General features: G+C 39.7%; 6 protein-coding genes across 13 annotated transcripts in view; 2 read left to right on the top strand and 4 right to left on the bottom strand.

Moving 5' to 3' along the window:
• Nucleotides 1–63,852: 63,852 nt before the first annotated feature.
• On the bottom strand, nucleotides 63,853–80,712 carry RNF212 (ring finger protein 212). The gene is made up of 12 exons (XM_066549233.1): nucleotides 80,601–80,712; nucleotides 79,099–79,160; nucleotides 76,413–76,487; nucleotides 73,627–73,683; nucleotides 70,934–70,992; nucleotides 69,461–69,522; nucleotides 69,298–69,367; nucleotides 68,442–68,487; nucleotides 67,649–67,712; nucleotides 66,025–66,097; nucleotides 65,110–65,300; nucleotides 63,853–63,890 (listed from the first exon to the last, which is right to left on the bottom strand). The coding sequence occupies exons 1-12, from the start codon at nucleotides 80,710–80,712 to the stop codon at nucleotides 63,853–63,855; spliced, it is 909 nt and encodes a 302-aa protein (XP_066405330.1).
• A 2,500-nt stretch (nucleotides 80,713–83,212) lies between these two features.
• Nucleotides 83,213–88,571, bottom strand: LOC136556182 (transmembrane emp24 domain-containing protein 11-like). The gene is made up of 5 exons (XM_066549232.1): nucleotides 88,442–88,571; nucleotides 87,485–87,585; nucleotides 86,647–86,772; nucleotides 84,402–84,548; nucleotides 83,213–83,523 (listed from the first exon to the last, which is right to left on the bottom strand). The coding sequence occupies exons 1-5, from the start codon at nucleotides 88,569–88,571 to the stop codon at nucleotides 83,374–83,376; spliced, it is 654 nt and encodes a 217-aa protein (XP_066405329.1). The 3' UTR covers nucleotides 83,213–83,373.
• A 3,674-nt stretch (nucleotides 88,572–92,245) lies between these two features.
• SPON2 (spondin 2) lies at nucleotides 92,246–99,041 on the bottom strand. Its single transcript, XM_066549231.1, has 6 exons — nucleotides 98,957–99,041; nucleotides 97,928–98,153; nucleotides 97,347–97,570; nucleotides 96,890–97,081; nucleotides 95,753–95,927; nucleotides 92,246–93,737 (listed from the first exon to the last, which is right to left on the bottom strand). The coding sequence occupies exons 2-6, from the start codon at nucleotides 98,148–98,150 to the stop codon at nucleotides 93,559–93,561; spliced, it is 993 nt and encodes a 330-aa protein (XP_066405328.1). The 5' UTR covers nucleotides 98,151–98,153; nucleotides 98,957–99,041; the 3' UTR covers nucleotides 92,246–93,558.
• A 132,551-nt stretch (nucleotides 99,042–231,592) lies between these two features.
• On the bottom strand, nucleotides 231,593–465,720 carry CTBP1 (C-terminal binding protein 1). 5 transcript variants are annotated; one of them, XM_066548746.1, is made up of 10 exons: nucleotides 465,595–465,720; nucleotides 414,386–414,526; nucleotides 268,957–269,111; nucleotides 259,058–259,202; nucleotides 255,039–255,245; nucleotides 248,786–249,000; nucleotides 244,803–244,933; nucleotides 242,574–242,701; nucleotides 239,254–239,371; nucleotides 231,593–233,061 (listed from the first exon to the last, which is right to left on the bottom strand). In XM_066548746.1, the coding sequence occupies exons 2-10, from the start codon at nucleotides 414,432–414,434 to the stop codon at nucleotides 232,878–232,880; spliced, it is 1,332 nt and encodes a 443-aa protein (XP_066404843.1). In that variant the 5' UTR covers nucleotides 414,435–414,526; nucleotides 465,595–465,720; the 3' UTR covers nucleotides 231,593–232,877. The 5 variants fall into 5 exon arrangements, with proteins under 5 accessions (XP_066404843.1, XP_066404842.1, XP_066404846.1 ...); XM_066548745.1 differs by having other exon boundaries at nucleotides 231,593–233,064; nucleotides 465,595–465,716; XM_066548749.1 differs by lacking the exons at nucleotides 414,386–414,526; nucleotides 465,595–465,720 and adding an exon at nucleotides 382,296–382,361 and having other exon boundaries at nucleotides 231,593–233,064.
• A 4,887-nt stretch (nucleotides 465,721–470,607) lies between these two features.
• MAEA (macrophage erythroblast attacher, E3 ubiquitin ligase) lies at nucleotides 470,608–520,517 on the top strand. 3 transcript variants are annotated; one of them, XM_066548742.1, is made up of 9 exons: nucleotides 470,608–470,622; nucleotides 488,320–488,502; nucleotides 491,977–492,180; nucleotides 505,858–505,980; nucleotides 508,921–508,997; nucleotides 514,927–515,035; nucleotides 517,909–518,042; nucleotides 518,715–518,910; nucleotides 519,313–520,517. In XM_066548742.1, the coding sequence occupies exons 2-9, from the start codon at nucleotides 488,395–488,397 to the stop codon at nucleotides 519,406–519,408; spliced, it is 1,047 nt and encodes a 348-aa protein (XP_066404839.1). In that variant the 5' UTR covers nucleotides 470,608–470,622; nucleotides 488,320–488,394; the 3' UTR covers nucleotides 519,409–520,517. The 3 variants fall into 3 exon arrangements, with proteins under 3 accessions (XP_066404839.1, XP_066404838.1, XP_066404840.1); XM_066548741.1 differs by lacking the exon at nucleotides 470,608–470,622 and adding an exon at nucleotides 470,645–470,771; XM_066548743.1 differs by lacking the exon at nucleotides 470,608–470,622 and adding an exon at nucleotides 479,989–480,003.
• Nucleotides 520,518–537,124: 16,607 nt separating this feature from the next.
• Nucleotides 537,125–576,716, top strand: part of UVSSA (UV stimulated scaffold protein A) — a 44,223-nt gene continuing 4,631 nt past the window's right edge. The window contains exons 1-12 of one of the 2 annotated variants that reach the window (XM_066549230.1): nucleotides 537,125–537,319; nucleotides 537,554–537,884; nucleotides 541,229–541,349; nucleotides 542,522–542,956; nucleotides 544,036–544,145; nucleotides 544,732–544,860; nucleotides 557,377–557,488; nucleotides 564,784–564,961; nucleotides 565,880–566,029; nucleotides 570,650–570,833; nucleotides 571,664–571,775; nucleotides 576,166–576,349. In XM_066549230.1, coding sequence (XP_066405327.1) covers nucleotides 537,222–537,319; nucleotides 537,554–537,884; nucleotides 541,229–541,349; nucleotides 542,522–542,956; nucleotides 544,036–544,145; nucleotides 544,732–544,860; nucleotides 557,377–557,488; nucleotides 564,784–564,961; nucleotides 565,880–566,029; nucleotides 570,650–570,833; nucleotides 571,664–571,775; nucleotides 576,166–576,349 — 2,144 coding nt within the window. In that variant the 5' untranslated portion in view covers nucleotides 537,125–537,221. Of the gene's footprint in view, nucleotides 537,366–537,553; nucleotides 537,885–541,228; nucleotides 541,350–542,521; nucleotides 542,957–544,035; nucleotides 544,146–544,731; nucleotides 544,861–557,376; nucleotides 557,489–564,783; nucleotides 564,962–565,879; nucleotides 566,030–570,649; nucleotides 570,834–571,663; nucleotides 571,776–576,165; nucleotides 576,350–576,716 lie in introns of both variants that reach the window. The other variant, XM_066549229.1, reaches the window with a different exon arrangement.

Below are 576,716 nucleotides of genomic sequence, written 5' to 3'. Positions count from 1 at the left end.
GTCACCCAAAAAAGTGTCACAGCACTATTTCAGGTTTCTGCCACAGGAGCCAAGAGTATCATTTCAGAAACTGAAACAGTTTTACTGGAAAGAAACTAGCTCCAGGAACCAAAATGAACAGATTTTGGAGAAACAAAGGAGATCCACCAGAGACAGAAAGACCCATTCCACATGTTGAAAAGATAATCAGGCAAGAAGAAAGTTTGAATGATATTTGGCCAGATCAGTGGACGCTAGAATGGCCTTGGGGGATGGGGGTGTGTCTGAGTAAACCCTAATATAAATATTTAAATCTCTATCATCCCTAAATTACAGAGGGAACATGCTATGGTATGGACATGAGCAACCAGGGCTAGTAACAGCTTTTGGTCTCAAAAAGCTGCAGAGAGCATCAAAAAGGCAGCAGGTGAAGAAGCCCTTGCAGCACACCTGGAGAGATATCAAGGGCACATTTTGGGAGGGAGAAAGGCCTGGCAAGGACTTCTGTTTGTTATTGCTGCATCCAGAGTAATTCTTTCTGCCAAAGAAATATTAGGTTGTCATCTGTTTTTCCTGAGGTAAATGACCTTCGTGGCCCCCACTTGAGCCAGCTGTGTGGACCAGAATGCAGCAATGTTTATTGGAATTACACCCTCACCTGCAGGCCACATTTGGAGCTGTCAGCACACAGAGATAGTAAGGAGAAATTAATCTTTGTGCCCAAAGCAGTCTCTAGTATTAACAGTTGTGGGAGATTTGTACTAAAAGTCCCAGAGGAGTTAAGACCATACACAGAAGGGAAAGCAAACCCAAAATCCTGCTCTCAGCCCACTGCTGTGTTTGATTCTGTCTCTCCCAAACAGACTCCCAAATCCACCCCACAAAGACCAAGTGGCTCACTGGTGAAAGTAAACACACTATTTGAAAAAGCTTTTACATTTCACACTTTGGATTGAGTGTAAAAACTCCCCCCTGAGAAACTCATAAACAGATGCACATTTGGAACAACGAGCTCTGTACTCACGTTTCACTTCTTCATTAGACACTCACACTCAACTGCTCCATCTCAAACTGATGGAATCCAGCCTTTGTGGTGTGAAGAATTTGCAATGAAATGCAGTCTGGGCCCACAGACCACGACTCCAAGCTGAAGACAATTTGATAGATGGTGCATTGACCACACAAACGGGTTCAAAAGAAATCAGTTTGGCATTCTGGAGAATTTTGAAAGTATTTTTGATCAATGGTGTTTGGAAGTCTCAGAAACATAATTCCATATCCAGTTTGCCAAAATGTCTACCTTAGATAGAATTTATAAGCATACATGTCAAGATATATTTAAAATCCTTTGAGACTTCCAAGTACACGAATAACACACGTATCATTACTACCTTTTTTTAACATAGCATCATATAAATCAAATGAAAGCGCCAGGCTTTCTCGACTAAGGAAAACCACTTCACTTAAAATAACAAAGGTTATACTTATTTATTAAAGTACAATGTCCAAAATTCCTATTAAAATCTGTCAAGAACAGTTTAATGCAGCACACTTTCAGGAACTGAAATTAACACATACTTGCTCAGAGGTTAAACCCACCACTTTGCTGTATCCGTATTTTTCATTTCAAAGGTTAACAAGTCCCTGGTTGCTCCTTTGAAAAAGTGCAGAAGTACCATGTTGAAAAATGGAAATAGCATCTGAAAGTACCCACTGTCATTTATCAACTGTCTTGTGTCAAGGTACCATTAGGTGTTCATCAACAATGCATTTGAGGAGGAAAATTTATCAGAAGCATTTCCTCACACTCTCTGGGATGGTGTCTGGGAACGAGGAGATTATGAAATAGCTCATTAGCCAGTTGTTGCTATCTGATGGGGACTGTTCTCAGCAACTGGAAATGGAATTCCCCCTGCATGGCAGATTATGGTAGTTGAGGACACAGGGAAGAAAAACGTCAGCATTGCCATTTCCATGCTTCCAGCCAGTGGCAGACTTACATGGTCAAAGGCTTAGCATGAGCAATTTCATTTTAAGTCAGTTGTTCTGAGCCTGTATTTAAGCATGCAGAGCCTCTAGAATGGACAAAGTTAAATTAAGTTGGGGGTGAATTTTTTTTTTCCACAACCATCATGTAAATTTACAGGAGTAATTCTTTGTTGATTGAGTCTCAGGGAGCAGAAGAAATCTTGACTGTTGCTCCTTAGATAATCATCCAAACAACACAATCATAACTTCCGAGTCTATAAGAAGAAGATAAAAGATCTTGGTATTTCCTTGGCTGATGAAAATATCCTGAATGATAAGGAGCAGCATGTCATTCTGCAAACCCTGACCTTATTCAAAGATGTTTCCTTGAGGCTGGACAACTGCAGTTGGACCCTGGTGAAATTCTTCATAACAATAACTGCATTTACTTTTCCTGTCAGGGACACTCATTCAACACTTCTGTAAGTCCCCTGACCACCTTGGGCAGCAGGCAAAGATCAGTTTTGTTGAAGAATACTCTTCATATGTGTTCATATGCAGGAGACATTCTCAGAGTAGGGACAGCACATCTTCAGCTCTGCTCTGGGATGGCACCATATCGTCTCTAAAGAAGTATAGACTGTCCCTAGTACATGACAGGAGCCTTCTCTTTTGATTTGGTACAAGAACCTTTGGCTTGGCCAAGACTCTGTCTGCTTCTGGGACAACTCTTCCGACTCTTCAGGCAAAATTAACCTTTCCCTAACTCTATCTCCTTCCTTTACTTCTTCCCATGGGGTTTTTTTATCTTCTCTTCCAAGTGCAAAATTCTGATGTTTGTTACTCTTCCTCGGGCTCTCTGTTTGCCCTCTCACCTCTGAAAAGCCATTTCACCTTTTGCCTCTTGTTCATGCTTTTGTACACCCCCCATGTTACTCAGTTCTCTTACTCTTCTCATTTTCCACATCACTCAGTAACTCAAAATCCTTGCTTAAGCATGAAAATCTCATTTCAGGCACTTGCACAGTTGTGGTGGATCAATTAAAAAAGACCAAGGACAGACCAGAATATTTGTCACCAGAATAGGCATGTGAGCAAACCAGGAGCTCAGCAACTTCTCCACTTCCTGCATATGTAAAAAGCTGTCTTGAACAGAAGAGATGCATTGCAGATATTCAAGCAAGGCAAAATGTTGCTAATAATCACATCTTCCCTATGAAAGCAGTAAAGGGACTTTGTACAAAGCACAATCTGAAAAATGTTATATTGTTTTCTGAACTACTTCTGCACAGTTTTAATGTGAATCTTCCTTTAACATTTCTTGCCATCTTCAGTATCACAGTGAGCTTGCCAAAGTCAAAGACTCAAATTTAAGTGAGGCTCCTGGGATCTGTGACATCTCAGAAGCAGAGATAAATCAGGAGAAAACATCATGAGAAAGACAATTCCACTCCCCAAAAAGGTGCCCATCAGGTGAGGCACACTTAGTGGCCTATTTACTTTTGCCTTAAACTTTACATGAAGTCAGGGAAGAGCCCAGGCTTTGAAGAACTGCCAAGGCAAAAGGGACAGTTCTGCATGTGCCACATTGTGCATGTCAAACAATGCTGACACTGAAAGGCTCATTGTTAGAGCCTCACTGAGGATGTTAGCAAGAGGAAGGAAAATTGGATATAGAAGGAGATTACATAATTCTTTTGAGTTTGCAAAAGGAATTTGATTTGGCAACTCTGAGCAGAAGAGATGTTGCTCTCTGAATTGGGGGTTAGTTTCAACTAGTGGAAAATATCAGTTTTGAAACAACAAAAATATTGTAATACGCTGTAAGTCTGCAAAGACATTTCGCAAGTGAGAACTGGCAACAAGCAGACTAATTCCCTTCTCTATGTTACTTGGGGGAGTTTAAAATAATTAAAATTATGTACCTCTAGAACCTTATTTCATCTTAAAAGAAATATAAATTAACTCTATCTATAGCATCCACAGCTCCAAACTATTCCATGATTCTATAAATGTTTCTTCTCCTGTTTTGGTGTAATCAGAAACTATTTGGGGTTTTTGGTTGTTGTGGTTTTTTGTTTGATTTTTTCATAAATATTGAACAGAAAATGATACTGGTAACTGCAAAGAGACAATGTTTTACCTGTCACTGAGTAAATAATTCCAAAGTTTTCTATTTCCCCCAAAGATTTAAGGGCTGTGGGAAAAGGGATATGGGAAGAAAGGTGATGGTAAGAATTTTCCAGTAAAGTTTTCTACCAGGTCATCTTCCAGTGGGAACATGCACTGAGGTCCCTGCAAGGGAAATCTCTGCCTGCAGCTGATCACTGTGAAACATTCCAGGGGTGCATGGCACTTCCAGCCTTCTCTGACTGGCTTTATGGCCATGTCATTGAAGGCACTTGAGATTTTCAGACTGTGTAGAATGTCTTGGCTCACAAACACACATATTCCAGTTGGTTTTTGAGGTAGTCATTTCCACAAAAGTTATATTCACACTTCCAGCAGAAGCAAGAAGGCTGGGGCTAAGCCAGGATAATCTGTAAGAAAAACAGAGTGAAGGATTTCTGACTTCTCTGAAGAGGGAGGGTAATGCAAGCAAGATGAGGATCATCACTGGTCTTGTGTCCTCCTAACATGTAGAAGAAGCTGGAATAAGATTCAAGGGCACTGTGTGGCTGGGGCAGAGGAGAACAGTCCTGCAAATCAGGTGTAGCAGTGTCCTTTACATTTCTCTGCACTTACAGTGAGCCTGCACTCCTCTTATCCATCACAAATCACACTTTGATCTATAAGAGTTTGGATTGTTTTTCAATATTTTAGGAACATTGCTCTAACATATGAATCATGGTTTTGTTCATGAAGGAGCAGAAACTCAGATTGCTGCTGGGAATGGGCAAATCCTCTGGAACCAGTTTCAGTAGAAACTAATCCTAAGAAAAGCTTATCTAAAAGTTCAGCATTAAACTCTGTACAGGAGTTAGAAAGAGCTGACAGCAAATTAAATATACTGGAAACTGAAGGGAAATGTGGGGGTGGAAGAAAAATTGAGATATTTTGCTGTTCCCTGACTGTTGCCCCTGGAAAGTCATTCCGTCCTGAATTTCTCCAATGCCATATCCTTTGTAAGGTTTCAAAACCAACATTTAAAATATATTTTTAAGGATAACCATGTCTGAAAGTTAAAGCCCTTTGGGGAAGAATAAAAGAGGGACTTCAAAGTAACAAAATGCTAAATCTGGCAACTTGTTTTTAATGGAAGTAAAAACCTGCACCATTTAATACTTTAAAGTGTAATAAGAAGAGAAATGTCACACGTAGAGTTCAATTTCTACCCATGGAATTGTGCCCCTGATTTAACAAATTCCAACTTAAATGCTTCCACCACAACTGAAAAATGTTTTACTGACCTCGAGCTCATTGTACAGCAGAGGTCCAACAGAATTGCTCGGACTGGGATCAAAGAAAATGATTTTTGATTTTCAAAGCAGCCAGCCCAAAGTGAGCTAAATCCAGCTGGCGAACGTTTTGCAGTTCAGCAAGTGTTGAACCCCTTTTTTTGTGGAGTTTTGTTCAGGATGGGTTTTGACATGTTGCATCAAGAGTCTATTTTAGCTTCAGAGGAGTCCCTGGTCTCTCCCTCACTGAAGAATATTGCTGCACATGGTGCTGCAGTGACCTGAGCTGGCTTAGATCAGACTTCAGCCTCCCAGGAGGACCAGGCTGAGCACTGATACTCAGCTACATTCACCCTTCTGGTGTTACAGCTTTCCTCTGGTCCTGAGCAACAACTCTCCACATGTAAGACTGCATGAAATCATGTAATCAGTGTGTTATTCCTAGTTAAATTAAGAGCAATATCTATTCTATCTGTATAGTTTTAAAAAATATCTTTTTTTCATTATGGTCTTCCCACCAATTCAGCTCTCAAATACTCAAGCACCTGGTCTTAATACTCTGGACATGAAACATAATTCTGGATGCTGACACCAAACTGATGCATATCCTAAGATATTGGTCAGGATCTGTCTCATAAGGTGACACTGATATAACACATATTACCACTATGTGCCAGGTTATTTTCAGCTCTTCACAGTGGGAAACTGCTGTCTTGGATAACAGAGTGTCTGCAAGTTATTACATTTTGACCATTGAACCTAATGGTACTTAACAGGGATGTTATGATTAATGATCATGATGTGTTTTTGGAGATGGAAGAGGCACCAATATGTGATTTCTGATATGGCTGTTGAGCCAGCAGGGCAAACTGGTGAGAGCAGACTGAGCTGCATGAGGATGGATCAGCCCTGCCCACCCTCTGGTTCTTCTTAGTGTGCAATTGCAGAAGAGTGCCAAGGACCAAACTAAGAGCCAGGATACTCAGCTGAATGTTTCTGTTCTGGTTTAGCTGGCATCAGTGTCAGCTGAAATGCAGAGTTTGGGCAAGGGAAACACAGGCTGCAGTGACAAAAACACAGCTCAGAGGACCTGTGTGTGTACCTGAGCAGAACAGGCACTGTGACATGAGCTTGCATGGCAGACCAGGGATATGAAAACTCAAACTTGGATAATGGAAACCCTGTTAATGAACTGTGGGGTGTCACTGATCAGTTCCAAGTAAAATCATTGGTGTCTTTGGATTTAGAATCCCAAAAGACTGACGTGCAGAGCAGGAAGAAACCTAGAAGATTCTTAATACACTCACATGTTTAGATTCCTGCCTCTCCCTGTTTGCTGAAAGTCTGGGTGATCTCTGCTGACTTAGGATCAAAGCCATGAGCACCATTCCAGGTGAGCACCTGAACATGTCTAAGAAAAAGCCACCACCGAGCCCATGCGTGCTTTATTGTATGAAATTTTGTTTTCTCACTAAACTTATTAACTCAAGCCATCATTTATTTTCCTTTTGGCAGGAGCTATCAAGACACAGAATAGCCTGGCTGATAGGAAAAAAGAGATCATGGTCTATCTGTCCTGTTGAACCTGTGCTGCAATAAACCTGTCAGGCAAGAGTTATATGGCCAAAGGAGAGAATAAGGTCTGGAGACCAGGTCTTCCCTATCCCATGTGAGTGCACTGCTGTAGGTTACTGCACACCTTCCTCAGTCATTCTCCCAGACATATCTCAACCCACTAATGGCTTTGGTCAAAACACTCCCTTGAGACATGACTTACTAGCTGCAGAACTCTTCAGACAGACTAAAGCCAAGACACCCAGACTGATTGAACCAACGTGCTGCTAACACAGCACTGACAACTCAACACACTTAGAAAACAAATAGCAAAATAAGCTTGGCTTTCACCAAACTTCCTTTGTCCAGATGCCCTGGAGTCATGAAAAAAAAAGATCCACACACACAGAGCCTTTCCCCTCAAGAAACAGCTTATTGAGGCTTTTAATGAGGAGAAAAGTCTCTCTAATTGAGGAGAGGAATAGAGGAAGGATCAGGCAAATTCCCATCTGGCATTTACAGACATAGCCACTTTTTGCTGCTCCTAACAATTAGCAAATCTGTGCCAATGATGATTTGCAAGTCTCTGTCTGTGCTGACTTTGGATGTGTCTCAGCTGCAGGGAGGGTGAGCGCCACAGCATTTTGCCATACTGAGTTGCCTTGTTATCCATGTTACCCTCATCCAGAGACCTGGGCAGACAATCAGACATGTCTCTTTTTAGTGCATAATGAGGACGTGGTAACTGCAGCCTAAGATCCAGAAGTTGGGAAAGGATCCCGCCGTTGGGTGTATCCAGTCAGTTCAGGGTTTTGGTGAAAAGCTTGGCAAAAACTATGAAACTACAACATAGCAACACTGCATACATGATGGATGTAGATTATGACACCTCTCAAGATGTTTCCCTCTCTCTTGCAGTGTTTCAGATAAGTTAGCCAAGCAGATGTTCACCATTAATTTGAGCCATGGAAAAATGCAAGTTTCACACTAAAAGAAAAAATATGGAACATGGAAGACATCTGAACTATTCTCTGTTTGCTTTGCCTTGCAAGCAATGAGGAATTTGTTTTTCTGAGTCAGAGCTGGAACCGGAACAGAGACACCTCACGTTCTGGAAGGATCTCACTATCCAGAATCTCCAGGCACAAGGGAAGACAAGGCCTGTGTCCATCCCTCAAAGAAATCTCCTGCTTTCCTGTAGAAAAGAATCACTTTTCTGTGAAACAGTCAGAGAAAGAAAGATCTTCCTGAGGATATTCCACTCATTTTCTCATTCAAGCACATTATTTCACCCAGTGATTGAAGGACAAAAGATAGACCCAGCTGCCCTCAAGGTGCAACAGTTCCTGGCTCCATTGTCTTTCTGGGGATAAAGCTTGCTCCATAATTATAACCCCAATTCCCTCTTAGCCACAAAGCTTTCAATTTCTATAACACTTCAAGACTCATTTCTATCTAGGATGAAATACATCCCTTGAAGTTTTCTGGGAAAAGTGTTGGTGATAAAAACTCACTATTGTCCATTGTTGGCACTGAAGAAGGGCTGTTGGAACATGGCATGTAGCCATTCCCTCCCACCTTTCCTTCCCAGTGTCAGCACTATCACTGCTGACCCAAATAAATGCATTGTTCCCCCAGGCAGGGAGAATGAAGTTGTTCTGAACTGATAAGGCTCCTCCCTGACTATTCACTGCTTGGACTCTGTTACCAGAAAGATGGTCCCCATCTGACTTGGCTGCTCCTCTTGGAATAGCCCCAGATCTTCTCTATACTCCAAGTAGTTTAACCTTTTTCCTTCTCTCTGCAGCAGATTCACCCATGGAGCACCAAAGAATCCCAGAAACATAGAACATCCCAAGCTAGAAGGGACAAAAGGATCATTAAGTCCAACTCCTGGCCCTGCACAGGAAAATCCCAAAAATTCCATCATGTGCCTGAAAGTATTGTTGAAATACTCCTTGTGCTCTCTCAGGCTGTGACCACTGCTCTGAGGAGCCTATCCAGTGCCTAGCCACTCTCTGGGTAAAGAACCTTTTCCTGATATCCAACTTAAACCTTCCCTGCATAACTTCACACCATCCCTCAGGTCCTGTTGCTGTTCATGCCAGTTTGTAACATGGTTCAAAGACAGCACAGCTTCTGTAATTGCTGCCCTTCCAGCTGCCACGTGAAAGGCCATGGTTACTGCAGCTCCTCCTTTCACTCCCAGCCAAGCCAAGCACTGCTGCTCAGGTGGTGTGGCAGGACCATTAAATTCTCTGGACACAGGTCCAAGCCATGAACAGTATCTTCCACTATCCCTTGTGCCTCATTTGCAGACTTTTTAACCTATTTTACCCTGACTGGATGGGTATTCTTATGGCTCTGATGACCAGGAAAGGTCTTCAGCTTCTTTAGGACTGAGCACAAGAGGTTGGTACCATCTCTCGACACATCTCAGGTACTCACTGACCCCTCAGCCTTTCCCTGGCTCTGGGGCAGGCAGCTCTGGGGCACTGCCAGGGTCTGGCTCCATCCCTCCGTGCCAGCCCTGAGAACAGGATGCTTTGTGCAGTCTCAGGAAATGGCAGTTCTGCCGAAGGTCAGGGTTTGTGAAACAGACACCTTTTTTTTACTTTTCCTTCTTTTCCCCTTACTGGGGAGTTTTTTACTCCTTTCTCCCGCCTCCCCCCACACTTTCCCTGGGCTGGTTCCAAGAACAACCCTCGTGCCATTCTCTCCCACTGAAGGCACAAAGAACTTCTTTTACCGACCCACTGGCTGTTCAGGATACAAAGAAGTTAAACTAACAATGTGGCGATGCAACAGCCCATTACAGGCAGGTCTGGATGAGTCACAGAAGTAAAGAGTAGGAAGGGATTTAAGGGGCCACCTTCCCCCCTCTCCCAAGGCAGCCCATGTATTTTCTTCTACTACATTTTCCAGTGACCTGCCATTTCTGTTCCTTTGGAGAACAGCAAGGTCTCGGTTTCTCCTCAGGAATGGTATTTATTGCCAGGATTTATCACTCCTCAGAACAAGTTTGTCCAGTCTTTATGCTTATTTAGAGAATACACCACATTTAGCTGTGGAGTTCAACCCCAGACCAAAATACCATCTGAAAACAGCATTTTAAGTGCACATTTAATCTTGGAAAGGGGCTAATATTCTTCTCTGAAGGTGTTTCTAAGATCTGGTTGCCTAATGGCTTAGCTCTGAGCAGATTCAGATGGAGCAAATGCTACATATATTATATGGTGACTGGCACCATTTTCAGGTACTTGCTGCAGTTTGCAGAGATTTAGAAATCTTGAAGATTCAGAAGGAAACTTGAATTACTGCATTCATACTGCATTGAAAAAAAACCATAAAAAACTAACCAAAAATACAAGAAAGCAAATGCTAGTTCCACATTTGGGTTTGTACTCAGCCATGGTTAGATGTGGAATCATCTCAGCTTCACCACCAGAGATTTCTGTCCTTTCAGCCAGCCATATCAGAGACATGCTTATCCTCATCTGGTTATTCTGGTTATCCACCTGGTTATCCTCATCTTGCACAAAATAAGAAAGAATTTATCCATTCATCTCTGGACACAGGTCCAAGCCATGCACAGTATCTTCCACTATCCCTTATGCCTTGTTTGCAGACTGTTTTACCTATTTTACCCTGACTGGAAGGATATTCTCATTGCTCTGATGACCAGGAAAGGTCTTCAGCTTCTTTTGGACTGAACCCAAGAGGTTGGTACCTCTCTCCACACGTCTCAGAGTACACACATCCATCATTGGCTACAACACTGCCTTGGACCCCACTGAATCCACAGCCCCAGGAGTGTGGCAGGACAGTCCCCCAGGGCATGGTGGCGTGCTGGGACCAGGAGCATGGTCCTCCTTGCTGTGAGAGCTCACAGCTTTGGGAGGACCCCCTTGCTGGGCATGGAGGCTGCAGAAGTGCCTGATGGGTGATACTCTCGCTCTCCTTCAACACATGCACAAAGCCCAGGGAGTTCCGCTTTTTATGGGAAGGTGAGGCACTTCCAAGAGTAATAAAACAACCTGAAAGAACACACAGCACACATAAAAATGCCAAATTCAGTTTGTCTTCTGCACCTCAAAATACAGAGGCCACTGGGGACCTACCTGGGGTTTTCTCTGCTGTAGCCCAACATGGTCTCACCTGGAGGCCAGCTGAGAATGTTCTTGCTAACAGACAAATAACATTCCTCAAAAGAGTCCATTAAATTCAAGCCTGCTACTGTGATCCAAGCAGTTTTGCAGCCTGCAGCTGCAAAGCATCTGCCTGTGGCTGTCCCTGGATTCCTCATCCCTCACACAGAGCCTGATGCTCTTCAGGACAAGTCAGACCCTGTCACCCTCAGCACGTCACCCTGCCAGGCACCAGCTCAGCAAAAGGGCACCTGTGTTATGTCCCTGTGCCAGCACCATTAACCAAATATCACCCCCATTATTCCCAGTGAGGTCAAAATAATTTTCACATCAAGGTCTGCAAACAAAGGAAGCCCATCTTCTACAGGGTAAATATTAACAACCCTTGGACTATTTGCAACTTAATTAAATGCCTTTATGGAATATTTCCCCTGCATGTGTAAAACCTGGATACTATTTCTGTTGGGTACAAATCTGTGGGTGTATTAACTACTGTTAGATAAAATAAAAGAAAAGAAAAAAAAACCCAATCCAAAATAACTTGTTCTTTAATATTTCATTTTAAGGACATAATTTCAGTGCTGAATAGATTAAACTGTCTGACTGAATTTAGTTCAACCTCATCTACATTTTCATAACACTAGATGGAGATCATTGTTGACTGATAGCACTAAAATTACTAGTAAAGGGTTTTTTTGTCTTTTAAGGATAGGACTTATAAAAAGTTTGAATCTCTAATTCTTTTTTTTTTCCTTAACTAAAACCATTATTATGAAGTTCTCTTCAATTTGTCCTGGAACAGCTTCAGTCATGGCTCAATTCAAGTGGAAACTGAACCGAAAAATGCATTGGTTCCTCTCTCTGGGCTTTACTAAGTAATTTTGTAATAAAGCAGAATGGAAACAGAAGCGCCAAACTTCCACTTTGTGAAGCAGTTTGGAGATTCCAGACATGCTTCTGCCCAAATCAGAGCAAATCCTCAAATATTGCAAGATTTTACATGAGCAAAAAATTATCTCAAAAATTACCTTTCTTTTTGACCAAAATATTTTTTAGAAAACTTCATTTAATTTCAACTTTTAAAGACTATTTGTACACAAAGTAAAAAAACTAGAAATCTGAAGATGGTTCAAAGTAGAAGGAAAGTGGGCTCAATTTCTAAATGTACAAATGGAAAGTTTTAATTATTTTGCAATATTTTAATGATTTTTTTCTGATAGGCAAATAATTGATCACCCTTCATGAAATGCACTAATTCTTGCATCTTTTTCAACCTAATTTTTTTCCTTCCAGATTTCTCCAACAAATCCTTTTATAACAAAGGGAACACTAATTACAGGCATGTGGAAAGTGTTTCCCATTAAAAATGCTTTTTATTGATGGTGAAGATGTGTGTGAGCATCACAGGGTAAAAATAACTAACAGCACAGCTGAAGACCTGTTTCTATTAGGGACAGCATTAGATATGGCACTTGGCTCACTTCAAACAGAGAACTTCACAAAGTTAATGGGACTAACAGGACCTTTTCCACCACCAAACGAGGCAGCACGTGTCAACTGCTTTACTGAGCTGCAACACAAGAACCCAGTCTCAGATCTGATCTGTGCTCCTGCCTTGGCCATAAATGTGACAGGTGGTTTTTTCGTACCTATGGGTGTTACAGAGACAAACAGCATCAAATTAAGCTCAAAAGCACGAGGAATAACCAAGATTTGGAATTTCTAAGTGTTCCTAAGAGGTCTGAGCACACCTACACAATGCAAGTAGCTCTCTAGACAGAACAGACTCCAGGATCCACATACAAGGCCTATTAACACCCTGAATAGTGTTGGGTTAGTTAAAGCTGCTTGCTGACTTGTTAATCAGAAGTATTATCCAGGAAATAATGGCCTCAAATAATGATCATGTTCTGAGCCTCAGTCAGTCCATAACTTTTTATTTTCTTTTATTTTTTTTCACAGTAAGCTCCTGATTTTAACTTAAAATAAAAACAATAAAATAATAAAAACAATAAAAATATCTGTAAACTTCTAGTGGGTTTAGTAGACTGATACAACAAAAGCAGGGGAAGTGAAATCCTGGCATGATCTGTATGAGACTCTTTTTAGCATACGTTTTCCATACACAGGCTTATATTACAGAACAGCTAATCAATGGAAACATTGTGCTGACATCTGTGTGTAAAATCAAGACCTTGATGTTGACACCTTTCAAATATTTATAGTAGTTATTGTACCAACACCTTCGTGATCTTTCAGCCAAGTTATACACACGTGCCCACGTTTTCAAAGAGTCTCTCAAGCTGTGTATTTTTTGCTGTGGCTGCAGTGCATATCAAATTTGTAATAAGAATATATTTGTGCAACTTTCCACCCCAAACTCAGGATCACTGCACATGAATAACACCGATGTGCACAGTGTTTGAATGCCAACATTAAGCTCAATTCCTAATTCCACAAAGTATTTCAAATTAAAATGAGTCCTTTTAAGGACTTGTGAGGCTTTAAGGCAATTTAACTTAGTGTTTTCCCTCCTTCACACCACGTCAGAGCAAATGTAGGCTGAGTCTGGATCACAGGGCAACACCTCCAAGCTATCCCTGCTCCAGGACATCTCTCCACAGTGATAAAATGACTTGTCCAACCATTTCTCAGTGTCATACCAGCACAGCTGTGCAAGGCACAGTCAATGCTAACTCTGTGAGGATCCATGCAAACCTTCTCCTGCCCTGGAGCTCCACGCTGTACAGTACTGCACCATGGATACCCTGTGATTTAGGACCCAGAAAATGCTAAATATGACCTTAAGAGAAGGCACTGGATGGAGTACACCTTAATCCCTCACACTGGGTGAGCTGCCCACCTCCAGTGGTGGGGTGGGATGAGAGGAGGGGAGGAGAGTGACAGACCTTACCCAACAAACCTGAACAACACTTTCACACATTCACAGATGGAGCCTGCAGGGAGACAAGGCGAGAAGCCCACAAGGCTCACACTGCAGGCACCCAGCTCTGGTTTGTGTTTGCATCCCAGATTGGCCACAGCCTTTTGCCAAAAACTGGGACAAACCATTCTCAGTGTCTCAGTTCTCACCCATTAAACACAAAGTTAACACTCCTCTCCAAACAGCTTGTCTTACCTTCTAATTTGAAAATCCAACATAGCAGCTGCACATTTTGGTGTCTTGCTGGTGTGCTTGTGGTACAAGCAATATGTTCTTCTAGAGCCAAGAAGCTTCTGTTGATTTCAGACTGGAACATGGTAAAGGAGCTATTACAGTTCCCCTGAGAAGATCTCATTTGTCATTTAAAAGTCCGCTTCAGATTATTTAATATTTTTTTCAGCAGAGGGGAAAGTGAATAAGGATCTAGTTTTCAGCGTTCTTTGTTTGCTTGACATTGTGAAGTCCAGAAACATCCCAGGCAGACACATGAAAAACTGGTTGTGTGACACTGGTCTAACACTTTTCAAAGTACTATAAATATTTAAATAAAATAGGCACTTGCAAAGTTCAGACACTTACATGGATGTTTTCCTTCTGAGCTATAGTTACTCCCTATTCACATGTAGAAATTGGATGAGTTTCGTATTCATTGCGCAGGCAATTTCTCTGGTTAGATCTCACAGCCAAAATAACAGTCTTATTTAGGAGCTGCATTGGTGTTCTAACAGACTAATAAAAGGCAGCCCTGTGTCCCATCTCTAAATATTGGCACTCAAGCTGTTTGGTTGGAAGCAGTTGCCTTGTATACGTGTATACTTACAAAGATTTTCTGTTTCTGTTGCAGACAGAAAGAAACTACTGTTCTTCTACTGAACAAACAGGTCATTATGGATTTCTCTCTTCCATTGCCTCAGCCACTGCAGAAGTCCTTAGGTCAAGAATTAAGTCATAGTCCTTGGGTGTGGGGACTGCTCTTGATCAGTAAAGAAGTGACAAATGAAATGTAGCACCTTTGCCCCATGTTGAAGTTAATCCATAAATGCATGAAGGAGTGGGATACATGTGTAAGTTTTGTATTCAGAAAAGTTCTCTTGAGATTCATTTGGTCTCCGTACTAAAATGTTGGATTCCATTGCAGTGATGAGAAACACATGGGGTTCCTCCCAAAAGGGAAAGGACCGAGACCTATGGTGGGTTTGACCACCACATTGGAGTCACCCTCATGACTTGAAAAATGTTGGATCTCTGCAGAGGCAGAAAGTTTGCGGTTCATTTTTCATTTGTGGGCTTTGAGAGCAGAATATTGTTGCATCAGTGCGTCCATATGACACAGACACTTGCTCTCTTGTCCCACTGGTGGGTCCAGTGATGTCTTTGCTCACTGCAGGTCTTCCAGCAGGCCCTGGCTTCAGTCACTTCCCAGGAATGGCAGGAGGTGGAGAAAGCAGTCATTTTGCATGGGAAATTTTCACAAAGGTTAATTGTCCTTCTGTAAAAATATGCCTGGCTTCAACTGGGCCATGTCTCTGTCCATAAGATTGGAAGTATGATTGGTCTCAGTACTTTTCTGTGTGAAAGAACATAGAGACTGAAATTATTTCATCTCTTGACCTTTGTGTTCAGGCCTCTTCTGATAACCTAAGAACTTGCTTCATAAATCTCTCATTACAAATTATTTTCTTTGGCTGTGAAAAACATTTTGCTGCAATAAAACCTTTTCTATTTTTTCCCCCTTGACCTCTCACCCATCTCCTAATATCTCTACTAAAACATGGATAGTATAGACACAGCATTCCAGGGTCTTTCTAATTAAAGCATTTAATGGAGGTAAAGTCACATCCCCCACTCAGTCTTGCTGCTCCTGTTTGCCAAGGAGAATCACATCTCTTATAGCTCTGTATAGAAAAAATCACTTTCACCTTGACATGCCCTTAGTAGGGATAAGATTTTACACATGCTGAAATGTCCCTGTGTGCAATATTATAGAGCCACCATACCTGGAGAAATTATTAGAAGCAGCATATTTAATCACTTCTAGCTGCAGCTAAATCATCAATGATGTCCCAGTGACACTGTCAGTAAATTCTTGTCAGTGTTGCCATTATATTTGTCTGTGGTTTGGAATGTTTTGGATTACATTAAGTAGAAAAATGCAGCTTTTCTTTTTTCTTCTTTTTTTTTCTTTTTTTGCCAGACAGGATGTAAATGGCTTTGCAATTTTCAGTAATGTTCTGACCCAAATTGTGTGTAAGCACTGTAATGTTCCCACACATGGGGCTAGCTCACTGCCATGAGGGCAGTTTTATGGCCTTCTTTATTTCTTTGAAATGCAATGTGAAAATGTGAGGCTTTTACTTCTGTTATTTAAATGCTGCTTAATCAGCAGTCTGGCTCCTGTTTCTGTGGCCTTCTCCTGGGAATCACAGAGGGCTCCAGCAGGCAGGTGCCCAGCTCTTCAGGAAAACATTACCATGTAAAGTATTTCACAGTGGCCTATTTTCTCCCAACTGTTTGTCAGCCATCCGAATAAAACATTGATTATACCACAAGCTGCCAAAACATCGTTTAAGCAAATTGCTTGGGGGGAAAAAAGAGTGGAAAGATGCAAGTCATAAAACATCAAAACTTTTGTGGGAAAAGAATGTAAAAAATTATTTCTTTAAAAATGAACAGTGACTGATGCCTTTTTATCTAGTGCTACAAAATTTAGGTGGGGAAAAAAATCTTCTAAGATTAAAGAGTTAATGTATAATAGGCACAAATATGTTCCTTTTGTCTTCATGTCCCTAACACATATTGTATCTTAGCTTCTTATTTTTCTACCTATGCATGGACGGAAACACAATTTTTGTACAAAATGTAATACCAAATCTTGGACACATATTTTCAACACCACACTCACAAAATTTCAGAGCATGGATGCACACACAAGTCTTGATGGTTGGAGAGCTGGGAAAATGTGCCTTGCAGAGAAATGTCAGGCACTCACTCTTCTGAAGTCCTCAAAAAGATCAAGGTGGGGATGTGGTTTCAGTGTCAAAAAGACTACACTTTTTCTTCAAAGACAGTATATCAGATATCAAAAGACTTTTTAACGTAACACAGAATGACTGAAAGTTAGATAAAGACATCCCAACAAGAAATATGGCACAATTATTTAACAGAGTGGGTGAGTCTGAGTAAAAGAACTGCAAAAGTAAATGGTGGGTTCCCAAGTCCTGAAGAGTCCACTAGATGTTGCAATCTTCAGAGAAACAAGGCACTTGGATGTGTGTAGAAGTTACTCAGTCTAATATGATTGCTCTGTCACAACAAAGGACAGAAGAGAAACAAATCTCGATCCTTATCCCCTTAAAATACATAAGTGCAAGGCTGATCAATCTTTGTTCTCCACCCTCCTTCCCCTAAATACCCTGGGAAATTGTCAATGCTGATTTACCAAACTGTACACTGCTGTTTATTATTACTGAATTTTTATTATGTTAGTGCCTAAAGGGCAGGACACAATATAACCTTTACACAACCAAATTGCTTCTGTCTATGGGCCCCTGTGTTCACATCCAGGACAAAAGCCTTCTTCCAATGTGTTACTTGTTACTGGACCTCATGGGATGCCACAGAGAATCTGAGTGTCCCACAAGCAAATTCCAAGCAGAAATAAGTGTTCAGGAAAGCGGGCAAATAAAACGAGTGATATAATCATCACACGCAGAGCTAATTGAAGAATTTGCATCCCACCCTCCTTTTACCCTATGGACTATTTTCTGTATTTAATGTGAACCTGTCCCCCTGTTATATGTAGAATAGGGGAGCTCCAAAGCCTCAATAACTGATTGTCCTTAGCATCCTCACCTTAAAAATATCCATTGTGACCAAGTATGTGCAGAGAACAAAAGCCTCAGTCTCCACTGAATGCTGCAGCTACTGAAGCCAGCTGAAGGTTTCAAGGAAGGGAGCTAAAGGACTGCTAGAAATCCCATTCTTCATATTTGCCACAAAACAGACCCTAACCAGAGTACTGAGCTTAGGATCACAAGAGACAGCCTGTTAGACTGAACTGGTTAACATTTGCCAGAGTTTGGCTTTGGGGGTGCTCATATACTCCTACTGCAGGCCTTCTCTGGTTTTCATTTACAGCCTTTTCCCTCTTTCAAATCTGTTACATTTTATTGCCTCTATTTCAAGATTTTAGCAATTTGGATATTCTGAGGCATATTTTTAGCATGTTACTTGACTTCATGAAATAGATACATATTTCTAACTATGTTTAATAGGAGTGAAATGCTGTAATTTTTTATTCTGTTATGAGAATACAACCTGCAGAAGTCTGGCTTTGTAAGGAATGTATTGTTGTTAAGATGGTTTTACTACACAGTGAAATAGAGGTGAAACTACATATGGGTCATTAAAACATCAAACAAAAAAAAAATACAAGTCATCTTTTGCAGAGATAAAGCAATATATATAATTTCATCTTGTGTCCAACATTGACTTTTTAAAGGAAATTTACTTGCCTTCTGCACAGTACAAAGTTTCTGTCATCTATTTCTTTTATGTTACCTTTCAGTTATTCACAATGGCCCCATCTCTGCTGCTTTTGCTGCTATTGCTCCAGGGTGCACAAGGTTTTTGTGCTGAATTTATGGGCTTGTGGAGATCATCAGCACTGGTGATCACAGGCAGGCTCAGGCTGGTGGGACCAAGGTTCTGGTCCATGGGAGCAGCACTGCTGATGCTCCCAGCAGGGAAATGTTTCAGAGCAGAAACAAAAATTCTGGACAAAACTGAGAGCAGAGGGATCCAACCAGGTGCTTGTGATGGCTCTTTCTAGTTGTAGCTTCAACAAAGCTCAGGAAGTCATGACAAATTACAAACATTGCTCTGAGGGAGAAATTCAGGAATTTTTGCACTGCCATCTCTGTTTCCAACTATCTCAGGTACCTCCTTGGTTTGGTTGTGTTTGAAAAGAAAGGTGCTTAAACCCACTGCACAACTTCTCATCCTTGAGGTCACTTAATGAAAAAATCCAGTGTGCGAAAGCACAGTCTGCCAGAGGAAGAAAGCTATTTATATTCAGGTGCAGGGCAGAACAGGGGAAAAAAGAGTGCTTGTGTTTTGTTGAGAAGGGTTGTCCCCGAGTTCATCCCACTCTGTGGTTATGGTCTGAGCTGCCCACACTCTGTACACAGCCAACACAGAGAGAGACACTTCCAAAAGAGGATTTCCCTACAAAAAACATCTAAGTCACACCTGGAGGCATCTTTCTCTGTGCTTTGCACAAAGGATGCTCTGGTAGCTAAAACCTGTGAAGACTGACCCAGGTACCCCAGATAGCACAGTGATGTTCCTCATCACACCCAGGGAGAGCTCTGAGCTCAGAGCTTCTCTGAGCATTATGCCTTGACTTCCAGTCCTCTGTGAGCTTTTATAGACTGGTCTGTAAAATGGAAGGGTCACACACCACACCAAAAGAACTCCCAGAAAGCAATTACCTTTGGAAAATTGATGGATTCCCATAGGTTTCTCAGGGTAAGAGCTACTAAAGATGACATTGGAGAACTGAAAACAAGATGAGAGGGCACCTGTGAACCTCCATTAGCAGCTCCCTCACGAGCTCCTGTTTTGCTGGTCTGAAGCCCTGGCCAGGAGATTTTCTAATGATATGAATCACAACGACACAACAAAGTAATTAAACCAGCAAAGTCCTGTTTCGTTTGCAAGGCTCAGTTTTCATTATTTCCCATTGCAAAGGAAGTGCAGGACTAAAACATCTGGTCCTGTTGAAGGCTCTCAGCCAAAGCTTCAACGTCTGCCACTGAGCTGAAACAACAGCAGCCTAATCTCAGTATTGTCTTTAGCCTTCTCAAAAACTTCTCCTCCCCAGTGAGAAAGCAGAAAGAAATCTTCCCTCGGTGTTTTATTTCAGGCATAGCATGTTCAGCTGCATCCAACAGCAGATACTTTCCTTCCACAATCCTCCCACTTCCTAAAGGCAATGAATGTTCAGACCAGGGGGTTCATCAGGGACAAGCAATTAATTTTTTCTCAAAAGATATTTTTTACCAAGGTCAGTTTTGCAGGAAATGGTACCTTATTTCTGAACTGCTGGGAAATGATTCCAGGGAATGTGGGAGAGCAGCGAGAAGTCCCAGTAGAAAAGAAGGAATTTTATGTCTGAGATCCTGATAAGATTCAGGGGAAAATATATTTTCCCTGGATTCTCACACCCATGTTTCTACAAAGTGCCTGAATGCAGATAGCCTTATAAATACATTAAATTTTACACTTTTAAAAATGTCTGCCATGTCACTAGTGTGAATCATAATTGATTTCAGCACATCAAAGGCCAAAAGTCTGTTATAAAGTAAAGAGTTGGACAAGTTGGGTGGTTTGCTGAACAATATGCACTTAGGCCATTTTGTTAGCAAAAAATATAAAAATAAAAAGCTCTAAAGTCTCACAGGTTTAATCTAAGAAACTACTGGCTGTTTCAGGAGAGGAAAAAAACTCTTGCAATAAGCAGATCACTAGTGTGCAATAAGACATCAAAAAACCTAATTCTATAAATACATCAGCACGAAGAGTTAAGAAGAATCTCCATCCTTTATTGCATGGGGAGTCCCAGTGAAACAGGATGAAGAAAAGGGTGAGGTATTTAGTGCCTTCTTTGCCTCAGTCCTTAACAGTTGTTCTCTGGGTGCTCAGCCCCTTGAGGTGGGAGACAGGGATGGGGAGCAGAATGAAGCCCCCATAATCCAAGGGGAAATGGTCAGAGATCTGCTGCATCACTTGGACCCACACAGGTCTGTGGGGCTGCGTGGGATCCACCCAGGAGGACTGAGGGAGTCATGGATGGGCTCACTGAGCCACTCTGGCATTTACCAGCAGTCCTGGTTCTCTGGGGAGGTCCCAGGTCACCAAATGTGGCACTCATCTCCCAGCAGGGCCTGGAGGAGGATCTGGGAGCTACAGGCCTGTCAGTGTGACCTCAGTGTGCCAGGAAAGGTCATGGGGCAGATCTGGATGTGATCCCACAGCATGTGCAGGACAACCAGGGCATCAGGCCCAGCCAGCGCGGGTCAGTGACATTTACTCAAATCCCACTTGAATAACCTGATACTTCCTGCTTTATTTCTTCCTACTTTGAAATAACTGTGTTTCTAGAGGATAGGTTGTTTAAAATATTTCTTGTACATTGAGAAAGATGGCTACAACTATTGTCCTGCAAAGAAGAGAAGAAAAAATGATGTGGTTGGTCCCCAGTTCTGCCTGTGGCTTTGCCAGCAGGGTCTGTAGGGAATGCTCAGGATCTCTAGGAAAAATCACATTGGTGCTTTCCTGGGTATTTGGGTTTTAAATCTCTTTGAGTTATCTAGCAGAGAGGACAAGGTGATGGAAAGCAACCACTCATAAAAAACAGCCAGCTCCCCCAGAATCACACTAATACCCAGGAAAGTGCTGCTTAAGCTCCAGTAGCAATCACTTTTCCATGTCATCCAAATGCTGCAGCACCGAAGAGAATTTGCTTTCTGTCTGAAACTGACATCACAGCTTCCTTCCAACAGCCATTACTGCTCCAGATGCTGGCAAGTATTCCTCAAGTCAAACATGCCCCAGCAGGTGTGGTATCTCACCCTTTTGGTTCTCACAGGCAACACATTTTTGGGTGAGCTTTCAGCAGACACTTTACATTTTGTACCCCCTCTCCTCTTCCCCCTCAGCAGGCAAATGAAGCTGACTGAATTTAGCTCATCCTGAAGTGAGAAAATTCCAGACAACTCATTCCAATTTTATGTCCTTCCTTCCTTCCTTCCTTCCTTCCTTCCTTCCTTCCTTCCTTCCTTCCTTCCTTCCTTCCTTCCTTCCTTCCTTCCTTCCTTCCTTCCTTCCTTCCTTCCTTCCTTCCTTCCTTCCTTCCTTCCTTCCTTCTTGCTCAGAGAATATAAAATACACAGAACAGATGAAAAATGCATTAGTAGCCTCTTTGTTTTTCTTTGGATGACAATACCTAATAAGTTAAGCTTAGCCTATAGCAAAGCAGTCCCAGATGGCCAGGTCTGTTCTAAATAAGCTGCTTTTATGAGACCAGGATGTCTAAAAGAAACACACTTCATAAAAGGAGAAAATGTGCAAGACAGAAAAAGTCCAGTAAAAGAAAATCTCTCTTACAAAACTACTGTTCAGACTCTGTATAAACACAATTATCAAAGACATACTTTGGTTTTGTGGGAAATTTTCCTTTTTTTTCCCCCAAGTCTAGAAAGGAAATATTTTAGTCAGATAGTTATATACATTTCCATTCTCCTGAAAAAGAAAAAACTCAAAGGTCCCTTCACTGGATGTGAAATCTTACCTGATAAAGAGACATCTGAAACCCTTAGCAGTGAGATATGCATTTACTATTAATATATTAACTGCTGATAATGCATCATTTTTCTAGAGAGAAAGGTATCAATGTTTTCATTAACTTACTGATTTAATCCATGCAGACCTCCAACCTAGATTGTACTGTGACTTTGTAACATGGAGATTTAATCTGATTTTTCTTGCCTTTTACTTTCATAGACATCCCAGACTATTTCTGAAACCATCCTTTAAGAAACAAATAGGAAAATAGGTAATAATTTAAAGATTTATCATCACCAGAGGATAGCATAACCAGTGAACAATTCTCCATCAGTCAAGTGTTGCCACTCTCCAAGAATCAAGCAAAACCAACAAATTTGTTCCTAATCTTATTTAAAGAACACATTCCATGAGCAACACAACATTGGTATCTGCTTTCCCATTATTTTGTGCCTTAGAGTTGGATTTTCAATAGTCAAACAGGATTCACAGTCTTGCTGACACTTGGTGGTGAGTATTTTCTCAAGATGTGTAAACCCTGTTGTGTAAAATGTAAAAGAACATGCTCACATTGCAGCCTGTCCCTCTGTCACATCCCCTGTGGGGCAGCTATTTTCATGACACAGAGCTCTGTTTCTACTCCTTTTGGTTGCAGACAAATGACCTCGAAAGGACTTAAATGCCCACATTCTCACACAGTCCTGGACGATCCCTGAACCTTTGTTTCTTCAATAAACAAACAAAAAAGCAAAATGGCAGCATGTTATTATCCATACACAGAATAACCAGAGATTGCACTAATTCCTTTTCTTTTGATCAATTGAGCAAGAATACTAAAATCTAGGGAGCATAGAAAGGTTCAGGTTTCTTAAATGTATGTCTCACCAACAGCTCAAACAGGCAATTGCAGACTAAAAAAATTCCACTCTGAATGGAATTCTTCTGTTTAGGCTGGAGGTACTTTGTTTTAGCAGGGGTGCAGCAGGCACAGAGGTTGGTTTCTTTTCCATGAGAAAAATTAATATGTTTTCATTTCAGGTCAGACTGGGACAATTTTCCTTTTTAATTTCCACTTCAGGCAGCAAATTGAAAAATCAATACTCATCATAGGTTTAATTGCACTGTCTGTGTTCTTTTAACCAACACTCCAGAACACAGCACAGAAATTGGGGTATAAAAATGGAAAACAGAGAGTGGAAAATCTGCTACCCAATAACTTATGCTTCAAATCTACAGCCATGTGACTTATTCACAGAATCACAGAATGGTTTGGCTTGGAAGGGACTTCAAAGATCATCCATTTCCAACCCTTCTGCCGTGGGCAGAGATGCCACCCACACGACCAAATTGCTCAAAGCCTCATCCAACCTGACCTTGAACACTTCCAGGGCTGGAGCATCCACAGCTTCTGTTCCAGGGCCTCACAGTAAAGAATTTCTTCCTAATATCTCATCTACATCTACACTCTCAGTATAAAGCCATTCCCCCTTGCCCTTGTCAACAGCCCCTCTCTGGCTCTCTTGGAGCCCTTTCAGGTTTTGAAGGTTTTCATTCACTCACTTTTCATTTCAGTGGGTACCTGATTTGTTCCAAATCTTATTTAAAGAACACATGAGCAACACAATATTGGTATCTGCTTTCCCATTATTTTGTGCCTTAGAGTTAGATTTTCAATAGTCAAACAGGATTCGCAGTCTTGCTGACACTTGGTGGTGAGTATTTTCTCAAGATGTGTAAACCCTGTTGTGTAAAATGTAAAAGAACATGCTCACATTGCAGCCTGTCCCTCTGTCACATCCCCTGTGGGGCAGCTATTTTCATGACACAGAGCTCTGTTTCTACTCCTTTTGGTTGTAGACAAATGACCTCGAAAGGACTTAAATGCCCACATTCTCACACAGTCCTGGACGATCCCTGAACCTTTGTTTCTTCAATAAACAAACAAAAAAGCAAAATGGCAACATGTTATTATTACCACAACCACCAGGTGAGGGTACAAAGTGCAGGTGCTACTGACCTAGCATAAATGCAATGGAGAGCTGCTGAGAAAATGGATTTAAACACAGGGAGATGACAAATGTTAAAGGCAAAAATTACCCAGCCCATTACTTCACCATGTTTTGTTGAGAGTAATCACTGATTAAATGCTGGGTCATCAATTGCCAAGCAATGTTTAGCTTTGTATCATCCCAAAGTATCCCTTATCATGGCAGTGTTTGAATGTTCTCAGTTGGCAGCAGAAACAAGACAGTTGCATTAAGTTAAACCTCAGGATTAAATCTGGTCTCCAGGGCAAAGGCAGAGTGATTAGTACTCCTGTTTATAAACAGAGTTGCTCTAATCTTTTACTTATAAATTTCCTCCTCCATCTGTTATCCATCAGGGAAGTGAAGCTTTGAGAAATTGTGCAGATGGCTCTAAGGCACTGTAGTTCTTCTGCTAAGCAATGCCTTGGCCTGCTGGATGTGTGTGTTGGAAATGGAACTTTATTTGCCAAAACTGCACCTTTTCTAACCCAAGACCCTGCACTGAAGCCCAGTGCAAGGCATTTTGTTATGTTGAAAGATGCAATGTGCAGAACCTGGGCCAAAGGATTAAATTTTCATCATCTGGGTTTGATACTTAGATTCTTGAGAGGAAATGAGTGTTAAACATCCACTGCATGCCAGGATATATTGAAAGATTCCTTTAGCAATACATGCCAGTATTTTAAAAATAGGGCACATTAGGGGTTTTTATGTGCTAAAGAACATTATCTCTTCTCAGAGCAAAGTTTTTGTGCCGTGCTTGGTTTTTCAGTGAAATGAGGCAATTCTCCATAGTTTTTAAAAATTATAGCAGTAGAACGGAGAAAGCAGGAAAGCAACCAAGGGAAGAGAGACAAAGGGTGTGATAACAAGCAACTCAACAAGAATGCAGGTCTGGGTAGCTTTGGGCTGCCCACACATGCACATATAACACAGATATCAATCACATCATTGACAGAACCATAAATAGTATTGGGGAAATTATTGAGAGTCCTGGAACCAAAAAAAAAAAACCAAACAAACAAACAACAAAACCCCCAGCCTGACCAAAATCAATGGTCTTCTGACACTGACTTTTGTAAACCTCAGGTTTAACATCAGAATTCACAAATAACTAGGGTTAAGTCTGTTATAGTAAATTTCAGACTTGGAAAAGACTTCCAGTCTTAGCCAGGTAGGTTCTGTAATTGCAGATCTCTTCCCAATGTGTTTCTGTACATAAATACAACCTGGTGGGCAAAGTACTGAAAAATCCATTAAGACATCATAGGAAGTCTGTGCCCTTTGACAGAAAATTCCACGATCTCACAAGCCTGAAAGTTTCTTACTCAGACTCTAGCAGAGTAGAGCCTGTAGGATTAGAGATAGGTTTTCTGATGCCTCACATATCACAAGAAATTCACATGAATTCAAATGAATGGCACCATAAAATTCATCAGCACCTCAAGGTACAGGGCCTGACTATCAACTGCAATAAATAAATATTAACCTAGCACACTTTCAAGGTCACCTTTGCACATAATATTCAAAAACTTTGGGTCAGCCTGTGTACAGCATCCTGCCAGAACCACCACAAAAGATTTCCAGGGCATGTTCTTTGAGGTTAGTAACAATCTGTCTATCATGGATTTCCATGACACTGCACATAGTCAGACTCCTCTTCATTCAATCTAAACCATTCAGTTGAAATCCATTTAATTTCTGCAAAATTTTGCATTTTCCATATTGCATACAATACCATTAAAGGAAATTTCTCTTTTGTTACCCACCTATTCTTAGAAGCCTAAGTGGGTGGTTGAATATCATTTGTAGAGAACATGCATTTACTCAGAGAAGATTTATATGCAGATTTTGCTTTAAGAACTCTGTTCTTTAAAGAAAACATATTTTTGAGATTAAGACATAGAATCAAGGACAGGAAATCCAGGTGAAGTTTTCAGTTCTGTCCAAAGTTTTCTATGTCACTCTAGGCAAATCACTTCACACCCTTCTTTCAACTCTGAATCTCTAGGATGAAAAGTAAAATGGCTTTTCTTGAGTGTGCTAATGCATATAAAAATGTATTAGAGCCTTTGTTTAGATGAAGAAAACACTCATTTTTTATTTGTGGGAGCCCCTGTAAAACAAAGCTGTCTTGGCTGGGCTGCTAAGTGTCTCTACAGTGCAAATATAAATTACACACTTGATCCATTAGTACTCCAATTTTTCATAAAGTGTGATTCATTTCACCAGCCTAAAAGCTGGAAGTCTAATCTAAGCTGGCCTTCTAAACACTGGCCAACAGAGAGAGGCATCTCCAGAGTATAATTTTTCCCACTGACAGTAGACACCTGGCACTCCATTCCCCTGCCAGACTTCAGCATTTGTGTCACTTGAGACGCTCCTGCAGTGCCCAGCTGCTCTCCAGGACATCCCCTGCCACCTCCACTGGTCCTGAGTGGTCTCAGCACCCCATTGCACTGCACAAGTCCTTCACTGAAACAGCCAAATAATGCCAGAAAGGAAGAGTTCCGCTGCTGTACCAAATTTAGGTGTGTGCAGTGCAGGTGTCTGTGAGTGAATCAAGAGTCCAGGCAGAGGTGCCGTGAGCACAGTCAGAGGAGCAGGCCAGTGACTCAGCTGCCCTGGAGCAGATGGCCACATCTGCCAGCTGAAAAGCTCTGCAGACTCCTCCAGCCACACAGACCTTAGATCATCTAATGCTTTGCATACAGAAGAGTTTTTTGCCCCATTTAGAACAGCACAGAATTTACTTAAGAAATTAATTAAATTAATTTATTTAAGAAATTACAAGCAGTTATTGGCAAGCCAACTCCTCTATTAAACAGTGCTCCAAAATACAAAAATGACAGAGCCCCTAATGTGTAAAACTTTCAGCAGAAAGAATGTACAGAGCAAGCAGATACTTACTAATTACAGAAGAATGCCAGCAACACCACTATTTGTTTTAAGAGAAAGGAAGCCCTGAGTGCTAATTCCTCATAAGAGAAACATCTGTCTCACTGGTATTCAGAAATTAAATTCATGTCCCTCCTTAAAACTTGCACTTATTTGGTAATGTGGCAACCTTAATGGAAAATAGGATTTATATGTCTGGCAATTCAACTACAAAGTTAATGATAGTAAATGGGGGCTAGAAAGCAGGGTGGGAAGGTTGAAACTGAAGAAGCAGCATCTGACAAGTTTTAAGAAGCATAGTATAAAAGCCTCCAAAACCATCTGCCAAAGTGTCAAGGTGATGGATTTTAAAACATAAATAGATTTTTTTTACACTATAGACTATAATCCATGTCAGAGCAACACAGCAGGCACAAAAAATAGAGGTCAGTGAACCACATGGCACTTGCAGTCACCAACATTCCCATCTTGGCTCATTTACTTTTGTGCAAAAAGGCTGAAGGCACCACCAGGTGATTGTCTGAGGGCACCCATCTTGCAGAGGCCATGCTGGATGCAGCCCATTTTCACTGGATAATCTCAGGATGCTCTGGTGGAAAAGAACACCCTGAAATATGATAGAATCATAGAATGGTTTGGCTTGGAAGGGACCTTAAAGATCTTCTTGGTCCAACCTCCTTGCCATGGACAGAGACATCTTCCACTTGCTCAGAGCCCCATCCTGGCCTGCCAGGGATGGGGCAGCCACAGCTTCTCTGGCAACCTGTGCCAGGGCCTCATCACCCTGACAGGAAAGAATCTCTTGCTAATATCTAATCTAAACCTACTCTGACAGAAAGTAGCTCAGAGAGATATTTGCATGGAGAATGTGACATCCACAGCTCCGTGAAGGAAATCACTCTATGGATGTGAAATTCTCCCACGTCTACTTCAGGTCATATTTAGCACCCAAATCAGTTTTTCTGAGGTCTTTGTTAGAGATGGATGAAAGGCCAAAGCCTGCAAAGCAGGATATTGGTGTTCCCACCCACTTGATGACCTTGAACTTGTTCACTCTCTCAGTTTCTGAGCAATGTGTTTTTGTGTTGCAGAAGTTCAGAAGGGTATTTAACTGCACCTCGTTTCAGTAAGTGAACAAGGTAGGGGAACAAGGGTCTCAAGTTACAGGGAAAGTTACTTTTACAGGTAAATTACAGCAACAGGTAATTGTCAAGTCTTTCAGAAAACAAAAAGAAAGCTTTCTATTTTGAAGTAATGCACTAAACTGACTTCAGCCTTTCATCGTGTGGGGAAGAGCAGAACAATTTTTCATTCTTGTATCACTTCCTTTGTGAGGAAAACCACAACCTCCTCTTTGATATCTATTCAATGAAAGAATTCACTAGAGGTGCAAGGGGTAGAGCAGAAATATCTACAAAAAACATTTTTAGTAGTTGCACAGATACAACTTGATCTTGGAGTGTGAACACACAAGTGGTTCTTCAGCAGTAATTTGTTGCATTTTTGGCTTCTGGCAAAATTCAGAGAGGAAAGGCAGAAAAATATACTCAAAATACTACAGCCAGTTCTGATAACCCAGGTTTCTCACACTTCCCTCCTTCACCAGTCTGAACCATGTGAGATTTTTTGATACCAGCTGCATGCATCCACTGCATTGCTGCTGACTTGTCTTCCTTGGCCATGGAGTAACACCTCAGGAAAGACAGCAAAGCATAATTAAGAAGCAGAAGAACAAGACTGCAAGCTCCCAGTCCCACAGCCTGCTGTGGTGGCATTCCTAGGACTCCTGAGCTACTCCAAATCCTCCCCACATACATCTCTGCATGCTGTGACCAAAGCAGGGCCGCTGGTGCTGAGTTTATGCTCCACATTTGTTCCTTCTGCTTCCCCATGGCTGCCCAGAAGACAGTGAGCTCAGCAGCAGGGCTGTGGGATGTGTCCTGGGCTGGGATATGGGGAGCCAAACGGTGCCAGTGCCCTCACGGCAGCTCCTCCAGTGAATGCCCAGCCTGCACCCACTCAAGGAGCTCAGGACACCCCCATAATCTCATCAGGAGCTGCTGGTTCAAAGATCAGCCTTGACTGAAGCAAGACGTGCCCTGCCCACCCCATTCCCGTGGCTCCCTAATTACTCTGTCATTTTACTTAACTGGGGCTACTTCTCCCAGCCAAAACAATTCCACGTTCAAAGAGGGCTCATCTTGACTATCAGAGTGTTAACTTTTCCCTTTCTCGTAGATAAGCTGAAGCAGGAAAACAGATTGCGGCTGCTGCATCGTCCCCTGTCCCCCCACACAATGGGAACGTCATTACAGCCCCGCCGTGCCCCCGAGGGCAGAATAAAAAACCTCTTTCTACTCTGTTTTACAGGGTAGGACATCATTATTCCGTGAAACATAATAGCTCAACACCTACACCTGAAACACAATCCACTCCCTTCTCTCTTTATTCTCACCGGAGCTACTGCAGCTCCCTTGTTCCATTATGTAAGATATTACTTTCCCTGTCTGAGAGCAGGAGGGAAGACATCAGCTGTTATCTTTCAGCCGATAAAGATCTTCATTCACACCTGATGGATTGCAATTTAAGGGAAAAAAAAAAACAAAACAAAACCCTTCCTCCTCCCTCGGGCTCTGTGAACGGCAGTGCACTAACATTGTGTTAATAGCTCCCAGTCTAGATAAGGCTGTTCCTTCTGACAGTAGGAAACCGGGTTTGAAAGCCACTGAGATGTTTTGATCACCTGTCAGGGAAACATTATATCTAAGTTTTGCTCCAGTAGAAATATGCCATTAGCATCTGCAGCACATTCCTTGTCTGGCTTAAGAGCTGGCACCATGCACAAGCACAGGGCTTTGGGAATAAATCCACATTATAACAATGAAGGGCTATGGACCTTGAAACCTCTTTATGTTTGACTGTGATTTCCAAAAGAGCATTTTCCACTTCTTCAAAGCTTCTGAAAAATCTTTTGCACCTCAGACTTTAGGAGGCACCCTGTTGTGCCTCCTAATTTCCACTCATGTCATTAGAAGTTAAGAACATTTGTTTAAGAGAGTATCTGCAGCTCTCTTTTGATGCTTACCCCCAGATTTACCAACTCACTCGAAGAGGAAGAAAAATCAGATCATCTCTGGTAAAAGTTCCTTTGACAAAGCTCAATTTTAGGTCTATCAATATTTCAGGTGTTACAACTTTTGGGAATATATGAGTTAATATTGTGAGCTGTAATAACTTTCATTTTTTCCAATGTGCGGTCATAGGGAATTTAGGACTCCATCCTCCTCATCCTTGAGCTCATTGCTTATCTCCATGCTTCTCAACACAGAAAGTGTTCCTAGGCTCTGAGATGCTGTAGGAATTATGATACTGACAGATATTCTGATGAAGGCTGCAGCTGCCAGGGCAGGGCTACTCCACTCTCCATCGCTGAGGTGAGCTCTAAAAGCAAGCTGTGATAATCTGCCCAAAGCCAGAAGGGTGGAAGAGACTGATTTTTCAGCTGAGGGCTGAGTTTTTCTTGCCTTGCCCACCAGGATATAGTTGTGGATATAACTGCACAGCACTTGCAAACCTGCGTGCTCACAGGTGTCTCCCCTGCCCTGTGGGTGCTGTCACACACAGAATTGAACCCTTGCACAATGAATTAGTCCTGATGTGGGACTGCAGCTGCCTTTAACCCCAGCCAGTTCTGCTCAGGGCTCCACTACCCACGAGAGGGAGCTGGCAATCCTCTGGCTGAGTGTGATGGACACAAGGCTGCTAACAACCCATTCGGTCTGACTTTCTTCTTTCCCCCCATTTTAGAAATATCCAAAACATGTTCTTCATAAAATGGGGAAGAATAGATGATGTGAGGCAGGTGAAAACAAATCAATTAAAAAACCCCAAAACCCTCATGCCTGGATTCTTCCATATGGACTGGAGATTGACAGCAAGCTGTCTGGAAAAAAGCAACATTTTTAAGAAAATGATTGTGGCTTTTTGCTGCATTGTTTGAGTTCCTAAAAGGCTCCAGCTTTGTGAGGTGATTCCAGAATAAAGTCTGGCATTAAGTTCAACGTGGAGTCTGTGCTGAGGGTATCTGACAACAGTTTTATCATCATGTGGCACTTTGTGCTTGAACCAGACCCCAAGGCAGGTGCAGCACAATTTGTAGCTGACACAGGAACTGTGCTGCAGCTCATGGTGCTGTATGGGAATCCCAGCAGAGACAGCCATGGGCTGCTGCTCACCAAGAGGAATGTGCCACTGATAAAGCTGGCTCACAGCAGTGCCCTGCAGAGCATGTGGAGATCCTCCCTGCTACCCTGTGTCCTGGCCAACAAGGTGTTCTCTTGCTGCCTTTTCCCACCAGGTTCCCAGACAATGATGCTCATCACAGCAGTTTCTAGCCCAGGGGACAGTACTGCACCATGCTCCCATCCAGGTTAAGCAGGTGATGAAGGACCAAGCAAATCCTGCCTGAGGAGCAGCTTGGGGTGACCACTCTCCCTGGGGAAAGGCAGCTGTAAGCAGAGGGCCGGGAAACTGTCCAAGGTAGGAATCAGGAGTGAAAAAAATACTTTGGAAATACTGAAAATGGCTCAAGGCACAGCAGCACAGCAGGAGTGGTGTGGAAACACCCCATGGATGGAAGATTTCTGCTCTTGGAGCCTAAATCTGGCCCTTCTTTTAGTTAAACAAATTCTTTGGCAAGGCTGATTGTCCCCTTCCCATTCCATTACAGTTTGGCCACTGGGACCTGGAAGGGCTTGTGCTGCATTCCTTTCTCAAGCACAACTCCCAGAGACACCAGGGCTCAGAGAGGTAAGCAGAAACAGCCTTCAAATGAAAAATATACTAAATTTTAAGATGAGAAGAGCATGCAGCACTATTTTTGTACATGAAGATACACTCTAGTTCTCCACATAGCTATCAGCCAGAATAAAATGAGAATACCCCAAAATAAAATTAAAAAAATCCCCAACCCCTGAGTTTATAGGACTTGACAAGTGATAAAACACAATGAAGTGTGTTTCCACTGCATATGCTCCCTTGGCCTGTCATGAATCACTGCAACAGGAAAGGTATTGTAGCTGTGTGAGCAGCAGAGCAGGCTGCCATTTAAATTCCCCTGCAGATTAATAACTCTGTGATTTAGTGCTCCCCCAGCAGCAGCCCACTGTAAATAACACCTAAAATGCTCAGGAACTCCCATGATGTCTCTCTTAGGCCTTCTACCAGAGCTGACTGAGGCAGGAGAGGCTCCTCATGGATTCCAACAGGCTTTGGTTCAGGCCATTGAAGCAGATGCTCAGCACAGTAAATCTACTGATATTAGAGGGAGGGTTTGGTGGTAAATCTGCTGTAAAAACCCTGAATATCAGAGCCCTCTCACAGCCTGCACTTTGCAAAGAACAGGAGACTACTCAGGAACTACTGCAAGATGTGTTTTACTTTCAAAGCCATAACTGAGCCTAATTTAAATGGTGTTTTCTGACACGTTTTTTTACAATTGCTACGACTGCATTACATTTCAGGCAAGGCAGCCCTCTGGGAATCCAGTGAGAGCAGTGTGCAGAAATTAGCTCTCCTGATCACAATCCATCAGCTGGGCATTTTCAGCTCAGGAACACTGGTCCCATCCCCTCCTTCCTCACTTATTTCAGAAATTGAATAAATAGTTGCTGCCCAGAGAAGAGCCCACAGGCTACAAATATGAAAATGGTCCCCAGGAGGGTCCTCATGGTCAAACCCAATCCACTGCAGACTGAATTATGAAATGCAATCTGAAAACTGTCTTTATCCCCGAGGCAACAAGACTTTGTTTCATGAAAAGGAATTCAATTTTCACTGTGAAAGCTAGTTATAAATGGGAGCAAATTCACACAAATGTGTTTAGTCAGAGAAATCCTTGCTCCCAGTGTATTTTCCACATCCAGCCAGGCATAGCAATGGGAAAGCAGAGCCAAGGCACTCTGAAATGTCTCGCAGACAGTTACAACACTGTTGAGGAGTTTAGATTAAAGAAATTCTGGTAAACTCAAGGAATTCTCTATTTTAAAAATTTCCTTTGCCTGTTCCCCCATTACATAAAGATTTCTGGGCATTTCTACTAATTTTTAAATTTAAAATACCTATATCAATTAGTTTAACTAAATAATTCTTGAGATTTTTGCTGAGTGTTCATTTTGTGCTTGCTCTTCAAATTGTCTACTGAGACCTCTCACAGGGATTTCAGGTGTATTCCCTTTGTTTTAACCAGTACTCCAAGTCCTTATTCAAATGATAACTATCATGCCAAAAAATTGACTGAGCAACATTTAAACTCAGTCCATCAGGGAAACAAAGACCAATGCTCATTAAAAAGCGTTCCCAGATTTCCTGCTCTCACCCTCCATGCTCAGCCTTTGCTGTCAGGAATGTCAGGAATATGAAACTGTGTGCACATCCCCATTTCTCCACACCCCCTGCTCCAGGGCTGAAGCACAAGTGTCTCCATAACAGATTTTACAGGAGTGCTTGCTATCAGGCTGCTTCCTTTGAGGTTCAACAAAAAAAAATAAAACACTTGAATTTGTAGAGAGAACTCTGAAAAGGGATGTCCTCTACTGACACATTGATTTTTTAGTAGGGACTGTGCAGCTCTCATTCTGATGAGCTCCTGGATGGTTTTCTCAAACCCAAGCAAGGCATTGTCCATGTGGAGCTTGATGAATGTTTCAGCTGGAGGGGAGCCACCTCCATTGAGCTGAGAGCAGTGGGTTCATCTTCATACAGTAAATTTGAAAATCACCCACATCAAAACTGGTAAATTGTTGCCTCTCTGTTTACCAGCATAGTTTGTCACCATTTGCATAACAAGTTTTCAGGATGAATCACGGATAAACTGTATGGTGTCTCTGAAATTTCACTTTTCCTCTAAAGAACATAGTTAAATTTAATTGTTGTTTTTAAGAACAGACCAACAGGCAGCCACACTACATATCCACAAAATATTCAATGAAGCATGAGGACACTGACACCCAAGATTTTACCAGTTATGATAAGATTTCAAAGAATAAACAGTTGTGACTTATAATCAATGCTGCAAAAATCAGAGTATCTTCTCTTGGTTATTTCAATAAGTGAAGCCCAATTCCCACAGCCTTCTGGAGTCAATGGAAAAGTTTGTATCTTCAAAAGCAAAAAGATGTGAGTAATTCAAAAACATCAAGAAGACCCAGTGGCCCATTAGGTGCTCTTCTCTGGCACCAGCTGTTTAAGAAATAACAACAATGCAGTAAAGTTGATGTGAAGTAGAATGGCATGAACTGACTTCCACAGCTTTCAGCCATGGACCAATGCATGGAGATAACAACACTTACCTCCAGTAATACCAGTTTGATACCAAGATTACAGAATCACAGAATATCTGAATTGGAAGGGACCCACAAAGAAATTCAAGTCCAACCCCCTGCAGGCCGGGGGGGAAACCTACACTCATAGTCCTTGGCAAGAAACCTCACCACTGTGGTTTCAAGGGACATTCTGTGTTTTGAAGAGAAGGGGGCTGGCCTCTTTCCCTTTCTGTAAGTGCTGGCCACATTAGAGGATTATTTTGGTTTGGAACAGTATTTTGTGTATATGAGTATTCTGTGCACTTGGGAAGCGATCCCTCATGGCTCCCCTCACCACAGAGTTCACAGAGGTTGCTCAGTTCACACAGCAGTCTTAGGTTCCTTTTGTGGGAGACAAAATCCAATCCTCTGTTCCAGCACACCCCAGATGTTCTCCTACAGGGATGTGAGGCTCCCAAACTACACCCTCTGGACACTACTTCAACACATGTTCCTGATGGCACCTTCTGCAGGAAACCACACTACATATCAATGGAAATAACCTCCCTGAACCACGTCAGGACCTCAGCAGCAACCCCTTGGAGATACTAATCTAACCCATTTCCGCTGAGTTATTGGAGGAATAATCTTGTAGAAGCTTAATTAAGGTATTTGTTCCATTGCATTAGTCACAGACTACTGTGGGCAGGGCTGAAGGTCTAGCTGTGTCCTTACCACTTTCTTCTGGCAGAAGTTTTACTTCATTTTGTTTCTGGCTCCTGTGATCCAGCTCTTAGCTCCCTGCAGGTCGCTGTGCCTCAGTTAGGCCAGGACTTACCTAGAGCAGCAAAAGCACCTAATGGTCATCTGCTGTAAATCCATGTGTTACTGCATTGCTGTTCACAGCTGAGCACAGCACAGGGTGGCTGCACACTGGAATTGGATGATGCAGGGGACAGATACAGGACATGGGCTGGTTACACCCTGTGACACAAATGGTTTCACCCTCAGCATCACCATTAGAAAATCTGGCTGGTGGGAGCAGCCTGGATCTGGGACAGTGCAATAAGAAAGGAACTGCAAAAGCAAATTTTCCTGAGGAGGAGGAGGAGGATTAGTGTAGGACTTTGGTGATGATGTTTGAATTGGCTTTAACAAATAACCCTCAAAGGGAATAGTTTTTGGCTCTATCCTGAACACTAAGTTGGCTTTGAACTACAAGGGATTCCACAAAATCCCATCTATTTGCACTCCTTTCTGGTAGTGTAGGATCTTTTTGTCTTTTTTTCATGCTGGCTGTATAGTTCACGCATTACCTTTGAAATTTCATAACGTGTTATGTAACTTTTTTTTCTTTATGTCCTGGCCTAGCTTGCTTTTAAAACCAGCTGTGTCTTTTCAGCTGAGGTGAGGCTTTGCAGCTAGCCTGCATTATGTAAACATGCATTGTAACATCCTCAAACCTGCAGTTAGTCAACAAAAGATCAAACAGACCATGATGCTTTCATGGCAGCCATCAAAGTCACTCAAAGTTTCTCAGTGAAAGCTGCCAGCTTGCCCTTTTTTTTGGTTTTTTTTTTGTTTTTTTGTTTTTTTTTTTGTCCAATGACAAAGATAAAGCTATTTATCTTTCTTTCAAAGTTACAAATAAATAAGGAAAAGGACAGTAGTTTAAAATGATATCTTAATCAAACCTGTTCATCTCAAGAGTTTATATTTCAAGCCTTTACCTGCATTCCAGAGTGAAGTCAAATGTCAAACTTTCCCCCTTTATCTTCTCTCCCCGACTCAGGAGAAGATCTGTATCTTTAGAGAATGAAACAACTGTTTTCCTTAAAGTGTTTCAATAGGCCTTGGATTTGTAAAACAAGCCACTTGTCTGGCAGGTGCTTTGATTTCAGACAATTAAAGTAATTGCCACAAAAGGGCTGACAAACCCCACAGCTGCTGGAGTAAAAGGAGAAGGAGCTGCATGGATGTACACAGCATGTCTGGGCAGGAGAAAAGGTGGACAGTGAGGGGGGCTGCTGTTGACTTCTTTAATTTACTGTCTATTTTTCCATTCAATCCATTTTGATCCTAAGAGGATATCAAAGTATTGTTTCCTTTCTCCTCTTTCCTAAATCAGATTTATCAACTGAACCAGGTGTGAGGGTTCAGAAAAAGAACACAAAGCACAGTCAGAGCTGTAGTATACAAGATGTGCAGAAATATGGTTTATTGAGTCTACATGTGAGAGGACTGAAATTAACTTACAAAGCAGCTGCCAATGAGAGAAAGACAAACAGCTCCTCATGGGCACTGATGATAGGACAAAGAGTAATTGGTTTCAACCCCACTAAGAGAACTTCAGGTTGGCTACCCTGGGAGACTTCTGATGTGATTAATTTTGTTCTAGGAAATCTTGTTCAAGAATCTGTGAAATCTCTACCACAGGAGGGTCTCATAAACAGCTGAGGCAGGAATGATTTAAGTGTTCATGAGGACAACTGATCCTGCCTTAGAGGAATTGAAGAGTTGTAGGTTAAAACACTTCTGTGAAATATCTTCCAAGATTGTCTCCAATACCTCATTTTATTTTCTCAAATACCTTGGATTAGGCTCAGAATTGATTCAAAGTTTGGGGTTGTTCATGCCTCAGCCAAGACTTTGGGTTCCACTGCTCTGTCCATTTCACATCTGACTTTCCAGCTCGAGCAGAGTGGGGTGAAAACCAGAATCCAGGCAAGGTCCCAGCACTGGGACCATGACCCTCGCAGGCAGGCAGCCCCTTGCTGTTAATATCAGAGCCTTGCAGAGCTTTCTCACCTGCTGTGATCAAATCCCCACAGTGTTTAATCTGAATATTGACCTCCTCTCTTTCCTGCTCAGGTGGCACCTCCTGAGGGAAGGAACTCAGTGAAAGACAGTGAACTTCTTTTGGATGCCAGGCTCAGGAATGGTCATGGACAGAAGCTGATAAACTGCAGAACAAGGCCAAAGCTTGAGGCTGCCCTTCTGCTCACCCAAGTACCCAAGCCCAGAGCAGAAAGGACAAGATGCCTCCCACCTGTCTTGCATCCCCTTGCAGGTGAGAAAATGCTCTTTTTTTTTTCTTAAAACTGGGTCATTATTTACATGCAGGCAGATAGTGCATATTTTTGGGAATTAGATAGGAAGACTTTTTTTTCTCCTGCAAGTCCAGTCCCTGAAATTGTGAGTACAACTAACAAAAGAGAATGGCAGGCACAGAGAACAAGTTCTACTATTTAAGCAGCAGCCAGGAAGAGGCTGAGAAAACATTTTGATGCCTATAAAATCATCTGGGGAAAAAAAGCATTCTCTTCTTGTTTTACACCTTAGAATATACTCCTAACCAGTTTTCCTCTAAGTTCATATTTAAGTTACTTGCTGCTCTATAGAAAGCTGCACTAGTGCTAAACCTGGGCCAGTCTTCTTTCTGGATGTGAAGGTGCCAGGAAATCACAGAAGAAAGCCAAGTGCCAGCCTCCTGGAGAGGGAGAAGGAAATAATCATTTTCTGTGTGTGTAATTGTGGCTTCTGGGTGTAAATCCCAAATTCTCCCATAAATTCTATTGTAGATTATTTTTGATTCCTACATTCAGGTTCAAAATACAATGTCATGGGGTCCCACTCTCTCCTCTTCTTTCCTGACATTGTTCCTCATAGCAGGAATGTGCAGAGCCCTCATCTGCAGATGCATTTATTTTTTCAACCACCCTGCAGAAAGTATTCTTGAATGAGAATGAAATCGATGAAGTACTCAATGTAAACATTTAGGAAGGCCAGACACAGGCCATGCAGAGGTACTAGCCACTCTGAAGCTGGCAGCACTGTCCAAAGCACACTCTTGGCTCCATGTCCTTGCTTGGGTGGAAGGTTGGCTCTGAGCCTGCATGGATAGCAAGGGCTGTACCTTCAAAGGACACTCTAAAGAACTGCTTGCAGTTGTAGTTTTCTCTAATCTCCAGGATCTTAACTCTTTTTAACACAGAAACTACTCAATTACCAAATGGCTTTTTTAATTCTTTCCTGTCTTTGCTGTGTGTATTTGTTCTGCTACCATTCCCTTCCAAATTCATTATCATCCTCTCCTTCCACTCCTTTCTTCATGGTCCAGATTGCTGCTCTCTTTGCCTTCTTATGTCCCTTTTCCCTGTTTCTCCTGTGCCTAAAGCATCCTGCCAGTCCCTCTGTTTGCATCCCTGCCTCCTTCAAGTCCCCTTTAACAAATCATTCCTTTCAAAATGCCCACGAAGAGAAATAATGGGCCAAAAGAACTCCATGAAGCCATTCACCTCTTTGATGCTGTCATGCACCCTGTCTCCTCTGTGCTGTGCCCCCTGCAGTGGGGCTGCCTTTCCCCTCTCTCAGTCATGCCCAACACCAAGAGACTTCCTAAATAATTAGGGGATGAAATTCGGCTTGGAGAGTGAGCCATTGACCTTGCTCCATTCTCAGCTCTGCCATTAAGCTGCCAAATGACCCTAAATAACTTTTTTAACCTTGTCTGTCCCAACCTGTCTCTTCCTGTGACTTTTTTCGACAAAACGTGTAAGCTCCTGGAATCTTGTTATGTGCAGCTAAACAAAAGGGACCTGTTTTCCCATTGCCTGACTGGGATTTATCCCTGCAACCACAGACATCTTCACAGTCAATATCTACACCTGAGCTACTCACTTAAGTTTCCTAGAGAGTCAGAGGGGAGCAATAGGCAGGTTTAGGTTAAATTTCACCAAAGCAAATGTAGGTTTTATATTTGGGATGAAACTATTCACTTCATCAGAATGCCTGTGTGTTGAAAATAATTGCCCAAATATAACCAATTGCAATTCTTTGATGAATTTAGCTGAAAATATTTCCCCAGATATTAACCAATTGCAATTAATTTATGAATTGAGCTGAAATATCAAAGTTATTTTTGGCCAATTAAATTGCATTTTTTAATAAATTATCCCATGGAAAAAAAAATTGCCCAGACCTTTTGGGCAATGGTGATTTTTCTAAGTCTTTCCAGTAGTTTCTTTGTAAATGGATTCTTGAATCTTTGCTTTACAAGGAAATTTTGCCACATTTCACCCTCCCAAAGGGCTGTAACTGTGCAGAAGGCATGAAGACAGGCAGGCACCAGGGGGTCAGCACCAGACCTACCTCAGAGCTCCCAATTTGGTTTTCTGAAAGCAGAAAGCAAGAGCTCCTCACCTTCTCAGGAACCACATCAGCACCTAAACCTGGATGTAACACCACAAAAATGTGACAAATGTCACAAAAATGTGACTTTCCCTGCCTCAAATGAGAACTTCCATGAAATGACATCTGCTGAAGAGCTCATGGGAAGGAAGATCTCATTTTCCTACCCCAAGAAAGAAGCTCGGGGAGTAAGAGATCTTTTGCAAGACAAAAGATGGAGAGGTCATGTCACACCAAATATGCAGAAATGGAAGAGCAGGAACATTACACCAATCCCTGCTAATCAACATCACCTCATCCAGCCAAAATGGCAGTAAATTTGGAAGTGTCTCTGAAAAAGACTAAATAACAGAATTAACTTTAAAAAAAGAAAAACTCAGAGTTTTGCCAAAACCCATTATATGCACTCTACAAAGGGGTGTCTGTGAGCAACAAGGAGGGAAACAATAATAATAAACTGGAGGAATGGCTTTCATAGGATAATAAATGAGTTGCAAATAGCACACATGTCAGCCACACTAATTTTGAAAGAAAACAGTTCCAAAAACAGAAAAAAATATGTGACTGAGACAAATCTCCATCCTTAGGAAATGAGAGGCACTTCCCTGAGAAAAGAATCAATCTATAAAAACAATGAAATATTTGTATTTTGGGTGCTATTTTTTGGCCAAAGTAAAAAATTATATTATATTTATATATATCTCCACACATTGAACCAGCCCAAAGCACCTAGAAAGATTACTACACAGAGTGTGGGGCCTGCAATGCCCAGTCAAAGGAAACTTCTGAAACCCACCTGAAAGTGGATAAGGAACAACTCAGAGAATGGATATAGACCTAGAAGAAAACCTCCCAACCTTCCATAAGGAAGAAAATTCAGACAATTAATTTAGTTATTAGTCACATTTATTGGAAATGCCTGAGTCAGCTGTATGAGGCTGGAGAAGTCATCAGGGACAATGGAAAATGGAGATGGACTCTGATCCTGTAAAGGAGACAGAGGAGTTAGCACCTTCCTGTCAAGCTCTTCTTCCTAGAAGGAAAGGTTGGCAAAATGTGGAGGGTTAAGTATTTCAGATCATGAGAGTTTGATGCTCTAGAGAAATACTGCAGTGGCTTGTAATTCTGAAAACTGGAATTTGATCAGCTTATTTTGAAGCCAAGGAATCCCCACCTCCATCTACAGCAGCTGGAAATGTAAAGAAGAGGAGATATAGCTAATCAGCTGGACAGAAAGCTGTATTTTGTATCCTTCTACAGCCTCTTGAGCCATTCTGTTCAAGGAAGAAACAGCACTGAGACATCACCGAAAATGAAGAGAAAAACAGAGTTTTCTTTCTTGGAGGACATCTGTGATGTTTAGAGTTACCTTTCTGTGGCAGTAGCATTGTGAAGGTCTCTAGAGAATAAAATCTATGTTCAGGTATTTAGAAACAGCCCAGGAACAGCCACAGGTGAATCCACACTGTGATATTCCCATCTCGTTTGAGGTAGAGCAGTGACAACCTGCATCCAGAGACCCACTTTGACATGGCCTCAAAGAGGCTCAGCAGCAGTCCTGGAATCACTTAGGAGTCCTAATAGTTACACCAAAGAGTTTTAGAACTAAATAGGGCTAAAAAGGGAAAATATTCCACAGAAATTATTCTGCAATGTGCTGTTGTGAGGTCCCCAGGACGAGGTGAGAGATGAGAATTTGGCTCCATGATCTCAGAAGGCTGATTTATTATATTATGATGTTATATTATATTAAAAGAAATGCTATACTAAAACTATACCAAAGAAAGAGAAAGGATACAGACAGAAGGCTTAACAAGAATGATAATGAAAACTCGTGACTGACTCCTCAGAGTCCAACACAGCTGGCTGTGATTGGTCATTAATTAAAAAAAATTCACATGGAACCAATCAAAGATGCACCTGTTGGTAAACAATCTCCAGACCCCATTCCCAAACAATCAGATAATTATTGTTTTCATTCTTTTCTGAGGCTTCTCAGCTTCCCAGGAGAAGAAATCCTGGTGAAAGGATTTTTCAGAAAATATAATGGTGACACTGAAAAACAACACAATGTCATAGAGATTTAAAGCCTTTCTGTGGAAAACATAAACATTCTGCTTTGAGGGTGTAATTTTGTACCAAACTTCGCTAAAGAATTTAACCACAGGTTCAAACATAAACATTTTGCACTCCTTGGGTTAGTAAATAATGTTCTGCTTCTACGCCAGTGCTTGTGTCTGACTTGTGTAACATCAATTCTTGTTTCTTTCCTTTTGGGCAAAGAGCAGTTCTGATGGCAGTCAGTAAAGGAAGGAGATGCTTGAGAAACAGAAGTCAGAGAGTGGCTTTGTAGTGAGGATTCATTTAGACAATTTGGTATCTATTACAACTGAAATCAGGCAGTGCCTGCATGCAAATGTGGAGAGGGAGTGAAAGGGAACCTTGCACAGGGAGAGGGTCTTTTTCCTTCATTATCATTTCATTATCATTTCCTTCATTATCATACTTATCACAAAGTAAGTGAGTGACACAAGTATGGGATCTGATGACTACAAACACACTGGACATGTGTATCACGAGGCTCCAGGGCCCTGTGCTAGCACCATGTGCCACTATCATGTTCAGGTGCTCTCTCCATCCAGCTGACACTCAGAATTTATTACCATGGTGGAAGGGGTAATCTGTAATCTCACATCAGTAGGATGTGGCTGTCTGCTGCTGCAGACAAGGAAAACCTTTGTCCCTTCATTCCTGGTCCCTTGGGCAAAACGGCTGCACTTAGGGGAAGGTAATAAAGATCCTCTCAGATCTCCACACTGTCTCTGTCTGGGAAGCAAGAAAAACAGAAAGGGGGTGAGACAGAAAATGACAGTGCATGCCCTGAAATTGTCAGTGTTTAGGAGGCATTTGGACAGTGCTCTTAATGATATGCTTAAACTTTTGCTCAGCCCTGAATAGGTCAGGAGGTTGCACTAGATGGTCATTGTAGGTCCCTTCCAAGAGAAACAGTCTATTCCATTCCATTCCATTCCATTCCATTCCATTCCATTCCATTCCATGATCAGGGATAGAGGGTGTGCTCCAAGGAGAGGGTCCAGCTGTCTTTGCTTTCAGATCATGTCAGGAAAACAAGCCACAAATTGCTTGCAGAGCATGACAGAAGTGTTTACCACATCTGTACAAAACAATTCCTGCCACACTCCATGACCACTGTGTGTGTGAGGAGGGATGGGAATGAGGGAGGAAGGTCTTGCACTAGGGCTGGTGATTTTGAGCAGTTTCCAGATGGCCCTGGCACAGCAGGTTTTATCTGTCTCATGAAGAATGTGGGTCTGTCATTCCAGCCACTCAGGGCTTCTTATCACTCTCCTGGAAGTGTTTGACTTCACCTGGCAGTTTTCTTACTGTTACCCATGAAATAAAGATTTTTATCAATTGCAGTGGAATAGCCAGAACTTCTTTACTGTCAGTTCTGTTGAAACAGAAGGCCAGTGATGACTGGAACAGCTGGCAGCCTGTGCAGGCTGACATGAAAAATAATTTGCTGAGCTCTGTCATTCAGATAAAGAAAAAGGACCAGGTTCAACTCTGGGAGGAAAGTGAGTCTTAAACAAGTCTGCAATTTTGCAAGACCCAAGGCAGCAGAGTGGTACAGGTGGAAAGATAATTCCAAAGTGGGGATGGTGGAAATAGCATCTAAAAGATGAAACAGAGATGGCAGGTGGCCTAAAAACTTTTACAAGATTTTGCACAGAAAGGAAGGGACAGAACATCCATACTACAAGGCCAAAGTGTTCAAAATCTTCCCACTGCTCTCACCTATTATGCCCAGGGGAAAAAAAAAAAAAAAAAAAAAAGAGAGAGAGCTCTTGGGTACAGGTTTAAAATAGGCAATCATTTGCTTAAAATGATACAAGGAAGATGGGTTTATTTTCCCCATGGCAGTACTTTCCTTTGCATGTTGTCAGTAAGTGACCAGAACAAGAGAGCTCAGAAGAACAGTGGGCAACTTTGTAATGTATGGCTGCAGAAGGAAGTCAGCAGGAACAATAACCTGAATGTCCTCAGACCTGATATTAATTCCTTTTAGACCAACAGTGGATTTGGAATATTCTGTAGGTGTTACATGCCATACCCTGATTACAGTAGTCACATGTGAGAAATATTATAGTAATGTAGAAATATATATATTATAATACATATATTATAGTGCAGCAGCCCCTGCCTTGGCCTCCTCAGGCAGGAGCACATGGGACAGTGCCCATGAGCATTTCATCCTGCCAGGCAAATGTTTTCTGCAGAGAAAAGACAAAAAAGGGAAATTCAATGAAGGCCTGGGCAGGAGAGAGGAGAGGAGAGGAAGGAGGGAATGGGAGTGATGACACAGTGAGTACAGAAATGCAGTGGCTGTACTGAGGGATTAGCAGGCTGTGCTCCCCATTTTTTGCAGCACATGATAGTGTTTGGTCACTTGAAGGACAAGAAGAACGAGCATAGGGACCTCCTCCCACGTTTCCCACCCCATTGGCACCATCACTGCTGGACCATGGCAGCAGCAAATGAACAAGATATTACAGATATTACTGCAGTTAAATGATGAGTTCAAGCTGCTAAAACACATTTTAATTTCTTTTTCTTAATTTTTACATCTCAAAATACTCCTTGAAGGCAGCTCCTCAGCAGGAGCTGAAGGAAAACAGGCTGGTTGCAGTTTAATAGACTGGTCCCAGAGAGCTTTTCATAAAATAGTTACACTATTATAAATGAGAAATATTGTAAGAATAGCTAAAATGGGAATTTGCACGAAGTATGGTGCCTTTTATTTGCATATGACCTCAATGATTATGTGCAAGATTTGGCTGTCCTCAGAGTAAGTGCCACATTCTGGTTAGAGAAATATGATCCCTTTGTTTTGGCAGAAAATAAATCTCTTAAGGTAATCAAAAATTCATGTAGCATATTCTAAAAATATCCCCTCCAAAATTCACTGTGCCAGACAAAACAGGAGAAAATATTTGCCTTTGACAGGGATATTGATCTATAAAATGCTTCTTTTCTTCTCCCTTCTTTGCCCTCTTGATTCTCTTCCAAGCTCCCCTGTTCTGGTGCTTCCAGAGGAACGAGGGCTTCTGGGAAGGACCATCTTGAAGCACAATTTTGTCAGCTATGCCCCGAATTTTATTCCCACTCAGGAGGCCCTTTGCACAGTTCTGGCAATTTGGAGAGGAATTACATCCATTTCTAGCTCTTCAGACTCCTCCCAGCATGTATAAGGTCCTTTGTAAGAACAAGGGCTCAGTGTGCACATTATTGCAAGGTTGCTTTGGATTCCCTCTCCCCTGCACAGACGTAAATGGAAGTGGATCTGGAAAAAATGTTTCACTTCCTGTGAAAGTCAATCCACCTAGTCAGGAATCCTCATAAAGAGAAATACTGCTCAAGGCAGGGATTTCTCTGAATAAACTAAGTATCTAGGTGTTTTGAATAGGTGGATTTCCTATTCAGTGGTGCACACTAGTGGCTTTATAATGCAGCAGCGATGCACAACACCTCTGCTAGCTTAAAAATACAAGCTTCAGGATCCCTGGAACAGCAGTGCAGAGCAGCTGGACTGGCCCAGTGCATCTGTCCCTTGCTGTACCAGTGGTGGGAGTGGATTTGGACCAGCTGTGGCTTCCTTGAGTTGGCCACTGCTTGCCTCTCCATTTTAAGCTGAAGTGAAGAGAAATTGCACTGCTGAAACTCTAGAAGATAGAATTTTCTTTACTCCCCACTCTTCTTCAAAGGCAAAACCGTGTCAAAAAATCATGCAAGTTTCTGAATTATATACTTACAAAACAGGGGGGCTTGGGGGGGGAAGTAAAGTTGGTTTTTGTTCAGCAGAAAACAGCAAGTCACTGGAGGGATGGCGTTTCCAAACAACATATATCCCACCTGTCTCTTTGACCTGGCACCCTGTCACACCACAAGAGTGATGGATTAAAGCTTTTATACAGTTGACTGCTGTTTCTGAGTCTCATTTTTCCACTGAGGGCTCTATTTCCCCATTAGCAAATGTTTTTATTTCGGGCAGACTACAATGCCTTGTTTGTGTTTGTTTGGCAAGCCATGGGTTAGCCTGGTCAGAGGAAGGAGGAGACACAGCCCATCCCTTCTGTAACTGTCTTTTAACAGCTCTGAAAGGCCACTGGCAGGCAGCAGTCCCTGCTGCTCCCACCCTGCACTCCAGGCAGCCCATTACTGAGATAAACCAATATCACCTATTGAGCATTAGCTGACATATGGCTTTTGAGGGACAAAATCAGATAAGAAAGAGTTTAAATATTGAATCTACTTGCACAGGCTTTAACTTCTCCGTTTGCAAGGAGGAAGAACACAGAGGCTTATTCTGAAGTCAATCATTTCAAAATGCAGTCAATAAAAGCAGTGTAAAAGAGCAGCTGGTAAGTACAACCATGTGTCAAATGAACCATTGTGTTTTCTAGGAATGAGGATGTAAGAAAGCCTGGTTATGGGACCACTCTTTTTCCTGGAATGCTATATGTTTAAAACAGCAGCTTAACAAAACACCACTAAGATCAAGGGACATTTGCTGTTAAAGCCTAAGGGAATCACAGGCTTCCTTAACTGAGGGATTCTTAAGGCCTGAAGGAGCACTGAAAATGGTGTTTCAGCTTCTCTTTGTCTCCTTTCTGATCTATTTTTTATTTGCAGTTATTGGCAGAACTAAATCCTTCTTTCTACTAATTCTCAATTCATACTTTCACATGGAATAGACTTTACAGTTGTTTAAGACCCATGACAAACTGGCATTCACAAGTCTGGAAATAGACATCCATATTTTTGTGAACAAAGAGGGTAGCAAGGATTTCAGCCTTAATATTCAGAGGAGTCCTTCAGGTGTTCAAATGTTGTGGCAGGGCTTACTATTTCCAGTGACTTTTGAGAAATTTTTACCATGTTTCTCATCCTTTTTTCCATGCATCCCTCAGAGATGGCAGATCAGCTCCCCAAAACTTTCATAGACTTTGGAGCCAAAAAGGAAATTATGTCTCATCTGTGATCTCTTAAAAACCTTCAGATTGTTCTGTGTGGCTTTTATCCAGTGCATAACCTTCAAGAAAGCTCAATGAGAAGATGAGCAGATCATCTCCACCCTGCAACCTGTCACCTTCTCTGGGACTGAGCCCAGGGCTTCACACAGCTCCTGCTGTGCCAGTTAGCTGGAGCCACATCTCTCAGAGCTGCATTGCTGTTGGAGGCAGGTTTTTAAGGAACAAAACCAACTCTTCCACCTCCTTGAAACCTGGAAGTGGCTGATTGCACCTACACCAGAGTTCCCTGAACCACCTGAATCTAGCTGAGTTCCTCCTCAGAGAGAAAATGCTGCAAATTCCTCGTGTGGACAAAAGGGGAAGCCACTGTGGCTGCTCATGAAAATCAGTCATGGAAAAAGAGCTGGGGATTCATGAGTAGTGAGAGGGGTTATGCACTGTCCCATTAAAATGTGTTCCTCTCCTGGGGAAAACACCCTGCATGCTACTGCTTTGTGCAGCTCACATCCAGTACACCAGTTAAATTGCTTTGAGGGAGTGAAAGGAAATCATATCCCTCCTGAGGGGAGCAGGAGGTCTTTCCTGTAGACACCAGTTTTGTCTTAAACTGCATATACAAGTCCAACAATTTTCAACTTCCTTTGCAAAAGTAGGAAGGAGTCAGATGGAAGAATCACTCATAGTGTGGAAATAACAAGATTTGCACAGATTGATTTATTTCCTTCCTCTGTCCCCTTCTCCTTCCAGATCCTCCTGAAAAGAGCTAAAATAATAATCTCTAAAAATTAATAATACAATTAATAGTCTCTAAAAAATAATCTCTTGAGAGTATCTGTTACTGACAGTTCATTACACTACTTTGAATGGGATTCTTGCTTTCACTTTAAAACTGGAGATGGTTTTGCCAATCATGAAGGATTTTGTATTTGTAATAAAAACACAGTGTGGTGGGAATGTGTCATTTCAGTAGCCATCTACCTTTCACCAACACTACTGGTTCCTTTCATAGTATAGTTAGAATCAGTCTCTGATTTTAAAAGACAGGAAAGTTTCACTGAGTGCTTAGAAGCTCCCTCATGCTGAGCTGCTCTTGACTTCTGGTTTAGAGATGAGTCAAACGGTGCAATGGTACAGAATTATATCTCACAGACTGATCTTTATCTCTCCAGGACCTGAGTTAATAAATCAGTGCAAAAGATTTTCATTAGATGTTTAGTTAATTTCTACTTTTATTACTGGGACAATATTTTCCTGTTAACTTGCTGATGTTCAAAATGTTCAAAACTCTTCTTTCAGAGACTTGCCAAAGTAATAAGTGACAAGCAGTTTATAATTTGTAATTGTAAAAAAGTCCCTTTTTTTTGCTGGAGATACCAGTATTTTGTAGTAGAATTTGTATATTCGTGTAAGATCTCGTAGAAGTATGCACAGAAGAACATACTGTTGCATTATTTGCCTTTGAATGGAAATTTCCCATGAATGTAAATTAAACTACTTCACACAAGTGACTACAGTACAAACACAATTATGCCACTGTGTTTCTTACATATTTTGGCAAATTAGTAGGATCTGGTTATCAAATTTATGATGTTCTGCTCCCATAATAAATAATATGCGAACCCATTAAAACTACATTTCTCACATATCATTAACTACAATAGACCAGCACAGGTGCAAACATAATCTCCTTCCCAAAGCCAGATACTTTATATCAAACTTCAGGTTTTTTCTATGTGGCCTGTTTGTAATATTCTTGGAACCTGGGGAGTGAAAATGATTGCTATATATTTGAGACCTATAAAATGCTGGGTTAATTTTTCCAAATGTCATATATGTTTTCCACTCATCAGATTCATCTGAGTGTTCACTCAGTGTCTCCCACCATTAGATCCAATTCTCAGCCTGCTAATTACCAGCAAAAAGCAGTCCCTTTCTTTTTAACTTGCCTGGAGAAAAGGCAGTTCAGGGGACACTTTATGGTCGCCCTGTCAGGAGTTTGTAGCCAGGTGGGGATTGTTCTCCTCTTCTCCCAGGTAACAAGTGACAAAATGAGAGGAAATGGCCTCAGATTGCAGCAGGGGAGGTTTACCTTGGATATTAGGAAAAAAAAAAAATTCACAGAAATGTTGAGCATTGGAACAGTCTCCTCAGGGAAGTGGTGGAGTCACCATCCCTGGAAGTGTGACAAAAGGCATGAGGATATGGTGTTTGAGTACATGGCTTAATGCTGGTACTAGGCTGACAAGTGGACTTGATGATCTTAAAGGTCTTTTCCAACTTCAACAACTCTATAATTCTATGAAAACTACAAGTAGACAAAATATTTTCTGCTAATGTAATATCTTCCAGCTCTGGCCTCAACTCAGAAATGTCAGACCACTTCTACTCTCCCCTTGCCTTACATCCATCCCTTTGACAGATACTAGCAGGTAGGTTTCTTAGCATGCTTCAGCAATTAATCTTCAGACAATTTTATATTCTTTGCCTTCCCCATTAAAAAAAAAAAAACAAACCCACCTTGACAGTGAAAAAAATAGGGGATAGAAAGGTTGAATGGTTTGCTCATGGTTGTACTGGAGCTCTGTGGATGAGGCATTTCCTGTAGCACCAGAGCAGTACTGAAAGCCACCCTTCCTTTGGAGAATAGATACCAAAAATTTTGCAAATATCCATGAATTCAACCCCAGAGCAGTGCTGCTCTTCCTGCCAGCAGCACCACCTCCCACTGCAAACCAGCAAATTGCAGTTTGAGTATGACGAGCTGGCATTTGTCACTTCTGCCTTTGCTGTGCAGTGGAGAATGTGGCACCTGAGCTTCCAAACTCTCCCCTCACCTACAATCATTTGTGAATTATCATTTGTGCAAATGTTTTCACCCTGTTCCCTTTCTGACAAAACTCAGAGAAGAGGTGTCAGTGCTACTGCAGCCATCCAGCAACTGTTTACTAAATAATCCTTCACTGCATCCCACCAAATGTTTTCTTTGGAGGGAAACAAACATTCTTACAAATACAGCAGATGACATATGGAATTATAAAACAGCCTGTTGGGTAAATTAAAGATCTCCTTTATCCTCAAAAACATCCAGCTTTACAAGTCTAATGTGGAGTGCTGTACTATGCCAGATACATTTGGAAACCATCCCAGCTATCACTTTGAAACTCTGCCTATTTAAAAGTTTTGGCAACTTTAATCACAGCCACAAAAGCTTCAGCAAAATTGCTGTTTTAATGAGACCAGTTCTGCCAGGAAGCGACAAAGCAACTGATGCCATCTGTTTGCATCTACCCACATTCAATCTATTAATGTGAGCCAAACTTACAGTCATCAGTATTGTTTTACTGGGATCATTATCTGGCCTAAAAATAAGCTATGGGTCTTATTCACTGCTGAAGTAAGTGAAATCAGCATTCTTGCACCAGATATAAGTTTGATCCAATGTGTTTTTGGCCAGAAGAGAAACCAGGAATGGTTCAGCTCCATATGCCATGAATGCAAGTGAACCTTGGCTAAGCAGACAAATGCTTTCTGTTTTCTGAATTGCTGTGAACTTAAAATAGGTGGAATAGAAACAAGTTAAAAGATGTTACTATGTTCCTGTGCTACTATCAAGTTTCTATTCAATGATCCAACATGAAGTAGCTAAATAAATCCAACTGGCTTCTTTTCTATGCATTCTCTCTCAGGATCCTTTTTTCCACTTATTTTATGCAGTTATAAAACCTTGGACAATTGTAATGATAGAACATGGACATGGGCATTGGTGTCTGTTACTTCAAGGCAAAACTTAAAATCATTAATTGATTTGACACTCCAGAGAAAGCCACTGCAGAGAAATGTCAGCTTGCATTTTGTGATGTCTCTGTCTACACACTGAGCAATTGGAGTAACCAGGGCAGAGAGTGAACTGCAGGAACCTGCAGCAATTCTTGGGCTCTGATCCTGAGGCTGAGCTCCAGTTACATCTCAGCTCCCATACAGGCAGTTCTGCTGGTATAAATTCCCACTCCCCACCTCCTAATTCCACCTCTCTCAGCTGGACCTCATTTTCTAACCTTTGAGATGCTGTCACATGGATTGAAAGGGAATCAGAGCAAGATCCACCAAGATCCCTGCCCTGGTCAGAGCCAGGACTGTGGAAGTGCATTGAAGTACAGCTGACCTGCAGCCTAAAGTAATCTAAAAATCTTAGAATCAATTGTTTGGTTGGAAAAGACCCTTTAGATCAGCGAGTCCAACTGATGAAGGACAGCTCTTCACATCTTGTGCTTCAAAACTCCCTGAAGATCATGGAAGGCAAAGGTGGAGGTGTTCAGGTAGGAATGATGTGAGCTCATGAGCAACAACAAGCACTATCTGCCATGGTTGGCAACACACATCCTTCCTCTTGGGATATTTGAACCTAAAAAGATGAATAATTTAATCTCATTTTTGATGGTATGAGATCATCCTCACGCAAAAGGAGATGGACAGACAATCTCTAACAAATGTTAACAAAAAATAGAGCTAAGCAAAGCAAAAGAAGAAAAGCTGTAGGCTGTTTAATACCTGTAAGATCTGGAATAAGACATTTCTAGTGGATGGAGAAACTAATTTTCCTGGTTTCCGGCTTGTTTCCCATGCATAAGAAAAAATATGTGTGGAATCACTATTCTCCAACATTTTAAAATATAATTTACTATAAGCAAGATGTTAGTTTCCTTGGCTGGATGCAGACATTGTCCTGCAATAGGGATAATTCTTCCCAGTTCCTTGGGCTTCTCATAAATTTATTTCTTACTTGTTCAAAAAACCACTTATGATCACCTACATCCTCTGAGTTAATGGTACCATTTTTTCTTGTTGTTTTCAGCTTATGTTATGATCTCTGAGACTATACTGGATTTAGGGATTTCAATTTGGTCTTTAGTGGCTCATATATACCACAAATTTAATACATATCACTGGGCAAAGACTAAAAAAAAAAGTGCAGCTGAGGCTGGCATTTCTGTAAAAGCCCAGAGTGCTGCAGTACATTGGCAGGATAATCTGTCATGGCTAAGAATTATTATATTCATAAGTCTATACCACACAAACTGAATCCTCTGATCTAAATTAAATTACTCTGGTTTCTTCATGGCAGTGCTACTTATATTGCATTACAGTCCATTATCCATAGCCTTGTTCTGGCCATAAGTGATGACAGATTCCAGTGCCTTACACAGTTATATTGGCCATTTATTTTCAGTGCTAGAACAATAGGCACAAACAAGTCTCTTTTGTAAAGCTTTGGTACAGCTTGAGCCACATATTCTGCTTTTCAATCAAACTTTTTAAAGATATCAATCTTCTTTTTTCAACACTATTTCTTTTATCTTGCATTCCTGATCCTTAATCATTAATATTTCACTAAGCTGTGACATGAGCAAACTTTTCCATCATTTTCTGCCCCCTTAATGCCAAAGTCCACAGTACTTCAATTATTTTAAATCACCAACTGTATTTCACATTTTATTTAAGATATTAGCATGTCATGTTCTGACAGGGCAGAATGTTATAGGGTTTAGTGTTGGTTTCTCTTAAACACAGTAAACTGCATTTCTTGAACCCAGATCACCTAAAGCATCACTGGGATGGATGGTCCCAAGGGCATAAGCACTGTGAGAGAAGCACTCCAGGCTCCTACACCAGCTGCCAGGGAAAAAAATGGTGCAAATGAGCAGATTTAGGGTAAACTCCAGAGAAAATTTCTTCCTAACTCCCCAGGCCTAGGCATTTGATTGAGCTCTGGAAAAGAAACATAGCAAATAATTATGGAGAATGTAATTTTTTTTTTTTTTTTAGATTCATACTATTTTCTTGGTGCAAGAAGAGGTTTGTGATGGCTTGGGCAGTGTGGTAGTGGGGTGCCTGCAACAAGGGCAAGGGAACATCATGCACTTAGAAAGGAAACTACTGATTTCTAGGAACAGCACATTCCCCTGCTTTGGAATCTGTGCTGCTGTATGGGAATGCCCAAATAATTCCCCTAAATACATTAACAAAACCTCTGCTGTCTAGCATCCATAAACATAGACTTAGCCTCCAAATATAAAAAGAGAGATAAACCACAGTCTGTTTGATTTTAAAACAGCAATTTAATAACTGCTGTAATAGTCTTTTTTTTTTTTAGTTAAATCCAGACCACCATCCCTATTTAGGAAGCTCTGGGGCATGAGCTGCCTCTCCAGAGCTGGTTTCTTGGGAGCTGGAACAACCATGCTCCAGCTGCCTCACCAGAAATGCAACTGCAGCAGCTCCAGAAGTTCACAGTAGCTGCACTAATTTTTACCAGCTGAGGATTTGAGCCTTTATCTCTTCTTTAGACTCCAGAACAGACATCAGGTTTCAGCAGAGTGAGTCTGCTCTAGACAATGAGTTGATCTTTTTGGGTTCAGGGTTTGCTCATCTCAGGGAGCCTGATCTTCCTCATGGTGCAGCAATGTGGAGCTCTGGTGACAGAATGACATCCAATACCTGGAGAAATGCTGGATGTGGGAAATGGAGTAGCTACCACCTGGGTGCTACTGAAATGAAACTGGCCCCATGTGCCAGCTTTGCAAAAAAGAACACTTTGTTCCTGCCTGGCCTTGGCAAGCTTTTAACCCTGGCTAATTTAACATTAAAGCTACACTAGCTGTCTCAGATCCATATTGTTAAAGCCAGCTGGATATGCCAAAAACTACAAAGGGGAGCAAGCTTTTTGCCTACACAAATAATACTGACTGTCACTTTGTATCAGGACTTAATCCTGTTAATGAGCTGCAGGCGGGGCAATTTCCCTGATTGAATATGTTTTTCAGAGCCCATTTCCACTCACTGTATTGCTTGCTGATAGCCATAAGGTATGGACTGCAATCTGGACTCCACTCTCATTCAGCAGTTCATTACTCAGAGTGCCTTTTGCTTCCACATCCACTCAATCCTGTTATCTCTCCCACTGCCACAAGGAAATGCTGTTCCCATTCATTGCAGGCTTTCCAAGCTGTATTCAGATTTGCACCAGGCTGCACATTCATCTTTTGTGCTGTGTAAAGGATTTTGGGGAGGATTTTGCTAACCTGGTTTCACACTGGTTCTGTTCTGCTGTACTGGATATTGGAAGTTTCACAGGATTTCATTCATTCATTCATTCATTTATTCATTCATTCATTCATTCATTAGCAATGAAAATTAAATAAATTCCTTGGTTATTCCACTTCAGATCCTAAGAACTCACATTGTGGTGCCCAGAAACAGGCCCATGGATTGGGTAAGTTTAACACCTGATTATATATAAAGATTAGTCTAGAAAACAGATTTATAGTAATAAAAACCTATTTTTATTTTTCACTTATGTTGGTTTAATTTGATCCTACCACAGTTTCTTGGATGTAGAAGCAACATGTTTTTCTTTGCCTCTGAAAACAAATGGTTGGATCCATTTCCCTATTTATGTTATATGAACATCCTTAGAAGGAAAAGAGAACTCCGCCAGATGAGAAAATGCCACCTCAGCTCCCTGGAAACTGGGAGAGCAGGTGTGCCTGTATTGACCCTGCTTAGGATCCTGCAGCAGGCTGAATAGCTCTTTGCCCAGGTTTTGCTATGTGACATCCTGGCTCTTTTAGGCTCCTTTAGCTCCACTTGCTCTCCCACAAAGAAAGGGATAAGAGAGGAGGCAACAAGGATACTTATTTACCTGTCCTCTGAATAAGAATCTATTATTTCAAGTAAAACATTTTGGGTTTGTGACAGTTTTTTTGGTGGTTTTTTCTGTTGTTGTTGTTGTGGTTTTTTTTTTTTTTACCAAGAAAAAATATAAAAACCTACATATATTTATATATTTTTCAATGGATATGAATGTTAAGAAAATCATCAATCTTAGAAAAACTCACTTCTTTTCACTGCAAACCAGTTCTCCTGCTGAAAACCCTCTGGAGCAGGGCTGGTTCTAGGCATGGGGCCTGCACACATCTAATGTCCCAGATCACTACCACAAATCATTTGCTGCTTGTTTTTAAAGCAAGTGCTGGAGGAAAAGGGCTATTTTGGATTAAAGGGACAAAACACCACTTTGAGCACAGGAACTAATAAAAGGCTGGCCTCCAGCAGGCGACCATCTCATGCTTTGTTTGTTTTTACCTGAATTAGATTAGTGCTGCAGCGTGATTTCACCCTTATTAGACACTAGGAAGGCTACACAATGTAGCACTAAGCTCAAGGAAAAGTTCAGAGAGAGTTCACAGCTAATTAGAGGTCTCAGGCTGCTCACAGCAAAGGAACCTTGATGGTGAAGTGGATTCTTGCGGGTCTGATATGACCGAGCTGCACTGGTGTGGATTTTTACACGCCTGAACACTGTTGCATCCAGCTGGTGTTTCTCCCTCACTGGTGAACTAATAAGTGCTGTTCCTCCCCTCCCAGTTTGTACATAATGTTTACTGAAAAATCATGGAGACCTCTGTTAAAAATATCAGAGTTACACGTCACATAAATATTTATGTCAGAGCAGCATAACAAGGCATAACTGGGACCCCAAGAATGGGTATATGTAGCTACTATGTATTTACATAGTTTAGCAAATAGCACATATTTAGTATGGCCTATTTTTGGTATGACTTCTCTAAATAAATTGTAACGTTAAAGTGAGTCGTATTTTTTTTTGTTCTCTTAAAAAATAATTATTAGGTTAAATAATCAGAAGTCAAAGATACATTTGGTATTGCCAAAGAAATACTATCAGGTTTACAGAAAGGAATTCACACATAACCCATACTAATTGCTGAGAAAACCTTTGCATTTGTTGCCTTCCCAGTTATAATGACCTGATTGTGAGAAGTCTGGCTACTTAGGAAATGTGTTGCAAAACACATGCATGTACCCCTTTTTTTACATCACCAAAACCTGGATGTGGGCAGGAACTCTGAGTGTGGCTGGCAGCTTTTCACCCCTGCCTGACTTCCACAGAAATGTTTTCTCACCCTTCAGTATAAAAGAGACTTGTCTCTCCATTTTAAAAGTGACTGTTGGCAGCAAATAGTTGTATCCAAGGCTCCCCTGCCCAAAAGGCTTCCCAAAGAATAAAATTCCCACTTGGGAATATAAAAAAAAATACAATTCCCATCTTGGCTCAGATGGTTGGGCTCACGAGTCTCTTCTGCCCTGCTTGGCTGTGGTTTTGGGCTGTGAGTGGGAGACCAGTGGCTCACAAGCTGTTTGCTGTCTCTGCTGGAGTGAATTCACTGCTGGATGCTCTGTGATAACAAAATCTGCCCTGTGCCCACTGACCTGGCTTTATGTGTGCTGTGTGTGCTTGATGTGTTCCTTTATGTGTGCTTGATGTGTTCCTTCAGGATCTGCTTATCACTGCTTAAAAGAAAGATGTAAGATATTTGTATTCTCTGGAGAGTCACAGTTTTCACTATCTTAGGGTATAAAGAATGTGGATTAAACACTTCATAAAGTTGGGGAAAATACAGCTAGTACAGCAATATTTCATTAAATGTGACTATGCAGTATGTCCCATCACATATGGTGTATTCAAAAAGTTCAGAACTGGTGAACAGCAATTAGGTAAAATAAAACATATATTAGCATATCCCAAGAAAGCTCTAAAGCATTCCGTGCAAATGTCTGTGCTTTTTTTTTCCTTACTCATAAGCTAATTAATTTTTTGGAAACAGGCTGCAATTATGAATTTTGGAAACTAAGTGAAGCACAGCGGGGATTCCAGTTTACTGCCTAACAAAAACTGTGACTCTTTTAACAGTTCTGACAGACACAGCTGAGTCTTACAGGAGCTATTGCCTTCCCTCAAACATTTTTTCGTCCCTTCAAACATTCTGTTGCCATATTAACAATCCATGTTGAAAATTTTCACTTACCCCATCATATTGTCAGGAGCTACTTTCTGATTTATATCTTTCTCAACTGATTCTCAAGGAATACTGCAGGCATTAACCATTGCAAACAACAGGAAGGTTTTCAATGTGTGTATGCTTTACACACAGTCTGTGTCTGTTGGTGACATTTATTTTACAGCTTCTCTCTTTAGTGGTAATATTTGCAGCCCCATCATCAACAACCAAGGTAAGAGTTTTAAGGGAACAGTAGTTTGAAACAAAGATTGCCTCCAAGAAAAAGGGCTTGAATGAGGCAATAAAATGTTTGCACACATGAAAAATACCTATGAAATCACTCCTTGGTCTGAGCTACAGAGCCAGGATGCAAGGAAGAGATTTCACTGCTGAAGTGTTACAATGATTAATCACAGCCTGTAGGAAAGCCACTCTGAGTGTTCTGCAAGGGAACTGCAGGGCCACCACCATGCAAGGACTCCAAAGAGGCTTCCCCGTGTCAGCACAGAGGCGACTTTCTGTCCCCTCCACACCCTCCTACAGAGGCTGCCAGCAGCTGCCAATTCCAGCCCAGCAGAGACTCTGAGCTCATTTCTGAACCCCAAGAGGGTGCTGCCCCATCCAGTGTGCAAAAAGGCTTCAGCAGACTGATGCCTTAGCATAAATTATTACTAGCTGTCTCTGATTTATGGTGTGAAAGGGAGGGACTGTGGTTTGCCAGTTTCCAGTTGAGTTAAACTGGAAATATACAGCAGCTTTCCCCTAAATCTACAACCATGGTATCAATTTTGACAAGAACACATGAAGATACAGCTCCCTGTGCACCCATGGCAAAGTAGCAGTCATCCAACCTGTGCAAACATACCTCCTCCTGTCTCACACAATTGTGCAAAATGTGCATGGATGGTCTTTTTATCAGAAAAAATTACTTTGAGGGCTCATGTAGTTCTTTTAGGAGGGTGATGTTGTACTACCCAGCATATGGGGTATGGCATAGGTTGGGAAAACACCAATTAGGTTAAAGGGAAAATCCTTATTATATGTAAAAGCTTCTTTATATTTCAGTAACACATTTTCCACAAGAACCATTGAAAACCCTGACAAAGTGATATATGAGCAAATAAAACTTGAGTTTATGGCATACAGACTCACATTTTCTGATTTTTTTTCCCTCAAAACTCAGTGCCAACTGTTTTCTTTGCCATTTTTCTCCAAACCCACTGTGCCAACCAAATGTCATTGATATGTGACTTTCCACACAGATAGATGGCATTGCAATTTTTCAAAGTACTACACTGAGGCTATTAAGAATATTGCTTTAAACTTGCACCAAAATCAGAGGATATGAAGGAAGCAGACAGTTGGCAGAACTAGCCTTTCTACCACATATGTCAGGAAGAACTATAGCTTGGGAAAATGATGATTTCTGGAATATAGCACTAATGTATTTACCGTATGCTGGGCTAGAAGCTTTTAACATTCATGCTAGTAATGCAACTTGGTAATTTCACACAGGCAAACTAGAGGTCTATTTTTATTTTTTTATTCAAAGATTTAGTGTATGGGGCTAGGCTGTGTTATTTTTACCCACACACCCCATAGACTCTACTGGTAAGCTGTGAAATACTGTCAGTAGAAACAGTAACTGTAGCACACTTATGGAAAATTCAAGTCCTCTACATTATAAAGGTTATTTGCCTTGTTTCTTATTCATTTATTTATTTCTTTCTTAGAAAAACTGCATCATTTCTAAATGACCTGACATTACTAGGAACTGCAGAGGTTCTATTAGAAAGATTAGAAGTTAGAAGTTTCTATTAGAACTGCAGAGGATCTAATAGAAAGATACATAAATACATAAAAATGCCCATTTCAGAGCTTACAATGAAAGAAATTAGTAAGGCAAACCAGGTCTGCATATCTATGCCAAGAATGATACCAGAACACAGAATAACTAAGTCTTGACCAGGGGCATTTAAACAACTCTTATTTAGGCATTCCAGTCTCTCTCTGCTTTAAACACCTTCTACTGCTAATATTGTATGGGCAACAGCAAAAAAGGAGAACACAGAAGAACATCTGAGTACACACAAGGAGCAAGACTAGGAGGATGTAGTTTACATTGAAAACATTCCTTGATACTCCTGGCTGCTCTTGTTCTTCCTTCCTTTATCCTGTCGTCCATCTCTTAGCGAGGTTTTTCTTCCTCTCCCCTGCACCATCCTGATTTATAATGTTCCCATGTTACAGGTGACAGCATAACAGGAGGTGACCTCTTGAGAGCTGACTCCTCCCAGCCTGGGTCCTGTGTGCAGACCTAGGTCAAGAACACAGTTGAAACTAGTCTGGGTAATCCCAAATGGCCCATCTGTTCCTCACTCCCATCACACCAAGCCTTGCCTGTCGTCACCCACAATAACTCTTGGAGCTCTGTCCTGCCTGTTTCAAAGTGGTTGAGCTCAGAGGAGCTGGAGATGGCTGAAATATTATTTGTTTTACCGTGTTCTGCACAGCCAAATGCATAAAGACACAGATGTACTTAGACCATCTCCAAAGTCAGCTTCTGTTTGGCTCAACACTGAGCTAGGCAAGGATGTGAAACATGGCTAAAATGTGTGCTCGGTTAAGGCAGGGGCCAGAAAAAGCTTTTAGGAATGTCTAGTGGGACTGATTTCCTCCTCTCTTTTGTGTTTTTTCCTCCAGATGCCTTAACATGGGGATAGACAGCCCTTGATCTTGTTGTGGAGACTGCCCTGATCGGAAATGTGTTGTGTGCCTTTATCTGGGAGGCCCTGGGTTGGTTAGGACAAAATATTGCCAGTGTGGGGTGATCCTCCAGAGTGCAAGGAGGAACCTGGAACCTCTCAGCATTGCTCAATTTCTGCAGAGTTTTTTTACATGTGGGCCTTGACAGCACCAGTGCCTGGTTTTAGATTTTTTCAAGGTGGACCATGATGTAGAACAGTCAATCATGTCTAGATTTGGTGGCTTCTGAATAGTTCTATGGCAGCAAGGTCAGAGGGCTGCTGCTTGCTGGGGGCAGGGGCTGCAAGGGACCTTCCCTATGTCCCATGTGTCAAAAAGGAAAGCAACCCTCTCCACTTGCAGAACAGAAAGATTTTTCCTGTTTTGCTGGTGGCAAACTGAGTGACTTGCTAACAGAGCTTTTTCACTGACTCCTAACACTGAAAAGCTTTTCACATTTCACACAGAGTCATGTCCTTCCCCACCTTGTCACCACACAAATTTTCCATTTTGTTCCAAAAATGTTCTTTCCCATCCCTCCAGATACCAGACACCCAGCTGGCACATTAGTCCCTGGCACTACTTTAGTATTAAAGTTCAGGACAAATATTTAATACCATTTCTAGGGAAAGATTATCAGAGCTTTAGACATAACCAAGGGAAAGGTTGCCCAAAGCTCATGTGACACATGAGACAAAGGATCCTCAGGGCAGAACCTTCTCGATGGAGACACTCAGCAAGTCAATCCTGTTGTTACAAAAGGCAGGTTTCCCTGCAAAATGCTGTAGCAGTCAGTGGTTCCTGTGATGCAGATCACAGCAGTGCTAAGTCTTTCTGGATTTGGTGGGATACCCAGCAATCCTAAAGGCACAATGTGGAAGAATCCCAAACACTGCAGTGGACATAAGCAGTGTCCTCCTATTTGCAAAGCAGTTTTTATCTGCACAAAAGAGATTTGCAGAAGGACTCTGGCACAATGGACCATGAGAAACAGCATGTGCTCCAAAGGCACACAAAGCTGATCTGCAGACTGAAGCATGTTGGCATTTTTGACACAGAGACCACAGAAGGAGAGAATTATCAAATTGCATTTCCTCAGGTCAGGAGCAGGTTAAATTCTAGAGGGAAAATAGGGCTATCATAGATAAACCAACAGCGCTGCATCTTGATGAGTTATGGCATTCTTTCCTGACTGCCAGAACAAGAGAGTTCAAAAATAAGTGGTAGCAATTTCACATTTTAATTGGCACAATTGTAGAAAATGCTCCTTGGCAAGTATCAGGTATTATGTCTAACAGACCAAGCATTTGTCTGCAACAGACTTCCTTTGTGTCACACAGGAATAAATAGACATGATGCTGCCTTATATGGCATAAGCATCACCTTGTGAGGGAGATGTGATGACTGTGAAATGAAGCTGAAGTTGGCAATGATAATGCAAACAAGAGGATACCTTCAGCCTGAGTGCTGACCCCATTGCATGAATAGCACGATTCTGTCTCGTAATAAAATCCTCTGCTATTGTTGGTGTGTGCATAAAACACCCTTGTAGTGAAATATATACTTGTGTTCTCTCCCAGAAAACTGAAAAAGATAAATTAGTGCCCTCTTATGCCTTAAGGCCAGAAAGCTGCAGAGAGAAACTAAGAACTGGAGGTCAGTTCAGGCTGTTTCTCAAAGTTACACAGCATAGCTTCAGCTGCTGCTTCTTAATGCTGAAGTCTTGAATATCCACTGTGCATTGCCAAGGTCCTCTGTTCAGAAATTTACAAAATTAATAAATAATTTATTCCTTCAGACCACTACTGCTTACCCTCCCTAGCATGACTGAGCCCTGCTTCCATTTTCACCTTTCACATCCCTGAAGACTCCTGTATCTGAGCTAGTTTTAACTTCCAGTGACCTTATGTAGTCCCTCACATTTGCTGTTCACCTCCGGGTGCTTTTCTGATGTTTCACATTCGGACTCTACACCACAGCCTTGCTCTTCCCGTCTGTCACCGTCTGCAGCTTTCCATGGAAGTTCCATCCCGGAAAGGCCACAGACTGGATTGCAGTCCCCTTAGCCAAAGAGCAGTGATGAGTGAATTTCTTTAGAGGGAGCCCAGCACCCTCTGCTGTATCCTCAGCGAACTGCAAATTTCCTTCCACATAAGGACCAATTCCTCGCAAAAGCAAGAAAAAGTCTGTGAAGAGAGATGCTAAGAGAGTGATACAGGATTGTAATATTGTAAAGTTGTAATATTTCTGAAAATGAGGTTGCTAGATTTTTTTTTCTTCAGGATTAGACTTTGGGCTCAAATAGATTAGGTAATACATCTTAAGTAGAAGATACTACCAGACACTACCAAGTAGTTCAAAGCAGCAGTAAAATAAATATCTATTTCAATACTACATTTCTTTTCTTTATTGATGTGACATTCCAAGTTCTCAGCCTACAGCTACAAAACACAGTCTGTCTTTATCCAGCTTTCACCACAGAAAAGGTAAACTGATGATTACCTGAACCATGAAGATGGTTACTGAATTTGAGGAAACCACTGTGGTGAGCAAGAAACAAGAATCATTCTGTTCTCTATGAATATTCACATCTCTGAGTGACAGGGTGATTCTTTGTTATTGACTGTTGTAGATCTAGCATATATGACTCTTTCCTACACAAATTCTTTCAGAAAGGGCCCATTTATACACACAAATTTTCAGCTTCATGAAGCTCAATTCTGCAATTAATGAGGGTTTGTGGAGTGGGATGGAAGAGAAACAAAAACAATAAAAGCAAAGTATCCACCTGACTGCAGAATGCATCTTCCAGCAATTGTAAAAGCTACAGTATGACTTCACAGACTTGGATGACAACTCTGCAGTGTGATGAAACAGAGATTAGAGAGAATCCCTTCTTGGGATGCAAACAAACAGAAAACCACTGGCACACAAATAATGTCGAATCTTGCAATAATTTTTTACCAGTCTCACTTTTCAAGCTATTGAAGCTCATCTGGAACTAAAGGAGAGTTGAATTTCTTTAAGAGTTTCACTACACACCTTTACTTGAACATGTCTGTGGCACTGTAAAATGAAATCTTTTGACTGGAACTTTGTTTGGAAGGAAGTTGACTTTGAGATCTCAGCTAAACTCTGAAGTATAAGAATACTGAGGAGGAGAAGACCCACCAAGTTTCCCACAGTAAAAAAAAAGTAAAGGTAGCTATACATTGAAACAAGGCAAATGTGAATTGAAAATTCCCATGCTGGAGCAGGGCAAGAACCCTTCTCCCTGAGCAGTGGAAGAAACCTGTGATGAACTGATTGTAACTCCCTATCTCTGACTCCATGCACTTCTCAGGAAGGAGAGAAGGGTGAGGGGAAAAGTTTTCTTAAGATTTATTTTACTTCTCACTATCCTGCTGTGATTTTCTTAGTAATAAATTCAATTAATATCCTCAAGTTGAACGTGGATTGCCCATGATGGTATTTGGTGAATGATCTCTTCCAGTTCTCATCTCAACTCCTGAACCTTTAATTAAGTTTTCTCTCTCACATCCACTTGTGATATGAAAAGTAAAACATTTCAACTCAAAATAAATTTATCATATATTCAGGGAACTTTATCTCAAAAAAACACACCAGCTTCTAGTTTTATTATACTTAAAATAGTCCAGGTAAAGTTAGGGTCAAAACAAAACAAAGGCATTTGATGACTCAGTCATAACCAAAATTGTGCCACGTATGGAGGGCATATGAATTTCAGAGTTATTCTCAGAAAAGAAAATTCTGGCACCCTTCATTCAGAGTCTCCAGTTGCTATTCCTGTGTAAAAGTAAACGCAGTCTTCACTGTGTTTTGTCTCTTCATTCCAGTTCCCCCACTTAATTCCATTTTGGGAAGAAATCCTTGCTACCTAAATCAAGTAACTTTCACAAGCATGGAACAGATACTGTGTTCTGAGCTCAGCAGAGCCTGCTAAAATGTTATATCCCTCAAAACTCACCCAATTTCAAGAGTGCATTGAGTATGAACCAAACTTTGGAATTCTGTAATCAAAAATCCATAAAGAAATTTCTTTTTTTTAGGATTGAAGTCTATCTATAATACTGTACAGGCACAATTATTTATCCTGCAGCTCAATGCACTCACAGCAAAAAATGCTCATTCAACATATAATGAGATTTTGTCTTAACACTTAGGTAATGAAGGACTTTCATTTATGCAATGTATTTGAAGTCAGAATTTCAAAAAAAAAGAAAATTTTGTACTCCCATCTAAAATTTCAGTAGATATTAATCAGAAAAATCAGTGATGTTTTAAATACAGTATTCATGCTGAACAATTTGCTGGTTTATGCCAATATGACATATTATGGAAGTTACAAATACTTTGATATCCAGAGACTATGCAGTGCCTCTCCAAATGCTTCTTAACCAAAACAATTCACAGATATTTGCTCATCTCTCTGCTGAACGTCCTCCTAAATTAGTTGATCCTAGAATAAAAATACAGGTACAAATGAAAAAAAAATGGTAAAACTAAAGTAAAGCTTCATTCTTGTAAATTATTTGGGGGATTTATATAAGGAAAAGTAAATCAAAAATTAAAAAAACAACCTACACAACTGATGAAAACTATTCCATTGCCATTTTCATTAATGTAAATGTGCTCCTCCGGATTTCCATAAAAGCATTTTTGCCATATTCCAATTTTAGCTACACAAGTGAATCTCCAAAGCATTATTCTGTATATGAACTGAAGTTAATTGCAATCATATAGCCAAATGGCATCTATTACTAATGTTCAATACAGCTACTTTTTTATAACATTAATTTCTCCTAGATTATCTAGAAATCCTATCAGGTTCATGCATTATTTCACATACTGTATTACCCTCCAGAAATCTCACAATTAAAACAATTGTGATGTAAGCTTTTGCAAGCTATAAGTCTTCATTTCTTAAAATATTTTTATTTTGGTTTCATGAACTCAAAACGACTTTGGATATGTAGGAAGGTCACATTTATTAGTATGGACTAAAGGTGCTTTAGAGATGAATTATCTTTTTAATATAAGTTAAAAAAAATACTTCAATGGTGATGCAATCTCAACAATAAGGAGAATTAGGTTTGCAAGATGTGATTGGTCAGGGTGCTACCTGATCTCATCTAGTTTCTCTTTCCCAAAAAGGGCTGGACCACTCAAGGTGCCTTCTGAGCAGGGCTGTTCTATGATTCCATGATTCTGATTCTGTGATTTTATTAATTAATCTGCCCCAGTGCAACTCCTACCCAGATCCACCCCACCTTGGGCTCATGTTTATGCAGCTGCTTTTTCTAGTTTTATGTTGCACTCAACAATAACACCCTGGACTATCTCCCTTTTTACTGTGATCTGTGGACATTTACATGGATGTCTTGATAGGCAGATCTTTAAGAAATGTGCAGCTGAGACAGAAAACTTGGACATTATCAGATTTAAATCTCTGTTAAAATCTAATTCTGAAGGGAAGCAAGAGCACATTTTCACAGCAGATACCCTCCCACACATAAAACCAAGGCAAAATACAATCATGAACACCAACATCTTTCATATTTTTCTGAAAGCCTACTTCCAATTCTGAAATACCATTTTTATTTTGGTTCATTTACTTAAGCTGCTATGTTAAATTTTTTTTCAGGAAGCATTAAATGCTAGTTTATAAATATACTTGCCTTGTTGTCTTTGCAGTAGGCCAGAGATGGTGATTGGCTGCCTGGACAGAGGCAGCTGTGGGGAAGGTGATGTAAATGGATACAGCTGAGGGGTTCTGAACTCAGAATTAGCCCATGATCCCCTTTGACTGCTTTGGGATCCAGATGATGATGGACAAGAACTATGTGGTAATCTCACCACAGGGGTGGATCTGTTAATGAAATTAATTCATGCATGTGATTTGAGGCTACTTCTGTAACAATACAAAAGATTTCAAAATTACTTCAATTTGTTGTCCAGGTATTTTTACTTACTGAATATTTTTACATATTTCAAAAAGCAGACTGACAAAACAATTATAGAATCAGAGGTGGAAAAGAAGTGCTTTGTTACACATATTTAAATTTCTGCTAGGAAGATATATTTGGCTTAATGATTATAAAGAACAAGAGTTTAATTTTTTTGGAACAATTTAAAGTTATTGATGTTAGTAATTCTCACAGTTTAAGACATTTTCAATGTTTAAATAAAAAACCAGAAACACCTGTTGCAGGCTGCATGAAAAGTTCAGGTTATTCAGAGAACAGCCCTTGTGCAGATATTGTGCTTTCATCTCTGATTTTTATAAGAATGATACAGCAGAGACATTGTTAAACTTCCTCATTATAAAATTACCCCTTTTTATAGGAATACCATGACTGCAGATGCCAATAGCTACAGAAGCACAGATCATAACTGCACATTTTTGAAAAATGTGATTTCAAAATAAAACTTTCCCCCAAAATCAAACATTCATGTAGATGATAGCCAGGCTGCACAGTAACACTTCTTCAGATCTAGAATATAACCTCTGAACAAACAGATTAATAAAGGCCAGAGGGGACATTTCACTCTCTTGCAGGAGATGGTAACCTCTTGAAAAAGTATTGAATTACCTTGTAGATCCTGTTCCACTACTCTGCCTTGGCTTTATTAGAGCTATCTGAGAAGTCCTGTAGGATACACTCCCTGTTGGAATCAGATTTTTGAAAACAGGACCAACATGAATTACACATTTTACTTAAAAGAGATAACTTTGGAAACAAAGATTAGTACTTTTATTGCATGATTTGGGAGAAATTCATGATTGATTCATTCAAGAACTAAAAATGGTGCACAATTACAATAGTCAGTGAGAGAGCTCAGCTGTCACAAAAACATCATATTGCACCATCCCTGCAAATCTTGTTCCAGTTAAACACATGGTGGTTTCTTTCACCTTCTTTCATTTATTAGACTATTATTAGACTATCAAGACAGCTGTGCTGAAGTGCCCCAGTTCTTCAGCTGATCTTTTTTTGCCCCATCCACCTCTGAGAAGAAAACTTTCCTTAGTGCACCATTCAATCATTGTTTCCACTTACCCTTACTTTTGCACATAAACTTTGACTCCCTCAGCCTTGTCCACTGCAAAACTTTATGTGAAAGTTCTGAAATCTGCTGAACACATAACTGTTCTACATAAAATTTTACTGTCTAATAAATATCTATTTATATTTAGACACAATAAAAAAAACCAGTTAACCTCAGCTCTCTTTATCTTGTTATGCTTAAATTTATAGGCAACCATGGATTTAGGAAGGATCTGAGCATATAAATCAGACATAACATAGAAAAAGCAATTTTTCCTCCTCCATTGCAATTGCATTTGTCTTTGTTTTGGGACACTTACAGCATGTAAAAACACAAGAGTGCTAAAAGTTCTTTATGTGGCTGCAGATGGAGTCTATGAACTGCTGAAGCCAGGTGAAAGCCTGCCTGAGCACAGACTGCTGCAGAAACATGCTGAATGTAAAACCAAAAATGGGAGAGACACACAGACAGTAGGCCTGCAAAGTATCAGGAATTCTGGGGAAGTCCTCACAAGTAAACAGTTCTCAAGAGGCTGCACCAGTTCCAGTAGGCTTTTACTCATGTCTTATTTACATCTGAGTGTTACCCAAGCTCAGGGTATGAAGGAATGGAAAAAAGTAGTGGCAGGTAAAATGTCTTATACCCTGTAACAGTGATAAGGTGAAAAAAATTATCACCTTTTTGAAGAAATTCTTGATCTCAACTACCTCACTTCTGTTATTAAATATTTTTTTAACTTCTATTTAATTTCTCCCCTTTTCTTCATGTAATATTTATATGACATTGTGGACAATGTTACTCTCTGTTAACCACAAAGAGACAAAATTATGAAGCTTAACAGAGAGTCAACAATGCATATTGCAAGTATTTCTGTTCTGTTCAATCACACATATAGTTACAGTGTTTTCTTTGCAACTGTTGTTTCAGCAAAAATTGGTTTGGTTACAAGTAATTATTTACTGAGCAGAAGAGGTAAGTACTAGGAAAACATTTCATACTTCATTTTAACCATTTCCCAGCTGCTGGATTGAAGTCCACATGGTAAATTCCTCACACCTCAACACAATTCAAATTTTTTTAGTAAATTGCTAAGGTGTGGATTTTAATTTATTCATCCTCCTAATACAACAGAAATGTTACTCAGTTACAAAGTTTACTTTTACTCACCCATACGTCCACCCTGTGGAGGAGTTATTACTGATAATCTTGTTGGACCAGTTGGTGTCTCCAGCTAAATGAACAGCAAGTCATTAACCACAGTGTAATAAGCATATTAATTATTAAGACATTTTAAGATATTTTTAAGGTCTACAGAGCCTGCAGATTTCAGAACTCTCTGCTGTCAGATTTGTTCATAGCACTAAAATGCAAAACCTAAGAATTAATTTACTATTTTTAAAGATCTATGGGCAGGTGGGAAATATTTGTATTTTAGCTTTATTATAGAACCTATCACATTCAGATAAAAAGTGTTATCAGACACTGTCACTGACATTCCATTTGCAAGCTAGCAGCTGCTCCTGGATGTTACCTCTCCTAACCAGGATACCAACACCATGAAAAGCTCCTGCCTTCATTCTCATGTTAGCAGTATCCTCAAAACCTGCAATTCCCTACTCAGGTATCAGAGTACTCAGGTATCTAAATGGTGCTTTCAGACCACTGACATTTGTGTAATATTGGGATTTTAAGAATTTGCCATTTACTTTGGCATCACAAGTTTAGTAGAGAATATAATTCCAGAAATTAATATTGTGATTTATTTGCTTTTGGTTTCTTTTGGGGAGCATCTGATTTCTATCCTGCATCAAGCATATCTGAAACCATCATGCACATCAGAATGGTTTTGAATGGGATGGGGGATGAATCCTATTTTTTGCAGCATTAACAGAGTAAGAGAAATCAAAAGGATATATGTGTGTAACTATACATAAACAAGTTTTTAAAAAAACCCACTTACTTTCCTCATTGGTGAAGGTACAGGATCAATCTCCATTGCCTCCATCCTTGCAAGAAAGGTCAAAGTATGACATTGTAATAAAAATAACATTTTCATTATAAAGACTGAAATCATGTTAAGATTCTAATGTTAAATTTGACCAGTAATGGAAAAGCATAATACATAATGCATAAGACACATAAGTATTTAGGACTTATTCCAGAACTCACTAGCAGTAAGAAAAATCTATTCACTGATTCTGAGCTTTGGTTTAGACATTTACAGAGTAAGTTATTTTATGATTAGCATTGTTATTCTTCTATTTGTCTGAATAAATATGCATATTTATGTATTTTTCATTTGTATCCACAACAAGGGCAGTCTGAATCTCTGGTTTTTTTGTAGAAAAGGAAGTCACAATCAAAAGTACAGAAATATTTTAGCTTGAGCAAGCTAAAATATTCATTTTATTTAAAATTAAATGAGCCTTAGTGGAGTGGCTCATCCCATCTATCCTGAGATCACTACAGTGTACATATAGGCGTCTGTACAATAAATTTAGATTTTCTCTATGGTAAATGGAGAGTGTCTCACTAATCTATCTATCTGTGCATTCATCTATGTAGCTATGCATCCAAAAGTTCTTTGGAATAAGGTGCATCATGCCTTAGATTTCTTTCCAGTAACCACCATCCCTACAACTCTAATGGACACTTGAACATGTAAGACTTTCCTCAGTTCTTTCATATTTCAACAGTTTGCAAAAACAAAACACACAAAAAAATAAAAAAAAAAATTTAAAATCACTACAAAAAGTTTACTTTCTGTATAAATTTTAGTTAAGGTTTTCATTGAAAATTAACAAGTTTGTACCCACGTTTCAGAAGTGGAAGGACGACTCGAATGAAGAGAATATGAAGAATAAACATTCTGTTTTCTTGAAGGAACTGAAGTCATTAAGAAATTTAATATTAGAACACAGCTATGCCTGTCCAGTGACAGCTATTCTATAGTTAGCATTTTAAACCAACACTTCTTACTGGATGGATTTCTGCTCGTACTGGAAAATGGCAGTGCTGTAGTGTTTTCAGGAGGTTTCATACTAAAGGGGAAAGAAGAAACAACAGATATAAACTGAAAGCTGGTTTGATTAGTTAACATGTCTAACTGGTCAATAAAGGAAAAAATCAAAACATTTATCCATCAGGAGCAGGTTTTAATATGACACTATTTGCCATGAAGCAAAGTAAGAATTTATTTGGTAAATCTATGAACTTGATCTTTACATCATAATATTTGCAGTGCTCATTATATACCCAACAACATCAAATTTAGCACAATATTATGGCAGAGTACTTTGGAGAACAACAGATGTTCAAATACAACCATTAACTATAGCTAAGCACAAAATTCATTTCATTTCATGAAATTATGTATTTACCAAACTTTAAGAAATCTAGTTATAAAATGAAATGTTGGCATTTTCATGCTATTCAACAATAACTTTGCAAATCTGGTACCTTTGGCAAGAATCATAAATAGGAGGAATATGTTTACTAGGCAAGCAAAAAGAGGCCCTAGGACACTTCTCTCTAGGTAGAACTCAAAAAAAAAATCTAAAATTCAGTAAGAACTTTGTAATTGATATAACCAAGATGCTATTCATTTGAGATGCAGACAAGAAAATGGAGGCATAAAATCAATAAAAATATATAAACTACAATAATCCACCACATACAGAGTTTCCTTTATACTGGTTTTTTCTTTTTGTTACATTACACCAAGCAGCCTGGGAGAGCAAAATACAGTATTATGTGCATTTAAGAGTCAAGGAAAAGTCTGTACTAAAAAACACAGAAAAGGAATAAAGATCAATTAAAGATCAAATCTGTGTAACTAAAATGCTGGTTTCAGGAACTGGGTTATTAAGGATATTTAAATAACAATTTTGGCTTTATGTTGGAAGTAAGTAAGATGAAAAGATGAAGATATATCAGTCATTTAGCAGAGGGATAAGGATGAGTGACCTCTTGGCTACCACTTTGAGACATTGAGAAAAGAGAGTAATTCAAGATGAGACAAGAATTTAATTTTTACTAGAAATAGAAACAATGAGAACCATGTTACAAAACTCTGGTAACTTTATAAATGGGCTAAGATACCAGGAAAGGCATCATAGTATTTTCCAGGCTGATGCTATCAAGTCCATTGCAAAATACACAAGCATGGTTATGTAACTGCAAATAAAAAATTAAAACTGAACATCTAAATGACAGACTTTATTAAAAGTTCATTTTTAGAGTTAACTATGGAATTGTGTTGTAAAATAAAAGGATTTCTTCCTGACAGGATTGATTACTGTGAATAAAATGGATCTGATGTCAGAAATCACTATACATTTATTTCTGTAAAAACACACGAGGAAGGCAAACAAAACATGAATTTTTATTCCTTTATAAATTAAAATTACTGTTGTCTGATTGCATTTACTTTTTCTGCATTAAACCTCTTACCATTTTAACTGTTGAATTTGTTGTGTTACTTTCTTGAGAGACTCTTCCAGCTTTGCTATCTGTGAGATAATCAGAGATTTAAACAAAGTCTGTTTGTGTGATATACAGCTTCATTTTCATCCAGCTAGTATTCTAAAGTGTTGAAAGGCTGCTTTCTATTGGTTTTAATCTTAAGACATCACTGCAATTTCAGATTTATTGGAGCTGTTATGGCCGTGTTATGGACCCATTAAACAGTCAGTCTGGAAGAGATATACTTTTTTTGGCAGTTAAAGACTTTGTTTGATTACCTTTTCTTAAGTATGCTGGTAATACTGGATAAATAAATACTAGGAAAAGTGCTTAAAAACATTTTTCTTTTGCTTCCTATTTTTCATATCTGATATAAAAGCTTTGTTATGATTAATATAGATTTATCTTAAAAAGCTACCAATAAATGTACAAAATACATTGTTCTCATATTTCTCATTTCAGATTCAAAATGTATTCAGCTCACTTCAGTATCTATTTGTAGTAAGCCTGAGTGAAAAGTTTTTTCTACTCTGTTAAGAGACACAACCAGAAATATCTCCATTAAAAATGTTATGAGCTGGCAAAATGGAAGAATATTAAGGTCAAGAAGACTAGGGCAGCTCCCTAGTATGTGTATTTTTTACAGTCTTTCATTATGTGAACATATATTATATTTTATGAAGGATGTAAAAATTTACTCAATAGCCTCAATACTGCATCTATGTTTTATCCCTAATTTCCATTATGTGACCTTAATCCTTCACACTGTTCATATTTTGATTTGAAGGCAAATTATGAATTTGCTTGTTAATTTTTCATGCTTCTCAAACTATTATTTGAATCCTTTAATAAAATTACCTGATTTATAAAATCATACTGTTTGTGGGAGATATTATGCTCTTTTTGCAGATGAAAAACTCTGCAAAACAGATTAGAGAAAAAATGTAATTTATGTAAGATCTGGTTTTTGGTATTCTGTTTTTTTCTTCCTTCCTAATGAGAGTTAGGTTTGATTAAGAAAGGAACCAGTCAGGAAGAATGCACTTTACTCTGTTGCTCTGTAGGACTGGGTAATTTTAAGATCAAAGTACCTTAAAGAACATGAGCAACTATTTGATTTTCAGTATTTTGGGATCCCAGCATAACAGGACATCTAGACCTGCCAGGAACATGGACAGCAAGTGGCCACCACCACCTGCACCCTAATACCTTGCACAACTCACAGAAACAGCCAAGCAGATTAATGAAGACCATGAGACCTTGTTGGTTGACAATGACAAAGATGACAAACTAGAAATAAGGAAAGGGACCTGCAGCAAGACAGCCAAGCATGAGAAACTGGAATGGTGTTCAATACAACCAGCCTCTCCTGACCCTGATCCAATGCAAGCAGTTTTAACATACTAACAATCCACAGAATGGGCAAAACAACAACAAACCCACCCAAAACAGTGTGCCATTGAAGCAGCAACCAATGTTTTCAACTGTTTTGGTACTGTCACCTGGACACCTTCCTTAGGTCAAGCACCATCCCTGAATACTTCACAAACACTGCTGAGTGAATGTCTCAGCAGTAAACTTAAAAAATTACCATCACAAAGTATCAAAACTCTCCACAGCTTCTTTGGAGATAACATCTCAATTTATGCTGAATTCTATTAAGATATTTGCTTTACTTTGTCTACAGGTTTCAGTTTTACCATCTGAAGTTGGTACAATAGATTAGAAGGGGGATGAAATCAGGATTCCTCCCTGGTCTGGCTTTGAAAGCAGAAGGACAAGACCCTAAAAGACCTACACAAAACACAGCACACTGTGAGTGATCCCAAAATGCATTCATGGAGAAGAAGAAAGAATGGGCCACAGAACACCTAATTTCCAAGCTTTCTATCCATGGCAATCACACCAGGAACTCTCCTCACACATGAAATGCCAGCTGGGCATCTACATGAGCTTTTTCTCTGTCACTTCATACATGGGGCACCCACTAATAGGTCAAGTCACCAATACTGCCAAGTAGCTTTAAGCAACATCCCATGTCCTTAGAAATAAAAGAAATATCCAACTATGAAATAAAATATTTAGAAGTAGCTGAAAAATGAAAAAGAATCTGCCTTCCAACCTACAAAGGAAGAAGCACAGCCACAAATGCAGTACCTGCTCTCCACAGAATAATTAATCCTGTCCTTCACACTAAGCTATCCCAAATTCAGGGTGTTAGCCCTTAGTCTTGTTCCCCATTGCTCAAGCTTCTCGTTTATCTTGTCACCCCTAGTCTTCTTTTCCTCCGTGCTTATCTTCTAGCACCTCTCTCTCCCCACCTCTTCCACTTTCTCCTCCATACAGTGAATTGGTTTCCTCCCTGTCCTTTGATTCTCCATTTAATCTTAACCACCTCACAACTAGAATATTTTATTAGAAACAGTAAGCAGAATTAATAGAGTCCTCACAGACTTTAAACAATTAAGAACTGGTATATACTATATATATATATTATATTATACTGGTATATATATATATATTATATTATACTGGTATATACTATTTATAATGATAGTAATGTGTCAATCCTGATAAATTATTCTAAGTATTCCCATAATAGATTACTATTGGTTCTAAAAATAAACCAAAGTAACAAGGCAAACATAAACAAAAATCTAGAAAATCACAATTAGGGTTACCTTTTGTTTCTGGTGTTTTAATAAACGCTTACGATATTTTTCTTGAAATTCTGATACCTAAAAATAAATACAGTTATCTCAAGCTGCACATAATCCCATTTATGCACCTCAGCAAAGAAGTGATGGAAAATAACTACTTCACAGTATTCAAAGTTTTTTGTCTTTTATAGGCAGTTAACATATCTTTTTTTAATCCTCTTTAAAAAAATCCCAAAGTAATGAAGTTATTATCACTGATAGACAAAATCTTATAAAGTTAATTTAATCCAATATGACCTACAGAAGAGCTGGTAGATTTATTTCACTTAAGTAACACTATGTTCAATAAAAAGGTAAAGACATTAGAAAGCCAGTTTAGCTGCAGTGTTTCTTATTCATCAGTGCTAAGCAAACACATAAAATTAATGGCAACATAAAAAGTAATCTGTCTTACTGGCAATTATAATATGCCTTGTAAAAATACCCTGTTAATTAAAAAATAATTGTTAGACACACTGTCTGGTGATGTGTAAGCACTTCTTGTGTCCACATGAGGATCATAAACCATAACAAGTTAAAAGTAAAAATGACAAGGTAGGCAAGACAAGAGCTTGAGGAACAAATTAACATAGGCAGTAACTTCTAATAAATCTTTCTTCCCACATGTAAGAAAACTGCCAGAAAATCTGTAGGAATTGAGACCACCAAGAAGAAACTCTCTGAGAATATAAACCCATAGAGGAGTATCCAAGTTAAATGGTTATTTTATTCCCTGTGGAAGGACCTGGGAGATTCCCATGAACACTCATCAAAGGATCAGTGTGTCTTTGCAAGAACTGATGGAAGAAGTGTTCACTTAGAAAATGATGGCTCTGAGCTGTCTCCACTCATGCAGAAATGAGTTCTTGGGTCTAGGAGAAACCTGAATTTGTCAGTTTAGTGCTCAGTACCAGTCAAAAAGTAAATCAGATCTTACCAGTAGTTTAAAATGGAATAGGGGACATCATCATTCTCCTTTAAAAAATGCATGTTCCTATATCCTGAGTCTGCTTAACATCTCAGAAAGGACAGAGTAGGTCTGAAAACAGTTCAGATTAATCAGAGGTATGCAAGAACTTCAGTAAAAGAATGACCACATAGAATATGAATCTTCATGGCTGAAAAACAGTTGAAAAAGGGATGCATCAGCAGTCTAAAACTACTGATTAGCACAGACATAGTGCATGAGAATGGATACTTTTTCCTCAAGAATCAAATTCAAGAGTAAGAAATGAAACTAACAGGTTAAAACCTGAAAAATGAAATAATCATCATCCAGTGAAAAACCTGTGGATCCATCTTCCATAATATGAGGTAGATGCTAAAATTCAGGAAACAAACTTGCAATTTTGTGGGGAAAAATATCCACCAAAGCTGAACGCGGAAGACCAATCCCACTTTGAGAAATCCCTGTGCCACGACTTGTGGAAAGCTGGGAGGCTCCTCTGAGGATGTATCACTACATCCAGCTTTGCTCTCATGCTTTCCTAGCACCCACCAAAGTGACAAGATATTCGATTAGATAAGAGATTAGATAAATTGCTCTTACATCTTTTGATACTGGGACAAGTTCTGAACATACCCCAATGCCTTCACTACACTTCCATATGTTCCCAACAGGTTATCTCAGGCTACAGAAAACCTACCTCAGCCTGCAAAGATTGAGCCCTCTTTTTTCCTTCCTTTGGCACATTATGGAAGTTTGTATTCCCGTGTGATTGGAGGTGTGCAGGTTCCCTGCATTTGTTCAGTTTATGGAGTAACTGCTGATCCTGCTGTTAAAAAGTGGGTATGGAAGGACAGAGGAAGGGTTCATCTTTACCTTGTACCTTCTACATCTGAGGAGGAACACTGCTCAGGAAATGGTCAACCTCAGCTTTGGAAAAGTCTGTGAAGCCTAGGGTAGCACAAATGTGAATCCATGACCATTGCTGAAGAAAACAGGTTATTGTTGTATTGTTTAGTGTTTAACCCCTGGGTTATTGTTCTGCTGGATCAGGAAGATCACCCAAAGGTCAGCAAGTCCCAGCCCAGGGAGATGAGAACAGCCAGCGAGGGCTGTGGCTGGGCCCAGGGACAATGTACTGCTGGAGAGGCTGAAACTGCCACTGAAATGCACAGGGAGAGTGACAAGGACACAGAGTCCCAAAGCCAAGCTGAAGAGATGCAGAAAATTAAGGCAAAAAGGGAGTTTTTATGCATTCATTTAACCCAGACAGCTACTGAAGTTCTTGACTTGAAACTAAGCCTGACAAAAGTAATCCTATCTGGAATTCCCAAAAAGCAGGAATGAAAATGACCTTGGAATCATTTACTGCATCTATCTGGGGAAGAAAAAAAAGAGGTGTGTTTTGTCAAAAAAAAAAAAAAAAAATAGAAGGGAGAGAAAGCACAGTCAGCTCAGGACTGTGTCCAGCTCAGGTTTTCACTGTGTAACTTTTTATTGCTATAATTAAGGCACACTATCTGGGCACGTTTAAGCTTCTGGAAGATCTAATTTTTCACTGCATGGCATTGAAAGTGATTTTACACCATTAAAATAACCAGACTAGTGGTCCTTAGAGAGAGTTTGAAAACATAAGCAGTGACCATAATGAATAATTTATGTCTCCTTAAGAACTCAGAAACTGTGGAATTAAGGAAGTAAAGATGGTAATGGGCATACATTAATTTTCAAGCATTCACTCATTCACTTTTCCCATTCACATAAAAATCAGTAGGAGTTGCTGATTATTTTATAGAGTTAAAAAGTTTAAAGGCAGATTCACCTGTGATATTTCTTTTGAATATTTCTTGCTTAACACGTCTACTGGCATGAACAGCGATTGAATATCAGCACTTGTCTATGAAGAAATGAAAATATACCAAAGTTAGCATTTTTATTAGCAAGTCATATTAAAGTCTTTTGTAAAGTGTTTCTTAAATTGACTGATGAATATAAATAAAAAATTTGACAGATTAGAGAAGGATAATGCAGAAATTGAAAATAAGCCTAGTTTTCTTTAATGGCCTTATCAACCATCTGGAAAGCATTGGGATTTTGTTTAAATATATTACCTACATATATACTTATAGTGATTAAGATAGTACCGGTGTCCAGAGGACATTCAAGGAGGATCTGTGGCCCTTGGAACAGGCACTGCATTCACACCAAAAGCCACGTTTCTGGCAGCCCCTTTCCAGGCTTTTTTGTTCTCACCCTTCCCAGCCACCTGGGATGCACCCCACAATCAGTTTTGTTTCAAAGTCCTTTTTTCAGAAGAGTTCCAATGCTGACTGGGATCCCTTTGTCTCTCCCTGCCCACTGGGCAGCAGAATATTATTCCAGAATAAGGAAAGAGCCTTAACCTAATTGTTGAATTTTTAAAATATTTTATGACTTGTGTCTTTTAATCAGAGCTGTGCATGCTTTAGGAAAACTGCTTTTTCTTGCTTTCCCCAGCTACTAACTCTTACAGAACTCACAGAAGGTAAGTATTTGTATTTGGGACTTCCTCTGCAATTTTGAATTTGGTTGACATCAGCTAAAGATTCAAAAATTTCCAGCTGACAGATGGAGAAATGCAGACAGCATAGTTAATCTACCTATTGTATTTCAGTAAAGAAAATAAAAGCAATACAATAATATTCCATCTTGAAAACTTAAGATATTAATAAAAGTATATTCAGCTTCTTTAAATGAAATGCATTCAAAGGAACCAAGCTCTTGCAATCCATTTAGGGTTCTATCAAAGCAATGATCTTGGTTTAAGTACTTATCAGATTTGAAAAAAATAAAACCCAACCAGCTTCATGTTGATATAAAAACTCTTTCAAATAAAGATTTGTGTAACTCTGTTTATATTTTATCTGCTGCATGGAGGAGTAGCAGATGTTCCTTTGATATTCTGAAATACTGAACAGCCAGAACCTGATTTATTGTAACACTTAACCATCCCCTGGGGAAGAGCAAGTGGGGATCATGAGACACAGAAGGAAGACATAAAGGTGACAAGAATGCATTACTGTAAAGATGAGAATATTTAATGTGTACATGTTGATTACCCCAACATACAATTTAATTAGGACTTCTAACACATTTATAGGACCTCCTCTCATTGGGAATTCTTCCACAGCATCAAGCTCATAAAGCTTACCAGGTATATTTCCACTCAGGTTCCTGAATTATAGAGCCATGACTTTTTTATATGCATCTTTAATTATTATTCCAATCATTTTATCTGTTCTTAATCAAGGATAAGCAATCATCATTAATGTCTTTTTTAAAGAATATGGTAATTTGCTTCCCTTCAGCCCTCCAGAGCAGTGGCAGGTTCTAATGAAACATCTAATATTTTTGTTAGTATCCCAATCATTGCATTTTTATATTCCTTCTGTGCTTTTGAAGTAAATTATCAAGTTCTGCTGAGATGTTGCAATTTAAGACAGATGTAACTTAAAAATCAACATTGTTTGGAGCAAGGTGTTGAACAAGATGACCTTCAGAGGTCCTCAACAACTTAAATTATTCTTTGACTGAAATTAATAACAATGTTTGCAGCATGAATACGTTGATATTGAAAGCATATTAAAATATGCCCTTTAGAATTTTTATGAAGGGCTTTCTGGTTTTTTTTCATATTTGTTTACTGTGTGCATTGTTCCTTTGTATTATAATTGCATTTTGTTGTTTTGTTACAATTTTTCTTAGCAACATTGTCTTCTTCAATGTGCAAGATTCCTAGGAGGCCTTCATGTTTAGCTGTACTGAATTTTATTAAATGTTTTTACTGTTTCTCTTTTATCCTTATAAGGCATTGGCTCTTAGGTAGGCATCAGTCTACAAAAATATGAATGTTTTCACAACCTATTTATGAAATCAGCTAAAGAGAAGATTGCTCCTGGGAGAAATGCAAAATTAAAGATTCCTAATGATTAATCAAGAAAGGGAATTAAAAGCTCTTAATTCTCCAGTGAATAACAAAATTCCCAACAAGATTTCTTAATCACACAGCCACAAGGAAAATAGTTAAGAGAAAACGGGGAAAAAACGTAATCCAGTTGAAAACACAGCTGAGCTATCAGGCAGGCTTTCAGTCCATTACATGAAATAATTCATTACAGTTCATTTTCTGTGATGTACGAATGCCAAAATCAATAACAATTTTTCCCCATTTTGAAAGTAGTCACTGATGCTACACAGTAACCAGCCATATTTCTTGAAAAGTTTAGAATGGTTTACAGTCTAGCAGTACCTGAAAACCAAAGTTTCCATAGGCTTTAATTTACAGGAATATTTACAACAAAAAATAGAGCTGTCTAGTGCCTCAGTATCTTAGTTTAGCAACCTATTATCAGTAAATATTCATGTCACAGTTGGCAAAAACAAAAAGGAAGCACTTTTTAATGCAAATAGTTTAGCTGTTAAGCAAAACACAGATTAATTTAATGCAACAAAACTAAACCTTGATTTACCTCTTTTGAAAGGACTAAGGTACGACAAGCCGTCCTACAGACCAGACATTCATCTTTTTTGCCTGTAAGGTAAAGACACATTTAAAATATAGATCAACCTGAATATATATTAAATACATTTTAAATATAATGTGATGCCTAAACCTCTTGAGCTTGTGGAAGAAATCTGCAGGTTACACAAGAAATATGAATAAACATGAATAAAGAATTTGATTCTATAACCATTACACTGAGTTGTGCAGGAAAAATATATGTGAATGTCATCAGGTCTTACTCCTCTAAATAAGCATTCATGTAAATGATTTCATGAATATCATTAGTGTCACAGAATGCAGGTGACTTTTAGTTCCCTTGATTTAAATAGGACTACTTGCTTGGTTTAATTAAATGTATGCTTAAGTGCACTAATGACTTACAGTCAATCTGATATATGGCTTTTTAGACTGGGGCACAGTTGGGTTGTCCCAACAAAATATATGAAACCCAAATGTCAAGAAATTAGTAATTTTGCCTTTTGAATTCCTCCAGTGAGAAAACAATAAAATCACTTTAAAAAACTTTATGACTTTTAGACTCTTTATCTGCAAACATATTAGAAAATATCTATAGCAAACGCACATTATTTCAATATTTATAATTTATAATTCTACTAGCTACTACCTTTCTGAAGATTCTAAGGATCAGTGTTTGTAAACATCTTTAAATACATTTTAAACCTCCTTACTACTGAATTCACAGCAAAAACATACATAATCCCTCATATATTTTTCTGCCAAACAATATTAAGAGCAGAGAGGAAAAATGTTGTTCATGTTCTAGGGGCCTGCAAGCTGCAAAGGCTGCATTTTATGATCCTCTATCCTTAGTAGCAACACTGTGAAAACATCTAGTCAAAAGCTTTTAGTTATGGAATACAGATTGATCATTTCTTCCATGTGCCCTTACAAAAACCAAGCTTCACATGAGTCCCAGATTAGAACTCTGGAATTGTACATAACACGAGAGCTTCAAAACATCACCTCCAATCTTCCCTCATGCTGTTGAACGTCTTCAGGAACAATACTGATCCTCAAAACTTATTAAAACTACTTCCAAAACCTACCCTAAACAAATCCTACGTTTTTTCAATTGCTCTTTCATTAAGGAAAAACCACTATTTTTCCCAAATGATTCAGAACAGAAGGCCATCTATTTGTGGGTTTTTGTTGTTTTTTTACAAAATTATGGATCATAAGCATCCAGAATCCAGTTTTATTAGAGCCTCCATCCCTCTCGTGTGCCCAAGGCTTGCTCTCAAAGCCACATCCACCTGGAGGTGGACACAGTATTACTGTTCAAAGCGAATCAACAGCAAGGACTGGAAAGGCTTATCAGTAACATTCGAAGAAGTGCTCACGGTTTGGGGTTTTTTTCCACAGCGGGTGAGAAATAGCAATGTTTGAGTGGATGTGTACAGGCAGCACAGCCCGCCCCGCCGGGCGCGCCCCAGCAGCCATTATTACCTTTCTGCAGGCAAACCTCACAGAAAACGTGGCCGCAGTTGGTGAGGCAGAACCGCGGCGTGGGGCTGCGGGGCTCGCACAGGCAGGAGTTGCAGAAGATGCGCACGGCCATGGCGCAGCGGGGCGGGACGGGCCGGCGGTCCGGGGCTGCGGCACCGCCGCTCGTCCTCAGGCCGAGCCCCGGGGGCGTCCCCACCATGTCCCGCCCGCTGAGGCGGCCCTGAGGGCAGCGCGGCCCGCGCACTTCCCGCCGCGGGGCCTCAGGGCGGCAGAGCTTGGTCCTCACACGCACGCTAATAAAATTTGTTTTTTCTGGCCTCTCACTATCAAAGTGGAGCGGTGCCGACACAGACGGTGCTCTGAGAGATTCGCCCTCCCGTCCCCAGACGTGGGAAACAGAGCTGCACCCACAGAGCTCCGGGCAGGACCTTCAGCCCGAGCCCCGCCCTGCTCGCTCCTCTCGGGCCGGCGGATGGAGGGGAAAAAAAGAAAAGCAGAGAAAATAATTGTGGATTTCACTCTTTTAAATGCAAGAATCCAAGAAGCTTGTTAATTCGCTGTCACAGGTTTGCCGTGGCATCTTCTGTTGTGGAATAAGAGCAAGGGAGGAGATTTAATGTTCATTTCTTAGACAAAATGACCCCATGGATTGCTAGTGTCCAGTGATGAAATTTTTAGGCAGGAAGTTCCCTACTAACTTAGTTGCAGTGCAGGCTATAGCTCTGGGTATGACAGAGCCACAAACTGCAGAGGAAGCTTTTACTTTCACAAAGGCTTCTGCCCCCAAAGTGCTTCCCAAAAGAGTGAGAGTCAGCCCGTGCGTTAGGAAGTTAATTAAAAATCTTGAAGAAGACTGAAAACATTTCCTAAAAGCAAAGATGATGATGATAATATGATGATGATTATTATTTTTAATAATAGTACCAATAGTAGTAGTAAAGATCTAAGCAATCACAAGTTATATTCAAGACTCCCAAGTCTATACTCTTTGAGTATAGACCTAATTAATATGATGAAACATGATCAGCTCTTTTATGAATTCTGAAATGTTGCTTGTCCTGGATTACCAGCTGGAGTGTATTGTAAGTGAAATGAGTTATGTTTGTCACTGGGATGTGGTTAGGAGCCTTACACTAAATATCAGCTAAAGTCTGAACCACAACCTTGTCACAACACTTTATTACTTTCTTCTTGGATTTCATATACCATATGGTTTTAACACATATTTCCTTCTTACCCACCACCAGAGATGTTATTACAAGACATGTTGTGAGTGCTCTATAGAAGTTAATTTAATAACACTTACTTACTGGTCATTCCAAGTGGCACCTCTGAAGTATCCAAATTTTTAAATATAGGGCACAGTGCAGTGAGTAGTTTTATGAGATTTTATTTGGATTGATTTGGTCCCTGGAACATTGCTTTTTGTCTCTACTTTATATCAATTTTATTGATTTTCACATACTACCAGCTGTCTTTTAACTCCCATGCTGGAAATATAAGTAGACCTAAAGGAAAATGTTATTTCCTTGCTAAAGAAAACAACAGGTGGGAAGATAGAAAAAAGAAAGAAAGCCGTGCCTTTAGAACAGTAACTGGTCTACAGATATTTCACCTTTCACTACCTTTTAAACCAGCAAAGGGTCTGAAAAGATGGGTAGGAAAACAAACCACAATATTCTGCTATCACAGTGCTCTAGAAACTTCCATGTCTTTGTATGTAATCACCTCCAACTCCTTCTACTACTGCTGCTTTGTCAAACTAATTATCTGGAATTTTAACCACAGCCTTTGACTTGTCATTGTATGATACTGTAGTTACACTGCTATTTGTACATAAACTCGCTAAATTAGGGCATAAAGGTATATGCAACCAAGCTGCAATAAGTAATGGAAAATTAAGTCAAGAAATGGTAATTTCTGTAGGCAGTCATAATAAAGTTGCTAAATAATTAAAATTATAAAAATTCTCAACACAGAAACATTTAGTGCAGGAATGAATTAAAATAAAATTGGCATTGTTTACCAAGAAATCAAATAATTTGGGTTTCTTTGGCATATTTCATAAAGACTGTAATTTATGTAAACAACTGTGGGAGGCATCTGATCATCATCAATTCCATAACCTAATGTTAAGGGCTTTTCTGGAAGAAAAAGTAAGTATAATTCCAAATTGCTTGTCTGGGCTCTCCCTCTTCTATGATAATTGCTGCCACCACTGATCGGTTCAAACTCTGAATATTTTACGAGAAAGCATTCACAATTATATTTAGGTGTTACACACACACATAGATTGAGTTCAAGACACTCTCACCCAATTAAGCACCACAGGGATGTAATTATTTCTCTGTTTACTATCTGAATCCTAGTCAGTCTGAAGTGCTGAACTGTTCATGGTAGTGCCAAATAAGATTACTCAGCAAGCAGAGTAATTTAAAATCTTAGGAAACTTTATTTTAGATTTAACCTAAATTAAATATCCTTCATTAAATACTGAACTTAAATTCTGCCTTAGTCACTGACTCTTCTATATTTAGCTTTACATCCATAGATGGGGAAAGAAAATGACAAAAGATGGGATTCAAGGAGCAAAACGTGAGGGGATGCCAGAGGTTGTGACCTTGCTGGAGAAACCAGAGTTAGAGCAGAAGATGAGAGAAGGTTGAGAGTTCTACACAAGCAATTTTCTCATAGGTGCAGGGTTTCTTTTTCTTTGGATGTTCAGTGTTACATGGTGCGCAATTTTTGAATCTCTGCATTGACTTTATAGAACTTAAACAAGCTTCTTAGATATGAAGAAATCTCTGAGAGATTTGATTTGCCAGATTCCAACAGAGATGAGGATTAGTGTTTGTACTATAGCCCACCACAAAATATTGCTGTTGGTTTCTTCGCTTGTTTTCCGAAATTTTTCTTCACGCTCCTAGAGAATAAAGGAAAAGCATAATTATTACCTTTTGCCATCTGTGTTTCATGGTAACCAGAAAGGCATCCCTCTTCTGCATAGTGGTGAACAAAAACATTTTTCCATGTGGATAAAAATGAAGGTTTGTACTTATCTGTACGGTGGATATTGCACAAATCAAAACTGAGAAGCAGGCACACTGCATCCTGAAGCAGGAAGGTAAACAGAGCTTCCCCTGTTCACAGAAGATGCATTGTGCTAAACATGTTCCATCAGTACAGATTTTAACCTGTTTAGGTTTATATAATTTGCTGTCAAGAGCCCTTTTGCAGTCAAATTTCTGGTTTTGGGTGACAAGTTGATCCATTTCAAACTGGGTAACGAGTATTGGGTAATGAGTGGATACATTTCTCAGTCTATCTGTGTGCATATAGAAAAGTGAATGGGTGTACACTTGTTTGAAGAAGGGATATATAAATGTACACTTCATGGGGATATATAAATACACACTCAGTCATTTCCTTCCCACTCAATGGAGTTTGTGTGCCCAGGGCAGCGTGGAAATAACAGCATCACCCACAATGGTACCTACCAAAAGCTCGGCTGCTGTGGCTGAGTCTGACCAAGAAAACTCTGCTTGGAAAATCCTGCTTTAAAATAACACCTGCTGCTAGAAAATAACACCTGCTGCTACAAGCATGAGCCCACAGTGATTAATAGTCTTATGTAACCACTTAAAAATATTTTGCAAGGAAATGGAGACTATTTTAAATATCTATAGATTTTTATGAGTTAGTTAAAAACAGCCCTGCAATTGGATAATAAACATAATACTTCATAAATCAATAAGCCAATGTACAATATTTTTTAACATTTACATTAGGGGACATACATACTCTTTCATACTCTTGTTCTCTGGTTACATGATGAATTTGCTCAATTAGATTCTCTAGTCTGATATTAACTTCATTCACTTTGTCTTTGGCTTGAATACCAGATTCATCCAAAAAATGTTCTCCAACTCTGATGTCCAAATGGATGCGCTGCAAAAAGAAAAAAATGTTCTCATTAATGTATCTTCTGTTTTTCAAAGTTCCTTAGAATAAAAATTAAACAATGGAAAATTTCCTCTTAAGATCATTGCAGGAAAATAGTTTTAATTGCTTATAAAAATTAGAATTCCTCCTAAATTTGGAGTCAGGTGGAAAATTTGAAGTGTTTCTTAATTTTATTTTTAAATTAGTTATACAAATTTACAATCTTCACTAATTTTCGGGCATTATTTTATGCTAGTTTTGATTCAACCAGCATTAAAATGTTGCCTTTGTCCAAAGTAGTTTAAAAAAAAAAGACTGCTCATTATATTTCACATTTCATCCTGATATTGCAGAAATTACTATTTTTAATAGTACTGTTGGAGTCTTTTTACAAATACAGTTCTAGGTTCCCTCACATAACTGTTTTCTTCACATTATTTATCCAAGTTGGAATGTCTCCCAATATCCTCCAGGCTGTTGTATGATCTATAGCAAAAATGCCTCAAGCCAGCCAAGCAATAGTGTATCATGGAAAGAAGAGAGAAGAATGGAATTTGCAATGTTTTGCAACTTATTTTGGCATGCATGAAAAATTCTACTAAAACTAGTGGGGGAAACTTCTCCTAGAAGCCAGTTAATGCCTAAGAGAAAATAAAAAGGTTTTAGCCAAACAAATAATCTTCAAAACCCTAGAAACTGATATTACCATAATAGAAGTTAGGTCTGCTCAGAGATCAGCCATAAATGAAGAGTGTAGTTTCTTTCAGTTGTCTTGAAGTTACCTAACTGTATAGGTAGAAATCCATCTCACAACCTTGTGGTCCATTAATTTCTTTATTTTTGTTTGAAAGAGTTCGGATAACCATATGATTCTTACAAAGAACAGTTAAAGATTTATCTTCACTAAAGAATGTTTTTCCTTTTGTGACCTTTTTTCCTCCAGATATAATTAAAAAGGACAGTATGTTCCTTTTTTATCTCTGTGTTCTCAAACAAACATTATTTAATATTTGTGATATTAATGTTCTCCTTCCCTGCATCTCTTGGCATCTTTTATATAGGATGGTCAGAACTCTACATGGTGCATGTATCATGTAAAATAATGCTAATACACCCCCATTTACTCCAGATAAAATACCTGCACATCCTCAGAATCACATTCATGGTGCATAGTTAACTGTGACCAACCAAAGCTTTATCCCCCTAACTCTCTCTAGTTGATAAGCTCCACAATTTTTTTTGATGATTAGAGCTAATTGCTTTTGCAATGTATATGATTAAATTTCCATTAATTTCTATAAATCAGTCTGTAAGAACATCTTGTTATTCCAGTGTAATAATCCTACTCCAGTATTGTTATTTCTGTGTTATCTACATGTTTCTGAAGTGCACAGCTAGGATGAGATTTAGCTTACCTTAACTCATTTAGAAGATGATATTTGGTTATTTAACTGGTTATTTAACTCTTTTGCTGTCAGCTGAAGAGAAAAAGCCCCAAACCGTTCTAGAGAGTAATTCTCCCCTGGTTTTGGGAAGCAGCAAATCGATAAAATTTCAAAACAGTATTTATAAATTTTATTTTGCTGCAAGAAAAAAAAATTTAGAGCCATGCTATCACCTCTGATGGCTTTTTTTCCCCCACAAATCTCCATTAAAACCAACTTTGCTGGGAGTAGACAATAACAAATATGCTGACATATTCTTCATTTGAATATCTTTCTAAAACTAAAATGTTACATTTTCGTTGGCCATCCAATCTAAGTTAGTGAATACATGGAATATCTTTATGTCAAATGATTGTGTTAGTCAATCTTACATATTTGTCTTTTTGATTCAAATTAGTTGTTCTTAATGATCAGAATCTTTCACATTCAAAGCACATTACAAACATTAAATCTCTCTATCCTTAGTCCTGCCTCTTGAATGCTGACTTTTTAAATATGAGAAGAGTCTTTTTGTCTTTTTATCTGCATAATTCTATGTTTGCTTTCCTTAATCTCTCAAAAACGTTGAATTATCTGGTAGAAGTTAGACCAACTTCTAATCCAGCTATTGGTAATGATTTATACTGTTACAACAAAGACTGTTTAGGAAATACACCTACCAGTTTACTTCCTGCAATCACTGCAAATCTTGTGGAGTTAGACTGGAAACAGATGATATGCTCCCCAGAGATGTAGGATGTAAATGTAAAGGTCCCTTGTGGCCCATACAGTTTTGACAACAGTACCTGCAATTTAGATATATGCATTGGGTTTGTAATTTATAACTACCAATAAATAAATCAAAAAAAAGTACTGTGAATTGAATGCAAAAAGGAATCAGTTAAGCTGCTGACATCATTAAATTCATCCAAATTTCAGAACTCATTTAAAGAAAACGAAACAATTTTACCTCACAGTGAACATGAAAATAATACGGAATTTTGCAATGTACAAAAGCCAATACTCTCTAAAGCATTCAAAGTCTGAAAACTGACACCTTGCCTAGGCAGGGAAATAAGTTGTCCACTGCTGAAAAAGCTCACACTTCAGGCAGCTGCTCTGCATGAGGGCTACGAGCAGCCTTGGTGACCTTGACTTTGGGTTTTGTTTGTCATCAGCGCACCTTTCTGCTGCTCAAGTGGATTCTCTACCCTCTTACTTCATTGGTCAATTTTGGGGTTTTATTTTTCATTTAACTTGTTTTCTCAGTTGTCACTAATTCTTCTTATTGACACTGTTTCCCAGATCTGGTAGTAATTCAAAAATTGTCCTTATACATATTTATCAACTATTGTAATTATTTTTACTTTTATCTTTCAGCACCAAAATGCTGAACTAGCTGGTAGATTGTAGATTTACTTCTTCCTCAGAAGTGTCTTTTATTTTTAGATAGTGCTGCCTGCCAGTGCCAGAAGTCAAGTCATAAATTGTAAAGAAATTTTCATAAAGCATTTTTACCTCACTAGTAGGGCTTGTGACAGTCACAAACATTCCCAATCCAGGAGCAGATTCAAGAAAGTCACGCATATGTAAATCCCAGCGTTGCACTTTGTGATTCCCTGAATAAAAACAGAGATAAATCTGTTAAGTAAAACATAGCTTAACATTAAACATCTTTGATGCTTTTTCAGGAAAAATGTATGTATGTTTTTAATGTGTTTATGATTAATATTGTTCAGGGGTACTTCATAACAGAGTGAAATGCAATAAATTTTTACTACAGTAGAAAATGATCTAAAGTACTACAAAAAAGGGTTAATTAACAAGAAAAACTTTCTAATTACTCCTAATGCTCTGGGAAGATTAGCCTCTAGAAGGCAGACTGAGACCTCCAAAAGCATAATGTGCTGTACTCAAATTGCATTTTATGGATTGTCTTTCACTCTTATCATATTATTTAAAAGAAAAGATTCATTTGTATTATTTTTTACTATCCCCTTGAAATCTTACATTTACAGTCTTGTCGATTAATTTAATGTGCTTCTTGTATCAGAGGAGAAATGAAACTTCAGTGCATCGTGAATTGTCTCTTTTCAGACCAGCACTTATCAAAAAAGTAACTTTCCCATTCATATGGGGAAAACCATGTTACAGAAATCCTGATATGAATGAGTACATCAGTCAGAACATGCAGAAGCACACATGGAAGCAGCAATTCCACAGCTGTAGAATTAAAAACTATTCTTTTTCTCTGTTTAGTCAGTAAAGCACTCTGAAAACCTGCTTTTCTTTGTGTGATGTATACACACAATGTTTGAGGACTTTAAACCTAATCCCTGCTGCAGGGAGTTATTTTCAGAGTGCCCTTTTCTGGTTTTTTACCATATTCATCAGTCACAGAAGTTGCTGTTACATTTCCAGTTATCTTTGTTACTGCCTGGGTTAGATCATCATAAAGCATTGACAGGTACCTACCAACTACCAGGGTGTCACTGGGAATATCTTCAATTATGCATTTCTCTTCTCTTTCTCCAATGTGAAAATACAAAGCGAGTGAAAAAGAAATCCAGAAGTTCATAAGAAATCCTATTAATTTGCTTTTCATGTTTTTTATATATCCCTGCTGTACTGCTTTTGAAGATAGTTACACACAAATGCCTGTAGTCCTGTGGTTGTTCCTTGTTTGCTGCTTATCAGAGTATTTTTGAGAGGAAAAAAAAACTGTGAGAAAAGGCAGCTGGTGGTTACACATTTATAAATAACTACAGCATGTTCTGGAGAATGAGATAACACAGAAAAGACAACTTTAAAATTCTTTCTGCTTTCCCAGCATCTAGATTAAAATTTATTTTATATATTTAGAAGAGCATGAAGCTGAAAGGGCCTCTCAGGTGCTTGAGATCACTTCCCTAGATTACTGTAGGCAACTACATTGGCTACCTCGTTCCATAAACTGCTCATTTTCCACTTAAATGAAGTTATTATTTCCCATCAATTCTGGGTGATTATTCCAGAGCTTCACTCCTCTTTTATTAAGCAAACTTTTAATTTCCATCCTAAATCATTGTACAAATGTAGGCACCTGATTAAAACCCACTGGCACTACATAAGAGAACTCTAAAGAAGTTGAAAGAACTTGAATAATCAAATAATCCATTAGTGAAAATGTTATTGTAGGGGAAAATAACAACATGAACACTTTCAGAATAAGATTTTTAATATAGGAATGACTATTTCTTAGATACTTCCTAATACCTTCTCTGAAGAAAGTTATAGTGTAAATCAAACAGTCATTGAGGTTCTTATTTTTATTCTTTGTACTAATATTGACCAATGTGTATGTCTGATTGCAAACTCATTTATCATTTAAATGTTCTTTGTCCAGTAAGTGGAGATCAGTCTGTCTGAAAGGTGGCTCTGAATGGTCATTTCCAGCAGGGAGGACCCACCTCTGGAATAATTTCCAGTCAGGAAGACCCATCTTTCCTCATAAAATTGATGTTATCCCAATTGCACAAGAGCACATATTTTTCTTGTGTCAAGGAAGAAGGGTGCACAACCCTTCATCTTCAATATCTGTAACCTAAATAAAAATTTTGGGGATTATTTCACATCTGCAAAAGGAGGATGAATTCATGTTTATTACCCTTCACTGCACCTGCCATCTATGAAGTTGTCTCAATAAAGGAATGTCTGTGTAGCACTGGCACAGGACCATCCTGGGTTCACTCCATTTCACAGCATGCAGTATCTTCATGGAAGTTTTAGCACAAGTATTAGCTCATCTCCAAAAATCACCCATCAGCATCCCCATATTGAAAGGTTCTCAGGCAAAGAGAACTGATTCCTTACACATTACTGCTTTGACCCCATATGGATAGAGGGATAAAAATTGCATCTCATGGCTGTTGAATCCTTAGGAATGTCAGGGGGGATGTTAGGACTCCTTTACTACTTCAGCACTTATGCATCAGAAATAATTTTTGATTATACAGGATCTCATCTCATAATATTGGACTTTTGCCCCTCTACTACAGGTGATGTTGACTGTCATGCACCTGCATAAATTCCCATGCCATACTCATACCTGCAGGAAATATTGGTTTGTCTGTAGGCTGTGAGCTTTTAGCTTTTGTTGAGTACTTGTGGCTTCTGAAATTCTGAGTTCCAGTGGTAGAACACAAGATATACAAGGTGACACCGCTTAATCCTTGACTCTGCCCACACCCATTGGAAGGGACACATTTCTTCTGTACTTTTGGCTGGTGAATGCTGGCTAGTACTTCTGTACTTTCTGTACTTATTTTTGTTTGCTTGAAGCAAACAAAAATAATTTAGTCTCCAAGTAATCAGGTTGTTGTGCAGCATACTGAGAGCTTTCTTTTGTCTCAGGCATTCAGAGTTCTGTAAATTTGTCTCAGGCATTCTGTAAAAATGCTGTAATTTGTCTCAGGCATTCAAAGTTCTGTAAATTGTCACAGACAGAACTTCTGCATACTGCAAAAATCCCATTGAACAACATCTGGCTGATACCAGAATTGCTGTATTGAGTGTTAGATTTATTTCTTGGGAGTGTTAAATATTGTCATGGAATAGTCTGAGTTACTTTATTATGTTGGATCATTCATGACAGATCAGTTATTCCCAATGTACTTCAATTAAATGGGACTGGGAATATAATGAAATGAAGCTTTTTGCCTTAAATAGCATCAGATAGTCTCAGATATTTTGTTTTCACACTTATTCCATTATAGGAATTTAATTTCGTGTTGCTTATTTTTGTAGGACCGCAGTTTAATTCTGTGGTGACTTTTTTGTTGCTACATTTTAACATTAACCACATCTTTCATTATGCAAGAACATCTGCCAAGGCATCAAAGCTGATTCTTTCTGTGAGATATTCTTGAAAAGAATTGTCTTTACAAATCCATTTCAAGCTTCTTTCCAAAGTGCTTTCTGAGATTAGCTTAACCCAGAAATTAATTTGCCTATTTCCTTCCTTAAATCTCATGTATTTTGGACCTCAGCATCTTGGTTGCCAACCATCTGTAACATGAGATACAAGGGAAAAGGAAGGAAGAGCTTCTCTGTGTTTCTTCCTGGTCCCAAAATCTTTAAGGGAATTCCAAGGCTGCTGAAGCTACGAAGTCCTAGCAATATCTGTGCAGGGATAATGTTCCTCACAAATCAGTTTAATAGATAAATGCTATCAGAAATGTGCTCCATCACTAGAATGCATTTCATTCACTGAATCCACAGTCTTGCCAAGTAATGGCTCCATCCCTGTGGTTTCCAAAGGGAATAGCTGGAATTATATTTATGGCCAAGCAATGCACAGAGGCATCCTTAAAGAATATATTTACCAAGGTCTCCTGAATTTACAGCTTACAAAAATCCCCATATCCAGGTAACTGGCTGTATAGGAAGCTTCTGTTTTTGAAGGAAGATGCAGTGAATATTCATGTATGTAAACACCCTAAAATAGTAAAGTTATGTATCACTGACTGGAGTTTTCTGAGGTGTGCTGGTTACATAGTCTCTTTCTACTCCTTGTCCTTATCCTTTCTCCTTCAGTGTACTTTGGAAAACTTTCGTCTCCAGGAGTTTGAGCAAACACTGGGAATCCTCCACTCAAATTAAATCCTGTAGGAGTGAAATCCCAGGTTCATGGCGTGTGTGTTAATACAAATGCAGGTATTCTTCCACTGGGTCTGGGCCTTTATTTATTCTGGGCATGTGAAGAAGAAAAACTGTAGTGTTTAGAGAATTTCCAGGAAAGTACCTCAAAGGATACCTTGTAGGTTTTGAGCTTGTTTTTCCTAAGGCATAATTTAGAATTGCATCTGATATCTGCCCAAAAACTTTATTGAGCTTAATTTGTCTCTTGACAATCAATTTGAAATAAACTCCTACCCTCTGAGAATATTTAAATATATACTACAATATATGCTTATGTTTTCTGATATGATGATAAATGTGTAAACAGGTAGTAAATAAGTGTAACAGAAAACACAGAATGGTTAAAACTAATAAAAAGAAGAAAGAAAAATACTAACCTTTAACTAAACACAGAATAGTGTAGTAACACTACTCCCATTATAGAGTGGAAATAGAGGGAACTTTAAAAAATAGCAAGTGTGCAATTTTGTGATTGAACAACTTGTGTAAATGAACAATTTTGAACAAACAGTGGGAATCTGAAGAATGAGAGAAGAGCAGAAATTCCTACACTTAGTTCTAACAATTGTGTATTTATCAGCATTTGCAGGACCAGTGAAGTTTAGTCTGATAAAGTTTCAAATTTATTTGTATCTTTGCAAGATATCTCTCCTGGAAAAAAAAATACAGAGAAATATTTAACCCTATGGAGAATACAGTGTGCTCCTTTAAGGACAAGAGAAATCATCTTGTATTTGGTATATTCCAGAAGGAACCTATTCAAATCAACTCTCCTGTTCAATACCTGTGCTGTATATTTGTAAAATTGCAGTGTGCTGTAAAAGTTTTGTGAGCTGACTTAAAACTTATTCTATTGAATAAGTATTATTCCAAAATTCTTTTCCTAGTTGGTAGTCACAGCTCTTCATAAAGCAGATGTTGCATTCATTTTATAAGTTATTTGAGCATTAAAACTTGCAGGCAGGAACAGTTTCTGACATGTGTTTTGTTAGACTTGTGCATACCTCAATTTTAGGTAATATATACACAAATAGCAGCAAACACATATAAAGAAACATGGACACATTTACTGCATATATAAGGTTAATTATATAATTTATGTTATGCTCAACAGTGTTAACTTTGAGATTAAAGTTGTCTAATGAGGGACACACACCAACAATCAGTTTTTGAATCTCAGCTAACACTTTTAATTCAGCTCAGATGTTTTCTACTACTATCCACACTTCAGATTTTTTTCTAGTAATTTTGTTGGCTGAGTGTCCTCATGGCAGTTATTCTTCTCACTTTTGAGAAAGAAAAATAAAAAGACATTTTCATTTATTCAAAAGTCTCAAGACAAGTTTACTCAGTTCCATTATTGTCTTAACCACACTGCAAACATCTGGTCACTCTGACTTTTGTAAGTAGTTTCTGAGGAAATGCACATTAAGCAAGGTTAGAAAGATGACAAAAATGCCAATAAATTATAAAAACATAATTTAGAAGGAAAAACTATTTTCTAGGTATAAATAGGTGTAGATAAACAAATTACAATATTTAAGGAGGTTATTAGTTTAGACTTTGTGATTGAAAGATTTTTACTATGAAGTAAAAATGTGAAGTACGATCTTTCCAAATTGCTTCTTTTCTGCCACTAGAGGGTACTCCAAGAACTTACAGTGTATTTGGAGGAAGGATTTATTTGGGGGTTTTTGTTCTTTAAATTATCCAGTACTGTTGTCCTACTAAATCTTAGGAATTTAACCCCCCAAAATCTTGATATTAAATAATAACTTTCAAACCCACTCTAATGCAGCTTTTCAGCAAAATAGTGCAGCGTATCCAAATGACAAAGAACATTGATTGACATGTAGTTTAGATTTAAACTTATCCTACTTTTAAATTATCTTAATTATTATCTTTTCTTTATTTCAGACACAATTTTCTGGTTCACATCCTGTTTCTTCATCCAGGTTTGGACAAGGCATTCCATTATTGGCAGGCTGAAGAAGTACAAAACGAGTTCTGATCTTGGTCCCTGTTTCTCTGCAGACCCCTCTGCAGAGCCCCCACGAGGACCATTGTGAAACCTCACAGTCCAGGGGTGTTTCTGCAACACACACAGCAAAGAGTGCACTTTACATCAAGTTGTACTTAAGTCAAATACACAGTTGGAAAAGCATTAAGGAATGATCATCAAACAGCATCCTTTCTGATACAAAATACATGTGATATCCATCAAATCAGTGTTGTCTCATAAATTAAAAAAAAAACCTGGTTTCAGCTCCTAAACTTATTGGTGTTATTGTTATTGCAGTCTAGAGCCTGTCTGAGGTATTATATCAGTTCTGAAGCATATTATGTCTTGAATAAAAATACAGAATTCCTTAAAAGAAAATTATGCTTAAAATGATTGTACTCAAAAGATTGAATTAAAAAACATTACTGTCAACTTTTATAACTAATTTTCCTTTTCATGACTAACTAAAACACTGAGATTAAAGCTTTTCCTCTGGTATATTTAGGTATATTTATATTTCTTTGCAGGCAGCTATTGTTCCTAGAGTTGTTCATATCAAACTCCATTTTACTTTTGTTCCAATTTGCTTCAGAAATAAAGTCCCATTTTTTATCATTAAATCATCTTGCTATTTTTTGGTGTGTACGCTATTCTTCCCTTTGCCAATAAGGATATTCTGTCACTAGAATCTTTCTAATGCTGAAAGCATTTCAACATAATTTTCATTAAGTGCAAGAAAAGAAGTTAGAAACTCTGAAGTGCTATCCATAATGTATGCTTCCATCTAAAGTAAAAATCATAAAAATTAAAATACTGCTTGTCACAGGAAGTGGCATCAAAGCTGCCTGTTACAGAATTTGTGGGTAAAAGAGGTGTGCACAAGCCCATCCTTTAATGCCACACTAAATGTGTGACACCTGGTATAAATTTCTGGCATTACAGTGAACTCACCAGTTCTGCTGTCATCACTCATTCTTATGTCTCTAGAGGGAATGAGGGACACTGCTTGACCTCTGGTAATTAAATCTGCCCTTTTGATTGAATAAGTTTTTAAACTGGTTTAATATACTGGTTCATACAAAGATAGTGGGATTTGTGATTAAAAATTATATTTGAAATACTATACTTTAAAGGCAGTTTTAAATTTATATCATGAATAGTGCCAAATATTCCTTTCAAATCTTATGGGAAGAACATATAACTGTAAATGAGATGTGTAACACCCACTTTGCATATGTATTGTTTACTAATAGGAATACATTAAACCACTATAAATTGATAAGTACATTTATAAAATTACAAATAACACATGAACTGAGCAGAGAATAAGCTGTATTTTAGTGGTTGTAAGGTGACCAGCAGAGTGCTAGAGATAGGCCATCTCCAGACAATCTGGAGAAGCTTCTGGAACATGGCAACTCTTTTGGGAATACATTGGTCCCTTGGAGCAAATATTTTGCTAACAATATAAGTATTTTAATTCAGAGATTTGAAAATCTCCCTTATGATTGACTTGAGTCAGTAGTTTGCATGTCTTCCTATCTATTCAAGATTATTAGCTAATATTTTTGAGAAAATAAAAATGAGAGAGAACTTTCTTTTTATTTCAGGATTTAGGTCTCTATTGAAAATATGTCCAAATAAATCGAATTATATAAATTTTATTGCACATAACTGCCAAGCTCTGACCCAGAAAGAAACAACAATAATGGTTCTTGGCTTCATTGTCATGTAAAACCTTAAGGATGAATATTTACGTCAAACTTGCAAAGAGTTTGGGAATGCTGATTCTGATTGAGTGTCATTTGTTTCTTGTAAAATTCACTGAGCTACACTGATACAAAGGCTTGGGTAGCTCTTACTCTGGATATAGCCCAGTCCTTTGAACCACAGCTGAAATATGCAATCCCTTACTTATTCTTTCAGGAATTCTCTTTTATGTTGACTGGCTTGTTTTATTTCCCATTTGTGAGTCTTGAACTATTCCTATGCAGATAGCAGAATATTCTGTCTGATCACCTGTTTCATCCACATCACCTGCCAGATTTCACATACTTCTGAGTGAATGGAAATAACAGAATTGAGAACATCTTCTAATCACTTACCTGAGACAGTGTCTATTATTTCATTGCTTTTAGCTGGAAGATTAATAAAAGGTGCAGAAAGACCTAGCTGGCTTTTCTTTATTTTCACCATTGTTACTTGAGCAATTGGTGGCAAAATTTTGAGTTTGGGATAATAAAATGAGTTTGCTGGGTGACTTGGAGAGGAACAAGTGATCTGTGAAATAAAAAGAGGAATATTAAAAAAAACTAAGAAGGTAACTGTAAAATCGTGTTTGTAAATCACAATTTGCATACAACCAGTTTCTATGAACACATAGTTCACATAACTATGCTGGTCAGCCCAGAATTTTTAATGCAGGGTACTTGGCTGGATACAGGACTGTGGTAGGAGGTCCAGTAATGTATGAAAAGATTTGACAGAAGGAACTGGATGTTATTACAAGAAGAATACATGAGTATTAAACAATAATATTAGATGTGCTACAGGAGCTGTCATAAGGATATTAGAGGCCAAATGCTTCTCTCTTCCTTTCCTCATTACTCATCAGCACAGCATTTGTTGCTAGAAAAACTCACCTTTAAGAAAGGATTAAATGAATACTTATAGTATTCAAACAATTTGAATCAAAATCCTTCATTTACCACCTCTCTTAAATGGCAAAAGCAAAGTATGGGGCATAGAGAGGATGAAATAAGCAATAGAGATTGAAAGCCATGTCACCACAGTGAAGTTCTCTGCTTTCCTTTAGGTCCTTTCCCTCAAATGTTGCAGTTTCAGGTTTCAGCAATGCTTTCAACTGAAAACTCCTCCTCACAGCAGTATTCACTACTAAGAATTTTCCTGGTTAGATTCACATTTGGTGATGTCAGGACTTTGGTATTTTCATTTTCCTGGCACTTTAAGGATTGTTAAATATCATCTACAAGAATTGTCATCTTTTCCAAAAAATGTAAAGACAAATTCTCATAAACCATTTACATTTACCTAATAAATTTCAAAGATTCAGAAGGTAAACAAAAGCAGTAGGTATATCAGCTGTGTAATAAATCCACATATAGAGAGCATCAGCTCTCTCAAATACTGAAATCAGTTTCACTATTTTAGATGAGTTATCTTTTAAAGGGAAGACTCAAAACATTTCAGTATGAAGTGCTAAACTATGTCCATGCACCTACCTCTGTAACTGTGTCCTGCGGAATAGTGGCAAAGTTTGGGGAGGAAAATGTGAATCCACTGTCAGTTCCAGCATCATATGGGAATAGATCTACTGATACTTCATCCATCCAGTGGTCTCCTTCACAGAGATTTAGGCTGTCAATGCCCACAAACCAGTCAGGGCTGGGAACAATTCGTACAACGAATGAAACCTAATGAAACAAAATGATCCATCAGGATTGCATCACTTGCTTTGGAATGCTCCAGTCCTGCTTTTAGTAATTTTCACTCAAAGTTTCTGAAATAATGTCATTTTGCTCTTCTACTTCATAGAAGCTGTACAGTGCTCCCTGCAATTTGACATGCTTTTTAGTAATTCTTTTTCATGATGTTTCTACAAGTGAGAACTCAAATATTTAATTTTGGTTGCTGGTAACATAAAATAAACTTTTGAAATGACTATGTACATTTACTTACTAAGGGATGTCTTGGATGCGCTTCTAATTCAGTTGAGGTTTGTCCTGTACCACTGGAAATTGCAGGAGCAGAGAAGATTCCATGTACACTCTGAATTTTCTCTCCAGCTTCTTCTATTTCTTTCATTAATGCCCATGCTTCACCCTTTTCAGCAAAATCACGTACACCATTGCTGGCATATTCATTTTTTTTCCACATGCTGTAGTCAGAACTATGAGTAACACCTATTTGAGTGAATACATGGCATGACATAAAAGTCTGATTTAGAATGTCCCTATTTCTTCATTTTCTCTGTTTTATTTCTGAGGTTTAAAAAATGTGTATAAAATTGAGTGAACACTAAAACATTTGGCTTATCACTGCTTCTTTCAGCTGCAGCCAATTGAAAACAGAAGTCAATTGAAAACAGTTGGAGATTTTTGAGAACATTGTGGATACTTCAATATCTGCATTTCATTCTTAATAACTTTGGCTTTTTTTTTTTTCCTTTTCATTACTTATCTTACATAACTATTAAGGAAAAAGAGACCACAGAGGTCAAGAGGTTTATCTGCTCTTAGTACTGTGCATACTTCACTTACCTAGCAAGGATGACCACTGTGCTGGGGGCCTGTAGAGTGGATACTGCTTAGGGAAAGCAGTCTGACTCCATTTCCCTGTGAAGATTATCCTGTACTTAGCAAGTTCCTCTGCTGTGCAAAGAGCATCCTCCCCCACCGGCAGGCTGCTGGCATAACCCAGTATTGTTACAAGAACTGTCCAGATCACTTTACAGGACCAGTAGACAAACATCAGGTTTTCCATTCCCTTCCACACGAAAAGAAAGAAAAAAAGTGTTAGCCATATTAGTCACTCTAAACTCAAAAATTAATAGCAGTTACCTAATAAAATGTAATGTGGCATGAGTTATAGCCAAAGAGAAAGCAGATATCTGGAACACTAAAAATTGCTATGCTTCTGAAAACATTACTATAATGCTTTCAGATTTGTTATTTCCATGGTATATACTACAAACCTGTAACTTTACCTGGGACAATTGTTTCTAATAAAAATGAAAATAAAAATATCTTATCCTTGTCCATAGTACTACCTCAGAGAAAAATCTGTTTCTGATTTTCTTTTGAAATCTGATTAGAGTCACATCTTGATTTAATTAGAGTAGCAACTGTTTCTGTGGAAAACATTAGTGGTATATTTATTCTTCTAAAGATTAAATTGCAGGTTACTTTGCCAAAAGAAATGATTTATTTTAAATTTGTGTTCTACAAAGGCTGTTTTATAGCATAACATTTAAAGTCAAAGAGATTTCATATTTATATAAATTACTTTGCTGTCATAATGTGAATACGAAACATTGTAATTCCTTTAGATTGTTTAAACTACACAGTTTTAAAAAATCAGTATTTTTTTTACAGTTACTGTCATAGGTTGTGCAAATTTTGTTTTTAAATTAACGTAGTAATTGCATCAGACTGTTGAACTCCACCAATTGTTTAAAATAACAGCCTTAAAACTGATTTTTAAATGTCTTTGTCCTTTGAGAAAACTATACAATCTTAAGTAAATCACTAGTAATACATTAGTTTGTAAAAATATCTCTGAATACTCACTAAATATTCCTCTGGAGCACTGGTAGGGGGAGAGCACCTGCTTTTGCTGGCAGCTGAGTTGGTCTGCAAGAGAAGACAGTAGGAGTCTTGCTATTTATGCCTGAAGAGGGTCCCTTCGGTCCAACAATTATTGCAATCTTTAGACTTTCCAGGTTTGCAAAAATCGTGCCATCTTCTTGTTTGCAATCCCTCTGGATGGACTAGCAGAGGTTTCCTGTCTGTCAGCTGGTTCAGATTCCTTATCAGAAGACAGAGATGCCAAAAAGACAAAATGCTTTTTAAAAATACCTTGGATTCTTAGTAACAGTTTGAGTTTTCTGGTGCCTTTGCAGTTCTTTGCTCTTATTAATGCCTCCAAGCTATACAAATGAACTGATTCCAACACTGAAATAGTTCTAGTGAATACTCTTTAAATGAGAAACATGTTTTCTTGTAAGTTTTATTGTCTGACAGATGCTCCTTCCAAACATTTACAGAGAGCTTGCTCACTCTCACACACCATATGTATGTGTTCAAATAAAAGGGGTGAGGCAGCTAAAAATGTCAAGAGGAAAAAAAAGTTACATTTCATAATTGCACATACTCACACAGACTGTGTCTCCTGCAAATATGAATTAATTTAAAGTAGTACAGTGTATATTTTTGTGTGTACAGTACTGTATGCTGGATGATGAAAGGGCTCTGTAACATTGTGGTTTCTTTGGAAAGAGTGGTTTGGGGAAGCTCGGAGATTTTTCTTAGCTGTCTTCAGAGTAAAAAACCCCAAATAAAAATCTCATTATTACAGTTAGATCATACATCCTCTATAGTACAGTACATATACCTACATCATTAAAAACTTTTAAATTGTTTATGAAAAAATAAGCATCATAGAGTGACCCAATTAAAAAATAATGTTTAATCTTTATTTACTTTCCCAGCCACTTTTCAAATAAGGGAAAACAGAGGGCTTTGTGCCAAACCTGTAATGTTAACAAATGCTATTATGGCTAATCAGCAATTGAAAATCTTACAGTGAACCATGAAAATAATATTTCATAGAGTTTTCTTTAGAAATTGTGAGGAATGTCACTTAAGTACTTCCCCAGATCTCTAACATGATGGTGCAGCATATGGGAAAAGACCCAAACAAACCCAGTTATTTTCCAGATGCAGCTCCCAGGGCATCGCAGGTTAAGCACACACCACACAGCTCTAGTGACACACTCTTGTCCACCAAACATGTCTGAGCTTTGTTGCACTTTAACTGGAAACTTCCCTCCCACCCCGTGGTAAATCCAAGCCAGGAGGTGAATAAACTGGGATGTCTGGATGGAATTTATATCAATTATTCTGCTGAAAACATGGAATCTATTGCAAGTTTCAGCATAGATGGCTACAGCACCCATAGCCACAATTCTTCTGTGTCTGGGTAGATGTGGGAATCCTGTAGCAGGTTAAGGCATCTAGGCATGGACATGCCCTTTATTTCCAAGGTCTCTTCCTCCATCCTATGTTAATGGTATGTTTTCCATACTTGATTTCTCTTCCAGGAGCTAGACTCCACTAAGAAAAAGAGCACAGAGCCTTCATAGATACTTTTGTACACGTTCTTTGAGTATTTGTTGAAGAATGATACTTGAATTACATCCAGCTCACTCCCTCCTACGCACAGAATTCCAGATCCACAGGTTTCTTAGAGATTTTAATTTAATGACATCCAGCCCATGCAGCCTGCTAGAACTGCACAAATTTCCCACAAATTTGAAAGTATATTGCTAAGTGTATTGTTAAAACTACTCAAGGCTTGCTATTTATTATTAAATAGCCTTAAACTTCAGTAGGTTTTGTTGTCTGTCATCACAATTACTGAGCAAGTGAAGTTCACATACTGAAACCTACTGTGGCACTGCCAGGACAACACAAAATGAGAACAAAGCAACTAGCTCTGCGTCTGGCACAGAAATATTTAATTTATCAAAATAGCCTCTTCCTTCCAAAGATAAATTGCTGGCAAAAGGCACATCACAGCCTAGATTATTCTGGTTCCATGACTACGTGTTGTGAATTTACCCAGGAATGGGACAATACTTGCAGGCTGCAGAACTTGGCACTGGACCTTTCCCTGTTTACAATGAGAGTTTTACCATGACAGATTTCTCATGATTAAGTTCTTCAGGACCTAGAGCCTCATTCTTATCCTTGTTGAATTCATAATGAAATCATTGGGGAAAATACTGTTAATTTATTTAATTATCTTGTCTCCCTACCCCCCCACCCCCTAAGGCTGAGTGAAGAGAGAAAAAAAAAGAAGAAAAAAACATGCAGAGTAATGTTGTCAGAAAATCCTAACTTGAAGACTAACTGTCCTATTTTTTTAAATAGAAACTGTGCTAAGCATAATCAGTCTCTGACATTGTGAAGGACATCAAAACACCAAATGTGTCTCATAGATGGGAAGGAAAACAAAGAACAGAAAAAAAGAAAATTTCCACTCAATGGATTACTTTCATGGCTGGGAACCACAGATGAAAAATTTCTGTGGGCCAACAGTAGGAGAAAAAAATGCTGTGGGATCATAACCTATGCTTGCATTCCTTCTTCAGTTTTTATGTTCCATTAGGAATATGCTGAGAACTCATGGAAAACTGGAAAAAGAGTTTCCCTTTAGAAAAAAATTGCCTGTATCATAAATGTGTTTTTTTCTTTTTCAACAAAATATCTATTTTTCTTCAAGTTTGTGTCTCTTCTGGTACACCTATTTTCTATCCTTTTCAGGGTCTCTACAGACCCTGAAAGTTCCAAAGTGTGCCTTGGGTTAAATTTTGCTTGCAGAAGTGTGCAACTTCTGCTGTTTCTTGTCAATATGACAACAGTTTTACAGTTCCTGCAGTCTTTACCCAGATTCAGAGGATGAAAGCTGGAAAGTATAAAACAAAAATGGTGTTCAGATACTTTTGGTTTTTAAATGTCAGTCATTACGTTGTCCAAAATAGTCTGTATTTTTTCTAACCGAAAATAATTAAAGAAATGAGAAACAAAAAAAAAAGCCTACTTAAAAATACAGCAGTATCATCAATTTCATGTTGGCTCTGGAATCATTTACACTGTACTGAAACATTTAAATGAGCAAGTTCAGGCTATCACACAGGAATATAGCACATTAAAAGAATGTAAATTCCATTTTGATTAGTCAGGGAATAATTTAGCCCCTTTTCTGGCAAGCAACCAGATTGCCATGATTAGTTATGACTTTTCTATTAAACTGTAAGATTCAGAGAAAGGAAAATTTACCAAAATGTTTAATCTGAAGTTAGTTTGCCCAGATTTACTCAAAACAGAAGTTCCTAAAATTTTGTGCTTATATTCCTAAGGTATCAACACATATTTCACAGTTTTGCTAAAACAATTTCCATTCTGCTGATAAGGAATATATGTGCAACTTTGATATTCACAGACTGCTTAACATGCTTATGACTAGCTAGAATCTCTTTGTCTACCAAGAAAAACATAACAGTGTATTACTTAAGAAGGATTATACAGCTATACTTTCTCTCTTGTGGTTACCATGGAGACACATAATTATGGACACTCAGCAATGCCAAAGGTTTGCATTCAGTCAAAACCCTCTGAGCTCTAAGTTGTAAAACCTCAGGAGCAGAGTGGCAGGCAGCAGAATGTTTTATGATGGAGAAATTGTGGTGTTTGGGAGCTTTTACAAAAGAAAGCATTTATGTAGGAGCTGTAAATGCAAAGGTTTAAGAGAACTGAAAACTGGCTATGGAGAACAGGGCAAAACTACAGCAGCATAATCAAAATAATAAAAATTAATTCTTGTTTTGTGAAAAATATGGATTGCATCTTCCAGCAAGTCCAATCCTATTATCTTTCAATTCATTTCTAAAGCGAAATGAGCTTGTGCTATTAACATTTGCACTTCTTGTTTGCTGTTGAATTTCCACTGGAAAAATATTTAAACCTTACAAAGCTACTTTTCAAGGTGTTGACCTTCTAAGAACAATTTGATGCTTTCTTTGACTTGTAGAAATGTCAGTCCTTTATCTCTGTGGCAATATTGTAGAAGGCCACCAAATTATATTTCTAAAGTAACCACCATCAATGCCACTCTTTCTTATAGTATGTCCTGCTTCACAGTCAGTTTTGATGATTTATCTTGTATTTTTTTCAAAGATCTTAAATCTACTGAATGATAGCTGTGGAGTTATTAGGGTTACATCTTTAATTCATATGAATAATGGGGTACTGAATAAAATGAATTGGTCTTTTCTGGGAACTCATCCATACATCACAGTTTGCACACAGGTCTAGTTCAGTAAAAGATCCATTAATTGCCACCACAGCACAGTATCTTTTTCCCACCCCAAGACTTGTGAGGAGTCAGTGCAGAATAAGGGTGGCATTAGAATGAGGAGTTGTATCCACTGTCAGAGTGGTACCACATTTTTGGGATCAAGGTGTAATAATTTACCTTCTGCCATGGAAATTGTATAGGAAAATCATTAAAACCTTCTGCTTACATGTATAATTCTGTCATCATTCCTTAGCTTGGTTATGAATAGGATCTAATGACACTGAGAAAAACTAGGAATTTCCAATTTAATGACAGCTTGTATATAATAGGTTATGTCATTCAAGGGCAATAGAATATCTTATAGTAGAGACTGCAAGCATTTGCAGTGTTGCATTAGACCTCTTCTAGAGTGTTTTATCCAGTTTTGTGACCTCACCTAACCTCCAAACAAGACAGATATTGATAAACTCGAGTCAGCTCACAGGAAATTTTATTCAGCCTGGAGAAGAGAAGGTGATCAAGGCAGCCTGATAGTAGCCTCCCAGTGCCTCTAAGGAGGTCATCAAGATCACAGAATCACTGGAAGAGACCTTTAAGATCATTGAATCCAACCCATGCCCTAACACCTCAACTAACAAAACATTTAGTGAGCGCCACGTCCAATCTTTTTTTAAAAACTTCCAGGGATGGTGACTCCACCATCTCACTGGGTAGACAATTCCAGTACTTTATCACTCTTTCAGGAAAAAACTTTTTCCTAACATACAACCTAAATTTCCCTTTTCACAGCCTAAGACTGTGTCCTCTTGTCCTGTCAGTTGCTGCCTGGATGCTTCACAGTGGTGGGCATTGGGAGGCTAAGGGACAATTGGCATATATTGAGGCAAGAGAGGTTCAAACTGGATGTCAGGAAAAATGTTTTCACCATTGTAACATCAAGCGGTCAAGTGGTGGAGCAGTTGGTCCAAGGATGCAGGGCAGTCTCCCTCCTTGGGGGCTTTAAGGTGAGACAGGACAAAGCCATGAGCAGCCTGATGAGTCTCAAAGCTGACCCTGCTTTGAGCAGGAGATTGGATGAGACACCTCCTGAAGTCCCTTATAACCTGAACTATCCTATGATCTTATATTTTGAAGAAAATTTGTTTCTGATATCACTTCAATGCTTCAGGTAGTGGCAAGAAATTCTCACCTGTCTAATAATTTCAAAGGTTCTCTCCACAGATGAGATTTATCTTTCCTAATAAAGAGAATGTAATTGTAAAACTAAGGTTTGTAAAGGAGGAGGATGTAGGGCTGATGATAGGGATTCTCTACCCCACACAATGGAATTCAGTGCAGTATTGTATTCCTGCAGGGTGCCCCATGGCAGGAAGGAATGATGAATCCGACTCCATGTTCTTAGAAGGCTAATTTATTATTTTATTATACTATATTATATTAGAGAATACTATACTAAACTATATTAAAGAATACAGAAAGGATACTTACAGAAGGCTAAAAATATAATAATGAAAACTCGAGACTCTTTCCAGAGTCTCAACACAGCTTGGCACTGATTGGTCAAAACAATTCACATGAAACCAATGAAACAACCACCTGTTGGTAAACAATCTCCAAACACATTCCAAAGGAGCAAAACACAGGAGAAGCAAATCAGATAATTATTGTTTTCTTTTTTTCTCTCAGGCTTCTCAGCTTTCCAGGAGAAGAATCCTGGGCAAAGGGATTTTTCCAGAAAATATGACTGTGACTGTGCAGAATTCCCTGAAGTAGAACAAACCAATACTCAACATACTAAAGTTAAATGAGCATGGAGAATATGGAGAGAATTAATTGACTGAGAGGTGGTATATTTGCATTCACAAACAGGGTGATAAAACACACTTGTGTTTCTTTGGGTTCCAGGGAAAACCCCTTCGTATGCACATTGTTCTACTACAGCAGCTTCCATAGAGGTGATGATGTGCTTGTGGAGGGTCTCTGGCTGAAGCACAAATATGAGTGTAGAGAACTAAATGCATGCAAAAGCACAATTTTATTGTGGGAAACCTCAAGTCTTTTGTGACCTCCTCACAAAAAGTAACCAGGCTGGTTTATTTCAATCTTTTATAAATGGTGTGAAACCAATTCATATCAAATGGATGTTCTTAATTAACAATCCTCCTATCATTATGCTGCCAGCCATCCTCATGTAAACCCTTTGGGCTGGGAGGTTTTCATAGATACATTGTACTGCATATAGAAATGGGTTTTTTACTTGTCCATACATATGCCCCAATGCACAGAAAGAAACTTTCAAAAGAATTACCAACTCTAACAGGAAAGAAGCAGCTTTCAGGGCATACATACCCAAGAGCACAAAAAGTATTAAAAGTATTGCAGAGCAGAAGAAACAAGACTATTAAATGTAAGACATTATTGTTTCTGACCACAGGCCAATATCACTTGTCTACAACCAAAAACTTGCTCTTCCCCAGAAATATTGAATGAAATAAAACGTGTTATTTGCCCTTTGGTTCTCAACAAAACTCAGGGGAACACAAACTGTAAGAACAAATATTTTCTAAATCAGTATTTTGCCAGAACTGAAGAAAGTGAAATTATATTTAAAAAAAAAAAGAGTTTGCTGTTTTGAAACTGAAGAAAGCATCTGGTTAAATGATGGGTTATATGATTTCTTGCAATTTTTACTGCTGTTTCAAATCTCTGCATTATTAATTATTCTAATTGCCTGAGTGTGAATTTTATTTATCAATTGTTACCATGAAAAATGTACTTTACAACAAGATGATAAGTTTAAGTTTTCTCCATTGTATTCTGCCTTAACTGCAAATTTGGGATAAATTTATATCAATTTATATCTCAGGAAGCTTTGCTGCTCATTTACTTCTTTTGCTTCTAAAACTAAATCAGTGTCAAGCACCATTCTAGGACACACTGTATTGCTAGAAGTGCTTGAATGGATTTTTAATCCTGAAGCACTGGTATAAATATGAATTAGCATCAATAGAAATGCTCTACAATTATGTCAATGTGAACATAATCTGAATCTGACCTATTCTTTTAAAAGATGTAAAGCTCATATTGTAATTCCTTTTGTCAACAGAAAAGTCATTGCCCAGACCACATTTTAATTAACCACCATGAATTCCCTTTACAGATTCAATTAAGGAAAGATATTATTCTTCACTTCTTGTCCTAAGCTGTCCTTCAAAGTGACAGTGCAGTTTGCTGATATATTATTAGTTATGGATTCTAAGGAACTGTTCTAGGAGTTGTTTGGACAACATTTCATAATTATGAATAAAATTAATGGTTAGAAAAAAGGGGAAAAATACATTAAAATGTTACAGTTTCCCTTAAAACTAAGGGTAAACTTGCACAGAACTGGGGAAGGACTTCAGCAATCTTCTTCACACTTTTCTTTCCCAGCCCCCACATTTAGTGTTCTATATGTTCAGTAATAGCCCTATACAACACTTTTGATATTCCTAACTGTCTCTAGAATTGCTGAAATAGAAAAAGCCAGAAGAATCAAAACAAGAAATCTAAAAGCATTGATTTACTCAGCTAAACATCAGGCCCAATACTCTGTAAGGAGTGAATTGATTCCTAAATATTTTGTGAATATTTTATATTATTGAATATGCATTGAATTCAACGCATGTTCAATAATATGGATCAATTTCTTTTCTAGAATTGTAGAAACACCTGTTGGTAGGGACCTCTGGGATCTCTTGTGCAGGCTCTTATCCAAAGCAGAGCTGTCACCTAACTGGGGCAGGCCAGCTGAGCCTGTGTCTGGCTGGGTCAGGGCTTTGCAGCTCATGGAAAGCACCGAGGGTGGAGGTTGCCACCAGCTCCCTGGGTAACCAGCTCCAGTGCCACACCACATTCCATGCTGGACTGTTCCTCCTTGGCAGACTGCACCTCCCAAGGTGCATCTATGGCTGTTCTCACCCCCTACATCATCTGCCAGTACCGCGTCCTTGTTTGCCTTGTTGGCCACTCCGCTGAGTAAATATTGTCAGAAATTTGCCAACAACACCCTGTTTCATCAAGTGCAATATGTTTATAGCACTCTGTAGTTATGATATAAAGAAAAGGCTTTTACCTTTTTCAAGTGTGGATCCTCTGCCTTTTCCCAATGTCCTGAATTCTTTCTCTATGATTTCTTTCAACCAGACTTTGATAGTTACCAATACTCTGTTTAGCATATTTCTTTTCTGTCACATCTCCTCATTTTCATGTTCACTATTTGGAAGACTTTGATCATCCCAGAAAAAATACAGATATTTTTCCTTTAATAATTATCCCAGTGTTATAAGAATTGATATAAATACAAACAGTCATTTCATTGCATCTGCAGGCAAATAGATCTTTCCTGATTCTTAGTATGAGGTGCTACTTTTACAAATGCTAGCAATGGTAAAAGCAGTGCATGGCTTTTCCCCACAATAATAAAATAAAATAAAATAAAATAAAATAAAATAAAATAAAATAAAATAAAATAAAATAAAATAAAATAAATAAAATATTGTTATTTCTCATAACAATAGTTTGTAAAATCTTCTCCAAAATTCATAGTGATTTCTGAAGGTAGTGTTATGTTATATGCACAAATTACATCACAAATTACATAACAAATGCACAAATTACATTTATTACACAAATTACATTACATTTATATGCACAAATTACATCACAAATCTCAAAATATTATCACAGGAATCCCATCATTTCACAGTATCAAATTCTTTGCACACCTTCTTTGTTGAATATATCAAGAAAGTCCCATCATGTACAGCAAATCAGGCCCTTGGAGTTATACTTGTTGCCAACCATTAATCTCTTACCCCACTCCATTAGCACCTCAGCTAGATAGTGTAATCCAACAGATATAACCAAAGCAAAGTATGGTTAAGATTTGCTCTATAAAGGTGATGCAGACAGGATTTAGGTTTGCTTGTACAAAGTATTTGATATTTGGATTTCAAGTCATGTTCAGTGACACTAAAATTATACCAAAACAGGAAATCAAGAGGGTAAAAAAAAGCATCATTCTTTATGCTCAGTTTACAGGGGGATCATATTTTTTGTTGATGGTTTGGTCCTATAGTTTATGCATTTATCTTCCTGGATTGCACTAGGATAGCTTGAGGATATAGAGGACAGCAGAGAACTTGGTTAACTGTATGGGAGCCCACATATCCTTGAGTTTGGAATTTTGAACCACATATTTTATAGATAAATTACATTTTAAATAGAATAGAAAATATATGTTGTTTACAGTGTGTACTATATGATAAATGCTTTCTCGGAAGACTGAAATGTTTGAATTCAGCATCTAGAGATAGAAAAGCAGTCAAAAATTGAAGGAAACAATACCAGCATTACACACAGCTCTTAAATCTCTTGTACTAGCTAAGACAAATTGTCATCACTAATTAGATCAGCTTCAAGAGATTAAACACCAAGCTTATTTTTCCATGGTGTCTAGTCCATTATAACAGCTATTTGTCTCCTTCTACCAGCAGGACTGGCCAAATAAATTACACCAGCCATAATTTACTAATGTTTCTTTAGTCTTTTCTGAATTAGGAAGAGAGGCCCTCAGTCCCAGAAAGCAAATATAAAAACTTTTGCCGTGATGGGGTTTTGATGGGACTCTGAGGAGGTCTGAACCTTGAGGTAGGACCAATTTTATCTGCAGAATGAACACCCCCAAACCACTAAAGTAATTCTAACTTCGATGTTTTGTTACAGCACAGACATCCCATTAATAAATACACCAAATGCAGGTCTTATGATGCAATAAACAAAAGTTGGGAAAACAAATCTTCCCCCTGCATTCTATTTCCTTTCAGAATGAGCTCTCCTTCCAGATGCTCTGGAGCCCAGCAGCTTGCACTGCTTCCTGGGTTGCTGCAACCTTCGGAGTCTCCCTCTGGGTCTCTAGGAATGTATCCTCTCCTTGACCTCTGAGGCTTGGCCCTGGATCTGCTCCTTTGCAAACGGCAAGACATGTGCTTTGTCAGGAGTCTTTCCATGTGTGTGCAGACACTGTAATCTCCTCCTTTTCCTCCCCACAGTCCACCTGACCCAAGCTGCCACAGCCAGGAAAAGCAGAGGCAGCCCTTCTGCTGTTCTGTCACACCCTTTCAAACAAAGCAAGAAGAAAAAAAAACCCCAACAACCACAAAGAAGAAAGAAAAGAAAAAAAACCTCAGTTTTTTCATCTATCAAGCAAAAAGCAGTCAAAATTGGAGGCAGTCTATAGTGCTTCCAACCAAACTGCAAAGTCTCTCCTGGTTTTCTGGCTCAGATGTGCATCCTTTTCATTTTCCTAACTCGAGTAAGACCTGAGGTGAGACCTGGATTGATGAACCCTCCCTAGGTCCTGGTTTCTGGGGAGACAGGATGCAAATACATGAGCCAGAGTGGTTCAGGCTTCTGCTCATCCTCATCTTTCAGAGTGTGGATTGCACTGTCATAGTCCAGAATAAGGATATGACAATTGGTATTAGGCAGTACAGAAAAGAGCAGATGGATAGATCTCACAAAATAATTAAAATATGCCTACCTCTTGTCTGATCTTTTAGTCACCTCTCACAGCTATTGACTAATTTTCTGTCCAGCTCAAGGCACTGCTACCTGTTGTCATGGCATCTGACTGCCTCCTAAAATAATGAAATACGAGATTGATTCTTATCTGTGCACATGGAAAACAAACTTCAGAAAGTTTCTACTTCAGAAAAACTCAGTGAAAGAGGTGGCTATTACCAAATGTATAGCATTTTGAAGGAATGAAGGAATTTTGAGTTAAAGTTCTCACCTGCAGCAGGAACAATGTCTGGGATGCGCCAGAAAAATCTGTTGGATGTTGGGAGAGAAAGTAAAAAAGAACAGGAGTTGAAGCCTTTTGGTAATAAGAATGGCTCTGTTATATAAGCATCCCTTATCTTTTTTGTAAGCTCAAAAGCCTCCATGGTCTCTGTAAGATTTCCAGAACTGTATCAGTTAGGATAATCTGCACAAAACTGAGGAATTCCAAATCCCATTTTCTGTAGTTTATCAGCTTCAACTTTGATTAACATGAGAGATCTTTCCTCTGCTGGGATTCACCATGGTCTGAGTGATGTTGGTCCATCCCTACTCCTCACTGCTTCAGGTTCCTGTCTGTTTCTTGTTATCTTAGGCACTCAATACACAAAGCAGACACATCATGTCTTTACATGGTGGAAAGGTTTTTTTCCTTGTTCATGTTTCCTTCAGGTACATTGTAAATTCTTTCTGAACTGACCTTTAAGATCCATTCAGACCTAGTATTTTTAATCCATTGTAGCAATTATCTTGGCAGACACCAAGTCATTCATGCCCAAAATGTCAAAGATCAATGTATTTTTCTACAGAGAATTTCCATATGCCACATGTGTGATTTTTCACTAAAACCCACTGTGGTACTGCCATTCTGAAGCCATTGAGAGCATTTAGGATATTTATCAGCTCCTATCAGCCTTTAATGAAACAGATTTCCAACTCCAACCTTTGCTTTTTAACAGCTGTTCATAAACTTCATACATTTCGGAGAGGATAAGGATCTTTTATCAAAAAATAAAATTAAAACTCCATAGGTAGATGTTTCCAGGATCTGTAGACATGTTCATTTCACTTCCCAGTCTTCCCATTCCTCAAGAGAAATCCAAGACAGAGGCTTCAGAGATCAAACTGGAGAATATAGAATATGTCCCACCTGTTAGTATTCAATAAAGGGAGACAGGATTTCTCTAGAGAAATTACAATAAAAGCCTGTGGTAAAAGAATAAAAAAAATATATTTTCTCTTTAAAATTTTAAATTTTTAAGTAGCTTCCAAGATAACAAGTATATAGATCAGCATACTAGGAAGCTTCTTTCTTTTTAAGTGGCCTTCTATTTCCAAGATGTCTAGAGATCCTCTTTTCTGCATAGCAGCAGAGGCAACACAAAGAAATCAAACAGCTGTGATTGAAAATATATTAATCTTGCCCCCAAGTCTGAAAGCCCTCACAGATTTAAAACTGGAGGGAAAGAGACCCCATGAGAAAAATTTCTAGGAAATCTTATAAAATTAGCTAATTAAACTGTGAGTATTCTCACTAGTTTTAAATCAAAACTGCAGATATATTTTTTCAAAGTACTTTTTAAGGCAGAGTAATGTGGAATTTTAGGTTTGGACCCTGTCAATTATCTACCAAGCTATACTAACAATGTAAATGAATATGCATTATTAGCACAAACATACTAAAAAGGCAGCCAAGGTATCTGCATACACAGTATTGAAAGAAAAGGAGAATGGTATACTTCTAGAAACCTACCTCCTTCAATTTATCCATCAGACTAGAAGAGTGTGGTCAGGCATATTAGGATATCACAAATCCTTTTGGTAGTGACATATGGAAAATCTCTAGAAGGAGCTTCCTTTTCTAGAGTGAAAAAATACTCTCTTGAGCCATCCACAGTGTTTGGTACAAGTCCTGAAGGCTCTAGTTTTCACTCAAACATAAAGGTAGGGAAAGGATGTGGATTAAGATATCTCTTCATTTGGGAACATGCCAAGAAAAGCCTGGAACCTTATTGTAGTTACCTCATAACTGGAGTCCCAGAAAATAAAAGAAAAAAAAAGAGCACACATAAATACATAAAATTCAGATAAAAAGAAGTATTTTTTATTGTCTTATAGATTTTTATATTGAGTTACTAACATCTGACCCTATTCAGTTCATTTGGGTGTTTTCAATAGCTGTTGTTTACATCCTGCATTTTTAACTATGATGTAATATTTCAGAGCATGAAAAGGCCATTGTGGTAACAATGAACTTTCCTTCTTTTCCAGCATCCTTTTGCTGACCTCTCTTGAGTATTGCTCATGTGTGTTTATTATTTAAGTATGTCAGCCTTACCAAAGCACAAGAAGGGAGGAGATCTCTATAGCTTAGGAAATGCTGCTCATATGCAGTTGCCAAAAGAACTGTTTGCTATCGTTTGTTTGTTTTTGGGGTTTTTTTTGCATATACAGGCACAACATGTCATATTTTGGAAAAAATAAAATATTTAAGTTAGAAATATCCAGCTACAGAGCACCTCTCATATGTCCATGATATTCCTCTGGAATGTATAAGAGTGACAAAATTAATTTAGTCAAAAGAATGAATGAAGCTCTCAATCATTTTTTTTCTTTGAAATATTAATCTCCTTTCATCTTATTGCATGAAAGTTTAATTTTGTTTTACTGATATACTTAATAACATTGAAATGATGCATTTCTTCTTCCATTTTCTCATAATATGGAAAATTCATTAAAGTGTGAGAGCAGTGCAGTAGATGGAAAATTATTGCTTTCTCTCATAAACTTGGCCTAGAAATGGAGAATGCTTACTCAAATAATCCCAGAATACAGCAATATTTTCAGACTGGACAGGTGCTAAGTATTTTGTTTTGTTAAGCTGGCTAGACTTCCATAAATCAAGTACATCTCTTCCAAGGTTAGTTTTAACAGTTTCTGTCCAGGTTTTCAGTGAGCTACTCCAAAACAATCCTTTCATACTTTTCAGATGACCAAATCTGCTTACTAGTACTAAATTTTCAAATAAGGACATCAATATGCTCTACTTTTTCAGGGCAAAATTCCATTACTTTTACACTTCTTAGGTTGTTATGTTTCTAAGAATCATAGGGTGAGGCTACATCAACATTTTAGCTCGGTTGTCAATTTTTGAATCAAATTCCCTGATTATTCCCATTTAATAATGGGGGTTTTTTTGTATTTACTGACTGGTCTTGGATTCCCACACAAACTGAATTTTGGAATGAAAGTGAGTAGGAGGTGATCTTTGGCAAGCATGAGTAGAACTAGACCAGCAAAAAAGCCTCCTGAGGTGTCTAACAGCCAGATCCTTCTTACAAACTGTTTCATTTTATTAATTTGCTTATATTGGTCTGTGCTACTTGCACATGTGGACACTGTTTTTAAATGGACTTTGATTTCATAGACCCTCACAAGACTTAGGATCAAATTCAAACACAATTTAGGTGCTTAAAATGTCATTAAAATGTATATAGGACTTAGAGATATGATCATCTTTGGGACTTATGAAAATTTCATTAATTGGTTATCTGCATCTTTAAATGCTAAAGTATCTTCAAAATTCAGAACCTTCTATTTCTGTGATGCACTTCCACTTTCTAAAAATAAGGATAAATAATAATATCCAGTTTGACAGGATCTGATGAGGATAAATACATCAAAAAATTGTGAGCTGCTCAAATTATGGAATGAGAGGGTTGAATCATAGATTGCTTTCATATCAGAGATCAAGGTTAAACAAAGGCTAAAGCTCTGCATACATGATTTGCAAATGCATTTATGCTAATGGCATGATGATCTTAATTAGATGATCAGCTGCATATCTGACTTTTGATAATAAGTCCTAATGTGACTTGCTAATCAATGTCAGGTATGGGAATAGAATGTAGAATTTCTGACTTGTGAATCCATGCACTAATTGCTAAACCAGCCTGCCTCCACAATGTCATCCTTCATTGCAAAATTCTATCTCCTCCTTGTACTCATATCATGGATTATTTCAACAGATTTTTGTAGCTCCTCAGTCTGTTAAGACCAGAAGAATCCACTATAATCATATTTTCTAGCTTCTAAATAATAAGGACCTAAAACTTGCTATTTCATAGTGGGGAATTTATTATTCTTTCTTACCATAAACTGACATTAACATTCTTAATTTTTTTACAGGGCTGTTGAATGTTCTTTTCAAAGACACATAATTTTGACTTCAAGACTCCAAATGATTATGAGTTTGTCACTTCCCATGAGAAGAAATGTCAGTCATTAATTGCCCTCCATCTAGCAAGATGCTCAAAAATAAGGTCAGATTCATTATGTTTTCCAAAGTTGCATTTAATTGGCAGTTTATATGTTTCTGACTTCTGCTTTCGGCTTCAGTAATATCTTGTTATGCCTTTAACTGCTAGATTAAACATTCCTACATCTCAGATCATAGATTGCTGTATAAATCAGACTATGAAAGAAAAGTAGTCACTTTAATCACATTGCTTAAGTCACTGTGGGAAGTAATTCCAATAACTAAGAAAATAATAGAATGATTTTTGCTTCAACTGTTTTGTTTTTTCTCTTTAATTTAGAAATATTACAGACAAATCCTAAAAAGCAACTATTACAAAAATGCATTTTAAAGTGAAAGATTTTCCTGGATTAATTTTCCTTTCCAATGGACAATCCTTGTATTCTATACCTGAAGAGCAGTCAAGGAAAGGAAAGCATTTTTCCTTTTTGAAACTAAAGTGTGTAATTTTCAGCTGTTTATTTGGGTTTTGTCAACACATCAGAAAACCATCTTAACAACTGTGATTTCTATTCATTAGCTCACTGGAATAAATACAGCTGTCAAAGCAAAATAGGGTATTGTGGAATTTCCACACACAATAAATCATTACCCCTTCAAAGGACAAATGCTAGAATTAATGAAATTTTAAAAGTACATGAAGCTGATATCTCACACTGAAAAAAGCTTAGATTCTGCACACTGAATCTAATTTTTGTTTACAGAAAGTATTGCATGAAATAGAACCAAAATTTCATGTCAGGATGATGTTTGTATATAAAATTGCTCTCAATTGAGAATATTAATGTAAAACTGAAGAATAAGGAGTTAAAATACTGAAAACACAAGATTTCTTTTTCTTCTGAATGCATAGTACTTCATACAATGGTGCATGTGTGATAATATGTGCAAAACACAAAATCTATTAAAATATCTGCTGTTCCTGTATTTAATTTTATCTCTACCAAATTAGGTGTTAATAGATTGTGGCCTAATTGTAACATGGTGTTTAATTTTTCATCTTAAGCAAAATTTTACTGTGGGGAAGGGGAAAACAGCAAGATGTTTCTCATTTTAAAAGTGCATTTTTGCTGCTGCAGCTGCAGTTTTGGCTTCATTTCATAGTTAGAACTCTCAAAGGGCATAGAAAGAACAGTAATAGCCACTATGGCCCCAAACTTATCACCTCCTAAATACAAATGGAAAATTTAGACAGGAGGAAAATTAAATGTGGTTTCTCTTCTAGTAAAAAATTTTCACTAAAAAAAGCCCCAAGAAACCCCAAAACAATATCAAAAGAACCCCTAACACATTAACTTATATAGCTAGATCAATGTTAGTGAACTAAATTCTAGAAAATAATTTTTAGTAAAAATTAGAAAAAATTTTTAGTAATTTTGAGAAAGTTGAATTTTCTCTTTTTCCCTTGTAACATATTTTCTCCTTTTCACCAGGAAAAATCTTCTGATAGAGAGCTGCATGAGCAGAAATTCAGGTCCCACAGAGGAAAAAAAAGAATTCTTTTGAACATGTACACACGTGTACCAAAAGGTTCCATCAAGATAGCAGGGACATCCACAGTATGGATTATGAAATAATATAAGAATGTTCATTTATTGTGAACTCTCAACTCCTCACCTTTGCCCTGCTGATGAATCCATTCCTCTTGGGAAGAGTGGAACAGTACCAGATTCTCAGAAATCTGCCAAAACCAGGAGTTTTGTGAGACTGAACAAAAAGATGATTTCAAAATGAAATTAACTGGCCAAAAAAAAATCTATAGGGAAGTTTTGAAAAGTAAAGGAAAGGAAGATTCCTGCCTTTCTTTTTCCAAATGCAAGATTCATTTCTTAACATTTTTGCCTAATTAGAAGATATGTAGTAAAAGACATTTTAAAATCCTGGCAAAACAAAATACTACAAACAATAGGGTGGAGAATGGAAAAGTATGAACAGAAATAAACAGCCTTAATCACAGCTCTTAGCTGTGTATTGGAAAATTCTTAGTGTTACAAGTTTAGTTTATAAATTTGAATGGAATAGAATGAAATCATATGTTAAATAATAAATGAACCACTGAAAAATAAATTCTGAAGACTCTGGAAACAAAAATTTTAATAACTTCAATAAGAAGAGGTCAATAAGTTTTATTTAGATAGAGTAAAATCACATTTTATCCTGTATTAATACATCTTGTAATTCCAGTGATTAATATTCTACAGAAGATACATTTTTGTTAGTTTTACTATGTTACAGTGTGAAGAAAAGTCCCATGCCTTGTCCTTCCAGTACACCCTCAATCAAACAGGGAAGATCTGAATTATGTTCCTAATATTTACTAGGCTAAGAAAAGAATGCATACACTAAAATTTATGTTTTCTGAAGGATTAAAAAAAATGGCCAATTTAAAAACCCTCCCTTCCAAAACATCTCCCAGAGGCAGACAGATTTCTGCAGGAATTAAACAGAATTATTTTGTATATAATTAAAACTCTGAAATCATTGCTTACTTACCGAATTTGACCTTGGTGCTTAGTGATAACAAAAGATATAATACCTCCTTTGTTCATCCATTATAAACACATATCAAATATTGCAGGGGGAGCATCTGGTTTTAAGAGGCACTTACTTTGGAATGACAGACTCAGAGATGTAATGTATTAAAGTGATACATTTTGATTTCTATTACTGGCCCTCACAATTACCATCAGTATCTCTATAGTGTGTTTTTCCTATTCTGCCAAACAAACCGTATTTCTGTTAATTATATGACTAAATTAGTCATTCCAAACTTAATACCTCCTAAAGCCATCAGCAAATGTTCCTTTATAATCATTGATGCCATTCCCTAAATGATTGAAAGGGAGACATTGCTGAGTGCTATGAGTGAATGGTAACTTTGGTGTTCTTGTCTAACTTTAGCTGTGGAACAGGGAAGCATCTGGCTCAAACAGGCTCTCTCCACAGACAGTAACACTTCCAAAAGGAAATTCACCCTCACTAAAAACACATGGAGGAAACAGCCCTGTGACACTCCTCCCTCTGTCTCTGCAGGCAGCCCAATTATTTAGCCCAGTCAAAATTGCTACCTTTGAAATGGCAAACTGGTAAAACTGATGCCATCTTTTAACTGAATATGGTCACAATCTGCAGGTCAGACTCTCTTCCTCATTTCAGCTGATCTTGTTTTATGTTCCTATAAGATGAGAAGCCTGCCCAGTCTGGCAGGAGAAAAGGTGTCTCTGCATGGTGAATAATATTGAGCACCTTCCACAAGTGCTCTCCCATGTAAGTGCTACAGTCACATGAAGCCAGAGATAAATGTTCTTAGACTGCTGATGCTTTTTTTTGAAGTCAAAAATAATAGTAAAGTTATCTCACTTATGAGATCAATGTAAGCATTTAATGCAATATTTTTAAAATATGGAAGACACAAACAAAGCGGAGAGGCAATGAGAGGGAATGGGATTTACTTGGACTTCCAGCTCCATCCTTTGAGAATATAATGTCTTTTCTCCTCTTTGCTGCTCCATCAGTCTGTACCACAATTTACTACTGGAGAAAAAAATTACTGTTTTCCCTCTAAATAGCAATCAGCATGTTCTTTCTCTATAAATCCTAGTGAGATCCCTGGTGGTGGCATAACAGTTAACAAATACAGAAAGTGATATAGAACAGCTTCATTTCCCCAGCATATTAAAACTACAGTTGTCAGCACTTAATGTCTCTGATATCCTTAACCCCCTACAAGTTGTAGAATTAGCTAAAGCTTTGCCTGCAGGTATCCCATCAGGATGCTCCAATACAGAGATTTACATTCAGTGTAACTCTCTAGGAGTAAAATATCTTTTTTGACATACTTAATGCGTCATAATAACTGCAAATTTATTGTATCAAGCATTAACCACTTTCTCCTTCATACATGCCTGGAGCAAGGAAGAAACATCACTATTACCATAACTATGCTACACTGAATGAACAAATATGCAGAAGCCTTACTGCAGACTTCAATCATTTGCATTATTTTTAAATGATATAATTTTAAAATACGTTCATTTTAGAGCCATAAATGAGAATGGAGCAGATGGTTAGAGCTTAATTTAGAGTAATTTGTCTATTAAAATACACTGCATTGCAAGTCTTTGTTATAGCACTAACTCATTGCAATGGAGTTGTAATTTATGGGGTAGAGGGAAAGGTATTGGACCTTTAGGAAAAGTTTACAATCTTAAGAGTATTCACTGGGAGAAGTGAACACAGATAAGCATTTCAATACAAAATTATTAAGAAAAAATGGGAAAAGAAAAAATAATAGAATTAAAATTTGCAGTCCGTTCAGAACTCCCAGTGTTCCTGCACAGAAAAGATATTCACATGCACAAATAAAAGGACCTTCTTTATATAATTTTTAATAATGGATTTCTTCATTTACACTGACTTTTAACTGTTGAAAAATGTAGAAGCTTACAGCTTCACATTACAGCAGTAAAGACTTTTATAAATAACTTTTTAGAAATATTTTGAATAAGCAAGTTATGCATATTGAAATTCATTACTGTTTTGTTCTCTGCATTAAAAACATATTTTAAAGCTTTTTCATCTTAATACAAAAGCCCAATAAGGCTGTTAATGTGTTCAGTCTGTATTAGAATTAATTTTATGTTCATTATCTCTCTGTAGGGGAAATGAATGAGCAACAGGGAGGCAAAAAGCACACATGGGATATAACGATATAGGTTAATCAAAGCTAAAGGTAATGTGAAGAACTTTAAAGGGACATAAAATATAAAAAGCGTAAGTTTCTTCCAGAGAAAATTTACTGCTGTTATAGTCAAACTGGTATTAGGTGAAATAAATCTTTTGGGTTTTCATATACCTTCCCCATATCTAAATTATTTTTTTTTATTTCAGAAAGGAAATATTTCTGTAATTTTGATCAGAGTAATGAATTTTTTTCCATCATACTTAGAGGTTGCTCAAAAGATGGTGATTAAACACATAGTTACAAGTGAAATTATGTAGAAAACAATACTAAATCTGTTACGAAGCTTGTATTGCATATACACATTCATAAAAATAGATATGTGTGTGTATTTACATATATTTATAACTTCTTATATGGATATGTAGTGCTCATATCTGGTTGCAATGAGACAAAACTGGCAATGATTAAATATATTAAAAACTGCAGTACCTTGTAACTTGTACAATTATTTAATTGTGACAAAATATTGGAATAATTCATTAGGGGTGGTGCTAGGTTGAAAAGTTCACATTGTGGAATCAGAGAATGGTTTGGGTTGGAAGGAACCTTAAAGATCAGCTGGTTCTAACCCCTGCCATGGGCAGGGACACCTTCCACTAGACCAGGTTGCTCCAAACAAATTTATTGTATCAAGACTTGTCTGCCATATATGACTGTGACAAGGAGAAAACAGAATTTTAGGACAGAAGAGTTCAGTTAAGTGTTTTTTCCACAAACCAATAATACCCACATATCCAAAGGCAAATTCTGATTGAGATATTTTAGAACAAGGCTACTAAAAAGGAGCTGCTGTGCAATATCTAATTTTCTAGCTTAATATGAATGTGTTCTATTTGATATAAAAGTATTCTGCGTTCTATTTGATATAAAAGTATTCTGCTCTCCAAGACTGTATAACAAATTAAAGCTTTGCTGAATTTAGAAGATCACACATAAATATTATTAGCATAAAATGGAAAAAAGTGAAAGGCAAATCCATTCTACAAGGTTGCAAGCTCATTTTAAAACACTAGCTAAATTTCATATAGTGGGAGTTTCAGTTGGTGACAAGAGCCTCATCTCCTGGATTGTATGAAAATAGAAAAGGGAAGGAACAAGATAACATTGTGTGATTTCCTCTTTTCAAATTACTCTGATGCTTGCCAAATCTGCCAAGCCTGCTCCAAAACCATGAATAAGTGTGTAATATCCCCCATAGCTTCTATCTAATTTAAACAGTACATTTTATAAATTAGTGGATAAGTTTTTATCTTTTTGTCAAATATCCAAGCAATTACTGAAGTGCAAGGCATGGGTAATGACAGTTGGTACTACAGTAAGAGAAACCTTTTGCAAAATTTTACATGTAGTAAGATCTTAATTTTTAAGTAGAAATGAGCAAAGAAAAACAAACAAATCCCAAACAGCAGAACATGATGAACTAGGAAACAGTCTCATGGTATGCATAAACTGTTTTAATAAGATAGTGATAAGTACTAATTTTTGAAAGTGTATAAAAATCAAGAGAGTCGGAAATCTAGTCACATATCCTAGCATAATAATTTTAGAGTTAGGATCAAATATTTCAGTTAATCACCAAAAGCATCCCTTCCCCTTATTTTCTAGAAAAGCAGACTTTGTTTCAATTTTTTTTAAATTGGGTATATAAAAAAAGTCTCTCACAGCTCAGTTCTGATTCTACCTACTGACAACAAAGGGAACCTAGGGGTAACCAGCTGAGACTTAAATATCTGACTTCTGGGTTTCTGAACTTCTCCAAAAACAATTCTACCCTGACAGTTTTAAAACTGTGATTGTGTTATATGTCTTCCTTGCAGTATAAATAAATACAAGCTTTCAATGTCCCATTTTATAATGGCATGAGCTCCAATCCAAGCTATTCTGCTCTACCAGGAAATTGTGGTGCTCATCTTGTCCTGCAGCTGGCACACACAGGGCTTGGAGTTTCTGCATGGTGACATATTTGGGGGTTCCATGCTTACCTGGAAAACAGTAATTCCCACCATAAATTCAATGATCTGAACTTCATTGAGCTTGGCTAGAAGCTACTGGGTATTTTATGTAGGCCTTTTTATATTGTATATGCATATGTAAAAACATTCTGGTAACACATAAGTAACATTTTCAAGCAGTAATCATGCAATAAACTGAAGATTTCCAGCTGTATGAGATCCCTCCATATCAAAGAACATGTTGTGTTTTTGTCAAATATCACTTACTCAGTTTCAATAAAGCATATTCAACTATACTTTTGGAACCTGTGCCTTTCCAAATTTGAGATAATTTCCTAGATGGTGGTTCTGTATAAACAGAAAAATAAGCAACATGAAGTGTATTAGATTACTTCCAGAAAGACCAAAAATATTGTCAATACTGTTCAATACTTTTCATGAAAAATACATTATGTGAAACAAGCCCGATATAATTCTATAACAGGACTAATTCAAGTCGAAAATTTAACTGTGTTTTGTTCAAATTCATTATACACCTGTGTTCAATTAGTGCCTTCAAGTCACACTGAGAGCCTCTGATGAGAAATGCTGGATTCTGTAAGAGCAAAAATACTTTGATGGCATCTCAAAATTTGCAGAATTCCCAAAAGAAAACTGTAATCCTCTGGCAGCTGGCAAGTTGTTGTTGATTTATTACATTGCCTGCAATGAGAGCCTTGGCAGTGTGGCTTCGGGGAGGGTTGAAAGGAGGGTCTTGGTTGTCCCAGTACTGAATCCAACCCCTGAAACCCAATCCCCCTGGGGCTGCATGGATCAGGCTGCATGCCAGGACCCCCACTTTTCCAGGGTCTGCTCTGGACAGGGTGAACTTAAAATCAAACAGTAGCTTCAGGATGAACAATGAAAGGATTAATACCAGTCCTTAATGCAAAAAATAGTGATGCTGTGAATGGGCATAAAAACCAAAGCTATTTGTTCACCTATTAAACATTCCTCCCCTAAACTCACAGTGTCCTATGTATTCCTGCTTTCCAAAGGTATCTAGAAACAAATCCAAGTACAGACAGATTCTGAACAATGCAAATGGAAATTCCCTCCTCCCTGGAAGATTCAGTGTTGCAGGATTATAAATAGTGGAGTGGTCAGCACCCCTTCAATGGGCATTGAAAAGTCAGGGCTTCATTTGATTCCAGGCTTGAAAGAAACCATAAATAAATGCTCTGTTCTTTTCTCTAAAGAGTAACAACACTCTAAACAGTGACAGTAATATGGAATTGCACCACAGATTGTTTCTGAAAGCAATAACATTTTTTATAAGTTAATAGAAATTCATTTTTCTGTATCTTACTAGTAAAAATGATGGCTCCAGATGATTAAATGAAGCCTGTGTAAATATTCAGAAAGGTTTTATAGAATGAAACCTTTTCACCTAGCCAAATCAGAGACATTTTTGCTTATTGGTTTGAAGAGCAACTATAGAGTAAGATTTATTTCAGAAATCTCTTAGAAAAATGATCAGGGTAATGTTTCATGGAAAAAATTTAAATATAAGACCAGTAAGGCATTTATTTGCTCAACTATTACTTTCCAACTGCCAAGATATTTCAAAGCTACATTTTTCTTATCAATCTACTCCACAGTTTATATCTTAAAACATTCAGCTTCAAAATCCTTTAGAAACACAGGTATTAAGATTCACAGCAGCCCAGAACTGTAATGAGTGGGGGAATATTTGTTTGGTCTACAGCCAAAATTAGCCTCTACTCCTCTGATTTTAGTTATGTGAAGATGGGTGCCTGGGTGCAGCAGGGCCAGCCACTGCTTTGGGCTGAGCACTGGGAGCAGGGAAGGGTCCCCACGGGGAGAGGAGTCCTGAGCCCTTGGATGGGGCATGGGTGAGGTCCCAGGTCCCAAGTTCCAGGAGACTTCTGAGGACCATTAGCTCCTACTGGTGTCCTCAGGGTCCTGACAATGTGGAATAATTAAAAAAAAATACTTAGGTAGTAGAAAAACAGAAAAAGCAAAATTCTTTTACAAAAAGGAAGACTTTAAGCATTGAAAGCCACCAGAATAGAAACTTTTCTTTGTCCTTGAAAATATTTACAATGCTTTGTCCTAGCCAGAATTCAAACTTTATGTCTGAAACACAAGACTGCAACTCAAAACTTTGAGCAGTGCACCAAAAGTATTTTTAGCTGTATAAATCTCTCCAAATAGAGCCTTTTGTTCTCTGTGTACTCAAAAATTGGTATAGTCCATTAATTAACTTATTTAGATTGAATAGAATAAGATCTTATGCTCTGGGATTTTTAGGTAATGTCTCAGTCACTTGAAATGAGACTCAGCACTATTGACTGCATCCAGTGACCTGAAAATACATTTTCCCCCCCGCTTTTGCTAAAGTCTTCAAACATCAACCCACAAAATTTTTATGACAATTGATGTTTGTCTGTAATGTGCATCACTCTAAAACATTTTACAATGCCCTGTATCAGCCTCAAGAGCAAAGATAATTGAGAAAGCCAGCATGAAAAGTAAATACACTCTCAAAATACATGTCATGTCTTCAATACATGCACACCACATCCAAATTACTATGAGAGGTTATTTTAAAGCTTCTGTTACCAGCAACAATAAACTTTGATTTATATATTCAATATTGGATGTATAATTTTAAAAAATTAAATTTTTTAATTATATTTGGAGGAAATTCGTGGGGATGGCAACAGAGTTTGAAAGTCTTAACCCATTCCCCTGGAGAAGTGCTGCAGTCACACTTTGCTCCCCTCAATAGAAAGTTTGTGGGTAGATAACTGACTCTTAAATACTCCTAGAGAAGAAAAGAAATTACAGTGGTTCTTACTCTTCTGCATAGACGATAGGAATATCACCAAGATCCTGGCATCACAACACTGTAAAATTTGGGGGTTGTTCAAGTGTCATAAAATTAATCGAAACACTTCTTATCAGCTTTTGAGCATGCAATTTGGTACTTTGGTACTGTGCTGGCTGGCCAAGTTATAACTGGAAGGAAGAACTTAGTAAAGGGAATAATTTGTTAAGAAACTTGAAAATGTCATCACTGCAAAATTCAGGCACCTTTTTTTGGTAGGTGGTTTGTTTTGTTTTGATTTGGTTTGGTTTGGTTTGGTTTTTTCCCTAGCATTCCTTAGACATCTCTGTTTTTTAATGGAATTCCAGCTGCCAGACTTGTACTGAAGTGCTCAGAATTTAACAGAGCTGAGATGTCTCTGTACCTGCCTTAAATCTGTGGTGTGGTGGCATTGGTGACCTAAACATTTTCTGAATTATTCTTGCTGTCAGACAGCACTGACAACATACAAAACATAGACAAAATTTGGCAAGCCTCTGGAGGGCAGAGTATTATTTTTTTGAAGTGTTCTTCCTGACACCTGGAAGCACCAGTGCTCCAGATGCACCTGATGGAGCATCTGACACCTTGCTACCAGTCTTCTCCAAAACAAATTTATTGCTTGGATGAAAAATAACCCACCAGTTTCTGAGTCCCCCAAATGCAATATTGAAGACATGCACTCCATCAGGCTCTGAGTGAGAAATGCTACTGATTTGTTTCTTTGACCACAGCTTCCTGTGTGTACAGTAAATATTACACAGTATTAGAGAGGATGTGGTGAGCAGGATGGGTAATGACCTGTTTGTCTTATCCCACCTAAACACACTGGATCAGAAAGAGGTCACAGAAAGGAGAAGCAGATTTCTAAATCCTTGAAGAAAAATGAACACACCGAGCCTGAAGAATACTCTGGAATGAAGGTAGGAAGAGACACAGGAAACTGGGAGGTTGTAGCCTGGAAGACTAAGAGGAACAGGAGGATCTTCCTGCAATTGTGAGCAGACCCCAGACTGCTCAGAAGTAGTGAAAGATTTTCCTAGAAACATAACTAACTTTGACTGGAGCATATGGCATTTAACCCATCTTAGTCACAATTTTGGGCACCCTGTGTTCCCTGAGGAGGCTGTGCAGGATAAATAATCGTCACTACTAGAAACCTCATGAATCATCGGGAACATAATTGAATGCATCATTACCAAAGGAAAAAGAGTGAAAAATTTCCTGTTCTGCTTTAGATTCTTTTTCAGAAACATCAATACAAAAGAGAGAAAAATAGTACAGACTGCCTACATTCGTATAAAAAGAACAAAGTACCCAAAACCTCGAAATATCTTGAGCTCCTAGGTATATTATTCTGCACATAACCATTTAAGAGTGACTGAGTGCCCAACACTCCTGAAGGTACTGCTTTTCAGATGAGCCAAAAATTGTCTCAGTACGTAGAGTTGGAAGAGAGAAATGTTGGCACTGGAAATAGAGGAAACCTCTGCTTGCAAAAAGTAATAAGGATATGAGCAAAGTATTCCATAGAAGAAAATGTCATCTGTGAAAATGCAAGAGGAAGAATAACTGGTTAGGTAGCAGCCCCTCAGAAATAAAGCCGAGTTATTACAAACCACAAAGCATATTGGAATCAATGATACACAATCACAAAATAATAGCAATCATTTGTTACAACATATAGAGAGTCATAAAAGATTATCTCCTATACCTCACCACTCTGAGAAGTCCTCACTTGATGTACTGCATCCCAACCCAGATTTACTTAGTTCAAGAAAGCTACAGATTAACAAGACTGCATATCTTGATGCCACATTAATTCTGATTCCTGACAGAGCTGTCTGGCCTTTGTTTGACAGAACACAGAGCTACACTGACATGTTTTTAGAAACTCAGTGCCCAACACCAAAGAAAGCACAGCTAATATATTACATGTGTGAATTGTCTTCTAACCATAATTATCTCTAATTGATTACAAGGAACAGAAATTCTACATAATGTTTTGCTTCATATCGTCCTGCAGTTCTTGACTTGGAAGATAGCTGATGTTCAGCTCATTAAAATCTTCATCCTGCAGAGGAGAACAGCTCATTGCCATTTGCTCCTCTCATAAAATCAGTGATTTTTCCTCTGTACCTTGCAATACTAACAGCTCATGAATAGCATCCAAATTTACACTAACCTTGCCAAAAAATTATTCATGAAAAGATCATCATAACAACTGATCCAATTCAAGTATTTCTAAACCTCTTTGCTTTGCTAGGGCTGAAGGTCAAGAAACAAACACTCAAGCACACTAGAAGTCTGGGCAGAAGAGCATTGAGGAACTGAAGGTCAGCAAGTTCTTATCTCCTGTGAGACTTAATCCAAAGAGCCACAAGTCTCTCTATTCAGATTCAATTCCATCTTTCTTGAATTCTTATAATCAAGCTCAAGCCTATCTTTTTTTACATCCCCAGATACACTGTTCTTGCCCATTGGCAAATTTCAGACATTATCTCAGCTTTTCAGATGACATTTCCATGGATTATTATGCTGCAAAGCTGTCAACTTCTAGTGTTCATGGTCTCTCACGTGGATATTGTCCAACAGTTAATCTCTTCTTACAACCTCTGAGGAATTGGAAATATCAATAGAATATCCTGGAGCAGGTTCTGGAAAATTTCTCAAGTCTTTGAAAATATGGCTTACCAAAAAAAGAAACCCAACAAACAAAACAAAAAACAAACAAATCTCCCTGGCCCCGTCAGCTGTTTCTCCTGCTAGAATAAAGATAGATAATTATTTCTGCAAAAGGAGGTGGAAAAAAACCATCTGACCTAATTTATGGGCCATGGGCTGATAAATATCACATAAAGACTAATGATTGAAAACCTAAACAAAAATTTTTATTACAACAGGGTTACAACTCTAGCTATTAATCCAGTAAAATTAAGGTTGACTTCCAGCTGCCTCCTGCAGACCAAGACCTCTTGATGTGTATCCAGGCTTCTTATGGTTTCTTTTATTACCTTTTAAATATTGCTTCTTGTGTTTCTTTTTTTCACATGTTTTTGATAAGCTGTTGGGACTACAAGTTACTGGAATGTGGATGGTGTGAACCACATTGACACTGCATGGACTTTGCCATCACAGTCCTTCCAACCTGATGATCCTCAAAGGATTTTGTGTCAGTGGTGAAATTAGTGGGACTCCCCCAATTATTCATATCCTCAGTGTCTGGTGGGATCACAGTAGTTCTTAATAGACATTAACTTTTACAGCCAAATGGTATCCAAGACTCTTCTTTTTTGAGGCCCTCTGGCTGGTTGCCACTACTGTGCTGTGGTTTTCAGCCTTACAGAGACATTACAGAGTGTTGATAACATTATCTCAGGATTCACTGCTCTCCATGTCCTGGAAACTTTGCCATATGCTATATTTCCACCAAAAGGGAATTTTTCTGAGTAATTTTCAATCTTACCTCACAGCACAGAAGTTTCCAAAGCATATCCTGTAACCATTCAGGCACACTTTGGTAGTGTTTTTTTATAGCCATTTTCTAATAACTCTGAGATAGGACTGTAACTCAAATTATTCAACTATTCCAGGTGCATTTCCTAAGCATATTAAGTATCTACTAGCAATAACTTTGGCCTCCTAGTTTCAGATGAGTATTTTTTCTAATTTTCCATTTAAAGTCACACCTTTGATCGAATCATTTTGCAGGATAGTAGCACTTTAGTCATGATACCAGTTTCTTTTTTTTTTTTTTTCTTAAAAAATTTGGGGGTTGAGCACTTGACTGTTTTGTTGGAGGATTTCTCATCAGTTCTAGGCAGCTCTGCTGAAAATTTCAAGGGTTAAAATGATGCCTCTGTTATAGGCAGCTACATCCATCTCTCTAAGCTACGACACTGAAGACATTCTGTGTTCTTGTAGGTTTGCAGACTGTGAGGAAATATTTCCAGCTTCATCTTGCCTCTGAGTGTGCCATTTCCTTGGTTTCCTTCTCTGTTGGTTCATGGGCTTCTCACCAGGAGTCTGCATTTTTCCACTGGCTTCTGAGTTAATTGTCAATGAGAAACACTTGGCCTCACTTCTTCAGTCTAATGTTGCTGTTTACTTGATATTAAATTATACCTGGCTCCCTAAACCAGTAGCAATTGAATTTACTTACTGGTCTAACAGCAGAGCTGCAACCATAGAAATGGAAACCTGCAAAACTTCATCCTCGGCATCTCCTCGTCTTACACTGAAGTTACACTGAAGTTCTCCTTCCCTTTACTCGACATCTTTGCAGCCTTGTTGATTGTTACTTCTTCCCTCTTGAGATAGCATAACTTTAGAGGATAAAATTATTCTCTTTTCTACACATTGTGCTTTCTTTTCTAAAAGTAGGCAGTTTTTCTTTCTGCATGTTGTTTTCCACATAATGTGCACCATGACACACATGCCTGTATTTCAGGTCACCTGCTTTCCTCCTTGATTGTCATGGTTTGAACCTTTGTATTTTATATTTATTATCTATGTAATTGTGTTGGTATTAATGTTCATTTTGTATTAATTCATTGTCTTGATCCTTTACTTGGACTTGGTTTTAATGTCATGTTGCCTGGAATGCCACCTCTTGTGTACAGTCCTACCCCTAGCTAAGTATTTTTAATGTATTTGAGGTTGCATGTGTATTTTGGACTTCTCAGCAATGAGAAGATGAGAAGTCCTTTTTTTTAGCTCCTCAGTTGTGGGTGTGAGGCCAGGATTCCTTTCTACTCTTATTAGGTATGTATTGTTAAATGGTACTGTCTTAGATCCACATCAAATAAAGATGAGGGACTTTTCAGCTAATTCCTGGCAGAGGAATGAACGATGAATTACCTGGTTGTGTACCAACAGGGTATTGGATGAGTGGGCCTGCAGGTCACCTGTGCTGCATCCACACTGGGGGGCAAACTTCAAAATTCACTGATGTGGACATGGAGCCTAGACTGAGAACAGCTTTGGAAAATCCCTTTAGCTGCAGTACAGATGTATATAGACATAGATGACTGAAATTAAAGTCCTATATAAATGCCTTTTCTGGACTTTTAGGTGTGTTTCCAATTAATGGCACACTGCTGACTTGCCCTTTTTGTATTTTCCATCATTTTCCTGTCTTTATCCCTCCTTGACTTTGCACCAGTCCTGCTTTCCTATTGCTTTCATGCTTGTGGAAGTAGGATTTTAGCTAGAACTTAATAATGCCCTGGCATCTGAGACTTTCCCTAATGCCTCATATCTTGGTTTCCATTGCTGATTTTTTTCCATTTACAACATTTTTCTGTTTGCTGATGCTTTTGCTAGATTGGGCACTGTTACAGTGCTTCATTTACTTGCTAGCTAGTTACTTGCTAGTGAGTAGCATGAACATAAGAATATCCTTGTAAAACTAAAAATTAGCCTGGCATGTAGGTAGCTGAAGATGAGTGAGATTATTTGTATCCAAACTATCAACTCATCTGTAAGCTACAACAAATGCAACCAGGACCACTTTTGCACAGGGCCTTGGGTATTTTTCTTGTTCTTATAATATACTGGTCTTAGAGATTTGTTTTTCCTGTTCCTATTGTAAGTGAAGCAATCTAAAATCTCATAAAATCCATGTGAACCATCACCTCTTACATTAAAACTTTTCATATCCAGGGCTGCACAAAAAAGAAGTGAGCCCAGCAGGTCACAGGAGGGAGGTGATTCTCCTCTGTTATGCTCTCATGAGACCCCACAGGAAATATTTTCTCCACTTCTGAAGTGCCCAGTTTAAGAAATACAAGGATCTGTTAAAGGGTGTGAAGAGGAGGGCCATGAAAATGGTGAGAGGGCAGAAACAGGTTTCCTGTGAAGACAGGCTGAGAGCTGGAGCTGTTCAGTCTGGACATGACTCCAGACTCACATTTTAAAATAAAAAGGGGCTTATAAGAAACAAAAGAGAAAAACTTTTACCAGGATTTGTAGTGACAGGACGAGGGTCAGAGGTTTTATACTGACAGAGGGCAGATTTACACTGGATATAAGGCAGAAAGTGAGACTGGAAGGGTCTTTGAGCAACTTGGTTTAATTTAAGGTGTCCCTGCCCATGGCAGAGGGGTTGGATTGGATTTTTGAAGGTTCTTTCTAAATTTAACCATTCTATGATTCTGTGATCCTCTGTCACTCTTTGAAGAGGTTTACAGCTCACCAGGTCTTCCGAATGCTTGCTCAATTCCTTTCACACCACCATTCAATCCAAACAGTTCATCAGGAATACTTGTGGCATTGCTTTGTGGTTTTTTACAATGAATTGTAGATTTTCTGAAAATTTAACTTCATTGGTAATGTATAAGTTTAATCGATTCACTTTTTATTGGAGTCCATCTGTGGGGTAGAGAGTGAGATTGGTAAGAGAAGAGTTGCTGTCAAATGAGTCACTTCACCTGTAGTGCATCCAGTCAAACCTTACATGATTTCAGTCACTGTTTGAAGTGGACCTTCTTCCACCAAGACCATGATTATGTAGAGTGTGATTCTTATTTCTCCTGACTGCAGTTCTTCCACATTACATAAATAAGTGTTTATTGGAGCAGAAAATTGGACAAATGCCTGACATACTTAGTGCAAGTTTCTTAACCATAGCTCTTTTAAATGAAGCAAGGAGAATATATCCTTCTTGAACTTAGAGCTTTCTGAATTAAATTTCTGAATTTCCAAAATAACTTCAGTATCCAATTTACCACTACTCTTTTTTTTCAGGGCATTGCAGTGTCATTTCAAATTCAAAATAAAAGAAAGTTGGAGACTGCAAAAAGTCAGGAACCATTGAGTCAACTGTAAAAGAAACAAGTTTTATACATAATAGAAGCACACTAAATCCCACTGATTTCTGCATCAAAATTATGTCTGTCATAAATGTCTCATGCCACATTGGTTTTTTATGGATGCATCAGTAGTTTATTCCTCTGTACCTTAATCTTAAAGAAATAAAGTAACATGCACTGTTTCCAGTTTTGGCTGATCAAGAAGGCTAAAGCTGAGCTAGAGATTATCCAGAGGATAGAAAAAATAATGAACAGAGATCTGGTGCAGGTTTTAGTCTTATTCTTGCTCTAGCTAAATTATTTTAAAGCATCTAAATATTCATTGTAGACATTGCTAAAATTCATACACAAGTCTTGCATGGTATTTGTCACAGGGCAACAAAGCACACTATATCATTATATCTCTTCTTATCTTCCCAACTGGAATAAAAATATGTGCCTTTTTGATATTCCAAAGAGGCAACATCTTTTATTATTTAATCTTGACCTCTCTTTTTATAGAATATTGATATTAGTGGGCATAAGGAAAAGATGTATATAGACATAGATAGCATAAGGAAAAGTTCTTAACACCATTTTCTTGACTGCAATTCTCCATCTAAAATAAGAGGCTATAAAAGTGGGAAATACAGACACCTTGAGGGTCAATATAATGACACAATAGGAAGTAACACATACCCAAAAGATGTACAGCACTATCATGAAAAACATATAAATGAGATTTTTATTTATAGATACTTGTAATTAATGCATAATATTTAAGGCTAGAAAATAAAAAGCCCTCTTATTAATATATTTGTTAAGACCCTTAAAGTTTAGATGGGTATTAAAAGATAATAGGAATTTAACAGTTTCTGAGGTTCCTTAATCTTACAATCTCAGTAAAAGGAACTTGATGGAATCATGGTAACTTTACTCTTGGGCCAATTGTGTTTAAACAATATAGTCCAAAATTCACTTTGCATTTCTTTAAAAATGTGCAGCTTTCATATTTCTCCTGATACATATTTTGCAACATTAGACATCAGTGTTTTAAAGAGGCTGTTGTCACAACAATGGCAGCATAAAGCTGAAAATATAATCTAATCAGGAGATATAGTAGAAATATTTCCTGTGAAAAACTTGAGGAAGGGGAGGAAAAGGCAAGGCAATGAAATATTATGTGATCTCCAACAATCAAACACAAGAATTGCAAAAAGAGAAATTGCCTGATTCATTGCAGTTTGAAGATATATTCCATTTTGGACTACAGAAGTGCCTTGAGCAGTTACCATCACTGATTTTGGTAAGGAAAATGTAGCACCAGGAGTCTCCAAATTTAACACCAATTGCAAAAGGCAGCCAATTTCACAAACTAGATGAGATGCTGAAATATCTAAGACATACCATTACCATTAGTGGGTTAAAATTGCTTCTAATCTGCTTGCAGTTACATTTTAAACTTTGTTCAGTTTTTCTAGTAAGCAAATTTAAAGTGTTTTAAAACTCTATCTGTTGCTAAAGCTTGTCTTTTTGATCTGGCCCATAGTAAATTTTCATTTCTCCAAGTGTGGCACTCTCTAAAGCCAGGTTACCACACCACAGCTCCATATTCAATACAACATTCAGGAGATAAAGGAAGTTTGCCCACTTCTCTGCACAGAAACACCAATGTTTGGGCATGGCCATTGTCAGTTTGGAAGAGAAATCTTCCTATGAGTAACAGTCCCTGGCTCCCTCACAGGCTGTGATGTAGCAAACCCTATAACAGCCTGGCACTTGCATGTTGTCTGAAGAAAAGACACATTTGTATGAAAAAAAAAAAAAAAGGAGGAAAAGTTATTATAAAATAGTTCTTTTATTTCCCCTATGGGGAAAATCTTCACTGAAGTCTGAATTTTCTTTGATTTTGTCTATTTCATCTTTTCCTCAGCTAAAAAAAATATTTGAGCAAGATCATTAGGCTTAAGGATGGTTTTTTTCAGCATTACTGACTGGATAATAATGAAAAGAGTTTCAGGCTGTGCTATGAATAGAATGAATGGCAGAATCCTTGTATTTTAAGATGGAAAAGACTTCTTAATTCATGTGCTCCATCCTTTTGATCAAGAGACACTCTTTGTAAAGCAAGGTAAAATTCTTGGGTATTATATTGAACTTTCTAGTCCACAATACCTTCAAAAGCTTTTTTCATTACTGAAACTAAAGAACCAAAGATCTTTTTTTAAGTATTTTCTCCTAAAGGCTTTATTTAGACAAAAGTAAATGAAACCCTTGGTAACAAAGATAACATTTATGCTACATCAATAAATAGGAGCCAAGATATTTCTCCTACCAAGAAAAATTAGACATTTGTTTATCTACACATTCTTTTTGCTACGTGTTAAAATACAAAAAAATGCAAAAAGTTGATGAATAAAACATTAAAACAAAGCATTTATTTTTTAAAAAAATTGTTTAGTAGAACAGAGGGAAAGGTCTCAAACCTTTGTGCTTTCAGTTCTGTTAAGCAGATGTGTTCACTTGTGATCTCCTACTTCAAAGATTTTTCCTACAATATTTATTTATATAAATTGCTGAAAGTTTTCTAGCTGCCTTGTACTTCGAGCTACTGCAAAATACATTTGTAAACATCATAGGAAAGAGAAGAGGAATAATTTTTGTATTGAGTAGTTCCAAAATATGTCATAATGGCTTTAACAGTGCAAGAATCTCTGGATTACCTCTGGCAGGAGAAGGAGGTGGAGGAGGGAGGATGCTGGGTTTTTTCTCTGTTTTAACATCAGTGGTATCATCTGGAGTTCATCAAGCACAGGTCTGTTTCTAGTATCAGTATTTTGAAACATGCTCTGTGAATGCTATGAGGTTACTCAATTGGAGCTTTTTTTTTTTCTTTCTCAGCTCAACCCAATTAACTGAATTAAATGGACTGCAAAGACCTTTACAATTCTTTTCCCTTTAGCCACCATATCCATATGACTTGTCTATCCACTGATTCTTTCTTATGGCATCTGTCAGTATCAGCAAGAGCATTTCAGATTTCATGAGACAGTACTCTGCAAAGGAATGAGACAATATGTCAGCTGAAAATTGACAAAATATGTTTGCCTCAAAAGACACTCTGTTGTTCAAATACTTCAGCTCATTCATGAGAAATCCAAGAGAAATTCTGGTGTAAAATATTTTCAGCCAAACTGTAGCCCATTGTGTACAAAATAAAAATAAATTTGTGGTGAGACATAGCTAGTACCATAGAAGTGGGGACCAGGGCTATTAAATATTCTTCTAATCACTTTGTCCTGTTACAACGGCTGTGGGAAAATAGCACAACTAAATGAAGGATTTTTAAGGCTTTCTTGAAATAGCACAGATTTCGCAGAATGGGTAGGAAGCAGATGCTTTGCAGTGGTAGCCAGGGCCCTCCACACTGGTGACACAAAACCATGGATCATTCTGAGGCTGTGATCCTGTCCACATTGCACACATCTGGCCTGAATTCTGATTTAGAGAAAACATTAAAAACAAAGCAGAATCCTTACTCTCCATCACCCCATGAGGCTCTGAAGACTTTTTCCCTCCCTTTCCTCTCTATCAATATCAAATTTCCCATCAGTTTCTTTCAGCACAGGGATCAGGTGATGTACTGAAGAAGTCTTTTTATCACCCTCTCCAATTAAAAAATTAGTAATCTACCCCAGAAAACTCTTATCTGTACCTGCAGATCCTGAAGAACTTCCATTAGTTGATTATAGATTATGCTAAATTTTCTGGCCTTGAACACTAGGAAAGCAACAAATCTTTGGCTGCAGTCATCAATGTCATTTTCAAAGACTGAAATGCACAGAAAAGCTGAGATGGGAAGGGACCTTTGGAGATCCTCTAGTCCAACCTGCTCAAACAGGGTCAGCTTAAGCAGATTGCTTGGGGCCATGTCCAGTTTGGTCGTGAATTTCTCCAAGATGGAGACTCCACAACTTCTGTGGACAACATTTTCCAGTGTTCAGCTCTCACAATTGACAAAACCCTGAACATTATTTGAATTATATGGTATTTCTCATACTTCTGTTTGTTCCCATGGCCTTTCTTCCTTTCTGTGTGCAGCACTGAAAACCAAAAAGACTCTGGTTCCACCTTCTTTACATCATCATCAGGTATTTATACACATTGAAAAGATCACCCAAGTGAGCCTTCTCTTCTTCCAGCTGAACAAATCCAGCTCATTCAGCCTCTCTTGAGTGTCTGATGTCCCAGTCCCAATGAACTTTTCTTCACCTTTGCTGAACTCACTCCAGTATGCCCAGGTCTCCCTTTACTGGGGAGCACAGTGCTGTACTCTGGACTCCAGATGTGTCTCACCAGTGCTGAGCAGAGAGGAAAGATCACCTTTCTCAACCTGCTGGCAATGATCTTCCTAATGCAGCTCTTACCAGGGTTTCTTTCTGCAAATCTGCTTTCCAGATGATTAGTCAGTCATGCTTGAAGCAGTCAGGATCTCCCCTGGCAGTATCATTGGTGCCCCTTTGGAGGACCAGCAGGAAATAATAATAATCCAAGGGCCATTCAAGCCTAGGCAGCCTCTCTACAATGTCCCAGACCTGAAATCCCAGAAATAAACATCCCTGGGCAGCAGGTCTGGTCATCAGATGGGACCTCCATCCCCCTCCCTAAAGCAGGACTTGCCTACTGCTCTCACTTGCTGCTTCCTCCTTGCTCCATCCTTGGATGCTTTGTTGGAAAGAGCCAAGTCCTGAGGGTCTCCTGGTCCCTCATCTGAAGTTATGGCACTGAATATATTCAGATCTGCAAGTGGACATGAGTTATCCACCTGATGCCAGAAGCCATCAGCTCAGAGCCTTCAGCATCCTGGGAATCTCCAGTTCCCAGCCTGATGAACACAGATTCTGCCTGTCCCTGCTGGGGGTTCAGGTTATTCCCTCTGCAGAACCTCTGAGAAAGTCTGATCAACCCCTTCCTGGCTGTCCCTGGTGCTGTGCAGTCTGCTGACCCCTCCCATGGTTCTTTTACCTGGGAACACAGCTCCTGATGGCAGGAGGGTCATCTCCCCCTGCCTCAGCAAGACTGGAGCTTGTGAATTGTCTCTTACATTTTGCTTGGGGTAAAGAGAGTGTTTCACATGTCCACATGTCCAGGTATGTCCTGTAGAATTCAGCTCTGTGACAGTGACAGGATCCCTGGGCTGTAGCAGCATCAGTTCATGTCTTCACTCACAAGAGCAAAATGGTTTTTGAATTCATTTAGCCTAACAAACAACACTGTGGCTGCATCACCCCAGTCACAAGGAGGCATCCCATGATCTAGTAACAATTGCCAATCCCATTTTTTTTATTTGCCTTTTTTTCAAACCAGCAGCCTTGACTGCCTGCAGCTTTCCTCACAGATGCAGCTGTCACCTTCTCTGACCTCAGTTCTGTGGTCTCTCCCTGTTTATAGAGTCTAGGCACTGTTGAATGTGAAGATCTTCTAATATGCTATTTCATATAACTTCATTACATCCATATTCTCCCTATTTTTATGTCTCAATGATCCCTGATCACATTTCTGACCTCAGAGGTGATTAAATGTCTTGTCTTTTTAATTTCTATTTCCCTGGGCTCTCAGTTAAATGGGGCTGGGATGAGAATTTATTCTGTGTTTTTAATTCTGTGAAGTATTTTAAAATATGGTTTGTGAGAAGAAAAAAAAAAAAACAGGATGTGAAATACATCTGGTCTTTATCCTTTACACTTGGATTTCTAGTTTGAATGTAATCTTATATTTTGCTGATTAGAAAAACCCATGATTTTATTAGTCATTGTAGTGCTGCTAACCTCAAGCACTCAAACACTCTGAGCAAAACCCCAAAATTCCTGCAGTGAAGCTGAAAGCCATGAAATCTAAAAATATATATACATGAGGACACTTCATTTCCTGGGCTAAAGTCTTTAGGGCATATTGAGGTCAAATTTTGAGACTTTTTGAGCAAACAGGAAGACTATAAATAAATCTCTTTTAACACAAGTTTATCTCCTTCCTTTTAGGAGCATGGACAATGAAAATCATACTAGTCACAGTAACATAATAAAAGCTGGCAATAATGCCATTTTCTTGTTTGTGGGGTGAACAATTTGATAGTTTTTTGTCTGTGTGGGGTTTTTTGTCTTTTTTCCTTTTACTGTTGTGTTTTGTTGGGTTTTTTTCTTTTTTTTCCAAGACAGAATTTACAGTTTATGTTGAACCAGGCTTTATTAATTTTAAGTGTGATGGACCTTAGGTCAAGTTCCAAAGATGGGGAACAAACTCACAGAAGAAAATTGTTTCAGACAGAAGAAAGATGAAAATAAATCATCTCTGTGGCAGTAGAAGGTTTTATCTCTGGTGATGAGGCTCAACAGTACAGTCATTCAATAGAACAAAAGATAAGACTGATAAGGCTTAACTTCAATGACCCTTTTAAGGCTTTACTACTTGGAGAATTTAAAGGGGAAGGAAAAAGGAAAAAGTGGGAAAACCTAACATGAAGTAGGAGAGTGTCATTTTAGAAGGCAGAAAATTTGGTCTGTATTTTTTTTTCCACCATCTCAAGCTCCAGCCATTATAATTTGCTAATAGAATTGGATGCTCAAGTTACCTATTTGGGTGTTTTGGGCAGTTTTGGTGTCTCAATTCCAGCTTCCCCAAGCTGCATTGTCTCCCTGCATTTGAATGACATCCAGCCAAGTGGCTGCCACCCAGTCACAGGATGGAAATGATTATGAATAGTTTGGGAATGTAAACACATGAAGTGATGGCTGTGGGGCTGCTGTGAGGCCTGTCTCCCTTGAGTTACAGCAAAATCCTTATTTTTAGAAAGTGGGAGCACATTTGTAGTTGTGCTTCAGCTACTGCTTTAAACATGCAAGGGCTGTTATACTCTCTCCATACCTAAATGGGTGATAAAAAATGTAGGGTCTTCAGCATAAAGGCTCAAACATTTGATGAAAATTCAGATCTGCAGAAAGCAACTGGAAGATCCTTCTGGATACCTTCAGACTAACCTGAGCAAGCACATATCTTAATTCAATATATAAAACACTCTTGGACATCTTCATTACTCTCAAATGCTACTTTGATGGAATCTATTTCTTAGGAGGTATCCTGCCCATGCTGCTTCTCTTAAATAACATTCAGCTCAGTGAACCACCATGCATAAAAGAGAAAAGTAGTGTATTTGAGCTACAGCCACAAAATGATTTATGAGTTAGAGTAATGAAACACCATATATCTAAAATTTTTGGCAAGCCACATTCACAACCCTGCATTAGGTGACTGGAGTCTCAAAGTGATGCCAGGAAGTATTAAACGTCTCAAAATGAGATTCAAAAGAGTGAAGTTTCTGAAGTGGGAACCATCTAGAACTGAGCAAAAAAAGGAATGCCTAAGAGCACATCCTAAATCTTTCCTCTTTTCCAAACCTGCAGAAAAACACCCTCTGAGTTAAGGAATACTCCTGAACATAGGTACCACCACATATCCTTCAAGAGGACAAACAGAATTATTATTTTCTTGTTTTTTGTCCAAATTACCCCACCATGACTCCTCCCTCTCCTCACACTGCAGCCCCCAGTACAAACCTGACCTTTCTCTTTGACCTGGGTATGGAAGAGTCTGGCTCAAATTCTCCACTCTGTCTGATGACATTTCAAACCAATCCTTCAGCTTCTCTGGAGGTCATCAGCACTCATGAGCCAGTTGCATTCTCCATTCTTCTGGCTGAAAATGCTCTATTGCTCAAGAATGTACAAACAAATCATGATGCATTGGAATAGCAAAAGCAAAAATTGAGTGATTCTTCATCCTAGTGCAACAGAGGAAGGGAACATGGTCCAGTTTCAGTCCCAATGTCAAACCCTGCTTCTGCATTTCATCCAGTGCCTGCCTCAAGTAAAATGTATTTACCATTATGAATTCACATTTCATTTGCCATATAAACAAAGAATCCATTCAGTTTTCTCTTTTTTTGATTCATTTTCCATATAAGGGAACAGGCACAAGTACTGCAATTTGTAGAAGCAGCATGGAAAAAACCACAAAAGTCACCTACATCTAACTCTCCCACTTTTGCTGCCAATGAGCCAATATTTGAAAATGCACAATAAAAATATCCACTAACAATTGACAGAATATAGCTCAGGTCCTCCAATGAGGAGCCCCCTCTGGCCACACATGGTTTTAAGGGACTGCCTTCTTTTTTAGCCATCTCTTTGTAATACAAAGCAACCAAATACAACATAAAATCTGGCTTAAATACAGTGGTGAAGAAAAAGGAATTTGCAAAACTCTAAAATTCAAACATGGATTTTACCCAAATAAGTAGTTTCATCTTTTTTCTTTTAATGGACTCAAGGATATTTTCATATTCATAAATATAATCTAGCTTCTTAAAAATCAACGGATATATTGTGGTTTATTTCTATTTCATATTTGGAAAATAACAAGCCATCTAAGAAGAAAAACCTTCTTAGATTTTTTCAGACTGAATATAATCTTGAATTAGCTGATTAAAGCTGGAAACAGACATTCTGACCTCAGTATAACTAAAACACCCTGCAAGTTATATAGTGAAAGGCTGCTGGCTCTAGGTAGTGCTTGTTAAATGTGTTCTGTTCTTTCCATAAAAACATAAGTCAATTTTCGGTATATGGTTTCAATTTGTTCAAAAGTCTGTATAAATTACATTTTATTTTTCCTTGGGAAAATATAGTTGAATATCACGTCAAGAGAAGTTGACTTTTTTTATTCTTTTCAATTCTTTACCCCACCCTGCTCAGTGGAGCTGCAGTTTTTCCTTTTGTATTTCCAAGTCAATGCCATTCAAACACAGGCTTCTCTTTGTTGCCATTTTTTATGTGCAGCAGCGTCTCCCAGGAGCAGTAATAATCCTTGTTAGCCCTTGCACAACTCCTAATCAAAAGGAGCAAATTATTTAGGCTTGTACTTCATGGCTCCCACACTTTTCCTCATAAAATATCAGAATACCTCCAGGATCTGGAGATAAGCAGGTTTTTGCTCTTAGTCTGCCCTTAGTTTCTCACATCCTGATCTCCTCCTTCAGCAGGATGCTGAGAGTTCTTGCCCTAAACCCCACAAATTCTTGAGTAAACCCATTGATATGAATGAGCCTCCTGAGGTGCTGAAAGTTAAATATGTGCTTAAGTGCTTTGCTGGATAATGGCTGAAACACTCAGCACTACATGGAGCTGAGATCTGGGTAATTTCCTATACCTCTTATGCCCACAGAAAATGGCCTAATTCCTTTATATAGCAACAGCAGAAGGGTCTTCTGTTTGAACCAGGAGGTTTAGGAGGAAATGGAGGAGGAAGGAAACATGAACAGCATTTTTCCAAAGTTAGTAATTTAAAAATTATTAAAAACAAAAAAATGGTGGCAGATTGTGTCTAGTTAGTAATAGGTCCAAATCAGAAACTTCTCATAATTTTAGGGCATGTTTGTTTAAGCTGTATAAGAAAAGTAATGTTGACTCCAAAGGTTTGGATAGAAATACTCATGAAGTGAGAAGTTTAGTTTGGAAATAAGGCCATGTAACACTCTTTTATTAAATAAAGAAACACTTTTGACTTAAAAATGTTGCCTTAGTCGGTCCTCCAACTGTTCATTTTTGCAGAACTGGATGTGCTGTGTCAGCCTGTGGCCACAGGGTACATCAAGGAGGAGGTGCTGAAGATACAGATCCAAAACCCCAAGACCACTTATGACCAGCCAGAGAAAGTCCTTTGCTCTGTGTTAAGGGGCTGTCATGAGCATGAAACCAGAAATTCAACTGATATGGATATCAAACATCTCCATTTTTCACTCACTTGTAGGGGAGGTGTAGGAGTCCTGATACCTGTCTCTGTGTAGTGTGGGATTTCAGGGCACAGTCACTATAAAAAGGGAACAGGAGGAAAAAGGAACAAGGCTTCCTAGAAGCAAACTTAATTACCTGAGAAATACAACAAGAAAAACTTGGCACAAGAGGGAACAGCATCTAGAAACCTGATTCTGTCCACACAGAGGGCCTGCTTTTCCATTTCCTTATGCTTTATAATGTCATGCCTATGTGAATAAATTAGAAATTTGTTTCTCATGCTGGTAGCATTTTGCACTCACTTTTCAGAGGCATATGATGGCTCATGACTGAATAGAAAATGGGGTGTGCATATCTGGGTTTGTGCTTCTGACTGGAAAAAAAGATCTTCAAAAGTTTTGTCATGTCACTAAAAGTCCAAGGCAATGATTAAATATCTGTGCTCTTAATCCCTTTCATGTGGGTAGGTAAGTGTGTGTATGTATATTTATGGAGAGAGAGAGAAAAGACAGATTATTTCTGACTGAGGCTTTGCTCATGTGTCAAGCAAAAAAGTACTCATTGACCTCAGCAGGGAAGTATCAGGATCAAACTTTCTGACAATCACATTTAGAAAATGTGGGTTTTTAATAAATGGAAAATTATTTTATGCATAAATCTCTGCCTTCGTAATATTTTAGTTCTTTCTGGATTTTAATTGACTATCATGCCCACCAATTTCTTTTGATATGACTGTACTCAGAATATAATGCTCAGTGATATTTTCCAAGATGTTACAGGGTCCTGCTTCTAAAAAAACTGTCAAGGGAAAAAGGAAGAGCTTTTTGTTGTGACTTACTTTCCTTTGAAAAAACATGTAACACCCATGAAAAACAGAAGAATGATCTAGTTTATCTGAAGAAGGTAAATCCATATTTACAGCAATGCATTCATAGTATATTTTGATTGGAAGGTACAGAAATATGTGAAAAAAAAATTCTAAAACCAATGAGAAATTCCAAGCTGTTTTCTGCCTGGTATTTTGTGTGGACACTGTGCTGAGCAGGATGAAATTCCACTTCTGTTATTTGGTGGAGATTCAAAGCCAGGCTGCACCATGTGTGACCTCTTTAGTGTTGAAATGACCCTTTGTAAGATACCTAAAGCTTGAGCCTCCCAACTGTACCTGCCTCAGCCAACCATTCTGTTGTGTTTTTCACAAATAATTACCTGATCTGGAGATCCTGGCAGGGAAAAAGACTGAGACAGTCACATCTGTGGGTATTACAAAGGAAATTATAGTGGAACAACAAGTTGTTTGAGCCATGTTGGAAATTACCCGACCTATTTAAATCTTTAAAAAATTCTCCCCTCTCATGGATTTTTTATAAAATAGGAAAATAATTCTATATCTAAAAGTAGGTAAATAACTAAAAGGACCTGATGAAGTTATTCTTATCTGAACTGATTTACCTCTACCAAGTCAACCCATTGCATACCTTGACACAACATTGGCTCTGCAATAACCAGCTTCTGCCTCTGGACTGTAGTTCAGAAAGTGGAATGCATTATTACAGCACAGGGAAATGTTACAAACTATTGGTGACTCTTAACTCATAAATTACAAATAATGAGCCAATACCATTCCTAATGTAAGCCCTTAATGCTGGGATTAATTTGATGATGTGTTTATGTGCTGAGGAATCTAGGCAATGAGAAAAAAAAAAAAGAGGGCAATGCCAAACTTGGTGTCAATAACACATCAGAACACTTTCTAGAGATTGTCCACAATGATTTCCTTCTGAGAAATTATTATCCCTACAACTCTGCCAAGTCTGAGCAGAGCACTGCATAAATTAGACTAGAGATTAGTGAGATTTATGTACCTGGGGTGCTATTCTTACACCTATTAAGATTATTGACTTCAGAAATGTGCTTTTAGAGGATGTACTTTGTGTCCTAGTCACAAAGTGGCCTGGGCTGTTGTTCCAGATGGCTCCTGTTCTCTCACCACATATCTGTGACCCTCTCAGTCAGCTGCTGCAGCCCTCAGCCCTGTGCTGGACAAAACAAGCAGCATTTCAAATTAACCCCAGGCTGACTCCTGCAATGTCTTACATAAGTTGCATTGAGAAGACATCAGACATTTCCCATTCAGTTTACAATTTGTCAACAAACAGATCATGTACAGGACTTTGTAAACACAGAAAGCAACTGTTCTTCAAATCTGATGGCTAATGACTTCCCCATCTGTTGGCTGGAAGTCAAGGGCTGTTTGAACGGCACAACGTGTAGAGAGCACAAACACCACCCATAAACTGTCCCTGGTAACTTATCAAACACTTTATCCACATAAACAGCTGTTTCAGAAACCCACACTCACAGAATGTTGATTATAGTACCTGGAGCTTTCTCTGTATACAAAAGTCTACAAGTCAAAATCTCAAAGAAATGTGAAAGAAAGAGTACTTAAGGGCTGCACAGTTTCCACATCTGCCAGTTACAACTGAACTGTGGTTTATTTGTGAAAGTGCCACAGGAAGTTCTTGTAGCTGATAAAAACTGAGGATTATCAAATACTGAGCATAAGATGGCACAAGTCAAGGAAAATGTCACAAGAGTTCAATCCTGCTGCACGTCTGTATCCCTCTAGGAAACTTAATGACAAAAAGCTCAAGAAGAGCCACTGCTGACTTCCTGCACTCCTAAAATTTGTTGCAGAATGGAGTGGACTGACAAGAGTTCAATGGCATTGCAGGAAGTCAGAATCATTCACTGTCTTGGAGGTTATTGCAAATCCATAACTAAGATCCAGATGAGCTGTTGGTGAAGTTTTATTTTCTTCTCTAACTATAAATGCAACATTTTGTGAACTGTCTGCTATGCAAAGCAGACACACGTTCTCCTCAACTCCCAAATGTTCTGAAAGCATCAGACATCACACAAGACATTTCAGTTCTGTAACTCTGTGTGTAACACCCATTTCCAAAAACAAAGAAACAAACCCAACAACAGGCTCAGGAACATTTGTTTTATTTTGAAAAGATACTGTGCATTTTTTCTGATGAGATTAATTTTTCCAATAAAGGGGTCAGAAAGCTAAAAGATGTGCATGTTTGTTTCTAGTCAATGTTGTGAAACTGCTCCCTGTCCCCTCCAAACTACCACAGATCAACTCTCAAAAAGTTGCACAACAGTGCTTGTTTTGAGCTGGAAAGATCTTTTTCAGATGAGCAGAGAAAGATACCAGAAGATACAAAACTAACCAGGACAAACAAATATGGAGCAATATGCATCTAAGCAACCATGGCCAAAGCTTTCACCCAATGTCCATGAAGCCAGTGCTTGTGACAGAGGCAAAGACAGCTTCCATTTCATGCAGGGTGTTTGAGTATGTGCTGGAAAAATTGGGCAATGTGCTAAGGAAACTTAAAATATTCCAATGTGCAAAAGAAGAATGAGTTCCGAATAAAACGCAGTTGTTTGCATATTTGATTCCAAAAGTTCTAGCTATCTCCACCCATGTACTAATGTGCTTTCCAGGTAAAATAGATCTGCACAACAATACTTCTAATAGCCTTCATGGAGCCAGATGAACTCCTTTCCCTGTCATAGGCACCACTTACATCAGAAATCTGTGCGTGTAACATATGGCCAGAAACTATATTTTGTGCCTTTTGATGCCCAGGCAGATCAAAAGGAATAAGCCAGGACATTAGATATTTTTCCCTTCCATTTAAGCTAAATTCTACTTGCTTTTAAAATAAGCTCTTTGGATTTTTTCAGAAAAACTGCCATCCAATAGGGTAAAACAATGTTAGGAGAACATTAAACACATCATGGCTGCCCCACAGAAATGACCATTTGCTGGTCCAGCCTCATTGAGTAGGTCATTGCCAGAACAAGCTGCAGTAGCCCAACAAGTCATCTCACAGAGGACAACCATTCCACAATGATTCTCCTTCACAGCAAAACTTTCATTCAAAGTCCACTATTTTTCACCAGTTACAAAAGATGAAATATTCCTTTTCCCTTTTTAACTTCCAAACATGGCTTGATTATCAAAGGATTTTCCATTTCAAAGGAAAGTAACCAAAATCAGAGAGGGAAAATAAACTCTCTGGGTTGTTTCCTCCTTGGTTTATTCTGAAGCAGAACAAGCATTTTTCTGTATTTTTCTGTAGTTGCCCTTTTAGCTGCAAGACAGTAGGTATAAGGGTGGCCTCAAAGCAAGGATCAAGGCAAATTTCCTTACACATCCATATTATTTATGTGTTTATATGTGCATTCACACATTTTATGCATAGGATCATAGAATCAATTGGAAATCAATGGAAAAGACCTCTAAGATCACCAAATCTAGCTGCTAACCCAGTAATGCCAAAGCCATCATGAAACCATGTCCCTTCTCCACTTCTGATACCTTGCAAGAAAGCACCCAAGTCTTCTTATAGCACTTTTCTTTTGTTCTAAAAACTGTGACTAAAATGAGGAAAATTTATAGAATTTACAGCTTTTCTTCCTTGAAGTAAGTGTGGCAATGGCAATGTGTGGATTAGATAGGAACAAATCTAATTTCTGCAGGGCATAGCTGGAAGAAGAGATCTACAACCATGGAATAGTGCAACAGCAGCAGTAGTTTTTTTTAAAACATCAGACATGTAATGCAAGTTCATGGCAAGCAGCTAAGGTTCATATGACCCATTAGTCTTTGAATGATTTTATTTTTCTAGGCTTTTGAAGAGCTTCTATTCATCGCTGACTCTACAGCCAGTGTTTGTTGTTGTTGCTGGAGGCTCTTTTCAGTAAGAGCATCCCGTCATGAACTCTATGCTCATTTTATTGAAGGGCTTTTTTTGTAGCTCTTCTCATGGAAAAACTCCATTAAATGTTTTTAAACCATCCCTGGGAAGAATATCTTTTGCCCTGAGGACACATCACTGGAGTTAGGGAAAAAGAGCTCCAAAGTTGTAGCTGCATTCAGAGTCTCACACACTGCATCCTCCTATGGGGTCCACATTAGAGAAACCACAGAACAGTCATTCACCGGCATGCTTTTAATTATCTATATTTTTACTTTACTTTGTGGTTTTCTTGTAGCTTTTACTTCTGTGACATCACGTTTTCTTTTTTTACATTGAAAGTGAGACACAGAAGGGGAAACAGACCCAACTGGCCAGAAATGTTGGGAAACATTTTTCATATTAATTCCAGAATTTTCAACCTATATTTCTATACAGTTTCTAATGATAAAACAAAGTGCTCTGCCTCCCTCCCAGGCTTTTGGGTTTTGTCTCTGGACTGTGTGTCTGTGCACTTTCCAGCACATGCAGTTCTTACAGCTTTAGACGCATCAACAAAGAGATTAAATTATGTGCTGTCCTTAGGAACTGATTGCTTGAAAAAAAAAAGAGGGTTTAGGCTCATATGTTAATTTTATTTACAGAGTAACCCATAATGAAAATCTTGTGCTTTTTGCTGTGCAAAAGGAAAACTCAGCATAGGTGGCATGAGAAGTACTTCTGCCAATCTTTACCCAAAGAACTTCTCCTGCATTTACTACTTTTTTTACCTGCATTCTGGCTGACAAAGGAGTGTGTCAGACATATTTGATTCACAAGTAATGAAAGCCTGAACAGCTGTGGTTGCAGGGAAGTGTTAAAACAGTGCAAATACCAAGTGTGGTTCCCATCACACATAAAAGAAAACAAACTGAACTCTATCTGGAAAATCTCTCTCTTGCAGTGCTTGAAAAAGGAACATCATGTCACAATGATTCACTGTTACATGCTGATTTTGAGTGAATGCTGGAGAGCACATGAGCAAAACCCCATTATCTGTGTACCAGAGCACTGCAAAGGCGAGGGGCAGGCCATGCTATTAAGGCCCACACACAATGCCCCAGGACCCACAAAGGGCATCCTGGTCCATGCACTGATGCCTTCCCCCACAGTGATTTGGGGCCCAGCGTGTCCCCCAGCTATTTCATCATATCTGCCTTCACTAAGTTCTCTGAGCCAAAAAAACACTTTTTTTTCCTACTCTTTGTGATACAACACGAGGTTTCCTTGTTTGTTTTATATTCCAGGAGACAAATGACGGGGAAAACATTTCTGAAGCTCTTTCATTTGTCAATGACAAATGCAGAGATTTATATGAAACACCAGGAAAATGGAAATATTGACTCTGAACCTTCAGTTCAGATGAAAAGTGCTACCTAGGTGAAGAGTGTCATTATTGTAATGAATCAACTGCACACACGTCACAGGCATAACAAAGTGATGTTTATTGCCAGTAACCTTTGCAATAATCATAGTTTCCAATAAGGACTCTTTAGTTAACCATCAAACTCTACGGGTGAGATTTCAAGACTTGTCTAAGTAAATTTGGTGCCAGCTCAGATGGAAAATTGATGAAAGATGGGTGCCTGACTCCTACAAGGCCTTTGAAAAAAGATTCATCTTGCATTAATTGAAAGTGGGGAGGAAAAGAAATTCAATATACTGTCATAGCAAAAGCAGGGGAAAGAAAATGGCATATTAAGCAACTTTGAAGGAAAAGTTCTGTGTCACTGAAATACAAATAGCTGCAGAATCTTGTTATTTACTGGCAATCTACTTTGCTTCACGGCCAGGAGACAGCAGAAATTAAAAAAGATGGTCTGCAATGTCTCTTCCTTTCTGTTCTACAGAGCCCTTAGTGACAAACTCCATTAACCCACAATCCTATCTCCAAGACTGTTCAACATCTATGCATCTGTATGGAGTACAGGAAAGAGACAGAAGATGCCACAGGGATGGGACCAGGAGAACAGCAGCACACGATGCTGCTCAAATTTCTCTCTGCCTCACATTCCAACATCACTGTTGGTGCTTCTCAGTGCATACCTGGAGGGAAAACAGGTAAAAATGTTCACTAGAGAGAAGATCAGGGTGATGCTGATGAGGTACATTTCAAGCAAAAACTTTCCACAACACAACATCCATCCTCATCTTTGGGCATCCATCCTCAGGCTGCTCAGTATCTCTTCTATGCTCCTTGTGCTTCTGGAAGCACCACTTAATGGCAGCATGAAAACACTGATTTGCATCTGGAAGGGGATTTAATCCTGCATGAGTCCAGACAGTGACCCATGTTTGGTAAGGAAAGCTTTTTTACTCCCCCATGAGCTTTACTCTCTCTGCTCTATCCATGGAACCTGCTGTGTTTGGGGTTTCTTAAACATCTGTCGGGAGAGCAACAGAAGTCACCACTGGAAGCTTCCATCCTCTGCACTTGCTTATGCCTTGCACTAATATCTTTGAATGTCATCTTCACACCCCACACCCTCCCAGGATTTCACTCTAATTGGCAGTTCCTTCCCCTCTCCCTAAGGACTGTCCAAGGAGATGTACTTTCCTGTGGAAACACCAGAAAATGGGGACACCACTTCCTAGGGAGAACTGGAAACTGCTGAGGAACGACACACAGCTGGAAATTTACCCCAGTGAGGACTCAGGTCACACCAACCTAGCAAAGCCACCACGTTTCAGTGAGCAGATGAAGGGTTGAGTGAGGGTATTACTGCTCAGCTGGGTCTGAATACTTAGGGGGTCAGATACCACAATGAAAGAGGTTTCCCAAATAAGCTGGCACTGGGGCAGAGACTTTCATTTGACTCACTTATAGTTAATAATGGCAATAAACACAGGTAGCCATAAGGCCATGGACAAGGCTCTGCACTTACACTGTTCTTACTTCTAAAAATTCAGTGATGGCAATGAGCTACAGCACCTTTACTCAACTCCAAAGACCATTTTTTACTTCTGTAAAGTATACAGGACCTGACATATGGTAAAAATAAGCCCTGTAGTAGCAATTTCAAGACTTCCATAGCACCATAATGACAGGACAAGGGGTAATGAATTTATACTGAAAGAAATTAGGTTTAGATTGGCTATAAGGAAGATATTCTTGAGAGTGAGGATGGTGAGGCACTGGCACAGATTGCTCAAAGAAGCTGCCTCATCCCTGGAAGTGCTCAAGGTCAGGTTAGATAGGGCTTGGAGCAGTCTGGTCTATGTGAAGGTGTCCCTGCCCATGGCAGGGTCTTGGTACAAGTGATCTTTAGGGTCCCCTTCCAACTTAAACCATTCTGCAAATAATGAAAAATTACCATAAAATATTATTACTACAATGATTCAGGGTTTTTTCACCTTACTAAGCTGTCTTATGATCTTCCAAATTAAATTTGTGGTAGAGCAGTGGGCTAGCAAGGCTTGTGCCCAGATTTTGTCAGGAAACAGCTGACTTGCAAGACAAAATATTTCATGGGAATCTTTGAGAAGGTGCCAACCCTCACAATTATACTTGACCTTTCTCTTGCACACAGCTTCTCAGCACACTCTTGCAAATGCTGCAGCTTTGCACAGGAAGAGCTGAGAAGCCTAATGATGAAAATCAGGGTTTTCTGAGTGTGTTTTCAGCACTCCTTTCATTTCATGATAATTTATTTCCTTCTATTTTTAAGTTATTCTTGTTCAACTTCCAATTTTCCCACTTTGTAGGAGACTGCAGTGGAAGTAGTCTGGTGCCAGAGCATGGAGAGGGATGATGATGTGCAGCATCTTCTTCAGACTGAAAAGCTGCAATCAGAAGATACTAGATACTATACAAACCTGATTTAAATTAGGGTAATTCTTCCATTGCTGAAATGTAAAGAACAGGTAAATATCAATTGTTTTGCAGCTGGTTCTTTTCTTGTCTTAAGAAACAGCACTTGATTAGGTGAAGGCTGCTGCTACTCAAAGAAAATTCTTTTCCCCTCCAAGTTCAGTATCAGGTTTTGACCTGAGTTTTGACCCACAGGTTACAAGAAGGTGGCAGATGTGCATGGTGAGGAAAAGGTGGCTGCACTGCAGAACCAGAGAGTTCTTTTTGCTGTCACAACTACACTATTTCCCTTTTCTCATCCCTTCAGTGATGCAGTGACACCAAGGTAGAAAATGCAAAGCTTGACCTTGCTCAGAGCATTTGAAATCCCAATGCTGCAGCCTGGAACAGGGAGTGAAAAGGGCTTACAAGGAGACAACAACCAGGTCAGAAACCTCAGAGGGCCTCATTTATGTAAGGGCAAGTTTTCAGCTGGAAAATAAACCCTGCAAGTATGAACCTGCAGCATTTGTGAATTATGCTATGCATGGTGAATCCAGGATCATAAAATCCCCCAAAATTTCCTATATGAACAAGGTCTTTGGAAAGATCTCTGCTGTAAGAAGACAAAATCAGTCTGCAAGAAAAAAGTGGAAGAAAGAAAGCTGACTAAGGTTTTTTTTTTTTTAATTAGGAATATCAGGAGTCTTAAGAAACCTCAAACCACCGTCTATATTTTATTTTAGTTGCATTTGCTGATGCATGTTGACCACAGAGAACAATTTCCATGCACTTTCCAAAAATTTAGCTGTCTATACATTTACATTTAATATATCAATATCCTGTAGTAAGGAAAGATTGGCAGCTAAGTTTGAGAGAGTAGATCAGGATGTGAGATCCAACATTTGCAACAATCTGACTCTGGCATTTAAAAAAAATTGCTTATTTTGCAAATGGTTCTTATTTCTGGAGCCAAAAATGATTGTAGAAGAATTACATTAGTAATCAGGAATCCAGAGAAGCTTATTCAGCTTATTTTACTGCTTGTGTTGATTACACTGTCTTTTGTCTCCATCCAGCAGTGGGAAGCACTTTATCATCTTCTGGTTTGGAAAAAGACCCAAGCAGCTAATGTACAAAAAAAATATATTCTCCTAGTAGCTGCAGCATGATTAATTTTCCACCCCACAAGATCACTGTGAGTTTGAAAGCACCCTAGAGCTTTATGTGCTACATTATAGTCATCAAGGATCATAAAGCATCCTCTTCCTTCCGCACCACTGGCACTTCAGAGGGCTAGCATGGTTGAGTGGAATGAGCAAAGAGTTGAAAATCTGGAGATTTTTATGATGAACCTAAAACAGTTTGTGTCTTGCCTTTGGCCTTAGTTACATATTGCTGGACACAGTTCTCTGAAGCACTGCAGTCCTAAACTCCAGCTAAAAAAAAAAATCAAAGACTTCTGCCCATACGACACCCAGACCTTGATATCTGAATTATAAAATGGTGACAAGAATACCAATGTTTTTTCATCATGGATATTGGGGTTAATTGATGAAAAGCAGTAGGTAACAGCAAAGCATTTTAATTATGGTCAGTAAATCATTTTCCAAAGAAAAATTACTCGTTATTTTCGTTCCACATCATTCCCCACAGATAAGTGCATGGAGGAAATCCTGCACATTACATTTCTCCTGTTGCTGCAGAGAAAGTTGACCTGGGGACAGCTGCCTTTTACACATCATTAGGACACTCCACTCCCAGCAGCAGAGAGTGAAAACTCTGGGATTGAGGCTGCCTCTTAGAAGTGTGGTCATGCCTGGGGGTACAGTGGTATTTAGAGGCACCGAAGCCCCCCAAAACAGTAACAGACATTGTTACTGTAAGAGCTTTTAAGCTTGTCCAAAAGCAATTCAACTCCCCCATCAATCTGCAGCTCTTCCATCTCTTAGGGGGTAAATGCAGCTGCCAAATGGAAACCCACATGGTTCAGAGAGGGACAGGCTGGCACAGGGACAGCAGGGCCATGCACATTACCTTCAGTGCTGCCACCCTGGGAACAGGCCAGAGAAAAGGGTGTCCAGATTGCATCACACGATGATGCTGCCCTTGGGTGCCCTCCAGGATGATCCGTGGAGGAGCAGTCCCTGCTGGGGAATCTGCAGGACAGGGAACATCAGGGAGAAGAGCTCACAACTGTATTTAGGGAGCTGCATGGTTTGGAGAAGGAAAACAGATTCACTGCCCTCCACTAGTGTTGACAGCCACACTGAAGCCATCAGGGCTACTCACAGATGATATTGATCTAGGTCAGTTCTGCCTGCAGTTGTGCTACAAAGGAAAAGATGTACAAATATGTTCAGGACATGACCCTCAGCATGACTTTTTAGAAAATGTGTTTCTCCTTAGCATCTTCTGGTTCTGTGTGCATGAGTTAATTATACTTTAAACATTCTGTCAGGTGACACTTAGGAAATTTGTACAAAGAATTAATTCCTGTTTTCCAGGATGGTTTTCCTTAAATAATTTAAAACATGAAAAAGGCAAGTCATCTGAATCTAAGTTTAAATTTCATCTGCATCTTTTTAAAATGCCATTATACTGGATTTTTCCCCATTTATTTTTACTCACATAATTTTTCCCATCCTTTCCTTCCATCCTCCTTCCTCTCCACATGAATATTCTAGGTGCCAGCAGAGATCTGTTTGGCTGCGTGACTTCCAGTGAAAATGAAAAATAAAAGCCAGCAGTGGCTTTTTATTTATGCCTTTATATAAAAACTATTTAATTGAATTAAATATAGCATTCATTTTCATTTTGCATATTGCTGAAGGCCTGCTCCTTGCTATACAGTCATCCCTTCAATTTATTTTTTGCTCACTTTGTTCCATTTCTGAGGTGATGAATTTAACACCTGGTAGCATTTTCCTCACGCCTCTTGTTCACTTAAGAATATCAATGCAAGCCACAATCCATGAGTGTTTATGTTCAGTGTCACCCTGACACTTCCAGCTGAAGACAGCTTTGCATCATTTAAATAGATTCATTTTCTTGAGATGGACCCTGCTACTCGTCTCTTCTCCAGCTGGACAGAATAATCAGGTTGTCTCACACCAGCCAACAGAGAGTTTAATCCTCAAACCCTCAATCTTCCATAAATCTGTCTGCAGAGAGCCACTGCTAGAAATTCTTTGTCGTTTATGTCATATCTTGTAAAATCTATTGAGCCTACTTTGAGCATGTGTCTGTTTTGACTTTTCCTGAAGAACAGTCTCTGGAGGGAAAATCTGAACCCTAGCATTTATCTTTCCATGCATTGGGAGAGGAGGTTGTGAAAGGCTCTTTCTCATGGGGATATTTTCCAGTGAGTCAGACTTGCTTTCTCTGGATTGACAGGCTCTGACAGCAAAGTATTAATACTGTCTTGCAGTATTAGTCAACTGGTCTCCAGCTGAGAGCTGAATAAAAAGACAGACCTTCATCCTAAAACTGATTCCCAGGCAAGGCTCCCATTAAAGAAAAACAAGACCTTTTCCTGAGTAATCAAGAGGGACTAAGAAAATTAAGAAGGATTTCAGGTGTCTCTGAGTACATGGGGAACTGTTAGTTGGGCCCACAAAACTTAATTTGGGTTTAAAATATATGATAAGAAACAGAATAGATGCACTGTTTTTGACAAACCAGAGCAGTCAAAAATCAATAGTTTCTTCTGCTGCATGGTCAAAGATTGCTCACAACAAAAGTTGGCCAAAAAAAAAGCTGAAACATCCTTTTCCTTATTTTTATCATGGTAGCACAACTCAGATAAATGAAACAGCTAAGTTAAAACCTATAAAAGCAGCATTCCTTTCAGACTGAAAAATGAAGAGAAAGAAAAATAAATTACTTTACTTTCTAATCCTCATTCATGTTGGATTTTTACCAGATTCATACTAAGGTCATTTTGTTCTAAACAATTCCTATATTTCATATCAAACTTCTTTCTTTCTGAAAATATCTACCATCTAGCAGTCATGCAAATGTCTTCATTTCTGGTATTTAAATTGGAAATCATACTGTCAGATTAGTCAAAGAAGTATTTCTCAGAATCACAAAATCTCTATTGAATATTATAGCCTTTATTTCTCAAATTGGAACTTCATTGAAGAGAATTTAGAAAAGAGTTCTTCAAATCCAAGAGCAAGGTTATTTTACTCAGAAGAATGAAAGAGAGAGGAAAAAAGAGAAAGAGGGGGAAAAAGAGGCAAAGAGAATAAGAGAGAAAATCAGCAAACCTGAATGGAACAATCTAGTCACACCAGAGCTCGTTCACTGAAAAATGGTCACATCTGTTCTGCTGTTTTTAGACTTGGGATTTCTACTGGAAGAGATTTGTGGTTGCAGGTCCCAAGAGTGAGAACTGAAGTTCAAATATGCACCAGCCAGCCAAAAAACGTAGCCTGCCCTGATGATAAGCTGCTAGAAGCTTTCCTCAACAGGAAGAATGTCAGGGGAACCTGCCAGGGGACAGAGCCTGCTGGGACACAGGAGTGCCTTTCTGCTGGCACAGAGCAGATTCCAAATCCACGGTGAGGATCCGCAGGCTGTGGTCATGTTCTTCCTTGGGGTTTGCAGAGAGCAAGTGGATGGTTGAGCAGAGGGTTGCAGCAGCTCAGAAAGAGCTGTGGAGTTCACATTCCCAGCCAGGAGGGACATCCCTGTCCCGGGGACATCGGGCCCAGCATGGCCAGCCGGGCAAGGGAGGGATTGTCCCGCTCTGCTCGGGGCTGGGGCGGCCTCACCTCGAGTGCTGGGACAGCTTTGGGTGCCACAAGATAACAAAAACATGAAACTGTCAGAGAGGGCCCAAAGGAGGGCACGAGGATGGTGAAGGGCCGTGAGGGGAAGCCGTGTGAGGAGAGGCTGAGGGCGCTTGGTCTGTTCAGCCTGGAGGGGACAGAGAGGAGACCTCAGTGCAGTTACAAATTCCTCGTGAGGGGAACAGGAGGGACAGACACTGATCTCTGCTCTGTGGTGACAGGGACAGGAGCCAGGGAATGGCCTGAAGCTGTGTCAGGGGAGGTTTGTGTGGGATATCAGGAAAAGGTTCTGCCCCCAGAGGGTGGCTGGGCACTGAGCAGGCTCCCCAGGGCAGTGGTCACAGCACCAGCCTGGCAGAGCTCAGGGGGTGTCTGGACAATGCTCTGGGGCACAGGGGGTGACTCCTGGGGATGGAGCTGTGCAGGGCCAGCAGCTGGACTGGATGATCCTTGGGAGTCCCTTCCAGCTCAGCTTGTTCTGTGATCCTGTGATCCTAAGTGTGATATGGAAGTGATCCAACCAACCCTTGCTTCTGTCTTAGGGGCTCATATGGTCGCTTTTCCTCCTGCATGCAGACAGCTCCCAGTCCTGTAGTGTTTAACCCTGCAGCATTTTTCTCCTTTTCTATATTCTTTGGGCAACTGAGGCAGAGAGATTAAAAGTTGCAGGGAGGAGGGAAGAGGGAAAGAACTGTTCAGGACTGAAGCATTGTTTTGGGTCTTCAGAAGTGCCTGGATCCATGAGAAATACAAGGACCTGTGTGCAGTTGCTTTTGAGTGTTCCCTGCATGCTGGCTGCATGGTGCATGCTTAACACTGTTCCAAAACATGGCTCTGAATCATTCCTGTCAGCTGGGTGAAGTGGAGAGTGTCAGAGCAAGAAATCCCAAGTCTCATACTGGCACTGACCATTAGTTTCTTTCTTCCTTTTCTTTTTTCTCTCTCTCATTTTCTTTCTCAATGACCTTAAAATAACGTTCCAAGGAAAACACAACCATATCTTTTGCTGGAAGAGGACCAAAAGAATGGAAATTGACTCAATATGTTCTGTAGCAACTCACAATTGAAATTCATGAAAGGTGAAATCAGACTAATTTAGACCAAAAATAAAGCTCTGCCTCTTTTTTTTTTCCTTTTTATTTTCTTAAACATTGAAAATTAATCACTGCCACTGCTTAAAGGTGTCTGCAAGATTTTCCATCACTAGTAACTCCTATATGAGCATTGGATAGCTTTTAAAAAGAAAAATAAAGTTCAAATATAAATTAAATCAGGGAAGACCTACGACCTCTGTTACACAGGATCAGATGGCCACAGTAGTGTTTTTAGTTTTACAATCTATTAATTAGATCTTTCTATTCCCTTCTCTGGGATTACCCTTTCAATTCCCCTTGAGTTCCTGCACATTTTTCTTCTCAGGCACCTAGACAGGAGGCAGGTCAATTAAAAATACCATTAACCCCTGCAAAGCTCGTTTAGCTGCTACCATTTCTCATCAGGTGGCAGTGCAATGTCCAGAGGGAAAGCTCAAATCCTGCAAGAAAAAGGCAAGCCCTGGCAAACCCTTGTGACTACTGGGGCATCAACCACATTGTGGAGCACATTTGCAGTGGCAATGACAGCCAAATGTGACTGTAGCCCATTCTCAAACTCAAATTCATCTTCCACCTATAAATCTGAGAACTATGTATGGTTTGAACTTCAAGTAGGAAGCCAGTCTGAGCACAGATGGTAATTAATTCTTAGAGTTTACTCAAATCAGGCAGAGGCCAGCCCACCAACAGGTTTATGAGTAAGAAACACTTCATCCCAGCATGCTCGAATGTGATCACCCACTTTTCATTTAAAGACAGAATTTTTGCATAATTCTTGCTGACCATCCCCAGTAATCACAAATCTGTTCACTCTGGGTTTTCACAAGAGCCTGGCTAGCACCTGATTGTTAGCAAAAAGGCTTTTCTTCCAATCAAGTTTCATGGCTCAAGAGTATTTATCTTCTGGGGTTTTGTTTTTGTTTTCTTTTTCATTATTTTCAGACACCATCATTCAGCATTTGAAAACACTCCATGAAAAGTCCATCTTTGAGACACACACCTTTCCTGTCTGAGCACACCCAGGTACCCCATTCTTTCCAGGGTGCCTCCAACTTCATTGTAACTAAAGGATAATACAGAAACAACCAAGCCAGCTCTAAACTCACTTCTTCAGACCCTGTTGGTACTTCAGGCCAGCAGCAATGATTTCTCCTCACATGCATTTTATTCTGCAGTGTGACTATAAAGTAAGGACATATTCATCACCAGCCAGCCCACACCAAGATAAGATAGAACTGCTAATTCTGCATGAATTACTCAGCCCCTAAAGCAGGTAAATGGTTTAAATTATTTGGTGGTTTGGTAAATAGGTTATTTCAAGGAACAGCAGCAATTGCTAGTGTTATCTTTATTTCCATTTATATCCTTATTTATAGTGTTAGCCTTATTTACAGGGATAATTTTTACAAACGATTACTTAATAATGCACTTTGTTTATTAACTCAGAAATGCACTTTTTTACAGTAAGGAAGATTTTATTGGTGACTCAAACCTAGAGCAGATCATGAGGCAAGAAAGTGATTTAAATCTTCTCCCTGAATGAGAAATATGAAGCACAATATTTTATATAATAACCCCATGCTATGCTTGGTTTTTCATCACAGGGAGATCCCAAGTGCTACCAGGTCAAAATTGTTCCAGCAGGACAAGATTTATCTCACTTGACTGTATCCATCTGCAGTGTGAACCCTTCTATCAAAGGCAGTTAGCTTCACCTCCTTTTATGTCACTGCACAGTTTTTCATCTGCCTTATTTTACATGTCTTCTGTAGGGTGAGCTGAATCACAACCTGCAAGTGCCCATTTCTCCCCTCTGCCTCTAAAAAAGCCCTTGCAACATCTGCACACATCTGCACTGCAACCCTTTCCTGTCGATCAGCCTTGTGGCTGCTGCCTCCAGCGATTGCCATTTTAATGGTCTGAGAGGAAATGTGCCAAAATATTCAGTGGCATTAATAAAATTATGTAGGCAGCCAGTGCCAGTCACACAGCAGATGTTTAAGTGCTGCAGAAACACTGTGACTTTCTGAAGGATGTAGCTGTAGGTGGCCTGGGGAAAAAAAATAAAAGCCATTTTTTTTATACTGATACTCATTTCCATGCACCAAGTATGACAAGAAGTGGCTTAGGCAGTGAGTTTGGAACAGTGGCCAATCCTACAAAAAATCTGCAAAGAACTCCCAAATTCAGTTGTTGCATTCACAGAGATGTGGATTGCACAATGGGTAGTTATACTGAAAATAAGCCATTTTTTAAACTTAGGCTGAAAAAAGATGATGAAAGAGATATCTCCCTGTTGATTAGAATAACTGCTTTATCTGGTGATTTCAGAGATATCAATCACTATGTGGATGAGGAACATGATAATCTTCAAAAACTTCTCTTTGAATTTTTATGTCATTATGAGCACTTTGAAAAGTTTCCTCAGAGTGTCTATTCAGTCACTGAAACTGCTGCTTTCTTGCACAGGTAGGAAAACAAAGAATTACAGTGCTCTTTTGGGGGGCAATTTTTTTTTAATCTATTTATTATTATTTAATTTTGCCATGTTTCCTGAACTTGTAACTACTTCAATGTAACAATCCATCATGAAAAACTGTTTTCCCAGCTCATAAAATTCACATTCTTCAGAGCTGGTAGCAGCTGTTTTGTAGCTGTCATACCACATAATACGAGTCAGGTCATTCCCTGTAGCAAACTCGTAAGCCAAATTAGAGAATTTGATCTGGCGCCAAATTTTAAAAGGAAAGATACCACATTACAATGAACTGTGGTGTCCAGACTTTAATGTATTTCTTATTAAAATCAATGGGAAGTTTATTTCAACGAGGGTTGGATGGAGTTCTAATTACCTGTGGACAAATGCTCCCCATATGCCAGTTCCAGTGCTAGAGCTGCTGTTGATTACATGTCCTGACAATGTGCTCTTCAGTCCTGTGGCCGGTGAAACAATTAATTTCTATTGTTAACACTGAATATAATGAAAACTAATTTTTATATCGAACACCAGATACTTCACCCTGATAATTTAGAGTGCAGTCCTGTTTCCAGTTCAACCACTGCAATTTTCCACATTTAAAGAGTGTAACTACCAGTGCTAATTGCACAATGACCAGTAATTCTCAAATTGTTTTCCAGACATAGCAAGATCATAACAACCCTGATTACAGTACTCCTCACTCAAGAACAAGTTCAAGGCCTTTTTCTACATCATGCTTTTTCCCTTGTCAATAAAGTAAAGATTCTTAAATCTGTTAGACTGAACTACAGGTCCAAGTGTGAGTCTTCCTTCTGGTTTTAGTGTGGGATAGATGAAGATCTAAAAGGAAAAAACACAGGAAATAATATGGAAAATCAAAGCTTTTAGGACAATGAATCTCTGTTTGATGTTACTTTGGGAAATGATCACCTGGACTTTTTATTGGGTTGAAACTTTCTAGTAATTTTTTTTTAATATGTATTTCATGTTCTACTCTGTTTGGTCCCATGTATCAATGTGTCAATGTGTGTGTGTGCATGTGGCATATATGTTTCCCAGTCATTTTTCTCACAGCTGTTGTTTGATGGTTGATCTTTCCTCCCCCCAGTGAATCATTGTCCTCTCTTTTTAATTTCTGTCTCTCTGCATTCAATTTGTCTTCTGCGTTGGGGGCCACTGCTGGCTGACGATCTGTCCTTGTGGTAACTGAGACACAGCTATTTCAGTTCCTCAGCCCTGCTGAGCCAGAGGATTTATGGGTCTGTGGGTTTTGGGCACTGGGTTAGACCACTGAAGGAGCAGTTTGGGAGGTAAGGAATGCTGGGAACTGCTTTGTGTCAGCTCTGCTGAGCTCCGGTGCCTGATTTTCAGTCTCTCTTTTATCTCACTCAGATTTTCCAAATCTAGCTGTCGATGACATGAGACTCCACTATTTCAGGAGATGTCCTTGCTCTGCCCAGTCCAGAGTAAACTTTCAGACACTTCCTTTTGGGTGCCTGTCTCCACACCAAGCAATGAGTGAAGGTGGTCTCTGCAGAATTTCCCTCCAGGCTGAAATGGGCTTCACAATCAACAGAATTCTGAGTGTTTGCACCAGGCAAGAATCTGCCCCATGTTCCTTCCAAATATATAAGAATTATGTTTGTTGACAGCACAGTAGGTCCATATGGTAATGGTAAGTTTTCATGAAAAAAGAAAAAAAAAAGAAAAAGTAAGGCTAAAAATTAAGACATTTTGATTCAAAAAGGAGTCGGGATAACTTCAAAAGCAGCTGCTCAGAACTTTAAAAATTTTTCACCATCCACTCTGTCTGAAGGAAGTAAAATGTGACTTCAACTACCATAAGGGATCATAAGGTGGGTTCAGTAAGAATAAAACTTGTGAGACTTGTAATTATCAATAAGATATACAAATTAATCAGCAACTGCCAGTGTGGCACAATAATCAAACATCAAATACTCACAGAATCTGTGAGGTGGTCCCACTGAAAAAAAAGCTGAATAAAACCTCATTGAACTGAAGACCACAATGCAGACTGTATTCAGTAGAGAATTTCAATTCTTTGGCATCCTTGGTAAAGGAAACTAGAGTGTTGCTCCAAGTGTTTAATAAAGGCAGCCAGTATGGCTGAGTGTAAAGTCCAATACATTCTTCCTGCAATTTTAAATCTCCTCTGAAAACAATATAAATCAAACCTTCTTCCTTTCTGCCCTTCCTAGGGACAGTGATTCCACATCACTAATGCTTTGTAATTCACAGTATATACTTTTTATTTTTTGTAAAGAAAAAAAAATTAGCTATTTTTTGATAGCATTTTTAACAGCATTGCAAATATATCAAGTAAGCTGGAGTGAAGAATGTCTGTAAGATAAGGCTTGCATAGAGTAAAATAAATTAAACAAAGCAGAAAAGATTGCATATGGTTCTAAGTAATGTTATTCTTCCTCTTAATCCTCAAATAGAGTCACTAAATTACACTTCCAGATTTAGTTATGATATTTACAAATGACTTAATAGTGCATTTAAAGAGGGGAAACTGGCTACAAATGGGGGCAAACTCATAATTTAAGGTCACAGTGGTGCCAGTACAGAGCAAATGCTTATTACTGGGGTATTTTTGGTCTTGGGGAATTCTCTTTCCCTAAGAACTAATCCCAGAAAAGCATATTTTTATTACATCTTCCAAATCTGGAATTCAGGCTTTATGTAAATATACAAGACAGAAGATCTTTCTTTTTAAAATGTTAGGAAATACAGAAACAGCTGAGATTTGTTGAAGAATATTTCTTTTTAAATCATTTGTATGAGCAGCCCAAAAACTAAAATATATTTTAAAATATGCAAATAAGAATGAATAGGAAAGTATTGTATGAAAAACATGGCATTTTCCTGGAGGCTACATAAAATGACTTCTTCCTTCCTCTCCTAAACATAGCACCTCTAAGTAGGAAAACAAAAAAAGTTCAAAAGAAATTTACCAGTTTTGTTCCTTTATAACTGCAAACAGAAGATGGATTTTTTTTAGGATTGTATCATTTTTGACTTCAGATGCCCAGTTGCCCTCCTAAATGCTCCCTCATCTTTTGATATACATCATATTTTCAATATTTTTTTTTCCTCCAGAGTGCTTTCATCTAACATCTGTCTTCTTTTTCTTGGTAGAGAACCACAGTGCAGACCTAAAATTTGGAAAAGGTGTCAAGAAATACAGTCCCCAAAAACTCAGAGGCAGTACTGTGATTTACAGAAAATTAAACATAGTAAATTTTGGCAGGAGCTAAATAAAGGCTATGTCATACATTAAACTGGGCAACTCTCAGAACAACTTTGGAGGGCAGCTAGAATCCAGAGAGCTCAGGTTAGCCAAGCACAAGTTTTATTTTAGCAGGAATTTGGTGGGTAAGGAAAGAAAAATGGCAGCAGCAGCTGTTGCTGGATGTCTGCTGGTATGAATTATGATTGCTGGAAGTTACCCAGTTTTTGAGGGTCTCTCCCCACCACATGCACTTTGCTAAGGGGGTACTGGCTGTCACACAGCACACAAAATTATGTTCTTATATTTGCAAAGTTAGAAAGATGCACCATCATATTGTGGTGCCTGAAGTCAGCCCCAAACAGATCCTTGCAGTGAGGTGGGAGATGTCAGCAGGAGCTAAAACACCTGCAGACTTTATTCTTATAAATCATTTTACTGGCATTCATTACTCCCACAAGAAAAAAAAAGTGCCTTGTACTTCTGAGATTAATTTCTAGCAAATCTTACCATCAAGCAGCTTAAAAATGAGTAAATTTCATCTCTGTGAAGCAACAGTGAAATGCATGATGATTAAGTTGGAAACAGGACTGAGAGAGAGCACAGAAACCAGTCTCCTCCCCTAGCTGTCATTTAGGATTTCCCCCAGCATCCAACTCTGCAAGCTGAGACCAAAAGCAGCAAAAGTTCATTTCCTGAGTGTTACTGTTCAGGACTGTACTCCAAAACTAACTTGGTAAGCTGAGCCTGCCTCTTCTGTCTCAGAAACTCCACTCTAAACCATCTCCCTCCTCCCTTTCAAAGATGAAAAGAACACATTTCCCCCTCTTTTTTATCTTTTTATTCAGAATTCATACCTTTTTTCTTATTTTCTTTTTTTTTTTTTTTTAATTTGTTAAAAACCATGCTGGAGATGATCCCTTGGTCTCCCCTCCTGCACTCAGTGGGGGATGAGTCTGAACACAAAACCCAATCACACCAAAGACAGCCCTCTACTACACAGCCCTTTTGAGGTGATAATCTGATAGTAGACTTCATCATCCTAGAACTCATAGAAACTTAAGATAATTACTTGATTTTGGTTTTAATGTCATAGTAATTTAAAAATCATATGAGTTTTCCTCACCATCTTTCATTTGCTTCTGGGTTTGCAGTAGAGACAACACATGAGAGATTGATCACAGAGATCTGGTATTTTGGGAAGATTTGTCTGGAAGCTTTTCACACCTTTACACCCTGCTCCCTCCAGAATGGTTTAGCACTGGTTGCTCACACATTGCCCAGATCTAAATGTTGGCATTTCTTCCCTCCCATGGCTACTTTTGCTGCCAGACCAAGGAATTTGGTGCCCCAGCTGACATGCCAGTTTGGGAGCCTCTGAGAGCAGCAGATTTTTCCTTTCAGACCAAGAGATAAAAGCAGTGCAGCCAGAATTTAAGCTCCGTTTTAATGTCCCAAATCTAATAACCAGAAGCTTTTAACTCCGTTCCATGGAAGGTGCTGTCCTTGTTCAGTTGATTATGACCTCATGAAATCATAGATGCAGGGATGAAAAGATCTCCTCTGTGTTTAGGTCTATCTTAGGATCACTTTCAGGTCCAGATTCATGGACTAGCCATTAAACAACCCCAGAGCAGGCTGGCCAGATGCCCCCTCCAGCCACATCAGCTCAGATGAGTATCCTGCCATGCAGAGGAGCCTCCTCCACCTTCTTGCAGGCACAGTTTTCTTCCTTGCACTGGGCTCTGGAACATCACCTGCCCCTCACAAAATCCCCTGTTCTTCACTTTGAAATCTTTCTTTGCCTTCTCTGCTGCCCAAAAGGAAGAGGAGACAGCCTGTGTATTATCATCACTACAAGAGGGCTGGAAGGACATATTTGATGCCAATGTTCAGGAAACAAGACTATTCCATCAGTTACACGACACAGTAGAGAGAGGGAAGGGTGCTTGTGGTTCAGACTGGTCAAGGATACAGAACAAGCACTTGCACCTCCAATTCTTTCTGAAAAATGTGCAAGATAAAAAGTTAAAACAGAGGGTTCCCCAAAACTACTATTTAAAAAGGTGTATGGAGAGGTCTGGCTTCTCCAGTACTTTTGTATGTATTGAAAAAGTGGGCACTAAAGGATCTATGCCAATCAAACTCGGAGGTGTTTCTGGAATTTCATTACTTGTATGAAAATACTTGCAGCCCCAAAAGCAGCCAGGGAAAACCAAAAGAGATCATTCTCCAGTTCTGTGTGCACATTTCATTTTTGGTGGGTTTGTTCAGGAGGAAGTTTCTCTATGCATAAGCTTCTGGCTCCCAAACAGCAGTGATTTTCTGGGCTCATTGTGCTGCGGAGGGAAAAAGTGAGTCAAAAACACCTCAGGACTTTCCCACAGGCATTGAATGACCTTGGGCAATTCTCTGCAAGACCATGTGAAGATCTAATGATATTAAACAGCAACACCCACTTTTACTAAAATAAATGAGATGCCTTTATGCTAGCATCTGGCAGGCTCCTCAGCTTCCAGTGAGAATCTGAGGGCCTTTTTAATGAAGTGTGCTGGAGCCACAAGCCCAATTTTGCTTCCAAAAAGAAACAAGAAGGAGAACTCGTAAGATGCCAACATAACCTTTCAAGTCCTCAAATTCAGAATCATGAGGGTTTTTTCCTTGGTACTTCTCTTTTACCCTGTAAAACAGTGAGATCTTTTTACCCATCAGACACAACTTCATTCATCTTGACTCTTTGGAAAATTCGAAAACTTCCAGCTGCAGAGCCCCACCAAAGTTTACAGCTCTGCAATAATTGCAGCTATTAAAATGCATATTTTGCTTAAGGATTTCAGTGTTTGGTGTTTCTACAAACAGCATTCACATAAGCAGACACAGTCAGGCAGGCAGGAATGAGAAATGGAAATTTTGGAAATGGACTTTTAGGCTGGAGGAATGTTCAGGAAGAGGAATTCCTATTAGTGAAAAATAGACCCTATGCATGACCTACACATAGAAAATCACCCCCCAGAGACATTAATAATTTTAATTCAAACCTCACCACAGCTATCACAAAGGGAGAGGTGGATGACCATAACTCATATGGTCCTCACCATAATTTTCGAGTCTCTATTTTCTACTAATTACTCCGATCACAAGGGCCACCAATGCAGAGGCAATGGTTCAGCAGCAAAATTACAATGTCCTAAACACTGAGTCACATTCCCATGCCCACATTCCTGCAGCTATCTCTTTTTAAGGATGCTCATTGCTAAGCCAATACAGACTGAAATGAAATGACAGTCTGACTGAAGAAAAATATGAAATGCAAATTTGTCTTGAGGAAACTTCAAGCACTCAAGGACAGTTGCAATCCAAAGAGAATTTTGCTCAAAATAATGTAATTATTGCATTTGAAACCATTAATTTCTGCCCATTCACACTGGAAAATTTTTCTCTCCTTATATTTTGTTATTCATCTTGTTATATTTGGGAGTATATTTATCCCAATTTACAGAAATCTGTGTCAGCAGTTTACTGTGCATTTCTGACCACAAAGAAGTGAGGGCTCCATCTTTTAACAGGTTTTCATTTTTGTCTCTCAGCAAAACTCTTGCAAACTCCAACTACAAGCAGTCAGAAAGGAATATGAAACCTCATGGGGAAAGGCCAATTTGTTACTCCTATTTTGCAGTCTCACAATCAATTCCTTCATCAGGAAGTGATAGATAGATAGATAGATATTATCATTAGCAGTTGTTCTGCATTCATGCTAAACCAGCTCTCCTTATCTTTGTTTAATCCCAGTATTCTGAACTGCACTGTCAACAAAATACCTCTTTTCCAATGAGAAAATTATTAATTTTCATGTGACTGAAACTAATGAATTTTTAGAACTTGGTTTCTTCTCCTTGATGTAACCTTGAGTCTGAATTTTCATGGTTTATATTATGCAGTTTGGATATAACACCCCTTTAATTTCTTTCCTGCTTAGTACTTATCTTCTCAAAATTAATCCCATCTTAGAAAAGCTTTTTGTCTTAGAATGTCTGCAAATAAATAACTGTATTCGTAGATAATGGAAATTGTCAGTGATTAAATTCAATTTGATAGGGTATGAGTGAAATTCCTCTGACTAGCTATCAACAGTATCTTGATTTTAGGTTTGGATTTATCATTATATTTCCAACATTCACAGCTGCCTGTACTTTTCTTCAGTAGTTCTCCATATTTATTTTTGCAGATTGTTTTCTGCAGGCTCGTGAGTATATGGGTGTTTGGCAGTGATTTTGTAACATATAATCAGAACTGAAAATTACAGTGATCCCATTTGTGTTATTATAGCTGAAGAATGTGTCAGACTTTCCATTTTAAACCTTATACTCTAAAGAATCTCACTGGTCTTTCTTTACTGCCAAATATTTCTGCAAAATTTTCAATAAGAATAATGCTATTTATTAGTTTGAAATTTTTCTCAGGATTTCTGGCTGCAAGTGTGAGGAGATAGCTTCTCCTGCAAACCAAAAAAAAAAATCTCTAATTTCCTGTCTCTTTATTCAGTGACTCCATTTTAGCCAAAAAAAAAGTTAGATGGGTTTCTTTTTAAGGACCTGTAGTATTAATGCAGTAGTGGATAAGAGGGATTACTTGAGAATGACTGGAATTATTTCCTTTCACTGGAAACATAACATATTCCTTCAAGACAGTGCCAAGATTTTTCTGCCAGAGGAACAAGAAAATGGATAAGAGAATCAGCTCTCTACTCTGGGCAGACTTATTTCTTTTTAAGGAAAATATCATCCAAAACAAACCAAGCATTCTCATGCTCCAGAGCCTCCTCTAGATAAGGAGACTGTAGCCATAAAATAAGGAAGTGCTTGGTTAGAATTGGGGATAGGGGAAGGAACCTGAAGAAGAACCAAGGTGAGACTGGCCAGGAGATACTCACAGCTGCAACTTCATTGAAATTTCCCACTGGCCTGATTAAAAGTCAGGATCCTCACTTTGTAGCCCCTCACAACATCTCCAAACACTGCATACATGTCCTGCCTTCTCTTCTCTTTCTGCCTTCAGCATGAGGGAAAAAAACCTGCACAAATGTAGTAAAATTTGGCCTTCCAGCTTCTCAAACCTATTGGTGAAATGACAGATGATGGCAAAATTCCATCCTAGAAAAGAATAGAGTGGGTGACACCAAGTATCTCTCACCTCACCACTCAAATTTTAACCTGTTCTGAATTTCCAGCCCTTTGTTCTGCCCGAGGCAGCATAATCAAATTTCCTTTGAGTTTCAGTTGCCAGTTCTACCATCAGCTCCTGGGGGACCTTGGGCAAGTAGTAAAAGCCAGGTTTCCAGCAAAGCTGGGAAATTCCAGCACCCTCAGAGAGCAGGAAGACAGGTCAGCTTGCTGTGGTTTGGTGAGCTCAGCCCTGAACACTTTGGCCCTGCTAAATTTAGGCTTTGAGGCTATCAGAGATGGCTCTCGAGCACAGAGAAGGAAGAAATGCCAAGAAGCTTTGCCATGTCTTCACTATCTCCATTTACAAACAGGATATTGCAAGACCTCAGTCCTATGGGAATTGGTTGTGCTGAAGGAGAGCTGTAGAAAATGTGCTGTAGGAAGAAGACAGACTTCAAGATCCATTCTGGTGATGCAGAACTCTTGGGTCTGTAAATAATTCAGAAATCTTGTGAGAATATTCCTGATTCTGACGATCTCTTTGTTTTCTTTCCTCTACTGAACGGAAATCCTAAAAAATGGAATTTTGCCTCCTAATGTTTGGACACATCCAGTTCTGGTTCTACTTAGTGAGGAAGATTTCTTGCTGAGCTGGGGAGGTTTTGCCAGTTAGTTTGCATAAAATGCTGAAGATTAGAAGAACTCAGCCCTTGATGTGCTTAACTCATATATTTTACATAACTTTTTAAAAGAAAATAGTAGTTATGAAGACTGTGAGATAACACATGCCAGTTTTTCCACTATGAAATACATCTTGCTGTCAGTGTTTCCATTCACTCTCATTGCCTGTAATCAAAGGCAGTGGGAATAAACTCTGGAAGTCTCGCCTCTGGTGGATGGACTCCAAGCCTCAGCATGGCATGTCTGACATGACACATATGGAATATTCATTGCCTTTGAACCAAAATCTGCAAGGAGAGGTTCTCTAGAGCTGCAGACAGAGAAGCTGCCAGCAAATGGGAATGAGAGCTGGAAGAATGAGGAAACTTCAAAACCTCTCTCCTCTGCTCTCTCATGTGATTCCCTGGCTGCTCTGTTAGATCCTCAGCATCAGAGTGGCAGGTATTAAAGCACCTTAAATATTGTATAAAAAACTGGACAAGGCAAAAATCCCTGTCCTAAAAGGCACTGCCCTGGAAATCTTTCCTCACATCTCTAAGACATCTGATGACATGAAGTGAGCTCACATTGCCTAAAATTGATCCATTGTGTCCTACCTGATCTTCTATAGCAGGTAACCCGTGCTTTAGACAGGGAAGAGGACTCAGGGGTGGGCTGGCACCACAGCACACTGTGTTGGATGTTGGCTAGCTTAAAAAGACATGGAGGAACCTGCCTTTGGTGGTGAAGGAATATTTTCAAGAAGTTGTCTACAAAGCCATCACTGACTCACTGGTATCCCAGTGTATTGCATTCAGGGAGCAAACTAAAACCCCTGACTCCAGAGTACAGACCTACAGCTCTGCCTCCCTGGGCTAAGAGCTCACTCCTGAATAAAGCACTGTAGTTGCAAGGGTCGCTCTTTACCTGCAAACTTTGCATTGGAAACCCTCATGTATGTGGTCCAAGCTAAACAGAGAGAGTTCATAAGCTTTAGGGGGTAGCATATTCCATATTTTCCCTGCAGTTTATTGGCAAATTAATTCTAATACATTCAAATTACATCATGAAGTGTAATGTAAAGATATTTCATGAAGGGTACCTTAATAGGGTGTGAAAACCTGATGAAGGGTAATTCAGAGGGAACTGCTTGGCCCATCTCCTATTTACTTGGAAACATTACTGCCTTAAAAAACCCTTAAAAATATTACTTATTTTTATGGCTCAAAACCCTTTAATTTGAAGATTTTTATGACTCCCTTACAATACACATCGATTTAAATAATGTTTTAAACTAAAACGGATCATTTACTGCCAACTGTGCTTCAGGCATATCATTGATTAGTCCAAGTGCGATAAAACAACCTTGTTTTTATTCATACTTTAAGAGAATAATAAAACCTGCATACTTGAAAATACTGAAGCCATATCTTGGCCCAGAGCTATTTAACTATGAATTATTCACATCTAGTTTATTTCTTTTTTCTTTTAAATTCATGAATCCCCAGAATGGTTTTGTAAAGTGTATCAGTGAAACCGTGCTTCTAATTATTAAAGAGAGTGTGGAGGAATCAGAATGAATCATATATGTAAAGGGGTCATTTTTTATTTGTCTTCCTTTGCAAGCCACTGTGAATCTCCTTTGAAATTAGTTATTCAATATTCTCACTATATTTTAATTTGTGGTCCACTGAGAGAGAATATAGAGAGATCTACTTTTTTCAAAGAACTTTTGCAAACTAACTTATTCTCACATTCTGTAACACTGGAACTGCTTAAACATAGGGATATTTAGGGATTTCACAGAAAAATGACTGGTAGCCCACTGCCCAGAACTGGCCTGGAGTGATCAGAGGAAATTACTGAAATAAAAAGAATTTTTTTTTTTGCATCTTGATAAAAAATGGTTCCAATAACAGCAATAGGGTGTCTATCTGGATATCACACTGATGCAAGTGGGACTTTTTCCTTAACTGTTGCAAAATGTCATAGCCAAAAATATCTTTTGCAAGTGAAAGAACCCAAACATTCATCTGACTCTTGCAATCCTTCCATCCTGTGTAACCTTACAATGCTTCCTGCTCACCATGGTCTGAACCCTAACAGTGGAAAGAATGAGACTGAGATAAAACTTTCTTCTTGCATGTGAATTCTACTGAATTTCAGTGGAACATCAGCAAATGACTTCATTTCAGTGCACCCCGAGTCCCTAGACAAACACACACACAAGACTTTGTTTTCATTTGTAGCATAAACCCTTCAGTCTACAAAACACTTTTCTCTGTATAGTGCTCAGTGTAATTCTGCACTTGGTAAATACTGATTTTCCTTTCCTTACACAACCACAGAAAACTATATGAGTTGAAAGGACATCAACTAGCCCAAAAAAAGAGTTCAGAGCAGGTCCAGATAGATCTGCCTATACAAAATAATTTTTGAGTTTTGCATATATCCAAAGCTGGCGTTTGCAAATCTCTCTAAAATCCACCTCATGGTGAAAACCCTTCTCCTTTTATCTTATCACAGTTTCTTCTCTTTCAGCTCAAGTCCATGGCCACAGGACTCCAGATTTGTCCTCTCCATACTCTCAGCCTGGTTCAAGCAAGATCTCCCTTTGCCATCTCTGGCATGTTCTCCAGCCCTTTGACCATCCAGGTAAGATGAGGTTCTCAAGGTTCTCCTGATGTTTTACCTGAAGGTTTTCCTCTCCTTCAAATATATTTGTAACCAGGGCCTCAGAGTTGAGTACAACTGCCAGAGCTGCATCCCAAGAATGCTGCTGTGTCTGTGTGGCTGCCACACCACAGAATACACTGAGCAGTAAGACAGAGGAAACAGAAAAATTAAGGGTTACTGGAAGAAGGGGCAAGCAGCAGACAGCAAGGAATGGCCTTAGATGTTGGTTGCCAACTTGAAAGAAACACCTCCAGATAGCCAGAGCAGATTAAATGGTCCTGTGGAATGGAAATCCAAAACTATGGAGAGTTGAAGATACTCAAACACCAACAATTCACTGCTCACAAGTGCCACCGTATACCATCCAGTCTTACAAATAATATAATTTAAACACAAATATATTACAAAAAGGCATTAGCAGACTGTATGGAGTTTCTATTGGTTCTCTGCTGAGATTTTAGGTACTCACAGTTTTTTCTAGGACTTACAAATTTATCTGAATTTTTGTTACTGAAGACACTTAAGTGTTTTCTAAGGCTGGAAAATGCCAAGAAACTCAGCAGAGAGCTTGCAACAATGACAAATGAGACGAATCCAACCTTTTAACTTGGCTTCAAGGCCACATGTGGTTGCACTCTCCAGATGTATCTGCCATAATGGGCTTAGCACAAGATTAGCCTGGAAGAATTGTGTCTTTTCTCACTTTTACTCCACAGCTAGATGGGTTAGAGGACTTGTCTGAGATGGAGAAAGCTCACATTTAAGTTAAATTCTTTTCACTGCATGGCTCTCTTTCTAGACTAAAGGCAATTCTTCTGTACATGGTTACAAGCAAATGTCTGTAAGTCTATGAAATATCTGTAGGAAAGATTTAGAAGTATCAATGGACAACAAAAATGTGTCTTCAACATGCTAAGAGTGGAAGATTTCATTTGTTTTACATTCTCTTGGGAATCCAGTGCCAGGTGTTGTTAATCTTTAAGCAGGCATTCGCCTCCTCACTACAGAATTGCATGTTTTGAAAAAAAATCTTGGCCCCTGATTCAACTTATCAAAATCTATGTGCCTCAAATTCTATGTAGATTTAGTCCCAACATCATGATGTGAATTCTCTGCACAGTTTGAGGTAAACCAAGCCATGTGCTTGAATACTTTCACCAAGGGAGTTGAACAACAGAGGTATTCTCACCTCATTGACATTTTCCTAGTTTTATTTGGCTCATGAAGCATTACAATGCTGAAATTGGAAAGCAAAAATGATTTTAAGCTGCTGGACATGATGAAAAACAATGCTTTCGTGTAGCATGATGAAATTGTTGGGGAGTGATTAGAAATTAATAGCAGGGTTTTATATTTAATAAAGTTTGCATAGCCAATTTGCACTTTATAAGGTACACTCCATTGTTCTGGAGTGTGGCCCTGATTTGGACTTTATGAAGCATGCAGGAGGCAGTACAGACTTTATGAAGTCCACATTGAGGATAAGTATCAAATTAAGTGGGAAAAGCACACCAAGCTCTGAAATACGGCTTGGAAACTCATGCCTGCCTGCCTGCCTGAGTTGTCACTGAGGTCACCCTGGGGCACACAAATCCCCACAAATTCTCACTGTAAAGGCAACCAAAGTACCCAAATGTGGCTTCTGCCAACCACAAGCAAGGAGGTTGGGCACCTAAGGGTGTAGTCTTGTGCTTGAATATTAGAAAAGTACATTCCTCCTCAATGTCTTGACCCCTTTTGATGTTGCATCATGTTTTATCTTCAGTGAGGGCACATTGGTTCTGAATTGCTGTTCTTTAAGTTTTAAATTGGACAAAATTTACTATATCAGAAAGAAAACCCTGCTCAGTTAAAGGCTACAGATGTTGGCTCCCAAAATCACACTAATTAGGCAGGCTACTTTTTCTTCCTTCTCCTCACACCTTCATGATCCCCTGTGCAAATCAAAGTTTGCAACTCTCCTTTCAAAACACTACAAATGCTTTAATGTCTTCTTGTAAATACAATCTAGATTGAGTTTGGTTTATATTGTAAACAGAGAATGAAACTTCCCTAATTAAAGTTCCCTTTTTTTTTGTTTGTTTGTTTTAATTTCTCAATGCACGGGTTGCCAGTGAAATACAGAAACCAGATGGTTTATTAAAAAACAGACACAAAAAATTATCAGCTCTAAACTTGCATGGATTTTTTCCCCTATTTAACAAGATTATAATCTAATCCCTATCGATTAGATTATTTTAACTCACTTTTGAGGAAAAATGGCCATTCAGATTCATATTTTGATTGATCACAAAGCCTCCTAGTTAACAAATTGGTCATTTCAGAATTACAGTTTTAGTTGTCTTGCACGCAGCAGCTTAGCAGGGTTTGGGTTGCTATGCTGTGAACTCTGGAAAGGATTTTTTCCTTTATAACCCAAAAATTATTTCAAGTATGGCATTGCAATGTTGATGAGACAATCTTTCCAGCTACCAAATCCATGAGCTAAGATGATTAATTTTATCTAGCTTAAATCAGTATGAAATTGATTAAATGACCCGGCAAATTCTGTCATTCAGCTTGAGAGAGACAAATCCAGCACGATGTTCCAACAGCTGCTTCATTGCTTGTCCATTACTTAACAACTGAAATACAGCAGTTTGTGTATGACTGGGCGAGGCACAGATATTGTTTTAGAGCATCATTATGAGTCTGGTAAATAGGTTTAGACCAAGGATATGAACACAAACTCACTGTAATGTCGTGTAGCAGGGTTTAAAGGGCTCGTGATTGGCAGCATAACTGATTGTATTGACCAAAAGAGCAGAGGACATCTGGCTTTCTAGCCCTACAGCTGAAAGACCATATGTTGTAAAAAATACAGTGCAAGAAGGGAAAAGACAGTTGTAGACTGATACAAACAAGGAGAGGTCAAAGCTAACACAAGTCCAATCCTGTCACCAATGTTGCTCCAACAAGGCGTGAGTGATGTAGGGCTGTTGGGCAATGCAGAATTGTTGTCTTGTAAACCAACACATAGTTGAGCTGATGGCTGAATATGGGTGAAAACCTCAGGGACCCCTCCTCTTCACCTGATGATGAGATACAAATGCCTACAGCTTACCAAAAGTGTCCCATGTTTGTACCTTCAGCTGTTTCACCAAGCTTCAAGTGAGTACAGTGTAATTATTTAAGAACAAATAAGGGCATATTGCAATTTTCAACAGCAATCCCAGTTTTCCCTGCTTACAGCTCTGGAAACAATGCATCCATTCAAATTCATGGCAAGCCCTCCATTCACTCATAATTTACCGTTTGGTGCCCTTTTTTCAAATGCTAATGTCAAAGTTGAGGTCATAAACATAAAATCCTTTACTTTGCTGTTCACAAAAAGGCATAGCAATTTTATAAGCCCTTCTTACAATATGGGCTGAAAAAAAAGCAAAAACTCCACTGGATTAGCAAAAAAGTTATTTTTATACATAAAATAAGAAGTGAAGATATTGTTTTATGTAAGACCAAGTGCTACAGGCTGGTGTATCTTTCCTTTTTGTCAGCAACCAATGAAAAGAAGATATATTGAAAACTCTGTATGAAAACTGTGCTCAAGAAAGGAGGGAAGTAGAGATCTTTGCCCTCTCAAAGTCACAATAATACTTTCAAGGGCTAAAGAAACAAAATTCACACCAAGTTGTCTGGAATTTTGAAATGTGCTAACTCAGCATACTGCTGAAGTTTCTACTGAATTGAGCACTTTTTATTCTTTGAAACAACATCTGTGATTCAGTGTGATAGATTTCAGTATAGTTAGACAATACAACAAGATATTTTTTAGGAGAAAAAATCAGTATGAATGAATGATTCTTGCAAGCTCCCACACTTTTAATTTTATTGAATAACAGATTTCTCTGCAGATTATTCCTACCAAAAGAATAATCTTTTATATTATTAATTGAAGTCAACAAAGCATGAAAAGGGGTATTTTGTTACCAATATATGGTAACAACCATTTTCAACTGGAATTTTTATACTAAACTACAGCATTTGTGTATGTCAGTGGTCTAAGGTTACTTAATACATTGACTTGAAAGTTGCCAAGGCACAAAATGTAGTGCAGCCAAGCACTTCACTACAAGCCACAAAATCATTCACTTCTATTGCTTGTTTTCACAGGTAAAGTTAACCAAAGTAGCACTAAACAAGAGCAAGGACGGGGTGGGGGGAAAGAAAATTAATTTCAGAATCCTTAGGAAACGGATGTTATTTTCCACTTCCCAAGATAATTAGCAAATATGATCCCCAAGCTTGAATCAGTTTCAGTCTTGGACTTCTAATATTTTCCTAATCAAATTAGTCCCAACTACTAGCTATGTGTGGCATTTTACAGTTCTTCCCCCAGATTTCATAAAAGATTTTATGCAATATGGGCCCCAAATCAGACAACTGTTTTAATTTCAAGGAGCACAGACTGTAAGCAGAACACATGGTCATTACTCCTTGCAATCCCAGACCCACCATCCTCAAGGAAGCATTAAAGCTCTCTAGATACTTGCAAAAGACCATTGCATAACACTTAATTTAGTGTTCAGTAATAATTTCGTCAGTGGGTTCCGATGATAAAGTGGATACAGATGTTCATTAGCAATGGGAACACAGGCAAACAATGAAGCATTCCAAGGAGCTGCTGCAACTGAAAAGTCCAAGGCTGACCATCACGTGCTGCAGAGTCACAAACATCTCTCTTTAGACCGAAAAAAAAAGAAATCTGACCATTCCACCATCCGTAGGAGTCCAAACTGGATGTTCTCCTTCTGCCCATATGTCAAGAGTAAGGCTATTTTGTACTGGATATCTTTAAGTCTCAATGGCCTAAGACAGGTCTGGAAGTGTCCAAAAGGATGTGGCACTTGGGGATAATATTATTCTAAGCACGCAGAAATATTTGCAGCCTTCCAGCCAACCAGGATTTGCTCCTCCACATCTTTTCATACAAACAGGCTTCCTACCACCCCTTTTCCAAAAAATCTCCACTGGCTGAGAGGCAGGGATTCAGAGTCTGGCTTTGCTGGTCTTATTTCTGGCAGCAACAATAGGTAATGAGAAAGATTCCTCCTGGGGCCTTCTCCAGAGGTATTCTCTCTCCCAGCTTCCCAGTGGAGGAGGTAAACACAAAGAGGATCATCTGCAGGGAGCGACAGCTTCGTTTGTCACGTCAGGCATGCCAGGCTCTATCCCTGTCCTCTGGAGGGAATCATTCACATGGAGAAGATTAGCCCAAAGGATTAGCATGCAGCCGGATTATCCACACACACGGCTCAGCCAGCTAATAAATCAAAATCAGCACCTTTATACATGTTTTGCCTTTTAACCTCCCGATTTCCGGACTTCTGATATTCATCCCTTTGAGCATCACCGTATTTCAGGGGATGATGAACGATGAACGAAGAGGTGCTTTGGGCTGTTCTGACGTGTCTGAGCCATTTCTCATCAGCCACAAGATGTCAGTGTTGCTGAATGTTATTATTCTCACCTGCACCGAGGCATCGAGAGATGCCGGGGGCAGCTGTCAACACCGGGCTCTATGCAGTAAGCCACACAAAAAATCCAGGACAAATAACACACAACTAAAGGCAATAAAAATTTGGATAGCAAAGTGTGATTTGACCATAACAGTAATAAGTAAAACTTCAGCTACCTGGTAATTGCTGCCACCTACTCCTTGTCCTTTTGTTTCTTTGCAAGCCCCAACTCATGAACACATGAGCGTGGTGGATGGTCCTTGCACAGCAACATCACCAGGAAAGGAGAAAGCAGAGATGACACCAGAACTGTTTTATCTTGAAACAATCAGGCCATCCCTCCAGAAATGAGGCTGTCCACAAACCCTGCCTCTACCTACTCTCACTAAGCATGGTATCTGAAATTAAAGAACATGCCAATAGCTGTTTTACTCTTGGTATTTGCTTCCACACCCGTCTGGCTCTGGCAGTAAACTCTGCCCACATGGCTCTATCATGGAGATTTTTCCATGCCCAGGCTTGCTTCCTCTCCGTATCACCTCCCCAATTGTATGAGCACACATTTTTATAAGGCAAAATCAGTTTCCTGGAGTATCTGGTTTTAAAACACCCTTTTCTCACATCCTTTCCTCTTTCCAACCCTTCCCAAAAGGTCAAGGTCAGGCAGAAAGGGAACTTTTGAACCAATATTGTTTTGGGCTTAATGCATTGTGAAACTGCACCTTGGATTTCCTCTGTGGACCGACCGACCCATATGTTGATTATTTTTCTGCTTCCTTATTGGTTGCAGGAGATTTGCTTCACCAAACACTGGCCTGACTTCCACTTCTAAGTATAGCAGAACATGGGTACATTTAGCATGAGAATTCCTGTTTACATTGTTTGCTGCCATTCATGTCCTCTGAACTTGTTTACTTTTGGAATCACAGGAAACATGACTTTGGTGGAAGTGGAGACAGGTCTGTTCACTGTGCAAAAAATTTTAGATTAACAGAGACAGATGAATTTATACTCACTTGAAATTAAAAAAATATGCAGTGGCAACAGGGTTATTTGAGCTCACAAGCAGACAATTTAATACATTTGTTCTGTCTCTATTTTCTTTTCACAATTGGAATCATAGAACAGTTTGGCCTGGAAGGGACCTCATGAATGTACCTCCCAATATGCAAATATATCTCAAAAATCCATTTGAATTATGGGGGGCATATTTAGGGGAAAAAGAAGATTTTTACCTAATTCTTATAACTTTTTCCTGACTATGCTCTCTTTTCCTTCCCAAAACAGTGCCTCTTCCTTGCAAAATAGTTTACATAGGTAAAGCCACAAAAATAAACCTCTGAGAAATATTTTCCCACTTCCAAATCTTCCCTCCACTTGCGCCAGGCACCTCAGCTAGGAAAATCCATTCCCAGTCTAATAAAAATCATTCTTCATAATGACAGCTCCTGACAGCTCCTCCCTGTTCCATTAAACATTCAGGTTGTAGAGACCATAAATCCCTGTATTTCTCTCCGTCCCATCTCTGCATTGTGTTGAAGTTGGAGTGTTCCTGCCTCCCTGTGAGTGGCAGCAGGCACAAACACGCCAATATTCACAGTTTCAGGTGGCTGGCATGCCTGGCTGCTGGGCAGAGGCAAGGCTGGAGCACAGTGACCATTTGTCTGTGCTTTCCAGCTGCCTGAAAATCTGCTACATGCATGCCCAGAGTGGTAGGGTTGGCAGGAGTGCGGTGGTGAAATTCTCAGAAAAGCCTGATGGTTTCAGTTGAACTCACTTGCCTTGTTTAAAAGCTGCATTTGCTGGGGTCATCTGAGGATGAGGGTGGCTGGGATTGGGATTTTTTTTTTCCCCCTGGGGTCCCACTTGCTTAAGAGTGTTTCCATGCAAATCCTAGTATTTCCAAGCTACTAACCAAAATTCCATAGGCTTGCAGAGATTGTGCACTACACACCCCTTGGGGAGATGGATGTTAGTTTTCAACAGAATTCCTGGAAAAGTTAAAGAGGTGACTGAAGCAGGGTTATTTGATCCAGATTATATGTAGGTAGCAGGCCAGCTTAGCTAAACAAGGTATTATGCTTCAAATAACTAGAGCAGTCTAAGAGGTAAATGTTGGGACGACGTGGGAAAGGATTTCATCAGCCCAAAACTAATAAAAACAGGGATGGAAACATAAGACTTAGGAACTAGAGAGTGGAGAAATATCTAATTTCAGGCACTGTGGTGTAAAGGTGAAACTGCCTTGTTAATGTGCACCTTGGCATAAGCCAGTTCTGGCATCAGAGCTTGCCCTTGGGGGATGCCTTTTTCACCTGCTTTGGTTTTCTCCACCCCTAACAAACTAGTGATTGTGCTGGTGCAAGTAGGGTGAGGCAAAACCCTGGATTTTTTCATTTTTGAGAATGGACCTACAGAAAGAAAAATATAGTTCTTCTTTTAAATTACAAAAGGGCAAACTTCATCCATGTGGTTTCATTCAGTTTCACATGCAATAACCTTTCAAATGGTGCTTGAAAGTCAAGTCAAATTTCAATATAAATGATATTGTCAGGTTAACATTAACATATGAGACACTGCCCTTTATGTTTTTCTATCATCCCTTTGAATGTGTTGAACAGTAATTTTAATAGAATCATAAAAATCTTCAATTTCCTCTGTGGATTTAAGCAATGCCAAGAGCAGTAAAAGAGTTATGCTTTTGTCTCGTTTGTAAGGTTTGCGATTGTTTTAACATCTCCATTCTTGCAGGCCTTGTGTACATAGGGCCTAAGCCTGTTACCTCTTTGCTTAGAAATACCATCCCAGAAAGAACCATTCAAATTCTTTTGTCCTTTTTTTTGCTTCTTCCAACAGGGAGGTTAGAACTGGAAGCTACAAGTGGAGGAAAAAAAAAAAAAAGAAAAAAATGGTATGGAAATATCCAGACACCAATGTGTTTCATAATTTGGCTTCAGTGAATATTCAGAACTGTGAATTAAACAAAATTAAACAAGGGCACTGGAAAGTTATTTAAATATGCATCAGATGCAGAAATTGAAGCCTGCAAAGTAATTTCTTAGGAAACATTCCAGTGACAGAAATCAGTGGGCAGAGCAAAGATACAATCTCAGCTTAAGCTGCAGCCTTTCACAGTCTCTGTTGCTGCAGGAGAGGAAACTTGTCACCACAAGCACTGCTGGCACAAAGAGGATGCAGGAAGGCTGAAGTGCCACCCCAGCTTTGGCGGCCACAGCAGCCCATCCCCAGTGCAGCCACTTCATGCTGGTGCCAGCAACCATGCAAAGGGGTGGGAAATCAGAGCAGAGGTAGCTTGATTAGCATTTCAAAACTCACAGATTTTATTTTTTTTTAATTAAACAAAATGGCAGGGTTTTGGGGGATTTTTGCCTTGACATCTCTGGTGAAAACCTTCATCAAAAGCTCCTCTGGTGTTTCCTACAGAAAAAAATATTGGTTTGGCCATGTGAAAAAGCAAAATGAAATATTCCATCTCACCTCAATATTTCCAGGGCATCATTTCAGAGGTAGAAGAGACAATTTGCTGCTTTTATGAATATTTGCCAAATTTGGCCAAAACAGCTGTGTCAACTTACAGAGTGATACTTACAGTAACTTACAGTGAACTTATTAAGATGTAAAAGTACAACTTCCAAAAAGCTGTACAGCTCCACTTCCAGTCTATAGGCACAGAACTGGAGCTGCTCAGCCCTCCAGAGCTAGATATTGCAAACTGCCCTCAGAAATGGGTTATGGGCACAGGCATCACAGCATCACAGGACAAGTCTTCCCTGAATGAGAGAGAAAACTCTCCCTTCTTATTTTTTCAGACACCGTACTACAGACACCAGCTCTCTGATTTCCATTTATCTTTGCTCTGAACACATGAAGAACTGTGAAATACTAAAGACTCTGAAGTAGAACATCACAATCATCTTATCTTGGTGCCTTTTTGGCACAGAGGTGTCTGGCACCATTCAGCACCTGTATGATTTGTCTATTAATGCCTCTTTACAAGGCATTTATGAACAGAAATGCAGTAGTTTGAGAGAATTGATAAGATCCTGTAACAATGAGAAGGACTGAAGGAAGTCCAGGAGGAAACTAATAATCCCATATTAGTTGCTAAATAAAGCCAGTATTAGTTGCTAAACAAAGCCAGAGGCAATACTTAATAATGGGACTAAAATACCTGTGATCACATCAGCCAAGAGTTCAGCATGATACAAAAGAATTAGTGTAAATCCGTGATTTAAAAAATAATCTTTAATTATTTTATTTCTTAACCTTAAACACTCAAATCTTACAAACAACCCTTAACCAATTCACAGAATGGGGGATTTTTTATTGTACTCATGCATTAGCTATTGTCAAACCACCACAGCTATGCAATGCACCTTTTCTAAATTCACAGTGTTTTGATCTGAAACACCCTGAATATTTGGAGATGATTTATTGTGTGCTTAATGATTATTTTCTAATGACAGACTATTATTTTAATTTCTTAAGATTTGCCTTTAATGTTTTGCATGGTAAGCAATAATTTTGTAGGATTGCATATCCCTAGGTTAGGATTAGCTACAGCCAACCTTATCCTACATTTATTTTTAGCAGAGAATGTCTTGAGATTTTACACTTTAGGCATCAGTCATGCCATGGGACTAACCCACAAGAACAATCTGGATGATCCATTTTTTAGCAGATATATATAATATCAGTAGGACATAAAGCTTTGAGTCCAGAAAATGCTTAATTTGTGTTTCTGAATTGGGCCCTGGATATAACATCATTTATGGTTATTTGCAAGTTTCATTTCAATATCCAGCTTTCTAGGCTGTGTGTTTTTGTAGTTGCAACTTTCCACCTCCCCCGCACCGATTTAAGTGATGTTATTCTTGGCTAATAGTAATTGTGAGAAAATTGAATTCCATCTGTTTCCACCAAAAGCAGAAAATAGAATGTGAGAATCAATAGAAGACTGCACTTGTTACACACATTTGTCACAATCAGTGACTTTGCTAAGGCAACATGTCCGCAAGTATGATTTGCAAAATAAATAGCAAGTCACAGCATCTGATCACCAGCTGGCTTATTGAAAAGTCAGAGCCTCTTCTGACAGCTACAGATCATGAACTTTTAGGCATTGCATGGCCCCTCCAGGCTCGTTCAAGGGAAAAGACATCTTGCAGCACACAAATGGATGGAGGAGAATTTTAATACAGGTCTGGATGTGCACTCCTCATCACAGTTTTGGGTTTGCATCTGGTGGTTTCCCCATCCTAGATGATCCCTTCCTCCTATCTGTGCTGATTACTCCACATCCCCTGTAATTTCATATGTACTTGCTGTGTGTCACCAGAGATTTCTGTGACTAACGCCAGCATCATTTCAGGTTTTCTCCTTAGCTGATGTTGTCAGAATTGGAATCTCTGTGGCTGCCTTTGGCTGAGCTGTCCTACCCAAGTCATTCACTGATTCATGGCCTTGACCAAAGCACAAAAAAGCAAACACTGAGCACTTAAATAAGTCCTAGCAAGCCTGTGTTTCATGCACAGGCACAGCACCAGTCTTTTTTTCAAATACATATTTGAGCCACCTCGTAGGACATACCAGTGTCTTATCTGCCTGTTTTTATCACAACCATTGGCTGGGTGGATCATTTCAGGAGTCCTTCAGCAAGAATTGCTAGATTCCTTCCCAGAGTACAGGGTGTACTTTATCACAGTTTGCAACACCTTTGCCTAATTCTGCTGCGGTCCCTGTGTAATACAGCACATTTTTGCAGATGGTGCTGTGACACAGCCAGTCTCAGCTCATGATTTCTGGCTGTGCCAACAAAGCCCAGTTCAGCCATGGCAGCAGAGCATCTCCCATGTCCCCCTGAAGCCACCTCCCTCCCCAGGTGTGCAGCATGCAATCCACAGTCCCCATCCCCACATAAAGCTCAGTTCTGGGGTGCACAGAGGTGTCAGACTGGTTGCTCTGGAGCTGTGGATCTCCTCAGCACTGTGCAAAGCTCAGGTCCAGGTCAGTGGCGCAGGATGAAGCCTCCACCCACTGCCACCAGGAGGAAACCAAGGCCACCCCAGCTCCATTAGCCAAGAGTCCCTCCCAAGAATAACAGGAACAGCTCACAAATTTAAAGGTGAATTGGGGATTCCTCAGCCCTTAGGAGACTCACACTCATATAACTAGTATGGTTTTCATAAAATGGATACTCGACCTAAAAAGCTCAAGGACCTTGATCTTCAAAGTTAATGCCTGTTTTTTGCCAAAATGTGTAGGAAAAAGATGTGTGTGACTGCTGCACTGCAGCAGTAAAAATAGGAGTCATTAACAAGGAACATTGTTGGATGAATAATGTCATTATGTTGGTTAACAGCATGGCTTCATCTGCAACTCTCTTTGCCATACCTGGGCTTGAGTTTCAGCAGAGCATACATGCACTGAAACCTGGAAAGTCCAAAGTGGTTAATTACAATGTTCAGCAGCCTAAAAAGACTTCCATAGGCAGAGAGGTTTAAGGCAGCACAACAGCCTGCAATTTAGAGGGAAGCAAGTAAAAAGGGACAGAACAGAGAGGTGTAACAGAAAGAACCACTTGGGACAAATAGGGTAAATTTAGGTGTTTAGTTTTTCCTAGAGTCTTCACTATATGTTAGGCAGTTATACCATAAAAATTCTTAAATGAGTCAAAGAAATATTTTCTACAGTGCCTAACAAATATTTTCAGTTCAATATTAACAGTGCCAAAGAAATATTTTCTACAGTGCCTAACAGCTATGAAAATGTTGGAGGGAACAAGGAGTCAACAACTTTAAAAGAGGGCAGACACTTAAATTTATATCTGTAATTATCCCAACTGAAATAAAACATATGGAGATGGGTCTATAGCAGGGTGCAGGACAAAATCCAGTTGCTAAAGGGCAGGCTCCATATGATAAGGACTTTTCATATCAGATGACAGAAAGGCGAAGCTTTGATAATTTCATAACAATAAGCCAGAGCTCCATGGTACAGTGAGTGCCAGATGCAAACAAGAGTTTCCAAGCCTTACTTTTTAAAATTCCAGGGGTTCACAAATGTTAGTAGCATCTACATTAATATAATATTCATAGAGGTTACAAAGAGACATGCAGCTATTATTTCTTTCCCAATCATTGCAGAGTCTTTCCCTGCCTTTTCCAGCAGGAAATGGCCAGCTTAGAAATGGGGACAGCATGTGGCTCCAGTCAAAGTGAACATAATGGGAAATGGAAAACCCTGAATGGGGCAAAAGTTCATGAGTTTGGTGCCAGTAATCAGTTACTTCTAAGCTTGTTTGGGTTTTGTTGGGGGATTTTGAGGCATTTTTAAGGGAAAAAAAAAAGAGTGAAATAAATCATATCTGGGAGGGAAATTAGGCTCTCTGAGGATGAAAGCATGAGTAAACTGAAGTGCCAAGATCTGAAGGCAAAAGCTGTGGCAGATCCATATCCTGCATTAATCAAGCAGATACAGAGAGATGTACTGTACTGACCAGCTGGTTATCTGCTTCCTGCCCTCAGAGGCAAGATGTCCTGACCACATGTGCCCTAGCACAGGCTGAACCCTAATCCAATCCCAAAATAATGATAACCAACATCTATCTTGAGAACAACAACGGAATCCAGGACACTCTTAGTAAAAAAATTAATCCCATCCTTTGTTAAAAGTGAGAGGGTTTTGAAACATCCTGATTTTAAACATTTGGTGTCTATTCTTCCTACATGAGTTTCTCAGTTTTGAATCTTTCTGGTGTACCCAAGCCTGATTTCCAGGTCACTTCTCATGATTCTTCTTTTCTGATTCTTCTTTTATTACCATCTGCTTCCAGCTGCCTGGTTTCCCAGTCCAGATTGTAGAGATATTTATTGTTTCTGACTGCAGGCAGGTAAATTCCCAACATCCACTGAAGCAAAGTTCTGATTATGAATTGTGTCCGATTGTGTCATTAGGATTCTGGGATTGCCCCTCCAGGAGAAAAAAAAAGGGCAAATATTGACCCAAGAAGCACCCAGAGGAGCCACTCTATGATGATTGATAGATATATAGATAGGTAAAGTATAAGAGATTAAATTATATACATAAAATTCAATTATATATATATATATATAGATGTATATATATAGATAGAGATAGAGATATCAAGAACACTCTGAAAATGCACATGTGCTTGTGCATGGGGAATTCCAAAACTACTTTTATTGTGGCCCAGTAAAGAGGAGAATTGGCTTGGCTTGATCATGATGGCCATGCTCCTGTTTCTCAAAATGAATAATGACTAAACTCTGAGTACAGAATTTCTTTCTAAAGTCTGACCTAAATCTGCCCTTTTGCAGTTTAAAACCGTTGTCCCTTGTCCTGTTGCTGCCTGTATAAATACTCTCCCCTCCTTTTTATGAGCCCCCTTCAGGTGCTGGAGTCTTTGGAAGGATTCCTGCACCATCTTGCACTTGCACTGCTGCCCACCAAGCCACAGGCTGAACAGACTTTGTGTGGTGTGAATCCCCTGACCCAGAATTCCTGCTTGCTCTGGGAAATCACCTCCCCAGGGCCCTCTGCTACTTCTCCTTTCTTCAGCAAATGAGAGGGGAACAATCCACCAAGCTCACACTAACACTGAATGTCAGAGGTAAATAAACAAGGTCTCAGCAATGCTGAGCACATCCTCTGAAGGTTCATGCTGCAATGTGTGGGTGGAGTGTCCTGAGCAAAGCAGCTCTGGGTAATTTGTGAAGAACAAAGCTGGTTCCAGCTCATTCTTGCAAGAGCATCTCAGCACAGAACTTAGCCACAAAGCATTTCCCGTCCTGTGATATTTGTCAGCCGAGCAATCTGCAAAAATCCCTGAATTTGAAGGGGAAAATGTGACAGATTGTTTGTTGAATGCAAGCTACTAAAAGTGGTAAATGACTCTTTTTTACTACCTCTCCTGATAAATGCAGCTGAACATACAAATCACTGAGTTCACAGAAGTCTGGAAAAACTCACAGTTCCAGAGTTAATCATTAATATTGTGGGGTTACAAGGAGGTATTTTTAAGATTGTCACAGCATGTGGGAAATTCCCATGTGAATTCCCTGCAGGTTTTTAAGAAACAGCCTTTTCTATTTGGCTCAAATGCTTTTGTAATTGTTTACATAAATTGAATATGAAGTATCAAGGTCAGATATTTTCCAGACAGCCAAAGCAAACAATTTACCATTCTGTTGTAGAAGAAAACACCAGAACAATTCCAGCATGGGCCAACTTCCTTGTTCTTTCTCTTGTTTTATATGATATTACACTATCTTGCAGAGAACACTGGAATTCTGATTACTTAAAATCACGTCAATCTACTGGGTACAGAATTCCTTCACTAAAGGAAGTAGCAACAAGTTTAACCTCACATACTCAAAGCAAGTCTATTTCCCACATTTTGTTTTCCAGATATCCACCATGAGCTGCAGAGTCAGCTCAGTTCCCAGCACAAACTCTGAGGACCTAAAAAATTATGTTCATACAATTATAATGGCTTTATTTTTACGTGCTCTCTATCTCCCAGTTCATACTATCAGTGGAAAGGATAGCCAAGAACAATGTTTTCTTTTTCTTCTCAAATTGATAAAGTTTGTACCAAATCAGTGCATTATTGCTGACATCTTTTCCCAAAAAACCCACTCAGAAAATGACCTTTGTGCTACCTAACCCCAATGGCTTTGGATGCTTTTTTGGATGACTGGAAAAGTCATCCAGTCCTTCAGCTGCTTTGGAAAGAGAAATTCTTTTCCCTACTAACCCTACTCAGCTGGGATAGAAACCTTCTGTATGACACCTTGGCCGTGACCCCTAGTCAGTGTTTTGTCACCAGCAATGAGGGTTTCAGGATTAAAGTAGCCTAATACAAGCCAAAAATGTCAGTATTTCTCCCAGGAGGGGCCAATCCTCTTGACCAACCCCATAACACATAGACCACAAATTTTGAAGGAGTAAACAGAAGAAATTTGCATCATAGCTGCTTCTCCTGACCCCTCTCACGCCCAGAGGCTCACACTGGGAAGTCACTTCTGTAAATAGAACCATAAAATCATTTATGTTGGAAAAGATCTTTAACATCATCAACTCCAGATATTAACCCAGCACTGCCAAGCCCACTAAAATATAAGCCAACATATTAACAGCAAAAGGTAATTAAAAAAAAAAAGAAACTTCTGTGCAGCACCATCAGTTTAGAGATTATGTATCTTATGAAAGTTTAACACTTAATTATAGAAAATTAAATAAGAAGAAGTAATAATTGAACAGCAGCCCCTCTGATACATTCACAGAACAGAATTGTGTTATGTATGTTATGTAGAGGTGTTATGTTAGAAAAGATGTTATGAATCCAGGGAAATTATATATGGATCAACTTATTAAAAAAAACCAAACCAAAGCAAAACCAAACAGAGAAAAACCCCAATTACACAGCAACAACAGGAAGCCCAAATTTCACTTTAAATACATATTCAAGTGTCTGCATCTACAATTCCTTCTTCAGCAAGCTGAGCACCCAGAACTTGCACTGCTTGAGAAATTTCAGCTGATATAAACAGCTGGAAACAAATATAGGTCAGTAAAAAGTATTTTTAAGAATTAGACGTCTTTGAGAATGGTACCACTGTGTATTTTTACCATCTTTCTTCTTAAAATCCAGCACTCCTTAGGGTATCAGGGTTCAACAAGGACCTGGAAGTTCCCTTAGAGGGTGCTGCCTACCCAAACTCCAGGTCAGATCCAAGACTGGGCATTTACCCAGGGGTGCTTTAACTAAAACTCATGAAAATCCTCACTGCAATGAGACTTGGAAAATAAATATCAGGATGAGAAAATAAAGCCACTGAAATGTAGGTTTGGGCCAGTGCTCTCAGGAAGGACCCAGGCCAATTAGTCTGAGTCCAGGCAAGAATGAGGGAAGGTTTAAACACCATAAATTATGAAGAATGATTAAAAGGATGGGATTTGTTTAGTCTAGAAAGGAGACAATTAGGAGGAATCATGATAGCAGTCTCCAAACAGAGGGACTTGTAGCTGTGTAAGAAAGGAAATTACCATCTCCTGTGATCCCTGGGAGCCTGGAAAGAAGCAATGGTGTCACACTGGCCCCCGGGCAGTAGGAAATAAGTTTGTAACATTAACCAGTGATAAGCCTTAAAAACATTTCCTAGGAAGGTTGTGGGACCTCTGTCACTGCAGGTTTTTGAAAACATGTGAAGCAAACATATGCCAGGAGTAGTTAGTGTGAAGCCAGCACCACCTGGGTGAGGCAATGGACTGGGTGACCTCCCAAGAGCTTGCCCAGCCCTATTTTCAATTATTCTGTTCTTCCTTTCTTAAGCTGTGTGGAGAGATGTGCAATTGCTTGTCACAACCTGTTTATAAAAAGCAATTCTCTTGCGAAATTCCAATAGGACACCCCAAGACAGCACATTAGAAGCAAACACTAAATCTTATTTCTCTTCACTGCTGCCTTGACACCACAGACTTCTTGTCCTGTCCTGTTTTTCATCTGGCTGTCACAGGTTGGCTCCAAGACTTTTAAGAGCCCGTTCAGAAGCACTGTTAAAATATAAGTCTCTATCTCAATGAATAACTAACAACAAATTTCTAGATGTTTTTAGAAATAGAAAATGCAGTTAACTAATGCTGTAATTGATAGAAGACGTTAGGAAGGAAAGGCACCACAGACTAGGAAATATCTTCCAGTCATGTACTGCACTCTGAGATAACCAGATACTAAAATTAATTCAGCAATTTGGTTTTGACGCACCAAAAACATCTCTGGAAAGAACATGTGCATTCTGCCCTTCTGTACTCCCTGCCCAGCATTCTCATTAATTCAGGTCCAAAGCTACTGAGGTGTTTAACTTTTTATCTCTATTCCATTGGGAGCCAGATAGCTGAGCATCACTGCAGAGCTGAGCCTGGACTTGTCCATCAAGTCCAGTGTCATCCTGAAGAGTCTTCCCAAGGCTGGCTGGCCATGGACCTAAGGACTCCAAGCATTGTCTGCCCACAGCTGTGGTCATGGAGATGTGCTCTGAGCAGGCTTTACCTAAGTGCAAACAAATACACTCACACAAACAAACACACATAGCTTGACATTTTATGCAGGCCTGGAGTGTTTGGGTAAAGGTCAGAAAACCACAACAAATAACACTTCAGAGTGTTTTCATTACTTCCTTCCACCTAAAAATGTTCCTCTGTTTTTGAGGCTGCAATCTTCCTTCTCAGAAACATTAAGACACTAAAATCTTTCTCATTCTAGGTCACATCTCTTTTTCTAGTTTTTAAATCACCTCCCTAATTTTTCAGGAATTCAAATTACTTTTTGTGATTGTACAATGCCTACATTGAGCAACCATGCTGTTTTTTGGGCTGCCTGTCTGAATTATGTCCCTTTTCCTTTCTTATTTTAAGAGTTGTGCTGCCTTAAATCCCCATTTAGATTTCTTGTGACTGTTTGGACATATGCTGTGTCCTGCAGACACTGCTGTCATTTGCAGGCTTTGTAAGATCAAAGAATAATTTATAGTCTTAGAAGTTCACCTCTTTAAAAATCTACTTTCCAAATTAGAAGGAGTTGGAAGAGTTTTTCTTCAACATCCTGCCTTCCTGTGATACCTTTGTAAGCTTCTCTTCCTGACCACATCAGCCCAATGCCAACCTTAATGTCACCATTGATTAAATGCATTTTAAATGTGGTGCCTTTCCCTCTGCTCAGTCACAGCTGGCACTTCACAATGCAAAAACAAGTGAGGGAGAGAAGAATACTTCCAGGTTGTAGCTGGAATGCTGGAAATTCAGTTTGCCATATTGACTGCCCACTTAGTGTCCACTCTAGATGGAATTCTTCAGTGAAGCTTGGTTCCAAATATCCTGCAGGATGACAGAACCATGGAATGGTTGGAGTTGGAAAGGACCCTAAACACCATCTCATTTCACCCCCTGCCATGAGCAGGGGCACTGCCACTAGACCAGGTTGCTCCAAGCCCATCCAGCCTGGCCTTGACCTTCCAGGGATGGGGAGTCCACAACCTCTCTGGGCAATCGATAATCAATGATAATTGATCTTACAGTGAATTTTTTAACCTTGATCCATCCCAACACAGTGGGACTCCTTCTCAGCCAGAGTGGTGACAGACTCATGTTTAGCCATCCATAACTGCAGCCTGTGAAGTGATGTGTGTGTTTGCTGTTTTAAGTGAACTGCTATTTAAGCTTTTTTTTTCCTAGATCACAATATCAGAATAATGATGGGAATATTTTAAACTAATGAAAGGATGTGTTCTGATCATTACTCATTAACTCTGGACTGAAAAGTGCTACCATCCAATAATCCTAATCCTAATTACAAGTAATAATGTTTTTCTCCTTGGAATGGAGAATTTCAATTCACTGCAAATTCAAAGCAATTTAACAATAAGACTGACAACAGGAACAAGAGAAGATCCACATCTATTTAGACAGCATAAAGCAGTGCTTGCTGTACAACAGTGGCTTGTGACTGACTGAACAACTGGGAAAACTCAGCAGGGCTGCTTTTTGAAGAGAAAGATGGATAAGTGTGAATTCATTTGGGCACGACAAGGCGATAGCGAGCGCAACAGTGACACAATTATCTGCCTTCAAAAGACAATGAGGAAGGCACATTTCTTTATTCATATGATGCCATTAAAATTAAATAAACTAACCAAGTGACAAAGGCACGTGGGCTGCGGTATTATTCCACCAAAAAACACTGGGTTTCTGGAGAGACCTTCTGCAAGGGCAGGAGTCCCCCAGGCTCTGCTGCAGAGGACGCAGCCCCGCGCTGCCGGGAAAAGCTCTTCCATGGAGGAATTAGACAACAAACCCAACTGTGTAAAGCTTTGGGAATCAGAGTCCCCCATCCTCATCCTTCACAGTAAATAAAGGGTAAGTGATCGCCTTTGCATGAAAACAACCTTCCCCTCTACACTGGAGAATGGCAATGGGAATTACAGAAGCCTCCAAATTTGCTCAGATCTCATGCACAGTGCTGTGTCAAGGCAAGCCTGGAGGATTATGAAAGAGTAATTGCTCTGCAATAGTTTCTCTTTGGGCTGCTTTGCTCTTTGGATTGCTGTATGGATTGATCTTCTCTCAGTTCCCTGAGCAAAGTGCCTCTCCCAGCTATTTCATGTGATGTTTTTGGGATATCCTGAAATAAAATGGCTCGAGGCTGAGGTCTGCTGGGACCCTGGAGATGTCCAACCCAGGGTATGTGTAAGTCATTGTGTGCATATTGCAAAATAAATGTCAAAAGTTTTCTGTCTTCACAGGCAAATGCAGAGGAGCCTTAAAAATAAAAATAAATGCAAAGAAATGCTTTACACTTTATCAGGATAAGAGGAAAAGACTCTTCATGTCCCTGCTGATACATCCAGGACCCCCTCTTTCCCCCATTCTTACGTTAAGGCTGTATCCACCCACCTCCCCTTCAATCTCACTTTGAACCAAGGAGGACCAGCTGATGTTTCCTCTGAGACCACAAATATGAGAGCAAGCACAGCAAGCAGAATCCCACACCATTATGGAACCAGATTTTGCAATCCTTTTGCTCCACTTCCTCCCTTGAAATTAAAGCCTCATGTGTCAATGTCACCCTACTCCAGCCAGGATCCTTCTCCTCCTCCTTTCAGCCCAGTTTCTTCTGCTCCAAGCTGACATCAAGGACACAGCTCCCTACAACAGCAGACTGAACACTGGAAGGGGATGTTGAGGGGATTTTCCATATTCCTGGTGCTAGAGAGCAGAATTAATTCAATCCATAATGCAAGAGGCTCTTTTCAAATCCTTTTCTGGAATAAGGCAGAGGTATTGATTTCTTCTCTTTCCTGTAAGGCCTATTTCCTGTGATGCATTTGAAAGCAAATTTAGAAAATACAATTGGCTGTAAAAAATATGAAATACTCTTGCATTGGGGATGGAAGCTGAGAGACTTCTGAGGCATTTCAGCCTAAGCATTATCAGTCTTCAAAAATTTTAAATTACACTGTCCACAGTAGTCAGGATTAATTAGCCTTATTTTCTCAAGCTTTCCCCTTAGATTAATAGACTGCCAAGAGGAAAGAACACAAAGGTGCTCATGCCACTACATTTCATGGCATTTCATCATCCTTGAGATTTAGTGTCCCTAGAGCCCAGTCTGTTGCCAAAGGAGACATCCTAAAAGGGCAGCACAGTGTCCACCTCTGGGAAGAGGCAGCCAGCGATCCCTGGGCAGGGCAGTGAAGCTTCCATCACCTCTCTAGATGTTTGACAAGAGATCCTGCTTTTGGAAGGCTAATGCTAGATGAGATGAAAGTAAAGGGATGTTTTTACAAAGAACTTAGTCTGAGCTCCTACCCAAGTACTCTTTCTACTCATCTCTCCTGTTTGACACAAACACATTGTACCTAGTCCTGCTGTGCCTCCAGCCCTTCCTGTCTGATTTACTGGGGTGAGAAGGACCACAAGTTCTGCTGGAACATAAGCTGGAAACCAGGGTTGGGGAAAAAAACTGCTGCCCAGGACAACTCTCAGAAATTTAAAAAAACCCAAGGAACAGACTTGTTCCATGAAGAAGAAAATGTTGCAATGTACAAACCGAAAACACGCAAAACTCAGGCTGGTCAGTCACAGCACTTCATCTCTATGTTTCTGAGAAGTTCACTGAAATACCAACCTTTTATTGCTTTTTGTTTCCAGAAGGGATGTGGCAATTTCAGAATATCAATTTTGAAATGTCACTGTCTTTCAAACAGTGAGGCTTAGCCTTTTCTGCCAGTACTTCTCATTTCAAACAATTGGCAGGTCCTCAGGAAAAAATATTTAGGTAAAAAAAAAAAAAAGTGTTTCTTACAAGTTCTGAAAACCTTGCATAGCACACTGCAGAATAAATATGAGCTGCATCAATCAAGTGCAAATATTGCCCTGGTTCCTTCCCACAGCTTCCCAAATGACACATACCCAATGGCTGCTTGTGCCTTCACCCAGCCCAGGAAGTGAGCAGATGACCCAGGGTCCTTGCACCCCTGCTGAGTCCAAGTAAAGCACACAATAAAATAACCAGGAGGGTCATTCTTCAATTTACTTTTCACTGTGCATTGTACATTTAGAAAGATGGTGCTGAAGATGGTGGCTTGAGAGAATAGTGAATCTTTAATCAGGGATTATATTGCTTCTTGGAAGACACACTGGCAGATATTAGTCTGTGGTATTTTAACTGTCTTGTCTCTGGATGATTTTTTTTTTTTTTAATTACTTAGCTTCAGAAAGCAAGTATCCCTGTTAATGTTCACTCTCCTGCACGTGCCCTCTCACCCTTCCCCAGACCTCTCTGGCAGCTCTGTCCTCCCAGGTGCTGGCAAGTGGCTGGGCACATTTCTGCTTTGGAGAGAGAGATCCTTCCTGGCTGCTGCCAAAACAAAAGGCAGTTGCTGATACTAATTCAAGTTCTTGGGAGAGTGCATTATTCCCATTTGCAGTTGATTGTCAGGTTAGAGATTCATCATGGGAACTGATTCCAGAACAATACAAAGGTCTCAGATGCTCATCTTCAGCAAGGTCATTTATACAGCAAAACCATAGAATGGAATCACACACTATCCTGACTTAGAAGGATCCCACAAGATTCATTCAAAGTCTGACTCCTGGCCCTGCACAGCCCCATCCCCAGGAGTCACCCCCTGTGCCCCAGAGCATTGTCCAGACACCCCCTGAGCTCTGCCAGGCTGGTGCTGTGACCACTGCCCTGGGGAGCCTGCTCAGTGCCCAGCCACCCTCTGGGGGCAGAACCTTTTCCTGATATCCCACACAAACCTCCCCTGACACAGCTTCAGGCCATTCCCTGGCTCCTGTCCCTGTCACCAGAGAGCAGAGATCAGTGTCTGTCCCTCCTGTTCCCCTCACGAGGAATTTGTAACTGCACTGAGGTCTCCTCTCTGTCCCCTCCAGGCTGAACAGACCAAGCGCCCTCAGCCTCTCCTCACACAGATTCCCCTTAAGACCCTTCACCATCTCTGTTGCCCTCCTTTGGATGTTCTCTAATAGTTTAATGTCTCATGTTGCAAGGCTCAGAACTGCCCCCAGCACTCGAGTCCATCCCAGAGAAGAGCAGAGCAGGAAAATCCCCTCCCTTCACCATCTCATGATGCTGTGCTTGATGCACCCCATCAAAAGCCCTGTCCTGGTTCCAGGCTGCCATCAGACAGGAGCTGACATCCTGAAATCATTCTTAAAAATGCTAAGGGTGCAATTTGAGTCTGGGTAGCAAAAAGGTCACAGATCTGTGCACCTTGAGATCATCTCCCAGGGAAGGATGCTCAATGCTGTGTGTGCAGAGCTGACACAGAGGCTGGGCTCTCTGCTCCCCCACCTTAAGCCCATGTGCAAGTGTGTGTTTATCTTCAGGCATAAAGTTTTTTAAAAGCTTTCATTGGCCTGCACAGGGTGGTAGATGGCAGGATTAATGGCTGTTCTTCAAAGCTATAAACTGCACGGTGTGTTTGCTCAGACTTTGAGCCATGAGTTACTGCTGTAATTAAATCCAGAAGGAGAGACCATAATAACATTCTGACTTGATTTCCAGTGGCAGAGCACTGATTAAGAGAGCTACATAATAAATGAGAGGCATTTCAGAATCACACTGTTGATGTTATCTGTAATTTTTTTATAATTAGAAAAGCCTAAAGAAAATTGTATATTATAATTACATGCATTATTAATCCTACTCTAATATGAATTCTTCTATGATTACAGGTTGCAGCACAATTTTAGCAATTTTTTGTACGAGGTCCAGTGTTTACCAAGTGTGTCCAGGTTTACAAAAGCCCTTATGAGCAACAGATAAATTGGACTATATTATTTCAGACTCATGAAAGAGCAGAGGAAGTTCAAGTTTATGACTCAAAAGTCCAAAAGGAAACAAACAGTTTAGAGTCAATCATTTTGCTGTTTAAACTCCATGGCATGATGAAAAGAACATTAATATAACAAGCTTCTATGCAGTCCTTCACACAGAGGTCTTGAATAATTGAATGTGAAAGGAGGTACACAGGATATTTAATGATTAAAAGCCCACAATTTATGATTCATTCAGCTCTTTTAGACAAGACTGACCTGACCACAGGGTTTTGTTCTTGAAAAAAACCTCCATTTTACCATTTTCCATGTCTGTTTAGTGCATAATCTTTTCAACATCCTTCATTTAAATCAGAATGGAGTTAGCAGAAGATAAACAAAGAAGCTGTGGATACCTCACCCTTGAAGTGCTCAAGGCCAGGTTGGAAGGGGCTCTGTGTGACCTGGTCTAGTGAAAGCTGTCCCAGCTCATGGCAGAGAGTTGGAATGAGATGACCTTCAGGGTCCATTCCAACCCAAGCCATCATATGATTCTATAAACTAAGTTGTGCCTTTAACCACCTTTTTCCTATTCACAATTTAACTAAAGATAAAAGACCAATAGGATAAATGGTAAGATGCTGGATTTCCAAGCAATGAAGACTCCAGCATTTGTGTTTCAATACTCCTATTCTGATCTATATTTTCTGATCTGTATTGAATAAATCTTTCTCCTTTTTATTCTTTTTTTTTTTTTAATTTTTAAAGCAAACAGCTTGGTTAAATTCTATGCTGACCTTTTTCTGAGGTGATTTGGAACACTGCAGAAGTCAATATTGTCTTGGCTTCTCTGTGATGGGAAGATGCATTAAAACCCCTTTGAGTGCTTGATGGTTACCACAGTATCTCCAAGGCTTCTTGCTCTCACATGAGACATCAGGCAGATCTCACACAGTACTGGAACTGAATTATTTGACAGATCAGCTTCACCATGTCTGCTAGTGTCTGAATCCCATTTTAACTAATTTGGTAAACAAACTCCATATCCAAAAAGAAACAAGAAAACCCTTACCAAGCAGTAAAGCCAAAGCAGCCACCTTCAGCCACCTTCAACATAGCTTCAGCATCCTCATGAACTCAGAGGTAACAGGATCCACTTGAATTAACCACAGACCTATCCTGAAATATCAGAAATGAAAATATGAGAGCGTGGAAGTGGACAAGTACAAATATACACAGGCAGTTCTCTCATTTCTGACCCCATAATGTCAGTACCACCCAACCTCAGCCAAATGGATCTCCAGCCCAGTTCTTCCCAGTACTGAAATCCATGTGCCACGGCCACCAGCATCACAGGACCACCCAAGGCCAGCCTCTGCCAGCCAGAACCACACAACTCCCACATGGCTCAGGGAAACAAGGCCACGGTAATGCCTGGTAAAGGCCATTTGGAGAATTGTTACAAGGAGGCTCTGAACACGTTCCAGTCACTGAGTGTTGATTCTGGCAGGCACAAACCGAGCCAAGCTCAATCCCACACTGAGCCTCTGCACTGCAGTTGGGGGCTCCCACCAGATGGTTACAGATGCCTCTGAATGGGGACCAGCTGGTTAATGTTTTCTTGCCTTGGTTACAAGCAGATAAAACCATTTGCGTCATGGTTACTTTTGACAGAAAATGGTTTTGCTTAATTCACTTTTGGCTCAGTAAAGGGGGGTGGTTTTAGCTGGAGACAAAGGGCTTATTCTGTCAGTTCATGGGTATGTTTCACACAGGTTTGCCTGGCATTTAAATGTTCAATCCAAACTCAACTGAACTTTCTTAAGACGACGCAAAGGCCCCCACTGGTGCTGTCACATGAAATGCATTGGTTGTCTCCTTCACTTATTAGCTGCATTTTGCCATAACATGCCCTGACTAACAATGAGCTTTGATTTCAAGTTTTCTGGAGAGATTCCAACCTAGAGGAGCATTAGTCCCCACTTGTGTTTTGTCTTCCTTGACTTCTCATGGTATTTTACAATGTTTACCTTGAAAAGCAGATACTTCTAGCCCCATTTCTTGCAGGTGAGACATTTCCTTCTTTGATTTTTGTAACTGTTAATAATTTAAAGAAGGGATGAAGAAACAATATGGAGGAAAAACCTTCTCACTCCCCAGTTGCCCAGGATTGTATCAGGTTCACCCAGCTGGAACAACACTGATTAGACTGGGAAGTGGGAATTTATCTGATCTTACCTTAGAAGTTCTAATGCCAGACCTCATCCCCAAAATGTATTTGACTTTATTATGAAGCAAAGAGCCCTTCTACCAAGGAAGATATTCCTTTTTCTCCCTATTTTCTGGGAAGAGTTTACTTTTGTCTGAGCTGCCAGATCCCACTATATCAAATTCCCTTAATACCGGATTCTTCCATCCGAGCACTTTGAAGCAGAAGTGTTGTTCTCTACAGATTAAGTGGGGTAACTCAACTCACCTGATCAGATTTAAATGTCAGCTAATGATTAATCAGTTAGATAATTTCTTAATTCAGAGATTTTCTTAATAGTACTGTTATCTTAAAACCAATAATTTCTCAATAAATTCCTTTAAAACTCAAAAATTAATATTTTCCTTGTCTATCCACACACAAATCAGATACCTCAACCTCTAAAGTACCCTTATTTAATTTCATTTGATAGTGAGATATGCACAAACAGCACCGGGAGTGAAGATGTCAGGGTTTGGTCAGCTTAATCCTTGGTGAATCTGGATAAATCTTGAGGATTATAAAAACAGACCTGCTACAAGCATGAAGAAATGGGAGCCACAGTATGAAGCAGTTCATTTCAACAGGAAAGAATTATTTCTTGTGAAGAGTTGTCATTGACAATGGTATGAAAATAACCACAGATTACCTTAGCTGTGCTGGGAAATGTGCTTTGCTGGTCCCTAAACGTGGAAGTGCAATATAAATTGTGTACATTTTCCTTTTCTGCTAACTGCTTTCTCTGCCATAAAAAGAGTCTCTGACTGCTAAAGCAAATTGATTCCATGTGCCAACTCCCCCCCAAAATTAGTGAATCTACTAGTGGATGCACTGCCCCTTTATGGATGCCTGCATCACTTACTGCTCTGGGAATGGGTCTGATGGGGTGATTCAAGACCATCTTATGAAGCACACATGCAATTATTGCTGGGACAAGAACCCATTTTATACAAAGCTGTATTTATCCTTGGTGTGAAACGACGCTGCTTCAAATTATCCAAGTGACTCTACAGAGACTGTAGAGTCACTTGGATAATTCAGCAGTTAACTCATTAACATTGCAGTCTCCAGATGGGCAAAGACAGATCACATGGATTTATATATTCATTGAATAGCCAAATTCAGCAGCTCCTTTAAAATGATATCTAAATATTTTCTAACATAGCTAAGAGGTCACTCTGATCTATTTTGGAGTACTTACAAAATCTGTATTGCCTTTGAAAGCAATCTATGGGCTGGATAGTGTTTAAAGGTGCTGTAATTCTTGCTGAATATAATTGGCCAAATTGCTTGCCAAATTATGGCAAAAACTGATATCCCCTGCCTTTGAATACTTTTTGCTTCATGTGTTTAAACTCCAGATGTGGATAATACCTATGGCTCATCTACATGTGGTTGTATTTCACCTGCTACCCTGAGTGCCTGAAGCTAAATCAAGTGTGACAGATTGAGAGGTGACACTATATTCCCACTTCAGAGACTGCAGAGCTTCTCATAAGAGAAGCCCAGAAAATATTTATTCCTGCAGTATTCCAAATCACCTAAGGAAAAGGTGAGCATAGAATTGAACCAAGCTGTTTGCTTTAAAAAAGACAGAAACAAAAGGGAGAAAGAAAGATTCTCTGCTTAGAAACTGGAGACAAGGCAAATCAAAATAATTACCTTCACTATAAACATGTGTCTTCAAACATCTGGAAGAAGCTTCCCAGTGATGGTAAATTCTGCCTCTTCCAGTGAAGACAGATATTGGTCAGAACTGAAACAGAAGTTATGGAGAAAAGATTCACTGGGTGATAGTCAATGGCCAGGGTTGTGATCTGTTAGAATTTCATTATATGTTTTGAAATGAACATCCATGAACCTAAATCATTACAAGTGTCATGATTATGTCATCCCTCCCCTCTTTATGAGGCTGTTTATCAATCTGCAGGACCCTTGTCTGATCCTATCATCTGCCCTGAGTCTGCTGTTTCCCAGAGAAATGTGTGGGGTTATTTACTAGTGTGTTATTAAAGCCTCTTCTTGTAGATGGATGCATGCTCATATGTTGCCATGTTAACAGGAATTATATAAAACATGCTCTCATTAAAAGCTCCTGCAATAAAAAGATTACTTCAGCTACACAAAACTGATTTTTTGTGATAATTGAACATCCTATCCTACATTGCTTCCTGACTCCAACATTGCTGTGAATGTGAAGCTCAGAGAGAGAGGGAGAAAAAGGGAAACTAGCACCTTGCTTAACTTCCAGCCTGGTGCCAATACTCTTCTTACTGCAAGACAGATTAACCAAGGACCCAAAGTAAATTAATTCTCTGTTCAAACATTGCTATCAGAAATTATGTATGGCAGAGTTCCCTGAAAATCACCAGCATATGGAGAATTTCTTCAAAGATTTACAGTTCCCCAGGCTCTCTCAGATAAAGACAACATATTTAGAGAGGGGAACAGCAAGCAAGAGTGACAAGCAGCATCATGTTGCCTTAACAGAATGTCTACCATCCAAATGATGGCATCTTTGATCACTTGGAGCCAAGCCCTCCCCTAGCAGTGTCTGACAACTGCCCTCTCCCTGCCCACCTCAGGTGTTTAATTACACATAAGAGAACAGCAATAAATGAACTGAATTATGCAAAGCAGTACCCTCTCAGGATGGAAATAATGACACAGCCAGGAGAATTTCTCTCAGTAAATCATTTCCATCCCTAGATTTGGACAGAGTTATCAAACAATAGCCCTGGGAGGAATAAAAGATGCATTTACTAGAAGGCATATCAGCGTATGTCATTCCTGACAAAGGTTTGCCCAATCTGTACTTAATGACCCTACAATCATAGGAACTTCACAATCTCTCCAAGAAACCTATTCCACAGCCTTACTACCCTTGTCCTTCAAGAGCTTTTCCTAACACTCAATTTAAGAGTCCCTTTTGTTATTTTACAAACACTACTATTTGTCCTGACTATCATGAACACGGAAAACTTTCCTGTCCTCTTTGAAATGGCTCTTTTTGTGGCACTACATAACCCCAGGTCTTTCAACTTTTACTCACAGATCAGAGATTAAAGAAATAAAACAGGTAAACCCCTCACACTCTTTATCAGAAGAGAACATTAAACTCTGCCCTGTACATCCAAAATTCCCTTAAAAATTCATTAATGAGAACTGGCCATTGGTTTCCCATGCTGAGCAGAGCAGAGAGCCCTCTCATCTGACCCTGATGGTGGGATGTTTGTAATGCTCACAACACCAAGCCTTTGCCTACTCACAGGCAATTTTTGATCTATTTACCAAAAGATAATTTTCTGGAGAACTGTTCTTAGCCAGTTCTTTCCCAGCCTATTTTCATAGCAGAATATATCCAGTTAAGAATAATTTTCATTTGTCTTGCACTGAATTAAGCCCTGTTTCTTCAGAAATTTGTATCATGTATTACACAAATATAACCCATTCCTCCAATATGCTTGCAGTCCTTCTTAGTTTTATGCCTGCCATGAACTTACCAAGCAAACCTTAAATGTTTTATCCAAATCAAGCTATGCAACCTTTGTGTCACTCCAAACCAACCCACAAGGTTTTTTTCACAATAAGAGAAATTAAGATAGTTTAATACAACTTATTTTTGACCAACCCATATTGACTGCTACTTGTCTTCCAACTGTTTTTTCAAAAGTTACAGACAATTTGCTATGGTTGATTTTATTTTCTTCTAGAACTGTTAATCTGACTGGACTGTAATTCCCAAGCTACTTTGGGAAAAAAATTTTCCCCCTTCTCCAGTGTTCTTCAAGCTTATTTTAATTATCTGCAGACAGCTTTCATTCTCCATTGAGTAGCAGACCAATCCTCTCTTTGATCTTCCTCATTCTATTAATGGATCTTACAGAATTATTTCTGGTTATCTTTGAGGTCTCATTTTGTGCCTTGGTTCATTTCTGGTTTCATCCCTGAATGCTTGTACTGTTTTTTCAGATTTATTCTTAGAAATTTGACCTCTTCTTTTTTTTTTTTTTTTCTATGTGTTTCTGTCTGGTGTTGAAGTTACAGAAAAATCCTTCATCATGTACCCAGCTCAGCACCTACAGAATTTCCTGCATTCTTGCATTTGGACAGCCTGAATTCAGCCCTCAGCTTACTCTGAAAACCTGACAACTTTATCCTCTGTTAGTCTTACCTCTTAGGAGTTCTTATGCATCACATTTGGGTTCATTGATATCTGTCTTCTTCAAACCCACTGCTTTTATCATGATCTCTCTCACCTTCCTCTTCTGACACAGAATTCCCTAGGCAATTAAAGAAAAAAAAACAAGAAATCATCCAGCAGGTATTACAGTCAACCAACATTTAATGACAGTAAAGTTGGATATGCAGAGGAACAAAGTGTAGCACTTCAGCTGCCAAGTAGGACAAAACAGGAGTTAGGAAGGAAAGCCTTATGAGAAAGGAGACTCTACCAGCATGTGCTCACGTAGTGTGAGAGTTTCAGAAGGGTTTGTGATGGTCTCCATGCAAAATAATAAGAAATGTTCTGATCCTTGACTCAGCAAGCCATACTCTCTCAGTTCTGCAGTTCTGTTCTCTTGATAACCCCCCCAAAAAACCCGAATAATCTCAACAGTTCAACCAAAACAGGAAGTGAAAGCCTGACACCCCTCCTTGAGCAGTGGCACCATCTTTCAGCACAACCTCTGTGCATATTTGCATCAACAGCTTTCAATTTCTTCTGGGGACAAAGCTTAAGTTTTAACTTTGAACTTCTCCTCTGTACCCCAGCACAGAAAAGGAGCTCATCCAGGTCTCTTTTGAGGTGCCATTTACCAGTAGCACATTGGATTTTAAGCACTTGCTTCAACACACAGCTTCCCCAGATGGGGCAAATAACCCCAAATGGAATAAATTCAGGAATTGGCAATTCATCCAAATCAGCCATTGACTCAAAAGAATTTAATCGCTACCTGGAAGTAGATATTTGAACAACTATGGGTTTGGAACAGCATCCCCCCAGTCCCTAAAATAACCCAGCAAGACCTAGAATCCTGGAAATCAGCACAACCCCTTGTACACTACTTACTCCACACCAGCCTTCCCTTCCCAGACCTGCTGCCATGGATGGAAAGTGAGAGGGGTTTGTCACCTTCACAAGGAACTTTGCAGCTTCTCATTGAGCTTTCATTCCTAGAAAGACAAATCCCAACAACCTTCTGGCTATTCTGTATATTCCCCTCTGCACATGGGATTGACCCTGATTGTTGAAATGTGGTCATGTCCCCTCCTGGCGCTGCTCAGAGACCCTTGGGGTGCTGGGGATGGGACTCTGGAGGCTGCCAGAGGCTGGGCACAACCTGTAGCTGATGCTCATGGAGATGGGGTGTGCCAGAAGAGCTGACAGGGGCATGGAGAGTGCTCCAGCAACACTCTGCACACACCTGGGGACAGGTCTTGGAGTGCCCTCAGCACTGCAGGAGATGAATGCCTGCTTCAGAGCTTAGAACACAAGGCTTATGAAATTTGAGAAAGAGTGGGAGACAGTGGTGGGGTGTTTCAGATGCCTGTAAAACAATAAGTGAGTTATGAAGAGCAAAACAGCATCAGTCTTTCAATATGCCAAAAACCATAAAATACATACAACATATTAGGAGAAAATACCTCTCTCTTCTCTCTATTTTTTTTTTCAATTGGCTTTTTTTGCAGTTAGACGTTTTAGTCTCCGGCCTGTGGAAGTATAGGCAACAGCTGCCCTCTTGGCTGGACAGACAAGCCCCAAAACACCCATGTCCAGTCATTTCTGGGAGGGCATCCAGGGGCTGACCTCTGTCCCCAGCCTTCTGCAGGGCTTGGGAGCAGCCCCTGTGTTCAGCCCTGCATGCATTTTTTCCCCTGGTTTTTGGGGTGATTATCAGCAGAGAGCCACTCTCACAATGCAATTCTCTCAACATTTGAAGAGGCAGCAGGACACTCTGGATGGAAAATCTGCACATTAGAAAGATCCTGTGCCTGGAAGCTGGCCAGGGTTGCTGGCCTGCAGATCTGATTGAGAGATTCATCTCTGCAGCCAAGAATTTTCCCTGCTGGACCAAAGAAATGCAGGAATCCATTTCCAAGCAGCAGCAAGCAGGAAAAAAATAGTGCATGGGATGAGATGAGTCCAGTCAGTGCACAGCAGGAGAATGTAAGGTGATATTCTGCATTCCCTGCCCCTGTCTGCTGTGTGGTCCAGCAGCATCAGACTGGGAGGTTTCCTGGGAAGGGGATGGCAAGAAGGACCAGATGTTGAAGGACAACAAACCTGAGACCTTCCAGGGAGAGCTGCCTGCACTGACCATGGGAGAATGCACAGGGAAGAATTGGGTTAAGCCCCTGTCTCTCCTTCCCACCACTGAATCCAGCAACTCTCCCCAGAACCCAGACAGCAAATGGTCTCTCTTGAACAAAGTCCAGCTAGAAGAGATGGTGACTCCCTTTACTCTGTCATCTCTGGACAAATTACTCACCTGGGACTCAGGTATAAATCCTAAACTAAGCTGGGACAACTTGAGGCCCATCTTCCACAAACTGTGGGGTATTTGCATGTGGGACACTGTAAAATCTGAAAAATAGCATAAGCAATTACTTGGAAGCAACTTTCCCTATCCCACCCCCTTTTTCTTATAGTTCTTGTCAACAGTGCAGTCCTGTGCAGTGCAGGGGGATCCTGCAGGGAGCCTGTAGAAGAGCTGCCTGTGAGGGGTCCCCACTACACCCAAATTTCATAAACTTGTTCATCTTTTTACTGCTCACTCCCCACAGCATCTCTTGTTCCAGCTGGGGAAGGAGCATGCTGAAAAATTAAATACCTGATTAAAAGATAAGTAGATGGAGGGAGATGAGGGAGAAGGAGGTGGATTTGTTTTAGGGATGCCTCTGGTTCTGCTAGGTGTAACCTGTCTCTGCAGAATGGATCTAAACACATCCACTATGTTAGAGACCAGATTTCTGCCTGGATCTTGATATCGTCCTCTATTTTCAGAGGTCAAACTGCCCCTCCTGTCAATCCAGACTGGCCTCTGCTGTACCAACTTTCCTTTTAAATTTTCAGTTACTTATTTTTGAGACACTGTAAGAGTCAATACCAGGGGAAATTAGATTTCCTTTGCTTTCCATAGCTGCATTTCTCACAGTTTACTGGGCCAGAGAGATGTAAGCTTTGATTAGTAAACCAGGTTTTTTTATTATTAAAAGAGTTTCATCACTGCTTTAGGGGAACAAATTGATTGACCAGGCTTGCAGGTACAACTTTGGGTGCCTGCAGGCTTGAATGAGTCCCTGCACTGACTCTGCTCCACCAAGAAAAATTCCCATCCATTAGAGCTGATTGTATCTTTTCCCCTCCTTTGCTGAAAAAAGAAAGGGCAATTTAAAAAAAAAATAGTAATCTGAGAGAAACTAACACTGCAATAATGAAATGAAATTATATTAAAGGCAGAGTCTTGTGCAGAAGGGCATGAGAACTGAGCACTCAGAGGGCCACACCATTCCCAGGGTGCCCCTGCACTGGGCAGGCTCTAATCAATGGCACATGGCATTTCTGCTAAACACAGCCCAAAGGCATGTCACAGGGAATTAGAGAGGCTGCTTCAGCCCTAGCCTGGTCTTCCTGCTTTTATGAGTTTAAATCTGATCTTTAAGTTTGTTTGAAAACTATTGTTGTGGTTTAATTATCCAGGGTGACAATAAGTCAATAGCCAGTCCAACATCTCCTGGTCTCCAGGCTGGAAGCAGTGAAGGACTGAGTCTGTGGCAGAACTCAGTCTTTCTATACATCCCAGAAGCCTTCCAACTCTTCCATGTGTACCAATCTGCCAAATGTCCCTATATGTGCTAATATTTTCAGTTACCACCTTCTAAAGCTAGAAATAACATATACATGTTTTTGTTCTAAACCCACATCTAACAGTCTGTGATTTGATAGCTTGAATCTTCTCTTGCATTTGTTTAAGTCTTGCATTAATTTGCAGAGGAGGCATGATTTAATCTGAAACTTATTGATAAAACCAACTAATGGCTGGGATTTACATAGAAATAATATAGGCATCAAAAGCTATCCAGGAGTTTGAAGCATTAGAAATAATCACAGTGCAATGAATAAGATCATATGAATAATTCAAGAGCTTCAGCATCACAGATTTGGATTCCTACAAGATCAATGGGTTGTTTTTTTTTCCAGAATTGTAAGCTTAAAAAAAAAATGCATCAGTCCTTGTACATATATTTAGCTCATCTTAAAAAAACTTTATGTTCCTTGTAGTTCCTTGTGATTCGTAAGAGTACATGTAGGTGTGTCAGACCAAAACCAGTACTGCTTTAAGCTAAAGTTTTTTAAAATATCTATGAACCATAAGGCAGCAGATCATTCAATCAGAAATAAAAAATATGCATCACCCTTAATTTTTGTTTTATTTTTCAATTTTCAAACATTTGCCCTAAATATTATTGTCTGGCACAAGAGCAGAATGCTGGGCTAGCCTTGGGCATCCTCTGGCTACTATAAATACCCTTTTTCAAGCAATCTCATGCAATTCCTCTTTGAATTCAGCCTGTGTAGGAGCTGTGCCAAAATTCTTATTGCAGTGACTGTGCCCAGGGCTCTGCCCTGGCCCTGCACTGCTGGCACCATCCAAGCTGCCCCTCACTTTTGTCCTCTCCTCAAGCCACTTGGTAAATGTGTCTGGGCAGAGAGAAATCTTGGATTCCCCATCCCTGGAAGTGTTCAGCTCCAGGCTGGATGGGGCTCTGAGCAGCCTGGGCTAGTGGAAGGAGTCCTTGCCCATGGCAGGGGGTTGGAGTGAGATGGGCTTTAATGTTCCTTCCAACCCAAACCATTCTATGATTCTATGATTTATCTCCCACCTGAATTTTTGCATGGCTCTATCAGCCATTTTTATTCTCTGTTGCCCATTTTTATTCTCTATTGCCCTTTCCTGATGCTTCAGCCCCATTTTTTCAGTACTCAGCAGGCTGCTTTGGTCCTTGCACTGCATGGAAAGGGTGGCCCAGACTGCAGGAATCAGCAGCCCTTGGAGAAGGGCAGGCCCAGGTTCCAGCCCTGTCTCTGAATGTATGAAATGACACAGCAGGATCTTGTTTGAATAGACAATAGACAGGAAATTAACAGTTAAGGCTGAAACTCTAGTCCTTCATACCTGTGATTAAAAGAAAACAGATATCAAGCTGAAAGAGAAATACAATTCCAGCTTTCATGTAGGACTGTCCTTCAAACAGTGCTTCCCATCAGGCATTATTCCTCTGCAGATATTAGCCATTAATTTCCTTCATTTAAAGTAAAAAATGTCCACAGAAGATTATAAAACACTCTGTATTCCCAAACAGACAGGTCATAATGGCTCATCCTGAATATGCCATTCTGTCTCTCCACACAGATATCAAATGGCTGAGATAAATCGTGGCTTGGGGGTTTGCAGAGGCATCATGTCAGCAACAGCAATGGATTACAAACTTCCTCTTTTGGACAGCAAACACCCAATTACCAGCATCATCTTCCTTCATGCTCTGAATAGTGAAGGAAGGGTTGTCATCCATAATTTTTCATTTCTCAGTAGATGGGCGCTGATATGGCAGCACGTGTTGCAGCTGAACACTGATACCCAAAGTCATCATTAAACAAAATGCCACCTTTTACCACCCATGGGGTGAGAGCAGGGATCCTCCTCCATCTTTGCATCCCTGCAAAGTGTGGGTGTGTTTGGGAAGGCCTGATTTTTAAAGATTTTCTAAGCCTTCTGATGTTTACATTCTTACAACGAACTTTCTCACACACTTTCTGTAAATAACTTGCTGTTTTGCATTCTTTTATAGAAAAGGAGAAATTTGATGGACTGTTGGTTTGTCCAGTGTCATTGGAGAGGTGGCACTTTCACTCTCCAATCCACTGTCACTTTTGGAAATCTATAAATGTTGGAGTCAGAAAATAAACTTCCCCTTTTTACCTTGAAAACAGCAGCGTCTCCGTGCCGTGTTATTTCGTGTCTTATAGTGACATATGGGGAGGCCTGCAGATGCTCTGGGCATATTTGCACCACGAGCAAATACAACACTTGTGATAAAAACACATTTATTCAGAAGGGCCTGGACAGGCTGGAGGAAAAGGCTGATGGGAACCTTGTGGAGCTCAGCACAGCAAATACCAAGTTCTGCACCTGGGATGGGATAACCCTGTACAGCAGTACAGCTGTAATTAGGGCTCTGAGATCTTTGGAAATAACCAAAATTTCACTGGGCAAGGATTGAGCAACCTCAGCCTCCTTTGAGGATGGCCCAGCTGTAAGCAGAAGTCAGATCAAATATCTTCCAACCAAAACATTTCAGGGAATTCAACCCCTGACCTTCCCAAGAGCTCCAAGCATGGGAGAAGTCTCCTAAGTGAAGCTCCTTCTTGCTGGGTGATATTGGGCTTTTCAGTTCAAGCTTAAGAGATCTGTCTGGAAACAGTAACTACATAAATGATTAAAAAAAGATTGATCCCACTTGCAAGTATTTAAATGTGCCAGCTGCTAAATTGAGCATTGGCACAGCCCTGGATGCCTGTGCCTGTTTCAGACAGTGCTGGGTGAGGGCTGTGCAGAGCACAGGCTGCCCATGCTGGCCCTTGTCCCGTGAGCACATCAGCAGCCTTGAACCCTCAGTGAATGTGGTGGTTTGAAATAGCTTGGGGTTTTGGTTAAGAGAAAAAACCAAGGAGAACATGGGAGCAAAACCCCCAAGAACTTCACCAGGACATGAAGATATGACAACTGTTCATCAGCATGGCCAGGACCTGGGCATCATGACTCAAAACAGCCTTGTGGGGTTAAGAGGGTCTGGAGATTCTTCTTAAAGTCTCTGCTTGGGAAGGGCACCCAAACCTTAGGAAGAAGGGAATGCAGAGTGAGTGGCATCTGGAAGAGGTTGGCTCGTTGGTAGGCACATTTCTAATGATAGGATCATGGATTCAGAATGGTTTGGGTCGGAAGGGACCTTAAATATCATCTAGTTCCAACCCCCCTGCCACATGCAGGAACAATTTCCACTGGACCAGGCTGCACAAAGCTCCATCCAACGTGGCCTTGAACATTTCCAGGGATAGGGCATCCACAACTCTTCAGAACAATCTGTGCCTGCATGCTGCAATTGTAACCTGTGTGCATCAGGCACCCACAAGTATTGGAAGTAAAGCTCACACACAACTCCAACAACATCCAAATTTCCTCTTCTAGCAGTTGTCCCAGTCTCATTTTTTTCTGCCTAGCAGAAGCTTGTATTTTTTTAAAGTATTAAGGCACAAGTGTGGTGCACATTCCCAAGAAAAAACAGGATAAATCTGCAGATAGGAAGGAAACAATCCCCTGTGAATAGGACTGAGCAAAGAGGTCTGTTTGACCCTTTCTGCACCTGCTCCACTTGCAGGCTGAATCACTCCAGCATAAAGAGAGGCTCTCAAAAGGGAACTGGGCCTCATTTGAGGGGACTCCACTCCCAGACAGGACTCATGGCACACTCAAGTTGCTGAGAATACAGCATGAGTTTTCCATATACCCATGCTGCCAGCTGGAAAAAAAGGAATGACAGGCATGTGCAGCCCATCCTTGGAAATCATCTCAGGTGCCTTTCACCATCACTTCTGCTCACAGGTGTGTGCCAGGCTGCATGTCCTGTGTGTCTCCTGCTTTCATTCATCATTTCATTTGTAGGCAAGGGATCGTGCCTGCTGCTCCCTTAATTATGGAAAAGTTGTCTGTGCACAGTTTAAACAAGGCCCTGTTCTGCTCTTTATCAATATTGCACACGCTTCCTGTCTCTCCAACGCTCTGCTTGCAGCCACACAACATTTGTTCATAGCTGCAGGCTATGTCAGCAAGGCTTTGGTGGAGCAACCAAAGAGCTCCCTGCTCAAACAAACAGCACAGGGAGAATCAGCCAGAGAGCTGTGAGTGCTGCTGGGAATGCAGCAGGATGGAGCTGCTGGGATTGCAGGAGATGGAGCTGCTGGGATTGCAGGAGATGGAGCTGCTGGGATTGCAGCTGGACTGAACTTCACCAGCCCAGGGCTGGAAATGGGACTGTACTGTATAGTGGATATTTTTTGCCCCCAACATCTGGGAGGAATGATGAGGAAGACTCCATCTTATCAGAAGGCTAATTAATTACTTTATCATACCATATTATTCTATACTATATAACATTATATTACATTATATTACATTACATCTAAACTGAATCTGCCAAGCACCCAACTCTGCACACACTGCACAGAACCTCATGACTGTCAGCTCACAGTCCTCACACACACACACACACACACACACTTGGCCCTCACAGGCCAAGGAAACAAAACTCCATCACTTTGGGTAAACAATCTCCTTATTGCATTCTACTTCTGCACAACACAGGCACAGCAAATGAGATAAGAATTGTTTTTCCTTTCTCTGAGGTTCAGTCAATCTCAGAAATATTCTTGGGAAGAATTGTGCCTTGCTTTTCTCTGTGTAGAGAAATGTGGCTACAGGACTGTCCAATATGGGCAGGGGATTCTGCCACAGCACCTGGAACTCCCCTGGGAGGTGCTGCCCGTGCTCCCACCCAGTCTGGGGTTTCAGCTGTGAGTGAGCATCCAGCACGTACTGCTGCACTCCAGGAGGCTCCAGGCTACTCTGCCAGACATCACATGGATGTACAGGGCAGGAAAACCTCTCCTGCAATGGAGGGGTGTGCACACCAAGCACCTTGAAGGACTTGAAAGCTCTCATTTTAGGTGTCTAACTTAGGCTTGCAGAGCTCACTGCTGTCAATACCTCCAGGCAGCCCTCACAGCCCTGCAGGACAGGGCACCAGCAGCCCATCCATGTGTTTGGCAGAGGTTCCCTCTGACCTTCCCATCCCTGGAGGTGTCCAAGGCCAGGCTGGATGGGGCTCTGAGCAGCCTGGTCTAGTGAAAAGTGTTCCTGCCCATGGCAGGGGCTTGGAATGGGATGGTCTCTAAGGTCCCTTCCAGATCAAACCATTCTATCATTTTGTGATCTTCAACAAGAAAGTTGTGAAGCTTATGACAAATTTCTGTATTTTGCTTCTCTCCAATTAGAAGAATATTGTAAACACAAACTGTGCACCAGCATCATCATCCACACCAAGAAACACTTTGTTTATGCCCTGAGTTTTTTCATCACAGAGGCAAAATCAGGCCTTTGCTGATTGCCAAATACCAGGAAACTTTAATGAATCAGTTTTGTCATAGAGGATAAATGCCATCACATCTATCACACTGTGAGTGAGGCCTTACCTTTCATTTGCATAATGATTAAAACAAACTTGTGAATCACATACTTAGAGATGTAGTAATTACCTGCAGTTTCTATGCAAGGGTTGATTTATTTCTGGTGGCTTTAGCACCAATTTTCAAGTGATTGATTTTGGACCCTTCCGTTCTATCTGGACCAACCCAATCTTAAAAAGGCTTTGAAAGTCAGCACTTTCTGAAACTGAAACTTTGCTGAAGTTCTCCTCCTGCACACACACACCAAAAAAATCATAATTTGCTTTTTTAATCCCCAGCTGTCACTGCTTAGTCTCATGACCTTAAATGAGCAAGAAGAAAGGAAATAGAAGATCCATAGCCCACAAAAATGCTAGCAGGGTGTGACTGTTTTACTGCAGGAACAATACTAGGGCGTATAACTCAATATACAGAAGAAAAATTACATTAACCAGGACAATCCAAACAAATGTCACATCCCTGACAAGCGCCGGCACTTCAATTTTAGCTCACATCATTTGGGACTTGCTGCCAGGTAAACTCCAAGGCTTAGAGAACATTATTCAGAGCAAAGGTCCATTCAGAGCCCAGCACCTTGTGACTCGCACGAGGAGGACAGAATGCAATTCCTGGCCAAAGCAGGAGAAGAGCAGCAGCTGGAGCAGGATGTGGCATCTGGAGCCCTCTTTTTCTGATTGTCACCATGTGCTGATCTCCTCCCCGTTTGCCAAAGACCTTTCTGAATCCACCTTTGTTTTTTCAAGAGCCTGAGCCAAGATGCTCATGTGGCCTCAGCTGACCCATATTCTGGGCTAAAACCACTGCAGCCCAGTCATTTTGATGCTACTGGTTCTTGCCTTGTGTAAAAGAGCAATGAGTCAAAATTATCTCTTGGCTGACCAAACCATAACCCCTGAGAGGGCCTTGGGAGAAGGCCCTTGTTCTTCCACAGCCATTTCCAGTCCCTGGACCTTTTCCAGTTCTACTTGGTTCTCTTCAGAGTGTGGCCAGCTCAGCAGGAAGCATTTAAGCTGGGAGCATAAAATGCCTCCATACAAGAGCAAAATGAGGCTCATTTTACCTGGCCTGAAGCTGTTCAGATGCATTTATAGACACCTTCAGATCAGGTACTTGAGTCCACAGATGAGACACAGATAAAAAACTACAGATACATGTGGGCTTTCAGCAATTTTGATTCCAGGCCTCCTTTGCACCTCAAAGTATAGTGCCAGGGGCCAAGAGGGACACAAACCTAAAATTTTAAAAGCATGCTCTGCATGTCAAGGCCCCTGTGACACCCACTGCTGGCTTTTAGCTCAGTTTGACACATCCAGCACTGCACTTTGGCTAAAAGAAGCTTGAATTATCTGTTTGTGGAGGGGCTGTGGTGCACTGATGTGTCCAGAGTCCATGAATGAAACCTCAGGTCCAGCAAAGATGGGCCAAGAGATGGTGCTGGGTCCTGCTTCCTTTCTGGAGCTCAAACCAAGGGCACCTTCTGGCTTGGTTTTGAGGTTTCACAGTATAACTCTCCAAGTGGTTAACTCAGAGCTCCTTCCCTGTGCTCTGCCTGGCTTTGGCACGAGGCAAAGCCAGAACCTGCAGTTTATTACCAGCAGAGTGACGCACCCAGCTGTTCCACCAACAGGGGAACACAATTCAGAAATGTCTTTTGCTGAAGTCTCCCCCTTTTTTGTGACTCCCCCACTGGTCAGACATGAGGCAGGAGTGCAGGAGTGTTCTTCATCCCTGTGCCACAGCCTCCCAGCTCCCCTCTGCTCCACCAGAAGAGGCCTGAGAGGGCCATCAAGGCACATCAAGCAGCTCAGCTGCCCCCTCCAATTCATCCTCCCTCCCCAGAGCCCAAGGAGGAAAGGGGGGAAGTTTCTGCTACTCCAGAGCCTTGCAGGGGGTTTTCTCTTCCAGGATGACCAGGATTGCTAAATACAAATGACCATTTGAGAATTCTGAGTCATCCAGAGCCATTTTCAGGCAGGCTGGGCATGCAAGAAGCATGTACACACTGATGCCAGCAGCTCTGCCACAGCCTCAGGTCCCTGTACCCCTGGAGCTGGGACAGGCAGCTGATGTTGCTGTGGGGAAAGGACTCTTTCCAAGCTCACTGCCAAGGGCTGATGTGAGCACAGCAAAAGCTCTGCGTGCCCAGCCCCAGCTCTACAAGCACAAAATCACAGAGAGAATAATAAAATTGTTTACAGTGGTGTAAGTAGGCCCATGAATAGGCAGGAAGCCTACAGAAATCTTTTTCAAGCTGCTTGCAGATTTCTCACCCAGGAAAGGTGAGGCAGAGAATAGTGCTCTATCTATAAGAGGAAGATAAGGAGTTGACTGGGAGTTTTATTGATGGAAATGTGATAAGAAAGAATGAATGGCAGCACTGAAGAGATGCCCCTGCTTCCAAAGAGTGGGCAGAAAAGTGTCTAGCTGCCTCTTTAATCATGTAGTTTTTATTTCCAGCTGCAGTTAAGGATCAGCTGGTGTCTCTTTCAGCTATGGAGTAATATAATAATAGGTCCTCTTCCATGTGCAATTTTCAAGTGCCTGCAAGACATTTCACTGCTCAGATGATAGCAACACTTCCAAAGGAATGTAAGTCAGGTAGGAATACTTTTCTTTTCAGATATGACTTGATTCTCAATCCACAGCATGTTTTGGGAGTTAACTCCTGGTAAAGCATTCAATTTTCACCAATACTCATGAAAATCAGAGTGGGATTATTGGAGAGGAAAAGAAGATACCAAAAATCTTTCTGTACCAGGGTTTAGGAATCTAAGGACCAATGCTCTTCAAATTTGGTCCTAAAGATCCAAAACTGGTTTCTAAAAACAGAGCCCCAAAGCATCACTATGGGCTCTGCAAACTCATATTCCCACCTGTACCTCAGCAGCCAGGACTTTTCAACAGCCTCTCAGGAGTCACATCTCAGTGCCCTGAAACTCCAGAATGGTACTTCAAGCAGGTCTGCAGGGCAACAGGATGTCTTGTCTCTTGGTTTATTCAGCAGGACAGGGACCTTCAACTGCAGCTTCATTTTCCTCCCTTTGCATCTAAATGCTTTTCACTGGCACAGCAAGGAATCAAGCAGAACCCAGTGACCCCTGATATTTAAACAGCTTTGTATTACATTCTCTGCCCATGGTGAAGAGGGCCTGAGCAGTGTTTTCCTCTTTTCCTGGGATATCTCAAGATGTTTTTCCTACAGGACTGTAGCGTCTCTCTAAAACCACTTGGAAGACAAGCTCTTGGCACAGAAGAGTACATGGGAGCATATGGCCAATCTTTGTCTTGGCATGCTGGGGAGGTTAGCAGAGGTTGCTCCCAAACCAGGTCAGTGCTGCTGCACACCTGCTACCCAGCTGGAGCTGCTCACCCTGGATCCAGCACAGCTCTGTGATGCAGAACAGGCATCCCGTGCTCAAGGAACCACTGTGGACAATTTGCAACACCCCAGAGAACTTCTACCTCCCACTCCCCGTCCACTTGGGAAAAATGCATGTATTTTATGATTGGCTTTTTGCAAATATTAAAATGAATACTATATGTGTTGTGTTAGAAAGTAATGCCATATTAATTCTCTTAAGTACTGTGTTAAATATAGTTTTTTTAGGTTATAAAAAATGTTAAAATAGAAACTATGCTATGTAGGATACTTTTCTTTAAAGAAAGGACTCACAGCAGGATAGCAGCCACAGGACACCTAAATCTTTCAGAGAAAAAGAATTTATTGCTCCATTATCAGGAGAAATGAACTTCTTCCCACCTCAAAGGCACTGTTAGGATTCAGAGGAAGAAGCTGACACTGACCACCTGTATTTGAATGGAATTTATGCACAATGTATGAAGTGTATGAATATGCAACAGGTTATTGTTTTTAAGGGTTAATCCTCTGTTAATGTGTGTCCTTTCTGGGGCTTATTTTGCCCAGAAAAAGGTACCCAGACCATCCATAACTCTTTGTCTCTATTGTCTCATATTGTCCTAATTCAAATTGTCCAAATTATTATTACTCTAATTGTATTACTATTTTTATAACCATTTTATTACTATTAAACTTTTAAAATTTTAAAAACAAGTGATTGGCATTTTTCACACACTCATCTCAATGCCTGCTCAATTTAACCAGCCACTCTGAAATTTAGGCTTGGAGTTTAGTGGGATGGGAGCTTGCACTGCAGATGTCAATAGCACAAAGGGTCGATTTCAGTGTCTGGCATCTGGGATTCTGCCTGGAAGTCCATGGAAATGCCAGAGCACTGCATTACTCCTCTGAGGGCTGCAGCTGTGTGAAATACTGACACCACTCTGATGTGTTCTATCCCTGCAGCACGGCCCTGCTCTGCAAACTGCAGTGTCCCACAGCCAAGCCTTTCTAAAATGCTCAGCAGATGATTCATGCAAGTTTCCTCTTCAGGAAAAATAACAAATGGGGTGTGTGAATGCAGTAGAAGCCAAAAAAGCTGCAGAAGAGACATCTTGTATAAAGCCTTGCAAACACAACTGAGCCCTGATAGATTATGGCACCACACCTGCCAATAAAACTCTCTCAGACCATCTCCAGAGGCCTAATGCAGGTCATGGCCTGCATGAAGTGTGGGGTGCACTGAGTGGGGTCAGGCACTCCTGGGGTTCTGGTGATCCTGCTGACTTGAGAAGACCACAAACAGGCTGCATAAAGCACAGCCCACGCCGCGTCCTTGTGTCACCAGTGGCCCTAGAGACATCCCACATCTCTGCTCAGCGTGCCAAAGCCTTTAGGAAGGAGCCAAGGCTGTTTCATTGACAAGATACCATGGGATAGAGAGCAGCCAGCTCAAGTGTTGTGTTTGCCTTGCCCCCAGACAAAGGAAGGAATGATGAATCTGACTTCATGTTCTCAGAAGGCTAATTTATTATTTTATGATACTATATTTTATGAAAGAAATACTAAACTAAACTATACTAAATAATACAGAAAGGATACTCACAGAAAAAGATAAAATGCTAGAAAGATAATTATGAAAATTTGTGACTCTTTCCAGAGTCCTGCACAGCTTGGCCCTGATTTGCCAATGAGTCAAAACAACTCACAGCAGAGTCCAATGAAACAATCACCTGTGGGTAAACAATCTCCAAACACATTCCAAAGGAGCAAAACACCAAAGAAGCAAATGAGATAAGAATTGTTTTCCTTTTTCTCTGAGGCCTCTCATCTTCCCAGGAGAAAAATCCTGGGCAAAGGGAATTTCCAGAGAATGTGAATGCAACACTTAAGTCAGGCCTTGCTCTGTCCCTGCTGTCTACAGCTCCTGGTGTACTTAAAATGGCAATTAGAGATGGCCTTGAGTGTTAATAGTCATATAAGCACTTGAGATTAGACAGACATCACAGTTTTTCCTACTTAAATGCAGCTCACTTTATGAGTGATCTGCACATTAGTCTTATTTCTATTAAAGACACTAAAACACCCCCAAATCCCAATATCTTGAAACACCAATATCAAAACCAGTAAGACAGAAGACATTTAAAATACAGATTAAGACTAAGGGACCATTGTGAGTGCAACATATACGTCAGAGCTTCATACTGACCTGAGATGACCCACGGCGTTGTACAGCCCTGCACACACTCAGCCAGAGGGTCAGGGCTGGCCTTGGGTAGATGAACCAGTCCCAAGAGCAATTCCTGTCAAGGCTCTACTGCCTGCATGAATATTTCTGGTGTGGTGGCTTGGAGGAGAGAAAGTGGAAGAGTTGTTTCCTGACCTTCTGCAGGAAAGGGGGCCAAGTCCAGGTCCCTCCTGCTGGAGCTGCTCAGTGAACAACCATCAGGAGTCTATTATGCACAACTTAACTGAACACAGTTCAAATGAAACTTTGTGTTTCTGAAAAAAAAAACCAAAAAAAAAAAAACCCAAACCAAACAAAAAACCAAACAAAAACAAACCAAAAAACCTAAAATACAAAAAAACCCACCCCCCGCTAAAGAGATTTCGAAACTGTGATCAACTGTGTTCCTGAAAAAAAACCCAAACAAACAACCCCTAAAAGCGAGATTTTGAAACTGTGATCAAACTCTTACCTAGATTTTCACCAAATTCAGAGGATCAATTCCATAATACTTTCTTAGGGCAAGTGAACTATCCCACAAGCACTGGTGGAAATAACTGAGCAGGTTAAGGATGCAAATGCACTTTCCAATGCCATGAAAAATCTAGAGAAAAGCCTAAGTGGATGGATTCCAAAATATTTCAAAGAGCTAAACTCTTCAGTGCAGACATTGAGAAAGTCATTGATGATTAGAGCATGAATGTCAACCTGAAACACAGTTATTGACACACCTTGGAGTCTGTGACAACTTAACTAAGAGGGGGAAATTGCTTTACAAGAAGAAAGGCACAAAAGTGTGATGAAATGTGCAACTTGGTAGGTTTTGGGTAGACAATTTAAAAGACCCATTCATTCCTCTTGCAATTAGTTCCAGAATGTCTTCATCAGCAGACATCAATATCTGCAGTGCAGGTATCTGCCCAAAGAGGACACCCCCAGGCACCCAGTAACAATGGGATGATGTGCTCTGACATGACTTTCATCCCCTTTGATCATAAAGAGACTGTAAATTTCTGAGAGCCGCAGCCATCACAAGTGTAAGCAGCTTCAGATTGGGGCAGAAGAAAGGTAGGTAGGAGTTGAATGGACTGAAAGATTTTACAATGGCAGCCTTTGGAATTGCCTTTTCACATCCCAAAGTGCTTCAACAGCTCATGAAGAAAGCAAGGAAGAGGAGCTTGTTTTGTGGTCTGTAGGATTTCCTGATTTGAGTTATTCCTTCATTAAAAATCAGGCTCTCCATCCTGCAGGAGTCTCTTGTCTCTTTTCCATCTGACCTATGACAGAAGCCTTCCCACTGGCAGGGAGGAGCAAGGAGGGGCTGCTCCACATCCCCAGCTGGGTCTGCTGGGCAGGGTCCTTGTGGGGACTTGGCTGCACTGACAGGGAAAACTTCAGGACATTCTGGGGCCACTGTGACCATCCTGCTCCAGGAGAGACATCTTTTGTCTGGGGCACTCAGCAAACTAGACAAGGGACAATTAAACAACTCAAGGGGACACAAATGGATGTGGAATCAAGGAAAAGATCTCAACATTTCAAAGAGAGATGTTCTGAGCATCACAGAGTGCACACATTCCCATTATTGAGGATCTTTAGCACAGCCATATCTGGGTTGAGGCTTGAAAACTTGCTGTGAAATACAAAACCTCACTAGTACATTAGCAGTTTGTTGTATCTGAAGAACATCACCCCCTCCTTGCTTCTCTCTTCCAATGGGAACACTTGGGATTGCTGCTTTTTCTCCAAAATCCCTGCCATGGTGAAAAGCATGAGCACTGAATGCTGAGGTGTTTCCTTCAGTAACTCACTGAAAATCCCCGCCCCAGATCTGCCACTCACACAGCAGAGAGATCCCCAGAGGGGGAAATTAGAGACTGAAGGAGAAAGCAGTGGGAAGGAGCATTTTCAGATCTTCTTGTTTCACATCTTGTTGGCACACCCCATTTAAAAGTGGCATTGATCCACAGCTAACAGGAGAGAACTGAAGCCCAACAGCTTAAACAGGCAGCCACTCCTGGAAGAGCTTGGATTCATTTGTAAAAAGAAATTTTTGCAGATCCAAACTACAGCAAAAGATTTTATTTCAATATTACAAATCAAAGCTGGAATATTATTTTTTGCAGGTACTGCTTTTTCCATCAAAGAAATTTTCAACATTTCTGAACATTTCTGACTGGTTTTAAAATTGGTTTTTTAGTACTTTTGTGGCTGTCAGGAGAGGTTTCTGGATAGACTCAGTTTACTTTCCTTTCTCTCTTAATGATATAAAATCTGATGCAGTTTGAAAATTCAGTAGCTCTTTGATTAAACACTATGATTATAACATTCAATATATGGTATAAATAAAAAAAACAGAGTTATTGATTCCAGAGTCTGAATTGTTTAAACAAACTTTCCAAGGCCCCAGTGAATGCATCTCCAGGAGTGGATTGAGATCTCAGAGGAGCAAAAACTCATCAATTTTGTAATTCAAGAAGGAATTTTTACTCATATAAACTTAATGTAGCCCAGACAAACTCACAAAGCATTTAAACCATGTAAGAGATTGAATATTCAGTTCAGCACTCTAGTTGGTGTTAGCTGCAATGCCTGGAAATGCAGTATTGTGTTTGGAAAGCATCTAAGCAGGAATGTGGCACACCAAAGCACTGCACTCTTCTCTTGCTCTTTTGGGACAGTTTTCAGATAGGGAGGTTTGAAAGGGATCACAGCCTGTAAAAACACACATTCTTTCTTCTGATCTTGCTGATACTGCTCCATATGATTCCAAATAGGAAAATACATTCAAACAAATGCTTACTTAATATCTTAGATTTTACTCTTCTAGTAGTAAAGTTGGATTCTATTGTAGAATTAAACTTGAATATTTCCAGGCAAGCCAAATAACAACCCACCAAGCATATTTGTAGGTCAGATTTTGTCTTCCCATCATGAGGTTCTGATTAGATCTTGTCTTCTTGCACATGACCAAAGCTTGAGCAAGGTCTTTCTGTCCTGAGAGAACCTATCTCAAAGGAGGAATTACTGTGGTGGAATTCTGTGGCAGCCTATGTCACTGAAGTGATACATCCTACAAATAAATCCTCAAATTTATTTATTTTAATTATTTTTACCCTAAATTATTTCAGCAATCCCGTTACATGACTACACCATCAACAGCTATCTTGACATGAATGAAGGGTCAGGAAAGTGTGGCTGGAGGGAGGAAGGTATTTCTAAAAACCAGGTTTCCATGCTCAGCATGTCCATTCTGCCCATGTGCTGCTGAGGTTTGCTTTCCAAGGCCTTGGGGACACATCTTGCCTCTCTACCATGAACATTTCCTGTCCTTTGCTACACAGGATGGACAAGCCAAAATCCCCACCGCTCCAAATTCAGCCTCACAGGGTGAGAACTTCTCACCTGAAACCCTGCTGGATGCCTGACCCTCACTGCCTGAGTCTCCATGAACAGAGTGCCACCACATCTACAGATCAGAGTTTAATTTCATTTCATGCATATATTTGTACACATATAAACAAGAAAACAGCTAAGAGATTGATTGCAGCAATCCTAGCCAGCTCATGCTCCACACACACAATCTGCTGTCATGTATCAGGCCCTTTTAACAGAGACACAAGCAGGAGCAGGGCCAAGGAAGCTACCTCAGCTGTGTCTCATGTGAGAAAGCATCTGGGGCTTGCAGCAAAAGCTCTTGCTCATGGGTGAATGCAGTGAACAATTCCCAGTGCAAAGCACTTATCTTAAAAGCACAGCTTTGAGCACACAACATAAATCAGAATTCTGAGTGCTTCTCATCCCTTACTTTTCTCAAATCCTGCTGGAGGGGTACAGAAAGCTCAAGTTACAGAGTACCAGAGCGGCTGATCCAGAGCAGGAGTGAGCAATAACAACTGCCTGACCCCCTCCAGGCACAGCCTCCTCTCCATGACCACTTCTGCCATCACCCTCTGCAGAGCTCCAGGACTGGAGAAACCACAGCTTTGGTGGGGTGATGAAAAGCCCAGCCTGGCCGATGTCTCACTCTGGTGTGAAGGTGGAAGAAAGTTCTTTTCCCTGTTGCACCATGCCTCAGCCCCTCAGAAACTCATTGTGGCTGGGGAATGTGCAGAGAATCAGACACGAAGCTGCTGCTGGAGCAAAGTCGCAGCATTTTACCCTGCTGATGAACTTTTCCTCTCATTTCCATTTTCATTGAAATATCAATTTGCATTTATTAAAAAGCTCTTAACCTCCTCTCCAGGAAAAAAAAAAAAAAAAAAAAAAAAGAACAACGACCCTGATCTAAAGAAAGAGATTGGTTTACATAAAATCCTATTAGTTTAGCTGATTGCTTCCAAAACATTTCTGAGAAAGCCTTCCATTACCATACAAATGGTGCTGGGCCTTTTGCAGGCTAACTGCTAGAAAGCATAATGATTTGGGCAAATATTCATCAAGGCAGCTGCTTCTGTGAGTGGGTGTGAGCCTGCTGCACACCAGGAAAGGAAAGAACAAGAAGGAGCTGCTCTCCTCCTCCCTGAAGGCAGCAGCTACACCAGCCCCAGCCCCCTCCCCATATTCCTGCAGCAGCACCCCAAACAAACAGGGAGCACACCTGTGGAGCTGGGAAAGGTGAGGAATACAGAGGGAACAGGGAGTTTGGGAGAGGAGGAGGCTCTGGCAGCCCAGAGTGACCGGAGCAGAGCAGGCGGGAGCGTGCCCACCGCCCTGGCTCAGAGCTGCATTCCTCCCCTGTGGCATCATTTCCCCTCCTCGCTGGAACAACCACGAGATCCACAAGCTCTTCCTGGCCCATGGAGCCAGGAGAACTAACAGTGCTGGAGGTTTCTAGACCCCTGTGCAAACAGCTTTTGGAGGTGTTGGCATCAAGTCAGTCCTGATGCTCTGAGCAACCTGACCTTGCTGAAGATGCCCCTGCTCACTGCAGGGGGATTTGACCAGATGATGTCTTTAAAGGTTCTTTCCAACCTGATCCATTCTGTGATCCCTGAGGCTTGCTGTTCATCTCTCTGGGATTGCAGGGTGTAACCTGGCTGATGTGAAAACAGCAGGAGTGAGGACATCACCTTGGTGGCCACTTGGGCATCGACATGGGCAGGAGGTTCTCTGGGTTTCTGGAAGGGAAGGTCCCCACTGAAGGTCTTGCAAAATCTGCAGAGATTTTGCCAAGTCAGGGCTTTTGAGTGCCTGGATAGCCACAGGCCCACAGTCCCCTGCTGTCATGTGGATGAAGCCTGACCCCTTCCTGTAAAGGTAAAGCCTTTCTTAAGCACTCCCCAGAGGTGCTTTTTGTGAATCAGACAGCCACGTGAACAAAGCAAGGATCCACATCTAAAACACCACCATAAATTTGGTGAAGATCCCAAATCTGGGAAAAGAGTCTACACAGAGCTTGTTTTTGTATTTAAACATCAATCATTGCAATCACCTTTGGGAGAACAAACATCTCATTAATAGCTGTCATGGGATGCAGTAACAAGCTCAGTAAGTACTGTAATGCAGAAAGCCACAAACAGCTTCATTGGAAAAAGAAAAAAATATGTGGGGGGGGGGGAGGAATATCAGTGAGCACTAAAGATGCAGCATTGGAGAGCAGTAAAACTTTAAACATTCAGCAGCTATTCCACTTAACATTTATAGGCAATTTCCTATTCTAATAAGCCAAAATGAAAAAAAAAAAAAAATAGAAGAGCTATGGTACCAGGGAGATATCATCAACCATTGCTGAAAATAAAATAAAACATCAAATCCCTAGGACTTTTCATCAAGGAGGTGAGCAAAGGGAACATGCCAGTCCTAAGGCAGTGTTGTAACTTCCCTGAAAGCACCTCCCAATGTCACACCACCAGCTCCAGGCAAATGAGCTCTAATTACACTCTTTGAGTCTGACCAGCACTGGTAACCAGAGGGTTCTCACTCCCAACCTGTTTTAGGAGCTCTGTGTGGAAACAAAACACAGGGGAATGTGAGGAGATGCTCTTCCATCTCCAGCATCTCAGCCACCAGTGACACAGCACGGGCTGGGCTGTTAAGGAAAGGCCCCCAACAGCTGGTGGAAGTGCTGGTTTTAAAACAAATACCCAGTCAGTTCAGCAGCTTTGGGAAAATTTTCCCAAAGACACCTTTCTCCTCAATTTATAATTTTCTAAAGACTTAACACATCATCTGGGGGTCAAAATGATACCAGAGCTGAGCAGGGACCTTTCTGCTTTTTTGACTGAGGTGACAGAGCACAGAGGGACCATCCAACAAAAGACAATTGGTCTCATCTGGCCTTAAGCCTGACTTGCAGAGGAAGCTGGAGGGATGGATGTGTTGAGGGACAACCTTCCAAAGCAAACTCAGACTGTGGCTGCCCCTGTGTTTCTGCTGTTCAAGGTCATCAATAAGCTCAGTGTGGCACTGCCAACGCCAACAGCAACCTCTGTGTGTGTCCCTGGCCACGTCTGCCACAACAGGAGAGCACAACACCCCTGGCAGGGCCACGGCTGCTCTTCAGCCCCAGCACCTGCCTGAGCAGGAGGGTTGGACCTGGTGCCCCCTGTGGTCCCTTCCAACCCAACCCATTCTGGGATTCTGGGATTCTGCTTTCTGGGAAAGCAGGACTTGGACTGACCAGCCAGGCTGAGCCCAGGGGCAGGTCCCAGACCTGACACAGGAGATCAGCAGATGCAGAGGGACTACCAAAACCACATTGTCCTTTGCCTGCCTGCTCCCAGCCTGGGGTGTGAACAAGGAGCAGCAGGCAGGCAGCAGACAAAATAGCTTTCTCCTTCCTTGCACTTCCAACCCTGCCCACAATCCTCCAGCTGCAGCCTGTCCCTGATGCCATGGGAGAAGCAGAGGGGAGCCAAAGGAAAAAACAAAAAAGCCCTTTCTGAAGACACCGGGCCAGTTGTACACAGGGAGGGAAAGCCCTCAGTGATGTGAGACCCCTGCCCATCTGCTCCATGGAGGTGACTGGCCGAGGCAGCAGAGCGTGAGATTTGATTATAATTATTGTCTTAACGCAGAGCTGAAATTGTTCTGAGCACAGGGAGCTTCTGGGAACAGGCAAGCATCCAAAATAATCTTGGGCTGCAAACTCAGTGAGGAAGAGATGGCATAAACCGACAGACATCACAAAACCCTTTGGAGTCTCTTTCCCATCGAGCAGGGTTATCCCTGTCAGTCTGCAATTTCTCCTCCAGACAGTTCCCGCTTTCCTGCTGGCCTTGGCAGACACATTGTGTTTCAAAAAGGAAAGAAATAGGTTTATCAAGGGACCATAAACCAGCCCAACCCAATCAAATCAAACCCTATGGCTGCTGGGCTGTGCTGCTCTCCACAGTCCATCCTGATCTGGGGCCTGCCGTGCACAACCAGTGACACCACAGAGTGCAGCAGCACCATTGGGACCAAAGGCCACACCTGAAAAGGTATTTAGGTGGCAGTTGGACATCTAAATATCTCTGTGGAGTGACATGCAGCTCTTGGGGCAGAAGTAGGTTTTTTTACAGAGGAGAAACCACCTCTATTCCTATACATATTCCTGGGGACTCCCACACAGCTCCGGGTTGAGCAACACCTGTAGCTCAGGTTGTGGGAAGCCAGAGGCAGGGGGGCCACAGTGCCTTCCCTGACCACTCCTTTTTCTCTTAAGCTCCAGAAGTTGGAAGCATTTATTACTCTCCTGCTTCTCATTAAATAAGCCTGGCTTCCTGGAGGCCGTGCAGAGCTCTCGGCAGTCAGCAGCACTTGGCAAATCAGAGCTAAGGGGTCAGCTGGAACATTTCACACTCTGCATCCCTGGGAAAGGACATTTCCAGCAGCCCACACCACATCAGCAGCAGATGCTTTCTGTCTGCTGGGTACTTCCTGGTGCTAGAGCAGAGCTTGGTGAGCACCAGTGGGGATTTTACACAATAATTGGCCAGTGTGCACAAGGCTTAGGAGTTGGACTGCTGGCACCAGTGAAGCAGGATTTGGCTGCTCCCCCTGAGTCTTGTTAATCCCAGATATGCAAAGGAATCCAAATGGTTTATGATATTCCAGGTGGGCAAAGCACTGTGTAGGGTAGGAGCTCACAAAAAGTTGATCCAGGAGAATTAGTATTTCTTCTGGCTGCTGTATCCTGCCTAACTCCTCAAGGAGTTATTTCACCATAGCATCTGTAAAATGAGCTATGAAATTCCTATTGTGCTGACTTGGCCATGGGTACCCCTGCAAGGGAAATTCACTGAGAACACCCTTCAGAGAAATTCAAGGTTGGAATGGACAAGAACAATCTGCAAGCAGGTTGTGTGGGTACTGCTCTGAGAGGGGAATGAAAGCCCCTCTCAATGCCTTCATGTTAAAGCTTCCTTTCTGTGCCTCTGCAATAATGCATGGCCATATTCCCCTCTTCCAGTGTGCTCCTTCTGAATCACATTTCCTGCTGGCATTTGGAAGAGCAGACAGCAATAACAAGTGTGAAACCTCTGTGGCCTTGCCAAGTGTGAACCAGCCTCCCTTCCCTGCTGGGAGAGGTTCTAGGAAAGGCCATTCTGGACAATAGGAGCAGGCAGTGCCAATATTCTGTTCTAATTCTCCTGTTGAGTGTGATGTGTTTTTGTTAATTTTCTTGCTGGGGAAGACCTGTGAGCCCTGCCTGCTGTGCCAGGCTCCTCTCCTGGCCATCCCACCTTGCACTGATTCACTCAACCTCTGGGTTCTTGCACATCTCTATTACTCAGAGAAAGCCCTTTCTGCTGATTGCAAATGCTGAATAGCTTAAAGACATTTTATATCTGATTAAGCACTTTATAAGTCTGTTCATGCAAGTATCAGGCCAAATTTCCTCATTCTAGAGGCACAGGAATATATTTTTTGCTTAGTTCAATAAAGCCATTTGTATTCATCTCTACTGATTCCACTATTGTTTTCCCTTGCTCAGCAAGATGTATATTACAGTTTGTTTAATTGTGTCTTTGATCTTTACTACTTAACCAGCTCTATTTATCATTACAATGCATCAGTACATTATAAAGCTTTCAGGCACATTTATCAACATAACAAAGCTCCCACTACAGAAGAGTCCTCCAGGGAAATAAAGCAACAACAACAACAAATACTTCAATGCAATTCACTTAACAGTACAAATATTTATAATTACAAAAATCTTTAAGAGTGCTTCTTCCATAAATGGCATGTTTTACTTAAAATTGCTTTTATAATGTGATAGTTCCTTCATGCATGCAGCTGATGAGTTCCTCAAATTAAAAAAGCAAGGCTAAATTAGCTGCTTTCTCATATATTCCCTTTTGCTAATGTGAAGACAGAACTCAAGTTCACTGATGTGCTACTGAAAATTTAGTTACCCCTAACAAAGTGAATTTAAAACATTTAAAACATTTAAAAACCACTAGTGTGTGATTAATAACTAATAAATACATTACAGTGTGAATGCAATGCTACAGATAGCTACAAGCCATGTGGGAAACAAGCTTACAACAATCAATTAACTATTGATTGCAATGCCTGTTAATCATTGATTAACCCTTTGTAAATAACAAATACATTATCCTTGCTGTAAACTGGACCACCAGGTTCTTTTACATGGCTCTTCATGTTTCTCATGTCCATCAAAGACAGATTTGTGGTGTCAATCTATTTTAATTCCAGCAAAATAGATTTATTTTTTATATTTAGTATTCTTGGAAAATCTGGTTTTACTCCATTAGCAGGTTTTTGGTTTTGTTTTTTGGTTTTTGGTTTTTTTTTTGCTTTTGCCTCAAGGAAATGATTGCAAACTGAAGGGCATCCCAGGAAGTTAGCTGAAAACTGTCATCTCACCTGATCAATCACACTATTAAAACAGCCAGAACTCTTTGAAGCCACAAGAACTAAAGGTGAATTCATGAATACAAATCTTAAAATATCAGTACTAAGATTCTGAAGGCAAGTACTCAGAAATTGGCAAATTCAAACCTGTGATATTTTGAGAACATCAACGGGGCCATGTGAACATTATGATGCTGAAGTGACCAGCACCATGCTGCACTTTCCATAGCACTGTACAGAGCCTTCCATCAGAAATCCAGTAAATCCAGTAGCCTTCCACCAGAAAACCAATGCTCCATTAATAAATGACTGGTCAAAAATCTGTTTCACATCTACTGCTTTTTCTAGACCCAATTTATTTGCATTATTATTGTGCCTAATTTTAACACTTAGACTTTAATGTCCAGTCTGCCAGTGACACAGAGAGAGAAAATAAATCAAACACTGCCCATGTTTCTCAAAGTTCCAGACCAGGAGATTCCCACCACATTCCAAAACACAGTACATCAGATCATCATTTTGGGGCTTGCCTTTCCAAGCAAAACCAAGGCAGAGGCAGCGAGGATGCCCCTGAAGGCATTGAGGGACCCAGGTGTGCAGGGGATGAATTCCATGTCCCAGCAGCTCTGAAGAACAGGTACCACCACCCAAATCCAGGTAGGCTCAGCAGGGCAGAGAGGTGCTTGGCTGCCAGGATATTGCCAGGGAATTGGACAAGAGGGCTAGGAGAGGCTTGGGTGTGTGTGAGATGTCTGAAAGGAGCCAGCCAAAAGCGCTGCTGTCATCACAGACAGGGAACTGGAAACTTCCCTGCGAGGGCCCCTGGAAGCTGTTGAGAAAACAAAAAAACCCTCCAGACTCTGATGGAAGTCTGTAACTTGAGACATCTCCAGTAGGCAAAAGCACAAGGGTGTATTCCACAGAGGACAAAATCTCAGAGAGGCAGGATAACAAACAGTGTAATCCATGCCCCAGCTTTGGAAAATGCCAAGGGTGTCTGTGTTTCTCCTCTGATTTTCTTTGTTTCATTTTCCCCCCATATTTGTGCCTCAAAAACATTTGGCGAATGAATTATCCAATATTCATTTATTTGTTTATAAATAAAAGAAATAATTTACAGGACTCTTGTCCTGAACAGATCCCATCTGTAATTTAAGAAGGGAAATGACACCTGATTTGTGATTACCAGGGAAGCCAGTACAGCTTTTAAACCGCAAATTCTGTGAATTTAACAGTCCCACCAGGTTGGCTAATACCTTGTCCTCTTCAAACTCTGGGACACGACGGCAGAATCTGTTGCCGAACTCTAATGACCAACCCGCAAATAAGAACAGGAGCATTTACAGACTTTCGAAGGGAAGATGCTCCATGCACAGCATCTAAACACGCCAAAATACCTTATAAAAAATAACATTGATGGAGGCGGCTTAGGACAGCGGCGGGGAAAGCCCAGCCCGCTTTTCCCGGGGGTTCCCCACGTCCTTTCCATGCACAAAGTGCATTTTGCCACCTAGTGGATACCGCGGAGGGACCTCCGGCTCCTGCGCCTTTGTCACCATGAGCGGGATGGAAACGGCAGAAAGGGACAGCAGAAGAAACAAAAAATAAAGCATATATGACAGGCAAAGCCAGATCTCCCGGAGGTGTGAAGCTTAGCCGAGGAATCAGGAGGAAACTCGTGTGCTGCAGCCCGGGGCTGCGGAGGCAGGACGCAATCCTGGCGAGCGCGAAGGAATTCTGAGAAGGGAATTTGGGAAAACAGCAGCTCTGCCCTGCCCTCGCTCCTGCTGTAAAATGCAGGGCTTGGCACGGCACACTGGAGCTGAGATCATCCCTGACCGTGCCAAGGGTTTGGGTTGGTACCGCAGCAGCCGCCCCTCCACCAGCCCAGGGCTGCCGGTGGGGAGGGAAGGAAGGACGGACACCGATCCCATCGCCTTCTTCTCCTGGATTTCCACGTTTTTAACTTGCTGAGAGGGTCAGGCAGCAATTTCTGTCCCCTGAGATGTTTTGCTACAGCAGATACTGCAATTCTGAAAGTCCCTGGAATGATCACACTGAAAAAGCATTAAAAACCCCCCAACATATCACAAACAAAACTTTCTACACAGGAATCTCCATCCCCAAAGGGATTTCAGAGGCCGATGGAGCTGAGCCTAAGCAGCTGTTTAGGAGGGCTTCCAACATCTGGAGTTTTAAACCTCACAACAATAGATTTTGGAGGTGAATTATCAGATGTGGATTATCAAAGCAGTTTTTCAAAAATAGGTCTGCAGGTTGGAGAAGTTTCATCCTTCTGTGTCCTCTGGGGAGAGATTTGATGGGGCTACATGTGTCTGGAGAGACCAGGGATAAGGAGCAGCACACAGAGGCACCTCTTCTGGATGACATTTTATTTCTGCTCTGTGTATCTCCTAAGTAGCAAATCCACTTTGAAACTAGAAAATTAAAGAATTACAATGAGAGGTTTGCTCTGGACACACTCAGATCTGCAGAGACTCTCCCTGGTTTGCTCCACTGTAATCTCAAGCACTTAACTGGAAAAACTCCATACATGAGGAGCTACTCCTCTTAGGATTTCACTTAGGTCACTGAGGACAAGCAGAAGAACGAGCTCAGACAGATGAATCTATATTTAAGAGCAGCCACCATCTAATGGCTCAACAGCCTTTTTCAAAGGGAAATTGTGGTGTCCCCTTAGTTCTGAACTCTGCTGTGTCACACAAACATCACAAACTGCTGGGGGCCCCTGCAGCTCCACTGACAATTAATTGCAGATGAAAACTAAAGAGCTTTGGGGATCACTGTGACATCAGAAACCTTATCCTACTCCCAGCACATCTGGATGTAACACATAAAGAGAGTTCTCCAAATGATGAGGTTCAGTCCACACCCTGTGTCACTTGGAAAGGCATTCACTGGAATGACACATTTTGCTCCAGGACACATCTAAAAATCCAAGTGGTTTATGTGCCACAATCCAAGGGGGAACAATTTAATACTGCTCTTTGAACAGAATCAAGACTTCTATTTTTCTGTAAAATAGGATAAGAACATACCCACTAGTTACATGATGCAGAATTTTTTCTTTAAATTTACAGAGGTTGAAAACCTCTGAAATGAGCTCTGAGTCACAGTGGAGGTTTTTCACTCTTACCTGTGCTTCTTGCAATATGAGGGCTGTGTCCTGCACTGAAAATGGCTGGTCTGCAGGAGGAAGAGAAAAAAGAAAAAGAAAACTACAGCTCTTCAGAATATACATATATTCAGAATATATACATATATACATATTCTTCAGAATATGTATACTTGAAAACCTCGTTTCAGCCATCAGTTTCAAAGGACAGGCACTCCATGCTGGGAATGGGAAGTGATGGTCTTGGAGCTAATTACAAAGTGCTGTGACTTAGGAGACAAAAATCTATCACCAGAACTTCATACACAATAAACACATTTCACATACACTAGGCCTTGAAAAAATATGAGCAAGCAAACAGCAAAATGAATTAAAACTTGTATCAAAAAGAGGCTGGAAATCCCCTGACCCCATTATCACATGGAAACCACTGGTGCTGATAACTGCAAATGTATTACTGGAAAACACCACAAGCAGATTTTCTTTCTGTTGTGGTTTAAGAGCAGTAAAATACGGCATGGACTAAGCTTTACACGAGGGCTTAACCAAAATCCTACTGAACAGCAGCAGGGACTTAAATGGGATTTACTCTGGTGCTTTTAGGTGTGCTGAGGAGGAAGTTTGCTGCTTCCTGAGGTCCCAGGGATGGGGATGGGCTGTGGAGCTGACAGCTGTGTTGGAGGCAACTGGCTTGAGAATGCAACACATTGCATTGGGTGGGACACTTTGAAAATGGCTGGAGGGGTTTGGAAACACAAGTCTGGGATGTCAGCTCCTCAGGAGATTTATTTTTAGATGTTGATTTGCTGCCCTAACTCCTAGAGTTTATCTGGGGAGCTAGCTCTGTAAGCTTTCCCCAAACTCTAAAAGGTCTCTGTTTACACAGCAGAAATAAATAGCACTGTCACACTGACACACAATTGTCTGCTTCTAATACATCAAAATGTGACACACAACAAAAGGTTATTGTGGCAATTTAAGCTATGATCTTGCTCCACTTCATTGCTTTAAATCTTTAACCTTTGAAACATTTGATTTTGGGGTTCTTCCTAAACTTCCTTACTTTATTTCTTGAGCCAGCAACTCCTTATCCTTTTTAGGCAGCATATGAAAGAAGGGGGAGTAGATGTGTAGTTAAAGACTGTGTAAGTAACAAATATCTTCAAGAGCCTGGCACGCTCAGAGAATTATCTGCATCATGCTGGGCATGTCCCAGATCATCCCAAGGACATACTTCAGTCTGTTTATGGTGGCCATGACACCACCATGACCCCCCCAAACAAACAGTGCTGCTTCAAAAAACCACCCCAGTATGGCTCTGAGCAGAAGTGTAAAGGCAAGGGAAAGTGCTGAGATATGAAGAGGTTTGTTTGTTTTTGTGGTACAGAAAATGAAGGAAGGAAACTCCAGATGAGGATCTGCATTAAAAAAAAGAAGAGCAGCTGGGTGATCCCAAACCCCAAACTGGATACAAAAAATGTGATGTATGACATGGGTTTAGTGAGGTGGTGTGCAAGGAGGTCAGCCAAGGAGAGCTGAGTCTGTGTCAAGCTGAAACTCACAGATGGAAAGTGGAACTGCCTTCCAGAAAAGGGAAGAATTCTAGGGGTAACATTGCAGGTCTCCCAAAGGCTGGAAAGAGACAAGGAAGGACATGAGGCAGATGTTGAGGAGCTGAAGTGTGAGACCCAATGGAAAGGTCCATTCTGCAAGAGGCAGACCCACAAAGTGTGCAGATGGTGGATGAAAGGAGCAGGACCGCTCAATGTGGAGCTCTGGCTGCTAATGAGGTGCTGTCTGGGCAAAGAAGGACAAAGAAGAGGATTAATTAATTTCCTCAAGCACTTGTGACTTTGAAGGAAAATAGTTTACCAAGGAAATTGGAAAGCGGATGGAGGGAAGAAGAGAACAGCTGAAAGACTGAGATCAGAAACTGAAATTTCTTGCAGAAGATAACCATATTGGACTATGGCATTCCAAAGGGCAAAAATACAGAGCCACAAAGAAAGGATAGATAGTGCAATGGAAGCAACTGGAAAAGAACACAGATGAATAACACAGTTTGTTCCTCCTGGAAGATGTGTCACTGACCTCAACACAAAGGCAGAATGGCTAAAATGTGACGTGCTCACTAAATTCAAGCCAGCCTACATGACCTCGTGTTTAACATGAAACAATAACTGGAATTTAGAGGCAGGGAAAGCCAAATTAAATAAAGCCATTTAAAAATTACAGTGACGGTCATCCCTTGTTTAAACAAGCTACTAAAGGAAACAGCAAAAAAACGCCCAGCACTTGACATTTTCACATAAATACTAGAAATATTTATGAAAGATTTACTGAATTCAAAACGTGGTATCAGGTTTAAGGAAGACTCATATCACATATCACACTGAACAGCTTTACTAGGTGGTCAGACAAATGATCTACTACTACACTCTGCCCTTAAAACTAATGACTTTGACTTTTTTTTTTTTTCAATTTACGAAATAGAAAGGTTGGAGCAAACTGAATAAAGGAAATACAGGTGGTGCTGCCTTCTCCTTCAAGCAGAACAACCAACACTATGTATCCACTGAAATGAGAGGAGAAAACCCTTCAGTCTGAAGCAAGGTGCAGGCTGGGAACAGATAGACTGCAGCAGTCACGGTCATTTGGAAAGCCAGCCTTAATAACCTGAAGTGGAAACTGGACAAGAAAAAAAGGCATTTTCACAAAAAATCCCCAAAACCCTGCAATAAGGGAAAAGGCCTTGAAGCTTGTTAAAGAGGAAGTTAAAGTGTTTTATCCTGAATGGAAAAAAAGCCTCTAGTTGCTGGTTTGGTTGCAATCTTGTACAACATTTAAACAGCATTCTCACATTCTGGATTATAAAAAAGAAAAAAAGTTATATAAAAAACCAAAAGGACCCAAACACAAAACTAAAACCCCAACCCAAGCTGCAGAGATGTCAGGACTGGGTCCCAGGACCTCCCTGTTGACAGAGAACTTTTCCTAACCCCACTTAAACTGTCATCTACCAGCATTTCTTTAACATTTTTCCTTCCTCCACAGTATTTGTTACTTATGGCCATTTCCCCAACTCAGCCTTCAGTTTAAGCTGAAAATATCAAGTTACTCAGATTTCCTCTCCTATGAGTCCTGCACACCATCAGTGGATTTGAGAGCCCATCTCTCCTATGACTTCAGCTCCAGCTCAGTCTTTTGAAAATGCCTGACCAAAATTACTCAGCAAACGTAACAGGACCTGTGCAACATCTCTGATCCATTCTCAGACCTACCAAAAACCCTGTGCCACATCAATCTGCCACCACACTGCTCCTTCCCACAGCACCAATCCACCAGTCCTACCCTGAGTCCTTTTCTGCTAAGTTTTTGTTTGATTTGCCACCACCTGGCTTTGCACCTGCACAGCTGGCACCTTTCTGCCAGTTCTTGGACAGCACCAAATCCTTGTGCAGCCCCAGAGCCCCCTGTCACCCTGCAGCTGCCTGCAGCCTTTGAGCCAGCAGCATTTTTGTCATGTTTAGCCTCATTCTTTGTCAAGATCCGTAAGTCAAATAACGCCACCAAAAGCAGCTCATGTTCAAGGCAGGCACATTTATCAAACTCCTCTTTCAGCACTGCCTCAGGTCACCTGTAGCCTCTGCTGCCATCACCTTCTCCACTCTGTATTTTCCAAATAACTGGATCTTCTGCTATCCACACTTATTTAGCACATCCTTCACCAAACGGAGGGAAATCTCATCACTACCCAATAAAAGCAGTCATAAAAGAGAGAAGGTTGCTCTGGCTTAAGTCTTTTGTTTATTATGGGGCACTTTTCCAATCACTCATTTAACCTAAGTTTGGTTTTTCACTACTTTTCAGATTTTCAGACCATAGCTCAAAGTCAGTGTCCATCAGTCTTGCCCCTGCCCAGATGGTTTTTCCTTTCTGAAGCAGGAAACTGGATTACTCTGCTCCACTCAGACAGAGATAGCCTCAAACACCAACAGAAAAACACTGAACATGCATTTCAGGCTCAAATGCTGAAAAAAATTTTGTGCTTCTGAATTGAGCCCAGTAAGTGCACACAGTAAACACCATTTCTAGTTCAATTATCAATGCACTAGGAACAAAATGTACTTACACATGCCATGTCCAAACGATGCAAGGAACACTCCTGGTTTTTCCTTGGGAAATGGGGCTGCAAATGTGGCTGTCAGCAATTCTTGGCAGCCAGATGTTAAATGTTTGTTTTACATATGTTAAAGAAGCAAGTTCAGTCTGACAAAGCAGCATCTTAAAATATAAATTACCCAAGAAATATGAAATCCCACTCAACAGAAGGAGATTGCATTTGGTTTTTTGCAAGTTTTTTGGCCTCAAAGCTCTTAGAAGTGTCTTTGCTGGGATAACTTGCAGCTTTAGGGCTGTTTTCTGTTTTGTTTCACAGAGGGAACAGAAACAGTTTAACCATCAAATAAGTTATAATAGATGACATTTTTAGCTCTAAATATTCAAGGCAAAAAACTTCCTCTCTTCCATAGATAAAATTTCACTGTATATTGTGCTCCCTGCATAGAGACCCACAAATTTCAGAGTTTTTTGATTTACAGACTCTTACCCTTTCCTGAACTGAGGTGGAGGCTGCTCTGCAGACCTGCAGGAAGGGGAGCCAAAACTTTCCACAGATCCCATAAAACCAGCTCACCAAGTTTAGGTGGATGCTCTGTTCAGACTAATAGTGAAAAGAGACAACAGACCACCAATGAAGGTCATGCCCAGGTTCAGTTTTACCCACCATGGATTTCCCTCCTGAAGCAGCTAAACTTTTGATTCTTTAAACAATTTTTAGAGATGAAGGATGCCTTACCCAGGAGCACAGGAAAGGTTTGAACAGCATCCAGCTGGAATCTAACCTGCCTGGAACACGCTTCTGCCTGTGCTCAAAGAAACAAACTCCTTCAATAAAGCAAATACAATTAGATCCTGCTGCAGCCTTCCATCATCAGAGAAACAAATAAAACAATGGACACTTCTGGTGTTGGACTTCGGCAAAAGACATTTATTATTATTATTATTACTGCTGTTGTTGTGTTGCTGTTGTACCTCCTCTGCTCTGCCCAGAGTGGTGGCATAAATGCTGTTACCACATTGTAGCTGATGATGCCGGTGTACAAATCAAAATCCATCTTAATTTCAAACTCCATTAGAAACACAGGAAAAAAGATCAACATTTACGAAATGTAAAGGGAAAAATGGTATGGAAAGAATTATTTTTTTTTTATTTTTCAAGCTTCCAAGACAGTATTACAAACAACAGAGAGCAAAGTAAAGCTAGAAATGAAATACTTGACAGCATCTGTTTAAAAATTACAGCTAAGAAACCTAATAAAAGTTGAATAAACAGTTACTAGAAATAAAAATTTTTACACATATGATATTTGTCTGGGATTTTTATTTCTTTAAAATAATTCATACAAATGGTTACAGTCACAAACATGATTTTAACCAAAAATATTGCTAGCCTACCACATTACCAGGAAGGAATCAATGTAGGCAATGAAATGCTGCTACTTTTCAGTAGTCTAGTGCCTTTTCCAGATACCACCAATAATATATACTTTAACTGGTGACAAAAAGCACAATGCTCGTTTATACAAAACCTTTTTGTTTTCCTCAAAATCTCTTTGCAAGGTTGTCTTCATTTTGAAATAAGGGAATTCATGCCAAAATTAGGAGAAACTGTTTTTCTTTTGTTTACTAAATTATTCTAAAAAATAAGACAAGCAGGTAGAAAAAACAATGCACTGTGTGGCGTAGAAAGAAAAATGGGAAAAATTCATTGTCCTGAGAAGTTTGCCAACTGCCTCATTTTTGGGCATGTTTGAAAATATAAAAGAAAGAATTTTTAATCTCAAAACTGGTTTGCTGAATGCCTCCCTTATGTTTTTCCTTGTTGACAGCTAAGCAAACAAACCCTTTTTAATGTTCTAGAAACTGTACACAGACAAGTACATTCATGATATAATTAACTACTAACTTCTCTTGCTTAACAAAGAACCCATAGGACACAGAAACAGTGAATCAGTCCACTGGACAGGGACAAACTACAATTTATACGGAGGAAAAAAATGTTTCCAAATCTTCTTTTTGTCTCTCACCTTTTCCTTTTATACTGTATATTGGACCAGTTTCTAAACCAATAATCGTCTCCTCCTGTAAGTTCATGGTTTTGCCTTTCATCAAAATCCAGGGTTTTGTTTTGTTTTGAGTTGTTTTCCACGCTGTGGCTGAAGTCTCCGATGTTGGGAATGCTGTTGTTGGCTACAATTGGTCGCTCGGGTGGTCTCTATCAGCTTCTGGTTTGACAGTTTGGCCGGGGGAAGGAGCGTGGGGCGGGTGGGCTACAGCAGGGAGCCCGTGTGATAGAGACATGGGGTTGGGGACTATTCCTTCTACTGCTGCAGGTATGCCAGTGGAAGCCACGCTGACCACGCCCGGGGGATACCTGCTGGGAGGAGAAAAGCAAAGCAGACATTAAACCAGGAGCTGGCTGAGCAGAGAGCCAGCCACCTGTGGCTCTACCAGTTGTTGGTTTCTCCGGGTCTGGATTGAAGGCACTGGAGATGGTAGTTCACGTTCAGACTCAAGTGTTTGTTATTTCTGATCAGTAAAACAGTCTCACTGCTCTGAGTTCAGCAGCCTTTCCTTAGAAGGCACAAAATGGCCAACGATCTCTTGTTAGAAGGTCTTTTAAGGCTAAACTATCCAATTAAGAAAGGACACCTGGATTATTTTTCCTTTTAACCCATAACTGATCCCAAAGAGCCCAGAATGCAGACTCTTCTGCCCAATTACAAAATGCCACCCAAACCCATGAAGAAGAAGGAAGAAGAAGCATGAAGAAGAAACCCAGGACAACACCCTGTGCCCTCCATCTTGCTTCCATCCACAACATACTAAAAATCCCAAAACCTCAATTTCTCCCCACGTGATACACCTACACTGCTCTCTATAATCTATTTCACACTTTTGTGGGTTCCAGTCTATCTTGATGTCTGGGAAACTTTCTCCATGGATGAGGGTGAAAGTCAGTGCTGCCCTGGGGGTCAGGGCACCCCAGAGCAGACAGAGAAATATTCCCTGTGGTGCCCTGGGTTTCCACACTCACCCTCCTCCTTCTAGAGCTACAGAGATGCTTCTTTTGCTTTTAGACCAGTTAGAGATCTCTCTAACTGCTCTCATCTCCAGGTGAGATGCCACATACAGATGCTGCTACATAAAGCAAGGGATGCTGTATTTTAACCAAATGAGACATGAACGTTTGCCAGATTGTTTCTTCAGATTTAATAGCAGGAGTAACAGCACAGTAAAAGAAACCACCTTCAAGTTTTGCTCCTCTCAAAGGATAACCTCAACAAGAAGTAAACCCAGCTAGGTCTGTGCAATATGTTCTCTACAACTTTTCCTTTTTTCCCTCTTTCATTCTCATGTAGGAATTTTATATTTTCATTGCTGTGGTTTGAAAAAGTATTTGTTTACACTATTTTTGCAGTCTTAGCTTCCTGACAGCTCCCCCAAAAAGCCATGACACCCACACAATAATAAGATGACAAACTATTGCACCTGAGTAACCTTTTCAGCAGCAAACTTGCCACTGCACTTGTTTGAAGGAGAACAAGTGCCACTTACACAAGGACAAGTGCTTTAGGCAGACTGCAAGAAAGAGAAATGCAAACACAAAATTTATGGATGGTCTTAAAGATTTCTTCCTCTAGCTGGACAAACACTGAGGCCTAAATATTTTATGCATTCAACAAAAGAATCACCCTCTGATTCAGCTTGATTTTATGATGGCCCTGATGTTATCAGGCTAAAAAAATCTTGCAAATCTACTGCTCCAATCACAAACTTCAGATGTAATTGATGAACACTGGTACTTCACAGTGCTGTATAGAAACAGCTACACATGGATTTAATAAAAATATGTGGGTGTTTTTAGTCAAATACCTCAATACCTATTTCCAAGTTATGTCACACTGGCCACTTAGCACTGACCCTTTGCCTCCTGTCCTCATCATAAAGTTGCACACTCATCCCTCATTTCCCTCATTCTCCCCTGCTGTACTCTGCCCACCCAAGCATCCTGGTGAGAGCATTATCCATTTGAAAGCCTCAAGACAAAAAACCACCACTTACTGCAGCTTTTGCTACCCAAGTATTTACCCAGAACTATGTGGGACAAGAGGCACTTGTCAAGCTTTTTTCAAGTACATTATTCTGCTGTTGATTTTCTCCCCATCACAGCTCAATGCACCTGGGAATTTCACCCCATTTCTGCATCTTTTCCATGGTAATATGTGTTCATGCTGCTCATCCCAAGTTCCCTCAAACTGGCAGAAAATTAGTGCAGAACTTAGGCAAGACACAGGAGAAAAAAGCTGGATGCAAGCACTCTGAGTTGTTTTCTTGCTCCCACCACAGAAACATCATGGGAACCACTTTTGGAAACACAGAGCCAGAGGGGTTTAGCAGGACTGACATGGCACAGGGACAGCAGGGACACCACACACTGCTCTGGTCATCCTGGCAAAGACTCCTACACACCCCAACACTGACTACAATCTGAGATGGGTAACGAGGCTGTGACTGATCACACCACCTGCAGGCCAGATAACTTTGCTCCCAATTGTACACATATTTACAGGGCTTCCTATGCTAATTCCCTCTCCACAGAGGTTCCTTGGAATTAATTTGCAGTTGCTAATGGAATTAGTTGCTTGTTTCAGTAACTCCATTTGAATCTTATTAATCAAATTTGCTTCAGTGCCTATGAAAACTGTCAGACAGTATTGTTTTACCTAAATTTAATTTTGAAACAGCTTTTCTGTTATTCTAGGTGCTTTGCAAGACACACAACATGACACAAATTTCCATTTAAAAGTCCAACACTGCAGCTGTTCTCAACACACAATCTCTACTTTCTAACAACATATTCCCTCAGTATCAACACACCAAAGCTGGAAAAAAGTCAAGGAGAGAGCAACTTCTGCAACTGTGTTTTCCTCAGGAAGAAAAGCCAGAGCCTCCCCTTGTGAAAATGGACAGTGCTGGATCAGGAGCACTAAGAGTTACCTTATGAGCACATTAAACATTTCAAACTGCACATCTGTAATTCTACTCTGACTCCAAATATTCTTTCTGAATGTAAGGACATTCCCATGGACACCAAGTCATAATCACCAGGATCCTACCTGCCAGCACCTCACCTCAGGTACAGGTTTCCTACAGACTTTTAGCAACATCCAGAGGCCCTATAATTGTTTTTCTTGTCCTAAAGCCACACAGTGGCAGCAGCCAATATACAGATACCATCCTGTTCCATAGAAACTGCACTGTACTTGACAACTCCTAACCCTGCTTTGCAATCCTCTTTAGGAAATTTTTGGCCCTATTTAATCATCAGTGTTGCTCAAATCCTGTCTCTGAAAGGGCACATAAATTCCAGCCTCTATCCATGAGCATATGTATTCTATATAACTTTCCCTTTTTCTGCTGTTTATTGCTTTTCCAGTCTTTCCATTTTTTCTATTCTTAACCAGCAAATACATCCTCTCCAGCACTTCATGAAGTTCCCCCTTCATGTTCCTCCTCTGGCAGCAGTGAGTTGAAATGATTTCCAAGTAGTATGTCCACTGAACTAAATTTTTGTGATAGCAGAAGTGAGCAATCAGTTATACCTCTTAATTAATTCATACTCTTCCATCCCCTTCCCCTATGTAGTCTTAATTTAGGAGAAAAAACACACTAGCCCTCTTAATTACAACAGATGGGCAACTTCAATTTCTACTTTACTCTCATCTATCTTTTAAACTGCAGAAGCACCTTGAATTCACTATAGCCAGCTCTGTTAAAGTAACTGAGTCTGTCCTAGAAGAGTTGCAATTTTTAAGTTCACTCTGTTATCATGCACCGAATCTGAAAATCACCAGTGAAGCACCTCAGCATGAAATAACTCCTGAATTACCAACATCCAGCCATGCTCATCCATGTAGTTAGTTATTCACAGAGTAACTTCAGTACTTAGGTATTCACAGAATCATGGAATGGTTTGTGATGAAAGGGACCTTAAAGATCAACTTGTTCCAACTCCCTGCCATGGGCAGGGACACTCTCCAATGGACCAGGCTGCTCAGAGCCATATCCAGCCTTATCCTCCACCTGTTAGGAGGCAGGAAGATGTGTGGAAATGTCTATAAATGGTACAACCACTGTTCCTGGCTGTTGAATTTCTCTGTGCCTAAGACCTGTCTGCTCTGACACAGGAAGTGGCAGGGGGTTATTTCACAGCTCAGTAACAAATACACAGTGATAACACAAGATCAGGGTATGCTATGCTGCTTCACCAAGACCACTGCAAATAATTCCTTCTCAGGAGTATTGTTGATCTTTACTCATGGGATAGGTCCTGTTTGCATGACCTTTAGTGTTGATAGAGTGTCTTATATTTCACACAGTAAATGGTTTTGTTTTCCCCAGAATATGATGATATTCAGATGATCTAGATTACAATCTGCTGACTAATGCTCAGTGTTCTTAGCTTGGGATAATATCTGATAATTTGAGATTTCTGTCCTACATCAAAACACAAGTGAATTATATACCCAAAATAAAACAGCCAGAAGAGATATCTGCATTTTTTAACATATCAATTATTACCCTAGGTCTTATCTTCCAATGCAATTACATGAATATGATACAGTTATTAGCACATCTGAAACATTGTAGTGTCTGTGAAAGACTCCAGAACTCACTTAGCTCAGTATCATCTTGGATTGCAAAGAGAAGATGAAAAAACTTGGTTTGAACAATCAGTTCAAATGCTGTACTTAATCCAGGTAGGAATTAAGCACCAGCAAACACTGTTATTGAAACCAATTTCTTCATAAAACCTGGGCTTCAAGTGATGCATATTTTACACTTCACACAGTAGTAACTGCCTTTATCCACATTCAAACACCATTCTATTACCCCTCCAAAAAGCTTTTAACATTTATTGTATAACTATTAACTCATGCCACAAAATTCCTAAAATTACTTTTATTTTGCATTTGAAAATAATGGAATCAGAATTTTACAATAAATTTTCTTTATCAGAAAAATTGACTGAAACAATGTCTTAAAAAGCCACTCAGTTCTGTGTTTATCCTGCTTAAATTGGATACATATGGTCTTTACCTTGTAAATCATTAACTCCCTCAAACATTCCTAAGTTAAAATTAATTTCCTAAGCAGGCTGCAAAGCCTGCTTCTGCTGGACTTGTGACCCCCAAAATGAGAACAAAAAGCTGCATTTTATTTGGGCGTGGACCCCTGTTCTTAACTGCCATGACAGGGTTGGAGTTATTACCTCCTGTCCAGCAACACCTGCCTTTAAGCCCCAATTACATTCAGCCATGTCCTCACTACTCCAAAATGAAGTCCATGAAACCAGATGCTGTGTGGAGGAGAACATGTGGGCTTGAGCTTCTCATTTAAGCAAATAAAAACACCCTTCTTAGATATTTAGGGCTATGGGCATACTGCCAGAAATAAACATCAAGTGATGTGATCACCAAATCCAAGTCATTCTTTTCCCTTGCTGCACTTATGGCTCCTGATGTGACAGAGGATGGTGACACTCATCCCTGACACCCCTCCATCCCTTTCTGATGAGATTGTTCCAAGTCACTGGGACAGGATAACAAAATTAGGAATCCCCCCTCCACTAAAAGTATGGAGAGTCCTCCTAAACAATAACAAAGGTAAAGGAGATGCCTGAGGAAGGACAGTGGAAAGATGAGGATTAGGATAATGAGCTATGACAAAATAGTGAGAGGACTGCACTGCTCCTTTCCTCAAGGCATTGAGGGAATCTGGCATTTGGAGCTTTCTGCCACTTTCATCCTACTTATGTGTAAATATCATACTGGAAAATACAAAAACTGCAGGTGTTTTTCATAAATAAAAGTTGTCTGAAGCTGGCTACTAGAATAGCTGCTAGGGGTAAAGGGACAGAGAATGACTCTGGAGCAAACAAAGTAACTAAGGAATGTGCATATTAGATGTAAAAAATTGCCCCTTTCTATTAATTATTAAGACCTGCTTTCACAGTTGACTGAGAATACATAGATCAAGTCTCTCAAATGCTTCTGCTTAAAAATTAAACATATAATTTAGAAAAAGCTATTTTAAACATATTTTCATAATCACCACAGGCTGTTGCACTGTTTTCAATACTGAGTTACTTGTTCTCTCTTGTGTCTGGAGGCCACAAAACAATGCAAGTTTATTAGTGACAGTCTTTCTGTAACCTACAGCTGCATCATTACCTTCAGCAAAAAACCACAACACTTCCACTGCAACACTGGAGAAGACCAGAATTTTTTACTTGAACATACAAACAAATGCATATTGCTCATATACTAACCAAAAAAATACTGGAAGAGGATTTATAGTCAGACACAGCATGACTGATATCAACTAGCAAAACAAGATTATTCTTCTGCACACAACAATTACAAAACAAATATAGCTGGTGTGTCATGCAAAAGCACTCCTATTAATGATGTTCAATCATTAATAGGAAGGTCTTTTATCTATTCTTGAATACCTACACTGAATTATGGAGGTGTTTCTTCTACCTCTTCAGCACACTTACCTGTATGCAGCACCATTAAGCTCTGGATGAACAACTCCAGGGTCCATACTGGCCCAATGTGTAGCTGCAGTCAAGTGATCTTTGTTAACACAGTTTTTCAGACTGTCTGGAATACGACCTAAGATGAAGCAAGAAAGAGGAAATAAAAATGTATTAAAATTGTGTGCCTTATACTCTTAGTATGTCTATGTTAAAAATACTTACAAATATTCGTGTATTTAAATCAATACATAAAATGGCACTAAGAGCTTGTTTCTGATCATTGCTGTAGCCTTTTGCCTGGGACTTGGGTAATAATGGCTGAAATGCTCTGCTTAATTTTGATTTTCCTGTCTCTCTTTATCTGTTGTATACAGGGTCTCAGGAGAACCAAAATCAGTAAGTTATCTTTCCAAGAAGCTGTAATTTGGATATAAAGCAGAGCTACCAATCAAATTCAGTAATCTAGCTCCCTGCTTTCTATCCTTAACATCACTTTCCTCCTTTTCCTTCCATCTGTAACAGCAACTAAAAACACCTAATGAAAAATATAGAATTCTGAATGGAATTGTGTCATAAACCTGAATATGACCAACACTTATTCCCTGTCCTCCTCAACTTTCCCTTCTTTACCTAAATTGCTCTTCACTTTTATTTACTGCAATGCATTAATCCTCAGCCATGCCTTTCATTCCTACAAAAAATGAAAATACACCAGAATTTCCTTTCTTCACTTCTTCAAAACCCTTCCTTAACCTCTGAAGTACAACTGAAGCTTTAAGATTGGAAAATCTGTCAACCTGAATCCTCAATTCAGCACTGGACAAGCCTGTGACTATCTTCAGCCCTGCTACAAATGGCATGAGCAGGTCCAACACAGATTTTTTTCATAGCAATAGTAAAGTTTCCACCTATTTTAAATGGAGAGAGATCAACTGGAGCATGTGTTTTTTCTGACATCTGTTTTAATGTGTCTTCACTGAAGTTCAATCTTAGAGTGCATTTGCACAAAGGGGCAGAAAGAGGTAATTATGAGTCCACCCCTGCCACTGCTGGCAATGGTACTCCAGAAACCCTTTCAAAAACTGACCATGCTCCATCATTAAAGAACTCAGCCTTCTGTCTCCAGCTCCTACTGGAAATCTGATTAAGGACTTCACTATCTCTGCCTGCTCTTTCTATCCACCAGCCTGGCCACAATGGGGCTGTAAAAAAGCCTTTTCACAGAACTGCTTTTTGTGGAATGGATACCATCAAATAGGGTTACTCCATGACTTCAGCTGATGTCCCTGAACCTGTCACGTCTCCTGTGCACAACCTGAAAGGGCTTTTAGCTCAGGACTGAACAAGGTGAGCTACATGCCCCATTACAGGTGAGCCACCTAGAAATCATCTTCAAAATGTAGCTGTAATATACATCCACCTAAACTTCTGCCAGAACTGTCCACAAATTTAAACAGTATCTTCTTCTAATCCTGTCTTCCTCTTTGCCCACCTCATTCTTCATTTTGCTAACCTCTGTAGGCATGTTCTACTAGTCTCCCCTCAAAACCTAGTAGTATTTTTTTTTATTTTAAACTTCTAATGATCTTTTCACTTGCCATGCTTGCCTATCTCTTATATCCATTCCAGTGGTCCTCCTTCTTCATACTTGGAATGCTTCTGAGTTTATAAATATATTTCAAGGTATTTAATCTCTTGCTGATTATTTCTGTTTTACACATCACAACATCATTGACTTTTAAGTAACAGCAGAAACACTTAACATTTTTATTGTCAGATGGTAGTCACAGCCTTCATTCCTACATTTCACACCTTTTTCCAATTATTCTCCCTCTCTATGCCCTCTCTTTGTGCTCCCCTATGGATTTCACATATCCAGCTTTATCCCACATTTCCTGTATCTTTCCTACATTTGTTTCACTGCAATTCAATGTCATTCTCACCTCCTTAATGCTGGTCTCAGTTTGATCTTACTAAAAACCATATGCAAACACTGAAGTGCTGACAGCTTTGATACAAATCAATGATCCAGATCGCTGAGAGCACCATCACACACTTGAAGGAACTGTGGGTCTGCCTTCCTAGGGACATATGCTTGGGCTACTGCACAAATTTAACATAAAACTAGCTCTGGATAGCTGGCTCTTCTTTACTTTCAGACAATAGCCTAATTAATGCTGATTTGCACATCAGTCCTCCCTCATGCAGGTATCAGATGCTGGTTTGTGCAATCTCTCCCAGAGCTATCGGGGAGCAGGCAACAGTTACTGAACACCCTGACAAACAAACTAATGTACCACTGGAGATCTGGAGTACAGCCACAAGCACCAATTCCAGGAAAAGGATGGTCAGGCTCCTCAGGTCACCTCTAAAACAGAGTGGAATCATCCAGTAAAGGACAATTCAGCTCAGGAGTTTAAGAGGTGTCTTTAATTAGCATCCAGAAGAGAATCTTCTTTCTGCACAGGCTATAAATGAAACTAAATTGTCTGGCCTCTCTAGGCACAAGGCAGAGGGACGGCTACTGGCAGTGCTTTTTGTGTAACAGAGCAATGTGTTGGCACTGAACTACTCTCAAGGTGACACAGATGGCCCTGCATGTCTGCAGAGCATTCAGACACTATTGCCAAGGGGGACACAGCAAAGTCCAACTAAAGGGAAAACATTAGTGCTTAATGAATCATTTTCCAGTATGAAAATCCTTCCTTTTATTTTAGGCTACAAGGGATTCAAACCCATGCCAAATGGCTCAGTCCTCTCATTTTATTTATTAGCAGTGCATGTTTGAGACGTAGCTGTTTTCTCTTATGTGAGCAGTTTACAATTACATGGCAGTTATATAACAAAGACACTCTGCCCTTTAAAATGCCAGACTTCTTTAGCAAGGCTTTGAAGAGGGGAACATCTAAAATAGAACCTCCCAACAAAATACTGCAAACTTTACGTAGAGAACTGCTCATGACAAGTATAAAGGAGACTCTAGGAAAAGCTAAGGAAGATACCAGCAATACCAGGAGGACTTGCAAATCCATCAATGGGTAATAGTTATTTGCAACAAAGAAAAAAGCAGATGACTTTTCACAAACAAATACATTTGCTTTACATGAAAAAATTCTGCAATACCTGCCTTCCCTTTGTAATTGCAAAGGACCTCCAAAATTACTTGTTCCAATTCTGAGAACAGACTTAGTGAGCATTTGCTGATTCCTGAGTTCCACTCACTAGAAACAAAACCCAAGGCTGCTGCTTTTAGGCATCTTTCAAGCCTGGAGAAATAGGTTTGTTAACAAGAACTACACGCTGAAGGAGCTAATAAGAACAGCAATGTGAGTCAGTACCTGTGATCGCCCTCCGGATCTCTCGTGCTGCTTCCTCCCGCATCTCAATGGAGGCTTGTTCACTGTACCAGGCTGCATGTGGGGTACAGATCAGGTTTGGTGCATCCTTCAAGGGGCCCTGACTAAAGCTAAATGAAAATTTAAAACAAGATCAAATGACAAAAAAATATTGGGGGGGCAAGGGGAAAAGCAAGGTGGGCAATCCAGATGGATTTGTACATACACAGATTAATTTCTACAACACAAAAGAATTGCATTTCCATTCCTTATTGAGTTTGTTTTTAATTCTGTTAATTTAATGTACTATTTAGGGTATAAATAAACAACAATCACTTTTTATAGACTCAAAGGGTGGAACTTAAGTATAGCAGCAACATTAGCTTCTGTCCAATGCACTTACTGTAACTACAGTCACTGCCACTCCAGTTCTGGGGCAGAAATGCATAAAGGAAAACCCAAATTAATTTAGGATGTCATTCCATTTGTCTAGGTCATCACAATTTTACTTCTATTGCATTAACTAACAAAGCTCTTATCTTCCTGTCAGTATGACATCTAATCATTGAAAGAAAAAAACTTACAATTATTTCCAAATCAGAAGTGTGTCCATCAGCAGTCTCAATGCCTTTTGGATAATTCAGGGTTTTTTCTTTTATTTTTAACTATCTTTTCTTTCCCATTCCTTTATAGAAACTCCACAATAAGAAGGAAATTTACAGATTGTTTTTTAGGGAAAGCAATGAATCTGTGTAAAAGTGTTATCACAGATACAAAGTAGAGAAACTGAAAATAATGGAAACTTGCTCCTCCCTACTCATTTCCAGTTTTAATAATCTTGCAGTCAACTGTAACAGGAGAGCAAATTTTTAAGACAAAAGCATGCTTTCAAGGTTGGTCATAACTCATAAAATGATATATTTCATCTGTAGTTCAATAAACATCAAAATATCTGGCAAAACTCTTGAATAAAGAGAGCATGCTGCAATCAGATAGACATGCAGCACTGAAGCCAAAGGAAACTGTGGCTGTAATCCTGCAGCTGAATCTCTGCACATGGCATCTCCATGCAGGAAATGGGGCTCCCCAGAGGTGTAGTGGGCTGCTTGTGCAGATCCCAGACAGCAACTGGGAAAAATGTATGGAGCTGCAAGTCCCCTGAGCTGCTACACTCTGGCTTTGCACAGCACTACTGCATTGCAATGACTACCTTTAGGAGTAAATGAATCCAGGGTATGCATAAATAAAATTAACTATTTGTGATGTGGCATCATGCCTCAGCAGATATAAAAATTCTGACTAAAATGATATTAATTCTATTTTTTCAAAGGTTTTATTTCCCCCTCAAGCTGGAATGAGAGATACTGTCCTCTCTCCAGTCTTTGCAACCTGCCCTGAATCTGTTCTTCTTCAAAAACTTATGTGGATTGTTCCAGTTAAAAATAACAATTTTCCCTGCCCAGCCTGAAAAAGTCTTGTCACATGCAAGGACCAAGCCACAGCAGTCTGTTCTCAAGCCTCAAGGACATATGAAATAGGCTCATTTTGATGAGGAGTGCTGATATCTCAATGCCAATGCCACTGAGGGGAGTGGTGCATTACTGCCTGAAACTCTGGACTTAGTAATTCAAAAACTCAGGCTTGTGCTACCAGCCCTGCTACTGACAGCAGAGTTACTACTCCCCTTATAAAGGGTAAAACAAAACAAAACCTGCACTCTGACAGCCTTCCTGAACCTTTTTTTGCAACCTCTCACACACTTATGGCTTTCCTGCAGAGGCAATCTGGACAAATATATTTTCCTTCAGAAAGATGTCATAAAGCACCTCTCACACCACATCTCAACTCTTGCCTTTGAAAGACCCTGTTCAGGCATCATTTGCCTCCAGAGCTGCATCAGTGGCAAAGGTGCACTCTCCTCAAAGCCATGGCCAGGATTTGAACTCAGGTTCCTGATATTTCTACTAAATAAACCCACTGGTTTTGTTTTTATTTTTCTTTTTAAGGAATTAAATCTTGGATGTCACTTTTTTCACCTCTAACCACATACACAAACTCCATCTATATTTGCATTAGTCCAGTGCTGCACAGATTCATGTTGCTTTGCTAAGGAATATTTAGCTACTAAATGAACAGAAAACTCAATTTACTTGTTGCTGTTGATTGTATCATGCACTAAGACTTAAAAATAAGAAAGTGAACAAAATAAAAAGAAAAGAAAAGGAAAAGCACCTGAATGGTTCTGACTCATGTACATCTAAGGCTGCCCCTCGTATCCTTCCTTCCTTCAGGGCCTGTGCAAGTGCTTTTTCGTCTACTAACCCACCTCGAGCTGTGTTGACCAGGAAAGCCCCTTGTCTCATCTAGGGAAAGTTAAAAACAAGAATGATGAAATAAAAATAAATGAAATAAAATCGTTGTGGCATTATTTTTTTACTCAAAAGAAGCATCCATTACAACAAAGGCTATTCAGCTGGTTTAAACTGTAACAGTTGTCTTCCCTTTCCATTGGAAAGTACCATCAAATGTGATGCTTCCAACATAAAATGCTATTTCACAGCACTTAATAATCTTTTGTTTCTTGTAAGTAGTGTCTTTTAATAGAAGCCTTGTTTCAGATATTGTGCAGTAACATGATCAAAAGATACAACTGTGCATATGAAAGTGACAGATCATTTTATGCCTTTTTATTTCACTGTGAAATTGCATGAGACAGAAACTACAGCACATTCTTAAACAAATTCATATTTTGTGGCTTTCAACTTTCACACAAATAAAAGCCTACATGAATTTTTCAGAAAAATCAATGCTTTTGGATTTTCAAACACTTTTCCCTTTAGTTGCCAAAACACAGTAGATGTATGCATTATTTATTTTTGTTACTTCAGCTTCCTCCTCCCCTGTGAGACTTTTCAAATAAAGGTCTAAAGAATCCTTCTATTATTCAATTAAAAGGCATGAAAATGAATTTGGTTGAGAACGCCGTGTGCCCAGGAGAGAAGCTGTGCTGTGCATTGTGCAGATTAGCATTGCAGATGACACTACCATCAGTATGGGGAGAACTACAACAATTTACACCATAATACATCCACAACTTGAAAACAAAGTGGCAGTTTAAATAAGAGAAATGGTACTAAAATAAACATAAATTACAACATCCTGCTTCCAGCCACCCTGGTATTTCATCTTTGACAGATGTCTCAAACACCTGTGTGCATGAAGGAAAGCACATGAAGGGCAGAAATCATGGTGAAGATGAAAAATTGAAATCTCGTTTTGTACTGACTCCATCTCTCAACATAAAAATAAGCAAACCCCAGCATTCTGACACCAACTCACCTTCATGAAACCTACACATCAGACTAAACCTTAGGTAAATGGACCCTTACACTCAAATACTGACCCAAAATGCCAAATTCATCAACAACAACGAGGTTTGAATAAGTCAGTTTTGGTTGTTTTTTTTAAATGAGGTCATACAGAATATAAATATGCACATGCTTGCAGTGTTTTATAAAGAAAAAACCCACCATATTTTACTGGCCAACTCTCTGGGTTTAATGTGGCCCTGCCTCTCTCCATTTGCAGACTCCTGGGCCTACAGGAGATCCATCACACAGCAAAACCAAACTCCACTTACAGGAGCAGAACAAAAGGATGCTTCTCTCAGCTTTATGTAATTAATTTGGGAATCAGAACAGCAAAGAAACTGGGGGAGGATCTTAAGCTGGTCTGGTAACAAGAGATTCCTTATGGGAACAATCACTGCACCTCCAGTTCCTGGGTCAGTTGTAGGAACTGTACCAAAATCAGCAGAGGTGGGCTCACCCAAGAGCCACTCACAGCTGTGCAGACTCACCATAAAGGCTCGTGGGAGTTCATATACCCTTCCCATTTCTGGGCAAACTGGTAATTTGAGTTGTAAGTACAGCTTGGTGTATTCACAGGCCCTCTGAAGGACATGAACATTTTACTTAAAGTGAACCCTGCTAAAATCTTCTGTCCAATCTGTCCAACAACCTTGCTTGAGTTTTCATTTTAGGACTATTTACAAAACTCCAGAACCAGCACTAAGACACATTCAAATCAAACAGAACATGTCTGCATAAATGCATTCTAGAGGGAATGAATTATGTGACTCATGATAAACTGTCAGGGTGGATGCAGCTGAGATGATCCTTAACAATGGGTGGAAGCTTGAAAGAGCTTCACAGCTGGAACTGCTGACGTCTGTTAAATTCACCTACACTGAACCTGCAGAACTGCTTTATAAAAGCATTGTGTTTAAACTGCAGTTTTTTCTCAAATCTGTGTAACTAAAGATGACCTCAGTCTCTTAAGAGCACAAGTTCATTGAAACACTTCTCTGAGCTACTCTGGGACTCCAAGGACAAGCAGGATGGCTTTACAGAATAATGATTAATTCACTAGAGAAGTTACTTAAGAGAAGACAGGCACCAAATTTTCAAAGACACTTGAAGTGTATGTCATTTCAGACTCCACAAAATTCAGGGTGAGACTTCAGTGAAATGAGATGCACCATACTTCTCTGTACTTTGTTTAAAAACTGGTTATGACACGAGCATGCAGAATTGGTCAAAAATGGTATGCAATGCTCTCTAGAAATTCTAGGCCAACTCCAACATCTGTCAGCCTAAATCAGAATATGCTGTACACAGACTATGCAGTCAGAGGGCTTACAATTTCATGGGTTTCACATCCACTTTACTATCCAGACTGCCTCACCCAAACTCCTACCCAAAGCAAGAAGTATCATCTAGCACTTTAATTAATCCTTGCTTTGATCATGAAGGATAACAAATAGGAAGATAAATGCTTACTTAAGACACTTTCCAGCGCAGAGGTTATTACAGGCATTTAATTTCAGATGGCATTACTCAGTTTTAACATGTTTTCCTTTGTTCGTTTCTCTGATTAATGTGCTATGCCTTCTCCAAAGCTCAAGACATTTCTCTGCCTCCACTCAAACTTCCTGTGGTAAACTGGCCCCAGTTTCACAATTGCTGTATAATAAAGTGGCCAATGCTCAGTGGTCCCATGGAATTCAGTGTGATGCTTTTTGGTTTGATGTCTGCTTGGAAAGACATCTCACCATATAATACCCACTGAATGTACCCAGCCATACAGCAGAAGACAATATTCAAGGCAGGGTGAGAGAGCTCTGGTTTCTTTGGTTTCATTTTAAGCTTCTTAATTTTTTAGAGTTTTAAATCCCAAATCCTGATTTTATGTTGTGATGGATTTGCAAAATCCCTGAACCCTCAAATCAAGAAGTGTGTTGTACTGTCAGTTTTCTGCCATGATCCTACATGACTGTGGAACATGTTCAGTACGTTCTGAAGTTCAAGAGTAGCAGGTACAAAATATTTCTCAGAAGACAAGCAATGATTTTACTGCAGAAGAGCACTACTGTCATTGTTACCAACACATAAAACCACAATATATACATATATATATATAAAGAACAGCCAAATCAACTGTTCTATCTTAGGGTTTCTTTCCTCTACATTGCCTTCATTCTTATGAATCAGTGTTTTACTTCTGGCTGTTACCTACACTAAAGCTGGAGTCAAACTTTTTCATTAAGTGTCTGGCTTCTATTATCAAATTTTTCAACATTGGAGCAGTTACTACACCCAGATCTTGAAATTATTTTATTATTTTGCGTTTTACCTACAACTTTATGGAGAAGTTGGTACTAATTCCAAGAAACATTATTTTTCCCAATAATGCAATGCTGTAAATGAGCTCCATCCTTGAAGTGCTCTGTGAGCATCGGGACTGAGCACAGGGGGGAGCCATTTAGTCATAATCCTTAAATTGCATCAAAGGAACTCAAACTGAGGGACAACAGTGAAAGGCAGAATTGCTACCTGAAAATACACATGTAGAGGAAGGAGCTACTACAAGACACAGAAAAAGTGCTTTTACATCAATGCCACTTCATTAAATTTCAGTGATATTAAGAAGAGCAAATTATTTCCACAAATGCAATGTTACTGAGCCAAAAAGACAGTAAAAGCAACAATACATAAACAACCAGCTAGTTCCTAATCAATTATAGACCTGTTTGATCTTAGAGCAGCAGAAGAGAAAGATTTCTATCAAATGAGACTCTACCTATTTACAGAAATAAATGCTATACAGAGTTGGCAACCAGCACTGGTGTGGAGGGCACCCACAGAGATTATTACCTGCTTTATGGTGAAGTCATTAATAAGATGATGATTGTGTTCATTCAAGTTGCAGTGCAGGGTAACACAGTCACTGTGGAACAGCAGGTCCTGCAAAGTGCTCACCCGCTGCAGTCCCAGAGCACGCTCCATGCCATCCGAGAGGTATGGGTCATAGAAAATCACACTGAAGCCAAAGGCTTTGGCACGGAGAGCTACTGCTTGCCCAACACGCCCTGGAACAAGATAAACACGCCATGAGAGCAGATGTGAAGCAGCTGGTGGGTGTAAGGTGGCCTCCTCCTGCCCAATGGGAACCCTTGTACCAAACCCTAATGCTGTGTGCAGCAACTGCAAGGGCAGAAAAGGGAGGAGTCTCCCATCCCACTCAGAATCATCACTGGGACCAGAAATGGTACATCTGGGCTGTTTGACACTGCCTTGAAACAAAGCAGGAGGTTTGCACCTTTTGTCACCAGATCTGTGAAATGCCAGAAGATGTCACATAATCTGCAATAATCTGCAATGCAAGGCTTGCCTGCTGGGCCCATTTATGGCAAAACACCACTGCCAGTGAGCACATCCTGCCAAGGGCTTATCCTTACCCATGTCAAACCAGCTGGCTTTAATAAAAAGCTATAAAATTAATCCTCCAAAATGGGTGCAATAACAGACAATTTGTTTAATCTGAAGCGCAACCATTCTCAATACACGGAATCACCTTTCTGGTATTGTCTTGCATTTTGAGTAATATCCAGCATTAAAATGCCCAGAAGAATCCTGTCTTCTAAGGCTTTAAAATAAATTTTATTCAGCTACCTGAATGATAAATAAAAACAGTTGATCATATAGCAACTAATTAAGAGGACTGCAGTCCCACTTGGAATTGACACTGAACTTTGCTTTTTTGCTCCTCTTCTCTTACTGTCAGATTTGAGAGCTGTGCCCAGAAGTGCTGTATGGGCATGACTTCACCCCACATGTACCAGGAGGTGTGTACTTCCCTTTGACACACTACCAGTAAACAGAGAGGGGAAAAAAACTCTGAGTACATCTCATGAGTTACAGGCATTTTGAAGAGTGAGAACTAACACACTTTTCAAGTTAGAAGTTTACAGACCAGATATCCACATTGGAATACTACAAATGTTGGATAAAGATGTTTCAAAAGCATCACTTGACACACCATAATAACAATGCCTAATTTGAAAAAAAAACCCAAAAAAAGTCAACAAATTTTCCTTTGCAATGTCTAAGTTTGTTCAAAAAAGCATCAAATCAATCCAGGGAAATCCCATCTCTTTCCAATTGTGCTTGAAGGGATTTCCCTCTGCTTTTCAGTTTCTCTTTGAATAAACTTCAGAAGCCACAGAAGAAAGGTTTTTGCTGATCACTTAATGTGAACACAGCAATTCTGCAGTGCTTAGTGACAGATGTGCTTGGAATATTAAACAGTATATCAATCTGACAGGGGCTGTCTGCTTTTCTGTGGGGACACCAGGTTAGAATCCTCCTCAAAATCTTTCATTTCAACACTTGCATGCATGTTATTTGTTTGCTTTCCAGGCTATTTTTATAAATTTGAATTAGACAATTTTCAACACAAACACTGTATTGTTTCCAAATTTTGGCATGTTCACAGCTCAAGGGATCAGTCACACAACTGTAAATATTTTTCATTTTTTTTTTAACAAAGCATATAACTGTTACTCCAGCTCCATTCATTTTCACATGCAACATTCTGTCATTTGTTCTTTTTTTTTTACACTCTTTACAACACTAATACCTGAGGGGATTCACAACAGCAACATCTCTTACAACAGCCTCTCCAGTTAAAGCTACACTTCATTCACCCTACCCGGGCTAATAAACCAAAGCCTTCTTCAATGGGCACAGAAGTTTCCTTCAGAAACACTAGGGAATCACATCTCTATTTCTAATCAGAATTATCCTATTTACAAATATTTTATGGGATAGAATTCTTCTGCAATTGACAATTCATATTTAGTCTTAGTCATTAAACAAGTACACAACTGGACACAAGGAATTTGCCAATTTTTTTTTTAAATTACTATCTAACATAGAGAACAACCACAAAACTATGACTTTTTTTCCTTTCCTGAAAACCTTCTATTATATAAGACTCTCCTGGGCACGAGGGGTGGTTCAAAACCTACCTCAACACACTGAGGACAATACAGCACACAAAGCATCCCACCTTTGGGACAACTCTATATTATGAGCATATCAAATTGTTATGAATATTCAAGGCTGCTTTCAGGGAGGGCAAAATCTTAAGCTCAAAACCTTAATTTATTAGTTGGCAGTGTGAGAAGAATGCAGAAAATGAATGTTACATACAATTGTAAAAAAAGCAGAAAGCAACAAAAGCGTATTTTCAAGGAAATCAAAGTTCTAGCAAGGTCCATTCATCATTTCAGAAGATCTCCTGTTATAGCCTCATCCATTCAACTCCACCACAAGTCTCCCAACTCCCCTCAACCCAAACATCCCAATTTATAGGTGTGTCTGGCCTTGACCCTGCCAATGACCTGATCTGAGGTGACACTACAGCAGCTGCAGGTCAAGGACCCTGCTCAGCCCTTGGGCAATGCACACTCATCCTGTGCTGGTATTGCAAAGTTTTATAAAAAAAATGACCTTGATACCATGGAAATGATGATGATGACCTGCCTGAAGACTTCCATGGAAAGAAAAAGTGCTTTCACTTAGCAGCTCTTTCCTGCCTGTGCAACAGCAGTGGAGAATATGGGTAATTCTTCCTCCTTCTTGGAGAACTCTGAAATGGGGAGAGTGCTGTTCTGTTACATTTCCTGCTGAGCACATTAAGAGAGCCAGTAGGACTGCTAAGAGTAGATCATTTATTGCAGAGTAATACCACCCAACTCTTAAGCCTTATTTACTTATAACACAGGTTAGTAATTTGGCCAAGCATCTAGGTAGGGCAGTGGGACTGTTGGGAGAATAGAGCAGGTGAGGAAAGACAAATTGAGTGATGACATTCACTGTGATGTGGAGACAAATTTATTTAAAAGAATTTCACCTTTCTTGGGTGAGGAAATGCATTAGTCATTAGTCATCAGCATTTCTCACTCAGAAGGAAGGGAAAGGGAGTGCAACTTCACTGCTGTAAAATTATCATTAGAGCAGAACCAGGGCCAGATGTCTATTCATCCAAGTACTTACATGCTGCTGCTCATAAATATTCTTCCTTAAAAAAAACCCCCAAACCCCTATATTTCTAGATACAAGGTGAAAAGGTAGCTTTTTTTGTCTTTTTTAAATGCAGGACTTATTATCCACACTTGTGATGCAGCACTTAAAATGTAGGAGACTGGACAGTAATAAAGATTAAAAGTGACAAAGACAGCTGTTAAATGATGTGATATTATTATTTATGTAAGGCTCAAAGAATCAGACACTTCACAAAGACAGAAAGAGGCACAGGCTGTGCCCTAAGGAGCTCAGGGGCTAACCAAACAACACAACAATGATGGATAGGCTCCAACAAGCACATGAAGGAGGCATTATGCTGTTGAGTCTCTGCTTATCTTCAAGCTCAATACAAGCAGAGGATGAGAGATGGGGTTAACTTTAAAGGAGGAACACAGAGTAATAGGATTAAGTAGGACAGACCAAGTGTCAAAGCAGGAATATGCATGAGAGGAGGGAAAGAGAGTGGGTGATGGAAAGAAGGCAAGTGAGTCACGAAACTTGGCTAGATGAGTGGATAAGGAAGTGAGTAGCTGAAACTTTGGAGAGACACAGTCATTCCCTAGCACAGAGATAGGCAAGAGCTAGGGTGTTTCTCTTTGGCAAAGAGTAAAGCCCAGGAGCAGATGTTAAGAAGGTCTGCAGTTAGCTGTTGCAGCAGCAGTGATAAATTTAATCAACCCACTGCTGAAGAGACCACGAGTTTTAAGACAAGAACAGAGAAACACAGTTGTGGTTGAGAGGAGATGATCTCAGACACACATTGAGGACAAAGAACAGAAACTGAGACACGACACAGAAACAGAGGAAAGGGCTGAGCAACAGATGATGAGAACTGTTTATTTTGTGTGTAATACATCCACTTCATAGCATCTGGGTGGATCATCACTTCTGACACTGACACGTCTAAATCATAAACTGAGGCAAACTCTACATGTGGGGAGAGGCCACTAGTGAAGAAACACAACCTAAGGACAACAAGTCTTTAGTTGTATGGCATGTTTGAGTCTGAAACTCAGGACAGCTAACCTCTTGCAGTGATCTGTACTAGAAAAGGGTGCACATCACAGCCTAAGTGCCTGAAATGCTCACAGAGAAATTCTGGTACATCTTCTAAGTCTACATTTTTACTCTTCATTAATACATAGATTCAGAAGAGTTTGTTAGAACAGGTCTGACTCAAAGTGTTGGGCCTATTCACACACATGCACAAGAAGGAAGAGTGGAAGTTTTCAAAAGTGACTTTACAATTTAGTATTCTTTGAATATTCTATGGTAGGAAATAGATAGGAACAACAACTACAACAGAGGAGTGCCCTTAAAAATCAGCTTTTACTAGCCTTTTTAGTGTAACATGCACACAAAAGGCTTCCTTTTTAAAACTAAAACCAAAACCTAGCATTTTGTAAAGCTTTATACACACACTGGCAAACTGATTACCCATTTAATCCTCTAAACTTTTCAATCATTGAGAACAAAACCAGCAAAACTCACTTAAGGAAGTCAATGATGAAAGACTTTTTCTTTTTAATCTCAAGTCTGAATTTGTTCAGTAAAAACACCAAACTGAATGACAACAGCACAGATATCTCCAGCAAACGTGCACATTGCACGTGAGCCAAAGCTAAAGTTTCAAAAACCAGGTATGCATTTCCATTCTGGAAACACTGCAGGAAACTATCTATGATTTAGGTACAGATGCTGTGACTGTGAGCACAATAATCATTGTGTGTTTTAATGAGATGCATAATTACATTAGTATAGATTTGAGAAAGCAGCTTCATGACTAACTTCTTAAAAATCATATTTTAAAGGCAATTCTTTGGTTGTGAAGATGGTTCTGGTGTACTGCATGCTCATTTAAATGAGCACTATGTAACACCAGGCTGTTTTCAGTTTCCAAAAGTAAGAGTTTGAGGCTGGAGTTACTTGACAGCAATGTGTCACTGGAGCAGTCATTTAAATATGATGCCTTGTTGTCAAAATCATATTACTAATTCCTGTGGATGAATAGCACAGCAATTACATCCACAGTCTATCAGATCTGTGTAGAGACAAGCACATGACTGAATAATTTTTATATAGAAACCGACTTGCTTGTTTTTCTTCTCTACTTCTGTAACAGACAGTAATTAATTCATCTCTAGCAAGCCTGTCCATCTGTTGGATGCTGAAAAACATTTAGGGTCACTCAGAGAGGTAAGTAGGTGATTTTATTAGGTCTGGAAACATTTCAAAATTTCTTGCATATATTCCTCCTCTCATTAGAGTTGAAATACAATTTCAGATCCAGCTCAATCAAATGCACACAATAACTGCTCTGCAGGGTGTTACTGAAGCAAAGACTTTTTAGTTATGTAAAAAACTGAAAAAGGAATAAAGTCCAAACAAAACCAGATATGAAAATGGATAAGGGATAAAACATACATGTAACAGGGCTGAAGTAGGAGGATTCTTGTCCTGGAAAAGGGAAGTGACAGTGTCTCCTCTTACAAGTAGGCAATATGGCAACAGAAACATGTTGTCATCTTATTGCAGGGGTTCCATACTGTTGTCTCCTTATCACAAAAGTTCCACACCTTCTTGGTGTTTCTCATGGGCAGCTCCCCAGAGCACTGACTCCTTCTTCTTCACAAAGCACCCAACTGACTCCAGTTCCCTTCTCACCCAGCCACCCCACTCTTTTATAGCACTCTTCTTCTCATTGCTTACAGCTGTGGCCTGTTAAAGTGAGCCCTGCTCCTAATCTTTGATAATTGGCCCAGCTGCCAACTCCTTAGGGGTAAGATTACTTTCTAGACTACCTTTATTTTCTTATATTCTATCCCCATACAAAAAAAACATACAGAAACTCAAAGAATTGAGAGAACATTAAAATGAGTTTTCTGAGGAAAAGGGAGAACATTTGAGTTCTATAATCTACAGGAATAAATGCTTGACATGGAGTGAACAAATGTTCCATTTTTACAGCTTCAATCTTCACTTTTTTTTTAAGCAATGGGCAGCAAAGAGCATGAAACCACGTACGAGGACAACATACCTAATCCAATAATGCCCAAGGTCTCCCCTCGGATGCGGGCAGCTCCCGAGGCCACCTCCCGGATCTGCTCCACGCTCTGGACCCTGGTGCCCTCGCGCAGGGCCTGGTGCAGCCAGGTGGTTCTCCTGTACAGGTTCAGGATGTGGCACATGGTGGAATCTGCGGTTTCCTCCACGGAGGCGGCTGGCACGTTACACACGGCGATCCCTGCGGGCAGCGGGGAGAGGATGCCAGTTGCCAACAATGCTCAGTTTTTCCATTGAACAGCAATACAGGAGCATGAGGTTTAAAGTCACACCTATTTCAACATGTCTTGCACAAATACTGAGTTTCTGACTGTAATGACAGGCAGAGTACCTGACATAATAGCTGACAACTATGTGCCAACTTATTTCTCTGATTTTTTATTACTAATTATCATGCTTTTATTTATTGCAAACGAAGGCACTGAACCACAGAAGGAAAGCACTGAAGATGTCACATGGTAAGCATTTTACATTTCCACTGAGCTTGGTGTTTTGAATAGCCCAGAGAAACCTGCCTTGCTCTCAACAGTGTGGTCAATGATCACAGTTTAGGTTTAATTGTGAGAATTAGCTTTCCACCACTGGACAAATAACCTCCCAAAAGCTATCTCTGCAAGTTTAAAAAAGGATAAAATAATTTCTAATGACAGCAACTCTTACAGAGCCTTCACAGGATGACTGTTAGTAATTCAGTATAGGTAATCATGATACAGGAAAGGACAATCTGTTATATGTTGCACAGGGGTTTTTAGAATTACAACAAACAACATCCCAGTCCTTTCCTGGTCCCCCACATTAAAGGGAACCCATCTAATCATCAATAGGAAAATGCAAAATCTGCTTCTGCATGACATGCAAAGGTAATGCCAAATAAGTCCATGTTCCTAACAGCTGAGAAGTCACCAGCTGAAACTAACATAACATCAAGCAGCCTAAATTGTTACAGCCACAGAAAACTGTGGAAGGTGGATTATTGATTCAAGACTCACAATAAGCCTATTTTACTTCAAAAAGCAGATGAAGCAACAAGTGATTGTAATTACATGCAACTTATCCCATTCTGCTTTTTACCTTCCAGTACTCAATAGACAGTAGTTAAGCAAAATGCTTGAAAAACTTTGTGTCCTTTTGGACTTGTCTCTCTTCAGTCTTTCCATGTACTGCATGTTCTCTCTCTAATCACCAGCTCCCACCAATGTTTGTGTCTCAGTTCTGCTGACTGAGACAACAAACAGCACACAGTATAATTTCATGGTGGAGAAGAAAAAAAAGTGTTTTGTATCCTAAAAACACCCAAGAACTGTTTTTACTGTTTGGGATTTTACATAACTAGATATTCAGTAAGTCCTCAGCTAATACCAGAGTATCTCAGGAAGCAAAGAAGAAGAATAAACATTCTCTTCAAAACCAGCATCAACAGTAATATGACAAATAATAAGCTCATACTATATTTATCTATGTTTTACATTCAAATGTCTTTATTCTGCTGCCCAGTACTTTTTTACAGCTTTCTCTACATCACTGAAAACCTGCACAGGGAACTTAGAGAACTATTTTTCTTTCCTCTGCTGCAGAGATGAGCCTGTCTGCTGAGTCACTGCCCTTAAGACTTACAAGAAGATATACCAGCATAATTTGCTGGAATATTAATCTTAGCATCCTGCTAACATCAATGGTAGAAGGAAATTCACCATTTTTAAAATGGGGAAAAAAGCTTGACTGGGAGGGAGAGGTGAAAAACTGAAAAATAACATCCCTTTAAGTACCTCATATTAAACACTTGCATTTGTTTATACAAAAAAGTCTTTTTCATGGAGCAACAATGCAGGTTTTAGATGGCAACGTAAATTAAATAAATGTGTCTCCTAATAGCTGCCATCAACAAAATTATGCTTTATAAGGAGCTTAAAGAATTATATTATGTATTTGGGAAGAAGAGCAATATACCTTCTTCCCTAATAGGTTTCCTTAGGAAACTGAGGGAACAAAAGTCAGATAAATTCTCTCCTGAACAGCAGGAATTTATTTTTCTCAATTTTTCTTCAACTCTAAAAGCACTCATTTTTGAAAGGCAGAGACATAGCAAACCACAAAAAGCAGCAAGAGAGAGGCAAGGAAATGAAGAGATATTTCACATGGGAAAAGACAGCACACTCTCATCTCATATCCACTGATCAATGCTCCCTTCCCTTTCCTCCTGCTTTCAGTGATTTTCTGCACAGTTTCAATGCTGAAAATTGCAGGAGTTAACAGACATTACCTGGGCTCCCACTTCACTGGCATCCAGCTACAGTGCAGAAAAAGCATGTTTTATCCAGGAAACACATATTTTCATGCTTTGTAAGAAGATTAAAAGTGCTAATATAAAATAATGCTTAATAGGAAAAGCTGGTAACAACCCAATGTGCCAGCTCTGTGAAAAATAACTGAAAAAGTTACTACAGAATTTCAGGAATATGTTGGACTCTGGTCTAAATCTACATTTCAAATGCAAATCAAAGCCTTTTATAAAGAGCAGATCACTCTCACATTACCTCCTTAAGATTTGTATTACTTACACCAGTTCAACTAATGGAAGGCTCTTTGTCTCAGTAATGTTTCATCCCAGCCACTTCACCCAAACTTAATATTACAATCAGAGATTTTACTGTAATCCCTCTACCATTTACTGGCTTTTGACAGAGTGGACAATAATATTTTGTAAATTAAATGATACACAAACAGGTTGGACCCTCAACTTTATAACTCAGTCTGATCACAAGACAGGAACTGAATGATGAGGAAGGTGGCCATTTAGCATTTCATATGAACAAGAATTTCCCAGATCGGCTGTGTACTCTAGCTTGAAGAATTATGTAGCTGCACATAGTTTGTAACTTGGGTTACAATCCAGCATAGAGACCTGCAGAAGAGACAGCCAGCAAACCTTCAAAGATCTTCCTCTTATCAGGGATTTTCTCCACAAACTGGGCTCCTGACTGGTCTAAGCCTTTGATCTGCACCTACATTTTGGCTTTTGATCTAGGATTTTACCCCAGGCCAATCTCTCCACACACACAGGTTTTCTGAGGCTCACAACACATGTCTGACCGTGGCACCAGTTAAAGCAGGCAAAACACAGCCTTGCACACTTGCAGCCTGACCTTTATAAAACTCAGCAAGGAGTGGTTAAGGCTCTGCCACCAAAACAAGAGGTGAGTTGTTTTTTTACCATTAGCTGATAAACAGACCGCATTACAGCTCCTCACTACATCACTGGGGCTACTGCTAGGACTAAGCACTGCCAGACTGAAATAAATGTTTCCAAGATCTTTCCAGAGCAGAATGGGAAACACGTTGGTCTCCACAATCTTGGAAGGGAAACAAAATCTTTACTCCAAGTGGTAGGACCTGACCTTTAGATTGCAGGTAGGAGATAGTTTAAAATTAAAGTAAGAAAAGCACAGATTAGATAGTTGCTTTTCTTACAGTCAAACATCAAGCACCATCTCTTCATAGTTCCAGTAGCTGAATTTATTCAGAAGCAAAAACCGATTCTCCTATAAAACTGGTATTTCTATTTTATGGACTGGTTTAGTACTAAGTCTCATGCATCATAAATAAGTCTCAGACAGTTGATAATGATCTCATTTTTTATTCAAACAGAAGTAGTATGCCACAGTGATGGAATTATATTTTGTAATTAGATTACAGCAGTAGTAGTTAAAATATACAATTGGGGTAAAAAAGAAAGAGATGAAAAATTATGGCCTTTCTCCTTGGGTTTATACTGAGCAGGCAGATTGTCATCCTGCCACAAAGCTGTTAATATTATCACTTAATTAACTAATGCTAGTATCTCCATAATGAGTTTTATACTCTGATGGGAAAATTATACAGCTTACATATGATGCTAGTATAAAATACACACAAAACATTAATACAAAGATTTAGATGCTATCAGATTTCTAGAGGCAAGTATAAGATGCAAAATAAAGTCTGTAATAGCCATACCTAAATCTCCAGCAGATTTGATGTCAATATTATCAAAACCACTGCCAATTCGGACAATTATTCGAAGCGCTTTAAATTTCTCCAGGTCTTCACGAGTTAAAGTTATAGTGTGATACATCAGGGCACCCACTGCTTCATTTAGTACCTAGAAATAAAATGAAGAAAAAAAAGTTGGTTTTTTTTGCTTCCACAGAATCTCAGTTTGATCTCATACACATATTCTCAAGTATAAAAGACACTAAAAGCATTAAATACAGATTCAGGGGTTTTTTTACAGGTTACTTTTCTAAATATTTCTTGGTAAGTCTCTTTCATCTGAAGTCTCCATTTTAGCATGATGGGATCAGCTTCAAAAGAACTACATGATCTGTACTTGTGCTCTTAATAAGAGGGAAAGCTCTCCTCAATGCCCAGGAAATGCTCTGCAATACCAACCCCAGTACAAGTGCCACTGGACTGCATCTGCACACACAGAGCAAACACTCCCCACAAACAGTGAGTATTTTATGCTTAGGCAGCTGATATTCAGCTTTGAATGGAGCAACAGAGCAGTATCTCTATACAGGCATTCACTGCCCTATTAAACCACTGGACAGAACAGAACAGAAAATATGAACAGAATATACCTGAACAGAAAATACTCAGTGATCACAAACTCCTTCAACAACAGAGACTGAAATTGGTCACTTCACACACAAAACCAAAAGTGTTTGCCCCTCAGTTCACTGACACTGCAAATAAACTCTCACTGACAGAAAACTGGATGTCACATAAATTGGTATTGAGATGCCAAACTTGACATTATCCAGGAAAATCCAAAGCCTCTGAGACATAAGAAATTGCATGAAAGTAAAAATGCTGCAGAAAAAACCTCCAAACTTATGAGAGCACCAAAAAAGCAAAAATAAAAGACAGTCAGAAGCCCCTGACAAATTAAATTATGTTAGAGTGCATCCAACCTACACAACAGCACTTAAAAGGAAGAGGTGTGTATAAGGAGAGGGAGAAGAGAAGGGCTGTGGAGAATGGAGCCAGACCTGCCCCAGCAGTTTTGAATTCTGCTACCCAACAGTGACACTGCACCCCACACAGCTGATATCAATTTATTTTTCAGACAGCTGAAAGTATTTTCCTCTTTATCTGCAAATTGCATGATTTTACTTCTTCAAAATACTTCCCTGTGCTTGCACCTTCAATGCTCTAGCTAATATCCTAATGGTTCTACAAGACACAAAACATGCACAAATCATTTCAGCAGCTAAGCCAGCTGTAATGACTTCAAGAGATTCCTATGACACACTTCACACAGAAGTTCTGCAGAGGCTCTAAATTTCTTGTTCAGACTTTTGAGTCTGGTACATGCACAGATTATGTCATCTGAATTATTTCTGCTCATATGAGCATTTCCTAGTGTAATGCAAGGTCAGTAAAAATAATCAACATACATAATTTTTAAAAAAACCATTGCAGCAAATCAGAGTCTTGCCCACAGAAGATTACAATTGCTGGAACCCAGGATCTGCACAGTGTTTAAAAATACATAAAGAAAAAAATTAAAAGAAAATAAAATCAAACTCCATAAAAAATGAAAGAAAAGCACTTATTACTCAATACTTCACAAAATTATTTATGTTATTTCAACATTGTTTCTGGACTGAGAACTTCAGCTCTAACTCAGATAAAGACCAGATTCCTTTGAGCAGAATTTGCATTTACTAGTAAGAACTGCAAAAAAATTACAAATTACACATCCTTCAAGAATGCAACTACAACATAATTCAAAGACCAGCTGTAGGCTCAGATCTTATAAAATGATTACACACACATACAAAACTCCTTGATTTTAATGGTGCAAACAAGTCCTTTGGAGATTACATCCAGCAGCTCCCAATCAGAAAGACTGCACTCACCAGAATGTGTTACCTTGAGCTGTTACACAGGGCTAATAAAAACCCAACACAGTTTTTGGGTTTGCTTTTCCAGTACCATTACAGCTGGCATGGACCAAGCCTGAGGTATCCTACACAAGAAACAGTCCCTCTTAGGATCAGAAAGCCCACCTAAAATGCCCTTAGGTTATTTCTGCTCCCATTAGACGCTGAAATAAAATTGTTCAAGGATCTCCCAACCTCAGTGATGTGGAAATTTCTTCAAATTCAGTTGCAGCACTTGTTGCTTCAAGCCTCAAGGTCAAGTTATGATATCCTGGCTATCTCCACCAAGCCATGTCCCCTATTCTGTGCTGTATCACTCATTTTCCCCCACCCCTCCCAAGGGTTGTTCAGGATGCCTGTGCTGCAGGAGAAACCATCATCTGTGCAGCTGCCAGATAAGCAGAAACTGAAGCTCAGAAGTTGCAAGGACACACCCCCAAGGCTCTGTGACAGCCAGAGCCTCTCCCAGACTGGAAAAGGCCCATGGTGGGTGTATTTTGGGGATACAGATCTGCCACTGCTTGAAGGACTTCATCCAGCAGGGGTTAAAGCACAGCTGAACTGGCTCAGACATCTGTGTTTTAGTATCAGTGATTCACTTTGGGAAGCAGATTTTCATTTCATAACCATGCATATTTTATTAACTCAGCCAGTCTAGACTGGCATTTGGACTCTAAGAGCACTGGTGTGGACCCATTATGACACATTTTTTGGGTCCATCTAGGTTATGGCTTGGCACTAGGAGGAGACAGAAAAGTACTGGAAAGCTTGGGAATGTGTTCAATAAAAGGGAAAATATTTCCTAGCTATAGCTTAATGCTGACACTAGCCATTTCCACAGGCAGTTATTTACCCATCACATGGGATATGGAACAAGCAAATGCAAGTGACAAATCTCTTAGAATTTCTTTTTAGTGACTGAGCCTCTCCTAGGATTATGGGCTAGTTAGCAAGGAAATCCACTGCTAAAAATGTAATACCCTGCAAGTGTGTTTTGTCACATAATTTGATAATTTAATTATGTTACTGCTTTTTGCTACTGGACATGTGATAGAAATATGCCAAAAAGGCATAAAATGATAGGAGAAAATCTGAAGTTAGAAACATCCAGCACTGGTGAATGTTAATAATGCCATTTAGATTTTAAAAAAACAGTGAAAGTTTCTGTATTTTGGAATTATTTGCATAAATTATATTCTCAGTCATTACATACATTAAATGCAGACAAGGAAGTCTGACAAGTCTTTCAATGAGTAAAATATAACCCTGGAAACTGATATCCAGCATAAATATCAACAATTCCAGACAATGAAATGATCTTTAGAAAAAAAATAACTGTGCATAGAAGTAATTCACTGATGATTTAACAAAGGGGATGGAAGCATTGAGAAAATCAGAGAGAATATGTGATTTTTCTCCATCATTTTCCATAATGAACATAATTTTTAACAAATTCAAGAACAATTTTATTACAAGAAGACCAAACTTGTGAGTGAGATAGCAGGCAAGGCAGAAATTCCAGACCAGCCTGAGTATGTGGCAGACAGACCATGCTCTTTGATGATTTCTTGCAAGGAAAGGCAATGGAAAAACCTGACAGAAAATGAGCAGAGTCAGCTGTGCTCCTCCAACAGCCACTCCTGCTTCCATCACACTGCAACTGTGCCCTCTGGGAAGAGAGGATCCGAGGCAAAAGCTGAAACAGGGGACATGAATTGGGTTCCTTCTGTTACCAAACTATTATGGAGCTCACCTGCCTGATTTCTGTGCCTTCAGACTTCTTCCCAGCTGAAGCTAGAGCTCACTGTTCAAGTCTTTTCCATTCCCTATTCCATGAGCTGACAGCTTTTCCCATCACAGCAGCCTGGACAGGTCTTTCTGCTGTTCTTCATGCTCAAAATGACTACTCTGCTTTCACAACATGCCAGGTCACCAAGGCTCTCAGGGAACAGATGACACAGTAGTAGGAGACACTTCTTTTTCCAAGAATTCAACAAATCCTGAGTACTGATTATCCAAGGTTCAAGTCCTTCTAAATGTTTTCCCCATCTACATTTTTTTTCCTCTTTCTTTCAGTACCACACTATTTTAACCATCATGCTGAACATCACAAAGTCACCACTGTGACACACACATCTCATTACTTGGGGAAGAACTCTGAGCATCTTGCTTACTTTTACAAAAACATAAATCATAACATGCTAAGAACTAAACAGCAAGGCCTTCTCTTCTTGGAGCATCTCAAGACACTTCTAGATTTGACTATGAGAGGCTGATCCCAGACACTCATGGATCAAATCCAGAGCACAGAAACATAACACAGTACATGAAATGCCAAAATACTTTAGTGCAGAGACAAAAAAACCCCTATAAATTACAAGATGAATATGACAAACTCTTCATCTTAAAAACAAAAATCATCACTAGAAAGTGCTGTATTTAATCCAGTTCTAGAAATTACAAAGTGTTGCATTTCTTGGACTTGAAATTTCATGTGTCATCTCTAAAAAAATTATGTTCCAGTGTCACCAACAGACTTGAAATATTTTGCACATTTGGGTGGAACAAATGTACTTTACCAAAACGGAGTAAGCCTTGCCTTATTTAACTTGCAAAAAGCAGCTGCATGTTGAATTTGTAACCAATAGTCTGTCACATGGGGAAGGCTGCAGAGACTCAGAGCTACTCTCAAATCCTCCCTACAACACTGCAAAGGATCCATGTGAAACCAGCACCATTAAAACTAAAAGGAAAAGCCAGCGTGCTCAAGTGGTAATTAGTGGCTCTCCAAAGCTCTGTTATATTGTATTACTTTTTACAAGTTCTTGCTTCTCTTTACAAGCTCTCAGCTCCCTGTTAGGTTCCCATGATCCATGGTGCTGTCAGTAACCCACTTGTTTCATATAAACTTTACTCAGCCAGGATACTCTCTAGTGAGGACCCTAAACATTAATACTTGAGTTTATACTGTCCATAAATACAAGTATAAATATTTTACACAAACATAAACAAAACTTACTTGCAGGCTCCTGAAAACACACTCTCTAAAAGCCTATGTATCCATACAATACATAAACTACATATATATATACACATGTGACATATATATATGATAGTGTATTTCTAGTCTTCTAAAAATTAACATTAAAAATATATATACATACAAATACATACACACAACTGCATAAAAAACCAGTATTATCTACACACAACTTCTTTTTAAATACTATATTGAAGCCAGTCTTTCCAAGCCAGGATTTACTGACCATTACATGCATCTTTAATGACAGAAGTCAATTTGAGAATATAGACTATGAAAACATTTTTACTGCATAAAAGGCTTCAATGAAAAATCTTTAACAGGAGTTCTGTGCTAGTTTGTCTATTAATAGGGCTGAATTGTGTCTATTCATAAGGCTGAATTCAGGTCAAGTCTATCAGACACTACAATGGATTGAACATCTATACCAAAGGATATTATGGAGTTATGGAAGCCACTGGTGACAACCCAACCCAGTTTTCTCCCAAGTCTTTCATAAGGAGTCTGATCCAAAGCCCATTTGGTTTCAGGACATTTACAAGGTTTTAGATCAGCTCTGAGGTGACAACTTACTCCTAACCAGACCTTATTGTTTAGAACAAGGCTGCTTCCTTTCAATCTGTGTTCTTTGAGAATTTAAATCTGATGGAAAACTAAAATGCTTCATCTGCATCATGAATATAAACAGCACTGATGGTGTAAACACAAGCTTTACTGCTAAACAAAGAATTGGAAGCTTGAAAAATTATCTCACTTAACCATTGCTGTAACAGGGACAAATCAAAGAGCTGAACAACAGCACCATCCTGGATTTGTCTGTATCAGTTTCAAAACATTTGTCACTTTTCACCTCCTCTTTGAAATGGTCTTTGATAAAACTGCCATCACTAGAATTGTTTCTATATTTAATTCCTATGTCAAAGTGTGACTGAAAAATTTCAAGTTCTCTTAAACAGGAAGTTCAGATTGAAAGTTTTTTAAACTTAGAACTACAAATATGGAAATGCAGTATCCTTTTGAAAAATATTCCATGTTGGGTTCAGAAAACAGAAGTCAAAGGATCTGACACATTCTACCCCAGTCTCTGCTAAGGCTGGGGCAGAGGTTTACCCAACAGACTGTTCCAAGGACTAGTCACTGCTTTCATCAATGTTCTGGTCAACTGAGTAAATGCTTGAAGCTGTAAACCCAGTCAACCACACAGTTTTTTCTTCTACCTGATCTGCAACAAGATGTAGGAAAGTACATAATTACAGAAAAAAAGAGAATGAAAGAACGTACTCAGCCTAAAATAAACTCTTGACTTCTTTCCAGCCTGTACATTTTGTTTTAAAGACCATTCCTAATCAGTTGTGTTTCCTGTCTTTTCATCTGGGTTTGCAAGAACCACTATTTTCTCTCTCCTTGGTTGAGATGCCTGTTACCAGTCCTTGCACATTGTTTACATTTATTCCTCTTGATCTACACAGCACTTCCATGTTACAGAACACACAGCAAAGGTCAGGAAGCCCAAAAAGCAAAGAACATGAACTCAAAAAAATCTTGGGCAACACAAAGACCTCAAGGGTATGCTTGAGTCTGTTATGCCTTTAAAGGTACAGAAGTGGAAAAGAGCAGCAATATTGCAGGAATCAGAGTGCTGGGTAGGCTGCCAAGGAGCCAGGAAAAGCAGCAAACTGTGAATGGCACTGAAACGAAGAGGGATTGGGAAAAAGAGGCAAACATACAACGGAGCATGAGATAGTGAAAAAAGAAAGTTGACCTGGAATGAGGATGGAAGCAAGCTAAGTGTTTTTAAATAATTTTTTTGGATGAACAACTGCATTTTTGGCAGAACAAACCAAAACACTGTGTACACTTGGAAGCAGTCTTAGATAGTTACTGAGAGAACTTATTTACACATCATTAATTGTAAAATAAAAGCCAATTTAACAGCAGTGAGTAACTTTTATAGACAGTAATGCAATCTCCAATAAGAAATTTGAACACTGAAATCTTAAATATTTTTACCCTAAATGACAGAAGTTTTCTGACAGGATGCAATGAACCGAACTCCCAGTTTTGCCATGATAAGAGTTTGACAAACGTAATACTCAACTTCACACAGCCACATGCAACATCTACAATAAAACAGAACTTAGAGGTTAAGGGATAACAACATCTATTGCAGCCCTGCAGACTGGCTCAAAAATAAACTGCTTTCTCTAGGCAGAATGGGAAACAAGGAGACAAACCAAAAAACAGTCAAACCTTACACATGAGTAAATTTCTGAAGAAGCATAATAAATGACCCTAACGACAAAGTTATTTCAAAATATTGGGTCACTCTCAGTAAATGTCAGAATTCATTTAATCACTGGCAGCCTGATTTTCCAGAAGGAGGGAAATTTATCTTCACCATCCAAGTTGCTTTCCAAAGCAGTGGAATGGGGAACAAATGCTTTGACCTGAGATGAAGCACAGTTCTACCAGATGTTAGTTCTTATTTGCAACTTTACAACTTGTTACTTATGTTCCACAGTTTAATCTCCTCAACCATAAGAAGTGATTGGTAAATGAACTCTTGGCAGAACGGAGTTGCTACAGAACTGCAACTCAGTTACCCAGCTGGAGAAAACTTTCTTGAATGAGCACACACAGAAAGGTATTTGCCAAAATCCTGCTCCTGACCCTGCACACAAATGGCATTCAAATCCTTGCTTCTTTTCCACCTTTCTTTTTATGTTAAAATCTCTCAGCCTGCTTGCTCCTCTATGAAAAACTACCTAGCTTGTAGTCTCAAACTTTGCTGTGTCACAAGCTATAAATTCTCCTTTCTACTCTATTTTCTTGAAAAACTGAAAACACAGTATTTTAAAGTATGAAAACAAAGTATTTAAAAAAGTCCCTGAAACTCTCCTGACCAGCAGAACTCCCTTCTGCAGCTTCCAAAATGTTAATTTCTCAAACTCTGACTCCTCAGACCTCTGTGACCAAGGCTCCACAAGTGTGCAAGCTGAGTTAATATGGGTTCCTGCTTTCCCAGAGATCCTTCTCATGTCTTTCACTCCTTTCCTCCCCAGCTGATTCTTGGTTCACATCTCTCCCCCTGCCCCATTACAGTCACCCACCTAAGAGTATCAAACAATGTCAATCACCCTTCTTACCCAGCCTAAACTTCCCAGCCTGTGGCTTGCTCCCTGCAACTTCACATTAAATGTTTCAGTATCTGCTAGCCTATGGATTCAGTAGCTCTTCTACCTATCTATTATCAAAATCTGTATTTTAAATAACAGGGCAACATCATTTAGTATGGCCACAAATGTGTATTCAGAAATACATGAACAGTTTTAATCCTGCTTTAAATATGCAACTCTTAATTTTAAAACCTTTTGTGAAAACAATTTTGAATTTAGCAAAGCACCATTCCCAAATAATGTATTGTGCAAACAGTACTAAAATACAAATATTCCTCTAAAGATAGGTGAAAAGTAGTGATTTTCCACTGCAGATGAACAGTGAACACTTTTCACACATAAGTGAACAGTGCTTAACACTCCATAAAGCTGCTCTTTCAGCTTATGTTAAAGGAAAATCATACAACAGTATGATAATGAATTCTGGTATGTGACTTTTGTTTTAGAAATTTATTACCTTGCAGGTCCAAATGTTTTAGGACTGTCTCATCCTTTAGGCAAGTAAAAATCTGTATTATGGCACTGCACTGATAGGTACTGAAAATATATTTTCCTGATGTATTACTGAGATCATTGAGAATTAATTATTTTTGTATAATAAAAAGCAAAAGATGCAAGCTTTAGTATAATCCCCTCAATACAGCAGTTTGTGAAGATTAGCAACAATTACCTATGTCACTCATCAGTTATGCAAATACTTTTCCAAACCTGCAATTTGAGAAAGACATACTCAACCTCAAGATCTGAAAAGTTAATTTATTACACACCACTGCTAACAGAAAATACCCATTGTTTTTTTGCAAGGCATTCATGGCACACAGGAATTCCCTAGTCTTGATGCACCAGAAGTAAATGATGTTGATTTTAGTAAAAAAACCATAAACCTATACAGGTGGTGGAGCAGCCAATGCTATAGTGTTCACCCCAAGAGCAGACTGCTCTTATCTACTAATAGAACAGCATTTATATTACTTATTCTTCATGTGTCATTTAGTTCTTGTAAATGGAATCCATGTATTAACTCCTAACAGTGGTGTGAGAGAGGTAAACAGTAAAACAAAAGCAACTTCTCAACATGATTAAAAGGAAATACACAGAAAAAAGGCATTCTATCACATTTTAATTCTTGATATATAATAAAATAAAAAGAAATTGGGAAAAAAGCTTGAGTTTCCTCTAAATTTAAAAAAAAAGTGTATTTTCTTTGAACCGTATATATTAAGCTTTATTATATTAAAAATCTCAACAATTATCTCTTGCAGATCTATTATGAATGAAGACTGAGAAGTTTTCAATTCCTTGCATGTGTCCTCAAGTTAGGTCGACATTCACCACATTTTCCATGCAAATTTTGGGTTAGTATTTGTTTTGAAACTCCTTTCCAGTGACATTTCTCAGTGCACAAGGCTGCCTAATCCAACCTGCACAATTCCCTGGCCAAACAAAGGAATCAGAAAGTTACCCACACACACAATCCAATACCTGTGGTCTGTCTTTCCAGGAAAAGGCTGAGCACCAGAAATGTTTCCAAGGAGCATTTCAAGATATCATGTAGTAGTATTTTGCCCAGAAGTAACTCTGTCCATGAATCTTAATTCAGTAGGGAAGCAGAGGGACAACATCCAATGCACTAAAGCACAGCTCACCACAGACACTGCAGTAACACGTTACAGCTGACACAACACTGTTCTCAGTCATTAAAATACTTGCATTTCCTACAACACCTCAGCTGTCCCTCTTCAACATTACCTTTTCATGAATTTCTTGTGTAGACTGAGCATCACAAAATGCCACTGTGGCTACATCCTTCAGAATAGGCATTTCTACTGTACAGTCCCTGCCATCCAGCAACGCTACCAAAGGGCGCGGGTGCATGGGCCCATTCATGATCGGAGGTCGAATGCCTGCAGAGAAACAGAGAAATCTCGTTATTCAGGCCATGCAAATGGCATTAAAAATAGGTTATAGCTAGTCTGGTTTATTCTGATGGCAGAAAAAGATTTCAAGGACTGAAGCTAATAAAACAGGAACAAGTTTATACTCAGCTGCCAACCAAGCACAGACCTTATGAAGAAATTCCATGGAGGTTCAGAAGGCTGAACTTTGAAAGATGGATAAAAGCACTGAGGGAATAGTATACTTGTTTTTTAAAGATACATCTCACTGCACTACTAAGTGTCTGTGCAACCTTGTTCAACCTTTAGGTTTTGACTGGATTCCACACCTTTGTGAGCTCTAGAAAGAGTGAGAAATATCTTGCCCAGGCTTGCAAGAAGAGTGGAGGTTATGGAATATAATAAGCAACTCAGTGAGGATTTGAGTATTCAATTTACATATATAATGATGATTCTGCTGAGACTAAAATTTAACTTTAAAAAGCCTACAACAGCAAAATTTTCCATTTACTGAGGATCCAGTGTTAAGTTTACAGGCAAATTGCTGATCTATGTAGGTCTGCTTAGACTTAAAAAATTTTACCAAGCAGTTCTATATAGCTTAGTCAAACACATCATACTTAATCCACCACTGAAAATTCTTACAAAACAGGAAAAAAATGTCCCTCCCTAAATCAATGACACACTCTGAACACTGTGGAGTGACAAAGAAATTCATGTCAACTATCTGGGAGAAGGAAAATCAGTCCAAACTGAAGACTTAATTTACATCCTCCTTACAGAGTCTGGAAATGAAAAATAATCCCTAAGATATTTAGAGAGCATCTCTTTAACAATACAGATGCTATAAATACACAGAAGTACTCAAGGGAATAATATTAAACCATTGCATTTACTGAAAAAGTTAAGCATGGGTGGGAAAAAAGACTTCCTGAAAAGATAATGAAAAACAAAACGAAGATTAAAGTACATTTTTTCCTCTTTTAAAATAAGAAGTTTTAAGCACTGCAAAGTGAATCAGGCTAGATATTTCTTGTATACAAATTTCAACAGATATTTTTGTTGCAGTGTCAATTTTAAAACATTGCTTATTTTCTTGTTAATCCAAGTTGGTCCAACAACAATGCAAATGCCTAAGGGGCCCCAGTTAACTTCCACAAGCAATCCCTGCATCTTAAGTCCCAGCCTGTGTCAGAAAGCAAGTTCTGAAGGACTGGTATCTGCATTTCAAGTGGATGGAAAATCAGTAGAATCGCAGCTATACAAGTATCTGATGAAGAAAACCAGCTGCTGGGAAAAGAGATTTTCACAAGTCAACAAAAACAGCATAAAACCTGCCCCTGGGACCAGCCTGAGCTCTGGGGCTGAAGGACATCTCCAGGGACTGCTGCCCTCACAGTCCCTCTCACTGGCCTGGCCTGAACCCAGCAATTCCATGTCCACTCCTAAGCAACTCAGCACAGCCCAGTACCACTACCATCTGGCATTTCAATTCTTCACCTAGTCAAACAGTTTTTATACCTGAAGATATGAGAAAAGCAGTCACTACATTTGGTTCTTTTCTGTTCTACTTCCAGCACCTCCCCACACCTCGTGATACCATGGATTGACTGATTCTGCAGTACTCTCACGATTTTTCAGATGGGAAAAAACATCCACCAGCAAAGTTTGTTATGGAAATTACACTGTTGCAAAAACACCCCCTCCTAACTGGTACTATGACAGACAAGCTTAGAAATGCTTCTGGTACACATTATTTCAGTAATATTCAGCCACCAAAACTAAATGAGAGACATTAATACATAATTTTTTAAAACTGTGCAGCTTGATAGCTTATTATGGATACTTGTTTGAACCAAAAATGGCCACATAACCCTCACAGAGGCATTTTTAGTAAATAAACTACATACCAGTAATGTGGTACAGGACACAAACACTAGAATATACAACATAAAAATACTTAAGGTATTAATGGAACAATTCTATCCTTTAATGAGGATTTAATTACAAAACTCCACATTAAATTTACTTAAAAACATCCTAGGATAAAGCATGTTATAGACTTGCTCACATTTTTTTAAAAAACAGTATATATAACAGCATTAATAAAATGCAATTATGTCTAGAAACAAATGCAAAAATGACATTGCAAGACCTCTTCATTTTACTTAGAGTGACTGTGCTCACTCAACAACTGAAATGTCATGGTCTCGTCAGTACAGCAAAGCCAGAAACTCAATAACAAGTCTGAATGCTAGCTAAAATAAAATTTAAAAAACAAAAGAACTTTGATACTAAATTTGTTGCAGATTAATGAGGAAAATTATGATTCCCTCAGAGCTACAACTAAAGCACCTCTGTCAGAGCAAATAGTCCAAACTGAAAAAAGTAGATAAGATTAAAAACTCTCACTTCAAAGCAACACTTTTCTGACTAGAGCTAGCTCAAAAAATCATGAAATGTTACAGCACTAAACAGAGCCTTTTCAGATAATGATTTCTCTAAAACACATAGAGGTGTGGCATGGTTTTCCCCTCACACCAGTATATCTAAGATTTCAACCAAATTACTTGTGTAACATTGGTGCTAAGGGGAATGCCAGGGCAAGCCCCAAAGCACAAGAACAGAGTCAAAAAAACCCAGAAGGAGGAACCCTCCCTGAGAGATTTTAAGGCTTTGTTAAGAAACCCTAGGACTCAAATATATCCAGTGACCTTGACCACAAAAACCCTACAAACCTTTGCTTGCTAAAATCCTTTCTGAACTTCAGCACAGACTTCCTGTTGCACAATCTTTCTGCCTAAATCTCCTGCCCCTGAATGGGAGGCAGCAACTCCCACTTCAGTTAGCTTCCAGGACTTCATCCCAGTGGCAGTCCCTACCTAAAGGTCCCATTTGGGAAGACATGGCTTCACTATGAATCAGAAGCTTTTGAACAAAAAGCTTCCTCTTCCAGCATTTAGATACATTCTGCCTGGTTTTTATCTGGGAATGTCACACTGCACTGTGCCTTTTCAGGAGACCCTCGGAGATGCAGCAGCAAGCAATGTGGATTTAAGAGCAGTGTTTTCCATGCCTGCATTTACTGTGAATAATGCAGCTCTGTGCCAGAGAGAAGTAACTGCAAAGTGGGCAGAAGTGACATTCAACACAACAAATGTGAAACTGATTAAAAAAAATAATTTCACTTAGCTGGCTTATTTAACAGTATCATGGTACGGCACTTCACATTACACAGGTAACAAAAATTATACCATCCACCCCCACATCCTATAACCTTTGTTATGGGAAAACAATCTTAGTTTATCCTAACTCAAGACTTTCAGGAACCCCTACCAACCTGACATTTCTTAATCTGAGCTTGATTTCCAGGACCATGAATTCGATTTCTCAATGCTTTACAATCTTCAGTATTCTGAGGCAAAATAGCAGCCTGTCATTCCATCCTCATTTCCATGTCTTTAATTTTTCTTGCAGTCTCCTGTAATCTTGAACCAAAGCTTTTATACTTCTTATCCACTGCAACCTCTGTAGCCTGGATGGTGTTCAAATTTTTACTAAAAATTAAACACAAACAATACATTAAAACAACGTTAAGGGTCTGACTCGTGCTCACAGAAGGCAGGAAACTCAAAGCTTCTCACTGCATCTGTACCCTTCCCCCTATGGCTGCTGGCTTTCCACCACACCTGCTGTGCTGCCACTGGCCATTAACATTCCAGGGAAACCACTGGAGTGTTAAGACACACACTGCACCTTGCTCAGGACAGCAGGTGTATTGTAAATACACCTACCTGCAATGGTGGGCACCACCCACATGGCCAAGGCTTTGCCTGGGTGAGCAGGGATCCAGGGATAGGGTATGATCTCCAAAATCCCCCTGCTGGAGGGCCAAGCACTCCAGTGGGTACCAGAGATGGAGTGAGAAGCCTTAACTCTGAACTTGATGGTTTTGCTGGGTGTAAGTCAGGCCCTTAAGGTTATCTAAATGTATTAAAGAAAAAACCTAACTTTCCCAACAGCTCTAATCCAGCTGTTAGTCTGGGGTTTCTGCCCTGCCCCATGTGGAAAAAATCTTGTGGGGAAGCTCTTATCCCAGTAACAGCTACTGTGCCAGTGGCTGCTGGGTTTTTTCTAAATTAATACCAGGTATAAGGTGCAGAGACAGAGCAGCTGTCCTCAGGCAGCAGCTATTCACCATGTGGCTCACAGCACAGTGCCCTTGCACAGCTGCAGTCTGGAAAAAAACCTATCAAAACCTTATTCTAGTCCAGCTCTTATGGAAATAAACTTGGGAATTGAAAAACCAGTTTTCAGCTGCAGAACCTGAGAGGAAGCCAGCCTTGTGCACAACTGACTGTGGATCCCAGAAACAAGGGGATTCATGAGCTCACCATGCAGCTTTGCAACCAGAACAGGAGTGGAAGGGCTGTGAATTCTTTTACCTTCACACCTTTGAGAGCATGGGGACTTAAAGGTGATCAGACCAACCTTAGCACACAAGATGTATTTCTTTTAAACTGGGAAGAAGCTGCCTGAGCAGGGTAGTGTCCTTCTCCTCCCAAATCCAACCTGCACCTCGTGCTCCTCAAGCAAAGGGGCATTGTTTGTGCTACCCTCCAAGGGGGAAGAAGCCAATGCCATTGGCATACTCAGGACTGCAGGGAAAGAAAGCTCTCCCTGACATAATCCAGGCTGTTAAAATGTGTTTCCAACTTTTCATAAAAACAACCTTTTATGGTCCAAACTGACAGTAATTGAAGAATCAATTTGCCCAAATACTGGAGGAGATCTCAAAGTAGGCTGCCACGGTTTACTGACATCACAAAATGTACTACAATGCAAAGCTATCAAGATTAATAATAACATAATTTTCACATTTTTCTACTGCTGATTAACTCAACATCATTAGGCTGAGGAGTGTCTCATATAAGGCACACATGTTAAAAGTAAAGGACACTGTCAGATTTGTAGGCCCAAACCTTGACCTACCTTTCATTTCTTTAAATCTGTTTGCAAAGTCCATGTAATTCTTTAAATGTGTTTTTCTTTTTTCAAAACAAATGCTTCAATTCTTTTTTCTGAAAAATACATCAATGCCAAAAAGCACAACACTTATCAATAACCCTATAATCACAAACCAACAGGAACATGAAATGGAGGAGAGCAGCCTGGCAAGAGAGTTTTCCTGTCACTGGGGATTCTTACAAGTGCAAAGATTAAATTAGGAAGAAAAATCCCTTGACAATATTCTTTTCAAAGAATTTGTGGTAAAAAACTTCCTTTGTACATTGTAAAACATCAAAGTGATTTACTTTTTTTACAAAATGCAAACTACTGAAAAATCTCATCAATATTTACAGAAACAAGACCTGAAAATGACAGGTTGGACATTCAACTAATTCATAGTCTTGCACATGTATAATGAGACTAACCCCTTTGGCATTTACCTTTATTTTATATTCTTACCTAGGTGTAAATTCAGTGAGAGCTGTCACTTATTTACCATAAACCCTCACAAAAATTTGTATTATTTTCAAAAATAAATGCTAATATTAATTCAAGGAAAGAATGAATTGTCAAAACAAACAAAAAATATCCCCCTCATAACATGAACACAGAAGCTGTTATGAATTACATTTGCCAATATGCACTATTAAAATTCCTACAAACCCCATACTTAAAAACCATATTTTAAGGTTTCTGACCTATCATGCATTTTTACATCTTGGACTGTTTTGGCAGGCTCATTGTTTTGTGCACCATGAACTCAAGTTCAAGACATTGAGATTCAAGGTACAGCAAAACTCTAAGGGCAGTCAATTAGAAATTTAAAATACAACTCAGGTACAAGGATCAGTGAAATGGATACAAGAAAAAAAAAGAACATTTATCATCCTTCAGTATTGTGATATTCAGCATATTTAGATGCTGAATTTGCAACACAAAAATTTCATGATTCCACCAGAATCTGAGCCAACACTTTTTGCTGTTGCCTTCAAGATGAGCAGGATGCAATTTCCTATGATTTGGGATGCAGGGTTGGAGGGAGGCACAGGGGAGAATACTTTAAAATAAAGAACACCAACAAGAGACAAAAAAGTGACAGCCACCCTCAGAAGACTGAATTATGCAGCAGATTAAATTTAATTTCCTTCTTTTCTCATCTCATTTAATGCTTCTAACTATATTTCTTGAGATTTTAGGAACCTGCTGCAAGGCTTATTAAAATTTAGAGGAACAATCCCAAACTGATTTTGAAAGTAACAAGATGGACTTCACAGTACACATGCAAAAGCAAACTGAGCAGAAGCTGCACTTAAAGCTCATGTGCAGCCCCTGGGGAAGTCCCCAGGGCTCAGAGGTTAATGCTGAGCACACTGGGACTTTACTGGAAGCACACAGTGGATAAATACTGCTGGTATCTATGCTTTTTATTTACCTGAACTCAGTAAGAACAAGTCATCTTCCTTCTTTTCTTTTTAATTTGCAGGAGACCAAGAAAAATACAAGTGGTTTCCTGTGCTGTGTTGACCCACTGATGTGCAGACCAGTCACACCCAGCTGTACCCTCCTGTTAACTGTGAAGGCTGAAATGCACCCAGAGCTCTGCAGGACACTCCCAGCTCACTCCCTGACATAAACGTACACCCAACACCACCACTGTGTAATTACACCCCAGCCCACAGCCTCCCATGAGTGTAAGATTTCAGCACATTTCACTTCATTATTTCACTGCCTGTGAGAAATGAGCCTGGGCACCCAAGCAATCACTCCAGCAAGACAACACAACAGCCTCAAAGTATTTGAGACAACTCTCTTGCTTGATTTTCCCTTTTGGTACAATCAAAACAAAATAAGCCAATGACTTCTGCTCAGAAAATTCCAAATTCCCCTGCTGTTACTAGAACCTGAATCACGATTCCTCATTACTGTTCCATCTCACACAGCAAGTAAACTTGCCATTCTCAGGATATTATTCTGACAATCATGAGGACATGGGGTTTAGCTGTGGTTTTTAATAGTGATCCCTAACCAGTAGGGTTTTTTTTAATCTAGTAATTTTGCTCTTATTTGTCGAAAATCTGTCAATGTGCATGCAAAATCCTAAGTGCCTGTCAAGGTACAAAAACACAAACATCCCACAAGGCACATCTTGAAAGCCTTTGATCAGAAATAATGTTCCATTAAGGAGAAACAAAATAATCTGGCAACATTTTATATTACACATGTACTTCAAACATCAGTGTGAAGACTGGAAGTATTTCACATCTGTCAAAAAATTACTCAAATTACATATTTGCAGTATGCTGTAAAGATATGCCTAATCTTAACTAATACTATTCAAAATAAGACTGAAAACAGTATGAATCACACCTATTTAATGTAAAATAAATAAGCAGTAACAGCACTATGCACTGTGGTAAAATGTTTTAATTTTCCACCACCACTTAAAAAGCAAAACAAATTACAATATTCAGTAACAACTATATCAAGTACCAAACACAGAAAGTCTAAGTACCTGCAATAAAACACACTTAAAAAGCAATGTTGCAGCAGTGTTGTTTTCAAGTAACAGATACATGAAAGCAAACTCCAGAGAAAGGCAAAACATCATAAAGGACTGAGCTCTCCTTGGATGTGCAACATCTCAGTGCCTGTGCACAGTGAGTATTTATCTGTTTCAAATATGTTTAGCTTTATTAAGTAATAAGTGAGAGAAGAGGGAGGATAAATAAATTGGCAACAGTGGAGCTGTGCTAGTTGAGTTCACTTACATCAATCTCAGCTTCTGAGAAATTCTGGCTAAGGCTGCCAGCTCCTGTTAGTTATCCCACAGGTTTTACAGTGACAGTGGAATGCCCCTGTCCACACACACAGTGGCAAAAGCCACAAAAAACTGCTTGGTCACTTACAGGAATCACTGCAGTGAACTTGGGGATGGGACCTGCAAATTAAGACCCAACGAACTTGAGAATTACAACTCTCAGCAACCACATCTGCCCACAACTATGGACATCATCTCCCAGTTACTGATGGGGCAGCTTCTCCAAAATACAGAGCTGAAGGCATGAACCAAGCCTGCATTACATTCATCCCCACAATGCACCATATGCTGGGTATGTATCAGAATATACCTCCACTTTCCCCTTCCCCCAGGACAGTGACCATGGAGCTGGTTGATTATGGCACCTGGGGGTTAACCCACCCTAACAAGCTCCCAAACTCTGGTTTAAAATACAACTGAGCTTATATTTCAGACCATAAATTTTATTGGTGGGTGGGTGTGACTTTAAAAAAAAAAGGCAGAAAATTCCTGCTGGCAGAAACTGGAAAAACAATCTGTTTCAACAACTGCACTAGGAGCAGAATGATTAACTCCCCGAGCCATTCCAGTAACAATACAGATCATGCCAAGACTTACTAAAACACTTTCCACGGAAGAAATGGTACTGGAGATTTTTAGAGCAATCCTGAGGATAAATAACACCAGACTAGACCAGGCTGGCCAAAGAGGATTGTGCTGCACATGAAGTGCATCAGTGGCCCTTATCCTCACTCCTTTTACCCATGTACTCAATAGAAAGCATGCAACCATTGCCATTCCATTTTAAATCAAGTTATCAGAACTAACATCTTGGCTGTAGTTTTGATAAAAGTTCAACAGCCACATAGTGTTAATTTAAAATGTAATTCCCTCAAGGAATGAGTCTTGATGTGCCCATGACATATGCATTTGAACTATGAAGGAAAAAAGAGAATGAATTTTTTTCCTCTCACCCAATAATGTTACTCTTCTAGCAAGTTATTTTATTCCAGCACGTTTGGGTTTTTGTTTGTTTTGCTTTACACCACTGCCTGAGCTGGAAATATTCTTTGAGAGAAAACACCACTTTTTAGCTTTGTCATTACAACTGCTTTCAGAGTATTAATTTCACATTATGTTTTAAAGACACTGCCAAGAATTTATTACAACATAAAATTTCTGAATGTAGCCTGTATTAATGGCTACACTCTGTGTTTTTCTCACATTTTAGATGCTGTACAGGAGTCTGTCTCTGAGAAAGAAACCAAATAATCCAAGTGGAGCCAACATCAAAGGCTTCTTTTATTCTGATCCCAAACACCAAAAGCAATTTCTCCAACAGCACACCTGTACTTTGACCCAAGAACGTTAAACTATTACCTGAGACACTCCTTATTTTCCTTATCAAAAAGTCTGAAGATAAGCAAGTGTGGGGCCTCGGATAACCAAATCATTTTCACAAGGTTTATTTTCTTTCTTAAGGTCAGGAGGACACTCAGATGACACTAAAAATAACAGTATGGAAATGTTTTACATTTTGAACACTGACCAAGTTCTTTGTAACTCCTTTTTTTTTATTTTGGGAAAGCATCAAATGTGACACATTATCCTCTCAGCTGAACATTATGATGCTGTGTGTCAGCAACCCTTACAGTGAAACAACAACAACAAAAATACTGTGACTTGTTTAGGGATGGGGAGAAGGGAGGAAAGCTGGAAACTTTAAAGCAGACAGCTAAAAACTTTAAAAAACAAGTATACATTTATATACACACATATACGTAGTCCAGACTGCTAAAATGAGCATATTTAAAACAGGACAATTCAACACAGCAGTAAGGATTCTGGTAAATAGGGGTAATAAAATCCCTCCAGTTACACTCCATTATGTTCTTCTGAAAACCAAAACAACTCTAACAAACACTGAACCTTTGCAAAGGGCTCCTTAAAGCGTTTTTCTCTCTCCCTTTCTGGTTCCTCCCACAGCCCCTGACCTCTGCTGCTCTCTGTCAATATAAAGAAAATGGCTGATGATGATTACAAACTAGAGAACGGTGTAGTAGTAAAACTGAGAAAATTTGGAGTATAGTGAAATCAAAATCCTGCACCTCCCATCCAGGGTCCTCTGCAGCTTAAATAATCGAACTTAAATAAATAGCTTTTTCTGAAAAGATACTCATTTTGAAGGTAAGCAAACAGGATGTATAAAAATGACAAGCTCCCTGAGAACCAGCCAGTAACAACAGTCCAAGTGCCAAATAAAACAGGCAGTTTAAGGCAAAAGCCGGGTTTATGTTATCATGTTACATTTAATCATAATATAACCAAAGCACATGATGTAAGAGAGCTGTTCTACCGAGCTGTTCTTTAAGTAGAAATTTGAGTTTCAATTACAAAGGCTCTGGTCTCAACATCACAGTTAAAGCTGCACAGAAAAACAGTTCAAATTGGGAGTTATTTCCATGACTTGATGAGAGAAGCAAAATATTTCTTCCCACACATACCACATACTGAAGGGGTTTAGGGAAGGCTTTTCAACATTTAAAGCTCTTTCTGATGGTGAAAGTCAGAAATGTTTAAAAATGACCTATATTTGCATTTTTTTTACTAGGATTGATAGTTTCTTTTAGTCTCTGCAGTTTAACCATTTTCAACTTGAAAAGGATCCGTTCACATGCACAAAAATGCTTTGCAGATCATTATAAATTTTTCAGGGCACAAATCATGTTGTGTCTCTGTAAATTGCATAAAACATTTATCAGTGCTAAAAAACCTCAGTAACAGGGGAAGGATTATAAAAGGAATTATTGAATCCATTATTAAGAGTTAGAGAATCTTAAGGCAAAAGGGTACTCATCACTCTTGACATGGATTTCTTGCCACGTTCTCTCTCTGACTCTGTATTTTTGGTGTGATCGAGCGCTTGTATTTTGGAAAATGCATTTACTATCACATTTCTCTGTAAATACAGTTAACATGACAGTTCATAGTTTTATTCTAGCCTGTGTGGTTCAGCATAAAAACAAACTTGCTCCAGCTCATGTGGCCGCCAATGTGCAGGCAGAGACATTTACAAAATCTGCCCACGGCACATCTGTGCATCACACAAATGTCATCTCCCCCTCTCACAGCGACAGCCTCAGACTTCTGCAGCGACACACTTTGGGAAAAACAGACAATTAGAAGAACTGGACCTCTTCTGAAATAAAATACAGACTGACAACAGTTGGAGAAGCAATTAAATTGGTCTGGTTTCCATTCGATCGGATGTAGAAAAAAAAATCCCAAAATAAGAAACCTTACTCTGATTCTTCTAGGTTTTTGAAACCAGAAACAGGAGGGATGGCAGTAGCAGGATAAACAGCAGCATGCTGAAAAGGCTGCAGGAACACTCTATTTCTGCAAGCCAACAGGAAACACATTACTTTGAATTTTATCAAAGATAATCATCACTGAGTTCATGCAAAGTAAACTTGAAACTCATTTGGTTGCTTAGAAAGTGGACAAGGTATAGGGAAAGATGCTGGAAAACGAGTTTAACTGCTTCCTACTGACTGTGATTTCTGAAAAACTGGGAGAAAATGACAGCTGAGAGCTTACTCTGTGCAATACAACAGCTATCAGGTAACTCCCAGAAACCAAGAAACCATTATGACGATTTTCCAGAACATCACAGAAGAACATGAAGCTTGAATCCTTGAACTTGGGAATGAGGCAGAGTAACAGGTCTTCATAACAGGTTATTTTCCCTATTTTCTGGATATAAAGCAAACCAAATTTGTGCAGGTATATCACTGCAAAAGTAAAAAAACCAGCAGTTATTACTTCTGCTCCCTAACTTTGGTTACAGCCATGCTCCTTTTGCTTAGCAGGTATTTTGACAGCACAACAATTATTTCAGAAGAAACTGTAGCTTTTAAAACATTTTCATCAATCTTTTAATTCATTCTGTTCCTTTGGGTTGGGACTGTCAACCCACTTACAAAAGGAAGATGAAAAACAAGTGCTGAGAATAACAAATGAAATCTGAAAAATAGCTCTTAGTGACGAAAATTGTACATCCATGAGTAGCCCAGGTGAGAGCCATTTATTTCTTCTGCACTGTAAACCAGATTAAAATAAGGTACATTCAACCAGTGATTAGATAGGTGCTGGTCAATGAAGTTAATGCTTTAAGAAGAAACTCCACCTGTGCTCTTTTTTTTTTTTGAATAATGAATTAGCCTTACTTCCTTTTGAAGTCTACACCATCACAATACATTGTGAAATGTGACCCTCAGGCTGAGATAAAATTCTCAATTTAATCAGAGCTATACATCCCTTAAAGCTTAAATTAAATGGTTCACATAAAGATAATTAAACTTTTATGTCAAAAATATTTAAAGGACAACATAACTAGTGGCTTAATTCTCTGGGAGGTCTGACAAGGACCCACAGTAGAATATGGGAGAGCTTTCCACCATATGGGAAGCCTTTGATTTCAGTGAGTAATCTACCCACTTCTGGATAAATGAATTTGAGAAGGGACACCAGCCACACTCAACATCTGGTTAAAGAATGAAAAATATCTAAGAAGAGGCTGTGCTGGTTACTGAAAGTTTAGTTCCAGAAAGAATATGAAAGAAGAGTTCAATCTACACCAGAAACTTTACAATTCAGTATAGGGATTAAGTGAATTAATAGTGGGAGCTTTATCCTCAGCGTGGTTCTCTGCAGCCCTTCCTGGGCCAGGAGTGCCATCAGGCATTGCAGGGAGGGATGGGGAGGGGAAAAAAATCAAATTTAGTACATCCTGTCACCAGTTACTCTGCAGTACACTAAGACTGCTGTGGGATCCATTTTCTTTTTCAACAGATGTGTTGAGAGAATGAGGGTGGGGGCTTGAGGGGAGGAAGGAAAGGTTTTACTCTGCATGATGAGACAGTGTCACACAGGAAGCGCCAAGGCCCAGTGTCAAACTGCTTTTCACAGCTGCATTAGGATTAGTGAAAAATCTGGTCTGTAAACTGCTGGAAGAAGCCCTCATCTGCTGTACTCAACTCTCTCTACTTCCAAGAAAACCACTGGCAAGTTACTACAAGAACAGTTTTGGTAGAAGGGTTTGGCATGGAGCTAAATCTTTCTTTTCTACCAAAGTTATCTGAAGAACATATGAAATGCAAAAATAAAGGGATTGCACCTAGAGGGATTGGTTTACTTTGTTTTAGTTCTGTTTTTTTAAACTGTCCAGAGGGAATGAACAATATGGTTGCTGAGTAATGCCATGACACTTGTAACATAGGACAAGTGGCATGAACAAAGTATTTCTAACCTGCAGGTCTGCAGTGCTTTCACTGAAATTTGTTAAATGCTGCACAGACTTATGGCTTTGAAATGGAACAGCGTGTACTTTAACTTAGAGAATAAAGAAAAAGCAGTTCAGAACTACACCCAAACAGGCCAGATGAACTGATTGTTTATTAAACATGTAAAATGGAGTTATGAGCAGTACCAATTGAATTTATTTGTTTTGCACACTCCCTAATAAATGGTTAGTGAAACAAAGTGTCTGAAGCCTGGAACAGGATGGAGAAGAATGAGCCAAAGTACACGAATTCAAATCTTATTTTTATTCTGCATATCCAATCTGCACAAAGATCTTCAGACAAAGGTCTGGAGCTGTTAGGAATGAGATTAAATCTCATCCTAAAGAACTTGAAAGCAACTACACTGGAAACAGAAATTCTGCAACTGCTCGTAGCAGATCTTAAATTAGATAGTTACCAATAGTTAAAAGAGTATTTATTTAGATAGTTCCACATCTCTATAAATATGAGCAAACACTAATAGCCTAACTACTCTGTGAAGATGTGTGACAGAGCTGTTTTTTCTCCAAGCAGCAGTTGCTGCAGGACACCATCACAGCACCATGAATACTGCTCCAATAACTGTAAAAGAAGCCCAGAATGTGACTTTTGCCAGCATCCAGGTACTTCAAGGAACTTCAAACTCCACTAACTAAAATCACAAAATATTAATGAAATTATTCCCTTACTTTTGTCAGTACTGATCAAAGCAAATTGCTTAACTATTTTCCTAGTGAAATGCAGTGAACTCTTAAAGCAAACAGGACACTCTGCCAATAATAATAAAAAAATAAAGAGCCATGTCAATAAATACATTAATGAAATGAAAATTAGGTTTTGTCATTTTGTCTTTTTAAGTGTTGGGTACTTTCTGAGCTTAAACTAAGTTTTGGTGTTAGTCTTTCACTGATTCTGCCAAGTTTTATGTATAAAAAACCTTATATGAAGTACTGTCTTTCTAATACAGTGCACATGATGCAGTATTTTTTTTTCTTCCTTTAAGAGTACATTTTTCCCTGTAAGACAGAAGATAATTTACCTTGCATTGGAAAGCATGCATGTATTAATGATGGGGAATGATGAGGAACATAAATAGTTTCCATTTTCACATTCAAAAACAAGTACCTGGAAATTAATGCTAAAAGCAACTGGCCTATACAGGAGCCCTGTTTCCATGCCAACTGATAACAGAAAGACATATAATTCAACAAAAAAATGAATAACCTACAAAACAAGAAAATAAAGAGCAAGTAGAAGTGCTGGAAATCAAGATTCTGACCATACCCAACTATTTTACAAGAATAGCAAAGAACACATCAATTAAATTGCAATTTAAGACAAGAATGGTGTGCAGCTAATGGCACTTCATCATTACAATACTTCTAAAAGCTGTCAGTCTCTAGTGAAGAAAAACAGGATCCAAAACACTTCTATTAAGAAGGAGGGAACATTTGCACAATTCTTATGGAGGTTTCATATGAAAGCACCCAGTTCCTTTCAGTGCACATCCTTCATTAGGATTTGAATTTTTTGTCCTTAAGGCCTTGCTTTGCACCTCACTCACAGACTTGTTCTGGGGTCCTGCAATCAGTCAGCAGAGCTGGTTGCAAAGAGAGGCTGTTGCTACCTGAGTGTTCATTGCAAAATCATGGAGATGAGAAATGAGCAGATATTTATCAGCACACAAGCAGCACGCATGGCCATGTGCACATATTTATCTGATGTAATTAAAATTTTCTATGTGTATGAGCAAAATTCAGCTTCACAGCTGATAAAACTGCACTACCACTAACAGTATTACAGCAAACAAGGAAGTTCATTAAGTTCATAAATAAAATCATGGGATATACAGTCCACACATGTCAATTTTTACAGGGAAAAACCAGACTTCAAATTTAAGCAAGAAAACTTAGAAATACTGAATTGACAAAAATGCTACTGATCTAAATATAACCAGTTCTGGGATACTAACATTTACACACAATAAAACCAGCACTTTGAGTATATGTTCTTTAAACCTCAAGAAATAAATAACCCCAACTAAAAGGTCCATAAATCCTGTGTTCTAAATGAATACAAACTGAAGGCAGGACAATAAATTGCTGCTTCTTAGTACATCTTTATTTTATCAGGCAACAGTGCTTTTCTTCCTATTTAGCACTTAAAAACATATTAAAAGTCATTAGAGTTTTAAAACAGATAAAAATTATGGTTACAGAACTGGAAGTTGGAAACACCACCACTAATGCATTTCAGTCCATTTGAATTTTGTTTTGTTCCTTTCTGCATAAGTAGAGAATAGAAAATTGCAAGTGCTTGTATCCACCCAACTGACTTCATATTTATGTGAACACAGAGGTTGTTACATGACAGTGGGCCTAAACACTGCATGGAAAAATGCAAAGTTCACAGAAAATGAACTTTAGTTTCATTTACGAGCCTCAGTCTGCATAGGGACTTCAATGACATCAGTGGATGAAAGAAAATAATTATACAGCCATGTTCCAGCTTATCCAGATAGCATGAAAGATTAAGGGTTTCAGACTTTCTTCTTCTGTCTATTCAGAATTTACTAAGAACTGAATTTTTAGATGTGACAGTTGCTTGCTGCCCTTTTAAACAGGCATTGATTTTTCTAGGAAAAGCTTTGCCCTTTAAGGGTAATAAGTATACGTATTCCAGTAGAAAAGATCTAAGCTGAAAAGTTTTTAAGTCACCAACATTTTTTTTTTAATAAAACCCATGCTCCCATCACAGCTCAGAAAACTATACAGTAAGCATTCAGAATCCCTGAAATTTTTTAGGTCTCACTACATTTCTCCAAACTTTCCCTAATGCTGGCCACAGCCAACTGACTGCATTTCTGCAGTTCTTGTACAAGCAGAAAATTCAGCTGTGTGGAGGGGCCAGGATTTCTGCATCTTTCTTCATGTATAAACTACTGCTTTTAGGCTTATATACTAAATTCCTGTGTGGGATCCTTATAGAAAAAAAATAAAGAAAAATCTACACACAGGCCCAAGACACTAACTATTCCCAACTGATTAAACTCCATATGTAAAGTCATGTAGATCACAATTACTTTTCTGGCATTCCAACTCTTCAGAAACTCCTAAAGTACAAAGATATTAATTCCAACAGGGAAAAATGTATTTTAATAAATCCCAATCAATGTGTAATATTACAGAAGTTACAAAACAGCAGCAGCAACTGAAAGCTGCCTGTGCTGGGGCTGGCTGACAGTACCTGCACTCCCAGCTCCACGCTTCCCTGACAATTAATTCCTGCTATGTTTTGGAAGGACTAGGAGTGACAAAGCTGAGTAAGATGAAAGGTCAGTTCAGCTTCTCACACCTTCACCTCTTTTTATCTATTGTCAAAGAGTCTCTTCTGTTCTACAAACACCTTTCTATTTTTTGGAGCCTTCTGAAAGTCAGTTTTATACTGATGACATCGTTTCACTACCATGGATGAAATCATCCACAGAGCGCACAGATTTTTCACACAGTACTGCCCTGGGCAAGATCTTAAAAGGCAACAGAGCAGAAGACTCCATGTTATTTAAATATGAAGAGAAGAACAATAATGTAATAAAGAAAAAAATAAATCATTTTCAACAGAGCAACAACTGGAAGGGCAAACAGCAACAATTTCATGTTTGGCAGCACTTCTTAGCCTTGGCCAGCACTGTCTGTTTATATAACTGAAAGAAAGAATGCTGCCCTGAACTTGCCCATTATCCCAGAGAAAAGGTATTGTGGGAATGTTAGCTTTCACCTGGCTAACTTCCAGATGCTGGCAGAAAAACCACCCTTTTAAAATTTTAGTCAACTGAAAAATACTTGACATTTTTCACATTTTACAATTATTCCAAGTTATGTATAAACTAACACAGGCCTTGAACTAAATCCATATAAAATGGTCATAGTAAGATGATGGACTGCTGTGCAAAAGAAAGAATTGAGGGCTCTCAGAGCCAAATCAAACAGCCACTACTGCATTACTCAAACCACAGCAGCTTTGCTGAAAGCAGGTACATTTCTAGAATAGCAGAAATGCTTGCAATGTCCATAAGAGCACTTGCTGGACAATGAGAGCAGGAACTAAAATAAAGTGCCATCCCAATTTCAGGAATGCAGCCTGATGTTGTGAAGCTGAGCTGGCAATGTGTGACCAGTATGTTGTTTGAACCCTGCATTCTGTCATACAGGTAACAAGAGAGAAAAGCATCTTGCTATGCATCTAATTTCTGCATGGGAACCACGGCAGAAACTGCAACACAGAAAAACCATAGAATCATTTAGACTGGAAAATACCGCGCAACCTGACACTGTCAAGGCCATCACTAAACAATGTCCCAAGTGCCACACCTACAGGTCTTTTAAGTATCTCCAGGACAGTGCCTCCACCACTGCCCTGGGTAGCCTGTTTAAATGCTTGACAACCTTTTCTGTGAAGGAATTTTTCCTAATATCCAGTCTAAATCTCATAATGTAGGTGTAAAGATAAGACCTCGCCTCGGCCTCCTTTTCTCCAGGATAAACAACTGGACACACTTCAGCACCTCAATGTATATTTTGTAGTGAGGGGCCCACAGGAACACAGGATTCAAGGTGAGGCCTCACCAGTGCTGAGTACAGAGGGACAATCAGTGCCCTGCTCCTGCTGGCCACACCACTGCTGATACAGTCCAGGATGCCACTGGCCTTCTTGGCCACCTGGCAACATTGTGGCTCCTGTTCGGCCGCCCTTGAGCAGAACCCCCAGGTCCTTTGCACCCTCTCTGCTCCCAGCCTGGAGCTGCAGGGGGCTGTTGTGACCCAAGGGGAGGAGCTGGCACTTGGCCTTCTTGAACCTCAGACTCACTGATCCATCCTGCCCAGATCCCTCATGTCCCCCAGCAGGTCAACACTCACACCCAACTCAGTGTCATCTGTAGAGTGCCCTCAATCCCCTCACCCATCAATAAGAATATTAAATGGAACTGGAGAGAACCAAAGCACAGTAACTCTGGACTTGAGAAGACCCCAACAAAAAATGAGCAAAAATCCCCTTTCTGTTTTAAACAGAAGGCATTTTTCTTGCTCTTTTCCATCTGGCACTTCAAGTAGCTGTCTTTACTTAACAGTCATCTTGAAGTTTTTAATAAGTCGTACAATGTGCAAACTCAAACTGAAAGAAATTATCCCTTACTTCTTCTCTTCCAAAGTTCAACTGTTAAGTAAAAATAGCTCCCAATCACATCTCTGCTTTGCATCCCAGCAGGAGCAATGGTACTCAGTGCTGACACACCATCCCCACATTCCAGTGCACAGCACATGGAGCTGCAGCCTCTTCACTCACCAGCACTCTGCTGGTTCATTTGCATGAGTGTCCTGTCAAGCTAATTGGCATAACACAACTTCCCCATTCAAATATACAGGAGGGGTTTTTGCTGTTTGAAGAGGAAGAGCTTTAATGGTGGAAATTACATTTTTAATTTGGAGAAAGCAAGCCCTTCAGTCACAGTGGAATGTTTTGCACAGCACTGTGCTCAGTCAAGCCACAGGTTCTGTTTTTAATAAGTGCATTTACCTTAAGCCAGTTCACAAATGAAAGCTCACTGCCTCCCAAACTGTTTCTGTGTGGTAAAACAAGACACAAAAAGATCGACCAAGCACCTACTCAGAGCACCATTAACTGAAGAATCCTACTCTAATTTGGTGCCATGTCCAAGAGATCCCAGAGTGCCTTCCCAGGTAAGCTCACCATCATTTGCATGCACAGGATGCAGGGTGGGATGGGGCACAGAAAAATTAAGTCAATTATCCCAGGTCATTTCTGAGGCTTCTCACAAATGTGACAGAACCACCATGAGCATCTGGGCCATTCCACAGCAACTTGGGACATCTCTGCTCCCTTCTCTCTTCCAATTCCCCTGGCAATAATTAGACCACATTTGCCCTGAAAGTCAGAAGCTGCACCTGACTTTAGTACTCAACTAAGATTTTTAGTAACCAGAAACTTCTACAACAAAGAAAACAACCAAAAAAAATTAATTAAAAAAAAAAACCCAAGAAAAAACCCCCCCCAAAAAACAACCAAAAAACACCCCAACCAATCAACCAAAAATCTTCAGGAAGGTGATTCAGTTCTCATGTAGGACATTAAATTCCTAACACAGGTCCTTCAGTGATGTTCCTTTTATAGAGAGGCACAAATCCCACACAAAGCAGCTGTATTTATGCTCAAGTGTGCTTCAAAACTAGAACACACATGCCTAACAATGTCATTGCAAAGTACAAAGTAATTTGGTTTTCCTGATTCCTATATATCTTAATGCAAATGTGAAATAAGCTTAGTACACTTAGTGCCACTTTACTTACTTAAAAAAAAGTTCAAACAGGCTTGCACTGCCCTAACTAACTCGATTTAAAATCATACTTAAGTAAATGCAAGCTGTTTCCCAGGTATTATATGGCTTCTTCACTTCTTTCACTATGCACTCCTGTGATCAAAGACATCTTAGATGTAACAGGAGAGGTCCTTCACTATTTATAAAAACAACCACTGTTTAATATTCTTTTTAGAATTAGTCTTCTAAAATGAAAACTAATTTTTATTAATTCTCACTAAAATCTGAGAGAGAAGTAGATGATTTTGACATCATTTTTTCCTGCACAAAAAAGAAAAATCCCCTTCTGCCAAAAAATCTTTAGGGCACTTCAATAGCTGCTGGAATTGTATAAATACTTCAGAATATTCATCATTTCTATGAGAGAATATCCCCAGGACAGCAAAAAACCCTAAATTTCATTTTCAATTTCATGGGAGGTTTGTTTTTTTTTCCCCTGACTGTGGGTCTAAGAAAATAGTTTCTATTTCTGTATTTGTTAACAGATTTTTTTAATCTATTTTTTTTAAACAAAGCCACAAAGCTCAGAAAAATCACTAACAGAATTTAACAGACTTAAACAGTTCAGATGGAAGATGGTAGCAAAGTTATGAAAATCAATGCAAAACTGCAATATTCACAGTACTTCAAGTTCTCAATTACTGACTCCATGCAAGACATTCTTTTGTACTTTCTTAATTCAGAGGACTAAGAAAATAAGACTCATGATTTTGGAGAGTTCCCATAATCCTGAGTCTTTCAACTGAGTGGCAGAACTCGTTCCTCAACTGCAAGTAAGGAAACAAACCAATCTTTGAACAACATTTTGGTAGAAGCTTTATCCTGCAATAACTCAGGTTTAGTGTGGAGGATGCAGCCAGAATCCTTTAGATTTGTGAGCCCACTCCAACTCCCATCAATACCAACCAGCCGCTGAATAATTCACTGTCCTGCAGGATCCAAATCTGTTAAGACAGGAAAAGTTGTGCCTGCAGCTTGCTGTTCTCCTAATTCCTACTAAAAACCTTTTCTATTTCTTTCTCTAAGGAGATGGTTCTCACTGCTGAATACACGAGGCTGGTTTTAAATATTAGATGGCTGCAGGGTGGTCACAAGACAAATGCCAAGAATATTTGCACACCTCTCTATTTACAGAAAGAAGGAAAATCATCTGGATTCAAAACACAAGATCTTATGAACAAAGACATGGTAAGACAAAGCCTTGAACACAAGTCTGCCAAATACAAACAACATACATAACCAGACCCAAAAGGCAATTGTGAAACCTTTCAAAACCATACAATACTATAGGAATTAAGTAAACTTCAAACTCCCCTGCAATACTCTCGTCATAGCTAATTTGTGATTTCCTGTACACTCAGTACTAACAGCACAATGGAGCCTCTATTGTGGGCCTCCTCCCACAAGCTTTTAAAAAATGCAAGACATTCTTTTTATCTAGACTGGCGTGGCTAAAATACATCGAGCTCTACACAGATAAAAGGTCATTTTAGACGCTGCTTCTGTTCATAAAACTAAAAAATAAAAATGTGCTGCCTGGTGGTGCTGAGTTTAAAGTTCACAAAGAAGCAGTGCTGTGGTGGCTGAACTGCTGACCACAGATCTCAGGCAGGGCAGATGAAGGAAGCTACTTTAATTTTAGGGTAACAAGAGAAGATTCCACATTGAGAACTCTGCAAATTCAACACAATTCAAATCAGCTTTGAGAGTACCACAGGACCTGAAAAAAATAATGAAAATTTGACAGAATTCATGGGATAAAGAAACTGCAGTATTCACTACCAATCTTGATTGAGGGTGAAGGCTGTAAGTCCTTTAGGTGCAAGTAACTAGTTTATGGAGGTACTAAAAATTGATATTAAATATGTTTTATCTTAAAGGGTCCTGAAAGCTAACACAAGCCAACCAAAATGAACAAGAGTTTCTGCTGGTAGCAGAAATGAAAGACAATAATCCTGGCACGGGACAGGCTGAGAAAAAAGCACAACCAGCATAGACAGTATGCAGACACAGTATGCAGGAGAGAATTTGGTGGGGACACAAAATAAAACCTAAAATGCTGCAGTGGCTTTGATCAGCACCTTAATGACCTTTCTTAGTCAAAAAATAATGCATTAAAATGGAATTAGCTGCCCAGCTCCAGTCAGCATGGGAACACCACACACAGAATACTGAATTACTCAAGATCACATCTCAGTAACCCTGATTATATGAATGGGAAAATCAACGACATGAGAAAGGCTGTGATACACATTAATGCTGTTCACTGAAGCACCAGACACACATTAAGATGGTTGGTAGACCACAAATGTGAAAACGCTCATTACCCGGTTGAAAATAAACAGTTTAACATATCTGGTACAACACATTAAAGTGAAAAAATATTTAAGTATCAGTTTAAGAGTTTGGAGACTGGCTTGTGGTTATCTCTGCTAAACACTTTTGTCCTGCATGACTCTGCAAAGACTGAAGCTACGCACTCGGCAAGAGAGAAACTGGCTGCAACCATCTAATGAAATTTGACTCATCTGGGAATTTTGATGAACTGCTCCACACAACTGCTTCTGCTAAGCCATACATTTTCCTTGCAGGATTGAGAGTGCTGCAAATATGCAAAAAGCACCATCAATTTTGGACTGTTTGGCTTAAAATAGAAGGTCAATTCTGAAAATTCATATTCAGGTAAAAATACCACAGAAGCCGATGGAAACTTTGCAATTATAAATTAAAGGTACAGGGATGTGCATCAATGGCACAGTCATTACCGTCTGTCAGCCCCCTGACTGTTGTCTCTAAGTCTGACTAAGAGCTGCCTGGGGCAGTTCTCTCTTCCTACAAACCCTCCTGCACATCAGCCCAATCCAACTGGAGAGCACACATCCTGGTACAGCTCCTTTCTGGCTCATTCTCCCAACTTCTGACTCACCCAAGTGCTATGATGACATTTTGCAGAGTGAAAAAAATCTATGTGTAGCAGCAGATGATGAAAATCCCCTGCAGTGCTGCTTCTCTCCTGGCTCTTTTCTGAGCTCTGCCTGGCCAGTGCACTGTCTGAGCACGCTGCAGGACAGCCCAGTGGCCATTGCCCTGCCTGGCCAGGCACACAGTGCACGCTCCTGCCAGAGGACAGGAACACAGCTCGATGGGAACGCAGCAGGGACAGCCTCGGAGACTCCCACTTGCCATTCCTGCTGTCATCACATGGCAGCCATGGGCTAATTTTCCTATTGATCATGTTTGGAGGGTGGGAGAGAAGAACAATCTGCCACATGGCAGCAGCAACAGCAGCGAGCCCAGCTTCCAGGGGCTCTGCCATGAGCAAAACTGAAAGCACGACCACTCTCTTCTGCTGCCCAAGAGCTCAGCTTTCCCAAATCACTCTCTGCTGTGCTTAGACCCTGCCCTGACTGCCCAACAACCTGTGGGTGAGGGTCTAGTCCCTTCTGCACAGCCCCAGACACGTTCAGGTAAATGTGCACAACGCTGGGCTGTCCACTGGGGGCTTCCCCCACTGCAGACACTTCTCACCTCAGAAGGTCACACGTGAACCAAGCACAGAAGGTGCCAAAGCAACGCCTGCTCTGAAAGGCAGCAGAAGTTGTGCTCTTGTCATGTTCTGCACGGCAGTGTGAGAATTCATTGCTATTAAAGCTTTCAGCACATCCTGCCAGGACAGAACTCCCACCCACCTCATGACAGGGTGTGTCTGTGTCCCACAGCAGAAGATGGAATCTATCAAGTAATACTGGTGCTGTTCAGGAAGACTGTTAGAGCACATCCAACAATACAGAGTCTGGACTGCACACAGCAATCTGGAACTGTGACTCAAGTCAAGTAAGAAATGTTTCCTTGCTTCCGTTTTTTTTTTTTTTTTTTTTTGAGTTGGCATCAGAGCTCCCCTAAATAGACCAAAAGGAGAGGAGGGGTAACGTGGTGAGCTCTGGCACACAGGCAGAAAGCGTGAACAACTTTCACTGCAGGCTTATGTAACTTTGCTGGTGGTGACACAACCCGCTGAAGGGCGGTTTAGGCAGGGATAAGGGACATCCACTGACCTGTAAATAGAACTATTAAAATATGCCTTGAAATACCTCACATAAAGCAAAATTATATAATCACATTGCCTCGTGCTTTAATACTGAAACAACAAAGGATTCATATGCAACAGAAATGAAAGCTTTCTATTAATACCTCAACTTCAGAATTAGAGAATTAGCTGAACAATTGTCCCCAGTCCCAGCTTTTTCTGCTTTCTGCATAGGATCCCTTCTGGCTGACTACCCTGGAAAGTATACTGCAAAGAAGTTCCTCTAAAAGCCCCTTGAAAAATGCAGATATAAAAAAAAAAAAAAAAAAAGAAAATGCAAGGATAAGCAAAAGTCATCCAAAATAAATACCAGCATGAAACATGCTATTGTATTAGCTACATTTAATTCAAAGAAAAAAAAAATCAAACAATGTCAATTTTCAATTATGTTGATTAGAAACAAACTGGATAATTAGTAAATAGAATAATAATATAGGAAACATTATATGTTTGAAATGAAGTGACAAAAATATTCCAGAAGAGAGAACAAGCTAATTCATAATCTTCCTCAAAAATTAATTTCTCATTCTGCTATAGCAAACATAAACACTTTTTTTTTGCACATCAAAAAACAATTAACCTATTCATCTAAGGCACAGATGTTTTTCAGGAAAGGTTTTTTTAGAGCAATTTTTTTTATTTGGCATTTAAATTTACCGTGTGATTTATTTTTTTTTATTATTATTATTTCATTACTGCTGGAACACCCATAGGGGTAAAGACCCAGGTTAAGGCAGGCATGCACCCCTGGGCTGTTTTCAGCAGGCAGAGCCTGAGGGTAGGGCTGGGGAATCCAGATCCTCCCATCCTGACACACCACAGATTGCAGCTACTGAGTGGCAGAAATTAGAGGAGCCCAGGGACTGCATTCTGTTCCTCAAGGAACCAGAGAGGTCTTGGGTCATGTTCAAAAACAATCTGAAGTTTTTACCCACTTCAACCACCAAACCAAAGCTGAACATCAAAGGGCTCCAAAAGCACCAAAAATGAGTCTAATCTGGGGACTCCCAGCACCTTTTTTGTGTCATGAACAATTTGGGATTTTCACTCCATTTCCCCTCCCCACAGCACACAAGGCCACACACCAGTTTCAGTCAGCCAACACTCGGATGCTGCCAGATTCCCAAAACACTCCTGACCATGTTAATCATTTGGGGAGATGGGCTGAGGATTGCTGTGCACTGGAAAAGATCCTGTCCTAATCACAGCTCCTAACCTAAACTGGCAGAGATCCTGTCCTAATCACAGCTCAGAGATCCTAAACCACAACTGGAAGCGCCGCCGCATTTCTCCAGCTCTCCCGGAGGAATACTGGTGAGGGAGCAAAGGGTTACATTTCAGCAGGAAACGTTAATTTTAGATTTATCTGCAACGCATGTTTTCCTGATCAATTCATAGACTAAAATGAATCATCATCTTTGCTCTTGAGGCAACAGGGGAGAAAGAGACCCAAAACTACAGCTGGGAATTTGTTTTCCTGAGCTGTAAATCCATTGCTTTTCTGTCTGGGAGTGAAAAAGCACGTGCAGCTAAGGAACTAAGGCTAAAGGGCTCTGTACTACAACTTTTATCCTCACCTTAAATTTTAGGACACGTATTAAAAGTGTAACTTCATCTCTACTCTCACACTAAATAAATAATTATGGGGGCAGGAGGTGAGGGAGCCTCAGAGGAGGCTGCTACACTGCTGCACTGCCAACTGCTCTGGGGTTTGAAAGCTTGACACATGCTGGAGTATCACCTCATCAATGTTCCCAGCTGGCTTGGGAGGCAAAAACCTGACTACTACTCTTAAAGGCAGGTCTCACACACGAGCAGCCCAAGTGCTCCAGATAAGCTTCAAGAAATACAGTTGTACAAATGCATGGCACATAAGTCAAAACAAAATGGCAACAAGAACTTTTAGTCCAAAACATCAGCAGTTTCAAGTTTTAATTCTCTTATGTGAAATACCACTGTATTTCAGATAAGAGAATTAAAAATCATGTTGCTTCTCAGCATCTTTGCTTAAATGACATTAAAATCTGTGCCTTTGTACACACTCACTGCTGTTCAAATTGCTTTCTAGTAAAATAAGCTTTTTTACTTTTTTTAAATATTTACAGTATCTACGTGAAATAAGGTACTTGGGGAGAACGTCAGTTTTCTCCCCAAAAGGGATGACCCAGCCTAGTCAGTGATCTGCAGTAGATGTTCTTATTTGATAACAAGGGATTGACTTTATGTTTCAAAACGTTGGCAAGTGCACTACTGTATGTGCACGATAGCACTTCAGTGTGCAGCCCAATCCTAATCTCTCGGATCACGCTTTTGGCTAAGAGCTGCAACCCACTCTGTTTACGCTGCAAATAAAACAATAGCTCTCAGAAATGGAGAGATTAATAAATTGAAGGATCACACATTTCTAACAAAGGGCAGACACTTTTTTATCTTTATGATGCAGAAGGACAAGTCAAGAGGTAACCAAACTGACAAGCATAAGGGCACCTGTAATTTGTTTTATCATGCTATCAGAACTCCACAGGATGTCAGAGTATCACAGCATATACAATATTTACGTTTCTACACATAGTGTACTGTGTTCTCAGAAGCTGCATGCTCCAGCTATTCCTTAACCACATATGACAACACTCAACTGCAAAATTCACAAAGGTGACTGGAGGAGTTTCATTCCAAAATAGCAGTTTCATTGACTAAACTCTTCTACTGAGCATGACTACAGCATATCTCGGGATTACTACTATTTTATTTGCCAGTTCAGTAATGAAACAACACAATCCCTGATGGAGAAACACTGAATCTCTGTTATTTGGGGGGTATGGGGGGTGTTTACAGAAAGACAGAGAACACACCCCTGACTCTGCATCAATTTACATCCTCAATGCCATCAAACAAACACAGAGAAGCTAAATTCACATCCCAAGTATTATTCTATATTAACAATGACAAAAATGAGGGAACAATTTAATTCCCCCGCTTTCTCTCATCTGTTTATCAATTGCAGCCACCTCATAAACACCCATTTCTTGTCCAGGCTGGAAAAGAGGCAGGTTGGGGGCAGAAGATTGTTTGTTCCCTTTTGGTTTGAAATACTCCAATGAATTGCCAATGGGCAAAATACTTTGTCACTACCTCACTCTGGGGATGGCTGACATAATAATAAACTGAAGAGGATGCTATCTGCCAAACATTAAGGAATTCCAATATTGAAATCTTGCTGCCTTTGGGGGTCAATAAAGAGCAACATTACAAAAGACACTCAAGTTAGCAGTTTGGGCTGCTAATTTTACATGCCTGCTTCACCAACGCACAGCTAAAAATAGATAAAACAGATAAGAGCACAGAACAAAGAGATGCACTGGACAATTATCTTTCTGCTGGCAGTCTAATTTATACTCAGCTTTTTAACCCTTCTTTTTTATAAAAGAAAGAGATTTTCAAAGTATTATTTAATGCAATGTCAATATGAAATTATTAAAGAATGTTTTATTTTTCTTAGCATTTTCTTGCTCCCATCCTAGTGGGACAGAATAATGAGATTTAAAATATTTTAATAAGGGCATCAGGCTACTTGCCAAGGGGCTGGAATACTAAGTAAGAATATTTACATCTTTTAAGACCCTGGAGGAGGAATCAGTGCAATGCTCTTGAAACACGTACACACATCACAAATATGACAGTTAATTTTAATTTACTGGAAAAGAAAGTACACACTCACTTCAGTTTATTAGGCCTCATTATTTTCAATGAGGCTAAAGGGATGATTATCTTTAGCTGCTCTAACATGGCCTAAAAGCAAACAGTCTTCCTCATAAGGACAACACTTACTAAAATATAAGGCTCTGTGAAATTGTTCAATTTAACTTACAACAGGTGAGATTTTAAAAACCAGCACTTCTAACAGTATTTTCTACCAATTATTCTGTCCAGCTCGGTTCTATGACTTAAATCCTGACTTTTGAATTTAATTTTTAGAGGAAAACAAAGCAGCATAGCAGTCTGACTCATATCTGCACTGTAAACAGGCTTACTCTATGCTTTGTAGCCTTCTTTTGGTAACATTTACTTACAGAATGATAATGTTTATAAACAGAATCGACATTCTGTCTCCTTATGTCTGGGGGCAAGAAAAAAAAAATCACCTTCAGATTAACATGACAATTTATGCCCGGCAATCCTGGAGGCATCACCCTGTGCATATTATTCATGTTACCTTAAAAACACCACCATAAACGCAGGCTTCAAAAAAAATAAAAGTAAGGGAATAAAAGAAACAGAGAAATTGAGATTTAGGGTGAATAGCCTTACCTCTGACACACAACCCGTCCGCAGCTCTGCCAAAACCATCCCACCAGCCAGGCCTTAAGCACTTTTTTACAGCAATAAAACGCAGCTTTTAAACTTCCTGTTTATCCAAACACCGGCCCAGCTTTCCCGCAGCTCGGAGCCGGCACCGCTCACCCCACGAGCGAAACCCAACACCCCAAAGCTGCCAGGGCAATACCCCAACACCCCAAAGCTCCCGTGAGGGACCCAACACCCCAAAGCTCCCGTGAGGGACCCAACACCCCAAAGCTGCCCTAGAGAACCCAACACCCCAAAGCTGCCCTAGAGAACCCAACACCCCAAAGCTGCCAGGGCAATACCCCAACACCCCAAAGCTCCCGTGGCAGACCCAACACCCCAAAGCTCCCGTGAGGGACCCAACACCCCAAAGCTGCCCTAGAGAACCCAACACCCCAGAGCTGCCCTGGCGGACCCAGCAACCCAGAGCCCTCTGGGGCGCAGCTTCAGCGCCCTTGGAGTTCGGTACTTCGGGAGGACTCGAAACCCCCGCCCCTCCGCCTCTCGTTTTTATTTCCCTTTATGTTTTCACCCAACCTCAAAAAGCGGCCACCGGGCAAAGTTGCGCCGGCGCTGCGGCCGCCAGGGCAGCCCCGCAGCCCGCGGCGGGGCCCGGAGCGGCGGTGACGGGCACACAAAGCGCGGCGGCGGCGGCCGCTCGTGTGTGTCCCCCCCCTCCGCCCCGCTCCCCGCCCGCCCCGCACCGCGGCGAGCAGGCCGGATGGTTACCTAGAGGCAAGCCCTTGTTCAGGAGGTGCGAACTTCCCATGGAGGCGCCGCGCTCCGTCCGCGCCCGCCGCGGGGAGGAGGAGGACGGTGAGGACGAGGAGGATGCCGGGGGGCAGCGCCGCTCGGAGCCGCCGCGGCAGCCGCGGCATATGGCGGCCGCTCCGTGGGCGCCCCCGAACTGAGCGGCGCCTCGGTGCGCGCCCCCGCCGCCGGGCGCGTCCCCGCCACCGCCGCGCGCACGCGCGCCCGTCCGCCCCCGCGGGAGGGAGGGAGGGAGGGAGGGGCGGGGTGGGGCGGAGGGGGGGGGGGCGTGGGGGGGAGCGGCCGCTGCCGCCGCCGCCGCCGCCGCGCCCCCCAGGCTCGATCTCTTGGTTCTAGGCGGGCTCCGAGACGAACGAGACAGCGGGGCGGGCGAGGCTGGCTCGGCCGCGCGCAGCGAAACCGGGACCTGCCCTGGGACGCGATGTCGCCACTGCTTTGTTTGGTTTTGTTCTGTTTTGTTCAAACTTCGGCAAAGTTAACGCCGACTGCGTTCACAGAGTCACGGAATGGGTCATTTTGGAAGGGATCACAGCGGGTCATCGAGTCCTACCTCCCTGGTCAAACGAGGTTTTCCCAGAGCGCGCGGCTCAGGATTGAGTCCAGACGGGTCTGGAAGATCTCCAGGGAGGGAAACTCTACACCCTCTCTGTGCAATGTATTCCGTGTGCAGTCACTGCACAGCAAAGAAGTTCCCCCGCACGTTCAGGTAGAACTTCTGCCCATCACTTTCTGCCCCTTCCTGCCATCCCCAAATATCAGCACTTCTGGTGTTTCGCTGTATTTGTGATCTGGCTAAGGCTTTTCCCTCACGAACTAACAGGAATGAAAACAAATCAAGCCACAACGCTGTAATTTTGCTCCCGGTAAGGGTCAGTGCCTCCTGCAGCTCCCCGGATCCGCCCTGAAGAGCCCCTGAACTAACCCCGCGGTCTCCGCAGGGTCGGAACCGCCGCGAGCGAGGGCAGCTCTTAGGGAAAGAGCAGCGAATTGCCCAAAGTCAATGAATCCAAGGCCGATTTCTTCCCCACGGGAACGCTCCCATCGCGCCCACGTGGCCGCGGTCCCTCGGGGTCACCCCGCGCCCGCCATGCCCTCCCCGCCTGAACAGCGGCGGCGGCGGCCGACGCGAACCAAAGTGGTGGCGGCGCCCCCGCGGCCGCTGGGTCGGCTGACGGCGGCCCCGCCCGGGCGCGGTGAGGGAGCGGCGGCCGCCATGGCCCTGCCGCCTCCTGCCCCGCGGCTTTTTTTCTCCAGAGCGCCCGGAGCTCCGCTCCAACCCTCCCAGAAACTTTCGCTCTACTGGCACAGCTGCCCCTTCCTCCTTGCCAGCCGCGGGCGGGAAGCGGAGCCGCGGCCGCTCGCTCGTCCGTCCCCACCCACAGCCCAGCCCAGCCCAGCCCGGCAGCGAACGTCTCTTCTCTGGGTTTTTCCAGAAATAAAACGATCGTTTCCTGTCAGCAAACGGCCCCGGCATCCCTCAGGGACCCGGACCCTCTCGGATAAAGACAGACACTCCTGGGTAGCAAACAAGAGCAATTCACTGGGAGAACGGACAGGGCTGTCGATTTTTCCCCGGGGTTTTTTGGGAGTTGGTTTGCCTATGAGGGAAATATTTGAACCCAGAGGTTATGAAGGGTGGTTTCAGCCTCTGAGTTGTGTGGATTTCAGGAATCCGCTCAGGGCACAACTCAAGGATTTTAGCATAACAGGCAGCCTTCAGCAGCTTGGCTCCAGCTCCCTAAAAACTTGTTTTCCCCCATCATTTCCCAGGTAGTGTGTCCCTTTCATGGGATTATCCACCGGGATTGGGAGGTAGCTCCCAGGACAAGTTTATGCAGCCTCTGATTTATCTTCATTTTCCTCCTGTATTCCTGGGAAAGCCTTTTGTGGCTCAGCACAGACGTCTCAGACATCCCTCAAAGAACAGCTTCCCTAAATTCTCACTGTGCATCACTAGGGCAGCATCTAGCCAAGCGCCTCATGTGGGGTTTGTATAAATAAATTTGGGTTTAATCACTTTAAAGTGGCTAACCACTTTATTGCCATTTATAGATGTTAGCAAAATATAAAAACACATACATATCAAAGCTCTAAGGAGAAAATAATTATTTTTTTTCTCCCTCACTGCTTCAGTTGCCATGTGGCAAAGTATCAGGAATGAGCATTAGGGGGTCAAACACGCTTAAACCACAAGAGAAATATCTGTGAATACCAATATGGATATGAAAATCTCCAGAAAAAAGAAATTACTAGAGGAAAAGGAAAAAATCAAAAATGAAATTAAGAATTCAGTTGCATTTATTAATAGAGAGACATAAACAGATCCAGGCACTGAGACCATGTCCTCAGTGGGGTTACATGACTGGGCAAATGTTTAGATCTAAACTGGAACTGCTGCTTCGGGGAGGGAGGGGAGTGTGGCGCAAAATATTATGACAAGGGGAGTGCTCTAAGTGAGGATAAGTTGGCATGATGAACAGATGGAGGATTCAATAACAGGAGGTTATTAATACTGCAGTTTGGTATTCTCTACGCTACTTCGTGAAGGGATTCATATGCTTGCTCTTTTTCCTTTTCTGATTGTACACAGACCTAACAAATACACACGCTGTAGGTAACACGGGGCTCAGGTCCACCTGGCACACCCATCACTAGTTCATGCTTCCTGGGAAAACATCCTGGGCTGGATCCTCAGCTGATGCTGACCGGACCAACAGCGCTCCCTCCAGCAGCAGCAGCAAGCCCAGCTGCACCTGCTGAAGGAAAGAGGTTATCTGACCCCATAGCCCCAGCCAAAAGGTCTCTGCACCCTGCTCGACAGCTGCCACAAGGCACCTGCTCTACAGAATAAACTATGCAGACTCTCAGGATGGAAAAGAACATGAAATAACTCAAGCAAAATGGAAGTTTCCCTTTAGAACACAATGCAGTGCTCTTTCTGCCTCAGAAAACTTCCCCAAATTCAGCCCCCCTCCCTTGCATGGCTGTCAGTGGCCTAGTTTTGGACTGGACATGAGAAAATCCAGCAGCAGAAGAGCTGACTTCAGCCAAGCCTCTGGTTTCCCCCACCCATTTTGCTTTCTCCAGCAGTCTCTGATCACCTCACACTCAGTTGTCATCTTCACAACTTTTACACCGTGGCTTACAGGGCTACAATACATCTTTCACAAAGCCTAACAATCCCCATCCTCTTACTGCATTTGGGCACTGCTGTTACTGCAATCTCTTCTTTCAACAGCAGTGTAACACAGCTGAGTGTCTTCTGTGCCCTGCACTAAGAATTATGGCATTTTTCAAAGCCCCCAAACTGTTTCTTGGCTTCTTATGAGTCAGCTGGAGGAGCACATGTGCTGCAGAGCAAATACATTGTTTTAAGTGTATCTGTTAACAGCCACATGTATAATTTAAGTACAAGTTTTATTCCCCTCAGAATGGGCAACCGTAAGGGCATGACCTTGGGCTTTCACAAATTCGGTGCACTAGGGCACACTATCTTTAGCAGCTGTGACTTTGAAGATAGTGAAAGAGGAAGTTTTGCTGTCTTACCCCCTAAGATACATGTGGAATGTTTTCTGAAGTGTATAGTGAGGTTTGACAATTCTCTTACACAAAGATACTGCTATTGTGTGCTTACAGATTTTCTTTAGTTTGTCACAGCCGTGAGTGCTGGTTCTTTCATGCATGATTTTGCTTTGTTATCAAACAGACGTCATTCATTGTAACAGTTTTTAAAGCCATAAATTAAAGACCTTTATGCATTTTTAATATCAAAATGCAAGATTATGTTTCAATGGAATATCTTAACTTTTGTCAACAGTAAATCTTGCAGATGCTATTATGAGATCCTAGGAGAGATTTATGTCAGAAGAAAAGAATGGTTGGATAAAGAGGGTCCAACATTTAACCTTTATCCTAAAATAGATTGTTTAAATGTATAATCAAACTAAGTCAATTCAATTTATTTAAAACTTGGAAAGAAAACTTTGTTTGGATTTAAATATTTCCTTAATTCCTTCACTTAGATCCTGAGAAGCATTTGTTTATATAACACACAGAGAGATCAGCCTACTTTGATTTTGCAATTGCGTATTTCAATTACAGCTTCTTTTTTTTTTAGTTATAACTTCCCCTGTGTGCAACTTCCCACTGCAAGAAGTTAATGCTTTCTGGTTCATGTGAAAGTCATTTTGGAGAAAAATCTTCAGGTTTTGAGGGGAAAATGGGAAAAAAAGAATAATTGACTAAAGAGAACCACCTCATCTTTAAGAAATTGCAGTCATTGCAAGCATGAAATAAAATAGAGGACCTTCATCTGTTAGAAAGAAGGTGAAGGATGAAAGTAGTAGATTAAAGTTCCACTTAATGAACAAGAAGTTCAGCTGTGTCAAACATTCAAAGTCATTTTTGAAATGCCAAATGTGCATTGCTCCTTTCTCAGATTGGAACAGCTCTACTAGGTCTATGCTGGAAATACAGAGTGAAAAAGCTTGTAGTGAGCTGGATGAATGGATGAATAAATTCCCTTCAAGCCACTGAACACAAAAAAACCTCTCTCTTCTGATGTTATCTGTATTAAGTGTCTAAGGGATATTCTTCTTGTTCTCACCCTCTTCATACAAGTGCTAAAAACATAAGAACCCAGGGTCAAATTAAATCCTCTGCATTTTCTTGTTGTCGTGAAACAAGACATACTATTTTCCATCTAGTCAGGGGAGTTACCAGACCATCTCCAGGATGGTCTGTGTTGTGGCTGAAGAGAAAAAGAAGACAGAGATGAACAGCAGAAGAAACCTATCAAGAACCATTAGTGGATGTCAGCCATTGTCCATCTGTTCACAGTGGAATAAATCCAGACCTGAAGGAACAATTGCAACCTGCCCCATATGGCTCTCTCCCTTCTGCGCTGGCAGGGCTTCTTTGGGGATTTGACATTGGATGAGGTAAAGGAGAAGCAGCACAATCTGTGTTCCCAGGAATGAGCAGCCAATTAACATGAAAGGACAAAAAATGGGTTAGTGACCCTGGGAAGGTTTTCTCCTCCTCACCTGTCTGAAATCTTGCTCATTCAAACCATGTAACTGGCATAGCTGAGGGTCCTGCTATTAATGAAATCTTAAAAATTTACATTTAGCTACTAACAAAATTCTGTGGACAGTGGGAATCCCTCAGTTGTGTGGGAGACCACAGATCCAGTTGTCTCCCAAAGTGTTAAAGAAGGCATTTAGAAGATATTACACTCACATTCCATTAAAAATTATAATGCACTATGCTTTCAACATAATGAACCAGTGTAACAACATTCTGCATTTACTTTTATAGAACTAGATTATTGAGTAGTAATTTACTTCTCAAGTTTTAAATCAGTCTGGGCCTGGTCATGAAGCAAAGTGCTATTTTTTAGATGATTTAGGGAAGTAGGCTCTGGCCTATGCAGAATAGTTATGAAATCTGTCTCTTTAGAATTATAATGAGAACCAGATACTCTTTATGATGCTGCATTCTGCATGCAAAAAAAAAAATGAGATCTACATATTAAGGCCAACTGAGGGGATCAAAACCCACAAGTCTGTGGTAGATTCAATAACCTGCTTGGCAGTGGCAATTTCACAGGTAATATGGAGAATAATGAACCATCCAATGGCCTAAACAGAACCAGTGGATGTCCTGAGTGAACTTGCTACTGGGGCTGTCTTACTGAGCTGCTGTGTCATTTGCACTCTACTATCCTCCACCTCCTCTTGAGTTCTAACACACTTGGCATCTTATTTTTATCAAACATGTACAACAAGTAGCCAGGGAAAAAAGCAGAAGTTGTATCAGAGATAGTTTTCAAGTTCCCAAACAATTATATTTGCATTTGTGACTGTCATTCATTCACTAGGTGGCATAAAAAGCATCATACTTCCTTGTTTCAAACACACACCACAAGACTGAGGATGCCCTCAAGAAAAACTAAACACATATGAAATCAAAGCCACATCTCACTAAGAATTTAGCTAGAGAGTTTTGTCTGAAACTTAGCACAAGTCTTACCCATCTGAAAAACCAGCAAGGATACTAAAGGATGAAAAAAGCAGAACAGTGTTACATGAAACTGTCAATATGTTGCAAAGGACCTTAGGCACAACCACACACTGGGATTATGTACATTTATGACATTGAAATGAACTCTCCTGCTTTGTCAAATTTTCTCAGGATGATGACAAGTTACCAGGCTTGAATTTCATCCTCTGCCAAACTGAGCACTGCTTTGTATCACCATGAAATACTGCACTACCAGCATTCCACTATCACCTGCTGCTAAGATGAGCAAAAAGTGACCTCTAGTGAATCCCCACAGCAGCTCCTGACACACACAGCACCTCCCTGGCTGCCCCTGACTGATCACATCCCCCTGCAATTAAAATCTGATCGTGCTGCACCCCAACACCAGTCAGCAGCTGCACCCCATCAGTCAAGATCTTCAGGTACCTGCAGTAACCCACACTGTTACAGCACAGCAGCTGTAACAAGCAACAGAAGACATTGACTGGCACATTGAAAAAACCTGAACACATTTGCCTCAACAGAGTAAAACCTGCCCACTGATAACTGCTAGATAATTAAATAGACAACAATAAAACATGCAAGCTCTATCTAGAGATTAAAATTATTTAATTTAATTTAAAAAGTAGTATATCCAGAAATTTGCAAACAAAATGAAAAAAAACATTATATTAAATATGTACAAATAATACCAATGTCAGTGATCTTTGCATTCTAAGAAAACAGGAAATCTAGAGTGGAGAATCACAGTAAGCAAAGAGATGGGCAGTGAAAATCAATTTCATATTTACAACATACGGAACAACATACAGGCTAGGCAGTCCATTACAGTGAATGGTCGATGGTTTTAGAGCAGTAAAAAGAAACTAGCAAGGTTTCATGTGTAAAACACAAAGAAACACATTCCATGTTCTCTGCCTCCATATACCTGGCGACACATATTTTTAACCTTCTCCTAATACGTTTATCTTTTCCTAACAAACGTCTATAGGAGGTTATTGAGAAAGCCACCTTTTTGCTTTTATTAAACCAAAATACTCTTGTGCAGCTCTTTTACTTCCTAGTCTCAAGACTTAAAACTGAATAGCTGAAAAGTAAACTGCAACTTATCCCTATGCAAGACTCCCCAAGATGTAATTCCATCCGTAAGGGACACAAATTTATGTGATTTACAGAGTGATGTGGAAAAGAAAAATTAAAGATATTGAAAACACTCCCTTTGTATAGCTGAATAAAGAGAGAGCAGTGTGTTCTCCTAGCAGAAAGATCACACTACTTATATTCATGTAACACAGAATTTCAGTACAGAAGCAAAGGCGGTTCAAAGAGGTGATAATCAGTATCAACAGATTTACTGCTGTTTGAGCTGATCTGTACTGCCAAATACCCTGACTTACAGACTAAGGCAGCACTGAGCATTGTGATAGGATGGTATTATTTAAAGATTAATGGATAAACTTTCCAAAGGCCTTATCATATTACATGAAGAAGATACTGCAGAGAGAACACATCTCATGGAAATGTTTGCTAAATTATTGTCTTTTTAACGGTTCAATTCCTCTACACAGGAAAACACCATCTGACAGGGATGTTTTGTTGAATTTGTATCACAGCACAGCACAACTCGGGTCCTACAAGTGTCTTCTGGGAACTCCATCATCTCACAACAACCATTACTCTTGACACAGCAGGATCACTGGTGCAATTTTAAACACAGCTCTTGTTGTGCCAGGCAGGCATTGCCAAGGTGGCTGGGCTGACGCATCTGCAGCATCTGTGATTCACAATGGCACTGTGGAAAGCCCACAAAGATTTCACCCTGAGCTATGCACAGAATCGTCTGAGATCACTGACTGCAACCATTAACCCAGCACTGCCGAGGCCACCATTACACCATGTCCCCAGGTGCCACCTCTACATGTCTTTTAAATACCTCCAAGGACAGCGACTCAACCACTGCCCTGGGCAGGCTGTTCCAATGCTTGGGCACCCATTCCATGAAGACATTTTTCCAAATATCAATCTAAACCTCCCTGGCACAACCTGAGGCCACTTCCTCTTGTCATGTCCCCTTGTCCAGGTCCTTCCCCTGAGTGAGTCACCCTGTCACAGAAGGAGATCGGGTTGGTCCAGCAGGACCTGCCTTTCATAAAGCCCAGACTGACAGGCCTGTAGCTCCCAGGTCCTCCTCCAGGCCCTTCTGCTGGATGGGCGTTGTGTTTGCAAACCTCCAGTCCCGAGGGACCTCCCCAGTGAGCCAGGACTGCTGGGAAATGAGAGAAAGTGGCTTGCAGAGCAAAACAAATGGCATTAAAATAAATTCTGTGACAGTTTTGAAAGGTAAATTTCCTGGAACAGACTATTGAATAGAAGAGGACTTGGAACATTATGTTCCTTTTGAAAGCAGTTTCAATTAATGCAGACCATGTTGAATATCTTGCTGCTTTTTTTTTCTCATTTATTTCATCAAGACAATTACTTGGTTTCCTAACATATGCTGTCTTTTTCATGAAGCAGCGTATCTTATACTGCTTTTATGTAACAAACTATTATTTTTCACTACACTAATGTGTCATCTGAATTACAAGATCACAAGTAACACAATAAACATTAAAAATCTGCAATCAACAATTTTTAAGTTTTCATTTTTATCACATAATTCCAAGGAAGATCTTAAAGTATATAAAGCCTATTTTTTCCTTCCATTCTTATGGTTTCTTTGGTCCTGAATAATTCTATGAACAGCTGAAGAGTCACTGATATCAGAATACTCTCTTATTAATTTGTATTATTTTATGTATCTGGAAGAATGATCACAGTACAGGCTCGTAGATCACCACAGGAAGAAGAAAGTTCAGCAGACATAGACAAAAAGGGAAATACTTCCATGCAAAGAGATTGGGTTCGTAATTAAAATGATTTGATATGCCTTATGAACAGTGCAAGTTATATCACAGATGATGAAGTTACCTTAGGAAAAATGTACTTTAAATTAACTACTGGAAGCTAAAGACAACTGAGCTGTAATAATAAGTAAATGTATATAGATAAGGTATAAATAATTAATTCTCTTTTCCTGAAAGACCTGGAAACAAATGGGAACATGCTGTGCATGGCTGTACTGTGCTGATCTCTAACTGAAGTGGCTTCCGAGACCCGTGACCCAGAAAGGTTAAAGTTTGTGTCTTTCCCAGAGGCTGCACCTCTATGATTAACATCACAGAGAAGCCCACATCAGAAAGAACTATCACAAGAGAGGAATGAACAATAATTCATGGAGATAATAAATAGTCGAAGGAGAAAAAGAAAAACAACCCTACTTTGGTTCAATGAGTATTTTGAAAGTTTTTCCTTTTATGCATGATAACTGTAACTTTTACTAAATACCAAGCACTGAAGGAGATGATTTATTTGTTTTTTGAGGTTTTACAATCACAAGCAGAATTAAGTGTTCCCACTCTATTCCTGAATCTTTCCTGACAAGAGATTTCCAACTCTACTAAAATCTATGGATGTTTTCAGATGTAGACAGATGTCTGAGAGGCCACAGGCTGAGGTCATCAAACTCATCTCATTTGTGACCTAAGCTTAGTCTCTTGGCTCTCTTAAAAAAAAAAAAAAAAAAGCAGGGGGTGCAGGGGGAAGGGAAATGATGGAAGGGAAAGGACACCAAAGAAATTGTTTGCCAATTTATCTAGGAATTTTTTCTAGTTTTAATCTAATAGCACACACAGAATTTGGTAACATAAAGCCAAGATGATGCACATTGAGAAGATATATATAATATATACTTGGTCATCTATCATACACTCCTCCTCACAGCCTAATTATTGTTTATGACATTATTAGCAGTCAACTGTCTGTTATTTTCTGCACATCTAACCAATCAGATTTTCAAGAACTCACATTTAAATCTCATTTCAAAGGCCATTTTACTGCACTGAGTTAAATTGCTTAAATTTATATGTATTTTACATAAACCTTCATTTATCAACAAACAGCTCAATTTCTTGGTTCTTGAAACACTCAAAGAAAAAAAAGTACCATGCTGATGCTGACATCATTTTGGCTGCTTAAGGGAAGATAAAATTGGGTCTCTCAAAGCTGCAGGCAAAATACTACAATGGATAACAAATATTCCTTGTGTATACATGATTGGAACGGCTGTCTCCATTGGGCACTGACTGAACATTGTGGAGCACAGAATGGATTCAGAGAATATTTTATTGTTAGAGTCAGTTCATGTGGACATGCAGTATTCAAACAGTTTATTTTACAATTGCTGCTACCTGCTCCCTGACCCCAGAGATGCCTTCTTGCTTAAAACAACCATCAAACCTCTGAAACACTACAGAAATCCACCATGTAAATAAATAAATATATATACTCATGGAACAGGGGTCTATTTAGAAAAAAAGCAAAGATTCACTGATAGCAAATTTTCTGAATCTTTTCCCCTCTGATGGCTGCAGGGTAGCCTAAATTTTTACATATAATCCACTGTTAGGATCAACACTGTTTCTGTTCTGCTCTTAAAAAAAAAAAAAGAGGAAAGGAGAAAAGAGGTTTTGCACAGGAGCATTAATAGTTCCACTTGCCCTGTGGCAAATGGGGAAAATATGTCAATGTGAATTACTGTACTGTCTCCATGGATCAAGATTTCTCTTAGTGCTTTCAAAATTCCACTAACAGAAACAATTGCTAAGAGCATTTGCTACTTAGCCTGCTATGCTGGAATCAAATAAGACCCTAGGATCAACTAATGCTAAAATATTATCTTCTATATTGATTTTCTCTCCCTACATTAACTGAGGAAAGAAACAGCTAAATAATTTCAGCTGGAAAGAACAGTCTATTGCTCTCACAAGGACATCCAAAGAACTTAAATAATCAAGATAATTGCAAAACAGATTTTTTAGCAGCTTACACTACCAGAAATGTAAGAATATCACAGTATACTACTTCTTTCTGACCCAAACAATTTGTACTCTATATATATATATATATATATGACTCACTACATGGTTAAATGCAACATCTCTCTCTCCAGAAACCAAGCTCACCCACAAAGATGCATTAGAAAAAATAATTCTAATTGTGAGCAGTTGTACATGCACATTCAGATTCAAAGGAGTGAGCCAAATACTAATAAATACATTCCAAGTCCATTTTCTCTACTGGAAGGGAAGGCTACTTTATGGGGGTTTTACTAAATTCTTTTTTAATATATTTTTCCTAATACTAGATTATGGTCTCAATTAATTAATAAACATTATAAACATTATAAACATTAAATTTCAACAACTGTTGAAATTCTTGGGCCATTGGGCACATCTGGTATGAAAATTTATTTCTAAACTCGATCTGGCCAACAAGAATGAACAATTAATGAAATCCAGACACTGTGTACTTACACACTGTTGATTATTTCTATTAAATAGCAAATTATTTTCATTAGAAATTAATAATCTTAATTCTTATACTACATTCATCACCAGGATTCATAAATATTTAACAAATTCATTTAAGGCAACCATGAAGATGCAACAAATTAGAGCTTTGCAGGATGTCCAAGTTAGCACACTACTGACATTCTGGTTTAAGAAGTTAGTGCTCTACAAGGCTGATAAAAAACCCCACATATTTAAAGTATTATGATCAATTATCTTAGGACACATTTGTCAATGAAAAACTCTCTCAGTAAAGATATTTCTAATGGGTATTTGTCATCATCTTCACCAACAATGTGGACATAAATAGAAAATCTTTGCAAAAATTACTAGGAACATCATAAAAACAATAACAACTGACTAAAAAATAATAGCAAAAGTGCAATCATGCAGTCATTTTGGATCACAGATAAATAAAGAAACAAAACATGCTTTAATAAATCCAAGATGGAAAGCTTTGCCATTAGAAAAGACTACTGTCATGACAGGATAGGGGAAATTAGAGCCTTAAAAGGGAGGTGCAACTGTGTGAGCTCCAAGAACCACACCTCGGCATGAGGAAGTCATGTTTCCTTGAAAAAATCCTTAAATTCAAGTGTGGAGGAAATTTTTGCTATTGTGGACAGGATTACCAACATTATAAATCTTGAACTGCTGCTGCCAGCTCTGGCATCCATATTCTGTATGGGTGAAAGGCTGCAGAAAGAAAAACTCAGTGCTGGAGAAAAAAATGCCTTGAAGAACACAATGTACTGAGATTGCCAAAAAATCCCTGAGAGATAACATGATTACACTTTGCAGGGGGAAATACCAGACACTAAAAGCCTGCCTAATCTTAAAGGAAGACATCATAACACTGAGCAGCTTAGAAGCTCATTCAAAAGTCTGTATTTTCTAGCTTTTTTTATTGTTGTTGTTCAAGTGGATGTTATTGACTATACTACAAAGGTTATGGTCGTGTCTTTATCTCCTGAATCCTTCAAATGCCATTCTGAAAGAACAGTCTAATAAAACATCAGGGGCTGAATTGTATGAGATATGTAAATGATACAAAGAGGGTTTGAGGTAACCTGGTAATTCCTTCTGGATCCTGCACTTTGGGGAGTTACAGCTCCAAAAACTTCAAGCTGACTAATGGTTGGTCACTGCCTCACTCCCTCCAGGAATGAACAAACAGATGAGCTGTCTCTCACAGAGCATCATCTCCTGGTATCAGTCTCCCCCTGCTCCTGACATCCATTAACAAAAAGCAATTACTACTGAGAAGCTGAGATGAAGAGAGATGTCTTAGCATTAACCAGCTGATTTCCAGGAGAGAGCTCGTGGCGATCCCACTGAGAGCACCAGAGACAAGAGGAGAGACATTTCTACAGGGCTTCAGTGGGAAACACTGACCTAAGGGACTTTAGTTCTAAATTAAGAAGTTCTTTTTACTGCCATTCAATAACTGAAATAGTCTGGGGGCTCATGCACTTGGGTATCCAAGTGCACCAAAATGGGGTGTCTGGAGAGCAGGGATGAATGAACAGATCACAGTGCTGGGTGCTCCAAGAGCAGTCTGCAATGAGATGGAGTTTGTGGCACCTTCATCACCTCACCCAGGGAATGCTGCTGGCAGAAATGTCCTCCAGCAGATAATGGCAATGAGTCCTGAGGGACCAACACTGCTGCCTTGCTCAGATTTAGCTCAGTCAGTGCTTTTCTAAACACGTTGTCTCTCAGCACTGCAGGACTATTCTTGTACTCTGTCAAGCAGAACTGTTTGCTGCCCATCAATTTTTGGTATTTAACTTGCTGACATCCTAACTGATGACACAGCTCAGACTTTTCCACTCAAGTCTGCAAAAAGTTGCACAAGACAGAGCCTGGAGAAATTCTGCTAGCAGTCACTTTTGTAAGGGAACAGGGTCACCTCAAAACTGGGAGAAATTAGAAGGATTAATGCACCAACCAACATTTTGGAAACATACAATCAGTTCCTGATTCTGTCACCGGTCTCCTATCAACCTTGTGATGCCAAACCACTTCCCTTCTATGTATCCAGGTTCCTCATCTTTAAAGTATGTATAATATTTGCCTATTAAACACTCATGCTTGCTGTCAGAGCAAATCCATAAAATATTTAGGTATCCCACTACAACTGAGGAGTCATTCTCCATATGACTACGGAGACCAAGACAGGCACACATTCATCCATGGTGTTGATCTCAGCTGTGTCAGCAGTGTGGCATCATTCTGGTTCACAGTGGATATGGTAAAGATTAGACAGTGCTTCCCTGTAAAGGAACACCCTATAGCATCTGTAGGAGGCTGATTATCTAACCTGCAGTTTGCACTCCCCCTGATCTGTCTCATGTCCATGAACACAAGTCCCCCTTATGTCCACTAAGTTCCTACTGCTAAAAAAATAATGCAATATAAACTTGAAGGTCTGTAAAATTACATTTGTTTCAATACAACTACTGTGTTTTAAAAGTATCACATCAGCCTTCCACTGAATCATATTTTAACATATTTTTGTTGACTTCTGCTAAGCTGAACGTTTTACTCTTACATGATGAACAGAGTTGATGAGAGAAGAGTGGTCCTTTCAAAGGTAGATAAACCTGGCAGGTCAAGATTAAGAAAAAAAACTTACTTTCATTTTAAAACAAATATCCAATTAGGAAGCTAAACTGTAAAAACTGCAAGAATTCTGTTGGGTAAAACCTGGAAAGATCACCAAAACAGTAATAAATTAATCATGGCATATGTAAAGGAGAAATTAAAATCAATAAAAATTGCATTCACGTGTTGCTAAAGCATTTACACCACCAAAAAACCTATTGTTGTTAGAATCAAGAAAAGACTGTCAACCCCGATGTGGTGTATACATTTATTTTTTAAAGCCAGATATACCTATGTTTTACAGAAGAACTAAACACAGTGGGTGTAAGACAATCCTGCTCCCTATGAGATGGCTATCTCTGAGCTTTTAGCAATCTGTGTAACTGTACTCCAATCACAACCATAGCCATCAATAATAGATGTCAGTGCCTCCATCTGCCTGTGCTCTTCTCTCATCCTTAATTTTTACCCAGCAAAGACCTGCACGTGTTTAACTCACCATGCCTGTGCCATGGACATCCCACCCCTCAGGTCCAGACACACAGATCCTCTGAATCCAAAATTAAACCAAAATCTGCCACAAAGTTGACTCCTCATTCTCCCCCACAGGACTACTATTAATTGCACAAAACACTTAGATTAAAAAATTAATCAAATATTTTCCTGGGACCTGAGAAGCACAGCAACACCTACCACTTCTGCAATAGTTATGGTACAGGAAGTAAGTGTGAACTGTGTAGAGGCCTACAGTTTCCATCATCAATTTTCCTGTTTTCCAATCTATTGGGAAAATTGAAAAGTCATTTCCTTGATGTTCCTGAACTCAATGAAGATTTGCCATCCAAGTATGCAAGACCTGCATATGCTAAGACTGAATTTTCCAATTAAATCTTTAACTATTTACTACATAGAATGACATTAACACAAGCTAATTTTTGTTTTTCATGGCTCTTAAAATAATTCTGAACATGAAACAACAGTATCACTGTTATTCAGACAATAGTTTTCAGGATGTTAAACTGAAACACTAGAGGGATTCAATTAAACATTTAATGTAGATGACAGTTGAGTGTGCCAAAATAAACCTCAGCTCATAGCTGTAGTAAAACTTTGAAAGATTTTTAGTAAAATAAATCCATATTTTATTAAAATGCTTGCTGCAACTATTGGAATAACATATGCCATCGTAAAAGAAATGTTTAAATCAGTACCGTACCTTGCCCTGGATAATGCCTGCCTTAAAAATCAATTGTCTTGGTAACTCGTTCTGATTTTTAGCAAAATACAGATAATAAGAACCACCTTTTACCACACATTCTCTTGGCTAAATTCTCTCTCCTATTACAAATTAGCTATAGGCAAGATGATAGGGGGAAAAAAAGTAAACTATAAACACGTATTTATAGGATGAAAAAATGGCCTCTTTGCTGACATCAGTCTCAGAAAGCAGAAGGGGATGATTTCTGCCATGGAATAATCTTTCCTAGGAAAATCCTTCCAAACTCCAGAGCTTGCTGCTCCTGCAGCCACCCTCCCACCAGGATTTACCCATTTACCCATGGTCAGGTGAGGGCAGCACAGTCGTGTGGATCTGTCCCATCTTTCCACAAGGGCTTAGCAGAACCTGACCCCTTGCTCGTATTTCAGACCTTAACTAATGATTGATTAATAAAAGCTTCTGTTTCCCTGCATGTTGACAGAGCTTCCAAGACAAGGCTGTTAGTCCATTTAATGGGGGGAATAAAATCTCCACTGGCTTTGTCCTACACTTCTGCCTCTCCTTCAGCAGGCTCAATGCAGATCTGTTCCCAGTGGAGGCCTCTTACCGTGACTAGAGTGGAGAATGGGCTGAGAGCAGCCCCAGGGAGAAGGACTTTGGGGTGCTGGTGGCTGAGAAGCTCCACATGGCCTGGCCATGTCCACTCAGCCCAGAAGCCACCTGTGTCCTGGGCTGCATCCAAAGCAAGGTGGGCAGATCAAGGGAGGGGGCTTTGCTCTGCTCTGGTGAGACCCCACCTGCAGAGCTGCCTCCAGCTCTGGGCCCCAACACAAGCACAACATGGATCTGCTGGAGCGAGTCCAGAGGAGGCCACAAAGGTCATCAGAGGGCTGGAGCCCCTCTGCTCTGGAGACAGGATGAGAGAGCTGGGGTGTTCAGCCTGGAGAAGGCTCCAGGGAGACCTTGAAGCACCCTCCAGTGACTAAAGGGGTATAAGAAATCTGGAGAGGGACTTTGGACAAGGACGTGGAGTGACAGGACAAGGGGGAATGGCTTCAAACTGACAGGGAGTAGGTTTAGGTAGATTTAAGGATGAAATTCTTCACTGTGAGGGTGGTGAGACACTGAACAAGTTGCTTTGAGAAGTTGTGGCTGCCCCATTCCTGGCTGGCAGTGCTCAAGCCAGGTTGGAGGGAGCTTTGAGCAGCCTGGTCTAGTGGAAGGTGTCCCTGCCCATGGCAAGGGTGTTGGAACATGATCTTTACAGGCTTTTCAACCCCAACCATTCTGTTACTCTGTAAACTAAACAAGTGAAAAACACAAGTTTTGAAATCTGGAGGCACTGGTTGTAGTCAAAAGCTGCAGTTCTACTCTGGTATCACTGCCTGCCTTCATCTGCTACTGTTAAACGAGCAAGATCTTCTAACACAACAGATCCTCCTCCACTTGCTATTGTCTCCAGAAAATAAAGAGTAGATGGCACTAAACACAACCTCTGAGCCCCTTCATCCAACCAGAACTTTACCCCTCTGCTTACCCATCTGACACAACCATCCCACCACACACCTCCAGCTTGGATAACACTGTGACAAAAAGCCTTGTTCAAACTGAGGAAGACATTATCCACCACTGTCCCCTGATCCCCAAGGTGAACCTGCCCACACAGCAGGATCTATCTGAGATAAATTCATGCTGACTGTTCCCAGTCACCCTCTTCTGCATCATGTCCCCAGAAACACATCCCAATCCTCATAGTACCCCTGTAGCTGTAAGAAGCTTTTCCTTGCCCTTGACATTCAAGTCTCAACCTGAGCTTTGATTTTCCTAGCACTGTCCCTGCATGCCAGGGCAGTATTTCTAAATTCCTCCTTTGCAGCCTCTCCCCTCTTCCACCCATACCCATGCAATTCCCTTAGATTTCCAAGTTTACTGGAGGCTGTGTAACGACTCTGCAGATCCAATTTACACATATCATTTCCTGAGCAATTTAATCTAATGATTTGCTTGCACGTTTCATTCAAAAAGAAGGGTTTTTTTTTCTTTTTAAACAAAGCCAAATTTAAGGAGCACTGACATCTATAATGGGACTTAGAAGGCAGCATGTGAGTAGCATTTAAAGGCCTATTGGGAGCAAAATTACAGCTCCTAAGAAGAGTGTGGCTTCTAAAATTTAATTTAACTGTTGCCTAGTCCTCTTCTTGAATTCTTATCTGGACTAATCATTACAAACAATGAGGTGACTATTCAGAAAAATACCCATTTTTAGTATTTTAGGTGCAGTTTGGGCAATTAAAAAACACAACAACCCAGATTAAGCAGTATTTCCTAGAGTCTTCTCTTCCAGCATCCACAGAAATACCATCCTGTGGTACATTTTTGTAAATGTTATTATAAAGTCGTTTTTATATATGACATTTTAACAGTAATTGTACGAGCACAGCTAAGTAATTGTACTTGAAAATTCGATGATGGAAACAAGTTTTCCTGCATTCATCACTACTGAAATGAGAATGCAGTGGGTCTTTCAATAAATAATAACCTAATTTCTGGATGTTCTAAGTACAAACCTTGTGATTTAAATATAGCTCAGTCTGCTAAATGTTCCTATGAAAAAAAGACAATTTAGACCTCCATCAATTATAACAGATGGCAAACTGATTTCTGTTCTAGTAAAAAGTTTGCTTGGGTTAAATAAAGTTCTAATTTATTTTTTCTACATTTTGTTTTATTTAATTAAACTGCCCTGGAGATGAAAAATGTGGTCAGGTTATCAAATATTTGTCCATAAATAATGCATAAAAATATGGCCATTTCATTCCTAATCATTTATTTAAGATAATTTTCTTAAAGTGCATTTAACATTAGTGATTTTGATGTTCATATCTCAAACCACATGGACCAAATCACAGGAGTGCAGCCCAGAAGAGGTAAGGTTTCAGATTTAAATCCTAGAATTGAGTAGGGGAATGTAGTAGGGCGCTGTGCCAAGGTGGGATTTGTACCTGAAACCACTACACTTATAACTTTAATTTACTGAGATTGCTCTTCAGAGGAAAACATTTGAAGGAGGACTTTCCCCCCATTCCAGCCAGGGCAGGGCAAGGTATTGGGGCTGCTTTGAAAAAGAAGTCAGTGAGCTTGGCCATCCTGCCCTGAGTAACCTCAGCTGGTCTCTCCTGACCCTCAAACTCCCTCCTGCTGTCTCCCACATTGAAATTCTAATGGTTTGCTCCTCTTAACTTCCATGGTTAAAATGACCTAATTTTGCAAATTTTGACATCTCCATGAGATGATGCAAGAGGAAAAAAAAAAATCATCCTGTGGAAAGTAACATTTTTGTGTCCTACTTCTGATGCAAAAGACCTGTTAAGTCCTGATGTTACCGAGTCGGCTTCATTTGTACTGATCTGCAGTATCAGACTGAAAATTCCCATGACATTTCTCACAACTCCATACACAGATTTATGCTTCCTACATACTTTGTGATTTGATCACTTAAAAAACCCAAAAAACCAACACACTATGTGGACTTCTATAACAAATTCATGAGTTGGAATCACAGACATCACAGTCACTTTGGAAAATCCACACAGATTTCCCTCAACATAATAAGAAAATACCAGTCGTCTCACAAAAGCACCCTTCAAGTTTTGAAGTGCATCCTAAGAATAAAAATATCTGGACTTTGATCGGAAAAGGAGCAAGTTCCAGAGTTCAGGACCTCCTGCTGGCTCTTCTCTCCTCCATCCTTTGGTGGCTGCTGGTATCAGTGGGAATTGCTCACACTGATCTGTTACAAACCACTGCTTCTACATTTCAAACTGAACCTCCTCCTCCAGGGAACCCAACTTCAAACTTTTCTGCCCCTCTTCTCCCTGCTGTTTAAATGGAGCTTTAACTTTGTAACACAGAAAAGTCTTTAAGCATAGCAAGCCATTCCCTAGATCTGCAGGAAGAACTGCACAGCTAACAGCATTTTTGACCCCCAAACCCCTTACTGGTGCACCTCATCCCAACATTTAGGTCCAAGATGGGTGCAGGCTCATGCAGGGCACCACTGGAGCAGCAGAACATCTCCACTGCCCAGCTGAGAATAAACCAATTTACAGAGGGAGATTTGTCTGCTTCCCACAGAAAGCACACAAACAAGCCCACACCCACTGCTCCCCCTCTTGCACCATCACATCCCAGACAAGGAAAAGCTGAAGATCCTGGAGAGCTGCTGCATTTTGGGTCTGCACCATCCCATTTATGCCCATGTAACTGAGGTTTATTGATCTCCTGGAAAACAGCAATGTACATTTCCACTCCTGCTTTTACTATGTGTACTTGTCAACAGGATTTTTGTCATTTCTGCCTTCAGCACAAATACTTTGATACGAAAGGTTGCAAAGAAGATGAACAGATTTCACGTCAACATGGAGCAGTATGAAAACAATAGACCCTCAGGTCATCAGATTTACTTGAGTTTTCTGTCGGGTGTTGAACAGGGAGATTTCTTCCTGGGAATGGCCATTTCATGTTCAAACTAAAGGGAAGGCCAATACAGCTGTGTCATTGATAAAAAAAAACAACAAATCAACACCTCCAGGAAGTAAATATTTACTCTCTGCTGAATAACTGGCATGTTTGGAGCTTAACATGATTTTAAAAGGCAGTAATCTGCTTAGAAGGTATAACCAGGCATCTAACAATAATTTATATAGTGGCTTTCTACAGGCACAGGACTATAGTACTTCCCAAAACAAGAACATAAAACATTGTGTTGAATGTTGAGGAAAGCAAGTAGGAAAGGAGAGTGATCTTTGAAGAATTCAAGGCCAGGCTGGATGCATCTTGTTCTTCCAGTTGGTCTAGTGGAAGGTGGGAAGGTATCCCTGCCCATGGCAGGGGGATTGGAATGAGATCTGTAACATCCCTTCCAACCTAAACAATTTTATGGTTCATTCTATGATTCCTAAATGAATTTTATATTTCAAGGTAAAGCTTTGTAACTGAAATATAAAGCGAAATTGGAAGTGTTCCTCCTGCTTCAGACATAAATAAAAGTGGAACAATAATGGCCAAATGGTATCTCTCAAATCCATGGGGATTTGAGCAGCTTTTCCTTCTGAAGATGAAATATTGGACTAGATGAGATACTACAGGTCACATCCACTAACTCCACAGAGCAATTGAAGTGGAACACACGACAAGCAATATATATGCATACATTTGTGTCTGTGACACGTCAAAAAAACCCCTCAGTGTTTGGGTACCAAAACACAAATTCAATGGATGCAGCCAGGCCATCTCCAGGATGTCTAAAGAGGATTTTGTGAGTTTTGAGTGAGGCAGAAGCATTATGTTTTAATTGCCAGTCTTTACAACCATGTAACAAAATACTTTTAGCAACTGAAGGCACAAATGTGATGATTAAAATATAGTCAATCTTGCTAAGTTGTCCTCCAGTTGAATGCAGGGAAGTAATTCTTTTCCTAAATTATTTACAAAAGATACTTGTGAGAGGCAATGTGCCCGTGTTATTGCTGCTGCAATCTTTGTTTCCTTAACCCAGGAAAATCAAGAAGCTAAACTGAGAACACACAGAAAAGAAAGAAAACAGTGTTTGCAGAACAAATATCACACTTCTCCCCTCTGGAATCTTATGGGTGTCAGTGCTGTGTTATTTGGAAAACTGTAATTCATCAGACCTTTCAACACGTGTCTTTTGGAGATACACAGCCTGATGCAACACAGAGTGCAGGTGGCAAACAAAAATGCAATTAATCTGTCAAACAGCACAATGAAATGTTGAAATACATATCTGAAACATTCAAACCCTGAATCTCCTCTGACCAGGATGTCAATTTTTCCCTGAGTGGGCAACATGAGAGGCACAGAAGGTTCTAGAATATTGTTTTTATCCGGAACATCCAAAGGTGGCAACAGGCTGAGTAATTCTGAGCAATATTCAAATGGTAGAGCAGGTGGGGGGTTAAGTATTGACCTGCACACATAAAACCAAGCAGTTTTTCTTTGAAGGAAATAGGAATTATACAGAATTCCTCATTACAGGTCATAGCCAAAGCTACAAATGCTTCACCTAATTACATCTTCAGTGCTACTCCTACTATTTAACTTTTCAGTTCTTCTAATGGCTTACATGGTCCATCAGTGCACCAATACAAAAATTCAAGAGATTATAATAAATATTTCAAGAAAAGTAGCACTGAGAGCACCAGCGAAGAAATTTAGTCCATTAAATAAAAATAAAAATGGATGAAAGGGAAAACAGTTTTTAAAAACTAGAAACCGATGGGGTAAATAACATCAACACAATGTAACTTCTGTATTTTAAAAGAGCAGTGAGAAATTAAAAATTAAATGTTGAATCTACATTTTATTAAATTATTTTAAAATTGGATTTTGCATGTTATATAGAAAATAAAAGTCAGTCACTGGATTTTGTACATATTCCAAGCTTTTGACTGCTTTGACACAAAGTATCTATGTGAAAAGAAACCAATTCAATCACAAAAAGATAATCAATGGTTTTCTTGCCAGAGGCAGAAGTTCTAGAAGTGCAAAGTGGTTTGTCATTAATTTTCTTTTCTTGATTCTGCTGACTGTTACAGTGCAGTGCAAGATCCATTAAACTCTTCCATCCAGATTTTGGTAGGTACGAAGCAAAGAATGCTGCCAACCCAACACACCATTATCAATAAAGCAAAAATCACAAACCCCAGAAATATTCCTCTGAAGGTGCTGAGGGAGGAAAGGGGAAGAGAAGAGAAGGAAAACAGTGGGAATGCTGCCATGAAGATTTAGGGGGAAAGGATCAGTGACAAATACAACTTTTTAATTACCACTGAGCCAGTGCTCAAGGCCAGGCTGGGTGGGGCTTTGAGCCACCTGCTCCAGTGGAAGGTGGCCCTGCCTGGGCAAGGGGTGGCCCTGACCATCTCTGAAGGCTCCTTCCAACCCAAACCACTCTGTGATTGTAAGAACAGCCACAAAAATGGCTTTTGAGCCACTGTCAGTTAAGGATGACTGTGCCCAGGCTGAGCCACCCTACTGAAGAAATAAAATAATAATAAAATAAACCACCCAATAATAATAAACTAGGACCATCACCACCACCTTTAGAGACCCACTCAGTGTGTCCCCAGCAGTGCTGGAAACACCAGCCTCCCTCCAAAAACCCTTTAACCTGCCCTCAGTGCTGGATTTCCTCACTGCCAATAGCCAGCATGACTCTGGAAATCCTTGAAATTTTTAAAATAAAAACTTGGGAAGAGAGCAGTATCTTTAACTGGTCATTTATATGGAAGTGTATTCTTTCAGGTGTTTCATCAGCTCTTTGACACAAAAAGGGTTGTTATAATTTTGCACTTTAACACCAGCAAGTTCAGGGAGGAGTGGGGGCTGTTTCTATACAGACTTTTTCTTAAATGTTTTTGGTTTTTTAATAACAATGACAGAGCAGCTGAAATTCTGTTCTTTTCTTTGGAAAAGAAAAAAAAATGAAAGAAAGAGGAAAAAACTCTGAAAGAAAACACACTGAAAATTGGCACTATACATCTAATGCAAATTAAGTGGAATAAACAAAATCCATTTTATTTTTTTTAATGGAGTCAGCAACTACCAGAAGCCAGATGACCTCTGGAAAAAACCCCAATATGTACTTATGTACTTACAAATAACAAGTTTACATGTGATTTTGTTTTACTTATTTAGCTCCTACTATCTCTTCACCATCTGTCTGTTCCAAGAAGGTTTTCTTCTGGCCAACTGAGTAGTAAACATAATGCAGTGGACAGGCTGACTTATGTGAGGTGGGTGATGAGAACAACTTGGACATCCTGACAAACGAGATAAATGTCCTGGCAGCTGGAGCTTATTTGATTATAGGGAAAGTTACAGTAAGAAGTAAAATATTGCTGCTATTGCACATTTCACCTATTTTTTTTTTCTGGTAACAACAACTTTTAAAACAGATGCTATTCTCTTTTATTTAATATGAAAAATGTGTATGTTGAAACTACTACAGGTATACAAAAACACATTTTCTGTATTTTCAAACACATTTAATTATTATCATTATGTGTGAGTTCTGGTGTTGGTCCATTATGTTTAGAGTGATAGAATATTTGCAGATGGTTAATCCCAAAATAGTTTTATATCAGTTATACATATTTTTATACTAGTTTTTACCTCACTTTTACATTATGTTCTTAGAGCAACAGTTTCAAGTACAACTGTAAATCAAGATTTACTCTCTGTAAATTCTCCTATTTCTTGTAAAGACAAAAGTAATTTTGTATATACAATAATGAAATCTATTTTACAAATCACATTACAGACTTTACTTTCAAACCAGTATTAAGGTACAACTAAAGCTTTTGCTTATCATGAGACTGTAAAATGCCAAACACTACTAAAACAAACTTTCCTTTTTGTTAAATATTTTGAAGAGTGCTAGAGTGAGTGCTATATTTAGTAATGGTGAAACTCAACAGCTTGTAGAATTTCTTACAGTGAATGCATGCAAGACTCAACCACTGCTAACTGCACACTACAGACTTTGTAGCTGAAGAGACAGCAAATAAGCTCCAAATGAGATGGGGGTTTTTTTCCCATTTATTAAATACATCTCACATGCACACAATGATGGCGTGGTTTCATTTCTGAGCCAGAGCTCATCCAGTAAAAACGTGCACAAGGAGGTTTTTGAGAGATGTATCTATGTATGAGCTCTGTATCTGAGAACTGAAGCTTTGCATGCAGCAGAAGGCACTTACACTGCAATGGAACCAAAATTACCTTGGAAACCTGTGTTTATTGCTGAAAAATCAACCCGCTGAGAGACAGGATATCTTAAAAATTTTCCAAACAACCTCTTATTATCCCTATTCTGGTAACATCTAAATGTGCCAGATGAAATCACAGCCCCATGGCCTGAGCTCAGAATGAGCAAATGTCTCCCATTAGAGATGAAGGAGATAAGGCAAAGGGAAGAAAAGGCACAGACAGCTGAAGTCACTTGGTTGATGAAAACAAATCCATCACTGGCCAAGGCAGTAATGTGAAGCTTTCCACACCAGAAGAGTGTGGAATCTGACCCCTCAAATCGGTATTTACACTAATTCACATCCAGGCATCACACTTATTTGTCCACAGAATTCCCCCTCCTTCCTCACCCCAGACCCTGAGGACACTTGTGCAGAAACCAAGGAGCCAAACACTTGATTTGTGTTTTTGGAAACCAACGATAAGACTATTTTTTTTTTAATGTTTTTCTTCATTCCTTTCCCCACTCAACTGAAAATAAAAAGCATTTTCTTAAAAACACAGAGCAATAACATTTCCTGTGCTTTTCATCTCCTTAACCCTTTAATCATCATGGCACTCCTCACACAGCAGTGTGGGTCTGTACTAGGCAGTTCTCTTAGCAAACACTGCAATCCCTCTGAGCCCAGTCACATGCAGAGCCCCAAAGATGCTGGGACCCAAGGGGGCACACTTGGACCTCTGCATTTTGCTGGAAATGGTTCCAGAAAGAAAACAGCACAGCTCATGGCACTGCTGGTCCTATGACCAGCTCCAGGAGGGGAGGACTGGAGGAGCAGTGGCACAAGAAGCTACTACTACATAATCCAAAGCTGAGTTGGCTTTCAGGTGATCTTGGTAGTACTAGTGTGAATCAGGAACACAACTGCAGAGCTGAAAACCATCCCAAAAATGCAGCCATCTCCTTCCAGCTTGGTAAAACAAAAGCCCTGCATGTTAGGGATCTCTCTCAGTTACTATTATGGACCTAGGCACATTTGGAGAGGGGAAAAGTGCAAAATTAAGTTGCTAAAATATAATTTACATCAATGAGAGAGAAATAATAAGAAAAAAAAAAACAGTCTCTTTTTTATTAAGCACAAATTTATCTGTAGCCTGACCAGTGCAAATAAAATATGATGACAGCACATAGAGGTGCACATTAAAGATTTAGAAAGTGTCTTTAATGCACTGATTTTCCATGAAACTCAGAGTGGAAGCATGTCAGGGCTGCTGCCTACTTAGGAGTGGAACAAGGCAGAGAAGTGGAGCTGGGTGTCAGAAACCCAAACCTCCCATTTTGCCTCCCATAATTTATGAAAGCCCATTCCAGCTGATGGGAAATGATAATGGCTCTGAAAAGCAGCATCAGGAAGGTCTGAGTAAATCAGTCTTTCCTAGAACTGATGAGAAAACCAGAATATGTTACACTTCCAGCTCTAAATGAAGAAAATCTACTGACTTTGAGTGTGATAAAAATATTACCATGTACTGTCACTTTTTTCACTGCCTTCAATTAATTTTTATCTCTGTCACATCCAGATAAATGCTGGCAATCTTTACTACTCAAGACTATAAGCTGTTTTTCATTTTTGATATTACAAAGTCTATATAATATGTGTGTGAGAAAGGCTATGAATTAATAGTAGTGTAACACTTTAAAAATGCATTAATATATAATAAGATCTTCTACTTAATCCAATATATTTTTTAAATTAAAAACACATCAAATAAAAATCTGTGGGACTCTTGTCCAGAATTACTCAAACCACACAATAAATCCATCAAAAAACTATCTTTGTGTGGTGAAATCATGAAATGACTTTGTCAAGTGCACATATAATTGTGAATTTCAACCTTTTGAGGAATAGTAAAATTGTTTAAAATGAACTTACTACATAATTTTGAGAAACTGTGGCTCTATAAATCTAAACATTAAATGCAGCAAAATACTTGTAATTAAATATATGAAAATTAACCATCAAGCCATGAAGTAGAGAAATTAAAGTGGAGCTATGAAAGCATCTAAGGGAAAGATAAATTATTTGTTAAAAACACCCAGCAGCATAAAGGTATACTTCAAAATATTTCCCAGTTGTGCTTCTTGACCTGAATCTGAACTCTTTGTTGCTTGTCTTCCTCCATTCCTGGGAATCCTCCTTTCTAACAGCTGGGATCTGCTCTGATTAAACTGGACAAAGTCTTGTCCTGGGCCAGAGCAAGGACTCAGAGCCCAGCACGGTGCCCATGGCCAAAGGTGAATTCCTCACCACAGCACAAAGATCACGATATCCACACCATGATATTTTTCCAAATGTGGAATAACTTTGTGCTCAGGGACGTCCAAAGCAAGAGTTGATGGCTGGGGGATTAATAATACCCAACATATTTCACTTCTACTTGCCCCAGTTGTGCCAGATTAGTCTGGAGCTCCATATCACCACCAAGATGCACCTTCCTCCACCCTCCAGCCCCACCAAAGATACTCAGTCACAATTTACATTTTATTCTTGGAGGTGAAAGAAGGGGCAGAAAGCTGAGCATTCCTAGTACCCCAATGATACATCAAAAAGCACAAGGAAAAAACACAGCACCACTTACCTTAATTTAAAACCTAAGAAGTGACCCAGATTCCTCAAGCAGAGCAAGTCTGATACTTAATAATAATAATATCTAATATTTAAGGAAGGTAAATTGCCTTGGCTAGTAAGAAGTGATTAGTTCTGGAAATATGTAAAGTTAGGCCAGAAATAAGGAGCTTAAACATTATCTGGTGATCAGGAGGACAGACTGGGAGGTGCTTTAATTGCACAGATGAGGCACAACCAAGGCCAAGAAATCAAGTTATAACAGATTTTTAAAAATTGAATTATTCACCTCTTACAAGTCTCTCACTAGATTCTGTTTTGTTTTCTTTCTTTTCATTACCACACATTTAAACAAGAGGTTAAATAATAGTGAAATTAATTGAGCTTAAAACAATTTTTGGAGCAGGACTCCACACAGATAAAAATCACATAGCCTGAAAGGCCAACTTTAATAATTTTCTACTCTGGGGCTTAAAGGAACCACAGCACAAGACAACAATCTCTTCACCTGGCAGTAATACACACATAAAAAAAGGGAATAAGGCAATTCTCTTCCAAAATTTTCTGGCTAGACCACAGTAAATATCCAAAGAGAAAGAAGGTCTGGTTAGAGATTTATGTGTCGATTGCATGGTTGCTTATTTGATTTACAAAGGACTCAAAGAGATTTAACACTTTACAAGGCAGACGTTAATATGGTTGAAAAGTGTTCTTTTCAAACCTGACAGAGGTTTTTACTCATTTTTAGCTCCATATCTGAGCCTGTTTTTCATGTAAGGCTTTGCCTACTCACCCTGCACTCACAGAACCAAAGGAAAGGTTGTCCACCTCCCAGAAGGATGAATGAATTCAAAAACCTAAAATCCCAGTGTTAATATCACAGGTGTTCTGAGAGCAAGCTATTAATGTCAAAGATATTTAAAAGAAAATGGTTAGAGATTGAAATATTGAGATGTTTGATTAAGGTTAAGTGGAAAACTCCAGGGCTGGCACCTCAGCTTTTGCATTTCCAACAGATTTGAAAGGTCACATCAGTGGTGTTGGATGTTTTAAAACTCACAAATACATGACACTGAAACACATTTAGTTTGTTAATGTACAGAAGGACTGGGCTACCAAGGCAGCTGGAAATTCAGTGCTGGAAACATAGCTTGCAGCAGTCCTCTGGATGTTCCACCATCCACTGCTGAGTTTGGGGCTACTGGAGGATATGTTCCCACTTACTGCTGTTGGGGACCATGGATCCGATGTCCAAGAGCTTGTTCTGCCCATTTTTCAGTCTGTAGAGCAGATATAATCTAACTCCACAATTTCCCAAGGCACCAAGGTCTACATGTTCACCACTTGCTGCATAACTCATTAGTTCATTATTTCATCATCAGGGTTTATGCTGATCTCCCATTGGATTCATTAAATTGCTCCCCTGCTTCAGTATGGGAGGATTTGATGGAACAGCAGCTCGGGTCTGACATGTATTTACTGAGAATTGTAAAGTGTCTCCATAAACATTGCAGATTATGAGTCAAAGCTCATATTGTAGAAATTAATGCTTTTAAGAGGAGCTGTTGCACACGTGGGACTCCCAGAGCCATACACCCCAAAATCACTGCAGCTTGCTTTCTTCAAGCAAAAATATCCATTTCTGGAGAATCACACACTATTTTGTCCAAGTAAAACTGTGCATGCAGGTACACTGGGATTCAATGACAATTCAAAGAATAACACATTTTTTCCAGCCAAGTGTGGGAAGGGGGTGTGTGCCTATTGCTTTTCCCCCAAGTATTTTCTGCTACACTACTACTTGAAATGCTCTTTTATAAGGAGCACAGCTTAGATATTTTCATACCCATTAGTGATGGCTGTGGAAAGGCACGTAAATTTAACAAGAGTACAACACAGTTTGCTATTTTTAAACCTGGAATATTTTATACTGGGGTCTTTTACCACATTAAAACACAATGAAAGCTAGGCAGCTAATTATCTAAGAGGTAACAAAACTTTAAACTACACACAGATGTTGAGCTGCACTAAAAGGACAAATTATTTGCCAAAATCACTGCCAAATTAAAGTTCCTATTTGGAAACTTTCACACATTTGTGTTTGGTGCAGCTGCAGCTGTTTAACTGCACATAAATTTTGTTTTCCCTTTCCGATTGTTATTCAAACGACATTAAAGAGCAATTACAGCAGAATGACAATAACTAGTCCGTTAAAAGTTCAAATTGTAGGAGATCTGTTTTAATTTAAAGTCAATAAAGTATTAGAATAGCAAAATAAATGGATCTCTCTGTGTGCACATGAATGTTCCTTTTCTTTCTGAACACATATTCAATATCTGCAGAGGCACCAGGTGTAGCCCTGGGCTGGTGCTCTCTGCAGATGGACTCGACTCCCCCAAAGGCAGGGAGGCCCTGCAGAGAGACCTCAGCAAATGTGAGCGCTGGGCAATCACCAACCATGTGAGGTTCAACAGGGAAAGTGCCGGATTCTGCACCTGGGATGGAGCAGCCCTGGGTGTACGGACAGCCTGGGGAATGAGGGGCTGGAGAGCAGTGCCAGGGAAAGGCGCCTGGGGCTCCTGGGCAGTGGGAAGTTGAAGGTGAGCCAGCAGTGCCCTGGCAGCCAGGAGGGACATCCCTGTGCCGGGGACATCGGGCCCAGCATGGCCAGCCGGGCAAGGGAGGGATTGTCCCGCTCTGCTCGGGGCTGGGGCGGCCTCACCTCGAGTGCTGGGGCAGCTTTGGGTGCCACAAGATAACAAAAACATGAAACTGTCAGAGAGGGCCCAAAGGAGGGCACGAGGATGGTGAAGGGCCGTGAGGGGAAGCCGTGTGAGGAGAGGCTGAGGGCGCTTGGTCTGTTCAGCCTGGAGGGGACAGAGAGGAGACCTCAGTGCAGTTACAAATTCCTCGTGAGGGGACCAGGAGGGACAGACACTGATCTCTGCTCTCTGGTGACAGGGACAGGAGCCAGGGAATGGCCTGAAGCTGTGTCAGGGGAGGTTTGTGTGGGATATCAGGAAAAGGTTCTGCCCCCAGAGGGTGGCTGGGCACTGAGCAGGCTCCCCAGGGCAGTGGTCACAGCACCAGCCTGGCAGAGCTCAGGGGGTGTCTGGACAATGCTCTGGGGCACAGGGGGTGACTCCTGGGGATGGGGCTGTGCAGGGCCAGCAGCTGGACTGGATGATCCTTGGGAGTCCCTTCCAACTCAGCTTGTTCTGTGATTCTGTTTCTTGTGTATATATATATAAAATCTGTGTGTAAATGTTGCAGACACCTGTGGGTGGCCAGGCCAGGTAACTCCCCTGCAGTCCTGGCCCCTGGTTTTGCCCAGGTAGGAGCTGAGTGGGCACAGACTCAGCTCACACAGCTCACTACCAGGCTTTTCATTTAGCTGACTGCACAAATCTCCAGACCACAAAACTCCACAGACTTCATTATTTCTGTATTTATACTGCACCTAAATACTCCCAATGGGCCTGATTACCTCTTGTACCAAAAACCCTCATAAAAATTTGGCCTTGGAAATAGATCTAGAGGATATAAATAAGCACAACTGAACTACAAGAATGGACACCACCAAAACACATCCTGATACAACACCTAAAGGTTCTCTTTATCAAACTGGGCAGACAAAACAGCTCTGTCATAAACCGAATGGATTTATGAGATTTCAGCAGTACAAGAACATCCAAGTCTACCTTAAGGGAGCTGATAAAAAGGAGGGGCAGATAGTGACAGGACAAGGGACAATGGTCCCAAACGGAAAGAGAGCAGGTTTAGATTAGCTTTCTGGAAGAAATTCTTTCCTCAAAGGGCAGTGAAGCACTCTGAGATCCTGCCTAGAGAAGCTGTGGATGCCCCATCCCTGGAAGTGCCCTGGATGCTTTATTGGCAAATTAGCTATTTTTATAACATAGCCTGGAAATAAATATTTTGCCTTAGCAATACCAACTCATTCCCAACTCACCTGTAATCTCCCACCAAGAGACTGATGCATCCTCAGACTCCTAAATACTTACAAAATGCATCATTTAAACAACTGGATTACATCCTTATGGGTGAAAACTATTCATTAAGTATAGCAAACCAAATTCCCCACTCTCCAATTTTCTAAATTCTTATCTCCATTACTGATGTCAAACCCTTAAGCAAAGATTTCCCATTTCTTCTCTGCTGAAGAGGATTGAACCCCCAGCAGCACAGCTAGGAGCTCTCATCTGCAGTGTGCTATGGGCTACTCTCCCAGCTCATACTCAGATGAATTATGGGGTTTTAAATTGAAATGCTTTAAGAATCATTTTTTCAGACTCGGCATAAGTTCGGCAGTGTTCCAGTCCCTGAGAAAGACTCTGAAGTCTGCAGATAGCAAATCATTAACATTTTGAAGACTCAGTAAAAATGGAATCAGAAGATTTATCTGCTGAAAATTGGTCAATCTAGTCCACATCCTGACTCTGGAAGTTGTCCAAGCACCTGATGTTTGAAGAGCAAATTTTCTGCAAGTAAGGAAAAAATATATTTACTTTTGACTTGCACTGCCAGTCCTCCTCATACCATCAAACTGGAGGCTTTTATCACTCCTATAATTTTCATTTGCACACTCTGTTCAATTATTCAGTTGTAAATTCTAACCTGTTCTATTCTAAATGGGCACTCATGAAGCAGCTACATTTTGAGCCCAGTCCTTTTCAAGACTTGGCATCAATGCTTTTAGTGATGCTTATAACTAACCAGCTCCAAACCTTCCATCCCTTAGTAAACCTGCACTTACACCAATCAAATTTAGATGCTTCTTTCCCAATCACTGCAAAAACTCTCTGCCAACAAATTTTGTATTGTGTTGTTGACATTAAAATATCAGATACCTGTACTTAGAGAAGTTGTCCTTCAGGTGCTATAAACTGTTCCCTACATGGGAACAGGCACCTATATGGAAGCAGGTATTCAGAAAATCAGTAATTTCTCCCAGTCCTGAACTTCATAAAAAAAAGCTGTCTTATAATACTGTCTGATCTTGAGTTTATCTGGAAAAAATTGGGTACATAATTTTCCATGGGAAGACAATAAAGCATCTAACATCCTTTGAAAGCATTTCTTGTCCATTCCTGAAGCTAAAAATTTATTTAGCTTCTTCTTGTGAGAGGACGCTGAGAGGAGGTACAGAAATGCAGAATGAAAAGAAATTGAGGAAAAAGGAGAGTGTCTAATTTCTTTTAACTCTAGGAATTCTGTATGTGGCCTTGAGGTAACGTCAGACAAGAGTCAAAGCAAGGAAAATGCTCTCCTGCACAAACCTGCCTTTCTGGGTATTATCTGAGTAAAGAACCAAGCCAAGATGAATATCTAAATTGCTTTTCTCTTTTGAGATTCCAGAGATGTGATATACCAATAAGCTTTTTAAGGTGCCAGCCCAAAAGCAATCACATCTTTCATGATAAGCACATCCCTCAAAGAACAAAGCAAGCATCAGCTCTTTTTTATGTATTATGAACTATTATAACCTAGAAGATCCTTTTGTCAGTACTAGTGTAAACAAAGACCTTCCTTTGCTGTTTGCTCCTCTGTTTCAGAGCTTGAAGAGATACACAAATCACTTCCTTTCCTTCATAAATCAGATGTGCCTTTATACAACATAAATCTTGTGTCTTTATACAACAAATTCATCCAGACATTTAGCAGCACTGTTCCAGGAAAAAAATAATCTGATTTTACTAATGAAGTCATTAACAACTGTACTTTGTGTGCAGGCTTCAAAACCTCTCTGTGAAGTTCCAAGTAGAGAAAAGACTGAGCAACACATAAAAGAACAGTGAACCTTGAATTTGTCCACCAAGAGGTCCAGCAGCTCTCAAAAGAGCAGTGGTCACCAGGTGTTAACAGAGAAGCACAGCAGGCCAGGGGTAGAAAGTATCCATCTCAGTGCCACCAGCTAAAAAACTAAACCAAACCAAACCACAAACAAACAAAACAAACAACAAAAAACCCCAAAGCAAACCAAAACCAAATCAACCAAAAGAAATCCAAAAAACCCCAGAAAAACCCAAAAACAAACCAAAATCTCCCCCCAAAAAAAAGTTTCGAAGCATAATCCCTCAAAAAAAAGGTGGAAGAAATTACTTTACTTGGAAGGAGGAAGTAATGCTGAGAAAACAGTTGTATAATCTTCAGTGAATCAGAAAAAAGAGGACGGCTTGCTTTTGACCAAAACTACTTTTCTGCTCACTTCCCTCATTTCTGCAGGATTATCACAGAGGTGACTTCTAAATAGCAATTTCTCTTACATAATGACTTACTAAGTATTTATCCATTGCCAAAGAAGTTATCATCTAAGGCAGAATTATAATCTAATCTAATAAACAGGAAAACATCACAGAGAAAGTGAGGCAAATCATATGAAACCAGAAATTATGAAAGAATATGCTTTGATGATCAACTAACCAGCTTTCTGAAGTTACAATATTTACATATGGAAAGAGGATTGCACAAAGTTCCAGAAGTTCATACATTATAAGCTCTGATGTTCTATCCACCTCCCATTAGAACTAATTGAAGGATGGGTGTTTTTGCCCTGAGGCATTGGATGGGAGATAAAAGGAAAGGTGAGGTACAGATGAGGCTACCATGGTTATGGCTAGTGAAAATAATGCCAACATGCAGCAGACAGGGACAGCCAGTGTGAGCACTCAATTAGAGAGAGCAGCTCTCAGTGCCAAGGCACATCACCACCCTGCCCTGGGATGAGGAATTTGATTCTATAGAAAATCAAAAATTTAAATTTAAAAAAAATTAAATAAATATTTTTGGGGAAATGATGAAGGCAATCAGAATGCCCACTGAAAAACTTTGCAATCAATGATCCATTCTTCAGACCTCAGTTGCTTTAAGCTGACACATTTTTTTGAAGTAAAAGCCAGACTAAGCGAGACAGGTTTGGAGAACTCAGACCTCCAGGATTTCTTCAGAAAATCTCACACTACCAAAAACCCACAACTGATTCTTTGTGTGCCTCCTGACATAAAAAACCACATTTTTTGCTAAAAGGGCTCAGCTAACTCTAGCATTTGTTGCCACCCATTTTATCCTGCTCTCTGCCACTCTGCTTGGACGAGAAGGATATGGAACATTTTTCATAAACTGTCATACAATTGCAGATCAGTGGGTTAATGTAGCAGCCTTTCACCTTTGGAAACCACAGTTCAACAGTCTGAATTACTATGGTAATAAACGTGGTATTGCTTTGGTTCAATACAGACTAGTGTTTGAAGAACTGTAACAAAATATTTTTGTAACCTTGTGGAAAAGATAAGAAGTTGGCAATTCTCTTTTACGCCATAGATTTTGTCTGTAATCTAGAGCAAGCTAATTAAACCCAGTCTTTGAAAATAATTACCTGTCTAACACTGATTTTACTAAGTCTGCTTTAAATAAAACTACTTTCTTTGATAAACTAAGCTATGATATAAGTATAAATTATTTCCTTAAACAGGTTCACAGCAGGTAACATAGGTTACAGGCCAATAAAGAAAATGTACATCCAATTCAGGTAAGAGTTAAAAAAAATGTGATTCTTTCAGAAAGAGGGAGAAAAAAACCATTGTTACAAGTCAGACGTTCAGCTTAAACCAGTTTTCACATCTCAATAATAAAGCTGTGAAAAATAGAGCTTGCTGAAATACAACCAAGCCCACACTGGGATACCTTACAATTGGTGAAGACTTACTCAGCAGCCTTGTGACAGCTCTATCCAGCAGGATATGCATCTCCATGGATTTAACTACAGATTACTCATGACTGTAGATACAGTAGTGAACTGTAGTCAAAATGATCTTTATAACCAGTGCATTTAAGGGACTTACAAAATCATATCATGCATCCTTCCCAAAAAGTGGATGGATCTTTAAATTATTGTTTTTAAGAACTCAGAGCCCTAGGCAGGATATATTGTTCCTTAAATGAAAGGCAAAGCCTCCTAAACCCAAACTCATTGCAACCAAGCACAGAGCCAGATAATTTCCTGCTTTCGCACAACTAACGGGCATGTTAATTCTTTTACTGTAGCAGGGATTAGAAAAAAGCCCTATTCTATTGATTTTAATGGTGCTGTCACTGTAGCAGAATAATGCTTTTCCAGTATCACTTTGCATTACTGCTTCAACCTCTGATGACAGATGAAAAGTACTGAATCTTCGCCAAAAGCTGAATACGCCATTATCTGGTTTTGCACAGCTGTGCAGACATACCCTAACACAGACTGGGCCTTGCTACCATTTTGTTTAGGGCTTAAAAGTAAAATTTAAAAAAAATTAAAAAAAGATCCCATATCCTGAAGGCAAAGACAACCTGAAACTTTGCTCAAAGAAGCATGAAAGCACAGTTCCTTTGCCAAATGCACCTCAGAATGTCACATTACCATACGTGGAGTTAGTAATGGGCAGCTGAACTCTAAAACGCTGCTTGGGTTTTATTCTCCGTTTGTTCCTGTCAGTTCAGCAGATTCCAGAAATGGGATAAATAAATGCATAAAGGTTTATATTAACTCAGTCTAAGTTATAATATAATCCAGATAATATTGGTACTAGAGGCACCTAAGCCTGAACAGAGCCTTTTGAATCACTGACTGCAGTTTTCAAGTACCATTCACAATTAGTTTTTAAAAAATAAATAACATTAAAGCCAGCTTGGTGTCCAGACCCACTGCATCTGTCAGAGCGATCACTCATGGTCAGAAGCCTCCCAGCCTCAAGCCTGAAAGCAGTAATTGTCAGTTTACATCAATTTATTTCTTATGCTAATGCTGGCATTCAGCTGAAGGAACTCCTCGCACTCCCTCCTTCTTTAATTCTCTGATATCCTTGCAGACAGCAAACATACAGATGCTCTCAGCCCACATTTTGCCTGCTGCCAGCCACTCAATCCAGCCCTCCCAGGACACACATTCTCCTCCATCACCTTAGCAGATCTTCCCTGCCCTGTCCTGGTATGAATCCCTCATTTGTGAATGTGATGACAAGAGTCACACATTTTGGATCTGAAATGGCACAAAAGCCTTATTCAGTGGCATTATGATTTTCCTCTCTTCAGTGGAAGTTTCTTCCACAGAGCATTGCTTTGGCCTCTCTCATGGCTACATTGCATTAGTGGCTGCCAGGTAACCTGCACCATCTACCACAACCAGTATCTTCTCTTCCTATGTCATTTCCAACAGTGAAATAATGTGAGCTGAGAAGCTTATAGCTCAAAAACCCCAAACAGCAATAGTATTTCAGCACATATCCTTGCAGTTCATGGTATGAAATTGATAACTATTTGTATTTTACCCATCCTCATTGCCTTCCTCACAGATATTCTGATCCTTTACTACACATTGGTAATTCTGTCCTACTCCACAGTCTCAGTATATTGCATTCAACCACTCTTCCTGCAAGATCTCTATCGAAAATACTAAATAAAACACACACCAGGACCAATTCACACATTCACTAAAACTCCTCTTTCTGCCTTAGTTCTTTACATCAAGTCCTCAGTCACACTCACCATCCTTTAAATAATTTTAATCGTCTCCAGTTTCACTAACAATTTCCTGAAGTGATGCTTAACAAGCACTTCACTGAAGCCCAGACTGAGCAGAAGTATCAGTTACCTATTTTAGTAAACTCAGACTAGACTTTATGACATTTCTATCAACTAGATCAGAATCTATTTATTTCCTGTAACCCCTTCCAAAGGATGTGAGTGAGGTGTGACTAACAGGTCAGCAGCCCTTTCAATAGGCTTTGCTTCTCCTGTTAAATTGTGGTTGTTATTTTGCAATTAGAAATTGCTCTGTCCTCAATGTAATCAGCCATCTTCTCCAAAATCAGCCTGTTGGGAAAGGAAATAGGCATCTTGGGCATAACCAGTTACATTTAATCTCAACTTCATCCAGGATTAAGGCAGTCCCACTTTTAGATTAGGGCAGTTCTACTTAGATTTTTTCTCTATTATCATCTAGTTGTCATTCAAATTTACTTTTGCAGTATTAAGTCAGCACAGCTTTTTGGTTAGTCTCTCTTAATCACTTCACCTCTAACATGCTGCTTTTTCCTCATCTGCCCTTGATTTCCCTGCTTAGTCAATTTGTACATTCCATGGGGGCTGCTCATTCCCAGTCCCCTTCTGCAAATTCCTTTTCAACGCTGCCTGCCCATCTCCACTTTGGTTGAGAACACAAGATACAAGCAGCATTTATAACCCTGACCTCCAAATTCAAGTCCTCAAGCACCTGGGCCCAGATGACATGACCAAATTACTCTTTTATCTGAGCTTAAGACCTCAGACTAGATCAGAATTCAACACAAATATTCTCTAGTGCAGTCAAAAAGACCAGAAGAAATTAAAGGATTGTGAAAGACCCTCAAGTCAAGGGTCAAGATGACTGCTATTATAAATTACAAGGGAGCAGCAATCTTATCTCACTAACAAGGATAAAGCCAGGGTATTAACTCCAGGGTGGGATGTGTCTACTTGCACAGCAGGGTCCTGCACTGCTGTAGCACAGCTGCTTCTGTAGGGGACTGCCACAGCACTCTGCTAACACAGCAAAAACTATTTTCCACAAATCTCAAATGTAACCTGAAGAACTGTTTTCTCTGTTCAGGTAAGGAGGGATGGAGACTGCTGCCTGAGTGTCAAATGGCACAGAACAGGGGGCAGTGTTTTGTGTAAAAAAAGGAGAAAAAATGCGAAGATAAATTAACAGAAATGGAAAATGTAGTGGAGAGAGCCTGAAAAGCAAGGTTTTGACAAGTTTCTCTGTCTTCAGAGGGCCTTTACTAAACACTAACTCAGCCTGCTGGAATTTGCTGTGGTACTATAAGGTACCAGCTGCAACATGAGACCTAGGACAAGGGAGAATGGCTTTAAACTGGAAGAGAGCAGGCTTAAATTAGATATTAGGAAGAAGTTCTTTAGTGTGAGGGTGGTGAGGCACTAAGACAGGTTTGTCCAATGAAATTGGGAATGCCCCATCGCTGAAAGTGTTTAAGTCAAGGCGGGATGGGGCTTCAAGCAACCAGGTCTAGTGGAAGGTGTTGAAGGTCACTTCCAACCCAAACTACTCTGTGATTCTGTGATTCAAGCTGGGGGTGAGTAAGAGGTCTCAGATGAGCTCATCAAGACTGTGAAACTTGTAGTAAGGTTATATATACACCTATAAGTGATACATGTCACAAAACAAATGTTAATTCTGTGACTAAAAGACAGGTACTGTCACCTCAAGGGCTGCTTCAGTAATTTCTTAGTTGTGTAGCAAGAGAATAAGACCTGAATTCACAGCCAGGGAGGAAAGTGCAGTGTTTGTCATGGTTTATGCATGGAAAGTCCTCTGCATATCTGTGTTCAGCCACCTGCCTTCAGCAATTATAGTGCAACATACGTGTACCCATACAGAACTAACTGCTCCCAGGTTAGCAGCAATAAAATATCACCCAGTGACATCTCTGTCTAAGCACACAGTGAATTAAAATAAATCCCAACAATAGGCTCGAATTACATTAAAAAATCTCAACAAGCCTCCTGTTCTCCATTTTATGTACATGGCAGACAGCTTCCATTCCCTTTATGGATATATATATAACCTTATTCTGAGCAAACCCTTTTATTCCACTGAAAATGGTGTTAATATTTCTGGTAATATTTCTATTAGCATTTATTTACACAATGGGTGGCCACAGGGCTGAAAAGCTGTCAGAAAAACCCTGAACACTTACCACTGACCTAGCAGAACAGATTTACAATTAAACCTTCTCCTTAGAACAGAGTGCATTTTTCCTCCTAAAAATAGTCTTAAGTTTGTTGTTAATTACATAAAAAATAAGATACCATACTGATTTAATTAACTGAAACATTCACAGGACAATATTTATACTTCAAATTTTCTGAAAGCCAAACTCTTCTGGGACAGAAAACTGAATCAATCCTTTACCATGGGCACTGTCATACAGAAGTAGACCAGCAAAATGTTTACACAAAAAAAGTGAAGTCAACCTGAGTCCTTTTGGGGTGAAATGGTCATTATATGAAAAGTTAGAGCAAGTGATGCAGATGGCTATAGGCAGAATGGGAGCAAGATTAGACAGATGGGAAACCATGGCACTGGACAAATACTGAGCATAAAAAGGGTTGAAGCCACTTCCCCTCCCCCAGCTGAGAATGAGTGCATTCAGGATATTTTTATCCAAGTATTTATTGTGCTCTTTTGCTCCATCTGCCGGCTCTGCAGCAGCAGGCAATGCATCCCACACCTATTATAATAACAATACCAAATATAAAAGGAGTGAAAAAATACTTACCAGGGTCAATCTCACCAACTTTTATCCACATATTGTCCTTTGCATTCATAGACAGATATCTAGTTGTCTTGTCTTTAATTACTTACTCCAGCTTTGTGGGGCATTTTCACTGCTATATGCTATAAGCCTAAGATGTGTTTTGTCATTTACACTGTTAAGCAACAGAAAGATGATATTCTGAGTATGAAGAGCTTTCAGAGCTCAAATTAATTCATTTCTCCATGGTATAATGAAAAACAAGAAGTGGAAGGATTTTCTTACACTTAAAACCATAGTAAATCTGTGCACAAATAGATTATCCATTTACAGGTTTACATGGACACAGGTGCTTATTTAATAAATCAAATTCTATTAAGGAAAAGGGTCTTCCCAGGGTATTGTTATTACACCCCTAGAGGGAATCATATTTCACCACAGAATCAAAAACTGGGACTGAGTGGGAAGTAAAGGGATCCTCAATGCATCTACTACATAGACTAACACCCAAGTCACCCCTTGAAAAGCCAGTAAAAGAGCTCCTAAAGCTCTTATTCCAGCTCTTTAGCCAGAGCTCCTAAAGCAACTTATTCCAGGTAACTGACCTCCAGGCACTGAAACAAATTTGCTGAAGAGAGTAATAATGTGAAAGCTACAGCTGAACAGTGTTCCACACTCGGAGGTGAACACCACATAAACACATGGAGTGTTTTTAGGTGGCTGAGAGCACAGAACTCTTGGGCTTGCAGCAAACCAGAAGCATCCCATTAGCACATTAATGGACCAACCTGCAGCCCTGCTGAGCAGAGGTCACCTCTGTCCTGCTCTCCTGCCACCTGCAGCTGGTGGCCCAGGTGCCAGCAGGTGAAGGTGCACAGTGGAAATGTGCACATCCCTTAAATGCCATTCACTCTGGCAGAAAGGAAGATATAAATGAATTGCCACGCTGATAATTTTTTGGCTGCTTAAAGTTAAGCACATGCATGGCTATAGTAAGTAGGGGATTGCTACTTTTTATTTTAGTCTGGCAATTTGATTTTTCACTTGTCAAAAGCACATTTAAATGTGACTAGATAAAAGCGTGGTAGGGGTTGGAAATTCTGGTATTCTTGTGAATGAGAGACAGAGGGAAAATATTCCAGTAAGGCTGAAATTTTCTTCCTTTTATAATATGGATAAAGAGAAAAAATAGGAGATGGAATAGAGCCACAATAGAAAATCCATTTTGCAACAGGACCTTAAATGAGACAGTAGTAATTTTTATGATCTCAAGCTCAGTATTATTCCAAAGTTAGTTCTCCTTACAATTCAGGGCTTGTGGAATAAATGCTTGCTCTGCTTAGAAATTCTTCCCTTACTACCTGATCCCTGTCAGAGGCAAGGAGCCAAACTAGCCAGTACTTTGGTTTGACATGGTGCTGCCATTCACAACATTTTAACATTCAAATACAGCTAAAAGTTTAAGTTTCTGCTTTTTTATTCAGATCATATTAGTCAATGCTTTTCTCAGTGGTTGTGGGAATGTCTCTCAGATCCTGTGAGAGAGCAGTTTAAGATGCAGAGGCTGCCAAACAACATATAAAGAACAGCAATGATGTTTTTTGGGAAGTGAAAACAAACATTCAGTATTTCAAATTACACTATTAGATGACTGCATAACTCAAACCTCAAAGCACATGCAGGCTGTATAAGGTATCACATATCTATCTCTATGGCAGCCAAGTAATAACAGGGAATGTAAATCTAAAGAAACCAGAATTGTGTTATCTGTTGTCAGTTTAGTGTGATTTCTAAAGAGACAAAAGTCTCTTAAATTTTATTTTTTAAAGCTATTACTGAGGAAAATACTATCTGACCCCAACAATTTTTTTTCCACTCATGTTTTTATAATGTGCCTAATTTTACACTGTGGCAGCTCCCACATTATTCATCTAAGGTCACACAAGAACACTGCAAACAGAACTATGTTCCAGAGGAACACTGAATAACTGCATTGAATAACAGCCCAAATGGAGTTTTTAGCAAGATAACAGAGTGTGGATGTGGCAGCACAACAGCACAATTTGCCTCTTCCTGGTACCTCTTGTGTGAGAACAAAATAGGCTCCATCCAGAGGAGCATTCCCACAGCACCTCCTCATGCAGGTGTTCCCAAATCCAACTGTAAATTAAATTATGAGTGGTGGGGAAGGGGTGGGGAGTGTGGGTTTGCTTTCATCTGTCCTTTACAGTCAGGGCAGCAGAGGATCTGTGCTACCCACCCAGAGCCCAGCAATTCTGCACAGGGAGAGGGCAGGGGAGTGAGCAAAGGGTGACTGAGACAAACTTCAAAACATAGAAATCACAGAAAAGCTTGGAAAAGGCCTCCAAGATCATCAAGTCCACCTGTTAGTACTGCCAAGGTCACCTCTAACTGTGGGCCATGTTCCCAAGTGCCACATCTACACGTCTTTTAAATACCTCCAGGGATGTGACTCCACCACTGCCCTGGGCAGCCTGTTCCAATGCCTGCCAACCCTTTCTGTGTAGAAATTTTCCTTAATATCCAATCTAAACCTGCCCTGACAGAACTTGAGGCCATTTCCTCTCATCTTGTCACTTGTCACCTGGGAGAAGAGCCCGACCTGGCTGAACCCTCCTGCCAGGGAGTTGTAGGGAGCAGTAAGGTCCCGCCTGAGCCTCCTTTTGTCAGGCTGAGCCCCCCAGTGGCTCCTCATCAGTCACGGTCCAGACTCTTCCCCAGCTGCTCTCTGGACCTGCTGCAGCACCTCAATGCATGCAGGGCCCAAAACTGAACACAGAGACATAAAAGTTAAATCCCAGTCTTCATTAAGATCTTTTATGTCTGTCCTCTGTTCCTCAGTTTCTCATGTGGCAAAAAGAAAAGCTCACAGAACTTTTTATAAAATGCTACATATACACTGCTTAATAATTATTCAATACTTTTATTTATGCACATCCCCAAAATCCTTCTCTGGAATTTCAGATGATGGTATTACAGATGTCTGGCTTTGAGAAGTCAGTGAGACAGCAATTAGCTACAGGCTTAAATGAAGAGCAACATGTATAGATTCTATATTAATTAGAGACAACTCATTTCTACAAGTAAAGATTTTTTTCCTCTTCCCTGCAAATATTTATGCACTCATTTAAAACCCAAGTGCAACTGTGTAATACAGCCAGCTTAAACAATACGGTTGAATGCATGGTTAGAATGCAAAACAATGTGAAATTAATGTCTGCAGTACTGAAATCTAACACACATTTCAGGGGAAGTGCAGTAATGCCACGAAGCACGACTCCTTCTCCTGGGCCTCAGTGCTAATTGCTTGTGGACTTTGCAAGATGTTAGAAACAGCAGAAAATCACAAAGTCTTTTCTCAGTGGAAATCATGAGAAAAATATCATTTCTTCTGACCACAACAATAAATGCTTTTAAACACGCAAAGTCGTCAAAAGACTTTCTAAGCAACTCAGAAGAAATCACTTCAGACAGGATTACTACTTTGTATGTATATGCAGAGCCCTGCAGGCATACTAGAGTCAGATTTGTTAATTCTGCACTAGTCTGCTTTGACTTTACCACAGGGCTTTTGAAATGTTAAAAAAGAGGAAGAGATTGAAAACGTGAAGCTTAAAGAAAACTCATATTGCTTTATATTGTAAATATCCTCTGTCAGGAACTGGAGAAGCTTGATGTCCTTTCAATTTTGTCTGGCCATGATCAATCTGAACAATTTTTCTCCTTTTTCTTTAATCCACTTCCATTTGCAGAAGAACTCAGTGGAGAAGATTCTCCAAAACAATGAAAAATCACTGTACACAGCCTGGGACCCAGCACATTATTGCACATGAGCCCAAAGCTCATGGGCTCATGTGCTCTTAGGAAGAGCATCAAATACAGATATGATGCCTTTAGAAAATCCCACCCTTTACTTATTGATGAAAATGAGCAGTGCCAGTGCTCCCAGTGAAACTTTGCATTTTCCACTGCAAAAGCCCAGCCCTTTTTCTGTGTCTCTAATGTCTGAACTATGAGAGGAAAGTCATCACCTGAAGAGCCAAGGTAATGCAAGAGTCAAGGTTGGATGCATCATTTATGTTGGAATTATTCCCTCCCTACCTTGGCTCTTGACCTTTCCCATCTCCAGGCACGGCTGCAGCAGCATGGATGTGAGTTTTTAGTGCAAACATGGTCTAAAATTCTTTTGTCCCAGATACAACACAACTAATCCTTATCTGGGAGTTGGCCTAACACACACAAAGTACTTATCTTTTCAAATGTTCACAGCACAGGACTAACTGGCAGCCTTGAGGGACTCACCACCTACTGCTCTCAGCTAAGGACAGCCCTTCCTGGCCTGACCAAACTCACCTCACTCCTGAGAGCAGGCTCCTGCTTTTCAAGGTTTAGATAATTCCTAGAAAATACCACTGGCACCATGGATGGACTTGTATCACAAGGTGCATGAGGTGCTATGCTCCTCCTCCTCCAGTCTGAATATGAATGAGAAATTTTAGATTATCACAATGATCTCAATGAGGTAATGAACAAGAAATAAAATTAGGGATTATCATGGTGATTTAAATCAGTTAGTATTGGTTTTATCAATCCTTTTCCATCAAGGATTATCTGTTTATTTACAAATGGTCATCTCTGGGTCTTTGAAGGAAACAGACCTCACATCCTGTCATTAAAAGTCCTCAGATGCATCCATCCATAAACTCAGTTCAGCTTTATCCATATATCCAGCATATTTATCCACGTGCAAAGGATATGACCAAAGAGCATTACTACTCACAGACATAACTAACACATGAAGTAAGTCAAGGAAAATAAACTTCTGGAAGGTTCTTATCAGTAAGTTACTTTGATAGCTTTTATAGAAGAGAGGAAACAATCCTGGGAAGGTACTAAGAGAAGTTTTCTCAAGTCTAGCTGCAAAGCTGGAGGCTGTGAATCTCATCTTGCAAAACTGGCAAAAACCTCTCCTCCAGTGCTGGGCCATTCGGTGCAGGAACACCATCACTTCTAAGAAAGTGTCTCAGTATCCTTAGAAACAAAGTCTGTATTTCTCAAAGTGACTGCTGCTTGGGCCTGGAAGTGATGATAATCCATCCTCTGAAAAATCAGATACTTTCGTGTTCTTACACAAACATAAAAGGTACCAAAATTTTCCAGTTAATTTTGAAAGTGTTGGCCCAGAGGTACACTTTGGACCTCTGAATACACCATTCTCTCTCCAGCTTAAAACACTGTTTAACTGAGTTAATAAGCAGCCTACTTCTCAAACTGCTGTAAAGCAAAATGTACTTTTCTGTACTTTTCAGGATTTTCAGGTTTCCTAATGAACAGCATTTTACCAAAGTACTTTCACACCCTAATGCTTTCTCCCTTGATTTCACCACACATCAGACATCCCACTGTTCCAGTCCACCCAACAATACACCTGTTGTTCCCAGCACAACCGTTGGCGTGACTAACAAAGCCCTGCTGTTCACATTTCAGTTTAAAATGCCACATTCTGTATATCCTGAAATAGTTTGTTCTGATTTCAGAAGAAAAATACATTATTTAGGACATATGCAATAAGGAATCATCACAGCATTGCTCTCAAAAAAACAATGTTCATATTCTCACTATGTACAGAGATGTGCATTTACAAAAAAAACCCTGCAATCTAGGAAGTCTACAAGAAAAAAAAACTTCAAAATCTTAACTTTGGTAGAACCAATTTGGTTTTCCTACAATAATCCATATCCAACAAAATACACTCAATACACCATCTATGCAAGTGAGAGCCCTGCCTGGGCAATGAAGCTTAAACTACACCTAAACACACAACGATGAGGCAGGCAGTGATTTAAACATCATCAGCAGTGCAAGGAAGGAGATAAATTAATGGCCCCCCCCTTTGAAAATTGAACTCATTATGAAACCTCAGTTAGAGAACAACTTGACTGCAGCCAACCTGACCATATCTCAAACCTTCTGTGTAAGTGTAAGTGGGAAAGATAAATCCTGGTACATGTAGAATAATACCCTGATTATTTATTAAAATGTGCTTTTCCCTATACAAATGTGTTAGATCCATATTAGGTTCTTTCCTATTAGGTAAAACTAATTTATTTGGTATAAGGCAAATGGAGAAAAAACGAGACCATTTTAAAATCGCCTAAGGTCAGTTCATGGGCAAAACAATGTATTTAAACTGCAGAGATGACAACATGCTTAATATGACTACACAGAAATTGCTTCCTTGATGACAATACATTAAAATCCTCATTGAATATTCATAGAATTTTTGACAAGATTGAGTGACACGTAATCCCAGCCCCAGCAAGCACCGAGCTGATAGTCTCCCTGTGCAAGGATGGATGCCACACCAGCCAGGTCATCTTTGTTCCTCCCAGGGCCAGGAATTGCTGCACAAAACATCCCTGCCCCAGTTTTTAATATCTCATCAGGCTGACACAAATGGAAGAAAAGGAAATCAAATGTACAAAGCTCCTCTGTGTATCGGATGCCAGAGTGAGGAAGAGCCTTTATCACAACAGTACAATAAGTGAGTGGAAGAGCTGCAATTTCCTTATAGTGACAGAAAATTAGAGAAATAGCAAAGAAAAATCCTCTGAGTGACTTCCACTTACTAAGTTACGACCTCTGCATGATAAATAGGTAAGCAGAGTTTAAATGATGTGAAATATGTCAATTCAGAATGCATTAGGATGCCATTAACAGACAGTAGCTTAGACATCAGGAAAATATTAAGATGGATAGATCACTTAGCAACAATAGGACAAAGGGGGTTTTAATAAAGGCAGTGCAAGACAATGCCAGACTAATGCCACCAATGATCCAGAGCGCCTTTTTTTGTCAGATGTGCACCAATGTGATAAAAACCAATTGTTATCACAGCAAACAAGGGTAGACTGTTGAAAAACAGTCAAGCCAAAGCCCTGTCTATTAATCCAGTAACAAACTTGACTGATAAGTTCTGTACCAGTAATGCAAAGTGATTAATGCCATATTTCAACACTGCAATAGAACTGTTCCATGATTTCCTAACTGCACAAGTGATCCACAATGAATTGCTTATGCCACCACTCCCATGTCAGGCAGCAGATACAACAACTTCACCTGGTACAGCTTTGGGATGACCCCAGGCCACCACAAGTGAGGAGCACTTGTTTGGGAAACTGTATTGCTCCTCTTAGGGGCACTGGGACCTGACAGAAGTTTGCAAAAGAAAATAAATCACATGCAACTGTCTCACAGGATTAAATTATATACTTCTAACTGGTTTTTAAATCTGGAAAACAAATGAAATTCTAAAATACTTGCAGAAATACTAGCCTGGCATGGGGGACAGTAAGGACGACATACATGTATAACAATGCACAGTAACAAAAATGAAAAATGAAATTCAGATAATTAATTTTCTCTTGTTTACTTGTAAGCCCCAGGCTGACATCTTTGCAACAGCTCCAGCCACACAGTTGCACCTGGTACACAGAAAACTCTCATTTTTTTGTCATTCCAGACCATTTACCTTTCACTTTTACACTGCTGGCTATTCACATGAGCTGCTCATGAAAACATCTTATCTACATCCAAAAAGGAGGGTGTTTGTACAAATCCAGAGATGCAGAGGTGCCCAGCAATGCCCCTTAAAGCCATCACTTCCACCAAGTGCAGGGACATGACATGCAAGGTTCAGAGACTGCTCTTGGTTCTGCCTTCAGTCTGCCAGCCCCTTCAGCTGCCAGTCAGCCTCATGATGGGAATATGTCAGTGATGTTTGAGGATATTACAATTCCTCCAGAGTGAACACTTAAAAAAACCCCAACAAGCACCAATCAAAACAAAAAAGAACAATTCTTTCTGCTTGGGAAATTTTAATGTTCATTGGAAATAAAAAATCAGTTGTGACACAGGAGGTGGTGTGAGGCCAAAGCTCTGCCATGTTTGAACAGGCAATAACATCAGCAAAACTAATGGGGAAAAACATTTTTGGACATGAAGCCTCACAGCAGAGCTGTCTGCACCTGCAGCACCAAATCCTGCCACATACCCCCATGGAGCAGGGCAGCAAGATGGAGAGAGGATGAAGTCTCAGGAGCCAGAATCCCTCTGACACATCCACTCCTTGTTTACAATGATACTGTTTCAAGTAAGTTGAAAATTCTTTTTAAGTGAAAAAAAAAAATCATCTGCCAAACCCTCAGCTACAAGTGACAGGCAGAGCCCAAGTACTGCAGCTTCTCCTTTTTTTTTCCCCCCACTTACATGACAGCTGTAAGTGCAGACACCTGATAGCACAGATAGTGACAGCACCACGCTGCTCTAAGCCATGTACCTTTCACAGACAAGCTGCTGCTTTCATTTGCTACAATCCTGCTCAATGCCTCACACAGCTGCAAACAAATAATAACACTTAGGGAAATAGCTCCACCTTAAAGGTAAGGAAGGGACTTCTGTGCTTCTGCAGACTGCAGAGCTTCTGCCTCTGTTGTGATTTTCCTCTTAATAATTTCACTCTCACAGCCCAGTCTTAATTCCCACAGAGAGAATCCTTGTGAAGAGGGGCATGAATTGCACACCAGCTGCACTGCTGGGGGTCACAGTGGGTGACAAAAGAGTTTTGCCATCAGCCTCTTCTGCTCCTCACATACCTGAAACCAGAAACAGGTTCATTGGCTTAGGAAAACCCCAGATTTTATCAGAAATCACAGAATGGTTTGAGTTGGGAGGCACCTTATCTCATTCCAACCCCCTGCCATGGGCAGGGACACTTCCACTACACCAGGTTGCTCCAAGCCCCTTCCAGCCTGGCCTTGGACACTTGCAGGGATCCAGGGGCAGCCACAGCTTCTCTGGGCATCTTCTGCCAGGGCATCACCACCCTCACAGGGAAGGATTCCTTCCTAAAATCCCATCTAATATCCTCTGTAGGTAGGCTGAATTCCGTGTTTTTGCAGAAGCTGGCATTAAACAGGCTGCAACTTTGCAATTGCTTTGATGAAAACTATTTTTTTCTCCCAGTATTTCAAACTTGGCCTTTTAGAATCAACTGTGCTACCTAATATTGGTTTGGTTTCAGTGTCCTTCATCCTGCTGGGAGCAGAAGAGGATGCTTTTAATACACTGCCCTGTTCTCCTACTCCAGAGGATGCTCCCATGACTGTGGTTTCACCATCACTGATCCAACCCCTTCTGGCATCAGGCAGAGCTGAGCTGTGGATGATGAGGGCTTCACCTGAAGCAAACGCTCTGGAAAGTGGCAGTAAAATCAGTTCAACTGCTTTTAGAAGTAATTTTCACTCACCCCAGATAAAATCAGAGAATGGTGTAACAGAGAGAAAAATGCAAGGTTGCAACTGGAAGTGCTTGCAGAATTAGAGATTGGCTCAACATAAAAAAATCCCAAACCACCAACACTGCACTTTTTTCTAAGAACTTGCTAAAAAAGGATGATTGCTGAGAATTGCAGACAATTGGCCAGATCACACCTAAAAGTTCAAAACAGCTTTTGCCTGGTATTTCACAGTGTTTTGAACAAAAAGCCCCCTGCAGCACAGGGGAGCCTCTACCCCATCCTTCCTTGGTTAAATTACACTGGGTTTGTTTCACACTTCATACAAGCTTTTTTTTTCCCCCCCCTAACTTTCATTTCCCCTTCTTTTAATGTAGACAATAGAAGATTAAAGTGTATTCAGTAAAGAGGTGTTGAAAGTTGGAAATAAACACAGGGAAACTTTGCAACAGCAGAGGAAATGAAAAATTTCCATTCATAGGTACTTCAGTGCAGCCTACTGCTGCACGGGCTGATGGCTTTGTGGCAGTATTGTAAAAATTACTCATTTTCTTCTGATTACATCCAATGTGCATTTGTATTTACACTCTGAATCACCTTTACAGAAGCAACAGGATAAATGGGGGAAAAAATTAAAAGTTTATAATTAATATGCTTCCAAAAAGCAATACATGAAATGCAAACCCCACCTGACAGTGGACTTTTACACCACGATTAACTCCATCTCATTTAATATAGGCTGTACTTTCAGCAATGCTTTGAGCATTCACTGTTTTAACCCTATCTCATTTCATACATGCTCTATTTTCAACATCTTTTTAGCAGCATTTTTTTCATTCACTAAAATTTAACCCACTTGTATATAAACAGTAACTAGTCATGTAATGCAGCATTAGATGTCACAAGTGTTTACCTGTTTCACTTCTCAACCTTAACTGAGCACCCACATTCATTTTCTGCATTTAATAAACACACTTCACTACACAGGTTTGTTCTTTCCACAAGGTGAAAGCATTTCCCTAGGAATCCCTTGAAATCAGTGTTAAAATCTGTGAAAAACTTGACTCTCCTTAGAAAGTTATTTGGAAACTTTCTCAGAAAATGTTCCTTTCCCCACTTCTAAGTACTTCACTGATTCTTTCCATTCTCCAGGCATGTTATCCAGGTACCAGGAATGTCTGGAAAGTTCTCAAGGTGCTCATGATGCTTGCAAGCCTGATGGTCTGCCCTGGAAGAGCACATTTGGAAGAACAGCCTTGCAAGGGGAAGTCCAAACTATATTTTGGAGACTTCAACCAAGAATGGGAACAGGAATCTCAATTTGTACAACCAGGGACACAGCACAGCCCAGAGGGCTCCAAAATCTCCCCTTCCCAGGGAAGCTGATCTCTGCCTGGCACAGCCCCTTGTCAAAAAGGCTTTTCTATCAAAAACTTTCAGGAATAATACCACAGAAAATCAAAACCCTCTTCCAAACCTCGCTCCAAAAGCACATAAATCCCCATTTAGCACCACTCAACTTGCAGGCACTGATGCTGAACTACACAAAGTCTCCAGGTATATTTTAAAAAGCCCAAATTAACTTGATTCAGTAGCTGCAGGAGCTCTGCACTATTTATCCAGCTGCAAGGCCACTTGGATGATTTGTTTTTCCTAAATATGTGAATACTTTGTACCACTATTTGTTAACTGTTTGATAAAATAACATAATGCAGGAGGTGATGAACTCTTGGCACATCTCTGAATCTGTCACCTCATCCTTTATCCAAAGCTTTTTCTTTGATTCTGGCCATCAAATATAAAATGAGCAGCAGATCCCAGATAAGTCACTCAGTAGTTACCTGTGGTACAAAAGCTGCACAGTTCCAGCAAGGCAAAAAGGCTGATGTGAGCTTTCACAGTCCAGCAGCTGCATTATTACTAACACATTATTAAACAGCAGTTATTGATTTGCCTGTTCCATTTTAGTTGGAGCCTAAAGAAGCTAACAGAGAGCTGATGGGAAGGGGCTGGGCTCTGCTTGGTTTAAAAAATAAAATCTTAAATATTTCCTTAACTCAGGATTCAAAGCTTCAAACCTTTAAACTTTAATGATATAAGCCAGCAAATTTTATGTGACTGAAAATAAAAACAAAGATGGATTTAAAAATTAAAACTCTAGAAGAAAGAGGAGCACCAAACCATAAAAGCATAACTTCCAAGTATTGCAAAGTGAAAGTTAAAAGTGCTCAGGTCAGTTTCCTCTCTCTGTGAAAGCTCACAGGTCCACCTCAAGTAGAAAACAACCAATGCAAGAAAAAAACCCAACATTTCACACAGAAGACAGCACTGGCAAGCATTCACTTTCCTTCCAGGATCTCCAGTCAGGACCATGACAAGAGCAGCTCTCCAAATGCCCCAGAACATCCTCACTGCAGCACCTGATGTCTGCCTGACACTTTTTTAGAGCTTCACTTTCAGAAAGTTGCCCTTATTTTGGAAGAACATACAGCTTGCATGGATCCCTAAAGAGCAGTCAGGGACCAGCTCACAACACATACACAGGATGCCAAAATACCCAACTCATTTCTCAGATTTATATGTGGAATCTTTTGTTTCTGGAGCTTCCCTTCAACTGTCCATGCAGTAAAGAAAATTTCTGCAGATATGGAATTTTTATGCCTGTAAGATTCACCTCCAGGTTCTTCCTACAGAGCTGGAATTTGTAGATGTACAAGTTCCTTGAATGGTATATAAATATATTATGGCTATCATCTACAAAATCCCATATCACTTGATAGCATTCATACATTCATTAGAGAAAACCAACAGCTTAGCACAGACAAGTAACAAAAACATTTAGGAAGCAAGAAAGATAAATTAATTGGTTTTGTGTAAGTTTTCTTGAACAGCAGCAAGAAGCAATACATCTCCAAAAGAAAAAAAATAGATATCTGGGCTCCCACAGATATCAAGGCACAAGCAGGTAGGAATAATTATAATCTGCTGACCTGTGTGTGTGAAACACTGAGATGTAAAAACAACACAAACATGGCTTTGTAAGTCATGGATGGAGAAAGTGTAAATACTTCTACCCATTCAACAGGATTACATCAAATTTTTCAATCATCAGTTAAATGCATCATTCAACATCCCTTTTTCAGTGTTTTCTGAGACATTGTGATCTCTACAAGTATCTGCATCCTTCATTTAAAATTACTTTCCAAGCAGCAGAAGAAATGGAAGTAAACTGAATGAATTTAAATTCATTACCAATTAAGTGTAATTTAATTCATGATTCTTTCAACTTTCTCGTGAGAATTGGGAGCTGCAGGAGGGATGCATACCTGACTGATGGGGCTTGATTTACTGCTGCTGCCCCCCCAGGAAATCACACACAGCTATATATAGCCATCAGAAACCTCTTGGCCCAGAAAAAGAGATGTTTACAGAAACAGATTTTAAGAACAACATCTGTGTAAGAACTGAGCATGTGTTTCTAAAAAGGTAACAACATGCTGGCTTTTAGGAAGATAATTAAACCCCCAAAATTAGCATCCAGGATGGTTAATCAGAGAGGCTCCAGCTCACATGACAGAGCTGGAAACCTAAATAAAAGGCAAGAAGCAGCTAATAAACCAGATGAGATCCTGATTAGCCAGATTTCAGAGGTTATAGGTGTCAAAAATGTTAATTATAGGTTTATAAAATGCTTGTACCTGATTTCCACCTCTGTGAGCAAGCCAGTGAGCCAGTCAAGGTCCTGGTTTCACCAGGGGACAAGGTAAGGAGGTGTGTCTGAGCTACAGTCCTGAACAGGGACACTCCAGTGAGCAGAGAGAAATCCACAGCATGAGCCAGCCCAGCACAGAGCATCCCACTGGCTCCTGCATTTTCCTGCCTTCCCACAGCCCTGCATAGGTTGTTCCTCCCTGCTTCTGCTGGGGAATGTGCAACAGCCTGTACCAGCATCACCCTCTGCCTTGCCTCCACATAGGCACCATCCAGCTGCTGAGAAATGTGTCATCATCCTGAGTTACACTCTGAGTTTGCATTTGGAAACACCAATTTAATATTTATTTTTTTTACAAAAATTAATTTTAAAAATTTGTTCCCAGCCAGCAAAGAAAAAACTCTATTTGAGTTGACCCAAATTCCTGAGGAGTTACCTATAATAATATATAATATAGGATAATGCCTAAATTAGCTACAACACACAGAACTGGCAAGCACTTGTGGGAGAACAGGAATGCCCAAGTATTTGCCAGGGACAACCAGTGGAAAAGGTGCCAGCACTCCACAAGAAAGGAGAATCCCAGCAGAAAAAGCTTTGCCCAGCCTGACTCAGCTGTGGAGCCTCAGAGGAGCACAGGGGTCTCATGGCAGTGAGAGGTGCAAGGACAGCTGTGGAAAATCTGCTGCTCTTCATTCTTCCTGCATCCTTCTGAGTCAGCAGCTTAATTCTGCTTGCAAGGGCTGTGATGAGTGAAGAGGATGGTGTACATAAAACAGATTACTGTCCAGGGATTTAGAATGAAAGCAGTAGGTATGGGGGTGAGCAATCTGGTCAGGAATTAAATTTGACGCAGAGCAATATCAGATATAACAAGATAACATCTGGGAAATTCATATTTGAAGATTATGAAGATTCAAAAAGGTCTTAAACATGAGAGTTCTCCTCCTTTTACTAACATTTTTTTAAATTGCTTTTTTTTGAGCAAAGAAACCCTTCTCCTAGCCCACCTTTATTCAAGGTGCAGAAGCAGAGATTCCACATGAGCATATGTTAGTTATAAAAGAAGTTTTCCTAAAATTCACAAAAGAAAAATAAGACTGCAACTGGGCTTTTATAAAATACAAGAAAATATAAAAATTTTTTCAGCATCTGGAACTGCTCTACTCAGCCCCTTGGGGCTGCTCAGATATTCTGCTGCTATCGACTCCCCACTCAGGTCTAATATTTCAGCAGAAAAAACAATGAAGTTGGGAAAACTTGCCAATATGAACGATAAACTCCACAAATGAAAAGCAGGTTTTTCTTATTATCTGAGCTGTTACTCCTTTCAATTAGATGACTAATTGCATGACTATTCCTTTAAATTAGGTGACCTGGAAAAAGAGCACTTTTAACCATATTTTTTAAAAAATCTCTGGATAGAGAGGTAACTCAGGTAACTGCAGTTCCCACCTTTAAAATTTGGTATGACACAACTTCATCATACTCTACAGGTGACTAAATAAAAACATTGATTAATCAAAGTTTATCTTCTACATGAAGCTACAATCAGAGCAGCAATTCAGCTGCAGAGGACTTGTAACAAGCCATGCTCTGGGGCATAATAATTTGTTTCCTATACTAAACTGGCTGTATTTATATATTATATTACATATATATATGTATGCATGTATTAAATGGCTGGATATACTCATAAATATTTATTTTTATACATGTCTGCACTTATGTGCATATATAAAATATGTATGAATATAAAAGCTCAGTACCTTTTCCTTTTGCCTGTGGTGCTCATTTCACAGGACCAGCTGCCCTGCTGATGTTAACAGGATTCCAGCATCATAAATCAAGAAAGAATCCATCCTCCCCTCGGTCTGTGGGCCACACCTGGGAGGTGGAAGAGCAGTGCCAGGGCAGCAGAAGCCACCCAAGAAGCTGAGTTAGTGCAGCCCCAGCTCCTTCAGACTCAGCTCAGCAGTGCCCCTGCAAGGGCCAGCCATTTAGCTGTTAATTTAAAACCAGCTGGGTGTGTTTGTGGGAGCTGTGAAATACCCAATAAAAACACCACGTGGGGATGCCCAGGAACTCTCCTCACTGCTGCCAGCACCAGTTGCCTGCCAAGGTGTTTTCTTGTGCTCTGGAGATCTCCTGGTAGATAAGGAAAACTCTGCATTCAGCCTTTCTGCAAACTTCAGCTGCATCTGGGCTTGCTTTGCTGCAAAAGGTGGGGGGGCCCCATCAGCCAGACAAATTTATTACCCTGGAACTCACAGTTCAGGTTTTCAGCTGAAATGGCCAGCAGAACAATTCAGGTGAAATTGCAAGTAAAAACTTCTGATTTCTAACTGGAGAGAAGTATACAAAATCCAGAGCCTCGTTAAAACAAGTTTTACAGAAGTTCTATGAAATCTAGCATTCATAAACATCCCCCTGCCATTTGTAAAACTCTGTGGTAACTGCCTGTAAAAAAATCCATCTGTAATATAGAAAGGAGCATGGTTGACAAAGGACTTGCAATGTCTTGGACTTATTTCAGAGTCTCCTTGCTTAACAAAAGCTACTTTTACTTAACAGTGTGTAAAACAAGGAGGCATTTGGAAGTCTCTCACTTAGAATTCAATGACAGGAATTGGTGTTATAGAAATACATTTCTATTACCAGACATTTAATTTGAAATCCTTGCATTCATGAAGTATTTACTGCCACAGCACACAAGACCATAAGTGCACTTTTCCAAATATAATCCCCCATCTGATCTGTAATTCATTTTTTATAAACTCTCTAAGTGCTGTAGTAATGCCATTCAACAACCTGATTTTCAAGTTGAATCAAAGTCTGTACTACCATCCAGAAATACTTTTGTGATCTCCACTGTCCTGCTGTCAACAGATCACTGAGTTCATCTGAGCTGAAATACAATGTCACAAACTTAGCTGAAAAATCTTCCATGTGATTTCCCCATACAGAACCCGAGCTGGATGATTTCTGTCTTTGTGTAAACAGGTATATATAAAACATACAAGAGTCTCTGGACAGAATTCAGGTTTATGAAAAGTCTTGTTTGTTTCCCTATTCCCATCCTCTGGATAAGACCATTAAAAACATCTCTACCAATATCCTGTGACAAAGCTAAAAACCTCCAGTTTCTCTTGCTGAACCTCTTTCCTGAAAGTGCTAATGGGTAACAAAGCAGAGACTAATTGAAATTGATTTTTGCTGAAGCAATTTTTACATCTACGACTTTTTCTAGGAAGAAAACAAAGAAGTCATTGTCAAATAGTGCTTGAGCAGCAGTCAGGGATGGTTGGGAATCCACAGACATAAGAAGGAAAAAACAGGTTTATGTTTTGAACAAATGATCATTTCCTAAAGAGAAACAAGCTGGAAATCAATAGTATTAAATCAAACAGTGGCAACCAGTCCAAAATGTTTGCCAAGCTAAGGTGGTCTAAATGCCACTGCTGTGGGACCCTTTCAAGTAAGGTAATTTTTCCCAATATCCAGTCAACCTTCAACATCCAATTAACGTCCCCTGGCACAACTTGAGGCCATTTCCTCTTGTACCATCACTTGTTACTTGGGAAAAGAGACCAACACCCACCTTAGAGCAACACACAAAATTAGAAAATTATAGGGGTTTAAGTAAGTTTCAATAATAAATTATTATCTGCTCACCCATTAAATAATACTGTGAAATAGTATTTGGTTACACTCTAGGGAATGACAAAGTCCAAACAGGTTTGTGGCATCGCTGCCACATCAAGAGTGGAAGCAACACCTGGAATTGGTAATATCAGCACACCAGCTACAAGGGGTGATGGAAACACACCCAAAAGGATGCCCAAACAGCTCATCCTACAATTCATCCTTATTCAGCAATATAAGTCCACATTTAATCACACTGAATCACCTGTCTTAAAACATGCACAATTGCCCTGTGTGGCTGCTGTGCTTTTCATCAGCACAGCTGAAGTCTCTGGTAGGAGGGGTCCAGTTCAGCTCTGTGTGCTGGACAGGCTGAAGCTTTGCAGTGTAATTCCACAGCTGGCTCCCTCCTGAAAATGCCCCCACTCCCTGCACTGCCTCATTTTCCTTGCAACTACAAGGAAATAATGGCATTTAAAGAAAGAAAGAGAAAAGCAAGTGCCTGAGTGCCTGCAGGAATATTTTTGGTTGGCATTTAGCTGCTGCTGCTTCCCGATGCCCACAGAGAGTGACAAGTGTAACTTTAAAACTGTAAGGGAACAAACAGAAAATCTTTTCCTGGCAAGCTGTCAAAAAAACCAAACACTACTGTGCTGCACAGTAGAGTTTTATTCTGGGTGGGCCCTGGATACAAGCACAGAAAAACTGAACAGTATCAATTTCAAAAAAGCTAAGGGAATCAGAACCTCATTTAATAGAACTGTGAGAAGAAAAAGAAAAATACATCAACTGTTTAGAATTTCTTTATAATAATTGGGAATTTTTACTGCAACGTAATTAAAAACCAATAATAACCCCCATATAACCAGATTTGATAGTGCTACAGAAAAAGATCATATCTTTTGAATATTTAGTTTACTAGTATGGATTCAGCTACTGAATGGATTTTAGGTCTAAGACCAACAGACATCACTGGAAGTTAGCATCATCACCCAGAGCTGGGGGAGTTTTTAAAAAGTCTTCTTTTCAATGACCAAATGGTCAATTACTGTCTCAGAAATTGTAGTATTAAACCCATTTCAATGAGGAGATTCTACACCATTAACAAAAAATGAGAGTCCTGCCACAATACAGCTCAGAGTGAGTGCTGCAGTGAACACAACCAAGTTTCATTTCTCTCTTAATATAAGCAGATGCATTTTTCCACTCACATGCGTTTTTAAAATATAAAAGATATAAAATATGAAAGACAGTTAATGCTAAGTCATTACATAACCAGTTTGTTAGAAGAATTTAGACAACTCAGATTTGTGCAGGCAATGTATATTTTCAACAAAAAGAAAGTACCAAATATTAAATTAGAAGATGAATCAACTTCAAACTTCTCTTGCCAAGTCTTGCTTCACCTGGGATAAAACCAAGGAGGCACTAACAAAAAGTACTACAAATCCAACTAAGAAACCAGGGGTTTTATTGACTTCCAAATGATTTAACAAAAGAAAGCATAAAATGGCTTAGTGCATTTTTCCTTTGCAGGGAAGTTAAGGTTTTGGTAACTTAGGTCAAATACACCTTTAAAAAAATCTCCAAAGCAACAAAATTATATTGTGCCTCCATGACTCCCCATCCTGTGAGGATGTAAAGCTCAGACAGGTAAAACCAAAGTCACGAGCACACCTGCCCTGTGCTAAACCCTCATCTAATGATGGAGCTGAAACAGCTGCACACAGCTGGACAGGGCAGAGCAGGGCAGGGTCCAGGACCTCTGGGCAGCTCCACATGGACACCAGTGGAGCACTGGGAAACAGCAGACACAACTGGTTATGGATCCACAGCCAGTGGCATCCCACCCTCACTCATAAATTACAGCTACACAGCCTGGATTTAATTACCTTTTACGAGCAGGAGGCTCAATTAGATGAGTAAGGATGTTGTACAATAACGCTCCGTTTATGCAGATTCTGTTATTATAAATCAGAACATTAAAAATGGAGATAGTGCTTATGATTCCTGATTAAGGCTTTGTAACAAATAACTGTTCCTGTTCAGTCACATCCCCACAGAGATCAGGACCAGGACCCTTCTCTGTCAGCCCCCAGTCCTGTGTGGGTCAGTGCTAATCCAGCAGAACACCAGTGGCCACCCCATTGACCTCACAGGGATCTGCACCCGGATGGAAGAGCAAGTTCTGTGACATGTGAACCCTACAGATCACACTGACAGGATGTTATTTTTGTTATTATCGTTATTCAAAAAAATAAGAAACACTGACAGGAGCAGCCAGTTCATCCTCTGCTGGGAAGGTGCCACTGTGGTCCAAACCCAAGCCTACAGAAGACAGGGCTTGCTCTCCTCAGTGCTGCAATCCAAGGAACTCAGGTTCAGTCTCCTCTTCAGCCATTAAACAAAGAGGCAAGACACTGAAAAATTGAGAAATGTCAGGGAAATTTTGGTTTCTTCCTTCACTGGCATCAAGCTGAATGGTTTTTAAAAAACCTCTTCTGTATTTTATCACCTCTTCTGTATTTTACATGTAATGTTTTTAAGGTCTGCCTGAATTCAGATTTTCTTTGATCCAAACTTTGCCAGTTGTTTGGAGGATATCTGCCATGGCGCCACTACTTAGCAGACTCTAACTAATCTAAGTTTAAGAAAATAAAGCACTTTTTTTTCTGAAGCAGAAAAACAAAGAAACTTAATATTTACCATATGATGGTATCAAATGCAGAGAGGAAAAAAAAACCCCACTGTGCATTGGTTCCCTTTCTGGGAAATTAGGCAAGGAGCACGGGACATTTTAGCAGAGAGGAAAACAAGGCTTTCCCCAAAAGGCAATAACTGGGATGTACACGGGGTCAGGGTTACACAACCCCGGCAAGCCCTGATTGATTTTCCCTCCAGCCAGGGAGGGCTGAGCGTCCCAAATGCCTCCATCCCCTTCTCCAGCTCACCTTCCCCAGCTAAAGCCTCAGGGAACAGCAGGAACGATGAATGGTGCTACTGTTGGGATTTTAATTGGTGGGAAAAACCTTATTCCCTTTTTTTTTTTTTTTTTGGTTTTCAGTTACAAGCACCACCAGCAAGAAAAAAAAATTAAAATAAACCCCAACCTCATGACCTGACATTCTTCAAAACAGCATTAGTTAAAAGCAAGGCAGTGAAACCAGTGCTGTGATACAGAACATATTTGCTCATTCAAGCACTGGGTCAAATGGGCATTTTGCAATTCTGAACTGGACCTGCAGATTAGTCCTGAAAAAAATATTCTATCAGAAAAGCTGTTGGTAATTTAATTTTGAATTTTAAAATAAGCCTGTTTTCCTCCCCGTTTACAAAGAGAGCATCCACATCTGAAAGAAGTTATTTTCCACCCACGTAGGGATTCCACCCATAATAAAAGGTCACTTATTAGCCCACTTTGTGAATACAAAAGAAACCTCCAGCTGAATGGGGTCTCCACCGAGGGGAACAGATGGGCCAAGCGTGCAGCACAGCGCTGCTGTATTGACTGGTGATGGAACCGAAATCGCATCGCCATGGCAACCCCTGCGCTGCCTCCTCCCTCAAGACAACAAGAAATAGCTCACCAGAGGTATTTTAGGAAACCCATAAAAAGAGAAAAACTGTGTTTCTTGCTTTCCAATTATTTAAAATGTACCTACAAAAGGTGCTTTCAGGAAATGGATGGATGGCATTTGCTTCCACAACGTGAAAAATGATCTTTGCCTGTGCTGTAGAGACTTGCAGTGAATGCTGGGTCCTGATCAGGATGTTAAAATGTTAACTCCAAACTTTATAGCCCTTCCACTGAAAATCTTTATGCTGATTTTCTGGTGTATCTACTTTGGGGTTTTATTTTCCTAATTAGATAGAGAGCTGTTTGAAGCAAGGCCTAATGAAATCCAGCCTGTTTCTTCTCTGCAAAAGACCAGAGGTTACACCTACCTGCAATGCTCACACTGTTTGTGGTATCACTACTCATTTAATAAACACAAATGCTGAGGACCACTTCTGCTTTGCAAAAATCCCTTTTTAATACTGCATTAAAAAAAAAAAACAAAACCAAACTCCCCAGTGTGAAGGAGGGAATGGAAAGTGGGTGGGTGCCAGTGAACTCCCGACTTCTTTCAAGCAGGATATCCCCAAGCTTTCAAACAATAATAAACACTTCATTCTCCAAATACAGTTGTCTGAATACTTGTTTCCTTCCAATTGAAATTAATTGGGGTTTAATTTTCAGGAGAAGATTCCATCTCTAATTTCAGACTTGGTTACAGTGATAGACATCACAGAAATTAAAACTGTGAGATATCATTTACGAAAGGACAGATCTCCAAATGTAAATTGCTTATTGAGTGGTCCAAGTGAAACTCTTGCACAAAGCTTATGAAACTAATAAACATATTTGATTTTCATAGCATTACCTCAAAACACCAAGAACATTACCCAAAGCAGTTCCAGCTGTTTCATGTATACTTGAATAATTTTGAAAACTTTCATTTCTGATGCACCCCTGAAGGGCCCCACTTGGATTATAAATGTTTTTGTTTTGGTTGGCAGAAGCCCCTGTACAATCTTTGATTTAATATCAACTTTAAAGCAATAATAAAAACAATAATCTCACTTACATGCCAAACCACCCATGCTGCTGTGGACCCTGGGGAGGGCCCAGCTGTGGGAATCCTGCTCATCTGTTCCCATTGTGTTTTCTTAACTCTGCACATTTGAAGATGCTCTAATGAAGATTTCCTTACCCCAATGTCTGGGCAGCTGAATTCAGTAGCTTTCCACAATTAAGTACTCCCAGCACTGGCACAGTAGGTTGTGTGCAGCTGCTGCAATTCAGTGCAAAAGACCAGCCAAACTACATGGGATTTCTGAATATTAAAGATTTTTGGGGAAAAATCACAAAGCTTCCCAAAGTTAGGTACAGCAGGCAACAGCAACAAGATAAATGCCTTGGCTGCTCACTTTTTAAAATTGTTAAATTCTGAAACTCAGTAGGGTTTTATCCTCACATCTAGGAATTGGCAGTATTTAAAATGCAGGTGATTTTTGTAGGCTTTCGCTTGCTTCTTCTTTCTTAAGCCACTAAGGTTGTCCTTCAAAAAAAGTCTGAAAATGACAGAAAATCTCCCTGCAGCCCTTTTCTCCTGCTTGCAACTGCACAGCTCACTCACTCTTTTTCATCTTTCTTGTTTCTTATTTACAACATACACTTCAGCTCAAAGCATTTTCACTCCTTCCCACACAGAACCCACTGGATGATGCTCCTCCACTGAGAGCTCCTGTGCAGGGAGCTGCAGGTGACAGGACCTTTACTTTCTACTGCTAAAAATCATATGGTTCCATCCCCAAACTCCTGCACACTCATCCCATTTTCTCCAGGCTATGTTAGTCATCCTCTCCACACCCCTCAGCACTGATAAACTGAGGGATTACTCTTGGGGTTAAACAGTATCACCTCATATCTAGCTTGCATTTGTCTAAATTACCATATCTTGGACGATTTTTTGTTTTCATCTTGGATTAGACAAGTATCTCTCTTCTGTCTCAAATGACATGGCCTTTAAATCACCCTTGTGCATCTTTTCCAAAACTTTCCCCACCTGGTGGAAGGACCCAGCTCTCAATTCCCTGGGCCTGAAATGGGAGTGATCCCTCATTTTGGCCATGGCTCTGCAATGGCAGCTCTGCAAGTCCATGCTCATCCAGAGTTGATTCAACCACTGCAAGTATGACATGCAGCTTTTGCTTTTGTGCATCTGCCTTCATCCTCCAATTTATTAAATCATATATTAAAATAACCCCATAAACCAGGTGATCCAGAGTTACCTGTGACTTCCTGTCTTCACTCATCTCCATCTTTGACTCAACAACAAACATCAATGATGTCTTTACAGGCTTTTTTCCACATCATAGATAAAAATGTCAGCAAGGATTAAGAGAAAAAACTCTCTTCAGGACTCTGGTACAAACTGCCCATTTTTAATCCACTTCATCTTTAAAGTGTTCATTTTGAATCATTCTAGTTTTCCACTTAATATGTTGTATGATATCAAGTCAAATGTTATAGAGAAACCTAAATTGTTAAATCAACACTATTACCCTCATTAAAAATAATCCCATAAAAAGATCCTGCAGTTTGACAATTTATATACTATAAATCTGTGCAGACAACTTAATTTTCTACAATTTCAACCCATACTGTTGGGTTTTTTTTAAACATGGCAAACTATTAGTAAGGGCAAAAAGAAGTTGTAATCAGAAGAAAGTAATTTACACCACACAAAAAAATTACTCACAACCTTTTGAAGCTAAACCTCAGAGTTAAACTGGGCACCACTGAAACCAGGTGCCTTGAGCTGCAGTAATAATATCATTTTAAGATCATCCACCTCAATCAGTAAATCCCCTGATGCACCACTCACATTCTTGTCACTGCAAACAGGAGCAAGATTCCTCATCTTCAAAAAATTATATTTTCAAAAAAGACATTTTCATGTCTTTATTTCTCAGATTCCACCTTACTAATTAATTTTTTTTTTTAATGGGTTTGACTCCATGGAAGTAGAGAAAGAAACAAGAATATTCCCAGAGCTGTGGTGACAGAAAGATATTGGTACAATAAGAAACTCATTTTGTCACTATATTGCACTGTGTAAATAGAAAGCATAATTAATAAGGACAGGCATGTTAATTTTGGTTCCCTTCAAAACCTGCAGGCAAGGGGAGGAAGAGGGGGAATGACAATATTTGGCAATAGCAAGGAAAAACAGTTGCAAATGAGACTTTTTCAGCTCTCTCAACCAGCTTTAGTAACAAGTAAGAGTAAAAATAAACTTTAAACACTTTCATACCCTTTAGAGTGCTCCATTTAAAGAGCATATTTAATCTAAGTCATGTGTACCCTTACAACAATGCTCTTTTTGCCCTCAATATGAATTAAAACTATTAAATATGTATGTGAAATAGTAGCCGATGCTGGAATATCTCCAGAATTAAATTCTCAATAGGAAGGTTTTTTTCCTTTTTTCACTTTTGGGGTGTTTTTTGTTTGGTTGGTTTTTTGTTTGTTTTGTTTTGTTTTGGGTTTTTTTTGTTTTTTTCATTTTTGTTTTTGTTTTTTCCTGGTTTGGTTTTTTTTCTTCTTTGAAACAACAATGATATTCAAAACTAGGTCAAGCTTACAACACCCAACAAAAGTAAAAGGATCTACAATTTCTTGAATTATTTTTTTTAAAGTATCTTCCTTTAAAATTTACCATTAAAATATTTTCCATTTCCTTTGTGAAAAAGACAAATACAGATTTCTCCATCTCCCTGAAAACAAGCATCCACAAAAATAAGGTAACTGCTTAAACACAGCTTTATTGCTGTCCTTGGGAGGCATTACTGCCCTGACATTACATTTACTATCAAGTAAAGCCACTCAAACTGTATGTAATCTAAAGAGTGATTCACTGAGCAAAACAGAATTTCTAAGAAAGTAAGAGCAAGCAATTATCCAATTTTTAGGAATAAATATGAATAAAAATACACAAGATTCTGGTTTGCTATACATATTACTAAAACAGACATACACAACAATCTGACATTGTCAGCAGCTGTCTCTTCATTTGCATTTATTTCTAAATTCTAACAGATGCCAAAGTCAGCTTATAATATTTTTAAGAATAAAACAGATTTATAAAATTAAGGGAAGGAATTACCTTCCCCTCAGCAGTCTGTTAAGCCCTGATGTGCTTTACCCATTTACCTCCCCATTTCCCCACCTGAGAGGCAAATCCTCTGCCCCCAGACTGCTCTAAATGATGGGACAGCATCTTCTGCCACCAAAATTGAGGAACCAATTTTGGAAATGAGGAATAGCCAGCTCAGTTCTTAACAAACCCCCAGCAGCCATTCTTCCCTCCATCCCCATTCTAACACTGGGTAGACAACACAGTGCTTTCCAATCACTGCAGGGACCTCCACCCCTATTAAAAGTCACATTTTCACCTTGTAGTGCAACACTCATCAACATCTTTGCAGATTTCCTGCATTACAGCTTTTCAATGAACAGTGATTTACCTAACTAAAAGCACATTTATCAAGACACACTCTATAAACAAGTGTAAATTTGAAATTTAAATTCCATCTCTCTGATAAAATGCTGCAGCCAGATCAAAGAAATCAAAGCATGATTTGGGACTGGTGCAATGCATGAAAAACACCAAGTCCAACTCTGAGAGCAGTGGAAGTGAAGAGCTGGGATGCTTGGGACTGACAGCACCAAGGAGAAGAGAAACCTGACAAGGTTCACCTGTGATCACCCAAGAAAAAACCTTCAGCCTCTGATGTAGGTGCCATAAGGATCTCATTGAATAAAGGCACAGGGCTGAGGAAATGCAGGATCAGAGCTGCAGAGCCTGGGCAGAGGAACCTCCCTGGTGAACCTTGGTTTCAGTGAAATCTGTGATAAATAACCAGAGAAGATCTCTGGTTGGTAACAGGGCAGAGTAAACATTAAGAGTGATTAATAAACAAATGCCAGTCTACAAAACTAATTGTCAGTGCTGAATACCAAGAGTGGCTTTGGATCCTCACACCACCAAGGATAACCAGTGGAACAGCAATAACCTGGGAAGGAGAAACAGCCAACAAAGGATTAAGAGAAAACCTCAGCATAAAATCTTGCAACAGGAAAGGAGAACAAGATCATCCAGTCCAACCCAACCTCCTTCTCAAAACAGGGCTCCAAAATGCAATTTGTACAATACTACTTCCTGATGATTTGGGAAATAGATGTACTGGTCAAGAAGTTCAGGGAATGCTGTGAAGCTGCAGTAGCACCAGTGATGGAATGATGCTGCAACACAAGTAACTAGAAGACCAAACCCAAGTTGAGGTCAAGATTTATTAACAGCTAGTGATGAAAACAGTCAAGAGAAACAAAGCCATTCACAATGACTAAATAAAGCAGTGTGGGTTCCTTGAAGCAGTCAAAGAGTGCTGGCATTAAACAGGACGAAGAAAGTGACAAACTCCTGATAGGCCACCATGAGATGTGGTTGGATCAAGACAAAAACAGATTTGCAAACAGACCTAAAACAAAATGAGGAGTTGGGCAAAAAATGCTGAATTCCTCCACAGGGCTTGACATCTTCATCTCAAAAATAAACCAGTGCTGTGAAAAAGCTAACAAAAAAAGTGTGTTGACTTAACAGTGCTCATCCTGAGCTGTGCATCCCTAGTGTTAAAAAAGGCAGAATTGTACCAGCCTGTATCAGTTTCCCTTTTCTCTTAACTAGTGTACCATTGAAATGAAACTCAAAATTCACATTTTCTAAGGGACCAGGGGACCAGCAATGCTGAAGCTGGTGGATGAGCACGAAGGGTTAGCTCTGGGCCAGGTGGAAAAGGCAGAGTTTCCAAATTCAAGCAGTAATTTCCAAAGAGTGGACCTACATCCAAGGCAGTCCTGGTTCAAAGGCTCCCATCAGACTGTGAGCACGTGGGAATTCAGTGCCCTGCTCCCCTCCTGCAGCCTGAGGGACCAGCAGGAGCCTCCTGCCACTGCCAGCTGAAAAGCTTTTCATATGAGGACAACCTTCTGTCAGAATCCTTTTGGGACAATGACAGATAATCACACTAAATTATGAATAAAAGAGGCAATAGCTTCTTTCTGGAAAAGCACCAAAACTGAGGGGAAAAGGCTCATGAAAGTATTTCTAATAGATCTCTGAAAAACTGTCTACAGCTTATCATGGACACATCTTGGCATGAAGAATTAATAATTCCAAGAGCATTTGATATATTGATATAATTTACATATATATAAATATGATGCAAATGTATATAATGTGAATTTATAGAAACACAATTTTTTACTAGAAGGGCACAGAGCCAAATTAAAAGGGGAACAATGGACAAGATGTAAAATACAGTTGCTCTTCCTGTGCCTCTTGCAGGGGTTTTCCTGATTCATGATGAAAGTATAAAGCAACACACATATTTTATTCATCAAAATATATTGCTGATAAATCTTGAGTGACTTTCCATGGCAATTCCACTACTCCTGAAATCACTTGGAGTTTTAAGTAATATTTCCTCTCACTGCAACCTGGTTTGCTTAAAAAAATTACATTACATTTACTCAACACTTCTTTAAGCAATGAAACCCTGGCAGAAATCTGTTTATTGGTATCCAAATCCCATATAAAACAACATTCGGTATTCCCTTGCAATTGGCCCCACAATTTACAAGCCCACAGCACTATGGAAATATATAGGACAATATATTTATTGCAACCCATCCAAAGTTTCTTGACTGTTGATTCCTTATCTGCTTCCCGGAGTCCTGCTGAACGTTTACATAAGATGATTGCTTTTAATCTTTCTGTGTTTGCTTCAGACATGCCCTGACAACCACTTAGAAAAGTGGTATTTTCCTGACAAAATGAATCATTTGTCTTCTACCACCAAGTTGCAGATCTTTGTTACAGAAATAGAAAGGCTAGAACATGCCCTAGGAAGTTTCTTTCTCTGCTTTGAAACTACAGGGAGCAGATATACTCCTTTTGAAAATCCTGTGATAAAAAAAAAATTAAAATAAAAAAAAAGTGGCACAATTTCCTGAAGCATGAGCTCATAATGGGAACAACATACTGTGACAAGTGGATTGCAAGAGGAAAAATACAGCATGGAATTGCACAACTCCTTTCTAAGTCAAAGTACTGACACCATGCTCTGCTGAGAAAACCTTTTGTGCCTCTGATTTAATGATAAATTTCATGTGATTTCTCCTGGTTGGAGGAATGGAACAGAAACAAAACCAAAACACTGTCCTGACGTGTTAGCATTAAACATCTCCTTCAAGAAATAAACTTTGTGTCTTTGATTGTTACATAAAATTCTATTTTTGGCCGGAACAAGAGGGAGAAAAAGAACAAGAAAATAACCACAATTATTCTCAAACCAAGAATCCACGAGAGGTCTAAAAACATGAAGGAGAAATCCTTTCTAAGGAAGAAAATACTTCCATTTCCAGCCCTATATTCCAGTTTTCACCACCTCTGCATGGCAAACTGTGGTCAGTGCTCAACTCCTACTCACCCAATGCATCCAGAACAGTCTCATCACCCTTAAACTCGTGTCCTTCCCAGTTTTAACCACTCTGGTTTTTTCCAGCTCTGACCTTCCCAAGGCTATCACTTCCTAGCTCTATTTTCTGGCATGCCTTTCCTTCCCAGAAATGAGCCCTCCTCTTCTAGCATCCACCCAGGTTCAGATCCTGCTCTTTCCTCTGCCCATCCTGTTCCTTGATCTCAGCAAACTCCATCACTCTTATGGTCACAGCTCTGAGCTTCTCCATGATAAAACTAATATTAAATTTTGCAAAAGTGCAGAGCATGCATGGTTAAAGACCAAGGCAGAACCATCACTGCTCTCCATCCTCCCTGGAGACTTCAGCCATCTATAATTTTTCCCCTCAGGAGATAATGCCATCAGGCCACAGCTTCACAGCAGATCATCAACAGAAATTTGTCCTCACTCTTCCTGAGCCTTTTTGGACAGATCTAAGTTGTGCTGCTTCTACCCTGCAAGTTACAAAACTGATAAAGAACAGCATCTTCTTAAGACCATGAAGTCATCTACCACACTTTTCCCCTTTATGATAACCACATTCCTCCACCAGGCTTTTGCCAAACACTTGGTATTTTCTTCCCTTATTCTTTTCACCACTCTCTCTTTAAGCCCCTGCATTTATTTGGCTTTGGCAATTCAGGCACAACTGAAGGGGTTTTTTTCCCCCATTTGTGTGTAAAAGATGTAATTGCAGTTGCTCACCTACATTTTGTTTACTAAGGATACAGATCACCATTTTCCAGCTCACTGTATTTGCTTTCAAGCTTTCTGCCTTTTATAGAAGCATTATTCCTACATATGTCATCTTTCTTCCCCCTGACAAAAAATCGCCCACTGATGTCTCTTTGTTAGAATACAACAAATCATAATTATTAGTCAACAGCATAAATGTCCACCACGGGACAAAAGCAAATCTGGGGCTTTTCCTTTGCTGAAAAACCCTTTGGTTTAGAGTTGCTTCCTCCTTCTAGCCTATTTCATCTGCCAGTTGAAATACAGAGTGACCTCTCCATATGGCACTTTCAACATACATAAAAAAGATACAGATGCACAAATGTTTTGTCTAAAGCATGGAGAAATTGGAAAGCATCCTTCAGTTCCAATTTATTGTCTTTGCACTGATACCGTAATTTAGAAAAATTAAAATGTTCCAAAGTTTGTGTTTGATAATAACTAACATTTCTAAAGCAGTTTTTCAGATGCTCTTTTTGAAAAAAATGGACTATATACATTCTTTAGTATTAAGCAAAAGGGCCTTTTGTGAAGAAAAATACCAGTTACTGATGTCTATCCAACAATCAAATGTGCCTCTGTGTGGGCTGCACACACTCATTCTCAGAACAGACCTGCTGATGACTGAGCTACTGCTTTCAGAGAAATTATTTTTTTTCCTTCAAAATCCTTCAGAAAGTTGGGTTGATTTTTTTAGCAATAATCCCAAAACATTTCAAATCATGTGAATAAAGATCTCAAGTGATTTAACCAAAATAACACAGACATAACCACAGAGAGAAGAGTCTTTTTATTTTCATGAAAAGGACAAAGGTTCAATACCATAAAGTTCAGACCCCAAAATATGTCCTAAAATCTGAAACATAGACTTGATCTAAAATAAAATCCCAACCCCTCAGATGCTTCTGCTTCATGCTCTGCATTCAAGAGCTGAAACCATGAGATGTACACAGTCCACTATTCTGCAGTATGTTGGCACCCACAAGCACTTGTACAGATCTGAAAGCATGAATTTACTATCTTTCTGGAGGCAAAGAAATAAGATCATCTTGCCAAGGTGTTGCACTCCCCCTCTCCATCAGGGACAGCCCATCCCAGGCATTGCCTTTATTCTGTAAGCACAGTGTCCAACCTCACCAACAACTCATCTCCAGCAAGGGATGCAGGTCAGTGATCTCCCAACAGCTGGACCTGACAGGCCACAGCTGGATGAAGAGAATCTTTATGAGCAACCAGGACATGCTGCTCACAACTACATTTCCAAAGTGGCTGAGTTGAATAGGGATGTAAAAAGCTCCTGTTCAGGCATTTCCTCCTCAAGAGAAAAGCTTTTCTTGCAGGATGTGCTGACAGCAAAAGCAGGTGATGTTGGGCATGTGTAATCCAAGCACAGAGACTGTTGGGAATATTAATCCAAGGGGCTCCACCTGTCCAAGAGCAGATGGGGCACCAGAATTCACAAAGACCCATCAGGGCTTTAGGAGCATCCAAAACCATGGCACCATCCCCTGACCAGGACATAGGAACTTGGCTCCATCAGGAAAAGAAAAGCAAATAAAATTAAACTTTGCAGAAAGCAGATTTGAACAACGCAAGTGGTTTGTCCTTCCATCTTCCATGACAGCAATGCCACTACCTCTGTTTGAAGAAGTTTCTCTGCAGCAGCACCTTCAAACTGTAACTTGCTGCATGTGCTCTCTCCTTATCTCCAGATGTTAAAACCAAGTTAATCTCTCAGCAGAAATGCACAAAATGCTGTCCTTGGACCATGTGCAGCACATCCCACACAAGCTTTGCTGATGCTGCATGATCACCCACCAGAGGAAACAAAGCACTGCAAGGTAACAGAAACTGGAGGTGCATGTGGGAACCAAGAAATTTTCCTTAGTAATAAATTCAGAATATCAGACAGAAAAAAAAATTATGTCCCATTATGCCCCCTGGTCAGGGTACTTAGCTCTTTGTTTCCCCACAATGCTTCCCAATGGGTTGATCCATCCTTTCTCCAGCTGCTCTCACAAATGCATCCTGTCCCATACTAAATTCAGTGTACTTAAGATATGCTGCACTTCATCCACTAGAGCACCCAGTAGAGAATCCATCTGCTCCATTCCCACTCTGATCCAGCTCACACCTGACTGGCACAGCCCAAAATCTTACAGCACAAGATGGGCATGGCAACCTGGGGCTCAGCTGGGAGCTTTCCACTGAGAGCCTGCCAACATTTCCTTGAATCCATTCTTCCCACTATGCTCTCCTGTACCCACAGCAACTGTGAAATCACTATTAATTATGTCCTTTTGCCTGACCCACTTATCTCAGAATTGCAGTATCTGGGATGGGCTAAAAACAGAAAAAAAAAGGAGGGAAGCTGCTCATTTTGCTTCCTGGACAACTCCTTTCAGAAAAGCCAACTCTGTTCTGATTTTCTCCACTATTTTTTCCTCTGTCTTTCCTTTCTTCTTCAACTTCTCTTCTGTATCTTCCTTTTGTTTCTCTCTGCAAGAAGAGGAACTGGGTTAGGAAAAAGGAATGATGGAGAACGCTGATCTAAATTGCTTCACATCTTCAAATATGTGGAGAGAAAATGATGGGGCGTGGGAAGGGAATGAAGCCCTGTGGGTTTTCTTTTCCAGATGACTTTCCTTCCTTCTGGCTCATGACTGAACGAGATATGAGAGAATAAGAACTGCTGGAGATTTTGGCAAATATTGAAAAGGAGAACATGCAACTACAATTATTTGGAGAATAAGAAGCAAATGCTAAAGAAAAAATAAACCCCACACATACAGATTATGGGCTCTTTCCAGAGGGAGAAGGTTTTATTAAGTCTGAATTAAATGTGTGTATTTTTCCCATTAATTCAAGCGTGGATTTCATATAAAATTCACAAATACCTATGTCAAATACAGCAAGGAACACCAGCTTAGAGGCATCAGAAAGCATTCTTTTATTACAAGAGAGAAGACACGCAGTTCTGTTTCCTGAAGGATGGCAAGGAACCAGGAAGAGATGAAAGCACAACCTTAATATTGCAACTAACAACGTTCAAATGTTCTTGCCTGCACATTAGGAGGCACCACCATGCATTTTTTGCTTACATTTACTTCTGCATGGAAAATAGATTAAAACTGGCCCTGGTACTGTGCACTGCTGTCTGGAGCAGGGCTAATTTCTGGTTCAGAAGAAAGGACCCTCATGGTAAAACCAGAGCACATGAGCATGCCTGGGTTGTTCCTACAGAAGGTGAGCTGTGCTCCAGGTCCTGAAGCAGAAGGCACCGAGCTGCAGCTGCCCACAGAGATCCCTGTTCCCCTCTGAAATGGCTCCCACATCCCTCCTCATCACCCAGCACAAACCAACACAGCCACCAGAACTGCAAACCCACCAACAGGGAATGCAGGCACACAAAGTGAGGATTTATTTGAACATAAGCTGCTCTTGAGACGTCCTTTCATGGGTTTGTTTCCTTACTTGTGACCTTTGGGAAGGCAAGAAGGATGCATTCAAAACCTCAGTCATTGTTTGTTTGCAGAGGTGATACCATCCATGCAATACATGTACTACACCTGATTACTGTACTATACCTGATTATTTGCCTTCACCAAATGCATCAGAGAAAACAATTTGTTTGGTTTAAACTCATTTAAAATGGAGATATCTTTCACTGGGAGAAGAGCTTTCCATAGGAACAGGGTTTGCACTTTGTGACGTTTTCAGAAAGACCTAAGAAATAATATAAAATAACAACTATTTCTGCCTCCTGCCAGGCTTGTTGGAGTATTTTAAAACAGCTTTGCTAAAATAAACCAAGTTTTTTTTTTCCCCGAACAGATTTGCCACCAGGGAACCAAATCCTACCCTTATAAGGCTACAGCAAAACAAAAGTCCCAAAAAAGTACAAAATCTAGTCCATTTTTTAACTCAGGAAAGAGGAATAATAAGACACAACAGGTTTAAAACCAGTTTCTTCAGAATTTGCAAGTCAGATGCTTCAGAAAATAATGTTCCCAAAGATCACCCTCTGGTCCTTCACTCCACTCCTCTCCATCCAGTGAGATCTTGAACTGTTAAAGAGCTACAAAGCTAAAGCAGAGATTTCAAATCCACAGCCAGGATTCAGACTTTACCCACTGCAATGTTTTACACACACAGAAAGGGTTACTGTTACCATTAAAGAACTCAAACTGTTATGGCAAAGCAGAAATTATTTAAACAACTTTGCCTACAAGGACTGATCCTCCCTCGGTATTAAAACCCCAATATACACAAAAAAGAAAGGAAAACCTCTTAGTGTTAAACATTGGAGAAAGATCTTAGAAATAATGGACTCTAAAATAGTTTACAAGAATCTGAAATAATGCCTGTGCTAAGATAACACAGAAATCAAACTATTTGGAAAAAAAAAAGTCAATGTTAAATATTAATGTTTTGGTTCTCTCCAAGGCAGGACAAATTGCAGGGGGAAGAAAACATTGAAAAGCAAAGGTTGTTTTTTTGGTTTTTTTTTTTTTTTAATTTTACCAAATTTTTGCTCTGGACCATATTCTATTTAAGAAATTGCATGAGAAGCAAATTGCTCCAAAGCTGAGTTGAACCTCACCCAAGGTTAAGTGAACACCAAACACAGACCACTTCCTTTGGTTCTTGGTATAAAAACAAAATATCACCAAAATATGCAGCAACAAAGGATGCTGCCACGGCAGCTCGTCCGAGCAGCTCCATGGCTGATGTCTGCAGTGTTCCAAGCCTGGGTAAATAAACTTTAAAGGATCTTGAGAGGAAAAAGTTCTTTCCATCCTCTTTTTTTTCATTATCCGACACTACGAGTTGAGTTGTATAAAAGATTTCACTGTGGCACATACAAAAGCAGCGGCACACCAGCGAGCACTTCATTAATTAAAAGCCAGAAAAGGAAGTTTGCTAAACGAAGCAAATGTTCTTATCACTCCTATCTATATTCATTAAAACTGACAGGAAACCAAATATCACCATCTGTCTACTTGCAATAAAGACACTAAAAACAGCTCCGGGGTAGAAGAATAATATAAAGTATAAAACTGCAGTTTTTCAAGTTTCAGTTTTAAATGGACAAGAGAGAAACTGATGTCAGACGAGGGAGAATGAAGGATGACAAGGAGCTGGTACATGAGACTGAAAAAAGAAATTACATGCTTTAGAATATAAATTGAAGCCCCTTTCAAATCTCAGAAAACAAACAATAAGCTAAAGTTTGCACTGTCTTTTTCATTCAGGTCAATGGGTCTGGAAAAAGCCAAGGGTTTCAACGGCAGCTCATTTGCCTACTTACAAATAACTGCTACCAAAAACAGTCAGAAAATTGTATTATGCAACATAAGCTGCAAATTTTTAATGGTCAAGCAAGTCCCAGGAAACACTTGTGTTTTATTATGTCTTGATACACCCTCTTCAGATTTACAAGAGATCATTCTTTTAATTATTCCTATATTTGGATTTTGCTTTTAAATCAGAAACCTGATATAAAATTGAGTAAGATTTGATAAAAGGAAAAAGATGGCAGAGGTACTAACTTAGCTATGAAAAGAAATACCAGGCTGGGCTCACACCAGCAGTGGCAGAGGTCAGCTGAAGGTCACTGATTTAAGGTATTTTCCAGCATTTGTACAATTCCTACCTTCTAGTAATCACCTTTTTTTTTTTTTTTTGCACTGCAGGGGAGAGGAAAGAAAAAACAAATAGATGGTAATAAGATATTTAATGACAGAAATGAAAATAAACTACTGCTCACACTCTCAAGAGCACAACTCCCTGTCGTTAATTCTGCACTATTCCCCAGCTGCATTTTGCATAGCAATGAAAAGCACTTCCAGTTCCTCTCAATGCTGCATAAAATATTAGCTCCACAGTCACAGTTTTTAAGACTAAATAAGGTTAAAGTAATTTAAGCCTGAGATAAACAGAAAAAAGAAAGAAAATTCATTGTTAAAAGTCTCCCAGCCCCCTGTGATGTTGAGGTACAGGAGCACATATGGTGCAGAGCAGATCCCTGGGACCTACAGGAAGCACAAATGGGGTCAGGAGAGGAGGAGCAAGGGAGTTCAAGACTAAATTGAAGCCTTGTTGATTTTTATTATTAAGTTCTTCCAGGACAGTACTTTTATTTTGTTTATTTTCTGTCCTAAGAACAGTAATTCATACCTCGAAAAAGGCTCTCATTAATATTCTATGAGAATGCTTTTTTAGCCTCAATACAATTACAGCAGAGCAATTATTATTCTTCTGTTAATACTTTAACAATACTAACAGAACTATTAACAGCTCAGCATAATGAGGCATTTGTGAAACAGAACTGTAAGGCTACTTCTGTTTGTAAAGAAACCACAACAGAATTACACAAGTTAAATGAAATCTGAGTGTAAATAAGTCACTGTAAACTGATGTGCAAATGTGCCATCAATTCCTCCCTGATTCTGAGGAATCTCTCAATCCTGTAAGGATATAGGAAAACCAAACATTTTTAAGTGAAGGCTGAAATTCAAGAGTAAATTCTTTTTTATGTTCAGTATATAACGGAGACATCTCTTTGTGCATGCCAATGAAATCATTGGGATGCTTAGAAAGGATTTGGTAGGCACACCTGGAGGTATGTAACAGAAGAGAAAATACAAAACTATCCATAAAAAATTCCTGAGTGTGCTGTAAAAATGCATCCAGGCTGATGTTGGAGAATGTTTGTTTATTCAAAGGTGGTTATACAGCATCTAAAACACAAGAAACATTGCTGCAATGGGAGGGAAAAGCCAGTGTTGACATGTTACCTTTATAAACCTTTTATTAAAAGCTGCATAGTAAGGGCAACAAGCATAACCCAGATTATTAGATTTTGGAAAATTTTATTTTATATATGCCTTGTTAGAGCTCCTATTTTCCTTCTGAGAGTAGTAACTGTGGAAGTTGCATTTAAAATTATTTGCTAACAGAAAGCAAATGAATACTCAGGTTCTTCAGGAGCATGGATAATCAATGGAAAAGGTGATGAAATTCTCTGGCAAAAAGAGAAAGCACAATTCACTCCTGTGGTTCTCCTGTCCACAGCTACAACAGTAACAGGGTGCAAATCAAAGCATCTTCCACAGCAGATATTGGAGAAAACCAGCCCCAGACTCCAGACTCCTTGGATTTGAGAATGCCAGGCTGGGAAAAGCTTTTTCAATTCATGGGAACTGAGAAAAGATCCATTTCCTACAATCCTTTTAAAAAGGTAAATGAAGCTGAATCATGAAACACACTCTTAGTGCAGGAACAACTCCATCAGAATGGGAGGGACTATTTTCCTTAATTATGGGAAACTCTGTTCTAATATCATAGACACACAATACTACCAGTATTATTAATTTAATTAATTAATTTAATTATTTAATTAATTATGAAAATATCAACTTATTAAAGACCAGTATGGGTTTTATTTAATCTTGTACCCACCTTGTTTATGAGCTGATGAATCTCCTTTTCCTGGTCTGTACCCACAGATGAAGCTGTCCCTTCTGTAAGGCACCACCAGCACCGCTTTTGCTGGCTGTACCAACTCCCCTTCTTGCTCACAGGATTATGCAAACTGTGTTTAAATTCAGGATGGGTTCTGCCCTTTTGTACTCAAATGCATCCTCTTCCCTTCATCCTGCTACATACAATAAACCCTGGATTTGTCAGGTTTGATCCTAGCTTGCAGCATGACTTATTTTGGTGAGCACTTTGCTTTAACACCTCCTCGCCCACTGCAACACCTCCTGGATATTATTCTTGAATTTGCTTTAGATAGTCAATAACAGTTTTCCACACACCTTTGTAAAAGCTTCCCTTAAAAATCCACTTAAAAAAAATTTTAAGTGACTGTTCCAGTGACTATCCCAGTCACAACGCCCTCGTGTCTTTTATTTAAAGTACAGCACCATCACCTCTGCACAGCAGTGATGTAAGTAAGGCTTGTCACGCTTTTGCTCTCGAGCATTAAAAAACCTGACCCAAAACCAAGTCCATCCTAAGTGTACCTTTTAATCCACACAGAGCCAAAATAATTTATTATTATTTACATTGCTTTAATAGCTGTTTTGAGTTGCTATTTAGATGGTCTTAGTAGTAATGACTGCAGCAAGCTGGAACAGGTTCACAGCACTAAAAATAAAACCTGGGTGTCTTGAAGCCTGGGAAAAATACAGGAATGTTCCAAGGGTGTCAGTACAAACCTGCAAAACAAATTTTCTACAGAGACAACATTTCTTATTCATCAATTTGAATGGACAGATATTTGGAGACAGAGAATAATTCAGTTTCTACAGGCTTCTTGGACACTCCCATCATCATGCTCCCCTTTCCCATGTGTTTCTTCTCCCACACTTAATTTGTCTGCCCTCTACTGTCTTTCTTGCCTTGAACCAGGCTCAGGCCAACTATTTCTCCCTGTCCTAGTTTTGCCTTTCTCTCCCCCATGCCCAAATGATGTGATCCAGGTGATGGCTGAGCCCCCCAGGGCAAGGTCATTGTAAGCTCCACTGCAGGAGGGTCTCACCTCTTGGGTAACAAGCCACCTTTTTTTGCCATTTCTTTACTCTATGCAGTAATTATAGTCCCTTTTTCCCCTTTTCCCAGCCTATCCCATTATTTCTCTCTCTTTTACATACTATCCATTATTTTTCAGGGTTTTTTCCTTTTTTATCATCCTATCACTACCAGAGTCTTTAAGAGAAAGCTGAGGCTGTTAAGTGTCTCACACCTGTCATTTCAGCATTATGATTAGAAAGCAGATTCTGAAAATCCTGATGCCACCATAAAACTGGCAAACTAAGAAACCTCACCTTAGATTCCATCACTTTATCACTGTTCTTCTATGCTTCCCTAGATACCTGCTGATCACCATCAGAGACAGGATTTTGAATTGTAAGTGCTTGCTCTGAATGAGAACAGCTGTTCTTACAGATTTATTGCTAAAACAACATGGGTTCTGCCAGACCTAAGAAAATCAGCAAGAAATAAAGTTACAGACTCTTGTATTTTGCCACAAGTAACTTTGGTATTGGAAATTCCCTTTCCTTGTCCCTGTTTGTTAGACTGTTATGCAAAGAGAGTTAATTCTGGTAAAGATTAACACATATGTAAAGTACCCAGATGATTTCTTTGATTGTGATAGGAAACACTTAGATATGAAATTCAGCACAAAATACTTTCCAGCTTCTGAGAAATATGAGTGAAACTACTTTGAACATGATTAAGTTAAGAGCATCATCCTTATTAACATAAGAAAGAAAAACGATTTGTTGGAAAACACTCACCGTTTGAGGTACTCCATACTGTTTTCCAATGTTATTTTCCCAGAGACACCAAGAATGGTTTGGTTTTGTGGTTTGGGTGGGGTGGGGGAGAAGGTTGCTGATGTTTTGAGAAAACCTACCAAAGCTTGCTTTGTTTGCTTGCTGATCCTCAGCTACAGCAGTAAGTGGCTGCTGGCAGCCCTAACTTCAAAAACCAGCTGCAGGACAAACTGTCATGATTTCAACCATTCAATCTAAAATTAAAATTTTTTTTTTTTAAAAATGTATCAAACAAAGAAACAAACTTTAAAAATATTCCAAACAAACCGCAGAAGGTTTCCTCAATGGCAAAGTCTCAAGCCCAGTTGGCCAAACCCTTCCAACCACGTACCCACCCTTGGGTTTCAGATCCAAGTTAAACTCCACTCCCCACCAGCCTTATCTTGCCAAATTCAGAGCAGAAGGAAAATATGCAGAGGACTCCAGCACAGGGAGAGCATGGACACACACAGCAGCACTCCCAGGGGCCTGCTCTGCAGTTGCATTTTATTAAGGAATGCACACACTTCAGTGCTCCAGTCTGGAATATTCAGGGGCTCCAGCACATGAACAGTAACTCAACAACCCCATTTCCTTGTCTGTATCATAAAATAAACACAGTCTCCGAGATGGACTCTATGGATTTATGGCCTTTCAAAAGAATTTAGTAATTGGAGGGGGAAAAAATAAAACTCCAAGTAAAGTGAACAGTTCAAAATGTGCAGTAAATAGTTTTGAAAGCGATGTTCTCATCTGGGAGTATTGCAGCAGATGTTTATCATGAGCTACTGCAACAGTTAATCCAACTCCCAGCCAGATTACCTCTTTGCCTTTGGAAACCAGCCTTTTTTCCATGGGCAACTTACAGAAAACAAGGGGATGTGCCAGAACTGACAGCAAGCAGTTAACTGAATGAAGCAGGAGGGGAAAAAAAATCCATAAAGCCCAACCAAATAAACTGACATCTGGCCCAAAAGACTTAGATGAACAGGTGTATGTGTGGGTGGGATTGGAAGGAAAAAAAATAAAGAAAAACATTTAAACAAAGCCTCCAGTGACATTCTGGTCACTTAAGTGGGTACACACAAAACAAGCCAAACAACATTTTTGAACAAATCAGCAAATAATGGATTTCTTTCCTCTTTTTTTTTTTTTTTTTGAGAGGGTAGGAAATATGATTATTGAACTTGGATTTCAAAATTATTGTGGTGCCAGTAAGCCACAGTAACAAACTCAGAGGTTGTTCTATTCTAAGATATTCTAAGGAAGAATGAAATAAAGGAAGGTAGGAAACTACATATGCAATCTGGTATTTACTACTCAAAGATACAAATGCAAATCACAATTTAAAGCATCATTATTTAAAGCTGAAATTACCATTTCATAACAAATGCAAATCCGATCCCTGTTTACAACATTTCCTAAAGGCAAGTGTAGGGCTAGTGAGTCCATGCCCAGAGCATGGACTTAGTTCTGCTCCTGACTTCACAGGCATTTAATTCTGAAAAAACCTTCAGCATACATGGGTCCTGTGAAAAGAGTGAGCAGTCCATCCCCTCTGACCATCCAAAAGAGATCAAGCCAGAGAGGCAGGTGCACCATGTTCTCAGTGCACTCACCTGAGCATCTCCTGTGGCTCCCCCACCCGTGGGACCACACTCACCCTGGCTGCCCCAGGATCCCTGGAAAAGTGCTGGGAGCCAGAGGTAGTTTTTGAGGATTTACAGCCTTGCACAGCTTACAAGGCTACCTGCAACTTTCACCTGCAGCCCACACCTTCCCCTTTGTATTCTCAGCTGTGCTAACACAAGAATAAGAGTCACAAATTCTGGAAACTTCTGGTCTAAACTTCCTTCCTTACTGAAGAAAATCTCAGCTAGTTGGTTGGTTGGGGTTTTTTAAACAGAGAGAAAAACAAATGCCAATCTGTCAAGTGTAAGAAAGATGTAAAGACATTTTGTTCCTCTAATTGCTCAGCAGAACAATAAATGAATAAAGAGCTCTAGGAAGTCCTTTCCACTCGGCAGTATTTCTGCTGGTAATGCAAAACAATTTTTCTTGGTACTCCTCTTAATCAACAAAAACAACGGCAAGCGCTACCAGTCCTTTCATATTTGATGAAGGGATTGATGTTATTTATCCAAGAAAGTCTTTATAAATATTCCTTCCCTTCTAAAAAGATCAGTGACCGCAGAGCCATGTCCCTGCAGTACCTCCACTCAGCCCTTGGCCCCTTACAGGCCATTGGAACAGCCACCCATTGGTGTGTTCACTAAAAACAACCATTTGCAGCTTGTCTTTTTAAGGTTTTTTTTTCTTCCATATATCAAAAGTCGTAAGTGTCAAGGGAAAGTTTTTGTTTTCTAAATTTTTAGTATTCCAGAGAAATATATTGACATTGCATTCCGCAAATCTTGCCAAAAATGTCTTTTGTGTTCACAGCTTCAATGTTGATGATACATTTTAAACACTAACAGTACAAAGTATGATTTAAATCAGAGCCTAAATCATAAATGTAAAAGTAATTTAAACTAGTGAACTGGAAACCTTAATTTAAATAATCTCATTTTGCCACTATAGTTTTCCTAAAGACCTATTTGCTTTCAATGGTTGTTAGTTCTCATTGAGAAGGTAAATAAACTACATGTATCTATTTAAATTATTATGAAGCCTAATATATTCTACATCTTTTATTTTTACATTTTATTAAGTAGACAATTCACTAGGCAATTATTTTTTTAACTATGATTTCTAAGTGCTTCAAAAATATTTAGTGAGTCCTAAAGCACCTTTTATAATGATGATTATCCCCATTTTATAGAAGGATAACCCAAAGAAGAGATAATTAACTAGTCTGGGCTCTTTCCTTCACCACATTAAACTAGCTCTAAGGTAACATGATTGATCTCCACTATAACAGCAACCTGTTACACATAATTTTTCACTCTGACCAAGCAATTGTAATAATTTGTAATTATTGATTAAGAGATCAATTAGAAGCAAATACTCAGTAGCAGCAGCAGCAGAAGGCTGAACTAAATATCTGTACAAGAATAAGGAGGTTTTGCTGGATGGTTTCACCAAGATATGACACTTGGAACTATTTTTACTTCATCTCCTAAAATGTGGATGCAAAGGTAGCACACGGCACATTCTGCTGCTGTCTTCACAACACCACAGCTTGCTTGATGAGTGACCTCAATTATTTTGCCCTGAATGACAGCAAAAATAGCATTGAGCACTGAGATCTCTTACACAGCCCAAGAGAACACACCAGACTTTTCAAGTTGTACAACCTCTAGTTTGAGTACTCAGTTCTTAATATGGTGCCTCAAAATTTGCAGGATGTTGTGCCAACAGCACTTAGGATCAATGTTTCACAACAATTTCTGTGTACTGAATATTACCCATCCTGCTGTGCCAGGCTGAGACCTTCCATTTGCACACTTTCTTTCCTGAGGGATAGCAGCAGCCTGGAATGGTTTCTAGTCAATATGGGCCATGTATGAAAAGTGGGAGAAGTGCTACAGAATTATTTTTCCAATGCCGTTTTTCTCGTCATTGTGCCCTAAGTTGGTCCATGACAGGAACTGCATCTTTCCAAAAGCACATCCTGATGTCTCCTACCAAGCCAGCCCTTACCAAGCAGGTGCATCAGTGATCCTGAAGCTACTCTACCCTCCTGTGAACTTGCCTTTCCTAGGATGCACACAAAAATTTTAGCACGTAGGCATTAATGACCATTTCTGAGCTTAGCCAGCAGTGGCGAAATGCACCCTCCATCCCACGGTGCAGGAAAATAAAACAGTAAAAGACACAGTGGTCTATGAAGAGACAGATTTGATAGGAGTGACCACATAAAATGCCAGCTCTTCCCTTCTGGTAAGGGAGTGACCACTACAGGGATGTAGAGCAGAAGGCTCTCGAGGAGACAACGCATTGCTTCGTCAGCTGGATGCTCCATCTCACTGCAAGTCCTCATCTACAGTTTCAGGATAGAGAGTGCTGTTCCTTCCAAAATCAATTCCAATACTGTGTGCCAGACCCCAAACCACACCCCACTGACAGGCCCCACACACACAGAGTTTTTTGCCTGCACACAAGCCCAGGAACCAGGAGGATGAACAGGGAGTGCAGGTCAGGGACCTACCAAGCCAGGCCCCCGCTGAAGCGAAAGCGAAAGGCTGCGCTGGCACCAGCAGCAGCGTTTCCTGCCCAAGCTTCCCAGGGAGATGCAGCCAGTGAAGAAGCCCCACACTGCCCTGGTTTCCTGCCCAGCAGGCAGGCTCCAGCCCATCCTGCCCTGCCACCAGGCTCCAGACAGGATGCTGCTGCTGCTGCTGCTGTGGGAAGCGAGCGAGCTCCGATGGGAGCGCTGGTCCCGGAAGGCAGATGTTGTGTAAATTCATATTTCATCAAAACAGTTAATTGTGACAAGAGGGCTATAAAATTCCTTGTACTGCTAAATTATTTCTCCACTTAGAGCAACTCTACTACCAGTAAATGTTACACATTGCACTTTATACCCAACTGGCAGCACTCAGTGATAACATTACAGCTCTGTTAAATAACAGATATAAAAATCACAGATCTTTAAAAAGTACAAATTAATTTTTCTCCCGTCATTCAACATAACCATTTACAAACAAACATGCCATGCAATTGTCATTAAAAGTTTTCCAATCTAGCGCTGCATGTGTTTAAATATGAAAATTATACTTCTGAAATAAACATTGCTGCTATCAGGGAAAAGTGCTACCATAAGTCACATTGCTATAAGACAGAAACTGCCACCATGAAGACTCAATAATCCCTCACATTTCACCAAGGGAAAGTTCTCTCTCCATCCATCAGGGTCATAGTAAAAGGATAAAACCAAACAAAAACCAGCTACAAAACAACTAGGCAGCACCTGCTAAAACTTGGATTGTTTCAGACCCACAAGTAGGTAAAACAAGAAATTCAGAGACTGCTTTGTAATGAATGAATGGCTTATCCATATTATTGGTGCCAAACCTCCAGGAATCTATGTTTAGCAAATTCATACAATTAGGAAAAAATATAACCCCCAAAAAACAACTAACAGGGTTTCACTTTCTCTAATCTAACCTTTTTTTAATTTATTAAGAGTTTATTATCTGTTCATCCTTGGAAAATACATTTTTTAGTAACATGTATCTCCTTTAGATATTAAGTCTACACTTAGCAACATCTAGAGTAAGAAACAACAAGGTTTTCTGCAGCTCCATGGGGTCACAAGATCTCTACCTGGTACCAAAAAAGCAACCCAGTAGTGTGCCAAAGGGAAAGGAAAGCCTTCATCTGCTCCCCCTCACCTGCCTGGGTGAGAAAACAGGCAGGAGGCGTGGAGGGTAATTCAGTTCTGCAGTGCTCACATCATCTTTCATATTTCTGTTACCACCACAAGCAGGCAACGCCTGCCAGCCTGGCTGCAGTTTGTTTACACAGTATTAGAAACCAGAATTTGCTACTTAGGCTAAAAAAGCCTCACTAGGTATCAAACAGACCTAGACCTTATTTTGTCTGTTTTCTCAGGATGTTCTGAAAGAAGTTTATATAATGCATGAAAATTATGCATGCCATTATGTAACAAAATCAAAGTGCCATAAAATGTACACATGGGTAGTTCTACTTTCAAACAGCAGTAGCTGAACTGTTTCTGGCTTCATTTTAAAAGTACAGATCGCTTGTAAACAGCATTTATTTAATCCTAATAAGTACAATTTATATATAACTCTCTGACCTTGTCACCTACTCAAGTAATCACAATCACCTCATTATAACACACTGATAAATTCAAGTTAAACTCCCTGGGTGTCGCTCATTTCAGACGATTTGGGTAGGTGATCAAAGAACTACAGGTGCACAGATTTTCCCTGGGAGATGACAAATCACCAGAGGTGCAACAGGTGCCATTCCCATCCATTATCATTTTTCCCAAAAGGATGCCCCTGTCACAGTCAGGATGTTTGTGCACCCATGGGTGCTCGGGCAGGAGGTGAGGACACACAAGCCTGGGGCAGTGCAGCTCCTCTGGCCACTTCCCACACCTCAGAGGAGCTGGGGCTGCTCTTTGGTAGGGCCAGGCTGAAATTCTTCCATCACTCCATGTAAAAAGCTGTATTGATTCTCACAGCTTCAGGCTAGCAACAAAAAAAATTAAGTTTTTAGGCCTAGCAACAGAGCTGGCCCCACAAGCATCCTTCTGCCTCTGCAATGCACAGCAAGGGGTTAATCACACATGCAGGTGTAAATCACACTAACTACACAGACAAAACCATTGATTTTAACCCAAATTCTATAAAAGGCACCTTAAAGGTTCAGTAGCAATTTTATTTGAAAGAACCATTCAAGCACTGATTGCTGAATGGCCATAATCAATTATTTCTATCCAAAATCTGCACTTTTCACACATCACAGAAATGGTTGTACAAATATACTACAGCTTCCAGTACCATCTCCAGCTGGGGATGCTCAGAGAGTATTTAAATTCCCAGCTAACTACTAGATGGCACAAAAATCACAGAACCCAGTCCTAACTGCAGCCTTATGCAGAGAAAAATGCCACAGAGAAAAAAAGTTGCAAAATCTGTCAGCAGATTTCTCTGTTTGAAGACATATCTCCGTCAGAAATAACTTTTGCCACGAAAACTACCAGGAAACTCAGAACTTAAAAACGTGGATGTGGTTTTCATAAGACGTTAAATATGCAGAAGAAATATAATAAATACAGCTGATTGTAAAACAGATCACGAAAAAGAAAGGAGACATGTTGCAAAATAACAGAGCTAAATTCGTCCATGAAACGTATAAGAGATTTACAAGGCAAGATAAAAATGGGGAATTTAAGTTCATATTTGTTATTTTAAACTCAAACCAAAGTATGTTCAGATAACCGCACCTAACCACATCGATTTCCAATTAACCGAAGGGGAGGTACTGAATACTTGGCAAATCCGCAGAAATAACTTATGGGAAGAATCCCGGCTTTTCCTCTGGGATGTGGCAACACCCCCCAGCCGATTCCCATTTACTTTCCGCAATTCCGCACACGCAAACCTCGATTTCCCAACCGGGGGCACCGCAGCGCCAACTCCGCGCTCGCCAAGTTCGCGGCAGCGCAGCGCCGGGACGGGCGGCGGGGCCCCCGCACCGGACCCGGGGCACCCGGGAGAGAACGGGGAGAACGCAGCCGGGCCGGGATCCATCCCGTCCCCTCCGGGGAAAACTCTCCCGCTGCCCCCGGCAGGCACAAAGAGCCGCATCCCCCGAGCAGCGGGCGGGATGCGGCCGGCACTGCCCCCGGCGCTGCGTTGGCGCAGCCCCCGCCCAGCGGCCGCCGGGGGTGCGGTGCAAAAATAATTATTGGGAAAAAAAAATAGAAAAAAAGAAAGAAAGAAAGAAAGAATCAACCATCGTGGCTCAGGACGGTGCGCAGGGATAGGGCAGCGCGCCGGGTACCGAGCGAACAAGCGTCCATCCATGCATCCACCCACCCGTGCCGCCCTCGCTCCGCGCATCGCCCTCACGCCCACCTTGCATCCCGCCCGCCGCCGGCTCCACACCGGAATCCGCCGCCACCGCCGCCGCCGCTGCTGAAAATACGGGGCAGGCGGGCGGACCAATGGGGGCGGAGAGCGCCGCGCCCGCAGCCAATGGCGGCCGCCCGCCGCCGGCGCCCGGCCAATCAGAGCGCAGCTCATTAGGCGGCGGCGGCCGGGAGCGGCGGGGGTGGGGAGCGGCTCTGGGCGCTCCTCGCCCGCCCCCCGCGATTAATTCTTTTCCTCCCTTTTTCCTCTGGTTTTTCCCTCCCCACCCCGCCTTGTTTTTCCCCACCCTTTTTTTTTCCCTTGTTTTTCTTTCTTATTTCTCTCCTCTCTCTCGCTCCCCTCTTTTAACTTCCCTTTGCCCTTCTTATTTTAGGCAGGGCCTTTTCCCGGATTTTTTTATGTACTCCCCCCACTGTACATTAATTATAGACACCAAAAAACTTGGGGAGCCCCCAGGGAACTTGTTCTGCTCTGTGTGGAAGGATGCTCTTGCCTAAATCACGACCGATGGCTGGGAAGCACCAGAGAGTGATATTTCATGGAACCCAAAAAGAGGAGGGGATAGAAGCCACTAGAACTAGTCCAGCCAAAATCCGAGCTGGTTTTGGCATGGCACACAAGCTCTGTGCACGCCTTCTGCAAGCTCTCAAGATGCAGAACCAGCCTTTAAAAATAACAAAATGAAACCAGCAGATGTTTCAACCACACAGCTCCACTCCAGCATGCAAAGCTGTTTCATCTGTATCACCACTGTAAAATTCTTAGCAAAGTTTCTTATTCAAGTCAAACAATTGTGGGTATAAATACCTGCTTTGCTAAAATATAGGGAATAAACAGCTCTTTTTTAAAAAAATCAAATCCATTAACATTCGTTCTTGAAAATAAACTTTTCAATCAACAAAACTCATGACTGCTTTATATTACAGCAGAAAACAATCTGCTGTAGAACAGGGGGATAAAAATGACTCAAATTTTCTTCTGTTTTTCCAGTCTGGTGACCCCAATAATTTCTAAGTTCAGAGCGAACTAAAACAGTGACAAAGCCTGCACCTCCCATTTCTGATGCTGTGCTCCTTCTTCCTCACCCCCAGCATTTAAAATCACTAAATTGTATTTGCTCAAAGCCCTTGCCTGAGCAGGCCATGTTGTGAATTTATTCACAGAGTTTGGCTAATACAGGATAACACACGCTGGGAAGTGATAAACCCGATACCAACCCAAGTTTGATGATAATTTACAGGAGAAAGCTTTTCTTTTGCAGATCAAGAGAGGCTTTTTCCTAAGGTGCCCCAAGAGCCAAGAACACAGTGTGGCTGTGAACTGCTGACAGGCAACCAATAACTGTGACAAATTATACATTCATGGCATCTGCAACAATCGATAAACTGACTCACCAAATTAATAAAATATAGATCACAAAGCATACATTTTTATTAAAGAATAACTTCATGATAACCAAGTAATGTGGATGCTTCCAAGCATAAGATTAAATTACATGCTGAGCAAATCTGGCATTTTGTGATAAACTAGGAAAATAGTCTTTGCAACAGCAACTGAGGAAGAACATTGCTGACATAGTCTATAAACATGTTTTATAAAGCACAACCGAAAGTAACCAAAAAAAAACCACCAAAAACCAAAACAAAACCAACCAAAACCCATAGTGAAGTGGCAGCTCAAGAATTCACTACCATATTCACAGTAATTACTTTCTAGACTTCTCCTTGTTTTGTAATTTATTCCTTCAAATACAATGCTGATTTTGGTGTTAAAAGTAATAATCCCAGATTACCTACATAGTATTTACACCAAATTAGTTCCTTAACTAGCCAGACTTCAGCAGTCACTACTGGAGAATACAAAGCTTTTTAGCACATTTAGGATGACAGCAAATATACTTAAATACACAAAACAACTGTCTGACCTGATAGACTGACCCTGCTGGTCATAATTTCATGCCTGCTGAATAACTCTTAAGTTTAAAGAACTTGCTTGAACATAGGAACACAATGAATCCTGCTGAATTTGAAGGTCTTATGTTTTACACATGATAAAGTTTTCCTGCATGGATATTTTCCCCCACTGAGGAATGCAGTAAGCAGAGATTTCCCAGCCTTCTGTTGGAGAAGTTCTTCCTCTCTCAGGGAGGAAGATGGAGCATCTCTTATGGCAAAGGCTTCACTAGTGGGAAGAACAATCTTAGGCACATCCTCAGTGTCCACTGACTGTGTTGGGTTATTCCTACATAGCTCTGAACCATGTCCTAAATGAAGAATTTAAAATACTGAGATCATGTTCATTAAAGTTTACAATTATTACTTCCTGAAACTCCTTAGTACTTGGTCTCTCCAGGCTAACTGTGCCATACCAGTGGCATTAGAAGATTGTCCTAAATTAGTTTTAATCTACAATGCCAGATAAAGTGGTGCTTTCAGAGTGTCTTCACATGATTGATGTCTTGTCAGATCTTGCAAATATTTATTTTATAGCAAAATATCCAGCATTTCCTAGAAGCAGACTTTCATGAGTATTTTACATCCATAATGTTCAGCCACTTCCTCAACTCCCACAGATTTCCAAGCTAAACACATGAGATGTGCTGTTTCCCATCCTTCTTTCTAGCTAATAAATAATGGAATCTTAATTCTGAACTGCTGTCATGAAACAAAGCTCAAATAGAGCCTAAGTGATACAAAAACAATATTTGTTTATACTGGATACGTTATTAACTTAATTCTTTCTTAAACAAATGGCATTTAATAATGCATTAAACACATAAACAGGAACATATTCGAAGTTATAATCCCATCAGCTCCTTCTCATGACATTCATCCTCTCAAAGGCAATATCCACATTTCAATCTAATCATTTGTTGAACATTGTTAAGTTAATAAACAGACATGGTTCCTTAAAAACAGCTTACTACTTAAATAAGCTGCTGCCTTCCCTGGCTGTGGCAATCTAGATCAGCTAAAAAAAAAACATCTATTCTCTGGCATATTATTAGCAACCAGAAATTTATTATGTTATTTTCTTTCAAAATTAAGTATATTTAGAAAACATACCTACATATCCCCACTTACAGACAGCCATTTATATAAATATTTCACAAGCGTTCTGCATGGTGATCATTTCATTTACTAAGAAAATACCCACATTGCTGTGAATCCTTTCAGTCCCCAAAACGTGCCTACAGATAGCAGCAGTGCATATTTTAGAGAAGCAGCAAACAGGACCAGCTTCAGGATTACACCCACCACCCTCCACATAAGATGAAGCAAGAGCATTTTCTCTTGCCATAAATTACCATTCCCTTCTATCAGCAATTATTTAACTTTCAAAAATAGCTGCAACGAGACAAATTATGAGCTATAATTACCCAAATTTATCCCTGATATTAAGAGTGCACACATGCAGATATGTATACCTAATCTGCTCTAAAATGTGTAATATTAAGTATTATAATCACATATAGCAGGGGATCTTTATCTGATGACCCAGATGACATTTCTATGCTAAACATCTGTGAGCCATTCCAGTGGCCAGCAATGCCCATTATTACTGTTTTATCTGGTGCCAGTCACTCAATCCTGGAATATTTTCTTCTAGCACACCTTCCTCCTTCCCAGATGAGTGCAGGGACCTAAGTCCACAGGAGTCAAAGGGACCACAAGCTTCCAGGGGGAAAAAAATATACCTGTATGTACCTATCTATATATCACTGAGGGCAACACAGAAGTCAGGCCACAAGTCCATACTCTGGAATTATCTAAAGGCTGGAAATATTAGAAATACCATACAGAGTTGGCCTGGCTTTGCTTTCTGTTTCATACAGGACCTTGGGCTAGAGGGCACTTTATGGTCTGACCCAGTTCAATAATCATTTCATTAAGTACTTCAAGACTAAATTGCATCATTCTTTTCTTGGAAACTGGAATTATTGAATATCTTAAGTTACTCAAAAGCAAATTAGAATTTGTCTACTCCTGCACTACTAGTCTGACTCAAAGCAAGCACCTCCCACGTTGTCAGAGGTCTTGACAGACCATTGTGTCTCCAAAAGTACCAACATTTCTGCTAAATCTCTATCATGCTGTGAAGTGCTGCCTCTCAGACAGCTGCATTTATCCTGTCTGTACATCCCAGAATCACAGAGTGCTTTGGGTTGGGAGGGATCTTAAAGAGCATCCAGCTCCAACACTCTGCCATGGGCAGGGACACCTTCCACTATACCAGGCAGCTCCAAGCCCTATCAAACCTGGCTTTGAACATTTCCAGGGATGGGGCAGCCACAGCTTCCATGGGAAACCTGTGCCAAGGCCTCACCACCCACACAAGGAAGAATTTTTTCCTTATATCCAATCTGACCCTGCCCTCTGCCAGTTTGAAGCCATTCCCCCTTGTCCTGTCTCTCCCTGCCCTTGTCTCTCTGCAGCTCTCATGTCACTCCCTCCAGGTTCTGGAAGGAGCCCTCTCAGTGGCCTCCACAGCAGAGATGCTCCAGCCCTTTGAGCATCTTCATGGCCTCCTCTGGACTTGCTCCAACAGATCCACAAATCTCTCATTCTGAGGCCCCAGAGCTGGAGTCAGTAACTGCAGCTCTGTGGGGTCTCTGGCTTCACCTTCAGCCTCTCCCCAAGCAGCTCCTGGTGGGTGAGTGTGGAAACCCAGGGCACTGGGAATATTTCTCTGTCTGCTCTGGGGTGCCCTGACCCCCAGGGGAGCACTGACTCTGACCCTCATTCATGGAGAAAGTTTTAAAAACTTCAAGATGGACTGGAATCCACAGAAGTGTGAAATAGATTATAGAGAGTAGTGTAGGTGGGAAATTTAGGTTTTGGGATTTTTAGTATGTTGTGGATGGAAGCAAGATGGAGGGCACAGGGTGTCATCCTGGGTTTCTTCTTCACACTTCTTCTTTCTTCTTCATGGGTTTGGGTGGCATTCTGTAATTGGGCAGAAGAGTCTGCACTGTGGGCTCTTTGAGATCAGTTGTTGGGTTAAAAGGGAAAATAATCCAGGTGTCCTTTCTTAATTGGATAGTTTAGTCTTAAAAGCCCTTGTAACCAGAGATTGTTGGCCATTTTGTGCCTTCTAATGAAAAGCTGCAGAACTCACAGTAGTGAGACTGTTTTACTGATCAGAAATAATAAACACTTGAGTCCAAACATGAACTACTGTCTCAAGTGCCTCCCATCCAGACCCAGAGAAACCAACAGGTGAGGGCAGGGAGGTGACACAGGTCTGGGCTGGGGGCCAAGCAATCTCTGTGTTCTCAGTGATCTGAGAATTTCTTTTACTCACCTATTAAATTGTCACATCTACAGCATTTATTATGCAGTTACCATGATACAACAATGAACTCAGGTTATTATGTTTTTGATTAAGCTTTTCTTGTTATTCTTTGCACTCTTGTAGGGCATTAAAAGTCACAGATTCATAGGATCTAATTTTTGCAGTGAAACTGAACAAAAAGATAGGAACCCAATAGAGTTTTCTTCCTCCACATTTGTTTTCAATGGCAATAGAATAAATTGCTCCACTAAAAAGCCTTGATACTTTCTGTTTTAAAGCACAAGAACAAATGCTATTTTTAAAGTCAAAATGTGTTATAATGATAGGGTTGAGGTTTGCGGTGGGTTGAGTTTTTTGGGGTTTTTTTTTTGGAAGAGTAAAAATCTATTTTTTTCAGTTACAGTGAAAATTCTGAATGCATATTCACATCATTTTGCAAAACTGTCAACACTAGATACACACTTCTTTCTTTGAACTATCTCCCTGTGTTGCAACCCTCATCTAAATTTGAAAATATTTTGGTAAACATAGATGATGTTTCATGGGTGCAATTTTGAGACCATAAGGAATTTAAGAAAACAGTTGATACTGCATTAAAATCTAAAATTGGCTTTTAAGAATCCATCAGCATTCTCAAATCAGCAACTATTAAGAAAAACATCCAGAAATGAGTATCTGTAACTAATCTACTTTCTCCTAAATTTTCTTCCCTGGAGTGTTGTTTTGGAACTTTTGAGCTCCTTTTGAAGGATATTTGTACATTCTTTTGTGGTGACATATTTTATACATTACTTAAATATGTTCTTCTCTTATTATTACACATTCAGCCTACATATCAAGGTAATTGTATCACAACATTTATCCCAACAGGATTTTACTTCCAGAGTGTGTTGTCTCAAGTATAGTTGATAACATCCACACTTTGCTCAGATAAAGAAAATAGTTTGAATGAAGCATTATGAGCACTAGTGGCATAACACATTTCTTAGAAGCACAGGGCTGAGAAGATTTCCCTTGGGATGTTATAGGAGAGACATAAAATAATTTATTTCATAAACTTAAATTTCCTTATTAAGAAAATCCCTATTTTGTTTTGTTGCCACCACTCTCCTTGGAAAGCTGTGGTGGACTCTGGGGGCTCTGCCCATCAGGAATCCTCTTCAGAATTCAGCCTCAGTTCATTCAGCAGTTGTTTGCACCATTTTTTTCATCTGCAGCCATTGACTTTCAGTTCTTTTCCTCTTGCTCCACACAGTATCTAAAGATGAATATATTCCTCATGTCTCCCTCTGAGATGACAGCCTCTTCACCTTACTCATTAAACTGTTCAGAAATGATGAACTCATACTGATAGAGCAGAATATTCTGTTCACTTGTTTTTATGCATATCACAGGGGCTGCTAAAGCACATCCCATGATCATCCAAGCACTATTTATCTATAATGAGAATCTTGTTGCAAGTTTCTATTTTACAAAACTCTGCTATTACTCACTTAGAAGATATGACCTCTGATTTTATGTTTTGAATTTGATTCTACTTCTATTAGCCCAGTGTTCAACATAATCTCAGTTATTTCTGTATAATATCTGTGGATGGGCTTAATAGCTATTTTTTCTACAAACTGTAAGAAAGGCTCTCCAGCCCCTTGCTGTACAATATCTCTGTTTCAGAGCTGCTATTTCCATTGTTTTAAGTACAGCACCCATACTAATTTAGTGAGCTTGTGTTAAAACTAAATAATCTCTACAGCAACATCTATCCTGATTCCTTGTTATATTTAGGATGCCTTTCAGTTTAGCCATTAGCACAGCCTCTCTACTCATGCCAGGCCATTATGTGAGGCAAGCCAAGCTCAACACTCCCCTGGTAACCTCTCCTGCAACACCACACCTTTTAGAAAAAAAATCTTTTTGAACAACACCTGGTGATGAATTTCTGTGGCAACAAATGGTTCTTTAGCCCAATTTTCCAGCAGCAACCACTGAGCTCCCATTCCATCCATGGTTATGCTGAGAGTTAGGACACACAGAAGGAAGCTGTGCCTCCAGTTGCTCACACAAGGGCTGTGTCTGACTCTGCCCATCATTATTCAGCAGATGGTCCTGGTGACGTGTCCTGTCCAGCCCTGGACAGCGCTGGGCACGTTCTGAGGGATCGGCCGCGCTGCTCCGAGCCACGCTCGGGCTTGGTGGATGCTTCACTCCAACAACCAAGGTCTCACTGACCTTCAGGAGGCCTCCAAAACCCAAAGCTCAGCTTGTTTCTTCACTCCTGGTAGCTCATAAGGTACAAGCCTGTAATTCTTAGTAGCAGTAAATACTAATTTTTAAGAGTCTTGAATTAATTCACAATAAGCTCCACAGTATTCCATAAAACACACAAGTGCTGAGGGCTGTGCTGAAGCTTTTGGGGTTTTTTTTTGAACAAGAGATAATGTCTGGATTTCAAAACACTGTGGTGGTTTAGAAATGAAGGCTGAAGGCTCCTCCAGAGAGGTGAAAGAAGCTGCCCTGCACACCACATGTGTGCCTTTGGCACACTGGAGCCTTCAGAACCTCTGAAAGAAATGGTCCTGCCAAAAACTGCTCCTGCTTAAGCATTTTTAGAAGCACTGCCAACACCAAGGCATCAAACCAGAGTCTTTGCCTGTACCTGTCTCCCTATCCCCAGAACAATCAAACACTATTGTTAAATCCCTTGGTATATTAGATCAGCCAGGACTGCCCTGGAGGCACAGAACCCAAATCCCTCTTCCCAAAGGATCCTCCTTGGCTTGAGCAGGCCAGCAGGGATTCAGACCCCTGGCCAAAAGGCTGGGATTTCTGCAGAGGTGCCAGGAGCTGGAGGACCTCTCTCTCCCTCTCTGCTGACTGAGGTGTGTTCCACAAAATGCTGCATTTTAATGATGCAATTACACAGAACTGCACGACCCAGCTCTGGAGTTTTGCAGACACAGAGACACAAACCCTGCTCCTGGCACCACCTCCCTCCGTGGTTAAACTCTGAAGCCACGTGCAGGGAGAGAAGTTTTCTCAAACCCTTCCAAGAACATCAATAAAGCAGCCCTGGTTATGAACTTCATTCAGCTTTGTGCTCATTAAATCACAGCTGCTTCCCCTTGATGCTGTGTCAGATCAGACATCACTGAACCTGCCCCTCTCTCTGTGGGTACACAAATATGCTTTTCCCTTTGTCCTGCAAAACAAACTCCTAACAGAAAAGTGTTTATATTAAAACTAAATGGAATTAAATGCCAATTAACATTTAATAATAGTCTAAAGATAACAGTTCAGATCTGTTTAATCCCACAATAAACTGACTGCAGAGCTGACATTGGTTAGGTTTCAGCTTTTGTTTTGACTCAGAAAGAAACTACCAGTTGATTAAAAAACCTAAATTATCTTAAGCATGAACTCTACAATTGAAATGCTCCTGAGCTTCCCTCCCTGCTCACAAGGAGGTCAACACACCTCAGTTCCCTTGCCCACCTTCTCATCACAGCTCTGTGTGCATGAGGAAGGTTTTTGGACGTTTTACACATATTTATTAATGATCTCTTCTTTAAGAAAAGAAGATGGACTTCTTTCCTACTTCTCAGTCCCTTCATAAACTCTTTGGATCACAGATAACAGAACATATTTAGCCTACCTGGAATGAAAATACTGTTCAGTTTGGATGATATAAACTGTTTTTCACTGAAAGGAATATGTTTGTTTTCAAAACTGTCTGAAATACAGACAACAGCTGAAGGTATAAACGAGGTAAAATACACACTAACATCATTCATTGCATTTTGTGCCCACATTCTTGCTAGAGTGAGACTTCTTGCAGCCCTTCTTGCAACAGGAGTAAGAATAGAGCAGTTTTGAGGGTTAAATCAGAAACAACAGCTTTACATTTCTTTTTATATTTGTCTGTTCCTATATGCCTTTTTTGAACAGTTTAATACCCTTCAGAAGCTCAAAAAATTCTTCTGCCAAAAAAAAAAAGGCTTAAGCATTTTTAGAAGTACTGGATATACTAAGGCTTCAAACCAGAGTATTTGCCTGTACTTGAGACTTCTCTCTGTGAAGACAAAAGCTCTGTAATTCTCAAAAAAAGCAGCAACTGATCCTGTAGTGAAGGCTGAACTCCACCATACCCTGGCACATCCTCTTTCAGTTCTTTGCTAAAATGCATTGAATAATACATAATGGAAAAATACAAGTGTTGTAACTTAATCTGGGCTGTAAATCCCTGCTCCAGACACGCATCTCTCCTCCACCACCCCAATGAACACACAAGTGACAGATGAGGAAGAACAGCTTCCATGGCAGACTTGTCACACTGTTCTGTCACTTACAGTGCTTAGATTATTTGAACAAAATTAGTTTTTAGTTAATCACAGAAGGAAAATTCAATAGAGTTTAGAAAAGGAAAAACTGGGAGTAATTTAAGAAGGTAACAAAGTTCCCTGCAGCAGTCCTTGGCATGGACAGCCCTTAAAAATGGGTGAAAAGCTACAGCCATTCAAGGAGAAACTAGTTTCATTTTGTTTGAAGTAGAAATTCCCTACACCAACTAAGCAAACATCCTCATCCCTTTAATAACCCAAACACTTGAAGCCAAAGTAACAAAGCAAACAAACATTTTTCAACAATATTTCTTCATTTCATAGCATTGGCATGTCTGAGACACCCAGAATTTTCTGTTCTGGGCAGCACTAGGAGGTATTATTTCCTAATTTGCACCACTGAAGAAAATTTTAGACCCATGAGGAGGTCCACATAATTTGTCTCCAAACATACAAACTTGACCAAGCATACAGAACTACCTGCCCTACACAGCCATATAAACAGACATTTAATTATATAAAGTGTTGGATATGTCACAATAAGAAAGCAGAAGTCATAAAAATCAGATTTAACATTAAGACATGCACAAAATTAAAAATGTTAAGAATTTATTAATGACAGGGATAATGATATGAGAATAAAAATTAATCACTGAAAAGAAAACAATTTTTTGGGAAAAAAATCTTTGAAGAGCACCACAGAGTACCAAAGTCTTCCCAAAGTGACATCCACAGTGCCTTGCAAATTACCTTTTCCATTCTCTTAATTCCAGCACTAACTCTTCCTACTATAAATATCAAATATCCATGGATATCCTTCAGATATCCATAAACAATAACAGCGTTGCTATCAATGATAACAGGATAGCATTAATATACAAAAAATATTTCCATTATGAAATATTCTGAGTATTGTATCTAAATATTTGTGTCTAGAAAGACTGGACTTCAGCCTTTTTTAAAAGGAAAAAATGGGTGCAATGAAAAAAGAAAAAAATTTCTATATCTCAATATTTAAGACCTGCCATTTGCTTATACAGCAACAGATAAATCAAGAGCTACTACACATGTCAGAAGTTAAGCTATCGCCCTCATTTCCTCAAACCAGTTTTAGTCAAGTTCTCATTTTAAAATTGTCCAGTTATTCCCTTTGCTGAGTGCAGTATATTTTGAATCTGACATTTCCCCAACCCCCACAAGAGGAAATCCCATCACCAAAAGGGTAAATTCATTCTCTAGAAGTGACTGCATCTGAAAAGATCAAACTGTCCTTTTGGTCCACTGGGCTTTTAGGGTGAAGAAGAGTGAAATACCTAAAATTTACAGCATCAGTAAACAAAAAACAACTGAAATCTACATTAAATGGCTCACTAGAGCACATAAGGCTGCAGAGAAATGGGATTTTACAATGATACAGAGGAGTAGATTTTCCATATTTCAAGACTCAGCCAAAAGGGATGGGGGAAGAAGAGCAGATAGTCATGGCAGGAGGCAATAGGAATGTTACATGAAAATACCTGAGGTTTAATATGCTGATTTGCAATTTTTTATTCATTAGCTAGATATTATTACAATGGAAATATCTGCTTATAATTTTGTTTAGTGCAGCTGAAGCTCTTAAAAAAGAAGAAAGAGGGGGGAGAGAATTGTATGTCAGAGAAGGAGAATAAAAATTCAGAGCCTGTATTTAAGATAACATCTGTGGTCTCAATAAAATATGTAAACCAACTTGCTATGGCTCATTGTGATCTAGCCATGCCAAAACTTTTCTTCAAGGGACTGTCAACAGAGTAATGTAAAGAAACTTATTGATTAAAAAAAAGAAAATATTAAAAAAAAAGATTCTGGTTTTAATGAAGCTGAAGATTAGAAACTGCCTCACATTACCTATTACTTACACAAAACACTACTGCTGAATTGGAAAAGTCAAAGCAAACAGAGATTGCATTAAATTAATTAAAGCTATTTTAAGTTCCCCTCTGCCCTGGAATCCTGTACAAGAGCAGCAGGGTGTGTCTGTAAGGAACCTCACACCTCAGGCACAATGGGAGATGAGGGAGAGAGTGAAAAGGAAAGGTGTCCTCTGGAATCCAACTCAGTCCCAAATGCTTTAAGGTTTCTGACACTCAGGAAACCCAGAAGCCTGAGCTACTGAGGGCTGTGAAATCCTACATGGGCAGAAAACATTTTTATTTCATTTTCACTGCTACACTTTTATTGATTTGCTGTGGGTTTGAACAGATACATTTCTTTTGATATTACTCAACCAACCAGTATCAAAATATGTAATTGAAGGTGTTGTATATGTGTATAAAATCCACATTTGAGCAGACTGACAGAAAGAAGTAAAAGGTTCATTTGCTCTGGGCTTACATGAATTGCTGCAGTTGAATCTTGACTGTTTCTTCACTGTTTTTAGTAGAAGCACAGAACTGACATCAGTGAAACAATGGAAACATTGACTGGGAAGGATGAACAGGTGATATCCATTTTTCCTTCAGAGTCTCCAGTGAAAGAGAACATTTATGGTTTTTTTCAGGGAACAGATGACATGGCTGATGAGTCTGTGGTGGGTCACAGAAGGTTGCATTGGCCATTGGGGAATACAGAATGACCAGGACCATCACCAAATACTGAAATAATTACTACATATAATGGAAAAACCTGAACGGTTTAGAATTTCATGACATTTAATAGGTGGCCCTGGGATTAACATCTCCTTGAAGAAGAGATTTGAAGAAGAACATGAAGAAGAAATTGCTGTTAGGAAAATACTGTCCAATCCTCAGTAGAAAGAACCAGAGTGCATCTCACAGAGAGTCCAGAGATCAAGCCTTATCCAAAGAAGTCAATCAACAATTAATCTCTACATTTCAAAACATTTTTAAGTTTTTATTTATCCTGGTTGATAGGATTTTTTTAAAAATAAATAACTTAGTGTACTAACACACAGAAACTAGTCTAGGAGCTGAGCTGCACAAGAGGCTGGATGAATCATTATTAAAATTAAATCTTGTTGGTAGTCCTGGATAAACACACATCCTCATCTATGAGCTCCAAAAAGCCTCCAGGGCAGCTGGAACTGGGACAGGATGCACAGCTCAGACACCAAGGTACCCCAGACTCTCACCCCACAACAGCAACCACAGACAACTTCTGTCATCTCCATTCCAGCTCCAAGTATTTTACAGATTTAACCACTTTATCATCTCAAATGTCCTGACAACGGTTGGATCACCTAGAGCTCAGAAAACATGCTACAGTTTTCTTGAAAACATTGACTATCTACCAAACTTAGGTGATTTACACATAATGGTAGAATTCAGGTGACTTAAAATGCTAATTGGTAATTTGTGGAAATATGTACTGTTGAAAACACAATAAAGATATGCAATTTTGTCTTCTAATTATATTCCTTCCTTGAGTCTGTTATATTCTACATATTTTTTATATTGCTCACACAACAATGCATTTGCTGTTTCTGGAAAAACATGTAACTGCATCTTCTCTCAGCTCATGACAGCACACTGAGTTACATTGTGATCTCACCTGAGACCACAAGAAAAAACACCCTACTACCAGTTTTTAATGTAAAGGTTAAGATACATTTGCTCTCAAGCTCATTCTATTAAACTTTTTTCCCCTGATTAATGGTTAACTGGCAATAAGTTTGCACTTTTTTAGTGATATTTATTGCAGATTACAAGCATCATGCTGAGAAGCACATATGCAATAAGGTTTATTTCTATTTTCATGCTATTCCTTGCCAAAAGCACACGGTGAAACCCATCTGTTGTATTTCCCTTCTGAGGTTAGACAAGAAAAGGAGACTCTACACAGCACTGTGTCACTGCAAACAATATTGATTAAAGCAGAGTTTGGAGATGGAATCCAAAGTGCTTACTCAGAGCAGGCATTCTGCCTCATTGATGCACACAGATAAAAATGTATATAAAATATGACATAATTGAAGAAATAATGACCAGGGGAACACAGCTCTGGAGTCTGAGATAAGAACCAAAATAGAAGCTGAATCACCAGAGAATTGTTTCTGTACATTTGCTCACATGTACCTTCAAACATGCAATTTTTTTTGTACCACTGTTTTTTTCATTTGTGCCAATTTAATAAATGTCTCTATCAGAAAAACTGAGGAATACTTGGGAGCCCTTCTTTTGTGCCTTGAGTAAAGGATGCCAGTGCTCTGATAGGGCAATGCACACTGCATTGTTTTTCACTTTTTCACAGAAAACAGACACTGTCCCTCCTTGCAGATGGCCAGCCTTCACAATGTTTTAACTGTACTCATTTCCTCATTCAAGACACAAGAAATGTTCTTCCTTTTATCTGTCAAGTAAATTCATGCAACACATAATTCAATGCTAATTTAGTGTGTGAAGGAGAATAAGTAATGAGGATGTTGGTAAAATCAGCTGAGAGGATGCGAGTGGATTGTGATACACAGAGGAAGAAAGGGCACCAAAATATCAGACATAAATGGGAACAAAAATTTCTGACACACAATTTAAAGGGAACAGGGGCAGGCAGACACACAAGAATGGCTTTATGTTGACTACACAGGGAAAGTATTTCAGAATTGGAGACATTCTTGTATTTAGGAATGTATGGGCATACAAACCATAACTGAAACATGCAATTGTACCCCCAAACAAGAGACTGAGCTCCAAGAGAAAGTTAATGTGTAACATACAAGGATATAAATTAAAATACAAAGCAATTCAGCTTCAACACCAAATTTTGAAAAGTTGTTTGCAGTGTGGACAGAGAGATCAACAGGACTGTACAACTTCAGTACAAACAGAAAAACACAACATATTTTTTTTGCCCCCCTCTGAAAAGTAAACACCCACATGGCTTTTAAGGAGTGTTGCATTCAGAGCTCCAAAAACCAATGTCCTCAATATTAAAAATACTGCACAGTGGACAGCCTAAGATACATTTCAGCTTCTAAATGCCCTCTCATCAGGAATGAGTGACTTTTATTGTACAGATACAGAAACACAGCCAACAGGGTAACTTTCAAGAATAACAGCTCTCCCATCTAAACCTCAGATCCAGGGAAGTTGATCTGGGTCCTTTTCAGGCTCAGATCCTTCCTATCACCCAAAGAAGCTAAAGGAGGTGTGTTATCCAAAGTACAAGTTCCTTTACAATGGACTAGAAATGATAGAAACTTCCAGATCATGTCATCTCAAGAAAAACCTTAGACAATTTATAAATGACCTTTCTTCTTCCACTCATGATCTCGCTGGCTTAACTGCAAAACTCAGGCACAGAACTCTGAATTCAGGCCAGAAATAAAAAGTTTATACAGCAAATCTCCACAGAATTTGTTAAACCTTCTTCTGTGGATGGGAGTTAAAAGGTTCTGTGCCCAAGGGTGCTCAGCTTGTGCCACCTCACTGAAACAGCCTCTGCCAAGGGTAGTGCAAACAGTAGCATGGTTCTGGCAATACAGACATCAAACAGCACCTTGGAAAACCCCAACATTTTGTATTAGTGTAATATTTCAATATTTTAAATTTTTGTCTTAGTGTAATATCTCAATATTACAAAATCTTGTATTAGTGTACTATTTCAATGTGTATTAGTGTAATATTATCAACAACAATATTTCAACAAATTTTGTATTGGTGTAATTTTTCAACAATTATTTTCTCATTGAGAGATAGGCCATCTCTCAATCAGAGATTACATTTCAATAAACCAGAATGTTACTCACTGGCTGGGGAGGAGGTTCCTTTAAGTAGGAATGTTTGTTCTAATTTATTTGACTCTCAAGTTCAACAAAAAGTTTCCTGTTATCACATAGATGTTTGAGGGAAGGCCAAAGCAAACAGTTGTAACAGCTTCATTCTATGCATCTTCACATCTCTCTGTAGCTCTATTACTTCTTGGACTGACATTAAAGGCTCCATCAGAAATGCCAAAGTCTGCCAGACATTTCCCCATCTTCCCTCAACTTTATCAGTGCACTAGAAAGATGTTGTTCTTCAAAAAAACCCACAGTTCAACACAATGCTGTGTTTGCACAGCCTACAGACACATCATGTAGAATTTACACATTTAGAGGTATAAAGAATGCTTGGCACAGGCACAGAGTTGTAATTGAGACCATCCCCAGGACTATTAAAGTGATCTAGAAATGACACATCACCTCCTTTTATTTGTAGATGCCTGTTAGTTAATATCTGCTAGTTAATGTTTGCATCACCGCCCTTATTTTAGGGCAAATCCCCAGTTCAATGCAATTTTCTGGTAATTACATTTTCAATTTTTTTTTTTTTCTGGTGATAAATCTCATCCTAGTGAACCTATACCTGCCTTATCCAGTACCCAAATCTCTGGCAGTGTACAAAGATCACTTCCATAATCTACTGGATGCAGTCCAAACCTGAGAAATTACTTCTATGTACTCACTCTCAAACATGTTGGAAATCGTGGAGAAGTGTAGTAAAGTGGTTCTGGTAACTGTGTAACTAAAGCAATAAAATCAACACAGTATTTTTACTATTTGTTTAGTAACAGGACTTGACAAATATAGAGCACTGTAACAGCAAACTAAAATCCACATATATTTTTATTGCTCCTGCTTCAAAAATAAGAAATAAAAAGACACCACTCATAAAATTCTTGTAATTAGACATAAGTTTTTTCATTTTTTGGATGTAGTTCATATAACTGCTGCTACAAGTTAGACACTTCATGAGGTAATATTTAAATTAAAAAAAAAAAAGCCCTGTACTAAGAGAACCAGTTTGTTTTTAAGAACATTTTGCATTCCTGTACACTGGCATCAGAAATGTATCTGTGGTTTCCATCTGGAAACTCCCGAGGATGAAGGAATCTGTCCTTTATGCATGATAAAATCTCGTGACACAGCAAAATATTGCTGCTGCAGTGTCCTCAAGGTACACCCTTCAGAGAGTCCTGTGTGCTCACTCACCACTGCTGCAATAATCCATTAGGTAAAAATCATTTACATGCACAAAACCAGCTCAGCTGCTGAATCATGAAGTGTATAATAATTATGTGCTATAGCTTTTTAGCTTGATAATGCTATTATTTTTCTTTCAAATTTGCTCTGTAAATACATTTCAATTATTCCTTAATACAGACAGTTGCTTGAATAGGCAAATTATGAAACACTAAGTAACACTGTTCTATAATAACTTGTAGGGGGTTTTATTAAACTATATATAGACTTTTCACCTTGCTGTAAAACCAGCAATGAGTTAAGCCTCAGACAGATGAGTGTTATCATCCTTGCACACATAACAAAACAACTACAGGCAGAAATTGCTGCCACAAGGACTCTGAGCACAGCTGGCTACTCCTTGTTCTGATCTCCTGTACCTTTAATCACACACCACACCACTTGTAGGGATCTAGTCACAGATCTGTTACATGAATCAATCCCATCTTGTGCATTACTGCAAGTAAGGGAGCTTTTTATTTTTTTATATCCTTTATATCTCTTTCTTTGAATACTTCAGCCATACTGAGCTTAACAAAAAAAAAAAAAAACCCTGAACATTGATTGGTAAAATTAATCTTTTTTACAACACTTATAAAATGGATATTTGAATTTGTGATTATTTCTTGTGCTGCCAGGGCTAATGGGGAAGTATGAGAAATGCACAGCAGCAGGTACCTGAGGCTGTGGACACTGAAGTGCTGGGTTATGGACTGTGCACTACAGGTGGGCAGTGCAGCTCTAATTTCTGACTCTAATAATGAGGCTGAAAGCCTCAAAGAACTGAATGATCCTCCAAAGTTCTACTAAGTTTGGGCAAGGAAGATAGAAGCCTTCTACAACCAAGGGTGCAAGAAAAGCTTGTCATGGGTTCAGACCAAAGATCTATCTTGTTAAATAGTGGTTGTTTTGGTTTTTTTCTCCTGCTGCTAAGATTCAGGAAAAGAACAGTGAGAAAAAGAAGATGAAAAAGGGCAAGACTTGTATTTCAGAATCTCTCCCTGCCACCAGCAATTTGCCATTCAAGGGCTCTATCAATCAGAATTGTTTCAGCAAACCCAGTGGATTTTTCTTCCACGAACCTATTCACTCTTTCAACCTTTGTGAAACTTCAGTAACCTAAAATATCTGCAGTAGAGCTTCATAACTCACCTGATGTGTGAAGAAATATTTCCTACACCTGCATGCAGCAGTTTCACTTGGTGCCTGCTGGTTATGGCTTTGAGAAAAGGAACAGGTTTGCAAAGGTAACAGGAGAGGGGTTTTGGACTCGTGTGCAGGAAGCAGGACACTGTTTTCAATCCTAGGGCTGAACAGAATATTTTAAGTGCTACACTTCCATTAAAGTAGGTCAAAATCTTCTTCCTTATTCCCAGAAAGGGACTTGATGTTCTGACTATCAATAGCATAGAGTGCAGTTCTGAGTCAGGTACCTTTCAAGCACAGCTCATTCAGACTCTTGCAAGGAGAATTGTTAGTGCTGCCCACTCCTGTTTGCCAGCTGGATGCACACACAGCCATGGAGAAGATCACAAACTTCAGACAAGTCCTGAACTCCTTCCTAAAGGCATCTGCTTTCAGCTCCAAGATTCCTCACCAACCTCCCAGGTCTTTACAGGATGCCACTCATAGCTTGGGTACCTGGGGAAGGCCCCTTCAAATCACATCAGCAAACCTAAAAAATCCTGAGTGCATGGCTTACTTCTGTTGAGTTCTCATCTTTACACCACACCAGCTGCTTGAATTCTTGTTTTCCTCATTTGACTGGTGGAGGCCACAACAGGCAGCCCAAGAGTGTCAATGCAGGCTGCAGCTACAAGACCAATAATCAATCTGCTGTCAGTAATTTATGATTTAATTAAGATATCACAGACATCACTGTGTCCCTGAAACATGAGGTTAGAATGGTTTTTCCCTTATTATGAAATACAGTAAAAAATATGAAAATTAGAACTGGAAGAAGATAAAGTAGCCAGAGAAAATGAGAGCTGAGGAGTTTCCTAATGACCTGATTCAGCTGATAGCTCCCCATGATTATGCTCAGTTGCTGCACAAAGCTTTTATGGTATTTTGGAGGTTATTATCCAGCATAATGAAACTTCTGTAAATGCATTTTTTCCACATCACTTCTGAATTGACTAACACCGAATTCAGTGAATGACACCCTGGTTTACCACGCAATCTTTTCTCCCACTTTATTTTCAACCAGACAAATGTGTTTAGAGAAGACACTGTCATATTTGAAAAACATAAAACTGGGGAGGATTATAGCCAAGCTTCACAGAAACTGAGTTCTGAAAACATCCCATCCAGCATACTCTAAATGCTTCCATCAAATTTCCTGCCATTTAAAAAATATGCTAATCTCAAGCATTAATGGAACATCTTCAAATGGTGAGTGCATCTTAAAATAACCTTACCAACTGCTGAAACCTCAAGTCTAGATACATTTTTGTCTTAGCAGCAGCTATGCTAATTCTCTTCTTGCTGATAGCATCATATGACCAATATTATTCTTAAATAAACCTAGAAGGAAAAAGCTTTAGCTTACCCTTACCTTCTATGGAGGCTACAAAAAACCTTTTAGCAAGTAACAATCAAATCAGTGTTGCTCAGTTGACCTAAATATTAAAAGATATTTCCTTGTACTTGACTAGGAACTTGACTGTTGTTGTGAACAACATCTTTTACAATAAAATTAGCACCACAGGTCACAACAGATGATGGAGCAGGTGCAGCTGAACACTCAACTAATACTTGAAGGTAACTGGTTCAAGGGCCTGGTATTTTAGGTGTCATAAAAGAGAAAATATTGGCAACAGTGTCAGCATCTCTTGTTTCTTAAAATGGTCATCAGTAGATGAATATCGGAGTAGGGTTTTTTGAAATCAACTGCTTTTTTCCAGTTTACACTTTCTTACTAAATTAGTTTTTATTTTCTCAACTCATAATCCTTTAATGCTACTGAAAGGACATAATTTAATTGAAATGTAATTGATTAAAAAGGAAATACATCATTAATAGAAACCACAAAAAAGCATTATGCATATATCAATGGGGAGAACAAGGTCATCTGGTTTTGGATGCAAAATCATTAGGCATTACTGCCAATCTACAACTCAGATTATACTCCTAATGTCAAGGATATGATGATATCTTGAATGTGCTCCTATGTATAATTTTAGCCCTCCCTCCCCCTGCTCTGTCCTTCACAGCCAAGGAATGCTGCATAGAATAACTTCTCTAGAACTTCACAGTTTTCAGTACAATTACATAAAATACGAGGTTCCAGAAGTTTTGCCAAAAAAATTTAGTTTGTATCAATTTGTAACTCCTTTACATCAATTCAAATTTGTAAACCCCTTTACATCAATAGCAAAGTAGCCCAGCTACATTAAGTATAAATTTATGGACTTTCTACAAATCATGAAAACTCTGCTTCTACTGTTTTATGAAGTCTGTATTTAAAAGACAATTCAAGGTTTATAAAACCACTGGCATCTGTAAACCTGGCAGCCTAAGTCAGGGTCTGTCCCATGCCCCAGCTACATTTGAAAATTTTCCAAAAGTCAAAAAAGCCACTTGTACTGCAGAAGGAAGGGGGGAGTATTCAGGGGCCTTTTAAATTAACTGCAACTAATAAATCAACCTCCTTTTATGCTGGATGTAATGTAGTTCAATTGTAACACCAAATTAAAGGAAGATTTTCAACAGAAAATATACCTCTGTGCTCATGGAGAAATGCTGATAAGCTTTAATTTCTGTACCTTGTGGCAGTTCTGGTCTATGGAATTGCTGCAAACAGGCAAAGAATTCCAGGAACCAGAGTCCAGCTTTGATAACACAGTAAGCTCTGCCACACTCAGACATCAAGAAGAAAAAAAAGAGGAGAAAAGATATTACCTGGATCCAGAGCAAGGAACTGCACAAGGGACACAAAAGACAGAATGGACACAAACATAAGGCAAATTAGAGGTCACAGCTACTCCAGACTGAGGAATCAGGGGCAGGAATACCCTAACTACCTGTTTAAACATGCTTTTTCAATTAAATATCTCATTTTTGGATACAAAATATTTTATTAGATTTTTAAGTAATCTGTGTTGTGTATGTGTAGTCACATATAGTCAAAAGGAGTTTTAAGAGATGCATGAAGTTATTAAAAATAAGTGCTCCAGAATGTAATAGTGGTCTCCTGTATGTGCCAACTGGGCTCAATTAGCCCAATTATTAGTTCAAATCTTTTCTGTTAAATTGAACATTCATAATTGACTAGTATAGAGTGAGCCTAAGCTACCTTCTTTAACTTTGAACTCTATCTTCCTATCAGAAAGATCTCTCAAATTTTATCAATGCAAAAGGATTAACCTGCCTGTAAGTTAAAGCAAGTTTAAGCTAAGTTACAAGTCTGCCTTGTAAATAATTTTGAAAGAGAGCTTTTAAAACTGCATAAAATGCAAAGTTTTTATCTAGAACAATCCAACAAACTTCTTTCAGCAAATATGTTTTCCAATTAGATGGAAATTTCCAGGAGCTACAAGTCAAACATCCCTCTGGAGCACTTCATGGCTCAGGAAAGACCACAGCTTGTATCCAACAAGCCTTTGGCACCACCAGGGGAGCTGACATGAAAACCCCATTGGTATTTCTTTTAAAAAGGAAGAATCCACAATTTCAAGGCAGGGCAGGAGTGTTTTTCATGAGTGATCCCTTAGTAAACTGCTAAATAATTTTAAACTATGTGGAAAGCTATGATTTTTAGGAACATATTTGCAGGTGCTTCCATTCATAAAAGACTAATGTAAATAAAATCAAAGTGAATGGAACAGAGTTGAAGATTAAATTAAAAAAATAACTTTTGATGCTAATGAATTTCAGTGGAAATCCACTTGGTGTATCACCAAGCAAAAAAAAAAAATCACAAAGAATAATTTAAGAAATATCAGAAAACCAGGAATGAAACAAAAATTATTTTATTTCCTCATTAGAAAAGGGAAGCAGAACAACAAAGAAAATGAGACTCAGAATTTCAGGGGAAAAGGCAGCTAAAGACCACATTTGACTGCAAGACCACACACTATCAGATGCACCAGTGCCTTTCTGGAGCTGCTGTGAAGTTTCTTTCACCAACTATTTCAGGATACAGTCATGTTATTGATTACTGTAATCACAAGGAGCCTATAAAATAACCACTGATTTATGGTTAACACAGATAAAAGGAAGCACTAAAAAACTAAAACTCAAAAATTAAAAAATTCTTCACTGGATGTTTTCAGCTCCGGAATGAACTTCCTTTCACTTCCCTCCATCAACATCTTGGATAGGGGGCAAAACTCATCTAATCATCTGACATTTTGAGAAGTTTCAAAGACTGACACACAAAAATTAAACAGGAAAGGATTTTGTAAACTTTAAGATTATACTAACAAACGTTTCAGAATTCTAGTGAAGGATTAGGTACCAAAGAAAGTTCAAACCAAGTTAGCATCCCTTTCAAAAACAACACAATTTGATTTTATTCAGATACAGCTAAGAGATAAGGGAAGAAGGAAGAAAACATGGTCTGGAGGTATGATACACTGTTTTTAGAAATATTTATTTTAGGGCAAGTTTCTTAGGAGACTAGAGGGGAAGTGTCAAGGACACGAACAGCCCAGTGATGGGGGCACTCACCTCAAAGAGAAGGAACAGTTCATAGTTTTAAATCTCCTTCCAAAACTTCCACACACAGAAGCACTGGGAACAGAGAAGCTTGAATTTCCCTTTCTGAGTCACTACTGAGCTTAGTTATCCCTTTTTTTTCCCCCAACACAGTGAGTTGAGGTTGCATTATATAGGCAGCAGCAAACAACACAGAAAGGGTAACAAACTTCCCTTCAAAAAACTAATCAGCTTTGGATTGATGATAACCTGGAACAGAAGGTTTCCCTGCTCCTGGGAACACACCTTCACCTATTGAGGAGCCACTGTTTGGAGCAATGCTTGGAGAATCAACTTTAAGGCTCCCTGCTCTAGGGAGGGAACATGATTTGGGTCTGGTGATGGACATCACTCCCTTGGCCAAGGAGTAATGAGGTGGCATTTCTTATTTCTGTCTGCAATATCTGAGCACCTTTAAGACAGATTTTCAAAGGAAGCCAAGCTCACCTAATTGTGTCTGTCCATCTACCCACTAGGCCCTCCATAATTAAATATTTAACTCACCAGCAAATTTCAGCTAAAAGCTGCCAGTAGTCAAGGAGAATTAAAAAAAGGGCAGCAGATGAGAAGGCAGACACAAATTAGAGGCTGTGCCCTGTGAGAGGCTCCAGTAGGACATCAGCAGTAATCCCTTCTTCCATGACACCTTCCAGTCTCCTGACACAGCCTCATCAGCACACAGGCAGCTGGGAGAGGTGTGGGACACGCTCTGCACACCAATTTCTGCAGCAAAGCACCTCCTTCGGTGCCTCCCTCTTTCTGCAGAACAGGCTCCAGCTGCCCGTGCTGCCTGTGAGCACAGGAGGCTTCTGCTGGCTCCACACCTGCCTCCAAAAGAGCTCCTTCAGTTTGGGGATCCTGCCTTGTCTTTGTTTGAGGATCCTGCATTTGTCACAAAATGCACACAAAACTGCTCAAATCTGCAAGAGGAAAGAAAATTCAGAAGGTCAGGACTTGGAGCAACCTGGTCTCATGGAAGGTGTCCCTGCCCATGGCAGAGGGGTTGGGATGAGAGGATCATTAAGGTCCCTTCCAAGCCATTCTGGGATTCTGTGATCTTGAAAGTGTGCAGTATACTTGAATTTCATCCATGAAGCACAAAGGGATTTCAAGGTGCTGATGATTTTGGATGGGTTTTGAAGTAGTGAGAAACCTGCCTTTCCTGTAACTCCTAACTCTGGGTGTCTACATCCTTTTGCAGATCTGGACTGAAGCATGTTGCTAGGCTGCCAACAACTGCCAGGCAACAAATCACAGCACACAGATTGAAGCCACGCTTACAATGCAATACATTGAGCATGTTTTATTGTTAAGAAATCAATAATCTGCATTGCCATAATAAAATGTAAAATGTGATTATGTTTTTCCCAGGGGGTAGAAAAAATAAGAATAAAAAAATCTGTACATCATTTTTATTGCCTTTCCAAAGTGAAACTTATACATTCATTCTTCAATCTGTTATAAAATCAAATTAATTTCCACTATTAATGAACAAAACCTCTCTCACTGCACATGTAATCAAGAGCGATACTACTTCTTTCTGAGCTCCTTTTATTCATTGCCCCGCCAAATTATTAAAACAAAGCAGTTACTATGGTAACTAATTCATTCTCTGCATTATTATATTGTTTCCAAACATCACTGTCGACTCACTCTGACTTACATGCCCTAAATTCCAGTTTGAAATTCTAAACTCCTGTCTTGTTTGTCAGAAAAGCCCTTTACAATCTATGCATTCATGCAGATAAGGATAGCTAGAGCACAGCTGTTTTTGTTTATTACAAGAAGAAGTAACTGTTACTAAATTATTTGAGTTTGATAAATTGCTGATGCCTGCATGGAAGTGAAGGGCAGCACTCGGGAAACAAGCATGGGAGTCTGTGGAGCACTGCACAGACTGGCAAACATGACCATCTGCAGGTTAGCTAAACTAACAACAACAACCAGAAATGACTGGCAGATGTTGTGGAAATTAAGCTACACCTGCCTAAGTGGTATTTGATACCCAGGAAAAAACCACATGCGTGTGACTGATGCAATCTTCAAGACAGAAAGGAACAGCAGGGAACAAGAAATAGTGATAAAATTGCCTGGGAAAAAGTTTTCTTAGCACTTAATAAAACTATTTCTTCTAATGTGCACTCCTTGACAAAAAGAGGCATTTATCGTGTATTTAATTAAAACTTATAATTATTCTTGATTACCTATTAGCAGGAGTCATAGTCTAATTGTATTTGAGTGTCATTATCTAGCACACAAGGAAACTTTCTGAAAAATACAGGTAGGATCAAAAGAATAAAGAGTCTTTACTCTTCATCATTTGCTCTCCTACTGCCATTGCCTGTAATTTTTGGTGTCTTTTTTTGCTGTGTCTCCAGTTAATTGGCAGAATGAAAGGTTTGAAAATTCAGTGCATGGGAGGATACTTTGAAAAATAAGCATCAGGGGAAAGAGAAACATGAATAATTTTTAACAGCTAATTTCTGGCTTTAAAAAAAAATTCCAAATACATCTGCTCAAAGTCACAAACAATTTAAATTTAGTTCTCATAGGAAAGGGTGGAAGAAGGAAGTTTTTTATTTAGGTATCTGAGCAGGGCCACAAACCACAGCAGAGTTCTGCATCTCCAGTGGTACCAAAGGGTGTGATTTCACCTGCAGCAAGTGCCAGGTATTTTCACAATTAGCAAAGCCTCATAGTTTAAAGGGATTCCAAGAGTATTACAACAGCCTGCTGCTATTTATATCCCAGAACATCTCTGACTGTTTTCTGTCACAGAAAAAGAAGAGGCAGAGGCAGCTTTTTTTTTTCTAACCTGGTACCTGACTTCAGAAGAGCAACAAGATAAAACAAGCACAGGTTTCCTAACTCCAAATGACCTGTCCATCAGACCACAATGATTTCTCTGATGAGGAGGGACATCTCTGCTGGGTACTCCCTCCATGCAATTCCTCCTGTTCAAGGAGGGGCACCCTTCAATTCAGTATTGACCTCCTGGAATGAGGACAAGAGGATGGAGCAGCCTCCAGCACTAAAAGACTGTCTCCACTTTTATTTTCTTGTTTCCACTTGCATAATCACACTCCCATCCTGACTGCACTAAGGGAGGAAACAAAATAAAATCCTTTTTTGCATCTCAGACTGCACTTCCCTGAGGATGAGAACTGCCTCTGTGAAAGCTGAACATGACTGCTTTAATTAGATGGCTATGTAAATTTTTCAGTATGTTTACCTAGACACTTAATCTTTGTACAGTTCAGTTTTCCAGAGCACAGTGCAAAGCAACATCAGAGCATCTTCCCTGACCCCAGGCAGAAATAAGAACATAGTACCATCAAGTACTTTAGATTTCTAAAGCTTCTAAAATTTTTATCAGCCATGCATCTGCACTGTATAAAAGCTAAATATCTAGCCTGAAAATATTTTTATTAATGGAAGAATAGGAGGAATAAATTCTCTGGAGATTATTCAGGAATTAGAGGATGATGTGTGGTTATGTACTGGATTCTGACTCAAATATCTGATACTACAAATACAATTAATACAACCCTGTAAAACCAGTGTCATGCTATATTATTTTCTGTATTTAACACTCTGTTTGACACTAACATTAAGGGAAACTATTTTGACTTTACTGCAGTGTCAAGATGTAACTTTCTGGATAGATCACAGCTGAACACAGCTGCTGTCATAACCAAGTGTATTTTATTTTAAGTGTATTTTACTTCAATATACCAGTCAAAATGTGACAACACAGATAAAATGCATGATGCTGGACACCACAAAATTGCAGTTTTTCTTTACAACATTCATAACTTAAATCAGTGACACGAACATTTCAGCAAAATTTAAAAATCTCAGATTCTTTTCTAAAAATCTCAGATTCTTTTCTCCATAGATTTTTCCTCCCTCAAATTTTCTTACTGAGGCAATGATTTTCATTAGCAGTTACTGTTTAGTATCACTTAGAGCAAAAGAGGCTTCTAAGCCAATTCCCTTTTCATACAACTTGCATTGTTACTGTAAGACCTCTGCAATATTGTAATACTTGAGTGGATGCAAATCCAAAGCCTGTCTAGGTGAAGACTGAGATGCAGGTTACTGCAGGAAGCCAAAAGAAAGCTAAAAACCACTTTGCACTGTAAATACAGATATAAAGGACAAAGCCAAAAACCAAACACAAGCCTGTGCATAAGCATTTCAACTCTAATTCTAATGAGATAAAGGATGCTTTTGCAGTAGGGTAAACATAACCCATATATACAGATCATTTTCCTTTGGAAAGAGGCAAAAAATCTTGTTGAGATTCCTGGTAGCATCATTTGTTATTTTATTATTTTAAAGTCAATTTATCTTAGTCCTTAGAATATGCTCTCTGTTCTTTGAAGGCAACTTTTATCTAATTCTCTGTATTACCACATGTTCAAAAATGCTTTCAAAGTTTTTACAAGCAATACACAGAAAAATAGTGTTGAATGGTTAAAACATGTTTGTATGCAATGAACCAAAGTATGCATTTTTATGTTAAAACACTTGTATCTGAATGGAAATTGATTTACTTATGGAATATTCTTCTATAGGTTTTTCATAGAAAACTCTGCTTGCTTAAACACTTTCATTTGCTCCACTTGAAAGGTTTTGATGGCTGTTCCTGCAGAAAGATTTTGGTAGCTTTAACTATCTAATTCCTAATTTAATTTATACTGCATTGCTACAGAGAAATGGAATTTACTCCAGTTCAAATGCTTATGTATTTGCTGAAGGCACTTAAGGTTAGGAAATCACATTTTTGCAAAGGTTAATTGGTACTTTATAAAGGAGCTACTTTGACTTAGGAAACAAATGATAAAATATTAGGAATCTTTTAGCTCCCTCTGCTGCCCTAATCCCTCACTAAGCCACCTCTGAGGTCTGTCAGACACCACGAAATGAGGCAGCCCATTAATCCCTTTTTAAGAAACATTTGGCATATTAAGTATGCCCAGTACAAATACCAGTACACAGGAAGAGAACTCTATAAAGCCCTATTTGATTTACCATTGCCTTTGCATTTTATTATTTCCTTTCTTTCTCCAGTATCTGTAGCAAGTGAGACATCGAAGAACACGTTCAAATTTGCATGTTAAGAAAACTGTAGCTCTTGTTCTCCAAAGTCTGACATCTGCAATTTCCACTTACAGAAAGAGCAAAGGGCACTCACTGCCTGGAAACATTTATCCCTCCTTCCTCTTATTTATAGATCAACTTTCATGGTACAGACCAACTTCAGTAAAAGATCCTTTTTGAAATTCAGGGAAAGCCCAGACCTTGCCAAAGTAAGCCATCTTCTTACTAATATAAGAAAACTCAACTGCCCCTGCAAGGGGTCAAATCCCAGTTTACATAAACTAGACAGGATCCATCAATGGTCATGAAGAAACACTTGGTATTTGTCAACCTGGTACTTCCCACTAGGTAAAAAGCCAAGCTATTACACACACAAGCAAAAGAAATCAGGAAAGTGAATATATTTTTCTTTTAATTAAGTCACTCTTTATTACAAAATTTCTCTATCAATTTGGAAAGACAACCAAATTCAATTCATATCTGATTTTTTTTCCCTCTGCATTCCTCCTGGAATCATCAACGTATTCCACATCAACTACAAACTGAAGATTCATCTTATTAAATCTCAAGCAGCAAAAAGAAGCTCTAAAAACACAGATGTTTTCTTATCAAGAATGCAAGCCCAGGCCATCTCCTTGAAAAGAAACTATTCATTTATCATGCACTTTTACTGTCCTTCAAAGTGCATCACACTTGGCTATTTGCCAGTAATCAAACCTTCCCAAAGAAAGGCTGCCCTTCATAAAAGCAAAGATGAGAGATTTTATCTGAAATTTCAGAAATTCATCCCATTAATAAGCACTTTCTTTTCCAATTCGTGATCCTGGCCAACTCTTCATTTCTTAGGTAATAAAGCATCACTGTTAAAATAGCTAAAATACATTGCAACTTTTCTTCTGGGTACTTTTTAAAAAGATGAAGCAACATGCATATAAAGAATAACATTAACACTAATGCTGCACAAAAAGGAAAAATAAATTAGGAAATGATTGGATGAGCATTCTGAGTGCTAAGATGCTTTTTGCTTTATCAACACCAGAAGAAAAAAAAACAAAACAAAAAAAAAACCCAACAAAAAATCCACACCTGTCTGGGGACAGACAGGGTCTTCACAGACTTGTACTTGGCACATGTTGCAGTCTTTGCTGTGTAAATATCACATGAGGTGCTCTGGGAAGAAATTACTGAATTGGGAAAGTCCTCTGAATTTTCCAGTAACATTTCCAGCATTGTGCTGTACTTTAATCCCTAAAACCTGTGCAAACAAGCAGGAAGAAATGAGAGAAGTCCCTTTCCTCCTCAACCAGGGTTCCCTAAAGCTTGGAAACCCACCAAAAGCAGTGAATAATAAATATATAGTGCTCAGGCAGCCAAAAATAATGTACTTAAAAATAATTCACAGTGTTCACCAAGCCCCTTGACAGACAATTCAGACATTCCCCCTGCCTGCAGCCACCTTCTGTTCCTTCCTGCTTCATCTATTAGCACCCAGCAAATGCAAGAGGAGTCAGACAGCCCAAGGTAACTGCCAAGCAATGGTCAGTAAAACATACATGAATTTAATTAAGGATTTCTAGAATGTAAGCAAATAAACAGCATTGTTTACAGTTTGTTACAATATAAAGCACAATAATACCTTAATTAGAGATAATAACTTTTCAAAATGCCAAAAACATTTTGAATTTTTCAAATTACCCACAAAATGAACACATTTTATTTTTGCACTGTGACACTTCCAACTGTTCTGCCAAATGTATACTTCTGTAATTATGCTTTGCAATCACCAGCATCACCGGAGAGGGGGACAAAGAACAATATAATCAGTAACTAATTAATCTTTCACATGTCGTGGTACCATTTATCTCCAAGGGAAGAATCCTAAATGTTATTTTACAAATTGTGAAGTGAGTTTCATATTACCATCTCAGAGTGCCTCGAATCATGTCCTTATGCCTAAGCATAATTCACAGTTAGTGGTGGAAGTTAGAAACCAGAATTTAATACCTGGCTTTTTTAAGGGACAGCCTTCAATGGCAGAGCATTGAAACGTGCACAAAAAATATAATTGCAAACAGCTTTGGGATTAAAAGCAAATATTCAATTTTATATTTAAGAAATCATCAAAGGGAATCATAGGTACCTCAGAGACAAAATCATTTACTGAGCTCCATTAAGCTTCATTATGTTCAAGAATTCATGAAAAAATACATAGTTAGTAGTAGTTAGCAAGTTATTGCAACCTATTTTTAAGTGAACTTGCAATAGAAATAAAGTGCATTTTTAAAATATTCTCTTCTTAGGGAAAGTTCCAGAGAAGAAAGCAATGCACAAACTGATGGACAGAAAAGCTGACCAAAAGATAAACCACCTTTAATAGTTCTACAGCTCACTACATTCCCTAAGCTTTGTAAAACATCACACAAATTGCTAAAATATAAAATATTTAGGTTGTGTCATGAAAGGTACAAATATCAGAGAACAATTCTGCATAATTAATTTTTAAACCTGAACAGGATATATGTAGAAAAAAAGCCATTATAAAACAAACCAACCCCCCTAGTTTTTATCCCTTTTTACACTCTTTGAAGTCATCATCAGGGAAATGGGTTTACAAGCCTCAAAGAACATTTGAACATACAGACACACAAGAGCAGAACACAGCTCCAACACTTGGGAGCCAAACTGGGTTCCCCCAGCTGTAAAATGTCAGGCATGTTTCCATACCTAGTGTTTTACCCCTTCTCTTCATGATCATGCTCTGCCTGGCCTTCCCACTCTCTTTTTCTAACCTAGCTATTTGGTAAATGGGATTAAGGAAGGAAAAAAACCCCTTTTTTTCCTACATCACTTTTCAAGTGGATCAATTCCCTCCACTGCATGGCCAAGCAGATTTTAGCATAGGATGGATGCAGTGAATTGTGCAGGGCAGGGAAAAACAAGCCAGACAAAAGAGCATCACTGGATGTGAGCACAAAGCCTGGGGGAAGCCACTGCTGTTTCAGTCCCAGTGGCTGCTGGTCTGTCACCTCTGTCCCTGGCAATGTTTCTTCCCACATCATCACAGACTTTTTGCCTCTTAGGTTGTTCTTTTGCTCAACATAATCAGCCCATAAGGAGGCTGAGATTGCACTGAGTGGTCTGAGCTGCTCTAACTTGCTGGCTGCCATCAGAAGGGACAGCTTTGTCATTCTTCTTCATACCTTGCTGATTCAGCTGACTAACACAGGCCAAAAAAAAAGTTAATATTCTCCATTTTTTATTGAAGAGCTGGATACAGAAACTCTAGGATGGGGAACTGAGACTGGGAGCAGAGAAGAGGAGCATGCACACTCCTAGGTCAGTTCTAGCTGATCTAACAGCAGAGATGCACAGAAAGTGGGGCAGCCTTCCCAATTTCATCATCCTCTGCAGTCACTTCCCCATTTCTCTGATCAGTCTCCAGTGAGCAGTTCTGGCCACTTGGCCAAGCAGCCTAGGTGGGACAGAGTAACAGTGTGGACCTGGTAACCATGGGTGGGCTTGGCCAGTTTTGGAAGACTGACAAGGAGATTCATCACCCAAACCAAACGTGGAGCTGCACCCTTTGATACTTGGATGAAATGTCCCTTTCTCTGGCTGTGTTAGGCTGAACAGTCCCAGCAACCCCACTGAGCTTTTCCAGCTGCCCCTTCCACGTCAGCTGAGCAGTGACTGGGACTGAGGAATTTACCCAAATGGAAAATACGCCAACAAAAGGTTTTACTACGAGTCAGCTTCTCAATGTAGCTCTTGGTAGAGTCACACTCACTTTGGCTCAAAGAAAGGGGTAAAAATCCATTGCCAGGGACTCCTCACACAACACAGCTGCTGGCAAAGGGTCTCAAGACCAACATGTGGAGGAGGCAAAGGTTTCACCACCAGTTCACATCATTAGGAATGATGCATGTGCCCACCAGTCTGTACACTGTCTCCCATTATGTCAAAAAGAAATTAACTATTCCCTTGCCTTTAGTGAGAAACAAACATTTTAATATAAAAATTCATTTAGTCCAGACCATTCATTAAAAACAGTACAACTTATTCCTCAACCTGCTTTCATACCAGCTCTAAAAGCCCTTTTGGAGAGAATAGCAAGAATATGCAATTTGTCATTTGTGACCTGAAGTAAAATGACAGACCCAAATGATTACAAGTCCTTTCACTAGAATTCACACTATTTTTATTCATATTCATTTAATGTTTGGGGGTCTCCTGCAATTTTTGTTTTGTTTTCATCTGACTTTTTACTTTCTTTCAAGGATCAGATACAAGCTGTTAAATCAATCTACATGAGGCAAGCCTGTACAGAAAGACTCCTGAGAGCACTATGTGGTCATCTTGCCCTTTTGAAATTGTTGTTTTACACAAACCCACAATCTTTTATAGTGTTTGAGTAGAATGATGTAAAATGCTAAGATGAAAGCCAACTCAAATCTAGAATAGGTCACAGACTAGTTTCTCTTATTTTTCTAGATCTGTTTCCACCCAAAAACTAGCATTTGTGCACATTCAATATTATCTCAACAGCAACGACAACTCAATTAAAAATACCCAGAATAACCAAGAGAAAATATCAGTATTTCACAAAACTAACACAGTTAACATTAGAAATTGAAATGTCCAACCTTCAAATATGCGATCCAGACGTTGCCGCTTCACTTTGTGTTTGTCCATGAGAGACACAAAAGTGGAAGCTCAAAGAACGTCCCCACACAGCTTGGTGATGCTCTTCTCACACCAGGCAGAAATGCTCAGTCTTTTATAAGCTGTGAAGAGAAAGATAAACTTTAAAATACATAGTTTTTAAAGCTTTTAAAGTTTATACATCATTTTTAGCACCTTTGTCCAGATGATCTGGAGATGATCCGTATGTAATCTAAAGAATTAAAAAAACTTCATGAAGTTCTTAAATCATATTAGGTAAATTGGTATTTATTTCACAGCAAACTGTCCTCTAAGCACAGAGATACAAAGCACAGGGCACAACTTGGACCAACCAGTGTGGAAATGTTCCAGGACAGCTGCTGTTCTTTGCCTTTTCACTTCAAATACTTTTCTGCCTTTCCAATGAACAAACCACCAGCAAATGCAGGCACCTTGGGCAGGCACAAGTCCATATTCTTATAAATTGACAGCAACACTATCACCTGAGATGAAATTGGAAAGCCACAACTTTGCATCACAAAGCTCACAGTGAGAGAAAATATTTCTTTCACTCTTAACTTCCGGGCTCTTGATGATAATGAAATCCAGAGTTTCAGCTTGGAAGTTGAAGGAAACCAAGTCAAGGGGCAGAGACACAGGGAAACACATCCTGGTGACAAGAGGGAATGCCAACATCTCTATCAACCAAATGGCATTTGGAGCAGGTTTATGCATGACTAGGCAAAGCTCTTTGGCAGCAGATCCAGGCAGGCACTTTTCAGATTCTGTGGAGCTGGGCAAGGCAGCAGAAGGGCATTGCAACAAGCAGGCTGCATTTTAAGCCAAACCACTGAGAAATGGGAAGGGGGGATGGGGAGAGAAGAGGAAAAATCCCTCAATGAGAACCTAATTATAGCAGTAGAATATAAAATGCAGGTGGAGCAAGTGGATGTGGTAAAACTATGGATACAGATGCTCTAAAAAGCATCATCAGAGCACCACTTTTATTCACTTTTCAATATCTGAGTAGACTTTGAGAAACAAACACAGAGCACACTGTAGTACAAGCACTGTGCACACTAAAATGAGCCAAATACTCCACCTCCCTGTTTCTTTTTATTCCTGCCCAGCAGCTTTCAACATCAGTGGATAGGATTAAATGGCCTTACAAATGACTGAACCTAGAAATCTGCTTGTTACTTTCTAGAGGCTGAACTGCACTAAAACCAAACATAGGCACATTTCATTAACATATCATCAAGATTCATGAACTGCAAATGAAATTATAAAGAAAAATATTTTGAGTATCAAGAACTGCACATTTGTATTTGTACTAAGTATCTTTACCAGTACTGCCCGGCTCAGTGCATTTGGACTTTTAATAAAGTTCCTTCTTTGTGGTTTTTTTTTTTTTTTTAATTTAAAATGGAGTTAGTGTGCAACATTCATCATGCTTTTAATGCTTAATTCACCTTATTGTCCTCTTCACTTTCCCCTCACACCTGTTTATCCTCAAATTCAAGATTCATCTGCTGTTTTGCATAGATTCCAGTTAAATATAACATCCCATCATGAAAGGGAGAAGAAAAATTGATGAGGAATGCAGAATGCCATTTTTTTACTTTTTAAAAAACAAAGACTGTTGCCATTTTAGAAATTCACTTTTACATTTCTTAACATTGGCATTCTTCCAAAATACAATGCTCTTTAATATTGAATGTTGTTGTGTTATAAGACTGCACAAGCATTACATCAAATCTAACATGGATTTTATAATCTTATAAGCCAACTATGTAACTATAGAACTATATAACCACCAGCCTTGGCTTAAGCCAACACCCCAAACCTGTGCACAGGATCAGCCTTCAACTAGTCTTTAACTTATTTGCTTATCATTTCTGTTTTATAATCTACTTCCTTCAATTGGAAGGATCATAGCATAAAAAGATCATAACATAGAAAGGCATAGAAACATAGAAAGATCTAAAGCATAAAAACCAAACCAGAATATAATCAACATTTTAAACACTAATCTTAGTTTAAATTTGTATAGCTTATTTAATTTCCCATCTTGTAGAAACATCCAGGCCTGCTGCCTCCTTGTGCTGTGTTGTTTATTCATTCAGCAAAAGATTTTCCCACTGTAGTCACTCTGCATACAAAGCTGGATGGCAGCTGTGAAGAACAGACCATCTGTAACTATTGACCTACCACTGAAAGTGTCACCAGATGTTTTCTATCTGTCTACAGTAGCTTCAAAGTGTGCCATATAAATCAAGTTTTTTTTTTTTGCTTTCAAGCATTGTTTTAACATTATTTCATTGATAGTAAGTTGTCATAAGTTTAAAAAATATTTGAGCAAAAAATAAATTAACATGTTAGCACCATTCTAAGTTGAACCCTCACACAGTTTTATTACACATCATGTTCCAACAGAAGGGGCAGATGATGATATGGGAAGTGCTTCCCAGCAAAACAAAAGCCTTGTAATTGTGGAAGTGTTACTGCAATTACTAAACCACAACATGAATAATTGTATTTGAGAAATTCACTAAAAATACGCACACGGTGCTGGATGAATACCTGAACACCAAATAGTATTTAAGACCAAACTTCAGTAGTTCAATATTTTAAGGGAGAATCCAAGTGATTTAAGAACATGTAGTGCTTATCATATATGTCAAGTAGTATCTACAAAGCCATCTGAGATACCATCAATGAACAGAGCCCTTTTGAGCAGTACACCTTTTAGATCAAAATACACACTGTTGCAAACAATATTAGAGTTTTTCCTTCAGTTAATCAGATTATTTCAGTGTATTTTTAAAGAGACTAAGTCTTGGGGTATTGCTGGAGCATTTAGCTCTTAGGAAAGGAAAAGCTTTATTTTGAGACTTCAAGATAAAAGGAAAAGCGATTTTCCAACATATTTCCAGCAGAGAGAGCAAATCCTACAGGCTAAAACAGAAAAGATAAACAAGTAAGTCAACTTTGAATTCACTTTTCAAAACAGATAATACAGGTAATGAATGAGGGATAAACATTACCTATGAGCGAGAAGATTTGAAGGAAGACCCATTCAAAAACCATGATTTCTCCAGAGAAAAAGGATAAAAAGGAAGCAAACTAAGAAATTAATTTTTTTAAGAGAGCAAACAGTAGGCTAATTATACACACCCTGTGTATGTGTGGGTTGTGACAAATTCCACAAGGAGGACTCCCCTCAAACCCAAAATGTTGCATCATGCAGTGTTGGACCATTTCCTTTGCATCAGTCTAATGGGGGAGGTTGGCATGGGCCAGTTTCAACTAGATCTGAACAGAAAAGTGCATCACCTCTGATGAGTTACCTCACTCTGAAAGGGATCCAGTGTCACTGTCATATTTTCTGAAAAATCCTCTTGCCCAGGATTCTTCTCCTGGGAAGCTGAGAAGCCTCAGAGGAAAAGGAAAAACAAGAATTATCTGATTGCTTCTCCTGGCTTTTGCTGCTTTGGAATGTGGTTGGAGATTTTTTTTATCCAACAGGTGCATGTTTGATTGGTTTCATGTGAATTGTTTTTACTTAATGACCAATCACACTTCAGCTGTGTCAGGACTCTGGCGAGGGTCACGAGTTTTCCTTTTCATTCTTTGTAACCTTCTGTGTCCTTTCTCTATTCTTTAGTATAGTTTTAGTACAGCATTCTTTAATATAATATAAGCACATAAAATAATAAATTAGCCTTCTAAGAACATGGAGCCAGATTCTCAGTTCCTCCTTCATCCTGGGGACCCAACAAATACCATAATCCAGAGAATAAACTCTCCTGAGCACAGACTTCCATCCACAGGCTACAAACTGCAGAGACTGATTTCTACATTTGCCCCACTGTTAGTTGCAGGCATAGATTTGTAGGCCACCCCAAATCACAAGATGAAGCATAAGAAATCCAGAACAGAAATTAAACTCACAGAATTGAGTGCCAGGTTATTAGAGGATAAGGCCATGAAGATCTGTGTTACCCTTGGGAATCTCAGCCTTCACTTAACTCAGCCATTCTAGCTTAAACTCCTTTGTCTGAAGCTACAGTGAATTATTCAGATATTTTTTCTTTCTACTAAAAACTATCAAAAAGTATGATGTTAGGCTATCAAAAGAAACATTCTAAGTTTACTTTCCAAATTCCAGTGCCATCAGTTCTGATGATCAAAAATCAGATAAATTTCCAAGGCAAGCCTGACTAATGTTTTACTTCTCTTTCCTTCCCACCCAAACTGACAACATCTCTATTTTCCATCACACCTCACAAGCCTTGAAGTAACATTCTGCACAGCCCTGGAAGCAATAAATAAATATATTCATAGTGTTTTTCCTCATGTTAGAAACGATTTAATTTTCCTAAATAATTATACATTTTGTTTTGCAGTAACTGTTTCTTTCAATCAGTAAACAGATCATTTAGTCCAACCCTCCTGTCATGGGCAGAGACAATTTCCACTAGAGCAGGTCACTCAAACCCCATCCAGCATGGCCTTGAACACTTCCAATGAGGAAGTCTCCACACTTCTCTAGGCAATTGTTCCAGTGTCTCATCACCTTCACTATAAAAAAATCTTTATATTCAAGTCAACCGTACCTCAACATTATTACTCAGAAATGGAAATGTATCTAAATTTCAAAATATTTCTGTGGTACAAAACAAAGTATTTTACATTTGGCAAAAAAAAAAAAAAAAAAAAAAAAAAGAGGATCTAACTGTGTTGATGAAGAGACAAAAGTAAAATGACATAAAAATGCTAAGAGAATTTTCTTTTATTTGAACATTAACTTAAAGATGTATTTACTCAATAAAGAAGTCAACTTTCTGAGGCTATGGGCTCTAATTCTGTGAAAAAGGAAAAATAAAGTTTATGATGTAAGAAAGAAACACTCTACTTTAAAAAGCTCTACAATTTGTAGCTGAACCCTTCTAATGTCAGTAGCAACAGTATCAGTTCTGTATAAAACAGAAATTTTTGACCAGAGGACTGGTGTTTCATAATGAAAGTTAGGTAATGCTTTAGTCTCAAAATTATACAGTGTACTACACCTAAACATGGAATATAACAAAGAGAAATATCTGAACTTTTTTTTTCTTTCTATATTCCATTTATAAAAGTACTATTTAGCAGTATTTATCCATTGCTGTTTGAAAAAAATTCCAATTAAAGATATGGAGGAACCTCAAGTAGGTTTGTCCTCTTTAAACCTCAAATGTCCTCCTAAAAAAAGAGGACAAAGACTTTTGTTTGGGTATTTCTTCAAAATGCAGCAGGGACTGCTACAACAGCACTGGAACATCCTCTTTGGGAGTTCTGCAGGACAGCTTTTGCTCTTACATCCTTTCCTGAAGATCCTGTGACTTACACTGAAAACTCCTGCAGTATGAAACCATCACATTACTATCACTGTGCTCAAAATATTCCTGCCAAGATTAAAGTTACACTTAAAAATAAGTATGGCACATTGAGCAGGACAAAAAGAGATTAATTGCCAGAAGAAAAAGTATATGTCAGCCTTTTTGTGCACAAATTGAAGTTATTCCATCTTGTCTTATGAAACCTAATACTGAATTAAGAAGGAAATATATAATTATATTTGCCTGTCAGACAATTTATCTTGCCATTAAGTATGGCTAAGCCACTTTGCCTTACCATTAGATGTCAGTACAGTCTAAGAGAAACTGTACAGGGAGCTTCAAGATCAATAAATTAATCACAAAAATGAAGCCATTACTGAATTAGACACCAAAACACATATTAGCTACTCAGAAAAGGACTGAAACCCCAAAACATTCTAATGGCATTACCTAAATCTAAGGTGAATCTGTCTCAAAAAGATGGAGGAGTAGAAAAAGTGCCTGAAGAGGCAGTGAGCATGGTCCAAAGCATGAAATAGCTTGCTGAAAAACTCCCCCAGCCTGAAGACAGTATGACTGAGTAGAATACAGCAAAGGCACACTAAATACTCTCCATGTCTTAACTCAGTGTCTGGGAAGCACACAGTGAAATAGCAAGCCAGAATATTAAAAACAACAGGAAGCTTTGTCATGGACTATGTAATTAAATTGTGACATCTGGTGTCACAGGTATTGTGGATGCCAGAAACTTAAGTGGTTATTAAAAGGGATAAGATAAGTTTATGGAAAACACATCAGTGGCCACTGATAATAACAACCACACCACCAACCCAGGTCAGAAATCCATAAGCTGGTAAATGCCAAAGGCAGGGAAAATGTCAGCACGTGCTTTGTTCACAGTCAGCACCGACTGCACTGTGTTCCACTGACCAAATGTCTGTTTAGTTCAGCATCCAGCATTTGCCAAGAAATGAGGTGCTGAATTAAAAGAGCAAGAGCAGAACAAACAGGATCCTTCCTTCAAGCACAAACCAGTGGCCACTTCTGGAGTCAGAACATGGAGAGATGGGGCTGCAGCCCCTCCTGACACGTGGCCACCCCTTACATTCTTAGGGAATGCTGAGATAAACTACAAAATGCAGAAGAGTGAGGCTCACAGCTCACAGGGGTGCACAAAAAACATCCTAAGTGCAAAGTAAAACTGAAGTAAGTAATTACTTATTAGTACTACTAACACAGACTCAAAAGATACTGCTGGAATCATCAAACTGCCCATGTCTCTAATGTAAACCTAAGAGACATCTGAAAATCATCTTAATTTAAAAACTGCCAGTGCCATAGACTCCACCCTAGCACACAGAAAGCTCTTCCAGCAGTAGGTGGCCTTTATTACAGGCTGGTTTTGCTTGTCAGGTTGGCTAAAACTTCCAGGGATTGGATCTTTCTTGCAGCTTTGGCTGGCAGATGGAACAACTCCCTCATGTTCTTTGCCCAGGCACCTCTTAGGTATCACCAAGCCATCCCTTGGTCTACCTGCAGCTCCTTGATCCTCTCCTAGGAAGTCATATTTCTGATCCTAAATTGTGTCAAACTTGTGCATCCTTAAATTCAACAGAAAGTCACCAAAATCCTGATTAGTGAGTGCTGGAACACAAAGCCTTGTAACTGCAGGAGCAGTCACATCAATATCAAAAGCAGAAGAACTTTTAACCACTCTCTTTCACAGACCTTGATTACATTCAGTGACCACATCTGAGATTAAAAAACTTTGCACTCACTCCAGGAGTTTCTTCATCACTGGTGCAAAGTCAGCTCTTTCTAGGATGAGGTTCTCTGCCCCAGGTGTACAGCCAACAGCCTCCTCTTCTGCATTTATGACACAAAATTTGAATTCAATTTCACAGAATCGCAGAATCATCCAAGTTGGAAGAGAACTTCAGTATCATCAGCATTTTTTTCTCTATTTGTGAATGGAGGTGTTTTTTCCTGTTGATAAATATATTGAAAATCAGGCCAAGAATTCTCTTTGTCAACACACAACTAAAACCAAGGTTTATGGGCTTTTGACATATTGTCCACTATTTTTTAATACTTTGAATTCCCTTTTGGACTATTCTTTCTTTTTAATTACTTTAGCACCAAATAAAATGCCTTCCAAAATTTAGTGCAATAATTTGATAATCATAAGCCCTTATTTTTATGGCATAGGACTGTAAAATGGCCTTTTTGACAGGGAATATGGTGAAAACAGTAGAAGAGGTTGTGGTAGTAATTCTGTCATTACAAGCTTTTCATGAGGTATTTGTCTTCACCATAAAGATTTTTTTCCCAGAGCTTTTTTTTCCCCCCTTAGCAGCATTCTCTCTCATTTATACATCTGTCCACAAGCCAAAAATTACTCACTGCTGAAAATTAATTTCTGCAGATGTGTATGACTACAAACAGATGGGAAGCATGTCTGCTATCTCAGATTTCTAGGTCATGAATTAAACTTCATTGAAGAACTCAAGCTATTAGAAAATTATTAAAGGCTAGTGACCTAAGACATGTACATTTCTAGGTAAAATTGAACTGATTTCTTTAGTGTCAGAAAACAATCATTGAGCAATATTGCAGCTATGATTCTCATCAAACAATATCTCTAAAACTTCCATTTCAGGTATTCAGCACAAGCTTCTTCAGGGAGACCACCATTGTAACAATCCTCAGTCTTAGTCATAAACAGATGTAAAGGAAGGAAAATAAAGAATTTGGTGTGGTCTAACATCATGAACCTGATTCACTCACATGTTGAATTCCTGGCTTTGCCTCTTACTCTCCTTACTTGTGGAATTGAACCTGATGGGTGCATCTTTCACCTCACCCACAGCTGCTTTGGTTTGTAAAGCAACACAGATCCACAGCCCAGTGTCCTGTCACAACTACTGCTTTACAAAGTACCTTGGAATATCCAAATAAAAACCACCCAGAAATGTCAAATAAGTCAGTTGTTAGATCAGTGTTAATCACTTCTGCATTTTTCAAAGTCTGAAAAGAAAGAAAATTACACTGAAAGAAGATCAATCTCCATTCATGTTTCTTTTTTCTGAACAGGCAGAGGAGCTGGAAGCCCTCCTCCTTTTTGGAGATTTGGATAGAAGAGACAGCAAGTGTGTCAATGAATGAAACACAATCTCAGGGACTTTGAGAGACAACAGCAGTGAAACTGAACTGCTTCTAATTCAAAACAGAAAATTATCATTATTTGAATCAGAAACTCAAATGAATAATATGTATTTAATATTTTAATGCACCTGAGAAAGCACAACAGGATACAAAGTATTAGTCAGTGCTCATGACAATAAAAAGGCTAATGCCTTGGTTAATGAATTCTCTAAGAAAGGAAACAATTACTGGTGAACTTCCCGAATCTCTATTGCTAGAAAGGATTTGAACTAGCAAGGAGAAAAGATTACTTTTAACCTTTTATTGATTTATTGATGGGGTTTTTTTGTCTCCAAGAAAGACACAAACCCACATCAAAATGCCAGGCACATGGACTCTGTGCCTACTCCACATGTAAAGCTGGTTCATCTGTCACAGATCTACTATTAAAAGTATCCCATGGATGTTCAGAAACCTGTGCTTTACAGCTTAAAACTCCTGATTAAAAAAACATATGCTTGTGCAGTGGAAAAGAAAGAGTGGGGAAAAAAGAAAGCTCTATTCTGAAAGTAAATAAGAAATGACATCTAATGACATTTAGGTTAGAAATTTAGTTGTGGCTAATTAAATTCAGACAGAGACCTGTGGGCCTGGTGGTTTTTTCTCCACACCAAATGCCTCATGTTGGATACCACGAGGCCAAAGGAAGCCTCTAAGCTGTTGGAGGCCTGGGGCACCTCTGCTGTGGGGACAGGCAGAGACAGCTGGGGGTGTCCCCCCTGCAGGAGAGAAGGCTCCAGGGAGTCCTTGGAGCACCATTCAGTACCTAAAGGGGCTAAAGAGGGCTGGAGAGGGACTTTTCACAAGGCCATGGAGTGACAGGACAAAGGGGAATGGCCTCAAACTGACAGAGGGCAGGGCTAGATTGGATATAGGGAAGAAGTTCTTGATTGTGAGGGTGGGGAGACTTTGGAATAAGTTGCCTGGAGAAAAGCCTGAAGAAAAGGAGACTCAGGGGTGACCTTATCACTCTCTACAACTCTCTGAAATGTGGTTGTGGTCAGGTGGGGTTGGTTTCTTTCTCCAGCCAGCACTGACACAAGCAGAGGACACAGTCTCAAGCTGCATCAAGGGAAATACAGGTTGGATATTAGGAAGAAGTTTTTTACACAAAGTGTGATAAAGTTCTGGAATGGCTGCCTGGGGAGGTGGTGGAGTCACCATCCCTGGGTGTGTTTGACAAAAGCCTGGATGTGGCACTGGGTGCCAGGGTTTGGTTGAGGTGTTGGGACTGGGTTGGACTCGATGGTCTTGAAGGTCTCCTAACCCAGTGATTCTGTGAATTCTGTGCCCAGAGAAGTTGTGGATGTCCCATCCCTGGAGTGTCCAAGGCCAGGTTGGATGGGGCTCTGAGCAACCTGGGATAGTTTAAGGTACCTACCCTACCCATGGCCGGGGTGGAACTGGGGGATCTTTAAGGTCCATCCCAAACCACAGCATTTTATGATTCTATGGATATGTGCATCCTTGCTGCTGTAAGAAAGAACATCAAGTACTGGGAAAACATTTTTGAGATTGAATACTTTACTTTCCACTCAAAAAGTAAACAGAGTAATATTTAAATGTTATGATTTGTGCATTATTTCTTCAATATTACTTTTATACCTAGAAAATATTTCAGTGAAATAACTTTCTACAGATAAGGCAAATGCAACTGTTGGTCACATTTTTGTTTGCCCATATTACTGCCCTGTGGCAGCAACATAGCACCACAGCAGGATCAGTATCTCAACACCACAAACATTAGAAATGTAATTTTTTCTCCTATGGAAAGCTAACATCACATCTTTTCAAAATATCAACATGTACAGTACTGCAGCTCTAGATTGGATACACCTGACATCATCCACTTAAGGAATCTCTAAGCTTTTAGTTGGTATAAATGAATTTTGTAATATTGTGTTAATTAGAATACTCATTAAAGACTTTAAGAAAGGAAGTTTAAATGTTTCACCCATTAACTACTACATATATATAATTTTTGCTCAGTTACTAGAAGGAGAAAGAAAAAAGCAAGAAGGAAAATGATCATTTTGCATTATTAGACTTCCAAAGACTGTTTCCAGTTATGTTTTGATTGAAAAAAGAAAATACCAAGGATAAAGCTTTGCTACTCTAGCTCCTACTCTTCAGACTATAGCAATTCATTCCAGTCAGAATAAAGGATACCTGGTCTGGCTATTTATCTATTGCTTGCTCAGGTGTCGGGGTAAAACTTAATTTTTTAGTAGTACCTGAATTAAAAATGTATTTTTAAAAAAATTGTACATTGCCATCTATAAATTACATGTGTTTGGATTTGTTTTGTTGGGTTTTTTTCAAATACATTAAAAATGCTGGACCATTACTTTAATGAGAAGACAATTTCTATCACCTAAACATACCAAAACAGTAAAGATCAAGTGGATTTACTCTGCATTTTCCATAAATCAATATTTAAAAATTATAAATTATGCAATTTATACATGATCATTGATAACATTTAGCAATAGCATTTCTACATTTCTCTGACATTTTTGAAATGTAATTCTACTATATCTGGTACATAAATCCTCTGGAAGTTTGTGGAGTCAAAAGACCTAAGTTTCTTTATGAGCAGGTATAACTACAGTAAAAAGGATTTTTCCAGTAGATATTGAAAAAATGTCTTCCCTCCTTGCTAAGCAAAAAAGGCAATAGAAGAGACCAAACAAGTGCCAAGTTCCACTTACAGCCTTTACAGTTTAATTTAAGCCATCTTTGTCAAGCTTTGCACCTTTACCCTCAGTCCCATCAGCCACACAATAGTTTGCTTTGGAAGGGACCTTTAAAGACCATTTAGTCCAACCTCATGCCCCTCCAGGATGGTCAGGGAACACCTTGGACTATATGGGGTCACTCAACACTTCCAATGATGGAGCATCCCTGGATGCTCAACCACATCAAGATGTTGCATTTTACAGATCCAAAACAGTCTGCAAGTGCTATAAATTGTTGCTATAAAAACCCCAACTATTAGAATATCTGTTTGTCAAAACAGAAGATATTACTGAATTCTACAAAAATACCCCAACTATTAGAATATCTGTTTGTCAAAACAGAAGATATTACTGAATTCTACAAAAATACCTACAAGTTAAATTACCAGTTTATTTCCCACTGTGACTCCCTCACCCAGCTCAAAGGGATCCAGCCTCATAGGCATCACTGACCATCTTCCCACAATCAACTTTCATACTCAGCTAGAGGAATTGTTTAATTAGCAATTCTTTCCCCCCCACTTTGGTGTCAATCTCCATCTCCTGACATGACATTTCATTAAGAAATTTCCAGCCAACTACACTCCCATCTCAGTCACAGCAATACAGTGCCCTTTCACACCTTGCTAAATTCTATACACAATCTTTGTTGCAATTATAGGCATTGCTTATGTAGAAGATTAATGCTAGTGGCTGGGATATTGAATCCTTTAACACAATTGAATGTGGGGAAACAAATAATTAAAAGTACAATTAGATAGTCTCATGCATCTGAAACTGGCTGACAACTGTTTGCTATGATATAATATTGTAACCAACACTACTCATTTTCCAGACTGATTTTGTTTTGTCTATACTCATCATTTAAGCTCATCCACTCATTCTTTTATTCAGTAGGAAGGCAGAGGAGAGAATTAAAGTCCCTGCAGGCTGCTTAGCTGAAGGTCTGCAAAATTTGCTTTCAGATACAATTTTTGAACTAGATTTTCCTCTCTTCTGTTCACATAGTGCTGAGATGTTGCTCTCTAGAGGAAGGACCTTAAAAACCTGGGACCTGTGTTCTTCATCCCTGCATTCAAAAGTTCCATTTAAGAGCTCTCAAACATCACAGAGCAGCAGCTTGCTCAGTTTTTGAGACCCACTTCAATGCAAAACTACCTGGTGAAGCAATTCTGAAGTTTGCAGAATGGGGCAAACAGGCACTGAAATCCTTAGGCAGGTGTGAGAAATCTGGGGAAGCTTCTCCATGCTCATGTCAGAATGCAAGAGCCCTACATGACACACACCTGGCAGTGTGAGTCAGTTCAAATGCATGAAACTTTTGTTTTATTCCAGAAAGGTTTTAGTGCAACTACATTCATTACAGCATCTCAATATCTTTCTGAGATGTAACTGATGGAACTATAAATTACCACAGTTTATACTTTTCTCTCATGTCTGGGAAGAGAACTCTGTGTGCAGCTAGATTATTTTTAGTTTCCTTATTTGAACATATATGCTGGGTTTGTATCTGTTAGAGAAGAAAGATCAAGCAAATGCACTTGGCAGCTGGTCTGGAAAGTGATAAGACCATAATAGTCTTTAATGGAAATTAATTTCAGTCCTATACTACACTAAGAAATAAAATTTCCAACCCATATTAACTTGAGGTTAGTTCTTGATTATTTAGAATGCTTCTGTTACTGAAGAGTGCAGTTTTAATCAAGAAGTTTTAAGCTTTTCTAAGTTCATAGCATCTTGAAAATAAGGCCAAAGCTGTGAATATAATATTCCCCTCAAGATCTAACAAGAGACTTCCAAAAATTTGTAAAAAGACGGGAAGTTAGACATGGACAAAGTAGTTTGCATGCCTCAAGAATTGTGTTCCTTAATTTTGGAAGAAAGCTGGAGGTGTGAGCCAAGAGAAGTAGCACCCAAGCCACCCCTTCACATCCTCAAACCTCTTAACCCCTTATCAGGCAGATGGATGTAAATAAAGAATTATTGGATGTAAATAAAGAATTATTCCTTCCTAGAGGAGACGTGCTGGTATCAGACTCGTGGTGTCAGACGTGCTGGTGTCAGAATATACTGAATATGCTTCTTTAAGAAACCCTTGAACCATTTGACTGTATTGATCTCCTGTCAGAGAGAAGAATGGCATTTCTTGCCCGTGAGAATGTCACACTGTCACCAAGAAGAAGAAGAGACATCCACTCACCACCCATCAGTGAGTCCCTCAGCAGCGGCCTGTGCTGCTCTCCCAGGCACACTCTGCTACAGTGTTGACTTTTTAAAAGGTCTAGATAAAAATTTACATGAAGTAGATCAACTTCCCATTGATTTCTGGTATACTATGAGCTCTTCCAGTAATGTCAAATGAATTATATTTGGCTAGAATCAGAGTACCTCGAGAAAAGCAGAGTTTTGCAGTCTTCCAAGCAAACCTCACTGTGCTACTTTTAATTGTCAGTAGTCCAAGTTGTTCACAACTCCTCCACTGGCCAACTACTTTCAAAAGTTCCACTCAAAGGGTGTTCATCAGCAGATCTGCAGGAATCACTGTATAAAACTGCTGCTCTTGGAATCTGTTCCATAGCTGGGAAACCTTAGTATTTCATCTTTTCCCTACTTTTGGAGCGTCACAATGCCTGCTGTCCTATCTTCTTTGCACTACAGCTTCGTGACCTCCTCCTCAAGATGACTCCTGAACTCTGCGTGGTATTTGCTTATTCCTCCTTGATCCTTCATAAGTGTTAGCTGCACTGTGAGGACAGGAAAGCTCCTAAACCCAGCAGACTGCCTGGATTATCCCCTCAGTTACATAAGAACTGAGTGAAACTTGGGCTCCTTTTGAATATGGGAGCCTGTATGGAAGGGACTCAGGACCAACTGCCTCTTATCCTTTCCTTCATAGCATTAGCATCTCCACCAAAATACTTGGAACTGTTTCACAGCTTAATATTAAACCCTGAATAGCCAGCTGATATTGTCCTGCCTTCAGAAAACAAAGGAGACAAAACCAAAAATTCCACTTTTTTAAGCAGCAAATTCAAAACAAACTTCAGAAGAGATGGTCCTGGTGCTCTTTATAAAACAAATACTAGGGGATGCTTGCTTTACTAAGAAACAAAATATTTTCCTCCATGATCTGGAGAGAGGTTGCAGCAACTTCACTAAATCATATCTGGAGTATGGTTAGAACTGCAACAATGCCAAAAAAATGCTGTTAGAGATGATGTGACTCTAAAAGCAAGCAAGTAGGCAACAAAAAAAGTCTTTGTTTGAAAAAAATGCTTAAAACAAGTAGACTTAAAGAAAAAGCAAACAGTGGTCTACAACAGGACTACATACTTTTCATATGTAGAGAACCAAGAATGCAAACTACAACTTAAGTGCTCATATTATAAACATCATAATTTTTATGTTTCAATTTACTGTACATAAATGACTTCTAAACCAAGTAAAATATAATAATTATGGAATATGCATATGGGGGGAAAAAACATGAGAACCAGGGCCCAAATAATACTCATCTTGCTTTGGTTGCTGGTATTATTTCCTCAGAAGTAGTTCAAAGGCTGCCTCCAGAATATAAAGACCCTGCAATCTTTTTTTGAATGTTTGAATAACAGCTCTCCCTACACATAATTAGATTTGAAAACATAAAAGTATTTTGCTTGAATAAATAACATCAGAAGTTCAAGACTCCAAGATGAGTATATTTGCAATTATATCAAAAGCAAATAAAAAATAGTTCCCTGAAAAATCAAGTCTTAAAATAGACCAAAGTACAACATGTGCCTTTGTTTTATCTGAGTGTTGCATATCTGACTGAGATTGTTAGCTTCTCTGTGTCAAGATCAGATGAAAATTATCTGCATAAAGGGAGTAAAATGTCAAATTCTGAATATCTGACAATTCTACAACAGATGGCCTTAAATACTAGTGATTCAGTTGTTGCTGGCATTGGGTCAGTTCTTTACTTGTTAATTAAGGACCTGAATTTTGAACTATTATTTTGTTATAAAATGCCCATCAGGCCAAAAAAAAAAAAAAAAAAAGAAAATCAGAAAATGCATGGCTAAAGGTTTTAGAAAGCTTGCTCTCTGTTTGTGCAAGATTTTCCATTCTGACTCATTAATAAAATTCCAGGTTGGGAAAAAACCTCCTCTCCCAGTTGTTTAAATAAGACTCAGATCTTGCTTTTAGTAAACACTGGCAGTGTGCAGGTGCAGAACTGCTCAACCCTATCCCTTCCACCTCACGTGAGGATATATTTTATAGTTTAAGATGCTCAGATAGCAAATGTTCAGCCTCTTCTTTGCACAGCCTGGCTTTGAAAGCAAGTCACAGGAAGGGTGACAGGAGGCTGTTACTTCTGCTCTGCAAAGGAATATCCAGAGTCAATCCTCCTCCTCCACAAACTGGAGCTTGCCAGGAGTTCCCTCATCATTTCTATCACAAAGCTGAGTTTGTCCTTGTCCTTCACACAGGACCTGCCTCTGCCTGTGTGCCACTGCTGAATCTCCCTGGCTTCTCTTCCCTCCAGCAGCTGAAAACAGAACATTTATCTTGTCTAACTTTCTAGTCCACCACAAATTGCCCCAGGATGCTCAGGGCAGCTTTAGCACCCAGAGAAATGTCCCTGTCACCCTCCTGCCTAGGGAATGGTCCCAGCAAGGGGGGGAAGGAGTGCCATGCCACTTCTTCAATGGGCACAAACAGATTCTGGAACTGGAATCAACTGAAGAAAAGTGAAATGCCTGAAAGAGATAAAATTCAATAGTGCTCATTAAGTTCAAGATCATGCTAAATTATATCCAAGTTATCCTGTAACTGAGGAAAACCAAATAGCAAATAATAGCCACACAACAGCAATGACAACAAGCTCTCTCCTTGATATTTCTTTCCACTGTCATGTCCTCTGTGTGGAAATCCATTCCCCCAAACCACTTCCAAGCCAGTCTACAGCCATATTGGTGATGAGACCCTCACCAGCAGTTACCATCAGGAGAAATTCCCCAAAGAACTTGAAACTAAATTTTTCCCTCCTGAAGCATCAGTTTGTTATCTGATGCTTTGGAATCTATATGCAAGAGCACATAAGGGTTGGCAATTACACAGTTGGGTATTTATAAACTCTGAAAATATTACCATATGCTAGAAAGCAAAAATGATATACCACTAAATAAACTTTCCCTTTCCATTAGATGCACATTCCCTGAAAAAAATACAATTAGGCAGTAATCAGCCTTGACAATACCTATTTAAATGTAAGAAAATTACTTTTTTTTTTTTACAGAAAGAAAATAATTAAATTTTCTAAGAGTATGCAATTTTCAAGTACTTCAATGCAGTGACAGATTTAAAAGCCAGAAGATGCATTTGAAGGAAATGGAAATATTAAGCTTAGAAATCTAACTTTTATAACTTCTTTACTTTACAACTACCCAAACACTGCTCTGAAATACCATGGAACATAGATTTGCTTTTAAATAGCAGCAATATCTTTGACTTCTGTATAAGGCAAACATAGCAACTTCAGACCTTTTAAACTAAGTCTTGACAGGTATTTCACTTCATTTATAAGTTACACTTACAAAAGTGTTTTGTTTAAATGGCCAGTAAGTACAAAAATCACCTTCAAAGAATGCATCCTTTAGAAAGAAATCCTTCTTGACACATTTCATTTTGGTTTCCATCCATGTAGTAGCAGTTATCTGATGTTTACCATAAGCTAAGGATGCAATTCTGGATGTTACATTGGTCAGACTTGGCAGTGGATAAAATTGGTGTTTCTTGGCTTTTTGTTTGATGTTAGTGGCCGTTTCTGACTGGCTCTGCTTGCCCCAGAGGGCACAGCTGGAGAAGTGCACAGCACAAACACAACAGGCTCAGAAAGCAGCAAAGCATCTGCCACTGCTCCCAAAGTGAAGCACTCAACCCATTCTAAATCTTAATTTTCTATTGCTAATTAAAAGTAGAAATTTGACAACACTGAAAAAAAAAAACAAGAGAAAATTAAGAATCATTAAAACATCTTATAATCCTGAGAACAAATGGCTGCCTATGGCTCAAGTGAGCAAATTCTGATCACAGGGGGTGGGATACTTTTTACTGCAGATCCCAAGGACTGAAAGAACAATGCCATAAATTAATAATAGCGAGTCTATAAAGGTTGAATTGATACTGACATCTTGGATATTATTACAGCAAATGACAGATTAATGGACAAAGGCACGAGATCCCAAAAGTCATCCTAGATATTTAATTACTAGGAAGTAACCAATAATCATATTAATTAGCCCAGCTAAAATTCCATCAAGCAGTAAATGATTTCAAAGGAAATTTTGGCTATAACAATGACAAGTTAAGTAGTAACTTAGGCCAATGCCAGCACAGAATAAATGATTTAATGATCCCCATAGAAAGTTTTATTTTACTGAGATCAATATCTGACCCCTATTATACACTAAAAGCCATGCCTAAAACCAATTATAAGAACTATTGTTGGTACTCAATTACAAAGAAATTTCCTTCTCAATTGTCATTCCATCAAAATTAAATACATAATATGGAACTCAATGCATCTTTCTGACATCTCAAGAGCAATATGAGCTATTTATATTTAAACATTTTATTTTAAAAAACCCTATAAATCTTCAGGACTCAACTTCCTGGCTTATAAAAAAATCAAAGCATTTTGCACCAATATGTATTTCTAAATGCAACATATTGTTATAATTTCTAAGTGAATCATGGAATGGGGTTGAAAAGGACCTTAAAGATCATCTCATGCCAACTCTCTACCATGGGTAAGGAGAGGTTCCAGCAGACCAGGCTGCTCCAAGCCCTGTCCAGCCTGGCCTTGGACATTCCCAGGGATGGGGCATCCACAACTTCTCTGGGCAACCTGTGCCAGTGCCTCACCACCCTCACAGTACAGAATTTTTTCCTAATATCTAACCTAAATTTCCCTGCTTTCAGTGTGATCCCATTACTCCTTGTTCTATCCCCGCAGTTCCTGATTCAATGAACATCAATAGCAAGACTGGTTTATCACTGCACAGGAAAACTAAAAAAAACAAAACAAAACAAAACCAAAACAAAAAAAAAATGAACTTCAGATTTTACATTATTAAAAGTATATTTTAAAAATATAAACCCTTTCAAACTTGACTTTCATCAAATGCAACAAGTACCCCACACAAAATAAAGGGTTTTATGATGCAGTGAACCTTTTTAAACTAAAAAACTATAAGTTGTATATTGAGTTTGTACCATTATGAAACAAAGGAAAAATTTCTTCACTTAGAGGGTGTTCAAGTACTGGAACAGGCTGCCCAGGGAGGAGATGGAATCACCATGCCTGGAAGCATTCAAAAGACATGTGGCTGTGGCACTTGGGGACAATAATGACCATGCTGTGGTTGGACTCAATGATCTTAGAGGTTTTTTTACAACCTTTATGATTCTATGCTTTTTAGAGGTAATACTTTTTATACATATAAAATCTATATATCCTCTATAAATCCTACTGGGCAATAAAACATTTGTATTCCAATTTTGCACCCTGTTGTTGCTCAGATCACATCTTGCTTGTGCACAAATTCTGCCTGTGAATGATACCAGGCAGCAACAAGGATAATTGCCACATATCAATCAAACATCACATAAAAAGGCTGTTCAACTGACAAAATGGGACCTGAATGATGGAATACTCAATTAAAAATCAAGAACTAATGGAAGTAAGATTCTTGACTAACTTGACTTCCTCATGTTTGTCATGGTCTAAAAGCAGGCTGTTATTGCCTTAGTCAAAAATAATCTAGTTTTATATTTATTTTTTATATATGTGTACATACCAGTCTAAATTTTCAAATATCTTCATAAAAACTTCCCACTGTGCTAATGCAATAGGCACTTAAAAAAAAACTTACTGGCTATTTAGATGCAGAGTCATTCTAATGTTGATGTAAAACCAGCTGACTCATAAGTTCATTCAAACATATTCATGTTTCTAGAGTTAACTCACAAGAGACAGGACAGGGAAAAAAATCTAAAACCAAAAGCAAATAACAAATACCTGCTTTTCAAGTCCATATTCAATTCATAATACTTACACTACTGTTTTCCTTCACTGAGCAATTTCCTTAAAAGCTTAAATTTTTAACCAAGTTTGTTTTCAGGAAAATAAATATAGCTTCCAGAAATTACTTGAGGAATAACTATTAATCTCTTTAGTACTGGAAAGTGTAGTCATAAACTAGATATTAACCTGAAAATACACTGGACAATCATTATGGAAATAAGTGAGCATTTAAGGTAGCACATCCCTTAATAGAAATACACAAATAATGAATACAGAATTAATAGGAAAGATCTCCAGTTCCATTGCAAAATTGAAATTTAAACCAAAGGCAAACTTATAATGAATTTTGGAAAAAGACTTTCCTACAGCAAGATTAATAATTGCTTTCAATTTTTTTAAATAGACAAAATAATAAAGCCTCCATATAAAATATAGCTGTAAAAAAATCCTGTGTTATCAAAAGAATCGTGCAGCAATTCATCTAGACAGTTCTCACTCTAATGCCACTTTATGATTACTGAGGTTAAAAAATGGGATCATGAAATAAAGAAGATTCATTTCTCAGAAGTTCTTACAGCTGAAAGTGGACACTAAGATTAACACATAGACAAGAAATCCAGGCCCTACAAGGATGAGAAATTTAGACCATCTGTATTACACCAAGTATTACTTATGCATTATTCTTGGCTTTTCATCAAACTCTGACCCTTATAAACATCCTTTTTGTTTAAAGCTTTGAAGATTACAGCTGTTCTTGTCACTGTTTTGGAAATCACTGCTCAAAACCTTTAAAATGGAACATATCTGAAAAGACTCAGTAAAACTGATATTTACCAAAAAAAGCTTATAACTAAAGTAAACTTTCAACATTCTGAAGATGAAAATAGCAAGAACAAATAATCAGGATAAACACAACTAGCTTAAGAAAACTTCAGGAAGGAACTATGAAATATGGAAAAATGATATAAAGATTATATACTCGGCATTAGGGAATATTGAAATATAAGGCACAGAAGGCTTTTCTCCTCTGAAAATAAAAAGAAGGATCTGTATACTGAATTAGAATTTATCATACCTGCTGCTTACTCTGAAAGTTAAATTAGAATGAACCAGTTACAATTCCAAAATAACTTGGGATAACCAGCTATAACATTACAGCAAGAAGATGTTGGCATTCATTTAATTCATCTGTTCCAACCCTTTTTCTGAAGCAGTAGAAAGCTATACCAATGTCTATGCTCTAAAAACAGAAATAAAATAATACACTGTATAGATTCTAAATAAGCACATGTATCAGAAATCAGAAAGGAATTTCTATAGCTACAAAATAGCAACCACCCCTACTCCACACATTTTATGTTTTAATTCTCCAATATATAATGACAAATGTACAGGAGAGCATCTCTCATGTTTTGAAGACCTAAAATAAGCTTGGCAAGCAATTTCTATCTGGAGTGATCTTATTGCAGTCTTTACAATAATAATTAAAGCAGAATCAGAAGCAAAGCAGCTTTATTGCTCTGAGGTTGCACCTGAGATAACCTGGGAGGAAATGTAAGAATGAATAAGCAGATTAATAAGGCAAAATGGCTCAAAACCTTGCTCTGTGACACACTGCTATCATTCCCAAGTTTTTAGCTATTAAACCATTGCCCATCTATTGCTACAGGTATGCCCAAAGGTCTGCTGGCCAACCAGAGGCTGCAGGACTCCAGTGCCCAGCCCAGAATAATGTCATTTTATACAACCACTGCTGGCTTAGGCAATGTCTAGAACTACACCCTGAACATTCTGGCAGCTGCAGGGAAAACTCAGGAAAGCCATTCAGGCAATTTGCTTTTATGTCATAAAATAACCTGTGGACTTTTGTATACCCAAAGTGAACTATTACTTCAGGTCAGATCTATCTTCCCAAGAGGCGTGGAACACTCCTGGAACTCTTCATTTTTGACTTTTATTTGATCTTCAAATCTCAAGTACATTTGTACAGCTCCAAATATAATCTAACTGAAGCTCTTTAGGCTACTCCTCTGGGAATGTTCCAATGAAATTCAGAAGTCCACTGTCACAGAATCACAGAAGATTTGGATTTAAAAATCATCTCGTTCCAGCCCTCCTGCTGTGGGCAGGGACACCTTCCACTACACCAGGTTGTTCAGAGCTCCATCCAACCTGGCCTTGGACACTTCCAGGGAGGGAGCAGCCACAGCTTCTCTGGACAACCTGTGCCTCACCCCTCTCTGGGTGAAGAACCTTTCTAATATCCAACCTAAACCTTTCCTGACAGAATTTCAGGCCATTTCTGTTATGAATAAGAAGCTTGACAAGGCCAATATTCAAGCAGCAATCAATTTATTATTTAATATGGTAAAGTATGAGCAATACAGCGCTTACTGTACAGTGGGGGAAGTTTTCCCTCCAACTGCACACCGATAATTGATGGTTACAGGTATTTATAGGGGTACTCATCAGCTTTTTTCAACAGTTTCTATTTCCAATTTTTTTACTCATCAGCAATTTTTATTCCAAATTATTACATCACAATTCTATACACTATTGTGATTTGAATTTCTCAGGATGTATTTCCAAAGGAGCATCCCCAGATGGTGATGGTCCAGTTTCCAAAAGAAGAAAGATGAATCCCATCTGGTGGAGTCCAGCTCCCCAGATGTGTCCACCTTTTAATTGCAGAGACTATAAATCTCATAACAGTGATGTCCAGCTTCCCTTTGGTCGAAACCACAAATCCTTGAGGTGATGTTCATCTTCCTTTCTCGAGCTGTTTTTCTCTGCTTCCATAAGGCGTGAGATAAGCATATTTCCTTTATATATATTCCAAAGCTAGAGTTTCAAGGATACAAGTAATATTCTAAAATTATACTTCAAAAGGTTATTATTGCAGAGCTTTTTTATGGATTAAATGCAAGCAAAAAGCAACATCCTTAACACCTTAATTCCAACGCTCCTAAATCAACCAGGGTTAATTGCAAACAAAAGATAGGTACAAAGGCCTTTTTCCATGCTTTATTTTCCTCAGTTATTATTAGAATTCACAACTATCCCATTGTTGATGTCCACACATTTTGCATTCCCAAGTACACACTTGGCCTGTTTGTACCTGACACGAAACACAGCTTTGCATCTCACATTTCCTCTTAGCATCTGCATCTCAATGCACCTCCCTGTGTACTGGCATCTCATTCCTAGCAAGAGGTTAAAAAAAGGTGAGATCTGCAGTTTGCAGACCCCCAGCACAGACCTATAGGGCCTGGTCCTATGTTTATAGCAAAGAGCAGCTTTAACAACAACACTCCAGTAGAAGGATTTCTTGGAGAAATTGTGCAATGTCTTCTACCAACCTGCTGCCAAAAATGCAATGCAGCTGAACATGTGCATTCTCAAAATGAAGGTGCAAACATGGAGAGGTCACTGGGCAAACTGCAAAGTCTTCCAGAAACACCAACAAAACTTCCTTTCCTGGAGGTCAGAATTCTAATTCAAGAGATCAGGTATTCCCACCTTTGGAACAAAAAAACAAACCAAAAAAACAACCAAAAAACCCCACCCTACACCATGAAGCTCAAATTACTTGCAGTACTATGTCTAGTGTTCAGGACTAAAATCTACATAAAATCTCACAAAATCTCAGAGGAAAAACAGCTTTATTCATTTATGAAAAATCACGACTCAGACAACCCTCCCTCTTTTTTCCTACCAGCAATGAGGCAGAATTGCACCCTAGAAATGTTCAGTAGAGTGGATTTTCAGGTGATCTCACATTTATTACACAAGCTTAAAGCAGAGCACCATACCTAACAAAATGAGATTCAAGTGATTCTGTCTGTATGCTTCTGATTCAGAATAATTTACAGTCAACTTACTTTCCAACTGTTTTAAAGATTTTTGTCTGAAGAAGAAATCAGAGGGAAAAAGGACTCAAAAAAGACATGAGTACAGGCACCACAGGACTCCCTGGTTTCACACCATCCAGCAAAAGAGCTCTGAAGAATGTGACAGCCAGTCCTCTGATCTGTGATTCCTTGAGGTCTCCTCCCAAAGCACTTACTTCAGTTTCAAGTAAAAAGATGAAGATGATACCTTTTTCCCAGCCCTTGAGTCTGACACTAAAGTCCTTCAGTAGACTAATACAAATGAAAATAAAATCAGTCCCTTTGTAAAGACCTAAGACCTCAAATATATAATAAAAAAACCATTGTATCAGTACCTACTAGCATTGATTTAAGTTTAATTCAATTGAGCAAAGCCAAATATTAAATTTTTACTTCTTTACTTTAAATACTTCTACATAAGAGCAAAGACATTTTATTTATATAGTTATCACTGGAGAGAGAGCTCAAGTTATTTTTTTTTAAAAATGGTGAAACTCTGAGCTTCAGACACCTACCTAAGATGCATTAAAAACCCTTAAAGAAGCATTTATGGTCAAATATTAGTGTGATAATATTCATACTGTCAACAAGGGAAAGGGAATCTGCAAGGCATGAAAAGCTTTGGAGGTCACCAGTTCAATGATTATCCTGAAATGATTAGAACTTTGCTTCCCCACAGCATAAATTGTCTCAGTGTACAAAAAGGAAAAAAGCAAGTAAAGCAGTAAAAAAGGGCCCTTACACTTTGATATTGATTCTCTCAGAGTTGTTCCAAGGGACAGTGTTTCTTCTTGAAGACAAAATAGAGATTGTCTTCTCTGTAGTGACAGCCACACTAACTCACCTGTCTTCTATTGAAAAACATGTCAGACTTGTGCCTGCTAGAATAGGGTTTTTTCCCCTCAGAAAAGACCTCAGAAATGTATTTGTAATATTTTCAGTGATTTTTTTTTCCTCCCTTTCAGAAAAAAGGTTAGCCACATTTCATTTTTACCTTTTGTTATAGCTTCCTTCCCCTCGGTCCTGTTCTCAGCTACAAACAAATGAAAGCATCATTTGTAACTGTGAAACACTAAAATGGGATTTTCTTCATTACTTCCCATTATAAAGTACACTGAACATTGCTCACTACTGCACTGCACTCCAAAAATGCCTGTAGCACTTCCTTTTTGTCAAAGGAAACTGCACATCTACATTAACAGATGTTTTACTTAATTAAAGCAAAACAAAAACCCAGCTACAACAGTTATTGATTCAAGTATTTCTAGCACATTTATTGTGTCCTCCTTTTCCACATATAATTTCTATTAGGTGTGTACTGCAAAAAACTAAGACATTGCAGGGCTATTCTAAAATAGCAAAGGCCTTTAAAAATAATGTTTAACTTCTGTGACTCGTTCAATCAACTCCAATTAAATCACTTGGTAAGAATGGATTCCTCCCAGGAGGGAATGCTGCACATATTAAGTCATTACACTTTTCAGGGAAAGTGACATATTCCTGTATTTAGAAAATTTATAGAGCAGTGCAGTTAGTAAAAATTGATTATAGCTGTATATCACTGATAAAAACATTAATGGATTAATAGCATCTATTTCACATAAACACAATTTTTGATGGTGAACAAAAAAAAAAAATCAGTTCTGGAGACATGTAGTTGTGTATATGCACCTAGTAAGCTACTACCAACCTGAAGTAAAGAGTAATTTAATCCACATATCTCTGTTCTAGGCATCAATTCCTTAAGTGTTTATTAGAATCATTCCAAGTACTTTTCTCTCTCATAGTTAGAACACAATAAATCATGAAATCCAAAATTTAAAAAATTACCAAGATGTTTTCAGACACCCTTTGCATCCAGAACTCCCAGCCAAGATGACTTTAGACTTTTTCTTATTGTACCACCACGAGACATGAAAGACCTGTTAAGTCATCTTAATGGAGAACTTGTCCCTGGGGTGTCTTCTGCAAGTGATACATTTCATTGACTCTGATAGTAAAAGGGTCATAAGCAGAAGCAACAAATATGCAATGTAGCACTGAATGTACATTCTGGATTTATTAGAGAAAATTGAAAGCATTGCAGCACCAAAACCTAATACACCATTAAATACAGCATAAAACACAATAAATACCTCTGTACCTTACTTTTATTATATGTTTTAGGAATATTTTAAGCCACAGTACATTAAGCTATTTTATACCCAGCATGGGGCCCTGCAGGTGATACATGAGAGCTCCATCTTATTTCTCCTCCTCAGAATGTTCTTATTTCTATTTTGTATGCAGTTTGTCACAATTTAATTTAAATAGCTGTTAAATAACTGGTCCTAAACCCATTATATGCTTTTACATCACATTCAAGAAGTACAGTACTCAGAACATCTAAGCTGTTTTTCTGCATACATACCTAAAAATATAAAGATTTTAAGACAGCAGCCAGTACATATCATTGGAACATATTATAGCAAAGTGTAATAACATTTGTGGAAAGCACAAGATTCAGTGTTCAGTATGAAGAGCAAAGAGTGATGTTGAGAAATGTTTCTTTTTTGTAAGTTGATAGGATAAACACACTGCTGGAACATTCCGTCCATGGCAGGAGACTAAAAAAAAATTAATGCCAAATTAGTTGTTCAATGCTGACAGAGTGAATGGGACTTTGCCCAAAAAAACCTCACATGCATTAGAAAAATTCTGTCAAAAAACAAACTTAGTACTACATCTTTGTGAAGAATGCACCTCAAACTTCTAAATAGAGATAAACTCTGTCCACTAAAGGCACCCTCACACAGTGATGGACAGAAGAAGCCACCTTTAAATGCAACTCTGGAAACACAATGTGAAAGCTACCAAGAAGTGAAAGTGCAAATCCTCCAAATATCTGTTAGGCTGAAACCTCTTGAAAATAAATGAAATAAATGAGTAACGTGAACAAGAACTTTTAATGTATATTCAATCACTGACTTTTCCCATATTCAGTAGCTGACAAAAGGCTTGGGATTTGCAAATTTAACCTCTAACAACAAAGAAACACAACAAAACCAAGCAAAATCAGATCATCCAAACTAGAAAAAAAAGGAAAAACAACCACAACTCAAGCTGCCACTGGACTGTCGTATCTTTGGGAGCCTTTGTTTACTTCTCAGAGATATTAGATTGTGCCATGACCAAGTGGTGCAGCTTTATTGAGTTTAAAATAGCAAAGATTAATGCAATAGAGCAGCCTTTATGAACTTAGCAGCAGTGTAAGGGCTGGAACTGGAAATTCAAGAGACAAACATAACCACAAGGATGCTCATACATCAACTGCTGCATCCAGGAGGTTTTCACATGAACATTTTTTGTTTGGTTTGGGGTTTTTTTATACTATACATGCCTTTAATGAACTGCAACATTTAGTATAGTTCAAAGAACTGGACTTACTCAATTCTGTTTATTTTATTTTTCTCTGCTCATTCTGAAGCACAATACTAGCCATTTCTAGATCCATTACTTATAAAGCTTTAGATCTTTGCCTGTGATTAAGCTTTTTGCTGATGGCATTTATGCAGGACAGGTAGAACAGACAAGTTGTGCAGCAAAGAAAAGCAGGGCCTTAAAAAAAAATCAAAATTAGTAAACTTTCAAGACTTTGAATCATTGACACCTCACCTTTTGTCCTATAAGACAGAATAAAGGTCACCAAAATAAGATGGATCATGCAAATGCCTCCAAAAGTAAGTGCCTGCCTATGATGCATCAAAATAAATCTTGTTCCCTGTAACTATGTGGAAAATACCATCCTGATGACTTCTGTTAGCTATTGCTACATTTTCTGCTTCAAAAGCATTCATAAACTATTCAAAAAACCCTCATGTGGGAAAATGTTGCTGTTTTTCAGAACATTAATACTACGTTCCTATATATCTAAGTCAATTGATTTGATTCTTTACCAGCAATATAGATAAACACAAAAATAAACTATTTTGTGATCATTCTGCAGTTCCTCTGAGAGCAGCTGTTACTGTAAACATGTTTTGCTAGAGGCAAACTCTGTTCTTTCTCTTTCAATGTAATTCCTGCCTTCCTCTGATTTTCAAGGTTGCTTTAGTGGGAATAAAACAATAGGCAGCCAAGCCAGATAGCACTGTAGTTTAAGTTTTAGCAAAATGTTTCCCCACACAGTAATACATATTTTATACACATAAATCTTCTTCCAGCTCCTGAGAATGCAAAGTTTGAGTCAATTCTTGGGTTTGTCGTGTTTGGTTTTTTTTTCAGGGAAAGCTTTTACAAACCATCACAAACTGCACCACTACAGTACTGAAGCTACTCAATACTAACATGCAGTTTTCTGCATGAGAATTTTGAATTACTTTATGAATTCTGCTTCAGTTACAGTTTAGTTCATATAAATATTTTATTATCAAAACAAAGAAGAAAAGTTCTAGTTGTTTTTCTAAATTCCCCTAGAAAATCAAGCAAATCACTTATACTGAAGGGGAACTGGTGCAAGAAGGAATTTAATATGGCAGAGATCTTACACACATACACACACTGATTATTTCAGTATTTCCTAAGACTGGATGTGGCACTCACTGGTTTAGTTCAGGTGTTAGGGCATGGGTTGGACTTGATGATCTTAAAGGTCTCTTCCAACTTAGTGATTCTATGATATGAAATCATCTCTCACAGAAGCTCAAAAACAGAAGAAGGAGAAGGTATTTATGCACCATGAACATGGATTGAGCACAGACACATCATGCTTGGCCAGCCCAAATGCAAAAGCCCACAGGAAGGACAAAGCCCCACACCTTGCAGCAGTCTCAGCTGGGAGGGGAGGGAGCAGGAGCTGCAAACTTGTGCACCACTCAGCCCAAAGACATTAAATCAGTGCCTTGGCTGCTGGCACATAACAATCCAAGCAGTTATTAATGTTTGAAATCCTTTTCAGCAAACCAGAGGAAGAATCAATGCATATACAGCAAACCCAGTACAGTACCAAGCTTGCAAAGGGGAGGATTGGTATAATAGATTCAGCTCAAAGGAACCTTGATGAACCAGAGGGCTGGGCCAGCAAAAGGCTTCTATCAATTAGAAGTAGAAAATGGCCCAACTGGAGCAGAGAGACCCCACACCTCAGAACAGACTGGGAACAGACTGCAGCCCTGCTGGAAAGAGTCAGCTCAGGGAAAAAAAACTCTCACAGAGCCCAAGTTATCTCAGCAGCAGAGAGAACAACAGAGCTCAAAAGCAAAGTTGCAGCTTGCAAGGTTCACATCGGTCTGAGACCTTTTCCTCAGGGCACAGGCAGTGCAGCAGTGGAATGGGCTGTCCAAAGAGATGAGAGAAGCTGTACCCTGGAGATCTCCAAAATGAGACAGACAAAGTCTGAGCTGGCACAACCTTGTGCCGTCAAGAGCTCTGGTCTGATGGAGAGGCTGGACAAGACATCCTGCAGGAGTCCCTGAAACCCCACAGGTTTGTGATTCCAATCCACAAGAACCCTTTACAAACATTCTTCCATATCTTAAGACATTTTCCCTCAGCAAGGTTCTATGTATTAGCCAAGAGAAGTCTATTTTCACATCTGATTTATCTAGACTAAGAGATTTTCTCATGCAAGTACAATTAACCTCTGCCAAAACTAAACTTGTAAACTATTTCAAAGTGTTATTGTGAAAAATGCCTCCAGGTTTCAGCAGTTAAGAAATTGGTCTAACTAATCCAACCCAATATTGCTGTTGGGTGAAAGAAATGTCTAAGATAGTTGCTATGCCCAAGCAAAAAAAGAGGAGCTGCAAATTTTCCCTATCCTCCCCTAAAGCTTCTGTCTGTGAGAAATTTTCAGCATTAACTGAAAGGCTGACCTTAGACTAATTGATTTATTGGCTTGTGGCACAGCAAAGTATCTCAGTCTCCTGAGGACAAACCTGGGCTGCAGGACTGGTTGTGTTTTGGGGTTTTTTTTTAGCTGAACATTATTAACATTGAACATAACAGTCTGATTTGAAAGACAAAATGAAGTCTTGGTCACAGTAGACATCATCAACATCACATTTGTGACACTGGAGCCAATTTTAGGCTCAGGATTCTTCAGGTGCTCACATTCAAGCAAGGTTTAAACAAAACTGATTCCAAGGTTTGGAATTCTATGTAACTAAAAATCTAATCCCAGCTAGAACAGACACTTCCATTATTTCATTGTGTGGGTTTTTCTGATCTGAAAATCCATTCTCTTCTCATAGCCTCCACCATGCTACCATAAAGTTTACTAAGCTTTTGAATATTTCACCCCTTTTTTCCCCCACTTCTCCACTACACTGAACACAAATTACTAGTCTGCACTCTGAAGACTTCTGTAAAACTTCCCCATGACAACTCCTGCCTCTCACTCAACAGAAAGGAATTAAATTATGTTTTCCCAAACCTATGAAGCCAGACCAAAACACCTGTGACATTTTCTAGCAAGTACCCCTGAGCCTTCTGCTGTGAGATGTCTCCCTCACACTTGAGACAAGTTCCCATAAAAACATCAGCAAATTCATTTAGCAACAGTGGTTCATAACTTTGTACCAATTCAAACAAACTCTAGAGCACCTCAAATGTCCAAGTAGGCACCCTCAGAGATCAACTATTAAAGCAGGTGCTCCCCAAGAAAAAAGGCAGAGAATGATTTAGCACCATCCACATTTTTTATACAGCATCCCAAAATGCTTTACTTTATCTGAAGGATTAAAACTCACACCTCTCTCCTACTAGTAGTGTTTAGGGCAAAGCAAATCTAGAATAGGCTGTCTTCTACCCATCTGGTTACATCTGAGGCACAGCACAGGAGAGAGTTCAAAGCTGAAAGTGGGGGACAGAAAGTACAAGAGGATATTCTCTAAGAAAAACAACACCCAGCTGAGGCAAAGACCTCAGGTCTGGTTATCTGCATTTGAAATTAATTTCAACATTTAGTAAAAAGCACTAAGGATATTTTTTAAAAAAGCAAATTTGTCAGCTCAACTTCCAAAGCAGGTTATTCAAGATGATTACACTGCTAAAGGTAAGGAGGCAGTGTTCATTTCCCAGCTTCCCAGCACACAAACAATTACTGTAAAGCCAGCATTCCTACTGCCTTATTCTTAGGCTACAGAAACATTTCTCATGAAAGTATCCCACTAAGCCAGTAAACAAATACATGTTGCCACCTGCTAGAAACAGGAGACAACTGTTCCCAGCACTGTGCAGAGAGCAGTGCAAATCTGCTTCTGCCATGTGGAGAAGCTGTAAACTACTTGTCTAACTTGGCAAAGAGAATATTAGGGAAACTTTACAAGTCTCTGCACTTGTTTATGATGAGACATTAATTTATATCATTCCTGATTAGATCCATGTGAATACTTTTGATCTATAAATAAGACTCCCTGTTGAACTACATGAAGCTAATTCAAAACAAGACATTCGTTTGCTGGAATGTGAGCAGCTGTGCAAAAAATAATTGGGATTGCTAGTCAAGGACTTCTATTTCAAAGTATTCCCCATGTAAACATGTTTTTTGTTGTTCTACTCTACAATTCATTATTGTATTTCTATGTACAGTATGATATTGTAACTCATTGATGTTATTAGAGTTGAAGGCAGAAAACCTTTTTTCTCTTTGCAGGAGAGCCCACCAGTGCTCCAGCCTCTCACAAATTATCTGTTTTATCCCAGCCAGGATCACAGCACAAAGCAATACAGTTTAAACTCACAGAATACAATTACAGAATAATCATCACATGACTAGAAAGAGCTCGAAAAAACAAACTCTTAATTGTGCCCAATAGTGATCCTTGAAGCAGTTTTTAGTATTTTCTCTTGCATGAGGTCTTTGGATGTACTTTATACCTAGCTTATAATCTCACTTCAACTTTCATCCCATTCCTGAAACTCAGCCATCTGTTATGCCTGAATTGCTCTATCAGTCTGTTATGCTTTCCAGCAATATAAATTTCTTACTTTGTCAAGTCTCAAATATGAATTACAATTCCTCCAGTGAATAAAGTAAAAATGAAATTTCAACTCTCAGCATGATCAAACATCCTCCCACTGTCCAGATATGTGGGCTCTGAAAACACAGATTTCTCTTCAAAAGACTTTAGAAATTACAGAAAAAGCAGCATCAAGAAGGAGCATTTGCTTTTCCTGGCTGTAATCCTCTCTTTATTACAATGTCCCTTGGTAGTCTCCAGTTACAGCAGTTACACACCATAGAAAGTCAAGAGCTGAAATGAATTTTTCTTTAAACTTATTTTTTGCAACACAAAATGTCTTTAGTCAATTCTAAGTAGGAAGTGACAACTTGTATTGACAGACTTCAAGTTGCTCAAAAATATTTTAGGCAATTCAGCCCCCAAGAAAGTGGTTTAGGGTCACTTTTCAAAGCAGCAGCTGGGTTGCTTCCTGACATCTTCTTGTCCAGAGAACATTCAGAGGCTGGCAAACATCTGGTTAGCAGCAACAGCTCTGATTATCTCTGACTTTCAGATTACTGGAAATGCAAGGTCTGCCACTTGCACATCAGCCGGGTCAGGGGATGAACATCCCAGGCTGTGGTTACAGCCTTGAGCTTTGATCACCCCGAACAGAAAAAAGGTAAAAAGTGCCAGGTTTAAGAGCATGAGAATCAAAATTACAGTGAGGAAACAGGAAACATGGGCTAAAAGAATGAGAGTGAACACAAAACTTGCTTGTGGTTTTACTCTCTCCTACTTAGTGTCACAGTTTTATCATCAATTACAAAATCCTGTAAAAGCTTGTTAAAATTTTTGGTAAGCAATCAAGAGATAGCTCCCTGATAATGAAACTTCTAGTTAAAATCACTTTACCACTGGTTATAGCAAAAATATTTAGTTATATTAATTCTAGTTTCATATTGGTTAGTTTTTTGAAAACTCTCATATAGCAGCTATATTAGGGGAATAAGGTGTTTAAAGGCTCAATAAACACTTAATATTCAACCAAAGAACCAGCAGTATTTTCTGTAACTTATATAAAAATCAATGCTAAACTTACTGACTAGTGAAAAAACATGGCTAGTACACGCATCTCAAATTTTCTTCTTAAGGCTTGTTCTTAGTGCCTTATCAGTTACATTTCAGTGTACAGAAAATTTAATTGACACAATTAAATCAGATTAAATTAACATGATTAAGGGTGCAAAATCAGGCATGTCAAAGTTAGGAAACACTAAAATTAGAAAGTAACATGCTCTGCATTTTTCCAAATATGAAGAAACCTTATGAGAGAAATCCCACCTTATTCCTCAAGAATTTGTTTATTGTACACTATTCAAATCCTGCTCCCAAAAAAGAAAATCTTAATGTGCTTTTCAGCGGCACTTTCAATTCTAATACCTGAATTTTCACACATTCCTTTAGTTTTGTAGAGTATGTATTGTGAAGAAAGCACCTTTTGCAATCTACAAAATAATGAAACTAAGGCACAAGAGGGTTAAGTTCAGAGGTATTAAAGGACTCAAATAGCCAATATAAGATTGTTAGACTTGATTTGTCAAAGGGCATGGTTGACACAGCCAAAAATGCAAGTCCTGGCTTAAGGTACATCACACCATCCCAAAGGGATGGGCGGTCACAGCTGCTAAAGGAAGGTCATCTTCAAGTGTCTCCCTTCAATTCTCCCAGAAAAGTGAGTTCATTCTTCACTTGTACAGCTCGGTATTTGATTATCCAGCAAGTCAATATACCCCAAAGAACAATACTGAGGTAACCACAAAATTACTGACTTCTGCTGACTTAGTGAGCTAAACCAGTTTGGCAAGCAGGAGATTTGATGTAAAGGAAGGAAAGTGACAGCTTCAGGAGAGGGAGTGGGATTTCCCCTCTTGGAGGTAATTGTTTACTGGATCAGGTTACACATCGCGCCCAGCTGAATGACTGGCTCAGGAACAGATTGCCAAAGCTGGCAACTACCCCAGAAAGAAAAACAAAACCAACCATCACAAACCTTTCTAGCAGTGCAAGAACAGAAGAACATCTGTCTTGCTCCTCCAGAAAACAGCTTTTCTGACTCTTAACTGATACCCACCACTGCTGCATCCTAAGGAACAGATCTAGCCAGGAAAATGCCCACTTCCTGAAAACACATTCCTTGTTTTCAACACAAGGTAAAAGAGTGTGGGAACTCAGCACATCGTTCCCGATGTCCAGAGATGCCAGGAGAACCCTTGGGGGTCTCGGAAATCCTGGAATGTTGCCAGAAGTGTCTGGTGGCTTGATTTTGATCCATCCACAGAAGTGACAGCAGTTTGAGGACATGAGAATCACTTTAGAGTGAAGGGTGTAAAAGGGACACATTTAGAGGGTGAAATATAAACTTTAAGGTTTTTGGTACAGGGGGGTTATGGAGACAAGATGGAGGGATCAGGGCGTGTCTCGTCCTTCTTCTTTCTTCTTCTTGTCTTCCATCTCCTGTGGTGATGTTGGCACTTGGGGATTGGTTTATGGTGAAGGTGCACTTGCCAACATGGGTGAAAAGTATTGGAAAATAAAGGTAAATATCATGTACGTAGATTTTAGTATAAAAAGACATGACCGCCCCGTGGGTGGTCAGAGTGCCCTTGGCTGCCTTGCAGACCAGACCTCTGTTGGGCAGACAGAAAATTTTGTAGATAAGGAACAATAAACAATCTGAAGACCGAAAAGCTGAAGAGTCCAGACTCGTCCTTTGAAAGGCGTGCCACCCAAGAACCACCCTACCCGTGTCGGGGCAGAGACAGACAGCCGGACCCGACAAAAGAGCTCATAAGCAGTGACTCCTCTTAGCATGGTTCTGCACTGACCCATCCCCAGAGCAGAGTGCTGGGCTGCCACAAACAGGCTGCACAGAAACTGACACAAACAAGAAATGACACCTCCGGCACACTGAATCAAGCAGAAACCCTGCTGACAACAGAATATATAGATAAATAATAAAAGATGCCATCATAGTGAACGGCATATCCATTTACCACATTCTGAGGGCTTTACTCTGGAAACCTCATAACTTATTTTAGTATGCACTATGCATTCACTGAGCCCTCCAGCACCCTTTTTTAAATGGAAGGAATAAAAAATCTGTCACATGGAACATTACTGATAGTGAAAAGTTTCATATTTGCCATAGTAGCTCTGCCACATGGGCAGTGACAATGATGGACAGAGACTACAAAACAAACAGATATAAATTGTCTCTGGGCAACAAGACCAGGCCTTAGGGCTTCACTCCATAAATACTCCCAGCTATGCTGATGCAACTGTTCCCAGGAATGCACAGTGCAACACAATGCTGAAATGTTTGTGTTTTTTTAGTCAAAGAGAAAACAAACAATCAAACAAAAGACCACAGAAATCCCAACCACCTTTTAAGCACAGTTTACGTCATTAGTAAAGTTTATAGAGTCAAAAGGAATTAGACTTCAGTAGAGGGTAAGGGAGGAGGGAACATCAAACTGTGTTTTCACATGACACATCAGAACAGCGTTTCATCTTTCCTGCCACCATGTGATTCATTTCCCCTGGTCTCAATTCAGCATGTGATCTTCTCATTGGGAATGGGAAGAGTTAAAGAACTGAATAATTCAACAGTCCAATTATTTTCGTTTTCAACTCCTCTGTTCTTATTTTGACAGCAATGTCATTTTAATGGACTACAGGTTCATGGCCAGAACCTCTTTAACTGAGTTTTTGAGGTTTCTACTTGAATCCAGAGATTATTTTCAGGTTTTGATGAAAACACTTGGGGCAGATTCCAGTAAACTAATAACCAGATAAAATTCCAAGTGCAATCTTCCCAAATTTCCAAGAACCATTGGAAAGCATGAATAACTGTTCTCCTTTTTCAAATGTTCCCCGGTTGGAGATACTCTTCATTCTTCTTAGCCTTTTCTGAGATGGAGAAAAACTTTCTCTATGGAATTCTTGAAAATATTGTAGAGATTTTTCATGCTACATGCAATTTCATTTTAATGCCAACTTTTAAGTTGCCTTTATTTTCCATCTTTCCTTTATTTTTCTATTTGCAACATCCCACACTAGTATAAAATTAACACTTGGCTAATACATTTGATGGATTTGTTAGTCACAAACTGCATGTTCCAACAATATTAAAATGACAATAATGAGAAAATTGCAAAGCTTCTTTTTAAATCAAATTGAGCCTTTTTCATTTACTTTTTTTAAACAGCTAAATCCCTGACTGAGCTATATCACAAACAAAAGATGTTTGTTTGAAATACTGGAAAGAATTCTATTCTGTTCTTTCCATCTCTTTGTTCCACCTTTGGTATTGCAAATCAGATCAGCTCCTATGCTCATGCCTGGCAATCAATAAACAGTATTCAAGTCTGTATAATTTTTGGCAGTTTGTTGTCGCTTTACTGGCTGTAATTAAAATAACAAGCAATCAAACAGTAACTTAAGTATTGTAAATAAAATAAATTGTGAAACACACAACTTGTTAGCCAGCTTTTACAGAACTAAACATCCAAGTGCTTTTCATATACTCTAGGTATTTGAAAAAAGAAAGCAGCAAGTGTACTGCAAAGTTGGACAAGCTGGTTTATTTAATTTCTCTGTCCTGGTTGTGCTGAGCTGACTCTAACCAGCTCCCAACTGAAAGATCAAAAGATCAGAGATTCTGCAATTCTATTTCTCATTTACAAATACCTGAAGTTTATTTTCTTAATTCCTTTTTAGCAAAAAAAAATGTGTAATTCTCATATAGAAATGTCACCATTCTAAATATTTCAAAGTGAGAGAAAAGTTCAAGACAAATTAAAGCATTTTGTTACCTTCCTGCTTTCCTTTTGTCTTTAAAAACAACTAATTCTTAGGGCTCCTAGAGTCAAATACTTGCACACTACAGATACTTAAAACTACAAATAACTTCAAGTATACTCTTTAAAATACTCCTAATTTACTCAAAAACCCCATGAAAATATATGTACTAAAATGTATTTTCAAACTTGAATTTAAAGCACTTGAGAATTAGGCAAATTTTAATTGCCAAAAGGAAAACTTAATAAACTTTTCTGAGAATCAGCATACTTGGCCCTGCAATTTTCCTGTATCAATGTACACACTGAGAATGAAAAACAAGGAATGTAAATTTATGAGTAATGTTAGTAACATAATGAGATACTCATTATTTTAAATTACAACATGCAAGCACATTTACAAAACAGTCTGCAAATACCGTTCCAACTTCTCTAGGAAAAAAGTAAAACCATATAAGCCAGAATTTAAGATACAGGTACTACACAGATCTTCTTTGTTAATTTTTAGTATACTAGAGAGGTTCAGCTCCAGCATAAAAAGTATCAGAAGAAGCAAAGTGAGCAGCAGTGTAATACCACCTACCTATGGTGGTTAAAATTAATATCAATTCTTTCTACAGGGGATATTTTCAGAAATCATTCTGATAGATGAACATGACTCTTTTTCTGAGTCAAACTACTTCAAAAGTAGCATGAGAATTTCTGCATAGATAGACAGATCTAGTGTTATTTACATGCTATATTTTCTAATTATTTTAATAAATATCACAAATTTACTGCAACAGCACAGAGCCATTTTCTGGAACAGGCCCAAAAGAAATGTAAAACATTGTACAGAGGGCTCAATGAAAACTCCATTTTCAAGCAACAGCACCACTCAAGGCAACCTGGAGAACAATAGGATACACTCACCCTCAACAGAATACAAGATTAAAAGCCCAGATTCATTTCTGAACTTGACCAGACTTTTCCAGTAATGAAAACCCACATGATTCTAGGGGAAAGATACCAGATATTCTAATTTATTTTTATAGTTCCTTGGCTGAGTGGTTCCACCTCCTTCAATATCCAGAAGCATACTTTCTTCTACAGACATTTGAAAATAAGAAGGGGGGAAAGAGAGAAGCTTTGGTAGCCTCTGTGGGCATAAATCAGGTTTAATTTAGGACCAACCAAACAAATCCCAGTCCTTGCTAGACCAACATGGCACATTCCAACAGCCTTGCTCTTGATTTCAGAGCCACATGAAACACTGCCATGTTTCCATGGGCTGTTTCAGCAGCACAAAGCAGACACTTCTTAAATCATCCAAAAGGAAGTTTCAAGAACTTGACACTGAGAAAGAGGCAGACAAAAAGAATCAGATTTGAAAGCATTAAAAAAAAAAAAAAAATCAGTCCTATGGTAAAGCTCAAGAATTTATCTGTCAATCAGCCATTGAAAACAGTCTGGGGAAATAGCCTTCTTAAACCTTTGGATTAATGAACAGTTCAAATTGCACAGTCTAACAACATTTAAGTATTTCCACATCAAAAGTTAGATTTTTTTTTTTTCTTTAAGAATAGCAAGGGAATGCAGTTCCATGCAGACACTACAAAAACAAATCAGCTGTAAAAGAAAAAAAAATTAAGGTCCTTTGAGTACAAATTTGCAGTAGATAAAACCTTAAATTAAAAAATACAGTCATTAGTGGGTATGTGCTCTAATTAAAAATTCATTTGACCAATTTTACCCCACTATTTCTCCAGGTGGAACTCTCAAGATCCAGATTAATTAAATCTCACTAAATACTCTGGCCATGAGAATAAAAGAAAAGTTACTGTTTCTCCAGCATAACTTTGAATTGTCTGGCCAGACATGTGAGATAGCAAAAAAATTCCATCAGCCCTAAAACTGTAGACGGAATTGCCCTTAAGGACAAACACATAAATCTAATCATCACATTTCTGGGCACAGGTTCCAGGTGGAACAGTAAATACACCATCCTCCTCAAGAGGCTCATTAGGTTCACTCATTTGGTGTGACTAAGCCTGTGCTGGGAGGAATTAAGGTTTTCTCATTAAATCTCTCTTATCTGGAGGGATGGGAGGGGAGAAGGGGGGGGTCTCCAGAAGAGGACTCCATGAAGGTGCAAACAATGAGAGTGGAGCCTGACCCATGCAGCCCAATTCCCACCCACCTGTGCTGGAAATTCAGCATCTGAATCAGTGCCTGGGCAGAAGAAGAAGGTCTGCAAATGCTGAGCTTTCACTGCCCAAGTAGCAATTGCACAGTTACACAACAGTTGATCAAACAGCTCTGGAAATCAAGAAGAAAATTCTTTAAAAACTCCACTTTCTGAGAAAACAACTTAATTCATGTGGAATTATGGACCATAATGAACTCTCAAATGCTTCAGCAATATAGTCATGAATAAACCCATGAGGGCTGAATAAGCATTTACACAAACACACTCAGAGAGTTCATAAAATAGCAGGCCACATCAGATTAAAAAAAAAACAAAACCACAGGATGAAAATGGTCCAGAGCTGCATCTCATATCTTTAGAGCCAAACTATAAAATAGGGAAAGCTGGCACACTCTGAAGAGAGATTTTTTGAAAAGGGCTGAAAACCAAAACGCAGATCACACAAACTCATTGACTGGGGCTCCCAAACAACTGCCTACCCACGTCCTTGCACACACTAGGAAGTGCTGAAGAACACTTGAATTCAATGGACAGATTGAATCTTTAACTGATAGCTCATAGCACTCACAGCTTCACACTGGAAATTGGTTAAATATGGTAGTCATTGCCAACAGCTGACTGCACCAGAACATATATGCCAAAAAACAAATGAAACATGCAGACAGAGCAATATTCCTTCATTAAAAAGCACAATTAAAAAAAAAAAAAAAGTGAGAGGTACTGAAACTTCCCATAGTTGTGCTGCTATTGTATTCTTTGGTTCATAGAAAAAGTAACTGGAAGGGAGAGCTCAAGAGGTCACCTGGCCTGCTCCTTTCCTAGCCCAGATCATCTTCCCTCAATGCACACAGAGTTGTCTAAACAGGAGATGAAGGTCTCAGGTAACAGAGACTGTGTAGGATTTCCAGGCAGAGGACCCCAGAGTTTCTATACCATTATGCTTAAAAAAAGAAATATCTTCTGGTTGGATGGCAATAAAGTTCAACCTGCCTGACTCTCTCTTGCTTTGATCCAAGCTCAGTATTTCTTGTACTCTTCTACCATGTCCCTACAAATACTTCTTGCACACCTAAAAGCTGTTACACTGACCTTTAGCAACCTTCTCTTCAGATTAAACTTTAATTAGTTCTTTTATTCTTCATTTCAAGTCAGGTTTTCCAAGACTTAAGTCCACGTGACAATTTAATACAATTTAAAAATAAATAAAATTTAGAATTTCATATCTTGCAATGAAATAGGGTATAAAATGAAGTACTGTGAAATAAACAAAAAAAATCTGGAAAGAATCCTAGAACAGCCTCACATCAAACAAACATTTTAAAAAGCTGAATGTAAGAAATTAAAGGGTTTCATTGGTCTCAATATTGTAGCCAACCTCAGTATCACTACAGGAGAAATAATACATCACAATTTTATCAGTAACTTTCACAGATAAAATCAAACTGACAAACCAGATGCTTTTTCTCATATGAGTATCACACTGGCACATCCCTTCTTATTGGATTGTTTGCCTTCCCTTTTCCTACAGTTCTCATATTGATGGAAAACAAATGCCTAGGAACAGTTGTGTCATCACCTCTGCTGTTCCAGGACCACAGTGCATGACTGATGTGCAGCTCACACATTGCTCTCACTGGCTGTATCAGTTTGTATCACTTCACAGAAAGGCCTTTCTATAATTACAGATTCATTTCTGTCTCAATATTAAACATGCTACATTACAAAAACATCTGACCCAAATAAAAGCTGAAAGCAGCTGTTGTTTTTCCAAGATGATTCTTCCAGCAATCCATCACAGAGAAATAGAAAAGTCACAAAGCTTCTTTAGAGCAACAGTGAATTTTTTTGGTTTTAGATTATTTCCCAACTTTAGGTCTTCAACATTTAAAATCCAGTCTCTAAATAAAATTACTGCCTGTTCTAGCTCAGAAAAGTACTTTATGTCAGACAGACTTTTATTATTTGTTGATGTCTCACCAATATCCAGCCTTTTATTTTTGGACACTAACAGACAATTTCAGAACGCAACGTATACAAAGAACAAGAAGTAATGAACAAAAAAATCTAGTACACAAACCAAAAAGGAATACAAAGGAATCCTAAAGGCATTATCTTAATTTTGTCCTGGTAATTGCTTGGCCATACCATGACTTGCAGCACATTTCTGTATCGCCAATATTATCCCCTAGTGATTCCAATGGAAGTGGAAGGAGGAAACAATATTCAGCTTTAAGAGGAACAAGGCATTACAGTACCAGTGATTTGTTTTAATACCCAACAGATGTTAACAAGGTTTTATATTGCTTGGCAGGGTTTTGCTGTGCTGTAAACCTGACTAAGACACAAGACAGAGGTGCTGGTTATTGCCTTACCTTTCAGGTCTACGTCATCTTTGTAGCTTATCCACCATAATCCAAATCCATTAAAGCCACATCAAACTCTCAGAGAGCTACAAACACTGGATAAATGTGACCATCCCCTTAACCTATGACTTGATCAGCATCAGATACAACAATAGTTTTATACAACAAATTGAATCTAGAGCAATAAAAGTTTCTATGTTGTCTTTAAATTACACATTTTCTTTCTGCTGCCTTGAAGTATGGAGATCTATAACTCATAAAAGCAGCAACCACTTCACCCAGGAGACACAAGGCCTGAGATATGAGAGTCTTGTTTTAACACAAATTTCTGGAACACCTTAGGGTTCATCTGATTATTTTTTCAATGACCAAAGAAGAATCTAAGCATTTCCAGCATCAATTCCTCACCAGAAAAGCACACCTCCCCCACAGAAATGTACCTCAGCCTAAAGTGCATGCCCACAACCAACCATCTTCCTAAAAATTATCTGGAATTAGAACTAAATGTAACAGCTGTTTAAATGTTATAAAATCACATGTGAGCCTTATCCCCCAAAACCAGGTAGAGGAGGGAACAAATTCTTTCTCCTGAGCTCATTCAAACACTTGAGGCAAAAAGTTTCTTAATAATTTGAATATCAGAGCATAATTCTTAACCTGACTCTCAAGGATGCACAAGCCCACAATGAAGGTGCCACACTTTGATACACAGAGAACTGAAATCTGACAGCACTCCTCTTTTGCTTTTTGTGCTTTCACATATGAAGTAACAGATACTCATGTTCAGCCTTCTTTCTATCACCTCACCCCACACATCCCAAATGAAGAATATTTTTTGAAAAGTTTGGGTCTACACCTGTTATAACATCACTTATTACACAACCTAAATGTGTCTAAAATGCTTTATGACATTATTTATCTTCTAATACACACATCTGCAAACAGCCTACATCAGGAAGCATTTCTGTGTTTAGAAAAACAGTACCCTGTGACATATAATACCTTGAGTTTGGAAAGCAAAAACGAGCAAATACAAATGATTAGTAGTTTATTTCAGATCTTGCAATAGCAAATCCCCAGTCAAAAAGAACAGTAAAATGGAATCATGCCTGCTTTGACAAACAGCAGCCACAAAATAAGGTGGCAATTTCACACTCCCTCTTGCACTGTAATCTAAGTGACTCTGTCAAATCCTGCCCAGGCAAGGGATTTACAAGGTGTCAAAGAACCATCACTACTAAGGGAAAAGCAAGGCAAAGAATGAATAGGGAAGGCTTCTCACTGGAGAGGATGTGGGTTGTATCAACTCTTGCCATTAGGATGCATGATTTTATTTCCAGGTTCAGTGAATTTTCTGCTCTGCTGGAATAGGTATTAGGTCTTGGCAAATAATCCATCCTCACACCACACAGAAAGGAGAAGATGAAGACTGTAAATTTTATGGTTTAAGCACTAAGTGCAGTTGGTGAAAAGATCCCAGATATTTTCTCTAGAAAAGAGGAAAACTCATATCTAGATCATCAGGTGACTACAGAACTTGCTGTTGGACACTTTTTGCTCTGAAGGAGAAGAAAAATCCATTGCAGCTTCCGCTTTGAGCAGGATACAGAGACATTGATGAATCTGAGCCTTTTTTCTCATCAGTATGACAAAAAGAATGGTAAATATTTCTGAGACCACTGTCTATTATCACCTTACCTGCAGCCTCTTAGTCCCTCAGAGCCCACAAAATCCTTTCACTACAACCAGGTCAGCCCATCACTGCAATTTTACTGTTTGTTCAAGCATCAGCAGCATCCATCAGCACCACAGGTCAGGCTTGCAGAGAACTTTCTGTTCACAGTTCTTGAACTACTGCTGGTGTGAATCCACCTTCTGTTTCCTGCTCTGACAGATTCCTCAGGATACACTTTTTTCTGCCCTATACTGACACAGTGTCCACTAGGAAACTGGTTTATAACTTGGTTTAATAAGGGACTATAACCAGGCTGGGTAATCTCCCACAGAGTTCTACCACATATTTCTGAACACAGAAAACTTTCAAGACCCTTTTTTTGGATTGTACTAGGATCTCTGAAAATTCAAACAATAGAAGCTTTTGGCTTGTCAATTCAAATATCAGATTCTTATTAGATCTGGGTTTTTCAATTGGCAACATGACAAATTCTTTTCCCACAAAAGAACTGCAGCAGGAATTCCCCTGATGTTTGTTCAGAATAACCTTCCCAATCACTTAAGAGTCAGTGTTGAGGAGGGAAACCTCCATCACAGAGAGTGCTTTGGGACATGAGATTGCCAATTGCTGGATGTTTGTCTTGGACAGTGCAAAAGACTTTTGGTTGAATGTCATGTTATTTATTTTGGTAGCATAACTAAACAGTGACAGGATGTTTGTTTATTCTGCTGACAAGCTGCACCCATAAAGCTTAAGAGATGCACTGCATTTGACAAGAAAATACTGCTGGAAACCACCTTCTTTGATACATCACTGTTTTGTTAAAATCCCATATAGACTCATTTTGTACAGACACCAGTTCCATTACTCATAATGGTTTTATGAAAGAACAATATTCTTCCTTAGAGACTCAGCACACACATAATAAAAGACAATTTCTTTCTTACTGCATAGTGATAGCTAATGTGCCAGTATTTTATTTCATTTAAAATTTGAACTGAATTTAGTTTTAATTTAATCTTGAGTTACTTATCCTATCCAGAGGTATGTATCAATGCTGAACAACTAAAAAAATATAATGCTGAATTACAATCTGCTGCCTTATCCTACTTTTTATGAGACCCATTTTTACTGTCAGTCTTGACATCAATGTGAACACCAATCTGAAAAAATACTGAACCACACTGCAAACTGTGTAAAACTTTCATGGCACTGAAACCAATACACAGGATTATTTTAACAAGTAGCTGGGCATAACACTATTTCTAAATTAAAATTTTACTGCAGTCTCAAGCTGATGAAATATGTAACATTTTTGCTATCAAAGTGCAGCAAGTCAAAGCTAGAACTTTACAAATACCTCTTAAAAATCACATTCAAATTATCTGATCCTTTTAATACCTAGTGTTTATATCACATCTTTCATTTCAAGGCTCTAAAACACATACAAAGACTGATAATAACAAAAAAAAACTAATTTAAGAGAAAAACACTGGACAGTTCCTTACTGTAGACAAACTTCTCAGGATGATGGGGCAAATTAATATCCACACTGCATATTTTTTAGCCATTTTGCAGTTAATAGGCTTTTTCAGATGTTTTTACTGCACAGTCAATGGTTACTATTTGTAACAACAGTGACTGTCATTTTTAATTAGCATTGGGTAGCAGCCTACTAACATAAAAGACTTTCATTAGTTACAATAAATAATGAACCATGGGTGCACAGAAAGCCCTCAGAGCAGCTTCAGGTATACACTGGTTTCCTGGACTGCAACACAGACAAATTTCTTCCAGAGCTATACAAACCTGGTCACTGCAAATTGTGACCAATTTTACACCAACTATGAATTTAGGAAAGAAGACTGAAACTACAGTGAGCACACTTGTAGAAATTACTGCCTGCAGCCTAAAAAAAGCCCATTGTGATCCTTTGTGATAAGAAAGATCACAGAATTATTCAATATCCTGAACTGGAAGAGACCCACAAAGATCATCAAAGTGCAACTACTGGATGGTAAATGGTAATGTGTTTTAGTAATTACAATTAAAGACAAATGATGACATTAAGACAACACCTTTCAGGACACAAAGTCATCTTAATCTGACAGTAACAGCTGAGATTCTACACAAAAGCCCTCACTTTTTATAACATAAAGCTATTAAATAGATCATGAAGGAGAGGTACTCTAACTTTAAAGAAGCATTGGAAAATTGACTCCAGGTATTAAAAAAGTTACTGTTCCAGGTGCAGATGACTTCTTATCAAACATTAATTTCCAATTATGACATTGTCAGAATTCTCTGTAAATAGCATTGTGGCAATGGCTGTCAACCAGAGAAGTGGCTTCCCAAAAATGCCTCCAGCTGAGGATATTGCTCCCAAAACATACATCAGAAATGCATGGTGCCCTGCACATTTCAGCCTTACCTTCCAATTGTCAGAATGTCATCATCTCTTCTCAAAACACTAGAAAATATTTTGTACTCTCTGTCCTTTCATATAATTTGAGGTACTCCAGCTGACAATACTCTGACTCATCGATATTATGCAGACGGAAATTGCCCACAAAATCAAAGCACCGGGACAGAAAAAAGCTGGCAAGGAGTTGTTTATTGAGGCAGAAGCAATCATAAACACACTGAGGAACTTCCCAGACTGTACTCATAATTCTCATTAGAACATGCTGCCCATATGTTAGGAGAAGGGTCAGTTTGGCATTTTATCCTGTAGACCTCTACAGAAAACACCCACTTACATCTTCAGGCTTGCTAAGACTGTCCCTCTCCCCCAGGAGGGATCTGAACAACCACAACCTACAGCCAACTCAAGACCAGACTGCTGTGCCTTTTCTTACCCAATTCTGACATTGCTCCATCTAGAAACGCATCTAAAGGAACAGAAAATCTTACCGGCAGTTCTAAGAAATCTGTGACTAGCACTTGGCAGAGAAACTGCCAATGGGCTCTAAATCAGAAAAAGAAAATTATGTATATGCATTTAGGACACATTACTGCAAGACAAAACACTATCAATCAACTACAAACAGTGAAACAAACAATGCAGAACAGAGGTAAAGATTTAGTCAAATACAGAACAAAACCAAGTGCAAGTCTACAAAGCTTAGAATGACATTAAAGACTGCTGGAAATACCTGCCATGCTTACCTATGCATCTACTAACTTTGGTGTGCAATGCTAATTAGAAACTTGAAACTATCTATTCCTTCAACTCGTGCACTCTGCTGCGAACTTCTTGTCCTCTCTTGGTTTATACTGCTGCCCCCAGCCAAGCAGGAGCAGACAATCCTTTCTAAAAAGCTTTAAGCATTTCCACAGGTTAAGTTTTCCCCTAATTAGGTGGGCAGAGATGCTCAAGTTAAAAGCAATATGACATAGATTTAATTCAGTCTGATTCAAATCAAGTATCAATAAGGTGCAGAAACCTTGACATACAGCCAGGATGCAAGGGTGTTGATTTTGATATAGTCCTACAAGCATCAGAAAAGTTACATTTTTAATTGCTCCAACAGGGATGAACACATCCTGGTTTTGACATCTTCAGCAGTCTAACAACATGGGGCTGAAAGCCATACATTCTATCCCCAACAGATTAAATAATTTTATCTGCTTAACTTTTATGTTCCAATGACTCTACCATAATCTTTACTTTCTTCAAGCTGCCTTCCCAGGAGGTAAAAATCTGCAAAATCCATTTCCTGTCCCACAGTCATAGAGTAAAATAGGAAATGGCAATTGTTTCTTGAGTGAATCCTTCCCAGACACTTTGACCTTAAAAGTAAACAGAATCTTTTCTTTCATTTCTGTGCCAATATTTGAGGAAACACATCAACCTGTGCATAACAATTTAAATGTAACACATCTCTTTGCCTGCTCCTCACAGTCTGAACTGCACTGGTCACCTCTCAAGTCACAATATCAGGGATGGTTTTTGTATCTATTTGTACTTGAGGGCCCGGGGAATGACATAGTAACTGCATTAGATCAAATTGACATGACTCATATGAAAAAGTCAGAATGACAATCTCTCCCTGATACCACTCCCTCACTGCAGAGATGAAGGAGGAAAGAAGAGAGGATCTTAGAAGTTGTTATTTAAAGAATATATTATCCTAAGTATAGCATTTTTTTATCTCTACTTGTCTGTCACAGCACAGCATAAACAAAGCACCAGAAAAGATACCCATACATTTTACAGTTTAAAAGAGGATATGAGAAAATGTCACGCCATACTCTTTCTGGAGGCATATCAGTAAGCAAAGAATGGAATTCATGAAAGATCTACCAAAAATAAAGGCATGCAAAAGCTTTTAAACCATCATTATCTCCTTGCAAAACAATGAGATTCAGTTTGCACAGGCATTACCAGATCACAACATTATCCCTGGTTAACTTTCCTCTACAGATACCTGAGAAAGGTAGAGAAATACCTCAAGAACACAGCATAATTTAGAATGATTTCCACAGAATCACCACCTGATCTTTACTGTTCTAAAGGGAAACTGTCATGTAGTTGCTGCTCTAAGATTTACCAAGGTAAAAAATGACATAATTTACAAGACAAAGCATACACTCAGTTTCTCAAAGCTACAAGGATCCTTCTCCACACACACACCTCTTACTGAGAAATATAAACAGAAGCTGTTTGGATACAAAAGCTTTTATTTATTCTATTTTTTATGTGCTAAGACATATTCCAGGCACTGTGTACTCAGAAAATACCATTGTATATACAAATTTTACAAACTAAGCCATATTGTCTTGTTCTGCACATGAAGAAAAATACTCCTTTCAAAGGGAATACTGTTGGGAAAATGAGTTTTTAATATTAGAGTTCTTTTTAGAATAAAATCCTGTCCTTTAAACAGAAAAAAAAAGTAGATTTTTAAAATATACTTAGTGTTAGGGACTATTTCAATTATATAAAAAACCCCAGTACCCCAAACCAAACCACAGCAAGTGATCATTTTCAGTAACAAAATACTGACTCTGTTGTCTACAAAGGTAAAGATATGAGTAGGTAACTGAAGCAGGGTCACATATGAAAAACTGTGGAAACTTAAGGTGCAATTTGTACTTCAAACTATAATCTCCTAAATTTTGTCATCAAGTTTTATATGTAAATGCTCTTCTCTGTCAATTGATTAAACTGATCAGATTAGATAAACAGCAGCCCATCTTCTCACAGAATTTTCAGAATCACTGGGTTAGGAGACCTTCAAGATCATTGAGTCCAACCCAGCCCCAACACCTCAACCAAACCCTGGCACCCAGTGCCACATCCAGGCTTTTGTCAAACACACCCAGGGATGGGGACTCCACCACCTCCCCAGGCAGCCATTCCAGAACTTTATCACCCTTTGTGTAAAAAGCTTCCTCCTAAAACTCAACCTATATTTCCCTTCATGCAGCTTGAGACTGTGTCCTCTGCTTCTGTCAGTTGCTGCCTTTTGTTCAAGATTTAAACTAGATGTATAATCTGTCAATTCTCACTCTCAAGGTACTAACCAGCCAGCTGACATTCAGCTACCCTACAAAACCCCACATTAGTCACAAGTGTCTGAAAAAGCCTCATCAGCACTAAATATGATTTTTTTTCTGGCAACATTTTATCATCAAATCACTAGTATTTTAATTATTTGTAATGTTTTAGGACTTTTGATGCAAATATGTCAGTATCCAACATGTGTGCTGCTGTAAGAAAAAATATTGCTTATCTCAAAAATTCATCAGTAGATATTGAAGGAATTACCATTACACCTGTTTTGTAGATGGAAAACAGAAACAGAAAGGTGAATTGATCTACCCTAATCCAATAGCAAAGAAATAAAAACACTATTTCTTCCAATTCCACTATTCCTATCCATTAGGTTATACAGCATCCTGTGCCTGAAGTATCAGGTTGGTTGTTCTTAAATATAATACATCCTAATAAAGGAGGATGATAAAACAATTTCAAAATACACTGAAAAGGAAATTAATTGTTACACATCAATAGCTATATCTGAGTTTTGCTCTAGATATGGAAGCTTTCTGCTTCAATCTAAAATAGCAATCTCTACATAAATAAAAATTTCCCTGTGAAATAATAATCCATTATTAATGCAATAACAATGTACCATTCCATAAATGTCAACTCCAACATGAAGAAAAAAGCAAAATATTGTCCACTGATAGCAGCAATTCAATACTTCTCCTCTTCCTCCTTATTGGCAGAGAATACAATTAGTGAACTTTTAATACTTTCGAAAAAGTGACAATTTAAACAGAAAAATCATTAAAATTTGTTGACCATTCCTATTGTGAAAACAATTTGTAACAAATGTGAATTTCACTGTTGTTGGGTCTATTTTTTATGATTTGGCCTGAAGTCCAAAAGCATACATTCCATTCATGGGTTTAACCAGCAGTGTTGCACAGTGATAGTGAATCCAGTCTCCTGAACAGGTACCTGATAACACCCTCTCAGAGCAGCTGATAAGGGAAACTGAGGGATTATGACCCACAAAAAGCTCAAAGTATCTCCTAGCAAATCCACAAACACCGTGCTTCCAGGCTGTGCTCAACTAGCAGTTCCCCTGCCAACTTCTCATAAAACAAGTGTTTTACAACCTCAGTGGGGGCAGGGAGGAGGGGAAACCCAAAACTTTACAGTATTTTATTAAAGATGTGTCTAATGCATTGCCAAAACCCCAGTACACTTCAGCACCTATTCCTAGAAAGCAGAACACACCCCATGTCCCCCAGATGTCTCTGCACTCCCATTGCAAATGTACTTTTCACTGTCAGAGGGAACTGTTCCCACTACGCTGGAAATTGAACCTGACCTCTCCCCTGTTTCCTAAGCTTTCAAATTGCTAATCACTAATTAGCATCTCTGGTGGCTCTCTCAGAACATCAGAGTTTTATGTGCAAGCATGACAATCCTTCCCATGCCCCTTGGAGCTGATCAGCATAATCTGAAGTTCTTCCCAAAGAAGCTCAGGATAACACTGAAGCCTCTCATCTCAAGGAAAATCAGAAATGTGGTCCAAGTCTCTCTGGCTGCAGTCCAAACTCCCCCAATATTTACCAGCTAGAACACTAAGCTCTGATTTTATTTCCTATGACCACCATTTTTGAAGTTTAAAAAATATCCTAAACACATATCATAGACATGCTTAAAAATAGGAATGTGAAGCAATCCAAATAAATCAATATTACTTCATTCTGCAAAAACCTAAAATTCATTCACTCAGAATAGCAGACTTTACCTGATTTTGTGCTGCCACTTGGTAATGTCAAAAATCTATGCAGGGTTCTGCTTTTGTTTTGTTGGAGTAGGAGGATTATTTTAATATGCAGAGGATTGATTTTGTTCCTGTATGCATGAGCTGCTGTTGATATTGCCAACCAGAAAGACTCCTTTCTAGAATTATCATCAATATATATTACAAGAGAGTGTTTACTTCCACCCTGCCTCTCTTTTAAAAGCCTCCACAGTGTTAATTCCCAGAGCAAAGCTACAGGTCTCCTACTCAAAATTTCTCTTTAGATTTTCTAATCCTTTTCTCCTTAATCTCCATTATGTGAAAAAGAAACCCACATATGCATGGTCTGTGGGAAGCTAAGTAACTTTACCTCTCACCATAGTTACCACATCTGATTTAACCACTGGCTCTGGACATTGAATAATTGTCCTTTAAGATTTCAGATTTTATTTGTGTATGCCTCGATACATTCATCAAACATAAAATTCTACAACCAGACTGATTTTAATGTCGTTAGTAGACGATTACATTTCAATTTATGTGACTGTAGGATAACATACCATCCACCTCTGCTATTTCTGTACTGTGTACTGCTGTTTTCCAGGATCTCAGAAGCAAAAATGTTTAAATGTTACATTATTGACAAGGTTTTCTGTCTAATCCAGTTCTTTGAATGATTCTAAAACAATGTTACATTCAGATTTTCATTAGTGTGCTCAACTATTCTATTAGACTTTTTTGTTTCTCATGGTAACCAATTTTATTTGACTTAACGGAAGCTGTTCAAATATTTAAAGGCACTCCGAGATGGCAGGAGTTTATCTAGGAGCATACATGATGTGTCACAGATATTCCTTTCCTTGCTCTTTTGGATTCTGCCCCCCTTCCTCCCCCTTTCAAAAACAGTAGCAAACAAATGAGAATCTCGACCTGCCACACTGCACCGGGAACGTGCTCACTTCATCTGTTTATGTAAATATTCAAGTTACAATGGGCACATTTCGAAACCACCAGCTCGGTAGGTAAAACAGATGCTTCTTACGTTCCTTCATATGCACCGAATCCCTCTGCCAGAATCACCAGGCGCAACGCAAGAACTAAAGTATAAACATCTGCAACACCTCTCTGTTTTCTTAACATTCTTTCACACGTTTTCTTGCTAACTCCAAAAAGGCTCGACGGTGTAAAAAAGAGAGAGAGGAAAAAAAAATAAAAAGAAAACAAGCCAACAACAAACAGTGAAATTGGAAACATCTGCGAGATAGCTACGGAAAACGGAATGAAACATGAATAAACAAAAACATGGCGAAAGTGGCCTGGGGTTGTTACACTGTCAGATCATTTTTCCAAGCCCAACATCAAGGCTTTTGTTACAAGCAAAGCGGTCATTTGCATGGAGAACCAACAGGGTTTCCTCTCCTTCGGCGGCTCCGCGGCCGTAGCACACACACACACACAGACAGACACACAGACAGACACACAGACACACGGTGGCCGGCTCGGAGCCGGAGCCTCCCCGGCTCACAAACACCGCGGCCGAGCCCCGGCCCCGCCGCGCAGCCCCGCACAGCCGGCACTTGCCCAGGGAAACGCGATTTAGGGATAAAAACCAAGAGACGAACCTTTGGAGCGCTGCCCCAGCCGGAGTTGTGTGTGTCTCTCGCTCCCTCTGCTCTGCTGTTGCTGACAAGATCAGGCTGAGATTAACAAGTCCATGCTACTCTGCCAACCTCGCTCCTCCGGCGGCTGCACACACGCCGGGGGCTCGCAATAATACCAAACTTTCGGAAAGTTAAAAATGGAATGGGTTGGAGGAATGTAAAGCAAAATGGCAGGGAAGCAGAAAACACTGCCTGGACAATTATTGCAGCAGCAAGCAGGGCACTGCTCTGTAGTCAAGGCTGTGTCAGCACTTTCTTTCTAAACCCCCCCATTTTCAGGGGGCTGTAATTCAGAAAGGAAAAAAATAAAAAGAAAAAATGCTTATGGCCAAAAATATTGCAGGTAAACCCCCTTCCCTTTGCATTTTAAATCATCCATTTAGACCATTCAGAAAGTTACAGGACTCTGTGCACTTCTCAGGCAGTCCCACATGCCTTTTCTTATGCAAATACAAGTCTTTTTTTTTAAAGAGGTTTCACAAGAATTTGACCTACATTGTGAATGCCCCCTCCTTTTTTTTTTCTTTTTTTTAATAAAAGCAATATAAAACATACCTTAACATCGAAACCCAGTTTGCATAAACATGGGATAATTTCTAAGTTCTACACACACATGGCCTGAAAGGTGCCAGATTGGTATCAGAGATATGAAAATGCTCCCACAGACGACCCAGCACAGCCTCTACTGAGGTCTCAACCCCAATTCATTATGGTAACTTGGTAACCCAAACTGCTGAGGGCATCTGCATTTTCCCCGGATAAGGAAAGGGTCCTTATAATCATGTTAAAACAAGGAAACAAAGCATTTGATCTGTATTTCCTACTTTACAACTACACTCTAACCAGTGACACATCAGGGCAATCACCGCTGCTGTTGTTAATTGCAGGGTTTTGGTGGTGGGGGCTTTTTCTTTTGTTTGTTTGTTGGGTTTTTACTCTTGGCAATTGGGTTTTTACTCAGATACAGAAATAAAACTTTTTACACAAGACATTTACACTGACACATTTCAGCTATGTTTAAAGTAACAATAACAAAATGAAGGGAAAAAACCTCCAAACCATGAACTATACAGGCATATTGCTACTTTCTTTTAAAGTAAAAATACACCTTTATTGTAAAGTCTGTGCAGAGTGCTGGGCAAGAAAACCAAAGCATAAGTCTTGGTTGATATGGAATAGCCAAGAAACATGGAGAACCCATGATAATGGACAATACCACCACACCCACCTGCTCAGAGGAAGAGAACTCTACTAACAGTGGGACAACCTGTGCTCCTTCCCACCTGAACCAGCACAGGCCTTCACATTCCTGCCTCAGGCCAGTCTGGTCTGCAAATACAAGAAATGATGGTGACACACACACACCCACTTCTGCCACTTGGCACTGGGGTTATAATGGCCACAGAGAGGAAAGAGAAGCAAGTGTGATAAAATCTCCATCCACAGCAGTTTTCTTCAGTGTATGAAAGCAGAGCACTGAGGTTTCTGCTCTGCTCCACCAAATAACACACAGAGTGTTTATGTTCCTGAAAGATACATCATTTGCATGCAGTGTTTAATGGTAGGCAGATGTTTTTCTCTGATCATTAATCTGGAGCAAAGTGGAAGGCTACTGGAAACAAATGAGTGAAGTTCTCCTAAAGGTTTGGAGTATTCTCTGCACACTGCTTAAGTTAAACTAATTGCTAATTCACATTAACAAGACACTGAACGAGGACAAACATTAACACATTATGATTCAACTGGACAATACCAAGAAACACAAAATGGAAGCGGATTTTTCATCTTCCTTTTATGACACCAGGGGACAAGGAAAAAAATAAAGAAGATACAGTACAAAACTTCTTAGTAGATCCAACTTAATACTTCCTCTTGAAGAATAAAGTAGTAGGATTTATAAGAATTCTAAATGCAAAGGTATATAGGCAATTAAACTAAATTTAATTAAACTAAGACTCAGCTTTATAAGTTTGTATGGTAGGTTAAGCAGAAGACATATATTAACCTAATATTTAAGAAAAAAGTACAACCTTAGTATATTAATAACCATACCCAGGAATAACAATTGCCATAAATATTTTGTTTAATTTAGCAGGAAACCACAGATTTTAACAACATCAAAAGATCATTAGCTTAGTTCTCATCCCCACATTTATCAGGCCAACATTTACACTATAAATCCACAGCTGCAGCCCAAAGCTGAAAACATGCCAGCAATATGCATAGGTTGTATCAATATTTGCACATGGAGCCTTGAACATAAATTAGTTGACACTCAACACTTCAAGCTTTCTCCCTGAAGTTGCAATATTTAAAGGTTAAAGATTAGACATGCTCCCTCTTGTGTTAAACTAAGAATACATGAATGCATGCTGTTTTCTCTGACATGATGGTTGCTTGGCCATCTGTTCCATCAAGCAACCCCTTTAGCTCTGGCTACTAACGTCTGACAAAGCTTCACCAAAAACCCTCCAGTTTAAAGACAGATACAGTCTGAGCACATAACCTGTACCCACAGAGTATCTGCGTTACATTAAACTAGCTACTGTATTATCAGAAAGGACTATTAAGAGATTACATGTAAACAAAACCTGTTGCAAATAAGTGTCTTGGACAAATACATACATGACTTGATCAATTACATGGCAAGTCACACTTCTTCAATCCCTACAGGCATCACAGAGTTAAGGTATGCCAGGTTCAAGCTGCTCAGTACCATTAATCATGGGGAATACTGAAGAGCAAATTTCCTTCTAAATATTAGCTTACAGGATACTTGAGACAGACAGGAAGAACAGGAATATTTTACAATGCCACATAATTATGTTTGTAAATACAGCAACAATTGAGCAAAGTTTTCGATCCTCCACCCAAGCAGCTCAGGGTGAACCATTCCCATTGCACAGAGCCTTAATGGAGTCAAAATCCCCCTCATAAAAATCCTCTTGCAGGATCTGGTCCCAAGATCGTGTCTGGACATGAATGCTAATCCCAGGCATAACTAACGCAAAAGTTTTACTAACACACTTGTCAAACAAAGGCTTTGCACCTGGTGTGGGCTTGGTAAATTATGTTTAGGCATACATTTGCTGGTTATGGTCAGCATAAGGCTGAATGCTAGGGCAGCTGTGAGTAAATATCAGTAAAAAGAGTCGAGAGCCAAAGAGAATCTAACACTCAACTACATGACTTCCCACATTCCCTTCTATTTACCCCCATCCCTTTGTGGTGGACAGATACTTTCAGCGCAATGAGATGTATGTGCATTGGAAATAACACCACTAAATATCCTCAGGAACATACTTGCTCTTTCAAACCATATAAGTTAAATGTGTTTGCGCCTCCTGGAAGCATTGGCGTTTATTTCCCCTCAGTCTTCTGCAGACCAGTAAAAACACAACCACAATGTTTAGAGAGCATAAAAATCATCACGGTTATTGATAGGTACAGGGTTTGGGGTCTCTTTAAAGCTTCAAACTCAAGCAGCACACTGCTTGAAGCACATTTGCTGCCGGTGCATCAAGAAACTAAACTTTTGACATCGACTTCAGCAAGAGAATGAAGTTTGTATTTACTGCACGGGCAGGTGCTATGGGCACCTTTCCCTTCCTCTGCAAGCTCGCTGTGCTGAAGGTCTGTCCCAGTGCCCTGTGTCACTCTGAGGTGCCCGGGTCACAGCGAGGAGCCGAACACCGAGACACTGCCCAGGAAACAGCTTTTATATTAGGATTGACACTCCAAGAGCGGTTTTATTCCCTCGCACACACACGAGTAGAAACTCCGCAGGATCGCGTCCCATTTCTTTTCTTTCTTTTTTTTTTTTTTTTTTAATGGAAACACTCACGTACGGCCGGCAGAGGAATTACTGCTCGCTTAAACCGGTGCTTGTCACCTTACAGGGACCGGCCAGAGGTCAGCGGGTCACGCAAAGCCTCTGAGCGCAGCCATGGAGATCCACAGCCCGCCGGGAGCCCGCGCACCCAGAGCCGACCGGGGCAGCCCCAGCTCCGCACCTGTAGCGCCGGCTCCGCTCCCCGGCGCGGCCGCGAGGGCAGCGCCGCCCATGAAGGGACCCCCAGAGCCCCCGGCGGCCGAACGGAGCCGCCTCCCCTCCCCACCCCGTCCCCCGCGGGGCAGGCGGGACCGGCCCGGCTGCGGCAGGAGCTGCGCCCGCCCCACGCCTCCGCTCACCGGAGAAACTCGGCGCCGGCCCGGGGAGCCGCGGGCAGGGGGCTGCCGCCGTCTCCGCTATTTAAACCTCTTCCCGCCGTCTCCGCCTCACTGGCTCCCACTCGCTCCCTCCGCCCCGCGGAACTCACAGGGGCGGCCCCGCCCCTCCCGAGGTACACACAGCCACACGCCGCCCGCCGCTCCGCCCGCCCGCCCGCCCGCCCCAGACGCACCGCCCATTGGTTCAGCAGCCTGCCCGTCAACATGAGAGGCTACAGCATTGGCTGGCGGCGCTGTCAATCACATCCCGCCCCGCCCTGCGCCCCTCCTCTCTCCTTCCCGGACACCTCGGGGGTGTTAAAACGGCCGTTTGAAGTCACCAGCAAAATTTACTTTTAGGCCTCGCCCACTGAGCCCGAGAGCACGTTCTGATTGGGCCGTAGGAAATGGCTCTCTGCCGCCCCTGAGTGGCTGGGTGTCCATAACCCCCCCCAAATCCCGCCTATCCCGATGCCGTAATCCTATTTGATTTGTCCGCGCATCCCCGCGGCCCCGCCCATTCCCACACCGCTACCCATTCAGTCGCGGCTCCCCGAGCTCTGGGGCGGTGCCGACACTCACGGCGGAGGAACGGGAGGGAAGGCAGCCGCTCATTGGCCGGCTCGCCGTCGCTCTCCCTCCGTCACCGCCCCCGCGGAGCGTACCAAGCCGCGGCGGCGCGGGGTGGCGGGAGGGGGGCGCGCGGCGTTGGTTCGGCCCGTGTCCATGAGGGCCGGGGCGGGGCGCGTGCCGTTTCCCGGCATGCCGCGCGCGCCGTAGGTAGCTCCCGCCGGGACGCGCTGGGAAGGAGGGCGGGAGGGAAAGGAGGGAGGGGGGAGGCGGCCGGTGCCCGATCCAAGATGGCGGTGCAGGAATCAGCCGCTCAGCTCTCAATGACTCTGAAGGTGCAGGAGTACCCCACTCTCAAGGTGGGTGCCGGGCCGCCCCCCGGCGCGGGGGGAGCGCGTTAACGCCCTCAGCGTCCCGCCCGAGCAGCGCTGAGGGGGAGCCCCTTCTCCCCACCCTCTTCTCCCCGCCTCGGGAGCCCCGGGGCTGTGGGATGGAGGTTGGGAACGATTCCTTTCGCGTAGTTCCCGCCTGTCCTCGTTTTTCCTCCGCTTGACGTCTCGGCTGGTGCCGCTCCGCTGCTGCTCTTCCCATCCCCCTCCGTGGAGGGAGAGGGACGTGCCTGGAATATACGGCTCTTCCCTGGTGTCTCTGTGCCCTGAGGGGACAGGGGAGGCCCCCGGGCTACGCTGGGGACACAAAAAGAGCTGGAAAGGAGCTGGGAGATAAGTGAGGTCCTTGTGCTCGCGGGGTGCTGTGAGGGGGGAGTGGGCTCGGACGGAGCCAGGCTGGGGGAGAGGGGCTGGGGCGTGTGAGTGGAATGTGCTCCCTCAGGAACACCGAGGACTGCCTGAAGTGCTCATCCCAGATGATTATCTGCATCTACGTGGCGTTGTTAGGAGACGTGTTAAAGGGGAGGGAGTGGAGGTGGCGGTGTAATATGGTTCCCTGGCTGCTTGGTCCCCCGAAGATGGAGATGAGCTTAAAATATAAAAAGGGACAGACGTACTGGAGGGCTGTGGAGGCGAATAAGCAAAATGCAGTTTGGTAAAAGCTGTTCCTTGAGATACTGGGGCTGCCTGCAGGATGGAGGTCTCCCAGGACTGCATAGGTGGTCTCGGGCTTTAAGCAGGTGTTGTGAGGCAGGTGAAGGACTTGGCGATGACCTTAGCGCTCAGTGCCTCCGAGAACTGTTGAACTGCAAGCATGATGCTCATAGGAATCAACGGGAACCTTTGTTTGAAGTGTCGTGTTGTATATACAGGAGGTTTACCACATAAATAGCAGCAGCTGTGGAAGGGACCTGGGTGAAGGATCTCTATTGTAAAATGCTTATTTAAATATCTCTCGTGTCAGGGTGTCCACATTTTGTCGTCTATAGGAGATGTTTATGCAAAGTCAACTTTGTTGTGCTGAGATCATGCTGTCCTTCACACGCCGAGCATTGTGTGCTCTTTACAGTGTTGGTTCTGCGGTGTTGGTTCTGTTCTTCTTGTGCATGTCCTCCTCCACCAGCTCCATTCTGCTCGGGTCTGAGAAGCAGAAGGACAAAGTGTTGATTCCCCTTTTTACATGTGAAGGCTCCTTTCTGTCGCCCAGAAGTACTTTGAACCTGACAGCATCAGGCTTAAATTTTAAAATAGCTGTAAAGAGCTCTCTGGCACTTTCCATAGCCAGAACAATGTGAAGGCATTTAATGTTAAGAAGATAGTTTTAAGGCTGCATTTTAGGTGTATTCCAGTTGTTGCCACAGCTTTGGTCGCTACATTCCTGAAAAATTACTGGCAGTGAGGATCAGTGAGTTTTTTGTTTTGGTGCTTATGACTTAAGATGAATTGTCAAAGTGCCAGCCATTTCAAAGGTAGAGAATATTTTGGACTAATTATTTTATTTTCACAAGCATTCTTTTCCCCTAAAATATCTCAACAAAAATATACATAACAGAATGGAATGTTGTTTGTAAAGTTAGCAAGCTAAATAGTAAGAGGGTGATACACCCTTGCACTGAAATTCCTAATTTCCAAGCAAAGGTGATGTTTATTGACTCTTCCCAGCAGCCATTCAACTTTTGGGTTGTTCCTGTAATCTTTAGTAACATTTTTCATTGTTTAAAAAGACCTGCCAGAACAGTGTCTGCTCAAATCTTTTGAATGTGTCCTCTGAAATGTTCTTAACTGTGAGTCATATATCAAAACATTTTACTGGTGGAGGTGAAAAAGCAGCATGGAGAAACGAACAGTAAGGCTAAAGTCTACTAAAGTAAGTTGATATGAAATCTCATTTTGGTCTTTAGAAGTCAGATGATGCCTACAGGTTTCTGTGGGACTAAGAATCTGAATTTTTATTTCCAGTTTATTTAAATGCTCTGTAAAATGAATGTGTACCACTGTTTTTTTTTTAAATTCACCAACATAGTAGCTCAGATGTATCTCTTGGAGCTCTGGACACTGGTGATTTTCCCTTATGTGAGTAAAATATAAAAGATTGCAGACTTGTATTGAATATCCTTCCTGTTTCCTCCCTCTAGCTTCCTCATGCCAGCATCACTAGATAATAGTTGTGTAATAGTTCTACATTTACAGTGTGTTCCACAGAGTGCTTTTCATGTGAGAGAGTGCTTCAGACTGCAGAGGGAAATCCCTGCTCCAGAGCTAAATTGTGGCTGCTGCTGGAGTGGAAATACTTCAGCAGTTCAGCTCAGGGGAAGTAAATACACTTCTTCAGCTGAATCTACAGAAGCTCTTTAAGTGTAGAAAATAATTCTTGAATATTCCCCCCTGCTCCCTCCAGTCCCTTCTCAAGGACAAGAAGGTTGTCAGCTATTCTTCTTCCAAACGACTGTGGAATTTTTCTTTTTTTTTTTTTTTTTTAATCCTACTGATGGGGAATTCTGTTAGTCTCAGATGAGAGCATGTAAGATGAAAGCTGACAATTTGAAAATGAATGAATGAATGCAAACATTGTTATTGGAGTTCTTTGCTGAAAATAATAAACAAGTGATGACAGGAAGCTGGATAATTCATCTATATCTTTAGAGTATGAATAATTATTAAAGTGATAGCAAGCTGTATAGGCTAAGACCCCAGAAGTGGAAGATGGAAGACCCAAAAGCAGAAATTGCCACTTTTGAAAATATTCTGGTCTGTTTGCTGGTAAGCAGTTTTGGGTTAGCTACTCTGCTACTGCTTTAAAAAAAGTTGAAACAGGAGAGTTGTAGAAGCACAGGATGTGTCAGTGCCTTCTCAGAGCTACTCTTTGGTTTCTTAGGGAAAATACTGGCAGCAGATTTAAGAAGATACTAATTTCTCATGGAAATGCAACTTTTGGATTGTTGCAGGGAAACATGTAGGAGACTGGGTTATATGAAGTGCATGTTGTGTCTGTCCCGAGTCCAGAGCAGCTGAGGTTAGACAGGACCTCTGCAGACAGTCTAGTCCAGTATCCTGCCCTCCAAGCAGGGTCAGCTGGAGCAGGTTGCTCAGCACCGTGGCCAGACTGTTCTCAGTTGTCTCCTGAGATGGACACTCCAGCCTCTCTTGGCAAAGCCAGTCCAGTGTTTGACTGCTGTTGTGGTGCCAAAAGAATGTAATCTTTTGTTGACAGGAATTTCTCTGTATTTCAGTTTGTGCCCATTGCCTGTTGTACTTTGATGGGGCGCTGCTGAGAGGAGTCTGGCTCCATCTGCTTTGTTGTCCCCGTCAGGTATTCATTCATTCACACACCTTGATAAGGCTTCCTCTGGGCTGAACAATCCCACTCCTCCCAGCCCTTCTTCCCACCTCCCATTCTCCAGTCTGGTAGTGATCTCTCTTTACTCATTCCAGTGTGTCCATGTTTCTGTTGGATGGGGGAGCCAAAACTGGACACAGCACTTTGGGTGGGTCTAAGTTCCATTTAGAGCAGAGGGGAAGGATCACCTTCCTTGAGCTCCTGGCAGTGTTTTTGCTAGCACAGCCTGGGGTGCCATTGGTAGCCTTTGCCTTACGGGCGCGTTGCTGTCATGGGCAATTTGTCCAGCAGGACCCCAGGCTCTGTTCTGCAAAGCTGCTTCCCAGGCTTTGTCTCCAACTTGTCCTGGTCCAAAGGGTTGTTTTTTCTCAAGTGTAAGACTTTACATTTCTCTTTATTGAATTTGAGGTTCTTGTTTGCCCATTTCTCCAGCACAGTGAGATCCGTGGAATGGCACCACAAGCACCTGGCATAGTAACAGCTCCTCCTGGTTTTGTGTCCTCTGCAGGCTGGGGAGGTGCACTCTGATCCATCATCCAGGTCACTAATGGAGATGTGAAACATCTGAACAATCAACTTTTTACCCAGTGAAGCAGAAGTGCACAATTAATTTTTTGAATAACTGGTTGCAGTACTTTATTTTTTCCCCATGTTTATAAGCTTTACTCTTAGTTGGTTTTGAACCTAATTTTAAGAGTCAAGAGTACTTTTGTCAAAACTTTGAAAAGGTAGCAGCAAAACTTGTTCAGTGAAAGTGGTTCAAGCGGGACTGAAGACAGAAGTAACAACTTGTAACATTTAGTTCACTGTCTGTGCATCCATGTAAGAAAATCCAAACACGTATCATGACAGAATCATAGAATGGCTTGAGTTGGAAGGGACATTAAAGATCATCTTGTTCCAGCCCTCCTGCCAGGGTCAGGGACACCTTCCACTACACCAAGTTGCTCAATGGCTTATCCAGCCTGGCCTTGAACACTTCCAGGGAGGAGGCATCCTCAGCTTTCTGGACAGCCTGTGCCAGTGTTTTACCATCCTCACAATGAAAAAATTTCTTCCTCATATCTAATCTAAACCTGCCCTCTTAGTTGGAAGCCATTCCCTCTTGTTCTGTCGCTACCTCCTGTTGTAAAAAGTCCCATTCCAGCTCTCTCATAGGCCCTTTTTTGGATTATCTAAGCGCTTTTCAGACAGAAGGTTGGCAAAATAAGCTAAGCCTGGATGTTGGTGACAGCTCTGCACTAACTCATCATGAACACTTATCTCACACTAAATCCATCTTCAACCTGGGTGCTCTGACTCACCAAGTGTGTTCAATGTCCATGCCGAGCGTTCCTGTGCTGCTGAATAATGCACTTCCTGTTTTGACACATGGTGTGTGTGTGTGTGTGTGTCAGCAAACAAGTGTGAAATCTTTCCTACTGCTGTTGCTTTCCTGCACTACACTCTGTTCTAAAAACACTCTTTTAAGAAAAAGCTAACACTGGGGCTTTGTAAGAAGTTTGACGTTGTGCAGTAGCTGAAGAAATTGGCTCATTGGTTTCTTTTTCACCCCTGCCCACTCACTATAAAAAATATTTTTAAGTGATTACTGAAGGAAGGAAACACAGTAGAAGTCAGTAACAGTGTGGTCGTGACCTAGAGCTGTTGCTTGGTTATTAGTACCCCATTGTGCCTGTAGGAAAATACTTGAAGAAAGCTATTCTCAAACATCTCACAGAAGATGTCCTGCTAGTGTCTTCCAAGTGAACACTTAGCTGATGTTGCAATTGCTGGTTGCACCATACTTGATTTGTAGTGTTTTCACAGGACAGTGGCCTGTGGTCTTGTGAGTTTCCTTTGTGTATGTTTGGCGTAGCAATAGTATGTTTGTGTGGTAGCTAGCACATTGGGATCTTAAATGTTAACAAAAGACAAGACTTGAGTCTTAGCATAGTGAGTGTTTTTCAAGAGCTGGGAAATAAGTAAAGATGAGCTCCAAACATTTCCTAGCTACTGTAATAGGAGGAAAGTGCTTCACTTGGTGTGCTCCCTAAGCATCTTGCCACTGTCTTTCAAATCAGTAGTTCCTGTACAATCAGCAGAAGAGTACCTTTCAGGCTCACAGGGTTAGGGAAGTACTGTTCTGGCAGATATGCTGTAAGGGCACACTGACAGCATCCATCAGTCCTTGTTAAGTCAAAAAGCTGCCAGAATTGTGCACTTGGCCTCCCACAATCTACAGCCTGAAGATTCACTATGTGGGAAGTATTTGCTAACCCAGAATGTGAAATATGCCAAAGTAATTGATTACTTACAATATGTGACATTTGATTTAAATAAAGCAGTTTTTAAGATACTTTTGATAGTCAGTAATTTAACTACTTCACAAGTTCTTTTGATTTATTTCAGCTTTTTTAAGAGCTCTGTGGATTAACTGGACTTGTAAATCAGTGGACATGAAAAAAAAACATAATACATTGAGTAGGACTTTGGTCATTCATATATTCTAACATGAGTCTGCTAATTTGAATCAATAATGTGTAATTGTCTTAAAAGAAATGCTGTCACTTTGGCTGGAATAGGTTATTTTGGGAGCAATTTGATTGGAAATGGGATCTCTAGCAGTATCATGGTGTCTGGACTGTGCAAACACACAGAAGGACAGCAACCTCTTTCATTTAAAGAGGTGGTGCTGTGATCAAAATGAACAAATATTTGGAGAAGAGAGAAGGATCAAAACAAATGGAAGGACTTGCTCAGGACACAAAACTGCTGAGTGACCTTAGCTTTGGCCAGGGAACAATGCTTAGGTTCTTGTTAGTACTCTTACTAAATAAGAAAAGCAAAAGCATTTATTTTGAGCTGTAAGTCCAGGGTGGCAGCTATAAACAAGTGCCTTGGAAAGGCCTCTGATGTCCTCAGGGTTGTTCTAGACAGGCCTCTAAAATGGCTGTCAACCTCCTTCTATAGGGATGTAAGACAATTTTCTGTAACTGTAAAATTGCTTTGTAAAGCACTTCATTTGCTTGTAGGAAGCCTTGTTCAAAAGTTGATAATGTATTCAGAAATAAGTTTCTTGCAGTTTGTGTAACAGGATAATATTCTGAAGGAGTGTGATTGCTTCTGTTGACTAAGTATATGTGTAGCAGATGGATAGCCCAAGAATTTTTGCTGTTCATTCTCTCCTGTATTGAAGTAGCAGCTTTGAATAATATAATGATGGTTTCTTTTGAGACACAGCTGCTCTGGAATGCACAGTACTGTCTTCCTGAGTTGTAAAACTGACTTCTTTGTAACTAAGGCAAGCTACTAGGCTTTACCCTTCCAAAACATGGAAACTGTTTTTAAAAAGAATTGCTTTTTAAAAATCCAAGTTACCTCCAACTGCTTTTAGGCTTATGAAATTACTTAATTTGTCTCTATATCTCTTCAAGATTTTATTTTAATGCTTTTACCTAATTAACCTAAATCTAGACATTATTTTAAGCCGTCTATTCCTCAAATATACTACTACTCTTTTAACTTTATTTTCCTTTTCTTGTTTTGCCTAGAACAAGGAAAAACTATTACTATTTTAAGGAATTTATAAGAGCTCACTGAAGAGGTGCTGATGTCATTTACATTTTGGATAAGTCCAGTGACAAATAATGATGCTGACTCTGGTCTGAAGTAATCCAAGAATCATTGAGGAAAAAATGAACTACATAAAAATACAGAATTTCAATAATTCTGCAAGGAAGTTCTTAATTGTTATTTCTTTGAGGGAACAGTTTCAGTAGTTTATTGTACCCTGCCTCATTTTTCTTTTGCATCATATGTAAGAGATGTCCTCTACTTTTCTGTTTTGTTGAAGCAGTGAGCGTGGTGTTCTAATTTAGTCTCAAGAAAACAGCTGAATGCTTGAAGGTGTTTCTTGTGAAGTTTTGTTTTTCTCTTGACACTGTTTATTAAAACTCTTCAGGAGGGGCTTAATTTTTCTTCCATGTTCCTATATTTCCGTGTTCTTGCCTAAAGTGGTGCTAAGTTCTCTTTGCTTTAGTTTTTTGAAAGGCAATTTCATCACTGCACCACTCTTGTTTTCCCTAGTTGTCTGGCCAGGCTAAATTTCATGTAGGGGCATTTGAAAAAAGCTTATTTATATCTCAAAGTCTTCAACAGAATTGTCTTGGAGACCTGTAGATTCATCCAAATCTCTGGTGCTTTTCAGGTGTTGTAAGCTAACACAGTTGAGGAGGGGAAGCACATCATTTTTCTGCCCCTTGAAAGGAGAGCATAGTTCTGTAATGGTTCCCCCCACCGAATCGGGTAGGACTCTTTTTATTTTATATTTCTTGAAACACTTTTTTTTTTTCTGCCCCCTAATTTTGTGACTTCATGTACTTGGTAAGATTTTTACAAATCCATTTTTAGTTCCCTCCTGCTCATGACTGAGTTAATTTGAAAAGATACACAATGTAGGTTTTTACGTTTTTTTAAAAAATCACATTTTATGTGGGAAGGACTTACTTTCAGCCAAGATACTTTAACACTAAGGATGCACACAGAGATCTGTCAAGTCAGGATATATAGTTAAAGTTCCCTCTGTAAGAATTCGTACCAGTTAGACCCAATTAACTACTTTATATCAAATACAGCAAGAAAATGGGTGTTCTTTACAGAACTGCAAACCTGTGTAAGTGATGCTTGTTTCTGTTGTCTATACTGTTTTCTATGAAAATGAGTTTTTAGAAACTTTGAAAATTCCAGTTTACAGGAGCCTTGGAGAATAGTTAATGATCATACCTATATAACCAAATACTTCTTCCTTCAACTGACTTTTTTGAAGTCTCACTTTTACTCTGTAATTCCCAACAACCAAATGATAGCTATACAAACTGGTTTTTACTTTTTTCTGCTGCATCTGAACTAGTTTCATCCATGCAGTTACTGTGGGCTAGAAACATTTTGTATTATCTTGTGATCTGAAAGTGATTGTGTTGTAGTTTCCATTTTTATTTGGAGCTCCTTAGGGTTGAATCTGTATAAGTAAAAAAGGAATTTGGCCAGTGTTCAAGTGTGAGAACTGGTGTGCTGAAAGTCTAATGTAAGGCTAAAGATTTGGAGGAGAATAAAGGCTTACATTTTTTTCAAAACTTCAGTCATGAAACAAATGTGTAATTCAGTCTTTCAGTATTGGTCTGTACCACTACCAAGGTAGAAAAACTTGTGGGCAGCATCAAGGTGGTATTTGGAATTTTGCACAGTGGCCCTTAGACTTTGGCCTAACATCCTACACTTCCAAAGGAGGAGAAATGCAGCACATAACACTTGTTATAAAAAGATTTTTTGTTTTGGGAGAAATCTCTTTCTCCTGTGTTGAGTCCTCCTCTTAATTCTCTGATGAATGCTCAAGTAGTCTGGGAATTTTGTTGGATAGCTGTGGAAGAAAGGCAATGTAGAAGACTGTTTCCATGCTTCTACTTCAAGTAAAATTTTAGTGAGATTTTTAATATATGTAATTGATTTTTCCCTTCCAGCCAATTGCTTATTGATGCAGAAATAGTATCCTGACTAATCCAATATGGAATAATGTACATCAGTTAATGTGACTTTTTAAAAGTGCATTCCATGTAAAGATATTGGAGTTGTTCTTAAAAAACTGAAGTGGGCAGTGAGGTGGACTTGGTTGATAGTTTATTCATATTACTGAATGTTTTCTGGAGATAAGCCTTACCAGGAACTCTTGCAAGAAAGACTGAAGTCCTTATGCAGATAAGGAACAGGGCAAGATAAAAAACAAACATCAAGATTTAGTAGCCAGCTGTTCTAATGGAGGAAGATTGGTGTTAGGATTCTGCTGGCATCCTGGTGATACTCAGCTCTTTGAACAGCCTGGAAGAAAATGTAAGTGCTGAGATGAAGCAGTTTCCTTGATGGTACTAAGATAATTGAGGTATTACAGATGTAGCCAAAGTGTGAACCATTAGAGAAAAAATAGTGAGACTGAATGGGCGTTAAAATATATTAAATTCAGTATAGATAAATGCAGTGTGATACAGTTTTTAGGTATGGTGAAAAGAAAATTAATCATAGTCTTATACATATATATATATATATATATATATATATATATATATATAATAACTGAGTTGGAAGTGATCATCATTACTGAGTGGGATCTCAGGGCTAATGGTGAATGTTTTGTATGAGTGGTCAGGTTAATGTTAACAAACACAGGGCAGAAGTGTTGGGAAGGGAACTGTACACAGCAGTTAAAATCCATGGTTTCTTTTTCTCTCAAGTAGTATGAGTTACTCTTAATTTCTCCCTTCTCTCATCCTGAGAACGGGTGTAGTAGAACTGGAAAATGGCTACAGAAAGGTGAGAATGATTAGAGAGATGGAATGACTGTCTTCAAGGAGTGGTTCAAAGAGTCTCTCCAATCTCAAGATACATGAGGAGTATGTAGGAGAAGAAGAGGGTTCCCTTCTTTGCTTCCAAAACAAAAGGGTTTTAAGTCAGTTGAAAAGTCAAAACCAAAGAGTATTTCTTCACATAGTTGTGAGCCTGTGAAATATCTCACAACAGGATGTTGCAGTGCTAAAATTCAGGTCAACAGCAACCAGAGTTCATGAGTGAGAAACACCCTGTGGTGTTAAATTCCCATCTCTGGCTCAAGGAGTCCAGTGAGACTTTGGGATTAGTAACTTTGTTCTTGCCTTTTTTCAAGTGCCATCCTCTTTCTGGATACCATCAGAGAAAAGATAGTGACAGAGAGGGGTGTTTGGTCTTATCTGGTACAGTCATCCAGATCTTCATATGGAAATGTGTTTGATGTCTAAGTTAGCAAAGATGAATTCATTAAATTAAGGTAGGAGAGTTCTTCTGCAGACTGTTAAATTCAGGCTTCTGCTCGAACCTTGGCTAACTTCAAAACTAATCTGAGTTGCTCAGAGTCCTGCCAAGTTCTGAAAGTTTGTGAGGGTGGAGATTCCGTCACCTTTCTGGGCTGCTGTTCCAGTGCTTACCAAGTGTTCTGATTGAAATATTTTTTTTATGTCCAGCTGGAATTTTCTCTAGTGACACTTGTCAACTCAGCCTCCTTCCTTTTTGCTCTGTAACTCCGGAAGGTCTGGCTGGCTCTTATCTGTGACCTTCACCTTTGGATGGTAGAAAGCTTTTATCAGATTGTGCCGCTTCCAGCTCCCGGAGCCTTCCCTTCTGCAGCAGCGGAAGCAAGCCTGCCCCTCTCAGCTTCTCTTGGACATTTGTTTTTTTAATCCTGCAGCCAGCTCACTGTCATGGTGGCAGCCTTCTGGACTCTCTCCAGGTTGTCAGCATCTCTTTTTTAGTGGGGGGGGGAGAGTGACCTGAAAACCAGACTCAGTATTCCAGATGAGTCTGCATGAGTGCTGAGCATTAACAATCACTCCTCTCAACCCACTGCCTTTAGTCTTGCTAATGCAGCCTGGGATGGGGTTAACCTTCACTGCCATGAGAGCCTGTTGCTGATTCATGTCCCACCTGCTGTCCATCAGGACCTCTGTGTCTTTTCTTGCACTGGTGGTCCTGGGCAGTTACTCCACAACCAGTGCTAAAGGCTGGAGTGGTTTTGTGCCCCATATTGGGCCCCGGTGTTTGCCTTGATTACGTTTCATAAAGTTCTTGCTGTATTTCTCCAGTTTGTAATTTTTTCTGAATGGCAGCTCTGACACCCTTTTATCAAGCACTCCACCAGTTTGCCCTCTGTGTGTTCTGTAGTGCAGATGGTTGAAGATGACCTGTTTGTTGGAGTTGATAACATCCTGGAGACAAGCAGTACTTATAATTGGCCACCAGGAAGCTTTGGGACCACTGACCATTATTCTTAGAGCCTGACTAGTCAGTCCCTAACCCATCTTGTGTTCAGCCATTGAGTCCATGTCTCCTGTTTGGCCACAAGTGAGACAATGTCAGAAACCTCACTGCTATTGGCATGAAGGGCTGCCAGTGTGCTCCTGCCATTGAGAGACAGTTCATCACTGAAAGCAAACAATGTTGTCAGCTTGATTTGCATATGACAAATCTGGGCTGGTTGTTCCTAGTCACCTCTATAAGATTGAAAATGCTTGGGGTTTTTTGTTGTTGTTTTTGTTTGTTTGTTTGTGGGTTTTTTTGTTTTTTCTGTAACTTTCACAAGAGCTGAGATGATGCAGACCAGCCTGTAGGTTTTGTGATCTTCCAGGTTCTCTTTTTGGAGTAGAGGCACAAAACTTGCTCTTTTCAGTCACGGACAACTTTTCTTGTTCACTGTGGCATTCCAGCAATGGTAGCAGGTTTGCAGTGTCATCCAAGAGCTCTCTCCTTTCCTGCCTTCTGCTCTTATGTACCTGTCTATCTTCAGCTTGCTTTGGACTTCCTATATGAGTGAATAGTACCTCACTCTCCAGACTCAGTTGCTCATACATCATCAGGAAGGCTTAGGAGAAGACCTTACCAGTAAAGACAGAGAAGGCGTTTAGAAGTAAGACCCTGTTGTCCTTGGTAGTTGGGTCACAAACTTAATTCTGTGGATGCTTTTCATCTTCCTTAAGCTGCTGGTGTCTACAAGGCCCTGGTAATTGCAATTACTTATTTGAAGTCTAGCTGAATTAAGTGGATGTCTATGCTGGCTGTGATGGTAATGAGAGCTGCATTTCTAGCTGTAACTCAGAAGGCTTTTGTGGCTGGACAAGTACAACACCTCTGCAAACCTCCACGGTTTGTGTTTGTTTTGTTATGTTGTTCTCTATCCCAAGCAGAGAGCCCTTCAGCACTGTCTGTATTCAATTTGTTTGCAAACCCCAGGTGCTCAGTGAGTGACTCTGTCTGTTGTAGAAGCTGCAGGTGTGCAACAGGCTAAAACTTCACCACATTCTCAAAATGCCATTAAGCTGCTTAATAGAATTCAAGGCGCTACAATGAGCATAAGTCCAGTCTGGATGTCTGACTTCCAACAACATAAATGCCATTGAACTTTTTAAGCTTTGGTCACTATAATTAATAAACTTCTATGAGGGGGAAATGGTGTGCATTCTCCTCTCCCTTTTCAGATTGTTAAAGGCTATATAGATGCTATGCTCTTATCACAGGTTTTCTAAAGGCGTTTTTTGTGAGTCTGTAGAGATAAGCAAGGGCTGAGGTAGGAGTGTGTTCAGCAGCTGTTTCTGTATATTCCATTTATGGAGAGAGTACAAAGTGTGCACACGTAGATAAATTCAGAAAACCTTGAGAAGAAAAATGAATCTCAGTAAAATCTTGATAATGAGTGAAAAAGCAATATGCATTGTAGGACACTGTGTAAAGGATTAGCTGGTTTAGAATCATAGAAGGGTTGACTTTGATGGGAACTTGGAGATAATTTAATTCCAGCCTCCTTGCCATGTTCATTAGACCAGGTTGCTGAAAGCCCCATCCAGCCTGGGAACACTTCCAGGGAGGGGTCATCCATAGCTTCTCTGGATAACCTGTGTCAGGGCTTTACCACCCTCACAGTTGAGAATTTCTTCCTCATATCTCATCTAACCCTGCCTCTGCCATTTTGAAGCCATTGCCCCTTGTCCTGTCACTCCATCCCTCTCCAGCTCTCTTGTAGCCCCTTTAGGTACTGGAAGGTGCCATAAGGTCTTCCCAGAGCCTTCTGTTCTGCAGGCAGGACACCCCCAGCTGTCTCAGCCTGTCCCCACAGCAGAGGAGCTCCAGCCCTCTCGTCACCTTGGTGGCCTCCTCTGGACTTGCTCCAGCAGGTTCAGATCCTTCTGGTACTGAGCTGAATGCAGCATTGCAGGTGGGGCTTCAGAAGAGCAGAGTAGAGGGGCAAGATTGCCTCCCTTCACCAGCTGCTCACACTTGTTTTAATGTACTCCTGTATGCAGTTGGCTTAAAATTATTTATATTTCTTTAAATATTTATTTGCTGCCTGATAATTAACACTTGAGAAGTGTATACAGTTTGCAAAACATCAGGTTACAACATATGCAAGCATTTAATACTGGCTGGGTTTTTTTTCTATTTTTAATGTGTTTTCAAAAAACTCAAGAAAATGGAATCACTTAGTAAGTGAATGGCTTGCTGAAAAATTTATTTTTATGAAAATATATTTAAATTCACTCTGCTTAAGGATATTTCAAGTTACATTTGATATGGCTTATGAAAAGAAAGATTGCCTACAGTTGCCCAGTTTGAATAGTTTTAGCCACTTTGTGATTTGAGAACTCTGCCTTGCTTTGGTACCTTATTTGCATTCATGGGCAGGAAGAGGACTGTGTTTGGGCTGAAGGCCAGGTAGTAAACTTCACAGCTGAGTTCCCAAGTGTGCACTGAAAAACTGCCCCTGACATCCTTAGCTCTGCAGTTTTCTACTCCTTGCTCTCAACTGAGCGATCAACGTGTCGCTCTCCTGGCAGTCCTTCCTCCTCTTCCACCAGTTCAAGCTTGTACACCCAGAACAATCCTCTTCTAAGTCTTGTCTCCACAGCTAGAGGTTGTTGGAGCATGTTCAGCACACCACTTTTTTGGCTTTCTGAAAACAGTGTGAAGTAACTCCTGAAATGAAGAAAATATTTGGATCAGGTTAATCGCTTGTCTCTGCTTTTTTGTTAGTGTTTAGCACCTGGAAACAGTCACGCTACAGTTGCAGAAGCCTCCAGCCAAGCAGACTTTCCTTCACATCACAACAGAATTCTGATCTTGGAAAAACTTGTGTTACTGGAATTTTACCCCTTGTGTAGGTTGATCTAACTTCAGTCAAATTCCTTTTCACTAGGTTTAAGTTTGACCTGGTTTAGTACATGCTTAGGTTGAATAATGTGTCTGCAGCTGTGGAAGCTGATGAACAAAAGGAGCAGAATCTGTTTAGTGCCACTGGATTTAAATGTGCTGCCCACTAATATTTTACAACTCTCCTTTGTATCCTCTTGTATGCTCACCATATGAGCCAACTGGGTGTGGCTTTTCAAGCTCTAACGAGTAGGACAAGTTGGTATTGTGCTAATGCAGAACACATTCTGGTCAGTACTTGCTGCTTTATTTCAAATTTTCTAGTAGCTGATTAATTCTTTTTTCCTTAAGGTAATGCTTCTCTAGGCTGGGTTCTGTAGGTCACTCTTGTCTCTAAATAATGATGTGTAATCCAAGTTTGGTCACAGAATGGTACTGGCAGGAAAGATTCCAAGTCTCTAATAGGTTTATGGCAATTAATGAGATATAAATCTTGCCTCTGTCTCTTAGTCTGAAAACTTTGGTGTGCACAGTATGCTAACAATGGTACCTGAAAATCAAGTGAACTGTAATTAAAAATGTTTAAAATTGCATTGTCCAGAACACTTTCTTATATGTTCTCCTTTCATTAACTTTCATTATTGGTGGAAAGAAATGCTCCTGTTGGTACAGTGCCTGTAACCTGTGAAGGGTTCTGAGGTAAAGCAAGCCAGTGCTGGGTCTTCTGGCACGTTGGAGCTGTAGGAGTAATAAAAGAACCAGCAGATCAAGATGCAAATTTAAGATAAAATCCTGCTTTGTAAGGAATGTTGTTCTAAGTTTTGGCATTCACAGACTCTGTCTCTGTAAAGTAAGTGTAAAATCTGTACCTAGATATGATTCACAAATATTCTCATGAAAACTGCTGGCTCTGTAATAAGAAACAACTGCCTGTGCAAATTACGAAAATCTCTGGTAAAGTATATTTACTGTCAGCTCCAGTTATGCAAATAATTTCATTGTACCTTTAATTTCCTTTGGTATGACACACTAAATTATGTTTCTCAATATGTTTACTTTTATTTACTTTCAGAGTATATAGTGAAAACATTTCCACTCAGTCTCTTCCACAGAAGACATTCAGATTGTTTTTATGGTAGGGGAAAAAAAAGATAAGAGAAGACCTATTGCACCTAGACATTCTAAATGATATATAGTGTTACCAGCTGAAATTGAAAGTTCAATTGTTCTAAATGTCATATGAACACAAACTGTGCCAGAACTCTGCATGCTGAAGAGACAGCACAGGAAATGGGTGCTGTTACTGCTCTTGAGTGCAGATAAGGAACTAGGCAAAAGGGAGATGAAACACAGGCTTTTTTCCCAACTGACTAGATCTGTGTCCAGCTGACTGCTCAAAATTTAACAAAAGTACTTTCTGTACTAAAAAAGGTACTTCAAATTAATAGTAGCTTATGAAAGTCTTTATTGATGCAGATTTTCAGTGTGGCATGGAAGGCTGATTAGCAAAATACTTGCAGAAATATTTTTTGGTGAACAGTAAGAAAGATGCAGTGGGGCAAAAGGAAGGGAAGAAGTTGTCTTAATGCTGTCTGGCATCAGGTGTTAGAGTTGGAAATAAGTTTCCATGTTCAAAAACATGAGATGTCAAAATAATGGCCTCCTAGAATATCCATTTTATCTGTGGGTCTTTAAAATATTTCATATTTTTTGTGTAAATGGAAAAAAGAAAAGAGGGTTGGAGATGGAATGTTGTTACATAGGCAGCTAAGTAGGTGTTGAAGCCCATTATTTGTCATGGTTTATGTGGCTTGAGTTTTGGGTGGGTGTACTGCTGGGATTTTAGGGCAAAATGTATAAGGAAAAGAATTGTTTTGGCTTGGTGCCTTCTGTGTTAGAGTCTTGTCCTGTCATTTGTTAAGGTTTAGTTTGAGATACCAGGAACCATTAAATAGATCATTTCAGTCTTGACAAGAGGAGCCCTTTCATATCTTATCAGGATTATCCTTGTCTTTTATTACTACTACAAAGAAGCACAGCCTCTTATAGGTAATGCAAAGTCTTGGAAAGCAAATGCTTTGGCTCATCTTCCTTCCTCTGAACCAAAGTGTTCTCTGATGGAGAATTGCAGTGGTGCTGTAGGAACCTCTTTGATAGAGCCCAGAAGGGGTGTGGCCCCTGGGGATACTTCCTTGCCTGCAGATAATTAGAAAGAGGAAAACGGAGCCCTTGATATAATTGATTAGAAGTTATATGCTTGAAAGATTTGTAATCAAACATATACGTGATATGTACCAAACAGAGCACTGATTTGTGCTTCCTGTTTTACCTTTAACATGGATAATCTGATTGCTATCTAAATTATGCCTTTGATTGATGGAACAGCAATCAAGATTATCATAACTACCTGAAAGAACTTCTCATGGACTTTTTAAAGTTTAACAATATGGCTGAATTAAGTGTATAGCACTGGAATGTTTTTAAAAATTCCTGGTTTTGTGAAGTAAAAGAACTTCCTGTCTAAATTGCTTTTGCTGCCACTGTAGGGGAAGTCTAGTGGAAGCTTAACACATCCTGTAAGCTTTCCCCAAATCATTCCCCAGGCTGTAGACTGCTCCCATCCATGGGAGCATGGGCCATGGCTACTAATGGCCATCAGTAGCAGGTTTGATCCAGCTGTTCCACAAAGGTGTGGGACAAGTAGGACAGGAGACCTCCAAGACTGGCAAATCTCTTAATTCAGGAATGGAGTTTGTTTGAGGAAGGAAATTAGAGGAAATTAAATTAGAGGAAATTAAATTTCAGTTTAATCATACATTGTAGGCTTTTATCACTTAATTTACATAGGGTTTCTCTTGGCATTCCTTATAGTTCTTGTATATACAAAGTATATACTACTTTTGAGTATTACTTCCTAAGAAGTAGTCTTTCATGGATAGAGGTATGTAGGAGACTTGTTGGATTTCCTGAATAACTGTTGGTGTACTATGTATAATTTTTTCAGTAGCCAATATGCATTATACATGCTTTCTCTCAAAGGTAACTTTCTCTTTTTTAATGAATTAGTGAAGAGAAGAAATGTAAAATTAGAAAGTCAGGGTCTGAAAGGTGATCTCTTAGTTGTGGTTTAATTTGTAGCTTTCCTTTTGTAGGTACGAATTTGTCTTCATATTCTGTTGTCCCTGGATTGTTTCCATCAATGCTTCCTACAGCCAAAGCAGGATAGGTGAACCTGGTATCAGACAAGAAACAGCAGCATTTTTCCCATTGTTTTTTCATAATCTTTGAAGTGTGAGCTCCTTGCTGAGAGAACTTAAATAAGTGTTTTAGTATGGGAACTCAAGTTCAATCAATGACCTCTAGTCCCCTGGAGCCGACCTACTCTTTGGGCTGCACCAGATGAAATCATCAGTCTTTGTAAGCTCTAGAGGAGCTGACTTTTTAAATACAGAAATCCTAATGACTTTGCTATTTCTGCTTCAGGTGCCATATGAAACACTGAACAAACGCTTCCGAGCTGCCCAGAAGAACATAGACCGGGAGACCAGCCACGTGACCATGGTGGTGGCGGAGCTGGAGAAGACACTCAGCAGTTGTCCTGCTGTGGATTCTGTTGTCAGTCTCCTGGATGGAGTTGTTGAAAAACTCAGCGTTCTGAAACGCAAGGTGAGTGCTGTTCCACCTTCACTGCTGTGCTGTTTGCTTGGATTTTCTTTTCAAGACACCAGGCATTACTGAATCTTCAAAAACCTCGGAATGCACAGTGAAACTTTGCTTCACTGTGCTTAAGAAACACGACTTATGGTGGTCCTTGTCTAAATATAACAAAACAAACTTCTGTTGAGAGGTAAAATTAATAGATATTTGTAGTCCTGAAAAGGACTTTCTTTACTAACAGAAAAGAAATAGTAGCAAAATTAATTGATTTGTACAGTTCCTGCTTGTCTAATGGGAAGGTTTGTGTAATTGAATAAATTCATCACTGAAATAGCAAAACAGGTAGAAGATGAAGCTGAAAAATGGGAAACCTCCAGTGCAGGAATAGTTGTATGCAGTGTTGAGACTTCTCTGCAGAAGAAAGTGCAAGTTGGCCTGGATTGTTATACCTGTTTCAAGTTGGCCTTGAAAATGTTTTATAAACACTCAACTTGCCATTTGAAAGATTCGTAGGGAATATTAAGAGCTTTTTAAACAAAATTTGGCAGGATAACCTGCTTCTAGCTGTTAAGTTTGAACAAAATACAACCAGCCTTTCATGCTTTTACCACATCTTTCTTAGAAAAAGATGTATATGTTCTCAGAAAAAGAAGTATAAACCATCCTTATTTTGGATGGGAATATTACTCATCCCTAGAGTCATCAGAACACTTACTTGAAACAAGTCTTGCAGAAAAATGAAAATAGCTCTGTCGCCTGACTTGAGAGCAGCGCTTCTCCAAAAATAAATAGATGAAACATAAAAGCAGAGTCATTCCACTGAAACTTCAATGAAATAACCAACAGATGTAAATCTTGTGACAGTACTATGTGAAGCATCAAAATACCTTGGAGGTTTGCAACATGAAAATAACGCTGTCATATGTGTTGATTTGGGGTTTTCTGCTTGAACAACTTAGCTAGGTGCTGAAAAGCTGTTCTGCAAAAGACTTGATAAATTAATTGCTCTTTTCATCCTTGGCTTGTGAGACTTAAAGAGGTCTTAAAGGATGTGTTTTCTTCACTTCTCTGTTACTTACAGAAAAATAGGAGCTATTTCTGACAGAGGTGTTGTATGTTGTTGGTAGGTGTGTAGTAATGATGTGGAGGAGTAAAAGTAATTTACTTGTTAAAGCTTTGCTGACTGTGGGGGTGTGTCTGAAGGCATTGCTGAGTGTTTTGGTTGCACAGCTCCATTTTAGTTTAATTGCTCATTTGTTTTTGACTGCCTGAAAGGCTCTGGGGAATCTTATAGCTACTCAGAAAGAACAAAAGGCCAAAAAAAATTATTTAACAGTAAAAGTCCTCTGAAATACAAAGGTCTTGTTTCTGCTCCAAACCCTCAACTCCCAACTGTCTTCCCTATAATCTCTGCCCCAAACAAAATTATTGTTTTCTTTAGAGCCTTTAGACCCATGTGGGATCTCTGTTGCCTCCTGTGTTTAGACAAGGATCTCATGAACTGCTGAGATGGCCATAATAGAATTGGATGGTTCCTTTATTTAATGCCTTGCTCACTCTTAAAAGAGAGCTTTAAAACACAGCAGGTTTCTTAGGTTCTGAAAATGATCCTAGGGAAACCTAGGCCTTTGTGTTTTCCCTTTTGTATCCTGTTTAATGTGCTTGTTCCCTCAAGTTCTGTTAACATCCAGCAGGGCAAGTCCAGATAGACTTGCTTCAGAGGTTTTTGAAAAGAATCTGCAGCCTTTCTGAACCTACTAGAAGGATCAAAAAACCTGCAAGAACTGTATAGGTCCAGATACAAAGCCATATAAGAAGAGCCCTTTCGAAGCAGAAGGGGTCTAACCTTTGTGCCTGGCTGCCTTGAGTTCTTACTTGTATTCAGAATATTTCTCAAGGTTGCCTTCACATCTGATAATACTGCAGTTATCTAAAAAGTGAAAGTGTGTTTTGTCCTGAGTTAGTATTTGCCTGCTGAATAGGAAGAGACCCAGTTTATAACTGAAACAAAATACTTGTCACCAAACTCTGTTACAAAATAAAGCTAAAGTCAGCAACACAAGTAACTCCAATTTCAGTAATAAAAACAACTTATGCTACAGATGTTTACATGGATGTTAAGAGACTCTTGTGTAGTGACTAGTGTTTTAGATACTTGAATTTGGTATCAAGGGCCAGATCAGAGTCAGGCTTAATTGGGGGGAAGAGGGGAATAAGCTCAGTGAGCTTTCCTTTCAAGTTTTCTCTCATTTCACTTTGCTTTTCAAATACTGATCCTTCCAGAAGAAGTCTATGGGCAGGCATGGTAAATGCAATTAGAGCCAACCCGTGCTTCCAGAGCTGGAGCTGTACCATGGATGATACTACAGTTTGAGTTCTGGAAAGGTCTCTATGTCAGCATGGAGTGCAGAGTGGGCTGCCAAAAGCCTGCCAGGTTCTTCCAGCTGCCAGAGCTGTGCAGTCATTCCAACACAAGCCAGCAAGTTTAAAGTCACCACAGGGCAGCCTAACTTGCAGTTGCATCACCAGTGATATATTGCAGATGGGTACTAACCACCCTCTGCTGGTTTGCCTTTAGCTTAGCAGGCACATTAAAGTTCTGCCAGCTTTCTGGAGTTCTGTAGCCTGACCTGGCCCAGAGTTGTCACATGCTGTGTACCGAGTCAGCTGGCTTGGAATGATGGCTCTAAGGTTGAAGGAAAGCAACTGAGCTGAATGTTTTGGTTTTAATTAAAAATATTATAGCAATACCTTGAGGGATTGGTGGGTGGTTTTTTTTGCTGGGTATGCCAATATGTTGGTTTGAAATCATCAATCTAGTTCCTCTGGACAAATGTGTTTTCCTAAGTAAAGCTCCTTAACAAGGGATGCATGTTCCCACAGTAGCAGAGTTATATAAAATAATACCAGTTTAACAAAACTGATGATTTTGAGAAACTGCTTTTAGGTCCTTGAATTACAGGTGCCGAGAGGCCAACCATTTGTATAATTTCCATTATTGCATGACTGATTAAAATGGCTCCAGTGTATTAGAAGTAATGTGGGTTTACTCTGCATCACTCCTGAGTAGAACTAATCCAACAGGACAGCTGCTGGAGGAAGAAGCCATGCATAGGTTAGAGGTGGAAATTTTGCTTTTCATCTGTTTGGATCAGTAACTGCAAATCTTCACAAAGCTCTTTGCAGGCTATTACAGCAGTTGCTGCCATAGTTGATACATTTCTAGTTTTGGATAAACTGCAAATTAAAATGTATATATTCATAATGTCAAATAGATCAAAACTTACTTCTGTGCAAGAATATCTCAGAACTGGACCAGCCATGCAGAAGCTTATGCACTGCCATAGGAAATATTTCTAAACAAAAGAGACACTACTGGGAGTAGCTGTATAACATCTAAAGAATGCTTACAAACAATTACTGTGTTTTGCTTTAAAATGAGCTTGAAAAGACATAGCTTTACTGTTGGCTTTTCCTTCTCAGGCCGTGGAGTCCATCCAGGCTGAAGATGAGAGTGCCAAGCTGTGCAAGCGCAGGATTGAGCACCTGAAGGAGCACAGCAGTGACCAGCCGGCCGCTGCCAACATGTGGAAGAAGAAGCGCATGGACCGCATGATGGTGGAGCATCTCCTGCGCTGTGGCTACTACAACACAGCGGTGAAACTGGCCAGACAAAGTGGCATCGAGGTGGGTGCCACTGGGGACTCACTTGCTCACAAAATGGTACTAGAGAGGAAGTTGGAAAATGAGAACAAGCTGCTTAACCTCATAGCAGTTATTTTTATGTATTGGTGTGCCTTCCTGGCTAGTGTTTATCTGTTAATCTTTTTAGGCTTGAGTTTGTTCTCCTTACTTGGCATAAATTGTGTTTTAATGTATTAAATAAGTCAAAATTGAAGGCATCATTTTTAGTCACAAATTAAATGCTTTTAGATAAACACCTTTCTCTGTTAAAACTCAGATTAATTCTCAACTATCATACAAAATATCTTGTTAGAGGCCTTTAGGCTGCTGATTAAGCAGGTGGTGGAGCTTCCCATCTGTCTAGGCCCACTCAGCTGATACGTGTAGGTGACCAGACTGAGCAGAACAGCATTTGCTGATTGCAGGAGCAACTGTTCTATTGTATCATCCCACTGTTTAGTGCACTGAGAGGAAGGCTGGCTTTTACTTGGGAAAAGAAATTTTGATACATGATCCTAAGAACATTTTGCTGGTTTGCTTGTTCCACCATTTTGTGATTGTTGCTTTCCTTTTCACTGGTTTGCTATTTGGTTTTGCTTGGGCTCGCAGTGGGTTATGAAGTGTTTGCAGTTTGTGTACTTTGGTGTAGCTACTTTATGCAGAGCAATGAATCCTGATTGTGGTCCTCTGACAACCATGAGGACATGAAAACTGATTTTTAAAGAATTTGCTTTTTGTCTAGAGAAATCATGTTTTGCAGATTTTAGGTAGCCTTTGCTATTTGATCCTGAGTGATTCTTGAATCCTGTTTTGATACTCCTGATTCCAGAAGGTATGCAACTCTTCTAGTTAAAATCTTACTCTTATGAAGATGAATTCTCTTACATGACTTACGTACTTTACCTTTCTTAGGCAGAATAGTTGAGCACATCTCTCTCATTTTGTTGGGGAAATAAGATATTTTTTTTCCTGATGTCAAATTAGAGCATATGAACTTGTTCTTTGTCGTGTAACAGGGACCTATTTGTCATGTGTCTCTTATTCCTTGGCTGCTTTACTGTCTAATCCTGTTCAGCCAGCAGCAATTTCAGTAAATGCCAAATAGGAAATAGCCTGTAGAGGCTGAATAGAACTGAGAGAGGAAGTGGGTTACAAAGTATTAATAGGAAATAGTCCTGAAAAAATCAACTGAAGAGGCTGTTGTGCCTCCCTAGTGAAGTAGCCCGTGCATGTGAGTCAGAAATACCCAAGGCAATTAGCTGGGATAGCTGCAGCTTGACTGGTCAGCAGCTCTCCCACTTCTGGTAGATGTTTCCCTCTGTTTTGAGCAGGAGCTCATCTCTGCTGAATCATCATGTTACTGCACCTACTAGGTCTGCTGAAAAAGCACTATGGAAATATTTCCACTTTCCTAGCAAGCTCTGTTATGCCTGATTAAGTAATGCTCAGCTTTGGTTTGGACATGAGCATGGAAGTCTTCATGACATACTGCAAGACCCTGTGGTAAAAGCATCATACTTAAAGCTTTTCATTTTGTTTGTTCAATAGAAATTTTTGTGTTAAAAAACAAGTTTTAAATAAGATTATTTACCTTCTGCCTGCAAGCCTAACTCTTCTAATTTGCATAACATCAGAGTAATAACACAGAACATAGTTGCATGTTGAATGCACTGAGGCCTTTTTTGTTCTAGTTCGCTCAAATGATGCATTTTAGTTGGTGTTATGGTTTGTTTTGGCTTAATGAAGATAAGGCTTCCCTCAGTTTCCCTGCTTTGCACTTGGTCTGACTGTATGGCAATCTTTGTGAACAGCTTCTACAGAGTATGATACTGGGACTTGTTTGTTCCACAGAATTTGTGGTTTTGTTGGCTTAGGAAGACAGCAGCTTTGTTTCTTTTTGTTCCTTTCTTGCTAAAGGATGTGAGCATTGAAATGTTCTCTAATGCTTACAAAATACCATTTTATTCTCTCATCCCAAGTAATCTTTGTTTACTGTGGTCTCACCTGGCATTTTGATTAATGTCCCCACCACCACTCTTGTCGTGATTTTGTTACCACTGGGTAGACATTATACCCCAAGTAAGAGCCTGAAAAAAAATACTGTTATTGTTCAGCTTGTCCAGCAGGCAGAGGTGAGGCTGGTGCACAAGTTAAGCATGGCCCAGTGATGTTCTCTTGTAGCAAAGACAATTGAACAGCACTCTGGGTTGCCCTGGGATAAGCAGCAGCAGCAGAAGGGAGGTCATCCAGCCTCTCTACTCAGCACTGGTCAGACCCAGTGGGGTGCTGTACCCAGTTCTGGGCTCCCCAGCAGACACAAGGACTTGTGGAGTCTCCCTGTACTTGGAGATGCTCAAAACCAGACTGCAATGGGAAAGATCCCAAGTAACCTGTTAGGGGTGACCCTGCTTTGAGCAGGAAGACTACACAAGTTCCAGAGATCTGAACCTCAACCATTCTGTGATTCTGTTCCTCTGCTCTGTGGGACAAATGGCTGAGGCGCCCTTTGCTGCTCTTTGAGAAGGCTGAAGGAAGCAGCTTTTTCCAGTTCAGTTGTAGCTTGGGGATCCCAGTTAAACACTTTCCAGTAGCTGTTAGACCAGTCTTGGGAGCAAGTCTCAGCTTGCCTGATTGAAGTTTCTTGTGTGGCTCCTGAATGTGAGAGACCTGCAGAGCTGCCAAGGTGCTTCATGGGTGAAGCAGGTCAGAAAGGATTCTGCTTCAGTGACCACAGGGAAACCATTAAATCATCCCAATGTTTGAGCAAACTGTCTGCTGTGTGCTATTGGCAAAGATTAACTGTGTGCCATAGTGTACAATTCTAGTAGTTTTTGATGGTCTGTGACAAATTTTAGGCTATTTTCTAAATTAATTACCTCCATAGGAATGATAGGCTATAAAATCTTGTAATAGAAGATAAGTGCTTAAAAACCATGATTATAAACTAGGAAGCAAACAGAATGGAAAGCAGTGCTGGGTGTAAAAAATTATAGGGAAATTTTAAATATCAGAGTTTATTCCTTAGTTGAGCAAGTTCTTACTTTGGGCATAAGGCATTTATACAGCATAAAGTTATGGCAATATAAGAAATAAATTCCAAACATCAAATATTTGTTATATGTCTTTAAAGAAAAGTAGTGCTGCTTGGGAAAGTAAACCAGAATGTGTCTAAGATTAAAATAAAAGCTGACAGTCAAAGACAGAAATGCTTCTGCCAAAGTAAATATGGGGTAGGGGGGATGCTATTGTGGACTGTTTTCTTGATGTCTTCTGGCTCCATAATGATGTGAAAAACAGTTTGGGTTGAAGATACAAACTAGATGTTATGGGTTTTTTTGTTGCATATGAATAAAACTCATCAGCATAGGCTTATTAGAATAAATGGAATCAAAATAAGGTCATTATTGCAGTATAATGCCACATCAATATAAAACTGCCTATTTTCATCTGCAGATTCATATTTTCAGCTAGCTGGCAAGGTTGTCTGTTAACTTCAATTTTGTTATTTCATGTTCTGCTATACTGCTATCTCATTCCCGTGCCATTAATTGATATGCAAATTTAGTTTAGGAAGAGGGGTGTTCCAGTAGGAAGTTGGTTTCTGTTTGTAGATAAATTTTATAATTAAGCAATGTATGTGGTACTTAGTGTACTGTTTCTGGAGGTGGTGGGGTTTAAAATTGTATTTGTTTTTCCAGCCCTTTCCTTAATAGGCTAGGAAGAAAAAATAAACATGTAAAGTGTCTTTACATTCTTTGCTTAATTATGTATAGCTGTAGTGATTTTTGCCTGTAGGATTGAAAACAAGCCCAGATTCTGAAGCTTCCAGTCTCCCTTATCATATGCTGTAAATCCTCTTTCCATCTTTGCTTAGCTTATTTTAGTAAAAGAATGTATCTCCTTGCCTTACTGCTCAAGCTGTACAAAAGCTGTACAAGTGGCAATGTTTTTTCTGTGAAGGATAGCATAAATTCAACCTAATTCTTGGTATGAATTAGGTTTGCTCCCTGCCCCAACACACCTAATTCTTGGTGTGTTGCGGCAGGGAGCAAATTTTTCAAAAATCTGTGATCCACTGAGGAACAGAGGAGTTACTGCACCCTGGGCAGGGTGGGCAGTGACACTGTAATGTGGGCAGTTAAATGCTTGAGTTGAAAAAACTCTTAAATAGCTTAAAACTTGTGACTTTCACCTTAAATCAGGGATTGCGTATATCAATTAAAATTCTGCCAATTAGTGTTCTTAGATCAGTAATTAAGTACATGCATCATCCCTCAAGAAACTTAATTAGCCCTTTGCATTCATACCACAGTGTGCTTTTTGCTTTTGAGAGCTGAGGGGTGGGGGGGAAATGAGTATTCCATTGACTTGAGGAGTTTGGTCTAGACATATGACCATTGTCAACGCTGATTGGTATTAGAAGGGCTTCTTGACACTTCAAGTATTGACAATTGACACAGGCCCAAAAAGATAATAATTTTCTTGAAGTGGGAGTTCAGGTCTCCAGTTATTGTCAGTGGTTTCCTTCCTGAGCTGAACTTCTACATCTGTGGTAATGGTTATTCACTGGAGAATGTCAAAACAGGACAGATACTGAAAAGCCATTCTAAAAGTATTTGTCTTTCAAAGTAGTAAATACATTTATTTTAAAAAATTAATTTTGTTTAAATAAGGAATAGTAATCATTAGAAAAACTGATTATCTTTCATTCTTCTCTCCCTCCCGTTTGGTCCAGTTAGTCTTTTTTACTGCATCATTGCAGCTTCAGTTTTTGTAAAACTGTTTTTGGAGGGATTAGCCTAACTAGAAAAGATACCTGCTACAAATTCAAGCGTGTTCCACTCTCTTAATTTTGTTACAGAAAGCTGTGAAATCTTATTTGATGTCCTGTGGTATAAAAGGAACTTGAATTCTTAAAGTCAAGCTTCATGGCTTTTGACCAAGTATCTGATCTCTTCTTTTTCCTATTCTATATCAGTGTTCCTATTTTCAACCCCAAAGCTGAATGTTCTTGCCTTGCTTTAGAAAAGTGTTCCTCAGCACTGTGATATGGATCCTTCAGCTGACACCTCAGTAGAATGCTGCTAAGGATTTCTGTCTGCTACGGGGCAAAATCTTCCTGAAGCTGCTCTTTTTGAAGTAATCCATTCCCTGAATAGCTGCTTCTATTTGATAACTCTCTCAGAAAATGGGAGATGGAAAATAACCTGCACATTTGAGAATCACAAAAAGGAGCAGTATTAAGTCTTAACTCTAAAGTTAAAAGCTGAATAAACACATTTTTAACAGTCATACAGATGTACCTTTATCCTCCTTGTTAAGATGCATAGTCTGAGAATGGCTTGTAGGCAAACACACACATATGTATTAAAGTAATTAATCAGAACACATTTATATTCATAACAGTTCAATTTCAAATAGGTAAATAATATTCATCATAATGCTTGAATGTATTATTTACTTTGCTGTCATGCAGAACATAGCCAAGCTGACTTTCCAGATGCAGGCTGAATGGTAAAAGGTGTCTTTTGCCAGAAGCTATTTGTGTCCCTCTCCTGTGACTTGCTGTTCCCACACTAGAGATGTTACAGGAAAACTCTGTGTGAAGGAACTCCTCAACTGGCATAGCTGATTTAAAGGTGCCAGGATTTTAGCTTGTGCTGCTTGGAGTTACCTGCAGCACCAGGCTATAGAGAGCTGCTTGAAAACTCCTTTAAATGTGTTTTGGCTGTACCTAGTGTAGGCATGGCAACTTTGAGTAGATGGCTGTAATGAATGTCTGGGTGTGTTCATCTGAATTTCAAAGTGCTGCAATTCCTGCACAGCCTTACATCTGCAGTTTGTCTCAAGAAGCATCTTGAGGAATTAGAATTATGTAAATGTGGAATAGTCAAGATCGAAGCAGATAACAAACTTCCTCATTACGAATCATTTGACACTTCAAAAGCCAGCAACATGAACTGTGCTGTGATGTTCAACATCTTGGTTTTTTCAGTCTGTTTAGACAAAGTGGGTTACCTGTAGTGTATCATAACTGAGCTAATTTATTACAAAATACTTACTCTGGAAGGCTGGTGATGCAAGAAAAATTCTTGAATTAAATTTGATCTAAATGGGGAATGGTGTTATCACCTGGAAATTACCCAAGAGTAGAAAGGTTTGGGTTTAGTTATGCCTCTTCTTACTGTCCTTTCTTCCTGCCAGACATTGCTTCAAAGTATAAATCTTACCTCACATTTAACACTTGCTCTTACTGCTACATTAGATAACAGGATGATGTTTTATTAGAGAATGTGTGTAGCTGCTAAGACAGACTGATCCTGCATGGACAAAAGCTGCAGGGCTTGTACTCCACTAGCAAAGCAATGGGTGCCTCTCCTCTGCTTGAAGAGGCTATGACAGAAAATGAAGCACTTTTTTTTCTGCCCAATGATGCATCTTAAGCTCTAGAGGCTTTGTCACACTACTGTAGTGTAGTCATTTATTACTGTACTTAGCATGGTATAACATGCTGATGGGTAAAGGTGCAGCCATTTGCTGAGCTACAAAAATTGCTGAGGCAGGAGCAGAGGATGCATTGGGAAAACAGATTGCTAATAACCAACCTCAGTGCTTGCTCCAACTCTGAGGCTCCTCCAAGCAGCTTGTGTCCTTGAGTGAAAGGAGGTGGATGAAACACTGCTTTGTGCTTGGCTCTGGAGCAGCCAGTGCCAGGATATGGATAGTTTTGGTGACCACATTTTAGAGAGTTACTGGAAAAACTGGATGGAGGGAGAGGATGACTGGAAAAATGTTATGGGTAGGTACTTTGGGTATGTGTGAGAGCAGAGGTCAAATACCAAGGAGTTTTGTAGTCTAGTCAGAAAAATTGAAGTTGGACATAAGTTTAGAACATGAGTTCATCACTAGAACTAATTAACAAAAGTACCAGTATCCTCTATAATATTTTACAAAGACCATGTTCTTCTGACAGACACTAAGATCCTGGGATCCTTCAAAAACAACCAGGCAGGACTAAAAGGTCTGTGCTATGCTGGGGCTATGGAAGATGCTCTCATGTGAAAGCTTGACTGTACACCATGGGCACTGTGTTTATTCTGTAGACAAAAACATTTCTGGCTCTTCTGTTGATGAGTCTGTGGTTTGGCTGTCTGTTTTTGCATTTTTCCCCAGTAAGTAGCTCTCCAGCTGCCTTTGAGTAGGACCTTCTGTCAGTTACTCTCTTTAGTTTCTCTCTAATCCTGTTCATGTGAGTAACATTATAACACTTAATAGTAGCTTAATGATCTTCAGACAATGTTCTTTTACGAGCAGAGAGTAAGGAAGCCCTTCACTGTTAATTTGTGCCCTACTTTAACTGGTCTTCAGTAATTGTGGTGTTGCTGTATTGTCACCACCTATGCCATTATTTTCTTAATTTGTGTCTCCCTTCAATGTTAGTGCACTTCATACATACCCTTGAAGAAACTGTTACTCCAACAGCCTTTTATTCCTGCCCTTGTATAGGAGCAGAGGAATTGGATTGTGGTCCCAATTCCTGTTACTGCCATCACAACCACCTGCACTGTCCCCCTCTTCACCTGCACCTGATTTTTGCTTCCTGCACTTGTTTTCAAGTAGGCAGTGTGTCTGTGCTGTTCTCCAGGCTTCCTGCTCCTGCCAAGTGATGCCTCTTTCACTGTTTCCCACTGTGGAAATACACTGATCTCTTCTTTCCCAGCTGCTCCTGTGGTCTTACCTTGTAACTCCTTGTGTTGGCCTTCTCCCTGAGTTGTGTAAGAGCAATCACTGCCTGACATGATGCCTGCATTTGCTGTGTGTTCATCACAGGGGAAATTTTAACAAATGAATAGATTAATACAGAAGACTAAATTGACCTCTTCATTTGTAACTGTTCATTAGTGCATTTCTTTTTCACTTCCATAGAACTAAATTATACTGAAGGTTGTGTTGCTGTGGAGAGTATGAGTAGTCATTAAAATCTTAACACAGCTTTTTCTGAAGTTGTTGTTTGAGTGATCTAAGTGTTTATTGTATTTCATATACAAGTAGTTTACCATGCTGCTGAACACTGAAGTGCATCAGCAAAGGCTTTTTTATGAGGATAGTGCTCTTATGCATGTAATGTGTGCAGATAGGTAGATATTCAATCTTATTAAAGCTGTTATTGGTACATACTCTTGGCAATGAGCCATTGATAGCTTGAGGCATACTGGCCTATTTTCAATTTCATATTGATGCTAGTAAGCAATTAAAAATAAACAATTTGCATTTTGAAAAAATACATAAACAGTATCTTAATGATATTATGAATTACTTGTTTAATACAACAAATAGCCTATTTTATGATGCTTTTTTCCACCGAGGAAACTTACTTTTCTACAAAATGCTGCCTTTTCTCACTGAATCAGATCTTTTATTTTATCTTGTTTAAGACTAACATTTAGTTTTTGATTAATTAATCTTGTTTTGAAAATAGCTTATAGGAGATTTGAAAATATCAAGTATGGGGTGTTCTAGTACCCATTTCTGGTTGGTTTTGAGCCCTGTTAAAAGATTCACATTTCTAATGGGAAATATTCTGGGAGTTAATACATAAATGTTCATATGAATTATAAGGGATTTTATCCTACATTCCTTCTGATAGCTTTCCAGACTTGTGACTGGAGATCTCATAAAGTAAAAGTACTTCAGCTCATGTGCATAGTGAAGACCACTGGAGAGGAATGACTTGACTTGATTGCTCCAAATTTTAAAATGTTAGATAAAACTCCTCATGTGAACACTACATGGATATCTGTAGTTATTTTACTACTGCAGAAAAGATGTTTTTGTTCTTTTTAAGTAATTTCACATATGATCTCATGCAAAGTTGCTATTTTTGTTGCATCTGGTGCTGAAAATTCTGAGCAGCTTTCCTGGTGAATTTAGAGCCACACATGTAGAGCTCTGGTTTTTTTCCAGGACATGCTGAATTCTCTTAATTGTGCACAGTCTAAAGTTACAGCCTTAGTTGGGCTTTAAATTCAGTTTAAATTCACATTTTTATATATATTTGCCAGTTTGGTTCACAACTTTATAATAGATGTAGCTGTGTTTAATTTTAAATTCATGTGAAGCTTATATATCTGCCAGTTAAACCAAATTACCTAACTGCCTTTATACATACCTTATCATTATTTCACAGCTATTATTCTTCACAATATTTTTGTGAATCACTTTTTCTTTTCTGTGACACAACCACATAAATTCATTAAATCCTGGACCCATTTTCCTTGTTCTCTTAGTTTTGGTGCTTCAGACGAGTGTTCATTTTTGCTGCAGTCTTTCTCTCCAGTGAGGACAGGCCCTGCTGAGGAGGGCACCCTGGCAAGGAGTGAGCTGGGCCCATGAGAGCTGAGCCCACGAGAGCTGGGCCCACGAGAGCTGGGCCCGTGAGAGCTGGGCCCGTGAGAGCTGGGCCCACGAGAGCTGGGCCCGTGAGAGCTGGGCCCGTGAGAGCTGGGCCCGTGAGAGCTGGGCCCATCAGAGCTGGGCCCATGAGAGCTGAGCCCACGAGAGCTGGGCCCACGAGAGCTGGGCCCACGAGAGCTGGGCCCACGAGAGCTGGGCCCACGAGAGCTGGGCCCACGAGAGCTGGGCCCGTGAGAGCTGGGCCCACGAGAGCTGGGCCCGTGAGAGCTGGGCCCGTGAGAGCTGGGCCCGTGAGAGCTGGGCCCACGAGAGCTGGGCCCACGAGAGCTGGGCCCACGAGAGCTGGGCCCGTGAGAGCTGGGCCCGTGAGAGCTGGGCCCGTGAGAGCTGGGCCCGTGAGAGCTGGGCCCGTGAGAGCTGGGCCCGTGAGAGCTGGGCCCGTGAGAGCTGGGCCCGTGAGAGCTGGGCCCGTGAGAGCTGGGCCCGTGAGAGCTGGGCCCGTGAGAGCTGGGCCCGTGAGAGCTGGGCCCGTGAGAGCTGGGCCCGTGAGAGCTGGGCCCGTGAGAGCTGGGCCCGTGAGAGCTGGGCCCGTGAGAGCTGGGCCCGTGAGAGCTGGGCCCGTGAGAGCTGGGCCCGTGAGAGCTGGGCCCGTGAGAGCTGGGCCCGTGAGAGCTGGGCCCGTGAGAGCTGGGCCCGTGAGAGCTGGGCCCGTGAGAGCTGGGCCCGTGAGAGCTGGGCCCGTGAGAGCTGGGCCCGTGAGAGCTGGGCCCATCAGCTCCTGCTCCCGCTCAGCAGAGAGTCCAGAAGCTGTTCAGAGGAGGGGATGTGCACAAACGTGCTTGGGATGTTCTTACTGAGAACCCATCTGAGCAAATGGGATCCAGCTTTTATGTTGGCCAGGAGTATGTATCTAGTAATCATCATCATAAAGGCATCCTCATTCCTCACAGTATTTTATACCTAATAATTGGAGTTCTGTACAGAATCATAGGGTTGGTAACCTCTCTCCCTGGAGGCACTTGCAGCTTTAAAAGAAGCAGTGATATTTTAAAAGCTATATATATGTAAATCAGGCAGAGCACAGGGTGATGGATAGCTGTATTCTTGTTTAAATAAGTATCTCTGCTTTCACTAAAGTGACTTCAGCCTTCATGTGCAGTTTTCTCTAATAATAAATGTCTTTCTCTGGAGTTTTCACTGTTGTAATGGAATTAAATAGTTCTTTTATGATAAAGTTCACCCAGTGTTGAGATAGTTACCCTTGTAAAACCTGGTTAGTGACTGTTGTACAGAAGGGAAAGTTAGTTCACTTTAGTCCAATACCAATTTTTTAAAGCAGAAATTATAAAATCCATGTGGCACTCCCTGGTTTGTACTGTGCTCTCCCCTTGAGTGTCTGGATAATTGTTGCTAATACTTAATGGAGTGTATTCTCCTCCTTGAGACATTTAGTAGTGAAAAAACACAGTACAGTTGTAAAATTAAATGAAAGTTTCATGTAAATCATTCTTCCTGCCCAACCTCAGGTATTGTGTATTTGTAATCAAGTGATTTAGGCAAAGTTGTGACAAGGCCCAGGAGGCTGGAAATCTGTGCTAAGAGTTATGGTTTGATCCAGCACTGAAATCATCAGTGTGTGGGGTAGGGTTCTCCTTCGTTCTGCAGCACTGGCAGGAAAGTATTGCAGCCCCAGTTTCAGTGTGAAAGCTGAAAGTGTGAAATGAAGGGAGATGTTACTGTTATAAAGAGGGTAATTAAAGAGTTTAGAATTCCTTTTTAGTTTATATACAAGTCAGAAAACATTTGCAATGGTGCTGAATACTGTGTCATTTCAAAGGGGAGTGTGTGGCAACAGATTTCTTGCTTCTGCTTTTCCTGCACCTGCAAAATCAAGTGGCAGTATTTCTCTAAAATTGTGTATTTACATTTACTCAATTTTATATGTAAATTATATAAGAGAGGCACTTTGTAGCAGCCTGTGAAATCTTAATCCTGTTTTAGGAGCTGAGAAAGACAATGTGTCTGTGTGGTCTGCAGCCTGTACATCTTGGAATTGCAGAATACTTTTAGAAAGTTATTCAGGATTGGGGTCTTAACAGGGATTTTTTTGACTGGAACATGAGACACTTGTTACAAATGCTAAACTGGTTCCTGCCCGTCCAAGATGAGGCAGACAAGTTGTGCTCCTGACTGGGCTGTGTAGCAGAGCTGGGCTAGTTTTGATAAATCCTCCTTTCTTCTGTTTCCTTAGTCCTAGCTAAGGAAGAAGCACCAAGAGCAGGCACTACCAGGAAAGATAGGAAAGTATGATTGGATTAAAAAAGCAAACCTGTGTGGCATGTGGGGTTTTTAAAGGTTTATTGCCTAATTGTATCTTAGTATTTTTGTAGTAATCAGTCTGCATGATTAAGACTTCTAACTACTTCTAATCAAATGCAAAAGCTATTCCTGTCTCTACAAAAGGATTTCTTAATGCCTTTTTTATATTGTTCCTTAACTTTCTATCAAGTCAACAGAGAAGAAAATCCTATTTCTTGATGCCATTTAAATGTAATTGTTGGTTCTGAAAGAAACTCTTTTAATTTAAAATGTTCTCCTCTGTTTTCTGGATACATACTGCCTATTTAATAGAGAAGGCTGCCAAGCTTTGACTTCTTTTGGCAGCCACAAATCTAATTAGCATTTCTGTTACATAGAACCTGTTTCATTTTAAATTTTCAAATGCAATGTAGAAATTCTCTTTTTATTTAAGAGTTTTTTCTCCCTCAGCAGCAATTGCAGTCTTTTTGCTCATAGTAGGGGGCTGCTATACCAACACCTGATTGATAAATACAGATAGCTGGGATTCTCTTACCAGCTCATGGGCTTATAACAAATGCTGCCCTTATGCTTCTTTATGTTTTTTTTGTAATGAAGCTTAAACTATAAAAAACTAACAAATGAGATTAAACCAGTGATTTGTTTCTGCTTAGCACATCCAGCCCTTTTTTGATGTAAAAGCCAATGCTTTTAATTTGGTGTAAAACCAAATGCTGCTCACTAAGAGAGCACATAGCTCAAATAAGCTTGAGGAGATACATGGAGATGTTATTGTTTGTAACTTCAATGGAATTGTCTTTCCACTCAGCAGCTGTATGGAAGGCAAGCAGGATAATTAATATGACTGCAATATGTGTTAAGCTACTTACACAGATGAGTTAATGGGCAAGAAGTTTTTAAATGGTCACTTTATCATGCACAGGGGAGTAATGCACTTTCTTTCCACTTGAGCATATCATCAGGAAAACTTCAGCCCAGCAAAAAGATTCTTCTCATGTTCTTGTAGGAATACTTTAAAAATACTGTTGTGGAGCGGGTTGGCATTCTTTCAGTCCATTTGCCAGCACATTGATAAAATAGATATTTTTTTTTTCAACCCTAAGGGTATGGAAAGAGCCCATTAAAGTCCAGTCTCAGTGTTGTTCTGTAAACTTGTGGCTGTCTGAATTCTGAGCCCAGTGTGACTTACCTGGATTTGATACCAGTAGAGCTGCAGGAGGCCCTTTATTCTTTTGATGGTAAATGGTTTTGTTGGTCATACAACCTACAAAATAAATGTTAATGCTTTGGTTTTCAAATTCAAATAATGAGAGAAAGATTTAGTAAAAGCTGCAAGTTTTGCTGCAGTTTAGAAATACATGTGGCTTGTGTAAATTTCTGTAAATAACCATTCTGATAACCCTAACATGATTTAGTTCACTTTGCCAATAGTATTAGACTTCCTGTATTTATAAGGAAAAGCTGGCTAATGAAATGCCAGATGTGAATGTGATATATAGCTGATGCTAGTTCTGGTTTTCAGCTTTTCCTTTGGAAGGTAGAACTTCTAAGATTAAGTATATTCAGCTGTTCTGACAGATTAAAATGCCATCTATTTCTGAGAGTGGTTTTGTTCACTAGAGCTTTGGTAATATTGGTGATATTAAGCATGTCAATTATAAAAAAGTCTGCAAGACTCTAGGTTTAATCTTTTTCTTTTTTTCTTTTCTTTTCTGTTTTGTTCTAGTTCTGTTATGTAACTAGACTCAGAGGTCTGTTGTCACTATCAGAACAGTCCAGTCCATGGAAATATCCTGTAATGTCTTTTTTGCAAAGTACAATTCTAAAATCCAGAAGTCCTGAGAACAAATTCTTTTGTATCTCTGTATTCCAGCTAAGTTGAAGAATTGTTGTGTAAAGTATGAGTACAATTTAACAACACCTTCCTTCCTTTTTTGTTTTTTGAAGGATTTGGTAAATATTGAGATGTTTTTGACTGCTAAAGAAGTGGAAGAGTCATTGGAAAGACAAGAGACTATGACTTGTTTGGCTTGGTGTCATGACAACAAATCCAGACTCAGAAAAATGAAGGTATGAAAATACAACATTTTGCTTCATCTGTTGTCTAAACTACATGGTGGATGCTGGATGTGGTCAGTATGTTTTAAATTACAGGTCTTGTCTAAAAGTAAGGACAGTAAGTATAAAAAGTCCTTACAAGGCATAGGTAGTTGGTCCTAAATAGGCTCACAAATGTCAGACCTGGAAGGGAGTGATAGGTCATTTTCTGGATTCAGTGTTGTCTCAACAAATTGTACTCAAATAAAATACCATACTCAGTTGGGTTTAGTGTAATTTGAAAACAAAGGCAGAATTATGTAGTGTCTCTGTGCACATAAATTGAAATTTATAGTTCTGTGCATCCTGCTGAGACTTTAACCCTTAAGAATGTGTCTTAAGAATGAAATTAGGTGAAATTAATTGGTAATCTCTGCTCTCACGTTTAAAATTTCTGAGAGAAATTTGATGCAGATTTTAGTCTTAGTAATTTTTAACTCTTGAATATAAGAAGACAGAACTTGAGAGTAAAGAATTCACTTGCTGTGAGAAAATACAGAAACAAAAGCTGGAATCTAATCAAGCAATGAACACAAAAAGTCTTCCTCAAGCCATCGAATACCATGAGCTGAACATGCTGGGTACTTGTTGCTCTGCAGTCCACTTAAATTTCCTTGTGTCTTAAATTATGCGTTTCAAAACATGCTGTAATCTTTTATAGGGCTTGCAGAAATCTGTTTTTAACTGATATTTACCAAAATCCCTGCCTCCGTTAGAGAAGTTTTTCTCTTATTTTTTTAAACTAAGTGCTTTCTTTAACCAAAAATGTTTGAGTGCACTTAACGATAAACAAGGAGTGACATTCTCTGTCACTCAGGGGCGCCAAACTGGGAACGAGCCAGACACAGGATGCAAAAGTCAATTGGGCAGTGATTACTCTAGAGAAAATGATGGTCTTGTTATGGAAACCATTAAAGGAAAACCAGAATTGGTATGTAAACCACATTGCATAATTATACTGCTAAAAAAATCCCCCTTGTGTAATCTTAAAATGTTAAATAATACAAGACATATAATCTGAATGTTTTACTTTTTCATCACCAATTTTCAACAAGCAGTAAATAAGGAAGACTCTTCCCCATCCTTTTTTTGAAAAACAAAATACAACAAAAATCTATTTCTGCAAGCCCTATGCTTTTTTTGTTTTCTTTTTTTTATTTTTTAATCAAACAAAAACCAAAGCTAAGGCTTTGAGAGATCAGAGTTGGAAGAAGAGAAATTCCTATGCTTCTTTTTGAAACACAAACATTTCTGCTGCTTCTAGTTGCTTAGCTACTCATCACTTTTCATGTTCTCAAGTCCCAGCCACCACCTACCTGAACACAAGCCTTATCTAAAATCTAAACTGTTTGGTGGCCTGGGAAAGCAGTCATGTAATCTTTACAGATGTGAGCTATCTGAAATCTTGTGAAGAGCTGCTGTGGGATTGTTTGAAGGTACACAGAGTTGGAATATGCATCATCTGATTGTCTGGGACTCTCTGCTTCTAGTTACACTTGTCTGTAGAACCCCTGGGGCCATTGGCTTGCACCTTACTTGAAAATTCATTTGTTTGACATGTGGGTTTTGCTATGGAAACATCCTAGCAAAAGAGGAAGCTCTGGGATTTAGTATCATTAGCAATTAAAAAGCTTGATCAGATTTTTAGTAGAAACAAGCTTATTTAAAATTCTAGATGAGGAGTTTTGTAGATTTGGTTAACAAAGTATTTTGAAATAGTCCTATTGAAAATCTCAAGAAGGGAAATTTTGATTTTCTCCTAAATCTGGGCTTGAATATAGAAAAATGCATATTTGGAAAATATTTTTTTCTGTTCCTTAAACAGGTTAGTTTTAACATATGAAAGAATGCATCATTTTTATGTTCAAATGACTTATGTTTTAAATCTTAAATCAGCAGTTGTTGCAATGTGTGCATTAGTCACCTGAGGCAGCTAACTGATAGAAATTTGGAATTGCTCAAATTCCTGCTGAAGACACTGAGGAATTTTGATGTGTCTGTGCTGATGGACAATAAACAAAAGGCAACTATTCATTAGAAACATGGTTGAAGAAAAAACACTCAGCAAGTGGAGTAGAGGAACACAGGGAATAGAGTTCTTTACATGATTCAGAGGACTTTGGGGTTTCATTATTTTCAGAAGGTAATAAAACAGTTGACTGTGTCCCTATAAAGAAGCATAGTGATTTGTTCTTTTATGGGGGGAGATCTTTTTCTTTTTAATTCCACATATTCCAAGTTTTTTTATAGATTTTGTGAACTGGTGATGGAATTTGATTTAAAGGGACACTCTCAACTTCATTAGGCTTCAGATTTTACCTTTTTCCATAAACAGGTAAATACCACTTGGTTTTGTTGTTTGAGACTTGTTTCCAGCATGGCTTTTAGATGTTTGACAACAGGAGTGGGATAGAAGCTTGAAGAAAGGCAGGGAGGGAATTGCAGCAACTTAAACTTTGTGCTGGTTTTTGTTAATACTGGGATTTTTCAAAAGACATTCAAAGGCTTGATTCTTCCTTACAGTCTTCTGGGTAGACCTGTCTAAATTGAGCACATAGCCCCAAACTCCTGCTGACTCTACTACTTTAAATTGTGAGAAAGTGCAAGGAAGCCACCTATTACTCTCATTTGTGTCTCAGGTAACAAGGCTTTCAGTCATTAGGAAAAAGTTCATCCCTGCTGAAGTTTTACAGGAGGCAAGAGGAGGAGGATTTTGTTTGCTTTTATGGAATTCTGTGCTGATCTTGTCTGTAGAGTCAGCATTTCAACTTTTTTTGCATGAATGCCTAAAAGCAAGCAAACCAGGTTGCATGTTATTAACACTTTGTTTTTTGTTGTGCACACACAGTCATTAACAAACCACGTGGTGCAGCTTTGGCACCATCTAAGACCCTGTCTTGTCTTTCATCTCAGAGCTGTCTGGAGTTCAGCCTAAGGATTCAGGAATTCATTGAACTCATTCGACAGAACAAGAGACTGGATGCTGTGAGGTATGAAATTAGGATGCTTTCCAAACAGTTTTCTTAACAAGATGGTATTATGCTTCATTAGAAGCATGTGATTATTGTTGCAACACCCAGAAGCCCTGTAAAGCCTTGAAGGGTCTCCCCTGGTATTGTCATCAGTCTTTGGATTTAAGCTGGGCTTGGACTTTCTTTAAAGGCAAAGTGTCATTCCACAGATGTACCTTCTTAAAGAATTGGTGTTGTCCCTGAAACTCTGTGTCTTATTCTTCAAAATCAAGGTTTAGAAAATTAACCTGTTTTAAAAATGAAATGGATTTTCTGGTGGCATATAGTGTAACATATAAATATAAATTCATGCTTAACTAATTTTCAGGAGGTGCAGCTGGCTTCTCATGGCAATTCATTACAGTTTTAATTACCAGAAATACAAAAAGGTTAATGAAGCCTTCATCTAAAGCTTTAACATTTCAATTTTGACTGATTCTGCTTTGCTATCTATATTAAACTTTTTGTTCTGCAAGTTACCTGCCAAGGCCATGTTCACCCCCTGTATTGATGCCTGATTTAGAGTTCTGTATGGTTGTGGGTGGGAGAGGGATGAGCTGTGTTAGGTTTTCCTCACTCCATTCTTCTGGCTCCAAATGAGGAAAGCAACTCAATATCAATTTTTACCTGTTGTGAAGTAGTTCAGTGGGGAGTACAGAGAGAAAGCAACAATGCCCAGTGGGGTTGTGAATCAGTGACAAAAGTGCAGTCACACCTCAGCACTGCCTGACTTAACCACAAGAGAGTTTTTTGACAATGCTTTCAGTACCAGCACTTGAAGCAATTTATACATCCAAGTTAATGGTCCTGATTGAAGGTGGAATAATGTTCCAGGATAACACTAGTCTTGCTGAAATAAGTAGAATTTTGATACTGGGACAAAGAAATGCATTGATAATTTGATAAGCAATGACCTTGCCAGCACCAAAGAACAGTGCAGGTGGCAGAGCTACTGGAGCTTACATGTGCACAAGGGAGGGAGAACTCTCAGCAGGTTCTGTTTTGTAAGAATATTTAAACCTAAAGAGAGGTGAGAAGTTCATGGCCCAATCTGAAGCTTTGCTGATAAAGAACACTGTTGCCACATAATGTTTCTGTGTTAAGGAAGTTGCAAGTTCTGCTGCCTTTAAACCCAAACTAGGTACTTCAGAAACTGAAACTTGTATTTGTGGCAGAGCTGATTTTTTGGTCAGAGCAGCACAGAGGTACAGAAAACTACCATAATGTATTCACAGACTGAAAACATTCTAGCATATTCCCAAATCTAGATGGAGAAGCTCTCCTGCAGGGCAAAGTTTTAGGATTATTTTCGGGGTTTATTTCTAATTTCATTCAGATGCGTGGCTTGCTTTGAGCTAATATCATTCCTACTTTGCCCTACTTGCACTTAAATCATCTTTGCTCTGGTCCCAGCCAATGCAAATGTGCAATCTGATAAATTCCAGCTAATTTTCATGTTAATAATTAAAACCAAACATAATTAAAAACAAAACCTACAAGCTAGCATTTAGATATGTGCACTTACCCTTTGATAGAGTTATCAAATCCTAAGGAATTGTCAAGTACTTAAGAAAAGGATGAAAGAGACTCAACTCCATTATCTGTCTTGTGAAGCCCATGGTGCTCTTTATACCAAATGAATACTGTGCCTTTAGCTTTATTCTCAGCTTGTTTCTTTGCCAAGTGTGCAGTCATGCATCTTAACAATGAGTAGTCCATGCTCTAAAAACTATTTTCTTTGAGCTACAGCTTCCTTACGTAGCTTGGAAACTAGAGGACAGGCACAGAGCTGGAATAAGGAAATAGGCTGAGAACTGGGACAAAGCAGATAAGGTCCTTCTGTATTTTATTGTTACTGGATATTTGTTTCCCTCTCATCCCTTTTCCACATCAGAAGTGGTAAAATTTGCAGGCTGTCAGCCCTCAAGAGGACACAGCATGCTTTGTGTGGAATAACCTGTGTGAGGTTTACAACTTAAAGCTCCTGTCTATATGGCAAACAAGGCATCCATACTGAGTGCTGTTGGGGTGAAGTGTGTACACTCCATGTACCTGCTGAAATTCAGGGCTGGCATACATTTTACACTTGGCAATTATAGGTTGCCACTCATGGCAGTGCTGCTTTAAATTAACTTCATAACCAATTCTACAAGGAAAAGGACCTGTGGAAGTCTTTCTGTATCTTAACTGACTCCTTTCTAGGAGGATGAGTTTTGATTATTTTGTACATTCAGACTTCAGCATATCAATGCTTTCTGTCAATAATGTGGCTTAAAAACTGTAAGTTTTTACCATTGCATTCTACTTTGTTTCCAAGTAAATAAGTAATGAATAAGGGAGTACGTTTGGGGAGGCGTGGCATAAATCTCATTGCTTCTAGCAAACCCTTGCAACTTGTGGTTTTATTAGCTTGCTTCTGTTAAGTGCCTGCAGCAGGATTCTTTCAGTATTGTGTCTGTGGTGCAATAAATAGGTCAGGCATCCATTAGAAAGCAGAGAAAGAGGCTGTTTACCAAGGAGTTTCCTGTATGAGGGGAACTGACATTTTGTTAAAACGCAGCTGGTGTTTAAATAAGTTTGAAAGCTTTTGCTGCCTGCTGAGAACCTCTGAAGTGACATTGCTTTTACATTAAAATTGATGTGAACCTTAAAATTATACATCTTATTTAATAAGTGTAGCTTTTTAGAATGAGCACAAACAGACTTTCCTCTAAGGTACCTTATCAGAGTAGCCTTGAAAGTGCAAGTTTCAAGAATGTAAAAAACTGTTCTTGAATACAAAGAGTAAATCTCTTAACCTTAAATATAACGCAGTTTTTTGCCTAGTATCATTAGCCTTTAACTCTCAGTCTCTAGGGCTTTTTTGTCACATTTGTACCTACTAAAGTAACAATGAATGACTGATGACACCAATTTCACACTTTCGGAGCTCTCACTAATTTCATTCTGGGAAATCTGACAGCATTTTGATATTTTGCTCTTATGCAATGCCAGAGATACACAAAGCTCTCAGCTAAAAGCTTAACAAAACATCATGTGCACTTCTTGTTCTGGGAATACAAAGGACAAAAAGGAGTAAATAATAGCTGATGGTGGGGAAAATGGCTACAGTCTATCATTTTAGTCAACTTCCCTCCTACAAGAATGAATGAACAGTATTTTTTTTAGTGGGGTGCAGTTGAACAGGGGTATAAATGTACTTTTGAGCCATTTGAGTATAAATTCTGCTGGTTGTTATAAGGGTTCCACATAAAGGTATTCAGGCATTGCCCAAAAAACTGAGTAGAAACAAGTCCCCTCTTGGTAACACCTTATATTTGTGTTCAGTTATTGCTACTGCCCAATAAATATGTTCGTTTTTATCTTGAGGCACATGTAGACATATAAGCTGGACATTGCAAATGTGGATCCTTTTGTAACAATTTAGTGAACTGTAGGTCTTCAAGTCTTTGTAAATATTTGTCAAGTACAATATGTCAGCTGTACCTGTGTGGGCTGGAGGGGCACACAAAAGATGATGAACGTTGTCCTTGCAGAGTTTACAGGATCATTCTGGGATTTGAAAAACAAAATTTTCTACCTATTACTCAGATCTGTCACAGGAATTTAGTGACTTCAGGGATGGTCTATTGTCAGGATTTTAAAAATATTTTCCTGGAAAATTCAGCCCCCTGTCTTAGCTATAGAGACTCATATGTGCTAATGGTGGTAAAAACATTGCAATTAAGCATTGTAATGTTCACATAGACCTCAGGAGCGAGCCAACACTTGCACAGAGATGGAATTAGCTGAATGACAAGGAAAGGGGTGAATAATGGCATGAGGGCAAATAAGGTATAATTCCACTGGTGTGCATTCCCAAGTAACTTACAGTGTCTTGCTTCCCAATCTAAAAAAGACTTGAGTGCTATGAATTAATGCATTTACTTCACCTTTGAAAGATACCTTGCTTCATTTTAACTTCTCAGTGGAGGGAGTTCAGCCATAGCATGCAGACCTTGAACCTTGAGGGAAACCTTCCTTGGTTTTTGGGGGTTTTTTGGGTTTATTTTTTGTTTTTTTGTAAAGAACACAGGAGAGAGGGAAAGTCAGGAGATAAAGACTAACACAAGGTCGCTTTGGAAAACCTAACTCATTGTGGCTGAACCCAAATCAGCCACCACATCCCAGTGTGTTCAGTACTTTGCACATGATGAAAGGCTGATGGCAGGGAGGAGAGCCTCAACCCTAACCAGGCTGTGCAAGCTGAAGTGTCGCTTCTGTTTCACCATCACAGAAACAACTGCACTCTGATCAGTTTTTGTGAGAAGATTTTTTTTTCCCTTTTTTTCTCTCATGCATGCACAGATAATCTCAGCTGGTCGAGCTGAATTTTTTTTGTTTGCCTAATCTGTGTTTGCAGAAGCTCTCAATTTCATCTGCAGCTCTCCACAGTTGTTTTAGCTTTCTTCCAGTGTGTCCAGGCTGTCTCGTCTCTCAGGCCGAGGGGTTTTGTGCTTCTGCCCTCATGACAGTAATCACCTGGGGAACAATGTTTACATCCCTGAATTGCTCACCCAGCATAGGAAATTGGGTGGAAACATTCTGTCCTACATAACTTCCATTGCTTCCTGGCTTGGGTGGGAGAGGAAGTGGGAGTACTGAAACACTGCTAAAGTGACTGTTCTCATGGTATTGATGACCTCAGTGTACTTGTCAAATTCAGAATTGAAAAAAAAAAAAAAAACTTGCCTAGGTTCCTAGGTTTTGTTATTCAAGCCATGAAATGGGCATTTTGAAAATACTGTCTATTCCTAATAGTAATTTAGGAATTAATAAAAGACTCTTCAAAAGTTAAAAAAGAGTGAACTCTTAGTGGAGGACTTGAGAGATGACTTGGTATCTTCCCTGCAGTACAAACTGTGCAGAAGTCACAGTGTAGGGAAAATTTTCTTACACTTATGCAATGCCAGGAATTCAGTGTAATGCTGGTTCCATACTGAGCCTGTACATCTGTGAACAGGAGCTTTTAGCAGAAATGCTGAACCAAACATCCAGTTTATATGCTCAAGGTCTTCCTGCACACTTCCACTCCAACTTGAGAATTACTGATCTTGGGAAGACTAGACTGGGGAAACTTTCATATAGGCTTTTAAAGTGGTTCAATATCCTCATAATCTGGTAATAATTTTGTGGTTTCATAGTATTTCCCAAAAAATATTGACATTTGTATTTTTTATTTAAATATGTTTCTGGTAATTTTGTCACTTATTTCAAATATCCAAGCTTTCAGTCATGTGTGTATCCCTTACAATCTGCATGTGTTAAAGTACAAAAATTTATACTGAAGTTCTAATAAATTTTTTATTTTCCTGGCTAAAAAAGGTGCTCTTAACTAGGTGTTTTCTATTACATTGCCCTACAATTTCTTGTAGTCTGCACAGAAAGCGATACTGTCTTCAGGCCTATACCCCTGCCCCCAAAAAATCATTTATTCAAAATAAACATTGCAGTTACTTGAACACTCTTGATGTGTAATGGGTTTGGAACAGCTGATTTTCAGCCTGCCTTTGTCTCACTTTTGAGTGCATGCCAGAGGAGTGTCATACACTGAGCCTGCCTGAGCAGAGACATTTCTTCTAATAATCATGGTTGTTTTAGTTCTAGGTGAGGCAAGACTTCACATTACCATAAAAAGATTCTGGTTTCTAAGAAATTCCAGTGTAAAAATACTAATTCTTAGTCATTCTTGCATTCCCATTTGCAGGATGTGTTTTTTTCCAAGTCCTTTAAATGTACATAGAGCACTCTTGGAGTTCATATATTGAGAGCAGAATCTGTAGGTTTTCTCTGAAGTCTTCCATAATTAAGTGAATTTACTTGATTTGGGGACAAGGCTGTCTAATAAAGTATCAATTCTCTGTTTCAGACATGCAAGAAAGCACTTCAGTCAGGCTGAGGGGAGCCAGCTGGATGAGGTTCGACAGGTGATGGGAATGTTGGCCTTTCCTTCAGACACTCATATCTCTCCCTATAAGGTAACATTGAAATTCTGTGCTGCAACACAATATTAAAACAGATGTTTCAGTTCTTTTTTCAGCACAGGAAAATACATTGACAATATCAAGATAAAGGGCTTTTTTAAATTTTACTTCCTAAATTCCACCCTTTGTAAGAGTTCTTAATTTTAGTAACCAGTTCTTGTACATTAATCCAGAAAGTATTTGTATTGTTTCAGTTGGATTGTAACAGTAACATGGATTCACTGAGCTAGGCTTACCATAAACCCAGCATTAGAGATCTGTGGGGCTGGAAGCACAATAATTAAATGTACAGCAAGAGCAGAAGATGGAGAAGTACAAAGGAAAAAAAAAGAGAGAGTCTTGTTCAGCATACAAAACTATGGCTTTAATATACCAGCAGCAGTTCTTAATTCTACTTCTCACATTATTGTTGTTGCAGTGGTTGGGATGAAGAAATGAAGGATAATTTGAATGATGTGAAAGCAGTATTTTTCTTCCTTAAAATAAGTTCTAATGATGTGAAAGCAGTATTTTTCTTCCTTAAAATAAGTTTTCATTTATTTGGATTATGCAATTTAATGTAGATATTAGTGGTGATATCTACATCTAAATTTAAATCAAGCAAAATTCCCAGATAGCTGTTTGTACAGACTTAGTTCTGTGGTCATGTGCCAATTCACTTTTTAACTTGCCTTTGGAGGCAGAAGGTAGGGAAGAGCTGAGTTGTCAAAGCAAGACAAGATTTCCATGAAATGCCAAGCCAATATGTGGCAGTGCCAGTATAAACACATTTTCTAAACATGATGATGAAATCATGGTTTAACAAAACAACCACACCAAAAAAACCCTGAAACGAACAGCTCACAGAATCAATATGAGTTTCTTTGCTCATCCCAGAGTCCTGGAAGGATCCTGGTATTTTACATGCTAGATTTGATCTAAGCTATGAATGTAAATGATAGATGTGTTAGAAGACTTGGCTGTAAGATAGAATTTATCAATATTTTAGTAGTTAGAAAGAAATAGGAAATAAGAATCCTGTATTTTATTCTAAGGGCTGGTTTGGATGGAGTGTTTCAATGAGGGAGAACAAGGAGAAATAGCTGGGGTTGTTCCACATACAACCATACAATGAAAGCAAATTCCATAGTACTTATGGATATGACTTAAAACATTCTAGCTTATGGAAGTTAAGTTTTGAATTCTCTAATAATTACCTAGTTCACCACAATTACAGCACATGGTTGTTTGGAGTTACCTTTAGTATCTTGACTGTGAGTTCTGTGCATAAATGGCTTCCTAAAATGCCTTTTAGGTAAATTATTTTTAAATCTCTGACAAAGTTTGTGAGATCATATCTCTAACCAACTGATTTTTATTAATCCAAGGAAAGAAGCATCCTCTATAACCAATGAACTAGAACTTTCTCTGGCTTTTCTTCTGTCAGGACTTTAAGGAAAAAATTCACTGTTGTGGCAGAACAATCTGTTTTCTTTGATATCTGTTGAACAATCTTATGTTCCTTTGCCTTCCACGAGACCAGATTTCTTGGAGCCAAATCCAGCCTGGTCTCCAACAGTAGAATCATTGAACTGTAAAGGATGGAAAAGGTCTCTGAGATCATCCAGTCCAACCATCAACCCAGAGTCACCACTAAACCTTGTCCCCACATGGTTTTTCTGCAGGCTAAACCCCCCCAGCTCCCTCAGTTGCTCCTCTTCAGATTCTTCCCCAGCTCTGTGCCCTTCTCTGGAGCCACTCCAGCCCCTCAATGTCCTCGTGAGGGGCCCAAAACTGAACACAGGACTTGAGGTGTGGCCTCAGCAGTGCAAAGTTCTACAGATGGCACATCCACAGCCTCTCTGGCAGCCTGGTCCAGTGTCTGACCACCCTGACAACAAAAAACTTCTTGCTAATGCCCAGTCTAACCCTGCTTTCTTTCTGTTTGAAGCCATTGTCCTGTCACTCCATGGCCTTGTCACAAGTCCCTCTCCAGATCTTGTGTAGCACCTTTAGGTGCTGTAAGGTGTCCCCAGATTGTTTCTCCTAGTTCCCTCAAAGTGTAGCATGCAAAGTTTGCAATATGATCAGTATAGTATCTATATGATAAATATTATATAAAGGTAAATAAATATTGTCACTCCTCCTGACCAAAGTGCAGGTTATGGATACAAAGGATAACAAAGAAAGGATTAGGTGCCTGCCTGTATAGATGACACTCAGTGTATTTTCAAAGGATCTTCTCTTCTTACATGATTCTTCAACAGCATCACTTTTAAAACCCAATGTATCCTTGAGCTGTGGGTTTAGTTCTAACTTCCATGAAAAGAAAAATCCTGACTTTTTGGTAACACACAGCATTAAAGAATTTTGTCTCTAAATGAGTAGCTTATGCAAGCTCTCTCTAACCTGGGGTTGTGGCAGCTTCTTCAAATTGACATCTTTTTACAAAATTCTGTAAATATTATGTACTGTAATTGACTATCAGCAGAATTAGCCTGCCTTAAGTTAAAAAACACTTCTGACTTTTTCATATTAATGGTTCAGAGGCTGTAGAAGAAACATTCCACAGTACTAATGTTGTTTCCTATGTAGTCCAGCATTCTGAGAAACTAAATGGAAGTAGTACCCTCACCAGGATTTGCATGTCTTGATTAGAACATTTTGTAGATGATGGAGATTGAATATTGCTCCAGCTATTTCAAATAATACTTGTTTTAACAAAGAAGTGTTAAAAGGTACTTTTTAAACACTATACATTGGGATGGCCACTTCTGGTTTGTGATGGGTTTGCACAAGTGAGTTTGGCACAATTTGTCACTCCCAGGCTTTTGCTCCCTGGGACAATTAGATTGAAAGCAACTTATAGTTGTGTTGTTTTTTAACAGGATCTCTTGGACCCTGCTCGATGGAGAATGCTGATCCAACAGTTTAGATATGATAACTACAGACTACATCAGCTGGGAAACAATTCTGTTTTTACTATAACACTCCAGGCAGGCCTTTCAGCTATAAAAACACCGTATCCTTTAAAGCAGATATTACTGGGAGTGAAAAAAAAGCCATGTGGGGGTTTATTTTTGGTTTATGGAGGCTTTTCAGAGAGCTCAAATAAGAAATGTGACACTTCAATATTTTTGCTCATCAGTTGTTTAAATGGGGTATAAATTGGTCACTATTAAATTAAGGGGAGATTATAATTAAGAGCATTACGGTTTTTAAAAAGGGCATGCCCAAACAAAAATTTTAAGGTAAAATGTAACATTGTGTTTGGTTTGGCTGTCTTTTCATGTCTGAAATTATGAATATGCCTGCAAGGGTTACTGAGCTGGGTCAAAATTACTGGTTTTTAAGCACTTTAACACAAATTTACCTACCAGGTTTTATGTGAATATTCAAAAATAGCTGCATCTTTTGAAACTTCATTGGGTTTGTTGGGCTGGAGAAGGGCTGGTGCTGCTGGAGTGCTGCACCTCAGAAGCTGTACCTGTTCCAGACAACTCTTGTTCCTTGAAACAGAGCAAACCCTTGATTCTTTTGTGTGGACATTAGACTTGAGTTAAATGTCCTTTTGCACTCTGTCACCTGGGCTTTGCTGGCACAGCTGACAATCTTCTAATTTTAAGGTTTCCCATACAATGGGAAGCTAATTATGGTTTCATGTGGTGATTGTTCCCTAACTCGCTGCTAACAGACAGTGTTATAAAGAGGATGGGAGCTCAAAAAACCCCGACTGCCCTGTGTGTAGCAAATCCCTGAACAAGCTGGCTCAGCCCCTGCCCATGGCACATTGTGCCAACTCCCGACTAGTCTGCAAGATTTCAGGGGATGTAATGAACGAAAATAATCCTCCTATGATGTTACCAAATGGATATGTCTATGGATACAATGTAAGTGTTGCAGTCAATGATTTGCTGAAGGCTAAAATAGCAGCTGCTAGAATAATTTGCTAGATCAAAATAAGAGCTTTATAAACTCAGAAGCTGGAAGAATACTTCTTGCAGTAATGGTTTTTTTTTAAGGACTGTATATTTAGCTGCTTAAATTGGTCTTAATGAAGATATATTAATGGTCACATACCTAACTGTGTGAATTTATAACACGAGATCAAATGTCATTGGAAATCTTTCCCTCCAGAGAGCAATAATGTAGAATAAGTAACTTCTGGGGGCAAAGATGTTTTGACCTCAGACCACAATATTTTTTTAAATTAAAAGTTCATTTCCTAAACAGCTCAATAGTGCTTTGAATTACTGTTGTGAATATTATCTTTTGCCTTCCCTCTTTTTCAGTCTCTGCTTTCTATTCGTCAAGATGACAAAGTAATTTGCCCAAGAACCAAAGAAGTCTTCAACTTCTCACAAGCTGAGAAAGTCTACATCATGTAGGTCTGTAAACCACAGGATGAAGTGCCGCTGGAATTTTGACACAGTGTATCTTGGCATACCCTGTAAAGGGGGGGGCCTTAATGTGTGGCAAAGAAGCAAAAGCTGCCACCTTGGGGGGAGCAGACCTGTCGGTGGCATTATTGTTTCTTGCGACCAAAGATCAATGAGCAACAATAAACACTCTTGAAAGGAAAGAAAAAAAAAAAAGAGAGAGGAATTATGACTTAAGTTTGTACTTGAATAAAATACACAAAAACAAATTTTGATTGTTAAGGTTTTGTAACATAAGGTTAAAAAATTGGACTCTTCTCAAAGAAAAGTACTTTCATCTTCTAAAGGATAGCTTTCTTTAAAGATGGACACTTGCACTGGGGGAAAACTTATAACAGATTTGAAATTAAATCCATTTTTCTTCCCTCTTTTTCACAATTGTCCAAGACCCTTTTGTTATCAATGATCTCAGTACTACCAACGTGTTCTCCTTTAAGCTCCTCTTTGCCTTCTTTATGATCCTCTGGTGAAGTAATCCTGAACATGAATGATGTAACTTATTTCCATGGGAAGATATTTTTGATGTCTTTGACATGAGGTGGCTTCTCTGGAGGATCAAATAGGGACTGGTTTCAAGGAGTATGGAGTCTTTTTCCAAACCCAAATATTTTAAGGAGGTTGCATAAGTATCAAGAAGAACTGAGAACATTTCAGGCAAAATCCAATGCTTGTTTAAATGTTCTTTTTCCAGTCTACCATAGTGTTAAAGTCCTTCTAAAGTTATTAGTTATGTGCATAGGGTTCAATATGAAATCATTAGTGCTACTGCCTTATTTCTTGCTTTGAGAATGTACTCACATGACAATGAGCTGGTATTCTTAAGTGTTGGGCAAAGTTTCTGAAGATGCCTTGCAGGATGATTACATAATTTTAGGGTCTAAATAGTATTCATTACTGAAACTAATAGTTCAATTTTAACAACTGCAGAACACATCCTTATGACTTTTCAAAAGAATTAAACCATTGTAGTTTAAACAAAACCATATTGTAGAGGTTTGTATTTAGCGCTTATTTTTGCATGTTGATGTTGATTAGCTAATAAAAGATTGTAAATGTAAGACATGTTAATAAAATTTGTTTTCCATTTCTTGATTATATAAAATTAGCTGTTTTGTGTTTAAATGTAAAAAGAATTAACTCTCAGTGGCCTATCTTCAACAGAGTGGAACTTCCACATATTGGTTTTTAGTGTTCTGCAAGATTTAAAAGAGAAAGAAGAAAACTAACAACACACATGCATACAAAAAGCCAAACCAAAAAACCCCAAACATTCCCCAGTAAACCAAAAAGAAATGCCATACAGCAACCATAAATGTCATTCTTCAGAGCATTTCAGTCAAATAGGTATTTTTGGTTTAAAATTTTCATATATGGACAGTATACTCCAGGGTTTTTTCTGTCTCTTCTAGAACACTGCCTCTCACTGTCCTAGAGCCTTCCTGTTAATAAAATGTTGTGGGTGATGTTAGGTGTGGGTTTTCATGCTTTAAAGAATGCTAACAAGGCACAGACAAAGGACTGCAACTTCTTTTCATGTTCAACACTTAAAGGTCACAGATATTGCTAAACTGCTGGTACTAGCCACTATGAAACTGTAAATACATGAAATTTCCAGGGAGGTGTGTCTGAAAAGGTTCCATTTTCAGTGGGCATCAATTACTGATGCTTCAGAACAGGTGTGTCTGGACCACTGCAGTGCTGCCAGTTAGGCACGGGCCAGTGCTCTGCACTCCCTGCTGCAAAGGAAGGGTCTGTTCTCCGGGCACTTTCTGAAGTGGCAGATTTAATGATTCCTTAGAACAAGTGCAATGTGCCAAGAGTAGGTGGAGACAGATACTGAGAGAACTTAGGTTAGTAACTGTAGTAATTTTCTTTCAGTTATGCAGTAGCTGCTCTCCTCCTTTCTCCTGGGGCAAGAGCTGGGGCACCCTCAACTCAGAGTGGGGGGAGGATGTCACGCGGGGAGCAGTGTTACTCAAACCCACGTGGAACAGCACCTCTATTTCTTTGGGCCACTGTTTACAGCATCATTGCACAAGAGCAAGCACAGCTTTGAGTGTGGCAACCTCACTTTTCCCTACTTTACAGGAATTCATAAAAGGCCAAAGCAAGAAAGAAGCAGTAGATTTCTATTGGACCTGAGGGAATGTGTGGTAAATGCACAACAATTGTAGGGCATGGAAATTGTTGCTTTTGCTTCTCTTAAATACCAGTTAGAGCTGTGGTTTCCTGAGACCAGCCTTTTTTGATTTTTGTGACCTGAGCAGAGTGGTGGAGAAACCCCCAGTCTCCAAAAAAAACCTTGTTTGGGATGGGAGGAGAACAGCTCTCCTACAAGGAGGGCCTCCATTTCTGGGAGGTGTGATTCCAGAGGGCCAGGTGCCAACAGGAGGGCTCAGTCCCTGCAGGTGTGTCACTGTCACAGGTGCCAACAGGAGGGCTCAGTCCCTGCTGGCGTGTCAGTGTCACAGGTGCCAACAGGAGGGCTCAGTCCCTGCTGGTGTGTCACTGTCACAGGTGCCAACAGGAGGGCTCAGTCCCTGCTGGTGTGTCAGTGTTACAAGGGAAGGTCCCAGAAGGAGCGTAGGGGAGCTTCAGGTGTGTGTTAGCTCTGATTGCTCACTTTGGAAATCTGCAGTCACCCAGCCCATTCTGGCTGCAGCAGGGCCTGTGTGCCACAGGCAGCTGTGGCCTCCTGGCTGAACTGCTGGGCTGTTCTCAGGCCCGCTCTGCCATGGCTCTGGAGCCTCCAGCTGTGTGAGGTCAGAAATGGCAGCAGTGGGTTCTGCTTTGGTGCAGCTTGGAGCTCTGTTTGCATTCCCTGGCTGCTCAGTGCAGCCCTGGCTCCAACAGAGGTGTTGGTTCACAGCTCATCTCACAGGTGGCCCCAGACATCAGACCAAGAACAGCCAGTGACTCAGGGTAGGTATAAAGTTGTTTGAGATGGTAGAAGCTCTCTAGTAAAGCAAAGACTCTTTCCTCTCAAGATCTGGCTGAGCTGGAAATGAACACTGTTCTTCACTGGGATGTTTTTTCAGTCTTGCCAGGCAACGAGGCTCTGGATTTTGGTTGTGGTGTTCCTGTTTGAAGGCAGCAGTTTGTCCCAGTTGTGATCAGGACAGTTTACTCTGATTCCCACAGTTACACCAAGGATGAGAATTGTTTTAACCTTCTGTTTGTTGTGCTCCAAAGCCCTGCTCTAAATGCTGGAGGTTTTCCAGTGTTGCAAAAGAGAAATACTGGTAACTCTTCACAGTGCCCTGGGGGATTTTGGTACCTGTTTCAGCTTCCATTATCTTCCAGGCTGAGAAGGGTTCAGGATGCTGAGGTCACAACATTTTGTAGGTAGGAAATAGCAAAGCTGATAACAAACTCTGGCAAAACATTTTCCTGCAACCTTTAAAGACTGATGAAGTGGTCAGTGTTTGGGTTGTTTTTTTTTTAATATAAGCATGGCCTTTTCTACTCAGTAATAAAATTACTCCTTGGGAAGAAAAAAGAATATATTATTTAGAACAGGAAGAATGAGAAAATTACTGCTGGAAATCTGCCAAAAATAAGCCTTTGAACATGCATAATGGACCACTATTCACAGGGGAAAAAAAAAAAAAAAAGGAATACTCTGATTTGCTTTTTTTCAGCCTCAGGTAGCCTGAGCAGAGAGTGTTGGGAAGCACACTAAACATTTTATTGAGGGTGCTTTGAGACCCACACTGACAACATGCACTGGGTGTCCTGATGCACAATAGAGGTCACTTGATACAACAAAATGAGTATTTAAAACTTTTCCACCCTGGATTTTCATGTTCCATAATGAGGTATTCTGAACTCATTATTCTGAACACCAAATAAAGCCCAGCCCAGATCCACATGATAGGTGGTCTAGTCTGATCTTCCTCTCATCCTTGAGCAGATAAACTAGTTTCCAGTAGTTCCCTCTAGTCACTGAATCTATTCCTTGTTTGATGATGAGGGGGGTCAGAGATTCTGCCATTATGCTTTTCCAGAGATTCAGTGTCTGCTTGGTTCTGCATCCTGCATCAGCCACACTGAAAGGCAGCATTTTTCTTCATTCAGTCATTTATTTTAGACTTAGCCCTGTTAGCTAAGCTCTGAGAAGTTGTCAGGAGCTCAACTTTCTCTGTGTTTTAGAAGGAGATACAGGATGGGCAGAGCAGGACAGCAGAATTTCTTAACTCTTTACTAACACCTCCTCTTGGAGCCAGGTAAGTTCTGTATGTAGAAGTATCTCTGGCACAGTCAGGGGGAAAAAATTGCAATCAAGGCCAGCAAGAGGGAGCAAGAAGTTCCAGTTCAGTTACTGTTGGATGTGAGGGCTGAAGATGTTTTTGGCACAGCAGGTGTAGAGCCAGCACAAAGCAGTTCTACCTTACAGCTGTCTTTTGTGAGAAGCTGTGTGAGAACTAGGCACTGAAAAAAAAAAAGAAACCTAAGAGATGTAGTCCTGATCTCAGTTTGAACTGAAGTTCTAAAACTGTACATGGGAGTTCTTAACATCAAAAATAAAATTAGTCCTCATTGCTGGCTGGCAACAAGTTGATTTCACTGAGGAGCTCATAGTTGTGAATCAGGTATTTTCAGCTACACCATAAAATCCTGCTATTTGATCAAGTTACAATTATCAGAGATCTGTATGCTAAGCCAGAGGAAATCAGCTGTAGGATAAGCAGCACCACAAGAAGAACAATAGGAAATAGCAGAACAACAAGGAACAGAAAGGACTGCTGAACAAGGAAAGCTGTTTGCTTTGACTCCTCAAAAATGAGATCAAGCATCAGGGTAGAGCTAAGAAATGTTATCAGCCACTTACCTTTCAAAGAGATTAAAACAACTGAAGCTTTTAAAAGTGAAAGGAGAAAAAATCAACGTGGAAGTACTGTGTGACAGAGATCCAGACTTTGTTACAAAACTCACCCAGCACCTTGCTGCCTGCTCCTAATAAAGATGGGAATGTGTGACATTGGTGGGTGGCGTGGAGAGGGAGATGCACTGAGGAAACCAGAAATAACTCAGCAACATGGAAGTGAAAACAACTGTGCCTGTTAGAGAAACCAAGTGATCCTGGGATTGTTAATTGTTCAGCTCTAATGGAAAGAAGCTGCTCCAGTGTCCAGTCTGGGAATCGGCTCACGTAGAATCAGAATGGTTTGGGTTGGAAGTGACCTTGTAGATCACCTCATTCTAACCCCCTGCTATGGGCAGGGACACCTTCCACTAGACCAGGTGGCTGAAAGCCCTGCCCAACCTGGCCTTGGACCCTGCCATGGATCCAGGGGCAGCCACAGCTTCTGTGGGCACCCTGTGCCAGGGCCTGCCCACCCTCACAGTAAAGAATTTCCTCCCTCTATCCAATCTAAACCCGCTTCTGCTGGTTTGAAGCCATTCCTCCTTGTCCTGTCACTCCACTGCCTTGTCAAAAGTCCCTCTCCAGCTCTCTTGTAACCCCTTTAGGTTCCAGAAGGTGCAGGAAGGTCTCCCCAAAGCCTTCTGCAAGCTGAACACCCCCAGCTGTCTCAGCCTGTCCCCACAGCACAGGGGCTCCAGCCCCTCTGATCACCTCTGTGGCCTCCTCTGGCCTCGCTCCAGCAGGTTCAGATCCTTCTGGTGGTGGGGCTGCAGAGGGCTCTGGTGCTGCTGTGCTGCAAGCTGGAACACTCCTGGCTGTCCAGGTCATACCTCTTGCACTGCAGCTGGAGCAGAGAAATCACTGAGCTGTTCAGTTTCCCAAACTAAAATGGAAAACTAAAGCTGGTTAAATGGGGGATGACATCTGTACCTACTCCTTTGACACTATTTCCTATCCCATAAAATTAAATTTTATGTTGTGCATTTAAGGAAATAGTTATTCCTACCCCACAGAGCGGAGGGGCAAATTTTCCCAGGGAGATCATCTGCATTCCCAGCCAGGAGTTTTTCCTGACAGAGCCAGAAAGAAGAATGAGGAGAAAAAGATTATAAGGTCTATTCATTTCAGGACAAAAAGATTTTTAACTAACTTAAATATTTTGTTCCCCACCCATGGAGATCAAGCAGGATCATATAGACAAATTCCTCAAAAGGAAATAAACAGATAATAAACCATAGACAATTTCCTTTTCTTTCTTTGCAAACCACAGCAGGACAAACTGCTCAGAAGAGTCAGGAGCAGAGCTGTGGGAGTTCCTCAGGGTGCCGTGCGTGCCCCTTATGGAGATGTCTCCTCTTTCAAGTAGCAGCTTTAGGGATGCAAAGCAGAGAAATATTTTATTAAATACTGGAGGGGTCAGGGGGAAATTTATCTTAGAGAAGCTCAAGTTGCCCCCTGGGTGCAGTCATTAAGGAAAACCTTATATTCATTCCTGCCAAGCAGGGCATCATCCTGGCATCGTGCTGCAATGCCCAGCTGACACCTCCACCAGAACCAGCTCTGTGCCCCACTGGCAGAACTGCTCAGGGACAGCAGAAACCCAACAGGCAGGGTTTGAACCTGGCTGCTTGTGGCTGGGCCCCCTCCTTTTGAGGTGGCTCCTTGGTGGCAGCTGTTTTGCTCAGTGATATGGGGGAAGAGGCTCTTTGTCCATGAGGATTGTGACACGGTTTTCCATTTTAAACCCTGCACCCCTAAGTCGCTCATTGTGCCCCATTGCCCTGCATTGTCCTGCACAGGAGCTCATGAAATTATTTGCTCCTATTTGGGGACATAAGGAACATCCCTTTACAGGGCTGACTTCCACCAGGAAATGGAGAAGAATTCAGGCTGGGTGCTGGGGGATGCAGCAGGGGAGCATCCCTGTGGGTGGCTGCTGGAGCAGGGAAGCAGCAGCAGCACCTTGTGCTGTCTGTGCCAGCTGCAGACACCAGAGCAGAATGGGGAGGTCTGTGATGGAAGGGAGGGTAACCCCAGCTCTGATCAGCTGAGTGCAGTGTCACATTCCTGTCTCAGGAGTGTTCCTGCTTCCTGCCTCTTTCCTGGAGTCAGCCTCCAAACAGGCTCGGAGGCTGTAAATGGATCTTGCCCTCAGGGTGTTTGAACTTGCCCAACCTCTGGGTACAGAAGGTGCCTGGAGCAGCTGTGCTGCCAACCTTGGTGTGTGGGAGCTGAGCCACAGCCAGCTCCAGGAGGAGCAGCTCTGGAATGGGACAAATACCATGGAATGAGTGATCCTATCTTGTCAGACAGGGAAGAATAGATGAGAATTGATGCTGCTGATGCAAATCTGCTGGCTTCTCTTTTCTAGCAGCACTTTGCAAATGTTGATCTCAGATGTACATACTCTGATGATCCAGGCTTTGTGGCATCTGTTTTCTTTGAATGTCACTGTCACATCCATTGCCAGCTATCTGGCTTCAGTGCTGCCTTATCCTACTTCAAAAAACAGTGAATAAACAGGGTGCTGGTGTTACAGGAGAGCTAATGATTCAGTTTAACCACCAGGTGTAGAGAAAAGCCCAGAGGCTACAGCTGAATTGCTGGTTTGCTCTTTCAGTGAGTAACAGACCTTCTTTGACACACCTCATTTTTTATAATAATTGGAAAGAATGTCACCTGCCCTGTTAAGAGAGAAATTATCCTACCCTTGGCCAAAGCATACTCCCTGTGTCTCTGGAACTTTCTTCTGAGGAGGTAAAATGAAGAGTTCCTCACTGAAGTAAGATGAGCAGCTGCCACATCCAGAAATACCTCCCTTATTCTAAACCAATTAGCAAAGGATAATGACTGCTTTCTTTGCACTGGGAAGCCATAAATAACATCACCTGTGATCTCTGCATTTGAGGGTGTGAGATGCTGGAGTAAATTTTTATCTGAATAAAGTGTTTGGCTTAATTCTTTCCCTCCCTTATTTCCAGGAACACCATGAAAAGAACTCAGAGTGCTGGTGTCAGTTTTGTCTTGGCCAAAGAAGCCAAGAATCTTTGGGCTATTGAAGCTAACACTGAAACTTTGGGTGGCTGTTTAAAAAATATTATTTCAAAATAACACCTCAAGGTATAGGTGAAGATCATGCTCAGGTGAAGAGATAGTAAAACATCTAGGCTAAAACATGAAATCTCACAGAACAAGTTTATGGATGTTCTAAAACTTTGTGCAAATCCCATTAAATACACCAGTATGGATCAGTTCTGTTAAAATACCAAAGATTAAAAATGCCAATTCACATCTTCATCTGCTCCAAGCACTTATAGGGGCTGCTCCCACCATTAGAGGAGCCTTCCTGAAACCCTTCTTTGTCCTTAGAAAATTGAGTCCTGAAATTTGGAACATTCTTGAAAACTTCCAGTAGTCATTTTAAATCAAGGATGCTTCAAAGAGACACAATATCCTTTTTCTTAGACACTTTTTGCAAAATACTCTTCCTCTGTGCTGCCCCCTCTCCAGGATCCACTGATAACTCCAGGAGTAGCCAGGTCCTGCTTTAACAGTCACTGTCTGAGTCACCAGGAGTTTCATGTCCTGCCAGCTCTGTTTTGTCTAAAATGTCTTCTCTGTAATGTAATGCCTTCCAAAAGAGCCAGTGGCAACAGATCTCCAGTGTCCTGATTTTGGATGTCGAGTCTCAAAACTATTTACAATCCAGGGCTGTTTGGTTCAAGCACATCTGTCAGAAAAACATCATCATGACACAGAGAATTTGTTTCCTCACTGGTAAAATATGTGCCTGGTTTCCAGTTTGAATTCATCTTTTGTTCCTTGTGTTTTTCACTGCTATACCCAGAATCATTTAATGTGATATTTTTCCATGAAGATAATTTTATTTCATTAACAAGTTACCCAGCAATATTTAAAACTGATTTAAATCTTTACTAGTAGGTACTATTGCAACTATTTATTTTCTGCTGTTTGTTCTTGTACCCTTCCTATACACCACAGAATTTTTACAGGAACTTTATAAAATGCATATTATTTTAGCATTTGCTGTGCTGTTTACACATTTTACAGAGCTTAAACTACTCAGTGCTCTTTGTTATTGCTCTGAAAGTGTTTAACCCTGCTGTTCCCACAGTGTGATTCTGTATAATAGAGACATATTTGAAATTTGCTGATGGTTCTGAAATAGCAAGGACTGCTGCTTTTCTATGCAGCAAATACAGAATATGGATTGACATTAAAGTATTCCTGTGCATTTCAAGATCTGTGATACTTTTGAAGAGACGATGCAGTGTATTTCTGTGTCAGATAGATTTTGCTCCCTAGGGTTTCTAGTGCACCATTTAAACAGAGTCCAAGCAGTGATAGAAGCATTTGGAGATGAGAATCCACAGTGATTGCAGGTAATTTGGATTCCTTGTTTGTAGTAAGCAAAGTTCCACTGTGTTTGCCACATGCAATGGAACCTCTCAGCACTTCCATCCTTTCCTCTGGAGCCACTTTAACCAAGCTGTGCCTGTGGTGCCCAGGGAGTGGTTTGGCAGCTCTGCTGTGATTTCAGTTCACCAGCAATGGCCTTTCAAGGCAGAGTCACTTCACTTACAGGAACAGGTTTCACAGTTATAAAAAGAAGGGAAAATAATTTTTTCAGCAGCTTTTTGGTGCAATCAAGCTTTTGCCATTGATTTCTTAACAAGCTCAAATATCTTCCATACTGATTTTTTTAATTGACTTTAGGGTTTGGAATGGGGGAGTGTTTTTATTTGTTTTAAGTGGGCATTTTTGTGCGTGCATGTATGTTTAGAAAAAAGGCAGAGTACCACTAGACACTTTTAATGCTTCTGGATTTATCTGTTTCTATATTTTGGTTTACTCAATTAATTTACCTCTACAAGTACAGTCATTTTTCTTGGAAAATGTCCCCACCTTCAGTGCTTTCTCAGAGACATGTGTTCTCTTTTAAACTGTCATTAAAATAGTTTCTATGATATGATACTCAGGAATGCTTTGTTCAAACAAAATCTCTTCTTTGCCTATTTTATTGTGAGATTGCAGTTATATTTAAAGGTTCAGATCTGTTTCAAGATTTATTCCTGGCTTGGAAACAGCGTGGCATTGCACAGGGATGAAAGATGCAACAGAATATGGGGAAAAGAGTTGAGAGTGGGGTTCTTAAGAGACATTTTATATATATATATATATGTATGTATGTGTGTGTGTCTGTGTGTATGTATCTATAGACAAATATAGCATGCCACATTTAAATATCTGTCACTTGTGGCCTTGATAACGCTGGGTTAATGGCTGGACTTGGTGATCTTGGGGATCCTTTCCAACAGAAATCATTCCATGACTTTCCCAGGTGACCCCCAAGGTTTTGGCACATCCACCCCATTGCCACAGGCTGCTGTAAGCTCAAATCCTCCCGTTTAAAAACAAAATCTCTCGCTGACAGTGAAAACGATTTGCAGCCGATGCTGAAAACATCGAGCGGGATTTCCAAGGCGAGGCTTTTCCCCAGGAACAGCCCCAGCCTTTCCTGGCTGGACGGGCCACAGGTGCTCCTGCATTGCCACCTGCTGGGGGCTGCGCCAGGGCGGAGCCGCGGGGACACGGGGACAGGGGGAGACAGGGACACGGGGACACGGGGAAAAAGGGACACGGGGATATGGGGACACGGGGACACGGGGACATGGGGACACGGGGACACGGGGACACGGGGACACGGGGATATGGGGACACGGGGACATGGGGACACGGGGACAGGGGGACAAGGGGACAAGGGGAGACAGGGACACGGGGACACAGGGAAAAAGGGACACGGGGACATGGGGACACGGGGACAGGGGGACAAGGGGACAAGGGGACACAGGGACACGGGGACACAGGGACACGGGGACATGGGGACACGGGGACGGGGGACAGGGGGACAAGGGGACAGGGGGAGACAGGGACACAGGGACACGGGGACACAGGGAAAAAGGGACACGGGGACATGGGGACACGGGGACACAGGGACAGGGGGACACGGGGACAGGGGGACAAGGGGACAGGGGGACAAGGGGACACGGGGACACAGGGACGAGGGGACACGGGGACAGGGGGACACAGCGACACAGAGACACGGGGACAAGGGGACACAGGGACACGGGGACACTCCTGCAGAAGTGTCCAGTGGTCCCCCCGCGTGTGGCTTTACAGTGGCAGAAATGCCCCGGGCCGCTCCTGGAGGGGGAAATTAATCGAGTTTATGGTGTGTGTAATTCGCTAGGGACACTGGTGGCGAAGAGTGACAAAGTTCACAGCCTGATAATGTCAATTTTTACTCTTATCTGCAAATAAACTCTTCTTAAAAGGACATTATGCTCCTGTATAAATTTCTTTCCTATTCTCATTTGAAAATGTACTTATCTGAAAATTGTATTTCTCATACCTCTCTGAGCTTAAGTAATACTTTTTCCCTTAAAAAAGACATATCTCTATGTATTTTTTTTGTTGGTTTTTCTTTTTTTTTGGGGGGGGGGTTGGTTGTTTTTGTTTGTTTGGGCATTTGGGGTTTTTTTTTATTAAATAAATAAAACACTTCCTAGATAGATGTAGAACTTTTTCCCTCAGCAGCCCGTGTCTCTCAGGGGCTGTGCCTCTCTGGCCATGCAGGAATGCAGTGACAAAGGCAGTGACAGGGTATTTTCTGTGATTTCAGCTGAGCAGAGACTCTCTCAGTCACCCAGCTCAGACCAGTGCTGGCAGTGCAGTTTCTTCTACTATCCCTATAAATATACCTTGAAATTACTGCCTGCCAGTTTTGTTTACATCTCAAAAAACGAAACCCCATACCTGACTAGAATTCAGGTTCCCTCACCTGGAGCAGAACTGGATGTCAAGGATATCAAGAGAATTTTTTGTACAGTTTACCTAGCAGCATTCAGCACAAATACTGCTTTTCCAGTATTTGGTATAATTTTACCACTACGACTTGTGCAAAGAGGAAAAGCAGGAATTATTAATTTAAGAGGCTTTTTAGCACTCAGGTGAGACAAGCTGAAACACAGGATAGGGGTGGCCGCATGAGCAACACGGCTGAGGCCACCCTGCAGGAGGTGCTGCTGCTCAAGGGATGGGATCAATGTGCTGGCTGTACCTGCGGGACTCACTCCAAGCCGTACCGAGGTTCAGTTGACACAAAAACTGTGAAACATTTAGGAATCCTAGCAGTGCAAAATCTAAAAGAATGTTGGTCAGTGGAACTGTCGTGATGCACTTGCTGCAGAAACGAGAGCATGCAAGGGGGTCCAAATACATGGAATATGAATAAATATTTTCCCATTCTGCTCCAGCTTAGGTATTGAGCCACAGAAGTGCAACACACCTCCTTAAAAGCATAAATAAATAGCTACAGACACTTCACAAGACTTGCTTTTCAAGACACTCTCTTCTTCCTTTTAGTTATAATTCAACATTTATTTCCCTCTCAAACTGTGGTCTTTGCACTCTATTTTTGTCCCAACTGCTTTGTAATCTCCTCAAGACAGGGACTTTCCTCCTGCCTGCAAAAGCTGACCTGTATAAATAATCTCTTCATAGAGACGAGGCATTCTTTTATCATAACAGCAAAAGAAATTCCCTGGGAATGCTCCTTTTGATCCATGAGGCTTTCTTGCTCACCGCAAATAAAAGATGATGGAAATGCTGAACAGGGCTGAGGGCTGGGAGCAGGCTCCTTTGGGCACTGTCCTGGTGCTGAGGGCACAGTGGATTGGGATGGATGGCTGAGGACTCACTGCTGTGATTGCAGTGTCACTGTGTCCCCAGGCTGCCTGGGGCATGAGCAGGACACAGGAACCTGCAAAGCCCAGAGCAGACCGTGCCCGGGCAGTGGTGTGTGACACACACAGACCCAGCACCCATCCCTGGCTGAAACAGCAGCAGCAGCTCCTCGTTGGGAATGGGATTCACTCCCCTTGAACTGGAGGCAGCACTGCAGCTTTCAGCAGCTTCAGAGCAGTTCCCTCCTTTCCACATCCTTGGGGAAAAAAGAAAAAAGGAATTCATTTGGGCATCTGAGACTGCTCCATGCAGTTTCTCGTTTGGAGAAACCAGCTTGAGTGACTGCAGCTCTGCTACAGCCCAAGGCTCCCCAAGGATGGGACAGCCCAGGCATCCACCAGGCAGGAGGAGCTTCTAAAAGCACCATCAGGGAGTCGCTGTGACACCCAAACCAGTCCCCTCAGGTTGTTTGAGGAATTTCTGCTGACACCAAATGTTTGAAAGCAGTATTTACACAGGCAGGAAAGTGTCATTTCTGTCCCTGTGTGATTTAGCATCAGAGGGTCTTCACACAGAATTTGGGCTGGATTTCCTCTTTTGGTAGCCTTAGGGGTCTTTTTTTCCTCTGCAGTCTCCTTTTCTACCTGTTAGCAACCTTCAAGATGTTCTTTTTCTTCACATCTGATCTGGGCCTTGCCTTAAAGGCTGATATCCCCCTGACCCCCACAGACACCCCTGGGCAGTGCAGTGGGGTGTGCCTTGGTCTTTTTGGGGTGCCTTCTTGTAAAAATGTTAACTCCTGATGTGGATATATTTGTCTAACACAGGAAAATGCTCATTAAACTCCACTTTGAGTCTGCACAGATATTCCAGTGAAAAAATAAATAATTTACCTTCATTGATACTAATCAAGTGTGTCCACATTGGTGTGCAGTTTCAGGAATTGCTGTAGGATCATTTTTAAAATTAATCTAGACATGAATACAAAGTATGTGTAGGAAGGTGCCGCTTGATTTGTGATGGTTCTCCTACAGCTATTGCTGCTCCATCCAACCCACAAGTGGATATTTAATTCGTGATCTAGAGCACACAGAGCAGGTTCATTCATCTCCTCCTATGACAGAATTATAAAATGTTACAGTAGGCTGAAGTGTTGTCACAGTCACTATTTCACATAATTAGAGTAGGTCACCAAGCACCTTTGGCCTTGCATTATTGATGGTTTCATGAATAGGCTATTTCCCCTTTGAGAACATCTGTTGAAATGTACTCTTTACCCCTTACAAGGTAGTTCAGAGCTCTGAAATATCCGTCACCCTTTTGCTCAACTCAAACTGCTGGTTCAGCATCTCTTCAGCTCACATAGGTCATTTTCTTTACAACCCAATTGGCACAAACTGTGACAATTTATTCTAAGTGTTTATCATGTTTCTGTATCTTCAGACGTGAAATGAAAGTTATTTTAGCTCCAAATTATTTGTAGGGAAAGCTTTCTTTGCCTAAGTTCGATTTTGGAAGGGGAAGAAATCCTCCTTTTTTAATTTCATGTCATTAAGCTGAATACAGCTCTTAAAAGTTCAGGGGGTTTCTTTTTGACTGACATTCTCCTTTATTGCAAAGTTGGAAAACGACTCTCGGCAAAGAATCATCCAGTAAAATGGTGGAACTGTATCCTACTGAGATTTTTTTTCATAAAAAGAACTAAACCAGATAATTTAGTACTGCACAAAGTCTGAAATAATCCTTCCTAGAGCCACCAGTTTTGCCTTTTAAATTTGTGATGGAACAAATGGTTCTTCTTTAATGTAAGAACACCCAGACCCAAATCACTGTCAGCAGACAAAATTCTGGAGTTTTTCTTTGCCTATAGGTTTGGCCAAAGGGACTGGACCAACTGAAGAAGACCTCTGGATGGACCAACTGGTGCTGTCTGGAGTCTGGAAATCCCTTCCTGCAGGAGAACATCCCCATTGCAAATGGCTCCTGCCAACAGGGATAGCACTGGGTGCTCTGGAGAGGTGGTGGAAGGACAGTGCTTCTGGAAAAGTCTGTGCTCCTGCAAGGTGTCACTCACTCTGGAGCGCTCACAAAGTGTCACCACATTGCTCCTGCTGATGTCTCAGTACAGATTTAAGAAATGCAACTCCTGGATTCAACAATCCTCATAACAGGAAGCTACAGACCCAGGCTTTGCTGAAACCAGGTGTAAACAAAAAAACCATTGAACTCAGAGGTTCTGAAGGGATATCAGCTGGTGCTCAGCCCTGCCTCTGCACTCCACAGTGCTCTGTGTTCCCCTCCCTGGAACAGCCCAGACCAGCTGGGGAAAATCAGTGCAGGTGCAAAGTTTGTGACTTTAGCAGCTGAGTGGATTTTTTAGTGCTCAGGCTCTCTTCAGCCTTTTATCAGGCTGGTCCAGATGAAGAGAATATTGAAATTATTAACTGGTGGATATTTGCCATGTTCATTAAGTAGAAAGGAAAAGGAGACTCAGCAACTTCAGCCAGCACAATTTTATGTAATTGTCTTTGATTTTAACAAATAAATAAATAGCCTGGCTCTCATTGGGATTTGCCTAAGGGACTATCATGAATGAGTTACACAACTCAGCACTCATTCACCCATTCATCAACTGATTCTTTGCAAAACCATATGGCTCCTTGCAGGGATTTCTTTAAACATTATGCAAAAGTATGAAATCAGTGCCTTTGTAGATGCTAAGTCTATTGCTTGAGGCTCATTTTGAAATTCCATTTCCAGATAGCACAGCAATGCTCCTTTTGCAAGTCATACCCTAACAGAAAGCAGTTGTTCTGGCACTTTCAATCAAATGAAGAAAAGAAATAGATATAAACAGTGAAAGGGTAAACGGATCTAAAATTTACAGATGAGCTGTGCCACTCAGCATGAATTTCACATGGAAATGCACTGTGCTTGATGGAAGGCAATGGGGAAAGGATAAACAATATTAAAAAGTAGGATGTCATTGGTTTCATGCATTGAGTCAGAAATAGCAGAGCCACTGCAATATGTATGTATTCATTTACTGCAGTAAACCTGGTTGAAGATGTGAGTCCATGTGAAAAACCCCAATAATTGTTTTTAAAATTTTAAAATTTTAATAATAATAAAATGGTTATAAAAATAGTGCTATAATTAGAGTAATAATAATTTGGACAATTAGGATTAGGACAATATAAGACAATAAAAAAAAGAGTTATGGATGGTCTGGGTACCTTTTTCTGGGCAAAATAAGCCTGAAAAAGGACACCCGTTACCAGAGGATTAACCCTTAAAAAAATAGCCTGTTGCATATTCATACACCTCATACATGATGCATAAATTCCATTCGAACAAAGGATTCTCTCTGGTCAGTGTCAACTTCTTCCTGTGAATCCTGACGGCGTCTTTAGCTGAGTGAGGCAGGAAGAAGTTCGTTTCTTCTGATAATGGAGCAATAAATTCTTTTTTCTCTGAAAGATTTAAGTATCCTGTGTCTGCTACCTTGGTGCGAGTTCTTTCTTTAAAAAAGTATCTTACATAGCATAGTTTAAAAAGTATCTTACATAGCATAGTTTCTATTTTAACATTATGTTATAACCTAAAACTATATTTAACACACCACTTAAGAAAATACAGCATAACTTTCTAACATAACACATATACTATTAATTTTAATATTTGCAAAAAGCCAATCATAAAACATGCATTTTTCACAGTCCATTCCTAGTGAAAATTGTTCAGTGCCATCTTTCCCCATCACAGGAGCCGGCAGGCACAGCTGCGACACCAATCCACACAAACGGCTTCCAACACGTGCCTGAACTGTGGATTAATGGAAATATCTGTCATTTAGCTGACATCCTCAAACGGGAACAGATCGTTTAGATGTCTTTTTTTCTTTAGGATGATCAAAGTGGGGGTATCTGCAAGGTCTTGTTCATTCCCAGTGGTTAAGCAGCACTTGCAGAGCTGGGGGTCTGCAGGGAACCCAGACCTGCAGGTTCTGCCAGCAGCGAACCCAGGGCGGCCTCACGGTGTCTCACAGCAGAACCGGACCTGTGGGGGTGGCACACAAGGACACTTTTGGGACACTTTTGGGACACTTTTGTGGCGGTGCAGCGGTGTCCAGGGTCGGGCCCCTCATGACGAGAAGGACCCTGAGGTGCTGGAGCCTGTCCAGGGATCGGGACGGGGCTGGGGAAGGCTCTGGAGCACAAGGGCTGTGAGGAGCGGCTGAGGGCGCTGAGGGGGCTCAAAGGAGGCTCGGAGGGACCCTCTGGGTCTCTGTAATTCCCTGTCAAGAGCTGGAGGCCGGGAGGGGATCGGGCTCTGCCGCCAGGCAAACAGCGACAGAACGAGAGGACAGCTCTAAGGCGCGCCAGGGGGGGTTTAGGTTGACATTAGTAGGAATTTCTTCACAGAAAGGCTGATTGCACCTCAGCACCTGGGGCTGCCCAGGGAGGTGTTTAAGGAAAGACTGGAGCGGTGGTGTTTGGTTGGTGTCGATGATTCGGAGGTGTAAGTGACTCTGTGATAAACAGGAGCGCTGTGTGGCGGCTGCTCGTCCCTCCAGGCGGGCTCAGGTTAACCACAACATCCCCTCACACAAAACCGGCGGGCTCGGGTTAACCACAACACCCCCTCACACAAAACCGGAGCGCGGCGCCTTTAAGGCTTCCCCCGCCCTTCCCCGGCCGCGCTTCCGGGTGCCGGCACGTCACGTGGGCGGGGGAGATGGTAGGTGCCGGGAGGGGGGGGGAAGAAGGTACCACCCGCCGGGGCGGGGGGAGCACCCCAAAGGGGCGGGGCTCACACGGAGGCGTGGTCAATGGGGAGGAGCGCGGGCTCAGCACTCTGTGGGCGTGGCTCTATATGGGCGTGGCTCACCGAAGGGCGTATGTACTTATGGGCGTGGTCAATGCAAAAGGCGTGTCCGCGCAAGGGGCGGGGTTTCCTCTGGGGCGGGGTTTCCTCAGAGGCGGGGCTCCGCTGAGGGCCGGAAGATGGCGCCGCCCAGTCGCGGTCGGGCCCGTCGGTGCTGCTGTGTGCCGGCCGGGGTTCCCCCGCCTTGAGGGACCTTCGGGGCGGCTGTCCCGGCAGCTCCGGTGCCTCGGTGCCGGCGGAGATGGAGCAGCGCCTGGCTGAGCTGGTGGAGGAGCTCACCACGTCGGGGGAGCCGCAGCTGGAGCCCGGCAGGATGAAGGAGCTGAAGAAGATCTGCAAGTACGGCCGGAGGGAGGGACGGAGCCGGGCCCGCTGTTGTCCCCAGGTCGGCGGTCCCGGGCGGAGCAGCCCCGAGTGCTCTTCTGGGGCCTGCTGTGGCGACTGGATGCTGCCAGCGCAGAAGCTGTTCACTTAAAATTTTAAATAAATTACGTCCCCGCGCTTACGTTTTTACATAATGAGCGTCTTTTTTAATACCTCCTCCTTCTTTTCCTTCGTTTTCGCCTTGCTCAGGTCGTCGGAGGAGCACATCAGCCACGCGTACCACCTGCTGCTGACGCGGCTCCGAGAGGAGCACGCCGAGATGCGCTTCTCCGCCTTCCAGGTGGTGCAGGAGCTGTTCGCCAGGTCCCACCACTTCAGGACGCTGCTCATCTCCAACTTCCAGGAGTTCCTGGAGCTCACGGTGGGCATAGACCACGAGCAGCCGCTTCCCCCGCCCAAGGAGGTGGCGCAGAAGCTGAGGAAAGCAGCCATCAGGGCAGTGCAGGACTGGCACGAGAAATATGGGGAGGCCTACAAGCAGCTTTCCCTGGGATACCACTTCCTAAAGCAGAACAAGAAGGTACTTGGCGTTTTTTACTCCACTGTGTGGTATCAGGTGATGATCACCAGGAGATGTTTAAAGTAAGGAAACCAATAAATGTTAAAAAAAAAGAAAGCTGTAGGAGACAACATTGCATGTAGGAGACCTCGTGTTGAGGATGGTCTTTGGAAAACAAACCCCAGGCTTTCTGTTCATCTTGCAGTACTGTAGGTGTTTAAAACTCTGGTCTTGTACTCATGGCTGGGCTGTGCCTTTTTCAGGGTGTGAGTACTGCTCACTAGCTGGCTTTCACCCACTGTTTCCTGACTGGAGCCCCAAGGTTTAGCTCTTTTGGCAAGGGCAATAATGGTCATGCATTAAACTGAGGACAAACAGCTGTTAAATCTTTCTGTAGCTAGTTTAAACTAGCTTGATTTCTGTACTGAGCTGCCCCATTCTAGGTCCCCTTTACTGTACAACTTTGCCAGTATACATGCCTGCCACCCTCAGCTGCAGTGTTACTGTGCCAGAAAAGAGCTTTTATGGAAGAGAAATTTCATGTAAACCTTAGCTTTTAGATGTCGCTTCAAGTTACTGTGTTTGGAACATTCTGCTGCTTTAATCTGTCTTCTGAGGTGCAACAGTGAAATCTGCAACACTATTCTAGCATTCACACTACTACAATGATAATAACAGGCTTTCAGTAAACATACTGATTTTCTTTCTCTTCACAAAGACAGATTCAGATTCCTAACAGCAGATGAAAAGCTTTTGTGATACATGAAGTATTTCTGTTGTTCTGGTTCCACAGTAAGCTAATGGTGCTCCCTACTGAACTGTGCTGTGCTGGTTTTTTATACAGATTTTGGCATCTGCTCACAAAATAGGATTTATCTTTGAATTATCCTTTCTTATCTTGTTTAAGAAAGGAAGAAAACAAAATGACAGTGGCAGGAAGTGCAAGACTGTGACAAGGGGGTTTTAGCATGTAATACAGTTTCACACAAGTGTACAACAGCTCTGCTGAAGTGTGGCAGGTCTGTCTGTGCTCCTGGGGTCAGTGGCTGCTCCCCAGTAACAACTGGGGGATCCCTCTCCAGGTTTTGAACAAGCTGTGCTGTTTTCTAGAGCAGCTGGATTTGAGCTCCTCTACAAACATTTATATCAATAGAAGCAATCTCAGGTAGTTTGGTAACTCTTGTACTCAGAAGATTTGATGTGAGCCAAGTGGCCTTTTGCCAGCTTAATGCTTGAAGTGTGAGAAGCAACCAAAAGTTTTGAGGAGGCATTTCTACTTTTTGTGGTAAAATACATCACTGTTGAGTTTTACTGGTTTGGCACAGCAGTATGGGGCAGCTTGGGTGGAGTGTTAGCTCTGTGTGTGGCCCATAGTTGGGTTTTGGTTGGGTTTTTCTTAATGATCACCAAAATCACTCTATAAACAGTCAGAAGATGACAACTGCTGTTCTTTTAGGGTGTAAAGCTAAAGAACTTCCCCCTCTGTTAATGTTAGTAGGTCTGTAGTAATAGGTACCAAGTAAGTGCCTCTATAAATGTTTGACTTCAAGAGCAAATAATGCTTCAGTATATATGAAAGTAATTGTTTTCAAACCCCCATCTCAGAGTTTAAAAGAAGAAGAAAGGGGAAAAATATTTCACATATTTCCAAGTGTTTGCATATTTGGGCACATGACTCATATTGTGGTATCTTTGTAGCTGAGGAATGCATGGATGGAATTACAGAACAGGATTTCAGGTGCACACAGAGTATGCTACTGCTGTATTCCAATATTTTCACAAAAGTTGCAGTAATTGTCTCAGCCTGCTGCTTTCAGTTGAGCAGTTCTTTGCTCCTCAAACATTTAGTTCCATAATTGCAGACCAGCAATAAAAGGCTTCATGGTCCTTTTGGTACAGAGACTGGGAAAGGATGGGCAGATGACTCCACTGCAGGTACTCTGGCAGGAGGCAGAAGTTGTGCTTTAGGAGGCTGTGGCTGTGTCTGGTTTTCTGTGCACTCCAGTCTGACTGGCAGCAAATGGTGGCTGCAGTTCCTGGGCTCTGCATCTTTGTTCTGCTTTTGTGGGCAGTGTTGCTCTTCGGGTGGATCTGTTTCTCCCAGTTCTGTGTGGGGAGCTTTGCAAACCTGTAGAAAAATCAGGTCCTGAAAACCAAGAAAGCTCACTCTGGTGCTCTGCATTGATGCAGTAGCTTGTGAAACCAGATCCCTTCCCTCTCACCCTTCTGCCCACCCATTCCCTACTGAAAAACCAGCCTGGTGAGTGTGCCTGTTCCTAAACTGATGGAGACCCTCCATGCCAGTTTCTCTGACAGCTGTTAGATAAAAACATTTGTGTGACTCCAGAACTTTGTTGTAGGTTGTTGAGAGCCGCTAGTGGATGTTGACATGCTTGATCATCTAGCAGTGGAAAGAATGACAAATCTTCACTGAGTGCTCGTGATGGAGACATTGCAAGAGAGTCTGTGGGCTGCACAGTCGGCAAAGTGCAGGCTTACTCAGCACTGTCTGTCTGGCAGTTCATAAAAGTTATGTGGTAGCAATCAAAGGAAATTCTGTGTCTTTCAAAAAGGTTTCCTTCCACATTAATGCAATCAAGCCTCCCTTCTTTAAAACAGGAGTGAATTTTTTTTGTGTTTTCAATCCCTTCTAAGACCAAACTTTAAAAAAAAAAACAAACACCAAAGCAAATATTGCTAATATTTTAAGAAACAGTGTTTTGAGTTGTTCAGATTAATATTTATAATTCAGCCATAAGGAAGTGAGACTGAATATTTTTTCCCTCAATATCAAAATCCAACAATGGAATTGTAAAATCACAAATTAGGTCTTCCTTAATAAAATTGAAGGTCTTCTCTTTTACTTTCCTTTCTTACAAAGTTCTTTTGTAAGTTTTATACACACACACACACACACACTGGTTGTTATAGTGCTTACAAATTTTCCTAAAATTCCTGGTGGACATGATGTGATGTTTTCATGTAATCTTAATATCTCCCCTGCATAGTCTCTTCCTGCTCATTCTCCCTCACTCCTGGTCTCCAGTGCTGTGACAGAAGTCTCCCAAAGCCCTGTTTGTTCCTGCACTCTGGATATGAAAATCTAAGGGGTTTAAGGGGTTTGTTTCTCTACCTTATGATTTCCTTTTGAAAGCCATTGATTCTCAACAGTCCTTTATTAGTAGGAGTAAAAACTCTGCAGTTATTGATTCAAGGGGGAGAAGAGATAAAAGGAGATGCTGCTGAGCTTCTGGCTGATGGCTGATGTTACAGGATTTTTCACCACAGATAAGGATCTTAGGAAATGGATTTTCTATATATTTCTTAGGATGAATGTTACACTTTTTTCTTAATTTCCTCCTTAGGTGGATTTTCAGGATGTGCATGCCAGAACTGTGGCTGAAAGGAGGAGGGAAGAGGAGAAGCAAAAACGACTGGAGAACATTTACAAAGAAAAAGTCAAAAGAACTGAAAAAGAAATGGAAGGTTGGTTGCTTTGCTTCTTTTAGTGCATTTTTTGTTTGTTTTTTGTTCATTTTTAAAGCAACCTTTTTAAAGCAACCTTTTTAAAGGTTATATAAAATAAATTGAGAGAATAGCTACCCAGATAATAGCTGAGCAGAGAAAGCAGGAATACTGCATTTGTTGGAGCTAGCCCTCCCTTTCTGTCACCTAAAGAATATCAGGGAAAGAAGTGACTGTCATGTGAGTTCACTAGGAAGAGATGGAGAAGAAAGAAAATGTTATCAAGTAAAGGTCTGGTCTCTAATTCAGTAAAGTATGAGTGCATCACCCCAAGTAAACAAATCATGAGACTTCTTGGAGCTAGTGACTTAATTTCTGTTAGGCACAGACTTCCCCATGCCTTGTTGGCCTATGGCATTACTTATATATACAGTCCTTGTGTTCCAGAAATACAGGCAATGGTCTGCACAGGAATCTTGGATGCAGTGTAGGATAACTGTGAAAAGTGTCACAGTGCAGCTAGAAAATGTAACTGGGGCCTGAGTCTCTGAGCAATATGTGCATAGAGACACATTTCTGTCACCCCAAAGAATAACAGAGGTAGTAAGTATATTATGCTGCAGTTTAAAGGGTTATTTAATTAAATTACTTTGGTGTATGTAATGCATGCAATGGTGTCTGCATTTATTCTGCATGCTGGAAATGTTTTCATGCGCTATAGTGGAATTTTAAAGAGATTAACTTTTCTAAAGTAACTTATATCAGTAGCATCTCTTTGAGCAATAACATACATTCATGGCTATTCCTACACACAGCAATAAAATTCATGGCTGTAAAACGAATACCCACCAGCATCACTAAGAATATCTCATTGAACCTTCTTTTCCTTCAAATTCTATGAAGCCACTTGAGTAATCTTTACATAGTGAAATTTTAGAGAGGCTAAGGAAAGGAGGAGCCCTGATTCTACATGTCTGGCATGTAGATTCTGAAATTCTAGATTTCCTGCTTAGGGATTGTCACTTTTATAAGGACAATTTCTGCAGAAGAGGAAGATCTGTATGGCTCAGTTGTGAGTGGAGAAATGGCTTCCCCCTTTGGCAGTCATATTTGCTTTGTACCTCTGTGTCTGCTCTGCAGACATTAACACTTTACAGTATCTAATGATTTTATAAAAAATTGTGTCTTGATAGAAATGTCCCAAGAGATTGCTGATACACTGACAGAGATGGAAAACTGTTTCCAGCTGCTGATGCCAGATCCTCTCAATTTTGGGGTGAACGAGATTGACCCTGAGCTCAGCAAACAAACATCTGCTAATGAGGCTGGACCTGCATCCCCCTTATCCTCCCAGGGGGAAGTTACCCCATCCTCTTTGGGGTGCATGGATGATGAGCAGCCCTGCTGCAGCAAGGACATTCTTCCTGTTTCTCAGTGTGTTACAGCTGATGGAAACAAGGAGGCAGATGAGAAGGCTGAGCAAGAAGAGCTGGATGGAGGCACAGGCTCAGATGTTCGATACAGTGGCCCTGCTCTCGATGATGATGATGATGATGATTACCAGACTTTTGTTAGGAACCATGGGCTTATTTCACATAAATATACTCTAGACCTTGAAATCTCCACAGGTACCTGGAAAAACTTCTGATATGTAGCTGGAGGCATCCTTTCTCTGAAGTGTTTTGTGCTTGTGGTTTTGGTTTTGTTTCTGTTACTTGAATGCTGGGGTTACTGGACACCACTTTTTTTGCTTTGGGATTCCTGGACACCACTTTGATTTTTTAAAATTTTTTTTTAGTTTATTATTTATTTTTCTATTTCTGGTTCCTCTAGTAACTGTTCTTTGTTTTGGGTGTTCCTTTGTGTGATTAGCAGATTTCATTAATTACCTTCTAAGACTGAACTTTTCTAATAGTTGTTGCAAGACCATTATAGCACTTCATAGTAGCTATAATGAGTCTTTTGTGTTTAAAAACAATCTGTTTATCAAATACAAATTTCTTTCTCTTTGCTATTCACCTCTTTCCCTCTGTAGCTGGGGAATAAGCTGCTAGTTTAAAAATCTTACAGTTGGATGTTTCTGAAACTTCTTCCTTGCAAGCAAGTAGTTTTGCTAGGAAGTGATTACACCATTTTTGTATAACTTTGCTAGTGTGAGGTACCTGTAGAAAAATCAGGATGGTTTGTGTTTTGGAAATCTCTTACAATTCCTGTCCTAAGGGAATTCCATGTGCAGACAGTAAGGGTGATATCTGCTTCTCTTTTTGCTGACAACAATGAGTGAAAAGTATAACTTTCACTTGGATAATGGCATACTTGGCTTCTTTGACAATCAAGTCCCTGTTACTACCAGGGTAGGGATTATTTTGTATTGAATATGAAGAAATTGGTACAATAATTCATTTGAACTTGGGACAAGATGTAATGAAAATAGTAAGACTGAACCTGTCTGTGATTTATTTGGTCATTCCTTGATAATGATGGCTAAACAACTCTTTCTGCCATGTTGGATTGAACACTTTTCATATTTTCCTCAGATTTTTTGAGTGTGTGGATAGTAATAGAATAATTAATACTGAGCAGAGAAGCATTCTGATGTTTGTAACTCTCCCTGAAGTGATCAAATGTCTTAATTTGCCTTCTTAAGCTCCTGTAGTGCAGATACCATAAATGTCATGCACTATCTCTTTTCCCCTGTTTTGAGCAGATATAAAAGTGCAAGAGAATGAAGACAATACTGCTATCATAAACAGTGTCATGGATGCTCACAAACTTCTCAGAAATAAGTTCTGGCCTTCTGTGCAGTCCTGGATTCAGGTGGGATAAAGAGAGAAAATTTTTTTTCTTCATTTTTTAGTAAAAAGATGGTGAAACCAGGACTGGGATACAGTACAGCTTGAGGGAGAGTGAACCACAAGGAAATGAAGGTTGAAGAAACAGGAGCAATCAGAGAAGATTTCCATTTCAGTGAGGGTGGACTAAAGGATGCTGCAGGACCTTGTTGGATAGCTCTCAGCCTTGGGTGTGGTACCTATAGGCAATTCTCTTTTTTTTTTTTAAGATAGGTAAAACTTGGCTTCTTTGCAAAGTCTTAAAGTAAAACACAGCTTATTTTTGTTAGACAGCTCTCTATCAGCTTAGCAGTGTGTCATGGAGCCTCCTGCATGGAATTTGGCCTACTGGAGGGCACTCTCAGAAGATGTTTGTAATATCTGTTCATTCTTGGCTTCACTAGTTGCTGTTAGTTTTATAGTCTGGATAGAAATTGAATTGGTTCACTAATTGTCACTTGTACAACAAAGGAATTTGTGATGCTATTTCATTAATTATGGGGGAAAACTGGAAATATTTTTTGGCTCAGATTTCCAGAAGAGAATAAGGATGTTGTTTTCTTGGTTTGCAGCTACTTACTAGAGCAGGAGTCAATGATGATCAGCTAAGACGTGCCATTGAACTCAAGAATAAAATGGAGACTGCTATGAGGAAATACAAGGAAATGGACATTTCCTTTAAAGCAAGAAAAAGAAAAGTGGTGAGTTTCTTAAAATTCTGTTTTACTAGAGCAGGCCATTTAAAGTTTAGCTTGTGTAGAGAAAAATGCTCTTTCTCTTAAGCCATAACCTGGGAAACTTTTCAACACAGGTTTTATTGTAAAGTACATTAGTTCAGCTGATTGTAGCTTCCTTCAAGGAGCAGTAAACACCTGGATAATATTCCAGGGGCCTGGTTATTAGAACAAAACTGTTTAGGCATCCCTGTTGTTGTTTAGGATAGAGAAGTGGGTAAGTGCAGATTGTATTTACTCTTAGCTGCTTTATGTGTAACACTGTTAAGTCCTCAGCTTCTTTTGTGCATATTTCTCAATAGAGACTGTGTTGCTCATATTCTTTCACAATTTGCTAAACTCTGAGAGTCTCTCAGTTCAGGAAAGTCATTTCTCTGCTATGTAGCATTTACTCTGTACTAAACATGTAATGAGATTAAGGTTATGATAGGAAAGTTTAGAGCATCCAACTTATTTCACAGAGATTATCAACCTTATTTCACAGAGATTAACTACCTATGACAGTTCTTGTGAAATAGGTAGACTTTGTGAGTAAACAGAAGCTGAAAGATCAAATTCATTATTCAGACCCAAAAAGGAGTTTATGGCCTGTTTACATAGATAAAAAGCAGAGCTGCATGATTCTAATTTCTGTTGGCTATGATGAAATGAAATAACTGCATAGCTTGACATGAAAATAAGTGCTTTGGGTCAGAGTCCAGAGTCTGGTTTAGATTTACTGGATTGTAAGGATTTGATCTGGACATAACACTTTGAGCTAAATTGTGCAGCCTCATTTAGCCACGACTAAATGTTGTAGACTTTGCCTTCACTGTACAAATGAAGCTAAATCAAGATTAATCTGGTTCATCATCTTAACACTTCCTGATGTGCCACACCAGTCAAAAATGCCAACTCTGAATGAAAAGTACTGAAAGACTGTCTTGTCAGAGGCTTTTGTCTCCAGTGAAATATGTGTGCTACCTTTATGCAACCAGCTATGAAGGAATCCAGACATCTGCTGTCATTCCTGCCATTTGCTTGACAGGACTTCATTTGCTGCACCTCTGCATGGAATATTGGTTGCTATATTTCTTGTAAGATATAAAAGACATTCAAGCCTTGATTTTCATGTGTGTGTGTGAATGTGATGTGTGTGTGTGTTAACAGTGGTATTGTTACCACTTAGAGTGACCAATGCTGTCTGTATGCTTCTATAGCATGTTTAAAACTAATAACTTTATTAATTTGAAAGCTAATAAATGCCATTGTTAAGAGGACAAAGATAGGAAGCACATAATGCTCACAATACTTTCAAAGTGAAGCAATGCAGACTGAGTTAACTTAAGCATTGAAAACAATATATAAATATTCCTAGGGTTTCTCTCCAGTGGAAAATAACTAAATTTAGTGTTAGTGCTGAGCTATTTTAAATTTATAACCTGAACACAGAGAGCTTTGTACAGCAGAAGGAAACTGCATAAATTATATTTTATTCATGTGTCAGATGACTTTATTGAAACATAAAAACATGGCAAATTGGGAGTCTAGTAGAACAAAATAAACAGAATCTCTTAGGCCATGGTTATTGAATCCCCATCTGTCAAATATTTACATGTCAGCATGTGAAACACTGCACACATCTCCTCTTCTCTTGAGCATTGCTGCCTGTGTTAGGTGTTGTGGCTTTGTCCAGGTGTCCTCGTGTCCTTGGAGCTCTTGCCATGCCAGTTTTGCTGTCTCTGCATCTCTGAAGCCAAGAGAAGCAGTAGTGACAGCCTGGCTGTCCTGCACAGCCCCGGCTCCCAGCCCCCCTGTCCTTCCAGATGGGATTTGGTGGCACATGGGACCACAAGTGCTGGGGCTGCTCATGTGTGGGGATGAGCACAGCTGGAGATAAAGCTCAGGGAGCAGAGAGGGACAGTGTGGATCAGTGGCTGAGTGCACAGGGTCCCATGTAGATGGGTTTGTGGGTGGTCTGTGCCATCTCTGTGTTTGGACAGGATGGCAGTTCTGCACTCTGAGGTAGCTGTATCCTTAACTGGAGAATGTGAAGGTGAATTGTTTGTGCGCTTGCTCATTTCAACTGTCATTATGATCCTGCACCACAGCAAGCCATTCTTTCAGGGAGAGAGGTTTTATTTAATTAGCAAATATAAAACAGAGCGACAGGGACTTGGCAGCTTGGCTGGAGACTTGGGCTTGCCCATGCTCCTGGGACTTTCTGCATTTTCTTCATGCTCAATCTCCAGGTTTCTGTGGTCACTGATTTTCCCCCTTTTCATCTGTTCTGTTCTGTGGTTTTTTTTCTGTTCTGACTGGGAACAGAGGGAGTAAAGGCTTTACCCATCCTCAAACTGAGATCAAGAAAGTTGATAAAGGGAAGAGTTTATTGAGAGACAATGAAACTGGAGATTTATTACTGTGAATTCCACTATAACTCTCAATCCCACAGAGATTTAAATTGCCACTTCAAAGAGGAAAGGTCCTGGGGTGCCTTACATTTGCCATGTGTCGTTGCTACTCTCTTTTAGCTGATCAGTTACACATGGATATGGCTGAAATGCAAATAATTGTATATATCTGGAGTAATTCTTGATGCTGCAGTTTAATATGAATATACCTGCAGTGTAGCTTGATATAAATTACACTGAGAGCAAGAAATTGGTGGTTACGTGGCCTGAGAGGAAATTTTTCCACAGAGGAAATATTTGCTTGGTTCACAAGGTGTGTGCTTTTGGCAGTCCTTATTATTACATCCATGCTTTCCATTGTTTCTCATTTCATTTTCCATATCACAGAGCACAAGCCTCCAAGGCAGGTGCCTTTGGCAGTCAGAGCCTGTTACACAATTAGCACAAGTTATTTTCTCTCAAGTTCTTTTTTACCTTTACTGAAAAATGAAAATGTCAAACTGCTTTTCAAACCACAGGAGAACTTCCTGGAGGTTTAGGGAACTTCCCTTTTATACAAAGTCTCTTGAAGGAAAGCACAGAACTTTATACAGTGAGACACTTTGACTTTAAGTGGTTTATAGTGACATGAGCTATAACTACTTTTACTTTTCTCCTCCATGAGAGTGAAGAACACAAACCATCAGAGAGTTTAAATTACAAGGAGGGCCATCATTTCTATGTGACACTCACACCCTGCCAGCACAAGCAGCCTGTGTTTTGTGCTTGCCTCTCAGGAGCTGTGGGAGGAAAGGGAAAAGAAAAACAAATGTTATCCTTTAACTGTCTAGAAACAAATCCCTTGAAGCAGATTTTATAATTATTAATACAACCCAGTTGCCCACTCCACACATTCTCCATTCCCACTGCTGTGCTCCCAGTAGATCAGAAGTCAAAGCATTTTTTACAAGGTGTTACTTTTTCAGATGGGTGGAGAGTGGACAAAAAAATCACAGACTACCCATATTGGTCAAAGGCAAATGAGTTTTTGTGTGCTTACATGGGTTATGTTCACTGTAGTTAAATCCTTGTTTGGGGTGTCAGTCAGGTTTCTGACAGGAAATGCATTTTGAGGGTATAAACATTTTGAGGGTTTTGCAATTCATTTTTCTGTGAATCTGGGTTTTGGCTGAAGAGAGTGGGAGCTGTAAAAAGGCTTTTATTTCACGGTAGCACGATGCTCAGACAGGAACCTTTCTTCTCCGAGTGCCTGCTCAGGATAATTCCAGTGCCCAGTAGAGGGAGTGCAAACTGCATGCTCCACATTTTTCTCTGTGCCACCTTGATCCAGAGCCAGCCATCTGCTCAGTCTGTGTTTCCAGGTAAACTTACCTGAAACAGCAACACCAGAGAGATTTCAAGTTAATTCGTGACTCTATAAATTATTGTAAAAGTACAGCTGTAATTATTGGCTTAGATTGGTGTTTAAATGAACACTACTGTTTCCAGACTTTCAGTTCTTTTGCAGGAATAACTTATGATCAAATTGTTCTTAATTTTTTTTATTGCTGGTTAGAAATAGATTTGTTTCTCAATGTCTTCTTCCTTTTCTTATAATACTGGAATTTAATTTTTTTTCTTGTTTAATGTCTGATTTGCTGCTGATTAGGTGCAAATGATCTTGCAATTTTAGAGAGGACCAGTATGTTCTGTATTTTAAATCATGCATGCCACCTTTCACTTACATCCTTTCCATAAAGACTTACCCATTAGGATAATACTTGAAATCCTGACATTGTTAATAGAAATGTAGCTCATTAGCTGGACTTTGTGCACTCAAAATATGCTTATGTCTTATGTGATTACCTTGGGAAGCTGTGGAAGGTTTAGTACTGAGGCTGGCTAAAACTTGGGCAGACAGAATCCAGGAGGAAAGATGCTGTGAGAAGCATCCCATTCATGTGTCTGTCAGCAGAGGGATCATTTAACAAACCTGTTACACTTTGAATTTTAAATTTCAAGTTACGTTAACAACCAGGGATATACAGTTTTTCATTAACTGTATCCATTACTTTTTGTTTCACCTTTCCTTATCTTCTGTCAAATCTAAGCATGTGCTTGGATCTTGATTTATTCGTGTACTTAATTTTATCCATGTGAAACATCTGGTTGAACTCAATAATGCTATTAATAATTAGATTTGGAGGAGCCTGTCCTTGTGTTGTCCAGAACCTGATACTCAAACCTCACGATAATACAAGTAAGATTTTTTTCAGAAAATTGTTACAAATTTACAATTTAAATATTTGCTGCTAATTTAGTCCTAAAATACATTAAAAGGTTTAAATTTTAATATGTTACAAATTAAGCTAAGAGTTCTGCCAATTACTTGGTTACAACACTTGCTGATTTTTTTCCCCATGTCTTCAACTACAGTTGGGCATTTTAGCAATTCTAATGAGTTATTTCTACCTAATAATTTTGTAGCTTTATAACCAGCTCTTTTCAAGTTTGTCTTTTTGTTAAGTTAGTGCTTGCTTTAGGAAAAAAAAAAAGCTGCACTTGAATTTTAGATTTCTTTTTCTGCTCCTGTAGCCATAGAGGATCCAGTCCTGTTGACAGCTCTCTGTAACAGCTTCCTGTAGTTACATCCTTACAGTTTTTTCTCTTGTTCATTTTAGAGAAATTTTAGTTTCTGGGGGTTAGGTAATTGTCATCAGTGATCCCTCACAGTGCCTGAAACCACATTTACTGAAACATGCTCAGACCATGCAGCAAGAGAGGCACCTTTGTAGGGAACTCTTTTCCCCAGGTGCTGCTTTTTAACAAAAACTGCAACTCTTAGCAAGAAGTTGCCCTATGAAAACTGGAAGCATTTAATTTTAAGGTTTAAATGATAACTTGATGTTGATTGTTAGTATGTTTTCTGTAGAGAAATGTGGGAATATTTGATAACTACAGCAGCATTATTCCTAAAGATGTTCTTTACCAGATTTATACATTGTTAGCATGTAATGTGGTCAGAATAAATAGTAAAATTTATTAATATTTATGTGGTCAAATTGGTAGCCCAGGCAACATTTAAATGGTTTGGATTTTTTTGTCTAGGTAATATTTATCAAAAAAGCCAGATCAACCATAACTGTAAAAGTGAACACAGAATATTAACTAGGTCATAAGTATTTGCTTAATGCTCCCTCTTCCCTCCTTCCTGTTTTAATTGGTGTTATTTTTACTGTCATGTTTGTCATGTTCTTATTATTTCTGTTAAATGATCACTTTTCAGCTAAAAGAGCTTTCTATTTTTTTAAGTTTTATTAGGATGTAGGACTGATATAAAATAAAACTGTAAAATTAGCCCTCAGAACAGCAGTCCCTCGTTAAAGTGTCTGATAGCTGGGTGATGGGTTTGGTTGGTTTTGTCTCTTCCCTAGAGCTGAATGTTGCTGTGGTGTGTTTCATGCTTTGCCCTGGCCATGCAGCCTGCCACTGCTATGAAGTTATTAAAAATATCTTGTTATGCAGATCTAGCCATGAATTCTTGGGGCTGTCACTGTGACGACCTCTGAGCCCTGTGTGATTCGCAGGTCGCACAATGCAATTTGGAGCCCCTCTAATAGAGTGGAAAATAAAGGAGGATGTCTCCATCATCAGGTTAACCCTTATGTTAAGTATTTAAGTTTTTCAGGCCCAAGGGTCATCTCCCTTGATTCATCTATGAATACTGAGCAGTGTGTATTCTCTAAGTAGGAGATATAAATTTGCTTCCTGCTTTTTATCCATCCTACCTTGCAAGGGGAAATAGTGTTTTGAAGTGAATTTTTTTGTGAGGTTCATAGAGGTACATTGCTAAATGTGTATTTATAAAAATGGAAAAGGAAGAAAAGTTTTAGGCTTGAAACATATATTAATGCATTTAAATTTAGCTGATGAGCAATATGAAAGTAAATATATCCACATCTAAAATGTCTTTGTACCTGAAATCCACAATCAGAAATACATGTAAGGTTATGTGTATTTGCATAGAATAATTTTTTACCTGTCTGTAGTAAATTAGGTTTATTTAATTGAGATGTTATTGTTAGACGTGGAAGCCTTCGCTAGTTTAACTAAAACTGTTGCTTCTCCCCTGAATGTGATCCTTACTTTCTGAAAAATGTGGATTGTGCAAGAGAACTTGGCCCTTTTGATGTACCTACTTAAGGATTAAGATGGTTTATGCAACCACGATTTTGGTGGGTGGTAGGAGCTCAAGTAGTGAGGTACGAAAATATATCTGAGGACACATCTTGAGTGGTTATTGCTAAAGAAATACTGAACTTGCCTTACAAAATCTTTCTGAGGTAATAATTTTGTCCAATGTACCATTTTTCTAGACTGCCTTTATTTTCTGCCTTCTGAAACTGTGAAGGCACACACTGGTCCACTGGGTCTCTTGGACATACCATTTTTTTTTGAAAGGATTAATGAAGAGGCAGAGTCTTTTGAACTGGTTTTTGAGCTTGCCCCCCCAGGACTGTGAGAATCCTCACAGACTCTTGCTTTAGGGAAAAACTGGTTCATCAGGTAGTTGTTATATTGCTAAAGCAATTTGGAGCAAGGTGTGTTCATTCTCCAGTGTACTTTGGCAAAGTGTTGGGCTGGAACCCTTCAAGCATTTTTGCTAACTCCTGGAAATTAGGAAATAATGTGAAAAGTGCATTCCTAAATAAAGGTCAGCCTGGCCAAGATGCTTATGTGCTGTTGAGCAACTACACCTAGAATGAATGGTGATACTTTTACGGGTGAACATAAAATGTGCTTTGCCTGGACCACATATCTAATTTGCAGTCATGGGGTTTGAATTTATGTTCATATCACAAAGTGAAGGGGAGGGAGGCTGTGTGGGAGGTTCTTATAAAGACAGCTCTGTTAGTAGTTTGTGTTTTCCTTGTGTTGCACATGAGAAAACTCAAGCATGGTTCTAAAATCTGTCCAAATGGCAGCATTTATTTCCATGTCATCCTGTGTTGGATGATAAAAAAGAATGGAAAAGGAGGAATGTGTCTTTACATTAAAGATACACTGACTACTCAGTTTCTATTACTGGCACTGAAGAATTTTACCCCAGTCACTGTTTTCTTGCATAGAATATCCCCAAGTTTCATTTTAACATACCTGAAGTATGTTTTGTGTTATGGTTGAATAAAAAATGCATGTGCTTAAGGTTGCCCCTCTAACTAGGTTCTACAGCAATAAATATTCTGGGTCCCTAACCAAAATCTTCTAGAAAAATATTTAGTTGGCTTTGAGTAGATGCACATGAGATATTGGCATGGTGGAATAATTTGCAAGATCTTTCAGTGAGGGTATTAGCATATAAATAGCAGATGCAATGACGACCATCACAGCTGAGTACATTTAATTTTTAGTTTATAAGATAGAATGGGTTTTTAAATGCATAGCCATCAAGCCTGCTGAAAGACAAATGAAGTTTAGAGTTCACTTGTCTGAGGATGTCTTACATCATTTTTTTTTTAGAAAAGGGAAACAGGCACACATAAAACTGAACAAAAGTGATTTCTTGGGTGAAAAGTAATTGAGATTGCAAACCAAGTTAATTAGACCATGCAAAATTTATTTAATGGTCCCAGCTGTAGTTTGCAAGTGGTGTTTTAGTGAGTAGATATGACTTCTTCATGTGCTATCTTTTCTCTTGCTTCTTTTTCTAAGATAATTAGTGGTGGCTGTACATCTAGTCCTGTAAACTGATTGCATTGTATATTTCAGTAATTTTATTGCTTGCTTTAATTATGATTGCAGAGACTCAGGTTTTTAAATCCTCTTAACAGAATGTAGCAGTCAATTTGTATAAAAGTGAGCAAAGGATCAAGGGCTTTTCTTCACATCTTTCCAAGTGCTGTGTGGTGGGTGGAGGCTCTTTTCACATTTATAACTGGTTGGGATGGGTGAACAAGGCCCTTAACTGGGGCTCTGGTTGCCCTGAGCTGCACCAACAGATGGAGGCTGTTGGAGCATTGACTGCAAAGTAAAAGAAACAATTGCATTTCTACTTGCATCCAGTGCTTTTTCCAGGTTTTTTAATAATGCAGAGTAATAAAGAAACATCTATTTTTTCAATTTTTTTTTTAATGAGTTAGGGAGGAAACGATTTGATTGCACTTGTCTAGTTGGAATAGTCAGCACTATTTTCAGTTTTTAGTAAAAAATCAGGAAAATTGTGAAAATGTTCTAAGTGATTACAGTGAAAAGAATACCTGTATATTTTCTGTCTTTTTTTAAAACCATATTCTCATATGTAAATAAGTCCAGCTCAAGATTCTGAAAATTGCCTAGGTAAATCCCGTTTCTTCTCACAGGAATATAGCTACCTAGTTAGTGATCCTACCATGTTAAAGAAACCAGCAACCACCACATAGTTTTGCAAATACATCATTCTATGACTTAGATAAATAAATACAAAAATAAATACCAGCATTTTAGAGCAGATTAACAGGCCAAAAATTCCCTTTCCCTTGGAACTTGAGGAGCAGTGGTGGTGCAAGCAGCCTCTGGTGTCTGGGGATCTGGTGGACCATTCTCTAGTGACAGAGAGGGGCTGTTCACCCTCCATCTGTGCTAAGACTGTGGTAGAGAGTTTCCTCATATCACCTGATAATTAGAATGGATTTGAACCCAGGAGCTTCTTTCTCACATTCTTTGACAGGTGATTGAGAAACAAGCAGTTTTGTTACTACCTATCTTCGAGGTATTTAATCTTGTACACTACAAGAAAAGCTTTCCATTGTGGTATTTATCACTTGCTCTTATGCTTTACTTCCCTTCAGCCATGGCACACTAGAAATTTCATATTTTTATCTTAGTCTCCTTTTTCATGGTTGCAAGTACCCTAACCCCTCATTCCTAAAAGGATTATAATTTACTTATTCGGCCACTTAAAACTACTGTCTTAAATATTTATTTCTTCTGATTTAATGGTGGATTGTTTATTTTTATTTTTTTAATTGACTGAAAAAGTTTTCCTGTAGTGGAAGCATAGGTAGGAGGGGGTTGAGCTTTCCCACTACCTCTGTAGAAGTTGCTTTTTGGAACTTGAAAAAAACATTCTTTTCTAACTAATAATATTGCCCGTGAGCTCTCCCACTTTCTCTTGCAAGGAAATGGAACAAACATACATAAATGGGATGGTTCTGATAAAGTACCACTGGAATGAAGTAAATTGAGATATAACTACCTGCTATTACTGTGCAACTTCTTGAATTTCCAACAGTGACAACTTCAATATTTTAAAGTAAAAAGATAACTTATTTAACTTGTTAAGGATTTTATCAAGATAAAGACTTTATGTCTGTTAGAAGGGAAAAGAGGGCTTAATTCCTGATAGTTAGCTAAGCAGTTAATTTTTTTTCAGGAAGTCTAAATTTAATAGAAGGCTCCAGGGAAATTCAAGGGTGTGAACAATACGCATAATATTTTATGAAAATGACCCCCATATTTAAAATCTGGCATTATATGTTATGCATTGTAGCACCAAGTCCACATCTACCTTTTAGAAAATTAAAACACATAAATTCTGTTTAGTGTTTGATATGTGCTGCACTAGCTGAAAGCCATAATGCCCCTAAAACCTTGGGTTGCTTTTCACCTTTCATAAATTCCTGGGTAGATTCTATACAAAAAATAATTTTCAGCTCCGTGGCTCATTGTTATTCAAAGTTGATTGATTGTCGTCATTTACCCAGTGAGGAAGTTAAGTGCTCCTGTCATTTCTGAAGAGTATAATTGGGACGTTTCACAGGTCAGTGGTAGTGACAGGTTTCCCTTTTGATTAGTGTTAGACTGATAACAAAAATTACAGTTTCCTATGATTAATGTTTTCTATAGTACTTGAATGCACAGTTCATGGATTGTACCTAAACAAAGTGAATTTGCATCTGATTATGCCTTTTCTCTGCCAGGCTTTTCATGTGCTTTAAAGTTTTAGATCATGCAGGTAATACAGCAAAGTTGCTTCCAGTGCAGTTTTCCAGTGGAGGATTAGTGAGATCCACTGAATTTTAGAATATTACCATACAGAGAGATATGTGCCTTGGGTGATATGAACAAATTAGGTGAAATTTCAATTAAAGATAATACTCTGCTTTCCTCTAGTCCTCTCAGATATGACATGCAAGGAAGTACTGGTATTGTATCCCTGCTCTTTTAGGTATAATCTGGCAACTTAAGTTAAATGATCAGGCTGGACTGAGTTTTGTCCTCTTGTTGTCTAACACTATTTCTCTGTTCCTTAAACCTGTTGCTGTTTATTTGTTTACAGACTGAGTGAAAACAAAGGGAATACAGAATACACTGAATTTACTTTCTCTTTTTATGATATGAAAGTTAGTCAGTTTGTACGTTATGACACAAAGTTGCAGACTGAGATCATCTATGACAAATTTTATCTTGGTGAAATCTTTTTTTTATAGCTAGGTAAGAAATGGAACCTGAACATGAAAATTTTGCTGATGTCCTGCTTGTAGAATTTTACTTCTAACTTGTACCATCCATTCATTATGTGTTAATGTATATTTTTGTATTAATAGCCATTAACATTCTTTATTAGAAATTAATACAGTCCCACTTACAATTAATTGTGGCCAAAAAGAAATACTGGGTTTTTTTTAAGTTATTATTTATTTTAATTTTTTAACCACACTTGATAAACCAAGGTTAGCTGCTAGATTTTTGGCTTTAGAGTATATGTATGATTTAAAGGAACTCAGCTGTGACACAAGATTAGAGTAGTGAATTAGATTGGGAAAATTCTGCTGCAGGCAAAACTTGCAGTATCCTCTGGTGCTTGTAACAATGAGTGGTTGGTATGAATATTAACAGAATCCAGGTGCACTAATAGAAGTAAAGAACACAGCTGAAAATAGTGACAATTACACTGTTCCTTGTCAATTGGGTTGCTGCAATGAAGTGGAAGAAGTGATAGCCTGTGCTAAGGTTGGATTTAGTGGATACCTTTTACTATTTTCTTGTAAAAGCACGTGGCAAACTTACAATAATAAAGTGCTAATTATGTTGTTGGGAATGAGGTGACTCTGAACATGGGCAAAGGAAATAAAGCTTAAAATCTCCATCATTGTTGCCTTTTTGGGCTAGTTGGCATTTGCTTTTTTAAAGCTCTGATAGTACAGGCCATGTCTGGTGACACAGATGCTTTTAGCTTATGTGCAGTTTAGAAATAGAAGTCATTTTCAGGTATGGAACAAGCTTAGAAAAAGTATAGATTTGATGGCACATACACAGCAGTTGCTAGCTAAAACTATACATAGGAAGCCACTTAGGTGGATTAATTACACTGGTTAGTTGGAACTACTCCTTTTTTTTTTTTTCACCTACTCATAGATCCTCAATTTCCATGAGACTGCAAGACAGACCAAGTGCACATTTAAGAAAATCTTGTTTTGTTGGTCTTTATCAGAGCAGTGTGTGCTGTCTGGTGGTATAAATGGTTGGGATGTACCAAATCAGTTAAGGAATGAGTGTATGAAATTATTCTTAGTGCTGTTGTGAAAAAACACACTGTACCATGTAGTATACAGATCTGAATATTCTTATTTGAGTCACTATTAGCTTACCCATTCTTTGGCTTCTCCTCCTGTTTGCCTGCTCTGGTTTTGAGCTCTTAAACAATTTGTGATACCATTTAACATGCCACAGATTATTTGAGTGCTAGTAAATGAGTAAAATCATCAAAATGAGAAGAGTTAAGACTGTAATATGCTCTTTAAGTCAAAATCTTGATGTTATTTTAAGATTTTTTGGTCTTATTTTATAGCTTCACACTTTCTCAGACTTCCCCAACTGCATGTGTTCTAATGGATAAAAGGGGCTTTAAAGAAGCCCTTAGGATAGAGAATGGCTTTAGAGATAAAATGTTAAGCAAAGACCTAATCTTAGATCAAGATTAAATACATAATTAGGGAAATACTTTTGACATAGAGAAGTCTCAGTAGGGCTATCAGGATGTTTGCAAAATATTTTCAGCGTGAAAGGAAATGAAAAACAGTCTTCACATGAAAATAAAGAGAAAATAACCCCAACAAAAATATCTCTGTAGATGAAAGCCTCAGATGATGAGGATGAGGATGAGGATGAAGATGAGTTTGTGGAGGTCCCTGAGAAGGAAGGTTATGAGCCCCACATTCCAGACCACCTGCGGAAGGAATATGGTGAGTTTGCCCAGCTGTGACAAGCTTTATCCCTGCGTGTCACTGCTGCACCAAGGTAAATAAACAGCCATGCTGAAGTAATCAAGTGATCAGCAGTGTGGGTAATCTCTGCCTGCTCTGAGGAAGTCATTACATGGACACCAGAGCAGTGATTGGCTCTGGATAAACAAATACTTCTAGGAGCAGGAGCAACTGAGACGAGCAGCTTATTCCATTCCATCATCTTCCTCAGGAGCTCAGAGCCAGGAGCAGCACCCTGTGTTCTTGTAGGTGTGCAGAGCACACATCATCTTCCACAGCTTATTCCATTCCATCATCTTCCTCAGGAGCTCAGAGCCAGGAGCAGCACCCTGTGTGCTCGTAGGTGTGCAGAGCACACACTGGGAGTGAAGGGATTGCAAAGTGAGGTTGGCAATGAGCCTGAATGTCACATACAAGTGCTGGTGCCAGTCTGGTGAGCTGGGATAAGGGGCTGTTCCATCACCTGCATTAATAGCAGCTGGATATGCACAGCTACTTCCTCCCATAGAATGGCCAACTTAGAGCTCTGCAGGGTGGCTCTTTTTGTTTAGGTATTGATGTCAGAAGATGTTAAATGCAGCTCAGCCTTCAAGTGCAGAATTACAGCCACAGAGCACATACCAGGTGACAAATTATAATTTTGCGTTCTTAGTAAAAGTAGATAATTTTTAAATGAAGTTATGCTTACTTGTGTTCTTGTGAAATTGAGGGTGGTGTTACTGAAGAAAGTTCATCTTAATTCGACTTCAGTGCATTGCTCCTTGTCCTTTGTACCTCTTGCTTAGTAAATCTGCAGCTTTACTTCTGTGTAACTCAGTATATTTGAGGACTCCCAAGGTTTCAGTACATTGTGGAGAAGGGTAGCTGCCATCAGAAAGCTTTAAGTTAAAAAACCTGTGAGCAGTGTCTTGCTCCTGCATTTTTCCATGAGTATTTGTGTAAGACTGGTGCTGTTGCTGTTGCTTTTTCAATGTTGATGCTTATTTTTCCCAATTCTGCAGTTTACCTCATAAAAGTCAGGCTGCAGCTGCCACCTGGAACTCATTTTTCATCTCTTTTGCAGCAGCCTAAGTAATTCTAACATGCAAAATTCTGTTTGTACTTGCCAGTTTCCACTGGAAGTGAAATGTATTCACCTCTTCCCTTTTATCCCATCTTCCTCATGGACACATATTTCTGAAAAATAAAGCATCTTACCACCCTGTATCACACTAACACAATACTTGGCTGCTATTTGAATTCCTTTTTATAGGGAAGGATAAAAGAAGAACCCTGCTATCTCCTCAGGGATATTTTAAAAATCAAAATGGATTAAGAAATTCCCAATTTGTATTTAAACTATTGCTGGTAGGAAAATACATTATAGTGAAAAAGTCAATCAGAAAACAAAAACCTCTCATTTTGTATACCTGTGGTTATGTAGGAGCTAATGGTCACACTTGGATGTTCTTTATCTGATAGGTTTATTAAAAAATAACATTTTGAAAGAAATTAATCATTCCTGATGCTTCTGAATACATTCAGCTTTACTTACTGCCATTTAAAGCTATTATGTATGTTCCCAGTTCTGAAAATAAATCAGAATTCCTGAAAATCACAGCTTAGAAAATGAAAGTCTGGATGAGTGGAATGTTCTAACTAGAACATTAAACCTCCCACATAAAATAAAATCCCAGTGTTATGTGGAAAGTGTGAATGGCTAAAAGCTACTTTTCCTTTTGTTATTACTTTTCCTGAACAAGCCAAATTAACTTGATACAGTAAACCAGAAAACAAAGCTGTAAAACATGACTGTGGAAATGGATTGAAATGTGACATGTAAATTATTGATTTAAATGTCACTTTATTTCCTTTCACTTCTCTCACAAAGATGTATCCTACCAACAAGGTAAATTTTGTGTTTCTCCTGAGAACTGAAAAACTTGTTAAAAATGAAAATTTGTTTAGAAGGACAAGTTCTGTGCATAAGTATATAGACACATGCAGTTGTATTATCTGTGTGTTTATGTGGTTAATAACTATAGTCTCAAAATTGGTGATGATATTAAATATAGAAATTGGGTGCAGTTTGGGTGGAGGTAGAATTGAAGAAGTCAATTTGAATCTTGATGTATAAAATGAAATGTAAATTTGTTAAAAGAATTTAGGTGATTAGATAATTGAAGTGTGAAGATATAACCCATTAGAGGTGTCATGCCAAATTAGCATTACCAGAATTTTAATGACCTCCCATTTGTATAATCCTTATTTACACTTGCATCTGATGTCTGCAGCTGACAAGAGGCCAGCTCTCCTGTGGGACCACAGGGTCATTTAAAATACACTGTGGTGCTAAAGAGGAATATTTGGCTGAAAAAGAAACACCACTGGAAATAATTTTCATATGGTTGCTCAGATCTCACCACTGGGCACTGATGTTGCTGATAGCACTGATGAGTGACCTGCCCTTGTATGGCTGGCATTGCTCAGCCCTGGAAAATTGAGCCATTATTCATTTAAAGGAAAACTTCAGGGGGAAATAAAATCTTGGTTGGTTCCATTGGTATAAAGCCTTAGGGTGGATGAGGTAGGGGATGGAGCTGTGCAGCCCCTGATGTTGTTCTTATCCCATAGAATAGAATTTTTGGCTGATCCCAAAGGATGAGAGTTTCCTTCCTGCCCTTGGTGGTCTTGGCCTGGCTTGCAGCTGTGCTCTGACCCACATGGGAAATGATCTCTTTTGAGGGATGTGCTTTCCCACATAAAAATGGAGCAATTCTCAGCTGTAGTCCAAAGCACCCACTTTAGTTGGCAGTTCTTGTCTGTGTCTCATTGCAAGCATTACTTACCCATGCAATAATGCTTCAGAACAGGGGAGTCCTATTGCTGTTTTACAGGAGGTGATAGAGGATCCCATCTGACTTGGGACTATTGGCATGGAAGCAGTCTACTGGTTTTCCAAGTTTCATCTTTATCCAAAATTATATGAGGAATGACTGTGCAGTCACAAACCTTTATTTCTACTCTGGTTAATAAGATTACTTCTCTTGTATTTGAGCCTTAAGCTGAATGTTTTTAGCTCTCTGATAGCTATTTTACAGGTTCACATTGCATCTTGGAGTCTGCTTGAGATTTCTTTCATATGGGAATCAAAGCTACAGTTCCCAAGAGTTACTTCTATCCATTTCTGAAATTCTTCCCTCTTTTCCTCACAATGTGATGTGGGTTAGATGTCCCCAGACTGCCTTTCCTAATCTGATGGCATCTCAGTCATACTTTTCTGTGTATTAAGTAGCTGCTGTTGAATCCTTGAATAGACACCCCCTGTGCTGGCTAGATGGAAATTAAAAATTATACCTAAGCATTTTCCTTCCTTACTGCAGTGAGTTCTCAGTTTGTCTGGGTCCAGCTTTTCAGTCAGGTTTGATTTATCTGGTCTTCATACCTCAGGAACTTCTGAAGGAATTGTCCCTGCATGTTGTGAAGGATGTGGAGAGCAGTTTTATGTGGAGAAACAGCTCAGTGGAGACCTCAGCAGAAACAAACATGCAAACTCCAGCATGTGTAAAGCACCATTGTCAGGGGCTGGGTTTGAGACTTTCAATTACACTGTCTAAGCTAAATGAGGCTTTTACCTGACTTCTCTAAGGAGAAAAAGCATATCAGGTTTTACAGGGGGAATGTTAGGCAGAATTAGTTATTTACCTCTTTGAAATTCAAGTTCCTTTTCCTAAATTTGGAAAAAGCAGGTAACACAGTTGTGTTTCTCAGCCTGACAAGTCTAGTATCTAGAAAAAGTTTTCTATTAATAATACTATAAATCCTTTAACACAGAATTCAGTAGAAAAGATGTAGTTGTTACATGAGGTAAATAGCATGTGTTGATTTATCATAAGTGTATTGAAAACAGCTATTCAGCATTGAAGTTAAAACCCCAGACCAGAATTTCTGTAATCAAATGCATGTGTGGTCTCCATTTCTCTTAGGATATAAACCTCTAGAAGTATTTAATTATACATTTACAAATGAGATTGCCTCTTTATATTAGTGTGTTTTGATATACCTGTATATGCACAAACACAAGTCCTGTATGGAATCACAGAATCATCTTTAAGATTTGAAAACACCTCTAAAATCATCAAATCCAGCCTATGACTGAGTACTGCCATGCCCACTAAACTGCAAAGTTGCCACATCTACTCATCTTTTTGAATGCTTCAGGGATGGTGACTCCAGTACTTCCCAGGGAGCCTCTTCCAGTGTTTAACTGCTCTTTTCAGTGAAGAAACTTTTCCTGATATCCAACCTCAACCTCCTTTAGCACAGCTTGAACCTAGAGAGACCTAACCACACTTAGGACAATAAATGAGTAAAACTGTTTGTAATGCAGTATTTGGAATAAAGATCATCTTTTCACAATTATGAAAAAACATGATTATCCCTTCCAACAAAATACTTCAACAGCCATGTAGAACTATTGACTGTAGATACTTCTTCTGATGCATCTTGATCCGCTGGTCATGGAAATTTTCCTCATTCTCAGGAGAGGTTTTCTTCTATGTAAATAAAAATTTCCCAGGAAATCTAACAGATACACTTGATTTCTGCTAAACTTGTTGGAAATTAATACTCACTGCACAAGATATTGGCACACTTTCAAGTAGTTTGCCACAGCAGTATCCCTCAGAGGATCTATGCAATGACCAAGGGATGCAAAATCAGAAGGAAGAAGCTTAAAAGGTGAGGGTGTAAGGTATAGAAAGGGCTTGATATAAATGCTGTATATTTGTGTTTTTCTGGTTCTTAGCTATGATTGTAAAGCAGTAATAAGTAGGGTTAATTAATAAGAGGTAACATTATATCAACATATTCTGTAATTCCAGTAAGCCAAAGTGTTTATGTAATGTTAGTGAACTCTTCTTAACTACTCTTAAAAAGAGTTATCTTTTTTCTTTAATTTGAATTTTGAAAGGATTCCAAGATTTCACATAAATGAGCATAGCTACATTCAAAGGCACTGGTAAGCTTTGAAAAGTCCAAAGCTTATTATGCTTCCTGAGTCAAATACCAGCAGGAATTTTCATTGTGAGCACAGTGGAGTGAGAGGGGAAATATTGGACCTGAACTGCTGAATTGTCCTTACAATCTAGGACAGTGTCTGTACTATTATAAATCACATCCACTTGCCTTGACTAAGATTCAACAAATGGGGAGCAGAAATTATTAATTTTTTTTCAGGAAAGGTGAAGTCCTTAATACTTGTTTATATTCTATCTCTGTTTTTTCAATTAAACTTCAGTGAATCTGAAGTAGCTTGATTTTGTCTAAATCCACACAGCTGAGGAAACCTGGGCTTGCTTTTTCTCTGAATTTTCACTGAGGGGCTTTTATCTCCCCCTAATCCCACCATTTCTGTCAGGACATAATCTCTTTCTCAAATTTACATTTTAATTACAAGGCCAGCTGAACTAGCTGAAATCAATAATGTCAGCATTCAGCAGCCTAACTTCAGCTGAAACCCCAGCCTCTCTCTTTCCTGCTATAGATTTATCTTGTGAACATGGGCTTCTTTATTGCTTCAGGCAATAGGTGCCATTTGGTCAATTTAAACAAAAAGGGGGATTTAAACACTTTCATGATTCTTTCTCAAAGCTGCTATTGGCACAATTTGAACCCAGGTACTGTACTTGTTAAACAAACCACACACAACAGCAGAATTCTGGAGAGGAATATTACTTTTAAAACTGCACTTAATCCCATCTATGTTTTAAAACTAAAACAAAGCAACCCCACCCTGACATTGGACACCATTCAGCTGGGGCTGTCTGCCTGGTCACTCTTGTCTTTATCTTGTTAGCAAAACCTACTTTCATACATAAATACTTTTTAAAAATTCCACAGTGGAGGTGATGTTACTGATGTCTTAGTGTTATCTATTTTTAGCTATTTTTCTGTTAATAGTTTAAAATAAGAAATCAATGAGAAAATATTTTGCTCTTGTAACTCTTAAGAATTCCTATATTGATCTTCCAGATGTGATTTTTATCTGTCTAAATGTCACATTGTCCATTTATCTCTCTTGCCTTTCCTGTCTGTTGCTGAGTGCTTGTCTCTGCTGTTCCCCTCCTCCTCAACCAAACCAGTGTTGTGAACAAGCAATCATGCTTCCTGTAAACACCATAGGAAAAGAAATAGAAAAAATAGGGTTTTCTGAGAACTTTTACTACATAGCAAGTATTTTCTCTGAAGATGAGAGGTATGGTGAGTGACACAAACCTGCTATCTTCTGACTTTTTTTTTTACTATTTGTAAATAGTACAAGTGCTCTCAAACCACTTGCTTTAAATAATGCTTTTCAGAAAGGGTCCTTAAAAAAAAAGGAAAAAAAAAAAGAAGTTTAAATGCTAAATATAGTCTGAGCAATTCTGCATTACAGATAGTTTATGACATATTCTTAACCAGGTTAACTGAGAAGGGCCAAAGGCCCTGTTTGTGACTGTTTCTGTCATTAAAGGAAGTTTACTTCTCTTCTTCTGATGATTCTAAAGTGTGGTTACAGTAATGGTTTTGGTTAATTCTGTTTCACTTTGATAAAAGCACCTGAGAAAGGCATTTTCCCTTTCTGGCCTGTGATGTGAACTGAGACAGAGCCCTGCTCTGCCACCTTTCCAGAGACATAAATTGAAAATTCCTGCATTATTATTTCACTGAAGTGCTGTTTAAAAGCACATTTTTGTGGGGGCACCATTCTCCCTCTTGAACAGCAAGTCCACAGCTTAATAAATGTAATGAAATAATTTCTTCTGCTATTTAACTTAGATATGTGCTTAAATCCATCTTATTATATTTAATTATAACTTCCTTTATTCCTGGTCCTTCTGCAGACTGTTTTCTAGTGCAGAGATTGGACCTTTAAATGTTTTTGGGTGGGTTTTTGGTTTGTTTTTTTTTATAATGTTCTTTAAAGGCTTGTTGACTTTGGAGAATGTAGTGTTCATAGCTTTTGTTAGTGTGTGGTTGGGCAGGAGTGAGTAAGGGAGCAGCTCTGGGTGTACTTCCTTCTTCTGCCAGCACTTAGATATTTTCTTCTGGCAAATTGTGTGGTTTAGTATCTGTGGAAGACAAACGTGCTCTAAATAATTCTGTTTCACTAAATAATTCTGTTTCACTGTGAGTGGGAATGATGTCTAACACAAACTGAAAGCAGGAAGATGTAGTCAGCACCCTGGGCTGTTTGGGTGGACTGTGAGGGTGGGAGAAGTGAACCACTCCTAAACATCAAGGTTTTTTTGCAGGGCTTGAACCTCAGTCACCTCCAAAAGCCCCAGTGGCAAAGACATCAACAGGAGCAGCTCTGCAGAGCTCCCACACTCGGCTCAAAGGGAACGAGGATGAGCTTGATCCAACCTGTGCAGCTGCCACCCTGAAACTCCTCAGAGACAAACTCCCAAAGCTACCATCTCCTCATGCCAGGTCCTCTTTGCTTTAATTCCTGTACAAACCTCTTGCTCTTGTGTTTATTAGTCATGACAGCACACAGAAAAGCATTTGTGAACCAGGAAAGCTGACAAGGCTGACTTGATCTCGTTTTGAAGTTACATTCATTACTTAATGTTTGGGATTTTGTTGGTGATTGCACCAGGATTTTAAGGAACCTTTTACTGCTCAGTTAATATAGATCATCTTTGGTGTAAATGGCCTTTATGAAAATACACTGTTCCCTTCTTTGCTACCAACACCCTCCACCCCATTTATTTGGGTAAATTTTGTTTGCAGCTGAATAGAGTGTATCCTAATGTTCAGTTAGCAAATAGTTTCAACATCTCTTTGTTCCCAGTGACTTATGCTGTCAGTGCTGCCTGGAGATGTTACATTGCTTCCAAAGACATATTTGTTATCAATCCTGGTCAAAGTTTGGTGATACTCCAGCCTTGCCTAGTATTTGGCTGTGATTTGAGTACAAGGCTGGGGTCATCTGTTTAGTGACATGTTCCTGGAAAGACCCTTCTGCATGGGCCAGGAAAGCCCCCAAAACTTAGCAAACTGGAATTGATGTGAGATTTCCAGTACCACATCTGTGGCTCCTGTGGGAGTGCAGCATGCTTGATCCACTGCTGCCCCCATCAGATCTCTGGGTTTCTGCCTCCATAGTGTGATGTGTGTTAACCAGCCCTAGCTGAACATGCAGTGAGCTGCAGAGTGTGTGGTGTTGTGTCATATGGTCTTCCTTTAAAAAAAAAAGGGACAACCTTGAAAAGTAGTTGTAATAGTACATGTAAGGTAATATTGGTGTTGGTCTAAAAAAATCTAATGAAAACAAAACAAACAAAAGAAAAAAAAGTTGTTGTGGTCATTGGTGTTCTGTATTGACTTCTCATCAATTTTCTCCAGTGAATCTGCAACTTCTGAGACATCAAACTTGGAAGATCCTGACAGTAAAAGAAGAAAATTAGAAGAAAGAGCTAAAGCTCCCCTCATGCCTTTTGGATTAGATCTTCACTACTGGGGAGAGGATCAGCCAAGTGCTGGGAAGATTCTCAAGTAATGCTCTTTTTCTTTTAAGACAAATTAAACAAATAGATAGATTTACTTGTACTCAGAGGTCATGCAATGGGGTGACTGCTATTTCTTTTGATAATTACTTTTCTTCTTTACCTTGTGTTGTAGGACCCATAAACAAAGTCAGAAACTCTACCTTTAAATGTTATTTGTTTTGAGAAGATGTGATACTAATTAAATATCCTTTGATGCTTCAAAGCACTTCTTTTTTCTGCTCTTTTTATGTTTGCAGCATGGCATCAGTTACTCCAATTTGAGCTGGTACCTCATTATGCAAAGGGCTCTGCCAAGTGTGTGATAGACATTCCCTGAGCTGGAGACTTTAGGATCTAAATAAGTAGCAGGCAAGGTAGGAGAAAGGCTGGGGAAGTGTTTTTCTTGGTAACTGAGGAAAATGCTGGGCTTACTCAGTCATGCAACAGAAAGGTGGCAGTTACAGGATTTGGATTTGGATCTTTCACTTTCCATTGCTGTCTGGCAGGTTTTCTGTTTCATGAAGCACTGCTGACTTAGGGAAAGCTTTAGCACTGCTGGGGAGAAGAGGTGGTAGGTACACATCAGAATTTATTTCTAGCAGTCAGTTTTTAAAGCCCTTTTTACTGTTTTTAAATGAAAGTTGGGTTGCAAAGTCCTCCCTCTATGTATAAATTTCGTTTAAGTCCACCAGAACTTTGGTATCAGTGTGTACCATACCTGACTTGAAAAGGGCAAAAAATCACTGACTGGCTGGGTTGCAAATTAAGCTATTATATTCTTAGAAGTATTACTTTAACTTAGTTTGTTTTCTTACCAAAACAGAAAAAACCCAGCCTGTAATCACAGTGCTAAAACTGTTGGCAGAAAGGAACAAGAGGAAATCTTTGCCCCTGCACCTGAATTTGTAAAATTCTGAATATCTGTTAAATTACTGTAAACTGGTGCAATTTGGTGCATAAAAGTGCTTTACCACAGTCACTCCAGGCTTTGGATTCCATCTCCTGTGGTGTGGGTTCTTCAAAGCCTATGAAGAGATTTTCAGCAAGGCTTTAAGAAGCATTTGTCTGTGATAATGCCAAAAAGGTAGTAAGGCCTTATTTTACATTGCAAATGAGTTATTCAAGTCATAAGTGAAATCAGAAGCATATTTCACTGCCTGTCTGCCTCGTGCTCTACTGTTTTATTTTTATGCTTCCCAATAAAATAGAGGGCACACTTCTGAACCATACAGTCTATAACTACAGATGTGCCAATCTAACTAAAGATAATTTAAGTAACTGCACACACAATACCATTGACCCCAGGCATAAAATAGACTTATTGAAAAATTAAGGTAGTTATCAGTCAACTCCTTCAGCATTTCTCTATGCACTCATACTGGCTCTGTAAGATTCTTAGGGGAAGAAAGCAAACTGAAAAATAGACAAAACATATGGGATGTGTATGGAATCTGAGTTTTTAAAATCTGAAGGGGAAACGTGTTTCCTTTTCATTTAGCAGTGCACTTACTTAATCACAGCATTTACAATCAATTAAGATTTTAACAGTGAGAATGTAGCCACCAGGAAGATTTTCTAAAGAAGTTTTGTTGGGTTTTTTGAGGGGGGGCAGAAGGTAGTGTATGCTGCACAGTGTTGAATTGTGTAGAATCTGCTATGTCAGCTTAACAGACTTGTTTTGGACAGCATGGATCTTCCAGACTCATCTACTCTCCTCCTTGAATTAAATCTGCTTACTCTTAGGAACAGAGTGAAATAGCTGGTGCAGCACTGACTGTGACTAGGGTGTTTGAATTAGCCATTTTTGCACTTGCTTCAGGATCTCTGTAAGCATCTGGGGGTTAGAATTTATATTTAAACAATGTTTTTATAAGCTGTCAGATTAGAAATTAAGATGATATAAATTAATTGAAAGAGTGCAGCAGTTCTCCAAGAAGTTTCTCTTAGATTTCAGTTAACCATTACTTGTCTTTTATTCCTCCTCCTCCTCATGTGTTGCTGTGCCATTGCCATTAAAGCCTCTGCTATTTGTCTGGATTAGAAACACTCTAAATGTGAGGTGTTGATCTTTTTCATCTTTTAGTTGATTATCTGTTCCTCTTCTGATCCATCTTACAAACAGGTTTTACTTGTCACATGCATCATTTTTTCAAACAAGTATCTGCCTATTTATAATGTTGCTTAACTTAGAACAAGAAAGCAGAAAACTTTGGGAACTGCCACTGCTTTGTTCTCTCACCTGCTTCTAAGTCATGTTGGGAGAAAATAAGTTATATGCTTGTAATAAACAGTAATATGTATTAATATATTTGTAGGAATCAGGCTCTTTAAAATTCAGTTCCCAAATACTGGTCAATGATACATAGGGCAAAACATAATTTTAATATTCTTGACATTTGTTGGGTGCATATTTAGGGGAAGGGAGACAGTGAAATGATGAAATAGAATTATTTCCTAACTGGAAGGGTTGACATGCACAACTGTTAAATGCTTCTTCATTCTCAAGTAACTGTAATTTGATAATTGAGAGGGGGAGGGGAGTTCAGACCACCAAAGGACACTAGAATTTAATAAGACATTCTGTAAGATTGTCATGCATGTGAAAATCCTGTATGGTGCCTTTTTTAGGAATGCTTTCCCCTCCAAGTGGCTGCAGGTTAGTGATATAGAGCTGCCAGTCAGTTTTGCTTTCAACATTGCATTAAAATGAGCAAATAAGAAATTGATGTCATTATTTTATTTACTCTCTATTGTATAATCTTGGCACATAATTTCTGAAGCTAAAATACTGTACTGTTCAAACATTGGGCTGAAATAGTGTTTATTTTTTAGAAAGACTCTCAGGGCTTTTGGGGTTTTTTGCTACTTTTTACCAAAGTGTGTGATTAAAAATATTTTGTTTAACCAAAAACTGTGGAAATACATTACTGTGTTTATTGTTGAACTAGCTTACACTGGAACTCTTTTGCCTTTATCCCCTAATTTACCAGAAGAAATTATTTGTACTTTATGGCAGGTTAGTATTTCTCTGGCACTGGTGAAGTGTATTTGATGGAGAAATTACAGATAGAATCAATCTGTTTAACAAGAATTTGGCTGAACGTTTTTCTGATGATGGCAAATGACAGAGATGTTGCAGAGTTTCCTTAATTCCTTTTTTACCTAGCTCTAACCTCTTCACATAGTTTAAGTGCTCAACTATTGCATTAAAACCAGCAGCTGTATATGTCGTAGGTTGCTATGGTCAGATATTTTCGTCTACTTTTTTTTTCCCTTGTCATCTGCTGAAAACCTGGTCAGATAAAATTAATCAAAACTTTTCAGGCCCTTTAAAGTAATTCTTTCAAGTATTGGTTTATGTGCTTTGCCAGATTGTGACTGGTGTCATGAGTGAAGCCAGTGTTCATGTATGATGGCTCTGCAGTCCACAGAAAGCAAGGCAGGAATGACACCCAAGGATATTAGTGAGTGAGAGGAATTGGATATGGACAGAGAAAATCCTCTCAAATAACTCTGGAACTGATTGGGTCAAGAACTATGTGGAAGAAAGGGATTGTAGGGTTCCTTTAGGAATTTTATGTCCTTATCAAGACATCTGTTATCTAGGTATCTTCATCTTGCTTGTTATGAGTAGCAGACATTCAGGCTGCAATTTTTTTCCCTTAGTTTAGCTGTATTTTTTTCCTCTTCATATTTCCTTAAATTTGGGGTGGGATTGTTGTTGTTAACTTCAGATATCTTAAAATCAGATACCTAAGCTTAAGCTGGTTACCCTAATTTCTTTTCATGATTAAGAGAAAGAAACATTTACCATCAGAGGGACAGTCATTGTCTCCTAAGATTAGTATTTAAAATGAGTCAAGTAATTGCTCTCTGGGGTTGCCTGTTTTTCACTACAGACTGTTGGCAGCTTAGGGTGGAAATAATGTGAATATTAATATGAAATTATATGAATGCTGTTGAGAAAATCTTTGTTTGCCTGTCTGTCTGTAAATGTAGGTAAGGTCTCCAGTTTTAAAATAGCTTTCTAATGGGTTAGCTTAATTTCTTAGAGGAACACCTGTTAATTTCTCAGATTTATGGACACTGTGTAGGAGAATCTGGAAGAAAGAATCTGTATAAGGCTCAGCTGATTGTTTGCTCTTTCCCATGGTCTCAGTTTATTGCAAAATCCTCTGATTCCAGCTTCTGCTTCTCTGCTGCTGCAGGAGTCCAGCTATCAGGAATGAGATCAACCTCGTTAAGATCAAACTGTTTCCTCCTTGATCTGTGCTTAATCATAGAAGTATTTTGTTATGAAGAATGTTAAGTACAGAATTACAAAGTTATTCACTGAATCTGGAAATTGGATAACTGACTCTAGATGTCAGATCATGAACTAAAGCTAAAACTTGTAATAGCTTAGCAGGTTAAACAGGAAATCAATACTAGACAGGCTTTGGTGGTATTTTAAAAATATCTTCATAATACAGGAGCCATAAGAAAGACTGGTAGATTCCTAGGGGTTTTTAATTCACTAGTAATTCCCTTCCTTTCACATGTGAGTTTAGCACAGGTTGATAAAGTCATCTCTATGTATTTTCTTACAATTTTGTGTGTGAATTATTTCCATTTGTTGTTTTCGCAGATTTACCTCTGAGCATCGATTTTGGGCACCCAGTGAAGTAGAGGAAGAGGTGGAAAATAAAGAAATAACAGAAATGTTAAAAACCAGGTATATAACATTTGCTGGCAAGTTTGAGCCAGTGAAACATAAATGTCGAGCACCCATGCCTGATGGAACTCTGTGTGAAAGACAAGATCGGATCAAGGTAGGCACCAAGTTACAGCATGGAGAAGGTCTCCTTAAAACAGCCATAAAAATTTATTTCACATTGTAAGTATAGCTCAGGGGAGTGGAAGAACATTGTGGTGGAGGAGTTCATTGTTAGTATGTGCTTTGTAAGGGAAACATCCTTTTGGTAAAGAAACTGTAAACATTTAAAGAACTCTCGATTTTTTTGGCATTCATCATAGGTTATCTGGATGTTACTTATTACTGTGATGTGTGAGTACCTGGCAGTAAGGCAGAGATAGTTCTTTGCCTTACTGCCAGGTACTCAAATTTTTGCTCAGAGGAATATTTGTTATTAACTATTTCTAGAAACTTACATGTTTGAGGGGCAAAGAAATTTTATTTACAAATTAAGTTTTATGAAAGCTAAACTCTACACAGCCTCAAATTATGAGCACTACTGAGCAGAATTGCCTAAATACTTTGTTCTAGTATTTCTGTTCTTCCTGTATTATCTGAGTATGAAGGATCTGAATGCACTTCAGTACTTTTAATGGGACAGGGATATAGCATAAACAACAATATATGATGCAGCATTGGTGCCATAGTTCCAGCCTGGACAGGATGTGCTACCTGGTCTCTTGAAATTGTGTATTTGTTTCAAAAAGAGGTTATTTCTTTGACATTCTGAATATATTAAACACATTATGTTTATGGGATTCTGATGCTTTCTAAAGAGGACTGGGATTCAAGTGTAGTTTTGTTGCTCAATTCCAGTTTCCACCTTTAAGCTGTGTTGAATAAAAGGTAAACATTTTCATTCAAAAACTGTGAGATTTTTTTCTTTCCCCCCATTTCTTTCTCAAGTGCCCTTTCCATGGAAAGATAATTCCTCGGGATGACTCTGGGATTCCTGTGAATGCAGAGGACAGAGCCAGAGAAGAAAAGATGAAGTTTGAGAAGCAAGCAGCCCAGCCAGGTCTGTGTCTGCATACCATCTTAAATAAATAAAAATAAAAAAAAATACTAGGCAGAGGTGGGAAGTACTTGCTACCTGTTTTGCTCCTAACCACATTCTTACATTTGCATTTGCATTGCTATTGATTTTAAATTACAGCTCATTTGGAGTGGTTCTTGCTTATGTGATAAATATGGATACATGTGTAGATAGAATAATGTTAACATTGCATTTGAGCTTTATTTCCAGTGGATTTTGTAATGGTCCCAACACTGCTCAGACAGACCAGTTATAGCCTTTGTCTTAAGGAACATGATTATCAAGGATGGTTGGACCTGTTCCCTGGGAAGTGCTTGGCAGTAACTGTTCTGTGCTTCTGCAAAGATATCTAATCTTGCTGGTCTCTGACAGTAGTGATTTATGCAATATAATGATAATATTATTAGGATCACTGTGTTGCCACCAGTTTTGAGAGGGTGTGTTGGATTTTTGTTTTTAAATAATTGGGAATAGGCAACAAAAGTATTGGCCTTCTTCTTGCAGCCTTCAGGTGTGGAGGGGAGGGCTCCTTCTTCCCCAAGATAATTTGGACATTTTTAGCCAAGGTGCAGCTCTGGACTGGTAGGTGAGAAATGCAGGCAGTAAATACACAGGCAGGAAGACTTCCAAGGGGAATAAAAGGCTTTCTTGCAGTAAGTACAGCTGAACCCTGTTAGTGATGGACAGGTGGACTACAACCAGGAAGCTACTGGCAGTTGATGGACTGCAGAGGAAGGTGAGAGAGAGGGATCTATCCAGCAAAGACACAGTGTATAACTGGAGGGGACAGCTTTTCTTTAATCTAGCTTCCCTCAGCAGGTCTTAGTTTTCTCTGGTTTGAGCTATTTATTGTAGGTGAGTATTCTGGATTTTAATTAAACTTACCCATAGGCATTAGCATTTTGATATCCTGTACAATGCTCCCTTGCAAGAGTTCTCTCTTCAGGTTTGACTGCCTTGGTGTTTGACTGTTATGCATATTATTAATAAAAGTACTAAACCTTTAATGAAACCTCTTGAGAGCCTGAGGAGCAGTTACCTGTATTCAAAACAGAAATCTGCATTCAGAAAGGTCTCTGTGGAATGAATGTGCATTAAAACATAGAATTGACCCACCCAGTGTCCTTTAATACTTGTTTGACCATCTTTGAGTGGCAGTGCTTGGTGATTACAGCAGCACAGCAGTGCAGCAATTACTGAACACCTTCTGGTATTTGCAGGTGTCAAAGTGCTACATTTGCAGGTAGTTTCCATCCCTGTCCAGGCAGAGGAAGTGCTCTGAACTGGAATCCAGCCAGCAGAACACACACTGTTGGACTGTCACAGGGAAACCAGGATAGGAGTGTGGATGTTGTGTTAAAAAGGAAAGTTCCAGCTTAGTTATGACAAACTCCAACTAGCAAATTAAACTGATAGGTGTTGTTGAAATCTCAAACTGGAAACTAATATTCTGGTATAAAAATCACTTGGACTGAAAAATATTGATTTTTTTTCCCTGTGAAATTGCCATTGCTTGAGGCTAGACATAGTATTTATTTTTATTACAGTGTCAGCTCGGTGTTGTTAGAGGCTTCTCACCTCTGGTCCACAAGGATGTGTCTGTTAGTCCCAAACCAGTGTTGGCATTGCTTCTTGTGTTACGGAGTGTGGTTGTTAAGCTGAAATGTCACACAAAGGTCCAGCCCATCTGGCTGGGGACATACTGCACAAGCTGTGGCACTCAATTTGGACAAAATCCTCCATGTTTCTAAAGCCATAGATTTACCAGATGTCACTAAATACTTCTATCCACTTTATTTTTTGCTCTGCCTTGCTAATTTTCTATTTGCTTTAGAGTATTTTCATCAACTTTTTAGGGTTTTTTTTTTTTGCTTGTTTTGAGGCTTGTGGTTTGGAGGGGTGTGTTTGGTTGGTTTTCAGTGGTGTTTGGTTTTGGGGTTTTTTTGATTACAAAGGTCTTGAAGCAATTCTGAGCAGTGCAGCTATGGGAAATACACAACTGGGAACCCACTGGACAGTCAGGAACTGTTTGATTGACAACATCATTAATGATGGCAGTTTGAAAAATCTGGAAAAAACCACTTTAAATTTGGGGATCAGTTGTATGGTTAAATTGCACCAAAATTCTTCTTGCATCTCCTTCCTATGGGATGGTAGATTTGTTTCTATCTTTGTGTGATTAAAGGGGGAAACAAATAGGTTTGTGTGCTAATGACTGTGTTTTGACAACACTGTCATTGTTATTATGGATCATTTATTATCTTAGTACAAAATTTTAAACTCCAGCTGATGTCCACAGAGAGGTGCTTTGGGCTCTTCAGTCCTGGAACCGTGAATCACTTGGGATTACCCTGACCCGCTAATCTGCAGCGTTCATCCTTTTCCCATAGTTCACACACAGGAGCAAATTAAGTGCCTATTTTTTGTGTCAACCCTGAAGAGTATCTGGTTTTTCAGCCCTTAGTGACTTGTTAACAAACAGGTATCAGGACAGGCTGGTGAAGGCAGGCCGCTGGCCACTCAGATGTGAAATAGCGTCTCTTTACTAACTACAGTATCGATTCCCGCCTACCCTTGCAAACTGTGTAATTTTCTTTTCCCTGCTGCTAAACTCAGTAACAATGTATGAAGAGCTTTAGGGGCCCATCAATGCTCAAAAAGCCTGCTCTTCCCTGGCATTCTATTGATTTTTCTCAAAAGCTTTTAAATTGCTCCTTCATTTTACTCAAATGCTCATTTCATCTCTACTGGATGCCGGCATTTTTTCGTTGTGTTTAAACAATTGCTCCATTCACGGGGTTCCTAAACTGTGACGCCTTCTTATTACTGGGAGATAAACTGTTTAGACAGTTTTCCTTAATCTTGGATTAATCGTTCCTGTATCTGAATTGTGCTGTTCTGTATTCCCTCACTTCAAAAAAAAAAAAAGTCAGTGAGGTCTTATGATCTATCAAGTATATGTGTTCTATTTTCTCCCTTTGTAACTCTCCTATGCAACTCTTGAACTTGGTTTTCCTCGTGCTTTTTGGTGTGTTGGATTTTAATCAGGCCTTGCTTTCATGTATGATGGTAGTTTAGATCTAACCTTTCCTTGGAAAATTGCTCTGCTGTTCCTTAACACTGTGTTCTTAAGTGAGGACATTGCCTCTGACCTTCCTGAAATGTTGTTAGCAGCATTTGTCACACTCAGTGACCATCTTGGTGTATAAATGAAGTTGTAGAGTCCTTTAGGACTGTTTATTTCTCTATATTTACAAAGTTGTTACGTAAGAGGAGTAGACATTTGGTGTTACAGTTTCTGCAGGCAACAAAGGCTGACTGACTTAAGGGAAACTATGCCAAATGACTGGCAATTACTGTTGTTAAAATGCAGACTTCTGGCATTTCTGCTGAGTGTGGACCATGTTCTTTTTGAAGTAGTACTTCCTACAATTTTTTCCAACCTAAATGCTCAAAGTCTTTACAATGAAATGAATTTTTTCTAAATTTCCCCTTGGCAGATGTCCATCCTCCAGCCACATTTTTACTTTGTACTTTGTGCTACCTTGTTTTGATACACAAGACTACACTGAAGGTGAAAAACTGCAGCTTCATTAAACAGTCCACAGTCTAAATTGTTCATGCTTTTTCCTCTGGTGGCATGTAGGATCAGAATCCACTTACAGTGTGTGTCTGGATTCTGAAGCATTAAGGTTTTGAAAAAATTTGAAGCAAGATTTTGTTTAGATAAATTAACTTGTGCCATTGTCAAGAGAAGAAACTTGATTTAGATAATTAATCTGAGGCAATGTGGGATACTTAGAAAGCAGTATCTTTTTCAGATGCAAAATGGGTGTCATGGCAACAGGGTCATGTTATCCTACTCAAGCATTTTATGGAGATGTCTGATAGCAGTTCATGTTTTAAAGTAAATATTATTGAAGAAAAGAAATCACAATGTTGCCAGCCCTACTCTGCTAAAAAGTTGATATATTCAATTTTTTTAGGCTTATTTTTAAGCTTATGCTGAATTTATTTCTGCAGATAAGTTCCTCAGCTACATTGTTGGCATTTTCAAATAATAATCACTATGTTTATTCACCTCTCCTGCATGGAATAGTTTCCTTGGAACTTAGTTCCTGTGCCACTGAAAAACCTTGACCTAGGTCTTCCTACAGAACAGTTTTATCCATAGGAGCTACTAATACAGACTGGCAGGGCTTCTTCACCCAGATCTGTCATTTTGGGAAACTGCTTTATCCTCCCCTTCCTTTGTGTGTGCAACTTGTGTGGCTCTGCCCTCACCTACTGCTGACAAGAGCCTCTTCCTTAGGGGACTGCAAATCCTCCCTGGGTTTGGGGTTTCAAAGTTCATGTTTTGTCTTTTGAGCAGAGTGGAGAGATCCAGAATTCATGAGAGAAATTGAAGCTGCTACAGGACTGGATCTTGGTTCCTCTAAAAGTAATGGAAAAGGACAGAAAAAGAAAGGGAAGAAGCAAAAATATCCAAATCTGACAGACCTGAAGCAACAGGCTAACACGTCTCGTTCCCGCCTTGAGAAGAAAGTCTTCAATAAGTAAGATACTTCTGTTCTTTAAAGCTTGTTAATTCCTATTTCTGTTTGATTCAACAGTACTTTCTGTTTCTACATTAACATGCACTTACTAATCAGATTCTCTGGCTAACTGCAAGCAAGAATATCTTCCATATGTCTGGAGGGTAAAAAATAGCAGGTACTGACAAACAAGGTTATTTCTTCAAGAGTGATTTTTAACTAATTTGCAAAATTTCCCATGAAAGGCTTTTTTCATCCTGTCTCAATTTTTTAAAAACTTTAATTGCTGGTTTGGCTTCTCTGGATGATCATTTATTAGTCAGGCACAGCATCTCAGGTGGCTGTGGGCCTGCCAGCCACTCCCAAATGTGCTTTAAAACATACAGTA

This window comes from Molothrus aeneus, chromosome 4, assembly GCF_037042795.1.
Source record: "Molothrus aeneus isolate 106 chromosome 4, BPBGC_Maene_1.0, whole genome shotgun sequence".
Taxonomy (NCBI): domain Eukaryota; kingdom Metazoa; phylum Chordata; class Aves; order Passeriformes; family Icteridae; genus Molothrus; species Molothrus aeneus.
This window is presented reverse-complemented; position numbering and strand designations above follow the sequence as displayed.

Bases quoted from the DNA above. Each gene is read 5' to 3' on its own strand.
- RNF212 (XM_066549233.1), bottom strand. From the start codon at position 80,712: ATGGCCGTGCGCATCTTCTGCAACTCCTGCCTGTGCGAGCCCCGCAGC. The intron at 67,713-68,441 runs GTAAGTGGGTTT...CTGTTCATTTAG, and splicing joins TACCTTCACCAATGAGGAAA to CTGGAGACACCAACTGGTCC. The intron at 66,098-67,648 runs GTGAGTAAAAGT...TGATTCCAACAG, and splicing joins TCCACAGGGTGGACGTATGG to GGAGTGTATCCTACAGGACT.
- LOC136556182 (XM_066549232.1), bottom strand. From the start codon at position 88,571: ATGAAAAGCAAATTAATAGGATTTCTTATGAACTTCTGGATTTCTTTT. The intron at 86,773-87,484 runs GTAAAAATGCTT...TCTAAATTGCAG, and splicing joins TCACAAGCCCTACTAGTGAG to GTACTGTTGTCAAAACTGTA. The intron at 83,524-84,401 runs GTATGTATGTCC...TTTATTCTCTAG, and splicing joins GAGAACAAGAGTATGAAAGA to GAGCGTGAAGAAAAATTTCG.
- SPON2 (XM_066549231.1), bottom strand. From the start codon at position 98,150: ATGGAAAACCTGATGTTTGTCTACTGGTCCTGTAAAGTGATCTGGACA. The intron at 95,928-96,889 runs GTAGGTGCATGG...TTTATTTCACAG, and splicing joins CGCAGGACACAGTTACAGAG to ATCACTTGTTCCTCTCCAAG. The intron at 93,738-95,752 runs GTAAGTGATTAG...TGTGTGTTGCAG, and splicing joins AATAATAGACACTGTCTCAG to AAACACCCCTGGACTGTGAG.
- CTBP1 (XM_066548745.1), bottom strand. From the start codon at position 414,434: ATGGACAAACACAAAGTGAAGCGGCAACGTCTGGATCGCATATTTGAA. The intron at 269,112-414,385 runs GTTGGACATTTC...GTTTCTCTGCAG, and splicing joins TCTGGATCGCATATTTGAAG to GCATTCGACCTCCGATCATG. The intron at 242,702-244,802 runs GTGCTTTTCCTT...ATTTTCATTTAG, and splicing joins CATGAGTCAGAACCATTCAG to CTTTAGTCAGGGCCCCTTGA.
- MAEA (XM_066548741.1), top strand. From the start codon at position 470,703: ATGGCGGTGCAGGAATCAGCCGCTCAGCTCTCAATGACTCTGAAGGTG. The intron at 505,981-508,920 runs GTATGAAAATAC...CTTTCATCTCAG, and splicing joins CCAGACTCAGAAAAATGAAG to AGCTGTCTGGAGTTCAGCCT. The intron at 518,043-518,714 runs GTATCCTTTAAA...CGCTGCTAACAG, and splicing joins CTTTCAGCTATAAAAACACC to ACAGTGTTATAAAGAGGATG.